This window comes from Schistocerca serialis, chromosome 5 (assembly GCF_023864345.2).
Source record: "Schistocerca serialis cubense isolate TAMUIC-IGC-003099 chromosome 5, iqSchSeri2.2, whole genome shotgun sequence".
In the NCBI taxonomy this organism is placed as follows: Eukaryota; Metazoa; Arthropoda; class Insecta; order Orthoptera; family Acrididae; genus Schistocerca; species Schistocerca serialis.
The window spans coordinates 551901826-552323521 of record NC_064642.1 but is presented as its reverse complement, the minus strand read 5'-3'; the positions used below and the strand labels follow the sequence as shown (position 1 = coordinate 552323521).

The window sequence follows — 421696 nt, the reverse complement described above, 5'->3', positions numbered from 1 at the left end:
GCAGTAACAAGCAAGATGGTAAAAGATTAAGAATATATAGTTCATTGTGATAACTCTGAATATTATTTTCAGTTTCATTTGCAAGACTGTTGACTTAACTTTGAGGCAAAAAAGTTCCAATTATATCAACAAGTCACTGAGATGCACATATATAAATACTAAATTTATGTTTATACTTAGAATGACTCATTGTTACAGTGCACTTCATTCATTATTCAAAAACATTAATAGTTATTTCATTTGTTATATAAGTCACATAGTTCCATGTGTTATATTCAATTATTGACCACTGTCTCTGGCTGCCAAGACAAGTTGGGCCTCAGAAGTTAGATACAATGGTCTTGTATGTATGACCTGTGTTTGTATGAATGTGTGTGTTTATGTTGTCTATTTAAGAAGAAGGCCTTCTGGCCAAAAGCTTACATGTTTAGTAGTCTTGTTGTGCCTGTTTGCAACAACTTCTCCACTATATGGTGAGTAGCAGTCTGTCCCTTTCATAAGACTGTCCTTACTCCATCCTGGATTTACCATTTTTTGATTCAATTATTGTGGTCATACATAGATGACAAGTCTAAAAACTGGCAAAAGAAATGGCTGCTGGTTGGGCAGGATGTAGTAGGGCATGGGATAGGAACACATGAGAAAGCAGTAGTAGGTGCACGGGATAAGATTGTGCCTTGGGCACCAGCGTCAGTGGAGTTTGTGCAGAGAGTTTGTGCAGATTGAGAGGGGTGACAGAATAGAGAAAGATGAGGCTGCAGAGAAGATGGCATAGGTGCAAAATGAATGAAGCCAGGATAATTATGGGAATGAAGGATATGTTGCTAGAACAACTATTTGTGTAGTTTAAATAAGCTGGTATTGGGTGGGAAGATCCAGGCAGCACATGTTTTGAAGCAGGCACTAAAGTCTATCATGTTGTCATCAGCAGCGTGCTCTGCTACTCGGTTGTCAATTGTCCTATTAGTCACAGTTTGACAGTGGCCATTCATTTGGGTGAACAAGTGGTAGATAGGCACATCAACATAGAATGTTGTGCAGAAATTGCAGCAGTGCTGGTATATGATATGATTCCAGAATGAGATTTTCACTCTGCAGCGGAGTGTGCACTGATATGAAACTTCCTGGCAGATTAAAATTGTGTGCCGACCGAGACTCGAACTTGGGACCTTTGCCTTTCCGGGCAAGTGCTCTACCAACTGAGCTACCGAAGCATGACTCACGCCCGGTACTCACAGCTTTACTTCTGCCAGCACCTCGTCTCCTACCTTCCAAACTTTACAGAAGCTCTCCTGCGAACCTTGCAGAACGAGCACTCCTGAAAGAAAGGATATTGCGGAGACATGGCTTAGCCACAGCCTGGGGGATGTTTCCAGAATGAGATTTTCACTCTGCAGTGGAGTGTGCGCTGATATGAAACTTCCTGGCAGATTAAAACTGTGTGCCCGACCGAGACTCGAACTTGGGACCTTTGCCTTTCGCGGGCAAGTGCTCTACCAACTGAGCTACCGAAGCACGACTCACAGCTTTACTTCTGCCAGTACCTCGTCTCCTACCTTCCAAACTTTACAGAAGCTCTCCTGCGAACCTTGCAGAACTAGCACTCCTGAAAGAAAGGATATTGCAGAGACATGGCTTAGCCACAGCCTGGGGGATGTTTCCAGGATGAAGATTTTCACTCTGCAGCGGAGTGTGCGCTGATATGAAACTTCCTGGCAGATTAAAACTGTGTGCCCGACCGAGACTCGAACTCGGGTCCCGAGTTCGAGTCTCGGTCGGGCACACAGTTTTAATCTGCCAGGAAGTTTCATATGGTATGATTGCTTTCACATGTAACCCTGCCTCTAATGGGATAGGATAAACCTGTGATGGGCCTGGAGTATGTTGTGATGGGTGGAGTATCAGACAAATCTCTCACAGGAATATGACCCATGTGGGGAGGAGTTGGGAATGCATGTAAAGTAAGGATGGACCAGGATATTGTGTAAATAGAGTGAGCTGCAGGATGCTCCCCCAAAGTAATTACACTTTTCCTCACAAGCAGCTTATAATTAAATTGCTCGCCTATGGAGTACTGCCTCAGTTATGCAACTGCATTCATAATATCCTGCCAGGAAGTCCACAGATTGTGGTAATTCATGGGAAGTCATCGAGTGAAAAAAGTGTTATCTGGCGTTCCCCAAGGATGTGTTACAGGTCCTCAGTTGTTCCTAATCCATGTAGACAATTTGGGAGACCATCTGGGCAGCCCTCTTAGATTGTTTGCAGATGATGCTGTCATATTTAGCATCTAGCAAAATCATCAGAAGATCAATATGAATTACAAAATGATTTGCACATTGCATTTGTGTGGTGCAAAAAGTGGCCATTGAGCCTGAACAATAAAGAGCGTGAAGTCCTCCACATAAGCACTAAAAATTTTCTGTTAAATTTTGATTACACAATAAATAATAAAAATTTGAAGATTGTCAATTCAGCTAAATATGTAGGAATTACAGTTATAAACAACTTAAATTGGAACTATCACAAAGAAAATGTTATGGGGAAGACAAATGAAAGAGCACATGTTTTTGGCAGAACACTTAGGAGATCCAAGAAATCTATTAAGGAAACTTCCTACACTACAATTGTATGTCCATTTCTGGAGTACTGCTCCACAACGGAGTACATCGGAAAACTTCAGAGAAGGGCAGCCATTTTGTACAATTGCAGATTAGGGGAGAAAGTGTCATAGATATGATACATCAGTGGGGTGGCAATGATTAAATCATACCTATTTTTCATTACATCATGATCTTTTCATGAGATTCCAATCATCAACTATCCCCTCCAAATGCAAAAATATTTTGTTGACTCCCATTGATATGTGAAGAAATGACCATAACAATAAAATAAGATAAATCAGAGCCCACACACAAAGATTTAGGTGTGCATTATTCCCACATGCTATCCAAGAGTGGAATGGCCAAGAAATAGTCTGAAAGCACTCCGTCAAGCACTTAAATGTGAACTGCAGGGTAGTCACCTAGGTGTGGAGTATTTCTTCGCTTTCTGTGGATCCTATCACATAGGAGAACATTCAGGGATGTGTAGTATGTGCACGTACACATTAACAAAGGAAACAGGACTTGGAAACAAAAGCCGTACACTATATTAACAATAAACCATAACTACACTGCTTACATAAAATTTAACATAGTACTATTAACAGGGCATATGTTACATTAAAATGTTTTCCTCCTGTTGTTATTTAATGATTACATGACTTCACTTATATTTGCCACAAATAAAGTGTTACCTATGCAAGTAACAACAGAGTCCTGTTTATATTCATCATTTCTGCTTGTCATATAATCAAAAGAAATCATAAATCCTTAAAGATAGATAACATAATAAGACAACGCATGGAAGTTGATATTTTGATGATGTTTGTTTTGTCAAAAACAACTGAGGTCATTAGTACCCATGTCATAACCTTACAACACCAATAAGTAAAAGAAGATAAAAGCAACAATACACTAAGCCCAATTGACGGAAGGAAAGAGAGCTAAAAACAAGGACTTGCCCTTGGAGATCCACAAAATACGCCGCAGAGACAGCAGAGGTCCCAAACCAAAGATTAAATGTCCTTCAACATACTGCTTTGACTTAAAAAGTAAAACGCAGTCAACAGACCATGCTTCATTTGCTAAAACAGCTGATAACTCAGATGGCAAACATAGACTGGAATATAAGTGGTTAAGAAAAAGGGCATTCAGTCAGGAAAATGCAAACCATCAAAGGTTGATGACAATGAGCACAAAGTGGTGGTGGATCACCACTTAACAAATGGTGAGGGCTGAAAAGGCAGTGCCCAATATGCAATCTAGCTAAAATGATCTCATGATGAGAGGGCCGAGAGGAAGTTGGAAAAGCCGCTTGGGGAGGATTAGTGCCCCAAAGCTTGTTCCCATGAAGAGAAGACCTGTGGTGATGCCAAAGTGACACCACTTGCCAAAGACAGATCACACTTAATCATCCAGAGGAAAGGAAGAGCTAGCAGGCTGAGGTAGGAGGACTGAAGCCTTGGCAGTAGCATCAGCAGCCTCATTTCTCATCATACTGATGTCACCAGGAACCCACAAGGACATCACAGTGGCTCCCTCAAGAGCAAGCAAGTGGAAGCATTCTTGGACCGTTGCACTAAGGGATGGACTGTGTACAGCACACAAAGGCTCTGAAAGGCACTGAGAGAATCAGAGCATCTGACACAATTTAAGTGTCTGTGTTGCTGAAGAGCTCTGCTGTAAAAAATAAAGTGTTCTGAAGCTGATACCAAAAATGGTCCGTGACAATGATGAAGGCACACCCGACACCACAGTCAGCCTTAGAGCCATATGTGTATGTCAAGGTGCTACCGCTAATTTGCATGTGAAGGTCGAGAAACTTACAGTGATAGATCGAATTCTGGAGTAGTGTCCTAGGGAAGTGAATCAAGTCCAAGATGAACATGGGCCACCACAAGAAGCCAAGACAGTGAAGGGTTCACACCCATCGGGAATGTGGCAGATAGTGTGAAGCTAAGATGCTGGAGCAGTAGCCAAAAGTGAAATCCAGAGGTTACAGAGAAGAAAGGTGTGTCCCATACTGGCAGTCAAGACAATCAATGAAAAAGAGGGCATAGGATGGGTGGCCAGGCACGACAGAAAAATGGCAGGCATATCCACTAAGGAGGAAATCGCGCCGGTATGACAGTAGTAGTTCGGCAGCTTCTGCATTGAGTCTCTCAACTGGGCTAATGTGAAACGTACCAGTGGCCAAATGTTTTCCATGATGGTGGATTGTGTTAAAACAGCATAAGATGGGTGGGTGGGCAGATGAATAAACAGAACACCCATGGTTTACTTTTTAACAAACACAGAAGTACAAACAGAGAGGAGTCATCCAATGCACTCCCTAGGAAGTACTGCTTAGGACACATGGGAGGACCAAGACAGTTTCCTATTAAGCATGAGCCCAAGGAATTTTGTAGTTTCTGTGAACAGAAGATCAACAGGCCCACAAAGTAAAGACAGTGGAAGAAACCCACTGTGCCACCAGAAATTCATACAAATGGTTTTGTCAGTGGAAAAGCGAAAGCCATTGTCGATGCTCCATGCACATAGACAATTGGGACATTGCTGAAGATGCCACTCAAGGAGATAAGTCAGTGGAGAACACCTATGGATTGACGAAAAGGGAGCCAGAGGTGCCTGACAGGAGACAGTCCATAATAGCGTTAATGGCTACAGCAAAGAAGACAACACTCAGGCCAGAGCCTTGAGGCAGCCCGTTCTCCTGAATAAAGGTATCAACCAAGGTCAAAACCACAAGTGCCTTGAAAACTATAACTTTTAAAAATCCCTGTGGGAAATGGGACAGGCAGCTTCAGAAGGCCCATGTGTATACATTATGGAGGATACCAGTCCCCCAGCAGGTGTCGTAGGCTACCTCCAAATCAAAAAACAAGGCCGCAGTCTGGCATTTCTTCAGAAAACCATTCATGGCATGGATTGGCAAAGTGACACGATGTTCAACTGCAGCATGGCATGCACTAAATCCACATTGTGCAGTGGTTAGGAGATTGCCAGAATCAAGCCATCACACCAACCAGTCATGAATCATATATTCCATCACCTTGCAAACACAGCTGGTTAGAGAAATGGGGCAGTAGCTAGAAGGAAAGTGTTTATCCTTACCAGGCTTAGGTATCAGTATGACAGTGGCTTCATGCCAGCATTTGGGAAATGTGTCATCTACCAAAATGTGACTGTACATATGAAGGACAAAGTGCTTGCCTACAAGAGAAAGGTGCTCAACATCTGAATGTGAAAATCGTCCAGCCCTGAGGTGAAAGATCAGAATGAAGTGAGAGCATGGTCTAGCTCCCTCATAGTAAAGGCAGCATTGTACCATTCACAATTCTGAGAGGAGAAGGATATCACCCAAGCCTCCTCCACTCATTTCCAAGGGAGGAAGGTGAGGTAATAGGGGGTGAAGCTTGGAATCTGTGCAAAATAGTGGCCCAAGGTGTTGGAGATAGCAATAGGATCCCCAATGATATTATTTGCTATGATCAGGCCGAAATCGGGGAATGGACCCTGGTCCTAGACAGACAATGCAGGTTGCCCACATGATGAAAGAGGGACTGAAACTGTTAAAAGAACTAGTAAATAAAATCCACCTAGCTTTCTTGCTATCCTGAAGAATGCAACGGCACTGTGCATGCAACTGTTTATAGCAAATACAGTTCACCATCGTAGGATGATAGTTAAAAATGCAGACAGCATGTCTCTGTGCACAAATCATGTCACGGCCTACCTCAGTCCACCAGGGGACATGGTGTGGTAAAGATGAAGTGTGAGATATGGAACATTCTGCGACAGTAAGGATAATTTTCGTAAGGTACCCTACCTGGTCATCACAACTGGGGAAATGATGTTCATCAAAAATTGCCAAGGAGGCTTAAAGCCTCTAGTTGGCCTTAGAAAGTTGCCAATTGGTTTTACATGCAGATGTGGTAGTAGCCAGCAAATGGATAGTGCACGGGGAATGGTCACTCGAGTAGGTGTCCAAGAGAACGGACTACTCAAGATGACATGCAAGCAGAACAAGAGGTCCAAAGGGGAATAGGTGTGCATTGAGTCTGAAAGGAACGTGGGTACTCCGGTGTTAAGACAGATGAGGTTGAGTTGACTGAGGTCAGCCAAGAGGGAACCTCTCGGACAGGTTCTCGAAGAACTCCAAAGGGTTTGGTGGGAGTTAAAGTCACCAAGCAGCAAAAAGGGGTGAGGGAGCTGAGCAGTAAGCTGGAGGAAATCAGCCCTGTTGACATAGAATGACGGAGGGATGTAAGCGTCACAAAGAGAAAAGGTGAAATGAGGAAGGAAAACGCAGACTGCAACAGTTTGCAGCTGGGTGTTCAATGAGATGGTTTTGCTATGGATGTAATCCTGGATGAGCAGCATGATTCCCCCATGACATGGAATACCTTCCTCAGGGGAGAAGATCAAAGTGGACCAGAAGGAAATGCAAGAGGTCAAAGTGGTCGCAAGGTGCAATTTTGTTTCTTGGAGGCAGAAAATAGCAGGATATTGCGATTCCAAGAGCAGCTATATTTCCTCCTTGTTGGATCTAATGCCAGGAATGTTCCATTGGAATAACAGGGAATGGGGAGGAGGCAACAAATCAAGGGTAATCACCTCGGCACCTGCCAAGTGCCAGCCTTTGAAGACTCACTGGTACAGGGCACAGAGGCTGGAGGATCCTATTCCATGAAATCTAGAGGCATCAGCATCCTCCCTGGGTCAGCCAGTGGATTTCAGGGCAGAGAAACAGTAGGCGGTGCATACCAGCAAAATAGAGGTCGGCGAGGTGAGGGTATCATGCAGTGAAGAGGCTCTCCGAGTTAGGGAAGGAGAGGACAGTTTCCCTTTATTCGATCTCTGAGAGCCTTTAAGATTGGCAGACAAACACTCAGATGTTTGTTGGCTGGAGGGATGTTAAGAGTTTTTGCAGGAGTATTCCTTTTTCCTTTCCAGCCTGCCGGTTGTGTAGCAGGTAATTTCACCACTGGGGGCGAAGATTTGGTGGTGTGTTGTGCAGTTGCAGGAGAAGGAGATGAGGATGCTACCATTATACAGGGTGAGAGAGGGAAGAGAACACGTGGAAGGAACGGCTAGTATGATATATTTCAATTTCATTTGAATCTGTATGAATTTCCAAAATTTTATTTTATGTCCGCTGTGTATAACGACTACATCAGAATTCAGAACACTGCTCTTGATCCAACATGACGAAACGGTCAACATGAACTACTTTGCATTTTCTTGAATGTGGTTATATAGATTACAGTTCATCAGAGACTGATTTTTGTCTTTGGGAACAAATATTACTAACAAGTAAATGTACTACATAGCACATGAGAGGAAGAACTTCAAGAACTTTCACAAGATTTCTCATTTTCAAGTAATTTGATGATAATATGTAATTTTTTTACACCATAATTTTTGAAAGTTCCCCTTATTACAATGAGAGCTTTTAAATATTTAAGTTACACAGGCATATACAGGTTTCAGTCGCTCATTTCTTACATCAAAATTACATACCAGACTCTTGCTACCATGGTGTATCCATCTGTCCTCCTATTATTTGTTTAGCTGGAAATAGACTTTGTGAAAAACATTTTTTTCAGCAGGATTTGCGGAACTATTCTGTGTATAGCTCCCCACAAATGATTACTCACCCATTAGTTAACATAGTATTGTAATTAAAAACAAGAGTGATGAAATTTCTGCCCTTAACAAGGGTAATTTTCCTGCAAGTGCTATGCATGACATAAATGTGCACTGCTGGTTATCAAGAAGTTAAATATTGAAGCCACTGAAGGTATTATAGTCAGTCGTCTCGTAATCTCAGAAGTACTTCCATATTGGTCTCCAAGGAATACATTTCAGTTCAATGTGCTGTTCTGCATTTCGCCATCGTTCGGCAGTAATGTGTGTCAAAGCTTCGTGCATTAGTTCCAGTTACATTTGGCAGCTTAAATGTCTTGTTATTTCTCACAACAAATCCCTTAACTTGGCTCTAGATCAGTTCCATAGGGTTCATGGTTGGTTGGTTAGTTGGTTGAAAAGAGAGGGGGGGGGGGGGGGGGCAGGGGGCAAACTGCAAATTCATTGGTCCCTTGTTCCCAGTAAAATAATTACACAAGGGAAATATGAAAAGAAAGGAGACGTACAGCACAATAACAGGAGAAAGTATGAGAGAGAAGCAAGAAACAGGTAGAAGGGGTAAAAACAAGAGCAGATGACCTTGGCCGGCCACCCACGAGAATAAAAAGGAAAAGCCAACCATCTGCAACACATTAAAACATCCACCCTAAAGCATTAGAGTGCAGAATACAAAGGGACAAAGGACATGCGCTAAAACTTATATAGAATGATAAAACCCACCGCCACGTATAAAACGTAAAACTAAGTTAGCCAATAAAGCATTGTCAGCTAAAATTAATGACAATGAGTCCAGTAACTGAAGAGTCTGTCGCAGGGCAGCTGAAGGGAGGACAGCTCACCAAGATATGGCTACTGTCAGCCTAGTGCCGCACCAGCACTGAGGTGGGTCACCACGGCGCAGGAGGTAGATGTGTGTCACCCACGAGTGGTCAATGAGGGGCCGGCAGAGAACCACAGAGACCCTGTGAGATGCCCACATGGTGGACTGCCACAAATTCATAGTCTCCTTAATAGCACGCAGTTTGTTGTGCATGCTGATGTTATGCTATTTCGTCTCCCACAGTCGCAAAACCTTGCGGCATAGTACTGAACGCAGGTCAGTTGCAGAGATGCCGATCTCCATAAGTGGTTTCCACTTAGCCTGTTTGGCCAGCCTGTCAGCAAGTTCATTGCCTGGGATTCCGAAGTGACCTGGGGTCCAGACAAACACCACTGAATGATCTGACCGTTCCAGGGCATAGATGGACTCCTGGATTGTCGCTACCAAAGGACGATGAGGGTAGCACTGGTCAATAGCTTGTAGGCTGCTCAAGGAGTCAGTACACAGAAGAAATGACATCCCAGGGCAAGAACGAATGTGCTCAAGAGCACGATATGTAGCCACCAGCTCGCAGTGAAAACATTGCAGCCATCGGGCAAGGAATGCTGTTCAGTATGTCCTCCATAGACATACACAAAACCAACGTGACCATCAGCCATCGAGCCGTCGGCTGTCAGTGTAAACCACTTCGTGGCCTTGATACATGTCAAGTATCAAGAGGAAGTGGCAGCGGAGAGCTGTGGGGTTAACTGAGTCCTCAGGGCCATGTGACAGGTCCAGGTGAAGTCTAGGTGTACACCATGGAGATGTACATGAATGGACCTCAAATATAGGTGGTAAAGGCAAGGACTCCAGTTCGGAAAGAAGGGGTCGGACACAAACTGCAATTAGAAGCCCTGACCTGGGCCTCCGAAGAGGGAGATGAACTGCCGGGGGTGGGAAAAGGAGACGGTGATTCGGATGCACAGGAGAACTACAAATGTGTGCAATGTAACTGGCCAGCAGTTGTGGATGCCTGACCTGCAACGGAGGGACTCTGGCCTCCACAAGGACGCTGGTCACCAGACTTGTCCTAAAAGCTCCCGTCGCTAGGCAAACACCACAGTGGTGCACTAGGTTGGGCAAAGTGCCCGGCAATCGCGTTTGCGTCGGTAGATGACATGCCATTTATGTTAACACGGGGAACACCTGCTGGGGTATGGCACCTGAAAACACATTTGATCTTTGCCCAGACTTGGGAAGGTGATGTATGGCACCCAATGGTCAAGACATATCTCTCCCAACACTCCTGCTTTCATCATTTGATAAGTTGGCAACGTGGGCATGGAGCCGTTTAAAGGCTATGATATGCTCCAGGGAAGTGTGCCGCTGTAGAGCTCGCCAACGTTCAATTGCTTCAGCTACTTCTGGCGACCACTAAGAGACTAGCTTTCGTCGGGGGCACCCTAAAGAGCGAGGTATCGTGTTTTCTGCCACAGAAACGATTGTTGTAGTCACCTGCTCAACCATCACATCGATGTTACTGTGTGGGGGAGATTCAGTGGCGACAGCAGAGATGAAAGTTTCCCAGTCTGCATTGTTTAAAGCCCATGTGGGCAGGCGTCCGTGGGCTTGACGCTGGGGCAGTGACAGGAAGATGGGGAAGTGGTCACTACCACACAGGTCGTCAAGTGTTCTCCAGTGGATAGATGGGAGAAGTCCTGGGCTGCAAATTGATAAATCAATGGCCGAGTAACTACCACGAGCCACACTGAAATGTGTGGCGGCCCCAGAATTTAAGAGGCAGAGTTCGAACTGAGACAGTAAAGTTGCGACATCTCTGCCTCTGCCAGTAAGCACAGTGCCACCCCACAAGAAGTTATAGGTGTTCAAATCTCCCAAAAGTAGGAAAAGTTTAGGGAGTTGGTCAATCAGTGCACTTAATACATTCAGGGATACTGCACCATCTGGAGGAAGGTATACATTGCAGACAGTTAATTTCTGTGTCGTCCTTATTCTGACAGCCACAGCTTCAAGAGGGGTTTGAAGGGGCACAGGTTCACTACAGACTGAGTTTAGGACATAAATGCAGACTCCACCTCACGCTCGATTATAGTCACTGTGGTTCCTTTAGTATCCCTTATAGCCGTGGAGGGCAGGGGTCTGCATTGCCAGGAACCAGGTTTCCTGGAGGGCAACGCAGAAAGCAGGTATAAAGCTTAACAGTTGCCCTAGCTCAGCCAGGCAGTGGAAAAAACGGCCGCAATTCCACTGGAGGATGACACCGTGAGACTGGGAAGGTATTGAACATTCAATGAGGCAGTTAAGTCGCAGGGTCACCTACTGCAACCGACTCTTTGCCTGAGCAGTCTATATCCATTGTGTCTGAGGATCCAGCGAGGTCTAGGTCCTCAGCGGCCGCCAGAATCTCCACTTCATCCTCATACACAGAGCTTGTAGGTAGCGGTGGTGTGGGTACCACCGCAATTCCCTTGGCCTTGGACCTACATTTTGGATTTCTCTCGTTGCTCCTTGGGTTTCCCTGGCTGGGAGAACTTCCCTGATTCAGTCTCCGGTACAGAGGATGAGCGCGAAGCCCTACGACCAGCAGCTTTTGGGGTCTTCAGCCACTGGTGGGTGTCATCTTTCCCACTAGCAGAAACTTGGGAAGGAAGTGACCCAAGGGACCCCTCCCTAGCGAGAGGAGCTGAAGAAGACTTACACTTCTCTGGCTCAGAAGTGGCAACTGATATCCTTGAGGGTTGGGGGGGCTGTGCTCCCAAAGTAGGTGGTGCGGGAGCTACATGGACGGAAGTGCCCCCCACCGTCAAGTGTGCAGGTGTAGTCTTCTGGTTCTGAGAGGCGAAAGGAATGCGACGAGGAACTGATGGGGCGACAACTGTTCTCGTAGCAGCGGCGTAAGGTGAGGTCATAGCCACATGATGTAGGCGCTCAATTTTCCTCTTAGTCTCAGTGTAGGTCAGTCGGTCCAGGGTCTTATATTCCATGATTTTTCTCTCTTTCTGTAAAATCCTGCAGTCTGGCGAGCAAGGTGAATGATGTGCTCCATAGTTGACACAGATTGGAGATGGGGAACATGGAGTATTGGGATGTGATGGATGTCCACAATCTCAACATGTGGTGCTGGAAGTACAGCAGGAAGATACATGGCAGAACTTCAAGCATTTAAAGATCCCGCCAGAGGAGGAAGATATGACTTGACGTCACAGTGGTAGACCATCACTTTGACCTTCTGGAGCCATGTGTCACCCTCTAAGGCCAAGATGAAGGCACCAGTGGCAACCTGATTATCCCTCGGACCTTGATGGACGCGCCGGACGAAATGAACATCTCGCTGCTCTAAATTGGCACGCAGCTCCTCGTCAGACTGTAAAAGAAGGTTCCTGTGCTTTATAATGCCCTGGACCATATTTAAGCTCTTATGGGGTGTGATGGTAAAAGAAACATCCCCCAACTTGTCACAAGCAAGTAATGCCCGAGACTGGGCACTGTTTTTATCAAGACTGACCCAGAGCGCATTTTGGACTAGCCCTCCCTCTCCCAATGCTCCACAAAAAACTGAGGCTTCATGGTCATGAAAGATTCCCCATCAACTCTCGTACATACGAGGTACCAGGGCGAATAATCTTCACTGCCATCCTTAGCCTGACGTTCTTCCCATGGTGTGGGCAGGGAAGGGAACAATTTTGGGTCATATTCCTTATCACTGAAGTTAGACTCTGCCCGCTTACTCTCCTGGCGGCAGACCACCAGCAAGAGATGATGTACTACACTTCAGGGTGTGTCATCCGCCCTGATGTCACCCACTCCGACCAGGGGCCATCCCCATGGGTGCCACCCAGCCTCACCAAGGGCCACTTGGCAGGATGCCCATTGCCTGGAGCCCCAATGCCCCAGGGAGATGGGCATCTACTCAGTGGCATACGTGGGGAGTTAACGGCGCAGGCATCAGCAGAGCAATCCCTGTGTTGTCAGGGGGCTACAACCAACAGGGTACATAGCGGCTCCATCACAACAGACTGGCTACCATGCTGGATATGAGGTGCTAAGAAGTCCATGGTCACCGTCGGCGCAGAAAGCAACACTGCATAGTGCATGGTGGAAAACGCACTCAGGACGGTGTCCTCGCCCAGGAGATGGAGAATGAGCGGGACTGCAATACGACAACGAGAAAGTGTGCTAAAGATCTCAATGCACGACGCACCATGTAAGGCGCCCTTCCCCAATTGGCTCGCTCTTCGAGAAAATTTAGAAAGATGGAGATCAAACCCAACAGGGGACCATCACATGAAGGCCGAAACATGAGAGACTCCTTTCAGTCGCCTTTTTCAACAGGCAGGAATACCTCGGGCCTATTCTAACCCCTGACCCACAGGGGGGCATTGGATTCATATAGCAGTGGTACAGTGACAACTATAAAAATGCAGCATTGCATGGTGTGTTCAATGGCATAAAAATATTTGTTTTTGATGTTTCTAAGACGCTTATCACTCCAGCTCATGCGAGACCACATCTGTCCTACAAAACAATGGGCCTATTCAAATAGAGTATTTAATTTTCCATTTTTCTTCAAAAAACTTGTTTGTGTAATGTTTTCTTAACTTCAACAATCTTTAACGATCTCTTATAAAATATCAATATTAAGAATTTATATTTGTAATGAAAACCAGAAGTTTGCATGCAATATGTAATTAGAAACTAAAAGGTGTGAATTTTTCTTGAAAAGTGTTGGTTAAGTATGAGTTAATTAACATATATCTGTTGAATTTCATTTTTAAATGATCTAGGTATTCAAATTGAGATTCGAACTGTCACCCCAAACCATGTGATTTTCATTCTACAATGCTACCCGATCACACCACACATACAATTAGAATATGATCTTTTACTTATTACATAGTGTTTCTTGAAAAATGTCAGAGCTGATTTTTGTCTGTAAGCTTGTGAAAAACATTAAGAACAACTTGTTTCTCGCAATGACCTATATTGCCTGTGCTTGTTTCACAATAAAGCAGGAAGCAGTGTCATCCATTTTCACAGAACATATTAACAGCGAGACAATCAGAACACAAGTAGTATTTATGGAAACTGTGACTGTACACAATCATGTAGCTAAAGTATGATTAAGAAAAATGTTGATAGCTGTTAATACATCAGAATGTCTTAAAGTTTCATTTACAATGATGTACACTATGTGATCAAAAGTATCTGGACACCCCAAAAAACATACGTTTTTCACATTAAGTGCACTGTACTGCCACATACTCCATATCAGCGACCTCAGTAGTCATCAGACACCCGTGAGAGAGCAGAATGGGGTGTTCCGCGGAACTCACAGACTGCGAACGTGTTCAGGTGATTGGGTGTCACTTGTGTCATATGTCTGTAAGCGAGATTTCCACACTCCTAAACATCCCTAGGCCCACTGTTTCTGAGATGATAATGAAGTGGAAATGTGAAGGCACACGTACAGCACAAAAGTGTGCAGGCCGACCTCGTCTACTGACTGACAGAGACAGCCGACAGCTGAAGAGGGTCGTAATGTGTAATAGGCAGACATCTATTAAGAGCATCACACAGAAATTCCAAACTCCATCAGGATTCACTGCAAGTACTATGACAGTTAGGTGAGAAAACTTGGATTTCATGGTCTAGCAGCTGCTCATAATCCACACATTACGCCAGTAAATGCCAAACAACACCTCGCTTGGTGTAAGGAGCATAAACATTGGATGATTGAACAGTGGAAAAATGTTGTGTGGCATGACAAATCACAGTACACAATGTGGCGATCTCTTGGCAAGGTGTGGGTATGGCGAATGCCCGGTGAACGTCATCTGCCGGTGTGTGTAGTGCCAACAGTAAAATTTGGAGGAGGTTGTGTTACGGTGTGGTCATGTTTTTCATGGAGGGGGCTTGCATCCCTTGTTGTTTTGCATGCTACTAACATAGCGGAGGCCTACATTGATTTTTTAAGCACCTCCTTGCTTCCCACTGTTGAAGAGCAATCCAGGGAGGGCGACTGCATCTTTCAACACGATCGAGCATCTGTTCATAATGCACGGCCTGTCGCAGAGTGGTTACACAACAGTAACATCCCTGTAATGGACTGGCCTGCACAGAGTCCTGACCTGAATCCCACAGACCACCTTTGGGATGTTTTGGAACGCCGACTTCATGCCAGGCCTCAGCGACCGGCGTGTATACCATTCCTCAGTGCAGCACTCTGTGAAGAATGGGCAGGCATTCCCCAAGAAACCTTCCAGCACCTGACTGAACCAATCCTGTGAGAGTGGAAGCTGCCCTCAAGGCTAAGGGTGGGCCAACACCATATTGAATTCCAACATTACCGATGAACGGCGAGACGAACTTGTAAGTCATTTTCAGCCAGGTATCTGGATACTTTTGATCACATAGTGCACTAATAAAATATCTAATACATAAGTTGGACCTAATACCAAGAGCAGAGCACCAATGGATGAGAGTTATGGCTGCTGACCAATCATCAAGCTTGCGTCTGTTTACAACAGGTTTATTCCTATGATGAATTAAGTATAACTGTCAATTTTGCATATTTATAAGCCCCCCTTTATTTTCTGAAGCTTTTTGGGTGCTACTCAATTAGTAGTAGTGTTTCTGTCACCCCTCCAGTCATGTTTTAACATGAGTTTTACTCTGCAAGCACATAGTAAATTTGACCTTTCGGATCAGGAGGTAAGGGGCTTCTTTCCCTGCGTCATCAGGAGCACAATGATTTGTGTGACCCTCAGTGTTGGGGGAGAACTCATAAGCCAAATTTCACTGATGATGTTAAGCAAATATTATCTTCTGATTGCAAATGTGTAGGCAGTACATAACAATTGTCAATCCCAGTGGTGGTGATTTGGTTGCCAATTTAAATTTCTTGCTAGTAATGTGGTTCCATAGTGACGCTCAGCTGTGAGATCAAATGAAAGTTCTTGGGGATTGTGTTCATAATACTGTCTGTCCACTCCAGCTTGTGATGTCACTATATGAATATTTCCTGTTTCTAAACTTCTAACTTTTGTCTTATGTCCATCATGTTAGCACTGTGGTTGGGTGAAGCACAGAATTATTCACGTGTCATGTTTATATTTTGGTTACTGTTCCTGTGTTGGCTGATGTTAAATTTTTAGAATGCTGTTCTTTAGAAACAAGTCGAGAGATGGTGCGTTTAGCTGTGTGATAGGCTGCTTACAGCAGGGGCAGCCAACAGTATTCCTTAGAAAGGTTACAGAAGCTGCATTTTCTTTAACTTGATTATGGACCACTCACATGCCATACATACAACATGGTGGCACTCTGTGCAGAATTCTACCAGGCGGCTTCATCTGATAAGGCAGCACAAGTATCGTTTTTACAAATCATAAAAGACAGCACACTCCGTACAATAAGATAAATGCTAGCAAATAGAGAGTAGCTAGGACGGCAGCATTTTTTAAATTATTATTTATTATGAAATTATTTGTGAAAGAAAAAGCTAAAACTCTAGGGAAAAGAAGAATATAGGTTTGAAAACTGAGCAACAATCTACAACTTCTGGTTTATGTGACTACCTATTGCTCATCACCTAATCTCATAATGAAGAGTTGCTTTTTACTCATTTTGAAGTGTGTACTCCACCTAGAATTCTATATTATTATAATTATGAGACTTTTTATGAATGTGTTACTTATTATCACACCGATAGCATTAGTAATATGTACTGACTGGAAAAAAAAAAAAAAAAAATCAGACTGTATGTAACTGGTGTCTTGTAACAATTGGCTAACTGAAGATGAATAAATCTGGAGGAGTTATCACCATTTGTGAAATGCATGGACGACACTATGTAACAGAAAATTTAAATATTATGAATGTCATGTTGACTGAGTACTGATTATAAATGCATATTTTAAGAATTATAAACTTCTTACGGACTCCAATCATTAACTGACAGTCTACAGTCTTCAGTTCGTTAGTTGTCAATGTTACTAAGTTCAGGAAAAAATGTAACTCTCAAAGCTACTAACATTGTAAACAGGAACCTTCCTGGCCTTGATACAGTACTTTGCTTCCAGACTTTGAGATCAATTTCAGTAGTACAAACTGGGATTCTTACTTTTTACTGTATTCTGAGAGATAAGGGATCATTGAATTAAAATTGTGCTGATGTTGCAACATACGGTAGTTTACATTATGACAAAATCCTACTACACATTACTGAACAACATTGACCATGATAATCTCAGATTAAACAGAGATTATTATTTTCCATGCAACAGATGGATCATAATTATGTAGACTACATTTAAAAATTGAATGTTCCCTTTGGAACAATAGGGACCCATTATTAAGGTTATAAGAAAAAAAACACCGTTTACAAAAATAAATTTATTTTCAGGTATTATTCAGAAGAAACAGTTATGTCTTTAGAAGCAAGTTTTCTTCTTGACTTTTTGAACAGCTGTTCCCATTTCTTCCGGTAGATCATATACAGCTGCATTGCAACTCTTGCATCTTCTACCTGAAAATATACAAGTGACTTATTTGTATTATCTCTGTCTTAATTTAAGGAAAAGTGAAATATGCAATTTCATTTTGTTTTTATCAATAAAACTTCATATAATTCACGAAACTGAAAAACAGTTATTTATCACATCAATAGAACTTTTACCTGTGTTTCAATGTTCTGGCAGCTCATTTCCCATTCCCATCCCAATAGTTGTTCTTCAACTAATTTACCAAGTGGAAGAAGACACCAACAGAAACAAATAAGCATAACACAAAATGGTAAAATTTCATCCTCGTTTAGTTTTTAAGGCCCGTTTAACCAGATAAAAGAACATATTTAAAAAAGTGTTTTATGATAGTGTGAGGAATGGAAAGCAATGTTTGTGACCAAGGAACAACAATTCTCTAAAAGTTAGCATTTGTGGAGGGCTGTAGCTGTTCAGCAAGAGGCATGGTACAGGGATCTAAAAGATCCAAACGCAATTGTCTGCTGTTGTACAACAGCATTATGCAAGCAGTCTAACATCCTTGACTTAGAAAAGGGCAACCTGTGAAGGAAGGATAAAAGATTAAGTTTTGCTTCCCCGGGCACAGATAAAATAATTGAAATGTGGTCTGGCACAAACATTGTGTGTTTTGAGTTGTACATAATGCAAATTACAAGTAATCAGTGACTGTGGCTTTGTGTACAATTATCTGAGATTATCAACCATGAGGAATCGTGTTGTGAAGACCATCGCAAGTCAGTAAACATCTCAACTCAGCCTGACATTTTCAACAATATGGCACCAGTGACCAGTGACCAGTGCCAGCTTTTGCCAACCCCGCCAGCAGCTGCAACCCAGTCTGTGCATCACAGGTATCGTCATCCTGCTCTGTAAGTAACCTCACTCTATTACCTTATGTTCTAACATCCTAAACCATGGAACCTATTGAAAAACAGAGTTTAGTTAAGAAAAAAGCAGAGATCAAGTCATAACTGATCAGAAGCTTCACATTTGTTACCAGTTCTAAGGAAGGCTCCAATCTCAACAGTATTAGAGTAAGCAGTTACTGCTAAATACAAGTACACATGAATAAATGACATCTAAACTCATTTTCTCATTTTATGTAGTAAACATGAAATAAAGCTCCCAACAATTTCAATGCCAAAATTCAATGATAGTGTTACAGAAATCATGCAATTTTTTTCTGATCATACCTTTAAGACCGTTGTTGTTAGCAATGAGGCATTAACGATGTCCAGTGGTACTATTATTTGTCATGTGTGTCTGGTGAACCTCGTAAGCTGACTGAAAACTTAGTGAGTACAGAAAGTAACTTTAAGACGGCATGAGATTTCACTGTTCACAGATATAACAATCCAAAGTTCATTGTTGATTTACATGCGATAGAAATTCTGAATCTGCTACGGGCCTACTGAAATCAATCAACCAGCTAATGAGAAATTTGAAAGCAACTGAGGTCATGCAGGTTGGCACTATAATTCAAGAGGTATTATTGTCACACATATTGCTGGATCACATCAGTGTGAATCTGAGGAATCAATGAGAAACTAAGACAGTTAACATGGCATTTCTTCATCTGAAAGAGATGGCTAAAAGTGGGCAATACTGCAAGCAGAACAGGCTTTGTTAACAGACAAAAGCTTTGTTTCAACTGTCTGGGCACAAACTATAACCAAAAAGGAGGGCTGTGCGGACAGATGCTGCATTTGTAACAAGTGGCACAACATGCTAAAAGCCAAGGTATAGTGGCAACAGAAGGCAGGAAACAAGTATTGACCAAAACAGCAACATACTACAGAAGGTGTAGAGGAATAAGAAACTGAAGTAACTCAATAGGATGTAGATAGAGCAATTAAAAAGCTAAAGAACAAAAGTCACCAGGAGAAGATAGGATAATGGCAGAGATGGCCCACTTCAGAAAGAGAGATGTAAGTGAAGTCTGGAGAAAGGTGATCCCAAAAGAGTGGACATCAGATACCATTATCCCACTGCAGAAAAAGAACAAAAAAGGAACTGTAGTAATTATAGAAGCATTTCTCTACTAAGTGTACCATACCAAGTTTTATCATTAATAATTCTCCAAAAGCTGAAGATAATGTTGGAGAGTATGAGGCAGGTTTTCGGGGAGGAAGATCAATCATGGATCAAATTTTCACCATGAGACAAATCTGGGAGAAGTGCTAAGAATTCAACTATCGGTTCCTGAAACCATTTGTTTATTTCTCAAAGGCATATGACACTATACAATGAGGGGGTTTGGCATACCAAGGAAGTTAATTGGTGAAGGTGTGTACAGCAAAGACAAAAGCCAAAGTGAAATGCCAGGTCAGCCATTTCACCATTGCTTTTTAATTTGGTCCTGGAGAAAGTAATTTGTGGAATGATATGAAAAGGTAAAATGGAAGAACATAGCTGTTGGGATATGCAGATGACACTATAGCCACAGCAGAGTCACAGGAAGAGATGACAGAAACAACAAAGAACTTGGCAGAGAATGCCACTGACATTGGGCAGGATTAATACGGAGAAGACTGAAATGATTGAAGTATACAGAGAAGTCCCTATTAATGCCCTCATTGCAGGTTAGAATATGGAATATAACCCGAGTGGAAAATTTTAATTACCTTGGCACCTGGTTCAACAGGCATAATAACCTAAAAAAAGAATTTAATCAAGGCACTGAAAATGGGTCTAAAACTTATTTCAGTCTGAAGCAAATAATGTTATCAAAAATATGTCTGTTAAGATCAAACTTAAAGCCTATAATGCAGTGATAGTATTGCTGTTGTTATATAGGACAAAAATGTTAAGCACCACAAAAAAAGATGAAGAGCAACTGCTGATCTTTGAAAAGAAAATCATGAGAAAGAACTTCCGGCCAATCTGCGAAGAGAACACATGGGGACATAGATGGAACCAAGAACAGCATGACCTAATGAAACAACCAAACACTGTGCAGAAAGTTAAATTGTGGGGAATTAGTCTGGCAGGGCACATTGCTAGGAGGCCACAAACATGATGAGCTAGAGATGTGCTTATGGGAAAACCTGATGGAACTTGTCCAATTGGAAGAGCAAGGAGTATGAACTACAGAAGTACTTTCAGCAACTGGGTGTCCACGAGAACTGGAGCCAAAGTGCACAAGATAGCCATTTATGGAGGAACATTGTTAAGATTGGCATACGACCTTATTGCCAATATTATGTATGTACATATTAGACAGTGAAATAAAACCATCAGCATGCACAAGTACTACTGACAACTGCTCCTGTAAACATCACTGGAAAAAATGGGAAGATGTACCAATGCAGAGCATTTCTTGATGGTGCCTCACGAATGAACTTCATATTTATGAAATTAGCAGATTGGCTGGGACTACAGTTCAACTGGCATCTGAAGCCAATAAATAGTATCGGTGATGTTCAAGCTACAGAATCATTGCGGTGTACCTTTCTTCAAGGGTTGCTGACAACTGTACACGTACTGTAGGTGAACAAATGCCACATATAACAAGGCTACTCCCAATAACATCCTTTGATGTCACCATCTGGTAATTTACAAAGTACATAACTGTAGCAGAGCTATCAGTCAATAGCCTGGTGAGCTTGACCTTCTGCTTCGAGGATTGTTCGTTTTCCACACATTAAACACTTGTTAAGTGAAGAGGGAGAACCATGCAAATTTGCAGGACATATAATTAGGATGCATTGTGTCAGACATGATACCTCCATTCAATCAAGCCCAATGTGCAAAGGGTACTGTCACGCCTCGCATGCAACACGAAACTTAACTTTCAGATCAAACAGTTCAGGTAACAAGAAGAAATTAATTCTGTTTAAGGCACAATGTGCAAGCTTTACAAGAGAATATGAAGATTTGAATCATATGGAATTGATGACCAGAAAGGGAGAAACCTGCTCATATTACATGCCAAAGCATCCACTGCTTAAAGATGCAAGCTATACTAATAGACTTCATGTAGCGATTAATGCCACAGAAAAAACATCATCAAACACTTGCCTCAATGACATATTGTCTTGGAGAAAGCAAGCTATGGTGAACAGGTCTAATCACTTCAGGAGGCCTATTAGCACCATGAATTAGCTGACATACCAGAGACACATAATCAACATGTTTGCTTATTCACTACTACCTGCACTGTGAATGAAATAGCCCAACATTATTCTTCACAATCAAAATTGAAAAAAATGGTGTATGTATTGAAGTATACAATCTCAAACAGCCACCCACCAAGAGGCACCAAGAAATCTTGACCACAGGAGAATTTAATATCGCATCAAGTGCAGCAATTCGTATAGTGCAACAGCACATTAACTACAAGGAGACTGAACAACTACTACACGTCAAACAATCCCTAAGAAAAGCAAACTTATCCCACTTCATTCCTTTCTGGACAAGGAAAAGTTGTATTGAGTAGCACACAGGCACAATGAGAAGACACATGTTAGCTACCGGCCTAAGCCTTCGTCAGGAAAGTAAGCATACACCCACATTCATTCATACAAGCAAGCATACCAGACACACACACACACACACACACACACACACACGTGACTGCCATCTCTGGTAGTTCAGACCAGAATGAAACTATCGCGTAAAATGGAAGCAGCAATCTGGAGAGGCCGGAAAAGGGGTAGCAGGGGATGAGTGGGTGGAGAGAAGACTGCTGTCGAGCAGAGTGTGCAGGGACTAGACTGCCCATACACACAGCATCAGAAGGCTGTGGGGCATAGAGGTGGGGAAGGGGGAGGGGGAGGGGAGAAATGGGTAGTGAAAAAGGAGAGGAATGGGGAAGGGGAAAGATGGGCAGGCAGACAGTGGCACAGGAGGAGGGTGGGAGAGGAGAATGGGTAGGAGGTGATAGGACAAAGGGGGTGGAAACTGTTGGTTGGATGGTGTGGGGACATTAGGTTATCGTAGGTTGAGGCTAGGAAAACATCTGTGTAGTTCAGAAAAGTGGTGGTGGAGGGGAGAATTTAGATGGGTCAGGTAGTGAAGCATCCATTGAAATCAAGTATTTTATGCCCAGCAGCATGTTGTGCCAAAGGGAGGTCTACTTTGCTCTAGGCCACAGTTTGGCAGTGGCCACTCATCCTGGTGAACAGCTGGTTGGAAGTTATACCTACATAAAAAGCTGTGTAATGATTGCAGCAGGGCTGGTATATGAAATGGCTGCTTTCACAGGCGGCCTGGCCTCTGATGGGGTAGGATAATCCTATGACAGAACTAGAATAGGATGTGCTGGTTGGGTGGATTGGGCATGTCTTGCGTCTAGGTCTTCCACAGGGATATGATCCCTATAGCAAGGGGATGGGACTGGGAGTGGCATAGGAATGGACTAGGACATTGTGGAGGTTGGGCAGGTGATGGAACAGCACTTTAGGAGGGGTAGGAAGGATCTTGAGTAGAATGTTCCTTATTTCAGGGCATGATGATAGATAATCAAAGCTCTGGCAAAGGATGTGATTCAGTTGTTCCAGTCCAGGGCATACTGGATGACAAACAGGGCACTCCTTTGTAACTGGTTCTTGGGGGTGGTGGGAGGATAGAGGGTGTGAGAAAAAATGGCACTAGAGATCTGTCTGTGGACTAGCTATGGACAATAGTGCCTGTCTGTGAAGGCCTTGGTGAGACCCTCAGCATACTTGGCAAGGGAGTGCTTGTCACTGCAAATATCCCATCCCCTGGAGGCCAGGCTGTATGGGACGGATTTTTTGGTGAGGAAAGGTTTAATGCGGTCAGATGTGTGAACGGAGCCATCAGAGAGGAGGTGATCAACGCCCACAAAGGTGGCACATTGGGATGAGAAGGACCAGTTGAAGCGTATGGGAGAGAAGGTGTTGAGGTTGTAAAAGAATGAAGATAGGGTATTTTGGCCAACATATCCTGCATAGATTTTTATATTGGTTCACTAGGATGAACAGCCACCTCCAAACTGTGGCCAAGAGCAAAACAGACTATCACATGGCACAACATGCAGCTAAACATAACATGCTTGATTTCAATGGCTGCTTCACTTACCTAGCCATCTGGATCCTCACCCCATTTCTCCTCCCCATCCCCTTTCCCTGCAGCCTTCCAATGTTGCGCCTGTTGGCAGTTTAGTCCCTGCACACTCTGCCAGACAGTGCTGTTCTCTCCCCCACCTGCACCCTACTATTCCTACCCCTTCCCGCCCTCATCCAGACTATTGCTTCTATTCTACATGACAGTTGCACTATAGTCTGAGCTGCCAGAGATGGCAGTCATGTGTGTGAGGTATGCTTGCTTGTGTGAATGAATGTTTGTTGTATTTCCTTTTCTGATGAAGCCTTAGGCCAAACGCTAATGTATAAGTGCATTTTCGTTGTCCCTGTCTGCAACTCAACATGTCATCTTTATGTTGAGTAGCACTCTATCTTTGCCTTATATTGTTGATATTCAAACCTGGAGTTTCCATTGTTTTAGAATGAAATTTGATTGTGATATCTGTCAACTGCAGCTATGGCATTGCACTGTAGTTCCACACAAACGCTGATCCTGGTGTGTATACACTCCTCAGTGACGAGTGCATCGTCTGATGACGTGACCACGGGAGAACAACTGACGCATGTGTGGAACAAAGCGAACTTTCTTGGGGATCACGGTGCACCGTGCTCTTTCCGCATGCACCAATATGAAAGTGAAAACAAGCTGAGAGCATAAAAATTCCGTATGAGTTGATATGGGATCAACCCATGTGATCTACAGCTTGCAGAACTGGACTCCTGAATAATTGTCTCCACAGTACCTTAGCTCAGCTCACACTGCTGTTGCTTTTTATTGACCCATGCCCTTGTGCACCACACATTGCCAGAATTTTGCCTATCGATAAGAGTGCGCGCCAGAGGATACCTAACGTAGTTAGCTTGTGCCAATTGAACAGCTCTGGTCTGTTCACGCATTTTTGTGGCACAGCTGGCCACACTATGTTTTTTTTATAATGCCAATGTATTAAAATAGTGAGCATAAAATTGGTTCACGCATAGGGCACATAGGTTTGTACAGATGTAAAACCTGGAGGGAAGTTCCTCTGAATGAAAAACTGTAGGTAGGAAACTAAAATGTGGTTTGGCATGAAGTACAGCAGAAGACTTAGTGGCACATACAGCCGACAGCCAGCATTCAACAGTTAACATACTGAGTTCTGAAGGGGGCAAGGACAGCAGCAAGATTAGATTAATTATGTCTCGGATATGGATGTATCTATTGATCATGAAATTCTGGTACCAAAAAGAACATATACAGAACAATTTTACATTAATACCCATGATCTTGTATGACGAATTCATACTTGCACTGAAGAAGATTGCCACACACAACCTTCAGAACAAGTAAAGTTTAGTATTATACACTTTTGTATGGACCAATGATTTGCTCAATGTTCAAATAATAATTGCTCTATTTTCAACTCATGTCAAGAACACTTATTTCTCCTCAGTCATTTTTTCCTGTACAGGTTCCTATTCCTAGTGCTAAAATAATCCCAAGTGGCCGAATTCTAATGGGCTACAGAATCTTTACTGTTTCAAATGTGTTTATTCACTTTTGTGGAATAATAATTTTCTCTGGCGTTCAGTTAGTCTTCCGTACAGTGTGTTCCACATAATCAATGATGTGAACAGTTAAGAGTCTTCCAAAGGAATGAGTGCAAAGAAAAAGTCATGATTATATTACTTTATCTTCATTCTTATTATAACCTTTGCTCAGTTTTAAAAGTAACAGAAAAGTATTGTGATTATAAGAAGCAATTATACACCATTACAGTTTAAAGGCCTACACAATTATTATTTGCTTTGCAGGTTTGTAACAGTGCTTTTAATCATATAACAATATTTATTTAGGTATCGTTACTGAATCTTGCTTGAAGTAACAGCCTTAAACCAACTCAATGGGCAAAACAGTTTCTGGGTCTCCCACTTAAGTTTCAGCCAGTAATTCTCACAACAGAAGTATTTAGGAAGTGTAGTAATTATTCTAGATGTATTTGTAGTCTTGTAAATATAACTGGCTACAGCCTATCCAGACTATAACAGATTCAGGGTCCCCACACTTCACTTACATTCTGTCTAATGCAAACACTCATATGTTCCACTTGAAAACCAATAGTATCCACAATAGTTTGATAGCTATTTCTATATTACTGTCTTTTAATAGCAAAGCATTTAAGCCACCTCACATCCAATTTAGCTGTGCGCCTCCCTTATTAAGTGGTCCTGCGTATGGAACACTTTCTTTCTTGCTTTGGTATGGATGATGCACTTTCCTGGGAGATACTTTGCTGCCAAAACATTTTAAGCTTCTATCCGTGCTGCTTGTGACTAGCTACCTTACCACTATTTGCTAGAATGTGATGCTGTTTCACATTGAATTTACAAAACAGACTTCAGTCCCGTACAAAATCTAATAGTTGTGTTGCTGAACAGTGTATTTACTTGGAATTACTTTGCTTTCTTAGGCTGGCAACGATTTTTTATTTACGTGAATGAAGTTTTATTTTACAACATGAACAACATTGGTTCAATTTCAGTTAAATATTACCGCCCCCTTTCAAAATATAATCTTTCAGGAACGAAACCTAGGCCCATTCCTTCAAATTAGTACAAGCTCATAGTTAACTTTAATTCCTTTCTACAGAGTAACATTATGGGGGACTTACTTTTGTAGTAATAATTAGTAGTGTTATACCCTGACAAAAGTCCTAGAGCCAGGCTTGCTTTCAGAGCCATCATCCAGTTTGTCAGGATGGCAGTTCATGCAACAGTGCAAGCAGGATATGTGGAAACAGTGGTAAAAGTGGAAACAGTGGTAAAAGGACTACCTATCACAGCTGTAGTAGAGAACCAAATGGTCATCGACAAAAGACAATCTGCAGTGAGGTACATTGGTTCTCCTGAAGGAAAACAACATGCAACCCTTTGTGTTGTGGTGGTTTGGAGTCATTGCTTGCACATACTGTGGTCCTGATGGTTTCGTGTGAGCTGTTTAGAGGTACACAGCAATTGGAATAAATGACCATTGGTGAACACCTGTGTTGATCCACAGGAGACATAGATTATACTGCTCCCAACTATTCAATTATTAACTGAACTTTTTTTTTGTGTACAATGGATATGGTTTCACTTCCTTGTGTTGGCCGTGGTTATTTGTGTTGGTTGAATGTTCTGTATATTGGTGCAAAATGACCTGGCCATCGGCAGAAAAGGACTGCTGGAGACGGGGGAGACGGACTACGAGTGCCACACGGCTCAGGTGCATCTGTAACTGGTTTCACAATGTCGTGCTAAATATATAGTTCACTTTTAACGACCATGTGCAGTATACTACTGGTTATTCGGGATAATGTGGAAGAAAAAATGCACAAATAATTGAAAAATATGATAACAGAGATATTTTCAACATGTATTTGGGACAATGTCTACTGGATGGGTAGTAGTGGCAGCGGTCGATGTCTGCACATGTTCAGGCACAGCTCAGCTCAGTCATCTTCCACTGCCAGTCTAGCTTAGTGTCTGCCACTGCATCTAGCAGCTGGCAAACTGTGTTGTCAGTCCCCACGTGCATGACGCAAGTCCTTTTTTTAGATGCACGAATAATCAGCAAAAAAACAATCAGGAGTATGCTGTACTTTCATTCTCAACAGAATTTTTTCTTTGCAACAAGTGCAAGCATTTGTCTCAGCTGTGGAAAGTCAGGTAGCACTGAATTACCACACATTTTGCAGCTGCCTGAAGGTTTCAATGTTTCACTGATATTGACTTCATTAGGCATAGATCAAGGATCGGGGGAAGGGCATCAGTCATGTCCTGTCCAAAGAAAACATCCTATAATTGGCCTTGGTTGAATTACAGAAACTAAGAACAACTACATTTGGATGGGTGGATGAGAATTTTAACCCAGCTCCTCCAACATGAAAGGCTAGTTGGAACAGCCTGACTATGTCTATTGTTTACACATAAGTTTTGTTCCAAATTCTGACACTACCACCACAAGGCTTTTGGTACGAACTAATGCCAAAAACCAACTATCTACTTTAAAAATATATTATTTTCCACTGATGACATGGATCCACTTAGGTTATCTAGCACATATGATCACATCCAATTGCCAGTAGTTTTCCAGTTCCTACTTGACTGTCAAGCAACTACATGGTACTATCTTGTACTAAACTGTTATTTGTTTAATATCCTTATTTGCTTTCTTACTCGAATTATCACTCCCTTTTTGATGAATTATTACATCCTTATCTTTTTTAGTCTTTGTTCTACTTTTCTGCAGCATTTTTCTATCGTCTTTCCTCCAACCATCACTATGCCTCTCATTTCTTTCTTTCTGGTAGTTTCCATACTTAAGTTTTCATATTTAAATCTATTTTTATTACCACTTCCTACATCAATTACCAAGTTCACTGTAATGTGTCCTTTCTTCCTCAGATGCGCACATTTGCTATTTCTTCTGTTTCTTATACATCTTTTACTCCTAACAATATAGCACCTTTAAAAGTTTGAAAGCTTTATAGTTTACAACAGTCCTGTTAACTTGGGTGTCTCTCTGACTCAAGCTTGTTTTGTTCCACTAACTGCCACATGCTCCTTTTCATTCATGTAATGCTCGTTCATCTGGAGAATTGTTTCCATAACAATTCTACAAGCATTTTGCTGCAAAATAGGTGCATCTGACAAAAATGGAGTAATGCAAAAATAGGGAAACATACTGAGTAAATGTATATTCAGCTATTTTTTTCATATCTCACATTAATTATACTCAAAAAACATACAAGTATAATTGCTGATAACAGTTATGAGGTATTCTGGTAAAAGTGTTCCAACACGAAATGTAAATTGGATGTACACTTTCCAAAACGATTTGTAGTTAAATTAACAATACTTACTGAGCTATGTTCACCTTCCTGTATATTCACATTCAGAACTACTGCTGCAAGTTTCTTCAGACTTGGTCGCTTGGTTTTGGCCAACTCTCTGAATAGTTTGAACCTAGTTCACACACAGGAGTAATAATGTTACTTTTATCAAAACAATGACAGAACTGAAATACCTAACTTCATACTGGATAATATACATTCAATGGGCTCTACAAAAACAAAGCCATAAAACCATGTCACTCTGTCACACTACAAAACTGTACAGTAATAAAAATGACTGGTAGTTGAGAGATAAATGAAATTTTGTTAATAATGTCTATGCACACTGAATTTCTCCCAACAATGGAAGGCAATGATTCAGCTTGTGAGCTGTAATCAATATGGGAGCATTCATTCAAACACTACACTTTCTCATATATTTGCGCATGAGTGCTCTGCATGCGTGATTAAGTCACAGGAATTTATAGCAAATTACAGATGGAAAACTTAGCTACTAAGGTGGAATTTTCTAATATTATTTGACTTTGTATCTAAATGCAAAAAGAAACAACTCTTACCTTTGAGTGTCTCTTGTATATCTTCGTGGATGACTCAAATATAAAACTTTTAAGTCATTTCGCAGTGCATGACCCACCAACAGTCGGCCCCGAAGAAGTTCTGCTACTTCCTTTTGAACTTGTTTAAAATCTTCAGCTAAGGGAGTATGGAAATAATTTTATTAGAAAATTTACTTTTCTGTTGTGAAGAATAATAGTTTGTGATTCATGTTATTTTACTCTTTATGCAATTACTGTTCAGAAGTTGAGGCTGCAATTCTCTCTCAAATTAAATTTAGGACCCATTATGACAGATGTTCATGTTTGGGATTGTTTTTGACATTGACACTTCCTTAACAGCAGCATCTTGAAAGATAATATAAATAATGTAGCGTACATGCAATAATCAATTATTGATGATCTCAAACAACATCCAGACCACAATGTGCTTTGCATCACATTTTGGAAGTGGTGACCCAATCAGATGATAGTTATACAATGTAAGCACAATACTTCATGATCCTAGCTCATGGCTGGTTGGACAGAGAGAGAAGGCATGGATGAGGAAAAGTAGTTATAAGTTTTTTATCGCACATCTAATAAACTAATAACATTAGTAATCACTCAATAAATCATTTACTATAAAAGAAATCTTCAGTTAAAATACAAAGGCTAAGTGTCCTAAATATCTGAAAGGCCATGATCATGGCAATTAATAGTAGATGTCAATGTTTCCAATAATTTCTTGTGGAATCCTATTGAAACATATGTTTGGCATACACAGTACAAAAAGATTCCTGCAACAAGTACTGGTGATTTTACCTTTCTGATGAGAGTTCTATGCATGTGAGTAAAAAGAACTTAGCTTTACACAGTTCAAGTCTCAATTTGTAGTACATCTTCTCCTTCACAAAACGCAAAAATGTAACTTTTGTAACTGTTCTACATTCCTTTTTACTATAGATTTTAAAATATAGTCTCTATATCAACAAATCTATCAATACTATTACTTATTTATATATCATAATTCTGTGAATTTTATTTACTACAGAAGAATGTCAAGTAAATCAACTATTAGTGTCAAGTATATCATTAAATGATAGTACTGCATATCTTGCAAATGATAAATACTAACAAATAAATCATAATGAATTCATCCCCTTTCAGTATTCAAATGCATAGTCTCATACAAAACAGAAACCTATAGTCATCTCTCCTCTTACTGACAATTTATTTTACTCTTCTTTACTTACCTTTAATTTATTTCTATTCCATGTTTTGTCTTTCTCTATGTTTCACCATATCTGCTCCCTAATCAAGATATAAGTTGCAAGTAGATGTTTCATAAATTTACTACGCGTGGCAAAATGTCAATCTACATCTACAGCACTACTCTGCAAACTACCATGAAGTGCATGACAGAGGGTATGTCTCATTGTACCAGTTACTAAGGTTTCTTCCTGTTCCAGTCACATATGGAGTGCAGGAAAAATGATTGTTTGAATGCTTCTGTGCATACAATAATTATTCTAATTTTATCCTCATGATCCATACGTGAGCAATACGTAGGGGGTTGTCGAGTATTACTAGTCGTCATTTAAAACCAGTTCTTGAAACTTTGTAAAGAGACGTCTATCTTCACAGGTGCCAGTTCAGTTCCTTCAGTAGCTCTGTGGCACTCTCACACGGGTCAAACAAACCTGTGACCTTTGTGCTGCCATTCTCTATATACATTCAATACCCCCTGTTTTTCCTATTTGGTACGGGTCACACACACACACACAGACACACACACACACACACACACACACACACACACACACACACACACACACACACGCGCGCAATATTCTAGAACTGGTTGCACAAGTGATTTGTAAGCAATCTCCAATTCTATATTCCTATTCAATATTCTAGAACTGGTCGCATAAGTGATTTGTAAGCAATCTCCTTTGTAGACTGACTGTATTTCCCCAGTATTCTACCATTAAACTGAAGTCTACCACCTGCTTCACTCATGACTGAGCCTACGTGATCATTCCATTTCATATCCCTGCGAAGCATTACATCCAGATGTTTGTAATAGTTGGCCGAGTCCAACAGTGACTCATTGATATTATTGTCTTAGGATACTACAGGTTTTCGTTTTGTGAAGTACACAACTTATTTTTTAACATTTAAAGTAAGTTACCAATGTTTGCACCACTTTGAAATCTTATCAAGATCTGACTCAATATTTACGCAGCTTCTTTCAGACATTACACTTCATTCTCGATAACTGCATCATTTGTAAAACATCTGAGGTTGCTATTAAATTGTGTGCAAGGTCATTAATATACAACATGAACTGCAATGGTCCTAACACAGTTCCCTGGGGCACACCTGAAATTTCTTCTATATCTGAAAATGACTCTCCATTCAAAATAACATGTGCATCCTCCCCACCAACAAGTCCTCAATCTAGTCATAAATTTCACTTGATACCCAGTATGGTCGTACTTTTGACAATAAATGTAAGTATGGTAGTGAGTCAAATTCTTTCTGGAAATCAATAAATACTGCATTTACCTTACTGCATTGATCCAAAGCTTTCAGTATATCATGTGAGAAAATAGAGAGTTATAGTTCACATGATTAATGATTTTAGAATCAATGCTGGTTGGCATGGTGGAGGTCATTCTGTTAGAGATATTTCATTATGTTTGAGCTCAGAGTATGTCCTAAGATTCTACAACAAACAGATGTCAAAGATATTGGATGGTAGTGGATAACTTCTACTACCCTTCTTGAAGACAAGTGTGACCTGTGCTTTTTTTTCCAAGAAATAGGCGTGGTTTTTTGTTCAAGGGTTCTACGACAGATTATAGTTAGAAGAGGGACTAATTCGGCTGCAAATTCAGTATAAAACCTGACAGGGATTACAGCAAGCCCTGGAACTTTTTCAATTTCAATGACTTCAACTCTTTCAATGCCAGTGACACCACTACTTATTTCACCCATCTTCTCAGTGGCACGAGGTTAATTTGGGGCAATCCTCCTGGGTTTTCCTCTGTTAAAGAGCTTGAGGAAAAAGAGTTAAGGATTTCAGCCTTTTCTTTGCTACCCTCAATTTCAGTTCTGTCTCATTCGCTAGGGACTGTATACTAACTTTAGTGCCACTAACAACCTTTGCTCATGACCAGAATTTCTTTGGGTTTTGTGAAAGATCATTTGACAAAATTCTACTACAGTAGCCATTGAAGGCATGACACAAAGCTCTCTTGACAGCCAAATGTGTTTCATCCAGCATCTCTCTATCTATAGCCTTACACTTTGTTTTACACCTATTGTTCAGTAATCTCTGTTTCTTTAGCAGTATCTTTACTGTGACTGCATACCATGGAGTGCCTCTCCCATTTTGAATTGTTCTACTGGGTATGTATCTATCCAGTGCATGGTGAACTATTCTTTTAAACCTGAGCCATAGTACCTCTACAGGCTCCTAAGTGGTGAAAGTTTCAAGTGTCTCATTAAAGTATGACACTATTAATTTTTTATCTGGTTTACTGAACATATATCTCTTTCAGCTTGTTTTAGTTGTCCGTTGTACTTAGGTAACCATTGCTGCCACAACTGTGTCATGGTCACTGATACCACTTCCAATGAGGACATTCTCAAAGAGATCAGGTCTATTCATTGCCATTAGATCAAATATATTTCCATCATGAGTGGGGTTCCAAACTATCTGTTCCATGTAGTTTTCAGAGAAGGTATTTAGTAATATTTCACAGGATATCTTATCACACCCACCACTAACAAAACTGTCAATCTCCCAATTGATTGTTGGATGATTAATGTCTCCACCAATAATTACAGTACTGCTGAGGAACTTAAGAACAAGTTAACTGAGATTCTCTCAAAAGTTTTCAGTTACATCAGGATATGATCCAGTGGACATAGAAGGATCCGATTATCGTTTCATGCTCACCCCTGGTACTGAGTCTTCTCAGTGGATTTGAGTTTCTTCTCTACAGCGACAATATACACCACCTCCACTTCCCATTTGCCTATGCTTTTGATTCACACTTTAATTTTCTGCAAAAATCTCAGTGCTATCAACTTCAGGGTTCATGCAGCTTTCTGTACCTAGTATTATGTGAGCTTCACTGCTCCTCAGAAAGGCTTTTAACTCTGGCACTCTGTTGTGAATGCTTCAGCAGTTAATCATCAGGATTTCAGAACTCTCAACTGCTGGAGGCATTTCTTTCGAACTTACACTGATACTTCAGTGTTTCCTACAGCTATCATTATCAGGATTGGAAGGAGAGTTGCCTAATCTAAAAAGCATTGTGTGCTCCCAAAACACAGTCAGCTGCCTGAGTAGCTGATGTGTAGTGCACACCTCATCCATTTAGAAGAACACTACAGTTCTCAAATCTATAGCCCAAGTCCAGGAAGTCACAGCCTAGCTTGTGACAGAACCTTCGCACACGACTGGGACCAATGAGCCACAATCAGTTCTGGGGATAATACTGCAGATTTTGAGTTTCACTGAAACTACATGCATAACGCTGGTCTTCTCAGCCTTCTCTGCCAGTCGCTAGAATGATCCAAGTACGACCTCAGAGTCCAAATGACATGCATCATTTGGGACAACATTTTTTACAACATGCACAACAATCTGCAGCTGCTTGCACCCTGTTCCCTCAATGGCTGCTGGAATAGCCTGTTCAACATGTTGAACGAGGCCCCCAGGCATACACACTGAGTGTACCTGGTGTCCTTTCCTTTCCCTTGCTGCCATTTCCCAAAGGGGTATCATCATTCACTGTATGTATGAACTGCCAACAATTAATAGATCCCTACCATTTTGCGTTTGCCTCCTCTTGCCACTGGACAAAACAGGTTTCCACAAAACAGCTGAAGTGAGTCCCACTGACTCAGTTTCAGTTTCAGTGAAAGGCACCACCTCAAACTTGTTGGTTAGGGGTATCGGTACAACACCCTGGTCCCCTCCCACTCTATACAGGATGCCTATATCTACCACTGACATGCCACTTGCAGTCAAGTGGACAGTAATGACAGATCCCGTACTTTCTGCAGAGGAGGGAGGATCCACAGGAAAGGATAGTAGTTGAGGTATCTCTGGTACCAATATCACAGATACAAACCTCTTGGGAGCTCTTCCAACACACCAATTCACAGCAGCTGCCATTAGTTTGACAGTAGTCAGGGTGATATCCAGTTGCTTAAGAACATCAACCAACTCAACCATGTTTGAGAACAGTTTTCACAGTGGGGCTGCATTTTCACTGCTGCAGTGTATTACAGGATGGTGAACAAATAACTTTAAATTAAGCCCACTGATTATATTTTAATCTATCGAACTAAAAAGATGCAAATTCCCTATAAGAATTGAAGCAAGCACAAAAAATGAGATTTCTATCAAGGCAACACAAAAGACTATGGTAAAAACTACCAGTCTCCTAAAACTTTTTGAGGTTAATTATAGCTGTTAGCAAACTTGAAAACAGAATTAATTTACGATAAACATAGATAATACGTAAGGCTACTCTTCTTTAAGGGAAAACCAGATGTAACACAATACATTTGTTAGAAGACCTGCAACAGTAATTAAATCACAAATGCCAATTTACTACAAATTACTCACAGGTTATGCACAGGACAATGGTAGCTTTCGAAAAAATCACATTTACTGGCTTTGATATAAAATGAAATTAAGGTGTAATGTATTCTCCGGCAGTAACTGTGAGCCGCAAATGCTGATCTGCTACAAAGTAAGCTACATATCCAAAACACTCATACCAGTAATTTACAAAAACATAGTTTTTAAGTGCCCAGAAATTCTCAGAAATAACCTATTTCCCAAGCAATTATACAATGAAATTAAGATAACGATTTTATTGAATGAGGATAGGCATACTGTTCTCAAAAACTTTAAAACTGCACAGTAAGTTTAAACCTAAAATTAAAGATAACAGTACAAGTTTATCATAGCACTCGCGAAAGCTCGAAATTTCACAACATATGACAATACAAACAGGTATTAATACAATCACTGAAAGTTCATGCGGAAGTGACATGAACTGTAAAATAAGTGTATCTAGAACTTATAATCGGCACACCAATCTTGTAAATGTGGTCTCACACAAAGAAAAATTCAGAAGTCTGGCTTTTATACATAAACAAACTTGCGAACTGCACAGATTTTTTCACTTAGCTGTTTCTGTGCCAACTTCCACACTGGCATATGGGAATAAAACTGGGTAAAATACTTTAACAACTCACCATTTTTCAGGTTTTCTGGTCGAATTCCGCTGACCCAGGTTCTATAATCATGAACTTTTTCTGTTGGAGCAACGTATTTATCGTACACACAGTCTCCAAATTTATTAACTAAGCTCACTCTGGCAACCATGTCAGTTTTGTCATCAGTTCCAACCATTTCACAATCCAGAGCAATCTCCTTTGTCAGCCTGAAATAACAAACATGACTGTCCTAATCTAATTTTTATAGACCTATAAACAAATGCAGTTTTGGCAACATCATAAACTAATTTCAAATGAATATACTAGTTTTTATGCAAATCTGCACTAAGCACATCTTCATCTTGCATTAATAAATGGAAACAAGAATTTGTGATTTACTATGAACTTCAAATCTGGCAATACAATCTCTAAGCTTATTTCTTGTCTTATTTCAAACAATAAAGAGATTGATACGCCTACCTAGCTGTTATTTCAGCAAAGAGTGGATAAGATCAAGGAAGGAAGCGCACTAGGTCTACAATCAAAGCAGTGGCCACTGTAGGAGATAATCACATTATGTTGAGAACAGACGTGAATACTTCTTGTGGCACACTCTTTTCATCCTAATATGACCTAATATTTTCATTCTTTATTCTTTTAAATTATAGTAAGCATTTGACATGTAAATTATGAGATTAAAAAAAAATCTGCCTATTCAATCTCGCATCACAGGTGACAGGAAATCCTGCTGCTTATTATGGAGGTACATTATTGAAATCAACTGAGCCATGAAATGAAATCCTAAATGCAGATTACCTATTGTACAAACTTTTACAAAACCATTTACATGAGGAATACTTAAGATTTCAGACTGTGAATGCTCTGATGCTGATAAATTGAAGATTTTTATATTCTATATAAATCTGCAAACATTATCCAAATATGACAAACAACCATCTCCAAAAGGAAAGTTAAAAAAAAACTAAAATTACCTTATCAGCAAAAGAAAAAGTTTATCACTGAACAAAGATGGTAATAAATTTCTACTGCCCAATAGATATTTTGCTTCAAAAGGAAAATTCACTTGAGAAAATTGTAAAATTACAAGAAAACAGAATAGGTGGTCATTAGTTACCCTAATGGAAGCAAAATTGCAATATCACCTAGAGACATACTTGAATGCAGAAAAATCTATTCCTAGCTTAAACAAACCATTAGTGTACACCGAGCTGAAGCAGGCTGTCACTTAAAGACTCCAAGGTGTGAAGAAACATACCAACTGTTTGGATGTGAATTGTATTGATAGAAAAGAAGCAACTGGAAACAAATGTGACATTAAATGAATGACTTTAGGAGCTTTATCTTGAAGCCAGATAAAATTCCTTTATCATCTGTGATATTATTTTGATACTAATATAGGTTCAAAAAACTGTATAAAACTGGATCTATAAAGATAGAAATATTAACAGCAAACACTATGTCCAATATTCAAATCACTAAAATAATCAAGTTTTTTGTATCAAATGCAAAGAATGTTTTAGTAAAACTTCTGTACGAAGTCTTGATCAGTCTTCTCCTTTACAGGGGACAAAAACAGGGAGCCTACAGCTCAGTCCATGTCTGCACACTATACTGTAATGACAATGATCTGTCTGGCTGTTTCACTGTTATTGCACGTTCATAGGTCAACATTCTGTGCTGAAAATTTTGTACTAGACTCTTTTACAACTGAAAAAATGGCACAGGAAAACATAATATTTTTCGTGTGTTGCAATTTTCTTTCATTTTTTGGGAAAAAATCCCTTTTACCACTAGATTCTAGGCCACATGACAAAAATTTTAAAAACGTTGTCAACAAACTCAATTAAAGAAGCAGAGTCAAATCAGATTCCAGCTGATTGAGAAATGTACTTCAAATCATTAGACTGTGATTTTTTTTCACCTCGGTGGTAGGAATCATACAAGAAATTTATTATAAATTCATTATTACAGTTCTAAGATTATGATAACCAAATATTCTTAAGTTTCGGTCAGCAGTGAACTATCAGCTTTAATCTCCTTTATGCAATAATCAAATTAAATGCACACAGCGTTACTCAAAATTCATAACATCTGCGCAGTATTTTATTGTAACATCATACATATTAGCAAATCGTGTGGGCGTCAGATGCCACTCTTACTGTATTCTCCTGATGCAAGAAAAATACACTAATAGAAATGGACATTTAGACACCTTGAATATCTTGGTCAAACACAACCAAACAGATACTACTGTATTTCCATGCTTGCAGGACATGCTGATTAAATTTTCATTCTTACGTGAGTTAACTTTCAGTACAGAGAAAAAAAAGCCATTCCTACAGATGAGGAATGGTGTGGGTACAGAAAAGCTACATGGTAGGTCCACCATTACTGCAACTTCAGGTGGACATCACAACATAGAATGTCCAAAGGATATGTGGACTCGGCTCATCATCATCATCTTTCAGACTTTGAAAGCACCACTCCAAATGACTGCACAAACAATTGGCAACAATGCAATGCCCGCGTAACAAATGGTGACGAGATAGAGTCAGAATGATAATGTGCCAAGAAGAATAGACACAGGTTCTTAAACAAGGACTACACTATAGGAATATAGTAAGACAGTTCAAATGGCTTTGAGAAACAGATGGATGATAACAACTGAAACCCAAGCCGAGGTTACAGGTAGAGTGCAGAGACGAACCATCTAGAACAGATTAATCGAAGTCGGAATGAGATCTCAAATTCCCATGCATTGTTTACCACCGACATCATATCGCAGGTAGTAGAGCTTTTCATGGTGTAGAGCCAGAGTAAACTGGGGCAATGAGTGGCATTCTGTGCTGTTCCAATAAGTCTCACTTCAGATCAATGCTAATGTGCTCATAGGTGACCTGGTGAAAGGTCACAGGAGACATCAACTCTCGACTCTTATGCCTCTCGACCTCCTGGCATCGTGTGTTGGTTATGACAACTGGACTGATTTGGTAACTGTTGAAGGGAGGATGACTGATTGTAAGTATGTGCAAGAATGGTAAACCCTTTTGCCATGACCAGGGACTATGGTACAAAATGTGGTATTCCAGCAGGGTAATGCAAAAACTCACCCATTGTAGTTCACACTACAAATGGCTTGATGAATGTACAGACCCTCGAATGGCATGCCTGGTTCTTTGGTTTGTCACCTATATAGATTGTCTGAGATGCGAGGCATATGCTTTCATACCAGCATTCAGCCAACCATCTTCATGAACTTAGCATGCGATTCAGGCATGACAAGAAATTCCTCAAGATGATCTTTTGAGGCTCTTTACTTCCGATGGGGACTCAGACCTCTTACTGATATTGATGAATGACATTCAAGTGGACTGAAAGTTCAATCATTAACAAGCAGTTATGTGATCACCACATTCCAGATAGTTTGATAAATGTCAGACTGATGCTTCGTGTGTAACACTTGCCATTTCCATCAGTGTACATATCAATATTTCTAGAGCAAAAACCATATGAAAAACATTGTACTGTGTTTTTTAAGTATATTCCAGTTCGTTCCTGTGGATGGTCACACCTTATACTGCTTTTCATGAATGATGTTCAAGAGGACTGAAAGTTTGATCATTAACAAGCAGTTATATGATAAAATCTTCCAGATACTTTGATAAATATCAAACTGGTGCTTTGTGGTCTAACACTTTTCATTTCCATCATTGTACGTATCAATATTTCAAGAGCAGAAACCACAAGAAAAACACTGTACTGTGTTTTCTGAGTATATTCCAGTTCAGATCAACATATACGTGGTATATTGCACTCAGTACGATTACAAAACTACAGAAAAATATAAAATCAAATCATGTTTTGACATAGCAGGAAAACAGCTGAAATCCAGGCAGAGATCACAGGCAAAGTGTGGGGACGAATCATCTAGAACAGATTAATGGAAGCAAGCATCCCTTGTGGGATATAGTGATTGCTTGGGAGGAAGTACTGAAGTTCACAAATGTGTGACAACTCTGGTGGTATAGTGGGGCAATATCATATTGAAACACTGCATCTTTGTTACAAAACCAAATTATCATTGGAACATTTCTAAATTCTACATTAAACATTCATTGCCTTCATCACTGCAAATGTTCATGTCCAACAACAACATGCTTTCATGCAGAAATTAACAAACACTGACTTTTTTAATACTTTTTGTCCCGAAACAAAACTTTTAGAAGTCATGTTGAGTGAGGCATATCAGTTCACTAAACTCTCATCTACGTCCTTTTGACAACTTTTTTCTGTTTTTGTATGAAGAATTCAGCTCCAACAAAAGCATCATTAATACAAACCCACCCACCCACCCACCCACCCACACACACACACACACACACACACACACACACACACAGGGTGAACATTAATAAAACCAACAAACTACAGGCATGGATTCCTGACTGGAAAGGGAGGAAAAAGGATCCTTTGAATATGCGGAGGGGAGGGACAGAGAGAGGGAGAGACGGAGATGTATGGTGACAGGGGGAAGAGGAGATGGACAGAGAAAGGGGCAGGGGGTGAGCAGAGGACAGACAGAGTGGGGAAGAGGAGATGGAAAGATAGAGGGGAGGAGGATGTGGAAAGAACGAGAGGGAGAAAGGGGCAGAATGAGAAACGCAGAGAAAGAGGCAGAAGAGAGAGGGGGAGGGGGAGGAAGAGGCGGAAGAGAGACGGGGAGGGGGAGGAAGAGGTGAAAGAGAGAGGGAGAGGGAGAGGGAGGGGAAGGGAGGGGGAGGAAGAGGTGGAAGAGAGAGGGAGGGGGAGGAAGAGGCGGACGAGAGAGGGGGAGGAAGAGGCACAAAGAGAGAGGAGGAGATTACTGTTTAACATCCCATCGATGACAAGGTCATCAGAGATGGAGCACAAGCTTCAATTACGGAAGGATGCAGAGGGTAGATTGGTTGGTGGGATTAAAGGGACCAGACTGCAACGGTCATCGGCCCTTTTTCCAAAAAATTAAAACCACCCAAAGAGAATAAAAATGAACAGCAGGAAAGACGTCAGACGACACGGGACAAGAAATACGCCGACAGAGATCAGACAAAACAAATTAAAATCACACAGAATGTGACGGTGGTTGGCCGACCATAGAGGGAAAAAAAAAAAGGAAAAGCCAACCACCGAGAACACATTAAAAACTCAGTTTAAAATCGGAGGCCAAAAGCCAGAATCAACACTAAAAAACAGAAACACTCAGATTAAATGATAAAAACCACCTGCCCTAATAAACGCAAAACTAAGCCAACCATAGCAGCGTCATCTGTTAAAAGGGCAGGGAGTGTGTCAGGCAGCGCGAACGTCTGCCTGAGCACAGCTAAAAGTGGACACTCCAATAAAATGTGGACTACAGATAAAACGGAGCCGCAGCGACACAGAGGTGGGTCCTCACGGCGCAATAAGTGGCCGTGCGTCAGCCGAGTGTGCCCAATGCGCAGCCGCCAGATGACAACAGACTGCTGGCGGGAGACCCGAAGGGACGACTGCCATACAGTCGTCGTCGCCTTGATAGGGCGAAGTTTGTTGGGCATGGGCAGGTTGCACCATTCAGTGTCCCAGAGGCCAAAAATGTTGCGACATAATAGTGCCCGCAAATCAGTCGCCGGGAGGCCAATGTCCAGAGATGGTGTACTGGTGGCCTCTTTCGCCAGGCGGTCAACATGTTCATTGCCCGGGATACCGACATGACTGGGGGTCCACACAAAGACCACAGAGCGGCCGCAACGGGCAAGAGTATGCAGGGACTCATGGATAGCCATCACCAGACGAGAACGAGGGAAACACTGGTCGAGAGCTCGTAAACCGCTCAGGAAATCGCTACAGATAACGAAGGACTCACCTGAGCAGGAGCGGATATACTCTAGGGCACGAAAGATGGCGACCAGCTCAGCAGTGTAAATGCTGCAGCCATCCGGCAAGGAACGTTGTTCGGAATGGTCCCCTAGAGTGAGCGCATAACCGACACGACCAGTGACCATAGAACCGTCAGTGTATACAATGCCAGAGCCCTGATACGTGGCCAGGATGGAATAAAAGCGGCGGCGGAAGGACTCTGGAGGGACTGAGTACTTCGGGCTCTGTGCCAAGTTGCGCCGAAGGCAAGGGCGAGGAACACACCATGGGGGTGTACGCAAAGTGGCCCGGAAGGGAGGCGGAACAGTGAAAACCCTAAGCCCGGAGAGAAGCTCTTTGACGCGGACCGCGATCGTACAACCTGACCGGGGCCGATGTTCTGGCAGATGGACGACTGATTGCGGGAACAGGAGACGATAGTTTGGATGCCCGGGCAAGCTAAAAACATGGGCAGCATAAGCGCCCAGCAAACATTGGCGCCATAACCGCAGGGGAGGGACACCTGCCTCCACTAGGATGCTGTCCACAGGGCTGGTCCGGAAGGCACCAGTGGCAAGTCGTATTCCGCTGTGTAAGATTAGGTCCAGCACCTGCAATGCAGACGGGGATGCTGAGCCATAAGCCAGGCTCCCATAATCCAGACGAGACTGGATTAATGCCTGGTAGAGCCGTAACAGGGTAGATCGGTCGGCGCCCCAGCTGGTGTGGCTCAAGCATCGCAGAGCATTTAGATGCCGCCAACATGCCTGTTTAAGTTGCCAAATATGAGGCAGCCAAGTCAATCGGGCATCAAAAACTACACCCCAAAAACCTGTGGGTCTCCACCACAGCGAGGAGTTCGTCAGCAAGATAAAGCCGCGGCTCAGGATGGACTGTTTGGCGCTGGCAGAAATGCATAATGCGGGTCTTGGCAGCCGAAAACTGAAAACCATGCGCTACAGCCCAAGACTGCGCCTTGTGGATAGGGCCCTGTAGCTGACGTTCAACAGCTGCAATGCCAGTAGAGCTGTAGTAAAGATAGAAGTCGTCAGCATACAGGGAAGCGGAAACAGAATTTCCCACTGCTGCAGCGAGCCCGTTTATTGCGATTAAAAACAGGCAGACACTGAGGACAGATCCCTGTGGCACACCGTTCTCCTGAACTCGGGAGGAACTATGGGAGGTCGCAACTTGCACGCGGAAGGTACGATACGACAGAAAATTTCGGATAAAGATCGGCAGAGGGCCCCGAAGACCCCGTCCATGAAGTGTAGAAAGGATGTGATGACGCCATGTCGTATCGTACGCCTTCCGCATGTCGAAAAAGACAGCTACCAGGTGCTGACGGCGGGCAAAGGCAGTACGGATGGCCGACTCCAGACTCACCAGATTGTCGGTGGCGGAGCGGCATTTACGGAACCCACCCTGAGACGGAGCCAGAAGGCCCCGAGAATCCAGTACCCAATTCAAGTGCCGGCTCACTATCCATTCGAGAAGCTTGCAAAGAACGTTGGTGAGGCTAATGGGGCGGTAGCTGTCCACCTCCAAAGGGCTCTTGCCCGGTTTCAAAACGGGGATGACAATGCTTTCCCGCCATTGCGACGGAAACTCACCCTCGACCCAGAGACGGTTGTAAAGGTCGAGGAGGTGTCGCTTGCAGTCCACTGAAAGGTGTTTCAGCATCTGACAGTGAATGCGATCTGGCCCAGGAGCGGTATCAGGGCAAGCGGCAAGGGCGCTGTGAAATTCCCACTCACTGAATGGAACATTGTAGGATTCCGGATGGTGGGTTCGAAAAGAAAGGCTCCGACGTTCCATCCGCTCTTTAATGGAGCGGAAGGCCAGTGGGTAATTGGAAGAAGCGGAACTAAGAGCAAAATGCTCTGCCAAGCTGTTGGCAATTTCGTTGGAGTCTGTACAAACTGCTCCATTCAGTGAGAGCGCAGGGACGCTGACAGGGATCCGATAGCCATAAAGGCGTCGGATCTTGGCCCAGACCTGCGATGGAGAGACATGGAGGCCAATGGTGGACACATACCGCTCCCAACACTCCTGCTTTCTTTGGCGGATGAGGCGACGGACCCGCACACACAGCCGTTTGAAGATGATGAGGTGTTCAATGCAGGGGTGTCGCTTGTTACGCTGGAGTGCCCGCCGACGATCTTTAATTGCTGCAGTGATCTCAGGCGACCACCAAGGCACAGTCCGCCGCCGAGGGCACCCAGAAGAACGGGGAATGGCAGATTCTGCGGCAGTAACGATGCCGGTGGTGACCGATTGAACCACCGCATCAATGTCATCACTAGAGAGAGGCTCAATAGCGGCAGTAGAGGAAAACAAGTCCCAGTCAGCCTTATTCATAGCCCACCTGCAAGGGCGCAGAGAAGAATGACGCTGTGGCAGTGACAGAAAGATTGGAAAGTGGTCACTACCACACAGGTCGTCATGCACTCTCCATTGGACAGACGGTAAGAGGCTAGGGCTGCAGATTGAAAGGTCGATGGCGGAGTACGTGCCATGCGCCACACTGAAGTGTGTGGAGGAACCATCATTTAAAAGCGAAAGATCGAGCTGTGCTAATAAATGCTCGATGGTGCCGCCTCGACCTGTCGCCACCCCAAAGACGGTTATGGGCGTTGAAGTCGCCCAGTAACAAGAAAGGTGGCAGCAATTGGGCTATCAGCGCAGCCAGGACACGCTGCGCAACATCATCATCCGATGGAAGGTAAAGACTGCAGACGGTAGCAGCCTGTGGCATCCACACCTGAACAGCGACAGCCTCTAAAGCTGTTTGTAGAGGTACAGACTCGCTGTGAAGAGAGTTAAGGACATATATGCAGACGCCACCAGACACCCTTTCATAAGCTGCCCGGTTCTTATAATAACTCCGATAGCCACGGAGGGCGGGGGTTCGCATTGCTGGAAACCAAGTTTCCTGAATAGCAATGCAGAAGAAAGGGTGAAGGCTGATAAGTTGTCGGAGCTCAGCTAGATGGTGGAAGAAACCGCTGCAGTTCCACTGGAGGATGGTATTGTCCATGTCTGAGAAAGGTGTGACGGGACTTGGAAGGCAGATTACGCCCCTGGGTCACCTGCTGCCTCCAATTGAGCACCGGTGCTGCCGCTATCCATGGCGTCTGAGGGACCGGCGAGATCGAGGTCCTCAGCGGACGCCAGAATCTCCACCTCGTTCTCAGACGCAGAGCTTGTAGGAAGCGGTGGGACAGGTGCCACCGCAATGTCGGTATTCTTGGGGACTTTCTTCTGTTTCTGTTTCTCTCGTTGTGCCTTCTGTGGTTCAGGCTTGGAGGGCTTCACAGGGTCAGTCTCACGGACGGACGACGATCGTGAGGCCCTACGACCAGGGGCTGGTGGTTGTTTGAGCCACTTGCGGGTGTCCGCTGTGCCGCTGGTCGGAACCTGCGAATGGAGGTCCCCAAGGGACCCCTTCCTTGCGAGAGTACCCGAAGAAGTCTTACTCTTCTCCGGCTGGGAAGGGGGAACTGATGTCCCCGATTGTTGGGGGGGGGGGGGGGGGGGGGGTGTTGCTCCTGAAGTAGATGGAGCAGGAACAACAGGTTGTGAAGTGCCCCCCACAAGCAAGGGGGCTGGTGGATTCTGACCGATCTTAGAGCCGATTTGTGATGATAGGAGAACCGTCATTGCAGCAGCAGCATAGGTTGACGTCATTGCCACAGGATGGAGCCGCTCATGTTTCTGCCTAGCCTCGGAGTAGGTCAGGCGGTCTAGGGTCTTATATTCCATTGTCTTCCGTTCTTTCTGGAAGATCCTACAGTCCGGCGAGCAGGGGGAATGGTGCTCTCTGCAGTTAACACAGATGGGAGGCGGAGCACATGGAGTATTGGGATGTAAAGGACGTCCACAATCTAGACACGTGATGCCGGAAGTACAGTGAGATGACATGTGCCCGAACTTCCAGCGTTTAAAACACCGCATCGGAGGAGGGATATATGGCTTCACATCACAACGGTAAACCATCACCTTGGACCTTTTCGGGTAAAACATCATCTTCAAAGGCCAAGATGAACGCACCGGTGGCTACCTGATTATCCCTCGGACCCCGATGGACATGCCGGATGAAGTGAACACCTCGTCATTCGAGGTTGGCGCGTAATTCATCATCGGACTGCAGAAGAAGATCCCTGTGGAATATAATACCCTGGACCATGTTGAGACTCTTATGCGGCGTGATGCTAACGGAAACATCCCCCAACTTGTCACAATTGAGCAACCTCCGTGACTGGGCAGAGGATGCTGTTTTGACGAGTACTGAACCTGAGCACATTTTGGACAAGCCCTCCACCTCCCCGAACTTGTCCTCTAAATGCTCCACAAAAAACTGGGGCTTGGTCGACATAAACGATTCCCCATCAACTCGCGTACACACGAGGTACCGGGGTGAATATTCTGCACTGCCTTCTTTAGCCATACGTTCCTCCCATGGAGTGGCCAGGGAGGGAAATGATCTTGGTTCGTATTTCTTGCCATTGAGGTTAGACCTCGATCGCTTAGAGACTGCTGGTGGAGGCCCACCAGCAAGAGATGATGTACCACGCTTCATTGCGGGTCATCCGCCCTGATGCCACCCACTCCGACCAGGGGCTCTCCCCACGGGCGCCACCCAGCCACAGCAAAGACCACCTGGCAGGATGGCCTTTGCCGGGAGTCCCGATGCCCCAGAGGGATAGGCATCTACTCCTCAGCATACATGGGGAGGTAGCAGCTCAGGCATCAGCAGTGCGATCCCTATGTAGTCAGGGGGCTACCACCAAGAGGGTACATGACGACCCCACCACAACGGACTGGCTACCGTGCTGGATGTCGGGTGTCGAATATCCATATGTGTCAGGAGGGCAAAGTTGGAAGTTCACAATGGAGGGCATGTATGCTGCCCGGAACACACAGCAGCTGATGTGGCTGGAAGCTCGGTGGAAAACCAACTCCATGACAATATCGGTTGTTGTGCCAGATCTTAGGGCAAGATGGATATATAATACACCACGTAAGGCGTTCTTCCCCAAATGGTACGCACTAACAGAAAATTTGGAAAGGTAGTGGTCAAACCCCTTAGGGGACTATCACATTAAGGCCAAAACGTTTGAGACTCCTTTTAGTCGCCTCTTACGACAGGCAGGAATACCGCGGGCCTATTCTTACCCCCGAACCCGCAGGGGGGTGCAGAGGGTAGAAACCATCCCATCATTTGCCTTAAGCGATTAAATGATGGACATAAAGAGGGGACAGCAGTAGGCGTTCAGGGAGAGGGGGATAGGAGGAGGTGGGCAGCGGGAGGTAGAAGGATGAAACAGACAGGGAGAGGGGAAGGAGGAGATGGACAGAGAGAGCGGGAACAGATGTGTGCAATATATGCAACATACAAGTGTGCAGGTAAATGGCTAATAATAAGTAAAAAAGCAATGCACAATCATTGCTTCCCCTTAGACAATTTTTTCAATAATATAAAATGTGTCTCATCGGAAGTGCATGTCTGGAAACTTCTTAGAATACAAATTTTCAGTCATCAAAGGTTAACAAGTTCTTATTTACCACTTATGGAATAAATACACTTTGTGATCAAGGGTATCTGGACACCCCCAAAAACATACGTTTTTCATATTAGGTGCATTGTGCTGCCGTCTACTGCCAGGTACTCGATGTCAGCAACCCCAGTAGTCATTAGAGATCGTGAGACAGCAGAATGGGGCGCGCTGCGGAACTCACGAACTTCGAATGTGGTCAGGTGATTGGGTGTCACTTGTATCATACGCCTGTACGCAAGATTTCCATTCGTGGACGGCGATCGCATCTTTCAACACGATCGAGCACCCGTTCATAATGCACGGCCTGTGGCGGATTGGTTACATGACAGTAACATCCCTGTAATGGACTGGTCTGCACAGAATCCTGACCTGAATCCTATAGAACACCTTTGGGATGTTTTGGAACGCCGACTTTGTGCCAGGCTGCACCGACCGACATTGATACCTCTCCTCAGTGCAGCACTCCATGAAGAATGGGCTAACATTCCCCAAGAAACTTTTCAGTACCTGATTGAATATATGCCTGCAAGTGGAAGCTGTTATCAAGGCTAAGGGTGGGCTAACACCATATTGAATTCCTGCATCACCGATGGAGGGCGCCACGAACTCTCATGTAATTTTCAGCCAGGTGTTCATTACCTTATTCTGTTCAGGAGTCCTTTGATTGTAAATTTATAATTACAGATTCCAGGCTTGTTAGTCTTCATCTCTCTTTCAAAGTCCTCTTCCTGAATGTTTTCAGCAGGTTTTTCAGTATGCCCACACTGAAGGACTTGCATTTTATATTGTGTCAAGCACAAGTAATTCAGTGTTTGCTATTTCGAATGTTTTGTTTTTAACTGTTACATAGCCTCTAACCTGTGCCCTAATTAATTCAATCAGATTTACAGGTAGTGATATGGTAGAAAACACAAAACTCTGTGACATCATTAACATGCAAGCTTTCCTGCATAATTTGTTCAAACTAATGAGCTGTAACAAATGAATGATAATTTGCATTGTTCATTACATATGACTTACTTCAACGGATGGTATGGTATGAATTGTTCAGTGAACCACTTCTTGAAAGTGACAGCATTCATGATTTATTTATTGTTCTGTGGGACCAAATTAAGGAGAAGTCTCCATGGTCATGGAACGAGTCAATACATGAAATTATAACACGATATTAGAAACAGATAAAATGAAATATAAAAAAACATATTCAGGTGACAAGTCGTAAGTTTAAATAAAGAAAATCAACAATGTAACACTGGAATTTGCTTAATTTTTTAGCTCTTCCAGGAACTCCTCGACAGAATAGAAGGAGTGAGCCATGAGGAAACTCTTCAGTTTAGACTTAAAAGAGTTTGGACTACTGCTAAGATTTTTGAGTTCTTGTGGTAGCTTATTGAAAATGGATGCAGCAGAATACTGCACTCCTTTCTGAACAAGAGTCAAGGAAGTGCATTCCACATGCAGATTGGATTTCTGCCTAGTATTAACTGAGTGAAAGCTGCTAACTCTTGGGAATAGGCTAATATTGCTAACAACAAACGACATTAAAGAAAATATATACTGTGAGGGCAATGTCAGAATTTCCAGACTATTGAATAGGGGTCGACAAGAGGTTCTCGAACTTACACCACATATCGCTCGAACAGCCCGTTTTTGAGCCAAAAACACCCTTTTTGAATCAGAAGAATTACCCCAAAAAATAATACCATACGACATAAGCATACGAAAATATGCGAAGTAGACTACTTTTCGTGTTGAAGGGTCACTTATTTCTGATACTGTTCTAATGGTAAATAAAGCAGCATTTAGTTTCTGAACAAGATCCTGGACATGGGCTTTCCACAACAGCTTACTATCTATCCGAACACCTAGGAACTTGAACTGTTCCGTCTCGCTTATAATATGCCCATTCTGTCTGATCAAAATATCGGTTCTTGTTGAATTGTGAGTTAAAAACTGTAAAAACTGAGTCTTACTGTGATTTAGCATCAAATTATTTTCCACAAGCCACGAACTTATTTCATGAACTACATTATTTGATACTGTTTCAATATTACACACAAGATCATTCACTATCAAGCTGGTGTCATCAGCAAACAGAACTATTTTTGAATCACCTGTAATACTAGAAGGCATATCATTCATATAAATAAAAAACAGCAGTGGCCCCAGCACCGACCCTTGGGGAACGCCCCACTTAACAGTGCCCCCATTGGGACTGAACATCACTACCACTCTCAATATTGCGGAGAATTACCTTCTGCTTTCTGTTCTTAAAGTAAGAGGCGAACCAATTGTAAGCTACTCCCCTTACTCCATAATGGTCCAACTTCTGCAGTAATATTTCGTGGTCAACACAGTCAAAAGCCTTCGTTAAATCAAAGAAAACACCCAGCGTTCGCAACCTTTTATTTAATCCGTCCAAAACCTCACAGAGAAAAGAGAATATAGCATTTTCAGTTGTTAAACCATTTCTAAAACCAAACTGAACATTTGACAGCAAATTATGTGAATTTAAATGCTCCAGCAACCTTGTATACACAACCTTCTCGATAACTTTAGCAAACACCGATGGCATAGAAATAGGTCTAAAATTGTCAACATTATCAATGTCTCCCTTTTTATAAAGTGGCTTCACTACCGAGTACTTTAATCGGTCAGGAAACCGACGACTCCTAAAGGAAAAGTTACAGATATGGCTAAGTACTGGGCTAACATACATAGAACAATACTTCAGTATTCTGCTAGATACCCCGTCATATCGATGAGAGTTCTTGGTCTTTAGTGATTTAATTATTAACTCAATCTCCCTCTTGTCAGTATCATGGAGGAGCATTTCAGGTAACAGTCTCGGAACACTTTTTTCTAAGAGCGCTATATGATTCCCTGTTGGGACTAGGCTTCTATTTAGTTCACCTGCTATATTCAGAAAGTGATTATTAAATACTGTACATATATGCGATTTATCAGTAACATGGACATTCCCACTATGCACTGATTCTATATCCTCGACCTGTCTCTGCAGACCAGCCACTTCCTTTACGGCTGACCATATGGTTTTAATTTTATCCTGAGACTTAGCTATTCTATCTGCATACCACATACTTTTTGCCTTCCTAATAACATTTTTAAGCACCTTACAATACTGTTTGTAATGGGCTGCTGAATTTAGATTTTGACTGTTTCTAACGTTTTGATACAATTGCCACTTTGTTCTACAAGATATTCTTATCCCTCTAGTCAGCCACCCAGGCTGCCTGTTTGTGCTAGTACCTTGTTTTGAACGTTCTAACGGAAAGCAACTTTCAAAGAGCACGAGAAAAGTCTTGAGAATAGCATTATATTTATCGTCTACTGTATCAGCACTATAAACATCTTGCCACTCTTGTTCCTTGATAAGGTTTACAAAGGTCTCTACAGCAACTGGATCAGCTTTCCCAAACAGCTGATGACTATATTTAACATGTGTCGCAGCACAAAAATCTTTTAGAGTTAAAATTTGTGCATCATGATCTGAAAGGCCATTCACCTTTTTGCTAACAGAATGCCCTTCCAGTAATGAGGAATGAACAAAAATGTTGTCTATGGCTGTTCTGCTGTTCCCTTGCACTCTCGCTGGAAAGAATACGGTTTGCATAAGATTATATGAATTAAGGAGGTCTACCAGCATCCTCTTCCTGCCAATCACTTGTACAATTAATATTGAAGTCACCACATATAACTAACTTTTTGTATTTCCTATAAAGTGAACCAAGAACCTCCTCTAGCTTTAGCAAAAATGTTGTGAAATCGGAGTCTGGGGATCTATAAACAACAACAGTAAGAAGTTTAGCTCCACTAAATTTAACCACACCTGCACAACATTCAAACACCTTTTCAGTGCAGTACTTTGAAACATCAATTGACTCAAATGGGATGCCGTTTTTCACATACATGGCAACTCCCCCACACCGCAAAGAGCTCCTCGAAAAGCTGCCAGCCAACCTGTATCCTGGTAAAGGAAGCCTCTGAATTATCTCCTTATTTAAGAAGTGTTCAGATATACCAATAATTTCAGAGTCAACATCTATAAGCAGTTCACTAACTTTATCTCTAATACCTTGTATATTTTGATGAAATATACTAATTCCCTCATTACTCGGATACCTAAGCTTTGTCAAAAGTGGTTCCTGTGTTAGACTTCCCTTAAGCAGGAATACCTATCAGCTGACTTCAATCTAAAAAAGGTGCAGCTCTAACACCCACTACTGCAGGAATTTTCCCCATGAGTGATCCCACCAACCCCACCTATGCTGTCACCTATAAGCTTTGCCAACCTCCCCTTCCCATACCTGTTGAGGTGCAGGCCATGTCTAGTGAGACCCGTCCTGCTGATAGACTCCACTGACACCACTGAAATGTGACCCATGCTTTCTGTCATCAGCGCACCCCCAAGTCTCATGTTATTACGCCTGACGGCTATATTAAGATGAGGCCGATCATGACGCTGAAACAGTTCCACGAAATGCACATTCGTGTTGCCAGTCTGAGTGGCTATCTTTTCCAGGTCACCATCTATGTCATACTCCCTATCAATACTATTGCCAGCTCCACCCACAATCACTACCTTATCTTCTTTAGTAAAATCCCAACATAACCCCCCTATGTTAAGAGTCACCTGAGCCAATCCTGCATTAGGCTTCACAATGCTGGGACCTGGTACTCACTCCCCAGCACTTCCTGCAACTGCTGGCCTACACCTCTGCCATGAGAACTACCTAACAGCAGAACCTTCTTCTTCCTCTTCGACTTTGCAACTGTTCTAGCCACCGTACCTACTGAGGTCTGCTGCATACTTCCTACATCTACAGCTACTAGAGATTCCTCTCCACTAAACTCTGACAGTTGGTCATATCTATTGTAAACACCAATAGTAAAACTATCTGAAAATCTTCTTCTCCTAACAGATCTCTTGCCAACAGCCAGCTCCCATTCCCCAACCCCCTTCTCCCTCCTCATCCTACCTAGCTCCTCCTGTGCGTTTTTCAACTGCACCTTAAGGGCACAGGTCTTACACTCCTGCTCCTCTACCAACTTACTCTGGCTACATAACCTGCAGTTCCAGGAGAGGATCTCACCAGAATGCCCACTGGCTTCCCCACTGCATTCCCCCCAGTGAAAATACTTCGAACAAGTCTCACACCGCAATCCACTACTCAAGAACCTACGGCAAAGCCCACACTTCTCACTCATGGTAAAATTTTACTTTTTCTAAGTTCCGCTACTACAATAAGAAGATGTTAAAAACCTGACTACAATAATCACAAACTTACTCTACAAGGGAAGTAACTACTATTATTAACAGTATTAATAAACAACAAATGTGAATATAACAAAAGACTAATACAGAAAGAGAATCAAACGTCTAATGACACAGTAACGAAACTGAAAACAGTTCCCAAAAGGTTCTTCTGAAATTATTTCACCAGAAAACACAAAAAACTCCGGTTGAAGACTACTAAAGTTCGTAAATAAACCACTATACACAAACAATTAATTAGTACTTAGCTTTCGATGCACCGCTACAGCTGCAACTGGTCAGCGCGGAATGTAAACACAGGTAAGAGGTTACTTTGCTCGATACGAAACATTCACAAATATCAGGTCACAACACAAGAAAGGCAGAGGTGAATGAAGAAACCACTATTAAGTCACTTATATAGTAAATATTATCACAAAAACCGTTAAAATATGTATCTGAAACTTAAAAATGTATAAAAACCTGGAGAGCGATCTCACATGCAGTCACTTGCTTATGACGTCACACCAAAGAGGAGGTCGTCTCTCTTGTTTTAAAACTAAATACAAGTTTGTTTCCAGGAATAAAACAAAATGAAGAACAATAACAATGGAACTTTTCCTACCAGAGTTTCAAAACCACCAGTAAGATTACTCATTTTCCAGCAGGTTTCCCTAGAATGATACTTGGCGAACCACATTTCATCAAGATAAAATATTGTTGAACCACCTTATTTTGTCATCTTACTCAGAAATGTGGCTTGTGTTCCTGCTATGTTCCTTTGTTCCATTAAAAATTTTCTTCGGTTGAAAGCAAGTGGAAACTACCATAATTTTTCCCGAGGGCACGCAGCTTTACTGTATGGTTAAATGATGATGGCGTCCTCTTGGGTAAAGTATTCCGGAGGTAAAATAGTCCCCCATTCGGAAATCCGGGCGAGGACAACTCAGGAGGACATTGTTATCAGGAGAAAGAAAACTACGGATCGGAGCGTGGAATGTCAGATCCCTTAATCGGGCAGGTAGGTTAGAAAATTTTAAAAGGGAAATGGATAGGTTGAAGTTAGGTATAGTGGGAATTAGTGAAGTTCGGTGGCAGGAGAAACAAGAATTTTGGTCAGGTGAATACAGGGTTATAAATACAAAATCAAATAGGGGTAATGCAGGAGTAGGTTTAATAATGAATAAAAAAATGGGAGTGCGGGTAAGCTACTACCAACAGCAGAGTGAACGCATTAGTGTGGCCAAGATAGACACGAAGCCCATGGCTACTACAGTAGTACAAGTTTATATGCCAACTAGCTCTGCAGATGATGAAGAAATTGATGAAATGTATGATGAGATAAAATAAATTATTCAGGTAGTGAAGGGAGACGAAAATTTAATAGTCATGGGTGACTGGAATTCGAGAGTAGGAAAAGGGAGAGGAGGAGACATAGTGGGTGAATATGGGTTGGGGGAGAGAAATGAAAGAGGAAGCCGTCTGGTAGAATTTTGCACAGAGCATAACTTAATCATAGATAATACTTGGTTCAAGAATCATAAAAGAAGGTTGTATACATGGAAGAATCCTGGAGATACTAGACGGTATCAGATAGATTACATAATGGTAAGACAGAGATTTAGGAACCAGGTTTTAAATTGTAAGGCATTTCCAGGGGCAGATGTGGACTCTGAGCACAATCTATTGGTTATGAACTGTAGATTAAAACTTACGAAAATACCAAAAAGGTGGGAATTTAAGGAGATGGGACCTGGATAAATTGACTAAACCAGAGGTTGTACAGAGTTTCAGGGAGGGCATAAGGGAACAATTGACAGGAATGGGGGAAAGAAATACAGTAGAAGAAGAATGGGTAGCTCTGAGGCATGAAGTGGTGAAGGCAGCAGAGGATCAAGTAGGTAAAAAGACGAGGGCTAGTAGAAATCCTTGGGTAACAGAAGAAATATTGAATTTAATTGATGAAAGGAGAAAATATAAAAACGCAGTAAATGAAGCAGGCAAAAGGGAATACAAACGTCTCAAAAATGAGATCGACAGGAAGTGCAAAATGGCTAAGCAGGGATGGCTAGAAGACAAATGTAAGGATGTAGAGGGTTATCACTAGGGGTAAGATAGATACTGCCTACAGGAAAATTAAAGAGACCTTTGGAGAAAAGAGAACCACTTGCATGAATATCAAGAGCTCAGATGGAAACCCAGTTCTAAGCAAAGAAGGGAAAGCAGAAAGGTGGAAGGAGTACATAGAGGGTCTATACAAGGGCGGTGTACTTGAGGACAATATTATTGAAATGGAAGAGGATGTAGATGAAGATGAAATGGGAGATATGATACTGCGTGAAGAGTTTTACAGAGCACTGAAAGACCTGAGTCGAAACAAGGCGCCAGGAGTAGACAACATTCCACTGGAACTATTGATGGCCTTGGGAGAGCCAGTCCTGACAAAACTCTACCATCTGGTGAGCAAGATGTATGAGACAGGCGAAATTCCCTCAGACTTCAAGAAGAATATAACAATTCCAATCCCAAAGAAAGCAGGTGTTGACAGACATGAAAATTACCGAACTATCAGTTTAATAAGCCACAGCTGCAAAATACTAACGCGAATTATTTACAGACGAATGGAAAAACTGGTAGAAACCGACCTCGGCTAAGATCAGTTTGGATTCCGCAGAAATGTTGGAACATGTGAGGCAATACTGACCCTACGACTTATCTTAGAAAATAGATTAAGGAAAGGCAAACCTACATTTCTAGCATTTGTAGACTTAGAGAAAGCTTTTGACAATGTTGACTGGAATACTCTCTCTCAAATTCTGAAGGTGGCAGGGGTAAAATATAGGGAGCAAAAGGCTATTTTCAATTTGTACAGAAACCAGATGGCAGTTGTAAGAGTCGAGGGGCATGAAAGGGAAGCAGCGGTTGGGAAGGGAGTGAGACAGGGTTGTTGCCTCTCCCCGATGTTATTCAATCTGTATATTGAGCAAGCAGTAAAGGAACAAAAGAAAAATCAGAGTAGCTATTAAAGTCCATGGAGAAGAAATAAAAACGTTGAGGTTCGCCGATGACATTGCAATTCTGTCAGAGACAGCAAAGGACTTGGAAGAGCAGTTGAACGGAATGGACAGTGTCTTGAAAGTAGGATATAAGATGAACTTCAACAAAAGCAAAACGAGGATAATGGAATGTAGTTGAATTAAGTCGGGTGATGCTGAGGGAATTAGATTAGGAAATGAGACACTTAAATTAGTAAAGCAGTTTTGCTATTTGGGGAGCAAAATACTGATGATGGTCGAAGTAGAGAGGATATAAAATGTAGACTGGCAATGGCAAGGAAAGCATTTCTGAAGAAGAGAAATTTGTTAACATCGAGTATAGATTTAAGTATCAGGAAGTCATTTCTGAAAGTATTTGTATGGGGTGTAGCCACATATGGAAGTGAAACATGGACGATAAATAGTTTGAACAAGAAGGGAATAGAAGCTTTCGAAATGTGGTGCTACAGAAGAATGCTGAAGATTAGATGGGTAGATCACATAACTAATGAGGAGGTATTGAATAGAACTGGGGAGGAGTTTGTGGCACAACTTGACAAGAAGAAGGGACCGGTTGGTAGGACATGTTCTGAGGCATCAAGGGATCACAAATTTAGCAAAATGGCTCTGAGCACTATGGGACTCAACTGCTGTGGTCATCAGTCCCCTAGAACTTAGAACTACTGAAACCTAACTAACCTAAGGACGTCACACACATCCATGCCCGAGGCAGGATTCGAACCTGCGACCGTAGCAGTCACACGGTTCCGGACTGTGCGCCTAGAACCGCAAGACCACCGCGGCCAGCACAAATTTAGCATTGGAGGGCAGTGTGGAGGGTAAAAATCGTAGAGGGAGACCAAGAGATGAATACGCTACGCAGATTCCGAAGGATGTAGGTTGCAGTAAGTACTGGGAGATGAAGAAGCTTGCACAGGATAGAGTAGCATGGAGAGCTGCATCAAACCAGTATCAGGACTGAAGACAACAAAAACAACAACAACAACAACAATTGCTTTTATTATATTTAAAAACAAAGTCTTTTAAAATTATTTGATTTGACAAAGCACCATTTTTATATATAATATTCTCATGCATTAATGAGCATGATAATGATAACTCATCTGTAAACAAGTCTACAATGATGTGTATCGAAACATCCTTGTCAAAATCATTCAGGTCTCTTGTGATGAGAGTGCTTTCCGAGCAACATGAAATCAACTTTCCTCTTGTTCCTGAAATTTCAGGCAAACTACATGGTGTCAGTAACTTGCTGCCACAGTATTTTCGTGTAGAGTCTTCTGCCCATCTTCAAACGTTGAAAGTACACTGAGCTCTCCAATTTAAGACTCCACCAGCAGACGTATGCTGTACTCAGTTGTTACTGCTCACGCACTGCTAAAGCATATGCACTTCGGATGCAAGTGCGCTGCTGAGAGTGCCCTTCATGGCGAAAAATAACATCATCGATATAACAGCAATCCTCTTCACATGGTAAATTCGCAGCATGACACCGTGTATACATAGCATGAAGTTTTTCTGACAGGATTCCATGCATTATCTCAGTTAGGGCTGCCTTCATGGTTGCTAATGTCTCCATTCATATATCCACTGATACACCAGTAACAGAGTTCCAAAATTTTGAAGCAAGGACAGCAATTTTCATTTCATTATATTTCATCAAATGACTAGTAGATATACAGTCTGTTGTGATGACAGATTCGCTGGCTTGGAGGAGATGAGTATGCCTGTGATGTTAAACGTTCCACTCCTAATAACTGTGTAGTAGCCACCAGAAAGATCGCGGGAGGCGCACATTGGCACGGCGTGTCACGGACGGTAGTTGCCGCAAGTAGAGTCCCGTCCACCAGAGGGCACGCGAGAATTCTGACGCGACCTCTGCCGGCATGAAAACAACAACAACAACAACAACAACAACTCCGGCAGCATGGGCCGTGCCCAGTCAGTTAACATCGGGCATGCCTAGGACACAGTCCCGGTCTACGCTAAGTGAAGTGCGACGTAAACGTGAACAGTGTTACTACAAACTGCATGTTGATTGCCCTATGAGACTTGCTGCACTCACATGGAATCTTATAAACACCTGCCTTGCACAGCTTTATGTTATCTTTGACTATTCCAAAAGATCTTTGATGAAGGATGAAAGAGCACTTTAACGTTACGTCTTAGTACTCTGGCTATTTTTGGAGAAATATTTCCAGTATATGGCAGGTACGCTGTTGTCTTGAAAGCTCCATCCTCTTCCTTATTGTGCCATTTGTATGTTTGTTGCACTTTCTGTATATGCTGAGATGAATATACATTTTACAGGAACACAGTATGGAAATGTTCCAATTCCACTTGCTGGTTATACGTATCTGTAATGGTATGGGCTCAGTGAATCAAGGTCTTCAAACACCTATTGTTTGTGCTGGATAGTGGCAAACAGTTGCCTGTAAATAAAGGTCTGTACAAGGGGGATTTTGTAATACAGAATGTCCAAGTGTACCACTGCTCTTGCACTAATGTGTCAAAAATGGCAGACAAACTTCTTTCTCCAGCTCCATAGCGAAGTTTATGTTCTCATGTATGGAGTTTAGATGTTGAAGAAAACTGTCCAAACCATGACACCAAACTATACAGGTATCATCAATGTATTGCCACAATGGTGTTGGTTTTAAAACTGCTGAAGCGAGTGCAAGCACTTCAAACTCTCCAATAAAGAGGTTGGATACTAGAGGTGACACGCAAAGGACACGCCATGATGACACTGTCAGATTGTTCATACAACTGGTTGTCAAATAAAAGTTATGTCAAGGGGAGAGTGCTCAAACAATGTTGTTATGTCAACACCACACCTGTTACAAATGACATGTAGTGAGTACACCAGAAGCACTTTTGTAGAAAGGGAAATAATATGAGACTGGCCAATACATCATTGCTTTCCAGCTTAAGCAACCTTAAGTCAGTTGATAAAATCAGTCAAATTTTTTATGTGATGTGGACACTTGCCTACAATTGGTTTGCATAAAGATATCAAATACTTTGTCTAATTTATAGGTGACTGCTCCAGTATTGCAGACAATGGTTGTATGGATACACTTTCTTTATGGATCGTAGGCAGTCCATGCTGCCTAAGGGAACTGAACTTTGTGGTCTCAATCACTTAAGGACGTCCTTTAGATGTCAAAAATTCTGCATGCCTGTCTCTTCCAAACCAGCAGAACACTGTATTTCGACTGGCAATTCGATGAAAAACAATGAAACAAAATTTGTGTCCTATACTTCAAACTTCTGGAACACTTATCAACAAAGCAGTGGAAATATGAGTGTGCAAAGCCCTTATGAAATGTGATGGTGCCCAGGCAGAAGCTGCACAGAAACCTGTCATAAAATATCTTTGTGCTCTTGTAGTTGACATTGCTCTGTGATTTTACTGTGTGAACACAATTTATCCAATACTGATGAGGCAAGCGTTCAATAAGGAGAGCACTCACAGCACACCAATGACAGCAACATAGTTGCTTGTAGAAATGTTGGGATGCTAACAATAAGCCACTCGCCCGTGAATTATTTAGGCATGAAATATGCCATAAGAAGTTGAAAAATCACACTGTTTGTAACATTTATTTTCCCCGGGCAAAACACTTACATAATTTGAAACGACCACCTTAATCCACAGCACCATTTGTTATGCTTTTGCAGTCTGGTGTGCCACTGGTATTCTCAGCAATAATCTACAACAATACACACTGTTTGGCCTATGCAAGTCACGCAACACTGGCAGAGGATTTGACAGATGCCAAATTTCCATAGTCCAACTATGTCCTTCACAATGTCAAGCAGAGCCTGTTTTATAGCTGGCGGACAGAAGATAGTCTTCACTTGATGTTTCCAAAGAATTCGTCCAATCTTGCAGGATAATGCACCACAAAATAGAGTAAATGTGTTGACCATATCCTCCCAAGGTTCCTCTTCTTTTTGCACCAGCTTCACAGTCAGTGTAGAATGTAAACACTCCTAATTTGCCACTTTGTGTAACCATTTCTCCGGAACTCTGCCCTCAGGTGTTCATCAAGATCTTGGTTAATGTTCTCATTGTCAGTGAATGTGCGAGCTCTATGTACCAATGTTTTGGTCATGTCATTCTTTTGTGCTTGGTGGTGGCAGTGGTCCACATTTAAGTGTGTGAGAGTGTGTGTGTGTGTGTGTGTGTGTGTGTGTGTGTCAATTTTCTGGCCAATATGAACCAAAGATTCTTATTAAGACATCCTGGTGAAAAGAAGGATAACATTGAAGCTCACAAGGATGTCAGAATAACTAAGCCTAAAGTTGTTACAGAGCCAACAAAATCCTCGGAACTTGGAATATGATGTGGACATTTTCTGACACAAGCTATTTAGCAAATGAATACATTGGGGCACCAATTATGTTCAAAATGGGTCTTAAAGCCACCCCATCTTTGAGGACCTTGGAGGTCTTGATGGCAGCTGAAACACAGACACTGCTTGGTAATGTCAAGGACGACCTCAGACTACGGAAATCTGGAGTCTATCAAGACCCCTGTCAGTGTTGCATGACTTACACAAGTCACACACCAAAGGCACAACAGACTGCAGCAGCACACCAAGTCGGCTGTTGCAGAGTATTGCCTATCGTGATTACATGGAATGAATTATGATGCTACCAAGGTTCTGACAAAGACATCTAGGTTCTGGGACTGTGTTATTAAAATTCTGCCGAGATTCCAATGAGGGAACCACTGATCAATTGTGACAGTGGCTATACCCTCAGTAAACCCGGAGAACCCACACTGGGTCTGATTAATACGAGGAAGGACATATCCCACAACAAACTGACTTCGGTGGCAGGCAGAGGCAGAGTGGAGACGCCACCAGCATGCATCCCTGGGGGCGGACCCCATGTGGTGTAACAGAAATTAGTGGCAGTTACGCCATGATTCTTTCTGCCACAGTGTGTGCAGTTGAGAAAACAACAGAACAGTACAACAGCTATTAAGTTATTGGATTCTGAATTTGTTTTCTCATTTAAATATGTTGTTTTGATAAGTACTGCACATAAATATTCATTTCTGTTTAGTTAATTAGAAACAGTATCACAATGCGCTTGAGGATGCATCTTCGTCCCTACCACCAGAGATGATAAGCCAACCACTCCCACACAGTAACTGACAGCCAGTGCAGAGGAGAAGATCCTACAGTCGACTGTTGCTATTTTCTGTCCTCAACGGAATTACTTATTAAAAATATTTTAATTCAAAAATAATTGAATATTGTTGAGTTAAATTAACTAACATGTAATGAGATTGTGAATCAGTATGCTAGTTGACATCTTACTGACCAGATCTGTTGTGTATTTGTTACTATGTAGTATATTCAGCAAGAAGTGAAGATTATTTTGTTCAACTTCTCATTCCAGAATCAAACAGTGATTATTTATTTTGCAAGAGCCTCCTGAAATATGGAATAAAAACTAAAATGAAATGTTTTCCAAAACTACGAACATGGGAAATTCTCAAAGCGAGGATGAAATAAGAATATTAAGAAGGATGTCTACTTTTTTTACCTGTTAGAATTACGTGGGGCAGTGACTGATGTAAACTGTTCCGCAGCATTCTTGACATCTGCACTATTATCCCATTTTCCATTTGTAGTACTTTCTGAATGATGTTTTTTCATTTTCCCATGAATGGGTGCCTTCTTACTTGCTGTTTCTTTCTGGCTCAATTGTCCATTAATCTGACCACATCTCATATCATCTTTTTCATTTTTTAATGGCATTACAATTTGCTGAGAGTTTGCGGACTTAGCACTAATTTTTGTGTGTGTCTTTATTTCTGCTTTATGTGCATGCTCAAACGGCTTCTTCCTCTTGAACTTCGGAACCTGGCCAGTGGAGCTCTCATTCTTTCCAATTACCTGGAAAGATGAAACACAAATGATACTGCACTATTCTTAATAGTGATACAAAAATGAATGACATTAGCACCAAATCCACAATTTTGGGGTCCCTATGCTAACTGGTGACCGTTCTAATGATATTTATCCCCTTATAATAGGGATAAAAGTGGGAAGGAGATAACACAATAATAATAATAAACAATAGATTTTAGTATTAAATCCATAGTTGTTGAGGTTATATAAATTCATGGGGATAGTTATGATCAATTTCTAACCCACTAGAGGTAGGGGTGGATGGAGGTGTAAATTTAATGAAAAACAACCATTTTGCTGAATGTACAATTTCTGCAGCTGCTATTTCTAATTGGATTTTTAGTCCCGGTTTTGTTACACATATCCAAAAATGTTAATTATAGTAAAGTTCAACTGTATTAAAACTGTAGTGATTTTGTAAAAGATTTACTTTATAACTTGTGTGCTAACCTTGTATTTTAAAAAATGTTTAAATAAAATAATTATGAAAAGGATAATTGATACTCACCATATAGTGGAGATGCTGAGCCTCATAGAGCCACAACAAAAAGATTGTCAGCAAGTAAGCCAATTCAAATGAAGCCTTACTTGCTGACAGTCTTTTTGTTGCGCCTATTTGTGACTCAGCATCTCCGCTATGTGGTGAGTAGCAACTATCCTTTCCCTAATATTGTCATCATTCCATCCTGGATAAAATAATTTTGATTTTGTACTGTAGCCACCTTTGGCTCTTTTTCTTGATAACAGAAGAGTGATAACGAGGCAACAGCAAATATGAGTTTTGACCACACAGAAGACAAGATACATTATACCCCTCTTTTATTTCATATTACATAAAAAAAATTTTAAAAATGAATTACCTAGCTTGTGATGCCAAAACTTTAGGATAAATGTGTGGGTAGTGGAGGCATAGGCTGATTGGACACAATCCCCTACAGAGGAATATAATGATTAGAACTCTCTAGCACCTTTTAAAGTAACAAATATACAAGAAATCATTTTTCCATGCCTTTAGAGAGAGATGAGTAACCATGCAACAAATATACAAGAAATCATTTTTCCATGCCTTTAGAGAGAGATGAGTAACCATGCAACACTAAGTAATCAGCCAATATAATACAGGGTGTGTACATGAAACCTCCCTGATTTCCAAATGCAATTAAAAAACTGTTAGACGCAGATGCTTGTGATTTGTGGCATCATGTAAATCAACTCAAAAAGTTTTGTGTAGGTTGTTTTAAACACTAGCTTTCACTTTTTGTTTTGTTTCAGGAGCTAAATAATTACCAGTAATGACCACACCTCAATAGACGACCCAATGTGGTGACATGGTACTGGAAACAAAATCAAACATTGCTGTTCAAAGAAGCTTCCGACATGATTTTCAAAGGAACCCATCAGATGTTACGATGGTTAAGGCTGAGTATGACAAGTCTCTCATTCACTAGTTTCCAAGCCACAGCACAAATCATTTTTCTTCCACACTTACAAAGATCAAACTGTGCAAGAAGTGAAACAACTCACAGCTTCACGAAGTTTTTGCTATTGAGATGATGGACTGGATCGAGCAAAACCCTATGTATCTAGGATATGATGTTTTCTCTGATGAAGCAACATGCCACACATGTGAGAAGATTAAATTGGCACACCATTCACACCTGAGGTTTGGGAAACCTCCACAGTTTTTGGGGATATGCCACAGACTGATAAAAGGTGAAGGTGTGGCGTGCGCCAGTGAAACAGCACAGTTGGACCATTTTTTATCATCAAAAAACAAGTAACATGAACCGTGTATCTGATGATGCTTTAGCTGTTTAATGTCCCTTAGCTTCTTCCCCTCCAATCAAATGCGATATTTGTAAGACTGTGATAGTAAGATACTTGCCAGTTACGTGAACCAGTTTTCAGCAGTTATGACATCATCAGGTTCATGTAACAAACAATAAATATTATAGAATATTACACCATTGTTGTGTGTGTTTCTTTTACAGTAGTCAGATACGTTTTGGACTTCTGCAATTTATGTTAGGGGAGAGTCAACGGAATGCCAGTATGATGAGTGGAACTGTGGGCCAGTGTGTCCTGCAAAATGTATTTGCTTGAAATTATAAGCACAGTCTCTATGCACATAAGAAGAAAAGCTAAATTGCGTATCAAGCATTTTGTCAACAGAAGTGTTACGTGGAACAAAAAAGATTTTGATTGAAATGTTGTTTTCTAAAAGTTTATGACTCCAAACATTCAAAGTAAGGAGTGACTTGATACATGATGATTCAGATCTTGCTCCTCCGCATCGATACCTCACATTTTGTACTGAACAAGTTTGCAAGAGAGATACAGTACGAGCACTACCACTTTAACAACAACATGTTGATTAAATCCTGTTCCACTGAGTACATCATGTGTGTGTTCGTTACATCAAAATCACCATTTCCTTTTCTCTTATAAGCTGGTGAATACATTTGAGGGATAACACTTCAACATCTGTATTATCTTATTTAACAATATCGCTATTAACTTACAGTGCATTTAAGCCAATATGAAGATTTGCTCAAACTACTCATACCGTGTTTACTGCCAGATGGAGTTGCTACCCAGTATGGATCTTGCAACATATCACAGAAAATAAGAATACAATGTCTAAGAATAAAACTAATACCAATGTCACACCTGGTAACTTGTGGCTTAGAGGGGACATCCGATACTGTCTGTAACAGTAAAGAATTCTAATTCTGAAGAAGATTACTTTTCTCTAGACATTCCCTTTTCCTACCTTGTAATTGATACTAATAGGTACTGTGTACCTTGTAAAATTTAAAACAATACTGTGGTATTTTATACCTCCACAATTTTATGTTGCCAGGAACACACTTGTAAGTAGTACAAGGTTAGCAAATATAGTTCTGGTTTTACACAGTCCATTTGGAGTGTCCCTCTATAATTACTTTGTGCAATTTTAGCTTGTCATGCACTCTATTAGAATTAATGCCTCACTGTCCCCCCCCCCCCCCCCCTGTGGACTAGTGTTCAATAATATATACAGTCTATTTACAAGTTTTAATCTCAAGAAAACTTTCAATGACATAATGTCACACTGCATGATTGCAATGTGATATTTCTTACTTTGGAACAATTACACGGAAATTCTCCAGTCTCATCCTTTGTAATTTTTTATTATTATTATTTATTCTGTATCTACTCTACTTCTTTCAGCATGTAAATATACCACAGATTAGCAGAAGAATAATTATTTTTATTTCAACTTTATATAGTGAAAACTCCAAAGACCACAAGCACTACTTTTGATTCTTCAATAATTAGTTATCTTCAAGGTGCTATATACTTTCAACATATGAACTGTTGTGGGAACACTTTCCTCATCCAGTTAACCATTTAATTTGATTGGTTACTTTACCCTTCCGCAATAAAAAAATTTGAATGTTCATGAATCGGGACTATGTTCCCGGTGAAACTAAAACCTCCAACAGACTGAATTTTATGACTGGTACTGTCCGACCAAATAAATCTCTAAAGAGTGACTCACCATTTAGATGTAGCAATCTCCATTCAGATCATACTCACTCCCAAAACTGCAACACATTCTCATTCCGCATCAATAATTCCCACATATTACCATTTTTATAGTCCAGAGAGGGCGTAAGAACAAAAACATCACCCTCATTAACAACCAAAATGGTACGTGTTTTTAGCCTCCTGGTAACAATAGGTTTGGCTTTTGTAGATACCTATCACAGCTCTTCCCTATGGCCAGCTCCTTGGCTTTCACTGATAACAGCCAGCATGGATTTTCCGCCCAGCTGTGCCTCACTCAGATCTGTATTGGCTCCAGTTCCCTTTCCTCTTTCTTGTCTAGCACAAAAACACATACATACTCAAAATTTTATTGCTAAGAAAATATAAATTAGTCCTTTCCTTTTGGTCGGTATTGGATATCATGTGATAACATTGTACTTACGACTACCATGTCCAATGACCACAAGAACACTCCACTTTGCCATATCACACATTGTTAAGCCAAAAGATAACAAATTTTATTTTAAAAAAATAGCACTCCCACAGAAGCTGGAGTAGTCTGCGCTGTTTTAAAAAGTTTTTCTGACTCAATTTGACACATTTTTCATTACTACAGGGAAGTCGTGTGGATGGGCTGTCAATTTTCCAGCAGCACAGTGCACCACCACACTGGAGGGTTACATGTTCATGACTTCCTGAAACATTTGCACAGTAATCGACAGAACATGATGGACCAACCAAGTGGCCACCAATCTTCAGACATGCGCCTTCTGGATTTCTTCCTGAAGAGTTATGTGAAAGACACTATGTGCCAGGGCTATTCAGGGCTATACATGACTTATCGATCTCAGGAGAAGAATCGTGAAGGCAACAGCCTCCTTTAGCCCAGACGTGCTTGCACGCAAATGGGTTGAGACAGAGTACTGTCCATAGATTTTATGGTTTACGAAAGGAGCTCATGTAGAAATTTACTCAACCTTTTTGTACAGGAGTTGCTTTAAATGGTGCTTCAGACTGCAAGTATCCAAGTCTCTCTCTCCCTCTCTCTTTTTTTTAACTCTGTCTTTCTTTTTTTAAAAAAAAATGCATTTGGAAATAATGGAGGTTTCATTTGGACACCCAAACATTTAATGATTTTGTTGTGACTTGCCGATCATTCAAAGCGCCGCCGCGCAATTACACGCGTCCTCTACGTGCGGCGCTGTCTGCCAGCCATGCAGCAGCTGCGCCACCTAAGCGGCCACCCGAGCAGGGGCCGCTAGACTGGGACTCAGTGCTCATTTGAATGCTAACGTATACACATGCCTTGCTTGTCAACTTACTCTGTGACTTATATGTGTTGTGTCGTTCTGAAATATATTTGTTAAACTTGACGTTATAACAATTGGCGACGAGGATGGGATTTTTCCTTTTCACCGTTGACCCACAGGGTTCCATGGCTACTGTCGAGCAACTATTGCAAAATCTCCTTGAACGGCAAACGCTTCTAACAGCAGCGATTCGCGATTTTGTCGCGGCGTCAAATGCGGGGCGTTTCTCGTCATTAGCTGTACCTCCTTTTCCTCCTTACGACGAGACGGCGGAAGACTGGTCTGATTATGAAAAACGTCTTCCACAGCACTTCTTGGCATTTCATGTCACGGACGAACAACCATGTAAGTCTCTGTTCCTTTCCTGGATTTCACCCCAAATGTATCGGTTGTTGTCGCAATTGGCTCCTTTGAAGGATCCTGCATCTTTGTCCTTTGCTGAAATGTGCTCACTTCTGTCTGTCCATTTTCAAAAGCAAATGCATGTGGTAGCCTCTCGTGTTGCCTTTTATCGTTGTCAAAAACAGCCACATCAATCCTATTGCGCTTGGGCTGCTGAACTTCATGGCCTCAGTCGAAAGTGTCAATTTGTTACTGACGTTCACAAAGAATCCTATGCCAATTCCATGGTACGGGATGCTATTATCCGGTCAGCACCCAACAAAGAAGTTCGGCAACGTGACCTTCAGTTGGCGAATCCGACTCTAGATGAAGTTCTCTCCATTGCGCAGTCTTTTGAAATTTCTCGCGCCGCTGGGGCGCAAATGGAGGCGTGGGGTGATGTCGGGGAAATACAACCTCTGTGCGCTGTTGACGACGTGTGCGGCGCGTCCCCGCCGGCCGACATGGCCGCAGTGTGCTCCCACGCGCAGCCTCGGTCTAGCCGTAAACAACCCGCTAAGAAACTGCAGCAAAACCCCTGGCAACTTCCTTCATGTCCACGATGTTTTACGAAACATTCACGCAAGGATTGTCCCCAACGTTGGGCTGTGTGTCACAATTGCAAAAAGAAAGGTCATGTGTCTTCCGTTTGCAAATCTGACGGCATACATGATGTTCATGAACATGACGCTGATTCTGATTCTGTGTTGTCTGTCAATTGCACTACTTCCCTTTCAGGGAAGTTATTCCTCACTGTCCAAATCCTTGGTCGAGATGTTCACATGCAAGTGGATACCGGTTCTGCTGCCACTATAATTAATTCTCAGACGTATCTTCAGTTGGGTTCGCCACTCCAGTCACCTGTCACTCGGCAATTACGGACGTACAATAAACAGAAGATTTCTCCCTTGGGACAGTTTAATACTGAGGTATCTTACAAATCCGTCGTTCGCACTGTTCCCATATTTGTGGTCGACCAGAGCAACGCAGAAAATCTTTTTGGTTTCGATGCCTTTCGCGTTTTTGGGTTCTCCATAGATGACTCTGTCAATATTGTCTCTGACGCTATTCTTTATGCTCAACGGGATTCCTTGTCGACGACATTTTTGTCCCTTTTTTCTCTTGGGTTAGGCCGTGCAAGCGACTTTGAAGCTCATATCACGCTCAAACCCACTGCTCGGCCTAAGTTTTTTCGGGCTCGGCCCATTCCTGTGGCCCTTCGTGATCGGGTAAAACGGGAATTGGATCGTCTCACTACTTCAGGGGTCTTGCTTCCTGTCACTTCCAGTGAGTGGTCCTCTCCTGTTGTTGTTGTTGATAAGCCAAATGGTGATATTCGTCTCTGTGGCGATTTCAAAGCCACTGTAAATTCTTAGTGCCTCATCGACACTTACCCTAATTTCATCTTGTTACGGATCACAAACCACTTGTTTCCTTGTTTCATCCATCAACGTCACTTCCCGACAAGGCTGCACACCGCCTCCAGCGTTGGGCTCTTTACTTGTCTCGTTTCAATTATGAGATTCATTTCCGGCCAACGGCTCAACATGCAAATGCTGATGCTCTGTCTCGCCTTCCCATGGGTCCTGATCAGGCATTCGATAGGGACGAACTTTTGTGTATCCACCTGGATGTTGCCGAGCAGCGGATTGTGGACGGTTCCCCATCACTGGGGACAGGCTGGCAGCTGCTACGAGTTCTGACCCTACCCTCTCCTGGGTTTAACGCTGTATTCATAAGGGTTGACCAGATCGCCCGTCCACTAAGACTTCTGATCCGTTGCGGAACTACTACACTTTGGGGTACCACCTCACGGCTAGGGATGGTGTTATCCTCCTCTCCACTGACAATGCTTCGCCGCGTGTCGTGGTACCTGCGTCTTTGCGTGCTTCGGTCTTGCGCCTCCTTCACCAAGGGCACTGAGGTGCATCTCGCACAAAATCTCTGGCGCGCCGTCATGTATACTGGCCTGGCATTGACTCTGAAATAGCACACATGGTCGCTGCCTGCGGCCCTTGTGCGTCACAGTCCGCTGCACCGAAGTCATCTTTGTCACCGTGGCCTTCGCCTGAGAAGCCCTGGGAGCGCATTCATTCATGCTGACTTTGCGGGACCCTTTTTAGGTACTTATTGGCTCCTCGTAATTGACGCCTACTCTAACTTTCCTTTAATTGTCAGTTGCACGCTGCCTACTACCGCGGCAACCATCAGTGCTCTCGCCCGCATTTTTTCTTTGGAAGGCCTCCCCTCTACTCTTGTTACTGAGAATGGTCTGCAATTTGCCTCTTCCGAATTTGCGGATTTTTGTGCTCGTCACGGCGTTATGCATGTCACGGCCCCGCCTTTCCATCCACAATCCAACGGTGAGGCTGAACGACAGCCCCGCACATTTAAGGCTCAGATGCAGAAACTTCTGACTTCTTCTGCTGCTGATGATGATGCACTTCTCCAGTTTCTGGCGTCTTACCGTTTCACCCCCATGGATGATCACAGCCCGGCTGAGCTCTTACATGGCCGACAGCCCCGCACGCTACTTCATCTTCTGCGGCCTCCCACCTCACGGCCGCGGGTGCCTTCCCTTGGCCGGTTCACTGCCGACGACCTCGTCTGGGTACGGGGATATGGCAGGCGGCCAAAATAGAGCCCGGGCCGCATCTTAAGACACCGTGGCAGACGCCTGTATGAAATCCAGATGGACACGGGTGTTGCAGTGCGTCATTCGGACCAGCTTCGGCCTCGTGTGCCAGCAACACCTGTTCAGAATGCCGCTACACCACTTTTGGCCCTACCTGACGCTCGGGATCTTGGCATCTCTCAATACTCACAACGCCGCCCTCTCGCTGTCATCGCAATGCCAGCACAAGAACGGACGCCACCAGGAGACGTGCCCATGCAGGAACCGGATGGCCATCCTCTGTCAGAGCAAATCTACTCGCCTCCTCCTCCAACTGACGCCGACACATCGCCCATGTCTCCTGTCATATCAACTGGACTTGACGCAACGGGCAGATTGGTGTATGGGGACCCAGCAGATTCGACCCCTATGTCTCCTGTCATCTCGACCCATTATCATCGGGGACACTTCCGTCCGTACGGGAAGCCTCCTCCTCGAGACTTTACGGCGAGTCAAACACCGCCTATGGACGTTAGCCATCTCCAGGACACCTCCATCAAGACCAGTGCAACAATTTCAAAGGGGGGAAAGTGTTGTGACTCGCCGATCATTCAAAGCGCCGCCGCGCAATTACGCGCGTCCTCTACGTGGGGCGCTGTCTGCCAGCCATGCAGCAGCTGCGCCACCTAAGTGGCCAACCGAACAGCGGCCACTAGACTGGGACTCAGTGCTCATTTGAATGCTAACGTGTACACGTCTTGCTTGTCAACTTACTCTGTGACTTATATGTGTTGTGTCGTTCTGAAATATATTTGTTAAACTTGACGTTATGACAGATTTGCTGGCAAGTATTTGTGGCAATCTCATATCTTTCACAAATGATGTAGTTAGGTACGAGGAAATGCTTTCAAAAGAATTGCTGAAATATTCAGCCAGTTGCCAAACTGGCAACTGGTATTAAATGCAGAAATATTACTAAGCATTTTCCAAAATATAAAGATACACTAAATTTCAATCATAGGATTAGTAAATATATGTTAATGTGACATGGCAAATTCGCCATGATAATTCATGGGCCAATCATAGCTCTACTGGCAGAACACTGATAAACTTCAATCTAACTACAAGAGAGATTGTTTCATGAAAGATCTGTACAGATTATACAAGAACTCTGACACAGTGTGAGTGATCCCGATAAACTGGAATTAACAGGTGGAACTAAGCACATACAAAGAAGTGAAGCAAAATAGTTGCAGATTTGCCTAACTTGAAGGCGAGAGTTACACAAATTCTGTACAGACAAAGAGAAGAAGTAAATTGAGTGACATCTCAACATAAGGTGAAATAAAATAGTAACTATTGCTTTAGTCTTATTTCAACAAGCACCTCTTAATGGAGCATGAATGAGAAATGCACCTTAACAACTGAAGCTCAGTTGGCTTCTCATAGCGTCAGGCAATTCTGCATTTGGTCATGCAGTTTGATGCTTTTGCCAACAGGAATCACTGTTTGGAGCATAAATAACTGGTTCACTGGTTGTCGAGATTAAAGGAGCAAACAGCGAGATCATTAGTTCCTCGTCCATGAGATAATCTACCAGGAGTTTGTGACAATGGCTAGAAATCTAATACATTTGTGATAGTATACAGACTGGTAAAACTGAGATATTGAATGCAATATTGAGGCTAAAGCTGAGAAATAATTGCCTGGGATATAACAGTATGTGGCCTGCACCATTTTGCATGCCAGAGAGCAGACATAGGACCTGCAGGCCTCATATGCAGTGAAAAGGATCTCTCTTAAGTCTGAAAATCCCCCTCCTCCCAAATCCCCCACCAAGCCGTCATATTGTTAAGGATGTAAATGGAACAAACTCTCTCAGAAGAAGCATTAAAACTTGTTAGGGTGTGGGAGGAGGCAGGACCAAGGGCCACCACACTCCAGCTACCTTGACGTCAATCTGCAGGCAGTTTGAAACACTTGATCTGACAACAAAAACCACTTCCTAAGGGGAAATGACGAATCAGCTTAAATGTTTGTATGTTGACCACCAACACTGGAAGCACAGAAACTGGAAGACCATGATTGGTATGGAAAGCCAAGAGGAGGGGCCATTCCACCAGGGTATGAGCTACTGTTGGTAAGGAGCCACAGCACAATGTGAGGATAGTTCATTACAAAAGATAAACTATAGGTTAATCTGGTATGACCAACATGGAGGTGACACAGGACAGTGGATTCCTTCCAGGAGGAACAGAAATAGAAACGACATGCAACCATAATTTCTTAATAGCACCAACTCTATTACAATTCGCAGTAGCCCATCTGACACAGTACCATCTCCGAGAGAGAAGAGGCCTCACCTGCACCCACAAATCCACTCCCTGCATTGTAAAATTGTAGTTGGGTCAGAAACAGCTTCTCTGTCCACCCGGTCAATCAGTTGATTCCCCAGGATACCTACATGGAATGGGACCTAGAGGAAGAAAACTGAACATATAGTATGAGTCAGGTCAGCGAAAAGATCTTAAGTAGCAGTTGACTAAAGTAATAAAGTAACATCAAACAGTAGCTTAGAGACTGTTCTAATTCATGGTGTTGATACTACACAAGGAGAAGTGCATGTAAACACACAGGGAGCACTATCTAAGAAGGTAGGCAGAGATCCCAGCAGAGTGTCTTGAGAAGCATTCCAGATGGGGTAACCTATCATAAGAACAAGCATCAGGAGGTCAACACCCCCTCCCCCATATGAAAAAAGAATTCAGTAAGTCACGTGATTACGAAATTCTCATATGGTGATTGTGTAAGTGAACAATAGTTGGTACCATTGGAAATGAAGAGATAGGCTCCCCACATCAGGAGAGGGGACTAATCCACAAGGCCCCTGGGGTCGTTCTACTCCACAATGATGTAATGGATCCAACAATTTCAAAGCCAAAGGCGCAGCTAAGCCATAAAGCTGGCAACCACAGTCCAGTCAGAATGAGATGGTAAATACACAGATGATTTGAGTGATCCACTTCCCAAGAGATGTGGGTGAGGAATGTTATGCTTCTGCATGCAACTACTATCAAGATGGTGAATATGAGGCAGCTATATCAGCTTTTTATCAAAGAGGAATTCCAAAAAATGGGACTGTGCAAGAATTTTCACATGCTGCATATCCAAGTCGAGTTCTGGGTTGGGACAAATCTTGGTACAAGGACTGAAACACATGATCTGTGTTATCATGGAAGAAACTGGAAGCCAAGCAAAAGGGTTCAGACCGAGGTCCTTTGTGTGGCTTCTTGGAGCTGGTGCCCAGCCATGGGTACAGACTGAGAGCAATACCAAATGCAACATTCATCGACATATATTGCTTGGGTAGCCACTGGTCCAAAAGAGTCTGAAGGAGTTCCCAGCCTGTTAAATGTTTATTACATAATTAATGTTTACTATAGATAAAGGATGGAGGGATGTCTTCAACTTATATTTTTTGCATTCAAAGGTAGCCAGGTACAAAGGAGGAGCCAACGCTGTTTCAAAGCGGGTTTTAAGGTATTGAGCAAAAAATGACACATTGGTCAAGATATCTCCATGGAGAAGGAGATCTAGAACAGCTGTATATCTCTGGCAGCCCAGTAAACTGTGGAGCTTGGCCCACACCTGAAAAGAAAAGATATTTGTTCTCAAGGAGGTGACGTAGCACTCTCAGTGTTCCTTCTTAAGGAAAGCCAGTGTGAAATTTGGTCCATCAGGCAGTGACAAGAAAGTGATAGGATCACTGGGAAGTGATCATTACCACAAAGATTGTCATGTAGACACCGCTGAAGTGAACCACAAAACTCAGAATAGAGATTGTAACGTTGATAACCGAAAAGGTGTAAGGGGCGACACTAAAGTGGCTAGGGGTATCTTCAATGAGAAGACACAGCTTTAGATCAGAAAAGAAGTTAATCAGCAGGCACTACCTGATGATGTGTTACTCCCTCACAGAGGGTGGTGATTAAGGTGGCCATCTCAAGTGCCCCGCTATGGGGTAAGTAGACATTAAAAATGGCAACTGGTGAGGTTGTTTGTACTTACCCTGCTATTGCTTCCAATGTGGTACAAAGGAGAATCCATTCACTGAGGACATCTGATCCCTCCAATACTCTCTTATGGCCAGTATGGATCTGATAGAAGGCATGCTACCTTCAAAGGGTAGGAGAATGGTCGTCAATGAATCAGGAGGCCATTAGATGATGAAGTTCTGGCAGGTGACAATATCCATTGCAGTTCCATTGAAATATCACACCTTCTCATTCTTTTTCTTCTTAACTACTTTAGAGGACCATGACACTTGCAAGGGCTTATCCACCCAGGGGTTAGGAATTGAAGAGAAGTGGGCAGCCCTGGGACCCACTGTCTGCGGCTCCTTCAGTCACTGGCTGGTGTCAGGTCACTGTTCTGTAGATTGACAAGGGGAGAGTTCCCTTAACAAAGGCCTATTAGTGGTATACATTGGAGGAGGATGCCACTTTTCCGGCCATGTGTGGGGAGCTGAGATCATCAATCACGGTGCTGCAGGACTCACAAGAAGGGAGGACCTACCTCCTCCATGGGATAATTTACTCGTGCGACAATCAGGTATTGACACCAAATGAATGGACAAAATAACTACTTCAGGTACTGCCAATGACCTAACCACAGTAGTGGCAATATTCAATACTAAGGGGATGGGAGATGAGTGATTGTACTTTGTCTGCGTTTCAAAATATGAGAGGCAATCTGATACCATAAGTTCGTGGATTTTACATTATTTAGTTAAGGTAGCACATTTTGGGTACTGAGGAGGGTGATCATCTCCACAGCTGCGTTGATTGTTTACATATTGAGTTTTCATTAAGGGGCTGACCACAGCCTTCACAAACTGGGTTGTTCGAACAACAGGACGATATTTGTCTGAAGTGTTGGCATTTAACCAACAGCATCAGAGAGGGAAATATGAATTCATATCAGAATGGCAGACCAAGATTTTTAAGTTTCCCAGGAAATAAATCCCTCTCAAAGGGAGGACGAATGCTCCAATGTCGATCTTGTTGTCTAGCCTCCACATACACAACATACAAAATGGATCCCTTGCCTTCTGAAGTTTTTGTGTAATTCCTTATCAGTGTGCAGTGTTAAGTCCCAGTGAAAAATTAAACACTGTACCATGTTTAGGTTCTTATGGGGTGTCTTGGTGAGAGTTATGTCACTAAGTTTCTAGCAAAAGAGTAACTCCTAGGACTGAGTAGAAACCGCTGAATTAAGACAGAACCACTTCATTGCTTACTTAGACGAGAGGTTGCTACAAATACATTTTCTGGGTGCAATTTAGGAATTGGCGGTGGGGGGAATAAGTTTCTGCAGTTCATTTCATCATGCTTTCCTCCTACACAGTGGTGAAGAAGGGAAAGTTCTTCGCCTCATAACGAACTGCACTGAAGCAATTTAATCTGCCTGGAGCGACTGCTGGAGCCTTCCAGCCATCAGCTGTAAAATTAAGTCTTTTCACTGTAGTAGTTAACCCTCGTGATGCCACCTACTGTAGCTGAGGTCTCTTCTTGCAGGTGGCACCCAGCCAGAGCAATGGTCACTTGCCTTGATGGGACATTGATGGGAGTCCCTGTGCCTCTACCTTAGGCATGTGTGGGGAGGTAACAGTTTGGGCATCAATAGTGCGATCCCTGCACAGTCACAGGACTACCACCATATGGGTACCTAAAGATGCCCCATATGGACTGGCTATCATTTTTGAGCCACATTTCCGTACTAAATTTTCAAAAAGTGGAGGTGAAACCTGGCGTGGGGACCAATAAAAGTTAATCAAAATAAGTGTTATAATATTAAAAGAAGTATAAAAGTGATACTCTACGTCCCACAAACAAGTTAGGTTGTTAAAATGGAATGTGCACAGGCTGAGTACAAGAAAAGATATAGTTAGGGAGTAAAATTAAAGAACCAGAAAATATGAAGTACTGCAGTGGCTCAGCACCCCCAATCATAATGCATGTACTCAAAAAATAGTTGCAACCTCCTTGAGGAAGTATGAACAACATGTGGGACTCGAGCGACCTAAGCTCAGTTGGTTTCTCACAGTCTCAGATAGCACTGGCTCTAGTTATGCGACTTTAGGCTTTTGCCAGCAGGCATCATTCTATAGACATTAATATCATGTATGCCTCAAAAACCGAGCAAATCAGCTGTAGCTGGATGTAGTGAACAACATATAAATTTTGCTAATATTTGCCTTTTATGAAAAGAATTTTATCAAAGTAAGCAAAAAGTCAGATACGAAGTCAAAATTATCAAACACTGATCAGTTTTGATCATGGCAGCTTCTATACTCACAGCTACCTCCACCAAGTGGTACGAGGACGCAACAGCATACGCAAACATAAACACTAACAAGGCCCCACGAGGGTCATCCCATAAGTATCCGGCCTGAGCGAGAGATGGTCGAGAGATGGCAGCCGTCGTTGAAAAACATCTCTGGGTTAGTAAGTATACAATCTATGAAGCAAATGTTTCAGGTTTGAAGACGCCACATTGTTTAGTATTTGTTTGGCAGCCATCAATAGTGAACTTGTGTAGGCTAAATGGAGAAAATCGGTCATCGTTATGTGACACATATTTATTTGTTTTATTTATTTTTTAAGGCCTCAGCACAACCAATTTTAAAGCTGAGCTACATTCTACTATGGGAGAGTCTGCTCCTTCAATGACAACAGTAAAATATTGGGTAGCTGAGTTTAAACAAGGCTGTACGAGCTGCCAAGGCAACCATTGCAGTGGTTGACCAAATGAAGTGACAACTCCAGAGACGGGAAGAAAATCCCACAAAGCGGTACTGCATGATCGCCGACTGAAACTGCGCAAGCTAGCAGACTTCGTAGGCATTTCAAAAAGTGTGTTACATGGCATATTATCTGAAAATTTGGACATGAGAAAACTGTGTGCACAGCTTGTGCCGCATTTGCTCACACGAGCAAAAACAGTGTCCTAAAGATGTTCCGATTGAGTGTTAGCGAAGTTTCGCAGCAACAAAGCTTCTTTTTGCACCGTTTCATTAACATGGGTCCGCTGCTGCACTCCCGAGACAAAAGAACAATCAAAACAATGGACACAAATTGACAAAGACCATTTCACCTGCAGGCAAAGTCATGGCGTCAGTTTTTTGGGATGTGTGGAGGATAATTTTCATTGACTACCTTGAAAAAGGAAAAACTATCAATGACAAGCATTATGCAAACTTATTGCAACATTTGGGCGAAGAAATCAAGCAAAAACGGCTGCATTTGGCCACGAAGAAAGTGTTGTTTCTTCAGGACAATGCACCAACTCACAAGTTCGTTATTGCAATGGTCAAAATTAATGAATTAAAGTTTGAATTGCTACCTCATGCACCCTATTTCCAGATTTAGCTCCCTCGGATTACTTTTTATTCCAAAACTTGAAAAAATGGCTCGGTAGTTGAAGATTTTCAACAAATGAAGACGCGATGTCAGCAGTTAATGGCTATTTTGAGGAGTTAGACATTCCTCATTACAAACAGGGTATCGAAATTATTGAATATCGCTGGGAAAAATGTATAGAGCTGAAAGGAGATTATGTTGAAAAATAAATACATTTTTTTCAAAATTTTTGTGTTTTCTTTGTTGGGTTGGGTCTTTATGGGACCACCCTTGTACTTCCAGCCTCCTCGCCCAGTACTAGTACACTGGCGAATGCTCCCACCACTCACAGCGAAATCATTCAATAATTAATTAATCACAATTATGGACAATACTGTACTTAAATTACCACAAGTATGCCTTTGTACTACTGTGTACAGCTAGTTCCCAAAAGAAGGGTGAAACTTTTGATCAAAGGATTCTACAAGAATGATGCAGTACCAACACCCAAAAATGTTTATCATCATCAACAATTACCACAAAAGACTATACTTCTGTATGACAGAGTTATAGTTTGCAAACGGTCTTTTACGCCATCCGTAAAGCACTTAAGTGAGAGATGTAAAGATATAACAAAATGTTGGCTGGATCATAACAAAGGTATATGTCACGGTATATTGTGCAGATAAATATTTTTTTTTTTTTTTTTTAAAGTTTGAATGTGAGCAAATGAAGTCCAGATGATGAACTGGTGCTATGTACACCAGTGAATGTTAGAGCCATTTCCAGAATCTTGTAAAACAGGGAACCTGGTCAATGTTTGTAATGTAAAGAAGATGAAGAAATGATTGATTTAACCATCAGTTTGCTCTACATGACAGCAGCAGCCTAACCTAGGACACACCAAAATAAAACAAGTGTTTCGATTATGTTCTACAACTGCTACTGCAGGGTAACATTTGTGGGTTACATTTCACTACCATAATTTATTGATTTGTAACCCACGAAAACGTATTGACACTACCACTGCCACAACTACTAATCTCCGTCTTCTTCTTCTTTTTTCAACAAGCCTTCCTCATCACAAAAATTATTTGATACTGACTAGATGATAACACCTAAGTTGAACTGCAACCCACAAGCCACTAACCCAATAGGTCTGCAAAGTAGTATGATAAGGTAATTTTGCTGTGAACCTTTCATCCCTATTATTGTTCAACATATGTGTGTTTTCTTTTCTAGCAATTATTACATCATCATTCCTCCTGTGATAACAAGCTAGAAACCAAGTGAGCTCCGCAGCCAAGCACAAAAAGGATGAGCGAGTCAGAAGTGTGGTACATTTCCTCTCCCATCAAAAGCACAACAGTTGTACAACATCCTGGAATGGACTTCAAAAGACACAATATTGAGTATATCAGCAGGATGACCCACCGTCGGACAAATGCAACATCAACAATACTGTCAGTGACACAATTTTCCAATATATAGCAGTTTGAAAGTGTTACACTTCAAGGTGCTGGTGCACCTAGTCACCAGCAGAATGTTGGAGGCACTAATGTTTTCAGAGAGATCCATTTTGTGACTTTTCATGCTTTCCCGACAGATCTGTTGCAAATATGCTTCTCAGGTTTGTCGCTGGATCGTATAGTGTAACTTGCACAATATTTCATCGATGCAACTGCTCGGTACCATCTGGTGGTGGTAGCTATAGCTGTCACTGCTGCAAGGTGCGACTGATGATAATTATGTGGCAGCGTTGAAATTTATCAAGTCGGGAGCACGGAAGTGCACTATGGGCAATGACTGTGCTGCCGGACATTCCTGTGGTTAAAGGCTGAATTAAATCACAGTAGTGCATTTCGTCGCATGATGAATCGGAAGTTCTTGTTTTCCCTGTTTTGATTTGATGGCAGCCAGTGCTGCATTCCAGACAGCACTTAGTTGAAAACCTGCACACCTGTTGATAAGATTGTCCGCCATATACAATACAGTCCCAGAAAGATGACATTGGGGATAAAATTTCAGTCTTTTCGTAAAATATATGATGTCCAATATCCAGGCAATGCTCTGCTACTGCAGACCTATCAGGCTGCCCCAGGCGCGTATGACTGTGTTCTTGCATGGTTTGGCATGTTTGCCCATAAGATTTTCCACATTGGCATGGGATTTTATACATGCCACATTTCCTAAGGTCAAGGTCGTCTTTGACCGAGCACAAAAAATTCCTCAATTTTGCTGATGGCCGGAAAACACACTTGATGTCTTGCCTTTTGAGGGTTCTTTCTATTCTCGAAGACATGCTGCCAAAATAGGGCAAAACACTGTTGCAGTAAGTGCCTCCACATCTTCATTTACATCCCTGCTTCGAATTTATTTAGAACGGAATGCTTGGCATATCTGCCTATCGGAATAGCCATTCTGTTGAAATACCATTCTTAGATGTTGTAACTAACCAGATAGACTGTCGGCATCTGAGACCACATGTGCTGTATGCACCAAAGAGCGTAAGACACTATCACATTGCACAGGGTGATGACAACTTGTGGCCTGCAAATATAGCTCCATATGATGCTATGTCCTAGTGTACCAACACCTTTTCTTCCGACTATGACGTCCAGGAGTGATAAAATGCCTTCCTTGTCCAATTCCATTGTGAATTGTATATTGGGATGAAGCGAGTTCATTTGCCGGAGAAACGCAGGTAATGCATCTGTTCTGTAGGGCCACACCACTAGTTCATTTGCCGGAGAAACACAGGTAATGTATCTGTTCTGTAGGGCCACACCACTAAAGTATCATCTACAGACCGCAAGACGCAGGAAGGTTTGAGACTTGCCAACTGCAGTGCTTTTTCCTCAAAGAGTTCCATAAAATAGTTGGCCACCACGGAAGACACAAAACTTCCCATGACGACACCATCCACTTGTTCAAAATACTGGTCATTGAATAAGAAATCAGTTGAGGTAAGCACACGATTAAATATGGCCACAATGTCTTTCTCAAACTGGCTGCTGAAAAGCTCTAACGAGTCCTGCAGAGGTACTTTTGTAAATAAAGATACATCAAAACTAACCAAAATATCCAATTCTTGTAGCTTAAGTGTTTTCAGGAGTCCTATGAAATCCTCTGAATTCGGGATATAGTGGTCACACTTGCCTATGAGAGGTCCCAATAGTCTAGTACGATGTTTGGCCGGAAAAAATGTAGGAGTTCCAATGAAGTTCACTATTGGGCGAAGAGGAGACCCATCCTTATGTATCTTGGGTAGGCCGTAAAGTCTTGGGGAAACTGCAGCCTGTTGGCGTAGGCTCTTAGTCACTTCAGAAGGAATAGAATTCTTCTTGAGAAGATCTAATGCTTTTCTCTGGATTTTGCCACTCAGATCCTCTCTTAGCTTACGACAAGCAGGATTGTTGAGCGCCACCTCCATCTCGCTGTTGTACTCAACTTGTGAGAATAGGATGTAGTCGTTTCCATTGTCAACAGGTAAAATGATGAGTTCTTTGTCCATTCTCAAGTCTCACAGATTTCAATTTTTCTGTGTTTGTGGATACTGTCTTTGGATGTAGAACATGGGTGACATGTCATAAGAAGCTATTGTGGATGATTATGTGTTCAAAGCAACAGATTGAAATTTATTAAATAATTTGCTAATAGTTTACATATTTATTTGTCTAACCTACTGTTCAAAAGCTTACTAATTACAAAAACACTTATTAACATTAATGCCTAATCCATACTTTTTCCCATTTAGGAAAGTTTTTTGTTTAGTACTTTTGCACTTGGAACCATCACATGATGCAGTATGGATAAAACAATGAGGGCCACAAGAAAACTATACAGGGTGTTCCAAAAAGGTACGGCCAAACTTCCAGGAAACATTCCTCACATACAAATAAAGAAAAGATGTTATGTGACATGTGTCCGGAAATGCTTAATTTCCATGTTAGAGCTCATTTTAGTTTCGTCCACCTACGATCAATGGAGCACGTCATCATGATTTCATACGGGATACTCTACCTGTGCTGCTTGAACATGTGCCTTTACAAGTACGACACAACATTTGGTTCATGCACGATGGAGCTCCTGCACATTTCAGTCGAAGTGTTTGTACACTTCTAAAGAGGCGGACCAATTCCATGGCCTCCACGCTCTCCTGACCTCAACCCTCTTGACTTTCATTTATGGGGGCATTTGAAAGCTCTTGTCTACACAACCCCGGTACCAAATGTAGAGACTCTTCGTGTTCGTATTGTGGACGGCTGTGATACAGTACGCCATTCTCCAGGGCTGCATCAGCGCATCAGGGATTCCATGCGACGGAGGGTGGATGCATGTATCCTCGCTAACGGAGGACATTTTGAACATTTCCTGTAACAAAGTGTTTGAAGTAACGCTGGTACGTTCTGTTGACGTGTGTTTCCATTCCATGATTAATGTGATTTGAAGAGAAGTAATAAAATGAGCTCTAACGTGGAAAGTAAGCATTTCTGGACACATGTCCACATAACATATTTTCTTTCTTTGTGTGTGAGGAATGTTTCCTGAAAGTTTGGCCTTACCTTTTTGTAACACCCTGTACATTGAATACTGATTTGATGCCAGTTCAATAAATGGTTGTTACAGATGATACAACTTACTTCTTTGAACAGTTTCCAGTTGGAACACACTGCTTTCCTCTCAATTCGCGTCAGCAAAATGTTCTTCTCACTGGTCAAATTTGAAGACTTTTTCTGACTCTCAACAACCTGTTTATTGATTGTCATTCCAGAACCATTGGTGCCTTGATAGTTCTCTATGTTGCTTTCAGAAATGTTAAAATCAGCTGCTTTAGCACTGGCAACAGAAGTGACTGTGTTTATTACATTACCACTGGTTTTGGAACAGTTGTGCAGCTTCTTTTTACTATGGCTATCAAAACATTTGTCAGTGGCTTTGTCAGGCCCTTCGCCCACTGATCTTATCTCTAACTTTCCACAGTTGAATTTAATTCTCTTGTTGTTATTACCATGTAGAGGTTTGTCTGCAAATTTATTATCCAATTTTATGGTCTTCACACTGCTTCCACTACTCTTGAGTTTCCTTTTCTTCCAGTTTTTCATGCCAGTGTTGCTGACCTGAAGCAAGAAATAAATCAGGTAACTAATGAAATAAAATACATACACACAAATTAGACAAAAACGATGTGTGCACAAAGCAATCATCAACAACAGCACAATGTAATCAACACAGAAAATTAGAGAATATAATGTAGGATTGGATCCGGCATCCTTCATGAGATTTATTTCTTTGCACAAAAACTTAATAAATACATATGTTTTATGTGTTTGTGTCCAGGATCTCCTCTGAAACCTCTGGGTAAATTTCAGCCAAATTTGCCGTAGAAACATAAGTATTACCACTGTGAGATTTATAATCTCCTAGCTGCAAAAGGAACAAGGATATGTGCAAAAAGTGTTTTTCCAGCCTCTGTGTAGAGGCTGCTCTTCACAGCAGACATACTGTTTGGAGACAGTAGTAGCCTGCCAAGTCAATCTGCTTTGCAGGATAGCTTACATGTCAAGGGCAAGAAACGGTTTTCCAGGCCCCGACGTGTAAGCTGTACTGCATGACACGCTCATTGTGTTGGCATAGTATCGACTTGCTTTACTGAAATGTACTGCAGGGGCTACATGTGCAGGTGAATGGGTTGGGACAGGTGGTGATGGATTTGGGGGGGGGGGGGGGGGGGATGGGCAGAGTAAGGGGAAGGAAGAAATGGACAGAGAGAAGAGAGGAGGGAGAGATGAATGAGGCAGTGGAAGGTGTAAAGGGGTAGTGGGCAGGTGGAAGAGGGGGGGGGGGGCAAGTGGAGGTGGATATGGAAAAAGAGAGTGGGAAGAGGATATGGTCAGATGGAAGGAGAGGAAGCTATGGTCAGAGAGAAGGGGTGGACGGAATGAACACAGAGGAAGAAGGGAAGAAAGACAACAATGGAAGGATGAGGTGGACGCAGAGAGGGAGAAGATGTGTTCAAATATAAGTGTCAAATGGATACACAGGTGAATCTGCAAGGAAAAGGCTAGTTCATCTATACAGCAGACTGTAAGCATGTATGTCGGGGATCTCCTCCCAAACCCCTGGATTGATCTGAACCAAATTTGTCACACAAACAGTAAACTTCATGCGTACCAGGACTGTGGGGTTTGTAATATACTAGCTCCTACAGAAGCAGAGATACAGGTGAACACGTGGTTTATCAGCCCATGCTGTGTACACTTCCCTGCATGGCAGGTGCATTGCAGTTGTAGTCTTGGGCTCCTTTATTGAACTGTTTTACAGGGGCTACATGAACAGATGGGCATCGCTGGAAAGAGAAAGAGAGAGCGAGAGAGAGAGAGAGAGAGAGAGAGAGAGAGAGAGAGAGCGAGAGAGAGCGAGAGAGAGAGAGAGAGAGAGAGAGAGAGAGAGAGAGAGCGAGAGAGAGAGAGGGGGGGGGAGGGGGGGAGGTTGAGCAGATATGGGCTGGGAAGAGTTGGAGAGAGATCGGCAAGAGGAGCTGAACAAAGGATATGGTTGGAGGGCATGATCGCAGTTGACAGGGAAGTAGGAGCAGGTCAGAGAGGAGGAAGGAAGAGATGGACAAGAGAGAGGGGTAGGGAGAGGGGTAGGAAGAGGGAGAAAGAGAGAGGGTAAATATATGTCAGGGTGCGGAGAAGATGGAGAGAATAGGGAGGACATCTTCAGAGAGACAGAGAGAGAGAGAGAGATGGGGCAGGAGTTTGCATATGGAGTGGGGAAGAGAGGATGGGCAGAGAGGTGGAAGTGGAGGCAGTCATGGAGAGGGAGGAGGTGAAGATGGACAGATATATTGGAAGGAAGAGGTGGAAAGATAAAAGAGGAGGAGGAAGAAACGCATGCAATGTGCGTGTCAAACATGTTTGTTGTTGTTGTTGTTGTGGTCTTCAGTCCTGAGACTGGTTTGGTGCAGCTCTCCATGCTACTCTATCCTGTGTAAGCTTCTTCATCTCCCAGTACCTACTGCAATCTACATCCTTCTGAATCTGTTTAGTGTATTCATCTCTTGGTCTCCCTCTACGATTTTTACCCTCCACGCTGCCCTCCAATACTAAATTGGTGATCCCTTGATGCCTCAGAACATGTCCTACCAACCGATCCCTTCTTCTAGTCAAGTTGTGCCACGAACTTCTCTTCTCCCCAATCCTATTCAATACCTCCTCATTAGTTGTATGATATACCCATCTAATCTTCAGCATTCTCCTGAAGCACCACATTTCGAAAGCTTCTATTCTCATCTTGTCCAAACTAGTAATCGTCCATGTTTCACTTCCATACATGGCTACACTCCACACAAATACTTTCAGAAATGACTTCCTGACACTTAAATCTATACTCGATGTTAACAAATTTCTCTTCTTCAGAAACGCTTTCCGTGCCATTGCCAGTCTACATTTAATATCCTCTCTACTTCGACCATCATCAGTTATTTTGCTCCCCAAATAGCAAAACTCCTTTACTACTTTAAGTGTCTCATTTCCTAATCTAATTCCCTCAGCATCAGCCGACTTAATTAGACTACATTCCATTACCCTCGTTTTGCTTTTGTTGATGTTCATCTTATACCCTCCTTTCATGACACTGTCCATTCCGTTCAACTGCTCTTCCAAGTCCTTTGCTGTCTGTGACAGAATTACAAATTTTTATTTTGTTTCCTTTACTGCTTGCTCAATATAGAGGTTGAATAACATCGGGGATAGGCAACAACCCTGTCTCACTCCCTTCCCAACCGCTGCTTCCCTTTCAGGCCCCTCGACTCTTGTAACTGCCATCTGGTATCTGTACAAATTGTGAATAGCCTTTTGCTTCCTGTATTTTACCCCTGCCACCTTCAGAATTTGAAACAGAGCATTCCAGTCAACATTTTCAAAAGCTTTCTCTAAGTCTACAAATGCTAGAAACGTAGGTTTGCCTTTCCTTAATCTAGCTTCTAAGATAAGTCGTAGGGTCAGTATTGGTGTACGCAGACTAATCCACAGAGATAAAACTATTAAAAAATGAAACCTTCCAGTCATGCCTTAGTTGACAACAAAATTCAATGATCACCCAACACAGCATTTGACATGAGGATTTTGATGCACAGCACAAGTCACACATTAGTGACAAGCTACAGGTGTGACAATAGTTGACTTAAGGGTTCATTACTTCCAAATACTGGAATTGGTATTTTAAATCGATAAGTGCTTGGCTTTATATAAATGTTAAAAATACAAATTACATAAAAGTTAAAAATACACACAATGTGTATAAAATTAAAAATGGGGGTAGTAACTGTTGTGTGTTTTGTGGAGCAATGATGGAAGCCATTACACTTCTTAATTTTCACTGACAAACTTCCATTCAACTCAAATCTCATCAAGAAATGTTCCTTCTGAAAATGGACAAACTCGTTCAAACCATAGTTGTATGAAGAATGATGGATTGAGTGAAGCCTTCAAGATTGCTTCAACAACTGACAAGCAGAGTTCCACCACAACCTACATCCCAAAATATTTTGTGTGTATGTCTAAATGTGAGGCCCCGCCCACACACACACACACACACTTTTGTTTGTTTTGTGCATAGGTGTCTGCCTGTTAATGTATGATGCCAGACGATACAACACCAGTGTGTCACTCCTTATCAATTCGATCTGGGTGAACTTTGTATTATTTGTTGTCCTTATGGAGATAACCAGGGCCATATTTATATGCGGGCTATCTATACTGCAGAGTAGGGGCCCGAATCATAAAAGTGTAAACTAAAAAACCTTTGTTCAAATACTGTGGTGTGGACCCTCTTATATTCGTTGAAGATGTAGAAGTAACTATTTTGTATACAGCTGAATTTTTCAATGAACAGCTGATATGAGTCATGTCAGCATTCATCTCTTTAGCCCCACACTCGGTCAAATTACCAGTGGCAGTCAGTCAGGCATGTGGCATTGCAGTTGGAAAAATCATCAAGGCTTGAAAATATTGTTAACAAAATTTTGAGAGTCTTTGTGAGCTTGACTTGGTGGAAAGCCAATTTCTTCCCTATTATATTTCACCCAAACCAGGGCCCAATGTTTGCTTTAATTTCCTGTCACAATATGCAGGTTATTGTGCTCTTCAAGATGAGGAAAACAATTATTAGGTTAATTTATTGATTAACTAGTTACTGCATGATCCCTTAAGCTGAATAGCATCCGTCAGACAGCTTTTCTCATGATGTCATAGCAAGGTCAAGTAACCACTGTGGACTTTAACGGGAAGTCAATAAGTAAAAACTGAATGGGTTTAAAGAATGTATGAATGCATTTCCACAAAAAAATATTTTTCGCTTTAATAATAACACTGACACCAATCTGAAACCACTCCAAAAATTTGTCAGCATCCCTGCTATGGCACTGACTCTTGTAACTTTCACTGAAGGCTACTGCAAAAAAACAGAACTGCTTTGGTGGCTTTTCTTGACATCGTAGGCAATTAACAAAAACAACAGAAAAATAAGGCTATTGCTGTAAGAAGACATTCTTTTTACAGTTTTATTAATGAAACCATAAAACACAAATTAATCAACACAAAAAAGAGGAATTAGAAATGAAAGACTGTAAAAGAAAAAGGAAAGAGGAAGTTACAGCTAAGTTATGCTGTATGACATTATGTGAAATTTAATCCAAGTTCATAAGCTGCTTTACAAAATTTAGAAATTGAGATGGTGAAGTGGTATGTTCAGTAGGCCCTACCTCCATAGTATGGTCATTAAAGCCTATAGTAACAATCCAATACATATTCAAGTGTTGGTCATTGTTGATATGTGTTTCTTTTACAACCTAAACTAACAGCTATAACATTCCAAACTATTTCCTGAAAAATGCCGAAACAAACAAACGCAGTCTCTTGCCAAACAAGGTAACAACACAGCGGTCAGGCCGAGCTAATGCGACAAAAGCCCTGTTTCAAGGCTATAAAGGAATAAAGAATGCATTTTTTAATTTTCAGAGGACAAAACAGGCATGAAAACCTGCCTGTTAGTGGTTTCTGCTAGCACAATAAAATGTCAAGGGTGGGAACTGAGCTCAACAGAATTTTTTGGAAAGTTGTATAGGGACAAGTAAACAAAACTCTGCAGAACCCTACACTGAACAAGAACACAGCTATGTCAGTCCTTAACAAGCTTCATAAAAACATAAAGGGATAGCTTTGAAGAACAAGCTCTGAAAAGTTAGCTAACTGCACTGATATTAAAGTGAAATACCACGCAAACACAAAATAGATGTACATTTGTTACCTCCCACATCAAAGCATGAGTACTACTTACTCTTCCTGAAACAATGTGGATCAAGAGATTAGTTTGTGTCATACAACCATTTAAACCTACAATGTGGCAGGAAGTTGAGAAATATGAACTACACGATTCCTGTATTATGTTTCTCAACAAGCTGAAGAGTGACAAGCGATGGATGCATAAAATAAATACCTACCTGAAAAAAATTTTTTCATAATATACAGTTCATTCTTAGAATGTGTCAGTTAACATCACAAATATCAGTGAAGGAAAGTTATTTTCGAAACTGAAGTTGATCAAAAACAGACTTCAAACCTCCATTTTAGTAGCTAAGTGCAACTGTTTCAGTTCACTCAGTTCTGAAGCCATATTTTTAAAAAACATAGTTACAATGGTGGAAATGGAAAATGTTACATCACAAATACCTGGACTGTACACTACCAATCTGATGCTCCAGTATTTCCAAGCTTCATGATATGTTGACTAAAATTTTGTTCTCACGGCTCCTTGTGTCAATACAGAAAAAAGGCATTTCTAAAAGTGAAGAATGATGTGAGTATGTGATGACTGGTGGATGTGTGTAACATTATAGGAAATTTTTAGCAGAGATAACACAGCTTTCCCAGAGGGCACGTACGCTACATGCAGCTTATTGTGAACTTCTGAACTTTGAGAAAGGTCAAGTCATTGGCATGAGGAACACAGAACCATCGCACGAACAGAACATATAGAAAGTTGATATGTATGCGACAAGAATGGTAAAATGGCAATTTATTTTCAACATTTTAGTATATGTTGTTTTCTACAATCAGAATGTGTACAATGGACTAAAACTGAAAGAGAGGGAGATAAAATTAGGTACGGATATTTAACCTCATGGGGAAAATAACAAATAAGCCAAGTCTCATACAAATCTGAGATGTGGCAGAGTTGGCCTGGATGAAAGACCCTCTCCACTAAGTAGGGCTATGTTGATGGAAAAGCTGAAATGGGCAACTTAGCTTCCTGCCACAGGAAAGTATAGGACTTGTATACTTTCAACCAGAATTGTTCAAATCCATCATGCTGAAAAAGTGCTTGGTTCTCAGAGTTGTGTTTCATGTCAATCAACTGGTTCTGCAACCTCTGATGAAAGTCTGTTGTGTCTACTGAAAATTTATAGTGGACCCACATTGGTAATGAAGGGCTAAACAGACCCTGAAATTTAGTTTGCATATTTTCTTTAGTTTATCTGAGGTCTTAGCAAAAGTATGTAAGTGGCTGCCTCCACCCTCGTCAGCAAATTCTTGAACTGCCTCTTTTCGTGTCAATTGAAGTTGGTGTGATGTCCAGTTTTGCAATGAGTGAATATATTATAAATGGATATCAAAATGAAAACGAGACTGGTAGAAAAAATAAGTAAACTGGTTATTAGGCTATTTCAAAAGTAATAACAGTGAGGGCTTCCTAGCAGAACTTCTGGAGCATAGTCGAAACAACCTTGACAACATGTGGGGCCACAGGAAACATGGGGACCTTTCAGTACATTTACTGTGATGATGTTGACCAGCCAGCAATTTCTGTGTTGCTGAACAGAGAAGATTTATCTGGAGGTTCCCCCAACGACGTGGCTGTTACAAAATCTGAGCACTACGTTAACATTGGTAGCAACTTAAACAAACCATTAACGTTTCTTTCGTCCATCCTATTTCATCTGCGTTTGTCCGCTCATATCTAATAACTCAGGCATCAACAAAATGTTTGAATTCCCTGTGTTCCTTTCTATATTAGAGCTTGAAAAAGTATTCCTTGGACAATATCTACAATAATAGCGATACGCTGCCCATAGGCCTACGTAAGTTTCGTTGACGCATTTTGAAATGCGGTGTGAAACACTGATGTCGCAGGTATACATCACATTGTCTTTCTCAAGCAGCTTAAATTATTTTTAAATACTCTCGGTTTTTCAACGGGGTAACATCATCCAAATGTTGTGATATGATGACAAGATGACTTGTTGCCATCAATATGTGGTTCTGATGACTGGACTGCCTGAAGATGGCAACAAATCAACCTGCTGAAATATAACACCAATTTGACGTGCACGAGAACATTCAAAAATCATCACACTCCGACATCGCCTAAGTCACACACAACTTTCAAACCAAATGTCCAAACAAGTGATATCACCACACACAGTTTTCTGACTAACCTGGGTCATTTTCATGCTGCTGTCAGCAGGGGGTAACATCCCGACGAAACACGTTTATGTCTCACAATATCGAAAGAAAAGCAACATCTATCGTTGCTTTAACCACGCCACCACATGTCAACACAAATCGACCACACTCGTAAATACACACCAAAGACTATATGCATTCAAAGACTAAATGAAGGTGTTTGCCTATCTATATTTATGTTCCACTGAAGCACAACAGGGCCTTGCCCGTCTTACTTCTAATATGCATGTATGACTGTTTTGTCTGTAACTGTTATGCCCTAAATTCTCTTGTTATTGTTGAGATTGGTCGCTTGTCTGAAGCATAAGGGTAATGGGTTCCTATCTGGTGAATTAGTTGCTGGGATGAAGTAGGTGCCTTTTCACAGAATTTTTTTGATTTTGTTTTCATGTAGGCGTAGATTGATGGATCTTGTAAGAGGTCCTTAATATGTGTGTATGGTGGGTAGCGGTCTGCATCGGCGATGACGCGGAGGATTCTGTTTTGGAGTCTCTGAAATTTTTTGTAGATGTCTGTCTGCTGCCATAGACCAAAGTTCCGATCCGTATAAAATACTTGGGACGATAACTGACCTGTATAATCTTAGTTTCGTTTCAATGCTAAGTCCTCCACATTTTAGGAGTGGGTATAGTTGTATAAAAGCAGTGTAACCTCTGCTTCTCGATCTATCTATTTGCTTTACGAAGGTTAGTCGTTTGTCTAGTACAAGGCCGAGATATGTAGCTCAATTGCTCCATTCTATTTCTTTGTCGGCAACAGAAATCAGTCTATTTTGGGGAGTCAACTTCCTCGTGAACATAACTGCTATGGACTTCTTCAGATATATCTTTATTTTCCAAATGTTGCACCATTTCACGATTTTGTCAAAGTGCTCCTGTAGCTTTCGTGCTATGAATTTGAGGTTGCTGCTGCTCCTGTAAACCGCCATGTCGTCGGCATAAAGCGCCATCTCACCTGCGAACTTCAGCACATCATTGATGTATGGCGACTATAATATGGAGGCAAGAACTGAGCCCTGCGGAACTCCTGCCACAGCACCCCTGATTGTGCTTAGATGTTTGTCGCACCCGACACGGTACTGCCTCCCGGTCAGAAAGGAGTCAATCCTGTTGATGTTGTTGTTGTTGTTGTTGTTGTTGTTGTTGTTGTTGTCGTCAGTCCTGAAACTGGTTTGATGCAGCTCTCCATGCTACTCTATCCTGTGCTAGCTTCTTCATCTCCCAGTACTTACTGCAACCTACATCCTTCTGAATCTGTTTAGTGTATTCATCTCTTGGTCTCCCTCTACGATTTTTACCCTCCACGCTGCCCTCCAATGCTAAATGTGTGATCCCTTGATGCCTCAGAACATGTCCTACCAACCAATCCCTTCTTCTAGTCAAGTTGTGCCACAAACTTCTCTTCTCCCCAATCCTATTCAATACCTCCTCATTAGTTGTATGATATACCCATCTAATCTTCAGCATTCTCCTGAAGCACCACATTTCGAAAGCTTCTATTCTCATCTTGTCCAAAATAGTAATCGTCCATGTTTCACTTCCATACATGGCTACGCTCCATACAAATACTTTCAGAAACGACTTCCTGACACTTAAATCTATACTCGATGTTAACAAATTTCTCTTCTTCAGAAACGCTTTCCTTCCCATTGCCATTCTACATTTTATATCATCTCTACTTCGACCATCATCAGTTATTTTGCTCCCCAAATAGCAAAACTCCTTTACTACTTTAAGTGTCTCATTTCCTATTCTAATTCCCTCAGCATCACCCGACTTAATTCGACTACATTCCATTATCCTCGTTTTGCTTTTGTTGAAGTTCATCTTATATCCTACTTTCAAGACACTGTCCATTCCGTTCAACTGCTCTTCCAAGTCCTTTGCTGTCTCTGACAGAATTACAATGTCATCGGCGAACCTCAACGTTTTTATTTCTTCTCCGTGGACTTTAATACCTACTCTGAATTTTTCTTTCGTTTCCTTTACTGCTTGCTCAATATACAGATTGAATAACATCGGGGACAGGCTACAACCCTGTCTCACTCCCTTCCCAACCGCTGCTTCCCTTTGATGCCCCTCGACTCTTACAACTGCCATATGCTTTCTGTACAAATTGTAAGTAGCCTTTCAGTCCCTGTATTTTACCCCTGCCACCTTCAGAATTTGAAAGAGAGTATTCCAGTCAACATTGTCAAAATCTTTCTCTAAGTCTACAAATGCTAGAAACGTAGGTTTGCCTTTCCTTAATCTATTTTCTAAGATAAGTCGTAGGGTCAGTATTGCCTCACATGTTCCAACATTTCTGCGGAATACAAACTGATCTTCGCCGAGGTCGGCTTCTACAAGTTTTTCCATTCGTCTGCAAAGAATTCGCGTTAGTATTTTGCAGCTGTGGCTTATTAAACTGATAGTTCAGTAATTTTCACATCTGTCAACACCTGCTTTCTTTGGGATTGGAATTATTATATTCTTCTTGAAGCCTGAGGGTATTTCGCCTGTCTCATACGTCTTCCTCACCAAATGGTAGAGTTTTGTCAGGACTGGCTCTCCCAAGGCCATCAGTAGTTCCAATGGAATGTTGTCTACTCCCGAGGCCTTGTTTCGACTCAGGTCTTACAGTGCTCTGTAAAACTCTTCACGCAGTATCATATCTCCCATTTCTTCTTCATCTACATCCTCTTCCATTTCCATAACGTTGTCCTCAAGTACATCACCCTCGTATAGACCCTCTATACACTCCTTCCACCATTCTGCTTTCCCTTCTTTGCTTAGAACTGGGTTTCCATCTGAGCTCTTGGTATTCATACAAGTGGCTCTCTCTTCTCCAAAGGTCTCTTTAATTTTCCTGTAGGCAGTATCTATCTTACCCCTAGTGAGATAAGGCTCTACATCCTTACATTTGTCTTCTAGCCATCCCTGCTTAGCCATTTTGCACTTCCTGTCGATCTCATTTTTGAGACATTTGTATTCCCTTTTGCCTGCTTCATTTACTGCGGTTTTATATTTTCTCCTTTCATCAATTAAATTCAATATTTCTTCTGTTACCCAATGATTTCTACTAGCCCTCGTCTTTTTACCTACTTGATCCTCTGCTGCCTTCACTACTTCATCCCTCAGAGCTACCCATTCTTCTTCTACTGTGTTTCTTTCCCCCATTCCTGTCAATTGTTCCCTTATGCTCCCCCTGAAACTCTGTACAACCTCTGGTTTAGTCAATTTATCCAGGTCCCATCTCCTTAAATTCCCACCTTTTTGCAGTTCTTCAGTTTTAATCTACAGTTCATAACGAATAGATTGTGGTCAGAGTCCACATCTGCCCCTGGAAATGTCTTACAATTTAAAACCTGGTTCCTCAATCTCTGCCTTACCAATATATAATCTATCTGATACCTTCTAGTATCTCCAGGATTCTTCCATGTATTCAACCTTCTTTTATGATTCTTGAACCAAGTGTTAGCTATGATTAAGTTATGCTCTTTGCAAAATTCTACGAGATGGCTTCCTCTTTCATTTCTCTCCCCCAATCCATGTTCACCCACCATATTTCCTTCTCGCCCTTTTCCTACTCTGGAATTCCAGTCACCCATGACTATTAAATTTTCGCCTCCCTTCACTACCTGAATAATTTATTTTATCTCATCATACATTTCTTCAATTTCATCATCATCTGCAGAGGTAGTTGGCATATAAACCTTTTACTACTGTAGTACGTATAGGCTTCGTGTCTATCTTGGCAACAATAATGCATTCACTATGCTGTTGGTAGTAGCTTACCCGCACTCCTAGTTTCTTTTTCATTATTATACCTACTCCTGCATTACCCCTATCTGTTTTTATATTTATAACCATGTATTCACCTGACCAGAAGTCTTGTTCCTCCTGCCACTGAACTTCACTAATTCCCACTATATCTAACTTTAACCTATCCATTTCCCTTTTTAAATTTTCTAACCTACCTGAACGATTAAGGGATCTGACATTCCACACTCCGATCCGTAGAATGCCAGTTTTATTTCTCTTGATAACGACGTCCTCTTGAGTAATCCCCGCCGGAGATCCGAATGGGGGACTATTTTACCTCCAGAATATTTTACCCAAGAGAACGCCATCATCATTTAACCATACAGTAAAGCTGCATGCTCTCGGGAAAAATTATGGCCGTTCTCAGTACCAGCACAGCAAGGCCGTTTTGGTTAGTGTTGCAAGGTCAGATCAGTCAATCATGCAGACTGTTGCCCCTGCAACTACTGAAAAGGCTGCTGCTCCTCTTCAGGAACCACACGTTTGTCTGGCCTCTCAACAGATACCCCTCCATTGTGGTGGCACCTGCGGTACGGCCATCTGTATCGCTGAGGCACGCAAGCCTCCCCACCAACGGCAAGGTCTATGGTTCATGGGGGTAGACGTGTCGATGATATGTCCAGAAATTTCTAACGGGGGTAACTTGGAGATTAAGCCATCGTGTAAGACTTTGCAAAATGATTTCTCAATATCGAGAAAGACTGCTCCTGTGCTGTTTCTGATCTCTCGCCCTGCATATGTATTCCACCAGATGCAGGGATTGGTGGATCGTGCTGTGTCCAGAGTGGAATCCAAATTGCTCAGGGATGATTGTATAGTTGTGTTGTAGGAATTTGGATAGGGAGCTGAGGATCAGGCACCTTAGTACTTTCCCTAGAAAGCACAGAGATGAGATGGGTAAATAGCTTTGTGGAAGGATAAGATTCTTATTGGGTTTAGGTAGGGTTACGACCTGAACAGTTTTCCAGGCTTTTGTGAAGTAGGTTAGGGAACTGCACTGTTTGTATAGTGTGGTGAGGTAGGTGATTGCGTTGGGAAGCAGTTATTTCAGGTATGGGACATCGACCTTGTTGGGACCGGGGGATTTGTTATTCCCTAAGCGTCTGATGTAGGCGACCACAAGTTGATCGGAAACAGGGGTAAATTCCGTATCTGGCGTCTCTTGCCTCGATTGAGCCAGTCGTGAATGAGTCATACTCAGTACATGTAAACGTAGCTCAGGCTGTTGTGTTGCTGCTCTATGCCACGACCGTGTCAATCTGGACAGGTTTTATGGGTTGCCAACTCCGCGACTGTGTCTGGTGACACATTAGTTTGAGATACAACTGTTACCTTTATTTACAGCAGTAACCTACTGCTCCACAGCGTGCGCAATAAGTTGTCTGGCATGGTGACAGAGTGTGCTTCACTGCACAGATTCTCAGGTGCTGCAATGGCTTATGATCACCGATGTCATCTTGTGTAAGAACTTGTCGAATTCGATCTTCCTGCACATCAGCAACTCTCTGTATTAGTTCTGCCTTCGGTTTCTAGTAGGAATCCGTGACTGGGGTGTAGTGATGATGTCTTTCACCTCAGCCATGAAACTGTGGTCTAACTGAGCTGCTACAAGTAGGAACCTTGTAATATTGGCCATGATCTCAGCGCAGTAAAAATTTGCTTCCAGCTCCATGAACCATGAGATGGGGTTATCTGGCCAAATCAGCGGCAAGCGGCTGCTAGTTTCCATACAGTGCGTTCTTCAGATATCTCTGAGCTCAATGAAAAATGGCTGTAGTTCAGTTACTTTGCTTGAGGACCACATCCGGCTCATCACTCGTTGGGATCAGTGTAATTTGAACTGATCAGCTTATGAATATTTGATTAATCTGACATCAAGGAAATACATTTATAAGAACTCTTTATTCAATGAAAGCAAGAGGCTAGCTGAACTGTAACTCAAAGTGACCATGCAGAAAATGAAATATAAAAAACATGGAACATAAAACACAGGAATAAACATCGTTCAGGGGGAAGGCACAAGAACACGAGAAAAGTCAGTGCCCCTGGCGGCCGATCACGGAACTCTTTGACAACCGCGATTCACTTATTACAAGCAAAAAACCATGGAAGTAAATAAAGAGGAGAGGCTGCATTACGTCACAGACTTGAAGCTGATGTCCGCCATCTTAACTATCCCAAAACATTATGTTCACAGCATTCATCCCCCATAGTTCACTATGGTGACACTTCCACATGACGTCACTCTGTGTCGTAGAACAGAAAAACGTTCGAAATTGCCTTCCTGACACTGTGTTATTCATGTAAGCTCTGTAATTTTTAGTACCTAAAACAGTTATTGCGTGCACAATAGTGAACAAGTAGCACACATAAACAGTGGTCTCCTAATGTTTTGGGCTACTTAAAATGGCGCCGACTCCACCTTCAAAACAATATACAGTGTACGTCTGCTGTGCCACATCCATTCTCTTTTTAGCTCCTTGTGAAAAACGCAGAGTCTCTAGTGGCCGGCGTGGAACTACATTGACAGCCGTGATTTAGTGAGTACAACACGTGACACTGCACCGTACACACACTATATGAACACATAACTCATCCTCACTAGTGCATAACAACAGTCAGTGGAAGGGCAACAAGGACATGGCCCCAATCTGCATTGTTGCCAAATTTATTCAAGATGGGGGATACAAGATGGCGGCGATATATGTGGGAATATCACAATGTCATGGCAGGAAGGTCAAATTTTGGTGGGAAAATGAGTCAACTGGGCTACCTCCACTAACCCAACCCACTCGCTTCCACCCTACCCTTCCCCCACTCCTTCCCCAGAAAATGGGGGGAAAAACGTCAGTTGGGCTACTTTGACTAGCTTAAGAAAACGTAGGGAATAAGTTTGGCCAGAAAATCAGAAAATAGGTCACTTGGGCTACCTCCATTAACCTAAGTCATACAGCCACTACCTCTTCCTTGGAATTGGCAGGAAAAGGACTCAGCCTGTACTGGGCTGCTGGACAGGATGGACTAAGTCCTTATTTTGCATGCAGTCTTTATGTAAACAATTTGCGTTGTCATAGGCAGTAGCTCAAACCAGTGGGTTCCTCATGAGGTCCGGAGTCCAACTGAACTAGTACACAGTATTGCCACCAGAGGGCGCTGTCGTCCGATGGCGGTCTGGGAAAAATGGCGAGAAAAGCACTAAGTCTGCGTCCAGCTGCTGGAGGGAGGAAGGAGCATATTTTATTTATTTTCAGTGGGAAGTTGGAATAATTTATTTAGGGATTGATTTCACGTAATTTATTTATTATGCTGATACAAAACACTCGCCCTAGTGTGCTTGGGGTCACAGTAAATAGTCTACAGACCTGCAAACTACTTGTAAATCATCTAAATAATGCAGTACACTGATGTACAAACACGAAAACAACTCGTAAAGTATCAAAATAATGCACATATAATGCTCTGCAAACACACTCACTAATTGCAAACTGTCAATATAATGCATTGCAAAGCCTACGGACATGTTCACAAAATAATGCAACAGACACGTTCACTACGTGTAAAATTGGCAAAATAATGCATGTATAACGCTCTGCAAACACGCTCACAACCCTTAAACAGCCGAAATACTACAGTGCACAAACACTCATTGCCTGTAAAACAACTTTTGGACTATCGTTAAGAAATTCGATCATGACGTATCAGCGAACTGTTCCCTACAGAGTTCCAAGGTGGAATGATGACTGGATGCATTCTTCTTAGCGATCCTAACAGGACACACTGTCTGACATGCGAGACGTCTCGGGTTGGGCATTTGTTTACCTAGCCCCTGTAGCTGGTTACAGCGCCAAGTGAGATGTTTGTATAGCAGCTCACCCCCACAGGGACAGTTAAAAGGTTGTCAGTGTCATACAGACGTCACATGTTTATGTAAATAAGACCCAAGTACCATGCTCTGACATCGTAAAGTGTCGGAGAAATAGTTAACGGGCGCTTTTCTTGTTGTGGAAGCTTTCGTGATGTCTCAGCTTGTGCACATGGAAATTCCTATCCTAACAGGACCTGTTTACGAAAATAGCCCAGAATATCACCGACTGCATTCTCCCTGATGGTCCTAACAATGCACCCTGTCCATCCCGGAAATCGTAATGTCATGCTTTCAAGATATGTATCAGAAACAATAAACGCTAAAAGCCTTCATCATATATGTGCATGCTTGGAAAAACACCATTGTTTATAACAGCATTCTTGTTGTTTGGAAAGAGGGCACTGCCTAAGCACAGATGAAAATCAGAACAATTACACAAACAGAATTCGAAGCACTGTACTACAGAAGAGAAAAATGGTGTGGAGATGTCCTAATGCCACAACGGCGAATGAGGGACAGCATCCCACCAGAGATGGATGGTCTGCTTCAATTTGTCTTTGAACTGCCCCCATCTTGTTCGAACCTATCAGTAGAGGCTCCTATGTCCAGCACAAAGGATGACTTGTGAATGAATGGAACATTCTGATTGGCTCTTACTGAATGTTCCTGCAAAATTACTGATGCTGCCTGTGTCAGAGTGCTGTCCACCTTTTTTTCTGCAGATGAGACTTTCAGTGGCTAAACCATGTTGTACAGATCGCCATATTACACTGACAGTTAAACCCTGCAAAAGTGGTCAACAGATCGTTAAATACGGAAAGACACTTCCTCAATTACACTTCTTTGCCACTGACGACGGAAGCTTGAACATTTCAGCGTGAAAGCGATGTCCTACCTGGCTGTGTATCATAACATACCATATCGATATAGTAAATACAAAATTCGGATCCTGCGCCATACAAAATCACCACTTCTGCAACCCGCACGTAGCTAATCGATCATCAGACACTCGTACATATACCGCAAAGATAGACAGCATAAGCACATGGACCACATATACTCCTCGCAGTAGGTCATCCACCATAGCCGACAGTCACAAGTCATCTGCCCCCTCACACACACTGGCCCGACATATGACCAGAGCACCCTCAGCAGACCAAGGTCACTCTCCGAACTGTTGTACAAAGGCTGGATAGGTTCCCCTTGGCAGAATGGTGTTACTGTTTCTGGCCTCAACCTGCTTGCTTGCTTACAACATGCATCACCAGCAGGGTGCTTGTTATATTGAGTATTCTTTTTAGTGGCTTCATTTTCAGTTTTCGTTGTGTGAGTGCACCAGATATTTGTGTTCATTCAGTGTGCTACTGTGTTTCATGACTTTATAAAATTATGTGTTTGCTTTTTTGTTTTGTTGTTATGGTTACAGTGTAACATTTTGTTGCGATAAAGAAAGGAGTAATAAGTTATTTTTACTCCAATACAACGTATTTTGCTCTGTGATTTTCTGCCAAACGTAATTAAAGACATAAAGTTATGGGCCCAGGGAAATGCATACATACAGTATCTGTTTCTGCTCTGTGAATTAATTGCTTTTTTCAGAGTTTTATTCGCGTGAACCGTGACGCTCAAGTTCTGAAATCGTCGTATTTCGCTGATCTATTGTGGGAAACCTTCGTTTTCGTTTTGAAATGAGTATTATAAGATTGACATACACTATGTGGTCAAAAGTATCCGGAACCTGGCTGTTAATGACTTACAAGTTCGTGGCACCCTCCACCCGGTAATGCTGGAATTCAATATGGTTTTGGCCCACCCTTAGTCTTGATGACAGCTTCCACTCTCGCAGGCATACGTTCAATCAGGTGCTGGAAGGTGTGTTGGGGAACGGCAGCCCATTCTTCATGGAGTGCTACACTGAGGAGAGGTCTCGATGTCAGTCGGTGAGGCCTGGTACGAAGTCGGTGTTCCAAAACATCCCAAAGGTGTTCTATAGGATTCAGGTCAGGATGCTGTGCAGGCCAGTCCATTACAGGGATGTTATTGTCGTGTAACCATTCCGTCACAGGCCATGCATTGTGAACAAGTGCTTGAGCGTATTGAAAGATGCAATCGCCATCCCTGAATTACTCTTCAACAGTGGGAAGCAAGAAGGTGCTTAAAATCTCAATGTAGACCTGTGCTGTGATAGTGCCACACAAAACAACAAGGGGTGCAGGCCCCCTCCATAAAAAACACGATCACACCATAACACCACCGCCCAAAATTTTACTGTTGGTACTACACACACTGGCAGATGACGTTCACTGGGCATTCGCCTTACCCACACCCTGCCATCGGGTCGCCACATTATGTACTGTGATTCATCGCTCCACATAACGTTTTTTCAATGTTCAATCGTTCAATGTTTACGCTCCTTATAACAAGCGAGGCGTCGTTTGGCATTTACTGGTGTAATTTGTGGCTTATCAGCAGCTGCTCCCACCTATTTGTCGTGGTACTTGCAGTGGATCCTGATGCAGTTTGGAATTCCTGTGTGATGGTCTTGATAGATGTCTGCCCATTACACATTATGACCCCGTTCAACTGTCGGCCGTCTCTGTCAGTCAACAGATGAGGTCAGCCTGTATCCTTTTGTGCTGTACATGTCCCTTCATGTTTCCACTTCACTATCACATCGGAAACAGTGGACCTAGGGATGTTTAGGAGTGTGGAAATCTCGCGTATTGACGTATGACGCAAGTGACACACAATCACCTGACCACGTTCAAAGTCCGTGAGTTCCGCAGAGCGCTCCATTCTTTCTCTCACAATGTCTAATGACTACTGAGGTCGATGATGTGGATGGAGTACCTGGCAATAGGTGGTAGCACAGTGCACCTAATATGAAAAACGTATGTTTTTGGGGGAGTCCGGATACTTTTGATCACATAGTGTACATTCAACCTGTACGAAGATGCATAAATTGAAAACGTACAGTATCAGTCATTTGATGGTAAAAATTTCCAACTGTGGAAGTATCAGTTGCAAAGTTCTCGAGGGCAAATCGAGGCCAAAAGAAGCTGGTGACAGTCAAACCGCTTGGGACGACTTAAATGCGAAGGCCATGCTCAGTCTATCTACTCGATGTGATTTGACCAATTGCAGTCTGTTATGACGTGCACACATGCAGCCGAAATGTGGACCAGACTAAATGCTATTCATGAACAGCGATCCGCAGTTAATAAAATGGCCTTGAAGCAGAAAGTTTTTGATTATAGAATGTCGCCAACAGATAAAATCGCACAACACGTCAGCCAAGTTGAGACCATGGTACAAGCATTAGCTGATATTGGGGAAACTGCTACAGAAGTTGACAAAATGGCTGAAATTTTGAGAAGTCTGCCAGCAAAGTTCGCAACTTTTTCAACTAGCTGGGACTCGTGTGCTGAAGATCAACAGATGTTCTATAATTTGACTTTAAGGTTATTGAAAGAGGAACAAAATCTTTTACAATCTGATGAAAACTCAACAGCCTTCACAGCAGTTAATGTAGACAAAATACGCAATTCAGTTCAAATATCGGTAACAACAGTGCGTCTAAAAACACAGAACATCACAAACATACCAAGCACATTGACATTAAATATCATTATATACGTGAACATGTTGAAAATAATGAGATTGAAGTCTGTTGCGTTTATTCCTATAAACAGTCGGCAGAATTATTCACAAAACCTTTAACTAGAGAAAAATTCATATCAAACAGAAAAGACCTGTTAATGATCTCAAAACAAACTCAATAAACAAGAGTGGGTGGCTTCATTTTCAGCTTTTGTGGTGTGAGTTCGCCAGATATTTATGTTCATTCTGTGTGCGGCCGTGTTCTGTGACATTATTAAATTATATCTTTGTTTTTTGTTATAGTTACGGTATAACTTACGGTTGCAATAAAGAAAGCAATAAGTTATTTTTTACTCCACCATACCATATTTTGCTCTGTGATTTTCTGACAAACATAATTAAAGACATCAGACTACAACAACATATGTATTTTCACGTGGTTTACCAGAATATCATACCATTTTCTCGATACTTCTCGATTCAAGTACATGAATCAGTTGCATAGCAGTATCGCTTGCGCAGTATAATTCCAAAGATATAGACTGAAAATTATTTCTCTAGAAACCCAAAACTTTAGCGAGGTGGAGCGTGCTGTAAATCACTGAGTAATTAGAAACGTATCTCGTCTGCGAAGATCTTTACATGAAAACTAGAAAAAAATAGAGGAAACTGATATTTCCACTCGCGAATACCGATGTCGGTGAAATAACAGATTCCAAATCGTGCTTATAATTTACAAAGTCAACTAAGGAGTTTATCATGTCTAGAGAACTAGCAAATGTGTCTTCCACCCGTCTTTCACCTGCTAGATGCACACAACACACACCACAATCGATGTTTTCTCAACCAAATAAAGACAAGAAATGTGCAGAAGCAGTCAACCAGACAATTTACATGGGAGGGAACAATGGTCCAGCGCAAACACACGTCCATGTTGAATCTTCTCAAATTTCCACGGGGAACCCATGCGATCACGAAGGCTAGGACGACATGGTTAGGTCAGCTATATTCCTGAACCCAAACAGGCTTTTCCATTCAGACAACTCCTGCCGTTGGCCGGAAACGTGAATCATTCCGCTGTGCGCCACACAGTTCCAGACAGAATCATCCTAGGGAATTGGCTACATATGTATTTGATCGCTATACTTACAATATTACGATTGTGGTCTCAACTGGACAACATTCGACAATAAGCGAAGTATCAGAAATATGCCCTGCTGATGGCTGTGGCTCTGGAAGTAGAAATATTTGCACCATTCTTATGACTTGACAAACTTTTCCTAGTAAAAGGAAATATTCCATTCCTTATGCTATTGCAGTCTTCCATGTCATATCCATACCTTCCTTACAACTGGGCATAGTCATTTTCTATAAACGACCGCTCGGCCAAGGGGACGAGTGGACGGAGTGCAATGTTAGGGGATGCCTGTGAAGTTCCCCACAGGACTCGGCATTGCTTAATTCCTGCAGTCAGCGTTTGGGTGTTGGCAAGGTAACCTGCACTTCTTGGCCTCAGCCCCAAAAATCTTGTGGTACCAACAGTACAGATGAGCTGGATGTGGCAGTGGTGGTGACTGTGATAGTGGGGAAGGCTTGTCCTTGTTAATCTGTTCTGGGACGTTAACCGTGACATATGGAGCATGGGCGATTCGAGTGCTCGGAAAGAGGGGAGAGCAAATGACTGTCTGGCGGCCTAGAAGGCGTTGAAGTGGAGTGGGTGCTGCCCCTGTCTGCAGATGGCTGGTGAACAGGAGGTGTAGTGTCACACAGCTACGCATGGTGCGGGTGAAACTCCCGTCATCTGGTTGTCTGTGTTCTACCCTTCATACATACTCACTTTAAAAAAATCACAAAATAGCCATAAAATAAAAAAAAAACATAAATATTCAGACGTAAAGGCCTCAACTTACTTTAATATTGGCAACACGTGAATCTGGAAACAGGCGAGTGAAACTTCAGCCCATGTCTGCAAGCTGGAGGAGGAAAGTCACAGCTGATTACAGTGCACAGCATGTTGTCCCTCTCCCCCAGCCATGTTTCCTCCCACTGGTACATGTGCTGGCTCAACAGTGAGATTACAATTTATAGGGGACTGGCACATCATCCCTACAGGCCTTCCACTGCAACTATAACAGATTGCTAATATCTCCTTATTCCCGAGCGCTCCAGTACTGAGCAGATTATAACCTCCTTACCATTTCAGCAAATCACAAAAGAAGGGTGTGTTCTACGGTATGGATTAGTTTATCAGTTGGGTAGGCTTACTAAAAGGCTTCAAGAGTGCTATGGGAATCATGGCAAATAATTTCACATCCTCATCTGCCCCAGTGCTTTCAGAATTGTGTAAAACTCAGTGTGGTGCATTATAAACATAACTGATAGGTGAATCCTGAAAATATGATGATTGAAAGCTACTGAGCTGCCAAGAGATTCCTGCTGTTCTGAAATATCTATATACACGTTGTTAAAATTTTATTAATAATCTTAAATATTTCAACAAAAACGATCAATTTTTGACAGAATAATTTAATTGGATGGATAAGAAATCTACTCACCAAGCAGTGACAGAACACACACATAAAAGAAGGTTGTAATTAGGCAAGCCACCTGTAGTATGTTAGTTCTATGCCAGCTGTCTGATACCTCTACATACAGAGTCTGCCATCGAGATCCCATTCCTGCGATTCAAACTGATCTACAGTCCCTCCTTAAAATCTCAGGCCCCTCACGAGGACTAATACCTCAATCCATAGAACTTCTCCCCCTGCCCATACCACACACACACCATTTACCTTCTTGCTAAGATCCACAAACCCAATCATCCTGGCCATCATATAGTAGCTGGTTTCAAAGCACCCACCAAATTTATATCTGACTTAGTTAATCAACACCTGCAACACATAGTATAAAGACTCCCCTCCTACATCAAAGATACCAACCATTTCCTAAATTGTCTGAAATCCATGCCCGTCCCACTCCCACCACACGTCTCCCTCTATACCAACAGACCTCGTGTACATGGTCTATCTGCTGCTGAACATTTCCTGTCAGCACCTACCTGATTCCAAATCTATGACATTTTCCTACTCACCTTAATAAACTTTATACTTACCAATAACTACTTCACCTTTGAGGGGCAGACGTACAAAGAGACCAGGGGTCCGGCCATGGGAACCAGGATGGCTCCTTCCTATGTCAACCATTTCATTGGTTGCTTGGAGGGTGCTTTCCTGTGATTGATAAGTCTTCAGCCCCTGGTTTGGTTTAGATACATTGATGACATCTTTATTATATGGACTCATGGTGAGGCTGACCTGCTAAAATTCCTAGAATCTCTGCATACCTTCTCTCAATTAAATTTGACTGATCCTATTCTGAACCCCACACCACTTTCTTTGATGTTGATCTCGTCCTCACCGAAGGCCAGCTTCTGTCCACATTAAACCTACCAACAAACAACAGAACTTACATTTTGACAGTTGCCATCCTTTCCAAGTCGAACGTTCCTTGCTATACAGCCTTGGCATCTGAGGCAAATGTATTTGTTCACATGACAACTCTTTACAGCAATATGCCACCATTCTCACCTCAGCCTTCACTGCATGTAATTACCCAACCAGCCTAGTTAAAAAGCAGATTTCCTGGGCCATCACATCCAATCCTAGTACTGCTGATCCCTCCAAAGGACAATTTTGGAGCAAACCACTGGTGACTCAGTACTGTCCTGGTCTGGAATATGTTAATCAGCTACTTCAACAGGACCATGACTTCCTAAAACCATGCATTAAAATGAGATCCATTCTGTCTGAAATTTTGCCCGCCACACCTAGAATAGTTTCCTGTTGCCCTCTCAATCTCCACAGTATTCTTGTCAGACCCTACTCTCCTTCTGCACCCATCCCCCTACCCTACAGCTCCTACCCCTGTGACCATCCCCACAGCAAGCCTTGTCCTATGCACCCTCCTACCAGCCCTGTAACTGGCAAAACATATACTATCAAAGGGAGAGCCACCTGTGAAACGACACACATCATATACCAGCTGTTATGTAAATACTGTTCGGCCTTCTACATCGGCATGACTACCAACAAATTATCAAATAGGATGAATGGTCATTGGCAGAGGGTGTGTACTGGCAACTTGCAATATCCTGTTGCAGATTGTGCTCTACAATATGACCTGTTTAACCACATGTGCCATCTGGATTCTTCCCCCAGATACCAGCTTCTCAGAAATCCGCATGCGGGAACTAGCAACATGTCCTTAGTTCTTGCCACCCATCTGGCCTAAATTTACATTAATTTCTTCTGCCTTAGAATTTCTTCACAGTAACTACTCTTTGCTTCACTCCATTTTAATTTTCTACATCTTTCGTTATCTTACCCATCTATTTTTAACCGTCCCCCTCCCACCTCTGTTACATACAATGCACTTAACTTTTCCCTCATATTAACTCATGCATAATGTCTAAGCAGTAATCTCTGTCTTGCATATTACACTGTCTTTCACCTTTAAGCCCTCAGGTTTTCAAATCTCATCTGATGCAGTCCCCAACAATCAGTCTTCCCTTCTTATCCCATGTACTAGGCCTCTCCTTGCATGCAGTTCAGGGTGACTTTCCTGAAGTCTACCCCTTTTTCTAGACATCTCTAGTCCATTTCCTTCAACCCTCTTCCTTCCCCTTAAATGCTTCTGCCTGAAGAAGGAGTGCCTGGCTCCAAAAGCTTGCCTAATTACAACCTTGTTTTATGTGTTTGTTCTGCCACTCCATGGTGAGTAGATTTTTTATCCATCCAATTAAATTATCTTAAATATTTCAAAACAAAAACTTTGTTTTCTAAATTAGTGAAACTTAAAACAATTCTTGGTAACTTTAGAAGCCAAGATGTTGGTTTACAACAACCATGATTAAAACATTAATTTTAAGAACACCAATTTCTAAAAGAAGGTTCTCTGCACAATCCTCATATGGCTTCATTACTCGAGGGTATTTATTGAAACATTGTTCTACAAGTGGGCAAGCAACAATACAGTTTGCAGGAATGTGGGGCACAGAGTACATCTTGCACTCTTATCGTGCAATGAATAGTTGCCATTGGTATGCAGTGACAGTACAATATCCTTGGTGCACAGAATCTTGATGAAAATAGTTCTAAATATCCATGTCATTAACCAAATTCCCTAATGGTAGGATGTATATAATACCTTCAGATATGATGATCTGTGAACTGTGCATCCATAATCAAGATGAGACAACACAAAAGTAGTATCAAAACTAAGTGGATAAGCTTGGTCTGCTCTTCATCTACTATGCATAATACATTCCAAAATGTTATATACATTAAGGATACAGTAAATCATTTTTAGTGTCCATTTCTCAGGCCACCTCTCATTTGCAGCTGGAGTGTACTTATGGCAATACTGAGAGATGAATTAAAAGTTGAAAATTTATCCACAAGTACCAGAGACAGACCTACAGCTATTAAAAACAGTATCACACTTAAAATGCTACTTTGAGAAACATTGTTCTATGATATAAAACAATCTGATAGGACATGCAGTGTGGCTTCAGCTGCCAGAGGTTGCAGTTGTGTGTGTGTGTGTGTGTGTGTGTGTGTGTGTGTGTGTGTGTGTGAGAGAGAGAGAGAGAGAGAGAGAGAGAGAGAGAGAGAGAGAAATCATTTTTGACAAAGGCCTTGATGCCCGAAAACTTATATCGTGAGAGTCTTTTTCTTGTGCCTGTCTGCAACTCAGCATATCCACTATATGGTGAGTAGCAACTTTCCTTTTCATAATATTGTTATATTTCATCCTGGATTTTCCATTGTTCACTATCTGAAACGCTGTGAAGAGAAGACTTATCTGAAAGAAAATGTACGATGTCCACAGAAGCCCCATTTGTGGAGCTTCCCAAGGCTATTATGCCTGCCAGTAATAACGTAGGCTTTCTAAATGTCAAATGAGATCTATTAGGTGTTACTTCTACAGGAACATCTTTTTGCAGCCACCTCCAACAGGATCAGGTTATCGATTATCGATGAATGCCCCCCCTCCTCCCCCCCCCCCCCCCCCCTAAAAGAATGATATAAGAAGCAACCTGGATTCTAGCTGGACAGCATTCAGCTATCTACTTCAATGCCTTTCCCAGTGGAGATGACAAGAGTGAAGCTGTGATAGGTATTTTGATATGTCCAGTCCTTTCAATGTTTATGGAGGGGATTTGGAAGAGCTACCTTCCCCAAGTCAAGAAACTGCCTTGTTACCATATTATGTCAAAGAGATACAGGAGGTGCTGCAACATGCAGAAATCAGTTTTGTCATGACCTGGTGCCCTGAAATGTGCTGCAGATAATGCTGAATCTGGCTCTCATCTAGATAAGGGACAGTTGTAAACTGCCTCATTGGAAGAATTTAAGTCAGAATCCCTCTTCTCATCAATAACTCTGTAATGGTACAAAGCTAGATTCTGGCAGCTGGTGGTGGTTTGAGTGAAATGCTCCACAATAGTTTCAGACATACATCTCTTGCTGATCTGTAGACTCCCATTATTCATTACAGCATTCATAAGGAACTTTACAACTCTCCCTGAAATCCTTGTAATGGTTTTCCATGCATGCATTAGTATTGTGGAAAGGTTGATAAAGTTCACAAAATTATATGAATGCAGACAGGTCCCAAAGAATGGACACCATATGGAATCCACAGCTGTGGTACATCTTATTTAAATCAAAGGCTGAAGGGACAGAAAGGAAAGGCAAGGGAAGGAACTAATCATTTCAGCAGCATTGGCACTATATGTGGAACCAGCAGCGATGAGCGAAAATGTGTGCCAGACCAGTATTCGAATCCTGGACTCCTACTTACTAGGCAGTTGCATTAACAACTGCACCATCTGGACACAATGTTTATCACAAATGTGTGGACTACCTTGGCACACACTCTGGCCAACTCACATTCCCACCTAGCACCATCTATCAGTAGTCCCCATCCATGTCCTCCATGCTCACTAATTTTAGATTCCTGCTGGAGTTCTGAATCCTCATTCTAGGTTGTGGATTCATTACCCACTGAGGAAAGTGGTCACTGGAGTGTGGACAGTCAACAATTTCCCACTGAGCCCTTCATGCAAGGGTAGGAGAGCCTATCAAGAGACTGATAACAGATAATACCCTGCAGCAGTACTGAGATGCTTGCTCTGTGACTCATTAACAGGAGCATTGTTAGGAAGCACATAAACACTATGTATGACTATAATAGCAACTGTTTTTAACTTGTTTTGGGAGGGAGATATGAACTTATTTATAGTGGTGGTGGCACTACCTTTAGCCTTCTCCCCATGGTGATTATTCATTTTGTGGCAGCTATAACAGGGGCATCAGCATCTTTAAAATGGCTCCCTTACAAGTAAAGGTACAGGTCTTTCTGGGCTAAGAGTTCTAATGCCTCAGTTCCTACAAATGAATCTTGTACCCATTAAAGTTCCATTGCAGTGCAGGAGACATTTTAATGGTTTTTTTCCTTTTACTAAAGTAGTGAGCCACCAGCATTTGGGGCTTTGGATGATGAGTTGTTGGTTCCCTTATGGACAATTCGTATTTCATAGATTGTCTGACACAGGCCATACTGACATGTCAGTATGGTCTAACAGTCTCCACTTTGTTTTTCTGGACCCACAACTTTTTGTTTTGTGCTGTGGCTTTCAAATTGGCCACTCTACTATATGAGACATACTTGCTGGACTTCCCATATCTACCTGTTTTGATGAGATAGTGGATTTTGGGTTACTGCTACATTCTGTGTTTACTGACGACCTGGAGGCACAATCAAATTACCACAATTGCTTGTTCCAGTTTCCATCTATGTTGCTTGTGCAATGCTCCAGTCACAGCAGCGAATCACACGGTAAATACTGGAAGCCTGACAGGCTTTTTCTCACCTTAGAATAAAGAATGTACTTTTTGATTTTGATTCCTTGGATTGTCTTTGATTTGATCAGTGCTATGCCCTTGAGATTGTATACTGCATAATTTCCACTGTACTACACACAGAACAGTGGCAATGAACACTATCCATTATACTAGCCATGAGGGGAAACCTTCCCAGCCTCCCAAAACCCCGAACTCCTGGTCTGGTTCAGGCTCATTGATGATATCTTCATGATATGGACCCAGGACCAACATACCCTATTCTCCTTCCTTCACAATCACAGCACCTGTTCTCCCATCCATTTCATCTGGTCCTCCTCAACCCAGCATGCCACCTTCCTGGATGTTGCTCTCCTCCTCTCTGATGGCTCCATCCACAGCTCTGTCCACATCAAACCCATCAGCCACCAACAGCATATGCATTTCAACAGCTGCCATCCCTTCCATACCAAAAAACCCTTTCCATACGGCTTGTGTATCTACAGTCACAAGAACTCCCTTTCCCAGTATCGCCCAGACCTAGCCCACAAATAGATTTCACATACCATAACCCCACACACCTCCAGTCCTCCCACCACCTCCAAGAACCAGCTGCAAGGGAGTGTCCCCTCTGCCACACACTACCACCCCGGACTGGAACGACTGAACTAGGTCCCTCGACAAGGCTTTGATTATCTTACCGTCAGGCTCTGACAAGAGGGACGTACTACCCAAGATCTTTCCCACCCCCCTGAAGTGGTGTTCTGTCACCCACCCAACCTCCACAACATCATAGTCCATCTGTATGCCACTTCCAATTCCATTCCCTTGATACAGGGATAATATTGCTGTGGAAGACTCAGGTGAAGGACCTGCTCAACCCACCCATGTTGCACTTCCTACTCTAATCCTCACATAGGCTTATCTAACCCCATATGAGATTGGGCCACCTGTGAAAGCAGCCATTTCATATACCAGTTCTCCTGCAATTATTGCACAGCTTTATATGTTTGTATGACTACCAACCAGCTGTCCACCAGGATGAAAGGCCACCATCAAACTGTTGCCAAGAGCAAAGTAGACCACCCAGTGGCACAACATGTAGTTGTACATAAGATGCTTGACTTCAATAGCTGCTATACAACCCAAGCCATCTGAATCTTCTCCTCTACTAACAGCTTTTCGTAACTGTACAGATGGGAGTTACCTTACAATACATTCTCTGCCGGCCTCAAGCAATGATAACCTAGTGGCTCCACTCTCCATCCAACAGTTTCTGCCCCTGCAGTCCTATCACCTCCTCCCAATTCACATCCTCTCACTCACATTGTGTACTATTCTCTGCCAATGCACCCACCAGTCTTTTCCCCTCTCTGCTCCTCTCCTTCCCCCCCCCCCCCCCCCCCCCCCAATCCCCCTCCCCAACAACCTCGATACTATGCCTAGCAGACTTGTGCTGCCATCTTCTAGTTCCTGCATGCTTCACCAGACGGGTTTCTCCCTCCCCCCTCCACCGTCAGCTATCCCTCCCCCTTCCCTGTCTCACTTTGGATATTGCTGCTTTCATTCAACGTAACAGCTGCAGTCTTGCCTGAGTGGCCAGAGATAGCAGTCATGTGTGTGAGGTGTGCCTGCTGGAGTGAATGTTTGTGTGTTTTGCTTCTTTTCTGAAGAAGGCTCTGGGCGAAAGCACAGTGTGTAACAGTCTTTTCATTGTGCCTGTCTGCAACTCAATGTGTCTTCTTTACAGTGAGCAGCAATCTATCCTTTTAATGATTATTAATTTTGAGATTAAAATTTTGTCAGAAGTTTATGAGGTGTTCACCATTTTTATTGGTCATGCTGTGAGTAATACAGTTGACTCTCCTGTGTTTCTTTTCTTTTCCAAACTGCCCACTGATTTATCTAATAGAATCTTGATGTGACGTTTAGGAATTTTGATTGTGATCGTGATTTGTAGTCATTTGTTGGTGCCTGCACATTAATCAGTGTATATACCTCATTCCCTGATTTTATTGGCAGTGTTGAGAGCCTTTCTGCAGGTGACACAAAGTCAGTGGCTGGATATAAGATGGATTTGTGAAACACAAAACCCTTACCAAATTCTTTCAGTCCTGTGCTGATATGCACTGCAGGTTTTCCTTTATAGAACCTGTAATTCTCTAAGTGATTTTCATATGTAAACTGGGTTTTTTGCACTGCCAGAATTTTGATGCTGAAATTGTCAAGTGTATTTGTTATGTGGTTTAGCTTCTCCTAAAATATATAGAGAATGACTACTTTGAAAATGTCACTGCTCCTCTTCTTATACTAAGCAGCTGCTATTTTTATCCACCATTTCAAGGCATTTATGGTACTTTATGCAGGCTACTATTAACTGTCTATATACTGGCAACACAATATCTGTTTAATACAAACATGAGAGTTATGAGGAATTTACATTGCTGAGACCAAACATTCTCATAAATTACAGAGTGTTTTAGAGGAATTCTTTCACTTTGTTTTCAGTTTTCTATCTGATGTGTACCAGAAACCTATTGCATACTTTTGCACAAGAATATAAAACTCCATTCTGAACCCTGGATAGTGAAACATAGTCTTATATGGAAATTATTTTTAATTATAGTATTGTGGCTGTGAATTACATATTTCATTTTAAATTAACACTTATTATAACAACAAACACCACTAAGGAGTATACGTATTGACATGTAAATGTAAGAATCATGAGGTTCCTGAACGAGTTTGTGCAAAATGTGCACTTATCAACTTTACACAATATTCTTATAATGCACTTCTGTAGAATAAATAATTTTGCCTCTGAAGATTATACTATAAGACAGTACTGATTAAAAGTATGCAAAGGATACAAGCAATACTGTTTAAAGGACAATGCAATAAGAGAGAGTTCTAAATATGAAGTAGGCAGAAATGAGCTTTTTAGTTAACTTATGCACATACTGATGCTACTTCAGTTTAATGGCAATCTGAATACTTAGAAAATTTACACATGGGCCCTTATTCAGTGTGTCCTCAATGATCTTTACATCTGGTACCTGCAAGTCATTTTTGTTTGTTTGGATTTGCATAATATGAGTCTTTGTAAGATTACATGTTAAGCTGTTTGCTGTGAACCAGTTGTAAACCTGTTCCACTGTTTCCCAGACTGTGCATGATATGGATGTGTTCAAGCTATTTATCAGTATATGTGTCTGATCAGAAAACTTCATAGTTTTTGAAGGGTCCTCCAATGTCACTGATAAGTTGTTGATGTAGGTCAAGAACATGAGCGGACAAAGTAATGAACCCTTGCAGATTCTATGGTTAATGTTACCTCTTCTGAATTTAGTTTTATTCCTGTAATATTATTTATTAGAATAACACTCTGATTTCTGTTATTAAGATATGATTCCATCCATGCAAGAGGAATTCCTTTAACTTCATATCATTTTAATTTCCCTTTCACAGTTTTATGATCTACACAACTGAAGGACTTGGCAAGATTATGGAAAATGCTGACAGAGTACTTTTTTCCTTGTTTAGTTCTGACAGAACTGAATTTGGGAGAAATGTCTTGCTTCCTTGGAAGGGAAGCATTTATGAGGGTCAAAATGTGCTGTTGTTAAATGGTTATTCTCAGAAAGGAAATTCAATATTCTGTCGTAAGTTACCTTCTCAAAAACAATTGAGTACACAGGAAGTAGGCAATGGATCTATAATTAAAGATTACTTTTTTATCTCCACTTTTATAAATTGGTGTTACAATTTTATATTGCAGTCTTTCGGTGGAGCCAAAGGGCCTTTTGGCTTACTGCTGTTTATGTTTTGCACTACTCTTTGTTGTGATGTATGGAGATTTTTAGTGCTCGTATTACTTTTTGTGGCTAGTCTGCACATTATTGGGATAGAAGTGATGGTTGTTTTGCAAGTATACTTGCAATGTGATATATTTGTGCTTACACTTCTCTTCTGTTTTTGAGAAGACATACTGACTTTGTTGGCAGGCATCTAAACTACTTGCTTGCTAATGATTGTTTTGCATCAGCAGCCATCCAGCCCGCCAACAAGTAACATACCTTGAAATTGAGGCTGTAACATAAAGATTTAGACCAATCTCACTGTCTGGCCACTTATGTCAAGATTCTCATTTTCTATGACACCCAACATTCCATTTCTGTGGCATATATTGATCACTGAAGCATCCCCAGGTTTTATGATTAGAGAGGATAACCAGCTGTCACATCAATAAGACAGGGTTCATCAAACCAATATCGAGTCACGATTGCCCAAGTTAATGAGGGTGTTTACCATTTGACGTCACCTGACCACCGGGTGTGGAGGGAGCTGTTGGACATGGAACTTATCAAATGCCATAGATATAGCACACAATTGTCCTCCAACATATCTTTATAGCAATACATTGGCACTAAGGATACAATGAGTGGATCACCATGTTGACTTGTAATGTGAACATATTAAATTTGGGTTTACCATGAATGTATTGTTGACACTATCACTTGATTAGCTAAAAAAATCAGCTTTTATTAGTTGCTAAAGATTTCAGGTATCAGATTGTGCCTCAAAATGTAATGAATGTAAACTTTCATTACTTCCAAGAACAGAGATTTTTAGACACATTTGGACTTTTTTCCTTGCTTTGGGGAAGACAGGTATATCACACAAAGTTTGTAAAAGTATTTCTGATACACCCCGTATAATCTATCAGGTCTAATAACACACTAATGTGTTGACTACAAAAATGCTTTGTGTTGGTCTAACTAAACACTAAAAGTACAGAATTTTAAAAGTAATTAACTACAGTTAGGAAAATTTCCTGATAGTTTTTTTTAACTCATTGACCTTTAAACAGTTGCACAGTAATTTTGAGCCTACTGACATTCAGTGGACAGCAAAATACAGTTTTTTAGAAACAATTAACAGTGACTGAATAAGCAGCTACAGTCAGCCAAAATTTACTGATCAGATTTTAAGCAAATGACTTTTAAATAGCTGCTATTAATTATGAGTGGTGGTTGCATAACCCCCACTCAGGGGAGAATAGTGGGGAGTGGGAGGTAAGGACATAAACAGAAGTTACTTAACTTGGACAAGATGGGCGCCGTCCCTCCGCTCCTTAAGTCTGCAAGAGACTGGACTGCCTTCACTAGTGTCTAATCGGCCATATAATCTCAAAGTCACTGGTGTGTCTTCCACATCATGCCCACTTGCCGAAACTACTTTGTGGGGCAGGTGATAAATGACAATCAAAATTAGGGTTAGCACTTTCGCCAGAGCAGATTCATTCTCTTGTGTAGCATTCAGAGCTCCAAACATCGGCACACTCACTCCACACACCACACACTCACTCACTGCCCAAAACCTTCCTCCTTTGTGGCTATTGTCCTCACTGATAGCGCCATCACCTTAGCTCCAAAGTTATCCAGAGGAAGATCATCAATGAGGGGTGAAATCAATAGAAGGCCTAGCTCACATGGCTCAACCTCCACCCATTGAAACTCAAAGACACCATGCCAGACCTCGGCACCAAGAGCAGAAGGAAAGATGGGGCTAGCTAACATCCTTAATGTGACTAACATGTACTCTAGAGATCTTCCTATTCAGTTCATTACAGACTTAGATATTAGTTGGGCCCAAAATCTTAAAATTTTTCCAGGGCCACTAGAACAGCTAGCCAGTTTATTAGAAGCGGTTGCTCCAGTCTTGGCTCCAATGTTAAGTCAACTCACAGGTTTCTGACCTTCCCTTTGAACTCGCACCTCCCACAATTATAAATAAGCGCCTAATGCCTATGCGTGAGCTCTATGTTGAAGCTCGCTCTCTCCGAGTTATATTGGATGGTTTTGGGGGATGATTCGCTCAGGGAGCAGCATGTGAAACGTAGAAAAATTACTCAGATGACTTAATCGGATAGGCCAGGATTCATGAGGACGGAGGGACCTTTATGGTTTTATGCTGAACAGAATTACAAGCAATATTTAACCACAGGATAGAAAGGTTACAGCATTTGTATAAAAAGCATGACCTTGACAGCCAAGAATAATACCAGTACTCTCAATGAAATCTCAGCCCAGTATCAGGTCAACTGACAAATTCTTAGCAATGACAAAGTTAGCAGGCCATGTAAAACCCAATATGTATAACTTGACCTGAAACTCCCCAACCAGAGGTAATTATTATCCATTAACTACACAACATCTACATAAATTCTCAAATTCAATGTGCCAATAATAAGTAAGTAGTGAAACAGAACTCCCAGAATCCAAGAAAGTGCAGACAGGCTCATTGTTCAAGTGAGTACAAACATAAGGAAGCATCAGATTTTGCACTGTCCTAATGTGGGAGCAATTCTTAATAGGAAGACAGGTACCTCTTTTGACTGGTGTTCTACAGCACTGGATATTCGGACGCAGGCCCCATTTCACTGAACATGATTGCACAAAACATCTACTATCACCAAACCTGAAATAGGCCTTATATTTAACCTTACAGAGCGCAAAGCCCATGGTCTCTACTGGTTCCACTCAGATGCAGTAACTAGGCGATAACCCACATCCAGTTGTTCATCAACAAATCTTAATCCTTCCATCTCGGCAACCAAGGTATCAAATTTCATGAAGGTTATAGGTTTCCTTGAAAAAGCCACTTGTAACTGGTCCTCAGGCTTCCTGCCTTCTAATATGGCCTTAACCACAGCACCTTCAGCTACTTGCAACCTCAGAAATAGCAGCTTGTGCTGGTACTGCACATGCCAAAAATGCTTGCACTCCAAATATCATACTCGATCTGACATAACTACTTCAATTGAATAATGTGCTGACTCAGTTCACAAAGGGATCCTCCACTCTGCATAATTTCAGAAAAAATCTTGCTAAAAATCCCATGTGTTAACGGATAAAAAAGCTGAAGGACAATGGCATATGAAATGCACAATGCATCAGCATGAAATCCAAAACGGATTGTTAATCATAATACAAATTCAATCTGTTCAACCTGCTCAATAGAAAGTTCATTAATCCCTTGTAATAGATGAAAAATGACATTTGGCAACTTAGCAAAAGCATTAGAGGTGATAATATTTACTGGTCCCTCAGCTTCCTGGCCACTCTCCTGATGGCATGGTTTACCACTTACACTGTCCCACTCACTTATGGTAGTTAGATCATCTAACGCGAGAAGACTCAAATCTACCTGTAGCTCTCTAAATTGACTAATTAAGCTATCAATGGCAACAACCTTCAGGGATGCCTGCTTTAAATCACCAAAATGATTCGCCCAATGTGTGGGCTGTACTTGACTCCTACACACTTGTTTGCACGTAAACTGACTGTCTCATAAGAGGTTCACATTTTCCTGCAGTGCTGCCAACACCACCAGACCATCACTGAGCATAGCACCTCCCTCAGCAGCGGAGTCGAAGATGAGGTCCAACACTTTCCCCACAGCACTGTGCAAATGAGCAGCCAATTCAGGCACTTCACCCTCGCATGATTGCTGCCTAATTCGTAACTCATACAGAAGGTGTTCTTTCTTGAGGTAGTCTATCCCTGGCCACGGCCTGGCTTCCTTGCTGACGACTGCTGCCTGGAAAAAAAGTATGTTGCTAATCAAATACAAGAGTAAGGTAGTGCTGAGAATGGTGTTGCAAGAAGGGAAAGGATGGGCACTCCCACTGACACCCACTGGTTCTTTCCAGAAACAGGAAAGTAACCACACTCTGGGTTACCAGTTTATAAGTAGAAATTCATTCAGGTGGAAAGATTTTGGATCGGGTCACCGTAAAGGAAGGACTGGGGTTCCCACATAACTGCTTCTGTATTCATGATCTTTCATATACAACTTACCTCTGTCCTTTAGGAACAAGAAAAAAGGTGAAGCACGGATAAGTTGAAGGTCTAATGACACCATTCCAGAGCATCTTGTTAATCAGCCCATGCAAAATCTTGATCTCAGGTGGGGATAATCCCTAAGGTGTCTGACAAATGGGAATACTGTCAACCAAGTGAATCTTATATCAGATCTTACTAGTTGTGCCTAATTTTTAGTAAGGACATTGGGAAATCAGGTTAACACACTCAGTAGTTGCCTAGCCTTATCTGGCTCCACATGATCAGTGGCAAACTTAGGTGGCCCTGACTGCAAATTGCTACTTGGATGAGAGCGCTGGCATGAATACAATGATATTCTTTCATTAGGGCAAAATTGGGAATAAAAGGCACGAGCTTGATAGTTAAGAACCAGACCAGTACGCTCAATGAAATCAGAGCCCAGTATCAAGTCAACTGATAAATTCTTAGCAACGATGATGTTGACAGCCCGTGTAAAATCCAGCATGCTTAATTTGCCTACCAAAGGTAACACTTGTTCCTCAACCAAACAACATCTCTGAGATAGGGGAAGGGGGGGGGGGGGGGGGGGAGGGACCAGATGAGGTATTTAGATAAATTCCTAAAATCTAGGTACCAATTATAATAAAGTAGTGAAACAGAACTCACAGAATTCAAAAGATAGCCAGCAGGTTCACTGTTCAATTGGGCACACACATAAGGAAGCATCAGATTTTGCACTGTTCTAATGTGGGAGCAATTCTTAAAAGGAAGACGGGTACCTCCTCTCACTGGTGTCCTATGGTGTCAGATATTCAGACGCAACCCCATTTCACTGAACGTGGTCACACAAAATGTCTATTATCACCAAACCTGAAATAGACCTTAGATAAGCACAAAGCCAACGGTCTCCTACTGGTTCCCTCAGATGGAGTAACTAGGCAACTGCCCACCTCATGTTGTTCATCAGCAAATCTTAACCTTTCCATCTCGACAATGTAGGTATCTAATTCCATGAAAGCGGTAGAGGTTTCCTAGAAAAAGCCACATGTAACTGGTCTTCAGCCTTAATGCCTTATAATATGGTCTTAACCAAATCACATTCAGCTTCTTGCAACCCCAGAGCAGTGCAGTGCAGTGCAGATCTCATCAGTGTATTTAAGAAAGGTCTCATGCTGGTAATGGACATGCCAAAAATGCTTGCACTTCAACTCATGCCTGATCTGGGGTGTCAACCTTAGCTGAATAATGCGCTGTCCCAAATCATGAAAGGATTCTTCACTCTGTATAATTTCAGAGAAAATCTTGCTAAAAACCACATTGGTCAATGGATAAAGAAATGAAGAACAATGTCACATGAAATGCATAATGAATCAGTATTAAATCCAAATCGAATTGTTAACCATAATACAAATTCAACCTGTTCGATAGAGAGATTGGTAAGCCTTTGTACAAGATGAAAAATGGAGTTTGGTAGTCTAGCAAAAGCATTAGAGGAGAACAGATTTTCCGGTCACTCTCTTTCCTGACCACACTCCTGATAGTGCAGATTATCACCCACACCAACCTCTCACACTAGTTAGATCATCTAACGCGAGAAGACTCAATCGACCTGTAGCTCCCTAAATTGACTAATTAAGCTATTGCCTGGCTTCCACACTGATGATTGTTACCTGCTAAAAAAACACCACAGTATGCTACTAACCAAATACAATTTACAGTTAACACGCTGTATGGTTGAGCATGCTCTTCCAAGAAGGAAAAGGATGGCCACTCCTCCCCCCTCCCCTCCCTCCCTCCTTCCTTCCTTCCTTCCTTCAGTTGGGTACACTGAACTAAACAAATGCATGAGACTAAGGATATCAAAGCAGTTAATATGCTTTTGTTCAGACACAAGTGGCACTTACTTATGTAAACTATAAGACACTGAAAGTTAAAAACCAAACCTAGTAGCATACAGTGTTTTGGTTGAAAGGTTGACATCAGTGGTTTAAAAGTCTCAAAATCCATATTTCCTGCTCATTAAATGTAGCTCCTAAAATAATGTCTAAAAGTGGTGTTCTTGCTGCTGTTTGCCAGTTGGCAAAACTGAGTCAAAAAATATATTATACGATGGTAAGTTACTTCCATACCAGTGCAGAATGACATGTAATTGGTTTACAAAGCCGTGTAGTATTTTTAAAAAAATACCTATCTCCACGATTTGTCCCCCCATCTCCCAAAAAAATCACAAAAAGCGATATATAAAAGATTATATCTGCCCCTGTAGCCAAGTTGTCAACATGACAGACCCTCACAGAAGGGGAAGGGGGGGGGGGGGGGGACACGGCGACCCAGGTTCGATTCCTGATACACCCAGGGATTTTTCCTTGGTGGGAGGACTAGACCAGGTGCACTCAGGCTCATGATGCCAACTGAGGAACTACCTGATTGAGAGGTAGTGACCCTAAGTTCAGGATGTCGACAATGACTGAGAGTGCAGTGTGTTGACCCCATGCCCCTCCATACTGCATCCAATGATGAATGACAGAATAACATGGCAGTTGGTCAACTACCGTGCAGTATCAGGGCCTGATCACAGGGTTTTCCTTTCCTTTCCACAACATGAAAGCTTGAGTGACCACTGTAAAAAGCAATATATAAAATATTACTAACATTTAAAATTTGCAGGTCAAAGAAGCTTATACATTTATTGGCTACTACTTCGTTTAGAAACTTTATATTATGGTGTAAACTATTAAGTTGGTCATGCATTGTGTCAGTTTTGGTAATATCTTCAACAGGAACCAATGTATTGCTTATCGTACCAAATTTTTACTTGCTGGTTGCTTAAAACTGGCGAAGAAATGTGTTTCTGAAGTGTTCACAAAAATGTCAGATACAATTCTTGACAGACAATTGCTCATCACAAGTACTGTACTGTACTTTTGCTGGTACTTAAAGGGGCCGCAGAGCATTCTCATCGGTTGGGTGAGGCGAGTGTGACTCTCAGCTTCAGCTTCAAAGCAACGCCTTTGCCAGTTTTCTCCGAGTAGTTGGTGTGTCAGGATCACTGTCTAAGTGAACACCTGTTTAGTGCCTGTGTTATGAAATGGGATGGAATTGTCACTCGACCAACTTTATGCTCAAAATTGAACAAATCTCTTGCAAAGGCCCACCAGCTGATTCTGTAAGCTCATGTGGACAGTGCTCTACCGTATTCACAAATTTTGTACAGGTTGAAAGTGTTTAAGGAAGGCCAGGAAAGGGTGGTCAATGAACCTTGCACTGGACAGCTGTCAACCAACACAACAATGACAATTTGGCCTGTGTACACAATCTGTTACATTCTGACCGTTGGTTGAGTATCAAGATGATTGCAGAAAATCTCAACATTAACAAAACAACTGTAAATGAACTGGTGTGCACATGAGGCAGGTGTGTGCCAGGCTGGGTCCCATGCTTTTAATGGCCAATCACAAGAATCGCCATGCAACTGAACTTCTTGAACATGTGGTAATTCAGCCTTCTTTCCTGGATAATGTTATTATCGGGGATGAAACATGGTGTTTCGAATAGGACCCAGAAGCAAAACATCAAAGCTGCTAGTGGTCACCCTGGGATCCCCAAAACCAAAAATAGCAAGATCGAGCAAACTGAAAGTGAAAATGATGTTCTTTTAATGGTCAATCACAAGAATCACCAGGCAACTGAACTTTTTGAACATGTGGTAATTGAACCTTCTTTCTTGGACAATGTTATTATCGGGGATGAAACATGGTGTTTCGAATATGACCCAGAAGCAAAACATCAAAGCTGCAAGTGGTCACCTTGTGATCCCCAAAACCAAAAATAGCAATAATAAGCAAACTGAAAGTTAAAATGATGTTGATGGCCTTTTTTGACACCAAAGGTGTGGTCCATAGAAAGTTCATTTCTCAAGGCCCAACCATAAATGCTGCCTACTATGTTGATGTGTTAGAAAAAATGTGAAAAAGGACCACCTGAGTGAGAAAGAAGATTGCCACTACCTGGAGCTCCACCATGACAAACATTCAAGCCACACCGCTCTGTGTGTACATGAGTACCTGGTGAAACACATCTTGGCAACACTGCCACAATCCCCATACAGTCCAGACACAGTCCTAGTGACTTCTTTTCCTTCCTGAGGATCAAGGCTGCCCTGTAAGAAATCTGTTTTGGCTCAACTGAAGCCATCTATGGCGCCACTGAAGTCCCCATTGAAGACTTCCAGGACGAATACCGTGTGTGGCAAAGCCACTGGAAAATGTATGTAGATGCCCATGGGAACTACTTTGCAGAACATTAAACACTTATAATGATATCTATAATAAATCTATCAGTTAATTAAAAAAAGGTTACTTTACGAACACACCTCGTCGATGTGGAATGTGATTATTATAATTAATCAATAATTTCTCACATCTACTATTACACGGTTTTTATGTTTAACTACGTTCTTCTGTATTATCTCTTATTCCCTGTCTAGGACATTTGTGACAATATTAGTGATGCCAAACAAAACAAAAACACCAATCTGTGATGCCTGGGTATCTTTTATCTTGAAACTTCCTGGCAGATTAAAACTGTGTGCTGGATTGAGACTCGAACTCAGGACCTTTGCCTTTCGCGGGCAAGTGCTCTACCATCTGAGTTACCCAAGCACAACTCACAACCCGTCCCCACAGCTTCAATTCTGCCAGTACCATGTCTCCTACCTTCCAAACTTCACAGAACCTCTTCTGTGAACCTTGCAGAACTAGCACGGCTGGAAGAAAGGATATTGTGGAGACATGGCTTAGCCAAGCCTGGGGGATGTTTCCAGAATGAGATTTTCACTCTGCAGCAGAGTGTGCGCTGATATGAAACTTCCTGGCACATAAAAACTGTGTGCCGGACTGAGACTTGAACTCGGGACCTTTGCCTTTCGCAGCAAGTGCTCTAGTTGTTATCTCGTATTCAGCCTTGTTGCGCAAGGTACACTGTCTTTCGAGAGTGTAATATTTTTTAAGCAACTCATCAAGTTTTTTACTAGTTTTAGTTGACAACTCAATCAACTGGGATACCTTTTTGGTGTATTCTTGGTTAATCTCTCAACTCTGAAACACGGGGGATCATATTTATACATTCTTTTAAATCCCTCTCAGAAAAAGAAAGTTAATAACTATAACTTTCTTCTTTAAAGGGCCATTAAAATTTTTAGTGTGGTCTTTATCCAATTTTCTAATTTTATTGTTCTCAAAGAAGTGTGGTACGTTTTTATTATACACTGAAGTGCCAAAAAATGGTATAGGTATGCATATTCAAGTACAGAGATATGTAACCAGAAAGAATACAGCACTGTGGTTGGCAATGCTATATAAGACAACAAGTGTCTGGTGCAGTTGTTAGATCGGTTACTGCTGTTACAATGGCAGGTTATCAAGATTTAAGCGAGTTTGAACATGGTGTTATAGTTGGCACACAAGCGATGGGATAAAGTATCTCTGAGGTAGCCATGAAGTGGGGATTTTCCCGTACGATCATTTCACGAATGTACCCGAATATCAGGAATCTGGTAAAACATCAAATCTCCAACATCGCTGCAGCCGCAAAAAGATCCTGCAAGAACTGGACCAATGATGACTGAAGAGAATTGTTCAACATGAGAGAAGTGCAACCCTTCCGCAAATCGCTGCAGATTTCAATGCTGTGCCATCAACATGTGTCAGTGTGCAAGCCATTCAATGAAACATCATTGATATGGGCTTTCGGAGCGTAAGTCCTACTCATGTACCCTCTATGACTGCACGACACAAAGGTTTATGCCTTGCCTGGGCTTGTCAGTACCGACAATGGACTGTTGTTGACTGGATACATGTTGTCTGGTCAGACGAGTCTTGTTTCAGATTGTATCAAGTGGATGGTTGTGTACGGGTATGGAGACAACCTTGTGAATCCTTTCAGAAGAGATCTCCTCCCCTTCACACTCTTAAAGATTTACGGACAGCCCTGCTGGTTCAGTTCCCTCCAGCACTACTTCAGACACTAGTCAAGCTCATGCCACGCCATGTTGCGGCACTTCTGTGTGCTGGTGGTGACCCTACACGATATTAGGCAGGTGTACCAGTTTCTCTGGCTCTTCAGTGTATTGATTCACCTAAATAACAACAGTTGCCTTTATCTGCTTTAAGACTAATTGCATTCTGTGTTCCAAATTTCTTGTTAATTTCTTTAATGAGCAAGTGACTTTCATGTATTGTATGGATTTTATGATCTTATATACCTATTTGCTGCCATATACTTTTAATTATTTTACACATTATTAGGTGTCGCTCTTCAATTGGAAGTTTTTCCATATCTAATGCTACCTAAGTATTAGCAATCATATTTTTAATCATCCTATCTTGAAGTATATATGTTACAATGAATTTTGGAGCCTTACTTAATGTATTAACTCCTTCCAAGCAAAAACTGTAACTGTTAAATTTCCTACTCTATCAGAAAAAATTACATTTACTATGTGTGTTGTTTCATCACCAAATCATTCGTTTTCAACTCGCAATCAAACTGCAGTGGAGAAATTATTTTTCCTATATGCAATTGGGTTATATATAACTTAACACCAATTTACTTGTTTAAAATTGACTAACCCGCTCTTTAAGGAACATTCTCTCACATGCCTTTTTAGCTCATTTCACTGCTGATGTAACTTTTATTTCATTGATATATTTTGGGGTTATGTGACCGGTTCTAAATTGTTTATTAGATTTTATACAATCTGTTGTCTGCAGCAATTTGGTTTTCATTTGCTGTTGCTACAGCAAACCCCGTATGCACAGAACTGATTAACTTCCTGTAGCTGGAGTTCACAGTCAATGAAATTTTGTGAATGAAATTGTGGCCACTTTTTGACTGTAAAATATTTGTTTGTACAACCCACTATTGCAATTTTGGCTGTGTGGTCATTATTAAATTGAAATACTGCAAAATGCAAAAAACAGAATGTGTATGTAGAATGACATTCACACCATTCCACGTGTGTGACAGTTACACAATGAAATAAAATGTTAAAGCTGTGCTAATGCTTTTATAATGGTGGTGTGTAGTTCTATATGAAAATAAAGGAGTCTAAGGTGCAATCCCATATGCATTTTATATTTAGAATGCCTGTGCATTAACATAAGTAATGTATTTTAGTAAATGACCATAAAATCATATAATGAGTTTTACCAATGCAACCCCAACAGCCCTTTCTTGCCAGATATTCTGAGAACCATGGTGTTGCACGAATACACAAAAAAGGTGTCATACAGTCTTAATATATAGTTCATAATGTTATATTTTTGTACAAGTATGTTCTGTAAGAAGCGGGAAATACCCCACCAAGCATGTTTACTTTAATCTTTTTTGTTAGTAATTTAATGAGATTAATGTAAAAGATGTCAACAAAGGTAAAAATATGTAGAATTTATGCCATTTTCATGATGTGCACAGACTTACTCTCATTTAATGTAAATACATTCCTACAATTACAGAACCAGTGTAAGGATGTGTTGATGACATGCATATATGGCAGATAATTTTCATGTTTTGACATGTCCAAAGCACAGAGTAAGCAACATTTTGTTACTTTAATATTTTATTTTAAAATATAACTGCCATATGCGTGGCATCATGTGAGTGTCATTCTAATTACAAGGTCTATTCAAAAAATTCCGAAACATTCGTAATTTCGCATCAATGATGTGTTGGAGCGAAATGTGGTTGGTATCCCTCCGCACACCTGTGTTTAATGTGTACCTGCTGGAAGTTCTATTATTGTATGTCTGTTAGTTATTGTTCAGTGCTGTATGAAGTATCAAACTTTGTTGCACAATTTCCAAATTTCGAGGTGGCAGAAATACAGAAGCAACGCGCCTACATTAAATTTTGCGTGAAACTCAAGAAAACCTTTACAGAGACACAGCAAATGAGGCATCAAGCCTACGGTGAGTGCTTACGCAGGACTTAGTGTTACGAATGGCTCACATGTTATAAAAATGGCCAGATGGAAATTAAAGATGAGTCTCGTTCAGGACACCCTACAACATCCATCGATGACGCTCATGTCAGGAATGTCAACAACATTGTGCATGCCACTTGAAGACTGACTGTCCAGAGATTGCAGAAGAATGTAACATTTCAGTTGGTTCATATCTTCAAATCCAGACACTGCATCTTGGAATGTATCATATTGCTGCCAATATCATCCCATAGCTCATGAGTCAAGACCAGAAACACCTTCGCCTTGCAATCTGTGAAAGGCTTTTGGATCACGCAAATGAGAATGAGATGCTCCTTAAGAAAATCATAACTGGTGATGAGATGTGGGTCTATGGTTATGAAGTTGAGACCAGATTCAATCTTCACAATGAGTTGGAGAAGTTTTCCCAAGACTAAAAAAAAAACTCGTCAGGTCAAATGTCAAAGCTATGCTGATGGCTTTCTTTGATTTTGAAAGATTAGTTAATCATGAATTTGTGCCACAGGGACAAATTGTTAATTGATGGTACTATTGGCACGCGTTGCGATGCCTGCAAGAAAATGTGAGAAGGAAAAGGCCTGAAATGTCACAAGGCAATTCATGGCTCTTGCATCATGATAACGAATCTGCACATTCATCCCTGTTGGTGCATGACTATGCCAAAAAAACAAAATCACTGTGCTGTCTCATCCTTCGTAGTCTCCCGACCTGTCCCCTGCAGACTTTTTTTTTGTTTCCAAAGTTGAAAACCCCATTAAAAAGATGAGAATTTGCAACAACTGGTGAGATTTGCAGTGACTGATGAGATAAAATATTTGCAGACGGCACTTCATGTGATCCAGCAAGAGGCTTACCAAGACTGCTTCTGGAAGCGGACGTGACGTGGGAGTGGTGTATGAGTTGTGGAGTAGAATATTTCAAAGGAGACCATGAACAATAAGTAAACGGTAAGCGTAGGTAAATTTTGTGGACAAAGTCCCAGAATTTTTTGAACAGACCCGTTTATGCTCTGTATTTTGCAATTTGCAGTAGTTCCACTTCATATTGATGATATGGCTGAAATTGCAGTGTACAAATAAATAATTTATAATTAAAAGGTAATTATGATGTTATTTATATAATTTTATATAATTGTGAACCCTAGCTACAAGAAGTTATTACTTCGCATTCCCTATGATCAACCGTATACAGGGTGCCCATAATTAAATTCCAGTTTCCATATGCTGTAGAAAGAGAACTGCAGCTCAGAAAGACATCACATTTTAACAGCACATTATTGATGCAGAAGGAAACATCATGAAAGAAAAAACAAAAATAAATTATCAATTAACATAAATGGGGTCGGTTACACACGACAGATGAATCACAATACAACAGCTATGGTTTGAGTTGTACATTACACTATCCATATTGTTCAATGTGCATGACTGTACAGGTTCAGCAGTCAACAGTTGTGGAGCTATTAGTTAGGTAAACCCATCCACCATGACAAGGTCATACCACATTGGATGGGAAAAATCGGTTTAAGTGTCCAGAGGCCAAAAACTGCATAAGAAGCACAACGACATTGATTTTTAATTGTCCTGGGGCCAAAACCAGCATAAAAAGCAAAATGACATCAGTTTCCAATTGTAGTGTACAATATGCTGCTAACCATTTTCTGAAACAAGTTGAAATCGAGAAATAGCATGTTCCACAACAGATATGAGTGTCTTGAGGGTCATGTTCAGAATTCATCGTGTGATGTGTCCCTTCAATTCAGCTACATTCGTAACTGGAGCACCGAACACATCATCTTTCAGATAACTTCACAGCCAAAAGTCACGTGGATGAAGATCAGATGATCCAGAAGGCCATGCTGTGGGGAAATGATGGTTGATAATTCTAGCATTTCTAAAGTGTCTCTACAGCAGCTGTTTCACTGGCTGGGCTGTGCAATGCGCAGAGAGTGCCATCTAGGGAAAAAATGATCCTATGCACAAATCCACATTGTTGAGGGTTGGAGTGATGGCGTGCAAATGACTCTCACAGTGTTTACCACTGATCCACTGAGGGCACATTCAATCACCTTTGCAGGATGAAGTGGTATCAGTTGATGTGTGTGCAGATTTTCCACTGCCCATATTCTGCACCTGACATGTCGTGGAAGATGGAAATGGCACTTGTCTGTCCACAAAATGTTCCATGCCCATTCATTGTCCACTTCCATGCAAGCAAGAAATTCCAGAGCGAATGTTTGTCTAGCTGGCACATCAGCAAGAAGTGACTCCTGGGAATAGGTGATTTTATATGGATAACAATGCAGGATGTTTTATAGGATTTTATGCACTGAGCTTGTAGTCACATCCAATGTTCAGACAATTTATCATGCACTGCATGTCTGCACACGACTGCTCGATGCCACATCTTAGACATCAGATCAACTACTTTCCTCCCTCTGCCACACTGCCCTTCAAAGGAATCTGTCTTTTCTAATTTTGCATTCTTTTCTCCACACCCTTAGCAGACATTTGACCAAAGCGTTTTCTCATGCCCTTGAGTGTTCAGAACTTCTGTAGTGTTACAGGTGCATAGTCAACATCCTTTACCAGCAGTGTGTGATTCTTCGTGGAGACAGTCATGGTGGGTGTCGCAGATGTGAACTGAGGAACAATGTGTCTGTTGAAGTGCATATTCTGATGCTTACACTGCCACCTATGGGTCAAATTTCTGTTAAATTTATTTGTTCGGTGACATTTCAATAATATGCTGGTCACATTTGACATCATTATGATCAGTGAGTCTCTTTCTACAGCTTTTTGAAACTGGAATTTTAATAATGAACACCCTGTACATAGTATCACAGCTACCAAATAGTAAGTATTTACTGTCATTTGTGTTTGTTTCCTTAGAATTATGTAAATGTCAATATGTAAGGAGTTTATATATGTAAATGATAGAAACAAGACTTAAACTTACATTTTTTCATTTGTCTACCAATTCTGCAAAGAGGGAGCAGATCGGAATGGTTAGCTGATGATGTTTTTGTTTGATAATACAAATTAGAATACAAAAGTAATTTCTTTTAATTACATTGTATACAGCATAATTAATTACAATTTCAAACATTTATGTACAATTAAAGAACAACTGTGTGCTGCCGTGTAGCTGGTGACCTTGTTTCATTTGCTGTCTATGATTTAGGTAAGCGATAGTACCCGCCACTGAACAGCAACTGATGTTCACGAACTTTTCTGTCAAGGAAATGTCTTAGTTCTTGTATATTGCATTCCACAGATGTTGGTCCCTGTGACGCAAACATTTTGAGCATCTGATGTATCCGCTCTAGAGGCATCGAGTCCAAATTTGTGAGCATTCCAACAATATATGACCAGAATACCTGTAAGATATAAAGAGGGAAAAATCATTAACCAGCCCACTGAATTTAACAGAATGGACCATAAGACAAAATTATTATGTAACAAAATTGAGTTTGCACAAGCTGCAAAACTAACCACATTTAAGAAAAATTACACTTCCAGATTTAACCAGTGCTTCATTGGTTGATGGTAGAATTTGCTATTGCAAGTTAATTATTTAAATAATATATATACTTTGGATTATAGATGGTGGTTGATGTTAATGGAATCACAATTTCATAAAGAAACAAATTTGCTCCCTTTTCAACTGCAAAATAATATTTGCCAACTGTCAACTTGCTCCCACCTAAGAAAACTTTCCTGACAACATATACATACCCCTACTTATTTATAGCACTACCATTTTCAAGATGTCAGCAACTAGAGGAGATGAGGATGGAGGTGGAGGGACGGGAGGGTGGAAAGGTGTTACATGGTGGTAACAAAGAATACACAGGAGGGTAGGTTTCCACCTATGCAGTTCAGACAAACTAATGTAAGGGAAGATGAACTGCAATTCAAGAGTTATGAAGCTGCTTTCAAATTCAATCACTTTATGCCAAGCAGTATGGTTAACTTCGTGGTCTAATTGGTCCTTCATCACAATCTGAATGTGGCCTTTTATTAGGGTGGATAGTAGGTTCATACATCACACAGAATGCTGCACAGTGAAATTGGCAGGTGATGCAGCCATACTCATAGGTGGGTTTGTCTCTGATGAGGCAGGAGAGACCAATGGCTCAGCTGCAGCAGGAGATGGATGTGTGAAACAGATGTTGGGTATTCCATAGCAATATAGGACCCCAGCCAGGGCCTCGAAATATGGGTGACTTGGTGATGGTGAGGACATGAAGGATGCAAAACACAAATTTTTGAGAGTTGGCAATGATAATAAGACAGATATTTTCTCATTTAAAGGCATAAGTAAATGTAGTCAGATCTTCAGCAGAGATCTGATTTAGTTGTTTCAGTCTTGGGTGGCATATTGCTATGAAAGGGGCATTCGTTTGTGGATGGTCAGCAGGTTTGTGATAAGTGTTGATGGTATAAGAGGAAAAGTGAATGGAAATCTATTTTTGAACAAGGAATGAACTCACTGAGGTCTCTAGAAACTGTCAAGATATTGGAAGAGGGAACACACATCACTATTATTTGTTTCATAACAATTGCCACCTAATTACAATTTCCAGTTCTGGCTACATCCTATGATAACATCAAGGTGCTGTACTTCTTTAGAAACGAGTAAATGTCCTGTTTTATTTCATATGCGAATATTATTTTACAGTAAAAAAGGGAGCAACTTTTGTTTCTTTTGTCTACTTTGAAGAGGCGCAGAAGCCAGACCCTAATTAGGTGAGCAACTGGTACTGCCCAGTTTAAAGATTCAACCAAGAAAACTAACACAAAAGCCCAGACACGTCTGTGTGGTAACCACCAGTACTCTGGCCAGCGTCTGTCACTAATGGTGCGGCTGATACGAGCTCCAGGAACTGAAAATCCCTGGTTCTACCAAACTGGCGCAAGCCAGACGAATTACAAGCATAATGGCAAGTACACCTAAAAACAACATTACCCCAGGTGGACGATCCACCCGTCGCAAGACGGCAACCAGGCACTCGGATTCTGGGGGACCTGGAGATGTACTAAAGGGCGAGTCGGAGCGCTCTGGCAAACTACCCAAGAAAACACACACATACTTTGGCACCTTCAACATACAGACACTAATACAAACGGGAAAATTACACAATCTAACAACGGAACTCACCAGTCAAAAGATCTCGATCCTAGCGCTACAAGAAACAAGATACACGGATTCAGACACAATAGACTACGGAAACTACAGATTCTCCAAGAGTGGAACCAACAGGAAAATCGGCAAAGGAGGAGCACTCCTCGGCATGGCCTTCGCAGTAAACAAAAACATCCTAGACTCAGTAAAAGAAGTCAACGCGATCAACAACAGGCTCATGACCATGCGAATCAAACACGCCAACAAGAACTACACCCTCATCAACGTACACGCCCCCACGAACGTAGACAACAAGGACAAACCAGAAGAAACAGACAAATTCTGGGACAAACTCGAAACCACCCTGGCAAAAATACCCCAAGACAACGCGAAAATTCTACTAGGCGATTTCAACGCACAAGTCGGCAGAGAAAAACGCTACAGAAAAACAGTAGGAAATTTCCCTGCACACAAATTCACCAAAAAAAATGCCACCAGACTGATCGAACTCTGCCAGCAAAACAACCTCAAAATCATGTCAACCTCCCTGATGAAAAAGCCCAAGAAACAAAAGACGTGGCGATCACCAGTCCACTCACTAGGCGAATTCCAGATAGATCACTTGGCAATCTCCTATGAATACCAGAAAGAAATCCACGACGTCCAAGTGAGAAAAGGCGCCAACATAGATTCGGACCACTACCTAACAAGAATCAAAATCAAACTCACACCAAGAAGACAACACAAAAAGAAATTGACCTCACCGAAATTTGATACAAGAAAGATCAGAGAATCGAACATCACAGAACACTGGGAAAAACAAGAGGCGAAAGATTGGACCAGCTTTAAACAAAAAATTGTGAACACAGCCAAAGAACTGATCCCGCTGACTAGAAAACCCAGGCACCCTTGGTGGAACACTACCTGCGAAATCGCCCTACAAAATCGAAGAACAGCTTTCACAAACTACAACAGCAACAAAACACAAGAAACACAGGACAACTTCTATGAAATTCGAAGACAAACATCGAAAACAATAAGACAAGAGAAACGCAAATACATAAACAATCAGCTAAACTCCATCGAAGAAGACTTCAGAAATTTCAACACACGGGATTTCTACAGGACGTTCGCCAACCAAGTCAAAGGATACTCACCACAGAACCTCTGCTTCAGAAAAGAAGACGGAAAACTGGCACTTACCAACAAAGAAAACTGTGAAGAGCTCGCGAAGTACTTTTCAAAATTACTAAATTGCCCGGAACCTAACTCAACCTTCGAACTCCGAGAACCGGCCAACGCACCGGAAGACTCACCATCACCAACAAAAGAAGAAATCCTCCACTGCATAAAGAAACTGAAAAACAACAAGGCAGCCGGTGAAGACGGAATAACGGCAGAACTGCTGAAGAACCTAGGACCAAACTCGCTAAACGAAATCACACAAATCATACAGAACACCTGGACAACCGAAATCATACCTGACGACTGGAAGACCGCACTCATTCACCCGCTACACAAGAAAGGTGACAGGACAGACACAAACAATTATAGAGGGATTTCCCTGCTACCGGTCATCTACAAAATTCTATCAACCTGCCTTCTCACCAGAACGCAAGGACAACTGGAACCCGCCATCTCGGAATACCAAGCGGGTTTCAGACCCAACAGAGCCTGCCCCGAACAAATCTTCAACCTGAAATCAATCATAAAATCCCACATGACAAGCCCCAAAAAAATCATCTGCACTTTCGTCGATTTCAAAAGGCTTACGACTCGATCGACAGAAAGTCCCTCATCCAAATCCTCAGAGAAAAAGGCCTAGACCAAAAGACCCGAAGACTAATCGAACAGACACTAACCAATACAAAATCCAAAGTCAAATTCATGGGCGAAATCTCGGACCCCTTTGAAATCCACACTGGCCTAAGACAAGGAGATGGACTATCCCCGCTATTGTTCAACATCGTCCTGGACAAAGTAATGAGCGAATGGGAAGCTGAAGTCAGGAGACAAAACACCTGGAGACCAGTCACATTAGGAAGGAAAAGACTGGAAATCCCTTACCTAGCATTCGCAGACGACCTAGCGATACTGACCTATGACCCAACATCAGCAAAAACACAGATCGAAATCCTGAAAGAATGCGCCGAGAAAGTCGGCCTACAAATCTCTTTTGAAAAAACGCAAGTCCTAACAAGAGAAGGCGACGACATCACAACCAAGTATGGCAAAATTAAAGGGTCACACACTTCAGATACCTAGGCGAAATCATCGAACCGACCGGAACAGAGAAACTGGCTTATACGAAGACAGACAACAGAAGACACGGAAATCACTAGGCATGGTACGAAACGTCTACAACAAACAATGCATTTCCAGAAACACCAAGATCAGACACTATAACACAGTGATCAAACCCGCCGTACTGTATGCCAGCGAAACACTAGCACTCCACAGGAAAATCAAAATTGAAGAAATCAAAAAAGAAGAACGCAAAATCATGAGGAAAATTTTAGGAGAAAGACCCACACCAGATGGCTACAGACTACAGAAGAACTCAACAGTAGAAGCATATTCGAACATCGAGAACGATATGAGAAAAAGGCGCCTTAAATTCTACGGACATTTAGATAGACTCCCTGAAACAAGACTCACCAAGAAAATTCTAGAACACATCAACACACTTAAAGTCTCGACACCCTGGATGGAAGGAGTCCGAAAAGACCTACAAGCAATTGGCACCACAAACACCACAGACAGAAGCACCTTCCGAAAACACACAGACAATTGGGAAGTAAAGTCAGAAGCGCTAAAACAGCAGACCAAACAAGAATGGTCTGAGGAGAGAAAAGAGGCCCTCTCCAAGAGAATGAAGGAGTACTGGAAGGACAAGTAGAACAAGCCTTCAAAGTCATAAGCTTAACGATTTCCTTTTAGGGAAAATTCGCCAACAATAACTAACAATATATATATATATATATATATATATATATAAAATAGAGGGAAACATTCCACGTAGGAAAAATATATCTAAAAACAAAGATGATGTGACTTACCAAATGAAAGTGCTGCCAGGTCGACAGATACACAAACAAACACAAACATACACACAAAATTCAAGCTTTCGCAACAAACTGTTGCCTCATCAGGAAAGAAGGAAGGAGAGGGAAAGACGAAAGGATGTGGGTTTTAAGGGAGAGGGTAAGGAGTCATTTCAATCCCGGGAGCGGAAAGACTTACCTTAGGGGGAAAAAAGGACGGGTATACACTCGCGCGCACACACACACACACACACACACACACACACACACACACACACACACACATATATATATATATATATATATATATATATATATATATAGTTATAATAGAGGGAAACATTCCCACATTCCACGTAGGAAATATATATCTAAAAACAAAGATGATGTGACTTACCAAATGAAAGTGCTGGCAGGTCGACAGACACACAAACAAACACAAACATACACACAAAATTCAAGCTTTCGCAACAAACTGTTGCCTCATCAGGAAAGAGGGAAGGAGAGGGAAAGACGAAAGGAAGTGGGTTTTAAGGGAGAGGGTAAGGAGTCATTCCAATCCCGGGAGCGGAAAGACTTACCTTAGGGGGAAAAAAGGACGGGTATACACTCGCACACACACACATATCCATCCACACATATACAGACACAAGCAGACATATTTAAAGACAAAGAGTTTGGGCAGAGATGTCAGTCGAGGCAGAAGTGCAGAGGCAAAGATGTTGTTGAATGACAGGTGAGGTATGAGTGGCGGCAACTTGAAATTAACGGAGATTGAGGCCTGGTGGATAACGGGAAGAGAGGATATATTGAAGAGCAAGTTCCCATCTCCGGAGTTCGGATAGGTTGGTGTTAGTGGGAAGTATCCAGATAACCCGGACGGTGTAACACTGTGCCAAGATGTGCTGGCCGTGCACCAAGGCATGTTTAGCCACAGGGTGATCCTCATTACCAACAAACACTGTCTGCCTGTGTCCATTCATGCGAATGGACAGTTTGTTGCTGGTCATTCCCACATAGAATGCGTCACAGTGTAGGCAGGTCAGTTGGTAGATCACGTGGGTGCTTTCACACGTGGCTCTGCCTTTGATCGTGTACACCTTCCGGGTTACAGGACTGGAGTAGGTGGTGGTGGGAGGGTGCATGGGACAGGTTTTACACCGGGGGCGGTTACAAGGGTAGGAGCCAGAGGGTAGGGAAGGTGGTTTGGGGATTTCATAGGGATGAACTAAGAGGTTACGAAGGTTAGGTGGACGGCGGAAAGACACTCTTGGTGGAGTGGGGAGGATTTCATGAAGGATGGATCTCATTTCTGGGCAGGATTTTAGGAAGTCGTATCCCTGCTGGAGAGCCACATTCAGAATCTGATCCAGTCCCGGAAAGTATCCTGTCACAAGTGGGGCACTTTTGTGGTTCTTCTGTGGGAGGTTCTGGGTTTGAGAGGATGAGGAAGTTGCTCTGGTTATTTGCTTCTGTACCAGGTCGGGAGGGTAGTTGCGGGATGCGAAAGCTGTTGTCAGGTTGTTGGTGTAATGCTTCAGGGATTCCGGACTGGAGCAGATTCATTTGCCACGAAGACCTAGGCTGTAGGGAAGGGACCGTTTGATGTGGAATGGGTGGCAGCTGTCGTAATGGAGGTACTGTTGCTTGTTGGTGGGTTTGATGTGGACGGACGTGTGAAGCTGGCCATTGGACAGATGGAGGTCAACATCAAGGAAAGTGGCATGGGATTTGGAGTAGGACCAGGTGAATCTGATGGAACCAAAGGAGTTGAGGTTGGAGAGGAAATTCTGGAGTTCTTCTTCACTGTGAGTCCAGATCATGAAGATGTCATCAATAAATCTGTACCAAACTTTGGGTTGGCAGGCCTGGGTAACCAAGAAGGCTTCCTCTAAGCGACCCATGAATAGGTTGGCGTACGAAGGGGCCATCCTGGTACCCATGGCTGTTCCCTTTAATTGCTGGTATGTCTGGCCTTCAAAAGTGAAGAAGTTGTGGGTCAGGATGAAGCTGGCTAAGGTAATGAGGAAAGAGGTTTTAGGTAGGGTGGCAGGTGATCGGCGTGAAAGGAAGTGCTCCATCGCAGCGAGGCCCTGGACGTGCGGGATATTTGTGTATAAGGAAGTGGCATCAATGGTTACAAGGATGGTTTCTGGGGGTAATGGATTGGGTAAGGATTCCAGGTGTTCGAGAAAGTGGTTGGTGTCTTTGATGAAGGATGGGAGACTGCACGTAATGGGTTGAAGGTGTTGATCTACGTAGGCAGAGATACGTTCTGTGGGGGCTTGGTAACCAGCTACAATGGGACGGCCAGGATGATTGGGTTTGTGAATTTTAGGAAGAAGGTAGAAGGTAGGGGTGCGGGGTGTCGGTGGGGTCAGGAGGTTGATGGAGTCAGGTGAGAGGTTTTGTAGGGGGCCTAAGGTTCTGAGGATTCCCTGAAGCTCCGCCTGGACATCAGGAATGGGATTACCTTGGCAAACTTTGTATGTGGTGTTGTCTGAAAGCTGACGCAGTCCCTCAGCCACATACTCCCGACGATCAAGTACCACGGTCGTGGAACCCTTGTCTGCCGGAAGAATGATGATGGACCGGTCAGCCTTCAGATCACGGATAGCCTGGGCTTCAGCAGTGGTGATGTTGGGAGTAGGATTAAGGTTTTTTAAGAAGGATTGAGAGGCAAGGCTGGAAGTCAGAAATTCCTGGAAGGTTTGGAGAGGGTGATTTTGAGGAAGAGGAGGTGGGTCCCGCTGTGACGGAGGACGGAACTGTTCCAGGCAGGGTTCAATTTGGATAGTGTCTTGGGGAGTTGGATCATTAGGGGTAGGATTAGGATAATTTTTCTTCGTGGCAAAGTGATACTTCCAGCAGAGAGTACGAGTGTAGGACAGTAAATCTTTGACGAGGGCTGTTTGGTTGAATCTGGGAGTGGGGCTGAAGGTGAGGCCTTTGGAAAGGACAGAGGTTTCAGATTGGGAGAGAGGTTTGGAGGAAAGGTTAACTACTGAATTAGGGTGTTGTGGTGCCAGATTGAGTTGCTTGGAATTTTGAGGTTTTGGAGGGAGTGGAGCTGGAAGTGGGAGACTGAGTAGATGGGAGAGACTGGGTTTGTGTGCAATGAGAGGTGGTTGAGGTTTGCTGGAAAGGTTGTGAAGGGTGAGTGAGTTGCCTTTCCGGAGGTGGGAAACCAGGAGATTGGATAGTTTTTTGAGGTGAAGGGTGGCATGCTGCTCTAATTTGCGGTTGGCCTGTAGGAGGATGCTCTGAATAGCCGGTGTGGATGTGGGAGAGGAAAGATTGAGGACTTTTATTAAGGATAGGAGTTGACGGGTGTGTTCATTGGCTGAGTTGATGTGTAGGTGAAGGATTAGGTGGGTGAGGGCAGTGGATTGTTCAGTTTGGAACTGGTATAGGGACTGATGGAAAGAAGGGTTGCAGCCAGAGATGGGAACTTTAAGTGTGAGGCCTTTGGGGGTTATGCCAAATGTCAGACAAGCCTGAGAAAATAAAATATGCGAGCGTAATCTGGCTAGGGTGAAGGCATGTTTGCGGAGGGAATGTAAATAAAACTTAATGGGGTCGTTGTGGCGGTGTTGTGAGGGTGACATGGTATTAGAAGGTGGAAAGTGTAAGATGAGGTTGAAATGAAAATGAAAGATAAAAATATATGGGGAGAGATAAGGGTGAACTAGAAAATAACTGGAGATCTGGTATGAAAAAATGCGAAAAAGTGTTGGTTAAGTTGATCCTGTGGTGAACTTGGGTTGGTAGACAGCGATGTGCATGAAGGTTAGGTAGTTGTGTTGCCGCTAAAACACGTTAAAGGACGGAGAAATTCGGGAAAATTTCGAAAAAACGTGTAAATGTATTAAAAGGCGTGGTGTTGTGGTGAAAGATTACGAAAATGGGGCTAACAATTGTAAATAATGTCGTTAAAACCTGTGGAGAGCGGCTAAAAATGATCAGTGATGTACGAAAAACGGAAGTGGAAATAAAGTAAAAGTTATTAGAACTGGCCGAAATGGTTGTTTAATACGTGAAGGCAGCTGTTATTGAACTAGAAACGGTTAGCGGTATTGTTGAAAGCGCAAAATAAAAATTTTTTGGTTATGGTTTGGAAGTGGGTTACGTATTATAGAGTATATATAGGCGGGATAAATTTGTATTACGGTAAAAAGGGAAGGTGAATACAAAGTGAGACTACTGGTAAACGCAGAAAGAGAAAATAAAGAGAAAATAAGACGACAGGAAAGATTTCGAGATGCAACAGCGACAATAACAAACGTAATTGTTGGGTTCAAATTAATGATATGGTTATAATAGAGGGAAACATTCCACGTAGGAAATATATATCTAAAAACAAAGATGATGTGACTTACCAAATGAAAGTGCTGGCAGGTCGACAGACACACAAACAAACACAAACATACACACAAAATTCAAGCTTTCGCAACAAACTGTTGCCTCATCAGGAAAGAGGGAAGGAGAGGGAAAGACGAAAGGAAGTGGGTTTTAAGGGAGAGGGTAAGGAGTCATTCCAATCCCGGGAGCGGAAAGACTTACCTTAGGGGGAAAAAAGGACGGGTATACACTCGCGCACACACACACATATCCATCCACACATATACAGACACAAGCAGACATATTTAAAGACAAAGAGTTTGGGCAGAGATGTCAGTCGAGGCAGAAGTGCAGAGGCAAAGATGTTGTTGAATGACAGGTGAGGTATGAGTGGCGGCAACTTGAAATTAGCGGAGATTGAGGCCTGGTGGATAACGGGAAGAGAGGATATATTGAAGAGCAAGTTCCCATCTCCGGAGTTCGGATAGGTTGGTGTTAGTGGGAAGTATCCAGATAACCCGGACGGTGTAACACTGTGCCAAGATGTGCTGGCCGTGCACCAAGGCATGTTTAGCCACAGGGTGATCCTCATTACCAACAAACACTGTCTGCCTGTGTCCATTCATGCGAATGGACAGTTTGTTGCTGGTCATTCCCACATAGAATGCGTCACAGTGTAGGCAGGTCAGTTGGTAGATCACGTGGGTGCTTTCACACGTGGCTCTGCCTTTGATCGTGTACACCTTCCGGGTTACAGGACTGGAGTAGGTGGTGGTGGGAGGGTGCATGGGACAGGTTTTACACCGGGGGCGGTTACAAGGGTAGGAGCCAGAGGGTAGGGAAGGTGGTTTGGGGATTTCATAGGGATGAACTAAGAGGTTACGAAGGTTAGGTGGACGGCGGAAAGACACTCTTGGTGGAGTGGGGAGGATTTCATGAAGGATGGATCTCATTTCTGGGCAGGATTTTAGGAAGTCGTATCCCTGCTGGAGAGCCACATTCAGAATCTGATCCAGTCCCGGAAAGTATCCTGTCACAAGTGGGGCACTTTTGTGGTTCTTCTGTGGGAGGTTCTGGGTTTGAGAGGATGAGGAAGTTGCTCTGGTTATTTGCTTCTGTACCAGGTCGGGAGGGTAGTTGCGGGATGCGAAAGCTGTTGTCAGGTTGTTGGTGTAATGCTTCAGGGATTCCGGACTGGAGCAGATTCATTTGCCACGAAGACCTAGGCTGTAGGGAAGGGACCGTTTGATGTGGAATGGGTGGCAGCTGTCGTAATGGAGGTACTGTTGCTTGTTGGTGGGTTTGATGTGGACGGACGTGTGAAGCTGGCCATTGGACAGATGGAGGTCAACATCAAGGAAAGTGGCATGGGATTTGGAGTAGGACCAGGTGAATCTGATGGAACCAAAGGAGTTGAGGTTGGAGAGGAAATTCTGGAGTTCTTCTTCACTGTGAGTCCAGATCATGAAGATGTCATCAATAAATCTGTACCAAACTTTGGGTTGGCAGGCCTGGGTAACCAAGAAGGCTTCCTCTAAGCGACCCATGAATAGGTTGGCGTACGAAGGGGCCATCCTGGTACCCATGGCTGTTCCCTTTAATTGCTGGTATGTCTGGCCTTCAAAAGTGAAGAAGTTGTGGGTCAGGATGAAGCTGGCTAAGGTAATGAGGAAAGAGGTTTTAGGTAGGGTGGCAGGTGATCGGCGTGAAAGGAAGTGCTCCATCGCAGCGAGGCCCTGGACGTGCGGGATATTTGTGTATAAGGAAGTGGCATCAATGGTTACAAGGATGGTTTCTGGGGGTAATGGATTGGGTAAGGATTCCAGGTGTTCGAGAAAGTGGTTGGTGTCTTTGATGAAGGATGGGAGACTGCACGTAATGGGTTGAAGGTGTTGATCTACGTAGGCAGAGATACGTTCTGTGGGGGCTTGGTAACCAGCTACAATGGGACGGCCAGGATGATTGGGTTTGTGAATTTTAGGAAGAAGGTAGAAGGTAGGGGTGCGGGGTGTCGGTGGGGTCAGGAGGTTGATGGAGTCAGGTGAGAGGTTTTGTAGGGGGCCTAAGGTTCTGAGGATTCCCTGAAGCTCCGCCTGGACATCAGGAATGGGATTACCTTGGCAAACTTTGTATGTGGTGTTGTCTGAAAGCTGACGCAGTCCCTCAGCCACATACTCCCGACGATCAAGTACCACGGTCGTGGAACCCTTGTCTGCCGGAAGAATGATGATGGACCGGTCAGCCTTCAGATCACGGATAGCCTGGGCTTCAGCAGTGGTGATGTTGGGAGTAGGATTAAGGTTTTTTAAGAAGGATTGAGAGGCAAGGCTGGAAGTCAGAAATTCCTGGAAGGTTTGGAGAGGGTGATTTTGAGGAAGAGGAGGTGGGTCCCGCTGTGACGGAGGACGGAACTGTTCCAGGCAGGGTTCAATTTGGATAGTGTCTTGGGGAGTTGGATCATTAGGGGTAGGATTAGGATAATTTTTCTTCGTGGCAAAGTGATACTTCCAGCAGAGAGTACGAGTGTAGGACAGTAAATCTTTGACGAGGGCTGTTTGGTTGAATCTGGGAGTGGGGCTGAAGGTGAGGCCTTTGGAAAGGACAGAGGTTTCAGATTGGGAGAGAGGTTTGGAGGAAAGGTTAACTACTGAATTAGGGTGTTGTGGTGCCAGATTGAGTTGCTTGGAATTTTGAGGTTTTGGAGGGAGTGGAGCTGGAAGTGGGAGACTGAGTAGATGGGAGAGACTGGGTTTGTGTGCAATGAGAGGTGGTTGAGGTTTGCTGGAAAGGTTGTGAAGGGTGAGTGAGTTGCCTTTCCGGAGGTGGGAAACCAGGAGATTGGATAGTTTTTTGAGGTGAAGGGTGGCATGCTGCTCTAATTTGCGGTTGGCCTGTAGGAGGATGCTCTGAATAGCCGGTGTGGATGTGGGAGAGGAAAGATTGAGGACTTTTATTAAGGATAGGAGTTGACGGGTGTGTTCATTGGCTGAGTTGATGTGTAGGTGAAGGATTAGGTGGGTGAGGGCAGTGGATTGTTCAGTTTGGAACTGGTATAGGGACTGATGGAAAGAAGGGTTGCAGCCAGAGATGGGAACTTTAAGTGTGAGGCCTTTGGGGGTTATGCCAAATGTCAGACAAGCCTGAGAAAATAAAATATGCGAGCGTAATCTGGCTAGGGTGAAGGCATGTTTGCGGAGGGAATGTAAATAAAACTTAATGGGGTCGTTGTGGCGGTGTTGTGAGGGTGACATGGTATTAGAAGGTGGAAAGTGTAAGATGAGGTTGAAATGAAAATGAAAGATAAAAATATATGGGGAGAGATAAGGGTGAACTAGAAAATAACTGGAGATCTGGTATGAAAAAATGCGAAAAAGTGTTGGTTAAGTTGATCCTGTGGTGAACTTGGGTTGGTAGACAGCGATGTGCATGAAGGTTAGGTGGTTGTGTTGCCGCTAAAACACGTTAAAGGACGGAGAAATTCGGGAAAATTTCGAAAAAACGTGTAAATGTATTAAAAGGCGTGGTGTTGTGGTGAAAGATTACGAAAATGGGGCTAACAATTGTAAATAATGTCGTTAAAACCTGTGGAGAGCGGCTAAAAATGATCAGTGATGTACGAAAAACGGAAGTGGAAATAAAGTAAAAGTTATTAGAACTGGCCGAAATGGTTGTTTAATACGTGAAGGCAGCTGTTATTGAACTAGAAACGGTTAGCGGTATTGTTGAAAGCGCAAAATAAAAATTTTTTGGTTATGGTTTGGAAGTGGGTTACGTATTATAGAGTATATATAGGCGGGATAAATTTGTATTACGGTAAAAAGGGAAGGTGAATACAAAGTGAGACTACTGGTAAACGCAGAAAGAGAAAATAAAGAGAAAATAAGACGACAGGAAAGATTTCGAGATGCAACAGCGACAATAACAAACGTAATTGTTGGGTTCAAATTAATGATATGGTTATAATAGAGGGAAACATTCCACGTAGGAAATATATATCTAAAAACAAAGATGATGTGACTTACCAAATGAAAGTGCTGGCAGGTCGACAGACACACAAACAAACACAAACATACACACAAAATTCAAGCTTTCGCAACAAACTGTTGCCTCATCAGGAAAGAGGGAAGGAGAGGGAAAGACGAAAGGAAGTGGGTTTTAAGGGAGAGGGTAAGGAGTCATTCCAATCCCGGGAGCGGAAAGACTTACCTTAGGGGGAAAAAAGGACGGGTATACACTCGCGCACACACACACATATCCATCCACACATATACAGACACAAGCAGACATATTTAAAGACAAAGAGTTTGGGCAGAGATGTCAGTCGAGGCAGAAGTGCAGAGGCAAAGATGTTGTTGAATGACAGGTGAGGTATGAGTGGCGGCAACTTGAAATTAGCGGAGATTGAGGCCTGGTGGATAACGGGAAGAGAGGATATATTGAAGAGCAAGTTCCCATCTCCGGAGTTCGGATAGGTTGGTGTTAGTGGGAAGTATCCAGATAACCCGGACGGTGTAACACTGTGCCAAGATGTGCTGGCCGTGCACCAAGGCATGTTTAGCCACAGGGTGATCCTCATTACCAACAAACACTGTCTGCTTGTGTCCATTCATGCGAATGGACAGTTTGTTGCTGGTCATTCCCACATAGAATGCGTCACAGTGTAGGCAGGTCAGTTGGTAGATCACGTGGGTGCTTTCACACGTGGCTCTGCCTTTGATCGTGTACACCTTCCGGGTTACAGGACTGGAGTAGGTGGTGGTGGGAGGGTGCATGGGACAGGTTTTACACCGGGGGCGGTTACAAGGGTAGGAGCCAGAGGGTAGGGAAGGTGGTTTGGGGATTTCATAGGGATGAACTAAGAGGTTACGAAGGTTAGGTGGACGGCGGAAAGACACTCTTGGTGGAGTGGGGAGGATTTCATGAAGGATGGATCTCATTTCTGGGCAGGATTTTAGGAAGTCGTATCCCTGCTGGAGAGCCACATTCAGAATCTGATCCAGTCCCGGAAAGTATCCTGTCACAAGTGGGGCACTTTTGTGGTTCTTCTGTGGGAGGTTCTGGGTTTGAGAGGATGAGGCCCTCGTCAAAGATTTACTGTCCTACACTCGTACTCTCTGCTGGAAGTATCACTTTGCCACGAAGAAAAATTATCCTAATCCTACCCCTAATGATCCAACTCCCCAAGACACTATCCAAATTGAACCCTGCCTGGAACAGTTCCGTCCTCCGTCACAGCGGGACCCACCTCCTCTTCCTCAAAATCACCCTCTCCAAACCTTCCAGGAATTTCTGACTTCCAGCCTTGCCTCTCAATCCTTCTTAAAAAACCTTAATCCTACTCCCAACATCACCACTGCTGAAGCCCAGGCTATCCGTGATCTGAAGGCTGACCGGTCCATCATCATTCTTCCGGCAGACAAGGGTTCCACGACCGTGGTACTTGATCGTCGGGAGTATGTGGCTGAGGGACTGCGTCAGCTTTCAGACAACACCACATACAAAGTTTGCCAAGGTAATCCCATTCCTGATGTCCAGGCGGAGCTTCAGGGAATCCTCAGAACCTTAGGCCCCCTACAAAACCTCTCACCTGACTCCATCAACCTCCTGACCCCACCGACACCCCGCACCCCTACCTTCTACCTTCTTCCTAAAATTCACAAACCCAATCATCCTGGCCGTCCCATTGTAGCTGGTTACCAAGCCCCCACAGAACGTATCTCTGCCTACGTAGATCAACACCTTCAACCCATTACGTGCAGTCTCCCATCCTTCATCAAAGACACCAACCACTTTCTCGAACACCTGGAATCCTTACCCAATCCATTACCCCCAGAAACCATCCTTGTAACCATTGATGCCACTTCCTTATACACAAATATCCCGCACGTCCAGGGCCTCGCTGCGATGGAGCACTTCCTTTCACGCCGATCACCTGCCACCCTACCTAAAACCTCTTTCCTCATTACCTTAGCCAGCTTCATCCTGACCCACAACTTCTTCACTTTTGAAGGCCAGACATACCAGCAATTAAAGGGAACAGCCATGGGTACCAGGATGGCCCCTTCGTACGCCAACCTATTCATGGGTCGCTTAGAGGAAGCCTTCTTGGTTACCCAGGCCTGCCAACCCAAAGTTTGGTACAGATTTATTGATGACATCTTCATGATCTGGACTCACAGTGAAGAAGAACTCCAGAATTTCCTCTCCAACCTCAACTCCTTTGGTTCCATCAGATTCACCTGGTCCTACTCCAAATCCCATGCCACTTTCCTTGATGTTGACCTCCATCTGTCCAATGGCCAGCTTCACACGTCCGTCCACATCAAACCCACCAACAAGCAACAGTACCTCCATTACGACAGCTGCCACCCATTCCACATCAAACGGTCCCTTCCCTACAGCCTAGGTCTTCGTGGCAAACGAATCTGCTCCAGTCCGGAATCCCTGAAGCATTACACCAACAACCTGACAACAGCTTTCGCATCCCGCAACTACCCTCCCGACCTGGTACAGAAGCAAATAACCAGAGCAACTTCCTCATCCTCTCAAACCCAGAACCTCCCACAGAAGAACCACAAAAGTGCCCCACTTGTGACAGGATACTTTCCGGGACTGGATCAGATTCTGAATGTGGCTCTCCAGCAGGGATACGACTTCCTAAAATCCTGCCCAGAAATGAGATCCATCCTTCATGAAATCCTCCCCACTCCACCAAGAGTGTCTTTCCGCCGTCCACCTAACCTTCGTAACCTCTTAGTTCATCCCTATGAAATCCCCAAACCACCTTCCCTACCCTCTGGCTCCTACCCTTGTAACCGCCCCCGGTGTAAAACCTGTCCCATGCACCCTCCCACCACCACCTACTCCAGTCCTGTAACCCGGAAGGTGTACACGATCAAAGGCAGAGCCACGTGTGAAAGCACCCACGTGATCTACCAACTGACCTGCCTACACTGTGACGCATTCTATGTGGGAATTACCAGCAACAAACTGTCCATTCGCATGAATGGACACAGGCAGACAGTGTTTGTTGGTAATGAGGATCACCCTGTGGCTAAACATGCCTTGGTGCACGGCCAGCACATCTTGGCACAGTGTTACACCGTCCGGGTTATCTGGATACTTCCCACTAACACCAACCTATCCGAACTCCGGAGATGGGAACTTGCTCTTCAATATATCCTCTCTTCCCGTTATCCACCAGGCCTCAATCTCCGCTAATTTCAAGTTGCCGCCACTCATACCTCACCTGTCATTCAACAACATCTTTGCCTCTGCACTTCTGCCTCGACTGACATCTCTGCCCAAACTCTTTGTCTTTAAATATGTCTGCTTGTGTCTGTATATGTGTGGATGGATATGTGTGTGTGTGCGTGAGTGTATACCCGTCCTTTTTTCCCCCTAAGGTAAGTCTTTCCGCTCCCGGGATTGGAATGACTCCTTACCCTCTCCCTTAAAACCCACTTCCTTTCGTCTTTCCCTCTCCTTCCCTCTTTCCTGATGAGGCAACAGTTTGTTGCGAAAGCTTGAATTTTGTGTGTATGTTTGTGTTTGTTTGTGTGTCTGTCGACCTGCCAGCACTTTCATTTGGTAAGTCACATCATCTTTGTTTTTAGATATATATTTCCTACGTGGAATGTTTCCCTCTATTATAACCATATCATTAATTTGAACCCAACAATTACGTTTGTTATTGTCGCTGTTGCATCTCGAAATCTTTCCTGTCGTCTTATTTTCTCTTTATTTTCTCTTTCTGCGTTTACCAGTAGTCTCACTTTGTATTCACCTTCCCTTTTTACCGTAATACAAATTTATCCCGCCTATATATACTCTATAATACGTAACCCACTTCCAAACCATAACCAAAAAATTTTTATTTTGCACTTTCAACAATACCGCTAACCGTTTCTAGTTCAATAACAGCTGCCTTCACGTATTAAACAACCATTTCGGCCAGTTCTAATAACTTTTACTTTATTTCCACTTCCGTTTTTCGTACATCACTGATCATTTTTAGCCGCTCTCCACAGGTTTTAACGACATTATTTACAATTGTTAGCCCCATTTTCGTAATCTTTCACCACAACACCACGCCTTTTAATACATTTACACGTTTTTTCGAAATTTTCCCGAATTTCTCCGTCCTTTAACGTGTTTTAGCGGCAACACAACTACCTAACCTTCATGCACATCGCTGTCTACCAACCCAAGTTCACCACAGGATCAACTTAACCAACACTTTTTCGCATTTTTTCATACCAGATCTCCAGTTATTTTCTAGTTCACCCTTATCTCTCCCCATATATTTTTATCTTTCATTTTCATTTCAACCTCATCTTACACTTTCCACCTTCTAATACCATGTCACCCTCACAACACCGCCACAACGACCCCATTAAGTTTTATTTACATTCCCTCCGCAAACATGCCTTCACCCTAGCCAGATTACGCTCGCATATTTTATTTTCTCAGGCTTGTCTGACATTTGGCATAACCCCCAAAGGCCTCACACTTAAAGTTCCCATCTCTGGCTGCAACCCTTCTTTCCATCAGTCCCTATACCAGTTCCAAACTGAACAATCCACTGCCCTCACCCACCTAATCCTTCACCTACACATCAACTCAGCCAATGAACACACCCGTCAACTCCTATCCTTAATAAAAGTCCTCAATCTTTCCTCTCCCACATCCACACCGGCTATTCAGAGCATCCTCCTACAGGCCAACCGCAAATTAGAGCAGCATGCCACCCTTCACCTCAAAAAACTATCCAATCTCCTGGTTTCCCACCTCCGGAAAGGCAACTCACTCACCCTTCACAACCTTTCCAGCAAACCTCAACCACCTCTCATTGCACACAAACCCAGTCTCTCCCATCTACTCAGTCTCCCACTTCCAGCTCCACTCCCTCCAAAACCTCAAAATTCCAAGCAACTCAATCTGGCACCACAACACCCTAATTCAGTAGTTAACCTTTCCTCCAAACCTCTCTCCCAATCTGAAACCTCTGTCCTTTCCAAAGGCCTCACCTTCAGCCCCACTCCCAGATTCAACCAAACAGCCCTCGTCAAAGATTTACTGTCCTACACTCGTACTCTCTGCTGGAAGTATCACTTTGCCACGAAGAAAAATTATCCTAATCCTACCCCTAATGATCCAACTCCCCAAGACACTATCCAAATTGAACCCTGCCTGGAACAGTTCCGTCCTCCGTCACAGCGGGACCCACCTCCTCTTCCTCAAAATCACCCTCTCCAAACCTTCCAGGAATTTCTGACTTCCAGCCTTGCCTCTCAATCCTTCTTAAAAAACCTTAATCCTACTCCCAACATCACCACTGCTGAAGCCCAGGCTATCCGTGATCTGAAGGCTGACCGGTCCATCATCATTCTTCCGGCAGACAAGGGTTCCACGACCGTGGTACTTGATCGTCGGGAGTATGTGGCTGAGGGACTGCGTCAGCTTTCAGACAACACCACATACAAAGTTTGCCAAGGTAATCCCATTCCTGATGTCCAGGCGGAGCTTCAGGGAATCCTCAGAACCTTAGGCCCCCTACAAAACCTCTCACCTGACTCCATCAACCTCCTGACCCCACCGACACCCCGCACCCCTACCTTCTACCTTCTTCCTAAAATTCACAAACCCAATCATCCTGGCCGTCCCATTGTAGCTGGTTACCAAGCCCCCACAGAACGTATCTCTGCCTACGTAGATCAACACCTTCAACCCATTACGTGCAGTCTCCCATCCTTCATCAAAGACACCAACCACTTTCTCGAACACCTGGAATCCTTACCCAATCCATTACCCCCAGAAACCATCCTTGTAACCATTGATGCCACTTCCTTATACACAAATATCCCGCACGTCCAGGGCCTCGCTGCGATGGAGCACTTCCTTTCACGCCGATCACCTGCCACCCTACCTAAAACCTCTTTCCTCATTACCTTAGCCAGCTTCATCCTGACCCACAACTTCTTCACTTTTGAAGGCCAGACATACCAGCAATTAAAGGGAACAGCCATGGGTACCAGGATGGCCCCTTCGTACGCCAACCTATTCATGGGTCGCTTAGAGGAAGCCTTCTTGGTTACCCAGGCCTGCCAACCCAAAGTTTGGTACAGATTTATTGATGACATCTTCATGATCTGGACTCACAGTGAAGAAGAACTCCAGAATTTCCTCTCCAACCTCAACTCCTTTGGTTCCATCAGATTCACCTGGTCCTACTCCAAATCCCATGCCACTTTCCTTGATGTTGACCTCCATCTGTCCAATGGCCAGCTTCACACGTCCGTCCACATCAAACCCACCAACAAGCAACAGTACCTCCATTACGACAGCTGCCACCCATTCCACATCAAACGGTCCCTTCCCTACAGCCTAGGTCTTCGTGGCAAACGAATCTGCTCCAGTCCGGAATCCCTGAAGCATTACACCAACAACCTGACAACAGCTTTCGCATCCCGCAACTACCCTCCCGACCTGGTACAGAAGCAAATAACCAGAGCAACTTCCTCATCCTCTCAAACCCAGAACCTCCCACAGAAGAACCACAAAAGTGCCCCACTTGTGACAGGATACTTTCCGGGACTGGATCAGATTCTGAATGTGGCTCTCCAGCAGGGATACGACTTCCTAAAATCCTGCCCAGAAATGAGATCCATCCTTCATGAAATCCTCCCCACTCCACCAAGAGTGTCTTTCCGCCGTCCACCTAACCTTCGTAACCTCTTAGTTCATCCCTATGAAATCCCCAAACCACCTTCCCTACCCTCTGGCTCCTACCCTTGTAACCGCCCCCGGTGTAAAACCTGTCCCATGCACCCTCCCACCACCACCTACTCCAGTCCTGTAACCCGGAAGGTGTACACGATCAAAGGCAGAGCCACGTGTGAAAGCACCCACGTGATCTACCAACTGACCTGCCTACACTGTGACGCATTCTATGTGGGAATTACCAGCAACAAACTGTCCATTCGCATGAATGGACACAGGCAGACAGTGTTTGTTGGTAATGAGGATCACCCTGTGGCTAAACATGCCTTGGTGCACGGCCAGCACATCTTGGCACAGTGTTACACCGTCCGGGTTATCTGGATACTTCCCACTAACACCAACCTATCCGAACTCCGGAGATGGGAACTTGCTCTTCAATATATCCTCTCTTCCCGTTATCCACCAGGCCTCAATCTCCGCTAATTTCAAGTTGCCGCCACTCATACCTCACCTGTCATTCAACAACATCTTTGCCTCTGCACTTCTGCCTCGACTGACATCTCTGCCCAAACTCTTTGTCTTTAAATATGTCTGCTTGTGTCTGTATATGTGTGGATGGATATGTGTGTGTGTGCGTGAGTGTATACCCGTCCTTTTTTCCCCCTAAGGTAAGTCTTTCCGCTCCCGGGATTGGAATGACTCCTTACCCTCTCCCTTAAAACCCACATCCTTTCGTCTTTCCCCCTCTTTCCCTCTTTCCTGATGAGGCAACAGTTTGTTGCGAAAGCTTGAATTTTGTGTGTATGTTTGTGTTTGTTTGTGTGTCTGTCGACCTGCCAGCACTTTCATTTGGTAAGTCACATCATCTTTGTTTATATAAAAACAAAGATGATGTGACTTACCATACGAAAGCGCTGGCAGGTCGATAGAAACACAAATAGACACATACATACACACAAAATTCAAGCTTTCGCAACAAACTGTTGCCTCATCAGGAAAGAGGGAAGGAGAGGGAAAGACGAAAGGAAGTGGGTTTTAAGGGAGAGGGTAAGGAGTCATTCCAATCCCGGGAGCGGAAAGACTCACCTGAGGGGGAAAAAAGGACGGGTATACACTCGCACACACACACACATATCCATCCGCACATATACAGACACAGATAAGTTGTTTCTTCAGAATAATGTCAAATGCAGACACTGTAATTGAGCTTTCTATCATAGTTACTGTAGGGGGGGGGGGGGGGGGGGGGAGAACGTGGGTGTAGAGCTTGAAGTTTTGTCAGTTACACCACATATCATTAATAATGAATCATCCCCATGTTTGTTAGTTAACAGTTCGTAAAGCAGTTGCACTAGTAGTTGCAAATCTATGTGAGATTATGTGGGAGCACAGTTTCCATACCATAACTCTTTATCTTTTCCATTTTATTCAATTATTTTCCATCAGCATAATCTTTTTGTAGAACTTTTTGAATCTGAAGTTAAGTTTCCAAACAACACTCCAAAGGTCTGCTCCGTTCAAATAAGGGAAGTCTTCCACTTCATTTCTCAATTTCTCTAAAATGATCACTACTGCTGAAAACTGTTTTCTCACACATAATAATGAAAACTTTGCGAGCTTTGGAATGAATTCTTTGCTGAGCTAGAGTACACATACCAACATGTGCTGCACCTGCCCCCCCCCCCTCCCCACACACACACACACACACACACACACACACACACACACACCTGTGCAGCCACATTGTGCCAACTGAACACACAATCCTGGGACTGTAGTTTGGCAGGTACATAGCGGTGAGTGATCGTGTTGGGTGAAGTGGTTAGAGGGGGAAAAGAGACAGGGTACAAGAGGGGTTGGTGAGGGTGGCTGATGGCTTCTACATCTACACACATACTCCGCAATCCACCATATGGTGCGTGGCAGAGGGTACCTTGTATCACAACTAGCATCTTCTCTCCCTGTTCCACTACCAAACAGAAAGAGGGAAAAATGACTGCCTACATGCCTCTGTACGAGCCCTAATCTCTCTTATCTTATCTTTGTGGTCTTTCTGTGAAATATAAGTTGGCGGCAGTAAAATTGTACTGCAGTCAGCCTCAAATGCTGGTTCTCTAAATTTCATCAGTAGAGATTCACGAAAAGTATGCCTCCTTTCCTCCAGAGACCCCCACCCGAGTTCCTGAAGCAATTCCATAACACTCGCGTGATGATCAAACCTACCAGTAACAAATCTAGCAGCCCGCCTCTGAATTGCTTCTATGTCCTCCCTCAATCCGACCTGATAGGGATCCCAAATACTCGAGCAGTACTCAAGAATAGGTATTATTAGTGATTTATAAGCGGTCTCCTTTACAGATGAACCACATCTTCCCAAAATTCTACCAATGAACCGAAGACGACTAATCTGCCTTCCCCATAACTGCCATTACATGCTTGTCCCACTATATATCGCTCTGCAATGTTACGCCCAAATATTTAATTGACGTGACTGTGTCAAGCACTACACTACTAATGGAGTATTCAAACATTACGGGATTCTTTTTCCTATTCATCTGCATTAATTTACATTTATCTATATTTAGAGTTAGCTGCCATTATTTACACCAATCACAAATCCTGTCCAAGTCATCTTGTATCCTCCTACAGTCACTCAACGACGACACCTTCCCGTACACCACAGCATCATCAGCATACAGCCGCACATTGCTATCCATCCTATCCAAAAGATCATTTATGTAGATAGAAAAAAACAGCGGACCTACCACACTTCCCTGGGGGCACTCCAGATGATACCCTCAACTCCAATGAACACTCATCATCGAGGACAATGTACTGGGTTGTATTACTTAAGAAGTCTTCGAGCCACTCACATATCTGGGAGCCAATCCCATATGCTCGTACCTTAGTTAGGAGTCTGCAATGGGGCACCGAGTCAAAAGGCTTTCCGGAAGTCAAGGAATATGACAACCGTCTGATACCCTTCATCCATGGTTCGCAAGATGTCATGAAAAAAGGGCGAGTTGCATTTCGCAGGAGTGATGCTTTCTAAAGCCATGCTGATGTATGGACAGCAACTTCCCTGTCTCAAGGAAGCTTGGTGGGAGACACAAGGTTATGGGATGGGAACATGGGAGGGAGAGTATAATGAGTCACCCTCCTTTAACATTAACTCTTCTTTTTTTAAAAAATAGAGATAACCAATACCATGTATACTATTGATTCTTGCATAGGTTAAAATTATCTCAGCTGTTTCACTAAAGGAATTCATATGATTTTGTATACAATGTATTATATTTCAGACTAAAATGTATAAAAAAGAAATTAATGTGTTATAATTGATATGTATTAACAGTTAAAATTACCCTTCTTTTAAAAATAATTGAAATTACAAAATTTGTGGCATACTTAAAATTCATATTATTAATTGCATAATCTAATGCTGATTATTAAATTTATTTCTAGATTGATTTACAAAATAATGATATATTTTAGTGAAGATTCTTCTTTGGTAAAGAAAGTTTGTACACTTTTTTGCTTTGTAAGCTCTTTGGAATAATGTGAGTGCCGCAGAATGTAAGTAGTGGTGGGCATTCCTTTGATGGTAGTAGATGTTTTCTTAGTTTGTCACCAACAATGTAATTATTGTTTTTTTTTTAAATTTGGAAAATGCAAAAACAGTGTGATGTTGAAAGATGTGACAAAGAATAAAACTCAAGAACAAAATAGGTAAATCTTCAATCAGTTATTTAGTCATCAAGAACTGACAAAATTGAAATTTCAGCTGCAAGAATGTACCCCTAGACAAGACTTTGAACCATCAACAACAACAACGAAATAATGAAGATAAGTAAAAAGTTATTCTTTTGTATATCTTACGCCTCTTGAAGCTTTCAAAATTTGTGCAAAGACAGAATTTTAATAGTGATGTGTGGGAAAGTAAAATTACAAGAGGCGCATGAGCACTCACAGAAATGCGACATACGGACACCACAGTCAGTGAGTTAGTGCCCCACATAATGACAATGACATGGAGGAGTGGTTTAGGAAAGAATAACAGGACAGAAAAGGCAGAGACTGTTGGGTAGAGTGTATGGGTGCTGTGGGTTAGCAGAGACTGAGGTTAAGATGAGTAAAGGAATGAAAGGTGTTGTGAGGATAACTCCCACCTAAGTAGTTCAGAAAAGATGATACTGAGGGGAAGGATTCAGATGGCACAGCTTGTGAAGCATCAGTCGAACTTGAGCTCATTGTGTCCAGCACTGTGCTCTGCCACTGGGTGGTCGACTCTACCCTTGGCTACAGTTTGGCAGTGGTTACCCATTATAGTGTCATATATCAGCTTTTCTGGAATTTCAGCCTGGTACCAGGGCGATTACTAAAAAGTGAAAAAAAGAAAAAATTCCCTGAGAATTCCAGGTAGGGGGAGCAAGGTGGTGTCCTAAGAAGATAACATTCCTGATAATTAAGGATGACCAGGGAGGGGGGAGAGGGGAGGGGGAGGGATGAGCATCTCATAATAAGGACTTTTCTTTCCTCTCAGTTGAGGACACCCTAGTTTCTAAACAGTAATAATTTACATGGGATAATATTCAAACAATTAACATACATTGAAATATTACAATCAAGCAAATGAAACTTACTACTCACCATATAGCAGAGATGCGGAGTCACAGATAGGAACAACAAAGAGCTGTCACAAATTACCTTTCGGCCAGAAGAATCACCACCCTGAATATTCTATGTAGAGATGACCACCAACCAACTGCCTACCAGAATGAATGGTTAATGGCCACCACCAAACAGTATCCAAGAGCAGAGCTGATCACCCAGATGCGCAACACACGATTGGGCATGACATGCTCATTTTCAATGGATGCTTCACAACCCATGCCTCCTGGATTCTTCTCTCCAGCAACAGCTTTTAGAAAAGGTGCAAAAATTGATGCTCATCATGCAGTGAAGACTTAAGAGGATTTCTAAGGCAGTGGTCAATCATTATGAAATTGATAATAGAAGGGGTACCACAAGTGGGCAGGCTATGTGGCAAAGAGTTTTAGATATGGAATGGGTTAAGGCTATCAAAGTGATTGTGAGGTTTTATTAATACAGTCTCTTAGAAGCCATCCATGAAGTTGAGGTCAATAAACAGGTAGGTGGCTCACTGAGCCAAAGAGGACCAAGTGAAAGAAGTCACTGAGATCATGGACGAATTAGAACAGGGCGTACTCACCCTGAACACGTCTCCATAGACATGTCATCAATGAATTTGAACTAGGTGAGAGGTTCAGGACTTGGGTGGCTAGGAAATGATCCTACTTGAACAAATTGATGTAAGATGGCGCTATGCGAGTAACTATGGCGGTGTCATGGACCTGTCTATAGTTTGTAAGCATCCAAATTGTACCACCCTAGAAATACTACAGCCGTCAAATGTCACACATTTTGATATTAGTGATGACATCAAAAGATGTAATATATCACCAGTACTGGAATTTTTGGTTACAGTTGTAAGAGATTTACAATGGCATTAAATTTCACTTTGCCAAAATGTTAAATACACTGACATATAGAAATTATAGGGATTAATGACTGTCCCTCTTACGAAGCCTCTTTCCTGTGTTTCTTTCTTTCTTTTTAGTTTTATTATGCTTACACCTCATTCTCCTATTTTTTTCATTTTCTTCTGATAGCTCTCACTTTGATGCCCATGTCTTCCCAGTGCCCTTGTTCTCATTAAATATGGAAGGTGTGCAAGCTTTCGTACCCCTTCTTCACCCCCTATCTACCCACATTACTTGTTTTCATTCTCCCTTCTCTACACAATATCATGTAAATTCAATCCCCCGCTGTCCCTACCACCCACATTTCAAAAACTGGATAAACAATCAGACTGTCACACGAAAAATAAGTGTGTGTGTGTTTTTCTAAAAAGTACAAATTTTTAAAAATTCTTTTTTTTATCTGTCTATCCAACAGCCAGCACTTCATATGAAGGCAAGTCATCATCTGTTCTCTCACACGACCATGATTATAAAGTGGGAACTCACCTGAAGCTCTTCTTCCCGCTGGTCATGTGCAGAGGCCATGGGGCTCTCTGCCTCTTCATCTTCACACATCATATCTGACGCAGTAGGACCTCGTGATCGAGGAACTGTCTCCTCCACAAGAACAAAGTTGTCAGTGGACATTTCTCTCACCAAACCCTAACACAGGAAGAAGCACACAACAAAACTAAACAATTGTTTTAAAAGAAAATTCACTAGTTCAGCAAATTTCATTTAGTATCAGTATTCCATTTACTATGACACCTACACCCCCTCCCTCCCCACCCTTCTTATAGACATGTGTAGTGAAGAAACTACAATAATATTTCACATACTACACACTTGCTCATTTTCTTACATACCTGTGACTGCCAAAACGCCATCCTTCTTCTTAAGATTGTTGGAGCAACTCGCATTTCTTGACTGAGTTCTTCAATAGTCCACTGGTCTGTTAGTAAAAAGGAAGAAGTTTCAGAAATTAATAAGCACAGTTAAGGACAGAACAGCACTAAATGCCATTCAAACAGGAGGCTGTCATGTAATGTTGATAATTAAAAGGTTATTTAGGAAGCCACTACAGAACAAAGACTGGTGTACATGGGACACGTTGAGTAATTCTGCATAGCTGTGGTTTTTGTACAATCGTGACAAATTTGTATCTGCAATCCGGAAGTGTAACATGTTATTGAGTACAAAAGCAATAGTGTTTCAAGTGTCTGAAGTATGATAACACTTGACAACAGGAAACCAATAAGTTTGTGAGCAACAACTTGCTAACTTGGTGACATCACCACTATTACCTTACAGAGTCATGAAATGTATTTGCAGTTGCAAATATGGACAACCATCACCTATGTAATGCAATGACGACAATGAAAACTTGTGCCAGACTGAGATTCAAACCCTGACTTCCCACTTATTGGGAGTGGTCACCTTACCATTAGGCTAATAAAACATGACTCTTTCCCAGGCTCTGACTTCCACATGTCTTCAACCAAGTGTCTATAACCTGCACTCATGTATTCATTATGTATATTCCCATAGAGGGGAGACAATTTAATTGAAAGTCAGTTGATGGGTGTTAGCAGATAAATACGATATTTCAGTGCCTATTTTGTTCAGAAAAACAATGCACGTCATGTCTGAAGGAACACTGTATGTCCAAAGGAACATTGCATCGTACTTCTGAACAACAAAGCCGCTGCAATATCATATCTTAGAGATGCTTTCCTTTTAATTGAAATTCTTTTTAATTGTCCCTTAAGATTCTGCTGGTAGTCTACCATCAATCTTCATTTTGTTAAGCTGTCTCTAAATTGTTAAAAATACAGTAAGAACTAATTTGATATAAAATAAACCGCATTTTTCCATTTTTTATATACACACTCTCAGGTTTCCTCTATTCTCTGTTACGCTTGCTTTTAATGAAATGATAATGCTTTGAGTGTCACATCTCCTTTCAGTACAATGTGTTGCATATGTTTCCAAATTATACTGTTGTCTTTGCTGTCTGCTCAATTTGTCACTGCATTTCAGCATTCTTCTTTCTTTTCACATCATCAGTCATAGGAAGGGGGTGGAAGATGATTATGTTCACCAGTCATTACATTTTGTGTTTAAAATAAACTAGTATTCTCGCTTAATAGCACAACTCTAGTCTCTGGAACATACGATTATGAAATACTGCTCTTCTGTATGCCTTTCTTGTAAAAGTTCACCAGACATTCTACTGATGATTACCACAGTTCCACATCTACAAATTTTTTTAACAGTTTGTCCGATATGCTACATGTAATTCACTAATTCTTTATAATTCCCTAACATATATTGGAAACAAATGTAGAATACTATTAATATGAGAGAGAGAAATTTTAATGACATTATATTAGACTGTACTCTATCACTTGCAAGCACAACAAAAATTGAATTGTATAGGCAATGTAAGCATTACCATTTAAATGTAGTGTTGGGAAAGTAGCTGCACAACTTTGTTAGCTTCTGGTGGAGGAGGAAGCACTCAGTAAATAAATGTTACAAACGAAAAATGAAAAAAATCAGACATTGTATTTTTAATTTAGACAGTTCACAAATAAAAGTAATGTTTCACTTACTCTTTGTTTGAAAATGCCAAATAATAGTGGCATGGATTGGAGATACAGTCAAATTAATATTTCTATCTTTCAACTCGATGTCAAGATTTACTGCACCCAAATGTGGCTTCCAGCAGAGTGTTCTGTTACCCTATAACAACAATTGTTGATGAATAATGGATCTTAAGAATGTGATTTTTGATTAATAATCACATAAAAGTAATTGCATAAGTAAAAAATACTGAAAACTAGTCATTATATTATTTGTTGCTCTTAAATGGGTTTCAGTAATCATAAAACACAAAGAACAATACCAGGAAATTCTATAAAAATTCAAACAAAGTCTCCAAATGCACCCACCACCTATAGCCCTAAACAACACAGAAAATTGTGAAATATTTGCAAACTATTTCAATAAGCTGTTAAATTGTGAGGAACCAAGAGCAAACTTTCCAGAACAAAATCCAGGATACACTCATATGAACTCAAAACCACCCATCATGGATGAAATCCAAAATATCATTAAAGATCTGAAAAATGACAAGGCCCCTTTGGGAAGTTTCTCTAACAGATGAAATGTGGAAAATTGCAGGTGAGGAAACAGTCAAGAAGCGACTGGATCATTCAAAAAATCTGGAAACACGAGCTGTACCAGAAGATCGGAAAACCGCATTAATTCACCCAATCCACAAAAAAAGACACCAACAATTATAGAAGAACATCCCTCCTTCTAGTGGCTTACAAAATACTTTCAAAATCATTACAAAACAGTCTGGAAAGCAAACTGGATCAGTGATTAGGAGAGTACCAAGAAAGGTTTAGAAAAGGATGATCCTGTGTGGAACATATTTTAAGTCTGAAATTCATGCTCAGGTATGGAAGGATGAGATCTTAAAGCATTTACACAACATTTGTAGCCTTAAAAAGAGCATATGATTCAATTGACAGGAAAACATTATTCAACACCTTAAGAGAGCTTAGAGCTGACACACCAACAAATACAAAATTAAATTTCTAGACGACATCTCCACGGCTTTTGAGATCAAAACTGGCGTAAGGCAGGGAGATAGACTGTCCCTAATGCTGTTCAATTGTGTGTTGGAAAAGGAGGAATCAGAAGAATCACAATTGGGAGAAAAGAAGAAAATCTGAGTTTTGATTGTTTGGCTTTCACAGATGATCTTTCCATCTTTGCTGAATCTGCAGTTAATGCAACAATGCAGACAAATCTCTAGAAGAGACAGCTTCAAAAGCAGGCCTACATCTATCTTTTGAGTACATCTGAGTACATGACAGATGTGAAGGAGGCACTGAAATATATGGAAACTGATTATGGCAGACTAAAAAGGGCTACACAATTTAAATACCTAGGTGAAGTAATTCAACCAACCACTTTAGACAAAGAAGCTAAACTGGCAAGGGCAAGGAAAATGGAGGTGGCTTTTCGACTAACAAAAACCTGTATAACAAGAAATCTATTTCCCTAAATGCAAAACTTCAGCACTACTATACTTTCATTAAACCAGAATGCCTTTATGCATCAGAATGTATTTTGTCAAATACAGCCAAACAATCAAGTGAAATAGAAGACTAGGAAAGGAAGATAATCAGTAAAATTTTGGGACCAAGATACAAGAATGGGAAATGGAAATTAAGAGGTAATAAAGAAGTTTATGAAAAAATAGAATGAATATCAGACACGTTAAGGAAGAGTAGAGTTGCATTCTATGGACACCTAAAATGGCTAGACGAAAACATAATATCAAAAAGAATATTTAACTTATATTAAAAAAAGATGCTGTGACTTACCAAACGGGAAAGCACTGGTAGATAGACACAATAAAAAAACACACACACAAATATCAAGCTTTCGCAACCCAAGGTTGCTTCGTCAGGAAAGAGGGAAGGGGAGGGAAAGACGAAAGGATTTGGGTTTTAAAGGACAGGGTAAGGACTAATGTCTGCCTGTGTCTCTATATGTGCGGATGGATGTGTGTGTGTGTGTGTGTGTGTGTGTGTGTGTGTGTGTGTGTGTGTGTGTGTGTGTTTCCGCTCCCGGGATTAGAATGACTCCTTACCCTCTCCCTTAAAACCCACATCCTTTCATTTTTCCCTCCCCTTCCCTCTTTCCTGACGAAGCAACCTTGGGTTGCGAAAGCTTGATATTTGTGTGTGTTTTTTATTGTGTCTATCTACCAGCGCTTTCCCGTTTGGTCAGTCACAGCATCTTTTTTTAATATATTTTTCCCATGTGGAATGTTTCTTTCTATTATAATTAGAATATTTAACTTCTTTGACAGAAACCTCAAAACATCAATGACGTGTGTAAAAGAAGTTAAAGCAGACCTGAGGGAAATGGAAGTAATGGAGGAAGAAATAGGACAATGAGAAAGGTTCAGTGCAAAAGTAAAAGGTTTCCAGGGCTTCCAGGAAAAAACAAAGAAACAGACAGGTGCAATATGGGTGGAAGGCAGAAGAGAAAAACATACAGAAAGAAGGAAAAATTACTGGAAAGAATAAAAGAAGAAAAGAAAGAATACGTAAGATACTCATGTGTTCCTTAGTAGGGGGAAAAAATTATCAATCTTACATGTGTTATCTACAGCTTTCTGCATGAATTCATATGCTGTGTACATAGGTCTCACATTAATTCTTCAAAACATATTACAAATAGACAGTTGTGTGTTCCTTGCATCATATTCATGATGAAATATTAGAACTGAAACATGCCAATTAAACAAACTGATGCACCTTTATTAATAAATATATATTTATTGACAACACATCAGCCCTTTATGTCAGCATATATACACACCTGGAAATGGAAAAAAGAACACATTGACACCGGTGTGTCAGACCCACCATAGTTGCTCCGGACACTGCGAGAGGGCTGTACAAGCAATGATCACACGCACGGCACAGCGGACACACCAGGAACCGCGGTGTTGGCCGTCGAATGGCGCTAGCTGCGCAGCATTTGTGCACCGCCGCCGTCAGTGTCAGCCAGTTTGCCGTGGCATACGGAGCTCCATCGCAGTCTTTAACACTGGTAGCATGCCGCGACAGCGTGGACGTGAACCGTATGTGCAGTTGACGGACTTTGAGCGAGGGCGTATAGTGGGCATGCGGGAGGCCGGGTGGACGTACCGCCGAATTGCTCAACACGTGGGGCGTGAGGTCTCCACAGGACATCGATGTTGTCGCCAGTGGTCGGCGGAAGGTGCACGTGCCCGTCGACCTGGGACCGGACCGCAGCGACGCACGGATGCACGCCAAGACCGTAGGATCCTACGCAGTGCCGTAGGGGACCGCACCGCCACTTCCCAGCAAATTAGGGACACTGTTGCTCCTGGGGTATCGGCGAGGACCATTCGCAACCGTCTCCATGAAGCTGGGCTACGGTCCCGCACACCGTTAGGCCGTCTTCCGCTCACGCCCCAACATCGTGCAGCCCGCCTCCAGTGGTGTCGCGACAGGCGTGAATGGAGGGACGAATGGAGACGTGTCGTCTTCAGCGATGAGAGTCGCTTCTGCCTTGGTGCCAATGATGGTCGTATGCGTGTTTGGCGCCGTGCAGGTGAGCGCCACAATCAGGACTGCATACGACCGAGGCACACAGGGCCAACACCCGGCATCATGGTGTGGGGAGCGATCTCCTACACTGGCCGTACACCACTGGTGATCGTCGAGGGGACACTGAATAGTGCACGGTACATCCAAACCGTCATCGAACCCATCGTTCTACCATTCCTAGACCGGCAAGGGAACTTGCTGTTCCAACAGGACAATGCACGTCCGCATGTATCCCGTGCCACCCAACGTGCTCTAGAAGGTGTAAGTCAACTACCCTGGCCAGCAAGATCTCCGGATCTGTCCCCCATTGAGCATGTTTGGGACTGGATGAAGCGTCGTCTCACGCGGTCTGCACGTCCAGCACGAACGCTGGTCCAACTGAGGCGCCAGGTGGAAATGGCATGGCAAGCCGTTCCACAGGACTACATCCAGCATCTCTACGATCGTCTCCATGGGAGAATAGCAGCCTGCATTGTTGCAAAAGGTGGATATACACTGTACTAGTGCCGACATTGTGCATGCTCTGTTGCCTGTGTCTATGTGCCTGTGGTTCTGTCAGTGTGATCATGTGATGTATCTGACCCCAGGAATGTGTCAATAAAGTTTCGCCTTCCTGGGACAATGAATTCACGGTGTTCTTATTTCAATTTCCAGGAGTGTATTTAAAAACTCTATAAGTAGAATTGAAAACACAACATCTGTCTCTCTCTTATTCTCATGGACACCTGTGTACGTCATTCCTTCTTCTGCCAAGGTAGATTCACTACAACAGGCTACTCCAACACTTTCACATAGGGCACAAGCACCAACGAGCACCCATTAACTCTCCTGTGAGAAGTTCCAGGAGGTATATGCTACTCCCAAGGCCCTATTCCACCACATCTGTGCCTTTTTGTCAGGCCAAGAAGCCATTTGGTCACCCCTGGCCTTGGGCTCTTGGCCCGGACATATAATCATGTAGGATACAGGCCAACTTCCTAATTGACCACGTGTCAGCTGTTTGGCACCCCCCTATACACATGTCAGCACTTGTTGGAACAGCTTGCAATAAAGGGTGACACAGATTCCATTCCATTATTGTATTTGTGAATATCTGATTACACTGAAAGTCAATATATATATATTGCGTAATTGGATGCATAAAAAATCTACTCACCAAGCAGTGGCAGGAGAACACACATATAAGAATATTGCGTATGCAAGCTTTAGGAGACAATGGCTCCTTCTTCCGGTAGAAGGATTGAAGGGGACAGAAGAAGGGCGAAGGAAAAGGACTGGTGAGGATTAAGAAAAGGCATAGAACTCAGAAAAGTCACCCTGAACCCCAGATCAAGGGAGATTAACCTGTCCGGGGTTCTGAGCAACTTTTCCAAACTCTACCCCTTCCCCCAAATCTCACCAGCCCTTTACCTTCGTCCCTCTTCCTTTCCCTTCAATCCTTCTGCCAGAAGAAGGTGCCACTGTCTCTGAAAGCTTGAATACATAATACCTTTTATGTGTGTGTTCTCCTATCATCCCTTAGCGAGTAAATTTTTTGTCTATTCAATTACACTATCTTTTCAAAAATTGATTATTTTCTAACATATATATTGAGGCATAGTCCATAAGTGAAAAGTTAATGGATAACAAGATTGGGTAAGTGGTGGTCTCAAATTAATCTGATGACTACATTTTCCTTTGTTTCCGGCAAAATCTCTGTAAAAAAAGAAGTTTGGATGTTTAAAGTTCTTGGCTACCGCATTACATGACACTCGCTGAAAACCGGCACTAAGATGGAGTTGAGAAACATCTTGAAGAAACTTTGTGAGATCAATATGGGATTCATCAATTCCAACACTAAGAAGTTCTGTTATTGGACTGGTGTACCCTGTGGCAAAATATTGTGCTGCAATCTGGATCAACAGCTCATACATCAGACTAGTCTATAGACAGCTCAATCACACTAAGCACGTCACAGGAACAATCAGAAACTCTACATTCCTGCTACTTACTCTCAGTCATATACCCCCCCCCCCCCCTCCACTCTTTTTTGTGGCAAGAATCTGCTCCCAAGTAAGAATTAACAAAAACAGTTGGTCATCCTTATCTTCCTGTATATGAGAATTCCTGCACTCAATAAAAACAGACTTCACTCCTGTCATCCACATTTACATGTTGCAAAATTTTTGTTATGTAACACAGTAACAATAATAGGCCAATGGACAGAAATATGACAGAACAATGTTACCCCAGAACAGCTTGTCCAGGCCACCACGTTGTGAAGAGCACCATGAGATCTGGCCTGTCTGCATTCAACAGAATAAAGACAAATAATGGAAGATGTGCTGATTCAGTGTACAAATATAGATTAATAGCATCACCCACTTGTGATTGTGGTGCATTGTGACAAACTGTTCAGCATATCAGACATGCAAGCCAAAAGTGATCATTTCCTGGCAATCCAGAGGGTTTCTTGATGGCAGCAAAGACATCACTTGAATATATTTAGCAGTTGGATATATAAGTGTTGGTTGGTTTAAAAGAAGAAGTGTGGGGAGGGAGGGTTGGGAGGGGGGGGGGGGGGGGGGGGGAAGGGGACCAAACTGTGAGGTCATCAGTCCCTTGTTCCCAGTAAAATAATTGCACAAGGGAAAGAAGAAAAGAAAGGAGACGTACAGCACAATAACAAGAGAAAGGAAGAACCAGAAGGACAACCAACACTACAATGGACAAAACAGGAAAAGAAAACCACGGAGAGAAGCAAGAAACAGGTAGAAGGGGTGAAAACAAGAGAGCAGATGACCGTGACTGGCCGACCATGAGATTAAAAAGGAAAAGCAAGCCACTCTGCAAAACATTCAAACATCCATCCTAAAAGCATTAGGGTGGAGAACACAAAGCGACAAAGGACTTGCGCTGAAACATGTACAGAATGATAAAACCCACCGTCACGTATAAAACGTAAAACTAAATTAGCCAATGAGGCGTTGTCAGCTCAAATTAATGGCAACAAGTCTGTTAACTGAAGAGTCTGTCACAAGGCAGTCAAAGACGGACAGCTCACCAAGATATGGGCCACCGTCAGCCGGGTGCCACACCGACACTGAGGAAGGGCCATCATGGCGCAGTAGGTAGCCGTATGTCACCCAAGCGTGGCCAATGCAGAGCCAGCAGAGAACCAGAGAGTCCCTGCGAGAGGCCCGCATGGACGACTGCAACACATTCGAAGTCTCCTTAATGGCACATAGTTTGTTGTGCGTGCTGAGGTTATGCCATTTCGTCTCCCAAAGGTGCAAAACCTTGCAGCGTAATACTGAACGTGATCAGCTGCAGAGAAACTGACCTCCATAAGCAGTTTCCATGCAGCCTGTTTGGCCAGCCAGTCGGCAAGTTCGTTGCCTGGGATTCTGACGTGACCTGGGGACCAGACAAATACCACTGAATGACTGGACCATTGCAGATCACAGATGGACTCCTGGATGGTTACTACCAAAAGATGATGAGGGTAGCACTGGTTGATAGCTTGTAGGCTGCTCAAGGAGTCAGTACACAGAAGAAACGACTTCCCAGGGCATGAACAGATGTGCCCAAGAGCATGAGATATAGCCACCAGCTTGGCAGTGAAAACACTGCAGCTATTGGGCAAGGAATGCCGTTCAATATGTGCTCCATGAACATACACGAAGCCAATGTGAGTATCACTCATCGAGCTGTCGGTGTAAACCACTTTGTGGCCTCAGTACATGTCAAGAATCGAGAGGAAGTGGCAGTGGAGAGCTGGGGTTTAACGAGTCCTTAGGGCCATGTGAAAGGTCCAGGTGAAGACGCGGCCTAGATGTACACCATGGAGGTGTAAGTGAATGGACTTCAACTATAGGTGGTAAAGGCAAGGGCTCCAGTTCAGAAGGAAGGGATTGGACACTAACTGCAATTGGAAGCTCTGACCTGGGCCGCCAATGCAGGAGATGAACTTCTGTGGGTGGGAAAAGGAGACGGTGATTCGGATGGGCAGGAGAACTATGAACGTGTGCAACGTAACTGGCCAGCAGCTATGCATGCCTAACCTGCAATGGAGGGACTCCAGCCTCCACAAGGATGCTGGTCACCAGACTCGTCCTAAAAGATCCCATTGCTAGGCAAACGCCACAATGGTGCACTGGGTCAAGTAAACGCAATGCTGAGGGTGCCACCAAACCATAAACCAGACTCCCTTAGTCAAGGTGGGATTGACCAAGACCTCTGTAGAGCTGCAGCAGCGTAGAGCGATCTGCACCTCGGTTGGTGTTGCTTAGGCAGTGGAGTGGACCGAGGTGCTGCCAGCACTTCTGCTTAACCTGACGAAGGTGAGGAAGCCAAGTCAATCGGGCATCGAAAACCAGTCCTGAGAATCGATATGTCACCACTACAGTGAGTGGATAGTCATTAAGGTAAAGTTGTGGTTCTGGATGAATGGTATGATGCTGGCAAAGTGCATAACACATGACTTTGCGGCCGAAAACTGGAAACCGTGGGCTACAGCTTTAATATTTTTAAAAATTTAAAAACCCTTCTCACACCGGCCTGATTTAGCTTCACTGATCAGGATAGTAAAAACATGCGTATATTAAGGGAATTTTCATTGACAAAGCAGGCTTATGACATTCACACAGTTCAATACTGTTCTATCCTGATTAAATTGAGCTTAACTTAAATTCCATAAGGCAGTGAAGCAATTTCGAAGTCTCGGTGCAACGAAAATTGTCAGTCAATCTCCTGGAAACATTTGTAATAATTATTAACTTTCAGTGATCACATGGGGAAGACCGGAGATCTGCTGGTAAGACCGTGTTAGCCTATTTATTTGAAATAAATGGATATCTTGAGCATACAAAACGGCAGGTTCGTCCAGTGTGAATCAGACGTTCCCCACTGATCCCGTGCAACACAGCGTACTAAGCAAACACTGTCAATAATAAACAGTTAAATAATACGCGAACACACTTACTTTAGTTTAGTTCATGTATTAAATTCCTTCTCATACAGAATCTCATCAAGATGGCGACTAGCTCAACAATACATACATTTACATCCTCCTTTCATGACTAATCGGCAAGAAGTCCCTTTCTTTTCATAAGAGAAAACATAGATAGCAGAGAAGCTATTCCATGGAGTAAATGGACGCTCCAAGGAATAATTGGGCTTGAAACTACTTTGCATTGATAATCGGTAAGATAAGAAGAGAGATTTCGAGATATGTACTGAGTCATATAATTTATAAAATTTCTGAAAATATCGCGGAGAGACCGCTGCAAGAGACATTACACAGCCCTTGACTGCGCCTTGTGGATGGCTCAGCAACACAGTACTGGTGGAGCAGTACAAAATGCAGACGTTGTCTGTATACTGAGAAGGTAAGACGGACGGCCTTACAGCTGCTGCTAGACCATTAATGGCCACTAAAAATAGACACACACTCAATACAGAACCCTGCAGGACCCCATTCTCCTGGATGTGGGGGGAACTATGGGAGGCACCAACTTGGACACAGAAAGTACGGAGTGACAGGAAATTTTGAATAAAAATCGGGAGTGGGCCTCTAAGACCCCACTCATATAATGTGGCAAGGATTTGATGTCGCCAGGTCATGTCATAAGCTTTTCATAAAACAAAGATGACGGCAACCAGAGGTTGGCATCTGTAAAAGGCTGTACGGATAGCAGACTCGAGGGACACAAGATTATCAGTGGTAGACCAACCCCAGCGGAAGCTGCCCTGACATGGAGCCAGTAGGCCACGTGACTCCAGGACCCAACCCAACTGCCGACACACCATACATTCCAGCAGCTTACAAAGAACATTGGTGAGGCTGAGGGGCCGATAGCTATCCACATCAAGCGGGTTTTTACTGGGTTTGAGCACCGGAATGATGGTGCTCTCCCATCATTGCGATGGAAAGACGCTATCACACCAGTTCCGCTTGAAGATGATGACCAGATGTTGCTTGTAGTCAAATGAGAGATGTTTAATCATCTGACTGTGGATCCAATCTGGCCCAGGAGCTGTATTGGGGCAATGTGCAAGGGCACTGAGGAGCTCCCACTCTGTTACAGGATACACTGTGGTGTGTAGTGAATGAGAAGATTTTACCTTCCAGCCACCGTGTTTGCGTCAGTAGATAACACGCCATTTATGTTAACGCCAGGAACACCTGTTGGGGGTCTGGTACCCGAAAACATGTTTGATCTCTGCCCAGACTTGGGAAGGTGACATATGGCACCCAATGGTCGAGATATAGCTCTCCCAACACTCCTGTTTCCGTCGTTTGATAAGTTGGCGAACGCGGGCATGGAGCCGTTTAAAGGCTATGAGGCGCTACAAGGAAGGGTGCCACTTATGCTGATGTAGAGCTCGCCGACGCTCCTTAATTGCTTCAGCGACTTCCGGCGACCACCAAGGGACTGCCATTTACCAGGGGCACCCTAAAGAGTGAGGAAATGATTGTTGTAGTCACCAGCACATCGATGTTCCCATGTGGAGGAGATTCAATGGTGATAGCAGAGGCGAAAATTTCCCAGTCTGCTTTGTTTAAAGCCCATCTGGGCAGGTGTCCATGGGATGACGCTGGGGCAGTGACAGGAAGATGGGGATGTGGTCACTACCACACAGATCGTCACGTGCTCTCCAGTGGATAGATAGGAGAAGTCCTGGGCTGCAAATTGATAAATCAATGGCCAAGTAACTACCATGAGCCACACTGAAATGTGTGGCAGCCCCAGTATTTAAGAGGCAGAGGTCGAGTTGAGACAGTAAAGTTTCGACATCTCTGCCTCGGCCAGTAAGCACGGTGCCACCGCACAAGGGGTTACGGGAGTAAATCTCCAAAAAGAAGGAAAGGTTTAGGGAGTTGATAAATCAGTGCAGTTAATACATTCAGGGATATTACACTATCTGGAGGAAGATATACATTGCAGACGTTGTCCTTATTCTGACAACCACAGCTTCAAGAGGGGTTTGAAGGGGCACAGGTTCACTACAGACTGAATTTAGAACATAAACACAAACTCCTACCCCCAGGCCTACAGGGGGATATACAAGTGTGACCTTCTGTGCTTTGTTAATACTTTAAATCCAATAACTATTAATTACAAGTTTTTTCTGTGTGTTAAATATGTGTATATGTACAGTTAAAGAAAACAATATTTGTATGGTGTGATGTGATACTACCCATACACTAAATCATAATAATAGCAGTAGTAGTGGTGGTGGTGGTGGTGGTAGTGGTAGTAGTAGTAGTAGTAGTAGTAGTAGTAGTGGTGGTGGTGGTGGTGATGATAATAATAATAATAATAATAATAATAACATGCATCAATTAAACAATCAGAGGAAAACAAAATCTTAAGACAGCCACCAGAACAAGTACAAATAGAACACAAAGTGACACAGATGTTAGATATAGAAGAAAAATTTCAGCTGACATATATAGAATACAAAGACACAAATACAGACATTAGACCATTCTTGCATAGACCACCAAATAACCCACAAGTCGAAACAACAATAACAACTATCAACACAATTATACACAACAAAATAAATGAAAATACAACTATGGAAGAGTTACAACTACTGGTTTATATAGGAGCATTCATTACACTAAATATACACACTAGGCAGAGATCAGAACCAACCACCACACAGAAGAAACCCACAAAACCAGCATGGCAACACAGGCTACAGATCAGAATAGAAAAACTGAGAAAAGACATCGGACAGGTAATACAATTTATAAGAAATGAAATATCAGACAAAAAACGAAAAAGGTTAGGTAAAATCTCACAACAAGAAGTGATAGAGCAATTAGATGAAAAGAAGCAGAAATTACAAGCATTGGCCAAACGACTTGGAAGATACAAAAAAAAAAAGTGAAAATAGAAGGAAACAAAACCAAACATTCAACACAAACCTAAAGAAATTTTACCAGAAAATAGATAACACACACATTAAAATAGACAATCCACCAAACATAACAGACATGGAACACTTCTGGAGCAACACATGGCCAAACCTGGTACAACATAACAGACATGCACGGTGGATACAAGAAGAAACAGACACATACAAGATGATACCACAAATGCCTGAAGTGATAATTTTGCAACATGAAGTCACCCGAGCAATTAATTCTATGCACAATTGGAAAGCCCCTGGAAAAGATAAAATAGCAAATTTCTGGCTAAAGAAGTTCACCTCAACTCATCCACATCTAACTAAATTATTTAACAGTTCCATTGCAGACCCATATACAGTCCCTGATACACTTACACAAGGAATAACTTATCTGAAACCTAAAGATCAAGCAGACACAGCAAACCCAGCAAAATATCGCCCCATAACATGCCTACCAACAATATACAAAATATTAACTTCAGTCATTACACAGAAATTAATGACACATACAACACAGAACAAAATTATAAATGAAGAACAAAAAGGGTGCTGCAAAGGAGCACGAGGATGTAAAGAGCAACTGATAATAGAGGCAGAGGTGACATATCAAGCTAAAACTAAACAAAGGTCACTACACTACGCATACATTGATTACCAAAAAGCTTTTGATAGTGTACCCCACTCATGGTTACTACAAATATTGGAAATATACAAAGTAGATCCTAAATTGATACAGTTCCTAAACATAGTAATGAAAAATTGGAAAACCACACTTAATATCCAAACAAATTCAAATAATATCACATCACAGCCAATACAGATTAAGCATGGAATATACCAAGGAGACTCATTAAGTCCTTTCTGGTTCTGCCTTGCTCTGAACCCACTATCCAACATGCTAAATAATACAAATTATGGATATAATATTACTGGAACATACCAACACAAATTCACACATTTGCTATACATGGATGATCTAAAACTACTGGCAGTAACAAAGCAACAACTCAACCAATTACTAAAGATAACAGAAGTATTCAGCAATGATATAAATATGGCTTATGGAACAGACAAATGTAAGAAAAATAGCATATTGGATAACCACAGCGACTGTATAGAAGCGATGGAAAAAACAGATGCCTATAAATATCTAGGATACAGACAAAAAATAGGAACAGATAATACAAATATTAAAGAAGAACTAAACGAAAAATATAGACAAAGACTAACAAAAATACTGAAAACAGAATTGACAGCAAGAAACAAGACAAAAGCTATAAATACTTATGCTATACCAATATTGACCTACTCATTTGGAGTAGTGAAATGGAGTAACACAGACCTAGAAGCACTCAATACACTTACACGATCAGAATGCCACAAATATAGAATACATCACGTACATTCAGCAACAGAAAGATTCACATTAAGCAGAAAGGAAGGAGGAAGGGGATTTATCGACATAAAAAACCTACATTATGGACAGGTAGACAATTTAAGAAAATTCTTTATAGAACGAGCAGAAACTAGCAACATACACAAAGCAATCACTCATATAAATACATCGGCTACAACATTGCAATTTCATAACCACTTCTACAACCCTTTAGATCACATAAAATCAACAGATACGAAGAAAGTAAATTGGAAAAAGAAAACACTACATGGCAAGCACCCGTATCATCTAACACAGTCACACATTGATCAAGACGCATCCAACAGATGGCTAAGAAAAGGCAATATATACAGTGAGATGGAAGGATTCACGATTGCAATACAGGATCAAACAATAAACACCAGATATTACAGCAAGCATATTATTAAAGATCCCAATACCACAACAGATAAATGCAGAGTTTGCAAACAACAAATAGAAACAGTAGATCACATCACAAGTGGATGTACAATACTAGCAAATACAGAATACACCAGAAGACATGACAATGTAGCAAAAATAATACATCAACCACTTGCCATACAACATAAACTAATAAAGCAACACGTTCCCACATACAAGTATGCACCACAAAATGTACTGGAGAATGATGAATACAAATTATACTGGAGCAGAACCATTATAACAGATAAAACAACACCGCATAACAAACCTGACATCATACTCACCAATAAAAAGGAGAAATCAACACAACTAATCGAAATATCCATACCCAATACAGCAAATAAAAAAACTGAAAAATACATCCAACTGGCTGAGGAAGTCAAGGACATGTGGCATCAGGATAAAGTTGACATTATACCAATTACACTATCAACTACAGGAGTCATACCACACAATATCCACCAATACATCAACGCAATACAGCTACATCCAAACGTATATATACAACTACAGAAATCTGTAATTATTGATACATGTTCAATTACCCGAAAGTTCCTAAATGCAATGTAACATATACCATACAGTTAAAAGGAAGTCATGCTTGATCAAGGTACGCGTCACTTTCAATTTTTAACCAGACATAACGTCTGAGAAAGGAAAGAATAATAATAATAATAATAATAATAATAATAATGTAGGAAAAGACAGATTGCTACTTACTGCAAAGAGGACATGTCAAGCAGCAGACAGACACAATTACAAGACACTTACATACAGCTTTCGGCCACAACCTTCATCACACCATTCACACACATAAGCAAGCACACCTCCTCCACACTCAACTGCTAACTCCAGCACCTCAGGCCGGAATGAAATTATCATGTGGGATGCAAGCAATATTCTGGAGCAGGGGGGGAGGGGAAGGGGAACGCATAACAGTGTACAGCCTGGAAGAGGGACAAACGCTGTCTGGTGGAATGTGCAAGGACTAGATCGCTAACAGATCAGGAGAGCGTGGGGCAGGGAGGTGGAGCAAAAAAAAAAGGAAAGGAGCAGGGAAAGACAGGCAGATCAGGCAGATGCATTGGCAGAGGGCTGCAAATAAACAGGGTGGGAGATGAGATTGGGGAGGAGATGATAGGACAGAGGAGATGGAAACTGTTGGGTGGAGGGTGTGGTGCAGTACGTTGAGGCCAGATAATTATGGTAGCAGAGAATGTGTTTAAGGATAATCCCATCTGCAGTTCAGAAAAGCTGGTGGAGGAGGAAAGGATTCAGATGGCTCAGGTAGTGAAGCAGCTATTGAAATCAAGTGTGTTATGTTCAGCCACATGTTATGCCACAGGGTAGTCTAATTTGCTCTTGGGTGTCAGCTGGTTGGTAGTCACACCAATATACAAAGCTGTGAAATGACTGCAGCAGAGATAGTAAATGAAACGTTTGCTTTCACAGATGGCCTGGCCCCCTGATGGGACCTATGACACAACTGGAGCAGGGTGGATGGAGCAGGTTTTGCACCCGCGTCTTCGACAGGGGTATGATCCTTGTGGCAAGGGGTGGGGTTGGGAGTGGCATACAGATGGACTAGGATGTTGTAGAGGTTGGGTGGGCAACTGAACACCACTTTAGAATGGGTGAGAAGTATCTCGGGTATGATGTCCCTCATTTCAGGGCATGATGATAGATAATCAAACCCCTGGTGAAGGATGTGGTTCAGTTATTCCAGTCCGGGGTGGTACTGGGTGATGAAGGGGGCACTCCTTTATGGCTGTTTCTTGGGGATGGTGGGAGGACTGGGGGTGTGAGGGGAAATGGCATGGGGGATCTGTTTGCAGACTAGGTACAGGGGATAGTGCCTGTCTGTGAAGGCCCTGGTGATGAGATCCATAGCTAATTCTCATTTGAAGGGAAGGTACATAAACAAATCTGTAGCACAGCCATGGGCACTCACATGGCACCCTCCTATGCCAGTCTTTTTATGGGCCATCTAGAGGAGATCTTCCTAGCCTCCAAAAACATCAAACCCCTTGTCTGGTTCAGGTTCATTGATGATATCGTCATTATCTGGACTCGGCTACGATACCCTATCTTCATTCCTTCACAACCTCAACACCTTCTCTCCCATCCACTTCATGTGGATCTCCTCAACCTAGCATGCCACCTTCCTAGATATTGACCTCCTCTTCTCTGATGGCTCCATCCACACCTCTGTCCACATTAAACCCACCAACCATCAACAATACTTGCATTTTGACAGCTATCACCCCTTTCGCACCAAAAACTCCATCTCATACATCCTGGCCTGGCCAAAATCTCCCTTGCCTAGTATGCCAGCTGTGAAGACAACAATGTCGTTTACCAACTCTGCTGCAATCACTGCACAGCTATTTATATCGGTATGGCTACCAACCAGCTGTCCACCAGGATGAACGGCCACTGCCAAACTGTGGCCAAGAGAAAATTAGAACACCCTGTGGTACAACTTGCAGCTGAACATAACACACTTGATTTCAAGGACTGCTTCACTACCTGAGCCACCTGGATACTTTACTCTGCCACCATCAGCTTTTCTGAACTGTACAGATGGGAGTTATCCGTACAATACATTCTATGCTCCTGTAATCATCCTGGCCTCAACCTACAGAAGCATACTGTCCCAACACCCACCACCCAATAGTTTCCACCCCTCTGTCCTACCATCTCCTCCCCATTTTCAGCTCTCAACCTTTTTATTTGCACCCATCTGCCAATGCATCTGCCCGTCTTTCCTGGTCCTCTCCTATTTTTCCCCGCCTCCCTGCACTTCAAACTCCTGACACTGCATCTGTTGGCAATCTAGTCCCTGCACACCCCAAAAGTCAGTGTTCGTCTCCCCCCACCAGTACATTACTTATCCCTTCCCCTTCCTTGGTCCCTCCATATTTTGCTTGCATTCGACGTGACAGTTGCATTCTGGCCCGAGATGCTGGAGTTGGCGGTCGTATGTATTGGAGGTGTGCTTACTTGTGTGTATCAATGATGTGTGTCTCTCTCTCTCTCTCTTTTACTGATGAAGGCTTTGGCTGAAAGCTTTATGTAAGTGTCTTCTAATTGTGCCTGTCTGCAACTTGACGTGTCTCCTTTACAGTAAGTATGAATCTGTCTTTTCCTACATTATTGATATTCCTACCGGGAAACTCCATTGTTTGATTTAATAATAATAATAATAATAATAATAATAATAATAATAACAACAATAACGATTTTACAGTGAACTGTGAGTGGACACACAAACCAGAATTTTAACCTAGTTGCTCCGATGTGGCCCAAATGGTCCAACTGACATATAGATGGAGCAAGTCCATAACACAGTTCAGAATGGAATGCAGTACAGGGAGAGCAAAATGTATAAACAAACAGGGGAATTAGCCCTGAAGATAAGATCCTGGAGATAAACCAGAAAAATGTATGTGGGAAGTAAACACAAGAAAATCATAAATTGAAATGTAAGATAACTGTATAGATATGTGAAAAAAATTTTGATGAAGAGTATAAATAACAACTATACCTGGAATGAAAAAAAAAGATATACACTCATTGTCCAGTAGAGGTGTTGAGTAGGAGTAAGACTAGAGCACTATATTCACGAGGCGAAGCTGAGTGAGTGGCAATCATTCCCCGTCACTTGTTATTCACATGGTTTGGTCTCACTCACTTTCAAGTGGTTGAGTACTCATCAAGTGTAAGCTAACAGCCATGTCGCCCTTTCCATGTGGCTAAGGAAACATGATGGTTAGCTACATTACAATGCAGCACAGAGTATATGGAAGAGCATGGAGCCGTGCACAGTGCACAGTCTATGTACATCCACATGATTATGCAAACTGTGCATGTGGCTGTATGATTAGGCATGGTAGTGTCAGTTATCAACTGTGTGAAGTTTATGCATCATCTCTCACATACACCACAGGTGGATCAGGCAAGTGCTTGCATGCTCAAAATCAGACTTCAGGGCCAGGACATTGTACTTGTACATACATGTAAGCTATTCATCACATACATATTTGTAAGCTGAGCTATTCCTACCTGTATACAATTGTTTATGTGCTTATTGACTATACTGTTAATGATACGCTATAATGTTAATGATTATCTTTGCTCATGCCCCTGTTTTGATTTTATGAAAATTCTGCAAATGAACAGACATTGATGAGATGATGCAGATTACAAAATGCTCACCCTTCCCACCTTAGAATATTGCTCCAATGCGTGGTACACATGCCAAATATTAATGGACAAAGGATACTGAACATATACAAAGACAGGCAGCATAAATGGCCACAGGTTTGTCTGACTTGCAGGAAAGCATCAGAATATTGCTGAAAACCTGAATTGAAGATAAATGCCAGTTATCCCATGAAAGCTACAAAGTGTCGAGGACCAATAATAAATGGCAAATCTTTGAATCTTGGAACATACATATGCCCCTGATGTACAGCCTACATAGGAATATGTGGAAGGAGCAGGAGGAAAACCTAATTGGTGAGGCCAGTGTAGCTGGTTTTGTGGAACTGAGGAAGAAGATAAAACATGTTGAAATGAAAGCTTATTGGAGTGAAAATAGGGAAGATGAAGTCGACTTGTTTTGGGACAGACATAATGTTTTGAGGACCTGATGGAGGTCATGCTGGATTTGTAGCATAGGCCTTTAGCAATAACGTTTATAAGCAGTGGTGTCAGAAATTTGGTGGAAACCCTTACCCACAATGTCACTAGATTTACCATCACAGTGATGGAGCCCACATCCCAAAAACTGAGTAGTACAGTTAAGGCTGACTAAACCAGTAATCAGTAACAAGAAGATGATTTATGCATGATTCACTATAGTTGTCATTAACAAAGGTTTTGACTACGTCAGAATGATGAATGGAACTTTTAAATAATTCCTTTAATCCTTTACAATCAATGAGACACAGGAAGTGAAAGGGGGAGTAGGAAAATGAGAGAAGATTTGTGCAGTTTTCAACAACCAACTTTACGTATCGCTGAAAATTTTCACAGCATGGACACTAGGTGTCAGCAATTCTAAAAGAGTGCAAAACAAATGTCCCCATAAGAAATCTGCAGACTACAATTTAATGATAACATCAGTAATTTAATTTATTCTGTTGAGCTACGGTATGTTGTCTACACTGGGAAAAAGATACTGTCTAGCATTTGTGTTAGAACTTCATCACCAAGGGATGTATGTATGCGCATAGTACAACAACTTAAATTTGTATTCTAATAAGCTGAAGAGTGTACACTCTTTACCATCAATACGTGGTCTTAAGCAAGTTTTCTCCTTCAGTCAGCATTACCTGGAATTTCATGACATGAGGGCAAGTCCTATTTAAAGTTTACCAAAAATATAGAGCAGAGCATAGAAATAATTCATGCAAAGAAAAGAGTCACTATACAAATAGACACTTAGAAGAAAGGTGATAAAGAATGTTGCTATCCTAACCTTCAGTGTTTCAAAGGCTTTTGTATAAACATCAAGATGTTCCTTTATAAAGGGCGGCAGCTCTAATGTGTCACCCTTAAATGGTGGCCAAAACTGTGCTGAGAGGACCATAGCACACACTGGAAACTTCTGTAAACAGAATTTTAAATGGTAATTGAACACTAGTTTTACAGAACTGATATTGTTAAATGCTCACTCAATATAATATGAAAGAAACTAACCTGTTGTTCAAGACTGAAGTTAGGATCAGAATGCAAGTGTGCATTTATTCGCTTTGAGTCATACACATCTTTCAGCATTACTTCACAGTAATGTAACTGAGCTTCACCAAACCTGTTGATACATGAGAACAGGCATCATAATTAAGATTAATTAAATGAATCATTCTGAGAAAAAAATGAAGGAAACAAAAACAACACTATTGCTACATACTTTCACTACAGAGACTTTTACTGGGTACAATGGTCATTTGTAGGAAGATCTTCACTTTGCAAGTCACTGTACAGTGCATGACAGAGGGCATGTTGTACCAATGTTAGCCACACCCTGTTTTTTTCTGCTTGCCTTTAAAATGAGAGAAAATTTACTGTCTGTGTGCCTCAATAAAAGTTCTAACCTCTTTTATCACATTTGAATGGTCCCTTCATTAGATATACAATGAAAGCAATAGAATGTTTAGCAATATACTTCAAATGCCAGTTCTCTTTCCACCAAGTTAGAAAACTGTATAAGTTATTCAGTATTTTCTTACAATCATCTAGTAATGATACTTTTCTGAGGGCAACAATAACATCATCAGCAAAGAATATTAGAGTCACAGACTACCAGATAAATTGTTCATCTGCATTGATAACAATACTGGTCTTACCACATTTCCTTGAGACACATCTGATGTTACTTTCATTTTCATTCAAAATTTATTGTGCAAGCATAACATAATGGATTCAGCCAGTAAATGACGTGTTGGTGTCAAATGGCTTTGAGAAATCTACACAACATGAAACCTATCTTGTCAACTTGTAATGAAACTGGTGAGAAACTGGTGACTGACACAGTATCATTCTCTAGCGAAGAATTCGATATACTGTGCTTGTAAACCACACAATTAAATAAAACTTCTCATAATCAACATTTTTTTACATCCATATTTAATGAGAACATTATTAATGTGACATGTATCAGTATGAAACAAATACACAAATGATATTTTCTCACAAAAGAAATGCATTCAAAACTGACGTAAATACTTTGTGTTTATCTATGTAATTGGTTACATTGGCTATTATTAGTATAATTAGTATGAATACTGATTACTGAAAAGTTTGGAAATAGTAAATTAAAAACGGGTTGCTAGTGAAAAGCTTTTCTGCTGAAATTTTAATATTGTAATCAATAGAATAACTTTATTATATTATGTCTTTGAAGTCCTGTTTTTGGCAGGTATAATGTATTGTTATGTTCGACTGTAAAGTCCTAAGTTTGAACTTGTGATGACTGGTTTTACTGTGAGAAGACTTGTATATAAAATGTGAATAAAACGTGGAGACTTCAAGTCACAGCCTGCAATATTTCATTTAGACAACGCACATAAAAATTCTTAAAACCTGGGAACAATTTTGGAATAGGAATATCGTACATCTTGAACTAGAACCTTGCCAGTGATGACATCAAGATGCAATGGATGACGATTGGAAGTTAAATAAAGTATATTCATTTTTAATAACATCAATTAATAGACATTCAACTCATTTCTTATTTCTTGCCAAGATTGACAAAATACACTGTAAACCAACTCACTGAAGATACTTGTGAGGGTTGCTGCCAGAGATGGTAGTCATGTGTGTGTGTGGAGTGTGATTGCTTGTTTGAATGAATGTGTGTGTGTGTGTTTTTCCTTTTTTAACAAATTGGCTGAAGGCTAATTTGTGTCTTTCTGTTGCGCCTGTCTGTCTGCCTGTCTGTGTCATCTTGTGATGAAGCAAGCTGCGATCTCTTTACTTCCTCTCTTGTTTTGCCATCTGCCTCCTTAAATACATTTTATTTTCAATTTTGCCCAATTAGCTTTCACATGAGTGAGTACAATCTGCATTTCCATAAAAGAGAAATGTTAGCCTCAGTCTTGAGAAATATAGCACCAGATCTAATTTTGCACTTAGTTGTGTGTATGTATTCAATTTCCTGATTTATTTTGACTGTTCCTAGTTAATATCTTTTATTATAGGGTGAAATTAGTAATTGTTCTGTGACTTAGATTCTATTGTTGACTTATAAACAAATATAAATTGTGTACTAATTATAAACATTTGGAAGAAGAACAACTAGGATTCTTTACGTATTTATTTGGCAAAAGTATTGTTTGTATAACTATATTGTCAATTTCATCATTTAAACAATAATTCAGCCTAACCCCTGTAGTAGAAGAAATTGATAAAAAAGAAGGAATTTTTCTATATACTCAGTTAACTGAATGAATTATGTTTTAATTGTAATTTCTGTAACTTAAACATCTAACAATGTATAGTTTCAGTGCCTATTATTGTGAGGATATATAAAGGCCCAATTTTTGGTCCTGAGACAGTCTCTCCACAGCCGATTTTCAGACAGAAAGTCTGTATCAGTTAGAATAACAATAATGCATTATCTTAATGGAATTAGTGTAACAAAAATAGGCCATGTGTTAAAACAATGACAGTGTCTGTTCAATTTATTTGAGAAATAGTGTCACACATACCTTATTATTCTGCAAGAACTGTGAAAAGTGTGGTTACGTATTTACTGCTTACAGATGTTCAAAAGCAAACTATTGTGGCAGTAAGCTGATCTTTGCATGCAAACTATTAATGAGGCTTATCAAAAGTTAACCAATAGTGAACTGGCCATATAACTGTGTAATACTCGGAGTTGTGAAAAGTGATAGTAAAGACATTTACAGTAGTCAGTGTTGAACTTCCATCCCCCATTTTTCAGCCAGTACAACAATGCACTACATCAACACCGAGCACTATCAACAAAGAAATAAAGCAGGAGAATGTCACAATCCTTATAAGTAGCAATCTCTCTTTTCCTTATATTGTTGATATTACAGTTTGAATTGTCTAAAACTTTTTAAACTGTTGTATTTGACTTGGTAAAATAAGAAGATGGTTGGAAATAGACTCTGCTGTTTGTAAGGTATTGTGTGTGATTAACAAAGGTGGTGATACTTTCCTGACCCAAAGGTGATCCTTTGAGAGAAACTTCTTTGTCCCCAGGAGCATCAATTTTGGTTTGTTTAATATTTGCTCTGGTGTTCTACAACAGATGGATATTAGGGGTAATGGTCTGTGATTCTGTATATTAATTCCTTTCTCCCTTTTATAAATGGGAATGCTCTTCCCAGTAACAACAGACAATTTACAGTAAGAGGGACTACTGATAACATAAGCTAGGAAAGGAGTTATTCTGAAACATATTTAATGTAAAATCAAACCGCAATTCTGAAAGAACTTGGCACCTTGTTTAGTTTGAGGAGTCTCGGTGAAATGATGATTGGAAGGACAGTCGCCCTGATAGTGAAAATGACAATTTACACTTTCAAAGAAGTTTTATTTTTCAACATAATCTCCTCTAATCTCAAAACATTTCATACAGTGGAGTTATGCCATTATTCCCCACTGTAGAGTTCCTCTGGAAGTTCTGCAGAGTACCCATCTACAGCCGCAATGGCTTCTCAATTGCACAGAAAGTGCTGGCCAGCGAGAAATTTCTTGATTTTTGAGAATAGATGGAAGTCTGAGGGAGACAAATATGAGGAATAGGGTGGATGTTCCAGCACTTCATAGTGCAAATCCCTTAATTTCCCCATTGCCAAGACATTTTTGTGGGCAGGTGGATTGTCCTGATGGAAGATGACTTTTTTCTTCTTTAAGTCGGGTATGTTTAATGCTTGTGTCCCATTTCATTAGAAGCTGAGAGAAGTTTTCTCAAGTTATGGTTTCAACCCTTTTCAAGATTGTCAATCAACAAAATTCCTTTCACGTCCCAAAACACCAATACCATGATCTTTCCCACTGGAGGCACTGTCCTCATCTTCTTTGGAGCTGAAGAACTGGCTTCTATCCACTGCATACACTGCTGTTTGGATTGGGATGTATAGTGGTAAATCCATTTTCCATCCACTGTCACATAGTGGTGAAAGGTGGCACTCCTGTTTTCCTTAAAGTGCACCAACCACTTTTTGGAAAGTGTATGCAAATGTATTTTATGATCCGCAGTGAGCACATGTGACACCCATCTTACACACAGCTTTCTCATGTTCCATTCCTGGTGTATGATGAGACCAACACAGTCCTTATCCCAAGAGCATTAATAATTTTATGGTCATTTATATGCTGATCTTCAAAAAACATATACACATGTTGTCAATGATTTCTGGTATGCCTGCACTTTTTAGATGTCCTTCACATGGACCATCTTGGACGCTTTCACGACCCGTTTAAACTTGACCACCCATTTCTTCATGGTGCAAATTGAAGGCGAAGAGCCTCCCTACACATTTCCAAGCCACAAATGAATTTTGGCCAGTGTTAAACATTCTTTTACGAAGAATTCAGTCACTGCACAATACTTCAGACAGCATTTGTCTTTCGGTGTCATACGAGTTTTCGAAGTAGACAATTGATGATGTGGTAGTATCCTCACAACGAATGTATTTTTAATTTCAGTCTTTATTATTTTGGTTTCTAGCTGTTATATTCAGTTTCAAAATACTTGATGTAATGTTCTTTTCATTCATTGGTTTTACACACAGTAAAAACTTCTATGACTCTTTGAAAGCTGTTTTGCCAAGATAAGTCTGAAGAAAATGTTATAGGCTATTTGTGTATTTCTTCTAAAGGCTGCATGAGTGGGTTTTTAGGTATTCCTATCAGTTTACCAATTTTCTATCTTTCAGACAGATGGTGATCTCTCTTTCCCCAACATTCTCTCAACGCATCATTAAAGCAAGGTGGGAATTTGTTGTTTTTCACTGCTTTACTCATCATGTACTTATACAAAACATGACTATAATCTCTCTGAGTTTTGGCCACAATTCTTCTAGTACATTTTTCAGATTTAAACTAAATGTTTTCATTTGAAAGAAGTCATTTCCACTTGAGGTTGTCACTTCACTCAAAATACATTGCTATCAATTATTTTTTAATTTGAACATCACTACCAAGCGAGTCTAAGAAACTTGTAGTCTAAATAAAAATGTAAGCATTATGATAAAGAAAATAGAGAAATACCAAAAGCACCAGAAAGTTGACACACTAACAACCTAAGAGGAAAAGTTAAAGTACAATCAAACAATGGGAAATCCAGGATGGAATGTAACAACATGGCAATTTTGTTTCAGTTGCCTGAGACTGCAGTCTGTGTGTGTGTGTGTGTGTGTGTGTGTGTGTGTGTGTGTACAGTTGATGAACGCCTTACTGGCCAAAAGCCTCATTTGTGACAGTCTTTTTGTTGTGTCTATCTGCGACTCAGCATCTCCTCATATGGTGAACATTTTAGTGATCCAAATGAGTCACAAGAAACCAACAGATTAGGGCTCCTAACATTTGACTCATATTTAGTGTGTCACGTTATGTCAGTGACAGCACAAGAGGCTCAAGTTGGATGACATTATACAGGTGAAGCCACAAAAGAGGGTGTGATACAAAACAGAGAACCGAAATCTGCATAAATAAATAATTTATTTAAAAACAGAATCTGAAACAAATCAATAACTGAGGTCGGTGTTACAAGGTACTGAAACAGTAATGTTATGCAGGGCTTCCAGCTGAGAGGATTTTTAAAACAGTTGAAAAATATATATTCAACTACATGCTTAATTACCTGGGTTTGGGTTCAGCCAAATTTTAATTTTGTAGGCCTGGATTCAATTATATATTTAACTATGTGTGCCTGTCATCTGTCTCCACTCAGTCTTGTTCTGATGGATAGTAACTCAAGTATTCATGAAAACATGACTGCATAAATACCGGGATTATGGTTCACATGTCACACATTTGCAGAAAAGAATCTGAAGAATTGTTTAAAGATACACAGAAGAGCCAAAGAAACTGGTACACCTGCCTAATATTGTGTAGGGCCCCCACGAGCGCACAGAAGTGCCACAATATGCTGTAGCACGGGCTCAACTAATGTCTGAAGTAGTGCTGCAGGTAACTGACACCATGAATCCTGCAGGGCTGTTCATAAATTCATAAGACAATGAAAGGGTGGAGATCTCTTCTGAACAGCAGGTTGCAAGGCATCCCAGATATGCTCAATAAAATTCATGTCTGAGAAGTTTGATAGCAAGCGGAAGTGTTTAAACTTAGAAGAGTGTCCCTGGAACCACTATGTAGCAATTCAGGATGTGTAGGGTGTAGCAAGTCCGTCAGAATGCACGATGGACATGAACGGATGTAGGTGACCAGACAGGATGCTTATGCAGGGGTCCCATAGCACTCCAACTGCATATGCCTTACACCATTACAGGGGCTCCACCAGCTTGAACAGTCCACTGCTGACATGCAGGGTCCATGGATTCATAGGGCTGTCTCCATACCTGCACCTGTCCATCCGCTTGACGCAATTTGAAACAAGACTCGTCTGACCAGGCAACATGTTTCCAGTCATCAACAGTCCAATGTCAGTGTTGACAGGCTGCGGTGAGATATAAAGCTTTGTGCCGTGCAGTCATAAAGGGTACATGAGTGGGCCTTTGGCTCTGAAGGCCCATATCAATCATGTTTCATTGAATAGTTTGCATGGTGACACTTGCTGATGGCCCAGCACTAAAATCTGTAGCAATTTGCAGAAGGGTTGTATTTCTGTCATGTTGAATGATTGATTCTCTTCGGTTCCGTTCTTGCAGGATCTTTTTCCATCTGCAGCAATATCAGAGATTTGATGTTTTACTGGATTCCTAATATACGCGATACACTTGTGAGTTGTTCGTATGAGAAAATGTCCATTTCATTGCTACCTTGGAGGCGCTGTGCCCAATCGCCCGTGCACCGACTATAATACCACATTCAAACTCACTTAAATCTTGATAACCTGTCATTGTAGCAGCAGTAACTGATCTAGTAACTGCGCCAGACACTTGTCTTCTTATATAAGCAGCGCCATATTCTGCCCATTTACATATCTCTGTATTTGAATGTGCATGCCTATACCAGTTTCTTTGGCACTTTGGTGTAATTACTGTACATTAAAATATATTAAAAAGGATACATATTAACCAACAATAAAAAGACCATAAATTTGCATACCTCAGTTTCAAGAGTTCAAGGTATCTAATTTCCTTTTCCGTGTTGTAATTAAATTGTGACAGCAAGCGATCAGCAAGCAAAGTGCGATATTCATTAACAAAAAGATCCTTGCTACCATATACATTGACCAACATAGATATTATGTCAGAAGTACGGCGACTTTTTGAAGGTTTTGCTGTAAATAAGAGAGAGTTTATAACTGCAGACAACAAATTCATTTAATGCAACAAATGAAAGAATCATTTTACTCACAATGCACAAATAATACAGTGAATGCTGTAGCTGTAAAAATATGGAGAACTGTCAAATATATTACAAAGCTGAAAACTACATTGTGCATATTGTGGAATTTATTTTTCCAGTAGTAAAAACTGACAAAAAAAGGTTCACAGTACTATTGCTGACAAATTTTTTTGTTTTTGTTTTTGCTATTGCAGTGGTTACTTGTACAGTAGCAAAGAAAATGCAGAAATGCCACCACTTCAGTTTCAAATGTTCCTTTACAAAGGAAAATCCAGGACTACTTAAAAATTTGTGCTCATTAGTTGGAAGAAAACACAGATCAAACCTTGAACATGTTCTGTTCTCAAATATAATAAGGTATTTCAGAGAAAATGACCTCCTCCTTGCCAAACAGCACTGATTCTAAAAACATCAGTCATGCAAAACTCAACTTGTGCTTTTCTCACAACATTCTGAAAGCCTCGAATCAAGGAAATATGTTTCACACAGAATTTCTTGAGTTCCAAAAAACATTTGACTCAATACATCAACACTTATTAAAAAACAGTTATCACGTGGGGTATCAAAAGAAGTTTGTGACTGGAATGAGGATTTATTGGTATGGAGAATGCCACATTTTCTCCAGGATGGGGAGTCACAGGTAGTAAGGCATGCAGAGAAGAAAAAGATGAATCAGCCTTGAAAATAAACACAGTTAAAATGAGTAATTCATTTTTCCTAAGGAGTGTAACAGAGTTTGAGGTCATGAATATAATCTCAAAACTCAAAGTAAAATCATCTAGTGGCTGGGATGACGTATCGTCCACACTACTTAAAGAATGCAAACATGAGTTAATGAAACCAATAACACATCTAATTAACAGTTCAATTGGGCAGCAGACCTTTCCAGAGCTTTGAAGATCACTGAGATACAACCAGTGTATAAAAAGGGGGCTATCACATACATAAATAATTACCGGCCAATCTCTTTGACTTCAACACTTGGCAAGCTGCTTGAAAGGATAATTCTAGATCAAATGGAATCCTTCTTCTGTAAATACTAACTATTAAATAAAACACAACATGGGTTTCGAAAAGGACGATCTACAATAACAGCATTAGCAACTTTTTTCCATGAACTACTGACAGGCTGGATGAATGAAACAAAGTTATAGGGACTTTCCTAGACCTGTCTAAAGCATTCGATTCTGTGAATCATGCAGTCCTGTTATCCAAGTTAGAAAATTACGGGATAAGAGGAGTAGCTCTAAAATTACTAAGTTCTTATCTCCATGATAGAAGACAGTGCACAAAACTAAATTATAAGAATGAAAGTAAGATCCAAACAGTAAAGTCAGCATACAGAACTCTCAATTGTGGAGTTCCCCAGGAAGTATACTTGGACCATTCTTGTTTATAGTATATATTAATGATATAATTCAGGTGGTATTGTTATAATTGGCTAATTGATGTATATAATCATTATATGCATGGAGTGAGATATAATGTGCTAATCTGTTTATAACATTGTTGTATGGAATGATATACAATTTGCTACTTGATGTATATCTTCATTCTTGGAATGACATGATATTGATATAATTGTGCAAAAAATGACGATGTCCAAGACTGTAAAGTTAACATGGACAAATAAACATTATTATTATTATTAGATATAATGGTGCTGCAGACATTCCTCAGGGAAGTGTGTTGGAGCCCTTGTTGCTCATGTTGTATATTAAAAAGCTGGTGCACCAATGCCGTTATCTATAATGAAGTTTTATCAGAAAAAGCTGTGGATGTATTCAGTCTGGTCTTCATAAGATCTCATGCAACTTGCTTTAAATATTCAGAAATGTAAGACAATACAATTCGCAAAATGCAAAATGTAGTATTCTGTGACTACAGCATCAATAAGTAATGGACTTAGGAGTATGAAAGATGGAATTGTGATTTCACAATGTGCATACGAGTTAGAAATCATAGTGACTTATATCTGATACTAAACTGAAAAGTATCGTAAAACTCGACTTGAACTGATATCATTCATTAGTTTCCAGTCATTAATAGTATACATAGTGATAATGAGTTTAACTGTGGCCGTATTGGTTAGGCCACATGGTCGTTATTAAAAAACAAATTCGACCAACAGATGTGAGCTCTATTACTAACTAAACAGTCTGACTGCAAAAAGATAATTGATATAATAATTTACTAGTAGAGAGCTTACAATTGCAACAATCCTGAAAAAGTCTACTTTCAAAATTTCAAGAACCAGTATTAAGTGAGCAATCTAGGAATATACTACAGTTGTCTACATATCATTCCAATAGAGAGCAAGGTGAAGTATTAGTTCTTGTTGACAGTCGTTCTCTTGTAACTACTAATCAATTCCAGATTCCACATGATATAGTTTGGTGGAGACATAGGGTATCTTGGACACCGCCTCCATCATACCTCCACAAAGGCTATACAAAAGCCATTACCTTCAGGGCAGGAATCCAAGTTCAAAAATAAAGTCCTTTTATGGACAACATTGTCAAGATACTAATGGACAGAGAAGAGCATTGGTCAGTCATATGTACATCAGACATCACATAGTGTGTTTTGTGTGACTCTGGCCAGGATCTGATGAAATGAAATGTCTAAAAGGATTCAACCATTTTGTTTAATATAACAGGTGGAATTATACATTGCACCTTTCATATCTACTTAGCACTCTGACACACAGTAAACCCAAATATGACAGAACCCAACAAAAAAGAGATCACTCTCCAACATGTCACGATCATTCCCTGTCACCATACACAGGTTCCAGCCAGTCACCAAACTGTAAAAATCAAAAACACTAAATGGGGGATCATCTCTGGAAGATTAAATTCCTGCATGGATGGCAATTGCCAAGAAATCACAACACCCTCATAATCAACAACCAACCAGTCAAGGCACTGTTTGATACTAGAGTGGCTTTTTGTGTGAAAATCGATACTTATCATTGCAACCTGAAGAGGACTATTTTTTGACATTCAAATGTCACTGTGTTGAGAGTTGCGAATATAAAATATGTTCAATTGACACGAACCTGAGTTGTGAGAATAACTATCAATGATAGAAACACAACCCTTCAAATTGTTTTTTTCATCATAATGCAGCCATAATGTTATCCTTGGATGGGACTTCTTGCAGGCATTACATGCAGTAAAAACGGCAGAAGACTGGAGTTCCAAACTGACAAAGCTACTCCAACAAGTTCACATAACAACAATTGCTCTGGATAATTGTCTGCCACTGAAGATCCATTCATCCCACAGTCATCAACAAGACAAGTTCTAATCAACAGTCTAGATGCTCAGTTTAACTGCGCACCCCTAGTCAAAGTGTTCTGCCTTACAAAAGAAATCTGTTTGCCAGCGATGATCGTAACCATCACAAGTGGAAAGGAGAGCAATGGGACACCAACTGTCATGAACAGCCACAACTCACCCTGAAGAGTGCACTTATGACAACCAAACCACTACAGCAAGGTCAACTCAGTGCCATTGCTGGAGAATCGTGCTACACTTCCATTATCAACTATCCACTACTATCCAACTGCCAACAGGTCTCAGCTCGATTGAGGAACAATGTCAGCTTTCAGGTGCATTCAAGTCTACAGTGGAGACAAGATAGATCAGATGACTCAATGTGAAACACGATGTAGACACTGGGTGTCTTCAGATGAACAACTAACATCTGAGAAGAAAGAAGGGAAAATGCTGTGATATAACACCACTCAGCAATTAGTGTGTGAATGATCCTCCCCTGTGAACCTAGTGAAGAAGAAAGAGGGCATATGGTGTTTCTTCACCAATTAACAGTGGCTAAAAAAAAAAAAAAAAAAGGAGATAGGTCCACTACCACAAACTGATGATCCCTGGCCCTGCTAGAGGGAGCAAAGAGTTTCTCCAATATGGTTATCCAGAATTGATACTATAGACTGAGGTCGATGAAGCAGACTGGGAAAGGACTGCTATCATAACACGTGATAGCATCTGAAGTTCAAATTTATGCTGTTTGGTCTGTGCAACAGTCTGAGCATTTTTGAATACCAGATGAACAACCTGCTTTGCCATCTTAAATAGACATCTGGATTTTGACACATGGCACCTGTCTGCTGTGTTGGAAGACTCATCCAGAAGGTGAACTGATCATCCAAGACCGTTTTTTGGTTTTGATGTTTGCAGTACCCAATGAGTCAACCAAATCAGTAGGAGCATATTTGTGGAAATTGGTTTGTGCCATTTGATTCCCACAGTAAACCAGTGGAAAAATTCTGTTCACACAAAGTTACACATAGCTTAGCAAGCTTAATACAACTGAGGTGTGGCAGGCACCCCAAACATAGCAAGCAACCAAAAGTTTTGCATCAACAGCCGTTAATACCAATGACAACCCCCATGGTAATTACTGAAACATGCTCATACTTTAAGGTAAGAGGTAAAGGGGAAGAATGAGATTCTCCCAGTTCACAAAACCCTAGTTCATCTGGCCACTGCAGAATCTCACAGAGGAATTCAACATTTGGCACTACGCTACTAAGGACAATATTTTGAGAATGCTATTCATGTCGCATGCATTACTTCTCACAGAAAACTAGCAAGAATCCCTCTTTAAACAATGGCAAGTCCAGGATGGAATAACAATAATATGGAAACAAGCAGTACAACAGTCTTTTCATTGTGCCTGTCTGCGACTCAGTGTCTCTTCTTATGGTGAGTAGCAATCTAACCTTTTCATAATATTGTTGTCATTCCATCCTGGACTTTTCATTGTTTAACAATATGGAAAGGATAGACTGCTACTCACAATACAGAGGAGGCATCAATTTACAGACAGGCACAATGAAAAAAGATTGCTTTCAGACAAAATCCTTCTTCTGCAGTAGAACACACACACATACACACAAGCACAACTCGCATATACATGGCCATTGCCTCAGGGCACTAGAGTCGGGTTCTGGGGAATCAAAATAGCTTGTCCAGCTAATGTACTCAACTTAAAATATAAGATAACTGAATTCACTCATGCTAGAACTGTATACAAGGTGTATTCATAAAGTTTTAATTGTAACCACGAAAAAATCAAGCTGTGACCATGAAAATTGGTAATATATTCATCCTTCACTGTGACATTGTTCTCAATTATGGACAACTTAGAGAAACGTTGGTTGTTGGAGTCTGTGTTTTTTCTGTTCAGAAAACTTTCCGCTTCAAAAATTACCTAACTGTGATTCTGGACATGCCTATTATGCAATGGTTTCTTCATCTAAGAAATGATAAAGTCACTGAGTTCGATGTAAACTGAATGTAGGGGGTGAGCCAAAATTTCATAGCCCCAAGAAAGAGCTTGTGTTAACTGTGTCCTATGCATATTAGCCGGGACACTGAAAACTGATCCACGACCATCTTCACTTTTTCCATTAACGTTTAAACTGTATTACACTGGTCTTCGAGTATCAAGACCTAAAATTTCCTTATGACTCCTGGTTCTTCATAAAGAGTGTATGCCACTTTGTTCTTTGTACTCAGACTTATTTGGTCACACTGAAAGTGTCTGCACCACTTAATCATTGTGTCATACAATGGTGCTTTGTTGCTGTATACTTCCGCCAACTCAGTGTGAATTGTTGAAGTGTTGCTCCCTTCAGGCCGCAGAAAATGTTGTATAATAATACATTGTATCAGTGGATTGCACGATTTTGTTTTGGTTCCATGAGAGGTGTACTACAGAACTACAGCACAGGGTTTTCAATATGTACCAGGAATGCAGATGTATCTCCAAACAAATAAAAAATTAATTATATAACTTTATTTTTTCAAACTTTAGGACTACCCTTTGTATCACACAATGAAGTGCCCAAATAAAAAATTTCATCTTGAATTTCATATCAACTGGAGTTTCTAAACAACAAGAAAACCCATGCCCCTAATGGAACTAAATGCAAGAATCAAGGTGAGAAGAAGAGAAGAAGGCAAAAATCTATTATGTCGCTTTCAAAGTATAGTAATTAAAGAAATCGACTGTATAGAATAATTTTTTGACTACACTACTAACTTCACTTTCCTCTTCAAATTTACAAAATGCAAGACTTAATCATAAAGCAATTCAGAATGTTCTAAGTAATGAGCTGACTGAAATCAGTGTGTGTTATTCTCTGATAATACAGCACCACCCCAGTACTCATAGAAAGGTCTGCCTTGTGAAAATATTGCTAAATGCTGGGGATCAGTAAGACCCTACGAAAAATTGCTCACATACACTCTTGTTTCAGAAGGAAGAGGAAACGCAAAGTATGAATGGTTCAACTAAAAAACAATGTCAGAATATGGAAGGAAATAGCACAAGTGGTACAAGATATGATACATATGACAATGGATGTCAACTCAGTAGTGTTTCCCTGTCACATCAGATCACTGTGAACACACCATAACCTATTAAAGCCTTTTCTAGTGCTGGGATTCTCTTACATTGCTCCTTGGGAAGATTCCTTTAACACTCAATCATCTAACTGTTAATTAATCCATGCACACATTGCACTGCTTGCATCTGCCTCACTTACATACACTATGACAGGATAATCAAACTTCTTAAATCTAACTACCTTGGAGCAGTCTGTGGCTTATGACACACAGTATCAACTGAAGAATACTCATACAATCATGCAGACAACTCACTAATTAAAAATGAAAGCACGTATAATATTGTCAGAGAATTAATGTATTGAACTGAATGAGAGAGAGGAATGGTGTGTTAGGTAATTAGATCACACTGACAGTAACTTGAAAAGCATTATACTGATTTTTGAGGTCACTGAAATTACACGGAATTGCAATTACACATTCAACCCTCTACTTGGAAAGTATCTTTCTCAACCACTCAATCTCCCCCCCCCCCCCCCCCCAATCCTGGCCCCTCCTCTACCACCATCATGCAGCACCTTTCCTTTGGAAAATGTGTGAGTTTCTCAGATGTATTAGTTAAGTGTAGGAACTGAGATGAGTTCATGTGGAGTTCATATTACTGTTGATTATGAGAGAGAGAAGGAACAGGGGAAGCCTGCCAACTCTTCATGAATAGCTGCAAGCATGTTTATGGAGCTTAATGTTCCCATCTGCCAGCAATATACAGATAACCATCAACAGTGTCACATGCCCTCAGTCTTAGGCGCATTGTGGAAAGGTTTGGAATTTAATCAAAGAGATAACACAAAGTCTGGTAATCAGGAACTTAAAGCTGTCATATTTTCTCCTACTAATGGCCAAATGCTATTGGTAAAAATTCTTCCATCACCAGGATTCAAATCAGCTGTCTTCAAGTTATTCACCTATGCACAAATGTGTGTTAGTAACCTCTGCTACAGAGGCAAGAACGACTAAGGAAATTTAACTCTGTCATTATAGAATACCATGATTCATAATTAAGTTTATCATTTTGCTGTCTGCTGATCAACACGTTAAGTTATCCCATTTTTTCATCTGTAATAAACTAAGTACTGAGATATAACATACAAGGATCAGCATCAACTGGGTCTGGTGTCCAGGACTCCCAATCAGTGGTCGCATCATCATCTGAGATCGAACCTTCATCCAGGGCAAGAACTTCACCTCGCACAAGTTCATCTGCCAGTTCATTTGGATCTTCTTCAGTAAGACTGCTCACTACACATCGCACAGTATCATCTCGATGACGCAAATACTGCCTGTAAAAAATTATATGCTTTTATTCATTTTTTGCTGTTAATTTCACTATGAAGTTTATAAAATGCTGATATACAAAACGCACTTCTGGAAGCAGCACATCTCTCTAACAATTTATTAGTAATTTTCTCTATGACAGAAATTGAAATTTTCAAAATTGGACACTGACTTGAAAAATGAACAGGTTTCTGTTTCAATCAGTTACTACAAAAAATTATGGCAGCATGCTGTCATTATAAAGTGTATTTTCCTTGGCTTTTCAAATCTGTATTGCGTGCTGAATATGGCCCAATTCTGTAGTCATCATTTCTGTCCAAACTTTTCAATCATTTTGATATTGCAGAGTAATTATGAATTTAAAGTTTAATCAGATAATAAGTACATGATGTCAAGACAATAACAAACAGTATCAAGTCTTTCAGGCTAGTTTCTTGCAGTGGTTCATCCGAACCGCAGTGGTGTCCCCTCTTAAGCCTTTCTGCTAGCATTGCAGTTACTTGTGTAAAACATTCTTAGACTTCTTGGCGCATCAATTCAGGTAAAACCTCGAGCTTTTGATGATTACCTCCATCGCCTTCATCAAAAGCAACTGACTGTCAAAACTAATGCTGTGGTGACCTTATACAGCCTGTAAACGGCTTCTGATTGGTTGGTAATTACATAGTGCTGTCACAACTGGTGTCAACGTCTTCACTACTGCTCCTGTCATAGCGTAAACATTGTGACAAAAATCTCTGATTTTTCTCTGCATTGAGAGCTCACTTCCATGCACTGCTAAGATTACGTTTGCTGTCACGGTTGAAGATTTTCTCCCACATTCTTATTTTTACAGCCTCTTTAATCACACAGTCTTATTATGTAGGAACCTGGGACAAAGAATTTGTTTTGTCACACAATATTTTATGTTTGTTTGTGAGGCTGTGCTCAGTAACTGTAGATTTCTCCAGTTCTCGATTTTTAATATGCCACTGATGTTCTGCATATCAGTCAGAAACAGTGCGTATAGATTGACCAATGCAATTGCTTCCACACTCACAAGGGATGTTGTAGATCCCAGAGATCCTGATGCCTAGATGTCCTTAACAGGGCATAGCATCTCCTTTATCTTCTTAGGAGATTGGAAAATAGATCTTATAGCTCACCTTCCCAGGACTCAGCCTATTTTGCTGGATGTAACACTGAAGAAAGGAAGGAATGCAATTGGTAGCTCATCACATGAATGTTCAACATTTTCACTTTTCATTTTCTTTGAGAATACTGACTTCATATCACACAACCCATAGCCATTCTTTCGGAATACATACTATGGATGATTAATTTTGGAATCCAAGTGGTCCTTGTCAGAAACAGTTTATGCTCTGTGTACCAGTGTATTTAGAGCTGCTCTCTTCTCGACTGGATGGTGAAAGCTCTGGGTGCTAAGATATAAATCACTGTGCATTGGCTTGCAGTACACTGAGTGGTCAAGGTGTCCATTTGACTTCTGTCGTACCAAAAAATCTAAAAAGGTAAGCCTTCCCTCTTTCTCTGTCTAGACGGTGATCTGGATGTTTGGGTGCATACTATTCATACGAGGGTTGTTTTTTAAGTAAGGGCCATTTTTATTTTTTAAAAAAAGATGCAAATACTTTCGTAAAAAAACTTTTATTTTCTGATTCTACACACTTTTACCTATTTTTCTACATAGTTGCCTTGTTTATTTAAACACTTGTCATACCGTACAACTAAGTTTTTAATTCCCTCTTCAAAGAATTCGGCCGCCTGCTCCGACAGCCAAGAGTTCACGGCCGCTTGCACTTCACTTCATTGTCGTCATTGAAGCGCTGCCCGCCAAGATGGTGTTTCAGGTACTGGAAAAGGTGAAAATCGCTAGGAGCAAGATCGGGGCTGTATGGCGCATGGTCCAAAACTTCCCAGCCAAAAGAATCAATCAAATCCCGAGTCTTTTGAGAGGTGTGAGGCCTAGCGTTATCGTGCAAGAGCAAAACTCCTTTTGTCAGCATGCCGCGCCTTTTGTTTTGAATTGCTCTGCGGAGCTTCTTTAGAGTTGCACAGTAGGCATCCGAGTTGATTGTCATTCCTCGTGGCATAAAGTCCACTAGCAAAACACCGCGCCGGTCCCAGAACACAGTTGCCATAATCTTGCACTTTGACAGCGTTTGTTTGGCTTTGACCTTGACGGGTGAGTTTGTGTGTCGCCATTCCATCGATTGTCGCTTGCTTTCGGGAGTGATATGGGATACCCATGTTTCATCTCCAGTGACAATTTGACTCAACATGTCATCCCTGTCTTCCTCGTAATGAATCAAAAAGTCCAATGAAGTGGCAAATCTCTTCCCTTTGTGGTCCTCTGTGAGGAGTCTGGGTACCCACCGAGAACACAGTTTTTTAAAGTTTAGGTTTTCAGACACAATTTTGTACAAAACCGATCTTGAAACTTGCGGAAATTCCAAAGAAAGAGTGGAAATTGTGAATCTTCTGTCCTCACGAATCTTTGTTTCGACTGCATCCACCAAATCATCAGTGATCACAGAGGGCCGGCCTGAGCGTTCTTCGTCATGGACGTTTTGACGACCATTTTTAAACTCTCTAACCCATTGACGCACTTTACGTTCACTCATTGCATTCAAGCCATAAACTTCTGTTAACTGACGATGAATTTCTGCAGCTGATAGGCTTCTCGCAGTCAAAAAACGTATCACTGACCGTATCTCACACGCGGCGGGCGATTCAATAATCGTAAACATTATAAAGTAGCACAGCAATGCGTACACGTCAGCTACAGAGCTTCAACTTGCATCAGTGTGAATGGGAAGGATGCCGGCAAGTGGCGCGGTGGCTTGCTGCGGCGTCCACGCGAACTACGGGACTATACGCGTGAATGGCCCTTACTTAAAAAACAACCCTCGTACATTCATGGAAGTGCTCAAGAGCTGCTGTGCCATGTGGCCAGACCATAAATTTGTTGTCAATATAATGTTAAAATGAAGATGGATGAAGGGGAGCCAAATTTAATGAAGTTACTTATCTTGTTGAGTTATTCAGAACTGTGGCCCATCTTGAAGTGGTGTATAATGTTCCTCAGCTGAGAAAGGCTGTAAAAAACTAGCTGTGCTACATGTGTCAACAGGGTGCACAGAGGTAGCTAACTGTCTTATATCCGTCAGGCATGTTCATCTCATTATGTCTGGCTATAACTACTAAATGCAAAAAAAAAATTCCTGAATGAATTATCTGTTCTGTATTATCACTTCTGGTATATAAATTTGGTACCAAGTCTGCCCTAGCACACAGTTCCAGGAATGAGAGTACAAAAATAATCATGGTTTATACGAATCCTTTCAAACTTACAGCAGCACACACTTTGTAGCAGCCAGCTTAGGATGTTAACATAGGACATGTTATCAAAAGAACCACAATTCATAATAGCTAATAAGCATTTTGTAAAAAACATATGGTGTTTAATGGTTTTGAATGCTCACTCAAATGCCACTCAGTTGTTCACATTTAGTACTCTTGAAAGTTCACTGTTATGACTGTGCAGCATGATACATGGAATTTTTACATTTCAAAAGAAAGTGTCAGATCTCACTAAATCTTCCCAAAGTTTTCATGTACATCATCCATGACTGATTACAAACTTTTATGGATCAATTCAAAACAACTACTGCACAATCTTATTAAAAAAATGATGAGAGATTTGGGCTACTTGACCTCGCATCACAAGAGCTGACCGACCATGGATTCCTCAAGACTTATGTGGAAAATCCTCTAGTGATACCAAAGTGTGCAAAAGACTACTTCTACAACTGGCTGAATAACATGGTAGTCTATCAGTGTTCTATTTCAACTCACACAACCTGACAAGCTCCCCCTTTCGACCGTTCCCAGTTCCAAAATCAATTTACACACAAAATACAAATCAATACATTAAAAAATAAAATAAATATAAGCCCAGCTTTTCTCATATGAAGGGCTGAAGTAAACATCACATTACTACAGGATCAAAGACTGACTGCTTTACAATCATTATCTTCCCCTATGTATGTGACTCATTCCAAGGTTTCACAATATGATTAATATGCTCACACACATTTATTTATTTATTTATTAACAATTTCAAGGATCCACAATTCACATTCACACTTTGCATTCACTCATACAACACACTGAGGTGACAAAAGTCATAGGAAACCTCCTAATATCATGTTGGACTTCATTTTGCCTGGCATAGCGCAGCAACTCAAGATGGCATGGATTCAACAAATTGTTGGAAGTCCTCTGTAGAAATATTGAGTCACACCGCCTCTACACCCACCCATAATTGTGAAAATGTAGCCTGTGCAGGATTTTGTACCTGAATTGACCTCTCGATTATGTCCCACAAGTGTTCGACGGGATTGATGTCGGGCAATCTGGGTGGCCAAATCACTTGCTCAAATTGTCTAGAATGTTCTTCAAACCAATTGTGAACAACTGTGGTATAGTGAGGTGGTACATCGTCACCCATAAAAATTTCATCGCTGTTTGGGACCATGAAGTCCATGAATGGCTGCAAATGGTCTCCAAGCAGCCGAACATAACTATTTCCCATCAATGATCAGTTCAGTTGGACCAGAGGATCCAGTCCATTCTATGTAAACACACCGTACACCATTAAGGAGCCACCAACAGCTTGCACAGGGCCCTACTGACAACTTCTGTGCAGACTTGAAACCCTACCATCAGCTCTTACCAACTGAAGTCAGGATTCATCTGACCAAGCCACGGCTTTCCAGTCACCTAGGGTCCAACCAATATGGTCATGAGCCCAGGAGAAGTGCTGCAGGTGATGTCATGTCGTTAGCAAAGCTGTTTGTGTTGGTCTTCTGCTGCCCATTAGCAAAGCTGTTCGTGTTGGTCTTCTGCTGCCATAGCCCATTAACACCAAATTTCGCTGCACTGTCCTAACAGATAAGTTTGTCGTACATCCCACATTGACTTCTGAATTTATTTCATGCAGTGTTGCTTGTCTGTTAGCACTGACAACTCTATACAAACACCACTGCTCTCGGTTGTTATGTGAAGGACATCAGCCACTGCCTTGTCCATGACGAGAGGTAATGCCTGAAATTTGGCAGTCTTGGCACACTCTTGACACTGCAGATCTCAGAATATTGAATTCCCTAACAGTTTCCAATATGGAATGTTCCATGCATCTAGCTCCACATACCATTCTACATTCAATGTCTGTTAATTCCCGTCATGGGGCCACAATCACGTCAAACACCTTTTCACATGAATCACCCAAGTACAAATGACAGCTCCACCAACATACTGCTCTTTTATACTGAGTATATGTGATACTACTGCCATCTGTATTTCTGCATATCACTATCCCCTGGCTTTTGTTGCCTCAGTCTACATCATATGAGAAGAATGGCATCTGATAAATGAAGTAATGGTGGTTGTCCGAAACTGGAACTATTACGTAAATTTTAGCTTTTCAATTAATTTGCTGTTTACTTAGTTATTTAATAATAAAGTATTTAGTTACAGTCCTTCATTGACTTTTACACAAAACAAATTAAGATGTAAAGAAGTTATTTTTATGGAAAGTACTAAATTCTGTATTTTGTGTATTTCAGAAATTTCTTTAGATATTAAACCGAAATTCATACAGCCATTACTCACTGCCATTACACAAGGGCTGCACAAAGAAATGGGTTGGTACAACTGTCTTTAATCACTCTCAGAGATGTACATAATGTTTGGTATCTGTTAAGTACACATGTTCAGTTTGGCTTGAGGAACTGGTCGACTCACATCTAACATACATTTTCCATATAATTTTCAAAAGCAGGTGATTGATTGTCTACCCTCATTATTTTTATATCATACTACTAAATTACTGATAAAATGCATGAAAATATTTACATCTTATAACTAACCAACACTCCACATACCGTACAGGCTGTGTTACAGTGTCCAACAGTACTCCTGAGGGGTCCAGTTGTCGAAGGGCACGAATAGCGGCAACATAAGCAGTCAGAATATCACCAGTATTGACACCAGGATGCAAGAGTCGAGTTTCCAGTGCCCTTTGTAGTCGTTGCACTAGGGTTTTGCGAAGATCTGTTTTTTGTAAACACACACGAAGATCTTCAACTGCTGGCTGTGAATCTGGATATTCTGTATGAGAAATGTACACAATTATTTGTATTATCTTCCTCCAAAGAAAGTGTATAACATGAACACCTGCATCTGTACAAACCAAGATACTAAAATAGAATTAGTATTTGTTAATCAATAATTAATAGTTAAATTGAAGAAATTTAATACTGCAAATTCAGGAATGAGTGTGTGTGTTTTTACAGTTTATGGGCACTCAATTACGAATTATAAGCATTGTTGCTGAAAGAGAAACAAATGTGTTTAAAATATCTAAAACATTAAAAAGGTGTAAAACACAAACTTACTGACAACTGCAATCGCTCACATCCCTGTACACATTCACACTACTACACACACTGAATGTTGATGCTCTAGAACTTTTTTAAAATGTGAATAACACAAGAAGACAAAAAAAAATGGATGAGCCAGACACCCAGAAAACACACAAAAACTCCTCTCTCATATTTTAGGGAACAACTAAATGTTTAACAGTATCTACACAGAGGGCAACTCTGCACGCAAATTACACTACCCAATTTTTTAAATATAAAACACAGTCAATTAAAATCACACTATGATCTGTCGGCCATAGGCACCATGCATTGGAGGACCCTTTCATTGGAGCAGAAGCTGGATGTAATGGGACTGTGTCCTGTATGCGGACACACAAGAAGGACTATATCTCATCTATAATACTGAGAGGAGGTATGTCGTGACTGCCTGGCCTCACTAGCCATAGCACATTATCCATCATTTCCTACAATACTTCTTCCTGCTATACATGGCAATTAGGTGATAGCATGTAGGGGGACAACACATTGAATCATTTGATTATTGCTACATGCCTCCTCTGCCAACCCATCTGTTAATTCATTTTCCTCAATATTGAGCATGTCCTTATTGCTGCTTTTTTGGTTACTAATAGGTTGTCTCTCAATATAAGTAACTAACAAAAGTAGTAAGTGTGTGCTTGGTCTTCATATAATGGTCACAGGTTTCCTCTGTTGTTATGTCACAAAGTTAAACCATTTTCTTGATTTCTTATGTGCTCTGGCACCCAACAAAATGATACCTCCTCCTCCAGCTTTTGTAGCCAGAAAATTGTGTCCTGGATAGTTTGGACTAATTCATACTGCTAGGTACAGGCATTGTAGAGACAGAAAGGGCCTTGGAAAACAAAGAAGATGAGGACATTTGCAGTCTGAATATGTCTGTCTATTTTAGCATCCTCAAGATAACTTTTAGTTTTGCATCAGAAACATTAAATTCTTTAGAGAGACAGACCTCAAGGATACATTCAGAGAAAACCACAGAGAAGCCAAGAGAGTCCATCTGTTTACAACCAACAATGCAATTAAAGTGCTCATTTAAAATTTTATAAAATGTCATATTAAAACCATAAGCAGAAGTGCAGTCTGGCCTATACATCATTAAATTTCTCTGAGCCTCTTCAATAGCCAGGCTTACAATTAATTCAACCCTGGATTTGAGTGGTACTTGCCAAGTGTGTTCAGCTAATGTTCCATATGGATCCAAAATGACCATGTTGCTTGATTTGAGAAAATTTGTTTCATAGTAGGATGCTTATGTGTTATGCTGGTGATGTGGGACAGTGAGGATCTTATATGCCTGATGCACTTGAGGTGCAATACCACCAGATGCCAAGTGGTGGCTCCCTAGCCTCAACACAGAGGCAGCTTATGGGGCTGGTCCTGTAAGAACCTGTGGCCAGACTGATACCCTCATGTTGCGCAGCATAAATGATGGCATGTAAATGGACTCATATGAGACTGTCCTGAATGTTTTGTCTGAAAATTACTTTGAGCAGACAGTTAAAGAAACAATGTGTGTAGGCAATGTCTCAGACCTCCTATAATTAACAGACTTGAACTTTTCGTATCAGTTAATGTGGAGGAGGGACTCCACGATAGTAAAGCTGTGATAGCATTAATGACTATGAGTATCACATGGAATGTTAAAAATGGCATGAAAATTTAGCAAGAGTGACAGAGAGACTGCAGCATACCTAACTACTCAATGTAAAATATGCAGCTCTGAAGACTAATATGTGGAGCAGAAACGGGTAAAACTCAAAAGCATTGTACAATGTGCCTCAGACAAGTAGCTGGTCAGCAAGGTTATGAGAGATGGAAAAGACCCATCGTGACTCAACAGATGTATTAAAGAGTTGCTGCAAAAGCAAAGAGAGCGTTGTCTCCAATTTAAGCAAAGTCAAAGCCTGGTAGACAAACAGAAGATGAATGAAGACAAAATGAGTGTGAGGAGAGCAATGCAACAAGCATTGGTTTGAATATCGCATGCAACTGGAAGCACACCTCATCAGCTATAATGTTACTGACATGGCGCATATTGCTTTTCGTGCATCAGTGCTGATGTGTACCATCTATGTTTAAAACTGTGCTCTGATTCTCTTCCAGAAGATGTTAGTTACAGCAATCTCATTCATAAACTTGGTGAACATTTTGACACTCAGCTTCAGCTGCTGTGAGGTCCAAATTTGTTCATCTCAAGAAGCAGCCTGAACAGACTTTAAAACTGTGGATTGCTGAACTTAGAGGCCTAACAAGACATTGCAGGTTCAATTGTTCTTATGGACTCAGCTACAGTAGTCTTATGACGCAATCACACAAACTGTGTCAGAAGTATCCATTCACAGTGCTATTCTAAAATTGCCAGATCGTGACCTGATAACAGTTTTATCTATTGTGCAGTCTCAAGGTATTGTGAACACAACTGAGATTGATTTTGAGGCTCTGAGTATTTCTCATGTTCAGACTGCACAAGGCACTTAGTCTAAAAGTCATCTAAATGGATGTCAGAATAAAAGTAAGTGCAAAGGTAAAAACTTTCATTCTCATGGTACACCTGCTGTACTACAGAACAGGATGAGGAAGCTTTGAATTTCATATCACAACAGAAAAGCTTGTCCTTGCTGACACAAAGTGTTTCCAGTGTGGTAGGCAAGGTCACATCCCAACAGTCTATTTACACAGTAGCCAGGGCAAGCTGCAGGCTGACACATGGCTACTGCAAAGCTAACAGGAAGTGCACGTCATGTCAGCAATGCCATTACAGCCAGCGCAAATGAAGACTCACGTTTCTGCATTGCGAAAACCTTCTGATATAGCACACGACAGACATACTTTTTGTCCATTTAAGAGTAGTTCACCAGACAATTAAATTTCAGTTAACCACAGATGTATCTACTTTACTTATCAATAAAGACACACAAGAAACGATCGGCAGCCCACAGCTACAGCAACCTGTTTTGTCTCCGTATAATGGAACACCAGTACCTAAGTCACCAGCAACTTTTTGTAATGTTACCAAATGTGTTTCATTTTACATACTCAGTTCTAGGAACAATGTCGACATTTTTGGTTTAGACTTGTTTGATTTGTCGGGCCTGTGCATGCAAGAAACTGTATTACGAATCAGAGCTTCAGTGCTCATACTAATGTTTCACATATATGTAATATGTAAGGAAGGGTTCCCTTTGTGTGGTTTGACAAATGTCATGGCACATTTCAACAGTTAAAGGACACATTATTACATCTTCGTCATCTGATTAATTTTGATCCAGCTGAGCCTGTCGAGTAAACTGTGGATTGCATCATCTTATGGGATTGGAGCTGTGCTCTCCCACATGATTGCTTCACTTGATAGGTCCACAGCCTTTTCCTGATACTCTCAACAAATTGCAGTGCAATTACAGTCAACTTTATAAAGAGGTGCTCGCCATTATCCATGGTGTTCCACCAATACTTGTAGGGTCAGAAGTTCTATTTGATTTCAGATCATTGCTCTTTAGCAGCTTTGTTCAGTCCTTCCAAGCCTGTCCCACCACTGACAGTGCAAAAACTGCAACAATTGGCTCTGTGTGTGTCTAAATATCAGTACGAATTGTACAGACCCACTGCCCAACATTTGGATGCTGATTTGTCTTGATTACCGGTCAGTACTGACACAGCTTTTGATTCATATGTGGAAACATGTTATCAAAGCAGTATCCAGGATTTTGAAAGTCTTCAAAATCCTCCTCTCAATTTTCAAGTATTGCTGCAACAACTGCTTTCAACCTAGCACTTCATGTAGTTTTGCAATATGTGCACTATAGGTGGCTACATAGATTGAAAGAAATTCCGGACCCAGTGCCACATCGCTACTTTTTACATTGTCACACGCTATTTACGCAGTCATGTGTTCTGCTTTTGTGTACAGCGAATGATAATGCACTGCTTGTGACTCCTCACTCCATCCAGTGGGAAGTTTTGTCTTTGTTGCACCAAGGTCACTGCAGCGTAGTTCACACAAAGCAATTCATCCAACATCACTGCACTTGGTAGGGCATGGACGTGCAGAATGACAAATGACCTCTCATTGTTATGTTTGTGTGGAACACCAGTAATCTCCATTGCAACGATTTTTTGAGTTACAATGTCCATCCAGACTGTGGAAATGCATCCGTATTGATTTCATGGGTGCAATCTTGGTCATGCAATGCAGGAGACACACACAGAAAATTTTCTTTTGTTATCCCCATGACCACTACTGCTAGTATGGTATCAGCTTTGTCTTCTACGGTACCGGTATTTTGTGTTTTGAAGATCTTCCTAAGGAACTTGTCTCAGATAACGAACTGCAATTTATGTCAACCAAATTTCAACAGTTTTGTGCAGTCAGTGGCACACCATCTAACTATTGTTCGTTTTTGCCCTCAGTCAAATGGTGAAGTTGAACGGTTCATTTGAATGTTCAAATGTCACATGAAGAAACTCCATTCCTCCCACTCATGGGAGCATGCCTTGAAGGTTTTCTTTCCTCCTTCCACTTCTTTCCATCAGAAGTTACCAGCAGAATTACCACAGTCACCATCCCCATAACCAATTGCATCTTCTGCAGTTGCTGTGCAAACAATTCATTCCGGTACATCAGACAACGTTTCAACTGCAGCATGAAGCCTTGGGACATTCATTTCACATCCTTCAATGTTCCACTGGGCTGCAACAGCATCACCAGAACCAACTGCAGCACTCTTATATCAGTGATTCTGTTGCAGAATTTTTGCCCATAGATCCAGCACACCACTGCGGTGCACAACAACAGTCATCTCCACTTCTCTACCTATCGTGGCTGGCACCGTCCAGTGTACTGTCAGTCAAGATCGACGTCATGCCTCCGCAGATGACAACGTTGCTGACATCTCCAATGTCCGTGCTCATATTGCTGCTTGAGCTCATGTCCATGGAGGCATCGGCCCCCGGACAGCCATCATGCCACCCCAGCAGTTCCACTTGCTGTCAAGCTGACCACAGTGTCTGCAGCACTGGATGCAGGCACTCACCGTGTGGTAAGTTTTTGACTGGTGTTCCCAGTCACTCACAAGGTGGATATTGGGGTGCTGACAGGGAGCTGCCATCAGCTGTCATTCCACTCTGTCTATGTCCATATTCAGGCCTTCCCTCCACCCGTGCCAACACGTGACACAGCACTACACGATATTGGTGTGGAGGTTAGGGGGAAGGGGAAGGGGAGGGGGAGGGGGATGGGAAGGAATACGGTGGTGTCCAAAGAATGAGGTACCATGACAAAGTTAGTGCCTCACAATGGAAGACACAGCTGCCAGACACAGCAACAAACAAGAAATGTCAACGTACACACACACACCCTTAAAAGAGTTTCCAAATGCCAGTGCTGCTGAAGACCAACTTACTTCAGAGCAGAGTGCCACTCAGCCCACTCTGCAATTGTTTTCAAAGACAACAGCATCATCTCACTACAGAGCCAGCAGCATGAGAGTTGTAGCAGACAGAAGTATGTAGCAAAGTTTATCATCAATTGTACACTGAGAGAAGGGTCTATTATTCCGTATTGTACCAAGTGATATGTTGGTGTTCAGTGATAGTAACAAATATACACAGACAGTCCTGTGAACAAGGATTGTTTAAAATATAAGTATTTCATTTAGTTAAAGTTATAATAAATTGATCTAGTATTCTGTGTGTGTTATAGTATTCTCTTGACCTCCTTCAGAAGTAGTCTAAGAAACTATCACAATGCTGACAAATGTTTCCACATTCAGCGCAACCTCTTTCTCCCACATACTTCTTGCAAAATGATCACAATGAGAAAATCAGAGACATTAGATGTCTTATGGAGCTTCACTGACACTCATTTTTCCCACACACCATTTGTGAATAGAACAGGACAGGGGGTAACAAGAATGTGGTATCAGAAGTACCCTCCACCAAACACAGTATGGTGGCTTGCAGAGTATAGATGTAGACATGATCTAGAGGTAAGCAGGTTTCACTGACCCATATACTGTGCACCCATAATCTAACTGTGATTTGAATAAATCTTTATAAACCTGAGGCAGACAAGCCTTGCTTGCTGTTTAATATATGTAGCCAGTGCATCCAGGATCTTTGATTTCAGCTCCCTTAGGTGGCACTATGACAACTAAGAATGTAATATGAAGCCCAGAAGCTTCACCAAATCATTAAACTACAGAATGGGGTCCCTTATTGGTAATTAGGGAAAATATGAGACCTGTTAAACACACACACACACACACACACACACACACACACACACACACACACACACAAAGTATCTGTAGAAAATTTAAAACCTATCTCTGCAGCCCACTTCTCCAACCACCTAATACTGAGTGGCAAAAGAAAAGATACTCATGCACAGTTGGATTAGGAACAAAAAACTGCAAAATCATCCATTAGTAAAAGAAATGCATAACTAGTAGATGTTACACTCTTTGTGGGTTTGGCAAAGAGAGTAACATTTAAAACACTTCCTTAATGGAAACTATTCTCTTTTCAAACTCTCAGAGAGAAATTCAACCACTTTTTGCCTAAAAGCATAACAATGACCATATGAATACAAGCACGTAGCTAAGGTAGATCTATTGGTGTTTTTAGAACATTTTGTCTTCAAGTGACACATACCTTTTCTATGTCAACAAATATTCCAACACAATACTGTCTATGTAACAAAGCATATATTACAGCAGGCTCATGACACCATCTGAATCTGCAATCTACCATTGTAGTACTTGTCTGAAAGGAGTATGTTAGTGAAGGTCTATGCCAGCTGTCTGACACCTCTACGTAAAGCATCTGCCATCAAGATCCCATCCCTGTGATTCAAACTGGCATGCAATCCCTCCTTAAAACCTCAGGTCCCTCACAAGGACTAACACTTCAATACATAGAACTTCTCACCCTACCCAAACCACGTACCCCCACCTTTTATCTTCTTCCTAAGATTCACACACCCAATCATCCTGGCTATTTTATAGTTGCTGGCTTCAAAGCACCCTCTGAATGTATATCTGCCTTAGTTGATCAACACTTGCAATATATAGTAAAAAGACTCCTGTCCTACATCAAAGGTACCAACCATTTCCTACATTGTCTGAAATCCATGCCCTTCCCACTCCCCCACACACCTTGCTTGTCACCACTGATGCTACCTCCCTCTATACCAGCATCCCCCACATACATGGTCTGCTATACTTACCAACAACTGCTTCACCTTTGAGGCGCAGACATACAAACAGATCAGGGGTACGATCATGGGAACCAGGATGGCTCCTTCCTATGCCAACCTTTTCATGGGTCACTTGGAGGGCACTTTCCTGCGATCCCTAAGTTTTCGACCCCTGCTTTGGTTTAGATACATTGATGACATCTTTACCAAATGAACTCATGGTGAGGCTAACCAGCTAAAATTCCTGGAATCTCTGAATACCTTCTCCCAATTACATTCCACATGGTCCTGTTCCAAATTCCATGCCACTTTCCTTGATGTTGATTTCATCTTCACCAAGGACAGCTACACACTTACGTCCACATTAAACCTACCAACAAATAACAGTACTCACATTTTGGCAGTTGCCATCCTTTCCATGCCAAAAATTCCTTCCTATACAACCTCGGCATCCAAGGCAAACATATTTGTTTGGCTGCAGACCTTTACAGCAATACACCACCATTCTCACCTCAGCCTTCACTGCATGTAAATACCCCACCAGCCTAGATAAAAAGCAGATTTCCTGGGCCATCACATCCAATCCTGGTACTGCCAATCCCTCCAAAAAAAAAAAAAACAGCTCTGGAGCACACCACTGGTGACCCAATATTGTACCAGTCTGGAATGTGTTAATTACCTACTTTGAAAGGGTCGTGACTTCCTAAAATCATGCTCTGAAATTAGATCTATTCTATCTGAAATTTTGCCCACTACATCTAGAATAGTTTTCTTGCCCTCCCAATCCCCACAATATTCTTGTAAGACCCCATGCTCCTTCTGCATCCATCTCCCTACCCTGTGGCTCCAACCCCTTTGACCATCCCTGCTGCAAAAGTTCTACCACCACCAATAGCAGTCCTGTAACTGGCAAAACATATAATATCAAAGGGAGAGCCACTTGTGAAATGACCATAAACCAGTTGTTACATAAACACTGTTCGGCCTTCTATATCTGCATGACTACCACCAAATTATCAATTAGAATGAATGGGCATAGGCAGATGGTGTACACTGGCCACTCACAATATTCTGTTGTAGAGCATGCTCTACAACATGACAGTCGTGACCTCAGTGCCTGTTTCACCACATGTGCCACCTGGATTCTTCCCCCAGACACCAGTTTCCCAGAACTCCACAGGTGGGAACTAGCACTACAACATGTCCTTAGTTCTCACCACCCACCTGGCCTTAATTTACATTAATTTTTTTCCACATCAGCATTTCTTCACAGTAACTACTCTTTGCTTCACTCCGTTTCAGTTTTCTACATCTTTCATTATCTTACCTATCTATTTTTCACCATCCCACTCCCACCTCCGTTACATACAATGCACGTAACTTTTCACTATTATTAACTCATGCATGATGTTTAAGGAGTAATCTCTGTCTGCATATTACCCTGTCTTCTATCTTTAAGCTCTCAGGTTTTCAAATCTCATCTGATTCAGTCCCTGGCAATAAGTCTTTCGTTCTCATCCCACGCGCTAACTCTCCCCTGACCTACAGTTCTGGATTACTTTCCCAAAATCTGCCCCTTTTCCAAGACCTCTACAGTCCTTTTCCTTCACCCCTCTTCCTTTCCCTTCAACCCTTCTGCCTGAAGAAGGAGCCACTGGCTCCGTAAGCTTGCCAAATTATAACTTTCTTTTATGTATGTGTTCTGCCACTGCTTGCAGTTTAATTATTTTGTCAATAATTCTTTGTTGTCATTGTTATATTAATCTAGCCTTTTTGTAATACTGTTGTTATTCCATCCTGTTTAATTTGAGAAGCATTATGTTTATTTTCAAAAATGAATATTTTGGTGCAACCTTGACTTCCAGCAACCACTGTAGAATTTGAAAAACGAAAGGTGGTCATGATGAAGTAACAAGGTGAGTGAATTAATATGCTGAATCTGTAGCTCACAAACAAACAAATTATCTACAACCAATGGAAACACTGCATTCTGACACACATCACAGTTAACAGAACAAACATTGCAGTAATTGAATCACATTAATAAGGAATAATTATGGTAATAACCAGAGAACTGAGCTATGGAAGAAAATATGTGATATTTTATAGAAGCTACACTGTTTCCATTGACAACTGAGTCAAATTAGGACGACATGCAGAAGCCATTACAAGCACTGCTGGTAAAACCACTCAAGAAAAAATCGTTTGCTGATATAAATTAATTAATCAACAATATATAAATATATATGTCAGAATAATTTTAACAAATCTAAGATTCAGAAGACTGGTGACCATGAATATGAAGGGGGGCAACTGTTTAATCATTTCCACAACAACATCCCAGCAGCCAACTGTAATCACATCTGTTGCTCATTAAACTACGGCAATGCAGGACGGCCAACACAGTGATCCTATTTCTTGTCATCGTCGCAATGTGGCGAGACACACAAGTGTTGTTTGGTGAGCTGCATTAAAACCAATTTGCATTTATTTACTTATTTTATTTTTGTGGTGGTAGTGTATGATGTGGTATAAAGAAAGTGTATTTGTGTACATAAGAATATTTTTAACAGATTTATCCATCCTTTGTAACGGTTAGTAATGAGGGAAGTTTAGTTGCAAATTTATCATCACTGTAGTGTAAGCAAGTGAGAACCAGGAAGATGGAAGGGATGCTGAAGCTATTGCTAACTTAGCTGTTAAATTAGATACTACTAACACTAGTGTCAAAGCGCAAGGTGATGAGTTGTGGTCCAGGCTGGATATTATTAACAAAAACATAAATGCTCAAGTTATTAAACTTGAAAAGACTCTGGCTGAGACAAAAGAAGAGACCACTGCTGAATTAAATAATACAACAGATAATACAAATACTAATTTAAAATTAGAATTCAAGGCTAACTTACAAAAACAACTAATCAAAATTCAGATGAACACACAACTGAATCAAGAAAGAAAAAGTTAGAAATAAATAATAAGATAGCCAAACTACAATCTGCTATTACAACTTTAACATATGAGTTACATTCTAAGGAAATTAAACAGTATGACATAGAAATGAAGTTAATGAACAATTTCAAGATGTAAATAAGGATTTAGAACATATACTGATTTGAGGGGCATTACCATTTCATGTTCCACTTTTACAACTTTGGAGGAGTGTAATGATTACTTTGTTGAACAAAATGTTCAGCCAAGTATTATGTTATTGGTTAATACAGCTATTTTATCTGAGGATGTTTGCAATAAGTCTATTGGGGAAGATTTTTTGCTTCCAATACACAGTTGCAATTGAACTTGTGAATCACCTATGGGACAGAATTTTGTCAACAATTTCGAAATGACTGCATAAATTTTGCTTGTCTAATAGCATTTGGTATTAATTTATATGATATCTATGATTTTCTTGTAAGATTAAGAGCAAATGACATAGTGTTAACATTTAGTAAAGTGATTATTTGCAAAAGAGACAAGAGTGAGCTTTACCAATACAGTAACGCTTGAACTTTATGTTATGTCAAATAGGGATACTTTAAATATTTTGGGGAAATTGAACAGAGACAGAAAGGGGGATTTCAACTAGAATGTCAACAGCTTTATGCCTATATTAAGCAAACTGAGGTATGTGGATAGATTGATGTATCCAGAAATGTGTCTTGGGATATATTTTTCTATGGTACTGGTGCAGAGTGGTAATAGTTGAGTGCCACTGACCTTAGGTGGGTTTCCCAATCTGTAAGGATTTTGCAGATTGACACCTATAAGGCCCTGTTATTTTTTATATTACTTCCCATTTCAATTTCTATACAATGATCTCTTCATCATTTACTATTCTGTCTTCTTTAAATTATAGTTTCTTTCATTATCCTATCCATACTATGCAGATAATGAGACAAGTACATTAATAATTTATACAGACAAAATTAATGTATGATAAATACTTAGAACGTTAATATTATTATCAAGTCAGTTTCAGTAAACATATATTACCTATAGTAATATTTGTATTCAATACAAGTGCGGCAATACAAGATGTGCATGTTAGCCACACAACTTGGTCACTGCTAATGGAGCGTAGAGGAATGCTTGAAAGATACAGAGAAAGAAAACCAAGCAATATGGTGTGGATTCACATTAAAGCATGAGTGAATTTAACTCAAAATACATGAGTCAAGATGAGAGCAAAGATGTCTACAATGATAAATGGATACTGTACTCTTACACTACCTTGCAGGGAGCAAGGTCGGTGGGGGGGCGCACCACGAAGGAATTATCCAAATCAGCAGATGGTGATGTTCACGTACAGATGAACAAATGATTACAATTAATTTCAGAAATATTTGATAGTTTATTCAAGAGAAAGGGCTTCACAAACTGAGCAAGCTAATAACACTTTGGTCCACCTCTGGCTCTTTTGCCAGCAGTTATTCAGCTTGGCATTGATTGGCAGAGCTGTAGGATGTCCTCCTGAGGGATATCATGCCAAATTCTTCTATCTAACTGGCAAGTTAGATCGTAAAAATCCTGAGCTGGATGGAGGGCCCTGCCCCTAATGCTCCAAACATTATCAGTTAGGGAGAGGTCCGGCGACCTTCCTGGCCAACGTAGGGTTTGGCAAGCACAAAGACAAGCAGTAGAAACTATCGGTGTGTGCATAAAGACATCTTACTGAAATGTAAGCCCACGATGAAGAGCAACAAAACAGGACCCAGAATACCTTTGACATACTGCTGTGATGACAGACTAAGGGTTCTTGCTATAAAATGAAATGGTACCCCAGACCATCACTCCTGGGTGTTGGGCTGTATGATGAGCAACAGTCAGGTTCATAACGCACCACTGTCTAGGTTGTCTCCAGACATGTATTCACTGGTCATTGGGGCTCATTTCAAAGCTGGACTCATCAATGAAGACAATTCTACTCCAGTCAGTGAGACTCTAGGCCAAATGTGCTCAACACCACTGCAAACAAATTTGTTTGTGTTCTTAGGTCAATGGTAGTTGGTGCAAGGGGCACCGTGAGCTCAGCTTCCTTACTGAAGCCATGTATTAATGGTCCTTAAGATCACTGAAACAACAGTTGCATGTTGGATTGATGATAATGATGAATCCAGGGTTGTGAGTGCCTCTCTGAGTGATATAGTTAAATACAGGTCTAATAAATGAATAATAAGGTTGCAGTTGTCTGAGCTTTATGTGCTATTCCTAATGTACGTAATAACGACAAAAGGAGTATAGCGTGCATGGCACTAAAAGGTTGCTACTTGCTCTAAAAATGTTACTCCTACTGTCTGGTGGCAATGGAGGAAAAAATGCTTGAATATGTGCTGAAGTAAAGCATGAAATATCTATCAATCAAGCTGATCAAATACACTCACACTCATAAATTAAGGATAATGTTGACAAATGGTGAAACAATGCTCTGGTGGGCAGTTTGCAAGTTTAAATCACCTTGGGGGTATGACCATGCAGTGCATCTGACCTGTGGTCGCTGCACGGTGGCACTGGCAGCAGTCCACATACGCAGAGGTGTGTTGGTGCATGTCAGAGTACAGTGCAGCGAGGAAGTGTGCAGACGTTTTCAGACATGCTAATGGTGACTGTGTGTTGAAAATGGCTCAAAGAATACACACTGATGACGTTAAAAAGGGGAGAATGCTAGGGCAACAGGAGGCTGGTCCTAGCACGGACCCTCCATGTGCCAGAAAGAGTGACCTCAAGATTATGGCAACGATTCCAGCAGACAGGAAACATGTCCAAACGCTACAGTATGGGACACACACAATGTATAGCACCACAAGAAGACCGATATACCACCATCAGCGCCCAAAGACAGCCAAGGAGTAGTGTAGGTAGCCTTGCTCGGGACCTTACCAGAGCCGCTGGAACAGTTGTCTCCAGACACACAGTTTACAGATGACTGAACAACATGATTTATTCGCCTGGAGACCTGCAACGCGCATTCCACTGACCCCTAGTCACAGGAAAGCCTGTAAAGCTTGGTGTCAAGAATACAGTACATGGTCATTGGAACAGTGATCGCAGGTTATGCTCACGCAGAGTCCAGGTATAGTCTGAACAGTGATTCTCACCGGGTTTTCATCTGGCATGAACCAGGAACCAGATACCAACCCCTTAATGTCCTTGAAAGGGACCTGTATGAAGGTCGTGGTTTGATGGTGCGGGGTGGGATTATGATTGGTGCACGTACACACCTGCATGTATTTGACAAAGGAACTGTAACAGGTCAGGTGTATTGGAACGTCATTTTGCACCAGTATGTCTGCCTTTTCAGGGGTGCAGTGAGTCCCACCTTCCTCCTGATGGATGATAACGCACGGCCCCACCGAACTGCCATCGTGGATGAGTACCCTGAAACAGAAGATATCAGACGAACGGAGTGGCCTGCCTGTTATCCAGACCTAAACCCCATCGAGCATGTCTGGGATGCACTCAGTCGACATATCGCTGCACATCTTCAAACCCCTACGACACTTCAGGAGCTCTGACAGGCACTGGTACAAGAATGGGAGGCTATAACCCAGCAGCTGCTTGACCACCTGATCCAGGGTATGCCAACCCATTATGCGGCCTGTGTATGTGTGCATGGTGATCATATCCCATATTGATGTCAGGGTACATGCGCAGGAAACAGTGGCATCTTGTAGCACGTGTTTTGGGACGGTTTTCTCAACTTATCACCAATACCGTGGACTTACAGATCTGTGTCATGTTTGTTCCCTATGTGCCTATGCTATTAACACCAGTTTTGTATAGTGCCATGTTGTGTGACACCACATTCACAATTATCCTTAATTAATGAGCACGACTGCATAATAAAGATAAGGTATATCCAATGAATCACTGTGTATGCATATTTTGCAATTATCCACTAGTATATTTTATGAGGGTTTGTACATATTTTACACTAGGTATTGGCATGGTTTTGAATTAATCTGAAGAGTTCTATCTGGTTAATCAATCTTTCCAATCTTTTTGAAGTTCAGCCCACATGTATAATGAATGAGAGAGATGTACAAATAGATTATGGATAAAATATTTTATAGTTTTGTAATACTTAAAGAATCTGAGAAGAGATTAAATGAATTGCAATACACATGCAGCTTCTGGACACTGTAAACAGTATTAAACTCATAACTTGAATGCTTATTTCATGGTCTGTTTGGACTTTACTGAGATTAAGTTACAGGGGCAACTGAATTAACGGCCCTCTATGTGGTCTATTTCACTTGTATAAAATAAAGGTATGTACACAGAGATGGACAAAATATTTAGTGATCTGACATACTTAGAGAGTTAAAGTGGGAAGTTAAATTTGGATTACATGAGTTGCCACTGGGTAGAACTGCAAGTCAGTGTGACTACAGGCTCAGAATAAATAGAGAATTGGATTGCTTAAAAGATAAACTGTTGAAAATATTTACCATTATTATCTGTTATCTTCTCTGGTTATGGTGACATCATTTGTCTTAAGAATGGGGAGATGTGGTGTAATATATCATTTTGGTAAAGTGACGTTTTGCATCTACCTATTGACGAATGGTGGGCATGACATTTGAAAGCAATTTACTAGTTAAGTAAGTTTAAAACTGCAAATTGTTTGTAAGTTTTCATTACTGTTTATACATGAAAACTTATACAGATGGATGCTGCACATCTTCAAGGTGGGACGACGATGGGATTCTAACTACGAGTTGCAATACTTGGTGGCTTGGTAGTTATTCTGTGCTGCACCATCATGGGCTGAAGAAGTGGAGCTCACATCGAGTAACAAGCACTGTGACAGTGAAAGTGACATCACGGAAAAACAATATAGATTCTTGTTATCGTTGATATGTTTATTCATTCTGTGGTTACATCTTGAGCTGTCAAGTTGACATTTCACACTGAGATTATAGTGGTGAACAGTCATTGTATCTGAGAGTATGAATATACATCATATTAATGTGAGAAATGCTGTATTTATTTTTGAGACTTGATTTTCCACTGTACTCTTGACTCCCAGTGACTGCTGCAGAATTTGGAAAATGAAGTACTTGCTTTTCAAGAATGGCAGTTGTGGACACATAACAAAGTGAGCAAACTAATATCATGAATAAATTAATATCGTGAATAAATTAGTCATCTACAATCAATGGGAACACAGCACAGTGTGGCATTTAAATCTTAAAGGTTTTTGTATGTAGGGCTGAACTTTCAGTTTCTCACAGACTTTTTTCATTCTACAGCAAAGTTCCTCGATATGAAGTAGTAGTTTTCACTACCAGTCTCCCATTTCAGAGGTACTTCACCAACTTCAGTATCCTGTTACCCCACAAAACACTTTCTGAAAGGTGACAACTTTTCGAATCTATCTTCTCTTTGGGATTAAAAACACATTTGGGCAGTTGATTTGTGTTCTATCATCATCATCATCATCATCTTTGATGTTCAAGAAGGCTGAACTTGTGGTGTCACCGCCAGACACCACACTTGCTAGGTGGTAGCCTTTAAATCGGCCGCAGTCTGGTAGTATACGTCGGACCCGCGTGTCGCCACTGTCAGTGATTGCAGACCGAGCGCCGCCACACGGCAGGTCTAGAGAGACGTCCTAGCACTCGCCCCAGTTGTACAGCCGACTTTGCTAGTGATGGTTCACTGACAAATTACGCTCTCATTTGCCGAGGCGATAGTTAGCATAGCCTTCAGCTACGTCATTTGCTACGACCTAGCAAGGCGCCATTATCATTTGCTATTTATCTTGTGATGCATGTACCGTCAGACCGATGTTCACCAATTATGGATTAAAGTTAAGTATTCCAGAAGCTACGTACCTTTTTTTGCTAGTCTCTATTCCTTTAACTGTTCCAGACTTCACGCCATCCTGCGTGAGCTTAAACGCGTGCCTTTCGGCTTCCTCTCATAGTGGCTTGGCTGTCTTGCCAAGTCACAACAGAACTCATACATTCTCTACAGGGGTTAGGTGTTAGTAATACCCAACAGCCTTCATGAACTGTTGAGAGTATTTTATTGATTGCTGTAAGTTTTGTGAATGTCCTAGGAGTAGCTGGGGATATACTGGTAAATCAAGCAGAGTCCCACTTAACTAAGAAAGGTGTTCAGGTGCAGCTTGTGCACTAATGAACATTTTGCCCCAACAGCTATTCACCTTATTGGCAGGCAGTGTACATGTTTAAGGTGAGGCTTGTAATATCCTCACAAACAAATGGAAATTCCTGTTTCCTTTGACACACACCTTTCTACTGGCACATCCAAATTTCCTCTGACTCATGTATGGAGCTTACAGTTCCAGGCAGATGGTGGCATTCAACAGACCTCAACACAGGAACCTTGGGTTCACCAAAACTGTATCCAGTCTAAACTGGTGTGTTCTCTAAGGTGCTCCCCATTTAAAATGTGAAGCTTATCAAACGTTTTGCAAACATTACCCCTTGGAAAAAAGAAAAAAAAGGAGAGAAAAATAAAAAAAGGTACAACATGGTGGAGAGAAAAATGAAAAGAGGGAGAATAAATAGAAAATTTGAACAGATGACAGTTGATGCTGATAATAGCAGGGACAGAATCCAGTTTGTGAATATATGCAACAAAAAAAAAGCAAGAATGGAAATAAAAGGAAGACTAGGGTTTAATGTCTTGTAAACAACGAGATCATTCTGTATGGAGTGTGAGCCCAGATTAGGGAAGGATGGGGAAGAAAATAGGTCATTCCCTTTTAAAGGAAACATCCCAGCATCTGCCTTAAGCATTTAGGGAAATAATGCAAACTTAAATCTGGATAACTGGACAAGGATTTGAACTATCACTCTGCTGAATGCAAGTCCAGCGTACTAACCACTGGGCCGCCTCACATCATTCATGGGCGGGGCACTGTGGAGGACAATCAGCAAGAAATGAGGATTAAATGAAGACACTAATGGAAAAGAAGAACAGATGGCTGTGGGAATCATGCACATATTAGATAACCAGTTCCCATTGAGAAGTGCCATGTTAGTAGGGGTATTTGAAAGGACCTAAGTGACAAAATAAGTATCTAGGTTGTATCCTTGTTGTATCGCCCCCCCCCCCCCTCCCCTCCCAAAAAAGGGTAAGAACCAAAGTATAAGGAGCTACGATTAAGTGTCTTCCAATTCCTAACAAGTATATCACAGAGGTAATGTGGATGATGGAGTGACATTTGGGAGGTATGGGACAGAGTTTTCATACTGTCAATCTCATTTCAGTATATGATGTAAGGAAGTCATAAAAATGACCAAGACGCTGATTAATAGATTCTAGACAAGAGTGGTACTGTGTAATATGGGAAAAACTGTTTCCGGCAATTTTGGGACATTGAATGGCGGTACAATAAGGGACAGAGTGGTAGATCCATTTCACACACGCTGTAAGTGAAAGGAGCTCAATGTGGAAGAGATAAGAAAACTTAAAATGGACAGCTGACTATAAGGTAGGCTAGTGTCTCCAGAAAAAAAAGGATGGGGGGTATTTGGGAAATATCTTGGGAATTTAGCAACAGAGAAAGAGTTGGGTTATGCCAGAAACTAATAAGTTTTGGATCACAAGTTTTGACAAATTTTTCAACATATTTACATTATTTCCACTGCCAATTATTGTACATACCAATAATAATATTAAACAACTGCTCAATACGTGTCCGGGTATATGTCTCATACAAAAAGTGAGAGAGCTTCTGCTTGAATTTATTGAGAGCTTCTTGTGTGGAGCGTGTGCTAGGTGGGGCTGCATCAGTTCCAGCACAATAAATTCGAGTCAGCCATCCCATTACAACAGTTTCCAGCCACTGCCAAGAGAGAAAATCACATTTTCTAGAAAGTTCTACACGAACAGAAAGTTTGAGGTAAATGTCATATTAATAAAAGTGCAAAAAATAGTGATAATTTCTCTGACATTGAACTGACTACTAGTTATAAATGCATAAAAAGAAGTTACATGTTGCCACCCATTTGTTCCCAACAATAATTACCCTTCTCAACAAAAAAGATTTTTTCAGATTTCTATCTTTTTCCTTTTTCTGCAACCAAATATCTTCTGTGCCTCCTCTCTTTCTTGCCCTGCAATATTCTTATTTTATTCTTACAATGAGAGGTGATGTATTACTTTTGTAACTTTTTGTGTGTTATTTAAATTCCTTTTTAAAAGACTTTCGAAATCAGTAAGCAGTTAAGTGTATCACATGCAATTTTGTCATATGATGACATGATAGAGACCGTGGCTGTTGTTTGAAGACAAATGTTGATGGTGTTAGGACAGCAACCAGCCACAATTTTACTTTCAGTTCCTTTATTCAAAGGATACCGTTACTGGTTTCATATTGTTGTGATTCATCTTCAGACGGTACACAAAAAGAAAATTGAAGCCTTAAAATCTATGGACAATTCAGAGTTTGATAAAAACAAACAGCTAAGCCACCACAAATTTTTTGATAGAGTTATTAATACAACTGACATCCAATTTAGCAGCAGTGAACTCACTATATTAAATAAATGGTCTGAAACATAATATTGGAACAAATCTCAATAATCACAGTGTTAAAAATCTCATAGCCTGCACAAAACTTGCTTGTGACACAGCAAAACTAGACACAGTGAGAAAAATGCAGTTGCATACAAGACAAATAAACTGATAATGAAACAACTTCAAACAAATAATACCCGCAAAAACACTGAACTTAAAGATTTGAAAAATATTAACAGCAAACTGTCTGAAAGTAGAGCACTCATAGCAAAAGCTGACAAAGGAAATTCTTTAATCGTAATGCATGAAAGAGAATATGTAGAGAAAACCTTGCAATTTTTCCATAGCAACAATATTACTGAAATAAAGACAGATCCTACAGTAAAATCCCTAACTAAACCCCCGAAAGCTACTACAAAACTGTAACTTTTTACTGAACAAATATGAAATACATAACTGCATAACAATGAATCCCCCAGCACCAAAACTGCATGCACAGCAAAGGTTCATAAATAAAATTGTTCCATTCGCCCGATTGTTAACTCAAGAAACAGCCCTGCATACTTCATAAGCCGTAAATTAAAAGACCTCATTACCAAATACTATACATTTGAAAATAACTACACCATACATAACACACACGAACTCATGAGCTTAATTAAAGACATCCACATCGCACCAACAGCTAAATTAGCATCACTAGACATACTCAACCTGTACACGAACATCTCTGTCAAAGAGACTATTAACATTATAAGAAACAATCTGTTTAAATATAAGAAAATTTGTGTTGCAGAGATCTGTGAACTCATAGAAATACTTTCACTTATTCTAGAGCATAATTACTTTAGCTTCAACAACAAACTGTACCAACAACATGATGGTTTGGCAATGGGAAGTAGCTTAGCTGGGATATTGGTTGACATTTACATCAACCATATAGAACAAAAATTCTTCTCTGCCAACCAGCACATCTCAAACAAAATAATATACTACAGAAGATATGTTGTTGATACAATCCTGCTTTTTGATGGTACAAGCAATGAAATAGATACATTAGCAGCAGATCTAAGCAAAATGCACAAAAATATTAAATTCACAGTTGAACACGAAACTAATAAAAGCATTAACTTTCTCGACCAGAAAATTTGCAATAGTAGCAATAAACATCAATTTAGTATTTACAGAAAACTTACCACCACAGACGTCAGTATTAGCAACTCATCTTGCCACCCGCGCCAACAAAAAATAGCATATTTCAGAACGATGCTACACCGAATTAAAAAAGCACCAATGAGTGGCACAGACCAACAAAATGAAATCAATATAATTAAAACTGTTGCTCATAATAATGGATATAAATCCACAATAATAGAAAAACTCCACAACAAAATGCAGACAAAAACCACAGATCCGCTTCACAGCAGTCACTTCAAGCCAAATAAGTGTGCCACTGAAGCCAAACCTAAATATGATACTGTCCCATACATAGGCCCACTTTCATACCAAAAAGGAAACATATTTAAAAAGAAGAAAAATATCACAATCAGCTTTTCCACAAATAATAAATTACAACAAAAAGTAATCCATGATGTAAATACCTCCAAGAGTCCCTACCGTAAATCGGGAATATACAAACCCAAATGTTGATACATGCCCAAAATTCTACATTGGACAGACAGGCAGAAGTTTTGAAATTAGATACAAAGAACATATTGATGCTCTAAGACTTGGTAACTTGAACAAATCAGCATTTGCAGCTCATATTGCTGAAGAAAACCATTCTGTGGGAAACACTGAGGACAACTTAAAAATTTTGCATCTACCAGAAAAAGGAGCCACTATGAATATATTAGAAGAATTTGAAATACACACACACACACACACACACACACACACACACACACACAGCACCCCAGACTATATCCTTAACGAACAGAGTTAGCTAACACCCCTTTCCTGAAAAAATTCCAAAAATTACTTTCCAGCCTCCAAAGCAAATAATATTAGTATACCTGTCTGCAGATCAAGTAGCAAATTTATATGTTACTATAATTCTCATGATGCTAAATGTAATTAAATAATATACTATTTTACCTATACAGCTCTAAATATACATAAAAAACTTTATAATTAATTTACCAATATAAAAAAAGGGGGGCATTACAGTTGTGTAAATGAATATATGATCCTTTCCAAACATAGGACATCATCGTCAAATGTTACGATATATCATATCATCTGTGATACTCATATGTTTGTAAGCTATTTGCGCGTATCAAAACATGTGGTGCGTGGTAGAAATCATCTCAGTGACAAATCTAAAGTGTTCAGTGAGAACTATTTACGTATGCAACAACAAGGATGCAGTGGGAATGCATTTACATCTTTTGGACGAATGTTATGAAAACAAACACTCGAAACCAACGTTTCATGTAAGTCACATGCAACAAAAATCTGTAATGCAACCATCTGTGTGTAGCGTGTTTATAATTATGTATTATTTATATTTTAGGACAATTAATCTGTAAAAAACACACCATATGTCATAAAGAAAGCGTGTAAACTGTCCAACGTTTCACGTAAGTCACATGCAACAAAAATCTGTAATGCAACCATCTGTGTGTAGCGTGTTTATAATTATGTATTATTTATATTTTAGGACAATTAATCTGTAAAAAACACACCATATGTCATAAAGAAAGCGTGTAAACTGTCTGAAGATGAATCACAATGATTCAAAACCGGTAACGGTATCTTTTGAATAAAGGTACTAAAAGTAAATTTGTGGCTGGTTGCTCTCCTAACACCATCAACAAAGTGTATCACAGTCTGGTGTACAACCTTCAAAACAATGCCACTTAACCAGCCAAAGTTTCATTAAACATGTTAATCAAATGGTTACTCATTTGGTGTCATGAGGCTTAATGGACTCTATTTGAGACATTTCTACCCAAGAAAAATTTTTGCAGTCATGAACAATTAAAACATGGAACCTCCAGAAGAGCAGCCAGCAATGCTATACACTAAACCACAAAGGTAATCAATATATAAGTGACGCATTACCTAATGAATCAATATTCTGAGGTGTGCTTTTTAAATAAAATTGGTATATTTTTCATCGCATATACAAATTATAAACAAAAATGAGGAATCAGAACCTCTCACCTGTAGCTGATTTAAGTGTCACTCATAGAACAGTTACCGACACTGGGAGTTTACTGGCTTTTGTGTTACAAATCTCTCTCTCTCTCTCTCTCTCTCTCTCTTTCTCCCTCCCCCCCCCCCCCCCCCCCCAATTTTAATTATATCCATTCTCACAAAAAATCACACAGACACCCAAAAGGTATCCATTTACGTCTACACTGACAGCTGATGAGTGACTGCCCAAAAGTTGACAGGAGTTGGGCAGCAGATAGATTGGAGCTTGCCGATGTTATCTCTAGTAACTGCCTATATCATTTAGTCATTCCTGTCACACTGACAGCATACAGCATAATTCACTAGAATTACTCATATCGCTCTTTTCTGGCTTTAAAAAACACCCATCAATCCCTGAAAGCTTAGGTTATTCAAAAACTTGACACAACTCGGCACCCAAAGTTTTGACAAAAAAGCCATCAATATTTCACACTATGGTATGGTTCAAGAACACAAGCTTTTACGGAATGTCATGACAGATGACACGACATGGGATCTAGACTCACTTCATCACTCGATTGGATGACATGAGTTTTCTATCTGTCATTTTTTTAAAAACATTTAAAGAACATCAAAGCAACCTGATAACTGTTTTGAAGCATATTCAGGCTGCATGCCTCTGCATGAATCTGAAAAAGTTCCTCTTCATCACCCAAAAAATAAAACTTTTAGGGCATATAGTGAATGGTGATAGAGTCCACACTGGTCCAGAGAAACTAAGAACAGTCGCAGATATTCCAAATACTCCACACATTCACGATGCAAGAATTTTTCTTGGATGTGCTCGTACTACTGGTGATTCGTACAGGACTTCAGTGACAATGCATATCCCTTACAAGAATTACTGCAGGGAGATGCCAAACTTTCCCGGAGAATGGTGCAAGAAAGATCTTTCCTTGTCCTTAAGAAGGTGCTACATGTTCTCCAGTCTTATCATTGTATGGCAAGAATGGCAAGAGAGAACTTCATACCAACATTACTGGTTGTGGGATAGGTGCAGTTCAAGAATAAATTCGGGAAGGCGATACCTTATGCTCCCAGAGTGCTCTCCAAGTCCAAAATGAACTATTCTATAGCCAAGGAAGAATGACTTGCAGTTTTTTGGGCCATCAACCAGATACAGCAGTATTTATGTGGCAAATCATCTGCTGTTTTGACAGACTACCACTCCCTATGCTGGATGACTAATCTGAAGGATGTCAGTCAACTGGTAAGATGAGCACTCAGGCTTCAGAAGCATGACATCACATTGGAAAACGAAAGTGGACACAAACAGAGGGGCACCGACTGCCTCCAAGAAATCCTTTGGAAAAACACAGCAGCATAGATAAAATCTCAAATCATAACTGCATTAAGTAACATCTCTGCTGAACTGAGGAAAGATAGACCACTGCTGAAGCTTGAAGGAGGAGGAACCGACAAAATGAGAATTCCAATTAAGAAATGGAATACTGTACAAGAGGAATTATTATCTGTTGGGGTAGAAATGGTTGATCATCATCCTAGGTCATCTACAGCCAACTGTCTTAAAGTATTTCCAGAATGCAACATCTGGTTACCAGGTATTCATGAAGACTCTAGAGAACATCTACACCTACATACTCCACAAGTAACTGTGTGATGCATGGCAGGGGCTGCCTTTTACCACTACTAATCATTTCATTTCCTGTTCCACTCGCATATTGAGCGAGAGAAAAACAACCGTCTATATGCCTGCATAGGAGCCCTAATTTCTCTCGTCTTCAAGGTCCTTACATGAAATGTGCACATTGGTGACAGCTGGATTGTTCTGCAGTCAGCTGCAAACGACAGTTCTCTAAATTTTCTATAATGTTTTGTGAAAAGATCATCATCTTTCCTCCAGGGATTCCCATATGAGTTTGCACATGATTTCCATAATACAATACTTGCATGTTGATCAAACTTACTGGTAACAAATCTAGCAGCATGCCTCTGAATTGTTTTGATATCTAGTTTTTAAGTAACCTTGTGTTCTACATGTGGTCTCCCTTATAGAGCTACATGTTCATAAAATTCTTCCTACAAACTGAAGTAGACAATTTGCCTTCCCTACTACCATCCTTTTGTAACATTATGCCTTAGATATTTAATCAACATAACTGTGTCAACCAGCACACTACCAATGTTGTATTTGAACATTATGGGATTGTTTTTCCTACTCACCTGCATTAACTTGCATTTTTCTACATTTAGAGTGAGCTGCCACTCATCACACCAACTAGAAATTCTTCCTAAGTCATTGTGTATCCTCACATAGTCACTCAATGATTGTTCCCATACACTACTGCGTCATCAGAAAACAGCTGCAGATTGCTGCTCACTCTATCTGTCATATTGTTTACGGATATACAGAACAAGAGCTGTCTTATCACATTTCAGTTGGGTGCTCCTGATGATACCCTTATCTCTGACGAACAGTTATTATTGATGACATCATACTAGGGTCTATTATTTAAGGAGTCTTTGAGCAACTCACACATCTGGCAATCTAATCCATACACTTGGACACTTGTTATAAGTCTGCGGTAGGATACTGTGTCAAACACTTTGTGGAAATTTAGGAATATGGAAACTGCCTGTTGTCCTTCATCCATGGTTCACAGGATATCATGTGAGAAAAGGGGAAGCTGAGTTATGCACGAGCAATGATTTCAAAATCCATGCTGACTTGCAGACAAAAACTTCTCTGTCTCCAGGAAATTTATTATATTTGAAGTTAGAATCAGACACAGGTATCACTTGCCACATCTTTACTGACTGGTTAGCCACTATGTGAGCCACTGGTTAGGAATGGGAACGATGGAAGTATGTGCTGCATTTACATCGGGGGCATCAGGTACCATTTGCAGCAGCAACAGTCTACCAAATAGGAATCAACCTCTTGAGGAGGTAACTGAAGTTAACAAATGGGAATCGCTGGATAAAAGTCTGCACTGGCTGCCTAACCCACTATGACATAACCGAAGCTGTGCCAACAGCCAAAGCTCTAGAAATTGCAAAGTTCCTTGTAGAACACAGCATTCTGAAGCATAGAGCACTCCAAGTGATGATCTCTTATTGTGGAAAAGTTTTCCAGTCGAAACTAGTATGAAAGGTAATTACACGTTGCAACATCACCTACAGGATGACAACTGAATGATGCATGGCCTCACAGAATGCTTCAATAAGACATAGGCAGATGTATTCTCAATGTACATTGATATCAAACAGGGAGACTGTTGTGGCATTCGCATAAAACACAGCGAAGCACGGCACTACAGGCTCTACGCCATTCTTTCTGCTCCACAGTTGCAAGGTCAAACCATCAATCGATACACAGATCCAGTTTCAACTGGCCAGTACTCATGATGACTACATGAAACACCTCATCACCATGACCAAAGAAACAAGGCAGCTGGCTTGCACATGGACCGCAGACACCCAGGAGAAAGACTGAGAGTGCTACAACGCCAAGCACCAACCAGCGAGATTCAGTCTGGGAGGCTTGGTACAGACTTTTATGCCTTATGGAAGCTAGGACTATAAGAATAGAAACTAAAGCACTACTTTGTGCCAAATCGTATGCTCCATTGCTTGTCAGATGTCACACATGAAGTTGAGGATTATGACCCTTCTGCCAGAAGACAAAGGCACAGAGATGTCGTCTGTATCTTCTGTTTTAAGACCTACTACATTTCAGAAGTGCTGAAGAACTCCTGAAATAGTGGGTCGCTGTTTCCCGAAAGAGGGAGCATGCTACAAGCTGTGGTGCATGCAGTGTGCCATGGTGAATAGCATTGCTGGCAGGTGTGCTGCAGTCACCAGTTTGAATCTGACCATTAGCAATTCTTTGTTATTAACAGGGGGAGGCCACGATGTAGGGATTACAGATTTACTTCAAACTTTGTACACCTTTAGTAGACCATTAAAACAATATGATGTGCAAACAGTAAGATGCACTCCCTTGACAATTCCGAGAAAATAGCTAGAGAAGTTTTACGCATCTATTGTGTAACTGATGTATCTGTGCGTAGGTACCAGACATTAGAGTTCACGGTGCTCAAGGAGTTAGTGTTCACGTTTTGTAAAACAAACGTGTATGAGGTGATGGTTCAACTCTCGCTCAAAATTAATTGTTGATCTATATTTTTTTCATCATGTTATTTAATTTATATGACATTTGAGAGGTATATAATTAAAAACACATGTATTTGCACAAAGTTTTAGTGAATTTAATGTTATTTGACTACTTACTACTTTTAATTAAATCTATTATTAGAACAAACATATTCATAAATATCGACACGTAAATGAAGAAACGCATAGCGTTTTCTTGAAAATGCCTGCCTGTTGTGATTTGTGAAATACCTTATACATGCAATCTGGTAAGGTACCTGGAACTATTTTATACCTCAATGCTTCGAGCAGCAGATACAGAGGCAGGCCCCATTTGGCAATTAAACTGCATAGCGGTGAGACATAGCTAATGTAGCAAGAACAAATAGTATAGGTGCAAATTTTTTGAATACCATAAAATTTACACTTGTACTACAAAAATGAAGGTTTGAACAGGTATCGAACCATTGCCTCATACACGTTCATCTCAGGAAGCTTGAACACTAGCCACTTGACCACCATGAATTTTAACGTCTGGCACCTACATGCAGGTACATCAGTTACACAATAGATATGCAAAACTTCTCTTGTGATTTTCTCGGAATTGCCAGAGTCGTGCACCTTACCACTTGCACATTATGTTGTTATGATGGCCTACTAAAGGGCTAAAAGTTGAAGTAAATCGGTGATTCCATATCGTGGTCTCCCCTTGTAAGTATATTTCTGGAACATTCTTGAAATATCTTATGTTTGTATATGCTGTAGTGGATAGTACTGCTGGCTGGTGTGCTGCAGGTCACAGTTTGAATCTGACCACCAGCAATTATTTGTTATTAAGTATTTATTATTTCTGGAACATTCTTGAAATATCTTATGTTTGTATATTCTGGAATATGTGATATTTGTATAAACACCAGCATTCTGGTATATTTAATGTCTGTATAATTAATTGCACTCTCTGTCCAGGAATTCACTTGTTTTCTGGGTGTATAGTGGTGTTCATAATAAACATGATTTCAGTTCTAAGTGTTATATATCACTGATGACACTGTTTTCAAATTTAGAGGAGGAGGAGGAGATTAGTGTTTAACGTCCCGTCGACAACGAGGTCATTAGAGACGGAGCGCAAGCTCAGGTTAGGGAAGGATGGGGAAGGAAATCGGCTGTGCCCTTTCAAAGGAACCATCCCGGCATTTGCCTGAAGCGATTTAGGGAAATCACGGAAAACCTAAATCAGGATGGCCGGAGACGGGATTGAACCGTCGTCCTCCCGAATGCGAGTCCAGTGTCCTAACCACTGCGCCACCTCGCTCGGTTTCAAATTTAAGCTTGATTCTGGTTACAATATGACAATATGGGTGGTTTCCCAATTTCAGTTTGTTTATTCCACAGCAGATTTTGAATTATCGCACTCATCCAGAGAGGGGGGAATTAAAGATTAAAGATACAGGACCTGGACAAAGAACCTTAAGTTGTTGAGAATTTCAAAATAAGTATGAGACAATGACTGAGAAACAGGGGAAAGAAACAACAGAACATGAATGGGTCGCTGCCAGAGATAGTGCAATGAAGACAACAGAAAATCAAATATGCGAAAAGGTGAACAACACAGGCTCAGTTGCCAAGCGAGAAGGTAAAACTGAAAGGTGGGAGGAACACTTGAAATGGCTTCACAAGGGAAATTAACTTTAAGACAATGTTGTAGAAAGAGAACAGGAAATTGATGAAAGATTGTTTGGGAGGTATGCTACTGTGAGTCAAGACAAGGCACATAGACTAGACAACATCCCCTCAAAATTACTGAGATATTTGAGAGAACATACTATGACAAAACTATTCCACTTGATTTCCAAGATATATGATACAGGTAAAATACAATCAGATTTCAAGAACAAGGCAACAGCTCCTGTTTCGAAGGTAGGTGTTGACAAGTAGGTATATTATTAAATCATCGTTTCAACAAATCATGGTTACAAAATACTGACAAATTATTTACAGGAGATTGGAAAACTGTTATAAACTGACCTTCGGAAAGATCAGTTTGGATTCCAGAGAAAGTAGCAACATGTGAGGCAATACTGACCCTATGATTTATTTAGAAGATAGGTTAAAGAAAGGCAAACCTATATTTATAGCATTTTTAGACATAGAGAAAGTTTTTAGCAATGCTGACTGGACTCTTTGAAATTCAGAAGGTAGCAGGGATAAAATGCAAGGAGTTAAAAGTTATTTACAACTTGTACAGAAAGCAGGCTACAGTAATGTGAATCAAAGGGCATGAAAGGGAGGAATCCTCAGTGTTATTCAATCTGTACATCGAGCAAGAAGTAGAGGAAACTAAGGAGAAATTACAAAAGGGAATTAATGTTCAGGGTGGAGAAACAAAAGCTTTCAGGTTGTGGCACAGAAGGCAACAGACTTGGAGGACAAGTTGAACAGAATGGACAGTGTCCTGAAAATAGTGCACAAATGAACAACAACAAAAGTAAATCAAGTGTAATGGAAAGTAGTTAATTAAATCAGGAAATGATGAGGGAATTATATTAGAAAATTAGATACTCAAAGTAGCATGTGAGTTTTGCTGTTGAGGAAGCAAAACAACTGATGATGGGTGAAGGGGGAAGGTACTGTATGCGGAGTAACCTTGTATGGAAGTTAAATGTGGATGATAAGCAGTTACGGCAAGAAGAGCATACAAACTTTTATGATTTGATGCCACAGAAGACTGCTGAAGATCAGAGGGGTAGATGAAATAACTGATGAACAGGTAATGAATCAAATTTAGAAGACGAGAAATTTATGGCACAGCATACCTAGAAGAAGGGATCACTGATAGCAAATGTCCTGACATATCAAGAAACTGTCATTTTGATGGGAAGTTTGTAAAGGGGTAGGGTGGGAGATGGGGGTGAAAATTGTAGAGGGAGACCAAACCTTGAAACAAGTAAGCAGATTCAAATGGATAGAGACTGCAGGAGTTATGAAGAGATGAAGGGCTAACACAGGGCAGACTAGTGTGGAGAACTGCGTCAAACTAGTCTTAAGACAGAATATCACAACAACTCATCTTTGAGCAGAGAACACATACTAAAAATTATTGAGGAAATCAAATTATGGCACAAGACACTGTGACTAACACAATAAACATCATTAACATCTATCAATCTAACTGAAGTGTTCACACTATTGCATATGATATGTAAGACAAACAATAACTTCACAGAAATTACAATTAGTTCAAAGGTTATTTAATATAAAAATACAACATATAATTATGAAATATATATGACATGTAATGTGCACAATACCTTCAAGAAAACACAGTTAGTTAATATGTTAATGAATATAAATTCTGTTTATCAACGATGGCTTCCAGTTTATTTATGGTTTAGTAGTACATTCTTTGAACTGCTATGCATTATTTATCACAGTTTTGGAGAGAGTAAGTGTAATGCAAAGCTGAAAATGCTTAAATCCCTAGGGATGAATAAACGTAACTGTTGGAGAACCACACGTATTATTCTTACTGTATTCTTCGGTGCAATGGAAAAGCTAATGTTAATCGTAGATGGAATAATTTGGCATTTATCACAGTAACAATTTATTGATAGAGGTGAAAGAAGTGGCAACTGACAGAAAAAAGCCTAAAGAACAACTGAGGTCTTGAACCCCAGACCTTTGGACTGGTAGTCTGAAATTTAAAGACTTACTCTTAATGATTTTGGAAGGTGTGTGCATGAAACTGCTTAAAGACTAAATGATAGGAAATTGAAAATCATGTGAATCCTCACTGTGCCACTATTAAATCATTTAAAGATAAATCTTAAAGTGTTTGATAACAAAATATTCCAAATGGAGCATACAGGAAACACACTTACTTCATCTAAAGATGCAAGGTATGATGTATCAAAACTTCCTTTGCAACTGTCATGTACATGCTTTTCAATCCGAACATGGATTAGAGAAGTTATGACTTCACTGGAAAGTCTCTCCAACAGCTCCATCTCAATCAGTTTCCTAAATAATTACATTTCAGGACATTAATGTAAAAGCATATGCTAAATTCAACATATGATGATGATACAGCATGTATTACTACAAAATGATAATTTAAGAAAAATACAATAAAAATAAAATAAGAACCAGCTAAAGATACCAATTCTGCAGAGTAAGTTCCTAATTGGTTCATTTTGTGTACATAAGAGCATCAGTACTGCAGCTTTTAATTCAAGTAGTCACTTGAGATTCTGTCATGCACTAATAAACTTCATTTAAATAAAATTTGCTGCTCATCTCAGTTAAGAAGCACAATATTTCTGAGAACTTCAGTTTTAACTTACTTTAATACTCACCTATCATCTGTGATGTCAGATCAAATGTCAATTATGTTCTACATTACAATTCATAATTCCAGTTGGTGTTCTTATTTATATCCCCTTTCCGTAAATAAGTATACTTTGCAATTTGTAACTTTTAAAAACTTCCCTTTCTTTTCCTCTTCATTTTGTCCAACTAAACAACTAACTAAATCATTCCTTATTATGCATCTATAACTCATTACTTACAACATATGTATTTTCATTAAATAAAATCATCAGTTATTTTGATTCCATATAATGCACTCTTAATTCCAATCCAGATTTTCCTGTGTCATATTTAATAACTGTCTCATAATGTGTTGGACAGACTTTTTCTCTAACATTAAAATATAAAGTTGCCACTTCACTCTGTCTCTATACAGTAATGAATATGTTATACTGCTGAACATCACTTATTTTTTACTGCACTTCTTTATGGCCATGTGCATATGATGCCACCAGACTTCTCATTTCCTATTCACTCTGTTTCCTAGCATGTGAATTTTGCAGAACTCTGTCACTCTGAACTTTTTTTCTACACTGTTTCTCCTTGAGTAAGGACACCTGTCATATCAAAACTGGTCAATTTACAACATGTACTTTCAATTACAGCACTTTTTTCATCATTCCCTCTTACCTTTACACATTTAAAATTGAAAATGGTATTTTTGCATTCATTGATCAACATTATTGTGCCATTTGTTTTTGCTCTTCATGTTACTATCTCAAGTTATTTTCAAAACTGAGCAGAAGCTTTGAAGCTTTAAATCTCCATTGTTGACAATTTTTTTTCCATTCTTATTTTAAGAATGGAAAGTTCTTATTGGAGTATAAAAAATGGAAGGGGAAAAAGTAACAAGTTGTCATATACTCATAGCTGAGGGTTTGAGTTGTCTATAGTCACATAAATGATACATTGTTGCTAAGCTTTGGGATGGATACTTCTTTAGGGCTAAAAGAAAAGACACACACCCAAACACACACACACACACACACACACACACACACACACACACACACACACAAACAAGATGTATGTTTGTTAATGCATGTTCCATTAATTCTGAGAAAGGATTCATTCAAAGCTTAGTACAGTCCTTAGTCTTATTTTGAAGTTTAGGATCCTTGACTGATATAGATTATCCCATTCACTTCATTATCCAAGAAGCAGCAATACATACTAATAATAGTGTAACTAAGTAAATCATCAATGTTTAGATGTATAGCCAACAAAATATTCAATAGTCAGTAAACTACTAATAAAATAGCCACAGTGAGTATCTTAACGGGTCAGCACAGTTTGGACTTTGTGTGTATTCAATATTTTCTTTTGCAATGATGTTTCAGTGAAAACAGAAAATTTTTACCAATTATATGTATTCATAGCTCCAACACATATTATTGTGAATCTCACCTATTTGTCTCATGAAAGGCATCCAATATGGCTCGACACTGACAACCCTCAATTTCAGTGCCACAACCTCCACACACCACATTTTCACTATCTGCGACTTCATCTATATCTGCAACATTTTGTCAGCTTTAAATTAATAAAGTTGTTTTTTAAAACTAAAGGCAACAAGAGTTCTCAAATTCATATTTTACCTGTATCTTCTCTCATAAGAGGATAGTATCCATCTCAAAAAAAATATGCAACCAAAATTAGATGACAGTAATATGGTAAACATAAGCTTGAAGTTTTTGGATCAATGATTCTTCCTTTGAGATGTTTCCAAGGACAGGAACTGCTTTGGACTGAAAGGTTTCTGCAGTTTTGGAATTCCGATGTACAGGTTGACAGATTTGACATTTCTTTTTCTACTATCAATCAATTTCAATTTTTCTTCCTGTTTTTCCTACTTAAGGGTCACAATAATTTAAAATAAAACAATGTTTCACTCTATCAGTTTCTGTTGTATCAGATACATTAGGTCTGCTACTTCTCTGTCGACTAAACGAAGGAAGAACATTTTGTGGTAGCCTCACAAGTAGCAGTTTCATACTCTATTTGAAACGCACTGCAAATACTGTCTTAAAACAGTTGATATAATAATTGTATTAAGTTTAAGATTCACAATTAAGTAATTAAGATTCACAATTATTTAACAAACTCTACATAGCTGTTTTTAAAATGGTTCCAATGGCTCTGAGCACTATGGGACTTAACTTCTGAGGTCATCAGTCCCCTAGAACTTAGAATCACTTAAACCTAACTAACCTAAGGACATCACACACATCCAAGCCCGAGGCAGGATTCGAACCTGCGACCGTAGCGGTTGCGCAGTTCCACACTGTAGCACCCAGAACCACTCGGCCACTCCGACCGGCAGCTGTTTTTAAATCACCTGTTTCATTGAGAGCAAAAGCCTAAGATCCACAATTATTTATTTATCAAATGGCTTCTTGACACATTAAAAAACACACATGTGCAGGTAATAACACAATGCAGAGTATTATACACATAATATAAAACATTACAAATGAACATCTTGGTTATTTATGTAAACTAATCAACTTCTGGGCTGCCAGCAGGATGTCTTCTGGTCTACCATTATATGACATTCTGCGGCATTCATCTGTGACATGTCTGAAGGTCTGTGGTTCTCTACAATTTCAAAATGGGGATGTTTGGTTACCCCATTTGTGTAGATAAATATGCATATCTGATATGTTTGGTCCTAGTTCTGTTTATCATCGATAATGCTTGACATGGCAGCTCATATCCCAGTGATTTTTGAGCAATACAGGGCATATTATTATTTCGTTGTCCCATTCATTCTTGAGTCTGTGCGTTGGTGAAGCTGAACCCATCTTCCATAGAGACCTTTGCTGTTTTTGTTGATGGTAGTTTAGAGTTACCTTGGGACGTAAAGTTAGTTCATGTAGCAGAAGGCTATATGTGCACCCCCAGTGACGCTAAATAAACTGGCACCTACTGGTGGTAGGATAATCATGTGATTTCCTGACCACAAGACATATTCTATGTACCAAACTGACAAATTTTAAGGTGTCTCTCACTAGCCACCAGCAACACAATCTTATAATCTGTCAGCAACAAAAATTTTTGATCATTTTTCCAATAACACAAAATGTTTTGACAGGTGCAAAGCAAATTTTAAATCTAAATTAAAATGATTTCTCCCAGACAGATCATTCTATTCCATGGATTAATTTCTACTTAAAAACTGGTAGAGGAGGAAAAAACTTGTTTTTAATCCCCATTGCATGAGAAGGACTAAAAAAATAGTGTGTTCATTAATGTTAACACTAATCATGTATACATATCCTGTTGACCAACTCATTCCACATCATTTCAGTGAAGATTAGATTAGATTAGATTAGATTTACTTTCATTCCAATTGATCCGTAGTGAGGAGGTCCTCCAGGATGTGGAACATGTCAGAAAAACAACAATACATGACAAATATTTAAACTAAAACAAATAAGCTAATGTACCATTCCACAGGTCCCAAGTGGAATGATCGTCATTTTTTAATGAACACTAAGAGTCATTTTACAAATACTATTGCACTGAATTTAAAATAAAAAAGTTTTATATTTATTTATAAGGTAAGAAACATGTAATACAACTACTGTAATACTTATTTACAATGAACACATTACTGCACTGAAATGGTGCAGAAGTTGGATTATACTTACACACACACACACACACACACACACACACACACACACACAAATTTTCAGTGAACACATTACTGCACTGAAATTGTGCAGAAGTTATGTTGTACTTATATACAAATCAGTTGGTTTTCCTCAGAAATTCATCAATGGAGTAGAAGGAGTTGGCCACCAATAAATCCTTTAGGCTTCTCTTAAACTGAATTTCATTGGTTGTTAAGCTTTTTATGGCTGCTGGCAAGTTATTGAAAATGTGTGTTCCTGAATAATGCACACCTTTTTGTACAAGACTAAGTGACTTTAAATCCTTGTGAAGATTATTCTTATTTCTAGTATTGATTCCATGAATTGAGCTGTTGGTTTGAAAAAGTGATATATTTTTAATGACAAATTTCATTAAGGAATAAATATATTGGGAAGCTGTAGTTAGTATCCCTAGTTCCCTAAACAGGCTTCTGCAGGATGTTCTTGAGTTCACACCACATATAATTCTTACTGCACGTTTTTGTGCCCGGAAAACTTTAGCTTGGCTTGATGAATTACCCCAGAAAATAATCCCATATGACATTATGGAATGAAAGTAAGCATAGTATGCCAGCTTTTTCATTTTTATATCCCCTATGTCTGACAAAATTCGCATTGCAAACAGAGATTTGTTAAGACGCTTCAGCAGTTCTGTGGTGTGCTCCTCCCAGTTGAATTTATTATCAAGCTGTAATCCCAAGAATTTAACACCGTCCACTTCTTCTATCTTCTTGTCATCATATGTTAGACATATACTCTTGGGACACCCCTTACAGGTTCTGAACTGCATGTAGTGTGTTTTTTCAAAGTTTAGTGACAAAGAATTGGCTAGGAACCAGTGATTAATGTCTACAAATATTTTATTGGCTGATCTTTCTAAGACTACACTTGATTTGCTATTTATTGCAATGTTTGTATCATCAGCAAACAAAACAAACTTGGCATCTGGTAATGTTACTGATGAAAGGTCATTGATATACACAAGAAAAAGTAAGGGCCCCAAAATGGAACCTTGTGGGACCCCACATGTAATTAGTTCCCAGTTGGATGATGCCTGATAGCTTGATACATGTCTCTTTCCTAATAACACCCTTTGTTTCCTGCCAGAGATATAAGATTTGAACCATTTTGCAGCATTTCCTGTTACACTATAATATTCTAGTTTACTTAAAAGGATATTGTGATTTACACAGTCAAATGCCTTTGACAGATCACAAAATATACCAGTTGCCTGCAATTTTTTGTCTAATGAATTAAGTACATTTTCACTGTAAGTGTAGATAGCCTTTTCAATATCAGAACCTTTTAGAAATCCAAACTGTGACTTTGACAGTATGTTATTTGAGATAAGATGGTTATAAAGACGACTGTACATTACTTTTTCGAAAATTTTTGAGAATGCTGGCAACAGTGAAATTGGACGGAAATTTGATGCTATTTCTTTATCTCCCTTCTTAAACAGTGGCTTAACTTCAGCATATTTCAGCCATTCGGGAAATATTCCACTGATAAACGACTGGTTACACAGATAGCTTAATATGTTACTTAGCTCAGAATCACATTCTTTAATCAACTTTGTTGATATTTCATCATACCCACTAGATGTTTTTGATTTTAAAGATTTTATGATGGACATTATTTCTGTTGGGGTAGTGAGGGTCAAATTCATATTATGGAAGTTACTTGAAATGTCTGGTCTAAGGTAATCCATAGCAGCATCTACCGAACCTGACAACCCCATCTTTTCAGTAACAGTTATAAAATGTTTGTTAAAAAGTTCTGCAACACTATACACATCTGTCACCAATGCATCATTTACTCTTAATGCTATTTGTTCCTCTTCATGTCTGGTTCTACCGGTCTCTTCCTTCACTATATCCCATATTGTCTTTATTTTGTTATCTGATATGACTATCTTTTCCTTGTAATATATTTGCTTTGACATCCGTATTACAGTCTTTAATATTTTGCAGTATTTCTTATAATGTGCTATAGCATCAACATTGGAAATGTTTCGGATTGACAGATACAGTTTTCTTTTTGTTTTACAAGATACCCCTATTCCTCGAGTAATCCATGGCTTCTTTGTAGACTTTGCTCTAACCTTGGTAAGTTTTGGGGGAAAGCAGTGTTCAAATAAGGTAAGCACTTTATTAGCAAAAATGTTATATTTTTCATTCATGCCATGAGCACTGTAAACATCAGAATCATTCAAATGATCTATGATGTATGTAACTAACTAACCGTTGAACTTTAAGAACATAAAGGTGTTTAAAGTGTACTGTAACAGTTGTAAACCTAAAGTACTGTTTTTGTTGTTGTCTTCAGTGCAAAGAGTGACTTCATGCAGCTCTCCACATTGGTCTATCTTGTGCTAATCCCTTTATCACAGCATAGCAACTGTAACCTACATCTACTGTATTCAAGCCTTTGTATGCCTTTATAAATTTTACGCCCCATTCTTCCTAACATAGTGACAATTTCTGGATGTCTCATGACTTGTCCTATCAACTGATTCCTTTCTTTAGTCATGCTGTGCCATAAAATTCTTTTTTTCCCACTTCAATTCAGTACATCTTCATTATTTATTTCCTCTTTCCATCAAATCTTCAGCATTATTCTGTAGCACCACATTTCAAAACATTCTACTCCCTTCTTGTATGAATTCTTAATTGCCAAATGTACTTCTGTACAAGGTACAACCTTCAGAAGATTTCCTAACAACTAAATTTATATTCAGTCAACAAATTTCTCTTTTTCAGCAACCCATTTCTTGCTATTGTCGGTATGGATTTCATAGCTTTTCTACTTCAGCCATCGTCTACTTCACTACCCAAACAGTAAAAATCATCTACCACTTTCAGTATCTAGTTTCCTAATCTGATTCCGTCAGTATCACTTGGTGCACAATACACCACATGTTAGTTGCATGAAATTCTGTATGTATTGCTAGAAAGTGCTTTCTACTACATAAATTGTTTGGACTTCTTATATATAACACCCAATTCCTCAAAAAATGCTCTTGTGGCTTAGCATTTCTTTCCACTGACACCTACAATTTAGGTAAGTTGAAGTTTCCAGTGTTGAGAGGAACTTGTAACCTTAACATAAATAGATGATACTACAATCTGGATCACCATGCACTATGACAATGAAGAGTGATTGTTATACAGTGGCAAAAACAGCAAATCTATCAACAATATGAATGCTAAAATAGTTCCACACTATCTATGGTACAGGGCTAAAAAGATCTACTTATTAGATATATAAAATTAAACTCAGTCTCAAAGAAAACAATGCATATCCCTAGGGAATGCCACATTTCATTATTTGTTTCAGTTAATAACAATTTACACATATCCTCCAAAATACTGCAATTACTTATCTTTCAGTACTATATGAATACCATACACTTCACTTTGTGGTAATACAGACTGTTTACTAGGAAATGTTCAGGCAGACAGTTGGGAAGGAGAGGAAATGATTTAGACAGCAAGACGGGGGAGAATAAGTACACAGTGATAAGAGGGTAGAAAAGAATGGAAACCTGTATAAGTGGCGGGTGACAGGACAGGGAACACTCAGATGAGTGCAGATCACTACTGTTAACACTTTGACTCCTGGTCATATAAAGCTTGCGGCCTCTTAGAAAGCCAATTATTTTTAAGAATTTTCAATATTTTTTATTAATAAAAGTAGCCAACATTTAACTGTGACACTAACATTCCATGAAAGCCTGACACTATTACTCCTGGATTGCATAGTTTCAGCTTATTTGAATGTTTAGTTTATTTTACTTGTATTTTTAAGGAATGTTACATTTTGCAAGCAATGTATACGGAAGTCAAAAATTTTTAATAACCACATTAATCCCAATAATCTACTATTCTAATTTCAATAACTGGAAATAAACATCCAACAATACTGATTGTATATTATTACACATTAGTTTTGCACAGTATAATTTTTTTACTGACACATTCTGAAACATGGTGCCTTACACATGGCAATTTTGCACTCACTGCGCTGTATGTTGTGCTATTCTTGCAGCCTTTCCTCTTTGGTTTTTCATTTTGGCTAAACATACTTTTCACATCCTCTGAATTCTTGTTTTATCTATTTCAGGGAATGCTTTCCTGTAGACAACCTACTCAGCTCGCCCCAAGCAGAACTCTGGAATTGTCCTCACACACTGGCAATTCTGCACACTACAACTTTGTGTATTTAGACAGAGGTATCTTCTTATTTTCTTACTGTACTATGGAGAACACATGCATTCTTCAGACACATAAGGAAACAATGTGCAGTGTTTGCATAATGTTGGTGCAGTATAGTGTATCAAGGCATATAAGTCCACAAGTTGCACAGTGATACATTTACATGTAATATCTTTGACTTTTTTTATATACTTTGTTTTATATATTTATGCTGTTGTTGAATTTTGATGCTTGTATAGAGTACTCTCAGATTGCATTGTTTGAAAATGCCAGACAATAAATGTTGCTTCAAAGTTAATTTCATGCTTGTTGCAACATTTTTGGTGACTGCATTGTTATCTCCAATGGAAACTAACATAGTAACCATGCCGTGTAATACTGGACATCAAGTGCAAACCAACCACACCAACTGCACCATGCATCATCCACATACTGCGTCGGTGACGTCCTTTGAAAGTCGAGAGCCGGTCTACTGCGTCAACCGTGCTGTCCACAGAGAGCAATATGCTTCAATAAAAAATTCAGATACATGCTCAAAGGCAGACACTTCATTCTCATCATGGACCACAAATTGCAGACATATGCATTTCGTGAATTCCCGGACAAAGCATCGCCGTGCCATCTTTGTCATCTGAACTTCATAGAACAGTTTACAACCAACATTGTTCATGTAGAGAGAGAATTTAATGACCCAGCAGATGCTCTCTCTCGCACTGAGGTGATCTCAAAGGCAATCAAATACAAGGCACTAGCTGCAGCACATTAGTCCGATGACAAACTGTGAGATGTCTTGACCTGGCCATCTACCTTTCAGCTATGCTGCATTCAATTAACATGCTTTTGTATTGTGACATCTCTGCATAAAAGCCATGACCCTTCATGAAATTGCATCACTACACGATCTGTCTCATCCTGGTGTTTGTGCTACAGTGCATTTGGTGAAAAGAACTCGTGTGTGGCCTAACACTGACAGAGACTGTAAGATCTTTGTTCACCAATGCACGGCCTATCAGCGTAACAAGATCACTCGTCATGTTAGTGGACTTCAAAATGGCTCTAAGCACTATGGGACTTAATATCTGAGGTCATCAGTCCCCTAGAACTTAGAACTACTTAAACCTAACTAATCTAAGGACATCACACACATCCACGACCGAGGCAGGATTTAAACCTGCGACTGTAGCGGTCACGCGGTTCCAGACTGAAGCGCTTAGAACCACTCGGCCAACCGGTTAGTGCACTCCTCGTAATGTTTGTTCCACCTAACCAATGGTTTGAAAATGTCCACAATGACATTGTTGGACCGCTGCTGCCCTTGGAGGAATGTACTTACTGTCTGACTGTCACAGACCAATGTGCTGGCTGGAGGTACTCCCCATGTCTGATATTACTGCACAGACTATTGTCACTACATTTCTCAGTGGGTGGATTGCTCATTTTGACGTACCATTACGTATCAGTACTGACCGGGGAGGTCAATTTGAGTTTTATCTACTGAAGGCACTCACAACCCTGTTAGGTACGAAACACATCCGGACAAATGCTTACCACCCTGTAGTGAATGGTTTCATAGAATGCTTACAACATCAGCTCAAAGTATCTCTTCGGCATCACAAGACACAGCATTGGACTGAGACACTACCGATCGTGCTGCTGGGTCTCCGCACAGCCGTCAAAGATGATCTGAACACAACTGCAGCTGAGCTGCTCAATGGACAACCGAATAGACTACAAGGTGAGTTCCTGTGCAGCATGCCGGTCACTGTCACTAATTCATCAAACTTCGTCAGCAAGTTACGCACACAGATGCGACAACTCTGGCCTACTGCAGCAAGAGAGCGAGGGACTCATCGGACATTTGTCAAGCTCCAAACAAGTTTTCATTCTACATGACACAGTACATAAACTTCTACAACCATCATATGATGGGCCTTATATTGTACGCAGCAGGGGTTAAAACGTTTAGAGTCACTATCATAGGAATGCCAACAACAGTTTCCATTCACTGCCTAAAACCAATATTTAGTGCTTCTGATACTGGTGCACACAAATCACCTACCACACCATTTACGAACACATCTGAACCACCCACTACCCTGCCACATGTCGCTGATAACCCCCCACGGAAATTGAGTTCTGCAGCTGACGACTCCACAAGAGCAACACCAGTCATCATGTGATCCGGACACTAGGTCAAGTATATTTGCAGATGGCATTAACACTTTGGAGGAGGGGGGAGTGATGTAGTGGTTGCATAGTGATTGTGCAGTGTAGTGTATCAATGCTTAAATTGTACAGCAATTACATTTAGATGTGATATTTTTTACTTTGTGTTTATTCTTTGTTTTATACATTCATGCCACAGTTGAATTTTGATGTTGTGTATTCTCAGATTGCACTGTGTGAATACGCCAAACAATAAACGCTGCATCGAAGTTAATTTCACACTTGTCACAACAAATGAAAAGCAAGTTTCCTCCACCATTTCACAGTTCTGTACTCAAAAGCCCCATAGGACATCATCTGATCAGATGTAAATTTCCTGAGCAACACAATGAAGACATATTAAGCTAGCCAATATGAATGATTAGATCGGAAGTCTACCAAAATTTTCACGTCCCGTCAACTAATGGGATTTGCACTCAAAGTGTCAACAGCTTCAACAATGCAAACTGGGCAATTATCTGATTCTATTTAGTGCATATATGCATTTCAGATTAATACACATTATTTAGCACACAATATTTATGTATTTAACACAACACTTAGAGATGAATACAGAGTACTGCACGCTAGATAATAGTAATGTGGCAATAATGAGAATTAGAGTGCCAGAAAACCAATAGAATCAGTTTTTGTTAGAAGTCTTATCAATAAACTTGGTAGATGGCGAACCGACCTGATTCAGTTTTATCAGAGTTGCAGAATACTTTAAATGACCTCCTGTAGAAATCTTCAGTTATAGCAGAATGGTTTAATGGAAGCTGTGAATGTAGTGTTGCCCTCAATAAAACTTTAAATTCTTCCACTACAGATCTCTGACCAAAGGTAAGATGATTCTTAGAGGCTGACAGATCATGTAATTTTTCCAGTTTCTCCAGGATTGGGAGAAACTGATGCAGTCGGTTGTATAAATTATTCACAGCATCTTTAAATCTTCCAAAGCCTTCATTTTCACCTTCACTTCCAGAAAACTTGCTCCAAAATTCAGGAGCTATTTTCTGTCGTAAAATCTTCTGTATCCGAGACAGAACTAAATCTTCAAGAAAATGACCAAGATTGTGTTCTCTGACAACATCAGCTATGAAGGAAGTGTCTTGGGAGCCACTAACAGGTTCCTGCAAAAATATAAAAACAAGAAGAATTTAAATTGCAAAACTACAATAGGAAGTAAAAACTGTTTGGAAGAAACAGAATTACAATGGGAAAGTTTCACAAAAGATTTGTGTCACTGTATGTTATACATTCATATCATTTTTATTGGAAAAATTTTTCTGTCTAGTTTTGAAAAGTATGAATTTTCATTACTTGGTCATCTCTTACAATTGCATATTCAGATATAATATAATGTTAGTTCACTACCCTCCTTCTGAGCACCATATACAAGACCTAAATACTTACATTGCAGGAGACTAACGGCAGCGATTTGCCAATGCCTCTCTCTACCACAACAAAATCTTACTTATCCATCGAGCAGATCAATAGATGGTCTTTGTATGGTTTCAATTGTTCAGCAGATAGCCATGAAATCAATCAAAGTCCCAGATTTCAAAATCTAACTGATGCCCTTCCCTGGAGTGACTTTCATCAACAGCAGAGCTTCATATATCCAAATATACTGACACTTTAGAGTATATTCCAAGTCAATCTTACTAACTCTTCACAAATGCATACTTGGGTTCCTTTTACAAAAAATCAGACTCCCCAAAAGCTTGCTTGAGCTGGTTTTTACATAGTACCAGTATCTTTCTATATTTTTCATGTCAAAGTAATTGTCTTTCCGATAACTGAAAAGTGACCAAGTCCAAACATCTATTAAAGACTTGAAAAGGTTTTTAAATTCAGAACACTCAATTCTCCACCTTCTTATAACTCCACATGAACAACTGTCCAAAAGCATGACTCAAATGGCAGCACATGAGATAGACTGCTAACAGCTGGAGGAGGAAAAGGGGGAAAAAGCGCATAAACTAATAGCTAAGGAAAAAGAAGCATGGATCAGAAGATATAACTGTGGGAAAAGAACAGCTTTTGGGGGAGGGGGGACAGCAAAATCGGTTGGGGACTGTGGGGAAAGAACAGCTTTTGGGGGAAGGGGGACAGCAAAATCGGTTGGGGAGTTTAAAAAATAAGGAAAGGTCCTTGAATGAGAGATACACATCAGTTGTGTGGACGAGGGGAGATAAAGATGAAGGGATTTTAATAACATGTCATCTAAACCTTATTTTCTTTCAAAATTTACATTTATTAACACACAGAAAAAAAATTACTACTGGCAGAAAATACACGGCTAGACAGGTGGGTGAGGAAAGCATCAGCCCAGATAATTAAAAAATAGAAAATAAAATCACAAGATACAAAGTTAAGGTGAGTGGATTAATGTCTGGTCTATATTTCTAATATTTCTGTATCATACCATCACACTCAGTAAAATTAAATATAAAATGAATTTCATGGGCCAAATTCTTACCAAATTTTCTATTTTTATTTCATTCTGTTTCTTTCTTGCTTGCATTCATTGTCTTCAGTTAAGTTTATTACAAAATTTGGCAACCAATTTGTTCACACATGATAATTTGACTACAGCAGCTTTTTTTATACAGCTAACATGACATGTGTATTCTCCACAGATGATGTACACAATTTAGCTGAATTCTTTTGTCTTGTGGTGATTTTACACAAAATTATTTCCAACAGAAGGTAACGTGTGATATTTTTTAGTCTTGTGCTGTTTGAGACTTTCCCAACATACCTGCTGCTTCATCAATTCATGGGTGTCAAGTCGGATAATGTTTCAACAAGATAGCTACTCGTCATCTTCAGATGCTTACTGACGTGTTGCTGCAACGGCTCACCAATATAAAGGCTGACTCGCTAGAAAATCGCAGGTGGCAGGGGTGGGGCTATAATGTCATCATGGATGAATCATAGAGCACAGTGACACTCAGTGTCCCCTGCCAGAGAAACAGGCCATAGTCTTTGCATTCACAAAGCAGGAAAAGCAAGGCTACAAATAGCAGCCCAGTGTGCACATGGGAGGGCAGTATGTTGGTGCCCAGGTTAAGTGTGTAGAGTGTGATTTTCCATCTGTGTTGACTCAGATACGTTCGTCTGCAGCTGGCAATGTCTTAGTACCACCAATGCTGGTTTCTCATGCCTTGCTGAGTTGAAATCCTGTGTCTCTACTGATCTTGTCATTATTTATATGAATTTCGACTGCTTCTTTAATGACTGAGTCCCACTACATGGAAGTAGGCAAAAGGATCTTTGTCTATCCATAGTTCATGCTGTGTTCCATGTCAAGACAATGTTCAGCCACAGCAGACTCTTCCGGCTGATCCAGTCTGGTGTGACGTCTATGTTCAGTGCATCTATCCTTAACAGATCTGGCTAATGTATGATTTCCCACTCTGGCACGGGACTTATATATCCCTGGTTTCCTTAGACCTAGGTTATCTTTAACATAACCCAGCATAGTTTGCACTTGCACTGGAGTGCAGAAGACACATTTTATTTGATGTAAAAACCACGCTCATGGAGTTCTCCGTTTCTTCTCGCTGTTCTTGAGCTTTAGTGTGTGCAAGTTTAAAAGCATTATGGATATGTTTATCAGAATACCCATTTTGTACAAACACAGAGCGAAGATGGCTAAGTCTGCTGAGAAGCTCCCTGCACCTGATACAATTCTAACCCTATGATCAAGAGTCCATAACACGCCATTACATTGAGACGGGTGATGGCAGCTCGTAGCTTGTAGATATAGGTCTGTGGAAGTCAGTTTACCAAACACACTGTGACCCAAGAAACCATCATCTTTTCTGTGCACCCAAGACACCATGGACTGGAAGGTCTCCTTTTTTCTCTGAAGCAAATGCTGGGATAGCAGGAGTTAAAGTGTTCCAGAAATGCTGGAAGCTTTGCTCCTCCGTATGGTCAAACTACAAAAGTGTCATCCACATACCTCCCAAAAAAATTAGGTCTTCGATAAAATGGTTAGCTACTACGGGAGACAAAGGGCTACCCATAGCAACACCATCAGTCTGCTCAAAATAGTGTTCATTAAATAAAAAGTACAATGTTCTCCTCCAACTTAGTTCCTATAAGTTGTAATAAATCCACCAAAGGCACTCGTGTGAACAGAGACCACATTGAAACTCACTAATACATCAGTTGGTTCAAGAAGCAAAGTCTTCAGGCATATAAAACCTTCTGAGTCTCGAATGTGCTGTTGACATTTTCCTACCATCAAGCTTAGAAGAGAAGCCAGATGTTTCGACAGGTGATATGTTAGGGCACCTATATTACTCACTAGGGGTGAAGATGAATCCCTTCCTTATGGATCTTAGGCAGCCTATAAAGTCGTGGTGGAACTGGCACTTGTGCTCTTAAACTCTTTTTAAGATGTTTGGGAAACTGGCTGGATTTGAGGAGTGTGGTTGTCTTCCATTATAGTATGTCAGTTGGATCCTTCTGGAGACGACGACACGCTGAGTCCCACAGTAAATCCGTCGAGTTACTGATATAAGATGTTGCAGGCAAAAGAACAATAGCGTTTCCCTTCTCAGCAGGTAAAATCACTATTTCAGTGTCTTCCCTTAAGGCAAAGAGAGTTTTCCTTTCTTCAGTGTTAATGTTCTGCTTTGGTGCGGGCATCCTGGTTATGGCCCTGCAACCCTCTTGCCTTATTTCTTCAGCAGTCTCTCTCGCAAGTTTCAGGACACCTTGCTAGCCAAAGTTGCTGTAATTGTTCATTTACAAATTTTTTACATAGTTTTCACTTTTTAGAAATACCAATTTGACTATCTGTTACGACGATTCCAAAATGGGCCCCGGCCCAAAACTAGTCAGCGAGTGACGAAAGAAAGTGAAATCTGCAACTCCAGCTGGTTTTTCATTGTACTGATTAACATTTATGAATTTCCAGCACGCTAGAAGTTCATAAAGTACTCTTCACAGTTTATGTCCTGTTTCTATTAATAAATCTGCTCCAATGAATAACAATCTAACAGCTGCAAATGCCTCATCTACGCATGGACAACTGGACTGAGTATCTAGTGTGGTACAGACTAATTTTCATCACTACAGTTACAAACATTAGCTGATTGATAAACATTAGCTGATCTGTGTTCCCAGCTCATTAAAAAGCTGTATGAAAAGCATTAGTTAACTTATTCTATCTTCTATCTTTTATACTTTACTGAGCTGTAATGACATCAGAAGTCATATAAAGAAAAAACTGTGATATTTAGGTGACGAAGGACATCATATGGTACCATAACAAGGACATATCCAAGATCACAATGACCCAATTCAGACTGTCAGCACTGTTTACATGTGATGTGACATAAAGAATGAATACACTAACAACTGTTGTGATTCAGTCACTTGACTGGAATGTAATCAAACATTTGTTTTCAGTAGAGGATCTGTGGCCAGCCCCTCGTCTGTCACCACTGGTACTATATTGCATGATGAAAAGGCACAAAATTACTGTGTAAACAACTAAAGACTATTCTGCAATGAATCATATTGGAGCACAACAAATGAAGGGGAAATGAACAACAACTCAGCACCAACATCTAATTTAGACCTTTAACACTATCAACTGTGCCAGTGAATCTAACGTTCACATCCAATAAGCATATCACCAACATACTTTGTGCTTTCACTTCATTAGACAAGTTAGAGGTGTCAACATTGAATCCGGGAAATGAACACATCCCATCATGATTGAAAACAGCAACTGGACTATCATGAAAGAAGGAAGGTGGTGGGTAGATGCACAGTGGGAAGGTGCAGTGTACCCATGACACTCCAACCAGGAGCACGATTCTGCCACATCAGCCTGTGGTTCATAATTTGGGCTGTGCATAGATCATTTGGCATTGACTTTCATGTTATTTTAGATATGAAGAGGTTATTTAGCCACTACAGTGTTTATTATACGTGGCATAATGCAAACACAAATAATAATATGTTACGAACTGACAGAGGTATTTTTCTGAGCCAGTAAATTCTACTAACAACAAAAGAAACAATGTCCCAGTGGAGTGTTTGCCCAAGCATTGGTAGTAACGAGGGAAGGTAATGGTGAAGCATGTGGTAGGAGATGACAAGAGCATATAGGAAATTTCTGGTGTGCACACCACTATAGCAACATTAGCAATATAGATGGATCAGTATATACAAGGGATTGGAAACTAATGTATCAAATATCATAGTATAAAAAGGATCCAACTAATAACAAATGAAACTGTATACTTCTACCACTAAGCAGATACGTCACCAAAAAAAAACCACAACATGTATAGGCATACTGTGTTTATATGAGAACACACTGAAAAGAACAAAGAAACGGGGAAAGAAAAATGTGGGACAGGACTTAACCAACAAATGGTATAGTCACACCCCATTTATATGAGCGTATATTGTAATGATCAAAGGATCTAGTGAAGAAAAATGTGGGACAGGACTTCAGTGAAAGCCTACCACAAAAAGTGCTGGTTCTGTTGTGTAATCAACACTGCAGTAACAATCACGCCCAATGTACTTCTCATTTCCTTTTTGCTGACTGCTTTTCAATGCCACCTCTATATCTTGTCACCATTTTTTTTTTTCAACTTCATTAAAACCCTGCAGAACTGCAGTATTCTGAGGTGAGATGGAAGCCACACAACATTCAGCAATAACCACAGTACAAATAATGATAGTGAAGCATTAGTATCTGTAGGAGTCAAAATTTCAACTGGCTATTAAAGTTGTGTCTGTGGGTTTTAAACATCTAAAAATGTATCACACTGTATGCTATTGTATGTTAATTGAGAAGATCCATAATGCACCTCTGGAACAAATGCTTCCAGAAGATTATGGGTAACATGTAACAATCAATAAAAGTGCCTGTAAGACTGTGTCACACTTTCTTATGTCCACTTACAAGTGATGGAATTTTCTTAAAAGCTCTTCACGTGGCTTCCCTCTCAGATGTAAGGAATAGTCAGTTACCGATATCAGGCATTGGCTTCTTCCCATAATGTGGTGATAATATGGCAAATGAAAACATGTGTGTTCAAACAGAAAGGAAAGAGAACAACGATATTATCTCTTTTGAGTCAACATTATCTTTTTGGAATGTATGATATTGATGACGATGATGGTGATACAGTGGTATGGGCACATGGCTACCAGATCTTTATTGTCTTTTTGGCGTGTAGGTTGTGGTGACAGATTGATCAGTAGTCTAGCCTGAGGTTTAGGATAGACTGAAAGTTGGCAGTTTGGTTTCGGGTTGGCGATGATGACTATCAATATGATATTTATTTCTAACGACATACTGATCTGTAGTGTAGCCTAAGGTTAGGTTAGGCTGAAAGGTGACAGTTTGGGTGTGAGTTTGTGAAGTGATATGGGACGCTTCAATTAATCAAGAGATTCTAGTATTTACAGAGGATGGCAGGCTCGGCTAGTATTACGTAAGGGATCAGTCAAATATAGTAATATTTTATCTTTTACGATAGTGTATAAGCAGTACTGTACATCTTTAGATGCACGATATGTTAACAGTTTTCGATTCTATATTCATGAAAGTGACTGTGCGCTAATGAGAGGAGAATGGGAGAGAGACAATACCATTTATCTAGTTTTTGACAGGTCTGCATTTCATATATTTTATTCACATTCCACTCAAAGTACTTGAAATGGCGTTGACGTCACGATGTTTAGCCCCTAAATAAATAAATAAAACAAAAACAAATAGAATGTAAACATATATGCGAAAAGATCCGGCGAAATGATTTTAACCACAGAAACCACGTTCTATTTAATCTGCAGTTCCAACGGGCGTTCTTGAATAAGTAAACAAAATAAGACATAAAAACTTGGACGGTATGAATAACGTCCATCAGAACCATACCTCCGCTTTTAAAATCGGAAAAACTGCAAGGAAGTTCTCATACACCTTCGACGGAATTTCGAGTGTCTGTACACTTGCGTTTGACATCTTCTTATCTTAGAGACTGTAATATTTCTGGAATAGTTCTAATGCTGAGAGACATTATTCCGGGTAAACTATCACCATACGACCACTTATTCCCTGTGATAACAAAAACATATTTACATCTCAAATAAAATCACTCACATCTTGGCATTTGAAAACTGTACCACTGTCGAAGTTATTATACCTCAAGCAAGGTGGCAACCACAGTCTTATATTAGACTGTGGTGGCAACCGGAAAACATTGCCTGCTGAATCAATTAAATAACGGCTTTTTGATTAATTTCTGAAAATTTTCAGTCCCATACTTAAATTATATGACTTCAATATAATACTTTTACATTGCGCAACTTTTTTATTATACGCAATTTTGTGTCATGAATTTTTAAGTCGGGTGTATGTAAAATCTTTGGTATGTTTACAAATAAACAGCACGTTGATGGCTATATGAGAAAAAAACATTGTGACTGTGGGAAAAACATTAAACCTGTAGTGTTCGGAAAATGCAAACCTCTGTCAGTAAGTAGAAAGTCACCAATCTAACTAGTAAATCATAAATATACGGTGATATTTGGAAATAAACTTTTCGCACAATAAGTTCATGTTCCCAGACTGTGGCTAAGCCATGTCTCCGCAATATCCTTTCTTTCAGGAGTGCTAGTTCTGCAAGGTTCGCAGGAGAGCTTCTGTAAAGTTTGGAAGGTAGGAGACGAGGTACTGGCAGAAGTAAAGCTGTGAGTACCGGGCGTGCGTCGTGCTTCGGTTGCTGAAATATTATAGCACTTGCCCGCGAAAGGCAAAGGTCCCGAGTTCGAGTCTCGGTCGGGCACACAGTTTTAATCTGCTAAGAAGTTTCAAGTTCATGTTATTCATGGAAATTTATGTCATGTTATAAACACAGAGCCAGTCTTCGACCTTATTATTTCTGGCTGGTACAATTTTGGTTTCCTGTACAAAGGTGTTGAATTTCTCAGTTTGTGTCTTGTGGCTTGAGCATTTTCTAATACACGTTTTCTGATTGTACTTTGTAGTTTAACGTTTTAGTTTTTATGTAAAAAGGACGTTTAAGTATGGCGTGAACGTAAATATTAGTGTGCGGTACATGCCAGTCAGTTAATGCAACCTTTATTTGACCCTCATATTCGTTGGCCTCACAAACTCACAACCGAATGAATACACTTAAACGTAACGTTGGCCAAGGGGTGCGCTACTAGATCAGACTTACACTACAACAAAGATTTCGTGGGGGTCCGATTCTAGCCGAAAAGTGTTTTAAGTATTTACGTATCGGCTATTGTATCTAAATGAGCATTTTTTTATTGGCACTCTTTATCTATTCCCACAAGTTTTAGGAAATATTGAAGAAGACTTATTCTAACTATGCAATATATACAAAGACATGAAAATTTATAAGTCTACTTTTTTAATCAAATTCATAGAAGGTCTCAATCCACCAGATTGGTTCACCAGGCAGTGATAGTCCTAGGCCTACATAACTAGTGGGAGGACTGCAAGTGCAATTGGATGGCCCAATTAGTTAAGATGACTGCCTACAATATGAAGTAGATTTGCATATGAATCTTGATCTGCTATATATATTTTTATTTGTTTCAATATATATGCATATAATGGGCTTGGGCAAAGAATGAAAGACCGAGCGAGGTGGCACAGTGGTTAGCACACTGGACTTGCATTTGGGAGGACGACGGTTCAATCCCGTCTCCGGCCATCCTGATTTAGGTTTTCCGTGATTTCCCTAAATCACTTCAGGCAAATGCCGGGATGATTCCTTTGAAATGGCACGGCCGATTTCCTTCCCCATCCTTCCCTTACCCGAGCTTGCGCTCCGTCTCTAATGACCTCATTGTCGACGGGACGTTAAACACTAATCTCCTCCTCCTCCTCCTCCAAAGAATGAAAGAGGAGAAATACTAATTGACTTCTGTAATAAATTTTAGCTAGTAATAGCTAATACTCTGTTCAAGAATTACAAGAGGAGGAGGTATATGTGGAAAATGCTGGGTGATATGGGAAGATTTCCGTTCGATTACAGCACATTTCCGTTCGATTACAGCACAGTCAGACAGAGATTCCAGAATCATATACTGGATTGTAAGGCATACCCAGGAACATATATAGGCTCAATACACAATGAAAGTAAATCTAATCTAATCTATAGTGGTGATGAAGAGTAGGCTGAAATTCAAGAGATTAGTCAGGAAGAATCAATACACAAAGAAATGAGATACTGAAGTATTAAGGGATGACGAGACACATGAAGTTCTCTAAGGATGTACATACAGAAATAAGGAATAGCTCGGTAGGCAGTACAGTTGAAAAGGAATGAAGATCTCTAAAAAGGGCAAGCACAGAAGCTGAAAAGGAAAACGTAGGTACAAAGAAGGTAAATGTGAAGAAACCATGGGTAAAAGAAGAAATACTTCAGTTGATTGATGAAAGAAGGAAGTACAAAAATGTTCAGGAAAACTCAGGAATACAGAAATACAAGTCGCTAAGGAATGAAAGGAATAGGACGTTCAGGGAAGCTAAGATGAAATGGCTGCATGAAAAATGTGAAGAAATCGAAAAAGAAATGATTGTCGGAACAACTGGCTAAGCATACAGGAAAGTCAGAACAGCCTTCGGTGACATTAAAAGCAAGGGTGGTAACATGAAGAGTGCAACAGGAATTCCACTGTTAAATGCAGAGGAGAGAGCGAGTAAATGGTAAGAGTACATTGAAGACCTCTATGAGGGGAAGATTTGTCTGATGTGATGGAAGAAGAAACATGAGTCAATTTAGAAGAGATAGGGGATCCAATATTAGAATCAGAATTTAAGAGAGCTTTGGAGGACTTAAGATCAAATAAGGCAGAATGATAGATAACATTCCATCAGAATTTCTAAAATCACGGGGGGAAGTGGCAACAAAACAACTATTCATGTTGGTGTGTAGAGTGTATGAGTCTGGTGACATGCCATTTGTCTTTCAGAAAAATATCATCCACACAATTTCGAAGAGTGCAAGACCTGACAAGAGCGAGAATTATCGCACAGTCAGCTTAACAGCTCATGCATCCAAGTTGCTGAGTAGAATAAGATACAGGAGAATGGAAAAGAAAATTGTGGATGTGCCAGATGACGATCAGTTTGACTTTAGAAAAGATAAAGGCACCACAGAGGCAATTCTGACAGTGCATATAATGGAAGCAAGGCCAAAGCAAAATCAAGACACGTTCATAGGATCTATCGACGTGGAAAAAGCGCTCAACAATGTAAAATGGTGCAAGATGTTCAAAATTCTGAGAAACATTGGGGTAAGGTATAGGGAGAGATGGTTAATATGCAATATGTACAAGAGCCAAGAGGGAATAATAAGAGTGGTTGACAAAGAATGAAACACTTGGATTAAAAAGGGTATAAGACCTGGATGTAGTCTTTCCCCCCTGCTGTTCAATTGGTACATTGAAGAAAATGATGGAAATAAAAGAAAGATTCAGGAGTGGAATTAAGATACAAGGTGAAAGGATATCAATGATATGATTTGCTGACAACATTGCTACCATGAGTAAAAGTGAAGAAGAATTACATGGTATGTTAAATGGAAGGGACAATCTAATGAGTACAGAATACGGATTGAGAGTAAATCAGAGAAAACCGGTTAACAATAAAAGTAATATTGTAGAACAAAAGCAAACTGGTGCTTTTCATTTATTAAAAATGAAAGTAATGAGAAGTAGCAGAAATGAGAGTAGTGAGAAACTTAACATCAGGATTGAGGAAGTTAAAGACTTCTACAACCTAAGCAGCAAAATATCCAATGATGGACAGAGCAAGGAGGGCATCAAAAGCAGACTAGCATTGGCAAAAAGGGTGTTTCTGGCCAAAAGCAGTCTACTAGTATCAAACATAGGACTTAATTTGAGGAATAAGTTTCTGAAATGTATGTCTGGAGCACAACATTGTGTGATAGTGAAACATGGACTGTGGGAAAGCCGGAACAGAGGAGAATCAAAGCATTTGAGATGTGGTGCTACAGGTGAATGTTAAAAGTTAGGTAGACTGATAAGCTAAGTAATGAGGTTCTGTGCAGAATCGGATAGGAAAGGAATGTGTGGAAAACACTGCAAGGAGAAGGCGACAGGATGATGGGACATCTGTTAAGACATCAGGGAATGACTTCTGTGGTAATAGAGTGAGCTGTAAAGGGCAAAAACTGTAGAGGAAGATAGAGATTGGAATACATCTATCAAAAAATTGAGGACATAGGTTGCAAGTGCTACTTTGCAATGAAGAGGTTGGTGCAGGAGAGGAATTTGTGGCAGGCCGTATCAGACTAGCCAGAAAACAGATGACCCAAAAAAGAAAGGACAAGTATGCCTTTATGTATAATATTGTCCTTAAATTTATCATTTTAGTGTTTCACAAGACAAAACTGCATTTATTGAACATTAGAAACTGTTGTGTTTACAGTTGTTCGATTAGAGTTTTAAATATTATGTTCTGGCATTGTTATTGTTGCAAAGAAAAAAGAAAAACAGTGTTTCACAGATGGAAATGCATTTCTAAATAGTTAATTTGCTTATTCTCAGTGTAGGAATCATGTGGATATTATTTTGTTACAAAGCGAATATGTCAAAATCACACAGGTTTTTGTTTGATGATTTTGTATTAGATGAAAGATAAGTATTGTCATTGTCCTGTTTTCTTCCTCTTTACACACTATGCTGTCGCACTTGTGTCACACATCACATCATCATTACATTATGGGATGAGGCCAACATAGAGAATAGGTAGGTTCAGCTGAGTCAAGTAGGACTGGAACAGATGCACAGTAAGACGTCACATGTGAGGCATTCTGGTATAATGGCGATATTTGTACGCTCAGATTGTCACCAACCCTGTAATAAACTGTAAAGAGGTGATATGTTGCTTGTGTGCTGGTCCAGTGGTTGCCTTGAGCTTCATCTTGTACAACAAAGGTATAATTCTCAGCAAAATCAGAAAACACCAAGACCTCACCTGCTTTAAGTTCATTTCTAAATCTTTTTTTCTAATTCTGATTGTCGAATGGCTACAAATAATTGATCTCTGATCTTCTCAACGTACACAACATTTTTTATATGACACCAAAAGAAAAAGTCCTCTGAGGTTAAACTGGGCTTTGTGATGGCCAAGGTATTGGGCCAGCCCTGCCTATCCACCTTCCTGAAAAGCAAGTGGTTACTGAAATGAGGTGGGGCGCCATCTTGTTCGAAAAACACAAGCCCCTTTTCCATCTCAATATCATCCATTTGGGGAAAGACATGCTTTGTCAACATGTCACAGTAAATGTCCCTGTTTATTGTTTTTTCTACAAAATCGAAAGGACCAATCACACAATCTTCCATCAAACTGCACCAGACATTAACTTTGTGAGAGTCACATTGATGCTGAATAACTTCATGTGGATACTCTGTCCCCCAAACTCTGCAGTTATGACGATTAACTGTTCCACTGACATGAAATGTAGCCTAATCAGAAAAGAGTATCTTTTTAAAAAAATTGACATCGTCATCAATTGTGTGTAGAAAGTCAACAACAAACTCATACCTTTAGATTTTATCAGTAGGTTTTATTTCATGCAACAGCTGCAATTTGTAGGTGTGCAACTTAAGTCTTTTACGCACATCATACACACTACCCTTAGGCACTCCTAACTGTAGACTGTGTCTGGCTAATGACTTCTGCGGGCCTTGAACACACAAAACATGGATCTGTCCAACAACATGTTCAGAAGTTCTCGGTGCACCTGGTGATTTTGTTTTAAAACACTACTGGTTTCCTTGAAAGACTTTAGCCAATGACGGATAGTTTTTGCTGTAGGTGGATCACCACCATACTGATGTCAAAAATTATGTTGCACTGTTATAACTGACTCAGTTTTCACAAGCCAGATAAGACACTGCAGCTTCTGTTGTGGAGTACACATTGTTGCTGAGTTGCTCTGCAATGCACTGCAATGAACTGAGGGAACAGAGGAAAAAAACAGCACTGGTGCCATCTCAAGGTCAAGCAGACCTGCCAGCTGCAGGGTAGCCAAACTTGGAGAGTTGATGAATGAAACACCGCAAACTAGAATAGTGTATGTTACTTTGTAGAGATTCTAGGACACATTAAAACTATTGAGTTCTTTTTCAAACAGCTTGTATTGTGTTTGGATACCAATTGACACATTCCCACATTCCACTTGGTAGTGAGGTACTGCAAATACAGTTGTTGTACATATAAATAACTAAACTTTCTCTGTCTAGGCCATTTATGGTAACAAATCAGTTTGGTGCCCAATTCATTGCTCTTCATTTGTGATCAGTTTTGGCAAAGCAGTCTAAAGTGGATTGACAATAGCAGTAAGGCAAATGCCATTTTGAGATTCACTGGATGAAGTGTAATCCACCGACAAAGGAGGTAACGTGTAAAACCATCGTTTGACCAAGGCTTGAATGTTGCTTGTCAGTCTGGAATTCATACAAGCTAGAGTGGATAGAGGAAATAGAATCCAAAAGAAAGCAGTACATTTCAATACAGGTACATGTAGTGGGCACTAAAGCTCAGGAAACTCCAGTGGCTGACATTGCAAGATAGGGCATTCTGCATCACAATGTGGTTTGCTGTTAGAGTTCATTGAGTAATCATTCCTAGAAGAGACAGCCAATATATTGCTTCCTCCTATATGCAGTACATCTAGTGAAAAATGCCATATTAGTAATGTTGCCACAACTAACAATTTGGATAAAATATCCTCCAACATCCAAAAATGTCATAGCTACACATAATGGACAACAGGTAGAGTATGTCTAGTAATGTTGCGTAAAATTTACACATCCTTAGGTCACAGATGCTATTGAACATTTTACAACTCTGGTGCTTGCAAAACCAGTGCTGCACTGAAGCTGGCTGATAAGTTATCAGTGTTCATCCTGACAGCAGTTTCTCAGTGGTGGCTCAGACGTGTAGGATCTTGTCTCTGTAGTCATCAGTGATCCATCTGGCTGCATATCCTAACCGGTCACCAAACGACCAAAAAGCCATTTGGATCTGCTTGAAGCAAAACAAAGTAATGCTTCATGGGATCAAATCTTACTCCTTTCATTTAAGAATCACATTACAGGGAAAAATTACTTGATGTGATCAGAAAGGTGCCAAAGTCCTGCAAGAGACTTCTATAAGAGGTTCAGTTACCAATTCTAAATAACATTCTTATTCATCCAGTAATGAAAAATTATGGATGCTAGGCAGATAGTGGCATCAGAAGAGATAACACTCGCCATATGAAGGATGCTAATTTTTTCTAGTGTGCATTGTAAACATTTTAAAATTCGGGGAATGCTTTATATAGCAGGTTTCACTCTTTTTCTATAATAGTATGCACGAAGCTTACTTCATTGTCCCATATCAAGAAATGACCTTGACACTTGGTTTGAGCACACTAATTTGGGATCTACCTCAGGAGTAAACCACAAATTTTCATACATCATTGACTTTCCTACATCAGTAACTTGCTACTAAGTGTAACTGATACGTTCAAATCTATTAGGTTTGCTGGTGATACAAGTGAAAGATTTTGCAAATTTGATTGAGAACTGAACAGTAAAGCAAATAATATAGCAGAGAATCAGTTCCTGGTGTACAGTTCAATGATTGGCCTGTAATTAAAACAAAAGTCAATAGATTCAGTTTCTCATGAGCAGTTCTACTACAAGTGACATTCTGTTCTCTTACAGCGGTGACAGGATTAGTAAAGTGGAGGGTGTCAGATTTCCAAGATTGATTAACAGTGTTAAGCTCTTATGGACTTCCTGCATTTGTATTTATTTATTAATTTTTCTGTAATATTACCCACTGTGACAGGATTAGTAAAGAGGAGGGTACCAGATTTCCAGGGTTAATTAACCATTTAAAACTCTCATGGACTTCCTGCATTTGTAGTTATTTATTTATTTTTCTGTAATATTGCCCATTGTCAGCACCTGTGACAAGGTGCTTTGTTTGCATACTGTAATTATTTTGATGCAATATGCGCTAATATTTTATGGCTGTGAGCCAAAATGTTAATAATTTTGTACAGTTAATTGAAAGTGACATTTTTGTACTTTCATTGGTTGCTGTGTACAGGAATAAAATAAAGGCACTCTTACAAAATTATTGTACATATATTCATGATGTATTGCAGATGCATGTCCGGTTGGTGCCCAGTGTAACGAAAACAGTAAAATCAGCACAGAAAGTGTCACATGTGATGATGAAGCTGCATCCCTCAAGCTTGTGGCAGTAGCAAGGGAAGCGCCAATGCCTGATGGTTCCCAAGTGTATGAACTTGTATGGCAAACACCACCGTCTGTTATCTTACCATCAGTAACTCTTCCTGAAAATGGGGTAAGTTACATTTTTTACTGACTCATAACATATTGAGAATTAGGTCAAAATGTCTGTATGTGACAGTATTTTCATGAACTACCTAATAAACATCTAGTGCTAACTGCTATTCTGGAACTTTCAGAGTTTTAAGATTTTGAATGAATGAACATTCACATCTATATATGAGGGTTGGAACTTAAATAGTGGCAATTATTTATTCACAACTGATACAAAAGAGTTACATCATGCTTGCACCTGTTACTGTCCTTCACAGTAGTCACCAGCATTGTGTAGAACCCATTGCCAGTGATGTGGAAGGCGTACTATACCGTTAGCAGAGCCTGTTCTGTTGACTGTTCGAATGGAGCAGTCTAAAGCTGTGGTGATTCTCGTGTATGACTGTGACGGTGTTATCCTAACACATTACGTTCCTCCACGGCAGACCGTCAATGCACAGTGTTACTATTTGCTTTTGGAGCATCACCTGCGACCAGCTTTGCGAAAGAAGTGCTGACGCTTTCTGCGCAAACCACCCATCATTTTGCACAACGGTGCGCGGGCGCATACAACGCAAGCTGTGGGTTCTCTGTTCGGTCAGTGGGATTGGGGAGTACTGTACTATCCACCATACTCCCCGGACTTAAGTTCTTGTGACTTTGATTTGATTCTGAAGATGAAGGAACCACTTCATGGGATTCTCTTCAGAACTGTTCCAGAGATTCGACAAGCAGTAGACCGCTTCATTCGCACCATCAACAGAACCATCTGCTAACGGTATACTACACCTTCCGCATCACTGGCAACGGTTTCTACACAAAGCTGCTGACTTACTTTGAAGGATAGTAACAGGTGCAAACATGTTACTCTTTTGTATCGGTTGTGAATAAATAGTTGCCACTATTTAAGTTCCAACCCTCATAAATAAAAAAGTAAATGTTCATTTGTTCAAAATCTTATATCTCCGAAAGTTATTCACTGATCACTTTCAAATTTTGACTCAATGTTGTATTCAAATGTTTGTATGTGTAGTTTTATACACCTCCTGGAGTGCCATATACTTCGTTAGCAGAAATCTCATGTTCATTTGTTCAAAATCTTAAATCTCCAAAAGTTCTTCACCAGCCACTTTGAAATTTTGATTCAACAATGCATTTGAGTATGCATGTGTTTTTATGTAACTAATGGCGTACCATATGGTACATGAATATTTATATTGTGTATATAATAAATAAAAATCTAAATGTATGTATGTTCAAAATCTTAAATTTCTGCAAGTTCTTCACTGACTACTTTGAAATTTTGACAAAATGTTGCGTGCAGATACATGCATGTTCTTATAAACCAATTTTTAAATATGTGAAAAGGAAAGTTGCTACTCACCTTATAGCGGAGAGGCTGAGTCGCAGATAAAAAAAAAATAAAATAAAAAAAAAAAAAAATAAAAAAAAATAAAAATAAAAAAAAAAACCCCCTCACTCCCACTCTCTCTCTCTCTCTCTCTCTCTCTCTCTCTCTCTCTCACACACACACACACACACACACACAAATGCAACTCGCATGCACAACTGCAGCTCCGGGCAACTCAAACCACATGGCAGTGTGGTTCTGGCTGTAATCCGGGGGATCTCTTACTTGGTTGTGAGAATTTAGTGAGAAATACACTCCTGGAAATTGAAATAAGAACACCGTGAATTCATTGTCCCAGGAAGGGGAAACTTTATTGACACATTCCTGGGGTCAGATACATCACATGATCACACTGACAGAACCACAGGCACATAGACACAGGCAACAGAGCATGCACAACGTCGGCACTAGTACAGTGTATATCCACCTTTCGCAGCAATGCAGGCTGCTATTCTCCCATGGAGACGATCGTAGAGATGCTGGATGTAGTCCTGTGGAACGGCTTGCCATGCCATTTCCACCTGGCGCCTCAGTTGGACCAGCGTTCGTGCTGGACGTGCAGACCGCGTGAGACGACGCTTCATCCAGTCCCAAACATGCTCAATGGGGGACAGATCCGGAGATCTTGCTGGCCAGGGTAGTTGACTTACACCTTCTAGAGCACGTTGGGTGGCACGGGATACATGCGGACGTGCATTGTCCTGTTGGAACAGCAAGTTCCCTTGCCGGTCTAGGAATGGTAGAACGATGGGTTCGATGACGGTTTGGATGTACCGTGCACTATTCAGTGTCCCCTCGACGATCACCAGTGGTGTACGGCCAGTGTAGGAGATCGCTCCCCACACCATGATGCCGGGTGTTGGCCCTGTGTGCCTCGGTCGTATGCAGTCCTGATTGTGGCGCTCACCTGCACGGCGCCAAACACGCATACGACCATCATTGGCACCAAGGCAGAAGCGACTCTCATCGCTGAAGACGACACGTCTCCATTCGTCCCTCCATTCACGCCTGTCGCGACACCACTGGAGGCGGGCTGCACGATGTTGGGGCGTGAGTGGAAGACGGCCTAACGGTGTGCGGGACCGTAGCGCAGCTTCATGGAGACGGTTGCGAATGGTCCTCGCCGATACCCCAGGAGCAACAGTGTCCCTAATTTGCTGGGAAGTGGCGGTGCGGTCCCCTACGGCACTGCGTAGGATCCTACGGTCTTGGCGTGCATCCGTGCGTCGCTGCGGTCCGGTCCCAGGTCGACGGGCACGTGCACCTTCCGCCGACCACTGGCGACAACATCGATGTACTGTGGAGACCTCACGCCCCACGTGTTGAGCAATTCGGCGGTACGTCCACCCGGCCTCCCGCATGCCTACTATACGCCCTCGCTCAAAGTCCGTCAACTGCACATACGGTTGACGTCCACGCTGTCGCGGCATGCTACCAGTGTTAAAGACTGCGATGGAGCTCCGTATGCCACGGCAAACTGGCTGAAACTGACGGCGGCGGTGCACAAATGCTGCGCAGCTAGCGCCATTCGACGGCCAACACCGCGGTTCCTGGTGTGTCGGCTGTGCCGTGCGTGTGATCATTGCTTGTACAGCCCTCTCGCAGTGTCCGGAGCAAGTATGGTGGGTCTGACACACCGGTGTCAATGTGTTCTTTTTTCCATTTCCAGGAGTGTATTTGGTTAATTCTTTACCATTGTCTTTGTGTTAGTTAGTGCAAATTTTTAATTTTGTTTCGTGAAACAGTGGTTTTGTGAAGTGTCTCTGACTTGATTTGCAAATGTTTTGTAAAAGTCGTGTTTCGTGGTTCCTAAATTCTTCTTCAATTGAGTTTAGCTGTTCATTAAGATATTTTCTTTTAGCTTGTCTAAGTATTGTAGCTGTTTGTTTTCTGACGTTGAAAAATTTCTTTTGTGTGGTTGATGGTTTGACACAATTATAATTTAAGAAGGCTCATTGTCTCTCTTCTAGTGTGCCATCACAATTTGAATTCCACCTTTGCTGTTTTGATTTTTTTCTTTAATCCAATCAGACCTCCTGCTTTCTGTATAATTTTCATTTGGAAATCTCTCTAGTTGTTTGTAGGTTGTTTTCCGCATACTTCTGTAATTTTTGATTCTTGGATTTTTTTTTTTTTTTTTCAAATCAAATTTGGGAATTAGTGGTGCTTTCCTTTGCCATTTCATTTTTGGTGTGAATTTAACTTGGCTCTGGTAAGATAGTGGTCAGAATCTGTATTTACCCCCTCTACAGACTTGAAGGTCATTTATTTCTTTTTGGAAATCATAGGAGATCACAACATGATCTATCTGAAATTCACCTAGCTGAAGGATTGGGGATTGCTACGTTTTTTTTGTTTCTTAGGGTTCTTTTGAAGTGATATTGACATGATTTTTTCGATTGTTTTGTTGGCACAATTCAACGAACCTAACGCTATTCTTGTTAGTGAATTTGTGTGCAGAGTAATTGCTGACTGTTTTTATATTTCCTCCACTTGCCAGTTTGTGCATTAAAATCACCGAGAAGAATTTTTACGTTGTCCTTCAGATGTTTGGACATTCCAATATCAAGTTTTTCCCAGAATTTTTTTGTCTTCTCAGGTTCTTTTTTGTTGTCAATGTTAGTAGTTGTGTGAACATTAATAATTGTGTATGTTTTGTTGGTGTGCTTAATTCACATGGTCATTAGTGTGTTGCTGATTTGATTTACATCTTTAACAGATTCAAGGATATTATTATTCACAATAAAGGCCTCGCCTAATAATTTTCTTGTCTTTTTTGCTGTTAGAGATACGGTACTTGTTGCTGTCTGTTGTTTCCAAATCGGTGAATCTAGTCTCTTGAAGTACAAGGATTTGAATTTTCTGTCAGTTGAGTTCTGTAGTAAGATTCTGTAATTTGCCAGTCTGAATAAGTGTTTGGATGGTAAAGGAGCCAATATATGTGTGAGATTTTTGTGAAAATTTACCAGAGAACTCTGACTTTCTCTGTTGTACGAGCCTGAGCTCCCCAGAATCTGATAGCTTGCTTGTTGCCACAGGGCAAGTGGATTGGCCACCTGGGGCAATGTTGATATTACTTGTATGAACCATTCTGCTTGTAATTAGGTTCCAGCTAATGCTGGTTGGATCGAACCAGGAATTGTTAGTTCCTGGAGCCCAGTGTTCAGCTGCACCTCACATGCTGAACAGACACTGTCCGGAGTACCGGTGGTTACCATGCAGACGTGTCTGAACTTTTAAATATGCTTTGTCTTCTTTATGAAGCTTTCCTCTTCCGCCAGTTCCTCTGTACTGATGATCTGCATCTCCCCTTTCAGTGCTGTTGAGGTTTTCACCATTATCCTGGCAAGGAACACTTACAAGGTACTATCATCCAGGTCAGATGAACCAAGGTTTTTTTAATGAGATGTTCTCCTCTCCTCCTCCTTTTTCATTAATAATAATAACAATAATTGCCTTACTCATTAGTAGGCAGTAATGATCATGGTTTAGACACTGCTGTGTATGGTTTCATAATTACTTAGGTTTAATTTTAACCCATTTATAGCTATAGCAGTTGTAGTATCCCACATGCGGGTGATGCATGCATAAAGAGAGATGTGCCTTGCTAACCAAGAACAGTAGAACTTTATTAATGACATGGAGAGTACAGAATAATATTTGGTTCTGGATAGCACTGAAATGGTTTCGAAATGAAGGCAACTAAAAGATTGCCCTGATCCAATGAAAGTTTGTTGCTAACACAGTAACAGTTCTTGAGGGTACTAGCTGATTTCACTGTCGGTTACTGTTACAAAACACTGCCATAAGCAAAGGCTGTACATGCAGCATTGGCAAAGTCTTGGGCTCTGACAGACATGCACTGCTCTGACTTATGTACTAGCAGATTTCTGATGTTGGACATTGAGACTGGAACGCGCATTGACTTGCAACCTGCTGGGTGGTGTTTTTATAAGGCTATTTGGCAGAGGAATACTAGGACATTATGCTAGTATCACATGGCTTGTGGAGGCAAGCTGGTGCTGGCAGTGTGGCACCATCAGCTGTCACAGGTGGGATGGGCTATGGCTGAATTGCAGGCATCCTGAAAGGGCGGCAACCTGCAGCACTCTGTTGCTGTGCCATGTGGCTGGATTGTGAGGCAAGAGCCATATGCCACAGTCCTCATCACTATGGAGGAGATGATGGAACCATTTTACTGTGTAGACGGCAGCTGAGCCATAGCCATTCCTCTTCCCCATGTGGGGGTTGTGGAGCTATATCTCTGTGTAAGTGGTGGCTGTAGTAGAGATGACAACTGAAGATACGGCATCCTTATTCTCCAAGGCACAGACAGTGGAGTCATCTGAGAGAAGCTAACCTGAGGAAAAAAAGGATCAGACAAGGGTGTTATCAAGAAAGGTGACTGAGCTGCCAAAGGTGGTGTGCCCTGGCAAGGCCAGGTTTGCAGTGAAACTTTCAGGACCAGAGAACAGGATTGCTGGTGAAGTCTAGATGGAAGCCTGGATAGGGTGCTCTGAAGAGAAGAGGCTGGCACTTGGCAGAGAGGTGAAGACCACGGAGTATGCAGGAGATGACCATGATCAGAGACATCTCGGCGTAGGAGTCACTAGGGATGACCCGATGGTGGAGAGTAGCGAGTGAGCCATTGGCGTGCAGGCCGGCAGCGTGATGCCCAACAATGAATGCGCTGGCAGTGCTGGAACCTGAAGAAGCATTGGGACCAGTGGTGCAGTAACCCAGGGAGTCACTGGGTCCACTGGTGAGGTCATTGTTGGCGCTGGCTAAAGGATGCAGTAGGTACCTGGCACAAGGGTCGCAAGGCACACAACATGTCACCAACAGAGGCTGGCTGGGAGGATGGCAGCAGAGCACTGGCGTCTGATGGGAGATAGGCACTTGAACATGTAGTGGCATCTGGGACATTATGGTGCCAGCCAGGCAACAGTGGTGGAGAGGACGTGGCAGCAGCTTGGTCCAAATGCACCAGTGCAAGCTAAATGCCCTGAGAGGTCATTGGACACCTTGTCATGAGCAGTAGCTGGAGCCATAGCATTGAGCTACCCTCGGAAGGAAGGATGTCCACGGCTCCGGGTGTCTGATAGAAGGCAACAGCAGCCAGTGGACGCAGTCACTATGCAGTCAGGGAAATGGATGAGATGAGGAGAAGACCTGGAAAAATGAGAGACATGCAGAGAAAGGACAACCAGGCCACCAAAGGTAGCAAAACCAGACACAGTCAGGCCATGTGCCGACGCTTCCAAGATAGGAGTACAGAAGATGCAGGAAAGTGTGTGAGGGTGCATAGTGTGACTGCAATGAGACATTCAGGGATGGCGACCAGGCCAGGGCGGCGACAGGTAGGGTCTCACAGAAGGTGGAATGAACACCACAGACGTAAATGTTGGAGAAGAAGGCAAGAGCTTGAGATGGGCGAGACCTTCACAGGGAAGTGAGGGGGCCAAGAAGTAGAAGGAGAGCACTGGAGCCGGGTGTGGAACATCGGCACAGGCAGAAAGGAAGCTGGCAAGTTGACAGATGTGCCAGGAGGTGACAGGCCCAGATTAGTGGAAGCAGAAAAGAGATTAATGACACCACCATTGAATGGAGAAGGGGCATCCAAGAGGTTGGTGATTGCCGAGGGGACATGAAGTACGTGAGAGGGTCCGATGTAGAAGATGTAGACCTGGCCAGCTACGAAAGGGCTGGTGTGCTGAACTGAGTGATGCTGGAGATGGTGGCAAGCAGTGGGAGTCATCACAGCAGGATATGCCAGAACAACAGGTGCCAGAACAGGCGGTGCTAGAGCAAGTGACACCAGAGCAGGCGGTACCAGAGCAGGTGCTGCCAGAGCAGGAGGTGCCAGAGGCAGGTCAGAGAGGACAGCACTGGAGGTAAGTGTGGTTGAGCAGCTCTAGGCCTTCGGGCCAGAGGCTGCCAGGAAAGAAACATTGGAAACTGCAAAAATGTGAAGGATGTGGTTTAGTGTGGCAAAGAATGCGGGCCATGAATCCAAGGCACTGATGAGTTCCAGAGGAAGTAGAGGCAGTAGAGATGAGTCCTGGGCAGGGGGAGTGTCAGGATGGGCGAGGCACCATCAAATAAGCTCAGAGGTGCACAGGAAGTGCTGTGTGTGATGTAAAAGCTATGCTATCATGTCCACAGCACGAGGGGAACTGCCATCATACATTGCTGAATCAAGCGAGCAATGTCCTGGGTCAAACAGACCATCTACTGAGCCCATATCTGGGGAAGCTGCAGGACTGATAATTCTGGCATGGAAAGAGCATGACAAATGTACAAGTGAGACCAAGGACAAAAACATAAAAGATATTGACAAGAAACAAGGGAAGTGGACGGGCACAGAGAAACAGCACAAACAACACTGGAAAATGAATGCATCCACATTAGCACAATGTGGTAACAAGCCAAGATAAGAGACAAAATTGTTGCATAGGTATGCAGAACATGTTAGAGCAAAAATACTGTATAGACAACTGAAAAATTTGGCACTGGGATGAAGAGTAAAAAACAAAGTAGGGACCCAAAGCAATGTCCCATACATAAAAGTGCAAATTGGGGGAAAAGAGTGAAAGGTGCAATGACCACTTGGAAAACAGAAGTAACAGATAGGGAAACCACTGACCCGCAGAACAGAAGGAATGAGACTCGTAAAGGCAAGGAAGCCAAAGGAAGCAATTAACAGCGACTTGTGGATGCCTTAATGAGGAACAGAAACCATGAAAACACGAAGTGGAGGGCACACAAATGCAGAGGAAGACAACCTGATTGAATACTGATTTTTACTTCATCGCCATTTTAGTATCCCTTGAGTGGGTGATGCAGGCAAGAAGAGAGACATACCCAGGTAACCAAGAACAACAGAAATTTATTAATAACACAGAGTAAACAATAACATTTGATTCTGGATAGCGCTGAAATGGTTTTGAAATGAAGGCAACTAAAGGGTTATCCTGATCCAGTGAAAGTTTCTCGCTAATACCATAACAGTTCTTGAGGGTACTAGCTGAGTACTTTGACGGTTACCTTACTGAAACATTGCCATAGGCAGAGTCTGTACGTGCGGCACTGGCAAAGTCTTAGGCTCCGACGAATGTGCACTGCTCTGAAAAATATACTGTGGACTTTTGATGCCGAGGTTAACTGTCACTGACTGGCAAGCTATTGGGCATCATCCTTACAAGATTGTCAGACGGAGGAATACTAGGAAGTTTATGATAGTATCATGTGGCTCGCAGAGGGAAGTTGGTGCTGGCAGTGTCGCAGCCCCAGAGACTACAGTGGCTGTTATATGCAGGATGGGCTGCAGTCTAGTTGCAAGGGCCATGACGGGAGCAATCCACAGTGCTCTGTTGTGTGAGATGTGGCTGGATTGTGATGCAGCTGCCATATGCCACAGCAGTATTAACGTATCTGTACCTAGAACATAATATGTGTTGCAGCAAGAAAATATGTTGCAGCAACATTGTACAACAAAGCTAAGCTTAGTATTTAATTTTTACAAATGCATCAATAAATTTGTGCAGTGACTAGTTTTGTGTAATTTCAGTATTCACAAAACGTTAAATGATTAGAGACTTATTGACATATTATTTCAGTTTATCGTAATTGTGTAATGGCTGTGAACTAACCTCAACTCCATTTCCGTGCCAGTAAACATTTGCTTTTATTGTAAAGTGTTCAAGAATCTGCACTCAAGTTCAAATAAATTTTTCTTACAAATAATGTGAAACTGATCTTTTGTAAATAACTTTGATTGCGCATGAGAGGTTCTTGAGTGTTGTGTTGGATGATATTGTGGAAACTACACGATATTTCACTAAGGCATTTGCTCTTCGTCTTAGGGTGCGAAAGTGGGAATCTGCAGTGGCTACCCATGTATATGTTGGTTTGTTAGAAAAGAGCAGTTTCCAGGAGGCAGGTTTATAATATCATTCCAGCGGATGCTGACATCCAGAACCCCTTGCCGGAAAATCAAGCTATTGATGCTGCATGTGCAGCACAGGAAAGCCCAGCCACACGCTGTAGGCCCCAGTGTATTCATCTTTGGAAGGTGTTGCTACATTGCCTCTGTCCAGACTTCAACCTCTCACCAGTGAGATCACAATGAATTCATTTCTACACACTTAACACCATATTTGTGTTGTCAGTGGTAAGCTGAAATTCACTGTCTTTGTTGATGAAGTTTGCTTCAAGTAATTTGACTGCTTCTTTATTGACAGAATCCCAGCAGATGGAGACAGGCAAGATCTTGGTCTCTCTATACTTTATGCCATGTCTTTTATCAAGAAAGAGGTCAGCAGCAGCAGATTTATCTGGCTGACATAGTCTCGTGTGATGTTTATGTTCAGCACGTATATCTTTAACAGTGCAGTATGTCTGGCCATTGTATTATTTCCTTCACTGACACAGGATGTTGTATATTCCATGGTCTCATTAAACACAGATCATCTTTCATGGAACCCAGCATCATTTGCTCTTATGCCTGAGGATATAAGACATATTTTATACAGTGTTTCTTCTAGAGTCTGTCAGCCTTGAAGGACACACCATCAAAGACTGTCTTAGTGGAGATCTCGATATATTCTGACTATGCTTGATGTTGAATGTATGCTGGTTGATATGCCTGGAGATGGGTAAGTTCTACTTATTGGAGACAGCTAATGCTCTGTGTATGGAATGGGTGATAACAACTAGTAGCCCACATATATGGATCAGTCTGTGTCTGCTTGTGAAACACATTGTGACTAAAAGAGCCATCTTATTTTCTGCAAATCACAAAATTCAGCTGAAAGAGGTCTCTATGTTTCTTCACTACCATTAGTGAACCAATTTCTGGGATGAAGAGAGCTTAGATGTTCTACAGATAAAAAAATCATTGTGACCCTATGCGGCCATAACATGAAGGGATTACTTACACATTGTGGCTTCATTGCAGCTTTTAAGAACTAAGTTGGAAAAGGACATCATACATCTCCTTAATCATATACTCACTCGGACTAACTTTTTTATTTAAAAACCAAAGTTTTGAACAAAATTACAATTTTGCAATTGGCAGTCATCTGTTTTCTATAGTAGTTAACCTTTTTATGGAAGATTTAGAGTATAAAGCACTTCAACCAACAGTCCTGAAACACAAATATCTTTGGAGGTACCTTTGTAGTATGAGTACATAACTTCACAATGCTTCCTTCATGTTTAGATCATCTAAACACTCTCAGTCCAAATGTTTATTTCATTATGGAAGTTGAGAAAAATTGAGATCTCCCTTTTTTAGTTGTCTTGGTTCATAGAAAAGAAGAAGGTTCTTTGTGTCACAATGAAATGAACACATATAATCTGTACTTACAAACTGCTAGTTGTTGTCGTCATGCATCTCATCACGTTGTTGTATTTGGTCCCTTACCAAGTAACGTTGTGCAATATTAGCACACTGGACTCTCATTCGGGAGGATGACAGTTCAGATCCATGTCCAAACATCCTGATTTAAGTTTTCTGTGATATACCTGAATTGTACCAGGCAAATGCTGGGATAGTTTCTTTAAAACAGCACGGCCAATTTCCTTCTTCGCCCTTGAAAAACTTTGAGCTTGTGCTCTGTCTCTAATGACTTCAATGTCTACGGAACATTAAACCCTAACCTTCCGTTCTTCTTCCTTCCTTCCTTCCTTATGGTCACTCGTTCATAGAACATGACTTATTGACATTGCTGTTGTCACCTTGTGATATTAGCTATTCACGATTCTCTCTCAGACCTTGATTGTACTGTCTGCTCAGTTGTCACTCTGTGGGTAACAAGTCATGTGGGTGTGTACTGGCTGACAGTTTGACTTGAGAAACAATTACTCACCAACCATTTGCTTTAATAGTCCCAGGTGCAGATTTGCAGGCACATATAAGACCTCACCTCACTCGGAGGTGGAATAATTTATGTGGTTCACATCCACAGGAGTTAGGGCTCAACCAGTTCAGTTATGAGCTGCAGGGAATACCAAGTAGAGGGACTCAGCGAGCTGTAAGATATATTCACATACAAAGCCTGCCACAATAACCCCAATACTGAAACCCAGCAGGATCTCCAGTACCTTTTCAAATCCTAAAGTCCGTCCTAGATCCTTTCTTCTGAGTCCATCTGTCCCCCTACCACTCCCTACACTCCTACCTTCTACATTCTTGCTAAAGTCAGTAAACCCAACCACGCAGGACACCACACTGTGCCCAGTTACTGTGCATCCACAGAGAGAATCCTTGGTCTCATTAACCAACAGCTTCAGCCTATTACCCATAACCTACATTTGTATTTGAAGGCATCAGCTGTAAACAAATCCATGGTACAGCAATAGAAGCTCATGTGACACCATCCTACACCAACACATTCATGGCCCATCTAGAGAAATCCTTCCTAATCACTCAAAATCCCGAACACTTCACTAGGTTCAGATTCATTAATAACATATTTGTGACCCGGACCAAGGGTGAGGACACTCCATCCACACTCCTCCAGAATCCCAACACCGTCTTCCCCATTTGCTTCATCTGGTTCTCCTCAACCCAACAAGCCACCTTCCTCCATATTGACCTCCAGCTTGAGGATGGCTAAATCGGTATCTCCATCTACATGAAACTTACCAACCACCAACAATCCCTCTTCCTCCACAGCTGTCACCCATTCCATACAACCTTGCCACACATGGTCATTCCATCTATAATAATGAACAGTACCTCTCCAAATAAGCAAAGGGCATCTCTGAGGCCTTGAAAAACTAAAATTGCCCTCCCAACCTTGTCCAGAAACAGATCTCCTGTGCCTTGTCTCTCTAGTTACGCATCACCTGCCATGTACCCAATGTCCGGCCACAAAGGATCACTCCTCTCATTACTCACAACCACCCAGAACTGGAGAAACTGAGTCACATTCTCTGCCAACTGTTTGACTATCTATTGTCATGCCCTGAAATGAGGAAAATACCTCCTCGCCACTCCTACAGTAGTATTCTGCCACCCAGCAAACCCACACACTATCCTTGTCCATCCCCATTCCATCCTTGCTCCCAGCCCCTTTCCTCATGGCTCATATCCCTGCAATAGACCTAGATGCAAGGCCTATCTCATACATCCTCTCACTACCACCTACTCCAGTCCTGTCACTGGCATTTCCTACCCCATCAAAGGTAGCTCTACATGTGAATGCAGCCCTGTGATCTACAAACTAAGTTGCAACCACTGTGCCACTTTCTATGTGGGCATGACAACTAACAGGCTGTATGTCCATATGAATGGCCACTACCAAACAGCGGATTAGAGACAGCTGGACCATCCGTTGCAAAACACGCTGTCCAAAACAGTGTGCTTCAATATAATGACTGCTTCACAGCCTGCACCATCTTGATTCTTCCTACGAACACCAGTTTTTCTGAATTGCACATGTGGGAACTGTCCCTACAACATCATCTTTGTTCCTGATTCCTGTAACTCCCTTGCTCTGATCCTTCGCTTGTCCCTGTCCTCCATGTACCTATCCTATTACCAGCTCCCACTCAAGTGCTACACATGCCTTCTATCCCACCAACACACCTACTACTCTATTTACCTTCTCTACTTCTCTCCTCCCCCCTCTTCTTTTCACCCCCACCCTCCCACTCCCGACCACCTCACTTCACTCAGCACAGCCCCCAAACTCTGCACCTAGCAGGCTACTCTGTCCCCACCACACGCCTGCACTTTCCCACAGGCAATAGATCATCTTCCCCCCACCTACCCTGCTGTCCCTTCTCCTCCCTGCCCCATGCCACTTCCTTACTCTCATCAACCATCTCAGCAGATTGCTGCTCTATTCAGATACAGTCACAGTTTGCAGTTGAGCCCCCGCATCCGAAGACTGTAGCCTTGTATACGTGTGAGTTGTGCTTTTTGTGTGTGTGTGTGTGTGTGTGTGTGTGTGTGTGTGTGTGTGTGTGTGTGTGTTTTCTGTTTAGGAAGAAGGGCTTTTTTTGTCCAAAAGCTTAAATGTTTAGCAGTGTGTTTAATTGTGCATTTATGCACCTTCCATTGTTTGAAAGACTCGTATTGTATGATTTCAGGCAAACAATAGTGGCATGTTAGGACCAAACCTAGACATTAATAGTCATACACCAAATAAAACAGACTGTGTAAAATTCCTAAGATGCCACTAGATAATAGTTAAAATGGAGTAAACAAACAGGTAAAATAATTAAAAATCTCATTTCAGCATGTTAGAGGCATCTTTCATTGTGTTGATCTAAAGATAAGAGTATTGTTAATTTACTATACATATTTTTGCTCCCTGGTGTCTTATGCAGTTATCTTGTGGAGCTTCCTCTTCTTTCAAAAGGCTAAGCCTTGTCTCTGGAACCACAGCTTCCTCTCTACGGCAGTCCTCTTCATCTCCCTATATGATGAACAGCTCGTCTAACTGATCATGTTTTGTTTTGTAAATTGGATTTCTCCATCACCCACTTCTGGGGCTCTGCACCTAAAATAAAAATAAAGTGTGTCTTCAACAGAATTGATCCATGAGAGTGCATATATGACCACTACCACCAGCAGGTGCAATCAGTCAGGCTTCTGGTGATAGGAGTCGTGTGTGCATGAGGTTTACATGCTTGTGTGAATGTGTGTATGTTTTCTGTAGTGCAGAAGGCTTTGGCCGAAAGCTATAATGTGTAACAATCTTTTTGTTGTGCCTGTCTGCAATCCAGCAGGTCATCTTTACGGTCATCTTTCCTAATATTGTTGATATTCCAACCTGGAGTTTCCATTATTTGCAGTAGTCATGAAGTTTTAGTAAACACTTCATAAAAATAAATTACATTATTTTTTCAATGAAAATAATCAGTTGTTGAAAATATAATATAATTGAATGGATAAAAAATCTACTGACCAAGCAGTGGCAGGAGAACACACATGTAAAGCTACAGAAATTTGTAAGCATTTGGAACCAGTGGTTCTGTCTTGTGGCAGAAGTGCTGAAGGCGAAGGAAGAGCAGAGATGGAGAGGCTGGTGAGGGTTAGGAAATAGGGAGAGTTCGGAAAAATCACCCAGAACCACAGGTCCTAGGATACATAGCGGATGGGATGAGAAGGAAAAATTGACAATTGATGACTGCACTGGATGAGGTTTGAAAACCTGAGAGCTTAAAGGTGGAAGATAGCCAATACGCAAGATAGAGATGGCTGACTAAACATCATGCACTATTAATAAGAGCACAAATGTAAGTGTACTGTATTTGGTAGAGGTGTGTGTGTGTGTGTGTGTGTGTGTGTGTGTGTGTGTGTGTGTGTGGAGGGTGGGGGTGGGGGGGGGGGGATGAACAGACAGGTCAGAAAATAAAGATGTAAAAAAAATAAAAGGGAGTGAAGAAAGGAATACAGAGACCAAAGAAATTAAGGCCAGCTCAGTAGTGAGAACCAAGCACTTGTTGTAATGCCAGGTCCCACCTGTGAAGTTCTGAGAAATTGGTGTCTGTAGAAAGAATCCAGATGGGATGTGGAGTGAAACAAGCACCGAGGTCACGACTGTCATGTTGTAGAGCGTGCTGTGTAATGGGGTATTGTGTGTTGCCAGTATACACCCTCTGCCTATACCCATTCATCTACCAAGTTATCAGTTAGGATGAATGGACATAGCTAGAGAGTGTATACTGGAAACACACAATATCCCATTTGCTGAATATGCTGTACAATGTGATAGTCGTGAACTCGACACTTGTTCCACCACACGCGTCTGGATTCTCCCTCCGGACACCAGTCTCTCAGAACTCTGCGTGTGGGAACTTACACTACATGCTTGGTACTCGCCACCCACCTGCCCTTAACTTATGTTTTATCTTTTTGGTCTTGGTATTCCTATCTTCATTCCCTTATAGTTTTCTATGTCTTTTATTTACTGACTTTTCTGATGTCTCCTACCCCACTCCCTCTCCCACTCTCTTCTAACGCATAATACAATGCACTTAGCTTTCCACTCTTATAAACTTCTGCACAGTGTTGCATCAGTAATATCTGTCTTGCGTATTGCCCTGTCTTTCACGTATAAGCTTACAGGTTTTCAAATCTCATCCAGTCCTGTCCCCAACAGTTAGTCTCTCCTCCTCATCCTGTCCAGTAAGTCTTCTCTGGACCAGGATTCTGGGCGACTTTTCCAAGCTCTCCCCATTTCTTAACCCTCACCAATCCTTTTCCTTCACCCCTCCTCCTTGCCCTTCAACCCCTATGTTAGAAGAAAGAGCTATGGTCTCCAAAAGCTTGCAGATTTCTGCATTTTTATATGTGCGTTCTCCTGCTGCTGGCCGGCTGGGGTGGCCGAGTGGTTCTAGGCGCTACAGTCTGGAACCGTGTGACCGCTACGGTCACGGGTTCGAATCCTGCCTCGGGCATGGATGTGTGTGATATCCTTAGGTTAGTTAGGTTTAAGTAGTTCTAAGTTCTAGGGGACTGATGACCTCAGAAGTTAAGTCCCATAGTACTCAGAGCCATTTGAACCATCTTCTGCCGCCACTCAGTGCATAGATTATTCACCTATCCAATCATGTTGTAATTGTTTGTTTGTTAGCAGATACATATCTGTAGCCATAATAAACATCGAAATACCATGCCACAGGGGGAGGGGGGGTTTGGGTGGGGGGGAGTTGGAGAAGAAGAAGAAGAAGAAGAAGAAATAGTAGTAGTAGTAGTAGTAGTGTATCCCAATGATAAAGTGGAGTATCATGCGTTAATTCATTTTCAGCAACACTGCAAATTTAGCAGCTGAGTCAGGCTAATACAGGTGGCTAAAGAAGTCATCGTCTGATCAGCTGCAACATTTCTGTTTCTGAAAGCATATTATTGTGTGAGACTCCATTATGACAACAGTTTGCACCATTTTGTTTTGGTTCCTTTGCCAGCAAACAGTGGTAATGCGACTAAGGGATTTCACTGTTTACCAAGACGACAGAGATTTATGAATAGACCAACAATAATTTAATTGGGTAACTTTATCATTATAAGATGACAATTAAAACTTTGTGACTATCACTCATACATCTTGCAGAAGCTTTTTAAAGGTCCAGTAATTCTTTCACTCATATCTCAGTACTTTTACTCTCTAATGGTGTCTGTTGCTTACAGAATAAGTTTCCATTGAGCTATAATTGACACAATGACAATACAAGACACAAAAATAATTTTTATTTAAAGTTTGTCTGTGGTTGAAAATAGAGTTGTTTACTCTGGTGGGAAGATAATCATAAAGCTCGCACCTAATTTAAAACAAGAAGTGGGGATCCCCACCAGTACAAAATAAAATTAAAAACATACCTCACTAGCCACTCTTTCTTCAAAATATCTGAGTATTTAGATTCAAAAATTAAAATGTTTTAGTGTGGCAAATAGCAGTGTTCATTGTAAAGCTGTGTGTGTGGTAATGTATTGTAAACAGGACTTTGAAAAGTACCACTGCAACTAAGTAAATGTTGCACTCCGAGTAGCAGACAAATGCAGCTTTTGAGTATAACTGAAGAAGAAGCAGTTTTTTTTCTGTACATGTTTAAATTATGCTGGCATAAGTATGATTAATAATATACCATATAAAAGTAGTTTGGTGTTAATATAGTGTACATACCACTTTTCTGTATTTCTGCTAATGTATACTTTCACTCATTCCACATCTGTGGTGGTTCTACTTTTTGATGGGAACTACAAAACCCTGTGAATGAATGAATCAAAATTAACAATGTTCTCAAGAACTTGACAGAGTATTCTGCAGTTGCAAACAGTGTGAAGGATGCTATTCTGCACCCTGTAGGGTCTCCACAGTGCACTTTGGTTAATTATTATTTGTGATTACAATTGCTTTGTGGATTGATGAGGTGGTTGTAAAAATACTGCTTCCAAATCAAATACTGCTTTTTGTGCAGTTGCTCAATATCTGTTATCCCCCTGCCCTCCTTTTTACACAGGGTCTGCTTTTGTCCTAGGCCCTACAAGACGCCTCCTGAGACGCAGCAAGGTAGGAGTAGGCAAAATGCAACAGGGAATAACAATATTAATGTGCTAATAGTAAACTGCAGGAGCGTCTATAGAAAGGTCCCAGAACTGCTCTCATTAATAAACGGTCACAGTGCCCATATAGTACTAGGGACAGAAAGTTGGCTGAAACCAGATGTAAACAGTAATGAAATCCTAAACTCAGATTGGAATGTATACAACAGAGACAGGCTGGACAGTGAAGGGGGAGGCATGTTTATAGCGATAAGAAGTGCTATAGTATCGAAGGAAATTGACGGAGATCCGAAATGTGAAATAATTTGGGTGAAGGTCACAGTTAAAGCAGGCTTAAACATGGTAATTGGATGTCTCTATAGGCCCCCTGGCTCAGCAGCTGTTGTGGCTAGGCACCTGAAGGATAATTTGGAAAATATTTCAAGTAGATTTCCCCACCATGTTATAGTTCTGGGTGGAGATTTTAATTTGCCGGATATAGACTGGGAGACTCAAACGTTCATAACAGGTGGCAGGGACAAAGAATCCAGTGAAATTTTTTTAAGTGCCTTATCTAAAAACTACCTTGAGCAGTTAAACAGAGAACCGACTCGTGGTGATAACATATTAGACCTTCTGGTGACAAACAGACCCGACCTATTTGAAACAGTTAATGCAGAACAGGGAATCAGCGATCATAAAGCGGTTAATGCATCGATGATTTCAGCCGTAAATAGAAATATTAAAAAAGGTAGGAAGATTTTTCTGTTTAGCAAAAGTGACAAAAAGCAGATTACAGAGTACCTGACGGCTCAACACCAAAGTTTTGTGTCAAGTACAGATAGTGTTGAGGATCAGTGGACAAAGTTCAAAACCATCGTACAATATGCGTTAGATGAGTATGTGCCAAGCAAGATCGTAAGAGATGGGAAAGAGCCACCGTGGTACAACAACCAAGTTAGAAAATTGCTGTGGAAGCAAAGGGAACTTCACAGCAAACATAAACATAGCCAGAGCCTTGCAGACAAACAAAAATTACGCGAAGCGAAATGTAGTGTGAGGAAGGCTATGTGAGAGGCGTTCAATGAATTCGAAAGTAAAGTTCTATTTACTGACTTAGCAGAAAATCCTAAGAAATTTTGGTCTTATGTCAAAGCGGTAGGTGGATCAAAACAAAACGTCCAGACACTCTGTGACCAAAATGGTACTGAAACAGAGGATTACAGACTAAAGGCTGAAATACTAAATGTCTTTTTCCAAAGCTGTTTCACAGAGGAAGACTGCACTGTAGTTCCTTCTCTAGATTGTCGCACAGATGACAAAACGGTAGATATCAAAATAGACGACAGAGGGATAAAGAAACAATTACAATGGCTCAAAAGAGGAAAGGCCGCTAGACCTGATGGGATACCAGTTCGGTTTTACACAGAGTACGTGAAGGAACTTGCCGCCCTTCTTGCAGCGGTGTACCGTAGGTCTCTAGAAGAGCGTTGCATTCAAAGGATTGGAAAAGAGCACAGATCATCCCCATTTTCAAGAAGGGACATCGAACAGATGTGCAGAACTATAGACCTATATCTCTAACGTCGATCAGTTGTAGAATTTTGGAACACATATTACGTTAGAGTATAATGACTTTTCTGGAGACTAGAAATCTACTCTGTGGGAATCAGCATGGGTTTCGAAAAAGACGGTTGTGTGAAACCCAGCTTGCACTATTTGTCCACGAGACTCAGAGGGCCATAGACATGGATTCCCAGGTAGATGCCGTGTTTCTTGACTTCCGCAAGGCGTTCAACACAGTTCCTCACAGTCGTTTAATGAACAAAGTAAGAGCATATGGACTATCAGACCACTTCTGTGATTGGATTGAAGAGTTCCTAGATAACAGAACGCAGCATGTCATTCTCATTGGAGAGAAGTCCTCCAAAGTAAGAGTGATTTCAGGTGTGCCGCAGGGGAGTGTCATAGGACCGTTGCTATTCACAATATACATAAATGACCTTGTGGATGACATCGGAAGTTCACTGAGGCTTTTTGCAGACGATGCTGTGGTGTATCGAGAGGTTGTAACAATGGAAAATTGTACTGAAATGCAGGAGGATCTGCAGCGAATTGACGCATGGTGCAGGAAATGGCAATTGAATCTCAATGTAGACAAGTGTAATGTGCTGCGAATACATAGAAAGAAAGATCCCTTATCATTTAGCTACAAAATAGCAGGTCAGCAACTGGAAGCAGTTAATTCCATAAATTATCTGGGAGTACGCATTAGGAATGATTTAAAGTGGAATGATCATATAAAGTTGACCGTTGGTAAAGCAGATGCCAGACTGAGATTCATTGGAAGAATCCTAAGGAAATGCGACCCGAAAACAAAGGAAGTAGGTTACAGTACGCTTGTCCGCCCACTGCTTGAATACTGTTCAGCAGTGTGGGATCCGTACCAGATAGGGTTGATAGAAGAGATAGAGAAGATCCAACGGAGAGCAGCGCGCTTCGTTACAGGATCATTTAGTAAACGCAAAAGCATTACGGAGGTGATAGATAAAACTCCAGTGGAAGACAGTGTAGGAGAGACGCTCAGTAGCTCGGTACGGGCTTTTGTCAAAGTTTTGAGAACATACCTTTTCCGCTTTTCCGAAGAGTCAAGCAGTATATTCCTCCCTCCTACGTATATCTCGCGAAGAGACCATGAGGATAAAATCGGAGAGATTAGAGCCCACACAGAAGCATACTGACAATCCTTCTTTCCATGAACAATACAAGACTGGAATAGAAGGGAGAACCGATAGAGGTACTCAAGGTACCCTCCGCCACACACTGTCAGGTGGCTTGCGGAGTATGGAGGGGGGGGGGGAAAGAGCTCCTAAGTGTAAATCAACAGTGGGATTGAACATCTACGAGGGCGGTTCAGAAAGTAACCTCCGATTGGTCACAATGCGGGTTGTGGGGGGAGTAGCGACGCCATCTGTGCGTTCACGCACTCAACAGGTCAGTCGGCAACAAGCCGTGGTCGAGTGAACGTCGTACCTGCGCTAGTTTAGTTTTTGTGGCAGTTTGAAATGTGTGCTGCAATAGAAAACCCCGCTAAATGTGAAGTGCGTGCTGTCATAAGGTTTTTTACAGCCAAAGGATATTCTGCAGCAGCTATTCATCGTGAGCTTTGTGCCGTGTACGGACCAAGAGTTATGAGTGAAGGAGTTGTCCGTGAATGGGTACGTTTATTTAAAAGTGGACGAGAAAACGTTCATGATGAAGAGAGGAGTGGTAGACCATCATTGGTGACTGACGAACTCGTTCAGACAGTTGATGCAAAAGTTCGTGAAAATCGACGTTTCTCAATGTCGGAGTTGTCTACTGGTTTTCCACAGATTTCTAAGACTCTCTTGTACGAGATAGTGACAGCAAGATTGGGTTACCGTAAGTTCTGTGCACGATGGGTGCCCCAAATTCTTACCGACCACCACAAAACTCAAAGAATGGCCTCTGCATTAGACTTTCAGTCACGTTATGAGGACGAAGGAGAACCATTGTCAAACAGAATCGTGACCAGTGACGAAACCTGGATTAAGTACGTGAACCCTGAGACAAAAGAACAATCAAAGATGGTGGCACATTCAAATTCGCCTACCAAACCAAGAAAAGCCTCGCAAGATTTTTCTGCCAGAAAACTGATGGCAACGGTGTTTTGGGATGCCAAAGGGGTGTTGTTGGTTGAATTCATGGAATGTGGTACGACCATTAATCAAGACGTGTACTGTGAAACAATAAAAAAGTTACGACGGGCTATACAGAACAAACGCCGTGGTATGCTGACTTCCGGTATCGTTTTTTTGCACGATAACGCCCGTCCTCACTCTGCTCGCAGAACAACGGCCCTTCTTGAGTCCTTCAAGTGGGACGTTATCAACCATCCACCTTACAGCCCAGACCTGGCGCCAAGTGATTATCACCTCTTCATGCATTTGAAGAAATGGCTCGGGTCACAGCGGTTTGATGACGACGAAGAGCTCAAAGATGGCGGTCACAGGCTGGCTCCAGGCACAAGCGGGTGATTTTTATGCAGAAGGAATTTCAAAGCTTGTGAAGAGATACGATAAGTGCCTCAATCGCTATGGAGACTATGTAGAAAAATAGTGCAAAGATGTAGTTGTAAGATGTATATATTAAAATATTTTTATTTAACTTGGTGTATTTTTTTAAATCAACCGGAGGTTACTTTCTGAACGGCCCTCGTATTAATGCCTCAAAGGTGTTTTTCCATTTGGTTTTGGTTTCAAAATAGAGAAAATTCTGGTGACTTTGTGTTGTGATTTTTTGTGTTATGGTTCATTCATAGGTTCAGTTATGTTCCCATGACTAATCTCAAACCAAGTAGTTTGGATATTGGTCTTCCCCATCTTTCTTGCCCACTATTTGTCCCTGTTTAGTGGCATACTGATGTTTCTAGACCATTTTGCTACTGCTTTTAGGAGGTTGGTCATCTGTGTTTCTTCTGAAATACATAGATTAACCTCATTCAAGCACATAAGATGATTTGATATAAAGCTTAAACCATTGCTGCTTTTAATGGCAAACCCACATATGGTTAAATTGAGTGTTGATGAAAGTTGATTGAGTGCTAAATAAAACCATATTGAGTTTGAGATGTCACCTTCAAATCTGCCTCACTTCATTGGATTTGTTCTTGTTAGTATTCTTTTGTTGCTGCCTCAGGTGTGGATGTGTTTTCTTTTGCATCATTGTGAGTGAGAGTTTGTTGGTAATTGAAATGTTTATGTTATAAATCTGCAGAACTTTAATAAACAACCTTTGTTGAATGGAACCAAATACTCTTTTTTGTAATCAGTGTAGGCTGTAAATATGTTACATTTTATCTGCTGCTTGCTCTACTATGATGCAGTCTGTGATGGATTGTTCATTCCAATCTTGAGATTTCTTCAGATAGTGTCTCTTCTTCTGCTGTTACTTTAATTTGCTTCAGATGTCTGTACATAATTTTTCTTTTACAGGATGTGAACACTTCATACCTATTGCACAGGCATGTGATGGAGTGGTATTTGAATGGGTCACTTGTATTTAAGATATAACTGATTATTATTATTTTTATTATCATGTAAAATTTTCTATGTATGAAGTGAAATCTAAAAATATCTGTAAGCAATCTTTTCTTTTCTTTTTTGTAAACTGTTTCAGTGTAACATATTTATATCATAATATGGATACAGTTAAAATTAATTTGATATAACTGCAGATCATATGTTTGCTTCCATCCTGAAAGGAGAACTTCGTTTCATAACTACTGTAATTAAAACATCATGAGGGTGTTATCCATTTTCATTGGTATTCCTCGGTCATATTAAAATGTGAGATAGAGCTCCCTCTCTTCAGTCAGTGTAGTAGACTGAGTTCATGTCTTTGTGATCTGCATCATTACGAAGAGTGGTTGTGGATCATACTGTTGTGTTATGGATTGTGGTAAAAGCCAACATTGTGACGTAGCCTAGGCATTTCAAATAGTGCCATAGTTGCTGTAGACTTCAACATTCCCCTGTGGCAGATGGCTAAACATAGACAGTGTGCCCATTCACTCCCTGGTGAATTGTGGAAAGGTCAGGTCACAGATCTAGAGTCTGATAATAAGAAATGTTACATAAAAAACTGATGGTGAAAAACTGTTGATAAAAATTTATTATGTTGTCAGATTGTGAAATGAGTATCCATTGGTCAAGCAGCACCAGGCTAACACACATGAGCAACATCAAAAGTGGAAGCAATTGAAAACAGAACTGTTGGTTTGTTATTAGTTTTTGCTCTTGTGCAGTACAAGTCTTAAGAAATATTTTTATTTTTTCCTAAATTTTTTATTTTCATTTTAACTTTTTTATAGCTAAAACTAGTCACCTTAGTACATGTGCTGAGGTCCTTCTTTCGTTTCCAGAGGGTTGCTCAAATGTGATATTTTATTCTCTTCCTTAATTTGGAACTATGAAAAGTAGTTTCCAGTTTGGAAACAATAATTTAGTTACACTGTTAGAGAACAGTAGGTGCTATTTCATTTTATTTATCCTTACTTCTTGATGAACTTTCTGAAAATTTTTGTGTGATACTTTACTTCTTTTCTGTTTATTACTAAACACAAAATTTAGTTTTTCTTTACTACGGGTTAAAATGAATTTTTAGCATAAACTGAGGTCAGATAGATGGTGAAAGCTAAGTACAAATTGAAGATCATGTTTACAGCTCTGTAATTCAGAGCAACTTGACAGCAGAAGATATCAAAATGACTACCTTCACTGCTCACTCTTATAATAAACAATTTGCCATTGATTATTATTGTATGACTGTTTTTGACCTGTATTGTGTCCTTACATTGTGACAGGTTTCATTAAAACCAATCACAGGTTTCATTAAAATCAATCAATTCATTGGCAAAGGATGAGTAGTTTACCACAGATTTGTTGGTGCACTTTGCCGTATGTGAAAATGCTGGAACTATTGTACTTCGGGCTAATTGCAGTCTGTTATGTGGATAAACTAAATTGTTTCCAAAGTAATGCTGGTTGAAGGAAAGTGCGTCTCAGACCAGTTCAGTGTGTAACAGAATATAGATGTTAGAGTGAAGATGAGTATTTCAAGAGGACTGAAATGTATGTGGATTCTCGAGAACACTAGTATGATACCGGAAAATCTTGGGTGGAATACAAGCAATGGACTGACTGGAGATAAACACTCGTTGTATAGCTGATGTGTTGAGCAGGAGACATGCACGTAAATGAGTTCCAAATCCTGTGTCTGTATCTGTGCACCACTGAACACCTCAAATATACAGTGAGTGATTATCTTTACTCTTTCCATTGTTTAGTACTTGCAAACAAGCTGACCATCTTATGGCTTTGTTTGGGTTCCGTTGGGTCAGGGAAGAATGTTTCTGGTTGTGTGTCCTTGGAATACTAGTATACACCACTATTGCAACAGACACCATCTAAATTACTCATCAACCTCTCATAGCCAACTACTCCTGTCTTGCTGATATTATACACCTACCTCACCCTCAGAGACACCCTCTCCAGAAGCAGAGCACATTATCTCCCATTTACATTTAAGACTCCCCCCCCCCTCTCCCCGCTCCCCCCCCCCCCCCCCAAAAAAAATCAAAACAACATGCCAAAATCTCCAGTATGAAAGGCACAATCACACTAAATGAAGGCAGCCTCAGAATAAATTATAATTATGTAGTCTCATGAACCATGAGAGGGGTTACTGGCCCCCATCAGGTGCCTCCCCAGGTGATGGATAGAGGAATGCTCATCAGATATGGTGGGTATCGTGGAAATAAAATACCTGTGGCAGACCAAAACCAATAACTGCTGTCTTACGGAGAGAGAGAGAGAGAGAGAGAGAGAGAGACAGGACCCTCGAAGACTAAGGGAGAGAACCTCCACAGAAAACTCCTGTGAGCTTGATTGCAGTCAAGGGAGCAGCCCTCCCATCGAGCTGGGGTGTATGGCCTGATAAGCTGTTAACCTGAAATTGGCATATCACAGAAAGTGCAACAGAGAATACCAATAATTGGACAGATTTAAAGATGATAACCTTGGCAATGAAAAAGGTGACATGAATAGCGTTCTGGAACATGAGAAAAATGTGTCCAACAGGTAAACAAATGAAAGTGGTACAAGAAATGGAATGATATGAATTAAAAATTTTATGATCAAGTGAAACAAAAATAATGGTATTTGGAGGAAGAAGAATAAAGGAAGAACATATCTTCCCAATTACAGAAAGAATCATAGTCACTCACTTCGCAGTGAGGGTAAGACCAGTGACCATTGTACAATGTTATGCACCAACAGAAGTGTCTGAGGATGGAGAGAAAGACAAGTTTTGTCGCAAACTCCAAGAAACATTACAAAAGCATAAAAAAAAAAAAAAAAAAAAAAGATATCCTCCTGCTGATTGGTGACTTTAATGCAAAAACTGGGAATGACAACCACAGCATGAGCAGATTATCAGGTAACATGGGTTGGGCACCTAAAATGACAGAGGAGAACATCTAATAGACTTGTGCAGCTAGTTTAACCTGATTGTGGGAGGTTCCATTTACTGCCATAAACGGTGTCGCAAAGTGTCATGGGTTTCGCCAGACAGCAGAACAGAGAATCAGATAGACCACTTTGCAATTAGCAGGAAGTGGCGAAGATCAGTCCTAGTTGTGGGGAATTAAAGAGGAGCAGATGTTGGTAGTGAACACCGCCTTATGCTAGCAACAGTCCTTCTAAAAATAGCTGCACAAAAGAGACATTGCTGGCAGAAGAGGATCAAGTTTAATTTTGGAAAGTTGGGCAATACAAAAGTCCAAGAGGAGTTCTTGATCCAACTAAGAAAGCGTTTTGAAGTACCTAGCAGAGCAATAAAATAGAATGACATTGAGGGTCAATGGAATGCAGTGAACAAGATCTATGCCCAGAGTGCTGAAGAAATTCTTGGAACAAAGGGCCACGGCAGACAAGACTGGATCTTTGACCATACTTGGGATTCGACACAGCTGAGGAGGAAGGCAAAACTCTGGCTAAATTGTGCACAGACAAGAGAAGTAAAAGAAGAAATCCAGCAGGAATGCTGCATATTAAGTAGGGTGGTAAAGAGGGTTTTCAGAAAAGATAAGAGAACCTTCATCAATAATCTCGCAGCTAAGGCAGAGGCAGCAGCTAACAGAGGCATAAATAAGACACTATATAACATCACAAGGAAACTGTCAAATAAGAAATTTGGGGTTGATGTACCAATCAAGAACAAGTAAGGAAAACTACTCAGAAATCGAGAAGACCAAGTGCAGAGGTGCAGACGACATTTTGAGAACATTCTGAACTGTGAAACTACAGATGACAATGTGACTCAGCTGAATGTGGACAGGGAAGGACTCCCACAAGATATGTCAATTAATATAGAACCGCCATCCAAAGAAGAAATCCCTAAAGCAGCCCAAGGTTGCTCTTGTACTGACCAAATAAACCCCTTGAGAATAGTAACTGAACATTCATACCAGTCACCACTTCACATGCTGTTTGTAGACTTTGAAAAGGTCTTCGACAGTAGAATTATAACAAAAATATGGAGCTCACTGCAAACTTTTGGAATTCCCAAGAAAAATTGCTCTTGTTAAATGCATGTAGGAAAACTACAAGTGCCAGGTTCAACAACAAGGTCTGCTTTGAAAGCCAATAGCAGTGAAAACAGGGGCTAAGCAAAGCTGCGTGCTCTCACTGATACTATCTAACATCGTACTGAATCTTGTAATGACACTAGCAATGGATAAAGTGAGAGGAATAAAATGGAGCTAGGGAACACATTTAGGAGACCTAGATTTTCCAGATGACCTTTGCCTTCTATCCCACAGCGTCAATGGCATGAAAGAGAAACTAGAACATTTTAAATCTGCAATGAAGAACACCAGTTGGAAAATTAATGTCTTAAAAGCAAATGATATGTGGACAAATGATAACAGTACCACAGAGTTTAAGCTTGAGAGCCATATAATTGAAAGGGTGGATAAGTGTTGCTACCTTGGAAGTGTGATTACACCATATGGTGGTGCAACAAAGGACGTTAACAGCTGCGTCAACAAAACCAAAGGCACTTTTACAACTCTGCGCTCTATCTGTGGATTGAAGGAAATAACAATGAGGACCAAATTGCGGATGTTTGAAAATAATGTAAAATCTGTGCTTCCATATGGATGTGAAAGATGGAAAGTGACAAAGCAGCTAATCCATAAACTGCAGACATTCAACAACAGATGTCTGAGAGACATCCTGGTGGTATGGTGGCCAAATGTCATCTCTAATGAAACACTCTGAGAAAGAACCAGCTAGAAGCCAATTGAGCTGCAAACAAGAAACAGGAAGTGGAGATGGTTAGGACACACACTTGGAGGCCAAATGAACATATTGTGAAGGAAGCACTTGATTGGATCCCACAGGGATGACAGAGATGAGGCAGGCCCAAAACGATGTGGAGATGATCAGTTTAAGCAGAAGGTCAAGAGCAAGGAATAAGATGGGAAGAAGTGAAAATGCTAGCAGACGACAGAACAAAATGGCCACCCTTGTTTGCAGCCCTATGCCACTTAAGGAGTTAAAGGAATTAATAATAAATAACATAGTAATGAACCATGCAGACTGTGTTTGTTAAGGACAATCAGTGTAACACTGGTGTGGTGACTTGTACATATTAGTCAAAAGAGTTATGGTGATTTTAAAAATGTACTGGAAAGCATAGCTGTGTGATGTGAAGTGAATCTAATATTTTCTCGGAGTTGTAAGATGTGGTTCCATAATAATGTATGCAAAAGTGAGAAGTATTTGACTAGCATGGTTTCAAACTTTATTACGGTCAATAAATGGCATGATTCTTCACTTGTCCAACAAAACAAATACATTGCTTTAAGTAGTGATGTGTATATTAAATCATTTTTGAGAACACCATATCTTGTTCTCAGATACTTTATTACATTTTTTGTTATTATTATTAACTTGATTGACCACATTAGACCACTTGAGTCATTCCATGTTCATTTTCTCTTTGAAGATTAGACTACTTGCTTCTTGCACTCAGCCCAGTACTTTTTCATTTATTCCGAACACAATTTTCTTTATTTGTCTGAAATATTTACCAGTCTTCTGTGTGTCATTTCTGCTGAAAGTTTATGATTCATAAGGAGTGTGTTAATTTTGTTTTTGTTCTCTGCATCAGTAATTCTAAGTCCGACTGCTTCAAGATCTTGCTGAATTTCTTTGACCAACTGTCCTCCTCTCTTCTTTCTGAGACTTCTCATCATTAGTTGTTTTGAAATCCTGTTGTCAGGCATTCTTAAGACATGAAAGAAATATGAGATTCTTTTCTTTCTCATTCTGCTAGTGATTGGGTCAATCTCACAATATACAGTTTCATTAGGAGGATTCTCCAGACTCCATCAACTTGGTATTTTTTATTGATGCATGTTCCGATAATTCTTCATTCAGTCTTGAGGAGTTGATTGGTTCTTCTTTCATTTTTAATTTGGAACAGAGTTTCTCAAGCATAAGTTGATTCCGGGAGAATTGCAGTTTTGTAATGTTGGATCTTAGTGTCTATTGACAGGCATCTCTTATTATATGTTAACCAGGTTAGACATTGTGTTTTTTTTCATTTGGTAGGTTCTATTTATCAGTGTTGCTTTCTCACCCAAGTTGTGCAAAATAATTCCTCCAAGATATTTAAATAGTAGAACTATATTAATTGCCTGATCATTTATGAATATTTTATCTATGCAAAGAGGTTTCATGGGCATGATTTCCGTTACCTCAAAGGATATTTGTAATCCTGTTTTTGAAGCAATTTTCTGGAGACTTGTGATCTGAACACGAACTTCTTCCATGTCGAGGGCTAAGAGAACTAAATCGTCAGCAAACCCAAGGCAGTTTGCTCTTATTGCTGGTTTTCCTCCAATTTTGATTTTACATGGATTTTCTTTATGCTAGATTGTCATGATCTAATCGAGGGCCACACTGAAAAGCAAAGGAGTCAGTCCATCATCTTGTCTGAGTCCTATTTTTATTGTGAAAGCTTTGGACATTTCTCCTCTAACTTAACCTTTGAATTTGTGTTAGTTAAAGTTAGCTGAATGAGTCTTATCAGTTTGGGATCGAGGCCGTATGATCTAAGGATTTTTAGAAGTGTGGGTCTATGAACACTATCATATGCTTTTTTAAAATCTATGAATGAGATGAATAACTGTTTCTGTACTTCTTTGTTATAATATTAACCACATTGTAATGTATAGGTTTGATAATTAAGACTACTTTATATAATTTCATCCACTTATTTTTATTTCCTTTGAAACATATCAGTTGGCCATGGAATTTGTGTGTCTGCAATAACTGAGAAAGCATGAGTGGGTAGTCTTCTCATGAAATATGAAAAATTGTCTATTCTGAAACATTTATGTGTTGTTATTTTTAATTTTTTTCTAGGAAATACGTGATGCAGACCAAACATGTATTATGTCCCAAAGAAAAAGAGAGAAAAAGAGACCATTTTCACCAGATATTATAATCCCAAGGAAGAAGATTATGAAAAAGAAAGTAACAAAGAAACCTAAAAAATGTTCTTTTGTAGGTCAGTTGCATTTAATTTAAAATTTACTGCTGAAAATAGTGCACTGTTCTTAACAGATACATATTACAACAGAAAGTCTTTTATTAATATTTGTTGTTTATATTGTTGAGTAATAAAGTAGCACTTCTTTTTCTTTGCAGATGATGATATTCAAGAAAAGAAATTTTCCTGTGAAAAATGCAGTTCACCATATGTTGTAAATCCATTGCGTTCTCATCCTGCCACTCATAAGCAACGTGCACCTCGAAGGGTCTTTGATCCTTCCACTCAGAAGATTATGTTGCTGTGCAATGCATGTGGCCTTACAGCACGTAGAATTAACAAGAAATCTGAGCAAAAGGTAACAAGAAAGATTGTGTTGCTCGATAATGTGGTACTGATTACAGTTACTAGAATACACAGAGGATGTAAAGGACAGATTCACTGCAAGCGGTGACATTACCATTGACCTTCTTGCCTCACTGCACTGCATAAAAGCTGATAGATGCGCCACACATACAGTGAACCACTCATACACAATTGTCAATACAATTGAGAGTTTTCATGTTGTGGTATATTATTATTAACTTGTTTAGTGCTTAAATAAATAAAAAATTTCCGATTTAAAAGTTTTTCACTGTATAAAACCTTAAAAAATATCTAAAAGATAGTTTGTTTTCTAAAATTTATCTAGGCCCTTTTTCTGTGGTCAGTGAACTGCGGGACTCTTCTTTTAATATCAGGTACACTACAATGAGAATATTGCAGTAAATACATGATAAAGCATAACATTTTATAAGATATACAATGTAAGTCACAGCCCTTGCAATAGCTTCAGATAACCAATTAGTGTACTGTTATTTCATAACCACTTTTGCTGACATTCAGAAAAAGGTGCCTCAACCATATTTTTTAATGTTTTAAGTAACTCAATGTTACAGTAAAACATATTGTCACATTTGCAGCATTGTTTGTTTTCATAGTTAATATTTTCTCCGCTAGTTGTTTCTTTCATTAATTGGCAATATGGTGAGTGTGAAATCTCCTCCACACCCTTACATTTTTTTAACCTGATTTTTTTGTCTCATTATAGGCTCATTGCTACCCCTTAAATCACTCTGGAGGCTGGGATAACATCAGGCTTCAATTTTTTGTATTGGAGGAAGATTCAACAGTTAACTTTTCAAATCCTCTTCATTAACCAATTTAGCAAAATGTTTTGGGCACACACAAGCATTAGCAACTGAAAATGAATCAGTATATTTACAAGCACTTATCCATTTCGGGTTCATCTCATTGTTCTTTGGAAATATATGAATCTTAATTTCCGAAGTTTCCAGTGCCTTTAATGGTTAGTATATCCTGCAATCACATACAAACCACTATATTTCATTGGAAACAATTCAAAATATTCTCTCAGAACACCTCAGTAGACTCATAGCTGTAGTGTAGCTCAGCAATTAATCATCAGTCTTTGGAAAGAACTTAACATACTTTGTATTCATCAAATATTCAATGATAGTACAGTAGGTTACTGCAGTGCCGGGTTACTGAATGATGGCAAGGTTGGCTGTAAAGTCAATGTTGCATCTTGCTACTGCATGCATTCACCATGATCCCTACCATTTATTCTAGTAACCGTCGTATTGACCTATCTGAGACCAGAGATACAGCAAAGACAGCTATGGACTAAAGTAAAACTATTTGTAAATACTTTAGGAGTAAAGGATACCACTCACCAAAAAGTACACTGATGGAAAAAAAGTCATCACCAACAAGTAGTTGTGTGATTAATGAGAGTTGGTAGGTGTGTTTCTACATCTTAAAGAAGATGTCTATTCAAATGTTGTGCCAGTTGTGTAAGAGAGGTGCTAGTAGCACCACTATGATTATGCAAATCAGGTTTGCTTTAAATACATGCTGTAGCAGTCATAAGTGTTACTTACCATTGAGGTTGGACACTATGAATTGATATTAGTCAAAAATGTCTTTAAGGTGACAAAGACACCATTATCAACAGCTCCCTGAGTCTTAACGAGGTCAGGTGATACGGCTACAAGAAGCTAGATGTTCCTTCCATGATATTTCAGAAATACTGGCAGTAATGTAACCCTGTTAATGATTGCTGGCAGCAGTGGTTATGAGAATGTACGGTTGCAAGAAGTCCAGGCTCCAGACAGCCACATGGCATTACCAAGAGGGAATACCATCATGTTCGGTGTATGGCTCTGGTACTTCATTCTGCATCTGCCACAGCAATTTGAGTAGCAATTGGCATCACAGTGACACAGCGTAACTGTTACTTATTGGTTGCTTCGAGGATAGCCCCAAGCCAGATGCCATGTAGCTTCCATTCCATCAGCCCTAAACCACCACCATTTGTAACTTCAGTGGTGTCAAGTGAGAGGCCATTAGAGAGTAGGATGATGGAAGCTGATTCTGCCTCAGTGCCAGTGATGGCTGTGTGTTGGTTAGGAGGAGGCCAGGTTAGTGCCCGCCTGTGAATCAGACACACTGCACCTCCAGATGGAGTTATGGTCTGGGTGCAATTTCAGAGGACAGCAGGAGCACTCTTGTGGTTATCCCAGGCGCACTGAGAGCAAATTTGTGTGTTAGTCTGGTGATTTGACATGATGTTCTGCCATTCATGAATAGCATCACAGGTGGTGTTTCCCAACAACTTAATGCTCCCACGTACCACTTTTTTAACACAATATGCTCTACAGAGTGTTGACATGTTCCCTTAGCCTGCTTGATAATCAGATCTGACTCCAATCAAGCACATGTAGGACATCATTGGATGAAAACTCTAGCGTTATCCACAAACAGTATTAACTGAGCTTGTATTGACCAACCAAGTGCAACAGGCACGGAACTCCGTCCCACAAACTGACACCACACACCTGTACAACACAATGCATACATGTTTGCATTCAACATTCTGGTGGTTACACTAGTTATTAATGTACCAGCATTTCACATTTGCAATGGCTTATCTTGCACTTGCATTAACCTGTGGTCTTGCAGTGTTAATCACATAAATAAGTTACTTAGACAGATGAATTCCCAAAGTTTCATTACTCCACATTAATTAGTTTATGGTATTGTGATTTTATTCTGTCAATATAAAAGCATTGAGTCATAGACACGCACACACAAAAAAGAAAGAAACTTGCTAGCTTTCAGACTAATCCTTTCTTGAGCTAGAGCACACTAGCTCGAGAAAGGGTTACTCTGAAAACTAGCAAGTTTCTTTGTTTTTGTGTGTGTGCCTGTTGAAAACACTACTGCTTTTCAGTGAATGGTCTACTTTACTCCTAAAGTAAACAATGGAGAACCCAGGATGAACTTTTCATAATAAGGATAGTTTTACTCACCATATAGTGGAGCTGCTGAGTTGCAGATAGGCACAACAAAAAGACTGTCACAAAATGATCTTTTGGCCATCAAAGCCTTTGTCAAAAATAGACACACACACACACACACACACACACACACACACACACACACAATTTTTGACATAGGCCTTGTTGGCCAAAAGCTGATTTTGTAACAGTCTACTCGTTGTGCCTACCTGCAACTCAGCATCTCCGCTATACTGTGAGTAGCAAGTACCCTTTTCATAATATTGTTACTCCTAAAGTATTTACATTCTACCAAAACTTTCATACAAAATTGTAAACAACTGTAATATTTGAAAGCAGAAAGATATTTTCCACTTGATATGCAAATATTATATAAAAAGAAAATTCACTTGAGAAAACTAAATTTCGAGAGAGACAGAATGGTTGTCCAATACTTATTCCCAGGAGGTAAAATGGCAATAATGCTGATAGAAAAAGAAAGGAGTGAGGGAGGGGGAGGAAGAGAGAGAGAGAGAGAGAGAGAGAGAGAGAGAGAGAGAGAGAGAGAGAGAGAGAGTATTCATAGATTTTAGAACTATTAGTTCCATCCTCAAGGAGGAAAACAGGAATATGGCAGGAGAGGGTAGAAATGAATGACAGTTCGTTCAGACCCCAGGATGAGTGGGACCCCATCTGTTATGAGGATGAGGGGAAACAAAGATGGAGGAGGAGACATAAAAGATTGTAGGAAATCTAGGATGATATATTAGTAAGCATTGTACCAGCTTCAGTCCAGAGATAAGGACAGAGTGAGAAATAAACATGTAGAGAGAAAGAAAAATATGATTTTATTTGTTCTTTGGCAAAAATTTGTAATTTTAAAATTTGTTTCACTGTAATTTCCACATATATATTTTTCCATAGGAAACAAATGATCTCACTAAAGAAAAAGAAATGTACCTAGAAGAAGCTGAAAGGTTTGCATCTTCGTTGGCATCAGACCTTCAAGAGGATGATGCTAGACGGCTCTACTGTCCAGCATTCAAAACAAAAGCTTGCCGTTGTCTTCAGGACCACATAATGTCAGCAGGTTAGTTACAGAATGTATGAATTAGAATATTTTGATGTCCTGGAGATTTTATTCAGTTATAATTTTCGTAAAACATTTAATTCAAATAACTCAAGAATGCACACAAATATCTCCAAAAGTATACAAAAATCAAACAAATTCTGTGTCAGTCTTTTTGGAAATTTCTTAAATATAGGATTGACTTTCATTGCATGTTTTACACACTGCACAGAGTCAGATTAAGGGAAGGTTGTCATCTGACAGCTGAGAACTATGATGTTCCCTTTCTTTTGATTGGGTAATTTGTAAGCTCCTAAACAAGTTCTGGTGCTTTTACAAGGTAATGCATTGCTGTAATGTGAGGGTCAGCAGTAGCGAAAACACAAATTTCATTGTCTCATAATGCATTCACCAACAAGTTTAAGCAAATCTTAAAGTCTGTAATGTACTGACTATTCAGCAAGACTTCTCACTAATACAAACAAAAATTTCAGTCTTGTTTGCACCAAGAATGGTTTTCATCATGACTGGTACACATCCGTATTTCACAGAGAATGTTACAGGTCTGGGATGTGAGAGATCAAAGGACCAGCTGTCTTGGCACTGTGGTTGAAGTTTCAAAGTCTGGAGATTGTGGCAGTGTTATTTTGTCACCAGATGGTGAGATGAGTTTGTGGAATGAGGAAGGGTTTACAGAAGAGTAGGCCTTTGACGTTCAGAGTCAGTACTTTAATTCAGATGGAAGAAAATAGAAAGTTGAATCCCTTCCGATACCATGAGTTGTAAGTCAATGTGAGTTAGTTTTGAGAGATTCAGAGTCCATTTGTTTTGAAATTTTACATCCTATGATAGAATGCTTATCTAATGTACAGAACACTGCCACAGATCACACATTATTTGATTTATTTTTGCAGGTTTCGTTTATCAGTGTTAACCTCCTCAGATACCAGCTTCCGATTTTGTGTGCTGTGCAATGTAGGATTTTTTAAGATTTATGGCACAGCTTATTTTTGCATTGTGCAATATGCAAACATGGTTAAGCTCCATTCTAATGCTGGCTTGCACCAACTTTAGCTTCACTTAGAAATATATATAAATGACTCCCCCAAGCCTGGATACTCACCAACTTATTAAACAAAGGCACTGCCCACAGAGAACACAGTAACCATTGTAATTAATGTACAGAACACAGTCATATGTCATGCATTATTTGTTTTGTTTTTATTGAATTTTCTTGTCAGGTGTGGGCATCCTCAAATCTCAGCTGCAGAAAAAAATCTTACATTGCACAGTGCATCACATGGAAGGCCATTTTAAGGACCACCACTACCTTTTTAATTTTATAATTAACATAGGCAACAAAATCTGGCATTTTTCTATATGCACTGCCAGACAAAAACAATGAAGCATGCAAAAGATGTGGTCGGACGTCAGTGTAACTTCATACATGTACACACTATCAGTGTGTATTTTAATATTTACAGTAAAATCAAACATTAGAAAATCCAGGACGTCATTAATGTTTAGAGTTATAGTTATTTGTGACATGTAGAATGATCACCAGAGTGCTGCCACTGTGAAGGACACGGAAATGCTGCATACTCGTTTTAGACAGTATTATCAGCACCTAACATAATTTGAAAGGGGCCTCATAGTGCGTTCCCATTTGGCTGGGTGGTAGAATCCTGTAATATCCAGATTTTGTGGGGCATCAGACGTGACAGGGGCCAGATGTTAGACTGCATATGGGAACATGAGGACAGACATACTCGTCAGGGTTCTGGTTGATCATGTCTGACTACCACAACGGAGGACTGCCATACTGAGTGCCAAGCACATCATATCTTTTTCACATCACATTCAAGATCAAATAATGGATTCCCTGCAACTTTTTGTGTCTTTCTGCACCATTGGTCAGAGACTAGAAGCAGCGGGAGTAGAAAATTACGATTCCACGTGTAGACAGCCATTAATGCCGCAACAGAAACAGCTGTGTTTGTAATGGTGCTTTTACCAGAAGCGTGGACTGGCATCATATTGCGTTCAGAGATGAATAGCATTTCTGCACTATCCATGATGCATATCCTGACAGAAATTAACAGTGCGGATAATAAGATGAAAACTATATGGGATACTGTGAAACAAGAGTCATGACAACTAGAGTACGAGATGATATAACAATTAAACTAAATGATAGTGTTTTGACTGATAATTCAAAAGTTGCATGTTTTTTAACATTTACTTTCTAAATGTAGCAGCAAAAATAGGATTAAACAGTTCAGCTGAGAACCAAGAGAATCTTTAAAACTGTCATTTCACAAAACTTTAAGCAATTAGAAGAGAATCCTTCTCTGAAATTAACAGAACTATAAAAATTTTAAAAAACAAAAGCTCATGTGTTGTTGGAATTTCAAACAGAATTCTGAAAAGTTGTTCTAACTTAATAAGTAACATCCTTAGTGGCATATGTAAAGTATCAATGGCACAGGGATTTTATCCAGATAGATTAAAATTATGCAGTTGTTAAACCTCCTAATAAGAAAAGTGACAACAAAGACTTGAATAATTATCATCCAATTCACTTACTGCAATTTGTTTCCAAAATACACATGTCAAAAAAGGTTTTGCATCACCTCAGTCGCAAGAATTCTGGAATCTGTACAGAAAATTGGAATAGAGATAAACATTAACATCATTTCTGCCCTTTTTATTGCTCATGAAAATCATACCTTGCATGTTGTACCACCATACAGTGAGACCTTCAGAGGTGGAGATCCAGATTGCTGTACACATTGATACTTCTAATAGCCAGTAGCACATCCTCTTGCACTGATGCATGCCTGTATTCATCATGGCATACTCTCCACAAGTTCATCAAGGCACTGTTGGTCCAGATTGTTCCACTCCTCAATGGCGATTTGGCGGAGATCCCTCAGAGTGGTTGGTGGGTCACGTCATCCATAAACAGCCCTTTTCAATCTATCCCAGGCATATTCGATAGGGTTCGTGTCTGGAGAACATGCTGGCCACTCTACTCGAGCGATGTTATCCTGAAGGAAGTCACTCACAAGATGTGCACGATGGGGGCATGAATTGTCATCCATGAAGACAAATGCCTTGCCGATATGGTTGCACTGTTGGTCGGAGGATGACGTTCAAGTATCATACAGTAGTTACGACACCTTCCATGACCACCACTGGCATACGTCAGCCCCACATAATGCTGCCTGAAAACAACAGGGAACCTCCACCTTGCTGCACTCACTGGACAGTGTGTCTTAGGTGTTCAACCTGAGCAGATTGCCTCCAAACACGTCTCTGACGACTGTGTGGTTGAAGGCATATGTGACACTCATCGGTGAAGAGAAAGTGATGCCAACCATGAGCGGTCCGTTCAGCATGTTGTTGGGCTCATCTGTACCTCGCTGCATGGTGTCGTGGTTGCAAAGATGGACTTCACCATGGACATCAGGAGTGAAGTTGCGCATCATGCAGCCTATTGCACACAGTTTGAGTCATAACGCGACGTCTTGTGGGTCCACGAAAAGCATTGTTCAACATGGTGGCGTTGCTGTCAGGGTGCCTCCGAGCCATAATCCATAGGTAGCAGTCATCCACTGCAGTAGTAGCACTTGGGTGGCCTGAGTGAGGCATATCATCGACAGTTCCTGTCTCTCTGTAGCTCCTCCATGTCCGAACAACATTGCTTGGTTCACTCCGAGATGTCTGGACACTTCCCTTGTTGAGAGTCCTTCCTGGTACAATGTAACAATGCAGATGCAATTGAACTGCAGTATTGACCATCTAGTTATGGTTGAACTACAGATAAAATGAGCTGTGTAGCTCCTTTGTTGTGGAATTATTGGTACTGATTGGCTGTCGGACCCCCTCCATCTAATAGGCACTGCTCATGCATGGTTGTTTACATCTTTGGGTGGGTTTAATGACGTCTCTGAAAAGTCAAAGGGATTGTGTCTGTGATACGATATCCACAGTCAAAATCTATCTTCAGGAGTTCTGGGAACTGGGGTGGTGCAAAACTTTTTTTGATGTGTGTATTTGGAATTAATGTAATGGAGAGTAGGTCCACACTTATGCGTAGTGAAGTGTAGTCTCATATGTAAATAATAACACTTTAGTCAGCATCTCATAATTTGGATTCCAGAAGGGTTTCTTGACTGCAAATGCTATTTAAACATTCACTCACCAAATATTATAAGCCTTAAATAATAAAATATTGCCAGAGTTTTTGATCTTCCAAGGCATTTGCATAAATCATGCCACATAGAAAAACTTACATTTTATGGAAGTGATGGCTTCATACACAACTGGTTTGAATCATACATAACAAACATAATGAAAAAGTTGTGCTGAGAAATTCAAACAATATTGGAAGGAGAGAAAATTTTAGTGGCTGGGGATAAATCACAAAGTGTGTCCGACAAGGCTCAGTTTTGGGCCCACTCCTATTCCTTATGTATGTCGATGACCTTGCACTTAACATTCATTGAGCAGAATTGGTACTTTTTGGAGAAGATAAGTGTTATAATAAATAACATTAGGCAGAAAGCATTGGACGAGATTGCTAATGATGTTTTCCAAAGAATTGTTGAGTGTTTTTTTCTGAAAATACACACTCCCTATATGTTGAGGAAACATGCTATATTCAGTTCTGTACAACAAATAGCCATACCAACAGTTGATGTAGTACTTGAGCAGGAGTCAGTAAACAGGCTAGATTATCCAAATTCTCAAGTGTACATGCTGAAGAAAACTTGAACTGGAAGTATGGTATCACAGAGGTGCTCAAACAAATAAGTTCAGCTACCTTAACTATTTGTATAGTTTCTAGTTTTCGAAACAAATGAAAATTACCTTTTTTACCCATTATTGAAGCTTTAAGTGGCCCAGAAAGGAGTTCAATATGGGGCAACATTTTTTTTATCATTTGCCCAATAATATAAAATGTCTGACAAGTAGCAAAGTAAGTTTTAAATTTAAATCTCTAGTGTCCTGCAGTCAGCAGGAAAGAACTAATGATCAAGTTTGAACACACTTTATTTAACTAAAATGCCTTCTTGGCATGCACTAATTTCCAAACTCAAGAACAACAAGAAACACAATAATTCTTGTGGTGGCAAAAGCCAGATAAAAGTTACAAGACAGTGAAAAGAAGTAATAATAACCAAAAACTATGCTACACAATTCCAAAGTGGTGTTATGCCCAACAAGATAAAAATTTCTACAGAAGACTACAGCAAGTGTCTACTGGGCAGGAGCGGCATAGGTATTGGCCGGAGCTGTCCTAGCTGTAGGTACACACTGCCGGTCTGATTCAGTTGGTGTGCTTATAACACTGATTATGTAGAGTGCTACACTTAATCCCATTAGTTGTAATTGGTGGATCTCGGTCACATGGCTTTTCATGAAGTTGTGCCGTGTTTATGCGGAAAGTCTGTTGATGTTTACATTCATTGGCAATGTTTTGATATCAGCTCTTGGAAGGAGGTCAGCAGCCCACCTCGCTTGTCTGTTGTGCAGGCCCTCTAACTGATAAGGGGCCACAATGACAAAATCATTTCTCTAGACAACTCCTGTTCCATGGATGAATTGTTTAAAAACTAGTAGCCTGCTAAAAAAACTTTTAAGTGTAGTTGCATGAGTGCTTGAATTGAATTAAAATATGTTCATTAATGTTAACAATAATGACGTACAAATATTGAGGAAACTGCCTTATTCTACGTTATTTTGATAAAAGATCTATGGAACATGTAACTAACTAACTATCAATATGAAACTGCACCCCCTCTGGCTTGTATACATGTGCAGATTCAGTTGGAAAGGGCTGTTTTATCCTTTCACAAGAGAAGCTGGCCACAACTGTTGTAGTCTGCCTTGATATCCTGGATACTGGGGCACTGGGATAGTGCTGATGTCTAAGCTGCTCCCACTCATGTTCTGCCAGGGACACATCTGGTGAGCTTATTGGCCATGAGAGTACCTGAACATTACACAGATAGTTTATAGATGCTCGTATAATATGTGGATGAACACAGTTGTGTTGAATAATAACATGATACTGTTGCATGACAGGTTACACATGAGGATGCAGGGTGTCTGTGATGTACGGTTATGCCATCAGAAATCCCTCAATCACTACCAGGCTGTTGGCTCCCCATGCCATGACACTAGAAATAACAGCATTGTGCCTTTTCAAAACAATGGAAGAAGGGAACCTCTCTCCACATGTCACTCCCATACTCAGTGCTGATGGTCTTCAGGGATGGTGTAGAAATGCTAGTAATCTTTGAACACTGTAAGAAGCCATTCCATCAGCAGTCAATGCTTCCTGGTTAAGGTTCCATTACAAATGCAGCCATTTCTGGACATTTTAAAGACTTTTCTTATAATATTACTGTTCTTTTTAGAATGCAAATGATATCAGAACTTGACAGTCTTTTGTATAAATTTCCCATTTCCTCTTAAATGAGATATAAATCCCTTTAGTTGTTGTGACTTACTAGTTTTTTTCTTGGACTTTCTGGATAATTTTTTTAGGGAAACTACTTTAAAATATTTCCACAGATTTGCTATAGAATAATTCAGGTATATTTTAGCATCTTTTTCTCTGTATACCTCATCCCACCTCTTTTAACACTGAACCCTGTTGTGTCATTAATAAACATCACAGCTTCGTACAAATGTGTCTCAGAGTTGTAAGGTGCTACATTGTTTATTCCCATTAATTGTGCATCATGATCAAATAATTCATTAACAATATGGTACATATTAATTTTTTCAACATGAGCTCGATCTATAAAAAATTTATCAATCAGGGTCCTACTACCTTGCTATGCATGAGTTGGAAAATTCAGTATTGAAATCAGATTGAAACAACCAAATAATGATTCCAGTTCATTTTTCCTGTCAGAATCTATTAAGAAATCTACATTGAAACTCCACTAACTGTTTATTTTTGTCTGACAGGTAGCTCAGTAATGCATATAATTTTCTCATAAATAGCTGAAAGTTGTCTAGAGGGAATCTGTAGACTGTTACAGTTACAAGCGAAATATTCTTCAGAAGCTGACTTCTGAGTGCTGATCTACCAAAAAACAGTTTGTTTCAATATTTTTCACTTTGTGTCCAATTTTACATGCGTTGCAAATCCTTTTTTATGTTAACCATGCTGATAAGTGGGCACATACTGCCAAGTGCTTTGTAAACGTGACTCAGTATTGTAATTGCTGAAATAGTATAACTTACCCTCTCAAACCATGAAGTTCTTTTTTTTTTTTTTTTTTTTTTTTTTTTTTTTTTTTTTTTTTGTGTGTGTGTGTGTGTGTGTGTGTGTGTGTGTGTGTGTGTGTCAGGCTGTGTATTTGAGTCTATTATGTAACACTTTTTTCTGACACTGGAGATTTTTGTCAGTGATACCATCCATCTCAATTTTCTCTGTACTTAATTTGCCATGATTTAGATGAAAGATTTAAATGATTTCATTATTGATCTAGTTAAGAATTTGTCAGTTTGTCAAGATTGTTGATACTTGGAAAAGAAAAAGAGGGAGGGATCCTAAAGACAGGTTTGTATGTCATAACTAGTGTTGGTCATAGAGCAGAACAGAGGCTTAGGGTTTACACTATTTCAATTGGAGTATCTGGTATTCCCCTGGTTTGGGAGGATAAATCCTCTGTTTTACAGTATCTGTCAAACAGAACTGCATTATGGAAACAGTCAAGCTATGAATTAATTATGTCATAGGAAGTACAAAGTAAAAAATCAACAAAAGGAAATTGATCATTGACAGCAGTTTATGCGTTTGTTGACCAGAAATTGTCAATGTTGAGTGCATGCAGTGACACCCTCATCAGGTCTCTCACAGTGTTTGTGGCTGCAAATGAAGAACATTGTAATAGATGGTTGTTAGTCTGCACAGCACCACACTTGCAAAAAACTGACTCCACAAAAGGGCCGCACTTTTGCAGTTTGGTCTGGCATCTCATAGTGCTAGAGCATAGTCTGTTGTGAAACTTCCATATTGTCCACTTCCCTGACCAGGAGGGAGCTCTTCGTTTGGAGTCATCCATTTCTCCAGTTGTTGACATTGTCCCCACCCCTTTGAGATCCTTGCTTGCTGTAGTGTTCCTGTAAGAGCTTCAGTAGTTGCCAAGAAGATCTTTCTTGATTTCACTCAAGGATGTGCTGGCTGATGGCCATAGAAAGGATTGGCTTCTGTGGTCATAGCCTTGCTTTTTTCATATCTAGCAGCTATCTTGCATGTACTTTCAGGAAGGCTATGCCAGCAAGACTGTGGAATGTAAGTCTTAAACAACATTTTATAATATTACAGGTCTCATTAAGTGCCAAATCTTTGTTTCTGGTATTGCTAGACTTGTAACATGCAGCGATTGAAAATAATTAAAAGTAATGCTGTGACAGTGGATCATTTTCATAAAATAACTTGCTTTAACATGGGAAACTGCAGTAGCATGGAAAAGGGTAAGCTGCCAATCTTTAATTTTACTTGGACTATGAAACCTGATATAAAAAAATAACTACCATATCTCACTGTTATCGTATAATTTTTAATTTTAATTATTTTCAGTACCTTTATGGTTTGACTGTTTTCACAGATGCCTTAAGATGAAAGATAAAACCTGTGAAACCAATAGCGTTCAATAGATCCCACTGTGCCAGAAGTGGAACTTTATTTACTTATAAATAATAACTACCACAAACTACTTACCTTTTTTGCATAACTAAACATAAATTTCTCCTAATTACAAACACAGTAGTACTCTCAGAGAAAATGCTTATAGTATATGGCCTGTAAAGTATACAGGAACACCCGTTGCGAAAGTCTGTTTGCTCTTTTTCAACAAATGAGCAGCTCCTCTATTTGCTTGTTGTTTCCTATGATGGATGATGCTACCAGGGAGACCCATTTGGAGATCATTAGTCAGTAACTCCCCTTCCACTGACCAGTTCTTTTTCATTCAAGTGATCAACACCTCTGGAATTGTGCTTGCAATTGGAGATTATATGTACCTGTTGCACCAATGTCTGAGGACCTTTCCGTGGTCATTGCTCAAAAAGTTCTCCCCTTGATATTTGCAGTGCTCATTTTCAGCAGTGTAGGAATCCAGGATCCATTTACCTTGACTCTTTTTTCTTCATAGTTAAAACTACTGTTATATTTGTGAATTTCTATGTCTTCCCTGAACAAACAGGAACCGTACCTCCTCTCCATAGTGAGAACCTGCATATTGGTCAATTTTATTATATCGTTGGTCATATAGAGTGTGTGCTCTGCTATGGCTGATTTCTCCACTTTTCCCAATCTGCAGTACCATTTACTGTTTATGCTCAGTGAACCTGGTATTGATGGATCACCGGGTCATTCAAACATAGACTTTGCCTCATGTGCACAGTTTTCAGTATATTCCTGACATTTCAAGTGTGTCCCTTTTGTCCTCTTCAAATCTGGTATTTTTGATCAGTTTGTAAACAGTCTTTACACTGTGTTTTCACAATATACAGTAGATTCTGCCCATCACTCTGTGGATGTTTGATGTGTCACTTTGACGGGTGTTTTGTTTCATTTCACGTATTACGTGACCCCTGGAGTTCCCATTGCTTCTCAAAATGCTTTCCAGGTGTTGCATGTTGCATCTGAGGTGCTGCAGCTCACATATTCACCTCATATGTGTTACGAGAATATTTTTCTGATATCTTTTTCCTTGGTCCGGTGACCATTTGATAGTTCATGCAGGTACCTGACCATGTATATTGGTTTTTGATACATGCTGTTACCTACATTCTCACCATTCCACCAGTAAATCTAGAATGAGTATCTGTTGAGCCTTTTCTACTTGCATAGTAAAATTTGATGTTGGTATGGAGGCTGTTCATATGTCTTAGGAAATCACCAAGCTGTTCCTCACACTGGTTTCGTATGATGAAGGTGTCATCAATGTTCCTGCGCCACATTATAGGTTTACAAGGTGCCAAGACTAGTGCCTGTCTTTCGAACTGCTCCATGAAGAAATTGACTACCACTGGACTATGTAGACTACCCATGACAATGCCTTCCAGCGGTTTGTAGAAATTGTCATTCGACATAAGGTAGCTCATGCTAAAAGCTGCATAAAGTGACTTGGTGATGTTCTGCAGGAAAATGGGACAGTTATGTTCCAAACAGTCCCAGAGTGGCACTTGGGTGAACAAAGTCACCAATTAACACTAACCAGGGTGTCAGCAGGTCCAAGTATTACTTTCTTCAACTTCTCAGTGAAATATCCCTAGTCCTTTATGTAACTGTCAGCCTTTCCCGTGTGTGACTGAAGCAAAGAAGCATAACATTTTCCCAGTTCATACATTGGTGGGCCAGGGGCAGCTTTATCATACATCACCTTTGGGATTTTCGGAAACCCATATAGCTGAGGTGGCAGGTATTCTGTGTTGCATAGGTGCCTCTGTATGTCGACTGAGAGAGAAGATTTACTATTAAAAAAAGTCTTGATCACGATTTATTTATTAAGGTGACCGGTTTCGACCACTACTGTGGTCATCTTCAGACCATTGAGTAGGAACCTCTTTCTGCTGGAGAATCACTACTGCTATCCAGCAGAAAGAGGTTCCTAGTCAATGGTCTGAAGATGACCACAGTAGTGGTCGAAACTGGTCACCTTAATAAATAAATCGTGATCAAGGCGGTTTTTAATAGTAAATACTTGTAACACATTGATCACTGTCACTCCCATAATGTATTCAAAAGTAATTGAGAGAGAAGACTCTATGATTAACTAATTTAAATTCCCTGTGATCGACTGGTTCAGATCTGCGATTAGCTTCCATTAACTTATCAGAGCTAGTAGATCATGTGTCTTCTGCTTATAGTATTCAGTCTTCATTACAGATGTCACATTTCCCTTGTTAGCAGGCAGACTCAATATGCTCTTGTTGGTGTTAAGGCTTTTTATAGTTTATAACACTACTCTTTTCAGGCTGCAAGCTGATGGTTTTGCTTGATACAGTTTTGCGGCCCTTTCAGTGCATATTTCCTTGGCTTTTTCACAAGGATGGGTCTGGATGCCCACCTTGTTGGTATTAATGAACTCCTCTGTAGGCAAAGTTGTGGGGATATGGTGAAATTCCCTTCCTTTTGAAGGACAAATGGTTCCTCAGAGGTCAGTGATCATTCACTTAGGTTGGCTGCTGTGTGTGGCATGTTGGATATTACTTTTTTGAACTGCGTTTCACATCTTTAAAACTTTTTCTTCTGTAATTCAGTCCAATGGTCTAATTCATTCTGCATAGTCCTGTGAATGATACTGTCAGTTTTTCCTAGTTGTCTCAGTGCAGTGGTGGTGAACAGAAGCTTACATTTCACAAACTGTGGAATGGTCCTTTCATCAAGACTCAGAAAGACAAGAAAGGACAGCAAATTGACTTTCTTCTTTTGTAGTTAGGCAAGGCATTGGGAGAAACATGAAATCTGCTCCAGCAAGAGACATAGGACAAAATCATTCCGGCTTTTGTGATCTCTTGTTGACATATTGCACAGACGTTGTCCCGGGATTTTCGGCTGAGGTTTGTATAACAATTTTGATGATGTTTTGCCAGCATAAGTGGCTGACATTGTCAAAGATTCATCCTCTTTTGCTGGTGGTGGACTGGATTTGAGCCATAGGTACCAATGACACCAACGTGTGAGGGCTTCTCCATGATCATTGTTACTGTGGTGCTCCCTCTGCCCATTTGTTCATGGAAGGAGTAGAAATTCACAAATATGTCAATAATTTTACCGAGAAAGAAAAATCGTCGAGGCAATGGATCCTGGATTCCCAAACGAAAGTGAACAACCATTGCAGACAACAATGGAGGAACCGCAGTAGTAATGACCGAGGAAAGGTCCTCAGATGTTGACACAACAGGTATGTATAATCTCTGAGCATGTGCTCACCTCAGTTACTGCCAAAAGAGTACTTACAGTTCCTTAAGGGTGCTGAGGGTTCTAAATGTAGGGAGCCCATATGCATTTTTTCGTAGATTTTATTCCTTTATTAAGTTTTATGGGATTCAAATTCAGGCGCAGTAATACAAAGAACAACTTTTATTATTTCTTAATACAGAGTAAAGTGTATTGAATGATGGACACTCAAGGAAAATACAAAATGCGGCTATACCCAAGGCACATGAAAATAACTGCGACTTTGGTTCCATAATTATCAACAGTAGAGAGATTTTAAAAGAAAAAATAACAATTCTGTTTCAATGCTCACACTGACTGAGCATCTTGAAATCTATTTTTGACAATGTTCAAGCTTGTATACAACATCACAAACTTATATTTGCTCAATGATTTGGATATTTCAGTTGAGCGGAAGGAAGGAGGCAAGCTTGATCATTCAGTGTACAGAAAACCAATCCCCACTGGTTGATTCTTGAACGCCCATAATTTTCACTACCCCGTACACAAGAAAGTGGTCCTGAACACGTTATTACTCAGAGAAAAAGTTATTTCTGATGATGACCACCTGCAGTCTGAATTAGCAGCTCTTGACACGCATGTTGAAAGAGAATTGTTATAGCAAGAGATACACTGCAAATGCTTCCCGGTGCCAGCGAACAAGGACACCTTGTGAATCAGCTGAAGAGATGAAGCTGGCTGCTTCCCCACTGTAATGTGGGGGCAATGGACAGCAAGTTAGGACGTGTGCTACAGAGACATGGACTGAGACCAGTGTTGTGGCCTGCCTCCAAGATACAAGATCTGCTGTGTCCTGCTAAAGATAATGTAGCTCTTTGTGTGCCTGGTGTGTATGGTGTCCCTTGCGAATGCTGCACCATATATATAGGTCAGACAATTTGCACAGTTGCAGAGCATTGTACTAAGCACAAGCAAAGTATTAAACAAAGGATGCTTTTCAAATCAGCCATCGTTGAGCATTGCCTGGAAAACTTTGTGAAAACATGAGATTCTTGGCTAATGTGTCAACACATTCGGGTTCCATTATAAAAGAGGCAGCTGAGATTAGAATGAACAGCAACAATTTAACAGAGGCCAGGGGTACATACTCAGCAGGGCATGAGGGTTGGCTTTGGGTGTCGAAAGGAAGCAACAACGAATGCTTGACGCTTGTAGGGAGGTAGGAGTAGCAGTTTCAAATGTGTCACTGGCCCCTCACACCACCTGACATTAGTCAGTCCCAAGGTAGGCTGAAGCTACTATGAGCTGCCCAATCACCTTCTGCACACACATCATTTTGGCCCTTTGAGATTGGTTCCAGAGGCCACAATTGTGGCTATATAAGCATAAAACACTGCCAGCCCTGGCAGTCAGCAATTTTACTCCTGACGATGATGGCTGAGATGGCCACAGAAAGCTTGAGAATTTTATTTGAATTGCTGTGGCTTTAAAACCAAGAAGATTTTATTTAGTTGTCTGTTATAGTAAATTACTAAATATTTTCCAAATCTTTCGCAGTGGACTTCCTTCAGTTTGTCGAAATAGTTTTCACATTTGGAAAAATCCTCTGTGCATCACATTATGTTATGAAGTAGAAATTCATTGTTGCAAAGTCACTTTCAAAGTAATCCTTAATCCTTGAAAAAAATATAACATACAAATTTAACAGCAAGCTGTATATGCCTATTTTGTAAAGTTTTAAAAAAAAATTTACTCACAGTATTTCATACAAATTGAGGGAACAGCTGTAATGATTGACTGTTTCATAGGAATAAGTAACTGATTCGGGGCTGGGTTATCTGATTGCATGGTAAGCTGATCTGTTTTTACAACCAAGACAAGCAGCTGGTGAGAGCTGATGTAAAAACAAACTTGATTTGTGTGTAGTCTTACATGCTGTTTTCTTGATCCTTTATCACTGTTGACCAATCTTTAGTGTAAGTTCACAATGGTTCTAAGCGAATCCCAGCTTTCAAGGTAGTAATAACTTTTACATGCACCACTGCAAACAATCGTAATTAGGCATATAGTTTAACACATTCTAACGATAAATAAAACAGGGAAGAACTTGCTAAATTGTACAAATATAATTTTAAAAATTACTCACCTAAATACTCACTTTTCTTGCTGTTTGGGCAGTGAAGATCTTCACCATCTTCTCCATACCTAGGAAACATGCAATCTGTTTTTCCACTGCTATTATGGGAAGACCTCTTAGCTGTTCAGTATTCATTGGAGATCTCAGATAGTTATTAGTGATCTTTAGCTTGGAAAAGCAACATTCTGCAGTGGCTACAGATATGGCATGCACAAAAATATTATTAATGCTGCTGTTACATTTGGGAAAAAGTCTTGCAAGCTATTTTTGAAGTACACATATTGATAGTACCCTACGGATGTTAAGTTGGCAATGAAATTGCAAATTTCCGTCCAGTGCTGATAGTGGTTGTACAGGATCTGGTGGACTCAATGGAGCAATTACAGGTAATTTAACTGTGTCACTAACAATCAAGTTCATGCTATAAGCACAGCAAGGAATATAATGAGCTTCTGGATTTTCTTCGATGATACAAGCTTCAGTACCATGCTTCTTACCCTTCATGTAGCTTTCATTCTCGTGAGCTTGTGCCTGGTAATCTACAAGTGGTACAGCAAGGTTATGTAGTATCTGAAGCAACTTCTGTGGAACCTGTTCTAGTAATGTCACTCGCTTCAAAAAAGAAAGAAAAAATAAATAAATAAATTGCAACTGGTTTGGAAAACACATCTACCACTCTTAAAGCAAAGTTTCATTGCTCCTTGTGACCTCAATCTAATGTGCAGTCCAGTATTATTGAATAATGTTTATTTTTGAGTATGGTATTATTCATGATAGATGAATTGTGTTAATGATTTCATTTTCGTATGCCCTTACTTAAGTAAGTTACCAATTTCCAGGTTTAGCCATATGATTAATATGATCATTTAATACTGGATCGAACCTGGCGATTAATTCTACTTAATGGAAGATTTTTTTTATGGCAAGGAAACATACTGTGGAAAATAACTTTAACAAAATCAATCTCAAATTGTTTTCTTCAAGGTCAGTTTGATCTTGAGTTGCCTGATCCATTTATTTTGAGTTTTTAATTATCTGCAAAAGCTCTTTCCAGTTCCACATTTCAGTAATATGGTTGCAGGACAGTTCAGAGCTAGAGAGCATTTTCGACAAGCTTTGCCAATTTCTTAAACTATTTCTTTTGGGATAGCTAGCACTTGAATTGGACAACTTGCAACAAAATCAATACATGGCATCTTTTGTTCGAGAATATAGAAGCCACGTTTGCTTAACTTTTTCATCATTTGAAATTTGTCAGAAACATCGAAAAACAAAACACCTTTTTGTCTTGCTTTCCACAGGAAATTTCACACATTTTCACAAATGTCTTGTGAATCTTCCTTAATTGCTCTTATCCTAAAATTGTCACATACAACATGCAGCCAGCTTCCTGGATCACTAATCTCATCTAAAACAATAACACTGTTACCGCCCTTAGACAATTTTCCATATTATTGGTCATAATGGTCGTCTCCAGTTTCTTCCACAGTAACATTGTCACAAGCTATTTCCATAAGAGGAACAGTTTCATCAGCCACTAGTTCTTGCTTACACGACACATATGATTCTTTAGCATTATCAGCTGATGAAGCTTTAGTGAAACCACATTCTTTCACATCACACTGAACTTTCACAGGAACACTGTCAGTTTGGTTTAAAAAATTATTTAATGACCCCTTTTGTTTTCTTTTTTGGGCACTCAGTGAGTACTTACAATACATTCAACACCCTTGCATAAAACAAAGCACATTCTCCGATAGCACCAGACAGACATGAAAATTGTGTTTGTACTTCATGCCTGACTGGTTTGCGGAACCAAGATACAAAAACATTAGCGTACTTTAATTGGGCACGCCTAGCCTACGGATTAGCAGTGGAAATTTCAAACAGCATGCCAATTGCAAGTGTTGAGAGCTGTGATTGCATGCTACCTATCAGTCTCAGCCTATACACTGCACTTTTTCTAGTGTTGTAGACAAGAAGGCGTACAGCACCAGTCGGCTACAGCAAGTGTTTCCAGTAATTCCATGCAAGCCAGCGGCTGACTGGGAGAGAAACTGAAATCTGTATCATTGGTTCATGTGGAGAATGACTGCCATACTGTGCATCAAAACGGCCCTATTGAAGGAAAGGTATAATCAGCAATGAAGGTACTCTCACCAGCAGGACTAGTGTGAATGCAGCCTATTAACATTTCTGAATTCATAGAATTTTTCCGTCCATTTAGAGTGAAACCAGTCTGTTTGTTAAGTAAGCACAGATTCTGACAAGCTCGGAGTCCTCTGTGACTGCAGTTCTTGCAGTAGCCTCAAACCATCCGTGAATATACCAGTGTCTTTTTAGCTTTGCACACACTTCAGAATGTGTACAATGGCTTGTAATGACTCTCATCATAATTGTTGAAGTATGTTCTCACTGCATTCACTGTGAAAGCCAGATCTAGTTGACTTACAGTCATGAGAAATGAAAGTGAACCAACTGCTTCCCAGATTGGAAGTGTCACTATAACTGATGCATCCTCATCTGCTGAGTCAGTTTCACATTTAAATCCACTGGAGTGGATAAAGAACTCAAATTTTCCAACTCAAAACATTTCAGGATCGCGTCGCATACACTGTTGGTGTACAAACAAATTTTCTTCTCCTCCCTTTTGCTCAGTTTCCATTCTGCAAAAAAGCTTTCACCTCTGAAACAGTTATTAAAAACATTTTCATTATTTCTTCTGAAATGATCTTGAGAGATTCATTGCTTTTTGCCAATCCACAGCCTATCGGCTACAAACGAAACCAAGAAGACCAGACCATTTCCAATATTCCCAGTAAAGGTACATTTATCTGCTCTGCTCTCTTTGAAGTCAAACTTCTTGAACAATTTACAAATGTTGGATTACCACAATGGGAAGCCTGCTTTAATCACACGTTGACATTTTAAGCTTGCACACATATTCATTGTCATTTGGAATCATACTTTGTAGCATCAACATGTAAATTTCCTCATTTAGTTTTCCATAGAAATATGTGGTTTTTACATTAAATTGCAACATTTCAGAATCTTCTTTGGCCAAAATCATGAGCAAGGTGTGTAGAGAGTTGTGTCTCACTACTAATAACAAAATTTCATTTTAGTCCAGTCCAGAGTATTCGGTAAAGCCTCGAGTGGCAAGTCAAGCTTTATATCTTGGCCATTTTCACTTTTTGGTGCTTAGGTTTTGAAAACCAGCTTTGAATATATTGTCATTTGGGTCTCTTTTGGCACAATGACCCAAGTTCTTATTTCGTTTGACATGCTTTGAATTCCTCTTAAATTGTTTGTCCCCATTTTTCTTTGTCTGGAAATGAATTGCCTTATCAAAAATGTTCAGTTCAAGACAATATTCATAGTCGCATCATATCTAGCTAGGGGTCAGATCTGGCTCCTGTTATATAATTTATAAAACTGCTACTGTTTGGGATCGTGATCACCTCTCCTTGTAGTTTTCTGTCATCTCCAGCTGGTGGCTGGACATAATGTTTTCCATCTTTGCTGTCAGGTTCTTCAGTGTTGGACTCCAAAATAGGAAACAAATGATGTAAATCAACACAATCATGCTTTAAAATGGGTTTATGGATGGCCAGGAGTCCTGCATTGCATTTAATGTCATGGGATTCAGTGATTTTCTTGTTTTTTGTATCAAAAACTCTGTAGTTTCAAGATTCTCCCTGATATCCAACCGTGATTATTTTCTTGGCCTTCAGATCTAACTTCTCGCAGGACAATTTAGGAATGGGTGAATGTTTCAGCTCTGAAAGTGCTCGTGTGAGATGTGCGGTTTTCTACTTGATCGTATTTCATATTGGAGTCGTGTTTCTGCTCATCCAACCACGATTATTTTCTTGGCCTTTGGATCTAACTTTTTGCAGGACTATTTTGGAATGGGTGAATGCTTCAGCTCCGAAAGTGCTCGTGTGAGATGTGCGGTTTTCTACCTGACCATATTTCACATTGGTGTCGCATTTCTGCTCTTTTTGATTGAAGTGTGATTCAATACATGAACAGTGGTATTAACTGTCTCCACCCATGGAGGTTTTGACCAATTCGCCCAATGAGCATGGACTTCATGGATTTGGTAATGGTTCTGTTATCACATTCTGCCTTCCCATTTTGTTGAGGGGCATAGGGTGCCGTTGTCTCGAGTGCTATGTCACAAGATCAGTACTCAGAGTCTTCATATTTTTTTTGACAGCATGTTTGACATGATTTTCTCAAATTCCTAGAAGTGGTCAAAAAAGTCAGATTTATTTCTCAAGAAGTGGACATGACAAAAAAGACAAGTGTTGTCCATGAACATTACACTGAGTGATTCGACCTGCATTGGTCCACATACATCACTGTGCATAAAATTGCTCGTTTTCGAATTTCTCACTTTGATTTTCTTGTTAATGGGCAAACAGTGAGGCACTCTTCACTATGTGATCAAAAGTATCCAGGCACCCCCAATAACATACGGTTTTCATATTGTGTGCATTGTGCTGCCATCTACTGCCAGGTACTCCATATCAGTGACCTCAGTAGCCATTAGATGTAATGAGAGAAGCAGAATGTGGGGTGCTCTGCGGAAGTCACGGACTTCGAACGTGGTCAGGTGATTGCGTGTCACTTGTGCCATTCGTCTGTATGTGAGATTCCCACACTCCTAAACATCCCTAGTTCCATTGTTTCCGATGTGATAGTGAAGTGGAAATGTAAAAAAATACACGTACAGCACAAAAGCGTACAGGCCAACCTCATTTGTTGACTGACAGAGACTGCCGACAGTTGAAGGGGTCGTAATGTCAGTAGGTGGACAACTATACAGACCATCACAAAGGAATTCAAAACTGCATCAGGATCCACTGCAAGTACTATGACAGTTAGGCGGGAGGTAAGAATGCTTGGATTTCATGGTCAAGCGGCTGTTCATAAGCCACACGTCATGCCAGTAAATGCCAAATGATGCCTCACTTGGTGTAAGGAGTCTCAACATTGGACTACTGAACAGCGTAAAAATGTTGTATGGAGTGACGGATCACGGTACGCAATGTGGTGATCCAGTGGCTGGGTGTGAGTAAGGCGAATGCCTGGTGAACGTCATCTGCCAGCATGTGTAGTGCCAACAGTTAAATTCGAAGGTGGTGGTGTTATGGTGTGGCCATGTTTTACAAGGAGGGGGCTTGCACCCCTTGTTGTTTTTGCATGGCACTATCACAGCATAGATGTACATTGATGTTTTAAGCACTTTCTTCCTTCTACTGTTGAAGAGCAATTCGGTGATGGCGTTTGCATCTGTCATCACGATCAAGCTCCTGCTCGTAATGCACAGCCTGTGGCAGAGTGGTTACATGACAATAACATCCCTGTAATGGACTGGCCTGCATAGAGTCCTGACCTGAATCCTATAGAACACCTTGGGGATGTTTTGGAACGCTGATTTCGTGCCAGGCCTCACTGGCCGACATCGGTACCTCTCCTCAGTGCAGTACTCCGTGAAGAATGGGCTGCTATTCACCAAGAAATCTTCCAACACATGATTGAACATATGCCTGCAAGAGTGGAAGCTGTCATCAAGGCTAAGGGTGGGCCAACGCCATATTGAATTCCAGCATTGTCGATGGAGGGTGCCATGAACTTTTTAAGTCATTTTCAGCTGGATAGTGTATATTGACACACATCCCAAAAGAATGATGCCACATCAGACATGCTTATTCCTTTGATAAGATTTACTTTGATCAAATTTGCAATCACTTTGACATTTATATGACCCAATCTTGCATGCCAGGTTTTTTGAGGTTATTTGTGGTTGACAAACTCATGTCACATTGTGTGTTTGAGACTAATATAATGTGCAAATTTTGGTTTTTTGTTTTATTTATTTGGCAACAGCATGTCTGTCACAAGACTTGTTTACAAACGTATCTACAAAGCTCACTTCAAAACCTTTTATCTTACATACACCAAAAGAAAACAAATTCTTCCTTCTTTTGGGATTTATAGCACATTGTCAATCCATATGTCTTCCCAATCCCTATTTACAAATTTCTTTATTTTAATTGACCCAATTCCCTTTGCTTCACATTTAGTGTCATCTCCAACTGAAATTTCAATGTTTTGACATTCACAAATTTCATCGAACCATTCCCATTGAAAAGTGATGCGCTATGATGCTCCACTGTCAGGAAGCCAGACATTGCTTATATAAACATTCAATATACTCTCACAAATCATTTTTATGATGTGGAACTTTTTTGTGTGACATTCCATTGGTAATTCTTCTTCTTCTTCTTCTTCTTCTTATTATTATTATTATTATTAGAGTGGCAGTTTAATGACACATGGCCCAGCAAGTAAATTTTCCTCTTGAAGTCTCCTGATTTGAGTTCTCCTTCCTCATACCCGTATGCTCTTTTTTCCAGCCTTTAGATGAAGTCGCTACCAAGACGTTTGATGCCTCCTCCATTTTGTTCAATTGTTTTTCTTTGGAGATGAGCCACTCTTGGAGTTTCACAATCATTTGCTGATTTCTAGGCATACTGTCCCAGCCCATGCCTAGGGTGTGGAGCTTCATCAGAAGGCTTATGAGGATCTTGGCCATTATCACTATGTCTGACACTGTTTCATTCACGTCCTTCAGTTGGCTCACAATTTTCATGGTTATTGCTATATGCCATAACACTGGATCACTCTCTCACTCATTCGGTAATCATGCAAGTTTTTCATCAGAGTGAGCTGCTTCGCTTCAGAGTTTGTTGGCGAATTATGCTGAATTTCTACCACTTTTCATGAGCAGTAGTGTACACTATCCAAAATTTGAGTGGTGAGTACTCAATCAATATTGAAATGCAATGCATAACACGAGCATTGTCTTTTACCTACAGTTTTCCAAACAACATTGTTAGATCCTCAGGTGTTGCTCACTGACCATTCACCACAGCTCAAATGCTGTAGAAGTCGAACAAAGCCTGAATTTGAATTTTCATAGCCAGAAATACAATGCATCAAATTTCATGATCCTTCTTGCGTTTCCTTTGTTGATATAGCACAAATAATAATGCATGAGCTGACTCAAATTGTGTATCAAATAGAAGTTGTAACAAACTTTTGTACTGAATTTTGTGATGAATCTGGGCTCATAACCTATTAAGGTTTATGGAATCTCAATTCAGACACAGGAATACAAAGCAAAGTGTATTGAATGACAGACACATCAACCAATAAACAAAAGGTGTCTACACCTAAGGAACATCAAAACAAATTTGACTGTGATGCCATCAGTATCTTAGGTGGGGAGATTTCAAAGCCAAAAATAAGACTTCAGTTTCAACCTCCTCCTTTTCTTAATTCGTGAGATAAGTATTATAAATTCCCTAAAGAAGTGCTTATTTAAATTGTTTTGTAATCCAATGACTTGAAGTATATGGAACATTATAAAAGATATCTTACTGATACGCTTAAGTATAGAATGGCTCATACCGTAAGTATTTTTCCTCCTTGATGTCTTTGGGTATCTCCATTCAGTTAGATGTGAATTTCTAATGGTGATGTAATTGCAGTTTAAAGAGCCGCACAAGTGTGCATATGGGAGCTCAGTATCAGTTTAATCAATGTGCTTGTATGCTATTGCAGCACACTGAACAATGCGGCATTTCCATAATATCGTCATGCACCATATTGTGTATTACATCCTTGCAGTGAGCATCATGACTACTGAATTCCCTCACATGAACTTTGTTTTACTGCTTTAGGGAATGTCAGCAAGAGTAAGATGCCCCTGCCATCCAGTTTTGTACAGAGTAGTACATTTCATGCATTTCAGCGTACTTACAAGAAACATGATTTTTACTGTGGAAATATACAGGGTGACACACAGGAGACTTGACGGTTTTCAGTGAAACAATACTCAGCCAACTTTAAAATTAATGCATGTTTATTTACACAAAATCAAAGCTCATTATTTGCCATTTTAGTTAACAAAGTTATTTGTGAAAAATAATATCATCAAGGTGATATCCATCATTTCGAATGCAGGACTCAAGTCTCTTCTCAAAATCCTCCATCACATGGACTAAAATCTCTGCAGGATGACAGCAATTTCTTGAATGATTGCAATCTTCAACTTGTTCAAATTTTGTGGTTTGTCGTTATAGACACAGTTCTTAAGGTACCCCCACAGGAAAAACTCATGTACTGACAAGTTGGGAGACCTGGGAGGCCGAGGAACATTGCCAAAATGTGAGATAATCTGGCCAGGAAACATGCGTCTAAGGATTGTCATTGAAGTGTTTGTGGTGTGCAACGTTGCCCCATCCTGCTGGAATCAAATGCGTTTTAAAGGGATTCGTCGTCTTCGTAGTTCTGGTTTCAAGAATGTTTCAAGCATACGAATGTAACGAACAGAATTAACAGTAACTGTGGCCCCGTTCTCTTAAAAAAAAGGTCCAATAATGCCAACAGAGCCAAGACCACACCAAACTCTTACTTTTTCTGAGTGTAGAGGACGCTGGTGGATAAGGTGTGGATGCTCTGGAGCCAAGTAATGTAGGTTTTGCTTTTTCACGGTCCCGTTTAAATGAAAATGAGCTTCATCGCTCATCAATAAAATTTCGTTTTCATTCAATCCCAAAAGCACTTGCATTTTGTAAGCGAAGTCTTCTCATACAGCAGAATAAGTTTCTACATCTACATCTACATTTATACTCCGCAAGCCACCCAACGGTGTGTGGCGGAGGGCACTTTACGTGCCACTGTCATTACCTCCCTTTCCTGTTCCAGTCGCGTATGGTTCGCGGGAAGAACGACTGTCTGAAAGCCTCCGTGCGTGCTCTAATCTCTCTAATTTTACATTCGTGATCTCCTCGGGAGGTATAAGTAGGGGGAAGCAATGTATTCGATACCTCATCCAGAAACGCACCCTCTCGAAACCTGGCGAGCAATCTACACCGCGATGCAGAGCGCCTCTCTTGCAGAGTCTGCCACTTGAGTTTATTAAACATCTCCGTAACGCTATCACGGTTACCAAATAACCCTGTGACGAAACGCGCTGCTCTTCTTTGGATCTTCTCTATCTCCTCCATCAAACCGATCTGGTACGGATCCCACACTGATGAGCAATACTCAAGTATAGGTCGAACGAGTGTTTTGTAAGCCACCTCCTTTGTTGATGGACTACATTTTCTAAGCACTCTCCCAATGAATCTCAACCTGGTACGCGCCTTACCAACAATTAATTTTATATGATCATTCCACTTCAAATCGTTCCGCACGCACTTTCTATGTATTCGCATTACATTACATTTGTCTATGTTAAGGGACAGTTGCCACTCCCTGCACCAAGTGCCTATCCGCTGCAGATCTTCCTGCATTTCGCTACAATTTTCTAATGCTGCAACTTCTCTGTATACTACAGCATCATCCGCGAAAAGCCGCATGGAACTTCCGACACTATCTACTAGGTCATTTATATATATTGTGAAAAGCAATGGTCCCATAACACTCCCCTGTGGCACACCAGAGGTTACTTTAATGTCTGTAGACATCTCTCCATTGATAACAACATGCTGTGTTCTGTTTGCTAAAAACTCTTCAATCCAGCCACACAGCTGGTCTGATATTCTGTAGGCTCTTACTTTGTTTATCAGGCGACAGTGCGGAACTGTATCGAACGCCTTCCGGAAGTCAAGAAAAATAGCATCTACCTGGGAGCCTGTATCTAATATTTTCTGGGTCTCATGATCAAATAAAGCGAGTTGGGTCTCACACGATCGCTGTTTCCGGAATCCATGTTGATTCCTACATAGTAGATTCTGGGTTTCCAAAAACGACATGATACTCAAGCAAAAAACATGTTCTAAAATTCTACAACAGATCGATGTCAGAGATATAGGTCTATAGTTTTGCGCATCTGCTCGACGACCCTTCTTGAAGACTGGGACTACCTGTGCTCTTTTTCCAATCATTTGGAACCCTCCGTTCCTCTAGAGACTTGCGGCAGATGAAGAAGCTTGCACAGGATAGAGTAGCATGGAGAGCTTCATCAAACCAATCACTGTACTGAAGACCACAAAAACAACAACAACAAAAACAACATGAATTCTAAAGGTTCATTTTCAAAGCCATGAGACAGGTCTTCTAGCATCAGAAACTATTTCATAGAATAATCTAGAACTATGTAATCAATACGTGGCATTACTTGGGAAGGAATTTTCTTCCCCTCAGTTTTGCAGATCTTATTCATTTCTTTTTGTTGTCTGTCTATGACAACCTCGGCCTTAAGTTGTTGGACGATGAGCATTTTGTAGGGATGGAATTTTAATTCTTTATGTAAAATTCGTCTAACCAATTCACGATTGATTCGTAACTCACTAGCATGACGTCTAGCTGACCATCCTGGGCTTCTGACTGCCGCTCGCCTTACCCTTTCAACATTTTCTGGTGTCGTTACTCTGTGTCTCAGGCCAGGATGCTTCTTATCCAGTTTGTTTCCAGTTGATCTGAAGTTTTCCACCCCTCTGAAGATTGTGTTATGGCTCAGAACAGCTCCATGTCGACCGACATTAAACTGCGCATGAAACAATCACTGCGTAGCATTAATAGACTCACCACTTTTCATGAAACTGTCATAGACAAACACTCGATGTTGCAAGTCCCACTGCTCCATAGTGACTGAGTAAATGAAATGACGTCTTGTGTGGATCAGAACTATCCCCACCATGACCACCTCCCACCACTGCGCCCTCAGTACTATGCAATTCAAAACCATCCGTCTCCCGTGTGTCACCCTGTACTATACCTTTGAAGTCATTGGTAGATAATTTTACATGTGAACATCAAGGGCACAGTCTACGGACAGCATGTAACTAAGTATGAACTGGTCTTGCTTCTGCACTCTATCAGAATCAGAATTGAGGTTGTCATAGACAGACAACAAAAAGAAATGAATATGATCTGCAAAACTGAGGGGAAGAAAATTCCTTCCCAAGTAATGCCACGTATTGATTACATAGTTCTAGATTATTCTATGAAATAGTTTCTGATGCTACAAGACCTGTCTCATGGCTTTGAAAATGAACCTTTAGAATTCATGTTGTTTTTGTTGTTGTTGTTTTTGTGGTCTTCAGTACAGTGATTGGTTTGATGAAGCTCTCCATGCTACTCTATCCTGTGCAAGCTTCTTCATCTCCAAGTAAGTACTGCACCCTACATCCTTCTGAATCTGCTTAGTGTATTCACCTCTTGGTCTCCCTCTATGATTTTTACCCCCTACACTGCCCTCCAATACTAACTTGGTGCTCCCTTGATGCCTCAAAACATGTCCTACCAACTGACCCCTTCTTCTAGTCAAGATGTGCCACAAATTCCTCTTCTCCCTAATTCTATTCAGTACCTCCCCATTAGTTACATGATCTACCCATGTAATCTTCAGCATTCTTCTGTAGCACCACATTTCAAAAGCTTCTATTCTCTTCTTGTCTAAACTATTTATCGTCCATGTTTTGCATCCATACATGCCTACACTCCATACAGATACTTTTAGAAAAGACTTCCTCACACGTAAATCTATACTCAATGTTAATAAATTTCTCTTCTTCTGAAACACTTTTTCTTTCCATTGCCAGTCTACATTTTATATCCTCTCTACTTTGACCATCATCAGCTATTTTGCTCCCCAAATAGCAAAATTCACCTACTACTTTAAGTGTGTCATTTCCTAATCTAATTCCCTCAGTATCACTTGTTTTAATTAGACTACATTTCATTATCCTTGATTTGCTTTTGTTGATGTTCATCTTATATCCTTTGAAGACACTGTCCACTCCATTCAACTGCTGTTCTAGGTCTTTTGCTGTCTCTGCCAGAATTACAATGTCATCGGCAAACCTCAATGGATTTTAATTCCTACTCCAAATTTTTCTTTTGTTTCCTTTACTGCTTGCTCGATATGTAGATTGAATAACATCAGAGATAGGCTACAACTATGTCTCACTCCCGTCCCAACCACTGCTTCCCTATTATGCCCCTCGACTCATATAACTGCCATCTGGTTTCTGTACAAATTGTAAATAGCCTTTCACTCCCTGTATTTGACCCCTGCCACATTCAGAATTTGAAAGAGAATATTCCAGTCAAAATTGTTAAAAGCTTTCTCTAAATCTACAAATGCTAGAAACATAAGTTTGCCTTTCCTTAACGTATCCTCTAAGATAAGTCCTAGAGTCAGTATTGCCTCATGTGTTCTCTGGTACCGTGCGCCACGGAATTTGAATGCCCGACAGACATCATGGACGTCGAAGACCCCTAGAGGTCACTGCACCATCGCGCCGTAAGCTGTTGCGGTGCGCATGTCCTGGCCCGCATTTAGTGTGAGGGCAGCACAGTGGAACACGTGGTTCCAGCAGCCAATAGTGGCACCCCCGGTAGAGTATTTAAGCACCTGCCTCTTTCTCAGACAGGTAGCCTAATCGTTGCGTGAGTCTTGACACTTCGCCTCGACAACAGACATCGTGTTTACCATTTATGGTTGTCCTTACTAGTGGTCATCTTGGATTCGTTTGGTTGTCTCTGTCACTCCGTTGCTTCTTGCGTGTTGTCGTCGTAAGGTCTCTCTTTATCGTCCGTCGTTGTTTCGTGTCCGCCCCTTCCATTCGTTTGTTTGTTTGCGGGCCGCTCTCCGTTTGGTCCCACCACGCTTTCTTGGCCACCCCGCGACCTTTCCAGACACAGTTACAACAGGTTACAACATGTTACAACATTTCTATGAAATCCAAATCGATCTTCTCCAGTTTTTCCATTATTCTGTAAAGCACTCATGTTAGTATTTTGCAACCATAACTTATTAAAATGATAGTTCGGTAATTTTCACACCTGTCGACACATGCTTTCTTAGGGTTTGGAATTATTACATTCTTCTTGACATCTGAGGGTATTTCATCTGTCTCATACAACTTGCTCACCAGATGGTAGAGTTTTGTCAGGGCTGGCTCTCTCAAGGCTATCATTAGTTCTAATGGAATGTTGTCTACTCCCGGGACGATGTTTCAACTTAGGTCTTTCAGTGCTCTGTCACATTCTTCATGCAGTACCATATCTCCCGTTTCATCTTCACCTATATCCTTTTCCATTTCCACAATATTGCCCTCGAGTACATTGCCCATGTACAGACCCTCTGTATACTCTTTCCACCTTTCTGCTTTCCCTTCTTTGCTTAGAACTGGTTTTCTGTCTGAGGTCTTGATATTCATGCAAGTGATTCTCTTTTCTGCAAAGGTCTCTTTAATTTTCCTGTAGGCAATATCTATCTTACTCCTAGTGATATATGCCTCTACATCCTTACATTCATCCTTCAGCCGTCCCTGCTTAGCCATTTTGCACTTCCTGTCTATCTCATTTTTTGGACGTTTCTATTCCTTTTTGCCTACTTCATTTATTGCATTTTTATATTTTCTCCTTTCATCAATTAAATTCAATATCTCTTATGTTACCCTCATATTTTTACCTACTTGATCCTCTGCTGCCTTCTCTATCCCATCTCTCACAGCTACCCAGTCTTCTACTGTATTTCTGTCCCCTGTTCTTGTCAATTTTTCCCTAATGCTCTCTCTGAAACTCTCTACAACCTCTGGTTCTTTCAGTTAATCCAGATCCCATCTCCTTACATTCCCACCTTTTTGCAGTTTGTTCAGTTTTAATGTGTAGTTCATAACCAATAGATTGAGCTCAGAGTCCATATCTGCCCTTGGAAATGTCTTACAATATAAAACCCGGTTCCTAAATCTCTGCCTTATCATTATATAGTATATCTGAAACCAGTGTCTCCAAGCCTCTTCCACATATACAACCTTCTTTCATGATTCTTAAACCAAGTGTTAGCTATGATTAAGTTATGCTCTGTGCAAAATTCTACCAAGCGGCTTCCTCTTTCGTTCCTTACGCCCATTCCGTATTTACCTACTACTTTTTCTTCTCTTTCTGTTCCTACTATCGAATTCAAGTCCCCCATGACTATTAAATTTTTATCTCCTTTCACTGTCTGAACAATTTCTTTTATCTCAGCGTACATTTCTTCCATGTCTTCGTCATCTGCGGAGCTAGTTGTCATATAAACTTCTACTACTGTGGTAGGTGTGGGATTCATATCTGTCGGCGGTCTCTGTCAGTCAACAGACTAGGTCAGCCTGTACGCTTTTGTGCTGTATATGTTTCTTTACGTTTCCACTTCACTATCACATCGGAAACAGTGGACCTAGGGATGTTTAGGAGTGTGGAACTCTCATGTACAGAAGTATGACACAACTGACACTCAATCACCCGCCCACGTTCGAAGCCCGTGAGTTCTGTGGAGTGCTCCATTCTGCTCTTTCACGATGTCTAATCACTACTGAGGTCACTGATATGGAGTACCTGGGAGTAGGAAACAGCACAATGCACCTAATATGAAAACCGTATGTTTTTGAGGATGTCCAGATACTTTCGATGACATAGTGTAATTTGTTAGTGTCCCTAACAATGTGCACACCCTGTTCTTTCGAGTAAGCAGTTGTTAGCCATCTGTTACAATAGTCCACATATGCTGGGAAGAAAGGACTGCATTGTCAGCATGGGTTGGCTACAAGTGTGTCTGATTTTGACATGCCTGTTGTTGATGAAAACAGTGATAATTTATAAGCTGAGGATACAATGTTGGCTTTTTTACTGTTGTTTGCAATTTTTAAAGTAGTGGAGGAGGTTGTGGACGGTGGATAATGTATGTTTAGAGCATATTCCATTTTATAATTTTATAGTGTCTCTATCTTTTGCTACTGCAGTTTTCACATAAAACAACTTATAAGTTACTTGAATGATTTCAAACAATGGAATGTAGCAATATAATGAGGAGGATAGTTGCTGCTAACCATATAGCGGAGATGCTGAGTTGCAGAAAGACAGCAAAAAGTCTGTCAGAAAATCAGTTTTCAGCCAACAAGGCCTTTTTCAAAAATAGACACCCCCCCCCCCCCCCACACACACACACACTTGATCACAGTCTCTGGCAGCTGGAGCCACACACCAGACCACAGCTCCAGCTGCCAGAGACGGTATTCATATGTGTGTGTTTGTGTGTGTGTGTGTGAGAGAGAGAGAGAGAGAGAGAGAGAGAGAGAGAGAGAGAGAGAGTTGCATTGCATGAGTGTGTGTGTTGTCTATTCTTGAGAAAGGCCTTGTTGGCCAGAAGCTAACTTTCCAACAGTCTTTTTGTTGTGCCTTTCTGCGACTCAGCGTTGGATGATTTCATGTACACTTACAAATTACCCGAAACACTATCCAGTGATAGGTCATGTGAGTGCCTGAGATAGTATCTCATTACTGGAGCAAAGCAGAGTATGATGCCACAAATTAATGACTGTATGTAAAGGCTTGCACATTATATTTCCAATCTGAAGCTTGCAACAATCTGAAGTAGAATTACCCTTAAAATCTGTTACCTAAGGCCTGTACGATGGGCCATTCTGCTTCTCTTACTGCATGAATTCCAAGTAAGGACCCACTGCATGTTTCTGATTGCAGAAATATTCAGACAGTTTACTACAATGCTCTACAGATCTTTGAATAATCTAACATACTAGGATCACTTAAAAGATTTAGTTGATTAAGAAGTTCGACATTTTCAGATTAAAAGATAACATGAAATCAAATGGCGCATTAGTATCAGAAAAGCTACATCCCAATAAATTCACCCACTCAACGCTAGTAAACATTCCACTGCTCCAACTGCCTATCCATTGGAGGGAACAGGTGGAGGGCCATAGGAAAGATGGTAGTGCCTTGCACATAGAGATGAAGTTACTCTTGTTGTTTGTACAGCAATACCCTATTCCTACTACATCATGAACTCTTGAGCATGTTATTTGGACAATTATAATGCATTTTAGTGATCCAAAACCATTTGCACACAACTTCACTTGGGCAGATTCATTGCCACTTTCTTATTGGTCATGATATTAATTTTTTTAGCTCATAGACATAGTCAACACAAATTGTAATCCCTATAGTAGCACAGATTGTCAAGTCAAACACATTTTAGCCATCTACTTTCCAAACTTATTTTATTTGGCTACCAGTTTTGGCGATTTACTATGCCATTTTCAGGCCCCTGACCGATGTGTAGGAATATTCCATCTCGGTTCTGGTCAAAACAGGGGCCAGCAGTCGAATACTGGTATATGTAGATTTCTGCTTGCTATAGCAATCACTTCAACCATCATCTGCTGACTGTTGGTTGAAGTGATCACTATAGCAAGCAGAAATATACAGATGCCAGTATTTGAGTGCTGGCCCCTGTTGTGAACAGAAACAAGGTGGAATCTTCCTACATGTTGGTCAGGGGCCTGAAGATGGCATAGTAAATCGCCAACACTGATAGCCAAATAAAGTAAGTTTGGAAGCTAGACAGCTGAAAGGTGTTTTATTTGACAACCTGTATCAAGCAGCTGAGTCCTGCAGCCATCTCAGAAAAGATGGACATTCAGCTACAGTATCATGTCTGCTGGTCAGTACCAACAAGAAGAAATCAAACAGGAAACTTTACACACATTGGTCACTGGCAAAAGCTGGTAGCAGCCATTCATGTATTTCAACCCATATTTCTGGGATGACCCACAAGACATGCCTCGAGGGGCAAAATGCTTCATATGACAACATTGGGGCATAAGATGAGAATACAAGAAATGCTGTTGAACCTCTGATCAATTTTATTTTTCTAAGCAAATTTTAGAAAAGCTTATGTGTAAGTAGTATCTTAACCATCTCATCACACATAATATATTTAATGTTTTATGAGGCAGATGTTAAAAGTTACATTTTCAAATGCTAATCTTATTTAGTTTGCAGATCATGCAGGCATAAGGTCATTTTAAATGATTGAAGTGATTCCACAGATTTACTGCAGCTATATTACTTGACATATTCTCACAGGGCTTTGCACTCACTTAGAAAAACCCAGAAAGTTTCTTTAATATTTTTTTTTTTTTTTTAATTTTTACAGGTTTTCCATATGTGCCCTCTACATAGTCTGCAGATATGAAGTTGATAATCAAGTTCTTTGCATGTTTGGCACAGCATGTCGCTAGAGTCTGTTAACTACAGAGTAGTATTTTTAATCATAAATTTATTTCAGATAATACATTCCTTTCAGTAACTGACAACTCAGTTCACAAATTCAGTTGTAGGAATAAGAACAAGAAACATTAAGGCTTACTGGGATTTCCTTTGTCCCCAAAAGGTGTCCACTATTCAGAAACATAAATTTACAATAATTTACGAGTAAATATGAAAGCTCTAGTGACAATGAAAGTACTGCTTTGTAAGGAACCTGACAAAATCTTTTGTGACAAACTACGTCTAATCCATTACCTAGTTACATAGTACCGTAGATCCAGTTGGTGTAAATATTGTTATTAATGTCACACAATACAAGTGCTATGTAATATTCAGCTTTTGGGCCTCTTAAGCGCTGTAACATGATCAGTATATGTAAACATTCTTAATTTATTTTCATGGACAACAGCAGAGTTTACTAATCAGTGGCAGAACATGCTGCTGAATGCAATGTTTTAAAAGGAGCTTTAGCAAAGAGAATTCCTAAACTGTTTCCTAGAGGCTTTCAACGAAACTTTTCCCACCTCAAGCCTGGTGACTAAGAGTGGCCAGTAAAATAAATTGGATTACATCAGGAATAAAAGTTTCTAGTGCCAGGAAAATATAGTTTCACAATGAGTTAAAACATAACAAAAATGCTGACTTTGTGTAGTATGTAAAGAGATATAAGAACACATTCAAAAAGTTATACAGGCAGCAAAAAAATTGGCTAACAACGTGCATATTAGTAAACATGAAAATAAATCAAAGGCAATTTGGGTTGTCATCGAATCTGAATTGGGAGTAAACAACAATTGCCAATAAAATGTCCAAATGTGAATTAAAAATGATATAATTGTAGATCCTTTTCAAATGTCAAACTGTTTCAATGATTTTTTCATAAATTTGGTGGAATCAGAAGTAGATATCATAGCCCACCAGGACAAGGTAGATGCCAACTCTGTAAATATAAAACAAAATGCAAGCCTTAAAACATTCAAAAGAATTATCCCAAAAGATCAGCTGGGTGGGATGAAATTCAAACCATTGTAATCAAGGCTGTTTATAACATCATTTCTCATCCATTAGCTAAAAGTATTAATCAGTCATTTGAGGAAGGACATTTCCCGGATGTGTTAAAATATGCTGAAATAAGACCATTGTTAAGAAAGACTCACCAGATGACTTGGGAAATTACCACCCTATTTCCCTGCTGCCAGTTTTTGCTAAGGTAATAGAAAGGATTGTTGCAAAACATCTTGAAAACTTTCTTGTAAAAAATATTATAGTTAAAAATCAATTTGGATTTCAAAAGGTAAAATACAATAAATGCTATCAGGAAATTCACTGAAAAGATAAGCTCTGCTTTAGACAAGGGTAAAAAGGTCACTGGTATTTTTTGTGATTTGACCAAAGCTTTTGACTTGGTCAATTACTTACTACTTCTAGTGGGCGCTGATGACCACGCTGTTTAGCGCCCGTAAACCTCAACCACACACACACACACACACACACACACACACACACACACACACACACACACACACACACACACACACACACACACTACTTCTACACAAGTTAGAGAGATATGGGATCATGGACAGGGCATTACAGTGGTTCAAATCTTATTTGTCTGAAAGAAAACAGACAGTTATTCTAAATCCAAATGGAAAAAAATCATTCTCGGACTGGGAAAAAATTTGTACAGGGGCCCCGCAGGGCTCAAGTTTAGAGCCTTATCTTTTTCTTCTGTACATAAATGATTTACCTTTAAACATTGATGTTCACTCTGTTTTATTCACAGATGGCACCTCGGTTTTAATTGAAAATGTTCAAATTCATGATACTGTGGAAAATATAAATGGGAAACTTAGAATTATGGTTTCAGCAAAATGGTTTAAAACTCAATGGCACAAAAACACAATTAGTGCAGTTCAGTGCTAAAACATTATCAGCATCTCCCATAAAAATAGTGCACGGCGATCAGGAAATGACTGAAGCAAGTTATGTAAAATTTCTAGGTCTAAACCTTGACAAAAATTTAAATCGAAGGCACACGTAGACTTCTTAGCAAACAAACTAAACAGCGTAGCTTATGTGATGAATGTCTTATCTGGTTCTACCCTTATGGACACCAGGAAGATAATCTACCACAGCTACTTTGAAACTATAATTCGATACAGTATAATTCTCTGGGGAAACTCTACGAACAGCCTGAAATTACTTACACTTCAAAAGAGAATCATAAGAAACATGTTTAGTTCGAAAAAGAACATCATGTCGCCCATTATTTGAAAAATTAAAAATGCTAACCATTCCTTCTCTGTACTTTTACGAAGTTTTTATTTTCATATATAAAAATCAAAACTCACTTGACAATTTTCATTTCAACCAAAGTTGCATTACTTATCACAGACACAGTTTCAAACTTCCCTCTCATAACTTAAAACTTTATGCTCAAACACCATTGTACATTGGAAAAAAATTTTACACTAAAGTAAACAACACAAATCTGTTAAATGTGCAGTTTGACTCACTAAAAAAATTGTTATTTAATACACTAGTGGAAAAATGTTGTTATTCAATTGAAGAACTCATGCAGGGCAGTTTGGTAATTTTTAAAGAAAAGAAACAATTAAGATAATGTATTGTATAATGAATTGTTAATATATTGCATAAACTGTATTGCAAGCTGCAAAATGTCTGTAAGTGTTATATATGTTCCTGTTAAATTGTCCATGTCTAAAAATTCAGAAATGCCTGCTTCAATATGTTAATTATTATAATTTCATTTTTAAAAGTAATTTTGATGTGTCTCCAGTACAAGAATCTTTGATTTGTAACTGTACGTAATGAGACTAATAAACTACATTCTGCATTCCATCTGGATCCTTCTCCTGAATACCTGCTGCCCTGAAATGTGCAGATTGGATTACAAGCCCTTCTTCAATCCCATAATCCTGCAGGTGTCAGTCTCCTTTAGTTCCTGTCCTACACCCAACTCCACCCTTGTCCCTCTGCCCCCCCCCCCCCCCCCCCCAACTTCACTGGCTCTACATTTACACTCTTCTTTTCTCAGTCAAGTGTGTGTGTGTGTGTGTGTGTGTGTGTGTATATGTGTGTGTGTGTGTGTGAGAGAGAGAGAGAGAGAGAGAGAGAGAGGGGGGGGGGGGGGGGGGGGAGAATTATTTCAGATGAGGAACTTGTCTGAAACCATAACAGCATTCTCAATTTATGTGCCTATCAACTGATCATTGCCTGTTGTATACTGTAAATGGTTGCCTTTAAGCCTTTCATTATTTATCAGTGGAATATTAAATATTAAACAATTTGTGGTGTTGCATGTGATTGTTGTTTTGGATGGTGGTTAGTTCATTTTCTGAGGCCCCAATCCACATACAAGTACTTCCTCCAAATATTACTAGTAATTAATTTGTAACCTCTTCCACAAGGTCCAGAAGAAGTACGTTCCCGCTCACTGCATTTAATAAATCTAATAAAAGATGCCAAACTGCTTGTCAAACAGAAGTGTACTATTGTGGAGGAGCGTAGTGATACACTGAAAGAAAAAGCTGTAAATGGATTTGAAGTAAGTATTTATTAAGAAATATAAAGGAGACCTTGAACAGTCGTCTGACTTGGCATTACTACTATGTATTCTATGCATGTTGTGTTTGTGAGAAAAATCCTAAATTTTCTGAAGTTGGGGTTTACAAATAAATCGGGTGGGATATTACATCTACATTTTCATGCCATATTATTATGACCATCTCCTAAATATGACAGACGTAATGTAAAGTGTGGATGAGGAATAGGTATGCAAAGGAACTGAAATGCTGTCCATGCCTTTTTCTCTTGATTTCGTAGGTAAAGGAAACAATTTATATGAGTTTCAAAAAGGGTAAATAAATTGCTTTCAAAGTGGGAGCACAGTTTGTAATGGTTTTATGAATAATTTTTATGTAATATGTTATATCCCTGTGCCATTGTTGTCTGAAAAGAAGGTCACCTGCAAGAGCAAGTGAAAGACGTCTCACACGCAGCAATTAAACTGTTCACTTTTCAAATAAACAGTGGGGCAACGGGAGTTATTTCAGCCGCTGCTGTTCAGCAAACACTACTGCAGGGAGATAATGTCTGCGGGCTTGTTATTAATGGTGCATTGGTGGCTAAGACGTGAATTTACTTGATAATATCAAAACTGGATTGCTGCTTTTTTGCTGATAGGAACTTTTTTGTAATGAGTTATGTTTAGCAGTTCATAGTGTGGATGGATGTCAGTGTGCAGCGTGGCGGTGTTTTACTCTGCTGTGCTGGCTGCATATTAGAAATTCACCTACCTCAGAACGGCGTCTGCTCAATGGCCCTTCACTCGGCAACGTAGGTACTTACAAGATGATGTCAAAGCAGCATTGATAAAAAACACCAGCTAATATCTACAATTACTGAGGCCGCACAACTCTAGTAATGAAATAAAGTTCTGTAGAAAAACTGTCATTAAAAAATTTATCAGGCGGTAAGAAAATGGATTGGCTTCTGGAAAATAATGTCTGAAATTTCCACACAAAAATGTTTATTTTGTCCAGCCAAAGAAACAGTACTATTCAGTTCACATTTAAACTATTGGCTATTTTCTTTTTGTTCACCACTGATACACTCAATTCATATGCACAGCAGTCAGAAATCTGTCCAAACCCGACTGGAATTAAACAACGTTTTCACAGTCATTAATTTCACCACTAATTTGAGTTATTACATTCGGTCCTTCTTGTGGATTTCAAAAAAAGAAATTGCTGGCCAAAATGCTCAGTGGTTGAATACTGAAACATGCCATGGGGATACTACGTTAGTCACGACATGTATCCAACACGAGGAATTCAATATTTCTTCATTTTACACATTATTGTGACTCCCACTCGTAACATGACTGTCCACATTCAGAGCTAGCGAGAGACTCCCTTCTTGTGGCCTCACTCCCTGTATAACTATCAGGTAACAAGCGGGAACCGTCTCAATTCTGATTGGCTAACCATACTTGCTGCCAATCAGAATGCTCGCTCATGATCATACTCGCACCAAAACTGGCCTGCACCAATCCTTACATACAGACGCATCTACGTCATTCTGATATACAAATATTAAAGTAATATTTAATAAATGAAAACAAAAAAGCATTAAATCTGGAAATATCCTTTAGATACAGATAATACTCCGGCTGACTTTCTGGCTGCTCTGTTACAATAGCAGTCACACCTAGACATACATCATTTTCCCACGACAGGCTTGTGTAACTTTTGCAGGTTTCTTAAGACGGTATCTAATGCAATATTTAAATATGATGAATGTTCCATGTACACACACTCATTCACTCACATTTATTCCCACAACAATATTAGATACAAATAATAATTTTGTCTGATTTTTATATTACGAAAACGAAAAATAATTAAAGTTTTAATAGAAAATCTCAATTAATTAATTCTGTACACTGATAGTTCTGTTTATGTTTTCCAATTATACCAAAAAATAAACTACTCTACTTCTTTACTAAATTTAGTTCCCTAAGTGTCGGTAATTATAAAGCTGAAATTTGGATACAATCTTCTCCTGAATGTCAAAAGGTAGTGTACCGATTTTGAAATTGATTGAATAATATTTAATATCCAGGGTGTATACGATCCGGGAGATCCGGGAAAAACCCGGGAATTTTTTCATCCGGGAGAAAACCTGGGAAAAACTCGGGAATTTTTCATTGTTTTAGTTTTCAGTTAAATTTTTGTAACTTTGACTGGTAAGAACCAATACTCTAACATAGAATATTACTGTATCTCGCTACTGCAGAATAATACTGCAGCAATAAAAAACAAACGATAGAGAAAAAAACGAAAATAAAACTGAAGTTGCAAAGGAAATGCACTATACACAACAACAAAATACAGTGCTCATACAAGCATCTGCCAACAGCAAAATGTGGCAAAGGCTTTAGGAAGACTATGCAGTGTTTCATAACAACAAATTGCCTCCGATGAGCGTGACGTCACAACTGTTTACATTAGATTCATTTGAGCAGTTGTGAGTGAGCTTATGCGCATGTGCCGTTGAGTCACATGTGAGTAGTACCTTCTCCCATTTCTGGCTACAGAAGTGTGGCAGTTAGCTGTATAAGCAATAGCAGCAGGCAGCCAGATGCTATACGGAAAAATTTTACTGGTGTGCCTAAGCTGCCAGATTCATGCATGCGCAACAGGCCTGGAACTAGGGGGCGGGGACAAACTGGAGTATATGCCCCAGGTGGCAGTTTCAGGGGGGGGGGGGGGGGGGCGCCAAATTCATATTATTGAGGTTATTGAGGAAAAAGGCCTTGTTTCACAAAGCGCCTAACAACCAGCGCATGTTGGTCTATCGATTACTCACATGATTTTGAAAACATTCCTGTTGGTTTTTGAACAAATTCAAAGTTGATTTCTGAAAGAATCGTAAGTTGATTTTTGAATGCGTGCATAGTGTACGTGATGTCTCTGCTGGGGGAATCCCCACCACATCTAGAAATAAACTTTCCTGCAGACAAAAGGGGACGAGTCTTTACAAGTTGAGCAGAATAAAGCCAAACAGGTGAATGCCAATTGCTGTTTATGTGGTTGACTGGGTTTACAAATCAGCGTTGTTATAACTATTAGTGAATTCCATAGATTCAGACTACCAGAGTGGAAATAAATGACTAACGGGAATAACAGGCAACAAAGACTGTGTATTGTCTCCTCCGTGTATCCAAGAAAATGAAATTTTGACAGAAAATTTTTGACCAGGCCGCTACACTTCTAAGGGCCAGTAATACAGTCCCCGGCTAGCAGCCGCTAAAGTTCTATTGTGGGAGTAGCGCGGAAAATGTGTTGTACGAAGATGTAACAACCCCTAACCAGAGAATAAATGCGGGGTAGGTAAACCGGTGATTGTAGCAGGGTTAATGAAGTTAACCGAAGAATAAGTTTTGACACTGGCAGGAATAGTTACAGAATTAGTGATGACAAGATTGTTTGTTAGAACGTGGAAGGAGAAGAAACCGGGACTCACACAAATCACGGAAGAATATGACGATTTCAAATTTATATAAAAATTTCGTACTACTGCTTTTCGATCTCATACTTCAGAAGCTAGAGAGTATGAATGAAATGTGAAACTATTTCGTAACATAAAACTTTTGCTTGCAGTAGGCCTAATAGGCATTTGACATTGGTACTTCGTGAATTATATTCTGTGGTGTTATAAAAATGACCATTTGTGCCAAAACAGTCTCATTTATTTGGTGTGTGTAACAATTCTGCAAGATTAGGCTGGCGTATTTCATTTTACCTAGCAGAGAGTGACAAAATACATGTAATCAGATCGAGAAACCACACCAGTCTTGGGTACTATTTGTGTCAACAGCTTTTCTAGTATTAGACAACGACATTTGGTTTTTTCATGTAGCAAAACGTTGACGAACTTTGATGGGGTAATAGATTCTTTCGCAGAAAGGAAAGCACATCATGTAAAGCTGTAGCAAGATTAGAGAGGGAAAAAAGCTAGGACTTAAGGACTGAAGAAATGTGTTCTACTGTCGTGCTTGTCTCTTGTCTTTACTCGTTTTATGTACCCTATATTTAATTTTATGTCACACAAAACAGCACGTTATTAGCTAATAGGCAGTAAAGACTGCAGATTTTTTGAAGAGTTCTTGTTCTGCCAGTTACAAATAATCCCATCCAGTATTAATTGTGAGATTTTTTTAAAGAGGGGCAGGATATGAAACCGGACGATTGGGAGCAGGAGAGGTACCACAGGACATTTTAATTTACACTGGCATGAATATAGTTTGATGGCACCCATTACAAAATATTACATGTTTGAATTCCACAGAGCGAAATACAGAGACATGCGATGGAAGAATGCTGTGTGAAGAGGCGTGGCACTGCACTTTGGCAGACTTAAGACCAAATAACATGTCTTACACATGACCCGTGTTTACGTTAAGTGATTTTGCTGTTTCCTCTTCGTTTATTGCTCTCACATCAAATGAAAACAAATTGGATTTCTGTGGCCAGGAGCTATCAAGTGAATTAAAATACATTCACATAATTACAGAAGGCTAAAATATGTAATTAGTTTCAGATTTTATTTTTTTTCCACCTGTCTGACAGTCAAGCATGAATTGCCTTGCAGAACAATGAAGTTATTTTTGTCAGTTTGTTAAAGAAATCTTTTCTGCCGAGGCAGTCAGTTTATTTGAACGAAGTGTTTCATTCCACACTATTGGCTAGTTTCAGCTATTCGCTGCATTTCAAGTTCACATTTTCATCTTCTAGCACGTATGGGATTATGCCTTAATAAAGAACCAATCATGAGATAATACAGTACTGGTACTCCAAGAAAATTTACATCTGAATCTGGACATACGAATGTGCACTTTGAGCCGAATGATGCATTTTATTATGGTTCACAAAATTCCCATGCTCTTGGAGTATCCTCTAATGTCTTGTTTCTTTTATGACATAATGTAAGATCTTTGAATGTTTTACACGTACGAACGTATGGGCTTCCTGCGTCACCGTAGATGCGCAAGTGCGGCGACGCCTGTTATCTGGCAACTGCTGAAACGAATCTATTTCTAACAGGTCATGAGAAAATATTCCGAATGGTTGTTTGGAAAGCGTTACTTTCAAAGTAAATTTCTTTTCACGCAAAATGAACTCTGTGCGCGAATGTCGGATGAATTTTTTAAATCACAGAGCGTTTGACTCTCATAGAAAAATAAAATCTTTGACGATGACCATTTAGAATATTTTCGAGCCCAGAAGATCAGACATATATGTCATTGTTAAAAATTTTACTGGCACTTTTGTGTTATGTATCTTAAAGTGTAACATGCTCAAAAAATATCAACAGTATGTGTGAAAGCTTAGCTTCTCTTGCAGCTTATTAATCTTAGAGACCAATATTATACATAAAAGCTTTTCTTTTCTTGTAGCAACACTATGCATATTATTTTAAACTGTTACCTTTTCCTATTTGTGTGTTTGTGCTACTTAACAGTGATGTTGCTATTGACTGACTACATCACGTGTCCTATGCTCTGAATATCTGCTGTCATCGGCTGGCGAGATCGCTTGACATGAACTACGACTGGCTTACAAAAGCGCATCACTATCTCGATTTCAATTCTTCGCAAAGTAACATGCGGTGTTTGTTGGAATTCGAATTTATACTTTCGTAATACGAAAATATGCAGAGTACATGTACATGTTGCTGCACATCAGACATCTTTCCATGATGTGTTTTTTCCCCTGAGTTTCGTTTCCTAAAGTGCCCGGAAATTCTACCCTGGTGTATAAAACCACAACCATTGATAGGATTGATAAGTTATACAGTTCCAAGGAAAAGTATGCTGTTACTTAACATGGAAAAAGTGTATTTTCATCTGGGAGAAAGTATATTTTTAACCGGGAAATCCGCGAATTTTTTTTCCCTCGTCCACGTATACACCCTGATATCATTTATTTAGGTTCTTGTAGGTGGTGAATGTACAGTCGCTAAGAAGTGACACAGGAGCTGTTCTCATGCTGCTGTAGTAGCAGGTGTACATGACTCATTGGCTAAGACACAAGTGGCTGTTTCTTTCACAGCCTCCGGCTCCAATACTGTGGACTGTGTAACAATGAATGTTATTGTGCATTTACTCGTGACGTTACAAGTGTATTTGGTAATATTGTATAACAAATACTCTACAACAATTTTTGGACAGCCTGTGCATGTTCACCAATATAGATAATTGCTTTTCTCATGAGAGCAGGACCTTTCGGCAAAATAACACACTTTTCTGCACGGCTGCCTGCCTGGATAGCCACATGTGCTGCTGTTCTTCTTTCGGAACTCAGGGAGGCGAGTCTGATCCGTATCTAATCCACCTAATGAAATAACGACGAGGGCTGATGTGTTGGCCAGCTTGCATGTGGCTTTTGGGCGGTTCCCCACATCCCACTACATAAATATCAGGCAGGTACTCATGTCCTGCCTCAGATACAAGGTACACAAAAATTTAGTACATCCTCACATTTTCAAGTAGGATTAACTGTAGATGAAGGCTGATGATCTAATATCCCTGTCAGCAGAGTAAGTTGACAGCGGTTCAGAGGCGTTGCAGCGCATAAGTGAGGAGTGCCACCAGAGGCATGGAACATGAGTCACGTTGGCTGAGCCACTTGCAGCCACAGGCTAAGCAAGCTGCTGCAGCTCAGTCTCATATAGCAAACTGTATTTGCTGTTTTCAATCATACCTGGCTTCTGTACTGACACTGGTCTTGCTCTGGACCTTGATTTGCTGGCTATCATTCTTGGTGTTTGTTGAGTGCTCCATTCACAACAAACTTGGCTTTGTCTACAGCTTATGCATGTGTATCTGGTGCGGACGTTTTATATGGGGTACACAGATTCCATCCTGAAGCTGAAGATGTTCAGTAACCCTTAATCAGCAGCAGCAGTAGTCCACATCACTAACAGTAGAACTTGAGCAAATACCTCAGACCAGAGGCCAATTGGACATCTGTGACCCTGATTGTAAGGTTCATTGTGTTTGTGTCTTCTCCCTGTAATGCACAACTGGAAACATCCATGTTCACCTATCCAGAAAATGACTTCCAAATCACGTAGCTGCAGAGTCTGCTGTTACCAGTGTCTACTTTGATAATTGTCTGTGAGCAAAGTGTGTCATGTCTTTGAGTGGATATCTCTGTGGCATGCACCAGTTATACAGCACATTCTGGATTGTGGCTCTTTTATTGTGACAGTATTCATAGAAAATAGTGAATGAACCTTGGCAATCACAATGGAAGCTGCCAGAATTACAAAGCAGTCCATACTGTCACAGTAAGTAAAATAATTCTTTTTCAGTACAGCTTGCCATATAAATATTACTCTTGGTGATACATTAAAGTATTTTAAAATACACTCTTATCATGCAGCCAGAACACAGCATCACACTATGTAAATAAACATGTAACATCCTTGTGCACCATCTGAAGGTGAGCCTGAAAAGGCTTGAAAACTTATTAATGGAATAAACAAATACTTACAAGAGAGACAAATTGCAATTTGATGGATATATATTGTGACATTTGGAATCAACAGTGTGTGGAAGAGCCCCTGCACCATGAAAAATGATTACTGGATCATACAATGTGACCACTGTGCAAAATGGCCGCTATCTAGTCTGCTTCATGCCCACAGTAGACAATACAGCTCCTCTCACAGCGACAGCTCAATGCTGGACACTGACTCCATCTGATCTGTGCTGGTTTAGTGCTGTGCATTCCATTGTATCAGCTGCTATTGTCAAAGAAATCATTGAAATGCCCTATCCTAAAATTTGCTATTTCAGACAAGTTCCACTTCAGTGTGTCAAACAGTGGTGGCTGCATACATGTAGATGCTACAGTGTTGATCACCACAATCTGGCAACCTACACTGCTCAATGGTGTAGCAGAGAATAAAGTCAGTTACAGACACAATTGGATACAACATGTTACTTTAACTCTTGACTTACTGATGACAATCTGAGTACTAACCACTGCAGAGAGAGGTTTAACAGCCCAGAGAACTGTTCCTATACATGTGTTCCTACTTTGAAGGATCATGTTCCTCTACCACATGTGATAAGGAATGTGTAAAATTTCTTCGAAGAATGATGGGTGCCACCGCACTATCCTGACATGCACGTTTACATGTCAAGCCATTGTCAGATGTTTGTGATTGAAGTGTTTGGCATGGTTCTCCATAACCTGCTGCTGATGCCTTGTGATCTTGCATACAAAGTAGATGGGGAGATTTTTCAGGAATTCACCCAGGCCCTCCGTGATTTCATGTCACAGTGTTTAAAAGTTGCGATTGTAGTATATGGGGACTCCACTCAGTACAGAATTTGTGGAGACAGAGATTGTGTACAGTTCTGTAATCATAATTATTTATATGAGGACTACTCTTAAATTAACACGATTGGCTGTTAAAAAAGAAAAAAATAGATACAACTTTTTATATACAATCTGTATTAACATATTGACATTACTTCTTCACGATTGTCACCCAAATCCAAACATTTGTTATACTGTGACACCAGCTTCTGTATCCTTTCATGAAAGAATGGTGATGACTGATGCTTTAGCCAGTTGACAGCATCTTTGAGCTCATCATCAGTTGTGAAGTACTGAGTAGCCAGCCAGGCCGTCATCTTGGTGAAGAGATGAAAAAGTCTGAATTTTTCCTTTGTTTGATGCACAATATGTTGTTTGCGAAGGAGAATGACTTCTCTGTGATCATCCCACACCAACTGTTTTGGATTGACCTTTGGAGTTTCATAAGTGTCTTATGATAAACATGAGATGTCACAGTATTCTCACATGTTACTCTCATGAAATCTGTTGTCTGAACGCTTTTGCTACCCCAAAAACTGTGATTATCGATTTGTGGTTTGACAGCATTTGCTTGAATTTTTTGGGCTTATTGGGAGAATGAGTGTCCTTCCACTGTTTGGACTCTTAATTAACATCAGTGTTCTCACACTCCACCCATGCCTCATCCCCAGTCACAGTTCTATTTGGAAATAACTACCCCTCTTCATTGTGGCATTAAAGGAATGTCAAAACTGAACCATTCTTTCAGGTTTAGACATTATGGTACCGACTGTGCACAAACAAAAGTTATGGTAATCTAACCTCTCTGTGACACTTTTACAGATGGTTAAAGACTGTTCTCCATGAAATCTGAGGCTCCTCTTCAGGGAGCTTGGAAATTGTGAACCGATATCTTGCATGCACGATTTCATCAACATGTTGCACAACGCCATGTTACAACTAAATGTCTTCCTTAACCACTTTCACAATGCTCAACTGTGTGAGTAGCTTTGAATTTTCTGCACAATTCCCTCGCAACACCGTCATTCATAATCCATCCCCATACAAAGGACACAGTCTGTGATGAACCTTGATGGCATTAACTTCTCTTGTTTGCAAGAAGCAAATATCAGAATGTATGTCACAACTGGTGGGAGTCCAATATTGCTTCCATTTCATTCACTTGCTGCTTACACACTGATGAACAAAACAGAGAGCTGACTGATACAATATGACCTTCAGAATCTCCTTTTCCAATCACACAAGTGCCATGAAGCTATAGGCATGTATTTATTTTTAAGAGGTTAATTTATGAATATACCTTGTGTACTTTCATGAGGTACAAATTTCATTCCGAAGGAAGGAAGATTAGCATTTAACATACCGTCAAAGACAAAGTCATTGGAAGAGGATCTGCATTCTGATTGGACAAGAATGGGAAGAAAATTTGCTGTAACCTTCTCAAAAGATTTATCCTGGTATTTACCTGAAGCATTTTATGGATCCATGAAATACTTAAATCTGAATGGGCAGTAGGGGTTTTGATTCATCATTCCTCCCAAACTTGTATCCAGTGCTAAGTTAATTGCAGCCACATGAATGCAATTTGGTGTTGTAAATAAACTTGTATCATTCAAGCAATAAGTGAAAAGCGGCTGGCCAGGTTTGCTTTAGGCACCTTCAGCCAGTATCCAAAACACTCAACTGCTCTGAAAAAGAGTAACCATGTTCAGTAGTTTTCAAAATAAAACAAAACTGCAGTTATGAAATGCAAACTATTCACATAGCATGCTTCAGTTTTATGCTGGAATTCATCACACCAAAGCATTTTGAACTACCTCATTGTAGATGGAACATTGAATGTTAGCCTTCCTTCCTTTCATCGCAACAAGTGCCTGTCTTAGAATTTACTTTATAAATATTTCCCTTTTACATATCTTTCAAATACATAAACTAAACTCGACAAATACAAACAATGGGAATAAAATTAAAATGACATTGTGAATTGAATAAATTGCTACTCACTCCATAGAGTAGAAGCTGCATGGCAGACAGCCACATTTAAAAGTAGGATATGGTTCAGCTTCCAGACAAAATCCTTTATCAAGAGAAGAAACACACACACACACACACACACACACACACACACACACAGTCACTGTTGTCTCCAGGTGCTCTGGTCCCCTCCTACTTTTAAATATGGCTGTCTGCCACTTGTTGCCTCCTCATTGTGGTGAGCAGCATTCTTTCCTGTTCACACTGTTATTGTACAAATATAACTTTGACAACTAAAAGAAAATTTTTGTAAGTAGTTGTTATTCCTTATTAGAAAAAACCCACATAGTTTTGGATTGCAGGAAAGCAACAGCAATGAGTCTACTGCTCACAGTGATGTTGCAAAGCTATCAAACACAAGGCGTGGACTTTGTAATCGACGAAGCAAGGCATATGAAAGTTTTGTGTTGAAGAATAGACATCACCTGAAAACTGAGCTACGTTTATGTGAACGTGCTTGCCAGAGAGTTCTGATGTACTCCAATAACTTCCTACACAGGCAGCTGAAAACTTCACCTAACCAGTAAGTTTAGTATTTCTTTAAACACTTATGTACTTTGTTTCATAGTTTAAACAATGGAAAACCCAGGATGGTATAATGACATTATTATGAAAAGGAAAGATTGCTACTCACCATAAAGCAGAGGTTTTGAGTTGCAGACAGGCACAACAAAACAAGTACTAAACACGTAAGCTTTCAGCCAGAAGGCCTTCTTCCAAAATAGACAACACACATTTGTGCGCGCGTAGACACACACACACACACACACACACACACACACACACACACACACACACACACACAAATGCAGTTCAGACATGTTGTGTTTGATGGAAGACGCTATCTGGGCGGTGAAGGGGTAGCTGGGATGGGGAGTGGGAGGGAGAACAGTATGTGGGTTGGAGATGGTAAAGTGCTATTTGTGGGAACATATAAGGACAAAGTGGGGAGAGGGTGAGGCAGTTAAGTGCAGTTGGAAAGTTAGACGGAGGGCAGGGGGAGAGGGCCTATGGAAAAGGAGCGAAGTGAAAAGACTGTGTCTGCTTGATGGTATAGAGGGTTGTGTAGTGTTGGAACTGGAACAGCATAGGGGATTGGGGGGGAGGGGGGGTAATAGGTTGAGGCTAGGAGGGTTACGGGAGCAAAGGATATATTGTAGTGAGAGTTCCCACCTGCGTAGTTCAGAAGCCTGGTGTTGGTGGGAAGAATACAGATGGCATAGCCTGTGAAGCAGTCATTGAAATGAAAAATGTCGTGTTGCCAGCATGCCCAACAACTGGGTGGTCCAGCTGTTTCTTGACCACAGTTTGTCGGTGGCGATTTATGCAGACAGACAGGCTGTTGTCATTTCCATGTAGAATGCAGCACAGTGGTTGCAACTTAGCTTATAGGTCACATGTCTGATTTCACAGTTCACTATGCCATTCAATGGAACAGGTCATGACTGGGGTAGGTGGTGGTGGGAGGAGGATATATGGGACAGATCTTGCTTCTAGGTTTATTACAGGGACATGCGTCATGAGACAAAGGATTGGAAGCAGGTGTTGTGTAGGAATGGACAAGGATATTGTGTTGGTTTGACGGGCAGTGGAATATCCCTTTGGGAGGTCTGAGGAGGATGGTGGGTAGGACATTCCTCATTTCAGCACAAGAAGAGAGGTAGTCACAATCCTGCCAGAGAATATGATTCAGTTGCTCCTGCCCTGGATGGTACTGAATTACAGGGGAATGCTCCTGTGTGACTGGACAGTGGAACTTTTGGATGTGGTGCGTGACTGGAGAGATGAGCACAGGAGAACTGTTTCTGTACAAGGGTAGGAGGGTAATTGCAATCTGTGAAGGCCTCAGTGAGACCCTTGGTATGTTTTGAGAGGGACTGCTCATTATTACAGCCATGAACATTGCATCTGTAGTTGTATGCCTTCACAGACCGCAATTACCCTCCTATCCTTGTACAGAAACAGTTCTCCCGTGCCTTATGTCTCCAGTCACACACCACATCCCAAAGTCCCACCATATGGTTACAGAGGAACATTCCCCTCGTGACTCAGTACCATCCTGGACTGGAGCAACTGAATCACATTGTCTGTCAGGGATTTTACTACCTTTCATTGTGTCCCTAAATGAGGAATGTCCTATCCACTATCCTCCCAGCTGTCCCACAGTGTGCCGGCCGGAGTGGCCGAGTGGTTCTAGGCGCTTCAGTCTGGAACCGCACGATCGCTACAGTTGCAGGTTTGAATCCTGCCTCGAGCATGGATGTGTGTGATGCCCTTAGGTTAGTTAGGTTTAAGTAGTTCTAAGTTCTAGGGGCTGATGACCTCAACTGTTAAGTCCCATAATGCTCAGAGCCATTTGAACCATTTTTTTGTCCCACAGTGGTCTTCCACCATCCATCGAACCAACACAATATCCTCATCTGTCCCTACACAACTCCTGCTCCCAATCCCTTGCCTCATGGCTCATATGCCTGTAGTAGACCTAGATGCAAGATCTGTCTCATACATCCTCCCACAACCACCACCTACTCCAGCCGCCCTGCGGGTCCGGGGTGAGAATAGGCCCGAGGTATTCCTGCCTGTCGTAAGAGGCGACTAAAAGGAGCCCCTCCCCCTCAAGGGGGTAGTTTGCGCCTGCGTCCGGAGACGGACAGTTCAACGACTTACATTTGTGGTCATTTCGGTTTTTCACGTATTCTGGTTTCTTCCTTCTTTTGTTTTTTTCCTTTCTTTGTCCTTCTCTCTCTCTCACTGTCTTCCTTACTTTTTACATTGCCTCCTTCTCCTTGCCTTCTTGTCCACCCTATGGTCTCCGCCTCAGCATTTGAGACAGCATGTCCTTCCTCTCCTTCTTTCCCTTTTTTTTCGTATTCTTTTTCCTCCCTGTGCGTGCTTGAAGGCCAACTCATGCGTTCGCACACGTAGCCGGTGACAGGGTAAAGCGTAATTCCCCACCCTGGATAGACAAGTAGGGCCCGTGCGTACCCCCTGGTAAAGGCCAGGCCCGGGCAGGGGTGATTGCCCAAGCTGACACCTTCTGACCATGCCGATTGATCCCTCCGTCCGTTTCTCGGGAGGTGTGACCTGAGGTGTAAACATTCACCTAAGGCAGGAGCGCCCTCTGAGAGGGTCCCCACAAGGAAAGAGTGCACCATCAGAGATGCTGGCAATCATGGGGGGATTCATCCGCAATGGATTTCTCTTCTTCTTCTCTCTTCTGCCCAAAAGCAGAAACTTGACCAGCCACCAGTGACAAAAGTACTACCACCTGCCCCAAAGTTCCTCGTAGTTTCTAGATCTGAGGATGGAAAGGATTTATCATTTGTCAACCCTTTCGTTTCAGAAGGGCGTAGATGCCATAGCCGGACCTGTCAAATCTTGTACCAGGATGCGTAACAGTACCTTGTTGTTGGTAACTGAGAGCGCCTTTCAGGCACAAAAACTCCTTCGGGCCACACTCCTGTGCACGTTCCCTGTCTGGGTGGAGGCTCACCGCACCTTGAATTCATCACGTGGTGTGGTATCTACTACATCACTTGACGGATTGACTGACGAGTAGATTCAGTCTTTCCTCACTGAGCAGGGTGTGACGGCTGTCCATAGGGTCATGAAAAAGGTCGACAATGACTTTGTACTGACCCGGACACTTTTCTTGACCTTTTTTAGTGTTCAGCTGCCGCCGTGCATCAAAGCGGGCTATGAGGTTATTTCTGTTTGCCCCTATGTCCCGACACCTATCCGCTGCTACCAGTGTCAGCATTTTAACCACACCCACCAGTCTTGTTCTAATGCAGCTAAATGCATCACTTGTGGCATGGACGCCCATGAGGGTGACTGTCCTCCTCCGTCTCCTCATTGCGTGAACTGTCAGGGTGACCATGCATTGTCCTCTTGCGACTGTCCTGTCTACAAGGATGAATGCTGTATACAGGAAATTCGGGTCAAAGAGAAAGTGTCCACCTCAGCTGCTTGCAAGCTTTTTGCTAGTAGGAAGCCCACGCTGCTCCCAGCAGGGAAATACAGTACCATCCTTGCCTCTGCTCGGCCTACCAGGGAGGTATCAACGCAGACATGCGATCTGAACTTTAGCGCTACGGTCGTCCGTTCGGCCAGTGCTAAAATCACCCGGTCAACGTCTCCTCTTCCTCACGTCACCCCTAAGACACAAGCACTTTCATCAGTTTCTGCCAAGACTAAGACTCAGAAGTCAGATGCACGGGCCTTCAAGAAGGAACCGTCCCGTGAAGACTTCTTACGTACCCCGAACTCCCAGCCATCGACCAGTACTTCGACTAAATGACCTTCCAAGAAGGCTCATAGGAAGAAAAGTTCTCCTTCTCCGCCATGATGCGTTTCTTCTCCTGCGCCACCCAGCAGTTGCCGCCCCAGGCAGTCATCCGTTTTGCCTGGCCACACCGCTGGTAGCCAAACATCTGGCCATTCACCGGCGGAGGAAGCTCCCCCTGTGGCAGGTATTCCGGCTCATGGAGGGGTTATGTTGCTGGTCCGGGATGATATCTACTACGATCCCATCACATTGCACACCGATCTGCAGGCAGTTGCCGTCCAAATTACTCTCCCCACTTTCACATTTTCCATTTGTGCTGTTTACACTCCATCGTCATCTGCTGTTATTAGGGCAGACATGATGCAAATTATTGCTCAGCTACCTGCACCATTTTTGATGACTGGAGACTTCAATGCCCACCATCCCTTTTGGGGCTCTCTAGCATCCTGCCCGAGAGGCTTCCTGTTAGCAGACCTTTTCAACCACCTCAATCTTGTCTGCCTCAATACTGGCACCCCTACTTTTCTTTCAGACACAACTCACACCTATTCCCATTTAGACCTCTCTATATGTACTACCCAACTAAGCACGCCACTATGGGATCACTGGGGCACTGGGAATCTGGCTAAAATCCTACCTCCAAAACAGGAAGCAGAAGGTAATTCTCAATGGGAGCAATAAAGAGGGAGAGGTAGTAGAGTCAGACTGGAGCACTGTACTCCATGGAGTACCCCAGGGATCCATCCTTGGTCCGTTGCTGTTTCTGATATACGTAAATGATCTACCTTTCTCATGCAATACATGCAAGTTCACCATGTTTGCTGACAACACCAGCATTTTGATTAGTAACAAATTGCTCACTGATATAGAGGTTGATGCCAACAAATTACTTTCAGTACTATTAACCTGGTTCCAAGTGAACTCGCTCACAATAAACCTGAGCAAAACAAATTATATCCATTTCAGCCTTGACCACAAACTCCCCCAGGAGATTACTGTTTTAAATAACAATAATCAGATAGAAAGGGTACACTGCACCAAATTCTTATTCCTCCACATAGACAGTAGGCTCAACTGGGACCACCATGTCCTCGAGACTGTAAAAACGCTGTCCTCAGCAATTTTTGCCATTAGGACAATCTCACAATTTGGAGACATAAATGTCACAAAGTCCAGATACTTTGCATACTTCCACTCCATTATGTGTTATGGCATCATCTTCTGGGGAAATTCACCCTCATCTAAAAAAATCTTCCTCATGCAGAAAAAAGTAGTCAGTATAATGTGCAGAGTACCTCCGAGAACCTCCTGCCGTACACTCTTTAAAAAAACTTGGAATACTTTCCACAACCTGCCAGTATATTTTTTCCCTAATGAGTTTCTTGGTTGACAATCCTGCCCACTATGAAACCAATGAAAGCTTCCATTATCACAATACAAGAAAGAAGGCTGATGACCTCCACTTTGAACTAAAAAGTTTAACTCGGGTACAGAAAGGAGTGCATTACTCCAGTGTCAAAATATTTAACTTATTACTGAGCTATATAAAAAGTCTATGTAGTAACAGTGCATCATTCAAAAACAATATAAAGACATATTTAATTGAGAAAACGTTTTACTCACTTGATGAATACTTCAACAGAGAAAAGTAGTCTTTGTATGTATTTATATTTACTGTTGTTTGTTTATGTTCTTTTTGTTCCTATTTGTAACCATATACTTACTGTGACAAATAGGCTTTTGCAATGTGATAAACTTTGCACAATGTATTATTCCTACGACTTTATTTTAGTTCATTATTATTTTTGCAAGTCTTATGTAATTTATGTGTAGTTCTGCTCTTGTAAACTAATTGATACCATGGTCTGTGAACATATATTACTCAAGTCGTTCTACATCCTAGCGTCATACGCATAACAGGATCTATGGAATTTGTAGATAAACATAGGTTTGAGTGGTACGCTCTTTCTGATATGTATTCGAGCGACCACTTCCCTTGTGTTATCCATCTCCTGCATCATACCCCATCTCCATGCTCAACTAATTGGAACATCTCCAAAGCAGACTGGGGGCTCTTCTCTTTCAGGGCGACATTACAGGATCAAAACTTCGCAAGCTGCGATAGTCAGGTCGCACACCTCACGGAAGTCATTCTCACTGCTTCTGAATATTCCATCCCTCATACTACTTCTTCTCCACATCACGTACCGGTCCCCTGGTGGACCGCAGCATGTAGAGACGCTATACGTGCTCGTCGATGTGCTTTACGCATCTTTAAACGCCACCATACGATGGCGAATTGTATTAATTATAAACGATTATGTGTGCAGTGTCGTCGTGTTAAGTAAGAAAGCCAGCTGGGTTGCTTTCACAAGCTCCTTCAACAGTTTTACTCCTTCTTCTGTTGTTGGGGTAGCCTGCACTGACTATCTGGCACTAAGGTCCACTCACCAGTTTCTGGCTTGACGGTCGTGAGTGGCGTCCTTGTGGCCCCTGACGATGTCTCCAATGCCTTCGGCCGATTTTTCACAGAGGTTTTGAGCTCTGCTCAGTACCACCCTGCCTTCCTCCCCCGAAAACAGCCAGAGGAGGCGAGGCCACCTAACTTCTGCTCCTCAAATCATGAAAGTTATAATGCCTCATTCACCATGTGGGAACTCGAAAGTGCACTTGCCCAGTCACGGTCCTCCGCTCCGGGGCCTGATTCTATTCATATTCAGATGCTGAAGAACCTTTCTCCTGCAGGTAAAGGTTTTCTTCTTCGTACTTATAATTGCATCTGGATTGAGGGTCATGTTCCCACATGCTGGTGCGAATCTATTGTTGTCCCGATTCCTAAGCCGAGGAAGGACAAGCACTTGGCTTCCAGTTATCGACCCATTTCCCTTACCAGCTGTGTCTGTAAGGTGATGGAACGAATGGTTAACTTTCATTTGGTTTGGCTGCTTGAATCTCGATGCCTACTTACCAATGTACAATGTGGATTTCGTAGGCGCCGCTCTGCTGTTGACCATCTGGTTACCTTGTCGACCTTCATTTTGAACAACTTCTTGCGGAAGCACCAGACAGTGGCTGTGTTCTTTGATTTGGAGAAGGCTTACGACACCTGTTAGAGGGCGGGCATTTTCCGCAGCATGCACACATGGGGCCTTCACGGTCGCCTCCCTCTTTTTATTCACGCATTTTTAATGGATTGAAAGTTCAGGGTTCATGTGGTTTCTGTCCTGCCTGACGCCTTTCGCCAGGAGAATGGGGTGCCACAGGGCTCAGTTTTGAGCATCGCTCTCTTCGCCATAGCAATCAATCTAATAATGGATTGCCTCCCAGCTGATGTATCGGGCTCCCTTTTCGTGGACGATTTTACCATCTACTGCAGCGTGCACCGTACATGTTTGCTGGAGCACTGTCATCAGCTTTGTCTTGACCGTCTTTACTCCTGGAGTGTCGCCAGTGGCTTCTTTTTTTTTTTTTGCCGAGAAGACGGTCTGTATTACCTTCTGGCGCTACAAAGAGTTTCTCCCACCGTCCTTACATCTCGGTCCCGTTGCTCTCCCCAAAATTTTTAGGTCTTACATTTGACAGGAAACTTAGCTGGTCTCCACATGAGTCATATTTGGCTGCCCGTTGTACCCATTCTCTAAATGTCCTCCGGGTTCTCAGCGGCACGTCGTGAGGAGCGGATCGAACCGTCCTACTTCACCTATATCGGTCGATCGTCCGCTCAAAGCTGGATTATGGGAGCTTTGTATACTCCTCTGCATGTCCGTCCATCTTACGCAGCCTCAACTCTATACAACATCGGGGGTTACATCTTGCGATCGGAGTGTTCTATACTAGTCCCGTCGAGAGTCTTCATGCTGAAGCCGGTGAATTGCCACTCACCCACCGGCGTGATATACTGCTTTGTCGGTATGCCTGTCAGCTATTATCAATGCCCGACCACCCGTCTTATCGTTCCTTTTTTGACGACTCTCTCGACCGTCAATACGGGTTGTATGTATCTGCCCTGCTACCCCCTGGAGTTCGCTTTCATCACCTCCTTCAGCAACTTGTTTTTCCACTCCCTACAACCTTTAGAGTGGGCGAGAGCCAAACACCACCTTGGCTCCAGGCTCAGGTTCGCATTCACCTTGACCTCAGCTTGCTCCCAAAGGAGGTTACCCTAGCTTCGGTATACCGCACGCGGTTTGTCGAACTTTGCTCGAAGTTCATTAATACGATCTCCATTTATACAGATGGCTCTAAGACCAATGGCGGTGTCGGGTGTTCTTTTATTGTCGGGGCACACAGTTTCAAATAACGGCTCCATGGCCATTGTTCGGTCTTCACAGCTAAGCTATTTTCCCTCTATCAGGCTGTTCTTTACATCCGCCACCAGTGACATTCTGCTTATGTCATCTGCTCTGACTCCCTGAGTGCCATCAAGAGCCTCAGTGATCTGTATCCGGTTCACCCTTTCGTGCACCGGATCCAACGCTTTCTTCAGCAGCTGGCGGACGACGGTTCTCCGGTTACCTTTACATGGGTTCCTGGCCATGTTGGTATCCCTGGGAACAAAGCTGCAGATGCCGCAGCCAACGCTGCGGTCCTCCAGCCTTTGACAGGTTCTTGTTGTGTGCCTTCATCTGATTTTAGCAGGGTCATTTGTCAGTGCATTTTATCGCTGTGGCTTGCCGATTGGTCACACTTACTGAAAACAAGCGTCGGGCCTTGAAACCTCTCCCCACAACTTGGATGACCTCTTCACGCCCTTCTCGGCGGGAGGAGGTCGTTTTGGCCCGGATTGGACACTGCCGGTTCAGCCACCGCCATCTGCTGATGGCTGCGCCGGCGCTGTTCTGCCCATGTGGGCAGTTGCTGACGGTACGCCATATTTTAACGTCCTGTCCGAATTTTAATACACTATGCATTGATCTTGGCGTGCCACGTACTCTGGAGGAAATTTTAGTGGATAACCCAGGAGCAGCTGCTCGCGTTCTTCGTTTTATCCACTTGACAAACCTGTCTAAGAACATTTGATTATGCAGGTTTCTTTTAATCCATTGCCTGTTAATGTGCCTTTTATAGTGTTGTCCTTTTTAGTTGCTGTTCTAACATTGTGCCTCGCAGTGCATTCATTACTCCAGTCCAGTCGCAAGCATCACTTTCCCATAGAATTCCCAACAAAATGTGGCCAAGAAACAGCTGGACCACCCAGTTGCTGAGCATCTACATCTACTTCTACATTGATACTCCGCAAGCCACCCAACGGTGTGTGGCGGAGGGCACTTTACGTGCCACTGTCATTACCTCCCTTTCCTGTTCCAGTCGCGTATGGTTCGCGGGAAGAACGACTGTCTGAAAGCCTCCGTGCGCGCTCTAATCTCTCTAATTTTACATTCGTGATCTCCTCGGGAGGCATAAGTAGGGGGAAGCAATATATTCGATACCTCATCCAGAAACGCACCCTCTCGAAACCTGGACAGCAAGCTACACCGCGATGCAGAGCGCCTCTCTTGCAGAGTCTGCCACTTGAGTTTATTAAACATCTCCGTAACGCTATCACGGTTACCAAATAACCCGGTGACGAAACGCGCCGCTCTTCTTTGGATCTTTTCTATCTCCTCCGTCAACCCGACCTGGTACGGATCCCACACTGATGAGCAATACTCAAGTATAGGTCGAACGAGTGTTTTGTAAGCCACCTCCTTTGTTGATGGACTACATTTTCTAAGCACTCTCCCAATGAATCTCAACCTGGCACCCGCCTTACCAACAATTAATTTTATATGATCATTCCACTTCAAATCGTTCCGTACGCATACTCCCAGATATTTTACAGAAGTAACTGCTACCAGTGTTTGTTCCGCTATCATATAATCATACAATAAAGGATCCTTCTTTCTATGTATTCGCAATACATTACATTTGTCTATGTTAAGGGTCAGTTGCCACTCCCTGCACCAAGTGCCTATCCGCTGCAGATCTTCCTGTATTTCGCTACAATTTTCTAATGCAGCAACTTCTCTGTATACTACAGCATCATCCGCGAAAAGCCGCATGGAACTTCCGGCACTATCTACTAAGTCATTTATATATATTGTGAAAAGCAATGGTCCCATAACACTCCCCTGTAGCACGCCAGAGGTTACTTTAACGTCTGTAGACGTCTCTCCATTGATAACAACATGCTGTGTTCTGTTTGCTAAAAACTCTTCAATCCAGCCACACAGCTGGTCTGATATTCCGTAGGCTCTTACTTTGTTTATCAGGCGACAGTGCGGAACTGTATCGAACGCCTTCCGGAAGTCAAGAAAAATAGCATCTACCTGGGAGCCTGTATCTAATATTTTCTGGGTCTCATGAACAAATAAGGCGAGTTGGGTCTCACACGATCGCTGTTTCCGGAATCCATGTTGATTCCTACATAGTAGATTCTGGGTTTCCAGAAATGACATGATACGCGAGCAAAAAACATGTTCTAAAATTCTACAAGAGATCGACGTAAGAGATATAGGTCTATAGTTTTGCGCATCTGCTCGACGACCCTTCTTGAAGACTGGGACTATCTGTGCTCTTTTCCAATCATTTGGAACCCTCCGTTCCTCTAGAGACTTGCGGTACACGGCTGTTAGAAGGGGGGCAAGTTCTTTCGCGTACTCTGTGTAGAATCGAATTGGTATCCCGTCAGGTCCAGTGGACTTTCCTCTATTGAGTGATTCCAGTTGCTTTTCTATTCCTTGTACACTTATTTCGATGTCAGCCATTTTTTCGTTTGTGCGAGGATTTAGAGAAGGAACTGCAGTGCGGTCTTTCTCTGTGAAACAGCTTTGGAAAAAGGTGTTTAGTATTTCAGCTTTACGCGTGTCATCCTCTGTTTCAATGCCATCATCATCCCGTAGTGTCTGGATATGCTGTTTCGAGCCACTTACTGATTTAACGTAAGACCAGAACTTCCTAGGATTTTCTGTCAAGTCGGTACATAGAATTTTACTTTCGAATTCAATGAACGCTTCACGCATAGCCCTCCTTACGCTAACTTTGACATCGTTTAGCTTCTGTTTGTCTGAGAGGTTTTGGCTGCGTTTAAACTTGGAGTGGAGCTCTCTCTGCTTTCGCAGTAGTTTCCTAACTTTGTTGTTGTACCACGGTGGGTTTTTCCCGTCCCTCACAGTTTTACTCGGCACGTACCTGTCTAAAACGCATTTTACGATTGCCTTGAACTTTTTCCATAAACACTCAACATTGTCAGTGTCGGAACAGAAATTTTCGTTTTGATCTGTTAGGTAGTCTGAAATCTGCCTTCTATTACTCTTACTAAACAGATAAACCTTCCTCCCTTTTTTTATATTCCTATTAACTTCCATATTCAGGGATGCTGCAACGGCCTTATGATCACTGATTCCCTGTTCTGTACATACAGAGTCGAAAAGTTCGGGTCTGTTTGTTATCAGTAGGTCCAAGATGTTATCTCCACGAGTCGGTTCTCTGTTTAATTGCTCGAGGTAATTTTCGGATAGTGCACTCAGTATAATGTCACTCGATGCTCTGTCCCGACCACCCGTCCTAAACATCTGAGTGTCCCAGTCTATATCTGGTAAATTGAAATCTCCACCTAAGACTATAACATGCTGAGAAAATTTATGTGAAATGTATTCCAAATTTTCTCTCAGTTGTTCTGCCACTAATGCTGCTGAGTCGGGAGGTCGGTAAAAGGAGCCAATTACTAACCTAGTTCGGTTGTTTAGTGTAACCTCCACCCATAATAATTCACAGGAACTATCCACTTCTACTTCACTACGGGATAAACTACTACTAACAGCGACGAACACTCCACCACCGGTTGCATGCAATCTATCCTTTCTAAACACCGTCTGTACCTTTGTAAAAATTTCGGCAGAATTTATCTCTGGCTTAAGCCAGCTTTCTGTACCTATAACGATTTCAGCTTCGGTGCTTTCTATCAGCGCTTGAAGTTCCGGTACTTTACCAACGCAGCTTCGACAGTTGACAATTACAATACCGATTGCTGCTTGGTCCCCGCATGTCCTGACTTTGCCCCACACCCGTTGAGGCTGTTGCTCTTTCTGTACTTGCCCAAGGCCATCTAACCTAAAAAACCGCCCAGCCCACGCCACACAACCCCTGCTACCCGTGTAGCCGCTTGTTGCGTGTAGTGGACTCCTGACCTATCCAGCGGAACCCGAAACCCCACCACCCTATGGCGCAAGTCAAGGAATCTGCAGCCCACACGGTCGCAGAACCGTCTCAGCCTCTGATTCAGACCCTCCACTCGGCTCTGTACCAAAGGTCCGCAGTCAGTCCTGTCGACGATGCTGCAGATGGTGAGCTCTGCTTTCATCCCGCTAGCGAGACTGGCAGTCTTCACCAAATCAGATAGCCGCCGGAAGCCAGAGAGGATTTCCTCCGATCCATAGCGACACACATCATTGGTGCCGACATGAGCGACCACCTGCAGATGGGTGCACCCTGTACCCTCCACGGCATCCGGAAGGACCCTTTCCACATCTGGAATGACTCCCCCCGCTATGCACACGGAGTGCACATTGGTTTTCTTCCCCTCTCTTGCTGCCATTTCCCTAAGGGGCCCCATTACGCGCCTGACGTTGGAGCTCCCAACTACCAGTAAGCCCACCCTCTGCGACTGCCCGGATCTTGCAGACTGAGGGGCAACCTCTGGAACAGGACAAGCAGCCATGTCAGGCCGAAGATCAGTATCAGCCTGAGACAGAGCCTGAAACCGGTTCGTCAGACAAACTGGAGAGGCTTTCCGTTCAGCCCTCCGGAATGTCTTTCGCCCCCTGCCACACCTTGAAACGACCTCCCACTCTACCACAGGTGAGGGATCAGCCTCAATGCGGGCAGTATCCCGGGCAACCACAGTCTTAGTCCGATCAGGGGATGCGTGGGACGAGCTGGCCGTCCCCGACAAACCCCCATCCGGACCCCCACAGTGATGCCCATTGGCAACAGCCTCAAGCTGTGTGACCGAAGCCAACACTGCCTGAAGCTGGGAGCGAAGGGATGCCAACTCAGCTTGCATCCGAACACAGCAGTTGTAGTCCCTATCCATGCTAAAAACTGTTTTGCAAAGAACGTCTGAACTAATCTACAGAGAGCGCAAACAAATCGACAAAATTTAAACGGTTATTAAAATACAAGATTGCCTAGTAAATGCAGTAATGCTGCTACTTGCGCACTGCTGACACTGCTCGGCGGCGGAAGGAGACTAAGCGAAATTACACTATTCAGGTACTAAAACACGATGCTACACTCTCAAATACTATAATACGCCCGAAATTTATGAATTAAACAATGCAAGTACCAAAAACACGCAAAGAAATTAAGAATTAAACTATGTAGCAAATGAGTGAGCTAGGAGTATACGACTTGCTGCTGCAGCTGCTTATCCAACGGCGGCAGGGAGCCCAAGACAACATTCTTCATTTTAATGACTGTTTCATAGCCTGTGCCATCTGGATCCTTAGCAACACCAGCTTTTCTGAACTGTCCAGGTGGGAACTCTCCTTGTAATATATCCAATGTTCTCATAACCCTCCTGACCTCAACCTTCATTAGTCATTGTCCTTCACCCATCTATCCCCTCTTTACACTCCACGGCCTTCCATTCCACAAGTGCACTCACAATCTTTTTACTGCCCTCCTCCTCTGCTCTCACCCCCTCCCCCTCCCCTTCCCCCTGTTGTCCAACATCCTAACTGCATCTAGCTGCCCCACTCTCTCTCCACCTCATTCCCACATGCTCCCACAAATAGTTCTTTACCATTCCTTATCTATACCCATCTGCCCCCCCCCCCCCCCCCTCCCCCCCGCATCATGCTGCTTCTCCCGTAACACGCAGCTGCTCGCAATCTAGCCCCAGCAGCCAGAGACATTGGTCATGTGTGTGTATATTGTCTATTTCAGAGGAAGGCATTCTGGTCGAAAGGTTACGTTTTTAGTAATCTTTTTGTTGTGTCTGTCTGCAAATCAAAATCTCCACTGTATGGTGAGTTGCAATCTTTCCTTTTCCTAATATTGTCTTTGTTTCATAGTTTTTTATTTGACACACTGTAGACTGTGGCACAGATTTGACAGAGATGGATATGAAGGGGAAGATGTGCCACTGAATACTTTATAAATCTGAGATGCAAAGCCCAAAGGAGGAACTGAACTGGGGTGAAGTAACACACTAACTGGAATTGAAAAATGTTTATGTAATGCCAAGTAAAAAAAATTAAACTAGAATATATACTGTTAAATCACAAATAAAATATACTGCAGATCATTACAAATATTGTTTATCTGTTCCACAATACTTTTTGATGGTTTTATACTATAATTATCAGGTGGACATAGGTATTTCAGTACCAATATGATTTATATGTTCCATAACATATTTTGGGAGTTTTTCGTTGCTTAAGGTCACCACAAATATTTCTGTACTTGGCAGTTGACATTTTTTTAATCATAGTACTACTGAATATTGTTTGTTTAGAAAACAAAACAGAAAATGCTGTCCAAGGTGCCACAAACACATTTCACAAGTTACCATCTTACTTTACAGGTTAAAACAAGCAAAAAAATTAGTTGAGATATATATTTTCACATTTAATCAAAATTTAGAGGATTTGTAGTTACACGTAGCTTGTAATATTGATAAGATATTTTAACAACACTTTACAGACATCATGCTAGTGGTTTAGTCAAATGAGTTGTTCCCATCATTTACACACATTACTTTACATTTATTTGTGCTGAGTTTCAACTGCCAGTCTCTGCACCAAGTGTTGAACATCTGCAGGTGTTCTTGGATTTTATTAAAATTTGCAACTGCATACTCTGGAGCTGTCGTTGTGAACAGTAACCGGCTCTAAACACCCCAGTGATGTACAACCAAATCTTCTGTCATATTTTTAGTTTTCTCCGTATTGATAATATACTGAGTCTTATATATCAGGAAGTCTTCAGTAAATACACAGAGCTGTTCCATTATCCTAAACATATATTTTCCTGCTTAATTACCACAGGACAATATTTGAATACTGTCTTGAAGTCAAGGAATATGGTATCAACCTTCCATTATCTACTGCTTTCTTGTTCTCATAGACAAAGAGAGGTATCTTAATTTCGCACTGTTGTTGCTTGTGGAAGCCATATTGTTTCTTGTAGAGTAGTTTTTCAGTCTTTGAAAATGTTAAAAAATACAAACACAAGTTTTTCTACTATTTAAGAACAGATAGATGTCTACATCTTCATTTATATCAGTCCTCTGCAAAGCACTGTGAGGTGCATGTCAGAGGGTACCTCCCATTTTACCAGTTACTAGGATTTCTTCTCGTTCCACTCGCCTATGGGGGCAAAGGAAGAATGATTGATTGATTGATGCCTCTGTGTGTGCAATAATTGTTCTACTCTTATCCTCACAATCCCTACCTGAGTGATATTTAGTGGGTTGTAGTATATTCCTAGAGTAATCATTTAAAGCCGGTTCTTGAAACTTGCTTAATAGACTTTCTCGGGGTAATTTATGTCTATCTTCAAGAGTCTTCCATTTCAGTTCCTTCAGTGTCTCTGTGATGCTCTCCCATGGATTAAACAAACCTGTGACCATTTGTGTCACCCTTCTTGTATATATTCAATATCCCCTGTTAGTCCTATCTGGTACAGATCCAATACACTTGAGTAATATTCCAGAACTGGTCATACAAGTGATTTGTAATCAATCTGCTCTGAAGACTGATTGCACTTCCTCGGTATTCTACCAATAAACTGCCATCTGCCATCTGCTATACCACAACTGAACCTATATGATCATTCCATTTCATACCCCTACAAAGTGTTACAGCCAAGTATTTGTATGAGTTGACTGATTCCAACAGTAATGCATTGATGTTATTGTCATAGGATACCACGTTTTAATCATTTTGTGAAGTGCAAAATTTTGCATTACTAAACGTTTAAAGCAAGTTGTCAATCTCTGCATCACCTTGAAGTATTATCAAGTTCTGGTTGAATATATTAAGCAGCTTCTTTCAGATAGTACTTCATTATAGACAACTGCATCATCTGCAAAAACTCTGATTTTACTATTAATATTATCTGCAAGGTCATTAATATACAACATGGACAACAAGGGTCCCAACACACTTCCCTGGGGCACATCCAAAGTTACTTCTACATCTGACAATGACTCTCCATCCAAGATAAAATATTGCGTCCTCCTTTTGAAAAAGTACTCAATCCAAACACAAATTACACTTGATACCCCTTATGATCGTACTTTTGACAATAAGCATAGGTGTGGTACTGCGTCAAATGCTTTTCGGAAATCAAGGTATACTGCATCTACCTGACTGCCTTGATCCAAAGCTTTCAGTATGTAATATGAGAAAAGTGCAAGTTGGGTTTCACATGATTGATGTTTCCATAATCCATGCTGGTTGGCATTGAGAAGGTCATTCTGTTCAAGATGATACCTCATTATGTTTGAGCTCAGAATATGTTCTGCTTCTACGAGTCAATGTCAAGGATATTGGAGGGTAGTTTTGTAGCAGATCATTTCTACTACCCTTCTTGTAGACAGGTGTGACGTGTGCCTTTTTCCAAGAACTGGGCACAGCGCCCGCCCCCCCCCCCCCTCCCCCCCTCAGGCAGGGATCTATGATAGATTATAATTAGAACAGGGGCTAACTCAGCCACAAATTCAGTATAGAATTAGACAGAGATTCCATCAGGCACTGGAGCTTTGTTCAGTTTTAATGATTTCACCTGCTTCTTAACACCACTGATACAAAATACATGTTTCATTCATTTTTTCAGTGGTACAATGATTAAATCGGGGCAATTCTCCTAGGTTTTTGCTTGTAAAGGAACATTTGAAAATGGAGTTAAGCATGTCAGCTTTTGTTTTGCTACTCTCAATTTCGGTTCCTATCTCATTTGCTAGGGACTGGTCACTAACTTTGGTACCGCTAACAACTTTACATATAACCAAAATTTATTTGGGTTCTGTGAAAAATCACTTGACAGTATTCTGCTACTGTAGTAATTGAAGGCAATCAAGTGTTGCTCTCTTGACACCCAAACATGTTTCATTTGACATCTCACTATCTATAGCCCTATACATTGTTTTACACCTGGTGTTTTTATAAAAACAGTGACTGTTTACTGTTTACCATGGAGGTTCCCTCCCATTATGAACTGTCTGCCCCGATAGCTGAGTGGTCAGCGTGACAGATTGCCATCCTAAGGACCTGGGTTCGATTCCCGGCTGGGTCAGAAATTTCCTCTGCTCAGGGACTGGGTGTTGTGCTGTCTTTATCATCATTTCATCCCCATCCGGCGTGCAGGTCGCCCAATGTGGCGTCGAATGTAATAAGACCTGCACCAAGGCGGCCGGATCTGCCCCCCAAGGGGCCTCCCAGCCAATAATGCCAAACACTCGTTTCCATTATGAACAGTCCTACTGTGTACATATCTATCCAGTGTATAGTGAACTATTCTTTTAAACTTGAGCGAGAGTTCATCCACATGCTCCTGCCCTGTGCTGAAAGTTTACTGAACATATATATCATTGTGCTTGTTTCAGTTGTCCATTAGTTTACTCATACTGAGTATGAAGGGATGATCTGTATTTACTTTCTTATGAGAAGAAAAAATTCTTAGCCAAAATCACAATAAAACACTGTATTGTGGATAACCAGTTTCAGTAAACTACGTTACCATCATTAGATCTTTGTACAGGTTATTATAAACATATTGTGTCATTACACACAAAATCTTTCCATTAAATCTCCAGATGCACAATATATGACATGAATGACGTGTTGGCACTTTAAAAGTAAGTTGTAAAATTAATATATACACAAATCACCACAACATTGCATCCATATAATCACATGTCATGCCTACTAGAGGGCCACAAGACTGACTGTCAACAGCCAGTGCATAAGGTGAACTGGCAATAAAAATAAAATGGAACTGTCGTGTGACTAGGGCCTCCAGTCGGGTAGATCGTTCGCCGGGTGCAAGTCTTTCAATTTGACGCCACTTCGATGACTTGCGCCTCGATGTGGATGAAGTGATGATGATTAGGACAACACAACACCCAGTCCCTGCGCGGAGAAAATCTCCGACTCAGCCGGGAATTGAACCCGGCCCCATAGGATTGACATTCTGTCACGCAGACCACTCAGCTACCGGGGGCGCACAACTGACAATCTTAGCTATTGGCTGTTGACAGTCAGTCTTGTGGCGCCCTAGTAGGCATGACATGTGATTATAAGGACTGACAATCTTATGATAAATGCAGATAGTGTATTGACTAATCCTCTCTAAGGGGGAAACTAGATGTAACACAATAAGTTAGTTACAAAATCTCCTACAGTAACTATATAACAAATGCGGAATCGCTACACATTGCTCGTAGATTATGCAGAGAACAATGGTATCTTCATAAGATTCTCAAAAATACCCATTTATTAGTGTTAATGTACAATGCAAGTTCAGGGATGATGTATGCTTTGGGAGAACTGTGAACCACAAACACTGATTTACTATGAAATAAATTACATACCCAAAACACTCTTACTGGTAATTTATGAAAATATATTTTGTAAGTGTCTGAAAATTCTAAAAATAATCTGTTTCTCACTTAATTGTACAGTGAAATTAGAGAACAGTTGTTTTGAATGTGGATAGGCCTACTGTTCTCAAAAATTTTAAAAGAGCACAATTAAGTTTAAGCCTACAATTAATGATAATAATACGAGTTTATCGCAGCACTCACTAATGTTCAAAATTTCACAATGTATTACAGTAAAAACAGGTATTGATACAATCAGTGAAAGAGTATGCAGAAATTATGCAAACAGTGAAGTATGTGAATCTAGAACTTTAAATTGGCACATGGTCTTTTACTCGTGGTCTCACTCAAAGAAAAATTTCAAATTCGGCTTTTGTATATAAATAAATGTGTGTATTGCATGGATTTTTCACTTAGCTGATTCTGTGCACACTTCTACACTGGCGTGCCAAAAAGGAACATTGCTGTGTGAGTTTATCTCTATCAAAATTGCTAATCTGTGCAACACCAACAAAACAAGTCTTCTGTCTGTTGCAATTAACCAACCAGATGTCACTGGTATAGGCTTATGGACATCTGTCTAATGTCTCTTCTTATAAACAGAAATGGGCTGTGTTTTTCCCTGTCATTTGGATTACTTTGCTATTGTAGTGAATTACAATAAACTACTACTAGAAGGAGAAAAAGTTCTTTTGCATAATAATTAAAATCAAACAGGTACCGCATCAGATGCAGTATCCTTTCCTTAGTTGAGTTATTTTTAATTGTTTCTCAATTCTGCAGCACATATCTTTGTCTAACTTCAGCAGTTGTGGAATGGTAGAAAACAGGAACCATTGTATGATCTTGTTCAGTCAAACATACTTAGAAGGCAGAATACAGTATGTAAACCTTTTCTCTGTTGTCCTCAATGTGATCAATGAAAATAATCAGTGCTTGAATATTTAATTATGTGATAAAAAAGGTCTACTTACCAGGTGGTAGCAGAAGAACAAACATATAAGAGATATGGAAATGTACAAACTTTTCAAACCAGTGGCTCCTTCTTCTGGTAGAAGGGTTGAAGGGAAAGGAAGGGGTACAAAGGAAAAGGAATAGTGAAGTTTACGGAATGGGAAGAGTTGTGGAAAAGTCACCCAGAACCACAGGTCAGGGGAGACTTACCTGAGGGGATGAGACATTTTTGGCTATGTTGCCACAACATTCACATGTTTCCCAAATATACTTTGTGTTGAGTTCTCTGGACTGAATGTTTCACACACTATTATCATGTTTGTGTTTTGCTAGTTTTGAAACATATTTCACTCTGAAATATATATTTCTATGTATTGGTTTAAGGCTTTTGTTGACTCCTTCATACTGTATGACGAGTTACTTGATTCCATGGTATTTTGTGAACTGTTTCCAATATGTTTCTATTTTTGTGCCTACCGGGCTCCTCTTATTGTCATCATCATAGTTTGTTCTTGTTAGGAATGCTCGGGTGGAACGGACATTGGGGAGAAATGCAAAAGGTCTTTTGCACCCCATTTCAGAGATAGCATCACTATCATGCTGTGGTGATGGATGTGTGGCATTGGCCCATACACACCCTCGCCTATTAGAATCATGGCGTAGCGAAGCAGCTGCTGGGCAACGCCGTGCTCGTCGAGCTCTTGCTGAAATGCTCACCCCTTCTGGTGGCACCAAGGCAAACTGCTACAAGTTCATTTCTCTTGTAACAGGTGAGACCCAAGAATATAGTACTTCCTGATACTACACAGAAGTACAAGTATTTAGTTATTTATGCAACATGAAAGATCTATTTTGTAGTGTTTTGTAGTGTATGGAATCTTCTACTTCAGAAGGTTTTAAACATTAGCACAGTAGCTTGTAGGTTACTCATCCAGTCACAGATTCAAAAACAAACACTACCTATTATTCCTGAAAATGCTCTCTGTTGATTTAATGAATTTGCGCCAAAAAGTACTGAAAACTATGTAATACTATGTTTATAATACAGGCATTTCACTTCCCTGTTTCAGTCAAAGAGTGGCAATATGGCTAAAATGTTCTAAAACTGATGCTCTCTTCATCATTGATTTATGAAAAACCTACTTGAAACAAAATTTGTCATGCTTACATAAATCCTTTTTGGACTTCAATAGCTGAATACTTTCTTGAGTTTATATTTGTCCTACAAATATTTATGTTCTTTGTATAATGTCAGCATCAATCGCTAAGACTTGTGGGAGGCAGCAGCTAAGGACAGCAAATGAAGAGACATAGTTATTCCTTGGGTGACCAGCTGAGTTGTTTTTTCTCATTCATCTTTTGCTTTAATGTTTTGACTGTTCTGTGTTTATCTGTTGTTAAGTGGCAATTTTCATGTAACCGAGATGTTAAATAGTTATTGTTCCGTATTCTGGGAAGTTTCTGCAAATTATTGCTCTGTATTCTGGGCCGTTTCTGTATTGGTAGACTACACCAAGGGCATTACCTATAAAATACTGACCTCGAAAGCATGAGAGAAAGCAGCAGATTAAAGCACGGCACAGAGTGAGACATTGGCTTCACATTATGGTTCTGAACAATACTATATAGAAGAACAATTTTCCCACTTGCAAGAAGAGCTAGAGAGAGAGGCTAGGGACCTGTAAATGTGAAACATGTCATGTAATAATGGGAAGTTGTGTTGACAAGCGGTGCATACAGCAGACAAAAGAACTGAGGCCTCTAACTGGGCGGACAATCTGACAATTAAAACAGAAGTGCCAAAGTTCCTACAGGAGAAACCCAAACTATGATTTCTGATGATAGAGTTAGCATGCAGAATAATGTCATGAACACTATACAAAGTTTGTAGTGGCAGGTGAAGGCATTTTGAAGCATCCTATTCAGGACTTACATTACATGGTGGTCAAGTGTATGAGCAAATCTTTAGACGAACGGTTGCAGCAGGTCCTGCAGTTCAAGCTTATTGGTGACAGGACACTTTATGAATTCTGGCGGCATCTCTGGAGTTTTGTGGAGGGGACAGCAATGTCAGATGAGATGCTACGACATGTGTGGCTTTTGCAGCTGCTGCTGTCAGTGAAAATAGCAGTAGTTGTGTATGGGGTGGGCAACTTAATTTCTTTATCATCAGTCACTGGCAAGGTCCACGTGATAGTAGGGCAGGCAAGCAACTTAGCAGTAACACAGGTAGCTGATGATGGCAGCACAGCGTAAGCTGCAGCTATGTGCCAGGAGCCAAGCAAGTTCGTCAATGAGCAGCTCTGCACTCTAAAGTTACAGTTGGGCACAATGCATAAACAATTATCAGTACTGAAGCCAAACAGACAGGATAATGAGCGGAGAGGTATGGTGTAGCAGCATTTATCTGCCAACAGAATCAAGGACGAGATGGGCTAAATTGTTGAGTGTATTGGTACCATGAAAGATGTGATATGAGGGCCATGAGATGCATGTTTCCCTGCACATTCCCAAATGGCCCCAGTGGCCTGCAGTGGGTGCAGCAGGCCACATAGCTTCACAAGAGTGGGACAGTATGTATGAAGGAATAGACATTACGTCCACAGACAATGTTGGTGGAGTGATAGAAGACAAACAGGATGCACCACTCAGGATCAGCCCAGTTATTCGAGACAATCCTTCCATGCCCATGCAGATGTTTTTACTCTTGCCTGCTTTCATTGTCATGCCACTTATTTGTGACAGGTAGGCAGGAAAATGGATATTTCATGGTTGACTCAGGTCAGATGTTAGCATACTTCTATTTAATCAAAATCAGAGAGAGCAGTGGTGCACCAGTCCACCCAACTGCCCCTAACAACTCAACCATCATGACTTATGGTGAACGGAAGGTGACAGTGGACATACGTTTCAGCAAAGCTTTTGAGCCAGTCTGTTGCTGGCTTGATCTTGACTGCGACACTTCAGTTTGATTTTAGGTGTGCTATCATTCATCCACAGTTGGCAACACCCACTCTGGTGGAGCCACCGTGAGTTTTGGCAAGGCTTCTAGCAAGGAGATGGGTGCTCATGGTGAGTCAGCCCGGGAGGTAAAACAGTGAAGTTCTGCCCCATGGCTGTAACCTATATTGGCAGTTGTCCCAATGGTTATCTGTGTGGGTTTGCACGCAGAGTCCGTAAGGTGTGTCGGTGCAGCCATTATAACACTGATGTCCAAGTCTGCTAGGTGCAACAGGGCAAACCTCATTCTTACTCAGCTGTGGGCAACACGTGTATCCTCTTGCGAAGCATCATTTTGAATTACAGTATGCGATGGTGCCTTGGACGTCGAGGTACTTGATTATTTTGAGATTAGGTGTGACCTTGAACACTGTGCAGTATGATGGCTCAGATGAGGGGGCCAGTTGCGGAAACTGTTGACACAACCACTGGATGCATCATTTGGCAGGGTACTGTTTGGGAAAGGTGACCATCACATGAGTTCAGCGCATGAGCTGTACCCTTGAAAAGAAGTTGTTTGCCTGGGCTACTTCCTCCATGTGTTATTGTGCTAAGGATCACCTTGAATACCCTCTGTGTATTTTATTGTGATATTAACTATCAATTTCTGGTGGCCATTTGCTCTCTGCTTAACTTTTAAGTTGAACACTAATCTATTTCTTTGTTTATCTTATTGTGAACTGTTGTGCACTGTCACAAGTATGTAAGTTGTTTGCTATAAATCATTCACCTTCTGTGGTGCAGCAACAGAGTTATTGATTTCGCATTAACGTTTACATTAGTTAAACTCATGAAGTTGAAGTTTAGCAGCAGGTCAGTTTTATTTAAATGTTCTTAAAGAGTACATTAACTAAGGTTAAGAAAACAAGTTTTAAATTTTACTTGTTGCTGAGTTTTTTTTAAGATTCTTTATTTTAAAGATTTTTTAAAATTATTTGATGTCATGTTGCTCAGCTGTTAAAAAGTATCCTTAGAATTTCACTATCTAGTGTATTTGTGGCTGATTCTTGCTGGTCATAAGATTTTATGTTTTTACGTGTTTTACAATATACCTTCTCTATGTTTTAGTTTTGCCTTAAATGTCCAAGGGACCGTTTCCTGAGGGTCAGAACTGCATCATTGTAAAATGTAAATTTGAAGTGTTCTTGTAAAATGCTAAGTTTGGTAATGAGATGCTGTCTTCTTGTTCATTGATTCATTTGTGCTGTATGTGTTAAATATTCTCAAGGATCAGTAAAGAGACTGTTTAGTTTGTTAAATATTTTTGTGGCATAGATGCTTACTGCTCACCCTAAATCCTTGCTCCATATCAGATGGTAGCAGAGTGTGGTTTTCAAGGGAACAGCTGATGCACTGAACACCTACGATGCTCACCTTTTCCAGACAGCACCCTGCCAACTGTTATGTCCAGCAGATTGGGTCAGCAGTTACTGAAAAATACTCCCTGCAGCCACCATACTGTAGAGTGTACCAGGTCACACCTCACCCCGAAATAAAGTACGTTCGACATCCAACAAATGTCTCAACTCTACCAAGGCACCATCACATCCTGTAATTCAGATGTGGTGCTGGGCTCAAGGATACACAGGCTGCCTATGCCTGAGTCAGAATGAGGTTTTCTCATTGCACCTAGGAGACTCAGACATTACCATTACCACGTTTGCACCTACACTCCTTAAGGATTCTGTCCACAACTCCACAGATAAACATTGACTCCTGCTGACAACAAGTCAGCGCTCTGGGGTGGAACTTCACTGTTTCACTGCCTGGACCGACTTGTTACAAGCTGCCCACTTTCTTGCTAGAAGACTCATCAAAACTCATGGTGGTGCCACCAGAGCAGTTGGAGCCAACTGTAGGTGAATGATAGCACACATAAAATCAATTCGAGCTATTGAAACTTCCTGGCAGATTAAAACTGTGTGCCGGACCGAGACTTGAACTCAGAACCTTTGCCTTTCACGGGCAAGTGCTCTACCAACTGAGCTACCCAAGCACGACTCACGCCCCGTCCTCACAGCTTTATTTCTGCCAGTACCTCGTCTCCTACCTTCCAAACTTTACAGAAGCTCTCCTGCGAACCTTGCAGAACTAGCACTCCTGAAAGAAAGGATATTGCGGAGACATGGCTTAGCCACAGCCTGGGGGATGTTTCCAGAATGAGCTATTGCACTCAAGATCGAGCTAGTACCAAATTAGCTCAGTTTTCAAATGGAGGTTCATACTGGCTGATGTGCAAGAGCTGATTCTAGGTGCACATTTCATCCACCACCACGAATTGGAGTTACAACTGAGCACAGTGCAAGTTAGGTGGAAGAGTGGGATGATAATGGGCACAGTAGGCAGAAGAGCAAGCAACACAGTTGCTTTACCTAATGATTCCAAGTAGAGGACAGAATATATTGCATACCGCGGTGCACCACATCAAGATTACCACAGGCCAACAGTGATAAGACTAGCTCCCAATTTGTTCGCAGAAGCAATAGTGGAATTTGACAGGCATTGTACATCACACTGCACCTCATTAGAAAGAAAGGTAGCATGTGGAGGCTCTGTGTGGATTATTGGGCACTGAATGCTTGAACAATATCTGACAGCTATCCCATACCTAATTTGTGAGATTTTATGAACATTTTAGGCAGGGCTACAGTATTCAGCATGGTGGACTGCAAGAAGGCATAGAACCAGATTCTGGTCTCTGAAAAGGACATTCCTAAGATGACTATGGTAACACCTTTAATGCTCTTTGAATACCTCCGTATGCCATTTGGATTGAAAAATGCAGCCCAAACCTGGCAGAGATTTCTAGATGAAGTATTGAAGGACCTGGATTTCTGCTTCATATACCTGGATGAAATTTTAATATTTTCACAGGCAGCTGATTTACATCAAGATCACCTCAAACCTGTATTTGACGGGGTAAAGAAATCTGGACTTGTGATAAATGAAGTAAAGTATGTTCTCTGCCACGTTGTATCAGCAGCTGGTATCTGCCTGCTCAAGGAGAAGATGGAGGCGGCCTTACAAAACATTCCTGGGATGACTGATCATCAGCAGTTACGAAGATTCCTCAGGATTGTCAACTTTTGTAGATGCCATCTACTGCGGGCAGCAAAGATGCATACACTGCTGACGAACACCCTAGCAGGTAACAACACTGAGGGCAGGTAACTCCTACCGTGGATGCCCACCAGGCAGCAAGCCTTTGAAAAGATAATAGCTAGTTTACAAGCAGTGGTAGTGTTGTCTCACCCACTTCGTAAGGCGCCTTCAGCAATTGTTGTAGACGCACCAGTCGATTGGCTATTGGTGCAGCACTGCAGAAAAACATGGAGAGCAGTTGGAAGCCTTTAGGCTTTTTCTCCCGAAAGCTGTCTGAAACCTAGACTAAGCAGAATGCATATGATCAGGAATTACTAGCCATTTATGAAACCATATGACACTTTGGTCTTTATGTTGAAATTTGGCCATGTACGATAATAAGCCGATTGCGTTCACTTTCCAAGGAATGAAAGGAGGTTGTTCTCCTCAGTGGTTCTGCCATTTGGAACTACTGATATAAGGAGGGACATAGAGCATAGTGGTTGTTTTTTTTCTCAAGAATTAGTGGAATTCTGCCATGATAAATTACGACCAACTGAGAGCAGAGCAAGCCACAGCCAAACAGCTACGACAGTTGTTGCAAAGCAACCCAACATCCTTTAACCTTGAGCTAGTGTGGTTATTGGACAGGAAAGACCTTATCTGGTGTAATGTGTCAAAGACTCCACCTGTGCCATTTGTGACCGAGTAACTGTGAAAGTCAGTTTTTGACAGTTTCCACAGTCTTGTACATCTCAGTTCAAACTCAACCATCAAGCTGATGACGGAGAAATCTGTATGGCACAGTATAAAAAAAAAAAAAAACTGCCACATGTTGGCGAGAACATGTTCGACCTGTGAAAGATGTAAAGTTGGCCGACAAGTGCACCAGCCAGTGGGAGATTTTCCCAAGACGACAAGTCAATTCTCTCACATGCATATAGACATCATGGCCCCAATCCCACTTTTGAAGGGATATTGTTATTTCTTTATAGTCATGAAAAGATAACATGCTGGTCAGAAGGAGTTCTTATCTGGGCTATTTCAGCAGAGATGAAAGCAAGGGCATTCCTGAATACATAGATTTCCTGCCTCAGGTGTTTCACTCATGTCAGCTCAGACCAAAGGCAACATTAATTCTTGAGCTATCTACCGTATTTACTCGAATCTAAGCTGCACTTTTTTTCCAGTTTTTCTAATCCAAAAAACCACCTACGGCTTAGAATCGAGTGCAGAGTAAACGGAAGTTCTGAAAAATATTGGTTGGTGCCACCACAACTAACTTCTGCCGTTGAATATATGTAGCGCTACACTGGCATGCTTTGCAGGCACAAAGATAAATACTGGCACCAAAACCTCTGCGTCAGTAAATAAATTAAAAGAAAAGGTAGAAGAATGTAAACATCATGCCATGTATTCTTTTGTGTTTGCTGCTGTCTCACTTAAATCCTGTCTGCCTCATAAACTATGAAACAGCAACAGCCAACGTGGAAGAAAATACGTATTATGTCATGTTTATATTTATATTATTCATATGCTGCATAGTGATACAGTCAGAAATGAAGCACGGCAACTGACTAGATTTTTAAATCTAAGGTGACTCTAATTTCTGTGCAGAATGTAATGTACTAAAGAGGCATCTGCAATGATTTTCAAACGGAGAAAAATTTTCACTAAAGTCTCGTTCAGAACATTTTGTAACATATGCAGTCTATTATTTGGTTCTTGTTGATCATTATCAAAGAAAGCAGCAGTGTAAGTAACAACAAATAGCAGTCTCTTGCCATTGTTTCGCTTATGAGACAATTCCTCTTCCTCTTCTTCTTCTTCTTCTTCCTTTTTTTTTTTTTTTTTTTTTTTTTTTTTTTTTTTTTTTTTTTTTTTTTTTTTTTTAAAAAAAAGTGCCGTTAGCGCGCACAAAAGCAAGGCAAACTGCGAGGGGCGACAAGTCGTAAACACTCATTACCAGAATGCGACAAACAATGCATGACACAGTACAATAATGCATTTTCAGCTTAGAGTAACGTAAACACCTATAACAATGAGAACGGCACTTATCAGATCAAAGCAAAATAAGCAATCGATTCAAACCAGATGAAGCACGTGTAAAAGGAAGGGTACCCGTATAAATACGGATGGAGTGCCTGACACATAGCAATGGCTACTTGGTAAAGCTGAAATGTTAAGCTTAGGACTCGAACCAAACTACTGTAGCTGTATCTTCATCCATTCGACCTAAATTGTGTCTCATGTTACAATGGACCAACTTTGTTTCAATTTGGAGGTGCGGTCTAAAACTTTTCTCTCCTATTGAATTTTGAGTCTCAAATTTCAGGTGCGGCTTAGATTCGGTAAAATTTTTTTTCCTTGCTTTCGAGTCTCATTTTTCAGGTGCATCGTAGATTCGTGTGCGGCTTAGATTCGAGTAAATATGGTAACTATGTAGTTTCCAGCACCACCACACCACTAGTTACCATTCCTCAGCAATGGAATGGTTGAGCGATGACATAGGACACTAAAGGCCATGCTTATGTGCCATGATAGTTGCTGGACAGCTGCTCTGCCACTGGTCTTGTTAGGACTTCGTACAGCACTTAAGCCAGGCATTGCATCATCGACCATTGAGATGATTTATGGGGAAAAGTTGCATTTGCCATTGAAGTTTGAGAGGTGTGTTCCCCAGCGCATCTGGCATCTATCAGGCTGCAGCTGCCGTATATGCTGCAACAGCTAATGTTCTAGGTCGCCAGACTATGCCCATCCCTCGCCTCATGCCATGGAGTTCTGAAAGTATTTGTACATAAAGACATTGTAACATGCTCTCGTGATGATGTGGGCAGGTGCTGTAGACACATTGTTACAGCAGCCATACTTGGGACCTTTCTGAGTATTAAAATGCAACAAACTACTGGTCCAAATAGCGTACAACAACTGGTTTCTGACAGTGTCAGAGGAGGGGTTAAACCAGCGTATCTGCTCACCACAGACATAGCAGGAGAATGTGAGTCCTACACTGGCGATTTTGTCCCTACCTGACATGGAGACCATACAACCAGCAGCAGCTCTGCCTTTGTCACTACAAGTGAGTCCATGAGAGAAGCCGAAGAAACCGGAGGCTTGTACAGTGGCAGGGTGACAAGTGTGACACTAATTCCCCCACATTCCGGGAGCTCCACTGTACTGTGGTGGAGCTATGTGAGAAGCACCAGCTGTGGATGGCGGGTGAAGAGACTTAGTTATTCTTTGGCCAAGCTGCTGAGTTGTGTTCCCAATTTATCCTTTACTTTAATGTTTTTGACAATTCTCTGTGTATACATTGCTGAATGGCAATTTTCATGTAATCACGAAAATAAATAATTATTGTCCAATATTCGGGGGAGTTTCTGTATTAGTAGACTACACCTTGAGCAGTACCTATAGACTCAAAATCAGGATGACAGAGAGTTAAAGTCCCAGTCCTACTGTTTTGATGTGACCTGTCTTTAGTTTTCTTCTACTGCTCCAGGACAATATAAGAATGTCCCCTTCAACAACACTTTAATGGATTCGTTCTTTCTTTGTCAAAGAGGATCTAGAGATCATTGCTGAATTTGCATTAAATTGTAACCTAATACAAACATTTAAGACAATGAAACCGAATTGATTTCATGGAGAAGAAAAAGTGTGAGCTTAATTTTTTGTTTTGGCAAAGGAAAAAACAAAACTGCAGTCTGCACTCCAATGTATTGTGCCTATCAACTGATTTAAGAGACTATCATGTTGCACACAGACAGTAATAATGAGAAAGAGTATTTCTTCGTCTTAAAATATAAGGACCTTTTTACTTTCCCTTCCATACCAATCTTTGTTCATCTCAACATTGTTTGCAGGTTGCAGCTATACAACCATTTGTCAAGTGAGTGAACAAATGCGCAGAACGAAAGGTGACAGAGAGCCACATGAACATGGTCTGAAACGATGGTGGCGTGAGCATCGTGGGACAAAAAATGCCATTACACACCAACTTAAAGGTATAGTAGAAATTACAGAAAGGGCATCTTGTAGTACTTATATTGCAATGTTAGTCAACATTTCGACAGTCAAAACACAATGGTAGAGATAACTATTATAGCTGGTGGTTATAATTAAACTTTCGCTATTTAACACATTATAACACGGAAACTAATTATGTATGAGTATGAAACTTGGTAGCATTAATGTCAAGGACATGGGGAAGAGAAATCATGCAGAATCAATTCATTTGGAACACTTTTAATTTACTGCTATGGTACATCATACCATTACATACCGGTATCATTACTGGTACAAAAGGGGCTCAGTATGGTGTCTTTCAGTGTCCAGACGAGTCTGAAAACACAGGATTGCAGTCTGCACAGCAGAAGAAAGCATGTCTGTAGGTATGCTGGCTATATTTCTTGATATGTTGTGCTTCAGGTCAATCCATGTGTGAATGTTCCCCTGGTAAACACTGTTCTTCAGGTAGCTTCACAACCAGAAATCACAGGGAGTGAGATCAGGTGATCATACCGGTCAAGCATTTGGAAACAATCAGCTGATAATTCAAGTTTTTCCAAATGTGTTTTGGAGAAGCTGGTGAACTTCATGAGCAATGTGCAGTAGGGTGCCATCTTGCATGAATGAGCTTTGTCTGTCCATAAGATGGTCCAGATCCAGTCCTCATCGACTTCAAACCTTGCGAGAAAATGGAGAGTGAAGTCAACACATCCTTGTGCATCCTTTGGTGCAAGCTGCTGTACAATATAGATCTTATACAGATACCATTTGAGAATGGTTCGAAGCACCTCCTGTGCAGTGGATCAAGGGATGTTCAACTGTCATGACACAGCACACGCACTGCCTGATGATCGGAAATTGTGCGCAGTGTTGTCTGCCATAGCAGCAGTGATTTCATCGACCACCTGAGGTGCAACCAGTCATCAGCCTCTTCCTAGAGTGACGCCCAGTTCTCCAGTTGATTCGAACTTCACATGCTCCACACATCAAGTGGAGAAAGAAGAAAATTCCGTAATCCTTTCAGTCAGCAGTATACTCAAAGTGCAGCTGCAGCATTACTGTTGTTTTGATAATAGAGCTTCACCAATAATGCCCTGCTCCTGTTGTCCAAGCTTATGTAGACACATCAACGAGTGCACTGCAACTGGTCAGGTGTATGAGACTATGAACCACAATGAGTGATCATGGCACTTGGTGCCCATAGTTGTAACTGGACAGTGGTGCTGTGATGCATGGTAATCATGCAGTCCATACTGTGTGGATATTAATGCTACCAAGTTTGGAACTTGTACAGTAATTAGTTTCCGCCTTATAACATGTTAAATAGGTAAAGTTTAATTATAACCACCTGATATTTCACTTGAAATTGTTGTGGAAAGAAGTGTGGCAATTACAAAATAACTGTCAACAGTGTGATGGTGATGTTTGTCAAATCACTGCAGAAAGAAATATCAGTAGTCCTACAACCTGTATCTTCAACCTGATATCATTTACATTCAATAAATTATAAACACAGAAGTAGAAAGTGTAGCTAAGACTGAATATTAATGATTTAATAAATAATGACCAGTGAGCAATGGGATATCAGTGTAGAAAAAGGGATAATTATCAGGTAGATGAGAGAGGGATTAAAAGAGGAAAAAAGTCACCAACAGAGAAAACAAAGAGAAACAACAGTAAGCAAAGACCATGTAGATGAAAAGAACCATGTATGAAGGTTGAATGAAAAGTAATGCTTCCACCTTCGTTAATTGTGTTTGGATGGGAATGTTTTAATGAATGAAATGCAGAAATAATCTTTAGAATATGATCTTTAATTACCAATATTCACTTTTCCACATAATCACCAGCCAATTGGATACATTTCTGCCAACAATGAACTAGTTTTCTGAAGCCGTCACAGAAGAAGTCGACACTCTGTTTCCGCAACCACAGTCTCACAGTTCTCTCAATGTCTTCATCTGAAGCACGATGATGTCCCCGCAGATCGTCTTTCATTATCGGGAACAGATGGAAGTCAGATGGAGCTAAATCTGGACTATATGGAGTAAGCCATACGGTGGTGAGATTCAGTCTCTGAAGTTCTGCTTTGGTGGCATGTGAAGTGTGTGGTTTGGCATTGTCATGCTGCAGGAAAACATTTCCCTTTTCCTTTTGGACCCTTGTTAGCTGTCATTTCATAGTTTGCAACATTGTGATGCAACACACTGAATTTATTGTTGTTCCACGATCAAGGAAATCTGCATCCGAGAACACTGTGGCCATGACTTTTCCAACTGAGGGCTGCGTCTTGAATTTCTTTTTCTTGGATGAGTCTTTGTGCCAGTATTCCAGAGACTGACATTTCGTCTCCAGGTCGTAATGGTGTACTCACGTTTCATCTCCAGTCACAATTGAATGGAGAAAGACGTCACTTTCATTCTCGTAATGTGAGAGGAGTTCCTGGCAAATTTCAAGTCTGTGCACTTTCATTTCAGGAGTCAGCATCCGGGGTACCCATCGAGCACAGATCTTCCGATAGCCAAGCAAAGCAATAATGTGTGACCCACACATTCTTGTGAAATGCTGATTGTGGTAGCAATTTCTCTCTGAGTGATACGACGATCGTCCTGAATCAATCCGTCAACATTTTGCTTGTGGAACTCGGTGGTTGCTGTGACGGGATGTCCAACTCTTTGTTTGTCACACAGGTCAGATGTTCAGATGCTCCTGCCTCAACATCTTTAAACTTACTTGCCCAACGACACAAAGTACTCACATCAACACAATCATCATAAACTGCTTTCATTCTCTGATGAATCTCCTTTGGGGAGACACCTTCTGCTGTCAAGAATTCAATGACTGCACGTTGCTTAAATCGCATTGACTGACCACCTGTGCAGGCTTCCATACTTCACACTGTAACAACACAACCATTCAATGCTAAGGCTTCCCTCCTACTTAACAGGAGCTGTAGAGAAGAGGCTACGGAACAAGCCAGTACCTGCCGCATACCAATGCTGCCAACTGTTGGAAGAGTTATGAAGGTGGAGGTATTACTTTTCAGTCAACCCTCATACATATTGAATACCCAGTTCCAATATAATGAGTTCTGATTGTGCAATCCCAGTTATATTTTTGGCTATCACATTTTGTAATACACTGTGCCTGTGTAGATGGTCTGTATGTAGCAAAACATAGTTGTTGACTGTTTTGTGGTGATAATGCTGGATCTGTAATACTGAACTACACTTACATGTTAGCTGACAAATAATATATGTTCATTTTTGGTATAAATTTTCTTGATTATGTATATTTTTACTTTTGAATACAGCATAAACAATTTTAGGTGGTAGTATTCATGTCACAGCTTAAAAGTTTGTGTCAGACCAGTACTTAAACCCAGATCTTTGCCTTTCATGAGAAGCCATTTAAGTCATCAAACACATGTCATGAATTGACTCAGTGTCTGTGCCTGCCATAACCTCACTGTTCAGTCTAATTTACAGTACGCACTAAAACTCCAATAAAATATGACAATAACCTAACTGCCACCTCAAGGATATTACAGAATGAAATCCCTTTTCTTACGCTTTACAGTGAAACTCTCATGAGAGATAAAAACATTGTGTCAATATGATGTTGTGTACCAGTATGGTATGTGAAGCCTGATACCTGATTTATTTGGCTAGTAATGTGAGTACGCATCTGGGGACCAACTCAAAACTTCAAACTGCTACTGTCTTTCTTCCTGGTCCATTCTCACACTATCCTATCAGTACTATCACCACTGAGAGGATGGTTATAGTGGATAGAATGGAGTGTTATCCATTCTCTCAGGATTGTTATTGCCCATAAATACGAGGGTTATTCCAAAAGTAAGGTCCGGTTATAAAAAAAAATCAAAACTAAAATGTTTTTTCAAAACAATTGTTTTATTTACATTCCTTACATCTTTATCTATTTTTCTACATAACTTCCATACTTATTTAAACATTTGTCACATCATTCAACAAGCTTTTGAATGCCCATGTTATAGAAATCGGCCGCCTGTGACGATAACCAGTCCTTAACTGCTTCTTTCACTTCATCATCTGTGTCGAAGCGCTTGCCGCCGAGAAACTCCTTTAAGTAACGGAACAGGTGGAAATCACTTGGCGCCAGGTCCGGACTGTAAGGAGGATGGTCCATCTGTTCCCATCCAAATTTCTTGATCAGAGCTTGCGTTTCATTTGCAGTGTGGGGTCTGGCATTGTCATGCAACAACAAGATTCCAGACGACAAAAGACCACGTCGCTTATTCTGGATTGCACGTCGAAGTTTAGTCAGGGTAGCGCAGTAGGCGGCTTTATTAATCGTTGTTCCTCTCTCCATAAAGTCGACTAACAATACTCCACGTCTATCCCAGAACACAGTCGCCATAACCTTACGTGTTGAGATTGTCTGCTTTGCCTTGACCTTGACTGGCGATGACGTGTGACGCCATTGCACTGACTGACGTTTAGACTCTGGAGTGATGTGAGAAACCCATGTCTCATCCCCTGTGACAACATTGTCTAAAAGACTGTCACCTTCCTTATGATATCGCTCCAAAAACTCAAGAGCAAAAGCCATTCTTTTCATTCGTTGGGGCTCAGTAAGCAGCCTGGGAACCCAACGGGCACACAATTTGTGAAACTTCAAATGTTCAGACACAATTCTGTACAAAGTTGTTCTACTCACATTCGGAAAATGCATGTCTACGTCTGTAATAGTGAATCGGCGATCTTCACGAATTTTTTTGTCAACCGCATTGACCAAATCGTCTGAAATCACTGATGGTCGGCCACACCGTGGTTCATCGTGCACATTATCCCGTCCTTCATTAAAAGCTCGCACCCACTTGCGCACTTTACTGTCGCTCATTATGTTAGGACCGTACACTTCAGTAATCTGCCGATGGATTTCCGCCGCTGAATTGTTTCTTGCAGACAAAAACCGTATCACTGCCCTTACTTCACAATCGGCGGGCTGATCAATTGTCTTAAACATTGTAAAGTGACACTGTGAACTACACTCAGCAACAGTAACAAAGCGAATGGCGGCGTTCGACGCGCAAGGCTTGCCGGGAGTCGGCGCGCATGCGTGTTTTGTCATTGGCGCCAAATTTCAATAGTTACGGCGAATCGGACCTTACTTTTGGAATAACCCTCGTATTTTGCTTGTAGTGTCATAATCTGTTTTTTTGTTTCCAGTCTCCCAAACACATCATCATCTGTACTCAGATTTCATCACTTTCAGCAAAAATCTTTTTATACCAGCATTTCTGGATCTTGGAAACAGGTAAAAGTCATTTGGTACAATACCTGACTGCAAGAACCATGCAGCCAAACTTGTCACATAGTTCAGTACGTCCAATATATCACCATTCCTGGCAGTTAATTTTGGAGCACATGATACAGTTTTTGTAACGTCTCACAGTAGAGATAATAATGTCAGAGTTGTGAAGATTGGTCTCACAGAGGTGGACAGGGTTAATTATAATTGTCATCACCAGTTCATTATGACAGCTGTGACACATGCGTGAAGTTGTTGCAGTGTGCTCCTAAGAGCAAGCAGTATCTGTACGGTGTCTGCTGTCTTCTGAAGCCCACTTGAAGAAACTATATTCCACTAATAAGGTCTCCGAATTGTTTATGATATATTGTCACTGACCACCATCAGAAACTGTTAGAACACCCAACTGTTCTTTGGAATATTGTTTACTAAATAGCCCATAATACTTACAGTGTGTCCTCAGTGTACAATTTTGAGAGTAAGTATATGCTGTTCTGAAAGATAGTTATCAAGATTCTTCTTTTTCTTTGTTGACCTAATTAGACCATTCTTGAATGTCACATATTCTCAGATTTGTGATGAAACATTCAAATTTTATCATCTATCACAATACAATTCAAAATATTTTGCTACTTATTCACTGCATAGACTACACATTTGAGCAGTATGTGTTATCCACTTTTTTAACTTACTTCTTGAGCAAAACAGTGTCATGCCTTTCACTGAGCGACAAAGGTCATGGGGTAGTGATACGCACAAATACAGATGGTGATAGTATCATGTACACAAGGTATAAAAGGGCAGTGCATTGGCAGAGCGGTCATTTGTACTCATGTGATTCTTGTGGAAAGGTTTTCATCATGATTATGGCCACACAACGTGTATCAGTAGACTTTGAACGTGGGATGGTAGTTGGAGCTGGATCCATGGGACACTCCATTTCGAAAAATTGTTAGGGAATTCAATATTCCGAGATCCATAGTGTCAAGGATGTGCTGGGAATACCAAATTTCACTCATTACCTCTCACCAAGAACAATGTGCTGGCCGATGGACTTCACGTAACTACCAAGAGCAGTGGCATTTTCCTAGGATAGTTATTGCTAACACACCAGCAACACTGTCTGAAATAACCACAGAAATCAATGTGGGACATATGATGAACATATCATAAAGAAATTTGGTGTTAATGGGCTATGGCAGTGGATGACTGATGCGAGTGCCTTTGCTAACTGCACAAAGTCGACTGCAATGCCTCTCCTGTGCTCATGACCATATGGGTTGGACCTCAGAGGATTGGAAAACTGTGGCATCACCAGATGAGTCCCAGTTTCGGTTTTTAAGAGCTGATGGTAGGATTTGAATGTGGCACAGACCTCATTGAGCCATGGACCCAAGTTGTCAACAAGGCACTGTGCAAGCAGGTGGTGGCTCCATAATGGTACAGGCTGTATTTAAATGGACTGGACTGGGTGCTCCAGTCCAACTGAACCAGTCATTGACTAGAAATGCTTTTGTTTGGTTACTTAGAGACCCTTTGCAGCCATTCATGGACTTCACATTCCCAAATAATGATGGATACTTTATGGATGACAGTGCGCCATGTCACTGGGCTACAGTTGTTCATGACTGGTTTGAAGAACATTCTGGACAAACTGAGTGAATGGTTTGGGCATCCTGATCACCCAACATAATCCCATCAAACATTTATGGGACCTAATTGAGACATCATTTCATGCACGAAATCCTGCATTGCCAACACTTCCGCAATTATGGATGGCTATAGAGATGGTGCGGCTCAGTATTTCCGAAGGGGACTTCCAATGAATACTGAGTCCATGCCACATGTAGTCGCTGCACTACAGCAGGCAAAATGGGGCTCCAACATGATAATAGGTGGTATCGCATAGCTTTTGTCACCTCAGTATACCTTCCAGTGTATGCACAATCCATAGCTATTTATCCTCTACTAATTTCTGTCATGTATCATTTTCTTCCTCTTCGTCCCATTCATTGTTTTCTCATAGCTAATGAAACCAGTTGCCCTTCAAGGGAGAAGTTGTTATGCCTTTGGTTTGATTTTGCACTTCATGTTCTGTACAGTATATATACCACCTTCTGAAGGAATGAGAAGTGGTCTGTTTTTGCAAAACTTCTGTTTGATGGCTTTTTAGGTATGTTATTCTTAGTTCTGGAAAATTAAACTTATGTATTATCAGAGAGTGTGCCAAGTTTTTACTATCTTTTACAAAACATCTGGATTATCTAAAGTGACCAGATTTAAAAAATATTGTTTCAGCTGATGTACTGAAGCCAACAGAAAATGTTTATCTGCTCTTTAAGACAAGGCTTTACATAAAGTATGCATCACATATATATCTTTTTTCCCGTATGACTCTGGTCTCCTTTCCATAGAAAGCAGTCCAAAACCAGCAACAGCAGATAACAGTTCTTTGTCAGAACTGCAACAAGAAAGACAGAGAGTAGAAGAGCTAACTCAGGAATTGCAGAGAACTCAAGAAAGGCTACAGCAGTTGGAACAGACAGCAAAGGTGCATTTACTGTCGGAGTCTTATGTTCAACCCCAACAGCAAATTGTTCATGTTGTTGAGATCCCTCATTCACAAGGTGAGCAATAGTAGTTATTACATCTATGAGATATATTTGAAGAAATTTTTCATTACTTACCTAGATGATTAACATCTTTGCTATTTTTGCAGTCAACTTCATAAAGGTGATCAGAAATCCATATATAATTCATGGAACATGATGTTTGTTCAATTATGGAAACAAACACATGTACATTGAGGTAGTCAGCCTTTAAAGCCCGTGATGTTTTCTATTACAACTGTTTATGGAGTTTCACTATGCTATAATGAAAAACATTTATTGATTAGAAAGCATGGTATTTGTTTTTGCCATGCAAGCAGCAAGAGGCATATATTAATGTTTTTGATATTATTTACGTGCATGGAATATAAAAGGTAAAAGTGTCAGTACAATTCTGCTGCACTGGATGTTTGTTCATCGGAGAAACCCGAAACCTTTGTAGTGAACATTACTACATTTAGTGCTGTGCAGTATTCATTCATATATTGTGTTTTGTAGATCCCATCAAGAGGGAGAACCTTCAAGGATGTGAAACAAGTCAAGGTGTACATTAAAGAAAGACAAGAAAGTGATGAAAACTTAATCTATATATTATATTAACAACAAATGAGCACCATACTGATTATTGCTATTCAAACTCTAAAATAATTGAGTGAATTAGAAAGAAAGTTGATAATTTGAGGGAAAAAAGTCTGTTGCTTTCTCAGTTTCACTATATAGCTGCTGTTTATGTGCTGTTAGTAGCTAAATATTGACTAGTTTAGAATTGTATTGTTGAAAGAAAATATTTCCTTAAATCTTTAAATATTGAGTCCCCCTTACAGTACAGTACTACTTGGCATGTAGGTTTATAGCAAACACTGCTACTTATCAGCAACATGGAAAGGATAAATTGCCACTAACCACATAGAGGAGGTGTTGAGTTGCAGACTGCCACAGTGAAGAGATTACTACAAATATTTAATATTTTCAACAGAGCCCTTCCTCAGAAGAAGAACTCTCTCACATTCACAGACCAACAACTTACACACGTGTGGCTATTGCCTCCAGTTGCGACTGCACCTGGTGTGAGCAGCAATTTGCTGTGGGTGATAGGGTTGAGGAGGATAACTGTGTCCGAAAGTTTAAATATTTGTAGTATTCTTGTCATTGTGCCTGGCTGTAACTCAACACTTCATCTGTGTGGTGAATAGTAATACATCCATTCCATATTGTTGGTATTAAATCCTACTGTTTCCATTGTCTGCTTTTGCTTAACTGCTACGTGTCATGTAGCTAACAGAACTTGTCAATCCCTGAATCCAGATATGTATTCAAATAATTTGCAAAATGAGTGGCTAATGAGATATGTTTTTAATTTTCTTTTGAGCTGTTAGGGTTTTGTTATGTCCTGCTTTATGTTAGATGAGAGCTTGTTGAAAATTAACTCCGTTCTAAACAAGAAGGTAAAGTGTACATGAAACCTGTTTTTGTGTCTCATATTGTGACACTGCAAACGACAGTTCGCTGAAACTGATTTTGTAACATCAGCAACAAAAATGATCAAGGATTAAATGTATTTGGAAGTGAGTGTAAGAATTCTAAGATCCATAAAAAGGCTTCTGCAAGATGCACCTTATCTGCTTTACTCAATATTCTTGCTGCTCCCTTGTGCTGTAGATGCACTGCCACAGAAGATAATTTTAAAAGTAAACAGTGAGTGACAAGGTATAAAAAGGCCAACACTCTTGTCATTAGGTCAACACAATGAGAAATGCGTCTAAAGGCCTAACATGCTGAAATGAACCTCCTGATTAGTTTGTCTGTGTGTTGATTCCATTTTTACTTGTTATCCAGTTGAACTCGAGGAATTTTTCACTGTGTGTTTCATTTAGTATATGACCATTAATGTCTGCTTATTTTACTAACTGGTTGCTATTGCTTGTTTCGAAATTGCATGACACAAGCCTTTGTGAGATTGAGATATAAACAGTTAGCTGTGAACTACTTGTTGACCTTCTCAGCTATCATCTGAGTTTTGTCTGGAAGAATAGAGTTTGGATACTTGATTAAAATGCTTGTATCACCAACAAACTTTACATTTTTGAAAAGTCGTTTTAAGTCACTGGAAGATCATGTAAATGGGTTACAAATAAGATTGGGCCAAGCACAAATCCTTGTGGCATTACACATGTTATGCTTCCCCATTCTGAGGTAAGTCTGAGACCGTCTGTTAATGAGATCCTCTGCTTTCTGTTATGAAGGTAAAGTTTCATCCATGCAACAGGTATTCCATTAATGCCATAATATTATAATTTGTGTAGTAGAATTTTGTAATGTTGGGAGGAGTGATGTAGTTCTGTAATTAGAAGTGGTTTGTTTATCTCCAGTTTTGTAGATGGATGTTGTTACAGCATCTCTAAATTTTTGCCAGAAAATATGCTCAGAGTTATTGATTCTTTACAAAATTAGCTTAACACTTAACTCACGAGGTGTCTCTCAGATTGTGTGAAAATTTTCAGATTCACTCATCGAGGTTGGTTGTGGCAAAATGCTTCTACATTCCCCCTACTCTCAAATTGGCAGCCCTACAATGTTTTGTTGTCAGTTGCATTGTCACCTTGTTGTTGTCATACATTATTGATAGTTGTTAGAGCCTCCTAGACCACGCCTCGTGAACTATGTAGCTGTTTTCTTCAGTAAAATATGGTATAATACAAAATTTGTTTGCAAGAATGTGGCAATTTTAACTTTCCCAAGTTTGATGAAATTGTTAGATGGCATACAAAGGAAGGATTCAGTGCTACAGATCAAGAAATAGATGAAAAATATTATTATTTTACCAGAAGACATTAGGATAATTGTGGTGGGGATCTGTCTGTTTCTCCAGTGAAATACTTGAAGTGTTGGTTAAAATCAAAGGAGTTTTGAGTGATGATAAGAAAAATGTAGATTCCGGCAATGAATGTCAATTTTGTACACTACGTATTGAGTGGAATTTTTATGTCCAAATTTAAACCCTGGAATTTAGTTTTATGTGTAAATTTACTTGCTTCAGAGATAATATAAATTTTTAAAACATAAAATTCAGTTCTGTAATAGCTCATTTATGTTAACATGACATGAATTAAAAATTTCAAATAATTTGCACCTTAAATCTTTATTTAAACATAGGGGTTACAGGAAGGTCACTTCATGAGTTAAGGGTTAAGGTTAATCCCGTCAAGTCAGCACAAGATTCCAATATTCCATTAGAAACACTGTTGTAGCCAGCAGAATTATAACCGTCTTAGTGACCTGATAAATTCTGTAATCTCCTTAGTGGTTCTATTTTGAAACTGTTGTTCGATGATAGTGCATGCACCTTCCACAATAGTAATTCTGTTGTATCTGTATTTGGTTTTTATCATGGGTGCAGTGTTTGCCGTCACTGTGAGGAAGTAATCATTGAATTCGGTGACCAAAGAGTATAAAGTGCTACCATGTCTGCCAGGTGGTGGCTCAATTTTGTTGGGTCACTGTGTTTGTTTCTCTCATATTTAATAATGATCCAAAACTGTTTTGTGATATTCTTGGCATGTTTATTGTTTGATCTTAGTACAGGATTTCTGCTTTTTTAATTATACATTTGAGGATTTTACCATACTAGTGGCAATGCTATTTTAAATATTTACTGTTGTTTGTTGTCCGAATTACATTTATCTCTCTCTATTTTAATCCCAGGAGTTTTCCACTCGTTATCTTTGGTTCCAATCTATTTTGTCCTTATTTGTTTTAGGGGAAAACAAGACTCAAACTGTAAACAAAAAGTTACGTTTTCCATTAACACTGTCTGTTTTACAATTTTATCCTCAACATTCTTCCCATACTCTCTGTATAAACATTATAATCAAGTCATTGTTTATGATTATGTGATAGAGTACTTTTTCATGTAATCTTGTCATGTTTCACCTTTATGACTTCAAGTCAATGCCTAAAACCGAGCCCTATTATTTAAAAGTGAGTGGTAAAATAAAGTTATTGTCCATTTCGTTGGGGGCCTGCAGCATATTATACGCCATTATAAGACATAATGAAAATGAATGCTCCAGAAATAGCTGCAGTAAGGTAATATGTTTCTTTAAATATTTTACATGACAGGCCTGTTTCAGCTTATAGCCATTGTCAAGTGACCTGTGAAAATAACATTGGTAAGATTATGTTTATGAACATATGATGGAATAACTTTATATTGTAGGCTTCATCTGTTGTACCTAATTGCTTCAATAAACTTCAGTAATTTAATCTCCAAATGTAGAAATTGCAGAATGTTCTCAATTATTTCATATGACACTGTCGTCCATGGTTCCCATTCTGTTGGGCCCACAGCATAATTTACGTCAGTATAAGACAAAAGTCATAATGAAAATAAATGCTCCAAAATTAGCTGCAGTTTCGGCTTGTCATTATCAAGTTATTGGCTCATTTGATGTTTGATGGTTATTCGATAAAGGCATAAATTCCATATTGTGAGAATCTGTTCATGGCTTTCAGTTAATTGTGGTTAGCACTTTAAAAGAAAAAAAAGAAAAATTTCTCAGTCTCCAGATTAGTACTTTGACTTTGAAACTTCAGTCCTGCATATCCTACCACACTAACATTCTCTAAAGATTTCAGTTTGTAAATTATTATGTAACGCAACATAGCAGTTTTGCATTAACAGCAGCATATTGCTCTCTTATTTATTTTATCAAAAATTGTGATGGTAAAAAAGAGAAGGAAAGGGAAGAAAAAAGAAAAAAAGGTGGAGGATTGATTCAGAAGTAAGTTTTGAAGGTAGGACATGAGGTACCGAGAGAAGTAAAGCTGCGAGTGTGGGTTGTGAGTCAAGCTCTGTTATAAGAGCACTTGCCTGCGAAAGCCAAAGGTTCTAGGTTTGAGTACCGGTCTGACATACAGTTTAAATCTGCCAGAAAGTTTGAAGGGAGTAACTGTTGTTATGTTTAAATGACATGACAGACTCAAATTATTAGAATGATACTAGTAGCATTCTTTTGTCCAGCAAGAAGCACTTACTCTCCGTTGCATGATGTGCACCAAATGCTAATTTTCACAATGAGAATTATATAATTTTCACAATGAGTATTATATAAATAAAATATATCACTAATATTCTTTATAGGAGAAAGACAACACAGCTTCAATGAAAATTCATAGCTGTACAAAGATTGTTGTACAAAGATATGGGACATTTTATGATTATATCAATACAAAATTCAAGCATAATGTAGTACCTAAAGAGAGACAGAACAAATAAATCTTACAATACAGTATGTTAAAATATTAAAACTATATGAGTGTACACCAAAAATGTTGTGATTGAGAGTAATAGCACAGTCTATGTCATATGGACAAGCTGGTGAATGTGGTGAATAGAAAAAAAAAAGGGGGGTGAGAAAGAAGTCTGTGGAATGTGGTGTTGACTGGTTATAACAAGCTTGTTACCTAATGGTGAGAGAAATAATAAATCTGGTGCTATTTTAATAAGGGTGAATTATGGAATTGTGTTTGGTCAAGAAGGATCAGATCAGAGTTCTTTGACTAGTGTTTATTAGTGGCCAGTATTTCAAGTAATGTTAGTTTTCTGCCTTTAGTTCCTTTATGGAAAATGATCAAAATTTACATCATACAAATGAAATTCATTCAGAACATTTTCAGCAAAGGTGGAATCTTTCTTTTTCAGTCTCCAACTCATTTCATGCTGTTAGTGTAGTAGTTATAGCCCTACCTGATTGACCTAAATATAATTTGCCACAGAGATTGCAGGAAATTGTATAAATTCCATTCTGTTCTAAAGGTGGAATGTTATCTTTACTGTTGAACACAAGGTTGGCAACAGTATTCCTAGTGTAAAAAGCTGGAGTATATTTCCTGGATTTTAATTTCCTGGCAAGAATATGTGAAGTCCTACCCACACATAACATGGGGGCTCATTTGTTATCAGTGTGAATTTGTGCTATCTGAGGTGGATAAGAGAGTGCTGTTATCCTCTGTCTCTTCTTTTTCCCAAGTGTCTTCTCAGTTAGAGTAGAACTATAACAATTGCCGTATGCTATTTATTTAATTATTTTCAATTCATTTTCATAATCTGGCTTGGTTTGTGATATAGATAGTAGGCTGTGCACCACCACACTCTTGTGAATTAGATGTATTTGATAAAACTGTCAAAGAAGATTCGCGTGCCAATAACAAACCTGATATGCCTCCACAAGAAAGCTAAAATCAAATGGTTATCTCAACTGAAATGAGCCCCAACAACCTGTAAATGTCAATAGTTTGCAGAACATGTCATTAACTTATCAAGTCTAAATTTTTGTTCTGAAGAATTCCAGATTTTAAATAAGGAATTAAATATGCTATGCAATCCAGTATTTCTGAAAAACAGCTAGACACTCTGAAAGCGGATCTTGAATATTCTTTGCCAGAGATGTATCTACGAAACATCTGGTAGCTGATGAACTAAAAACTGTAAATGCAGATATATTGTTACCTGAGTTAGGTAACAATCCCACAGTGAAATATGCTATGGAAGTGGAGAACCTTATTAAAACTTGCAAATCTGTATTTACAGATAGTGATTCCAAATACCTAATAGACTATACCATTCCACCTAGTGCAAAATTAGTCTCATTTTATGTTAGCAGCCTGTTTTCCAATACTCTTGTTTCAGATGCAATGGAAATTTTAACAGAATTGTTACACAAAACCGTATCGTATCCAGTGGTGACAGAAGATGTAAGGATAGAAATTGAAACATGCTTAAAGCAAAATTATTTCCAATTTCAACTGGCTCCCTTCAGTCAAACAGATGGGTTACAGTAGGATCCCCATAGAGCCCCTCATTAGCTTAAATGTTTACGGATAATTTTGGGCAAACATTTTTAGATTAAGACCATCTGAGTTCTAAAATATAGTATTGGACTAGGCAGTGGATGATGTACTGTGCTTGTGGACAAATACCACCTAACAGCTAAATAATTTTTTGCAACATTTGAATGCACACCACAGTACAATCAAATTTACAATGAAGTTGGGAGGAGACTCTATCACCTGTTTAGACGTCACCATTGACATCAGTAAGCAACAGCATTTATTTAAGATATTGCAGGAAAGTAACTTCAATAGACACAGTAAAACCAGCCAATTCACAGCATCCTATAATACACAAACATGCAGCCTTCCACTCCATGGTGTGGTGCCTACTCTCTATATACAATCCAGACCAGATTTTGCAAATGAATGGAAAGTAATTAAAGAAAGACCATATAGCAAAGGTTATAGTTGTACCCTAATTGACAACATTCTCAGTAAACAGAAGAGACAGAGGATAACAGCACTCCTTTATCCTCCTCAGACAGCACAAAGCCACACTAACAACAAATGGGCCCCCATGGTACATGTGCGTAGGACTTCACATGTTCTTACCTGGAGACTAAAATTGAGGAACTATACTCCAGTTTTTTACACTAGGAATACTGTTGCCCACTTTCTCTTCAGCAGTAAAGATAGGGTTCCGCATTTAGAATGGAGTGGAATTTATTGAATTTCCTGCAGTCTGTGTGGGAAATTATATGTAGGTCAGTCAGGTAGGGCCATAACTACTAGACAGTGTGAGGGTTCTCTGCTTCTTGATATGATCATCTTACTTGCTCGAAGGGACCCCACCATCCACCAGACTTCTCCTGTGAAATGACTACTGTTATGTGGCAACAGGCACTCGTAGGTTCACAAACATGGGTTTATTATTCTAATTACAGATTGGTTTAACCTCTGATCGACAAAACCTTTACAAGAACAGAGTCTAACGACACTTCTGAGTCAAATCCAGTCCTGTGTTTTCTAAGGGTCACCTTAGTTGCCAAGTCCATAATGACAGAACTTAGCCATGGATGTAGCTCCATGGCACACTGCACTGGTCTGCAAATTCTGAGACCTGCCTGCTCTGATGTCACGAGCAGGTGCATGGTGTCCCCGGAATATTTCCAACATAAACTGGACTGCTCCAGTACACATTTTCACTTGTCGCTGCTGATTCTGCTTAATGTCATGCTGCAGCTGATAGCAGTCACCTCCTTCAATTTACGTTCAGTGTTTCACAGCTGCAGGATCTGCATGGTGTCTGTTCTTTCAAAGGAACAGACACCTTGCATTCAAATATTATTACTTAAACTTATTCTTTTGCAATTCAGTTCACAGCCTTATACATATTTCTGTAAACACAAACACACATGATCTTGCAATCTCAAATTGACAGTAAGGATGCATATCACCAATTCTCATTGACTGCCATGCGCATTTGCGCTCTTACAACTGACTTGAGCATGAAAGTAGTTGGAGACTGAGAAAGAAAGATTCCACCCCGACTTGAGCATGAAAGGATTTGGAGACTGAAAAAGAAAGATTCCACCTTTGCTGCACATGCTCAGAATGAATGTCATTCATATGCTGTGAGTGTGGTGTTCTCCATAAAGGACCTAAAGAGAGAAAACTAAAATTACTTGAAATTCTGGTCATTAATAAACACCAATCAAAAAATTCTGACCAGGTCCATATTGATGAAACACAGTTCCATTACTCACCCTTATTAAAATAGCAGCATTCAGTTATTATTTCTCTCAGCGTTAGGTAACTGGTCCACACCCACATTCCATAGACTTCTTTTTTCCCCTTCCCTCCTTTTTAGGTCTATTATATCTGGTGAATAACATTCACCAGTTTTTCCATATGACCTAGTAGCCTGTGCCATTAGTTACTTGCACAACATTTTTGGATTGTACATTCATGTTGTTGTTGTTGTTGTTGTTGTTGTTGTTGTTGTGTTCTTCAATCTGAAGACTGGTTTGATGCAGCTCTCCATGCCACTCTATGCTGTGTGTGTCTCTTCATCTCCAAATAACTACTGCAACCTACATCCTTCTGAATCTGCTTATGTATTTGTATATTCATATAGTTGTAATATTTGAATGTACGATACTGCAATGTAAGATTTATTTGTTCAATCTCTAGCTAAATATTACATTATCTGTGGACAAATTTAGTAAAATGGAAGCATACATGCAAAGAAAGTGGGAAAAGATGAAAAATGCTGTATAAGAAAATAAAACATAAGGAAAACTAGAAAGGAGCATCAAGGATGCCACAGGAAATTGTCACTGGCTGGCCACTTACATAAAATATGAGTGAGCCAGTCACCTTGTGTACAAATTAAGACCCTCTCCCTAAAATCGTGGTAAAAACTTGGACAAGTCACAGAACTTTAAAACTTTAACCACATTCATTTGAGTATTTCCTAAAAGAGATGACAGATCCTCTGGCAAGTCAGTCACGGCCCGCTGGTCAGAAAATAAAACAATAAGTTATCTGATGATGGCCTAAGAAAATGAAATCCTCTTCCTAATGAAATATTAAATAAATATTATTGTTGAACATTAATACTATGAGTTCAAGTTATTAATATGTCTATGTTCCTCCAAGAACTGACAGAATATTCCAGAAATTATTAAGAATTGTTAATGACAAAATAATCAAAAGCTGGGACGGTATTAGCTCTAGGTACTCTCAGTCAATACTATGTAACAGGAAACTGACATTATAAACTCTCTAAAAACAGTGTTTCTCCAGTTAACTCTGCATAACCACATTAAAACTATTTATTTCTAATTGTTTGGGAAGCTTAAGATATTTCCTGCTGATGGCCTGTAAACTATCAGTACTAAAAGCTCGTGTGTTTCCTGATCCACTATTGTGGCGCAGCATTCAAAAAGCTGTTCAATGTAAATTCATTAAACTGAAAGCATGAGGACTTCTTCTGCATTTATAGCCACTACCCCTTTCTTCTTATTAGATCTACAGTAGTATGATATCAGCATATATCCATCAAGGTGTCTATGTTCAGTTATGATTTACTTTCATATGACTTGCTGAGATGCACAAGAAGTCATCTTCCTGAATGGATATGAAAGTTCATTATTTTTATTTATGAGACTTTTGTTGTTTAGATGGATTTTGTTGTATTGGTAGCTGTTTTAGTTTAACTAAATTTATTCTGAAACTCACTCTCTTGGAGGAGTTTACACTGAAAAGGGATAAGGGACACAGTGGAAGTCACTGGGATAGAATGGATACTGCTTTGATCAGACTGAATGCTTCTGGCAACCAGTTGTGCAAGTAGTCTCTTATCAGAAGCATTCAGATGCAAACCATGCTGTGTATGTTGTGACCAAGTGGGGGATGATACATCAATGTCATTCATCCTGCGCATTTGTGTCCCCTTTTGGCAGTTCTAGATAATAAATGAATTTTCATGCTCCAACATAAGTACAACGGTTTTGATGCTTTTTAACAAGTTTTGTCAGTTAAGACAGAAGTAAGGACACTGGCAAAGAAAATGAAAGAAGATTGCTTCCATAGGAGATGATGTATTGGAGAAAGTGTTGCAAAACCACATTAATGGAAAGTGTAAAGAATGAAGACATCAGGCAGATGTTGGAAACCAGTCCAGAGTGGTACAGTGTACAGAAAGGAAACAACTTGAATGGTATGGCTGTATGAGACATGTGAATGGCATAGAATCCTTCAGTAAGTGCGGGCGTGGTGATTTTCAGAAAATGTCTCTCTCTCTCCCCAGAGCAATTTTCCAAGCTCTCCATTAACACATTTCACAGAAACTTCATCTATGGCAGGCCTTAGTGCCCAACAGTGTCTCTCTCTCTCTCTCTCTCTCTCTCTCTCTCTCTCTCTCTCTCTCTCTCTATAATAGAGGGAAACATTCCACGTGGGAAAAATATATATAAAAACAACGATGCTGTAACTTACCAAATGAAAGCGTTGGTATGTTGAGAGAGACAATAAAAAACATACAAACACACACACAAATTTCAAGCTTTCGCAACCCAAGGTTGCTTCGTCAGGAAAGAGGGAAGGAGAGGGAAAGACGAAAGGATGTGGGTTTTAAGGGAGAGGGTAAGGAGTCATTCCAATCCTGGGAGCGGAAAAACTTACCTTAGGGGGAAAAAAGGACAGGTATACACTCGCGCGCACACACACACACATATCCATCCGCACATATACAGACACAGCAGACATATGTAAAGGCAAAGAGTTTGGGCAGAGATGTCAGTCGAGGCGGAAGTACAGAGGCAAAGATGTTGTTGAGTGACAGGTGAGGTACGAGCGGGTGGCGGCAACTTGAAACTGGCGGAGGTTGAGGTCTGGTGAGTAACGGGAAGAGAGATTATATTGAAGGGCAAGTTCCCATCTCAGGAGTTCTGATAGGTTAGTGTCAGTGGGAAGTATCCAGATAACCCGGTCGGTGTAACACTGTGCCGGGATGTGCTGGCCATGCACCAAGGCATGTTTAGCCACAGGGTGATCCTCATTACCAACAAACACTGTCTGCCTGTGTCCATTCATGCGAATGGACAGTTTGTTGCTGGTCATTCCCTCATAGAAGGATTCACAGTGTAGGCATGTCAGTTGGTAAATCACGTGGGTGCTTTCACACGTGGCTCTGCCTTTGATCGTGTACACCTTCCGGGTTACAGGACTGGAGTAGGTGGTGGTGGGAGGGTGCATGGGACAGGTCTTACACTGGGGGTGGTTACAAGGGTAGGAGAGAGGGTAGGGAAGGTGGTTTGGGGATTTCATAGGGATGAACCAAGAGGTTACAAAGGTTAGGTGGACGGCGGAAAGACACTCTTGGTGGAGTGGGGAGGATTTCATGAAGGATGGATCTCATTTCAGGGCAGGATTTGAGGAAGTTGTATCCCTGCTGGAGAGCCACATTCGGAGTCTGATCCAGTCCCAGAAAGTATTCTGTCACAAGTGGGGCACTTTTTGGGTTCTGTGGGAGGTTCTGGGTTTGAGGGGATGAGGAAGTGGCTCTAGCTATTTGCTTCTGTACCAGGTTGGGAGGGTAGTTGCGGGATGCGAAAGCTGTTTTCAGGTTATTGGTGTAATGGTCCAGGGATTCAGGACTGGAGTAGATTCATTTGCCACGAAGACCTAAGCTGTAGGGAAGCAACCGTTTGATATGGAATGGGTGGCAGCTGTCAAAATGTAGGTACTGTTGCTTGTTAGTGGGTTTGATGTGGACGGATGTGTGAAGCTGGCCATTGGACAGATGGAGGTCAACGTCGAGGAAAGTGGCATGAGATTTGGAGTAGGACCAGGTGAATCTGATGGAACCAAAGGAGTTGAGGTTGGAGAGGAAATTCTGGAGTTCTTCTTCACTGTGAATCCAGATCATGAAGATGTCATCAATAAATCTGTATCAAACTTCGGTTTGGCAGGCCTGGGTAACCAAGAAGGCTTCCTCTAAGCGACCCATAAATAGGTTGGTGTACGAGGAGGCCATCCTGGTACCCATGGCTCTTCCCTTTAATTGTTGGTATGTCTGGCATTCAAAGGTGAAGAAATTGTGGGTTAGGATGAAGCTGGCTAAGGTAATGAGGAAAGAGGTTTTAGGTAGGGTAGCAGGTGATTGGCGTGAAAGGAAATGCTCCATCGCAGCGAGGCCCTGGACGTGCGGGATATTTGTGTATAAGAAAGTTGCATCAATGGTTACCAGGATGGTTTCCGGGGGTAACAGATTGGATAAGGATTCCAGGTGTTCGAGAAAGTGGTTGGTGTCTTTGATGAAGGATGGGAGACTGCATTTAATGGGTTGAAGGTGCTGATCTACGTAGGCAGAGATACGTTCTGTGGGGGCTTGGTAACCAGCTACAATGGGGCGGCCAGGATGTTTGGGTTTGTGAATTTTAGGAAGTAGGTAGAAGGTAGAGGTGCGGGGTGTCTGTGGGGTCAGGAGGTTGATGGAGTCAGGTGAAAAGTTTTGTAGGGGGCCTAAGGTTCTGAGGATTCCTTGAAGCTAGCTCTTCCTGGACATCAGGAATGGGATTACCTTGGCAAACTTTGTATGTAGTGTTGTCTGAAAGCTGAAGCAAGAAGTCAGTATAAATTTGAAAACTGAATAAATCACGGAGTAATGTAGATAGAGAGGTACCAACTGACACACATGCTTGGAATGACATGGGGTTTCATTAGAACCAAAAAAATACAAAAGTTCATAAAATGTCCGACAGATGGCGCTTCATCTCATCAGAATAGCAATAATTAGCATAACAAAGGAAGACAAAGCAAAGATGATGTTCTTTACAGAAAATGCTCAATATGTCCACCATCATTCCTCAACAGTAGCTGTAGTCGAGGAATAATGTTGTGAACAGCACTGTAAAGCATGTCTGGAGTTATGGTGAGGCATTGGCGTCGGATGTTGTCTTTCAGCATCCCTAGAGATGTCGGTCGATCACGATACACTTGCGATTGCAGATAACCCCAAAGCCAATAATCGCACAGACTGAGGTCTGGGGACCTGGGAGGCCAGGCATGATGAATGTGGCGGCTGAGCACACGATCATCACCAAACGACACGCATCTGTTGGACATAGATGCTGTAACCTACCAAACGAGAAAGCGATGGTATGTTGATGGACACAATAAAAAAAAACAGCCACCGTTCCCAGTTTACAAACATTTCTCGTGTAATGTCGTGAATACTATTTCACAGCTTATTTCCTTTCACCTATTAAACAAACATTTCGGCTAGTTCTAACAACTTTCGCTTTATTTTCATTCCCATTTTTCCCCACATCACCGATCATTTTGTAGCAGCTTCCCACAGGTTTTAACGTTATTATTTCTTCGTCAGACAATTGTTAGCTTCATTTTCATTATCTGCCACCACATAACCAGTCCTTTTAATACAGTTACACGCAGTTTTTTCGAAATTTTCCCGAATTTCTCCGCCCTTTAACGTGTTTTGGAGGCAACACAACTACCTAACCTTTGTGCACATCGTTGTTTATCAACATACCAAAACTTTCTTGTTTGGTATGTTACAGCATCTTTGCTTTTTATATACATTTTTCCCATGTGGAAAATATGTATATATATATTGGAATGACTCCTTACCCTCTCCCTTAAAACCCAAATCCTTTCGCCTTTCCGTCTCCTTCCCTCTTTCCTGATGAAGCAACCGTTGGTTGCGAAAGCTAGTATTTTGTATGTATGTTTGTGTTTGTTTGTGTGTCTATCGACGTGCCAGTGCTTTCGTTTGGTAAGTCACATCATCTTTGTTTTTAGATATATTTTTCCCATATATCTAAAAACAAAAATGATGTGACTTACCAAACGAAAGCGCTGGCACGTCGATAGACACACAAACAAACACAAACATACACACAAAATACTAGCTTTCGCAACCAACGGTTGCTTCATCAGGAAAGAGGGAAGGAGAGGGAAAGACGAAAGGATTTGGGTTTTAAGGGAGAGGGTAAGGAGTCATTCCAATCCCGGGAGCAGAAAGACTTACCTTAGGGGGAAAAAAGGACGGGTATACACTCGCACACGCACACATATCCATCCACACATATACAGACACAAGCAGACATATACAGAGGCAAAGAGTTTGGGCAGAGATCTGTGGTGAACTTGGGTTGGTAGACAACGATGTGCACAAAGGTTAGGTGGTTGTGTTGCCGCCAAAACACGTTAAAGGATGGAGAGATTTGGGAAAATTTCGAAAAAAACGGCGTGTAAATGTATTAAAAAGAGTGGTTTTGTGGTGACAGATTATGAAAATGAGGCTAACAATTGTCTGGCGAATAAATAATGACGTTAAAACCTGTGGGAAGCGGCTAAAAATTATCAGTGATGTGGCAAAAACGGAAATGGAAATAAAGCAAAAGTTATCAGAACTAGACGAAATGGTTGTTTAATAGGTGAAAGGGACTGTTTGTGGACTAGAAACGGTGGATTTTATAGCAGCGGTAGTGTTGAAAGCGGAAAAAAATTTTTTGGTTATGGTTTGGAAGTGGGTGACGTATTATTGAGTATATATAGGCGAGATAAAATTGTATAGTAGATTACGGTAAAAAGGAGAAGGTGAATACAAAGTGAAACTACTGGCAAAAACAAAAAGAGAAAATAAGACGACAGAAAAGATTTCGAAATGCGACAGTGACAATAACAAACGTAATTGTTGGGTTCAAATTAATGATATGAATTAATAGAGGGAAACATTCCACATGGGAAAAATATATCTAAAAACAAAGATGATGTGACTTACCAAACGAAAGCGCTGGCACGTCGATAGACACACAAACATACACACAAAATACTAGCTTTCGCAACCAACGGTTGCTTCGTCAGGAAAGAGGGAAGGAGAGGGAAAGACGATAGGATTTGGGTTTTAAGGGAGAGGGTAAGGAGTCATTCCAATCCCGGGAGCGGAAAGACTTACCTTAGGGGGAAAAAAGGACGGGTATACACTCGCGCACACACACACATATCCATCCACACATATACAGACACAAGCAGACATATACAGAGGCAAAGAGTTTGGGCAGATATATATATATATATATATCTGTGTGTGTGTGTGTGTGTGTGTGTGTGTGTGTGTGCACTTGTAAGAGGGGGGGGGGGGGAGGGGTGTTTTTTCTGCTTCTGTACAAGGACTTTTCTGTGACTCAGTGACTTCAGACACTAGCGCCTGCCCTGGATGAGGTGTCTGTGAAACATTTTAATGCAAAGATTGGAAAATTGATCTGGGAAGAGAGAGATTTTCTGAAAATCACCATGCTCATACTTACAGAAGGATTCTATTACCATTCACATGTCTCATATGGCCATAACCATTCAAATTGTTTTCTTTCTATGTACCATAACATTGTTGGTCTGGTTTCCAACATTTGCCTATGTGGTGAGTAGCTATCTAGCCTTTTCATATTGTTGTTATTCCATCCTGCTCTTTCCATTGTTTAATTTTGCCTAACTGCTACTTGTCATGTAGCTAACAGAACTTTTCAATCCCTGACTCGAGATATCTACATCTACATCTACATTTATACTCTGCAAGCCACCCAACGGTGTGTGGCAGAGGGCACTTTACGTGCCACTGTTATTACCTCCCTTTCCTGTTCCAGTCGCGTATGGTTCACGGGAAGAACGACTGCCGGAAAGCCTCCGTGCACACTCAAATCTCTCTAATTTTACATTTGTGACCTCCTCAGGAGGTATAAATAGGGGGAAGCAATATATTCGATACCTCATCCAGAAACGCACCCTCTCGAAACCTGGACAGCTAGCTACACCGCGATGCAGAGCGCCTCTCTTGCAGAGTCTGCCACTTGAGTTTGCTAAACATCTCCGTAACACTATCACACTTACCAAATAACCCTGTGACGAAATGTGCCGCTCTTCTTTGGATCTTCTCTATCTCCTCTGTCAACCCGACCTGGTATGAATCCCACACTGATGAGCAATACTCAAGTACGGGTCGAACGAGTGTTTTGTAAGCCACCTCCTTTGTTGATGGACTACATTTTCTAAGGACTCTCCCAATGAATCTCAACCTGGCACCCGCCTTACCAACAATTAATTTTATATGATCATTCCACTTCAAATCGTTCCACACGCATACTCCCAGATATTTTACAGAGGTAACTGCTACCAGTGTTTGTTCCGCTATCATATAATCATACAATAAAGGTTCCTTCTTTCTATGTATTCGCAATACATTACATTTGTCTATGTTAAGGGTCAGTTGCCACTCCATGCACCAAGTGCCTATCCGCTAGAGATCTTCCTTCATTTCGCTACAATTTTCTAATGCTGAAACTTCTCTGTATACTACAGCATTATCCGCGAAAAGCTGCGTGGAACTTCCAACACTATCTACTAGGTCATTTATATATATTGTGAAAAGCACTGATCCCATAACACTCCCCTGTGGCACACCAGAGGTTACTTTAACGTCTGTAGACGTCTCTCCATTGAGAATAACATGCTGTGTTCTGTTTGCTAAAAACTCTTCAATCCAACCACACAGCTGGTCTGATATTCTGTAGGCTCTTACTTTGTTTATCAGGCGACAGTGCGGAACTGTATCGAAAGCCGTCCGGAAGTCAAGGAAAATGACATCTACCTGGGAGCCTGTATCTAATGTTTTCTGGGTCTCATGAACAAATAAAGTGAGTTGGGTCTCACACGATCGCTGTTTCCAGAATCCATGTTGATTCCTACAGAGTAGATTCTGGGTTTCCAGAAATGACATGATACGCGAGCAAAAAACATGTTCTAAAATTCTACAACAGATCAATGTCAGAGATATAGGTCTATAGTTTTGCACATCTGCTCAACGACCCTTCTTGAAGACTGGGACTACCTGTGCTCTTTTCCAGTCATTTGGAACCTTCCGTTCCTCTAGAGACTTGCGGTACACGGCTGTTAGAAGGGGGGCAAGTTCTTTCGCATACTCTGTGTAGAATCGATTTGGTATCCCGTCAGGTCCAGTGGACTTTCCTCTGTTGAGTGATTTCAGTTGCTTTTCTATTCTTTGTACACTTATTTTGATGTCAGCCATTTTTTCATATGTGCGAGGATTTAGAGAAGGAACTGCAGTGCGGTCTTCCTCTGTGAAACAGCTTTGGAAAAAGGTGTTTAGTATTTCAGCTTTACGTGTGTCATCCTCTGTTTCAATGCCATCATCATCCCAGAGTGTCTGGATATGCTGTTTTGAGCCACTTACTGATTTAATGTAAGACCAGAACTTCTTAGGATTTTCTGTCAAGTCGGTACATAGAATTTTACTTTCGGATTCACTGAACACTTCACGCATAGCCCTCCTTATGGTGACTTTGACATCGTTTAGCTTCTGTTTGTCTGAGAGGTTTTGGCTGCATTTAAACTTGCAGTGAAGCTCTCTTTGCTTTCGCAGTAGTTTCCTAACTTTGTTGTTGAACCACGGTGGGTTTTTCCCGTCCCTCGCAGTTTTATTCGGCACGTACCTGTCTAAAACGCATTTTACGATTGCCTTGAACTTTTTTCATAAACACTCAACATTGTCAGTGTCGGAACAGAAATTTTCGTTTTGATCTGTTTGGTAGTCTGAAATCTGCCTTCTATTACTCTTGCTAAACAGATAAACCTTCCTCCCTTTTTTTTATATTCCTATTTACTTCCATATTTAGGGATGCTGCAACGGCCTTATGATCACTGATTCCCTGTTCTGCACTTACAGAATCGAAAAGTACAGGTCTGTTTGTTATCAGTAGGTCCAAGATGTTATCTCCACGAGTCGGTTCTCTGTTTAATTGCTCGAGGTAATTTTCAGATAGTGCACTCAGTATAATGTCACTCGATGCTCTGTCCCTACCACCCGTCGTAAACATCTGAGTGTCCCAGTCTATATCTGGTAAATTGAAATCTCCACCTAAGACTATAACATGCTGAGAAAATTTATGTGAAATGTATTCCAGATTTTCTCTCAGTTGTTCTGCCACTAATGCTGCTGAGTCAGGAGGTCGGTAAAAGGAGCCAATTATTAACCTAGTTCGGTTGCTGAGTGTAACCTCCACCCATAATAATTCACAGGAACTATCCACTTCTACTTCACTACAGGATAAACTACTACTATCAGCGACAAACATGCCGCCACCAGTTGCATGTAATCTATCCTTTCTAAACACCGTCTGTGCCTTTGTAGCCGGCCGGTGTGGCCGTGCAGTTCTAAGCGCGTCAGTTTGGAACCGCGTGACCGCTACGGTCGCAGGTTCGAATCCTGCCTCGGGCATGGATGTGTGTGATGTCCTTAGGTTAGTTAGGTTTAAGTAGTTCTAAGTTCTAGGGGACTGATGACCTCAGCAGTTAAGTCCCATAGTGCTCAGAGCCATTTGAACCATTTTTTGTGCCTTTGTAAAAATTTTGGCAGAAATTATCTCTGGATTCAGCCAGCTTTTCCATACCTATAACGATTTCAGCTTTAGTGCTTTCTATCGGCGCTTGAAGTTCCGGTACTTTACCAATGCAGCTTCGACAGTTTACAATTACAATACCGATTGCTGGTTGGTCCCCGCATGTCCTGACTTTGCCCTGCACCCTTTGAGGCTGTTGCCCTTTCTTTACTTGCCCAAGGCCATCTAACCTAAAAAAACCGCCCAGTCCACGCCACACAACCCCTGCTACCCGTGTAGCCGCCTGCTGTGTGTAGTGGACTCCTGACCTATCCAGCGGAACCCGAAACCCCACCACCCTATGGCACAAGTCGAGGAATCTGCAGCCCACGCGGTCACAGAACCGACTCAGCCTCTGATTCAGACCCTACACTCGGCTCTGTACCAAAGGTCCGCAGTCAGTCCTGTTAACGATGCTGCAGATGGTGAGCTCCGCCTTCATCCCACTAGCGAGACTGGCAGTCTTCACCAAACCAGATAGCCACTGGAAGCCAGAGAGGATTTCCTCCAATCCATAGCGACACACATCATTGGTGCCAACATGAGCGACAACCTGCAGATGGGTGCACCCTGTACCCTTCATGGCATCCGGAAGGACCCTTTCCATATCTGGAATGACTCCCCCTGGTATGCACATGGAGCGCACATTGGTTTTCTTCCCCTCTCTTGCTGCCATATCCCTAAGGGGCCCCATTACGCGTACACATTACGTATACACGTAATTTGTAAAAGGAGTGGGTAATGAGGCACACTTTTAATTTGCTTTTGAATTTATAATTTCCTGATTTATGTTAAATGGGAGCTTGCTGGAATCTTCTCTTCAGTGTACGTAACTCCATTGTGAACTGCAAACAAGGAAGCGAAGTGAACATGAAACCTGTTTTGTGTGTTGTAGCAATCTGTCATTTTCATATTGTTGTTATTCCATCTTATTTGAATTTTAAGCTTTAATTGTCACATAATGAAATTTATTTATGTAAGAAAATGAAAACTATACAAGGAAGATAACTCGATTTATAAAAAAGAATTAAAATTATTTATAAAATATTACATTCACATGATTTGTAAGATGAATTTATTTGATCTTAAGGGTTAGTTGATGAAGATTTTATGAGAGTTGGAAATATTTATTGACATAGAAAGGGAGGTTAAGTTTGTTCACCTCCACTACACAGCTGAAATAAACCGCCATAACTTGTCAATTTTATTCAAATGATACTTTTGGGAAGTATAGAAGTTACTTTATCAGTGTTTACTGACTTTTTTTTCCTGGTTGTTCCCTTAAATATTTCGTTGCTACTAGACTTGTCCATAAAGTGCAGAGATTCTGTCCTGCAAAAATGGGTTTCATATGAATTCTTTCTGCCATTACATATTTAACTTCATATTGAGACAAGTCTCTGCACTAAATCAATGTGCAGTTATGGCTAAAACATGGTGGATTATTGGACTTTTCTCATCATCTTTGGAGCATATTTATTTTTCAATCAGAATAAATGTCTCCTTTCACATACATAAGGTGTCAGAGATATTCATCTTATTTTATACACTGTATCTTCTTCATGAAGTAAGATAGAAACTTGTAGTGAACTTTAACTTATGCATAGGTGTAAAAAGTTTTGATATTCAAAAGAACTGTCAGATTTTACAAGGGTAAATCTTTTACAAGCATGTGCATGCAACTGTGGGGTACTTTTTGCAGTTACATTTAGTATCAAAGTTTTCATTTACCTTTCACAAAAGTTCAGTATGCCCACCATCCAGATGATAGTTAAACTCGTCCTATACTTTTGGAAGCATTTCTGGAGTTGCTACATTCATTGTTTTTTGGTATGCAGTATTGCATTTCACCCAGAGTTGTTGTAAAGGGAGGCACATAGGAATTACATACCGTGAGTTCAGAAGACCTTAAGTTCAGCGTTGCCAAGAGAGAGTGGAACACTCCTTGCATCTGATCCATTGGTGAGGCAGCTTATTGCTAACAAATGCTCTTACATGCTGGTGCCTGTGTGGTGGTGCTCCGTCCTATTGAAAAATTAATTTTTTCGGCTTGTTCTCACAATTGTGAAAAAATCCAGAGTGCAATATATCCAGTAACATGTTTCTTGTAATCGTCTTTTCTGCAAAAAAGAACAGGTGACAAATCTTTTGTTGGGCTATGGCATATAGCACATAGAATTTTGGAGAGTCTCTATGATGGTTAACTGTGGTATGTGACTGCTGTCTTCCCCATATTCTTATGTTGTGGCAGTTCACTTTTCCACTTAAATGGTGATTTCTAAAACTGAACGTGAAAGGAAATTGGTACCCACAGAATTATGATGTAAATGAGTTTCATAATAAATGCTAGAACACCACTATACACTTTCGTGTTACTATCAGACACAAGGGAATTGTTTCTGTCAGAAACAAGGGAATAGTTGAAGTAAATGGTTGTAGCTGCATCATAAGTTGAACTGAAAAGTATCTTTTCTATTTCTTGAGGATAACTAGTTTCTTACACCTGTGTTCATTTTCTAACCATCCGTATCTTAAGTGTGACAGTACATGTGATAATCTATTAATAAAAATTGTCTCTGCAGTGATGATCAAAGAGGCAGTATGGACTTCTCCACAACAGGAAATGGACCACCTAGAACGGAGGTGCTACAAGTTCATAAACAAGGGAATGGTATTGTATTGTGATAGTGAAAAGATCTTCCATGCTGTAATGGGTTACAGCTTAATATCCAAGGAAGCCCATGCCCATATCCTCAGGACTGATCATAGTGATAAAGACATTTGGAAGTGATGACATTGTGTAAATAGAGAAGTCTACACATTTACTGAGCATGAGTGGGATGCACTGGGAAGACTTATTCCACAGGGATGCCACTTACTTCAACCCTGTGGCAACAGCGAATTATAAAGAGGGGGGCAAGTGACCAATTACTTGTGGCATAATCCATATCACTTCAGGCAGGGGGGCTTACCCTCATAGTCTCAGATGTTATTGAATTTCTCTGTCTCTTCTCAGCAAAATCATGCCCTGTAGACCATGCGCTGCATCAACGATCATAAGTTAAATTCAGGTGTAAGTAAGAAACACATTTTTTTTTTTGTTTTTTCCACAAAAAAATTCTGGACCTGAGATACAGGCCTCCAAAGATGACAATGCAGACACCATTTTGAAGATGCTAATTTTGAAAAAAAATTTAAAGTGCTGTATCTCTGAACAGTTCCAGATATTTTGCGAGAGTTTTTTATTTGAAAAATAATTGCTTTATGATTACAATGGTATCCTCCGTTTGGACATATCTGTCAAAGTTCTTTTACTGTCGCCTTTTGAATTTATTTTATAATTTACAGAAAGTTAGATTTTTTTTCTGTTGATTAGTACCATTTAGTACTATATTCTCTGTAAAGGAGAGCTTCCACTTTTAAGTTAGACCGGTTTTATTTAAAAGAAAAAAAAAAATTTTGTTAACTTTCAAGGGTAATGTATGTCTTCACTAAAGTTGTTTCTTACCAATTTCTGTGTTACAGTGTTTATTTCTATTGTCTTTGCTGCAGTTATTTCTTACCACTGTCTTTGTTGCAGTTATTTCTTTTCACTCTCATTGTTTCAGATATTTCTTACACTTTGTTGTAGTTCTTGTCAGTTTCTTTGTCAAGGTTGTTCATTGCAGGTTTCTGTATTGTAGTTGTTAAGTGCTAATTTGGTTACTGAAGAGGCTTCTAAGAAATCTGACACCATCCAGTGAGTTCTGCATTTTTGTGAGGAATTTGCCAGTTGACACAGTTACAGTGTGTTTTGTGTAAAGGACTGTTTGAAATCTCTTCTGATTGGGGACACAGGAGAGTGAAGTGTGCTGACCATTTGGATATCCATAAAAGAGTGGTATATAAGACAAAAAAACAGACTTTGTTCAGGTTGGGAATAAGTGTTCTCATTTTGAAAACTGTTTCAAAGTGAATATGTTTCCAGTGACGACTTTTTGTGTTCTAAATGTTTTGACGGAATAACAACAATGATAGTATCTGAACAAGGCGAAGTCTCATATGGTGCAGGTGATGCAGATTTTGCATCAACAGAAGAAGAATTAAATACCCTGAATCAGTCAAGTCCTGTTAAGAAACTGTGGTCAATGAAGTCGAGTCATAAGCTCTATGCATCAAGAAAATGCAGAGAAATTACTAAAGCTGTGGATAAATACACTACAGCAAAACTGACCACACTCTTAAAAGGAGAAATTCCATCTTCAGAAGAAAATGAACCAAAGCACTCTTGCCAGCAATTTTTCACAAATATCAATTCAGCTGTTGAATATTGTGCATCCTACAGTGAAAAAGTGCAAGTTTTAACTATTATTCCAGAGACATTAAAAAAAATTTGAACCACATTCCATCAGTATCAAAGTACGTGGTAAACAAATCAAGAAATGTGATGTCTGTAAAAGGAGTCTTTGGAATACCAGATCCCTATTACGGTCATATTGTAGAAGCAGCTCAAGTTCAAATAGTGCAGTCATTTCATCTGGAAAACAAATGAGACTGTTCTCATCAGAGTGCCAACAAAAAAGACACAATAACTGTAACAGTTTAAGGTCAAAAAGTTGTGAAAGTGAAGAGGTACATTGTCTTGGATATTAAAGAAACTTTTGCAATTTATAAGAGCAACTTTACAACTTCACATATTGGAAGATCAAAATTTTATGCAGTATGACCTAAGTGGGTAGTTCCACACCCACCCAGAAATGTCTGTTCATGTGTGTACTGCGCAAATTTTGAACTTTATTTGGTAACTTTGAAGAACTTACTGGAGCACGTGACATATGACACCTTGGGGAGCACGTAACATATGACACCTTGGTTGGGTGCGTGAAGTCATTAGTAGTCTGTGACATAAAGTGAGATACTTGTTTGTTTCAAGAATGTGGTGACTACCCTGGAAAGGGAAGACTGTCTTTACAGACACTTCGCCTGGAAGTCGTAGCTAATAACTCTGCAGAAATTACATATGCATCATGGGAGGAAAATAAACTAATTAAGAAAACTGTTGCCTTTGACAGTTTCATTGCTGAACTTGGTAAATGGTCAGTGAAAGCAGTAACACACCAGCATCTGAAGAAATTGCAACAACAACACAGTGCAGAAGTGAAAGGGTGTGTACAGGCTGAAGAACTATGTTTAGTGCTTCACTGTGATTTTGCCAGGAACTGGTCTGTAATTCTCCCACAAGAAGTACATCATTGGAGTAATGACCAGGTTTCAATTTTTACAGGAGTGACACATTTTTTAACAAGATCACAAATGTTGCAGTTATAAGTGATGACACAGGACATGACTCAGCACGTGCTTTGCTAGCAATGCGCAAATTTCTTCAACTGCAAACAGAGGCAGAGAAGATCATCATTATTTCTGATGGTGCTGCTAGTCATTTTAAAAATCGTTACCAGCTGTTTGAATCGAGTAAGTTGCGTTGTGCCAACTGATTTAGTATGCAGTGCTACTGGTCATGGGAAGGGGCCTTGTGATGGTGTAGGAGGCCTGCTGCAGCATCATGCTACAAAACATAATCTTTCCCGACCAAATACAGCTGCGATTCAGAATGCTGAGGAGAGAGTCATGAAATTTTACACATCCACAGCCCCTCACTCTTTTGTCCAAAGAGGAAATTGAAGAATTCCGTGAACAGAAAAAAGAAGACGGTCCAAACAAACTACTCCTGTGAAAGGAATTCAGAAGACTTATTTTTCGACTCAAAGTGATTGGTGAACTCATATTGCATGCACTTTAAAGAGCAAGGAAGAAGAAATTTCATTTTTTCAGTCAACACCTCAAAAACAGCAGGATAATATTCCGATTCACTACCTGAGAAGGGGGAGGGGGTTGTATTTGTGGCATGTGTGTATGTGTGACTGGTGGATTGCTGAGATTATAGATGCCAGTTATACAGAATTGTAGTGAACTTTATGAAGCTACCACATGGACCAGTGCTGGATATCGGTTTCCAGCTGAAGGACAGGAACAACGCCATCATGCTCATTTCCTGAATGTTTTGAAGACTGTAAGTGCTCCAATTCCTATTGGTTTAACAGGAAGGCATCACTCTATATTAAAGGAAGATACTGAAACGGTGGAACACATTTTTAGCTCATTGACTGGCTAATTTCAGTACAAAACAGAGTGTACAGAACTTGTATAAATTGAAACCTTTAAGTCTTTGGACCTTTCACATACATTTTGGAACCATTTAAAATGCTTGAAAAATGATTCTCTTACTCATCTTTCAAAACTAAAATTATTTTAAATAGGGGTAGGTTTTGATTTTTATGAGCCTGTTATGCGATAATGTGTTAATAAGACAGGTTTTATGTACGGCAAAAATTTCAATTGTTTATAAAACCTGTTCAATCTAGGAGTGGAAACTCTCCTTTTTGGGGAAACTATATGGTACTAATCAACAGAAAAAATCAAAATTTTATGGATTGCCATTTTTGAAAAAAAAAAAAAAAATCTGAACACTATAGTGAAAGAACTTTGACAGATAAGTCCAAATGGAGGATTTTTTTTTGTAATCATAAAGCAGATATCTTTCAAAAAAAAAAAAAAAAAAAAGACAACAACAACAACAACAAAATATCCAAACTGTTCCAGAGATAGAACATTTAAAAATTTTTTCCAAAATTCGCATCTTCAAATTGGTATGCGCAGTGTCATCTTTGGAGGGCTGTATCTCTGAGCAGAAATTTTTTTGGAGAAAACAAAAAAATATATGTTCCTTACTTAGTCCTTCATTTTAACATATGCTAAATTCAATAACATTCGAGACTATGAAGGTAAGATTTTTTCATGGACTGCCTGAATTGGTATAGACTATGCCTTGTACAACTATTGAAAACCTTTGTGAAGATTGTCTCTAATAGGGAATGCCTATGCATTGCTGTTTGTTGTAGTCTAAAGTCTGAAGATCGATTAGTTTGTTAGGTTCCATAGAGCATTTGAACGATTCTTTTATTGAAATAATGTGAAATGAGTCAGCTTACAGAAAATGTATCCCTGATTAGTGTTAACATTAATGAAAATTTTTCTCCAAGTGATGCAGCTATTCCTAAAAACTAAGTTTGTATTTACAGGCTACCAGTTAAAAAAAATGGTCCTTGAACAGACGGATTTTTCTAGAAGAAATAACTCCAGGTTAAGTGTAAAACTTGCTTTGCTACTTGTCAGGCGTTTTATGTTTCAGGCAAACAATCAAACATTTTTGTTGCTACATATTGAATTCCTTTCTGAGCTATTGAGAGCTTTAATAGTGAGTAATAAAGAAAATTTTTCCTCTAGTGTTGTCGGCATGGACATCTCTGTTGTTCCTAAATTGTGTTGGATTATTTGTGAGAATTTCATTAGTGAATATGTGCATTGTGAAGGTGTAGATAAAATGCCTAATGCCTTAAAAATGAGACTACATGGCAACCTTGGGTAAACACCACATATTGATCTTACTGATTGCTTTTCTGCAATCATTACTTTCTTTCTAAGTCATTAGTTACCCAAGGAAATTATCCCATGTGACATTACTGAGTGGAAATATGCAAAATATGCCAGGAGGCAGATGTTTTTGTTTCCAAGACCAGTAATTATACAAAAAGCAAAAGTAGCTGAACTTAAGTTTTAAGCAGCCCAACAATACGCGTCTTTCAGTTCAAGTTCAAGTTTTCGTCAGTATGCACGCCAAAATTTTTGGATTATTCTACCCTGTTTGCTGACTTTTGTTTGTGTGCTATATCAGTTGTTGGTATGACCCTTTTTGTTGTACAGAACTAAGTAAGGGTGTTTTCTCAAAATTGAGTTAGAACCACTTTATAATCTCTGTAAAACATCATTAATAATCTCTTCTGTTGGTTTCTCTCCAATGGCATTCATTATCACACAGTATTGCCTGGAAGAAGCACGAATTTTGCTATTCCTAAAATTATTTACATTCCACCAAGACTTTACGTTACCACATTCTACGTTACGAATATGTGCCCCAGAATCAATATTCAGATGATGAACAGTACTCAGTTTCTTTACATTTTCTCAATACATTGTCTTCATGACTGCTATAAATCTCTGGTCAACCTCTGTAAAACTGCACATTGCTAGCTAGCTTCCTAACCCTCCAAATAGATGTGACATTGATTATAAAATACTTTCAAAATGGATTCTTTAGTGTGCCTTAAAACATTCAAGTCAAAAAGACAGATGTCCAGCTTACTGTTGTTACACTTAAAACAATATTATGTTTTACTCCCAAGACTATGTGTGACAGTTCATTACTTGTGCTCCTCCAAATCCAGGCTGCCAAAAGTATAAATTAGATACTTACACAAAGTGCATACTTTAGATTATGGCATTAATAATGGTAATATCTGTTTTCAGTGTTAACAGGAGAGACAGCATCAGTACAAATTTTAAATGTCAGTGGAGAGTTGGAGACTCTCACAAATATTGGAGTCAGTCTTCCTACAATGAGCAGTGTTGTTGTGTTATCTGACACTACTATGTTGCATCCTGATCCAGCTCCAGGTATGGTCCTTTGTTAATAATCAATCTCTATAAACTTCGTGTCATGGCAAAATGCTTGAAACTACAATTTTGCCATCATCAAGAACACATTAAGTTCATTATTGCATTTATTTTAATTATACGTGGAAGTCAGGAAGGTTTAACTTTTGGACTCTTATTCTTTCAGACATTAAAAGTTGTTATATTTGTTTGCAAAAAAATGCAAGAGCAAAACATTATGGTTTGTTCTAAGATACCAAGTGAGGTGGTGCAGTGGTAAGCCACTCTACTAGTATTTGGGACAGTAGTTAAAATTTTCAATCATCCATCTAGCTTCAGGTTTTTAGTGATTCCCCTAAATTGCTTAAGGCAAATATTGGGATGGAACCCTTGGAAGGACCCAGTGAATTGTCTTTCCCATTCAGAGCTTGAGATCTATCTCTAATGACCTCATAATCAATGGGACATAAAATCCTAATCCTCATTTCTTCCTTCCTCCCTTATTATTATGGATTTGTGATGTGAGCATGTATGGCCAGAAGTTGTAATGGATATAAAACAGCTGTGATATCAAGACTATTAGAGAAGCTATGATAACAAGACTATTAGCGAAGCAACACGAGTTCAGTAGGCAAGGATGGAAGAGAGAATTTGCTGTAACCTGATTAAGAAGCATTTTTGTTATTCCACACAATTGTACTACATAATCAGGGAAACTTCAATTATAGTGGCAATATGCAAACATTGCTCCTTCAGATACAGTCCCACTGTCTCCTTGACAATGTCTCACCTCATGTGCTTGAGGGGTGGGGAGGGGGGATAAAAGTTATTTTTCTTGGCCGTACATAAAGAAAACAGAGAAGATATGCAGCAGAAATTCAGAGGTGTGTTTATTCTGGACAGAAAATAATAAACAAAAGTGATGTGAAGAGGCAATAGCAGGGAAATATGAGCTTATAAAAATTAAAAAAAAAACTAATGAAATCAAGAAAACTGCTTTTAATGCTCTGTATACTATACAAGAGTGATGCATCTTCTGAGGAGGAGAAGGAACTGTCTGGATTTGAAAACAGCCCGAGGTATGGAAGTGAATGATCTTGACAATGGAAGGAACGTGAGAAACCTACAATGGAATTGTTTTTAGGTGCAAGCTGTGACATTTATTTTTCAAAAAAATAGGATTTAATAATTGTGTTTTTGCTCTAGTCACCACCAGCTCCCATTGATTTTACCAAGCCCACCTTCTCATTTTAGGGATATCAACCACTTCCACCACTGTTTACCTACTTTTTCTTGACTGTTGCTGGACTTTCCCACAGTAACATCCTCCACACTCCTGCCTTGCTGCCATTGAATATTACATGTTCCAGTTACTTCCAGTTCCATAGCTGGCATTTCATTCTTTATGTGCAATACTAGTTATGTTGCCATCAATCCTTTTTCCTTTGAACATAATACACAAATAGGTCCACAACACTTTCACAGAATCTCACATGGTGTTTTCATAAGATAAACTATTGAATCCATTGTAACCAACCAAATTCCTAAACCCCCAAGCTGGATTCTGTTACATTAATGATATTTCCATAATCTGAACCAGAGCCAAGAATTCTGTCTTCATCTCTTCAGAACCTTCACACTTGTACATTTTCATTTTCTGTTATCAGCTCACAGAACCACCTTCACAGACGACAACCTCTACCTTTCTAACGGCTGCATGGAAACATACATCCTATTAAGATCACTCGACACGAGCAGTATCTTCATTTTGACTGAAGTCACATCTTCTGCACAAAAGGGCCCCTTTATACATTGTTCAATCACATTAATGCAATTACGTGTCAAAAGCCCAAATAATCACCTTTTGCAGTGCAGATCACTGCAAGATGTGCAGGAAGAGAATCAGTAAGGGTCTGGAAGATACCAAGATGGTTGTGGATCCATGCTGATTCCAGTGCCGTGGCAGCTGCATTACGTTTCTCTGTTTAGGATCCATGGTGTGAACAGCCTGGTCGAGGTGGTCCCAAAGATTCTCGATTGGGTTTAAATCCATGGAGTTTGGTGACCAGAGTAGTATGGTAAACTCAGCCTGTTGCTCTTCATACATTGCGAGCTGTGTGACACATTGCATTGTCCTGTTGGTAGATGCCATTGTGCGGAGGAAAACCAAACTGCATGCAGGGATGAACATGGTCCCCAAGGATATATACTTACTTGTATTGATCCATTGCACCTTTCAGAATAATGAGATCACCCAGGGAATGCGCCCTGGTTGTTTGCTTTCAATGTTTCACACTGTATATGCTAATATCCATCTTTCTGATGGAGCATAAAATGTGAGTCATCTGAAAAGGCCAGCTGTCCCCACTCAGTGGACATCCAGTTGCAGTATTGGTGTGCAAATTCCAGCCTTCATTGGTGATGAACAATGGTCAGCATGGGTGCATGAACCAGGCTGCTGCCGTGGTGGTCCATACACAACAACCTTCACTGAATGGTCATTGAACAGACATTATTGGTAGCCCCTGAGTTCATCTGGGTGATCAGTTACATGTCCGTTCATCTGTACACATCTCCACTGCTGCTGTTCATTCCCATCATCTATGGCTTTTGGTCCACAACAATTTCTTCAGCACCAGTTTTGTATAGTGCCATTTTGCCACGCATCTTGTACTTTAACCACAGCAGCAAGCAAACACTTCGTTGTTTCAGAAATGGTTCCACCCTAGGGCCAAAAGCCGCAGATCATGCTCTTTTGAACGTAAAATAAATTGTTCCATTTCCACATTCTGACAATGACTGCACTGTGTTCTAAGACCCTCAACACACTTCATATACCATCCACTGCTGTTGCTGCCACCTCCTTTCTGTGAGTGGTTATTGCATGGTGACTTCAAATACACTCCTGGAAATTGAAATAAGAACACCGTGAATTCATTGTCCCAGGAAGGGGAAACTTTATTGACACATTCCTGGGGTCAGATACATCACATGATCACACTGACAGAACCACAGGCACATAGACACAGGCAACAGAGCATGCACAATGTCGGCACTAGTACAGTTTATATCCACCTTTCGCAGCAATGCAGGCTGCTATTCTCCCATGGAGACGATCGTAGAGATGCTGGATGTAGTCCTGTGGAACGGCTTGCCATGCCATTTCCACCTGGCGCCTCAGTTGGACCAGCGTTCGTGCTGGACGTGCAGACGGCGTGAGACGACGCTTCATCCAGTCCCAAACATGCTCAATGGGGGACAGATCCGGAGATCTTGTTGGCCAGGGTAGTTGACTTACACCTTCTAGAGCACGTTGGGTGGCAAGGGATACATGCGGACGTGCATTGTCCTGTTGGAACAGCAAGTTCCCTTGCCGGTCTAGGAATGGTAGAACGATGGGTTCGATGACGGTTTGGATGTACCGTGCACTATTCAGTGTCCCCTCGACGATCACCATGGTGTACGGCCAGTGTAGGAGATCGCTCCCCACACCATGATGCCGGGTGTTGGCCCTGTGTGCCTCGGTCGTATGCAGTCCTGATTGTGGCGCTCACCTGCACGGCGCCAAACACGCATACGACCATCATTGGCACCAAGGCAGAAGCGACTCACATCGCTGAAGACGACACGTCTCCATTCGTCCCTCCATTCACGCCTGTCGCGACACCACTGGAGGCGGGCTGCACGATGTTGGGGCGTGAGCAGAAGACGGCCTAACGGTGTGCGGGACCGTAGCCCAGCTTCATGGAGACGGTCGCGAATGGTCCTCGCCGATACCCCAGGAGCAACAGTGTTCCTAATTTGCTGGGAAGTGGCGGTGCGGTCCCCTACGGCACTGCGTAGGATCCTACGGTCTTGGCGTGCATCCGTGCGTCGCTGCGGTCCGGTCCCAGGTCGACAGGCACGTGCACCTTCCGCCGACCACTGGCGACAACATCGATGTACTGTGGAGACCTCACGCCCCACGTGTTGAGCAATTCGGCGGTACGTCCACCCGGCCTCCCGCATGCCCACTATACGCCCTCGCTCAAAGTCCGTCAACTGCACATACGGTTCACGTCCACGCTGTCGCGGCGTGCTACCAGTGTTAAAGACTGCGATGGAGCTCCGTATGCCACGGCAAACTGGCTGACACTGACGGCGGCGGTGCACAAATGCTGCGCAGCTAGCGCCATTCGACGGCCAACACCGCGGTTCCTGGTGTGTCCGCTGTGCCGTGCGTGTGATCATTGCTTGTACAGCCCTCTCGCAGTGTCCGGAGCAAGTATGGTGGGTCTGACACAGCGGTGTCAATGTGTTCTTTTTTCCATTTCCAGGAGTGTATAAGAGGTGGTCACATTAATGTGACTGGACCATGTAGTTTTGCTATCTGCGGACAGCACATCTACAGTAGTGAGTAATCCATCTCCAATATGTTTTAAGCCCTTCACAAATGGCCAATACCCACCAATACAGTCTAAAAAAAGTCTCCAATACCGTATTCCCTCCAACTAAACTGGGCCAACATTGTGCAATAATACCCTGCAGTGGACTAACTGGACCATATCCTCCAGAGGCTTCAGCTATCTCTCATTGTGAGCTGAAATCAGCAATATCCTCTCCAACATGTGGTGTTCCTCAAGGTTCCATCCTGTGTCCATTGCTTTTTCCTGTATACATTAATGATCTCTTGTCTGTTACATTGCCATATCCTAAGTTTGTTTTGTTTGCAGATGATACAAACATTGCAATAAGTAGCAAGTCAAGTACAGATTTAGAAAAGACTGCTAGTCAAATTTCCACTGACACTGACAAATGGTTTAAAGCTAATTCACTGTCATTAAACATCGAAAACACCCACTATATGCAGTTCAGAACCTGTAAGAGATTTTCTTCCAGCATATGTATAACATATGAAGACATTCAGAATGAAAAGGTTGACAGTGTTAAATTATTGGGATTACAACTTGTTAATAAATTCAGTTGGAAAGGGCATATCACAGAATTTGTGAAGTGCCTAAACAAGTCTGTATTTGCAGTGAGAATGATGTCAAATTTAAGAGATATAAATATGAAAAGACTTGCATACTTTGCTAACTTTCATTCTATTATGTCATGCGGGATCATATTCCGTGGTAACTCATCAAACCGAGCAAAAGTTTTTAGAGTGGCATGTAATATGACTCATTTGTGGTATAAATTCAAGAATGACATGTAGAAACCTGCTCAAGGAACTTTGTATTCTAACCACTGCTTCTCAGTACATTTATTCCTTAATGAAATTTGTTGCAAGTAATATATCTCTATTTCCAACCAATAGCTAAATACATAGTATCAATACAAGGAATAAGAACAATCTACATAAAGAGCTAATTCAGGAACACACATTTCCCTTAATTTGCCAGCAACCATTAAAAACTTGGTTTCGGCTAAAGCACGGTTTAAACAGACTTTCAAAGATTTATAAATTATAGAGTGCAGCAATCAGTCATCCTTTTTTGGCTGGTTTTATTACGGAAATCCAGATTTCGGCTAGTGCTCAACCATTATCAATGCACTATTTTCTAATCTTGACACATGTTAGTTCCCTGTTGTTTGGGTGTCAGTCACAGTTCTTTGAATAGTACTGTAGTATTCAAAGTAATGTGACTGACACCCAACCAACAGGGAACTAACATGCATCAAGATTAGAAAATAGTGCATTGATAATGGCTAGGCACTATCCGAAATCTGTATTTGTGTCATAAAACCAGCAAAAAAAAAAAGGACAACTGATTGCTGTGCTCTGTAATTTATAAATCACATAACAGTCACTGAGTGCACCCACTTTCCTAATGGGAGGTAACCTGATGAGAGTTTGAAAGACCTTTTTGTAGGCAACTCCTTCTACTCTATAGATGTATAACTTAACAGGGACTATTAGACCAGCTTAAGTAAAAATATCCGTTAGATTTCAGTTTTGACAGCACTTGGTCACAACAGTCAAGATTAGGTATTTTGTGTATGATAAATTTATTAAAAGTGTTTTCATTCTGACAGTGTGTGTATTCTGTAAATATTAGCAGTTCCAGTATACTGTAATGTATTCACCTGTTTCGACAATCCCCTGACAAATAATCAGGGTAATGAGCATTATATTCAAATGTTTTATGTCTTATACCTTCTCACTTGTTCCATACCAATGAGAATCATCTCATTTTTGGGTCTACGGAAGAAAATTGAATTTAAATCTAATCTAATCCAAACAGTCCCACGACTCCCAAAGTGATATTCTGCCACCTTCTCAGCATACATCATATCCTGAACCATGCTCTTGCTCCCAATTTATTTCCACATTAATAATATTCATGTGAAAAACACATATGCAAGATCTGTCCCTTGTGTCCTGTTGCTGACACACACTATTACATTAGAGACAGAGCCATCCTTATTGTCCCACTGCCTCTTCAATTTTCACCTTACCTGCTTCATCTGAGACAGTCAGTCACCTCAGCTGGACCATAACATTGCGTTATCGTATACTTCTAATGTTATTATTATTATTATTATTATTTATTAATAATCTTATAATAATAATTATTGTTATTATATTTTCTCAACTCCACTAGTAGTAGTATTAATAATAATAATAATAATAATAATGTGCCCTGAGAATTGATACATTTAAGTGTTCTGGCTGCATTTAATTCTGAAGAAGAAGGGAAAAAAGACTTCCAGCAATGGAAATATTGTGCCAAAAGATAATTTTCATGTTATCAATGTGGTTACGAGCATTTCAGACATGTGCCTCATATCCACAAATTTTTGAAGAAAAATAAATAAGTGAAGTACTAATGAGTTGTGTATTTCTATTGATTAACAACATGTTACATGTAACAGGAGATGACAAAATGTGAATTCACTTGAATCATGATACGTATCTACAAAAATGTCTGTTATTCACAGAAGAAGCATTTCATTGAATAAAACAACAGTAGATATATATACTATTATGACTGACTCAAAAATTATCTTCTTTACATCTTTGTATAAAGATACTGCCAAACATTTTCATGATTTTCCTGTTCTCTTCACAAGAAATCAGCTCTTCACTTTTGCCTCAGATGTTAATGTGTGAATCAAACCAGTCTTCAAAAACAACCTATTTTAGGTATCAATTTGAAAGTTCCTTTACATTTTCACTGTCACTGCATAGGTTTCCTCGGAGGAAAGCAAAGTGTCTGGGAGATGATATTACTTACCAGTGTATATAAAAAGAAACATGTTACATTTCAAACAGTTTATGAAAATTAATTGTATGAATACAAACTACTGGAAATTACTGCTTACCTCTTTTTAAACCATCAGTGTTATACAGTGTAAGGATATCTTATTAATCAAGCGAGAATGATTTTACTACATACATACACAGGTGTTACAGGTTTCACACGTTCCAAAGGCTCCTTTTGCTTTTTGCTCACTCAGTGTATTTTCTAACTAATTGAAGAAGATGATATGTTGATGTTATAGATGCAAAGAAACACTACAACTCTCTTTGTTTTTTGAAAGATCACAGTTGGATATTTGCGGTCTTTCTGGTTTGGCTATTTTAGTATTTGCACAGTTGTGACAGCACTGTTGCACTGTACATTAGTATGGGTACTTCATGGGTCGATGGTGACTTGATAATAACTTGGGAACAGAACCCCTTAAGATGTAATGAAAACTTGCCTTGAGAGTCAATCTACAGGAAACAGAAAGTCCAAAACCTCAAGAGATGTGCACAGGGATAAACTCAGCACATGCTGATACAGGTGGCTGTTGACTAAGCACTTGACAACCACAGGCGGCATGAAGCGCAAAACAAAGTCCTCATAGTTGACTTCAGCATAAGCCCTGTCCCTGTCCCTGCTGGCGTACTGCCACTCACAGGTAAACACCTCTGTCAGGAGGTGTGCCCATAATGTGTGTCACGTGTGCCCTCCAAGGCAGATTTTCACACGATTCTTTGCACTGCCCATGCAAGTTCATCTACCTCCATTGTGATGTCTGCTGGCAAGGATACTAAAACTACGAATGAATAAGCATCATCAAAAAGTAACACTATTAATATAAAAAATTCCTTGAAACCAGTGGTGAATTTGGTAATACCAGATGCTGTTCCTTTTGTGCAGATTTTGTGTACACTGAAGATGAAATGGTTACAGTCTTTCATAATGCAGAGATCAACATAAAAACATTTGTGCAATGTTGGGACATACAACAAATCATTGCACACCAGTAGTAGGGTAGTGATGACCACATGAGTAATTCTTTCTTCCTCCTTCGCTTTACTGTGAATTTCCCTTTATTGACTCTTATCATGTGCCTGTCTCCAAAAGTGCATTTTCAAATGCTCTTCCATTAGTAATTGCGAATTTAGGATACACAGTGCCTGTAGTACCATTTGTCAGCTGCAATGGAACTGTAGTTGCAATCACCATGGACAAATAGCATTGCAATGTATGTCTATGTTGCAATCCCAACACATAATGAGCCATTCAAATATGCTTCTATGTCAACAAACTACTAGAAATTGTATAATAGTGGGATTATTTGAAGTAAAATCAAGTTTGATAGTGTATACATTAAGTACATTAAATGGGTAAACCTCAAGGTTCCATTGTAAAATAGCATATATTGATGTTAACTTCTTTGCTTACAGGAACCAATAGTGTTCAGTTCCTGAATATTACTGAATTCTTCATGATATCCCTTTATCACACAGCTGTTCGTGCCTTTATGTCACATCTAGTGCATGTTTTCAAGGCCTTCTCTTGTGCAGGCCAGCTAACTCCCCCCCCCCCCCTCCCCTCCCCTCCCCTCCCCTCCCCTCCCCTCCCGTCTCATTGATAAAAAGTCCTGTTTCCTTTGAACTCGTCACCTGTTTCACCAAATAGGGGAAATTCTTGTTTTAACAGTTTTACTTACCAACTGAGAACACATTTCATGTATATTGCTATTTTCAGTAGTAAGATATGATTGTATGTGTACAAGATACAATTACTTGCGTTTATAGAAACTACGTCCATTGAATAATTAGTGGATGTGTTGTTGGTTGGCAACTCTGAAGTCCTTCTACCAAGATGGAGACTCCACCACCCATTATCTTATGTGTGAGGCAATATGTGAACTGCATTTTCCCTGGGCTGTGGAACAGTTGCAGTATTGCCATTATTTGACATCCAGGCCCTACTCCTGATCTAATACAATCAGACCTTTATTAGGCAGGTTGATGGAGTTTACAGAAGAAAGGTGAATGCACAAGAAAAACTGCTATGTTGTATAATGAACAATACAAAGCTATGCTGTGATGCTCTAAAACATGTACTGTGGAGAATCAATTAACGATACTAAGTGTTGTCATAAATGATTTGGATAATCGAAAATCTAGGTAGCTGAATGTATGAAGGAAAGTGATTTTTGTATTATTAACTCTAGAAAGATAACATATGTCACCCGCTTATGGTTATCTTCCAGGTATGTCATATGGTTAACTTTATAGGGTTAATACAAAGATAAATGTTAATTCTAAACAACAAAATAAATTAAACTTATTAAAATCAAATAAAAATCAGTGTTTATTAAGAGATTAGAGACACATTTTCACATGTACATACATATGTTCTTAAAGTTAATAAAATTCTGCAACCTTAATGAAATACCTAACGAAAGTCACATAGGACAGTCACTGTAGTTTCATTGTCATCTGACATAAAAAGCTTTCTCTCTTCATTGCTGCTACAGTATGAATTTGTTTTATCTGTCATGAACTCATGGTGTCACACTATGTTGGTTGTTTGCACCATTTGAAAGCTGTTTCCAGGGTTTGAAACACTTCTGCATGAGATGGTCCTGCATCATTTCCAGCACTTATGTTTTCTTCTGTTTCAACTTCTTGCATTTCCTGCTGTTTGTTTGGCTGTAATGTGATTTCAGTAAAACAATTTTTTCACCCAATATGATTTGAAAAATCTTAATCACTACTGTCAGAAGTGATCCACTCTTTCGTATCATCATCATCATCATCATCACATTCCTGGCATATTTGTATGTTTGTCATTAGCTCATTTTTATCCTTCAAAACATAATCATCTTATTGGTTACTGAATTTTCATACTCCCATTTTAGTATTCTGTTCCAAGCTTCTCAATCAAATCTCATGCATCTAGAACCATGTAACAATATTCTTTTAATTTCATTGCTTGAAAAATGACAAAATGACTTCTATTTTATCTTTATCTCAGATAACAATCCATGTAAAAGTTGTATTCTATAAAATCATTATAATGTTTCAGTAACACTTTAATCCACTGACTGTAGTGAAGATATCATATTAGGACACAAAAATTTTACTGTGAACATTCCATTTCCTCTCTCTAACAATTCAGCCATAGGATGGATTGGTGCATTACTCAGTAAAATTATGACTTTTTCCCTTGTTTACCAGTTTTGTTTTCAAATATTTTTCCTGCAGGGATAAAAGTGTAGTCACACCAGTCAGTGAATATTTGGTGTTCATCCATGCAATATTTGGCTTTTATATATTAAGGGAACCCTGGTATTTTTTGAAGCATCTGGAGTTTTTGGATTTTCCAACGAGCAAAGGTATTTTATGGGTCCCAGTAGCATCTGCACAAAGTAATATTGTTACTCGCTCTTTACTAGCTTTGTATCCTGGAGTTGAGTTCTCTCGCCAGGATTTCCAATTTAATCTGGTTTCATTTGTGTTGCAAACAAAGTCCATGCCACAGTCATTTTCATCCAGTTCTAATCTGCTGCATCTACATGAGCTGAAATTTTTTCCTCGTTGTATTTCCAATTTACAAATTCTATGATGAGATTTAAATCTGTTACTTGCCACAAACAATTCATCGCCACCTATTTTTATAGTTAACTGTAATGCCTTTTCAGAGAGCAAAAGACCAGATATCGTTTGCTTAGTTTGTGTGTGTGTGTGTGTGTGTGTGTGTGTGTGTGTGTGAGAAACAAACAATACAAAGGTACATTTTTTTGGTTTCTTCGACACTTTTTTATGTTTACTCCTATCTTCACTATCAAGTTTGCCAGTTAACTTCAAAGCTGAATCAGCATTCTTCTTAATATTGGTTATTGGAGGAGTACCTACACCATACTTACTGGTTAACTTTTTCAAATGAATCAATAATGTTTATTTTACCTTTAAGTGATAGCAGCACTCCTTTGTGCTTTGACATTTTTAAAGTTCAGATGCACAACGTGGCACAGCAGTGTAGCCATTGTCAACTGTGTCACGCAAACAATAATGGAATGGTCACTGTCTACCACAAACAATAATGGAATGGTCACTGTCTACCACAAACAATAATGAAACGCCCGAAGCAGAGGTCACACATAGTGTGGACAGTTAGTGCCAGCGTGACATATCTGTGCACACAGAGATTAGACTACAAAGATATTTGCTTGTGGTTGACAATCTGGGTAAATTCAAATCCATGTAACTGAGGTGCAGATAATTAAGCCTCCATGTATTACTGCATGTAAGAATTGATTTGTAATTTGTAATGGACTGCTCTAACTTTGAAACAGGTCGTAACTAATACATAAAAGTATATAACAAAATAAAACTATTTTGCTGTGATATAAACGTATGAACATTTACAAACTTGTATGTCAGGAAATGTTCTAATAGCATATGTTTATAAACCTTTTTGCTTCAAAAAGATAATTTACTACCTGCCAGAAAGTGGCCTTTCCTTCAAGACTCCCTACAGAATATAGCCCATATTAACTTCTGGAATGATCAATAACCAACCTCTCAAAAATTATTAAGTTTGTGTTGGAATGGAAAACGTCATTACATAATTGGAATGTTCATTCAGCAATCAGGATAACTTGTGAATACAATGCAGATGGCAGTGATTATCATTTCTGTGGAATATACAGTACCATTATTCCACATTACATTTCAAGCATAATTTAGGCACAAAACGTATTATGAAACACCACATTCTGAACCAATCCAACACAAGTGTACTACTTTTAATTTCCAACCATTAAATGTTACCATGTAACAGTAACTAAAATGTAGTAGTTTACAGCATTTATATCTTTATCTTACATTAAACCATAAAATGTGATAGTTGCCAAAGGTACTTACATATATGTTGCTTATATCCACATCTAGTCAATATTATAATTAATCCATACCTCTCAAAAGTTACACCAACTGGCAATTCTTTTCTTAAACCCTGTATTGATACAGAAAATTTAGCATACAAGGTGCAATGAACTGTTTGCTGTTTGTTATAGTCACAGTTACATTGTAAAGCAAATCACAATGTAACGAATCTGTCTCCTTGTTTTTCACTATGGTCTCTGTAAACTAATTGAGAAATATTTTGATTCACAGCAGCAGCATTTGGAGGGCAGCTGATACCTTCAGCTGATACAGCTGGTGTCCTACACCAGTGTGATGTATCTCGTGTGCAGTTTCTTGAGTGATAACAGAAAATCCTTCAGTTTTCAAGATATAGGTTAACTGTGATTACATTTTACCAAAGTTTTATTCACAAACATGCCACATGAATTCAATGTCAAAACTGAAGGCCTCAGAAATGAATAAACTAAGGACTATATGTACCAAAATGCTGAATATAGAAGTGTTATCAGAGGAGTGGAGGGAGTAAAAATAAACATATGTCATCCTAGTTCCCCCTATAGTGACAGCAGCAATAAGTTCCTTTGCTTCCATACAGTGTAATTACATGTGTGACTTGATGGCTCTGCAGGTAAGGGGCATATTATGGCATATCTGTAAACTGAAGAGCAAGCAGGCAAGCCCCCACTCACTGTAACCAGTTATGTCAAGAAGCATGCAAAATTGCTATACAGTTTCGATTTCACATTGTACTGTAGGCCCATAAGTAACTTGCTGGGTAACCATTTTCCAGGTTATGTGAAAGCAAAGTTCATGCCCAGTAAAGAGCATTATTGGTTTCAAACGTATCTGTGGGCTGTGAAACACTGTCAGCCATTGATAGTGTGCTTCTGGGTGTTCTCCTGAGTTGTTGATTCCATTTTATGCATAGTATTTCAATGACAGACCCAGCCATTATCTTCAGGTGCTGCGAGTACACATAACAGTAATACTGGTCACACACTTTTATTTGGCCCCTCAGTGATCGGCGCATGTCGTCTGACTTCATGCCACTCCAGAATGTTTACACTCATTGCCAACCTTAAGTACATTATTTACAGAAATGAGCAAAGAGCTTGTTCTTGGTCCTTCTAGTGACTCACGCCGGCCGGAGTGGCTGAGCGGTTCTAGGCGCTGCAGTCTGGAACCGCGCAACTGCTACAGTCACAGGTTCGAATCCTGCCTCAGGCATGGATGTGTGTGATGTCCTTAGGTTAGTTAGGTTTAACTAGTTCTATGTTCTAGGGGATTGATGACCTCAGAAGTTAAGTCCCATAGTGCTCAGAGCCATTTGAACCATTTTTAGTTACTCACCATCAACTTTTGTGGCACTTCTGCAGTGCACTAATACATTACATGTTCATTTCTTTTCTAAGCTGTAAGCCGGCTGCTCTGGGAGAAGAAAGTGGGGCTTGTCTCAACAGCCTATGAGCTATGTGCTGATTGCAAGCTCCTGCTCCCAGCATCTTCCAATGTGGGACCAAGTAAAAGTATGAGATCAGTACTCGCAGCACCTAAGGAAGACAGCTGGATCAGTTGTCAAAATATTGTGCACAAAATGGGAATCAACAACTTAACAGAACATTCAGAAGTACACTATTAATCAATCATATCGAGAAAACCTGAGAGATCACTGTGAGCCACATTGACTTTTTTGTCTGTGACTGATGTCATTTTAGCCATAAACATATAACTAAACTTTGGGTTGAAGATCTATACACTTTTTTACTGAAATATACAGACCATACAATGATACTGGTTATTTGTCTTGCTCTCTATAAATTAAAACATAGTCAACTCTGTGATATTAATAATTGGTGCCATTCAGTGTTTGTGTGTGCAACAAATACATTATGTAAAAATGAAGAAGCAGTTTATTGTTTTTTGTTGTGCTAAAATGTTATACAAATGTATAGTAAAAGTAACTACTATGTACAGTGTTTTTATGCAAAAGAGAGACTGAATAAGCAAACAGGAACTAGTGGGTAGTGGCTGGTAATATTTTTTCCTGTCTTGAAAATTATTTAAGTAATGAAGCATTCTTAAAGAATATCTGATGTATAATTTATGGAAGAGATTCTGCTGATGAGAGTGAACAGTGTTTTCATAATAAATTTCACAGAATCAAGACTTTACAGTTGCTTTTCACTCAGTATTCACTCTTGTTGTGGTCATGGCCCATCCCAGGTAACAAATTGAGCATTAAGCACAGTGAAAATGCTATTAAACATTATTATGTAGAAGTGTACACACATTTACAGTATACATGCAGTGCCAGTAAAAGTCATCCTATTTATTGTTATGGATCACTCAATTTCTATGTGCAATAAGTAAACTGAGGCATAAAATAATTAAATCAAAGCTTTTAAGTATCATAGTCATTGTCAGAAGGTGAAATCCAACGTCCAGAATGTACCTTGGGAACCTGTCTGCGTTTTTAATGCTCCTTGCAGCCCAGTGGTGGTTTTGATAAAATAGAAGATAAACATGGAACATAAAAACATATCAATCAATATGACTTCCAGTAAATGTGTGAACGGAGGCCAGTCAACAATAACCAGTTTGGCCTTACCCTACTTGTAGTATCAAAGTGCATGATAAAAACTATTAATAAAGCTGAACATATATTTACATGGGAATACAACCTGTACTTGCAACTCTCGTCATTACTGTAAGTAGAATTAGTGGCGCTGCCATCAATGACGATGGAGCAAAGTTACATCTAGCAGGTGGTCAAGACATGTTAAAGTACTGTGCTGGAAGTCTTCAACAGTTCATAATTAAGACAGTTGTCTGGCTCGAATTATTTGTTCTGAAAAATTCATGAATTTGAAAATTCAAACAAACTGATTTCACGAATACAACTTTGTGTCCAGTAGAGGACGTAAGCAGGCTAAGTGCACAAGACAGTATAATATTTGTGCAACAAAAGCATTTAAGGCAATATCTGGTAAGGGATTCTCCCAATCAGTACTGCAACTGTTCTTATAACAGAGGTTAGTCATCCCTGTCAACAACCTCAATGATTCTTGGTGGCACATCCAGTGACACAAAGTAAGGTGGCAGCTTTAATCTGATTTACTAGTATTTAATAGATGTGTTTCCTTAATGTGCACACCAAACAGTTGTTTCCACCTATATTTGGTCTACCTACCGTACTGGGAGGAAAACCACATTTTTAACAAAACGTAATTTTTAGCTTCACAGTTGGCTGGTATGTCTGGAATGCCTCGTATGAAATTCCATACTGTTATTGCAACAACTTTTTAGGGAACTACTTACATCCTGCTTGACACTGCTTATGAGCGGTAGTTACAAGGGGGTATCAAAAACCCAACAGATGACAGTGCAAGGCTTCACATACAGGCAAATGGAGTGTCAACCTTCACAGGTCAAGTGTGCCAAGAGAGAGCATCCTGTTAACATCAGGAGCTGTGCAGCTGGTACTGTTTTGAATACATTTGTTACCATGTCTGTGATTTCACCATGTTAGTATGAGTGAATGTGAAATTGTGTGTGGAACTGGGGAAATATGCCACAGAGGTGCTTGACATTATTCAGCAAGTGTATAGTGATACTGCAGTGAGTTGTGTGAGGTAGTTTGAGTGGCAAGTGTGCTTCAAGAACCAAAGAACATCACTGGAAGACGAGTAATTAGGATGACCTTTCAAAAGCAGAACACTCGAAAATGTCAAAACCTCTTGCAAATTGTGTGAGGATCACCGGAGAACAAGTCATAAAATTGCTACCATTTGAAAAATGTCATATTACCACCTTGAGCTGCTGGCAAAATACTTTATTTGTAGAACCTGTTTCAGTCATCTGACCATCATCAGGTTCCTACATACCAATAAAATAATACATAAGTAACATAAGTAAACTGTTGTGAATCTGTTAAATAATGTAAAAGTTAACAACAACACACACAGAATGAAATGTCACCTACTCACATAAAAGTGTTCACAGCTTTATGTTAGCTGAAATATAACATTGTTATCATCAGGTGGTAAAAGCATGAATTATACACTGAAAATAAAAGTATGCCATAACACAGTGATATGACTCATTATGAAAACCACAGATCATAAAGACATAAATGGTTCACATTTGTATACAATTACCTGTTATGATATCTTAATATAAATTACATCATCAATCTATAAAACTGTGCTGTGTAATGTACTCATCTATGTTAAAACTGCAGTCAGTGTTAAAGCTGAGAACAGATTTATGCCATGCACTGTACAGCTGATCACTGCAGCCACCTTTGTATGGTATGAATCTGTTCACGGCATTAATGCTGATTACAGTTTTAACATGAATGATTACACTACATAGCACATTTTTTATAGATTATTAACTGATTCTTCCGTCAGTTATTTGTAGAATGACATTATAACAAATTTAAAGCACTAGTTTGCTTTTGTTCTACACTATCACTTTTGTTGTGTTAAGCAGTTTTTGGCTTACAAGGTTATCTTCAGACATTTACTGATTGTCGACAAAGAAGTTACAATGTCACTTTTTTGCCGACAAGAGTCAGTAATTGCCTGAAGATGGCCTTGTAAGACAAAAACTGGTTAACACAATAAAAGTAATACTGCAGAACAAAAGCAAACTAGTACTTTTCATTTATTTTTATATATTGACATAATTTATTTTACAATAGATAACAGGTAACTCTATATAAATGTGAACCATTTATGTCTTTATAAAATTTAGTTTTTGTAGTGAGTTACAGGACTGTGTTATCATATACTTTTATTTTCATTGTATAATTCATGCTTTTACCACCTGATAACAACAGTGTTATATTTCACCTTAACATGATGCTGTGAATAGTTTTATGTGAGTACATGACATCTCATTCTGTGTTGTTTTTGTTAATGTTCACATCAGTTAACAGATACATGACAGTTTAAGCTTGTAATGTTACTTATGTATTATTTTATTGATATACAGAACCTGATGATGGTCAGATGACTGAAACTGGTTTTGTAAATAAAGTATTTCACCAGCACCTCAAGGAAGTAATATGATATTTTCCAAATATAAAAGAGCTGTGGGGTGCCACCTCCTGAAAATATATTTCAGCCATTGTGGGTGTGTCGTACAGAATAGTGCAGGCAATCCTTACGTGCAATTCAACATGTGGCATGTTGCTGCCAAGTTGGTCCCCAGGCTACTGATCCGAGAGTAGAAGGAACACCACGTTGAAGTCTGTCAAGAAGTCTATCAGTATGCCATGGACAATACATGCATGGACAATACATCCTTCATATAAAGAATTATTACATGTGAAGAAACATGGGTGTATGGATATGAACCTGAGACAAAACAATAGTATTCACAGTGGAAGAGCCCATCTTCTCCACAACTGAAAAAGGTGAGTCAGGTCCTCAGCACGCCCAGCTGCAAGCTCATAGTCTTTTTTAGCATTCATGGCATTGTGGATCACAAATTTCAGACTGTCAATAGCAAGTTCTGTTGCCATGTGTTAAGGTGTCTGAGGGAGGAAGTTTGGCGAAAGTGCCGGATCTGTGGTGTGCAAAACACTGGCTGCTCCACTATGATAGTTTACCCCATCATGACACTCTCTACACATGTGAGTTTCTCAACAGAAACAAGATTATTGCACCTCCACATATACCCTACTTGGCACATTTGGCTCCTGTGAACTTTGCCACATTCCTGAAGCTGAAGATCCACCTCAATGGTCACCGTTTTACCATTATTGCGAAGGTCCAGCTTGAATCGCAGAAGGTGCTTGACACACAGATAAGGTGATAATTAGAACTTTGACTACTACCCCTCATACTGATGGACATGTTCCATGTGAGAGTCACTATTACCCTTTCACTCTTGTCACTGGACAATATATCTGTACATGCAGCCATTGTATAAAGTGTTTAAAATGTTGTATCATAAAACCAACAAAACAGATTATCGAACACTTTTATCAGTCTTGGAAACAACTTCTATTCAACAACAAGCTTCTTGCGAAAGTTCATAATAATTCCCAAAACGGATACTGTATGATTTTATGAATATAGACGGAAGTGGCAAGTGAAAATTTGTTTCAAGGCTGGGAATCAAACCCAGGTCTCCTGCTTCGCAGGCAGGTCAATTAGCCAATAAGCCACAATGCTCCAAATTCTCACCGTTGCCCCAGTATACTTTTAATTCCCCCCAAACACAAACAGAATTGCTGAGGCTCTGTATGTTCTAGGGTATCACCTCAGCATTGAACATAAATAGGGGGGATCCAGCCTGAAACTCAGCTATATCCACATACACCCACAATGGTAAAAAAATGAGGACAGAGCAAAACAGTTGTGGTGAGAAAACTCATGTTGGTTAGACAAAACCTTCCCAAACAACCCCAGAGGCATCCTGTGCTCACAAGTAGTGCAACACACACCCAGCAAGAGAAATGTGTGCTACAGAGCTGTGCTGTTCTGGGAATTTTTAGATACCTCCTCATATATACCAATGCAAAACAATGCCTCTGCCAGTACTACTTGTCTGCAGCTTGCTGCTCTTATTCAGTTGTATATGTTGCGCATTATGGGCAACAAATTTAATTAGAAACTACAGTGTCTTTTCTTCGCTAATACCCTTTACCTCCCTCCAAAAGTTCAGGACTAACAGCACATTTCCTCTGAACAACCACACAAAACTTCACTTTTATGGATAGTTATTTAACTTCTCCATTAAATTTCGGATGTGGAGTCGCATAAATTCAGCTTTTTGTTCTAATATTTCGGGTGAATACCGTCCAGCCATCTTCAGGGTGAGGCGAGGTGACTAACGCTCCAGCACTTGCTCCGTCCTTATACACCCGAGGATCGAAACACTGCATATGCTGCCAAAGATACACAAAGTGCCAGAGATGTTGATATGCAGCAAAGAGGTGTAACGTATGCATGGAAATTAAATCTATGGCTGCGCAGTGGTTCCACACGGTGATACCGATGTGTCACAGGGAGATGCACTGTCAGGACGTCTTTGTGATTTAATTACAGAAATTGCCGGATTCCATGTTTTGTCCAAGCTGAAGCCGCTATCTCTATTAATTAAATTTGTCGCCAATTGAATTTCAGTTGCTTCTTTCACTACTGAGTCCCAGAAACATGAAGTCTAGGCTAAAATTTTGACATTATTGTACATCATACAATGCCCAGTGTCAATACAGTGCTCCACCACCGCAGATTTATTAGGTTGTAAGAGATGGGTGTACCTGCGGTGCTCTGTGCATCTCTCCTGGACTGTACGTGTCGTCTGTTCCATGTATGAACGGCCACACTCGCAGAGGATCTTATAAACCCCAGGCTTCTGAAGCACCAAATCATCTTTAACAAAACCCAGGAGTGCTGCAGTCTTAGGTGGAGGGTGAAAAATTACTTTCACTTTGTGTTTACTGAGGATCTGCCCTATTTCTGTATATATTTGGAAATACCCATTTTGCTTCTGAAAGCCGATCTCATTAAAAGTTCATCATTGAAATCGTGGGAACAATAAAGACTCTTCTCAATGCAGTCTCTTTCATAGGCCACTTTAAGAATGCTTTGTGTTTCAGAGCTGGCACCCTGTAATGTCTCTGATTCATACATAACATATTTGCTTTCTCGACTCAAGGTGAGAATGAATGTCTCCTTTGTCATAAAACTCAAATTCTCCAAAATCCACATCAATTTTCTTGGTGCAGATGGTTGCAGCCGTATTTCTGCTCACTTTAAGCCAATTAACAAACAAAAATTTCTTATTCATTTTGATATTTCCTGCACCCTTTGTATAATCCATCCACTTTCCTACTGTCTTGTAGCTTGGAATGTATGGAAGATATGTTTCTGCCAAATGTTTCCAGCCTAAAGCAAATAATCTCCCATTGAAACTAGAAAAACACATCAGATTTGATTGTCTTAACTAGAACATCAAGGACAAGACTTTCTCAAATCATGCCCTAAAATTAGATCAACACTGCAAAAATTGTTTCCTTATTTCAAAAAAAAAAATCTTTCCCTCCCTAGAAATGTACTTCTGCAGACCAGTGTCACATCTAAAACTTGCCTTCTGCTCTCATGGTTTTAATCTGCAAAAACTGTACTGCATAGTGTAGACCCACAGCTGACAGCACAGACTTATTTTAAGGAGGACAGCATCCAAAACTGTAAATGATCTCCCTTAATGCATATTTGTTTTATATGGGTCTGTTTTCTTTGTTAATGAATGATCACAGACACACTATACAGGGTGTTTCACAGTTCCTGCTACAGGATTCTAGGGGTTCTAGAGGGGACTTAATAGATAAAAATTTGATAATGAATCCACGTCCAGAAATGAACCGTTTGGATACAAAACAGGTTTGAAGTTCAGATCAGTTTCAAGATAAACATAAGAACATAGCCAAAGCCTTGCAGACAAACAAAAATTATATGAAGCGAAATGTAGTGTGAGGAGGGCTATGGGAGAGGCATACAATGAATTCGAAAGTAAAGTTCTATGTTCTGACTTGGCAGAAAATCCTAAGAAATTTTGGTCTTATGTCAAAGCGGTAGGTGGATCAAAACAAAATGTCCAGACACTCTGTGACCAAAATGGTACTGAAACAGAGGATGACAGAAATACTAAATGTCTTTTTCCAAAGATGTTTCACAGAGGAAGACTGTACTGTAGTTCCTTCTCTAGATTGTCGCGCAGATGACAAAATGGTAGATATCGAAATAGACGACAGAGGGATAGAGAAACAATTAAAATCACTCTAAAGAGGTAAGGCCGCTGGACCTGATGGGACACCAGTTCGATTTTACACAGAGTATGCGAAGGAACTTTCCCCCCTTCTTGCAGCGGTGTACTGTAGGTCTCTAGAAGAGCGTAGCATTCCAAAGGATTGGAAAAGGGCACAGGTCATCCCCGTTTTCAAGAAGGGATGTCGAACAGATGTGCAGAACTATAGACCTATATCTCTAATGTCGATCAGTTGTAGAATTTTGGAACACGTATTATGTTCGAGTGTAATAACTTTTATGGAGACTAGAAATCTACTCTGTAGGAATCAGCATGGGTTTCGAAAAAGACAATCGTGTGAAACCCAGCTCGCGCTATTCGTCCACGAGACTCAGAGAGCCATAGACACAGGTACCAAGGTAGATGCCGTGTTTCTTGACTTCCGCAAGGCGTTCGATACAGTTCCCCACAGTCGTTTAATGAACAAAGTAAGAGCATATGGACTATCAGATCAATTGTGGGATTGGATTGAAGAGTTCCTAGATAACAGAACGCAGCATGTCATTCTCAATGGAGAGAAGTCTTCCGAAGCAAGAGTTATTTCAGGTGTGCCGCAGGGGAATGTCGTAGGACAGTTGCTATTCACTATATACATAAATGACCTTGTGGATAACATCGGAAGTTCACTGAGGCTTTTTGCGGATGATGCTGTGGAATATCGAGAGGTTGTAACTATGGAAAATTGTACTGAAATGCAGGAGGATCTGCAGCGAATTGATGCATGGTGCAGGGAATGGCAATTGAATCTCAATGTAGACAAGTGTAATATGCTGTGAATACATAAAAAGTAAGATCCTTTATCATTTAGCTACAATATAACAGGTCAGCAACGGGAAGCAGTTAATTCCACAAATTATCTGGGAGTAGGCATTAGAAGTGATTTAAAATGGAATGACCATATAAAATTAATCGTCAGTATAGCAGATTCCAGACTGAGATTCATTGGAAGAATCCTAAGGAAATGCAGTGCGAAAACAAAGGAAGAAGGAAGTAGGTTAGAAAACAAAGGAAGAAGGAAGTAGGTTACAGTACACTTGTTCGCCCACTGCTTGAATACTGCTCACCGGTGTGGGATCCGTACCAGATAGGGTTGATAGAAGAGATAGAGAAGATCCAATGGAGAGCAGCGTGCTTTGTTACAGGATCATTTAGTAATTGCGAAATCATTAGAGAGATGATAGGTAAACTCCAATGGAAGACTCTGCAAGAGAGACGCTCGGTACGGGCTTTTGTTGAAGTTTTAAGAACATACCTTCACCGAGGAATCAAGCAGTATATTGCTCCCTCCTATGTATATCTCGTGAAGAGACCATGAGGATAAAATCAGAGAGATCAGAGCCCACACAGAGGCATACCGACAATCTTTCTTTCCACGAACAATACGAGACTGGAATAGAACGAAGAACCAGTAGAGGTACTCAAGGTACCCTCTGCCACACACTGTCAGGTGGCTTGCGGAGTACGGATATGGATGTAGATGTAGATGCTATCAACTCATTCCAAAGAAACGTGAACATCATCAATCCCTACATTATGAATACCGTGGCAATAGGTCCACATTTGCCTTTTGTAATAGCATACCCCTGTTGACAACACAGTTGTAGGCAAAGTTTTCATCATGTTAAATGTTATAACTGTAACATCATCATTTGATGTAGCAAGCAAAGTACCGTTCTGCAAGCCTTTAAGTGCACACTCGGCTTTCCTCAAATGTTCGTCTTTCTGCGAGATGAACAAATTGTCATTTGGTAAGGCCATTATTTTGATCTGGAAAGAATCGCTTTTCTTACATGAATCCTAAATAGGTGGATGGAAAGGTAAATTAAACTGTTCATTGAAGATCTTGCGAAGTATATGATCAGATACTGGCTTCACTGTTTCTTTACGATATAATGAATACACAATACCGAAACTTAAATAGGGTGCCAAATACTTTCTACTTGATTTGTGTATGGCATAGTGACTTTCATACGCTGGAAATTTGTCAACAAAACACTTCACTTCAGCTACTAAATCTGACGGTGTTTTGTTGGCAGATTCACGTCGTTCTCGTCAGTCAAGTGGAGCAGTTGCGCTAACACCTTTCTGCTTCAGTATTCTGTCTCTTCATCCTGCAGATGAAAAAATGGTTTGCACACTTTCACATCATTACCCATCAATCTCAAGCAAAAAGTATTGCCTGGTATTTTCCCGTCAAGAAAGGAATGTGGTATACGTTCATGATGTTTTACGAACACGGATACTGTTGATTGCAAATCAAAATTCGCCAATCCATAATAATCATTAAATATTTTACACTGCCTCTCTGCACTTATCTTTAGGTAGCATTGCTTCGTACAAGAACATGGTCCCATTCAGCTTTCTTTTTGAGGTGTAATCTTGCCCTTACAGTTTACATATTCTTCCCCTTTGGCTCATCTCTGTTTTCTTACATTCCGTTTCCGATCTTTCTCATTCCTCAAATGCTTTTTGCTTTTCATACTGTTCATATGAACCATGGACCTTGCCGTTGGTGGGGAGGCTTGCATGCCCCAGCGATACAGATGGCCGTACCGTAGGTGCAACCACAACGGAGGGGTATCTGTTGAGAGGCCAGACAAACATGTGGTTCCTGAAGAGGGGCAGCAGCCTTTTCAGTAGTTTCAGGGGCAACAGCCTGGATGATTGACTGATCTGGCCTTGTAACATTAACCAAAACGGCCTTGCTGTGCTGGTACTGCGAACGGCTGAAAGCAAGGGGAAACTACAGCCGTAATTTTTCCCGAGGACATGCAGCTTTACTGTATGATTAAATGATGATGGCGTCCTCTCGGGTAAAATATTCCGGAGGTAAAATAGTCCCCCATTCGGATCTCCGGGCAGGGACTACTCAAGAGGACATCGTTATCAGGAGAAAGAAAACTGGCATTCTACGGATCGGAGCGTGGAATGTCAGATCCCTTAATCGGGCAGGTAGGTTAGAAAATTTAAAAAGGGAAATGGATAGGTTAAAGTTAGATATAGTGGGAATTAGTGAAGTTCGGTGGCAGGAGGAACAAGACTTTTGGTCAGGTGATTACAGGGTTATAAATACAAAATCAAATAGGGGTAATGCAGGAGTAGGTTTAATAATGAATAAAAAAATAGGAGTGCGGGTTGGCTACTACAAACAGCATAGTGAACGCATTATTGTGGCCAAGATAGACACAAAGCCCATGCCTACTACAGTAGTACAAGTTTATATGCCAACTAGCTCTGCAGATGATGAAGAAATTGATGAAATGTATGACGAGATAAAAGAAATTATTCAGGTAGTGAAGGGAGACGAAAATTTAATAGTCATGGGTGACTGTAATTTGTCAGTAGGAAAAGGGAGAGAAGGAAACATAGTAGGTGAATATGGATTGGGGGGAAGAAATGAAAGAGGAAGCCGCCTTGTAGAATTTTGCACAGAGCATAACTTAATCATAGCTAACCCTTGGTTCAAGAATCATGAAAGAAGGTTGTATACCTGGAAGAATCCTGGAGATACTAAAAGGTATCAGATAGATTACATAATGGTACGACAGAGATTTAGGAACCAGGTTTTAAATTGTAAGACATTTCCAGGGGCAGATGTGGATTCTGACCACAATATATTGGTTATGAACTGCAGATTGAAACTGAAGAAACTGCAAAAAGGTGGGAATTCAAGGAGATGGGACCTGGATAAACTGAAAGAACCAGAGGTTGTACAGAGTTTCAGGGAGAGCATAAGGGAACAATTGACAGGAATGGGGGAAAGAAATACAGTAGAAGAAGAATGGGTAGCTCTGAGGGATGAAGTAGTGAAGGCAGCAGAGGATCAAGTAGGTAAAAAGACGAGGGCTAATAGAAATTCTTGGGTA

General features: G+C 40.7%; 3 protein-coding genes across 6 annotated transcripts; 1 reads left to right on the top strand and 2 right to left on the bottom strand.

The window, feature by feature from the left end:
* Nucleotides 1-17451: 17451 nt before the first annotated feature.
* LOC126481201 (uncharacterized) lies at nucleotides 17452-88917 on the bottom strand. The gene is made up of 7 exons (XM_050104798.1): nucleotides 88762-88917; nucleotides 80903-81379; nucleotides 60653-61005; nucleotides 35340-35527; nucleotides 29073-29208; nucleotides 28525-28627; nucleotides 17452-17599 (listed from the first exon to the last, which is right to left on the bottom strand). Exons 1-7 carry the CDS (start codon nucleotides 88798-88800, stop codon nucleotides 17480-17482), a joined length of 1416 nt encoding a protein of 471 aa, XP_049960755.1. The 5' UTR covers nucleotides 88801-88917; the 3' UTR covers nucleotides 17452-17479.
* A 37934-nt stretch (nucleotides 88918-126851) lies between these two features.
* Nucleotides 126852-244406, bottom strand: LOC126481289 (anaphase-promoting complex subunit 2). 2 transcript variants are annotated; one of them, XM_050104928.1, is made up of 15 exons: nucleotides 244360-244406; nucleotides 244092-244271; nucleotides 236862-237300; nucleotides 227494-227602; nucleotides 225600-225738; nucleotides 213550-213730; nucleotides 195174-195399; nucleotides 189040-189230; nucleotides 181271-181445; nucleotides 174206-174317; nucleotides 173985-174113; nucleotides 155203-155332; nucleotides 153454-153539; nucleotides 153095-153250; nucleotides 126852-127189 (listed from the first exon to the last, which is right to left on the bottom strand). In XM_050104928.1, exons 2-15 carry the CDS (start codon nucleotides 244176-244178, stop codon nucleotides 126983-126985), a joined length of 2367 nt encoding a protein of 788 aa, XP_049960885.1. In that variant the 5' UTR covers nucleotides 244179-244271; nucleotides 244360-244406; the 3' UTR covers nucleotides 126852-126982. The 2 variants fall into 2 exon arrangements, with proteins under 2 accessions (XP_049960885.1, XP_049960884.1); XM_050104927.1 differs by lacking the exon at nucleotides 244360-244406 and having other exon boundaries at nucleotides 244092-244344.
* A 179-nt stretch (nucleotides 244407-244585) lies between these two features.
* On the top strand, nucleotides 244586-411154 carry LOC126481295 (uncharacterized). Of its 3 annotated transcripts, none has more exons than XM_050104941.1 (12): nucleotides 244586-244691; nucleotides 252385-252587; nucleotides 281994-282138; nucleotides 282279-282478; nucleotides 286386-286551; nucleotides 321179-321315; nucleotides 332002-332222; nucleotides 352048-352298; nucleotides 361479-361619; nucleotides 369333-369545; nucleotides 396743-396889; nucleotides 409257-411154. In XM_050104941.1, the coding sequence occupies exons 1-12, from the start codon at nucleotides 244676-244678 to the stop codon at nucleotides 409346-409348; spliced, it is 1932 nt and encodes a 643-aa protein (XP_049960898.1). In that variant the 5' UTR covers nucleotides 244586-244675; the 3' UTR covers nucleotides 409349-411154. The 3 variants fall into 3 exon arrangements, with proteins under 3 accessions (XP_049960898.1, XP_049960900.1, XP_049960899.1); XM_050104943.1 differs by lacking the exon at nucleotides 244586-244691 and adding an exon at nucleotides 244856-244874; XM_050104942.1 differs by lacking the exon at nucleotides 244586-244691 and adding an exon at nucleotides 251191-251383.
* The last annotated feature ends 10542 nt before the right edge of the window (nucleotides 411155-421696 follow it).

Bases quoted from the DNA above. Each gene is read 5' to 3' on its own strand.
- LOC126481201 (XM_050104798.1), bottom strand. From the start codon at position 88,800: ATGTTACCCCCTGCTGACAGCAGCATGAAAATGACCCAG. The intron at 35,528-60,652 runs GTAAAAAAAGTA...TTGTTATTTCAG, and splicing joins GCCCCACGTAATTCTAACAG to GCTGACAAAGGAGATTGCTC. The intron at 29,209-35,339 runs GTGAGTTGTTAA...ATACTCCCTTAG, and splicing joins ACCAGAAAACCTGAAAAATG to CTGAAGATTTTAAACAAGTT.
- LOC126481295 (XM_050104941.1), top strand. The intron at 282,479-286,385 runs GTAACAAGAAAG...ATTTTTCCATAG, and splicing joins ACAAGAAATCTGAGCAAAAG to GAAACAAATGATCTCACTAA. The intron at 321,316-332,001 runs GTAAGTATTTAT...TTTGGATTGCAG, and splicing joins AAGCTGTAAATGGATTTGAA to GAAAGCAACAGCAATGAGTC.
- LOC126481289 (XM_050104928.1), bottom strand. From the start codon at position 244,178: ATGTCAAACGCAAGTGTACAGACACTCGAAATTCCGTCGAAGGTGTAT. The intron at 195,400-213,549 runs GTATGTACAATA...TTTCTCATACAG, and splicing joins GTTGTTTAATATTATTATTG to AATATCCAGATTCACAGCCA. The intron at 153,251-153,453 runs GTATGTAAGAAA...TTCCTGTGTTAG, and splicing joins TGGCGTTTTGGCAGTCACAG to GGTTTGGTGAGAGAAATGTC.